At 39.9% G+C, this 576716-nt stretch overlaps 10 protein-coding genes and 1 long non-coding RNA gene across 17 annotated transcripts; 2 read left to right on the top strand and 9 right to left on the bottom strand.

The window, feature by feature from the left end:
* The first annotated feature begins 33744 nt into the window (after positions 1-33744).
* LOC124111359 (TGF-beta receptor type-1-like) lies at positions 33745-67049 on the top strand. The gene is made up of 10 exons (XM_046471023.2): positions 33745-33885; positions 43407-43533; positions 46122-46297; positions 48867-49106; positions 50860-51090; positions 54546-54713; positions 55806-55886; positions 56901-57098; positions 57683-57813; positions 59284-67049. The coding sequence occupies exons 1-10, from the start codon at positions 33837-33839 to the stop codon at positions 59407-59409; spliced, it is 1527 nt and encodes a 508-aa protein (XP_046326979.1). The 5' UTR covers positions 33745-33836; the 3' UTR covers positions 59410-67049.
* A 16651-nt stretch (positions 67050-83700) lies between these two features.
* Positions 83701-85044, bottom strand: LOC125372309. The gene is made up of 3 exons (XR_007218053.1): positions 84803-85044; positions 84367-84447; positions 83701-83834 (listed from the first exon to the last, which is right to left on the bottom strand). It is a non-coding gene; the product is annotated as an uncharacterized LOC125372309 (long non-coding RNA).
* Positions 85045-159326: 74282 nt separating this feature from the next.
* Positions 159327-181650, bottom strand: LOC124112290 (mucin-13-like). 2 transcript variants are annotated; one of them, XM_048382542.1, is made up of 15 exons: positions 181481-181650; positions 178190-178245; positions 177153-177674; positions 176179-176232; positions 175961-176076; positions 174649-174707; positions 173069-173232; positions 171875-172040; positions 170882-171067; positions 169902-170040; positions 163724-163877; positions 162154-162280; positions 161138-161459; positions 160116-160163; positions 159327-159840 (listed from the first exon to the last, which is right to left on the bottom strand). In XM_048382542.1, the coding sequence occupies exons 2-14, from the start codon at positions 178242-178244 to the stop codon at positions 160128-160130; spliced, it is 2100 nt and encodes a 699-aa protein (XP_048238499.1). In that variant the 5' UTR covers position 178245; positions 181481-181650; the 3' UTR covers positions 159327-159840; positions 160116-160127. The 2 variants fall into 2 exon arrangements, with proteins under 2 accessions (XP_048238499.1, XP_048238498.1); XM_048382541.1 differs by lacking the exon at positions 181481-181650 and adding an exon at positions 181013-181120.
* A 9380-nt stretch (positions 181651-191030) lies between these two features.
* Positions 191031-213955, bottom strand: LOC124112291. Its single transcript, XM_048382515.1, has 13 exons — positions 213820-213955; positions 211891-211968; positions 207932-208240; positions 206230-206277; positions 205622-205737; positions 203984-204042; positions 202318-202484; positions 198223-198385; positions 197286-197495; positions 195805-195943; positions 194194-194344; positions 192398-192657; positions 191031-191087 (listed from the first exon to the last, which is right to left on the bottom strand). The coding sequence occupies exons 2-13, from the start codon at positions 211946-211948 to the stop codon at positions 191031-191033; spliced, it is 1737 nt and encodes a 578-aa protein (XP_048238472.1). The 5' UTR covers positions 211949-211968; positions 213820-213955.
* Positions 213956-226540: 12585 nt separating this feature from the next.
* Positions 226541-256267, bottom strand: LOC124112293 (mucin-3A-like). Its single transcript, XM_048382457.1, has 14 exons — positions 256249-256267; positions 248448-248517; positions 241958-242416; positions 239812-239850; positions 238625-238740; positions 236657-236715; positions 236052-236215; positions 234933-235098; positions 233352-233543; positions 231409-231562; positions 230082-230229; positions 228403-228647; positions 227366-227420; positions 226541-227135 (listed from the first exon to the last, which is right to left on the bottom strand). The coding sequence occupies exons 2-13, from the start codon at positions 248503-248505 to the stop codon at positions 227391-227393; spliced, it is 1830 nt and encodes a 609-aa protein (XP_048238414.1). The 5' UTR covers positions 248506-248517; positions 256249-256267; the 3' UTR covers positions 226541-227135; positions 227366-227390.
* Positions 256268-274005: 17738 nt separating this feature from the next.
* Positions 274006-298008, bottom strand: LOC124112294 (mucin-3B-like). 4 transcript variants are annotated; one of them, XM_048382099.1, is made up of 12 exons: positions 297879-298008; positions 296558-297161; positions 296250-296485; positions 290169-290284; positions 287727-287785; positions 286947-287107; positions 286543-286708; positions 284627-284809; positions 282481-282559; positions 281917-281991; positions 280373-281458; positions 274006-277937 (listed from the first exon to the last, which is right to left on the bottom strand). In XM_048382099.1, exons 1-12 carry the CDS (start codon positions 297931-297933, stop codon positions 277920-277922), a joined length of 2838 nt encoding a protein of 945 aa, XP_048238056.1. In that variant the 5' UTR covers positions 297934-298008; the 3' UTR covers positions 274006-277919. The 4 variants fall into 4 exon arrangements, with proteins under 4 accessions (XP_048238056.1, XP_048238055.1, XP_048238054.1 ...); XM_048382098.1 differs by having other exon boundaries at positions 296250-296629; positions 296678-297161; XM_048382097.1 differs by having other exon boundaries at positions 296250-297161.
* A 2050-nt stretch (positions 298009-300058) lies between these two features.
* Positions 300059-354034, bottom strand: LOC124112296 (N-acetylneuraminate 9-O-acetyltransferase-like). 3 transcript variants are annotated; one of them, XM_046472328.2, is made up of 23 exons: positions 353870-354034; positions 350259-350355; positions 346528-346714; positions 345045-345155; positions 343840-343891; positions 342829-342900; positions 341921-342011; positions 336082-336187; positions 334970-335094; positions 333394-333467; positions 326549-326666; positions 324751-324859; positions 324163-324252; positions 323605-323724; positions 322217-322264; positions 315714-315779; positions 310453-310609; positions 308223-308302; positions 307679-307783; positions 307316-307456; positions 306101-306178; positions 305025-305117; positions 300059-304469 (listed from the first exon to the last, which is right to left on the bottom strand). In XM_046472328.2, the coding sequence occupies exons 1-23, from the start codon at positions 353994-353996 to the stop codon at positions 304212-304214; spliced, it is 2505 nt and encodes an 834-aa protein (XP_046328284.1). In that variant the 5' UTR covers positions 353997-354034; the 3' UTR covers positions 300059-304211. The 3 variants fall into 3 exon arrangements, with proteins under 3 accessions (XP_046328284.1, XP_046328285.1, XP_046328286.1); XM_046472329.2 differs by lacking the exon at positions 322217-322264; XM_046472330.2 differs by lacking the exons at positions 315714-315779; positions 322217-322264.
* Positions 354035-354859: 825 nt separating this feature from the next.
* Positions 354860-365157, bottom strand: LOC124112288 (di-N-acetylchitobiase-like). The gene is made up of 7 exons (XM_046472317.2): positions 364972-365157; positions 363245-363389; positions 361747-361958; positions 360848-361007; positions 359791-359885; positions 357391-357525; positions 354860-355130 (listed from the first exon to the last, which is right to left on the bottom strand). Exons 1-7 carry the CDS (start codon positions 365101-365103, stop codon positions 354915-354917), a joined length of 1095 nt encoding a protein of 364 aa, XP_046328273.2. The 5' UTR covers positions 365104-365157; the 3' UTR covers positions 354860-354914.
* A 9701-nt stretch (positions 365158-374858) lies between these two features.
* On the top strand, positions 374859-408885 carry LOC124112279 (acetylcholinesterase-like). Its single transcript, XM_046472310.2, has 6 exons — positions 374859-375016; positions 376026-376140; positions 377831-378014; positions 378987-379093; positions 379501-379722; positions 408050-408885. Exons 1-6 carry the CDS (start codon positions 374859-374861, stop codon positions 408809-408811), a joined length of 1548 nt encoding a protein of 515 aa, XP_046328266.2. The 3' UTR covers positions 408812-408885.
* Positions 408886-413419: 4534 nt separating this feature from the next.
* On the bottom strand, positions 413420-537624 carry LOC124112281 (cardioacceleratory peptide receptor-like). The gene is made up of 10 exons (XM_048382643.1): positions 537192-537624; positions 522625-523353; positions 470452-470590; positions 454737-454840; positions 440614-440707; positions 432055-432197; positions 429792-429939; positions 428733-428855; positions 426728-426899; positions 413420-415334 (listed from the first exon to the last, which is right to left on the bottom strand). The coding sequence occupies exons 2-10, from the start codon at positions 522712-522714 to the stop codon at positions 415046-415048; spliced, it is 1302 nt and encodes a 433-aa protein (XP_048238600.1). The 5' UTR covers positions 522715-523353; positions 537192-537624; the 3' UTR covers positions 413420-415045.
* Positions 537625-544689: 7065 nt separating this feature from the next.
* On the bottom strand, positions 544690-574180 carry LOC124112297 (next to BRCA1 gene 1 protein-like). The gene is made up of 19 exons (XM_046472331.2): positions 573917-574180; positions 566983-567051; positions 565201-565242; positions 563907-564166; positions 561305-561395; positions 560565-560798; positions 559149-559278; positions 558114-558186; positions 557401-557604; positions 556218-556418; positions 555095-555224; positions 554182-554296; positions 553399-553610; positions 552275-552656; positions 551747-551905; positions 551185-551355; positions 550184-550517; positions 549206-549320; positions 544690-548182 (listed from the first exon to the last, which is right to left on the bottom strand). Exons 1-19 carry the CDS (start codon positions 574025-574027, stop codon positions 547871-547873), a joined length of 3345 nt encoding a protein of 1114 aa, XP_046328287.2. The 5' UTR covers positions 574028-574180; the 3' UTR covers positions 544690-547870.
* Between the last annotated feature and the right edge of the window lie 2536 nt (positions 574181-576716).

Below are 576716 nucleotides of genomic sequence, written 5' to 3'. Positions count from 1 at the left end.
GAAATAACCCTAGGTTTTCTGAGCGATGTATTCGGTATTTTGTCCATATTACCACCAAGCGGTGTTACTTTTAGCATGCAGCCAAGAACAAAAGATGAGCTACATGTGTCCGACTAACTTCATGTAAACTTTCAATAGTTTCTGTGGAGAACCTTACAAGATGTGATCCTTATATAAAGGAAAAATTCGGTGAAAGAAATCACCAAAATCAAAATCAAACAGAGCCGTCACTAAGACAGATATCCAAAAACGGCTAACAGAGTTTGGTGTGTTATGTGTGGAGACAATTCTCAGAAAGTTTGCAAGCATTTCATGCAGCGGATTCAGAGGAGATAGTATTTGAAGACAGGTACCCAAAAAACCCTGTGAAAACCTTGAATCCAATATGGCAGCAACTAAAAAAGATATCCAAAATCGGCTAACAGAGTTTGATGTGATATGTATGGAGACAGTACTCAGAAAGTTTGGATGCATTTCATGCATTGGATTCAGAGGAGATAGGATTTGAAGACAGGTACCCCCAAAACCCTGAAAAAACTTTGAATCCAATATGGCTGCCAAACCACGTGACCAGTGACCAAGATCAAAGAACAGAAAATGTTAAGCACCCTCAGCAGCAGACATGTGTAAAGTTTGAAAGTAATCGGACAAGCGGTTGCGGAGCAATAAGGCGAAATATATCTTCAAAAAATACTTGTTTTTCAGTTATCTGCCCTTGGCCTTTTGGCCTACGGCCTTGGGTTTTGGGCGGGCACTAGTACATAACGGTCTACAAACACACACAAAATTTGAACAAAATCGAGCCAGTGGTTATTTTGCTAGGGCAGGTACAAAAATCGGCGGAATAATAAATAATAATAATAATAATAATAATAAATAATAATAATAATAATAATAAATCGAACGATTACAATAGGGCTCTACAGCCTTTCGGCTTGGAGCCCTAATAATTGCTGCGTCACGTGGTGTCAGGAAAATAAATAGTCTTATTTCACATACCTGATTTAAATATAAGGCCAAAGCCTTTACAATGTTGATATTTTTGGAGTTGAGTAGATTACATAAACTGTGATTATCATGATGGACATTGGATAACCAAGGCAAATAGTGGTTTCTGACAGAAGAATATTTTGAACATATAAACAAAACATGAAATTCATCCTCTAATTGCCTCCCTTTACAGTGGGTCTTCATTTGCATGTTTTGACTTTCGTAGCATGTTAATCTTAAAACCATGTAGCGATATTCTGAATTTGCAATATGCTCTATCGACAAGCATGGTCGCCTGTTACGGCAAGCATGGGTTGCTGAAGCCCTATTCTACCCCGGATCTTCACGGGTCTAGTGGCAGGTAATAGGTGAGCACGGGTGGCCCAGTGGTCTATGGCGTCCCGAATAGCAATACAGAATTGCGTCCTTTAGGCATGTCAGGATACGCTTGCCATGGGTTCAAATCACAGTTCCGTCCTGGTTATGACTTGTACCCATTCTCCACATGTTCACTAAAGACATTAAAAGATGGTATTTGTTGTTACCCGGTCGGGCGCTCCACATTAAGGTATACTGTGTCTGAGTGGGATAACCATGTATCTCATCGTATCTCAATGGTAGCATTATTTAACCCTTACGCATGTAGCTATATCAGTGCAATAATATTGAACGCGACGTTAAACCCCATTTCACTTCACTTCACCTGAATAGGTAAACGTCGACGACCTTCATCAGTGGCTTTCTATCCATCTACCCTTTTCATGAAGTGAGGGTTCATGCAAGGAAATACTTGGAGCCATTCCACCTAATGAAATGAGTTGTTTCCTGCAGTGAAGAAGAACTAAACTTTCCCTTTTTTTCCCACATTCAGCTGACACGCCGTGATAAAACTAAGAGGTTTTAAACACAACTTTCTCACCCACTGCCGGAGGTTAAACTGGACACGTATTTTCGGGCACTTTTGGAAAAATCAAGCACAGTCAATACAATACTAAATAACGATCTAAACGATACTAAAGAAAGTAAAACACTCATATTTGATGGAGGCTAAAGTAAAACATATAAGACATGTTTATTCGATGCTGATATATTTGATGCGAGTATCAAAGTTGTGCTCTGAGCCTGTTAATGGGGGCACGGTAGGCCCAGTCGTCTAAGGCGCCGCGATTCATTTTGCAGAGTTGCGTCCCTTGGGCACGCCAGAAACCTATGATTGTGGGTTCGAATCCCGGTTCGCCCCGATTATGTTTCTAGGTTTGTCAGCACCATACCCGTGCTCATGGGTTTCACAGAAGTGGTAAACGTCTGGGACCTGCATCACTTCGAGCTTTCCTCCCACATTAAGCTGACACGCCGTGATATAACTGGAATACTGTTAAATGCGGCGTTAAACCCAACTCACTCATTCACTCACTGAGCCTGTTTGCACTGTTTTCAGCCTCATAACGTTTTGATAACGTTTGTAATTTGTTTTGGTCAAATCCAATTTTCAAGTGCATACATTCTTTGGCCCGGTAGTTTACTTTGTATATTTGTCATGGCAAACAATCCCTTGCTATATGGTTCTGCATTAGGTCGTGTGTTCATGCGTTTCTTAGCTGGATGATCATTGAAGACGGAAAGCTTGTCAACATAATCCTTAATCGTAATTTTGTTCCAGGTGTCTAACGAGTCAAGCGGTTACAGGGTATCATTCCAGTCCAATGATCCAAATACCCTTGAAAATGGCCTTCATTATCTCAATAACTGCATGGAATATCAGCGTGATATGTTGTTCACCACCATCGACCGCGACAACGACCTCAACTCTGGAGGAAACTGCGCACAAATACATCTGTCTGGCTGGTGGTACAACGACTGCGGTGGTTGTAACCCGACAGGAAAACTACAGCCCAATTCCGAGACGCACCAGAGCTCGGATCCGACCTATATGTCCGTGCCCGTACCTGGCGATTGGGCAGCAGATTCAATGCAGCTTGTTCTGGTAAAGATGTAGTAAATATGAGGAGTGTGTGGCGTTTAACGCCGCTTTGAACTGTAATTCAGTTACATAACGGCGTGTCAGTTTGATGTGGGATGAAAGCCTTAAGCCTTAGACGTCACCGCCTTGGTGGAAACCACGAGCGCGGTATAGTGCTAGAAACATAATCAGAGCGAATCTGTGATTCGAACCCACAATCATAGGTTTCTGGCACATCCAAGAGACGCAACTCTGCATGTAGTCTGGAAGTTAATTTAAGGTACCGACGTTTACTACAATATATGAAAAACTAGTGGACCTACTCCAGTCAAAGTTGGTATGAGATTATTAAACAGTCATACATAACTGGATATTACATTTAAAGACAATCTGTGCATGAAACAAAATCTGTCTATTTTATTATAGTCAGTTTTTTGGGCTTTCGTGGGCCGAGCAATGCGATTGTTGTCCAACCACTGACATATCTCACCTTTGGTTGAATTTGAGGTTGGACAACGGTTAATAGGATCTCCACAGCTGTGATAGGGAGCATTGTTCATAACAACCAAGGATTTATCAGGCAGTGCTAAGAGGAGCTGCCCCTCAACATACGCAGTGAAAACCTGACTATTCATCTCGGTATGGTAGTCTCTGCCATCTGTAGATCTGGATCTGAACACTAGATCACACCCAGGGAGGAAACCTCTGTGGGAGCCTGCATGGAGGACAATCATGCGCTCCCCTTTACCAGGGGGGATCTTGCGCTGTGGCTCTCTGGTATCTGGGTGAGACCATTGGTAAGCCGCTGTGTGGCAGGCGTTAACCCAGGTTTCGTCCAAATAGACAGGCTCATAGCCTTCTTCTCGTTTCTTTTTAATAGTGCGCAAATAATTGATACGCAAACGAATGATATCTGGTCGTTCACACATTGCTGATATCCAAATTTGGAAAGGAGTTTACAAATGGTCCATTTGGAAATATCTAAGTCATGCTCTGTAAGGAGAATTTGTTTTAGTTTTCGTGTTGAAATAAATTCATTTTCTCGTGTTAACCGCCGAATCACGTCCATGATAACTTTCTTATCAAAGGAATCTAACTTTAATTTCCTATCCTGTTTTGAGATGCCCCCTAAGGGATGTGCAGGGTAGCAAGTGTTTTTATGAGAGTTCAAAATCTTAACTACTGTTTGTTTGGGAAGCTGTAACGCATGAATTGTTCTTTTCATGTACTTTGAAATGTCAAAGAAGGGCGAACGTCTTTCCTTTTCAGCCTTAACGTATTCAAATATTTTTACAACGAAACCTTTCGCATCAGCGGAGAGATGCTTGCGCTGAGACATCATGAAATCTAATGCTAACACCGTATTCGTGCGTGCGTGATTCCCGTGCAACCTTTCGAGTTGACTTGATTGGTTCAACTGTGTCATATGGCCCTGTGATGCAGGGGTATTATTATGCAGACGGCTGTTACAATGATTGCTCGTTCCACCCGTGACGAACAGGTCTGGTTGTTGATGAAATATAGTGATAGCTAAATAGACAGATTTTTTATTCATGCACCGATTGTCTTTAGATGTAATATCCAGTTATGTATGACTGTTTAATAATCCCTCACCAACTTTGACTGGAGTAGGTCCAAAAGTTTTTCAGATATTGTAGTAAACGTCGGTACCCTAAATTAACTTCCAGACTATAACACCTTAGATACTGGGCCAACCGTTCCCCCGCAAATTGGAGGGACGTATTGAAATTAGGTGAAACTTTATTCAGTACTTGTAGGCCATGGCCCTTTTTGTGCAAACGAAATACACGTTCGGTGCAAACAGTATAAAATACAATATATGTTTTAACAATAGCAGTGTCAGCATAATTGCATGTTATCAAAGTTAGAGTATTTGTATTCTCGCAGCAATGGCATGAAACAAGTGTTTTGCTGTATGATGTATAATGGGTTCTAGCGATGACAGGTATTTTGTTAAACTGGAAAGATGTAAAATTTAGGTTTTATGTAACTTTGTCTAAGATGGCTACAAGTTGGACAAATGAACAAAAAGTGATATTCATTTTCGATATGGTTTCAATTACAGTCTTTACTTTTTCTAAATTCGCGAGGAATATATAAATGGCGACCGCGTTCAATTTCTAAATTGGGAGAACTAAGAAGAAATACGGTAATAATACTCAAATAGTTCTCACATGAAATGGAAATGCATAATTATGTTTGAAAGAGCCAGCCATCACCAAAACCTAATTTGAAAATAACAGTTTTAATATTAGTTACTCCATTAATTGCCAGATACTCTGTTGCGTGAGCCGTCACTAACGTCAGTTGATAAAAGCATCATACCAAATTTAAAAAGAAGAAATTAGTTATTCGCATACATATTTAAAATTCATGATACAGATCAATTTCTTACTATTCGTGGGTGACAACGTCGCAAAATGACCTTATCATGTCTTGACTAACAACCAAAGTAGGTGTGACCGATTGTTGGTTAAAATTCGTAAAGCTTATTGGTTGCTACCTGGTAACGAACAAAAGCACATTGGCCAGCAGAAATATCATTACATAATTTTAAAATGTCAAGGATGATAGGATGATTCGACGAGACATTTTTAAGTGCCTGAACGCAAGACAAGGAATCTGAACATATGATGAACTTTTTGCATATATTTTGTTGTTTAATATAGGTCAAAGCTGTTACGATAGCTTTGGCCTCAGAAGGGACGATTGAGCTATTATCTAGGATCTTTGAGGAAATAGTTTTGGATCCAATGATGGTGGCACTTGCAACTTTGCCACCATCCTTGGACCCGTCTGTGATAAAGGGATCTATGAGAATTATACTTTGTTCGTAATGGGTTATATTCTTGTTGATAAACGAAAAGATTTCTTCAGACCTTTTTAGCTAGGAAAGAGTAAGGTCTACCTCTGGCTTTACCATCCGCCAATGTAGTGATGTATTGCAGTGTTAGTGTAATGCGGCGTTTTTCGGGGGAAGGTTCATCAGCTTCCTCACACAAACTGTCCAAAGGAGAGGCCCTAAAAGCTCCAAGAGAGCCTTAGGCCTTGGTGGTGTTTAGAGTCTAATTTTTCTAAGTTGCTTTTGAAAACTCCACCATAGACAATGGAACCATAATCTAGTTTAGAGTGTATTAATGACATGTACAAGTGTTCCCCTCCCCACTCAGAATTTTAAACGACTTTTAAACAAGTCGGGAGCCTCCAGACACTTTGCCTTTAGAGATTTTATATGTGGTAAGAATGTGAGATAACGGTCCAATATGAGGCCCAGCAATTTGGCCGTCACTAATACCAAAATAGGAGTACCTTCTTAAAATAAATCTGGATCCTTATGAGGTTTGTATTCACGACAATAGTGAATGCAATTAGTTTTGTATTTAGAAAACTTAAAACCATTTTCGTTGGATCATTTTTGAATTTGGTAAGATGACAGAGACATATTTGCACTGTATGTGTTAGGGTTAAAGTTATACATGTATGTATATTCTAGATATTCTGTGTTTAAAGATGGTTAACATGTACGTTATCTTTACGAGGACTGAGTGCCATACCCCAGCCCCCTGTATATAGGCTGAAGTTAGGTAGCGTGTTAACATTTACAATCAATAGACATAGTTGCACTGTATGTGTTAGGGTTAAATATGTATATATATTCTAGATTATCAGTGTTTAAAGATGGTTTACATTTACAATCTAATGTAAGATGACAGAGACATATTTGCACTGTATATGTTAGGGCTAGGGTTATATATGTATATATACTGAACCGCAAAAGAAACGTCACCATATATAGATAGATGAGAAACCTTATTTGTCCAAACACTGTAAAGATACTTTGAGACATATTAAACAGATGAAACTTGGCAAAACTGATCATCAAGGTTGAAATTAAAGTGTCAAATGTTCTTAAAGTGAAACACAACAATAGTCTCTGAGAAAATGGCATCACAAGTGAGTATCTCGTGTGTCCGCCATGTGCATTGATGACTGCCGTGCAACGTCGATACATGGAATGGATGAGGCGGTTGATGAAGGCCATAGGCACATGAGCCCACACTCTGAGGAACGCCTGACGCAGTTCAGCTGCAGTTGTCGGCCTTGGTCGGACGTCATTCAGCCGTCTTCGATTCTCGTCCCACAGGTGCTCAATGGGATTTAAATCGGGACTGACGGCAAGCCACTGCATGGTTCTGATGCCATTCTGCTGGAGGAAGTCTCTTGTTGCTCTCGCAGTGTGGGCACGGGCGTTATCATGCTGAAACTCGTGATTGCGGCGACGTGCCAAATGAGGTATGGCGTGTGGTCTCAAGACTTGATCAATGTACTGAGCTGCTGTGACACCATTGCCTCTCCCTGGACCGATGTTCTGGAAGACCACGGGCCGACCCTCTGTGCAAGACCCATTCCACCCTACACCATGATGCTCGGATCATCCTACGAGTCTCTCTCAACTGCACAAGTATCCGAATAACATTCCCCAAGGTGTCGCCAGACTCTCTCTCTCTGCCATCTGCTGTTGAGATACAATGTTTCATGCAATGTTACTTTGGGTGGCGTTTCTTTTGTGGTTAAGTATATATTCTAGATAATCTATGTATATTTAAATATGGTTAATGTAACTTTAACAATATAATGTAAGATGGTAGAGGCATATTTGCACTGTATGCGTTAGGGCTAGGGTTATATACGTACATAGATAGTCTATATATATTTAAATATGGTTCATTTAACTTTAACAATATAATGGAAGATGGTAGAGGCATATTAGCATTGTGTTTGTGTACTGGTCCTTTGTGTGTTTATATAAAGAAGTGTTCATTACTACCAATGGTAATTCGAAAGACCATAAACAATAACTTGTTTGGTAACGATATTTGTTTACCAGAATGTGTTTTGAATTGGTTTTTACTATACTTTGTGTGTTCTACAAAATGCGTTTAGTACCACATGCGTGCGTTAATGAACGGTTATTCCCTATATTGTTATTTGAATATGATTATCCACTTTCAATATCCGAGTATACACAGTTTAGAATACAACGTATATCGAAATGAATATCACGAAAGTAACAAAAATCGGGCAGAAAAGTAAACGAAAAAGACGCAGACGGTTAATCTGTATATCTAATGTTCGGCCATTAACGAAAATTTTACTCAGATACTCAACGTTCTATATTTTGGTACACACGATGTCAAAGCATGAACTTAGAAATGGTAAAACAAGTACATACAATACATAATCTAAGGACTATCAAAATGGTTCATATCCAACAACTACTACAGCACCCAATACAAATAAGTTGGTGCTTAGTTCTATATTTAGCCGTTTCCCTACTTTTCCACTTTTCCACCTTCCCTTCCCTTCCCCTCTTATCAAACATCAAACATATAATCAAGCAGTGAAATTACTTGTTCAGCGGTTATTCCATATATCACGTATTATACATTGTAGATATCGCTGCAATGGCATTGCATCACGATGCTTTGCAGACCATTGTGACGTCATTGGTTGGAAGAATGATGTTGGATGATAAATAAAATCTCACTCTCGTGTCTTTTGATATCAAATATATCAACACGCGTTGATAAAGGTGGAAAAACTCCTCGTCAAGCCTCTTTTATCAACTCGTATTAATATATTTGATATCAAAAGACACTTGGGTCAGATTCTCTATTTACTAACTATTCCCCATTACTATTTTCTCTAAATTGATACAATTACTTGATTATATGTATTTATATGTGTGTTGTTTTTCTTTCTCTTGTATCCTATATTGTAACACAACACCGCTGAAAATAAACTGCTTGATTGTATTCTTTCCTCTTCTTATTATTAAGGTATAATCAGGTTCCCAAACAAGGGTCAAAACCTTGATATACTTTCTCAGAATATGATGACTCTGAATGGAGTCGAAAGCTTTAAAGTGATGTACAAATGCTGCATAAAATTTACCACCTTTACGTAAAGAGTGAGTGAGTGAGTGAGTTTATGTTTACAACTTGCATACAACCATAAAAGGATACCACTATATGGAATAATACAATATGGGCTATAGATCGCCAGCAAATGAAGGTAGATCACCATACTAGGGAGCATGGGGACTTAAAATACTTTTACTACATGCATGGACCCAAGTAGGATTTACATCATCCCTTCAGCTGTTGGCGATGGTTGACAAATTTAGCCAAACATTAATACAATACATATGCCACGATTAAAACACGTGGTAGGAATATATTTACTTTGAAAGACGTGGTCTTACATACCCTCTCAAGGGGACAATAATTTTGCACTACTTTAAACCCCTTTGAGGATATAGACACTAACAATCTCAGTTACTGATTCACGCTGCAATTGTAAAGGTTAGTTTATTCATTTACAAACTATAGCAAAAATTATGAATCAATTCAATTTCCTTTAAAAACACAAGAATTAAATGAGAACTTACCTGATTAAAAAGATCCTTGATGGATGAAACTTTGAAATACCTATCCCTTGTGATGGAAAAATCAATGCAGTCAAGCAGGACATGCTTGACTGATTCTCTCATCGCAAGGGATGCAGAATTGAAGATCATCACCACTTATTTAATATTCATGAGTAAAACGAGAATGATCAAAACGACATCGTCTTTATATGACATCTTCAAATCTGGACTGACAACCCAAGTGGGTGTAACGGATGTTAGGTTTTATTGCATGTAAATTATTCATACCCACTTGGGTGTCCCACTTCTTCTGCATGAGATCTCTGATGTAACATCTAATTACAGGTTTATAGTGACTGTATGGTATAACAAGAGATGTCACAGATTTGTTGCGTGCTGCCTTATCAGCAGCAGCCAAAGTGTTACCAACGACCCCAACATGGTTGGGCAACCAACAAAAGACGATGTCGTATTGGCCAGTAGCAAGATTATTGTGTAATTCAATTATGTCACGTAAAACTGTATGCTGACGCAAAGTATTTTCTATCGCCTGGAGACAGGACAGCGAGTCTGAAAAAATAACGAATTCCTTATGTTTAGACTGTTTATTTGTATATTCTAGAACAGTTACAATGACCTTTGATTAAGCTGTGAAAATGGATAAGTTATCTGGTAACTAGGTATCTATACACAAAGGAAACGTTAAGCACACCCTAAATAATCGGCATGCATAACGCAGGAATGTCTTGTAATGCCATTGGTCGGATATGGAGTTTCATCACACTGTCGTAAGCCGTTATTTGAGAAAAATATTCAGACTGGTGATGCACAGGACCGTCCTAGGTCCGGAAAACCTCCTCACAGGGAACATCAGACACAGGGACCTTCTTCGTCTCACACGCCGAGAACCCTTTTTAACAAGAACTCGTCTGAAATAGATGTGGTTGCCCAATCGTCGTTTCAGCACCAGAACCGTCAGGAACCGACTGAAAGCAGCAGGACTGAGGGCTAGACGAGCCACAACGCGTCCCTTGTTGAGAGATCCCCGCAAAGCTGCTTGTTTGGCATGGTGTATTGCGCCACAGAACTGGAATCTGAGAACTATGAGGCAGATGCGCAGGTCAGACGAAAGTCGCTTCCTGCTCCACGTCACTGTTTGAAGAACGAGAGTTTGGAGGCACCGGAACACGGCCTACACCCCCAGGAACATTAAACCGACTGTTGCATACGGCGGGGGCTCGTTAATGGTTTGGGGTGTATCACTCATGATTGCAAGTTGGATTTGGTCACCATAAGGGACAACTTAACAGGGGCTCAGTACATCCAGGACGTTTTGAGGCCAGTCGTCGTTCCTCATTTTGAAAACCACCCTCTTGCTACTCGACCTCAGTACATACATGACAATGCAAGGCCTCATCACAATGCCAGGCCTCGTCGTTCACGTGCAGTCGTTGATTACAAGAGGGCCATTGCAATAACGACTTTCCCCTGGCCAGCAATGAGCCAAGTTTTCAACCCCCTTAAACATGTTTGGGATATTCTGGGGCGGCGCATACAGGCACAAGATCCTCCTGTACAAGATTTACGCCCATTGGAAGCAGTGCATCAGGAGTGGTTTTTGTTGACCCATCAACAGATCCAACGTCTGACAGGAGGCATGAGCCGTAGGTGGAATGCGTCATCCGGGCACGTGGCGGTTGTACCTGCTACTGATCTGTTTCACGTGTCATGTCAAGTAGAGACTTTAAGGGACTTTTTTCACATGAAACATCAAACGTAACTCGTTTCCTTAATCCTGCAGCTCCACACTTTTTTGAGGTATTGTCTAAGGTCAAAAACAGTACCGGTGTTAACATGATGTTTTTTGTCAGTAAATTTCATCACAACTCACCATTATCTTCTTTATTTGTTGTCAAATGTTTGTTCTATCCGATGACACTGGTATCGCCCAGCTCCCGTGGTCAGTTATCCCATGCCATGATTTTTGCCATTTGTCAGGGTTCAGAAATAGGGGTGTGCTTAACTTTTTTTCTTTGTGTATAGTTGATAAAATTCTGGATCCAATGATAGTGGCGCTGGCAACAGCATCACGTCCTTTGTAACGATATGTAAAAATAGATATGTAAGTATCATATTCGCTTCTTAACTGTTTATATTCGTGTTGATATTGTAGCTGATTAGTGTCAGATTTCTTAAGTTTAGATAAGGTAAGATCCATCTGTGGCTTTACCAATTTTCAAGGAGGAGAAGAAAGCAGATGGAAAGAAGATAAATGTTCAAGTTTAGTATCAGCAGCAGAAATATAAGGTTTAATTCTTATTCCAAGTGGCGGAATAAGAGATGACCTTTTACTATATAGATCCTCATGAAGTGGATTAAACACACAGCTGTTTGCAGGATTGGACTCATTATAATGTAACTGTGTGATATACTGTAGAGACAGTTGAATACGGCGTTGTTTAAGAGATGGCTCATCGGCCTCAATGTACAGACTATCAATGGGAGAAGTTCTGAAAGATCCAAGACAAAGTCTTAGGCCCTGGTGATGAATAGCATTGAATAATTCAAGGTTGCTTTAATAAGCTCCACCATAGATGATGGAGCCATGATCTAGTTTAGAAAGGACAAGTGATCTATATAAGTGAAGGAGGGTCGTCTGATCTCCTCCCCACTTGGAATTAGAAACAACCTTTAACAAATCTAGTGCTTTCAGACATTTAGCTTTCAAATACTTAATGTGTGGTAAGAAAGTAAGGCGATGATCAATATTTAGCTTCTTTTATGACTTTAAGTGGAGTTCCAGCTAGATGTATTCCTGGATCCCTATGTGGTTTATATTTTCGACAGTGTTGAATGCAATTTGCGCCATCATTGAAACATTCGGGTTTTAGTTTACTTAAGCAAAGAGTTTGAAATAAAGACCAGTTTGCCTTTGCAACATTCCATCTTGTAGATGGTGGAACATCAGATGGATTTACTGTTGATAGGATAGTTTGGAAATGGTCGCTTACACAAAGATGATCTGAACTGACCATTCAAAATCGTTAAGTAGATTAGAATCCTAAGACGAGTAAGTGCCAGTTGAAGGATGCAGATAAGTTTAGGAGTCATCATTAAATATACACAGATCATTATTAGATATAAAAAAATTAAGTACTTTACCTTTAATATTTGTGTTTGTAACACCCCAGGGTGGATTGAGGCCATTCAAATCACCCATGATTATACATGGCTAAGGGAGTTGATCGTAGAGATTTTTAAGACATAATACATTTATTTCAAAGTTTGGGTTATAAGTATAATCTATGCATGAGAATTAGATCAGAATAGTGTCAAATTTAAATCCATTAAAAGTTATTCATATTTCAAACAGATCTACGACAGTCCTGTTGAAGTATCATTTTCTGACTAAACTGTTCCGGCTTTGCTTATAATTTACATGGTATGTTATCTGTGCAGTTGGTATGGAATATATAAATATATACAAAGCATAAATAGTTTGGTCTATAAGTATATTTTATACATGAGAATAAGATCTGGTGTTAATGTCAACCATTAACGTCAGAGAATGATGAATCCTGACTTTCCCTCGAAAATGATTCCATTCAGCCAAAAGACAAAATAGTAGTGAAAATTACATCTCGTCTATTGATGTTTTATCGCTAATGTCATATATTTGTACCAAATATTTGTTTGTTATCACCTGAATGGATAGGCCCTCTTGTCAACACTCAATTTTGAGACATAAAAGCAAAGTTTAGTTAATGCGAACAAAGACCACTTGCATTTTTTGCATATATTTTCTGGCATTAATTCGAAGATTCACGGTATATGAATGATTCACTGAAATCGATTCGTGACATTTTAAAACATTGTTGAGTGTTATTGTTTGGTATTGGACAGGATGCCACCCACACTGAGAAGCAGACAAGGCAAAAGCCAGGACCCAGACTACAGGCCACAAAGACTGTCTCGGAGAGATCCACCACAAGACAGATGGGGTGAAACACAACTGTTTGATGTGGACATACTTGAAACAAAAGTAGAAAAGGGGGTTATTCGCCACAGGGTACACTACATTGGATGGGCCTCCAAATATGATCAGTGGGTTGACAAACCGAACATAGTTACTCGATCGTCCCTCATTAGCAACACTCCAAATGATATGTTTAAGTTTCAGGTCCTCACTTGTATGAGGGATCAGTTAATTTGCTCAAGGGGAATAGATTCGTTGGTAGCTGTTAACATCCCCCTTTCATCCCCATCGTTAGCTCAAGAAATTATCAGTCTGGCTAGAAAGGTGAGATCATGGAAGGGCTCAACTCCAGGTGAGGATTTCAGATGTACATAGCACCGACATCCTCTTCGGGGATCACTGGTGGTTCCGCATTTCTAATGAAGCGGGTGAATTCATTTATATCAGTCGTGAAACTGTGAAATTCCGTTTATATGAAAGAAAACCAAGAGAGGAATATGACCTGAATATGAGAAAGAAACTTGTTCACAGAGGATATATGTTCAGACTGCAATTTGTAAGGGGAAAAGGCAACATGCAGGATATTCATTTGTTGAGGTGCACTTTGAACATTGTCCTTTTGAAGGTTTGTATGTATGATAGTTTCATACAGATTTCAAAGAATGAGAGTTTTTGTTCTTGTATCAGTGGTATTTTGTCTTTGTTTGGTCAAAGAACTACATTTTTTACAGTTTTTAATGGCTGACAATGATGTGAAAATTGATGTCAAAGTGACAAAAAAAAATTATTGAAAGAATTTAAGAGAATCACTCGACATGTTAATACATTTTCAACTGACGTATGCACATTGATTTTGGAGTCAATCTGTGACAAGCATCACATTGAATTCCATTTTGTTGTAATTGAGAAGGACCACATTGAAGTCATATATCAAGAAACTTATTTCTAATCATGATAGAACTAAAAGAAAGGGAGGTAAACAATATCAACGTCTACTTTTGTAACTAAAATCTGTCTTCCAGACATGCACACAAAATTAAAGTTAAAAAATGAGAAAAGCATAAGAAAATCTTTGATGTGCAGATATAAATCTGCAATCAAAAAGGCAGAACATTTCAAGTCGCAGAAAATGGTTTTGAAGAAAACAATCAATCAATTGAATACAATTCTCTTCGAAAGACAAACAAATAATTCAATCTGGCCATTTAGAGTGTTGTTATCCAATGATTGTCTGTCAAGGTCACAGCTGTATAAAGAAACAAAATGTTGTTAACTGAGTGTAAACAATCGTTAGAATTCATGGGTAGGTATGAGATTGAGGCATTGTCTGTTCAAGTTAAAAAGTCGGATGGCAGTCAGATGTCTGTGTCTTTTAAAGATAGTACTCCAAAGGAAGATGGTCCCCTTGGTGATTTGGATGGGTTAATATTTGTAAAGAATTCTGAGAATATTTCAAACAAGGCCTAACATGAGTTGTTTATGATTGTACCCACTTTACCAAGATCACACACCGTAACAAAGAGAATGAAAGAGCACAATGCCAACATAAACATAGTCAGTAACCCCAATGATGTGTTAGGTGTACAGCAGTCTCTGAAGGATAGATTTACAAGTCGTATCTCTCAATTAATCACATCAGGGAAAGGTTGCTTTATATTGGATACCGAAATTGTCAATGTGAAACTCACAGGTGATGGCACTGATCTTGGTAGGCGCAAGAAACTTGTCAATTTTGGCTTCACTATACTAGATGATGCGCAATGTGTCTAAGTGAAGGGTAATTACTTACTTGCAATGTTTTCAGCAAATGAAAGTTATGAAAATGTACAAAAGGCTCTTGAAGATGTAATCACTGAGGCCAAGACATTAGAGTACATTTATGTACAAGATGTTAGGATTCACGTCACATACTACTTGGGTGGAGATCTGAAGTTTTTGAATATTGTCTCTGGTATAGCCTCTTGTGCTTTCAACAATCTTTGGTGTAAAAGCCCTGCTGCAGACAGGGCTTTGAAAAATTAAATGATAATGCAACGTCATGGTTTTTCCAGTCTACGTCCCATAGAGGTCAGAAGGCCTTGAGGCAAGTCATGCTAAGGCTGAATAGGTTCGAAATGTTGGAGAATTCTCAAAGAATTCCCAGGGAGAATAGTTGTAGTCTGTGTCATGGACAAGGGCACAACATGAGGTCATGTGAAACAACCAGTCCGCTGTAGTTGTGAATTCAGTATCGTATAATTGTATCTTCCTATAAAGAGATAGTCATTAAATACAGTTCAAATATAGTAATAGTAAGATGTGACAGATTCAACTCTATCTGACATTAATATGCATCATTTGTCCACTTCATCGTTTCTGTTCAGTTCATAATGTAAATATGTTTTTGTCCTACCGTCTCAAGCAGCAGGGATATCAGTTTTGTTTGAAATGAGAATGCATGTCCTTAGAAGGCAATTTAGTTAATTGGATAATAGAATTGGTAATGTTAAAACTTTCTTTCATAACTGACTCTATATTTATGTTGCCTGTGAAGATAAACGTTTTCCAGACTGCTATTAGACATTAGTATAAAGTCTATTTCAATGGCTCATGCATGTTTGATACACAGTGTATCTTGGTGATCTGATTATGACATTATTGTTGCAAATGTCTTCATTTATGTCTTTACATATATCATTCATGACAGGTATGTACTCAATTATTTGCTCGAATGTGTGAGGGTAACAAGTAGGGGAATATGTAATTGTTATCTTTCTGTCGCTAGTGTACTGTTTTGAAACATTTTTCATCAGTGATGAGGATACATAAATTGACATATGACACATAATGACCTGAATGCAGGGAAAATGTTTAAACCTGATAACTTTACTTCTTCAAAGCAGGTTAATAATTTGCGTTTAGGTTAAAGGCCGTGAAAGAAGTCTCTAGATGCAGAATAGTGTTTTGTTAGAATTGAAATTTATGAAACTTTGCATTTATTTAACAGTTTTTGTTTGTGTCAAACGGATGCATGGCTGCGAAGACGTTCCGATAGCAATGGATACTGAATACTGAACCATGCAATTGATTACACCTTAAATAATAGAGGTCTATATAATTGCAAACAAGTATGATTATTTTGTTGTGATCCTTTCTGTGAGTAACTATAATTCTAACAGTAATATATAGTTTTTAACTTGTGAATAAACAACACGCATATAACATACTATATTTTTTGGTGAGATGGGCTGAAGCTCTCAGATATCTTTCAGATACTTATATACCAACACTGGTGATTTAAAGACATTGTCAGTGTTTGGGTAACAAGTCCCACCTTTGTGTTGTTAAGTTACTGCTTTATTTTCTGTTGTTTTTTCACAATTGCAAAATAAATGAGTTTTGAACAGTGTTGTGTTACCTTTATCTGGTCACCCTTGTAGTTTATTCCTCGGATAGACATCTTAGTATCCTCAAAGATACCGGCGGTAACACAATGTTTGCATACACAGAAAATGTGCTGGTTTTGATGAAACCAATCACAACACTTGATTCTGAAGTTTAACAGTCGTTGTGTAAGATGGTTACGTTAGTATATCCTCATTACAACTACGTTAACCTCACACCCCTCCTTATCAAAATAGACTCGTCCAGTATGAATGGAGCCAGATACATGGCTGATGTTTTGACTTGTAAACATCAAAGAAACAAATCCATGATCAAATTACTGATATACCATTACATAATAATATACTACTGCTACTACAGGATGCTGTTCATGTGGACTGCACATGACAACTTTCAAATAAAATATTCATGCATGATTATGGATAAAATTCACATCACTAACCAGAAGTGTTCTGCTGCTTGGCCATAATTACCCCCCGCCACAAAGTGTAAGGGGGTATAGGAATGGGTGCCCTCCGTCACATTTCGTTCCCGGAGCAGAACACAAAAACTAGGAGAAATATCTTAACCAAACTTGGCACATAGATAGGTCTAGTGGTGAACTGGTACCTTTTGATAGTTTGGGATATTTAAAAAAAATATTTTTCGAGTTTCCTTGGCACCGACTTTGACTTAGACTGAAAATAGCGGTAGTCCTCGTTTTCGAAACAGATCTTGAAAACCGTACAATATTTCTTCATCAAACTTGGCACATTAAAAGATCTAGTGGTAAACTGGTGCCTTTTGATACTTTGGGATTTTTGAAAAAAATATTTTAAGAGTTTCCCTGGCAACGACTTTGACAGACTGAAAATGGCGGTAGTGCTTGAGTGAGTGAGTTTGGTTTAACGCCGCTTTTAACAGTATTCCAGTTATATCACGGCGTGTCAGCTTAATGTGGGAGGAAAGCCCGAAGTGATGCAGGTCTCAGACGTTTACCACGTCGGTGAAACCCACGAGCACGGGTATGGTGCTGACAAACCTAGAAACATAATCGGGGCGAACCGGGATTCGAACCCACAATCTTAGGTGTCTGGCGTGCCCAAGGGACGCAACTCTGCACAGCGAATCGCGGCGCCTTAGACGACTGGGCCACCCGTGCCCCCATCAGATCTTGAAAACCGTACAATATTCTGTCATGGTTGAAAGAAATCAGTATCCAGGAACTTTAGCATGGGGCCTCACAATCCCAAAGTCGTAAGGTAGCACCTATGAGCAGATGATTGGGGACATGACAATTACACAAGGAATTAAATTTAAAGCCCAGTCTGGTCAAGTGTATACGATGCTCAGTAGGGTCAAATCAAGAAAAGGCCTAAAACATGTAGGTTTTGCTGAACACAAAATTGTAGTAAACAAAAAAGCATTGGATGAGATGACTAGATTGCGGAATGAAAGACTGTTCACCTGGACACTCCCTGTTGAGAACATTCATGGTGATGGACGCAAGGTGTCTCACTTGAATGTTCGATCCCTCAGTGCTCATTTCGAAAATGTGAAGAAGGATAAGTTTGTTGGTGTGCTTGATGTGTGCTTGACATTAATGATTACAGCGAAAGAGACCTGCCAGGATATCAAGTCTATCCAGGAGAAAGAACACATGGTATTGCTGTGTATGTTTCAACAAGTTTCAAGAACAGTGTCCAGCTATGTGATGTAATGTCATCTCGCTGTATTGAATACATTTACTTTCTTGTTACCAAGTTCTGCATTGTTGTGTGTATGTTCCTCCAAAGTGTCATGGACACGGTTGTCGCGTTCACTTACTAACTTCATGCAGAAACTTCAGGATCTCTCCAAGCAGCTTCAATGTGAACATGCCCTAGTTACTGGGGATTTCAACTGTGATCTGAGCGAAAAACTTAAACTTGAAGATTTCTTTGATGTGCGGATAATGACTCAACTCATTCATTCTCCAACTCACTATCTTGCAGCTACACTGGACTTGTTGTTTACTGATCATGCCAGTGCTGTAGCATTCCAGACTCCAGTCTACTACTCAGATCATCAGAAGATTGGTGCTGTACTTCTCAGTACACATCATGGTGACCCCTGCTTATTGATCGCTAAGTAACGTTAGAACTGCCTTACTTCTCTGATTAATGTTTAAGTAATAACACAACTCATTTCAAATACAACAGTGTAACTGCATCTTAAACCTACTCAAATGTATAAACACTACCTCCTATCCTGTATATATTCTTGTCAACCATACTCTGTACGTCACTTGCTTGATAACGGTGTTAGAACCTACACCGAAACGTCGCTCCGAATTGTAACAAAGAAGTTGGTCGTTCATAGGTCTCATCCTCACTCATTACAAATACAGTTACGTATTCTTTCATAAAATTCAGATGGCAAAACAACACCAGTAATAACATTTTTAGTGTTGCAATTAGGCCATTTACAAAAAGGTCCAGTGGACATTGTTCACATGAACTAATGCATTGCACACAACCGGACATGTCATATGAGTATTTCATGCTTGTTAATAATAATGTCATAAAGTTGACAAATTCTAGTACTTTATGGGGTTGTCCCATCCGGAATTCGAGGCCACACTCTCAGAGGGAGGAACCTAACTGCCAGCACACATAGTCAGCGATCTAACCCTCGCAGCTACTGAGGATTCCATCAAAATGATGAGCGCGTACCTTGTGTACCCCTCAGACATGTGTAAATTGGCACGGCTCCCGTGGCCGATAGCTATGAATACCCAATGCCTTTTAGAAAGTGGTCAAGTGTAAAATGTTATATGTGCGTTAACGCTTTCATAGTAAAGTACAAATTATTGTTCATTTTGGGGTTGAGGGCCATCCGGGATTCGGACCCACACTCTCAGAGTTGAAAATCACCTTTTGGGACTTTAATAAACTGATCTGAAATTGACTGTATCACTCGATAATCATGGGTATGCTTCAATTCTGCCAAACCTAGGAGCTTATTCACAGGTTTACCATCTTTCACATAACTGATGATGACGGCTACAATTTCTCTCATAGAACTGTCTGTCGAACAGTCAACCATATCAGAAAGGTAATGAGCCTGTCCAAGATGCAACAAACTCAGCGCATAAGATATGTGCGAAATATTTCTCAACAAATTTCAATCCAAAGTAGTATTTTACTGCAGCTTCAATTTACAACAATGATCTCTTCGGGTAACGTATTTCACTTGGAATGAGGATGACTGCATAAGAAGGTATTTTATACCGTATTTGACCAACAAAACACACATTCATTATACATGTAACTGTGTATGATGATTTCATCTTCATCAATCTTTGACTTTCTTCTTGCGAATCGAAATGACCACATGATTGTAACTACTTCGGGTATATTTCCACCATCCAAATTTGCATATCTAGAAGCCATAAATCAAACAGTCACTGACCAAGAAGTGTAATACATAAAAATTGCTGAGTCATGGCTTCAGCGCCCTCTAGACAAACATCATTGCCAATTTTGTCTTAGTTTTTGTTTTGTTTGTGTGTTGTTTAACGCCGCACACAGCAATATTCCTGCTATATGACGGCGGGCTGGTAATAATCGAGTCTGGACCGGACAATCCAGTGATTGACACGATGACATGAATCAGCCAAGGCAGCATGTCAAGTGCGTGGATCGATGCTCATGATATTAATCACTGGATTGTCTGGTCCAGACTCGATTATTTACAGACCGCCGTCATATAGCTGAAATATTGCTGAGTGCGGCGTTAAACAAACCAACCAACCAATCATAACAAAGAAGTTGACATCCATAAATGCTTTGCCTCGGGTGTATCACTTCTAAATGCCATTCAAAGACTATTTAATGTTCAGCAGTTTCGCGTGTGTGTATAACGTTTTGTTTGACTGGCTTGCAACAGCTGCTCTCCATCCCCATTGTCATCACGAGTATATTTTACTGTAGCGCATTGTACATATGCTGTATGAATATGTATTGTGTTGTATTGATAAATCGCAAAGAACAATGAAGAATGAAGCATGGTTTATCTCACGATTAAACATTGTTCTGTCATGACGTCATTTCTTGAGATTCGAATATGCGCTCGCAACTTAAAGACCGCATATATTGGACGACGTTATTTTAGAGGGGGAAGTCTCCAGTAAGTTGTGTCCCATAGATGTAGCTGGGCTACCCAGATAAACGCAGTGGCCGAACGATTGCATCCAAAAGTGGGAGAGATATGACAAATGGTATGAGGAAAAAAGGTACAGATGACCGACGTTAGGATTGTGAGAATATGCGGGAAATACCAAACTTAACCCATTTGTCCGACATTTCCGTGGTCGGATTCTATTCAAGGAGTCATCATTATTAAAATTTGGGTAAATATTACTAAAACTTGTACATTTTATCAAAATCGTTAAAGGGGCTGTACATAATGTTGATATCTCATACAAGAATAAACGACTCCGAGTCGTTGTTTATCGTACAATTAAACACTGTAGGGAAAACTACACATTAAAACAATATTACACTGTATACTTATTGCATGGAAATGTAATGCACTGTATCCCGTAACGTTTTGATCCGTAATGCACTGTATACCTGTTGTATTGATATATAACTTATGTAATGCACTATATCTGTAATGTATTGATATGATATGAAAATTAAATGTAAACACCAAAGGCTGGAGCTGCTGTAATATTGCCCAACAAGCAGGGAAAGTTGACTACTGGAAAGTTGAAGTCATCCCTATTGTCATACAGTCTTGTGGAGAGTGTTTTGTCACTCTGAATCTTAATGCATTGATCTAAATACGAAACCGAAGAGGTGTTCTCACTGGTCTTCGTTATTTCCGGGGAATTGGCTGTTTAATTGTTACTGAACGATATCAGATCATCGATATACCTGAAGCTTAAGTTAAACGTCTTGGACAAATTACATTGCTTTTACTTTCTCAGCAAAAATTCCTACTCATGTGCACAAAGAAACACATCATGAAGAAGGGGTGGACAATTAGTGTCCATAGGGATGCATGCATATTGCCTAAATGTCTTACCCCCAAATGTTACGTAGATGTCGTCAATGAGGAAGTCCAGCTTATCACATCGTTTTGTCAGTAAACTTCAGATGGCATTTGCTTTCATTTTTCACAAATTGATCTGAACCCCTGAAGATGGATATGCAACTCTATCTATGGTCACCACGTTTTGTAACAAAATCCTCTTGGATCAAATAATGAAGTTTTCCCTGAAGTTTGTCATGTTGGGATAGTGGTGTAAAAAGTTGAAAAATAAAATCTTTTGACAGAATGGAACATGGTTCTTTTCTGAGATTGCAAAGAGTCAAACAAATCCTTTGAGTTTTTGAGAAACCACGTGGTATTAATTCTACTTGTATCAAACATTTTTCCTGAATATAAAGAAAGTCTTTTCTTGATTGTATTAAGGATTATGGTTAGTCGTTGAGATGGATTTTGTGGTACATTTGCTAGTCCCAGCAATATATCTCTCTTTGTACGGATGTTTATGGAGCCTTGGAATCCAGTACAGAACAGCAGTAAAGGACATCTCTTCGGGATTTGGAGTCAAGTCAATAGTTGATAGTACTGATACATGGTTTGGGCAGATTTCTTCCTCAGTTAACATACTGGCCTTATGTGTGGCATTATTTGATATGTCATTTATACCAAGCTATTTTATCAAACAATTAGCGTAGTGATGCTTCCATGTAATGTTTATGTTATTTGAAGCCTTTTCTTTTCTTGTAGGACAGCCAGACCTTTGGATGACAGCTGGCTGGGACAGAATGGGTTTATTCCAATTCCGTTTCCTCTTTTTAGTGAGTGAGTGGATATCGTTTTACGCCGCTTTTGGCAATATTCCAGCAATATCACGGCGGGGGACACCTGAAATGGGAATGGAACCCGGGTCTTCGGCGTGACGAGCGAACGCTTTAACCACTAGGCTACCCGACCGCCCCTTTCCTCTTTTTAAGATTGTGCATTCTACCAAAGACAACACCACGCACTGACCTAACCCACTCTCAAAGACATTGAACATGTTCCTCTTCTTCTCCTTTGGCCCTTTTTGGCATATTCGTTGACAGCATCCTTAATTAGATTAAAGTTGTGATCCCAATTGGTAGGAGATTGCTCGTAGTATTTTGGTCCATATTTGAATAACTGACGAACAAATGTCCAATGTGATGCAGTGTTCACATGAGTGCATTAATGTCTCACTTCTGTACATACATAAAACATCGTTGTACAAATAATCTTTGATAACATGTACAGAACAATTCAGTAGAATGGCGAGTTGCAAGTATAAATCACATACTGGCATCAAAACAAAAGTTTGTCGATATCAGGTTAATCTGAAGAATTCTGTAACAATGCATTCATTGAAAAGAGTTGTCCTGATATCGTCATGTAATGCACTTAGAAAATATTGTTCGCCCTTGTCGAACTAGGCTGGTATTCTGGAGTTATATTTTGCCTGGACTATCGAGTCTCTGCATAGTCCAATCAAAATTGCGAAACAAAATCGACATCCGGTTCGTAAACTGCCGTGCAGATTTCGATCGATTGCAGGATTTGCAAAGCATCTGTACTGTCAACTCGGCGTAAACAAACATTTTCCGAATCTTTTCATGTTTTTAATCAAGGTGCTCACGTGATTTGATGCACTTCGCGAAGTAAGACCTGTTTAGATCTTGATTGTCAATAAGATCGTCGTGACTGGGCGCCGCCATTTTGTTTGAAGCAAATGCAAGTGTTATGCGAGGTGGAATCTGATTGGTCAATAGTAGGGGCATCGAAGGTACATAACTAGTAAAAGACATTGATGGCGCTACGATCGAGCCCAGAAATTCCAAAGTTCGGCAAGGGTTTTGAAACTGGACTTTTATAGTCAGTTTACGCAATTGCCTTGGGAAGATGATCAGAACTACTGTATGCAGTCAGTAATAATCCAAGCTGGTTGTTACTGACCTAATATGAGACCGTATACCATCAGTTACAGCCATTTTGGATATTCCAACACCCGACTCACATATTTTTACACGAAATATTCTGGTACAGAAATTCGTTATTCGACACTGTTCAACACGCTCGGTAGGGACTGGTAGTATACTGTGTCCGAGTGGGGTCTCCATGGTAATATACGGCATGCTTTCTCAGTGGGCAGAAACACAAACGCGCGCGCACGCACGTGCATGCATGTCGCTATATAAGCGCAATAATCTTGAACGCGACGTTTAAACCCCATTTAACCTCATACACTAAATGATGGCTATACATAAAATGTGCAACTTTCAAGAAAACATCTTGTTTATGCGCCACGTCTAAACTACGTAATATAACATGTCAATGTCATATGCTGCATTTTTCTGTATTATTCCTGTGATTGTATGAGAATATAATAATTTTAATCCGAACACCACGTCTTATCCGTGTTGTGAGGGTGTCTTTCCCAGAGATGGACCTTTGTGATTACAGTGTAAATTGCTTTGATGTTGCCTGCAGGCAATGTGATGTTGTTTTGGGGCAATAAAACACCGGACTAGTTGAAAGTGCAACATGTGTTCCGAAAAAATGATTGAAATAGAGGTTATATTATTTGGGTTTGAGGTCACTCACAACCAATCAAGACCGCCTCCGTGGTCTAGTGGTAGAGAGTCCGCCCGCAGAGCGGAAGGTCCGGAGTTCGATCCCCGACCGCGTCATACCAAAAGACGTTAAAATATGGTACTTGTTGTTGCCCTTTTTGGCGCTCGGCATTAAGGGGCTAAAACAAGGACTGGTCGGCTCGGAGTCAGTATACTGTGTCTGAGTGAGGTTTTCATGTTAAACTTGTATCAAACATTTTTCCTGAATATAAAGAAAGTCTTTTCTTGATTGTATTAAGGATTATGGTTAGTCGTTGAGACGGATTTTGTGGTACATTTGCTAGACCCAGCAATATATCTCTCTTTGTACGAATTTTATGGAGCCTTGGAATCCAGTACAGAACAGCAGTAAAGGACATCTCTTCGGGATTTGGAGTCAAGTCAATAGTTGATAGTACTGATACATGGTTTGGGCAGATTTCTTCCTCAGTTAACATACTGGCCTTATGTGTGGCATTATTTGATATGTCATTTATACCAAGCTATTTTATCAAACAATTAGCGTAGTGATGCTTCCATGTAATGTATATGTTATTTGAAGCCTTGTCAGGGGGAACTACAAACTTTTCTTGTAGGACAGCCAGACCTTTGGATGACAGCTGGCTGGGACACAATGGGTTTATTCCAATTCCGTTTCCTCTTTTTAGTGAGTGAGTGGATATCGTTTTACGCCGCTTTTGGCAATATTCCAGCAATATCACGGCGGGGGACACCAGAAATGGGAATGGAACCCGGGTCTTCGGCGTGACGAGCGAACGCTTTAACCACTAGGCTACCCGACCGCCCCTTTCCTCTTTTTAAGATTGTGCATTCTACCAATGACAACACCACGCACTGACCTAACCCACTCTCAAAGACATTGAACATGTTCCTCTTCTTCTCCTTTGGCCCTTTTTGGCATATTCGTTGACAGCATCCTTAATTAGATTAAAGTTGTGATCCCAATTGGTAGGAGATTGCTCGTAGTATTTTGGTCCATATTTGAATAACTGACGAACAAATGTCCAATGTGATGCAGTGTTCACATGAGTGCATTAATGTCTCACTTCTGTACATACATAAAACATCGTTGTACAAATAATCTTTGATAACATGTACAGAACAATTCAGTAGAATGGCGAGTTGCAAGTATAAATCACATACTGGCATCAAAACAAAAGTTTGTCGATATCAGGTTAATCTGAAGAATTCTGTAACAATGCATTCATTGAAAAGAGTTGTCCTGATATCGTCATGTAATGCACTTAGAAAATATTGTTCGCCCTTGTCGAACTAGGCTGGTATTCTGGAGTTATATTTTGCCTGGACTATCGAGTCTCTGCATAGTCCAATCAAAATTGCGAAACAAAATCGACATCCGGTTCGTAAACTGCCGTGCAGATTTCGATCGATTGCAGGATTTGCAAAGCATCTGTACTGTCAACTCGGCGTAAACAAACATTTTCCGAATCTTTTCATGTTTTTAATCAAGGTGCTCACGTGATTTGATGCACTTCGCGAAGTAAGACCTGTTTAGATCTTGATTGTCAATAAGATCGTCGTGACTGGGCGCCGCCATTTTGTTTGAAGCAAATGCAAGTGTTATGCGAGGTGGAATCTGATTGGTCAATAGTAGGGGCATCGAAGGTACATAACTAGTAAAAGACATTGATGGCGCTACGATCGAGCCCAGAAATTCCAAAGTTCGGCAAGGGTTTTGAAACTGGACTTTTATAGTCAGTTTACGCAATTGCCTTGGGAAGATGATCAGAACTACTGTATGCAGTCAGTAATAATCCAAGCTGGTTGTTACTGACCTAATATGAGACCGTATACCATCAGTTACAGCCATTTTGGATATTCCAACACCCGACTCACATATTTTTACACGAAATATTCTGGTACAGAAATTCGTTATTCGACACTGTTCAACACGCTCGGTAGGGACTGGTAGTATACTGTGTCCGAGTGGGGTCTCCATGGTAATATACGGCATGCTTTCTCAGTGGGCAGAAACACAAACGCGCGCGCACGCACGTGCATGCATGTCGCTATATAAGCGCAATAATCTTGAACGCGACGTTTAAACCCCATTTAACCTCATACACTAAATGATGGCTATACATAAAATGTGCAACTTTCAAGAAAACATCTTGTTTATGCGCCACGTCTAAACTACGTAATATAACATGTCAATGTCATATGCTGCATTTTTCTGTATTATTCCTGTGATTGTATGAGAATATAATAATTTTAATCCGAACACCACGTCTTATCCGTGTTGTGAGGGTGTCTTTCCCAGAGATGGACCTTTGTGATTACAGTGTAAATTGCTTTGATGTTGCCTGCAGGCAATGTGATGTTGTTTTGGGGCAATAAAACACCGGACTAGTTGAAAGTGCAACATGTGTTCCGAAAAAATGATTGAAATAGAGGTTATATTATTTGGGTTTGAGGTCACTCACAACCAATCAAGACCGCCTCCGTGGTCTAGTGGTAGAGAGTCCGCCCGCAGAGCGGAAGGTCCGGAGTTCGATCCCCGACCGCGTCATACCAAAAGACGTTAAAATATGGTACTTGTTGTTGCCCTTTTTGGCGCTCGGCATTAAGGGGCTAAAACAAGGACTGGTCGGCTCGGAGTCAGTATACTGTGTCTGAGTGAGGTTTTCATGTTAAACTTGTATCAAACATTTTTCCTGAATATAAAGAAAGTCTTTTCTTGATTGTATTAAGGATTATGGTTAGTCGTTGAGACGGATTTTGTGGTACATTTGCTAGACCCAGCAATATATCTCTCTTTGTACGAATTTTATGGAGCCTTGGAATCCAGTACAGAACAGCAGTAAAGGACATCTCTTCGGGATTTGGAGTCAAGTCAATAGTTGATAGTACTGATACATGGTTTGGGCAGATTTCTTCCTCAGTTAACATACTGGCCTTATGTGTGGCATTATTTGATATGTCATTTATACCAAGCTATTTTATCAAACAATTAGCGTAGTGATGCTTCCATGTAATGTATATGTTATTTGAAGCCTTGTCAGGGGGAACTACAAACTTTTCTTGTAGGACAGCCAGACCTTTGGATGACAGCTGGCTGGGACACAATGGGTTTATTCCAATTCCGTTTCCTCTTTTTAGTGAGTGAGTGGATATCGTTTTACGCCGCTTTTGGCAATATTCCAGCAATATCACGGCGGGGGACACCAGAAATGGGAATGGAACCCGGGTCTTCGGCGTGACGAGCGAACGCTTTAACCACTAGGCTACCCGACCGCCCCTTTCCTCTTTTTAAGATTGTGCATTCTACCAATGACAACACCACGCACTGACCTAACCCACTCTCAAAGACATTGAACATGTTCCTCTTCTTCTCCTTTGGCCCTTTTTGGCATATTCGTTGACAGCATCCTTAATTAGATTAAAGTTGTGATCCCAATTGGTAGGAGATTGCTCGTAGTATTTTGGTCCATATTTGAATAACTGACGAACAAATGTCCAATGTGATGCAGTGTTCACATGAGTGCATTAATGTCTCACTTCTGTACATACATAAAACATCGTTGTACAAATAATCTTTGATAACATGTACAGAACAATTCAGTAGAATGGCGAGTTGCAAGTATAAATCACATACTGGCATCAAAACAAAAGTTTGTCGATATCAGGTTAATCTGAAGAATTCTGTAACAATGCATTCATTGAAAAGAGTTGTCCTGATATCGTCATGTAATGCACTTAGAAAATATTGTTCGCCCTTGTCAAACTAGGCTGGTATTCTGGAGTTATATTTTGCCTGGACTATCGAGTCTCTGCATAGTCCAATCAAAATTGCGAAACAAAATCGACATCCGGTTCGTAAACTGCCGTGCAGATTTCGATCGATTGCAGGATTTGCAAAGCATCTGTACTGTCAACTCGGCGTAAACAAAAAATTTCCGAATCTTTTCATTTTTTTAATCAAGGTGCTCACGTGATTTGATGCACTTCGCGAAGTAAGACCTGTTTTATCCACAATTTAGATCTTGATTGTCAATAAGATCGTCGTGACTGGGCGCCGCCATTTTGTTTGAAGCAAATGCAAGTGATCATGATATGCGAGGTGGAATCTGATTGGTCAATAGTGGGGGCATCGAAGGTACATAACTAGTTAAACCACTGGTGGCGCTACGATCGAGCCCAGAAATTCCAAAGTTCGGCAAGGGTTGAAACTGGACTTTTATAGTCAGTTTACGCAATTGGGAAGATGATCAGAACTACTGTATGCCGTCAGTAAAAATCCAAGCTGGTTGTTACTGACCTAATATGAGACCGTATACCATCAGTTACAGCCATTTTGGATATTCCAACACCCACCTCACATATGTTTACATGATATATTCTGGTACAGAAATTCGTTATTCGACACTGTTCAACACGCTCGGTAGGGACTGGTCGTATACTGTGTCCGAGTGGGGTCTCCATGGTAATATACGGCATGCTATCTCAGTGGGCAGACACACAAACGCGCGCGCACGCACGTGCATGCATGTCGCTATATAAGCGCAATAATCTTGAACGCGACGTTTAAACCCCATTTAACCTCATACACTAAATGATACATATTATGTGCAACTTTCAAGGAAACATCTTGTGTATGCGCCACGTCTAAACTACGTAATATAACATGTCAATGTCATATGCTGCATTTTTCTGTATTATTCCTGTGATTGTATGAGAATATAATAATTTTAATCCGGACACCACGTCTTACCCGTGTTGTGAGGGTGTCTTCCCCAGAGATGGACCTTTGTGATTACAGTGTAAATTGCTTTGATGTTGCCTGCAGGCAATGTGATGTTGTTTTGGGGCAATAAGACACCGGACTAGTTGAAAAGTGCAACATGTGTTCCGAAAAATGATTGAAATAGAGGTTATATTATTTGGGTTTGAGGTCACTCACAACCAATCAAGACCGCCTCCGTGGTCTAGTGGTAGAGCGTCCGCCCACAGAGCGGAAGGGCCGGAGTTCGATACCCGACCGCGTCATACCAAAAGACGTTAAAAGATGGTACTTGTTGTTACCCTTTTTGGCGCTCGGCATTAAGGGGCTAAAACAAGGACTGGTCGGCTCGGAGTCAGTATACTGTGTCTGAGTGGGGTATTCATGGTATCTCAGTGAGCTGGCACTATAAATCGGCATCGGTCCGGACTAGTACAAGCAGCCACACAAACACACACACGTACATGCACGTCGCTATATAAGTGCAATAATCTTGGACGCCACGTTAAACTCAATTTCACCTCACCTCACAACCAATCAACTACAGGTATATGATATGAGTTTATTCACATAGTCACTCAAATTCAAATGTGCTGATGTGATCACCATTGCTAATGGTCAATAACCATTTGGAAGGATGACATGGAAGACTGAAGAAGTTAATACAGATGCCACACCCTATAAACGTCTTCGAGATGCTGTCTTTCCTCAAAAAGAAGCTCCCACTGCAATAAATGCCACGAAGGAAAATGACATACACAGCCTGAATCTACTAAACCGCAGACATGGATGTCATCCATTATGCAGATGCTACCTCCCACCTGCCTAAATTGTCATGAACTGTGACAACTGTACTTAAATGAGTTCAAACTGTGATACATATTGTCAAAGATTGTTAATTGTAAATAAACATGAGATGCATCTATTTCGTCTATTTTTCATTCCCTAATGTGTAGACCGCCTCCGTGGTCTAGTGGTAGAGCGTCCGCCCGGAGAGCGGAAGGTCCAGGGTTCGATCCCCGACCGCGTCATACCAAAAGACGTTAAAAGATGGTACTTGTTGTTACCCTGTCTGGCGCTCGGCATGAAGGGGCTAAAACAAGGACTGGTCGGCTCGGAGTCAGTACACTGTGTCTGAGGGGGGTATTCATGTTAAACTGCGGCATGGTATCTCAGTGTGCTAGCACTATAAATCGGCATCAGTCCGGACTAGTAAAAGCAGCCACACAAACACACACACGTACATGCACGTCGCTATATAAGTGCATTAATCTTGGACGCGACGTTAAACCCCATTTCACCTCACCTCACCCTAATGTGTAGTTACCAATTGCTTGTAATCACTTCTTTTGTTCTGAAAAGGCACACTCTTTTGTGCATCACTCGCTTTGTTATTTCTAACATCACGAAGGTCGATCTCAAGGTAATGAACCGTTCTGAGCACTGTATGCTGCCTAGCCTGATGAGGCCACTAATTGGCGTCCTACTGTCAATCACATGTGCATGGCGTCATTGTCCGCTTATAACAAGTAGAAGCTAAGTGTCAGAGGGAGAGTAGCGCAAGTATTTGTCTTCTGTTTAGAAATTTAAAAATGGTGTCAGGGAAGTTATGTACATCTTTATGTGTTCTACAAACACCACGTGTTCATCACACTCGATTTTACACATGCTGGCCAACGACTTTGCAAAATACAAACATATTATATTTTACTGTTGAAAATAAATAGCACCTTGTAATTGACACCTGTTCGGGTTGTAAACAAAAGCGACAAAACCAATTCCCTTGTGCCATTCCGACTACCGTATTCGACGTAATAAGCGCGCAGGGCTCTCTCAAAATTAGAAATACGGGGGCTCTTATTAGAATATTTTTTTGGTGGAAAAAACAGAGTTGAAAGATAAATTTCGTGGTTTATGCTGACATACTGAAATGTTTATATGCGACAGATATATTTTTCCAGAATTTAATTGCCCATAATTAAGAATGCATATAACACACGAGTGCGTATTGTACGCGAATAAATAAGTCTTGTGTACATTGATCAATCGGAAGGGGTGCTAAATGGGATTGTTCACAAGCCAATATAGTAGCAAATGTCGCCGTGGGCGCTTATTAGAGCGGGGCGCTTATTACGTCGAATACGGCATATATCATGAGCGTGTGTTTGTGAATCACGGTCAAATAGGGATGATACCAGGTGTTCTCGAAAAGGGGGCGTATTTTTCCCCATCGGGAGAACCCGTCACAAACACACGCAAAGGCAAATCAATTGTTCATAGTGCTAGCCCACTGAGATACAATGCCGCAGTTTAGCATGAATACCCAACTCAGACACAGTATACTGACTCCGAGCCGACCAGTCCTTGTTTTAGCCCCTTAATGCCGAGCGCCAGACAGGGTAACAACAAGTACCATCTTTAAACGTCTTTTGGTATGACGCGGCCGGGGATCGAACCCTGGACCTTCCGCTCTCCGGGCGGACGCTCTACCACTAGGCCACGGAGGCGGTGTTCACCTAAAAGAAACACGGTAACATAGAGTACAAGTCAATATACAAGTCAACATTTTGAAAGTTAAACTGAGGCCTTGAATGATGTAACATTGATCAAACAACGTTTTGAGCAAGAGTCATATGACCCAGTTTAAAATCTTCATAGAAAGGACATGCTCTGTTTGATCTCAAACGTTGTGAAATGTAAACACAAAAAGGCTGAATTTGCTGGACTACTGCTCGACATGACACATGCATGAATGAAATATAAGCACATTAGATATACACTAGAGGAAAACCACCTTATCGGGGTTACAAATGTGTCCCAGTGTCACATGCAGCATCTGACCTGGTTGTGCAGTATTTTGTGTCCAGGTTACCTCGATCGATTCACGACGATACAGAGTTCCGTGATGAACTAAATTGCATGGCAAAAGAAAGTATACACCCTTGTTACATGGTGGATAAAAAGCAAAAAAATAGTTATTTGATGAGACAAAATTCCTTCATAATACTGAAAGCTCGTGTCAATAGACCAAAACCACACCTACTAACATTAAATTCCATATGAGAGAGCACACACACACATTTTACCAAAAGTCAAAGTGTGACCCCCCACCCACCCCCCACCCCACCCCACCCCACCCCACCCCCTACCACCACACACACACACACACACATTTTCCCCCTCCCCATTGCACATAACGAAGAAGTACGTAAGGAAGCTTACGGAGGGAGTGTTGTGATGATAAGTTAGGTCTTCCTATTGTTACAATGGATCAGCCCATATTGTCTTAGAGAATCTCAATTAACACATCATTCTATTCATATCTTAAATCATTTGATAATTTCTCCATTTCATATTAAACGACCATTTCTAAAATATATTTTAATTGTGTTTAATACATTCAATATATAATAATATCTATATATTTTTTTAATAAAGACGAGCCTAAATAAAATGTTTAAATAAATCTCATATACAGATAATTAAATACTTTCACCAGATAACCCAATGGTTAAATATCAAGATAACAATTTATAATTTATTATATATCAGGAAGTAATTTATGTCAATTAATGCTTTTTTTATATCAAACTGACCTTTATTAAATGATCAAACAAGTTACTGGTATATTTACCAAAGAGTTTGTTTTGATGATCAGATCAATGTCTTATGCACCTTGACATAAAGCATATTGAACTACTACAGAAAAGACACCAAAATTCACAGCTGATTTCGCATGCTTTAGATGATATGACCAAATATGTTGATTCAGAATATGACCACTTGTCGATCCACTTTTTATCGAAAACCCTTTTTAATGCATGTGATCAATGTCTCTAGCGCACAAGCACATTTGTCAGAAAAAAATAGTCATCTATAACAAGTTTTCTGGGGTAATTCGAAACTTATTTCATTGATGAAATTGGTTTTAATATTTATTCAGTTCAGATTATATGTTTTAGTGTTTTGATGTTCAACCCTATTAAGACATATAGGCGAAATGTCATATAAACAAATCTGTCCCGTAAGTAAACATGCCGTCTTGACAGATTTTGTTTATAATTAATAAAATGTTGTTATTTAAGTTAATTAACCTTCATATGTATTTGATAGATGAAAAGTTTATGAACACTACACTATCAAACATTAGAATATCTTTAGAAAAATTCTAAATAACCTAAGTTACAGTTCCAGAGAAAAATGGAAAATGGCGATATATAAATCAAATACCAACATTGTTTTCTTTTCAAGACAAAGTATACAAATAGCTGGGTTGCTCGGATAAAACAAACATATTTGCTCCTTTCGGTTACAGCATTATGTCTTTTTTTATGTTATATGTCTTTCTTTCGTTTGACCCTGTTGTTGTCGGTAAATGTATTCCTACGCTCTCACACGAACGAGCGGAATGGTATGTCAGCTAATTCACAAAACACCCTATTTCTGTAAATTAGAGATACCAGTGTCTTACAAAGCAAACCATTCATATGAAATAATACATATAGTATCTGTTGATGATACAGATTACAATAAAGTACTATTTATACGCTGAACTATTTGTGTCTGCAACGGTATAAATGTAGGTCACTGCGAATCGGTTGTTATTGTACTGTTGTGAGATAAAGGCCGGTGGATACCTACAAATGTGACAAACAGAATCATACGAGAGAATCATGAATTTATTTGGATTCGTACTTTTGTCTTTTCTCCCAATAACTACAGGTAGGTGACTGTCTCTGTACCCCAAGCTCTTGTTTTATATAAAGTCGGTATTTTCCCTCGCATTCGCAGCATGTTTGGTTTAATCGCTTCCAAAATGGCCGCCACCTTGATTATGCTCATATACACAAAACCAAATGGTTGGAACCCTAGGCATAATCGAATATATGCATATAATCATCACTGACTTGGCTTTATAATGGTGTAGACTGTGAACCACGAGCATCATTTGAAACACTCGAGATAAGATTTTGAGGTCCGATTATGTCGTCTGCTGTCTACTTCTCTATCAATAAATCAACATTTCTCTGTGATAAAAGCGATACGGTGCATATTCCATTGTATTTGACGACACAAAGATATTTGACAGTTTACCAAAGAATGTCGCTTTGTCGTATGTGCCTCGAATGTTACAATTGGGACAAAATGCATGATAAGTGATTCATTTCTCCAAATGATACAAAAGATGAAACGTGATCAGATCTTGGCTAGCCATGGATGGAAATAGCAACACAGAGATCGCCACCTAATCAAACGTTGAAAGAATAATTATGCTAGTCAAGTGCGGGTTAGTAGACTCATGATTAATGTTTTGGCACATGCTGATGCATCATATAAAAAATAACTATTATCTAGTAACAGCAGACTTAGGTCTGAATATCGGTCTTTAAGCATGGAGAGATAAATCCCTGCATTCTCATCATTATTTTACACCAGTTGTTAAATATGATGTATATCATGGTATATAAAGATATAAACTGTGTGTTACTAGTTTTTGTGGGTTTTTATTTGCTTTTTGTGCATTGCCATGTCTATTTCAGTTACTACATAAGAAATATGTTGTTTGTGGCAGTTGAGCACACACTGTGACACAGTCCCCAATACACAAGATCTCAAGCTCATATGACAGACCATAGAGCAGTATATGGTCTCTGCACGTGAACACAGCATGCACTGATAAAACAGACATCTGTCAGCATGCTGTACTGTCTCATGTTTCTGTTATGTTTACATTGGCAATGATCCTGATGATCAGTGTGCATTGTACTTTTCGTTACAAAGCAAGTTTCTTCTATTGACACATTCAGTATCCTCACCAGAGGCCATATATATACTGATACAGGGTCTCTGTCCTCCCATATTAGAGAGAAGTCTTGGAATGACCATTTGTTCACAGTAAAGTGGTTGGTGTTTGTTCCACAGTGCCGCTCCAAATTTATTACATTGAACTGAACATGATGAATGCACAAATTATATATAGTTACTTGTTCAGGTATATACAAACTGGGTGCAATGAGGGTAATAATATGAATTATTTTTTTTAAATACCCATTTCCTTGGAATTTATGAAAATAAGAACATTAAAAAATCTAGTTTTGAACAATGCCACAATTTTTTCAAAGTTTGCCTGACAACATGGACACGGGCCACTTAGTTCATGTAGTTTGGAATAAATCCTAGATAAATCCCTGGGTATATTTCTTTTGGCGATACTCAGATCTAGTTGCAATATGCGTTGTAACTTGAACAGTTATTTGCCAGAGACCAAGGGCACAAGTGCAGGGATAAAAAAATGTCTCAAACCACACTTGTCCTGCAGCGCAAGTAGATATTATTTTGTACTCGTGGTACAATATTTTCACTTGCCCTTTTAAATTGTAAAAACGTTTTTTGGTCTCAGTTATTATTACCATTTCCTGTATAAATTAAACTTTATGTAGTAAAAATTCACAAATCTATTCTCAGAGCTCGAGATAAGCTTTTGGTGTTGTGGGTATTTTACTCATGCATTTTAAAATCATTGGGTATCAGTAATTCTATCTGGGTATTCAAGTTTCTGTTACCCGCTAGTATTTAGACATGTGGGTATTAAAGTTAAATATTTAAAAACACTATTAATCTAGTCCCTGCAAACTGGTGTCGCGTGGATTCGAGAGCTTTATAGGACTAAAAAATACCATGATACTTCCACAAGAATGTGTGATGGCAAATGATCATGATGTAACTGTCATCGTGGAGTTTGGCAAGGTTGACGGAATGCCCGTTTATAATTTCAAAATAAGTTGCTGATTAACTAATCGAATACGCAGGGTTACTTCACAATATTTTGATGATATGCACAAGTTTTTTTTGGTAGCGTATCTGTAATGTTCATTGCGTATTTGATACGCTTGGATTTTATTTTACTGCATATTTCTGCATTTTTTATGTGTTTTTTTTACGCAGATGCACGGCTTATCTGGAGCTCTGATTCTGTGATTTTGCATGATATTGTGCTGAATGAAGTTAATTCATAACTTAGATACTTGTTCATGTTCACAGCATTGAACATGTTAAACATGATTACTACTTTTCCCTTGAACTTTTGTTTCATTTCAGAACTTTTTGTTTAACCCAATCACCAGTCAAGACTTTGGATCTGATAGTTGAGGATATTTAAGAAAGACAGTACAAAATAAGTAGTCCCTGCCATCTTCATTCATCTCTGCCAATTCGCTTAAAAAAAAAAATATTAAAAGTCCAGCATTAGAAATAGGCACTAGTCCTCTTGTCTTTGCCAAACTGCCCAATGGTTAATGTTATCATAAGGACTAGTAGAAATTTCTCCTTTTTAACAAATGTTTAATGGTTTTGCTATGTGTTATCATCATAAGGGCTAGTGAATGAAAACTGTTAGTTTCTTCTGCTGAAGTCCTGTAAAGTCTGTACAGAGTTGTGGCCCTTGATCAATATTATTTTACTTAATGCACCGTGTGTGCTATGGGGACAAGTTTTCTCAGAAACTATTGAATTTGCATGAATAAAAGCTTTGCATGCTTATCTACGAGATACTTGTCAAGATTGAGTTTGAAAATTGGTCCCGTCAATTATTTTTGAAACTACTGAAGTGAGCTTATCTGAGAGATACTTATCAAGACTGAGTTATTTTTCCAAAGAAGGGGCCTTTTGTCATGTTTGTGTGTATTAATTTCACATTTAACATGTTTAGTCATTTTTTCTGATGACATAAAGCGGTCTAAGTGTCTATCTCCTTTAAGGCTTTATCACATGTTTATTGGACACTTTTTTATAGTTTATATTTACTTCTATATGAACAAACAAAATTCTAGTTTCTATTATAAATGTCATCATGGTCATACTTTGACCCGTTTAAGTCATATTTGTTGTAGTTTGACTATGACATATCAACATAAGTTTTCATGATCGCTAGCGTGGGAGCCTCGATGGTCAAATTGTTCCATATGTAAGACATTTCTGGCAATAGCGATCAGCTGTACGAAAGTGCTTCGTTTATGGTTATTATTATTTTTAAATATACATAGTTTAACTGCAACTAAGACGGTATGTGGGATATATTATTCCTGATAAAATAATAGTTTCAGATACAATTCTTCTGATCATTTCATCAAAATTCTTTAAGGTTATCTTATTGTGTAATTTTAACCGAATCACCGGTAGATTGGGAGCAAGAGTGTGTACAGCTGATTGCTGTTTCCGACTCAGTTTACGAGACATTACACACGGTAATCTTAATCTTTGCATATAAAACAATTTCTAGTAGAACAGGAAATGCAATTTAAACGGTAAATCATGTCTAGTGATATTTTATCTCAAATTTCAAATTTGTATTGACCAGGTTTGTTATGTTTGTTTGTTTACCTGAATTCGCTGAACATGCTGAAGAGATACGATGTAATCTGTGCATTATGCGCCAATTTTTACCCCCAAAAGTACCGAATCACCTTGTAGGGGGGGTGCTAGGTGTGTTCGCATTAATCTTGGGTGCGCACTTTACTCAAGAAAATATGGTGTTTTATTGCATTTGATTAGAGATGAATTGATATGATTGAAATATGTAATTGCCCGGTAGGACAAGCGATTGTTTACTTCTTTCTCGTCCTGCACATGCTGACGAGTGGATTCTTCGTGCCTTGTACGTGCATTCTTAAACACATTGATCAAATTTTTATCTAGTTGATACAAGATTGCACTATACAATGATAAACGTGATCTATGTCAACAAGATCAATACAGAATTAATAAATCATATCCTAATACCAGTCAGTAATTATTCTAGCCATCTAAGACCCTGTATATGTTATTAATACTATTTAGAGGTGCGCATTATTACCAGTATACCAAGATATGAAATGCTGATGAATACACATCACAATAAATTTGGAAAATACTGGTATGTTGCATTTTTCAAAATCATGCATATTTTCATCTTGTTGGCAAAGTTTAAATAAGTTACAAGTCAAATAAAAATTTTGAAATTCAGAAATTAGCAACTGATTCATGTGATGTTAGAATCAAAACTACTTATGACCAGCTTCCTGCATGTAAATTATAATGTGTCTATAACACATTCATTGTGACCATGGCAACATCCAACAAAATGACGGATGATTAGGAAGTTTCAATATATTTTGGTGTGTATCAAATTCACAATACATGAATCACTATTGCGATAACTGCAATACGAAAGTCAGGACAGTACTCATCACTAATACTGTTGAACAATGTACATCATTAAATGTCATCAAATATGGGTTAGATGGATAGGTTGAGATGTTAACGATGTTCCATATTACCAGCATGCATCACATTATCGTGTTGTATACATACACATTTTCAACATTTTATGTTAAACATCTGGTCCTATGAAACTGAAACTGTATGGATTATGTTGCCTGCAATGGTGCCATTAAGACTTGCTTGTATGAATCAGATTTAGTCCATCATCAAGATGTCCGACAGCAACAGACAAGGCAACTAGGATTAAGTACTGTAAATCGTGAAATTAATGCGTCTCCAAAAAAAATGCGACCGCTTGTCCCTAGCCAAAAATGCGACTCAATATGCATGCGACACCCCTTCCTCTCAAGCATCAGTGGATGTATATCTAAAGAAATGTCCTCTGTCAGGTTTACAGGAGAATCCTCACTTTAATCCAACCTTACATTAATCCAATCACACACCAAATAGCACCACTTATTAGCGCTGAGTTGAGTACTTCTCTACTTTCCACTTAATCCACCAAGATCGGATAAAATTCATTCGTTATTGAATTGCTACCACATGACAAGATTGACAAGATATCAGCGACATCAAGCCCTTGGACGATTGGAAGCTGGACAAACCGCCCAGCAAGTAGCCAATGCATTTCAAGTCCACATAAGGATATACAGGCTCCAGCAACGGTACCAGACCACCAGCACTACAGATGACCGACCTTGAGTGGAAGACCAAGGGTCACCACCTGACGCCAGGATCGCCAGATTGTGCGACAGCATCTTCAAGAACGCTTTGTTACTGCTTTGGAAACTGCTCGACAGACCATGGGGACACACCAGCGACACATTAGTGTACACCGTGTGTCAACGATTGACGAGCAGACACCTCAACTGTCACAGGCCACACCGAGGACCCATTCTGACACCACATCATCTCCGGGACCGTCTTCAGTGGGCAACACAGCACCAGCATTGGCGCCATCAGCAGTGGAGAAGAGTCCTCTTCTCAGACGTGAGCCGTTACTGTATCTCAACAGCAGATGGCAGAGAGAGAGTCTGGCGACACCTTGGGGACTGTTATTCGGATGCTTGTGCAGTTGAGAGAGACTCTTGGGGTGATCTGAGCATCATGGTGTTGGGTGGAATTGGTCTTGCACAGAGGGTCGTCCCTGTGGTCTTCCAGAACATCGGTCCAGGGAGAGGCAATGATGTCATAGCAGCTCGGTACATTGATCAAGTCTTGAGACCACACGCCATACCTCATTTGGCATGTCGCCGCAACCACGAGTTTCAGCATGATAACGCCTGTGCCCACACTGCAAGAGCAACAAGAGACTTCCTCCAGCAGAATGGCATCAGAACCATGTAATGGCCTGCCCTCAGTCCCGATTTAATTCCCATTGAGCACCTGTGGGACGAGATTCAAAGACGGCTGAATGATGTCCGCCCAAGGCCAACAACTGTAGCTGAACTATGTCAGGCTTTCCTCAGAGTGTGGGCTCAAGTGCCTATGGCCTTCATCAACTGCCTCATCCATTCCATGTATCGACGTTGCATGGCAGTCATCAATGCACATGGCGGACACATGAGATACTCACTTGTGATGCCATTTTCTCAGAGACTATTGTTGTGTTTTCACTTTAAGAACATTTGACACTTTAATTTCAACCTTGATGATCAGTTTTGACAAGTTTCATCCTTTTAATATGTCTCAAAGTATCTTTACAGTGTTTGGACAAATAAGGTTTCTCATATATCTATCCATGGTGATGTTTCTTTTGTGGTTTAATATATATTAATGATTATATAGTCTAGGAATTATCATTTAAACTAATAATCATTTCCTCACAGATGTATGGAAGTCTACGCCTCACAGTGAAATTCATAATGGTTCGTTTGTTGTTTTACGCTGCACTCAGCAATATTCCAGCTATATGCAATGATATGACGGCTGTCTGTTAGCATGGTTAGTAATTGAGTCTGGACCAGACAATTCAGTGATTGATATCATGAGCATTGATCCATGCAATTGGGATCGATGACATGCTTCAACCAAACCAGCAAGCCTGACCACCAGATCCCGTTAGTCGCCTCTTACCATGCTTACAACAAGCATAGTCGCCTTTTATGTGAAAGATGGTGATGTTTGAGTATTTGGGCAATTTATGACCTTGTTTACAATGTTAACTCCAGTTTGTAAATTTATTGGTGTCTTTTTGCCAAGACACCTTGGAATGATGTGTCTGTAAACAATATCAGAAGTATTCTCTTTCAGTTTCAGTCCTCTAATACCATTGATATCATCATGCTTTGCTTTCTGGATTGTCAGTGAACATCTTGAACTGAAATGTAAAACAATCTCTTGACCTTTTTCTTAATAATTAAAAAGACCCTTCAAATCCTCAAATGCCTTCCTTGCAATTAATATAGATTGATGTTTTTCCTGTGCCAAGAATTTCCGTCTCAATGACCTGCCAGTGAAAGTTGGCATGCACACCTGTCTGTAGCGTGAGCATGGTTAGAAGAATGCATTTAGGATATAGAAGCAGTTTTGTTTGGCTGCAAGGCCTATCTTGAGTTTCCATCAGAAATATAGGTTGAAGTTGAGATGTCTTGTTATCATCGTGATCATGATATAACATCTATATCTGTATCTTTCTATCTAGCCCTGCTCATTTGCCCCTGGTCTGGAGCAAGTGTCAGTGAAACATGACAGATGAGGAAAAAACAATTCCCAATTCATGTTAATATACATGATACAGTTATAACTAATCATGATTGCTTTGTGGAGGATGATGCTCAGCATTAAGTGGATAAAACAAGGGCTGGTCGGCTCAGAGTCTGTATACTGTGTCTGAGTGTGGTATTCATGTTATCTCTGAGTTGGCTAGCTAGCACTATAAAAACGTCATTAGTCTGGACTATTACAACCTGCCACACACATGTCCATTCATGTTGTTATACATGTATAAGTGCAATAATCTTGAACATGAAGTTAAACCCCATTTCACCGCACCTAGTTTGGAATCCTTAATAAATCCCTGTCTTCAGCATGATCAGGGCTATGCATCTTAGCAGGTAATCTCATGGTTATAATCATACCTTTGTATCAAAAGGTTTTACGCAATGCACAAATGTGTGTTCAGTACGCACAAAGTTAGATAATGGACGCAGGAAGAAAATATACTGCATTCCAATAATATTCATTGTACATACAGTGCATCAAGAGAAGTAATGGGTGTCTGTTATTTCACCCATCAATCATGACCACTGTCCACATGATCACTGATACATTTCAGGCCCAGAAGTAATTATCAAAAAGTACAGTACACTTCACCATTTCATTACTTTACACGACCCCCATATTGCCTGCAAGGACCCTTAAACTTAATTATTGGGGGTCCCCTGGACCCCCACTTTTCTAAGTTGAGGTAAAACCCTGGTATAAAAAATAAGTTCCTGCTGCCCAAATCATGCAAATTGCTCTTGGGAATTCATACTGTTTTTACAAAAATACCTTGCGTTCCTTGTGATGCTGTTTACTGTACATGCTGTACAGACACTGTATAAACTTACCGGTATGAAGCCCCCGGTTAACATGGTTAAATGTACTTTCTCACTAGTACATGTAGTAAGCTGGAGAGGTACATAGAATATGATGACCACAGTCATGGTAATGCGCATTATTATTCATGAAGTAAACAACTTGTGAAGATCAGGTTAGAGCACATGTAGTGGGTCGTAGGTCATCAGCAACCCACACTTGTCGTAAGAGGCGACTAATGGGATCGGGTAGTCAGGCTAGCTGACTTGGTTGATGCATGTCATTGTGCCCCATTTGCATTGATTGATTCTCATGATGTCATTCACTTGATTTCTGGTCCAGACGCTATTATTTACAGACCGCCATCATATAGCTGGAATACTGCTGAGTGAGGCATTAAACAATGAACAAACACTACAGCTAAAACAGTATAATGTATAATACAGCAAATTCTGCGACAGAGTACATAAATAAAAGATCACAAATTTTCATCAGAAACAAGCAAAATTATCCTCAGTTCCTCAGACATCATGCACGGTTCCAAATACAGTTAAACATGTTTTTACGACACACAATCTAAGACCACATGTCATATATAAATGAGTGTCTCATTTTCCACAAGAGACACATTCAGGAACTCAGTCTTTAGGTTATATTTTGCTGGACTACTGCAATTAACATGATTAAGGCCAACTTAACAATAACAGCACAAATCGTGCGGCCCACTCTGAGCTTCTCATTCAAACCCTGTACCTATGGCACTAATGTCTAGTACATGAAGTACCAATTAACTGGTTGAATACTGTGATCCTGGACTTGAGACAGTGTCATGTTTGTTTGTTGATATAATACTATATCATGCTATATTAATCTGTTAATAGTATGAAAATATCTTGTTCTACTATTTGTCCATTTTCCAAAGGCCAAAGACCCTTGCTTATTTTACAGTCATGTCATAACGAAACAATTTGCTCTATTGACTCAATGTTATGTAGGTGGTAGATATACACCTAAGACAGTGTAATGTCCCTAACAAAAGATTTCAATATGACACAATTCATTCTATGTGAGGCCTCTAGGCCTAATATTGTTTTGTTTGTTTCTTTGTTGTTTAACGCCGCACTCAGCAATATTCCAGCTATATGACGGCAGACAGTAAATAATCAAGTATGGACCACACAATCCAGTGATTTACATCATGAGCATTGATCCACGCAATTCGGATATGATGACATGGATCAACCAAGTCAGCGAGCCTGACCACCTGATCCCATAAGTCGCCTCTCACGACATGCATGGTTGCTGAAGACCAATTCTAACCCAGAATCTTCACGGTACGACAGTGTCATGAGCATGATGAGTATTAAGGTCTTTTTAGCTTCAATATGTTTAACTGCCTTGCTGTCTGTTGTATGTTTGTATATATATCTGTCATTGACTATGATTATTCTCTTGGGTTTTAGGTCTTCTGTGCAAATGTACCTACTGTGGCACGCCAGGCAGTCAAACACAAAATGACACATGTGAGACCGATGGCGTTTGCATGACCTTGGTCACAAGAGAAGCGGACGAGATAAAGGTCAACTACATGTAAGTAATGTGGGATCAACATGCTTATCTGGAAATGTTATTTGTATCAGTTTCAGTATCCGACAGACAAAAAGTATGGGAACTAATGATTTGAATGTAGCTATTGATAAGGTGTACATTTACAATACTGTGGAATTGCATCTGAACACAATATAGCTGGAATATTGCTGTGTATGGCGTTAAACAACAACAGCAACAACACGATGCAATTTCACATCATGCATGAACAGCAAGTTATTAGTGTGCGTGGTTATCATAGGTTTGACTAAAGTCCAAAGCCTAGATCTCTACTTTTCATCAGGACTTAACAATAAGAAAGCTCCCAGAAGCAACAGAAATCCATGATGATCCGCTATCACAAATCTTTGATTAACAGAGATAAGGGATATAGCATCCCATCTGCCTATGTAGATCTAATGAAGCAACTCTTTTTAGTTAGTGTCTTATCACCTTTTTTATCCTCACGGCACATCTGGCTTCATTAAAATTATCTCTGCGCTACTTATTATGCAATACCGGTTGCTGTTAATCATGTTAATGTCAATCTGCTGCTTATATATATATATATATATATATATATATATATGTGTGTGTGTGTGTGTGTAACACCAAGATGCGGCACGTGTAACATCATAAGTGAAGGTACTACTTTCCTTTTTGCAAATGGCAAGGGTTTCAATGTGAAAGCCGACATGAACTGCCGCAGCAAAGATGTGGTGTATGTTATGAGATGTTCGGGATACGGCGAAAACTACATCGGTGAAACCGGCATGGAATTAAAAGATAGAGTCACTGTACACAAACAGCAGATTAGAGACCCTAATGTTCGATGCATAGGTGTCAGCAAACACATTGATGATTGCGGAAACGGGAAATTTACTATTTTTCTGTTTTATAAATTGTATACAAGTAACAAGCAGCTGAGACTGGAAAAAGAACAAATGTTTATCCAATTGACATGATTGATGAAACCAAAATTGAACTCTAGAATGTATTAATAGATTTGTCATTTCAATCGTAAATGTTGCACTGTTACTTTACAACATGTACAAATACTGTATATTTAATTCAAATGTCTCCCTACAATTGTTAAATTACTTGGTGTCGTCGCTGGAGTGTGTAAATACATTATGACGTCACAGTTGTAATTTATGACGTCATCATAAGTATGACGTCATTATATGTCATTGTCAGTTACACTGAACAGCTGTCATGAGACAGCGAAAGTACTATGTATGAAACTGATATAAAGAAGATGATGGACTACCGTGGACTTTATTATTTTATTATATATTACATGTACACCGAGTGAACATTTACCTCATTTTTATATATATATATGTGTATATACCTCTTGGCAGTAGTCATTCCAGCTTGATAACAGTTTCAGAATCTACATCAAAACATTTCTCCATTCAATAAACCATAAGCTGTTATCCCATCTTCCTGAGGCAAGCATGTCCACTAGCCTTTATCAAAGTCTAGTTTCTACGCTTGCCACATCAAGGCCACATTTCTTGGATCGACCCTGGTACCAACTCGTGTAGATCACGAGTTGTGCCCCTTGTAATGAAAACGCGATATCCAATCAGATCGCTGTTCTCATCTCGTATTGCTTCAAAAAGATGGCAGGGACCCTAGAAGGGTGGGAACAAGACTGATAAAAAATAAAAAAGGCTACTGGACGCTCTTGCCTCGGGAAGATGCTGTTATCCATGAAGTTGTATGTTTTCTAATGTACTCCTCAACTTCTAGAATCCTATTGAAACAGTTAATTGTAGGGCTTGTTCTACACTTGTTCAACACGTTTAACATGTTTAACATGTTTAATGATGTCTACTGTTATGATTTTACTGTCACTGTGCAACTCACCGTCTGGGACACAAACTTCCTATTGTATGCCCTGATGTAAGTTGCTTCCAATACTAGTAGTGATGCATCATGATGTTACAAGGATCTTATGATCATGATGTCACTGTACACTGTAACCTTGTTGCTTGACATAGCCTTTATTCACATCAATGGAACACTGTTGCACATACAAATTTAACATGTTGATACCCAGTCGACCTGGTCAAAGTCTCACTCCTGGGTAAAATACCCAAATAATCAAATGCTTATCTTGAGCATGTTGAGTACTTCTTATCATGCTATGTACGTACAGAATAGCAAACTTCCTTTTAAAGCATGTTATGTCAGCATTATTTTAAGTAATCATGGTAATCAAATGAGTGAAATGACAAAGGAATTTAGCCAACACGATTTGAATACATTTTACATCAACAGGGTTAGATCTAGATGTGTCTAATATTATTGAAGATGCAAAATATGACGTGAATTATTGTGTAATTAATGTCTTCGTTCTTTTCTGTCATGTCTGCTGTGTCACAGCAATTTATACATGCCATTTTTATATTAAGACTTGAATTGTCTTGGTTATGCATGTTTGGATTTCATAAAAGTTAATTACCTTCATACCCACGCATACTTAATGAGGTAACTTCTAGACGAAAATAAATAAATCACATTTTATTCTCATCATGCTCTTGTTTAAATCATGTAAATGGCATGGATTGTTTTTTTGACAGCTGTAAAGAAAAATCTGCTTTAAAGCCGCTGATGCGACCATTCGTGTGTCATGCAAGCCGGAAGAAGCTGTCAAGCTTCAATGTGCATTGTTGTAATAACAGTGATATGTGCAACCTGAAAACAATCCCAACACTGGATCCACCTGTTCCCTTGGAAGATCCTGGTGGAAATACAAGTGAGTTGACATCATGAACCGAAGACATGATATCAGAAACTTTTCCAATCTCTGCTAGTGTACTTCCCATCTTAAAGGGGATCTAAAGCAAGACTGGTTTTTGCTTTTGTTATTGTTTTTCCCCGTGTGTACCCCGATGATATAGCAGAAATCTTGACTAGTTCGCGACCTCTGCTGCGCCATTCATAAGCGTATTTGTCACTTTTATTGATAGTATGTTTTATTGATCAACAAAATGAAATACAGTTCTGGAAATAATAGGGAAATGTAGGTTTCTTTTTGGGTATAGCATCGGTAATGGTGACAAAGTTTTGATAAGTCACGTGCTTGGTATTTGTGCGATTCTGTTAAATGCTACACCAAATGAATGAAAACAAGATGCAAGTATCATAATTACAATCTACCAAAATTATATGTATAATTTTAGGCAGCTACCTTGTTCGAGGAATGTATCTGTGAATATCCACATAAAGGTACAATATCCCATACATCTGCAGCTGTACTAAGAAACTTATTCGATGTCACGTGTCTCTGTAACAATGAAATATTTTAAAATATATATGGCGTTTAGGGATATTATAACAATTGTTCAACTGATCTCTTAGTTTGTTTCATTGTTTCACATAGGTGTCAAGTCTCAAAGGTCAGCCGAGAAAGCCCATGTGACAACTGTTATCATAATGTCCACAGTTCTTTAAAAAAATCCATTAAGTTAGATAACAATGAGCAGTCAATCAACATATTATCGGTTAACCCTATGAACAAAGTATGTTGTTTTTACATAGGCACTTCACGCCATGATATGAGTGTATTCCATCTGCTTTAGTAAACCTACACATGTAAACACTTACTATTGACATATCCACTGTACAAGATAACAGTGATTAATCAATCAACTTATTTTCTGTTGATCCTTTAACGGCTAGGAATGATCTGTTGATTTACAAAAAAGTAAATCAACTGATCATTCATCTCTTGCTAGGCTGCCAGATGCATATTACATAACACACATTTCACCTCACTTCAAACATGGATTTAGATTGAATAACTACCCCGACAAAAGAAATGCCAAATGGGGACCTTTATCAGGTAATCTGAGTGGTGCTACCACTAATTATATCTGTAATAGATTAATTAACTGAGCATTAAGTGAATGACAACAAATACACAAAGTGTAAGGTTATACCAGAAAACATTGATGACAACAAGTGAGTACCGGGGTGTTAATCGTATTATCCACGCAATCCAAAATCTGAAAATGCTTTCACTGCAGGGATACTTTTTTTATTATTAAACTATAACCATCTGGGTTATTTCCAAACAAGGACATCCGATGAGCTTCCACCGTTCTTTTTGTCTGTTTGTTTAGGCTGAAGAAATTAATCAACATGCGCCCTTTGTCAAAATCTTCATAGATCACGGGCAAACAATCAATGTTAAAAAATGCATAAAACAAATATTGCCTCCAAGTTCATTTAGCTTTCCTTACAGATGGTAGCCCAGTTTCTTGTCACACTCAGTTGCGTTAGTGAGCAAATCGACTCACGGCAGCTAGTGAGCCCTAGCGGACAGTGTTAGACAGCCGAGAAGCAGCCAGAGATTAGTGCCCCTTTAAAAATATTTTATATAGGTCACCTGTCTAAGGAACACTGCTTATATCCTCAAGCTATTTCCAGTAGTCATGTTTTTAACTTCTTTGCAATGAACATCTTGTTCATGCAGTTGGATCAATCTCATTAGAATTAGATCTCAGTTCTCACTACAGCTCAACAAAGATCTGAGGACATCCCATTATGGGACATGTCAGGACGACCTTTCATCCCACCAATCAGTGGATTGCTTGCCAGATCGAGAAAGTGAAAGACTGAATTTGTTTACTAATCAAGCAACCTCTAAAAAAGTAAACATGGGGTATTTCGAACGACAGTTACAGGCTGTATAACTGATTCGGTCAAAATCATCTATCCCACTCTTTTCAGTGGGGTAAACATTTTGAAATGGAAGAGACTTTCCATCGCCCATGGGAATGACTGCGATGCAATTTTGGCCATCTGTGAGACTTCAACAATTTCTTTTGTTCAGGTTTAAAATTTTGAATCAATACTTTTCAAAGCGTAGTCGGTTCAATTGTACTCAGCAGTTTGAAACCAGTGCCATAAAGAGAGAGAAAGCTGCTTTCTGATTGGATAGTGTCAAATTCTTGTTTATCATTTCATTGGTAGGTCTAAGTTCCTGAAAAGTCGTTCTGATGTTCATGCATGCTATGTTTACTGAAATATGTTGAATGTTTTTCCAAAATAATCATATTTTCGAATTGAGTTCATCAGTCATGCAAGTAACCTAATTTCAAATGTTTCATGTTTATCTGACATGCACTGATGTAACTGACATTGTTCAAAGCAGCATTAAAGCTGACTCACTTATCTTTTTTCTCACAGTAGTCTTTATCATTGTTAAAAAATGGATTATAGGCACATTTGAGCATGTTAGATGAAGAGAACTTATTTCTAGTAAATTGTTGCTGCAGATTTTGTCAAGAGCTGTAATTATTCACTCTCAACTTCATCAGGTATACAGAAAACCTCGAGTGACCTGGATGCTGTGCAGCTGATGGCGCTGATTGCTGTTCCTATAGTGCTTGTGTGTGCCCTCTTTCTGGCTAGCTTCTTCGTGTATCAGCAGTACAGGAAGACCCGTGCACCATCACACCATGACACAGAGCGCAGTATGGAGACCAATCCACTGGTAGCTGGGCAACCACCTTCACTGCAGCAGCTCTATGATTGGTCACATTCAGGATCCGGGTCAGGTAGGGATGTGTGGTTTTATCGGTATACCGGTATATTGCAATTCAAATTCATCACGATACGTTTTTGGCGTATCGGTTTTTCCCTCATTATTCAAACACCACCTGATAAAATACGTATTTTACAATCGGAAATCATCGGGAACGAACGTTGCTGACAACTTGGAACTGGAGTTACTTCCCTTGATTGTTTATCCAACATGGCGGACGCCTTTGACATCGTGCCCGAACAAAAAGGGCCACTACCACTACTGTGATCACTGATCACAGTACTGGTAGTGGTAAAACATTTGAAATTTGACCAGTTGTATCTTTTGACATTGAGTGTAATTTTTTTCACAATGTTTGATGAGAGACAATGACTGACATGGAATTTGTCATGATGTATAATTCTTATCAAATTTATGTTAATGTTAATGTTAATGTTTCATTATTTTTCAAACTGTTTCAGAGAGTTAGCATTATTCAAATGTGATTGAAAAAGGTTGGAGACTGTGACTGACATGTATATGCCATGATGTATAGTCTTACCTTATTAAATCAAAACAAAGACAAAACAATGCTTCATACTCTTTATTTGATTGTAGATAAAAATAATAGTACAATTGATTAAAATTGGTCCATAATTTTGACCAAATTGTTAACATTGCAGCTTTCATATTAATATTTGTCAAAGGGATATGAAAAAAAGCTTTTATCTTGGTAGAAATTATTTCCCAATATATTGCAATAACATTGCAATATGTTTTTGAAATATTGCAATATATCGCAATACACTTTTTGGTCCAATTCCCAACCCTAGCAATAATTGAACATATATCCTATTAATTCAGGGTTTTATTTGCTTGTTGGGTACATGGTTATGAGAAATATCTGATGAAGGTATCATTGGGGATTTACCTGGATAATTATTTGGGGGGTCCTAATGACTTCCAACCTTTAATTTTACAGGTCACAGGTTTAAAAATGGGGGTCCCAAACTACAAAATAGGGGTGCAAGAGAAATGTAACAAAATGAATATAACAATGTTAAATCAAACAAAACAACTTTATTCATTTCTTGTTTTTATTTTATGGTAATATCATATAATTTTCACACATTTGTTTTGCCACGAGTTAAAAATCGATATGGAATTCCCAAACTGCAACTACAAGTGCTAGCACTACAGGATTGTGTCATCTGTGTAATGTAATATTTGAATGATTAGGTATGGACATTTTTTAAATGGTACCAAATTATGAAATTTTCTGATGCACTCAGTAGTCTTTTTGGCGTTCATTTTCATGTTGTAGGTGTATAAGACACAGGATTTTACATCCAGTAAATTTCTGCAGTTATTAAACAATGGCAGCATGATGGTATTGATAACCTTAGTTTAATTACCACTTTTAAGTGTGACCATGTCCCTGGTCACTTTTGTGGGAAGGGTTGATGCTCATGCTAATGCTACCAGTCACTGGATTGTCCGGTCCTAGCATTTTTTATGTTATGATATAGCTGAAGGGTGTTGATTATGACCAAAAACAACATTCACACAATTATCATGATCATGTAGCTAGTTTTCCTTGATTCAAAAACTGTTTAGAGTCATACGATATGTCTTAATAATTTACTCTTTTGCTCTTGTTGACTATTGGTTATATGTCATGTTGAATGACAATTCGATGAGATACTTTTTACTTATTTAAACTCTTCACTGTAAATCCTGTTTTGAAATTTGTTTGAAAAGGCCTACCATGAAAACGTTTTGTTTAGGCTTGCCCCTTCTGGTCCAGAGAACAATTGCGCGACAGATTCGCCTGTGTGAGATCATTGGCAAGGGGAGGTACGGTGAGGTGTGGCGTGGCAACTGGAGATGTGAGAGTGTGGCGGTGAAGATCTTCTCATCTCGTGAGGAGCGGTCCTGGTTCCGCGAGGCTGAGATCTACCAGACTGTGATGCTGCGCCATGAGAACATACTTGGCTTCATCGCTGCTGACAACAAAGGTAGGACAACACAATCCCCATAAGTTCAGCCAAGACATTTTGGGATATGTGGCCAAGTGGATTGAGGTATCTCAATGTGCACCCTTAGCTTCCAGGATTCACTAGTCATGGGTTTGGATCCCAGATTATTCGCTGATTGTTTTGCACCAGGTTCTATCATCTACCACCTGGATGACTTTGTGTTTACTGTGGGGAGTCCGGGTTGAATTGGTCCCCAGCAGCCTATGCATTTGGTACAAAGTGACTTGTCAGCTTACGTTGTCTGAGGACAACCTTAAAATTTCGCAGATCTTTAGTCCATTTTGATTAGTAGTGGGACAATACGCCGATGTATCAGTGGATCATGATTTTTTCCCCTTGGCAAAAAATACTGAGGGATATATACAGTGTTTGAATTTTTTAAAAAATACCAGGCTGCCATCAGGACCCACAGACTTTAGAAACTGCAGGCCCTGATGAAACTCTTCAGGCCCTCATTAAAAACACTGCAACTTATTTTGGCAAATAAATTGACATGCAAATTTACTGCAGGCCATAAGGACCCATACAAATTTGAAACTACGGGCCCCAAACAACATCTACCTGCCATGGGCCTACGGGCGGGGGCTTATTTGATCACTGGATATATAATCATCATCTCTGTTTCCGGAGCATAACTCAAAAACGGTCAAGAATTTTAACTTGGTATACGTATTAACCAGGGACTGAAGTAGTGCCTTTTGTTATTGTAGGGGCTGGGGGGGATTTGTCATCTTCCGATGACTGTTGTTTACTTCTCGATACAAGTATCAATCACAGTCACACACTAAGTATAAAATATGATTCTTACCCTAAATGTATGCTTTGACAAATGTTGCACCAAACACTAATTAGTTGTGAACATTAGTAATGAAAACGTAAATATTTTCATCCATTGCGCCATAGTTGATACTGCCAACTGTAAATCGTCATTGTGCCAGGTATTTGGCCATCCTGTCTATGAAAAAAATGGTTTATGCTCCACAGATGAGAGCACATGCAAGTGTCGTGATACATATCGCATCATAAACAAGGTATTGTGATATGTATCACATTGCACAGTTGGTGTATCGTCCCAGCCCTCATTTTGATAATGTATTTGTAACAAGTGCTTAATATGGTTTTGAAAAAAAGTAATCATCGTGAGTATGACCTATCCATCTGACGGCAGTGTATACTTTCTTGTCCTGATTTACATCACACTTTAGGATAGGCTCTTCATGATTGTTTGATCCAAGTACCATGCATCCATTTGTCAGTGTTTTTGTTCAGTGTATGCAATCATGGTAAATTGCTCTGGATGCTTAAAACATGTGGTTTTCATTTTATTATGGCTTAGGAATGGACAAATTCATCATTGTGGTTAGAAATAAATTTACATCTGATGCTTTGTGATGAAACATCATTTTCGGTCAATAATCTGCACAAGTAGACTTTGTCACCAGACAACTGAATTTTTACTGTTTATTTTGATATTTCAACATCCATGGACTCCCATTATTTACAGGCCGCTTGAATATTGCTGAATGAAATGACGCTTTAAACAACAAACAAGACCTTGCATTTACCTCCAACATTGAGCTACAAATGTCATGATATCAAAATACTGATTCACATACTGAAGTACAAAAGAGAATTAATTGATACATGATAACAGTTGACATTTTATATACTGCAAACAATGAATAAAAGCGACAGAACCTTTTGTGCATCTGCTCATACTCACCAACCCTTACATTTTTGTTGATATTCATAATATTGTTTTATCAAATCCATGACAAACATGACTTTTTACATGTTGATTTACACAATGTGTAGGAAAACAATTTTGTTCAGATTCCAAAGTGATATTGAACATGTATGTGTACTTAGCTCTATGTAACTGAAATTGCCAGCATTTATTCAAAATTGAGTACTGGGCACATTTTTGCCTTGAACTCTTGTATGAGATGTCAATTTGCAGTTGGATCGTGAGTTGTTTTTTATACTCTGACATCTGTTATGTTGGAGTAATCTAACAGGTGGTGTTGTTGCAGGATTCAAAATTAGTGACCTGTCAGCATGACATCAGATCAGAACCTTTGAATAGTATTTTATGTAATTTAACATTGTAATTTCATAAATACAAAGGCATGGTGACCTATGGGGTTAGTTTTTACATGAATGTTGTTGATATGTTGACATTGATAATGACAGACAAACAAAAATGTTTACAGTTGCTCATCTGATTCTGGTTTCTGGCAATCTGTGCAGTAGCTGAATCCAGGTCCTGTCAAAATATGCTAGGCTTCAGTATTAGGGAGGGGTGGAGAGGTTTCTTAACATTTTAAATGCTCATGCTAATAATGACCGCAAACTGTGTACATCCCAGTATTGCCACTAGTCCGGCTAGCGAAAAGTTGTAGTTGAGAGCAGGGTAATGACTTCTTCTACAAGTACTGACAGTCTGAAATGAATTTTTAAATTTAGCTATTGGTGCCTACCCTTGCCCTGGGGGTGGCCTGTTCCATATAGGCTTCAATCCCACCCTTCCCTTCAAGTTCCTCAGTATCTAAAAAGGTAACTAGCTAGCGCAGTGCTACAGGTTACTAAGGTACTAGACGCCTGGATTATTGACCCTTGAAAATAAACCAAAATCCTTTCCATTTTTGATCCCTTTCCTTACTTTGCTGATAACTGAATGTTGGTTTTACGCCGCTTTTAGCAATATTTCAGCAATGTCACGACAGGGACACCCGAAATGGCCTTCACTCATTGTACCCATGTGGAGAATTGAACCAAGGTCTTCGGCGTGACAAGTGAATGATTTAACCACTAGGCTATCCCACAGCCCAGGTAGCTTGTAAATGATTGTGACAAACCAATGAATGATATGGGCAATGTCCTATACCATCAGCGGTACAATGAACCAAACCATCCAGCCTGACCACACCACATTCATTATCCATCTTTTACGTCAAGCATAGCTTCCTGGGGACCAGAATTATCCCGGAATCCTCATCACCCTGAAGCTCTGCCAACAGGGTCATATATTCTTCCTTGCATTGTTTGTTCATGTGTGTATACTACATGTACTACCAAAGTCTGTGAAGGTACAGACAATTGACTGAACCATTCGGCTACTGACAAGATAATAGTTTGCTTTCTGCTGGCCACAGACCATAGGACTAACTGTTTAATGGTCCCAGGGATTTACATGGTGTTGATGTATTTCAACGCTAGGAGATTCTCATGTTAGGGGTCAGATGCCTAAGTCAATTATACATATGGATTTTGATGTGAGATTAAAGAAAATCAACCACTGAACTTATATGTATTGTAAGTTATTTTTAAGTGCAATTTGGTTCTTTGTTTGCATCCGTTCTCGGTTCGATGGCACAATATTTTGCTTCCCATAAACACCAGTGTCCCCTGTCACTTGTACATGTTTGTTTCAGACAATGGCACCTGGACACAGCTGTGGCTCATCACGGACTACCACGAGAATGGGTCACTGTTCGACTATCTCAATAGACAGCCTGTCACCCCTGCACAGATGATTAAGCTAGCGCTGTCTGCTGCAAATGGTCTCTCCCATCTTCATATGGAGATTCTTGGTCAGCAAGGTGAGATACTTGCTGGCAACCTACTTGGTCAGAGAAAGTCTGAGTAGTGCCAGTAAGGATCTTGTGCATTCATTTGTTTTAAAGATGAAGCTTGAAATGCTTTCTCAGTTGCAAGCATTATCAAGGTTACATATGTAAGATCAGACTTTCGAGGACCCAGCAAGAAAATGTTGAATTGTTTCTGTGACCTAATTCATGCGATAGTACCAGAACAGTGTTTTCTGCAGAACAATGTCAGATGACATATACCCTTCCTCAGTGTTCGAATCAAGTATCAAAGGGGTCGAAAATTTGTTAGGAAATGAATATAAAAATAGTAGTAGACCTCAAGAACCCCAGACTGGACCAATGACTGGACTAATCAGTCTATGCATAGTCGAATCAAAATCACGTAACCAAATCAACATCCGGTAGATTTCGGTCGTTTGCATTATTTGTAAAGCATATGTATCACCAACTCTGCTTCAACAGCTATTTCCCTAATCTTTTCGTGTTTTTAATCAAGGTGCACTTCATTAGGGGGTGCCTGTTTTATCGCAATATAGCTTTTGATCATTGATCAGATGGTCTTGACTGGGCGCCTCCATTTTGTTTGAAGCAATGCAAGTGATATGAGAGGTGGAATCTGATTGGTCAATAGGAGGGACATAACTCGTAATATCCAAGGTGGTGTTACAATTGAGCCAAGGAATTCCAGCCTAGTCATGCAAGGGTGGAAACTGGACTTTAACAGTCAGTTAACTCCTTTGCCTGGGGAAGATGTTAGATAATATGAGCAGCCAGAAGAACCTAAGCTCTAGTATCTAAGCATTAACATGATTAAGAGAGTTTTTCTCCCTCATACTATGCCTCTGTTTTTGTGCCTAAATTTACTTCATGGGTTTGAGTTCAATTCAGAAACTTGAGCATCTAAATCATGAAATAATTCAATTCTGTTCAAGTATGAAACAGCTGTAAATTCGTTTTTAATGATTTAATTCTGCTGTAGTTTTAGAGTAACTACAATTCATTGTCAACAATAATTTCTGCCTTGTCATGTTGTATAATTATGCTAATTTCTGCCGACACTTAATGTTTTGTTTGTGTCTCCAGGTAAACCAGCTATTGCCCACAGAGACCTGAAGAGTAAAAATATTCTAGTCAAAGCAAATGGCTGCTGTATAGCTGATTTAGGTGAGTCAATACTGGGATTTCCACTGATCAATATTGATCAATGATTGATTGGTTTTCTGATGGTACAATGGTTGAACTATGGGTGAATTATGAACAAATGAGATTTGATGTGTAATATCATCATGATCATATTTGATGAACCACATAGGACTTACAGGGTAGAAATTCTTTGGTACTTGCATCGGAGGCCATTTTTATATCTGCATTGGTGTATGATTAGGCAGCTTTTATCCCATGTTATGGTCATCTTTGCTGCATAATAAGTTATTAAAGAGACAACTGCCTCCATGTTCTAGTGGATAGAGCATCTGCCCGGAGAGCGGGAGGTCAGTGGTTCGACCCCAGGCCTCATCATACCAAAATATGTCAAAAGATGGTACTTTTTGTTAACCTGCCTAGCGCTTAGCATTAATGGAATAATTCAAGGACTGGTCAGCTCGGTGTCAGAACACCTTTGTCTGAGTGGGGTATTCATGTTAAGGTGTGGCATGGTATCTCAGTGGAACTGGCATTAGCCTGGACTAGTGCAAACAGCCGCACACATACACGTGCATGCATGTTGCTATATAAGTGCAATAATCTTGAATTCGACATTTCACCCTATTTCGGCTGTTACAGAGGAGCAGTAGGATCTCCTGGTGGCTTTAGTGTTACAATACACCACGAGAAACAGAATTGATTCCCCAAATGTGTTATACCACTTTGCGTCTGCTTTTGTTTTATTGCTAAAGGCTGTATACAGCCTCATCCATTGTTTAGGAGACAGAGATCCTTCTTTACGTCATCCATTATTGCAGCGATTCAGGGTTAGAATAGGCCCCCAGCAACCTATCCTTGTTATAAGAGGCGACTTAATGGATTGGTTTGTCAAACTTGGTGACTTGGTCGTGATTTCATTTTATATGGATGGAATGTTTGTGAGTGTTGTGTTATATGACAACAGAGCAGTGATTGTAGTCATGTTTCAGGTTTTATTGATTTTACATAATAGTCCTACTGTCTTACATATTGCAGGTCTGGCAGTACGCCATGACTCCAAGACAGACCAAGTGGACATTGCTCCCAACAACCGTGTGGGGACGAAACGTTACATGGCCCCTGAGGCTCTGGACGAGTCCATCAACATGAATCATTTTGAATCCTTCAAGAGGGCAGACGTGTACTCATTTGGGTTGGTGTTGTGGGAGATTGCACGCAGATGCATGATCGGAGGTATGCTTGTGAACATTGTTCTCTCATTGTTGAAGATTTGTGACCTGTTATTGTCACCCGTGAAGATCCGGGTAGAATAGGTCTTCAGCAACCCTTGTTTGCCATAAAAGGCAACAATGCTGGTCGTAAAAGTCGACTAACGGGATCGGGTGGTCAGGCTCGCTGACTAAGTTGATGCATGTCATCACATCCCAAAGGTGCAGATCGATGCTCATGATGTCAGTCACTGGATCGTCTGGTCCAGACTCGATTATTTACTGGCTGCCGTCATATAGCTGGCATATTGCTGCGTGTGGTGTTAAATAACAAACAAACAAAACTAAACCTGTTATTGTCTTCAGATCTAGCAAAGTCAAAGGCGTTCTGTATTAACTACTCTTTTAAATCCAACCCTGAACTTTACATGTTTATTAGTAGGGCCTCTGGGGTTTCGATTCCGAAATGCTCTTGTCAGTCCCAGTTACAGCTCAGGGTTTACTCTTCATTGTTCAGCTTAACATTTGTTTGGTACTCTCACAATGTGTCATTCAAAATAGGAATCTCAAGATATTGATGTGTAATCATCTGTTATACATTTGTTTCAGGCATTTTTGAGGAGTACCAGATGCCTTACTATGACCTTGTGCCCCCAGACCCCTCCCTAGACGACATGAAGAAGATAGTGTGTAACGACAAGCATAGGCCAGCCATTCCAAACCGCTGGCAGACATTTGAGGTGGGCACATTGTCTCGTGTTGCTGGTTGAAGGTTGCCTAGGTTTTTACACTGGAAAATGTATATAGAAATAGGGGACACCTTGTCACACCGCTTGTACCCAGCCCCTTTAAGGGGGACAAGACTCAAGTCAGTTGGTAATCCTAGCAAGTCATTGTCAGCTATTCAAAATTTTATGATGTACATACAGTAAACTACGTTTATAATGAACACACTTATAACATGTATAAGGAACTGACGGATATACCAAACATATTTTTGGTCCTGGCCATTTGCTGTATATATGCTTATAACGAACTACGGTTATATCAAGCTTAAGTCAGTGGTCCCTTTGAGTTCGTTGTAATCGTAGTTTACTGTATCAACCTCTCATTTGACGAAGACTGATATTATACTGTGTAATTTGACAATGTCTCTGTTTTGCATGACACTAGCACAGAGCCTCCTAAAGTTGAAGTTGTGGTAAATCATGAACTACTTTAGAACAGAAATTGTAGGCGAGGTGAAGTACGATGAATTCTTTTGTTTGATAATACTTAACGATCTTAGATGTCGAAAGTTTTAGTTGCTCTTAGAGCAAAAGAGATAATTTCAGCACCTGTGATGTAGTATTTTAAAAGCGACAGACAAATTCCATTCCATTTGTCATTGATTTATTATTTTCACTTTGGTATACATGGTGACGCTATCACTTATGGAGTTCTTTTAATATAATCAAGTCAAATATACAATGTTCAATATTAAGTTTTTGCAAGCCTGTTATTATCCCTCGCCACAAAGTTCAGAGCTCGTCTGTCCATCCGTTCGTCCATCCGCTTCTCAAAGGGACATATTTTCTCAAAAACTATTTAAGTCAGAGAAATGAAATTTTACACACTGATGTTACAGGTCATGATCTCAAATGAGTTCGAAAATTGGTGTCGTAATTCCATTTTGGCTCTTGCTCCCTGCTTTTCAACTCAGTCTATACTGTGTGAAATGGGGACAAGTTTTCTCAGAAACTACTGAAGTTACATGAATGAAAGTTTGCATGCTTATCTAAGAGATTCTTGTCAAGACTGAGTTCGACAATTGGTCAATTACTTTTTTACAGAGTTACGGCCCTTGTTCCTTGTTATTTTACTTGGTGCTTAGTGTCTGCAATTGGGACAAGTTTTCTCAGAAACTGCTGAAGTTAGCTTATCTAAGAGATACTTATCAAGACTGGGTTTTTTTTTCCAGAGAAGGGGTCTTTCATGTGCATTGATTTCACATGTAATCATTTTTACTGATGACATAAAGCAGCCCAAGTGCCTATCTCTTCTTAAGGCTTTATGGGACTCTTTTTGTTTAGTTTACATTCACTACTATCATGACTATATGAACAAACAGAATTCTAGTGTGCCCCATTGCGGGGGATAGTAAAAACACTGTTTACTTCTTGTTTTTATTTTACCCAGTTTATGCTGACTACAAGTGCCTTACATTTCAGGCCCTGCATGTTATGGCTAAGCTTATGAAGGAGTGCTGGTACCCCAATGCTGCTGCTCGACTGACAGCACTGAGGATCAGAAAGACACTGGCAAGTCTTGCTGCCCAAGAAGACATGAAAGTGTGAATCTGATGATCTTACAATGGTAACCTATTGACATTTGGACTGCAATGATGCCGAGCCAACGAGACCTTCCTCTTCAGTGTGATCAAGTCTATAATGTATGTGTGTTATGGCAAGAGTGGATAATGTAGTGCAGATGGACAGTCCGGTGAAAAGAAGTCATAGTGGGATATCAGAAGAATGTATTTTCCTTTCATGTATTGTACGTTGTAAATTTGTTTTAAGAGCCTATGTTATCAATTGGCTTCAGATCGGTTTGCATTATGATTTGTGTGTTGAACTAATTATGAAGGAGATGATCTTGAGGAGCTGTGTTAAGCAAGTGTGGGCATGGCAATTGTGATTTAGTGTGTCATGAAGTAGTTGGTGTCAGGATGGAAATACATGCTCTTGTTATATATATGAAGCAAGAGGAGTCAAGTTCCTCTTCAAACCTTATCAGGGTTTAGCGGTATGTGTATGTGGACTGATAGCCACTGTATGCACGAACCTCAGAGAATATGTCTATTTCTCCGAGTTGTAGAGGGTTACCCCAACGAATACCAGATTCACCTGTCTGACAGAATACCGTTTGATTCTCCACATGCAAACTTGTGAAGTCAATTACTGAGATCCAATGCTCCTGGCTGCAGTATCTATTACTGTGTAGACTATACTTCCACTCTCCATGCTCACTCATTGAGAGCAAATAGTTGGACCTTTGTAATTAAGTGGCAGATTTCTGTTCAGTACAACCTAACACTTGACCATGTTGACTAATGAAAGAGGCTTAGAATCAGAGCATAAGTCTAAATGTCAAAATAAACTTGCTTTGTTATTGATAAGTGTTACAAGGGAGATGTTGTTGCGACTAAGGGGTATAGCTTCACCTCCATGACAGTCAGTAACAAGATGGACTGAAATTATTGTTTCAGATGTTATATAATTTGAGAAAATAACCACGGGCGGATACAGCTTTTTTGAAAAGTGGGGGTGCACAATTAAGATCTATTTATTGACTTTGGTGGCAATTTATACAGAAAAAAAGTTTTTTTTCGAAATAAAAAGAGGGGGTGCGCACCCCTGCACCCCCCCCTCTGTATCCGCCCATGATAACAATATGATTTCACTATGTGATGATCATTAAGAACGGCAGCTTCACTAGCTGGAAAACAAAGGCTGAGAGTTGGCTGGGAAGCGTGTCACACTACAGACACAGTTTCCATTCATCTGTTGAGTACAGTGTGTTCTCACGTTCTCAGATGTGATATTGCTGGGTGTTGCTAAAATTGGTATATAAGACCTTGCTCCATACTGAAGAGAAGGATGTAGGGTGAAAATGGTGAAGTGAAATGGGATGGGTACTGATGAAGAGACAACTTACTTACAGAAAGAAGCCTGGTACATGTACCTTGTTTCTCCAAAGATGAATTGTGTAGCATCAAGCCACTTGAAGTACTGTTTTTGCCATATTGCCAGACTAGCTTCTAGACCAACCTGTAACCAATCTTTATGACCACCACATACTGAGCTTAAAAATTTACATGTCTTTCCATATTTTCTTGCTTGTGATATTGCTGGAATATTTGCTGAAAGCGGCGTAAAATCCAACTCAACACACCATATTTTCTTGTGTGCATTTACAAAAAATCACAGAAATGTGAAAAGGGTATATTGTTACTCGTAACCCTTATAAAAAATGTTTCGGTTTCATTAACGTTTGTGTGTGTTTCCTGTCTCTGGCAATAAAATTAGCTTGTGTATGTTTGTCAATTGGTTTAGAATCAGTACTTTTACAGAATTGTTAGTTAAACTGTTCCAGCATTGACCAACTATAAAACAGATGATTTTATGTAAAATAAATCATGTGAAGAACAGAATTACTGTCTCTAAATATTACAAATACGATTTTGATGGTTCTTTTGTTATTATCCGATTTTACATCATGTTTGACTGTAAACACAACCCACGCAATATCACATTTGCTGATTGGAAACAACATTTTCAAGTAGTGTGTCCTATTCTTATGTACATGAACATTTACTTAAGATACACATATTTAAATCAAAGATAAAATGTAATCAATCTTGCGATAGGTTTGGAATTACATGTGCCATGATTGATGTCATACTTACTCGTCAGTTGGAAATTGTTATTCTGTATTGATGAATCTGAGAGATAAATCTGCTCGGTCAACCTGGGAAAGGGCCTCCCTACCTTTCCTTGAGGAGTAAAATACTGGAATACAGTATTTGACTACTGTTTTACTACCAGTGTGTGCATAATACAAGCATACTATGAGCTTCGATTTTATTTCACATCGTGAAGACACCGTGAGCACACAACACGCAAGATGGTCCTGTTATTATTACACTATCTGGCAATAAAAGTGTTAATTGTGTATCTTGACTTATGTTTGTAATCCATAAATAATACAATATATACTTTTATCCAAGATTTCATTCAAGTCTCTTTACATTACTTCGGTGAAATCATGTATGAACTGATCGGCAAATCACATGAACTCAGCTTGAAACAACCGTTAGTTGTCAGAGATACATAGTCTTCGGTATTCCTATCACTGTTGAAATTTGTTTTTAGTTATGATATTATTTAAACTAAATAACCAGTAGATTGGGGAGAAATTGTGCAGCTGATTGCTATTTCCGGCTTTTGTTTTTACAAAACAAATAAACTTGTAATCTTTTTCTCTGTGCATGAAACATTGTCCAGCATACAGTACACAAATACCATTGAATTTGTAAATCAATGCATCTAGTGATATAAAAGATTTCCTGTTTTCATTCTCGACATGGCAAAACAAGCACACAAAATCCTTTATTGCTGCCACAACAATAACACAAGATGTGCAGTAAAGCAGTGCACATGTAAAGGGAAGTAACTGCATGCTATAGATTGTGTTGTTTTTAGAATTGCAGCATTTCACTGTCAAATGCAGAATATATAAAGACTTTTTTTTGTTGAATATGGAAATAAAAACAAAATGTGCCTGAGAACCAAGACAGTTTTTTGGGTTTAGCTTATGTGTAGGGAAAATAGCACTTCACTTTGCTCAAGGGAAACTGAAAGTTATCTCCCTTAGTATTCTTGGCGGTAGCACTGTACATGTGCATTTAGCAAAGGCAGTTTGTTATTGTTGTTATCGTTTCACAATATGAACTGTTTCAGAATATTAAGATGGTTAATTTATCACAGTATATGTAGGTGGTCATAAATAAGATTACTAAACTTGTTTACTGAATGGCAAGACAGAATAAATGGCCCCTGAATATGTTGATGTAACTTGTGAATTCCTTACAGTTGAACTGATGAATCTTTTGAATAGGGTTATCTTATTTTCTCTCCCAAGAGAAAAAAAATGTGGAATTTTAGGTGATATTTTGAAAGATATAAGACATTTTTGGAAAATCCTTCATTTTCCATGAAGTGTTTATTGTACCAGCATTGTGGCAGAAGACTTTGATACCCAGATCTCTTAGAGGTGTGAGAAACATAGCATATTGATGATTAGGTTGATATCCATCTTAATTTTTTTCTTGAACAATTAATGAGGAATCAGTGACCTGTTTGGTCTTGGAAGAATATGAATTGAGATTACTGCATGTACCATAAAGTATGATACGGTTATTTGTGTAATCATGAGAACTATTTACAAGCAAATCAGATTTGTGGAGCCAATGCAATTTTCTCATTCTGTGTCTGTGTGTTTCCATAATATGTTGCTTCAGTCAACAGAATGTTTACTTCAGTGTCTACCATATCATTGTTTAGTTGTATATGTTTGTTGATACTATCGGCTGAAGGAACCTGAATGTTGTTCGTAAAACGTGCAGCTTATGTTTGTAGTCTAGCATGTTTCTTTATGTTGTGTAAATAGCTAAACTGAGCTTTATCAAAGTAGTTTTCTGTGTATAAAAGCTTGTCAGAGTTAAAAGTTCTTTAATATTTTGTGAACATTAGCAAATTTTATTTGAGTGGGTGAAGTATGACTGTTACAAGTATTTCAGTGTTTTTAATGTATGCTGAAAATATCAAATTCTGGATCAAGGCTAGTACTATTTTATTTAATCCTGAATTATCATTGTGCCGATGTCCTGTATTGTTTTTTTTCTAACATGATTCATTGCTCTTTATGAGGCTTTAACCAGGGAACAGCCTACATCAGTACCATCAAGATTCCACAAATTAGGGCTGATATGACATCCTGGATATGTACTGGGTAATATGGGAAGTATTGGGTGTATTCATTTTTGTCTACGCCAGTGACCAATGCATTATGGAATGTTTTGACTGGTGCTGATTGGTTAAGTTGGTATTTTATGAGGCCCGTTTCCGGAAGAAATTTGGACAATGTTTAAAATTGTTTTAATTTTACATTATGAGCATCAGCTACTTAAATTAAACGTCAGATAATTATCCTAACATTGTGTTAATTTATGACGAGTGAAATATATGACCCTAAGTTGTCTATACCTTTTCACCAAATTTCTTCAGTACCTCATTCCTTCTGCACAAATCAATCTCAGTATGTGCAGAAGTGTCCAGTTCGTTTTTGGTATTAATTTTATATGGATATCGGCAACACTCAGTCAGATACTTATGATTTTACTCCTTTTGCGTTTCTCTTTTATTTTTAGAGTATTTCATCAAAAACAATTTGGCTTCAAATAAATTTGTTCACTAGAGCTTGATCATCTGAAAACAAATTATATTTTTGTTGGTGGTTTGATAAGCATTTAAATTGATCAACTTTTGAAATGACTGGATTGCTTATTACAGTGAATACTACATAAATTTTCTGATGATCAAAATATGTTAGGGGCAAGAGCTCTGTTTGAGAAAGCTGTTACGTTGCGAAAGAATGGTATGTGTGTTTTGTTGTAAAACAGTTTATGCTATATGCTCTATATGGATTTTATGTGTTCTATACTCCACATGGTGTCTGTAAATATGTAAATAAGTGCTGGTGTATATTGCGTTTATATCCTATGTAATATATAGTCACTTACCTAGTTTATTGTGATGTTGCACAAAGTACTGCCTGTAACATGCAGAGAAATGTGTGGATGATGCGATCAGCGACATGTTTTTTTGAAAGTCAGGATAGACAGTGTGATGTCTGCAAGCAGCAGTCAGTTACCATGCTAAATTGATGGAGAATTTTGGTTTTGAATGATGTTAGTTGTTGATAGTGAGATACACACAAGGTACACATAGAAAATGTCGACCTGTGAACTATGCTTTGTTATCTGTCCTTGCTATACTTGGCCACATGATGAAAGGTAATTTAGTTGAAGTCTTGATTTGTACCGAGCTTGGTGTACATAGTCTCTAAGCCAGGCGTCCATACTGGGAATTCCAGGTGTTTGCCAAACGTCAATGTATACTGATGCCTAATTATGTAGCGCTTTGTCAATGGACTATGTAATTGTGGCAGTTTCCATAATAAACTTGCAGTTTTCAATCAGTATTGATGAATTAATAATTTGTCTCCTTTGTTAGGGTTACTTTGAATATATTGCCAATTTAACAATAAATTAAAAAACTTTGAATGGAAATATAACCTTTTCAAGTAATTTAGATGTCAAAATCGGTTGTGTTGTTATTAAGGAGGGGATGGTTTTGCTTAATACTTAAAACATAACATCTGCTGGAAGGTTTCCTCTACAATCTCCATCACTGTCCGCCTTTAATTAATCTTGGATTCTATTACAACTGAAGTAGTGTTCAATGTATCAAACTCGATATTCAAGGGGATAAACTACAGAACAGTCTGTTACTTTTCTATTTTTTCTAATGTTGAAAAGTAGATCACATATACTGTCACTTCATGCCTTTTGAAGTTTAAATAGAAACTAACTCCTATAATAGACTCCTGTAATCTACCCTCCCCAAACAAAATGATCCTGTTTAATTAATTGGTCTGTTGATGTGAAGGGGCGGTCGGGTAGCCTAGTGGTTAAAGCATTCGCTCGTCACGCCAAAGACCTGGGTTCGATTCCTGACATGGGTACAATGTTTGAAGCCCATTTCTGGTGTCCCCCACCGTGATATTGCTGGAATATTGCTAAAAGCGGCGTAAAACCATACTCACTCACTCACTGTTGATGTGATGCTTATGTATCTCTGGGAGTAGTATCTTGCAGAAATACATTTATATCACATATTTTCCAGTAAGCACATTATTTGGCCATGATTGGGGGTTAACATCCCTAATTCACCCTGATTGTGTTAAAGATTTGTAAGTACCTCATCCATGCTCAGTGGGTTTCACTTAACACTTATGACCTGCATCCTTTGGTTAGAACAGCAACAGTTAATGATTAATTTGACTAATCTTACTTCAAAAAGTTAAAAAATGATTTTTTAGAGTTGACTGAAATGGGATTGATTTTCCTCGTCCAGAGTTGAGTTTTTACAGGCTAATGTGTCCTAGTTGGAATACTGCTGACTGCTGCATAAAATGACAAACATAATGTACATAACATGTAATTAGTCTTTAATGTGCCATACTTTTTAAACTCAAATTCTGAATAAAAGCAGGAATTGTAATTTATGTAAACATTATGGTGTGAGTTTGTTTGATTATCGGGGGTATTAGGGCTGCATTGAGTGACATTATGTCGAGTTATTTTCATGTATTCTGTAAAACACTAAACTTAATGTGAGAATTGGTATGGTCTTTAACGTTATTTATCTTACAAGTCGGGCAGAAAATATATGTTAAGACTTGAACTATTGAGTACTGACAGTGGCTGACTTTGGTGTGACCTATTGATATGTACATTTGTCTTTATTCTTATGCTTACAGCATCCATGTTGCATCACTGGTATAGCAGTTTAGAATATATCATCTGTAATTACTCAAAATACAGCCAACCAAATCTTACTGCATTGTCATTTGAAGCCATTTATAGTCAGAATAAAGTGATTCGTGGTTTAGTAATCAACATTAGGAAGCTTGGTATTTAGTTTCTGGACTGGGAACTGTACATTTGAACATCAATAAAAAGTGACTGTTTACATATGGTTAATGAACATTGTTTTCCTGCCAGAATTTACTGTCTCAGATTCGAACCCCAGATTCATCATCATTTAAATTGTTGGGTTTGCCATCACGATTCTCAGGGGCTCATGGGCTTGACCAAAGTTGTAAATGTCCAAATCCAAAGGTGACCACTAAATTATTGTTCAGGCTTAACCCAATCACTCAATTTGCCAGATAAAAGAACTTCTTCAAGTTTCCAGAGAGAATGCATGCTATGTACTATCTTATGAATTTTGAATGTTTGGACTGAATCAATAACTAATGTGTCGTGACATTCAAATGTATTATGTTAAGTAGTGACAGTGTTGTACTTGAGTGATATCTTAGGTCACTTTAATTGGGAGAACATTTTGAGTAATTACAGTCGCACATTACCTCTCTACTCTATTGTCTAACTACATCTCAGGAAGAGTACAAATTGCAATTGTCAACAAAGTATTTTTGTGAATAACAACTAAGTTTAGACCATACTTTGAATATTTGGGCTGTAGACCTTTAGTTCCAGTAGGACAACACGTCATTGTTACAATGTATGATTCTGCTGCTCTGTACTATGTCATTTGTATATGAAAAATAAATATAAAATGTTATGCCACTCAGCTCGTTGGAATTTGTTTGGTATTAAATGGCTTCCTTCTCAGTGCCAGGTATATATACTGTAATCAATGTGATTACTGCTTCCCCTAATTACAATGGTATTGAAATACCAATGCCACCCTTGCATGATTTTATTTCAGTGTCCAAGTTTATCAGGGACAACAAAAGATCACTTCAATCAGAGTTTTATTTATTTTTTTCTTTTGGACCGATATGAATTGGGTTCGTTATGGTAAAAATACAATTACAAATGTTTACTGTTCTGGAACCATCTCGTGGAATAGAGTATAAGAACATATTATCCTAACAACTGTCCCAAACTTCCCAGACAATATCCATAGATGTGTCAGCTTTTGCCCTCCACACGTGAGCTGTCATCTTTACGAATAATAATAATAAAAATCATATGAATTATAATAATAATACCGTCTTCGCCATGCTTGTGGTTTCGACACAGCGGTCCATCCATGGTACGACCCAGAATATGTAGAAGGCGTAATGGAAAATAATAAATACAAAATCTTTTGGAATAGGTCCGTATACAGCCTTTTGATAAATCCAACGAAATCATATATATATTATTGAATTATTGATTGACAAGTTTCAGGAAATGTCACGCTTGCATCCCAAGTACAAAGTTGTCCGACTCCCCATTGTTCTCGGTACCTTAGGTTTGGTACCTCCCAGTCAGCTTGACTGACTTTGGCAGAGTACCCGGGTTTGCCGCCAGGAATACAGACCTGATGACAATCTGGGTAATGCAGAAGGCTGCAGTGTTAGGGCGTTTTCACATTATCCGAAACGTTCTGGGTGGGTTTGACAAGGCAGCGCTTCCTGGGAGAAGTCCCATTCAGTCTCTGGGCTGCGTGTTGAAGGGATGATGATAAGCCTAACCAGCCTGGCTGTGCCAGGATCACTCAACCCCTCTTTGCTGCATTTTATATTTTAATCTGTAAGTTATGATACTCATATTTCCTTTACGTGAATACAATATACCTCAGCTGGTTGTTTGGATTATCTTTATTCATTGGAAACAGTCATCCGAAGTTTTGAGTCTGGCATATCTAGATTGTTCTGCTCACGTGTGACGCATATTAGTGTTGCCACTGTTTGTTGAGTAGTCTCCTTTCACAATTTGGCGTGCTTCAGTCCTGTGACTTGCTGATAATGACTCCCGACTCAGAGGTTCCCTACTCATAAACATTGAAATGGAGAAAACTGTCCGCAGTCTATAAATCATTGACCCTAGTGGGTCAATCACAAAATATTATTGATGAACGGTTGCATGCTGTATATTGGGAGGGTGCCCTATCATATGCCTCAATTAATCCCGAGAACCCATAGAATGGATTCACTTCGGGTCTCCCAAAACTAAGAGGTTTAAAGCAACCAGACCCACTAACAAAGTGATGACCACTTTCGTTTGGGACAGCAAAGACATACTGCACATTTACTTCGGGGAACAACCACGAATCGTGAAAGTTATGCCAACTTATTGAAAGCTTGCGCGAGTCTATCAGAGCGTAGAATCGCGGACAACTTCGACGTGGGGTTCTTAGGACAATTCTCCAGTTCACACCAGTCATTTTGCAATGGCTGCTGTATGGGGATGTGGATACAAGCTTTTACCCCATCCACTTCAATCACCAGATCTAACTCCTACTGACTACAAACTGTTTTCAAATTTGAAACAAAAACACTTTCGTGGTCAGAGATTTTACAACAACAACAACATTGGTTGTTGTTGTGGAGGGATGGATTTGATCTGCAAAACAGGGTAACTGACCAGAAGAAAAGGAACAAGTGTATTGAAATGCAAGGGGACTGGTGAAAAAATAATTAAAGCCTACGACAATTATTTAACTTCTATGTATGCTAGGCTCAAAAGCCTTTTAATACCTCCTCGTACACACTAGATCTGATGATTTGAGCGGGTCCCCTCATCATTGTCAACCACTTCTACATTGTCTGCTCCGAGGGAGTATATTCCGGGAAGCGGTGTGCTTGGGTCTGAAACATTAGTTATACAGAGTACACTACTGCCTAGAAGTTCATTCCCCTTACACGCATGGGCAACGCGTTACGCAACCCGTGTGCACCCCGTTGGTCACCCGTGTGGAACCCGTACGCCACGCGTGTGATACCCGTGTGCAACGCGTGTCACACTCATTAGAGGGGGAACAAACTTTTGACCAAAGGAGGACCCATGGGCATGTCTACCTGAACCTGGACGTGGTAACAAGGAGATGACTTTTTGATTTCCTGACGAAAAATGTTAATACACATTTTATTATATGTACTTGCTGATGTTTCATTTTTAGGTGTGATTACATGGTGTCTTGCGATGGTGTTAAGAGAATACATGATCCTGTTACATGTTATTGCTATTCAAATGCTTTTTTGTGATTTGACATTAAGCGTCTGTAGTACGACTTTCAGTGATCATGTTTATGAGGTTTGGTGGGGCATTGTTTTTATTGGACCCTAATTACTTTATGATGGTTGGGCCTCTTCGTCTCAGCTCCATAGCCGTGACGCTGGGAAAGGGCAGCATTTAATTAATGAGAGTAGAATATATCCTGGAGGATACACTTGAGGGAGGGGGCTATACTAATTACCGTACCACAGGAAGAGACCTGTAGACGTGAGCACGGGGTTGTGTGTAAGATGGCCGTCGCATAATGGCCGCCAGGAGTGGTAAACATTGAGCTAAAGCGGTGTTGTTTTCACGGGTCTGTTGAATAAATTTCCAGCGCTGCTGTCCATATATCTTCTACTTGATCCTGGATACATCATTTTGGCATTTACATTATAATATTTTTCAACGTACATTAATGGTTTACTAGTCATAGATTTTAGAGTATTTGTCAATTGTGGTGAACGTACAAGCAATAATTGTAATTTGTGGTGACATCTAAATTTAAACGTCTCATTTAAAACAATAAGTAAGTACGATAGTAAATAATAATATTCAAATCGCATTAAACTACAATGAGACATCATCTGAATATGACTATATATGCAAATGTTACGAAACTGTACCTATCTTCACGAATTATTAAAAAATGGGCATAAAGTTCACGGAGACGGAGGCTATAGATACAATACCATATTTTATTTTTTAGATGATAAAGTACATCATTTGATAATGAATTCAGTTATTGATATCTAAAAACCGATTTTCCATATTAATAAACATTTCATGATAAAAAACAATCAGATGTGTGATATAAATTCATTCTTTAGTATCCATAAATGAATTATTGATATCATATAACGAATAAATAGTAAAGGCGCCCTATATATTGTTCTTTGTGGACTGTATTAAGTAACGCATTTGCATCACGGTTATAATGTTAATTGCTAGTCTTTTTTCTGCACCATCATTTCTTTCATCTTATGAAAAAATGTTTAAAAAATGGCAACTTATAATTAACTTATATATAGCACTGGTATAAATAAATAGTACACACACTAATTTAATGTCACAATTGGCCTCACTCTGTCACATACAGCACTAAAACTACTATATTTCAAGTCTCTTAACCAAGTTTGAGAAGATGACCAACAGCATCAAGGAACTCGATAGGGGTTTTCTGTCCTTGAGTCAACATGTCCTTAAGACGTCTCAGGCGATTTTCAGTCTCTCTGTAAACTCGCTTCCTGCTGGGTGGGGCGGCACCAAAGTCTAACTGTTTTTGTCCTGTCTGCACACTCAATCTTCTTAATCACTTCTACAAATCGGTAGATATTCGGGTTGCGGTGGGGTAAGGTTCTGTTAAGGCCATGGTGAAATCCCTCAAGATTGTTGTTGGTGCGAGGGCCGGCTGTCTGGTGGTAATTCAAGAGAGGTATTGGAAACCGAGCATCATCGTCAATTGATGACCATATAGTTGATGACCACATAGTCATTGAAGTCTTCAGTTCTCGGAACTGGTGGAGTTGCCTGCTTAGCATCCAACCAGGTGTCCTGGACATCACGCAAGGGCAGGAGGGCAAGTCCAGCAGCTCTTCTGATCCAGGATCTTCCTTGTACTGTACTGCTAATCCAAGACCCTGTGTCTTCCGCCAGATCGCCTGACAATAATGAAAAAACAACCTTTGACGTCGGCATTCGGGAACTCTGTGTTGACGGCACGAATGGCAGCCTTCTCAAAATCCGTCTGGACAGTGGCAGGAGCGAGGGGACGGTTGAATCTCTGTTGGACTTCTGTTTTGAGTCGGCTGAACAGTCTGGTGTAAGTTGTGGTCTGTCTGTCAGGCAGGAGGGCGAAGACAAGTGGGCACATACAGGAACGACTTCTTGCATGTATGATGTATACCTGGTTCCACAGATCTGGGCAAGATGTAAATGTTCCGTCCATGTATACAGTGTCTGCAGACTGCAAAGCTTGGAGTTGGTCATGGGTAGAAAATACAACAATCTTGTTGGCATCGCAATCAGTGAAAAGCTGTCTGTTGTTTCAGTCCAGTTTCCTTCAAGTTGGACTTCAGCTCTTGTCTGTGGGAGTGCTGGGTTTTTCTTCCGCCTGTGTCGGTACAAGGCACTGCTCATGGATGGGAACGATGGCAGCAGCTGTGGCTGGTCTTCTGTAGCTACCTCACCGTTGTACAGGGTACGCATCGACATGGTTTCTTCTCTGGCCCTCTTCCTCATGGTACTGATGAATCTTACTCTACTGCTGAGACATTTCTGATGATGTCACCTACAGTGGTGCATCTGCCCTTACAAGTGGAGTCTACACACTTCCAGTGAATGCATGTCTGTCTGACAACATTCTTGTTATAACGATAGCCATCTAGGAATACCTGCACAGTACCCTTCTGTGACATGACATACTCCACTTTCCTGATACCAGCCATAGTGATAAAATGTCATCTGACTGATTTATAGGTTTTACGTCCGCTTCGCATTTATTGCATTTCGCGGACGGGGTAGGTGGGGAAGTAAAGATAAATAGATTAAATATGAAAATCACCATACCCCAAAAACTGTAACTAGCCGGGGAGTAACCTAAATTATCCTAATGACTGTACTTCGAGAGTATTATTATTATGGGTGTTATTCTTGGGAGGAGACGTTAAGGGCCTTTACTATATTTTACAGGGGGACAGTGAGGTAAGGGTATGGTGGCGTGCGGTGTGGGCTTGTTGTTGGCGCCGGCTGGCTTAACGACTCTATTGAGTTAGTGTATGGTTAACTGGGGTTATAGGCACGAATGTCGGAGAGGGCGACTCGTGTTGGAAATTTCGATCCCGATCCGAAAGTTGGGGTGTTTGTTTACTAGGGCATAGTTATGTTGTATAGATTTGTTTGGGAGGTTCTAAATTCGGTCTATAAGGTCGGCTTTGATGATGAATTGCGTTATTGCATTGAAGATGTAGATAGAGTTGGAAGGGTTGAAAAGTAGTGTGAGGTTTTGTTTATAGTTAGGAGGGATAGCGTGATAAAGTTCGGAGTGAAGGGTGTTATAGAAAGGACAGCTGTTAAAAATATGATATAAGTCTTCTGGTTGATTACAATATGTACATTTCCCGTCCGGGTGTCTGCCTTGTTTGTGTAGATTGTGGTTGAGGTTGGTATTTCCGCTGATGATTATTGATATAATATTGTCCAAATGGTTAGAGCTGTTATAGTTGCGACATTTGAGATTGTATTGCGTAAAAAGTGTTTTGAGCCATTGCCAGTTAGTGTTTTGGATTATATTGTTGTAGTTTTGAAGTTTTATAGACTTTTTAAATTTGTTCTTGATCTCCGCTTTGGAGGTATGGAAATAGATTTCTAATGAGGGCTGTTGGGTGGCTATATTGGCTGCGATGTGTGCTGTGTTATTGCCTGGTATATTTGTGTGTCCCGGGGCCCAGAGTAGACTGATTTGTTTGTTGTTGTTGTTAAGTTGGTTGATGAGAGTAATAATGTTGTTGATGTTAGTGAGTCTGATAGTGAGTCTGATATTATTAGAAATTTTAGTTTTGATAGCGTGTATTGCTGTAAGGATATGGCTAATAGTTCCCCTGTGTTATTGTTAGTGAAGTTTTTATAGTGAAAGTTTGTGGTGACGGGGGGGTTGTTGGTCTATGTGTATACCTGGTCCTGTTTTTCCATTGGTTTGGGATGCGTCGGTGTAAATGTAAGTGTGTGTCGGCCAGTTATTGTGGAGGTGTCTAAGGGTTGCTTCGGCCTTTTTTGCAGTTGGGGTGCCGGGGCTTTGTATGAAAAGTTCGTGGAGCGTTGTGTCAACTTGGGGTGGGGTGGGGGGTGGGGGGGGGGGGGGGGGGTGGGGGGGTGGGGGGGGGGGGGTGGGGGTGGGGGTGGGGGGGGGGGAGGTCGGCTATGTATTGTAGGGAGGGGTGTGTGTGTGATATATTGCTTAGATTGTGGGTGTGTATTAGCTTGTGTAGGTGGGTCATGTATGGGGCTTGGTCAGGGGATGTATTGAATTTGAATGTCGTTTGTTTGTTAATGTTGTTATATTTTTGTTTGAGTATTTTAGATTGGATTGTGTTGTGCCCCAGCCCAGTAGTTGAGGATTTTCTGTTGTATTCTGTGTGTAATGGAGAGAGTGTTGGTCATGGGTATGGCGTGGTGTGAGGTACCAGTCCTGGTGCCGGTAGCTATTTTGAGGGCCTTATATTGAATTGATTTTATTTTGTTGTAGTTAGTAGTTGAAATGCCGCTTAGGACCGGAGCGGCGTAGTCGATTTTGGATTGGGGGGGGGGGGGGGGGGGTGTGTGTGCTTTTTGATTGTATGATGGAATGGGGGGGGGGGGGGGGGGGGTAATTGGTGGTGCTGCTGGTCTTGGCAAAGTGGATAGCTATACGATTGGCTTTATCTTTATTGGATGGGCAGTTTTTGAAGTTGGGTTGGACTGATTTTCGAAATGTCCCTTTTAGTCATTTAAGTTTGTTCCAGGTTTTTCTTGAATTATTTTTCGCCAATTTTGGGGGTATTGCAGAAGAGCTGCCAGTGTTTTTTCCTGGCCGTTTTAATAAGCTGTTTAGTATGGTTTCTGAGATGAATGAAATCAGTTTTTTTTGTTTTATCCCGTTTACTTCTATTTAGGGCTCTTTTTCTTAATTTTCTAGAGTTTTGGATGTCGTCGTTCCACCAGGGGACTGGGTTGTGGGAAGGGGCGGGTTTGGTTGTGGGTATGCATTGGCTTGCGATATCGAATAGTGTGTTGGTAAGGTTGGTGTTGAATGTGTCTATGTTCCCTTATTGTATTTTTGGGGGGTCGGTTTGGTTGCATAGTTTTGTAAAGAGTTGCCAATTGGCTTTTTGAAAATTGAATTTTATTTGCTGGGTGGTTTCTAAAGGGGGATCGTTATTGAGTGAAGGGGGATTTAGAGAGAATTTGGTTTGTCAAATGTCATCATGATGGACTCTAGTTATATACTATATTGTTAATCCACAATAAATTGAGTAAACCCAATTTAAGGTTCAAACTACTCTCAGCCCGACAACTTGTAAGTTGCTTTTCCTGCATACACATGAAACCTTTTGATCTTAAACAGTGTATAATTGTGATTTCCTAAACCAGTGAATTTCATTAAAAGTGACGGGTCTTTTTTATTATAATCTTCTTTATCTACAAATAAGTTGTTTTCATTAGGTACATCTGTAACTATTTAATCTTCACAAAGTACCCTTCCTTGCCTTTCTAAAACAACATCGAAAAGAAGCTAATGAGTCTCCTTAATTAAAGGAGGACTAAACCATTATAACAATGGGTAAACTCAATCAGCCATGACAACTCTCTATAGATGTTTTGGCATGTAGACGTTTTGGCATGTAGAGGTTTTGGGAGTGAACCGTGACAATAGCTCAATTTGACTCAACTTGTGTGTCGCTCTCGCGTTAGATTTGCTAACGAACCAGTTTAGGTCGGATTTAGTGCACAATGCGTTTAAGCTTCCATGTCTAATCCTTATGAAAACACATTAAGGGTTTAAAACAACACAGTAATCCATATCATGTTTCACATCACCACGAAATATGACACATAAATAAGATATATTTCTTCTTTTAATAACAAAATAAGATAATATAAAGTTTTGTCACTCTCGTTTTATTCACAAAACACACCATCAACAATGTCACAACAATGTATCATTTTACATTACTCCAAGTGAAGCGATGGTCGGCATACTCCATTCTGGATACGGCACCATCCATCAGTCGTGCTCAAATTGTTAGTTCTTGGACCGTCGTTGCCGAAGTGGTTCGAAAGATGTCGCCAGTTGTCTCCAGTGGAGCAACCAAGGACCTTCAGTCGAAACACGTGCAGGACATGTCTTTTCAAGACACAGCCAAGACTGCCACGTGTCTCTCTTCTTATTGCAACGGAACATAAATCCATGAAAACAAAGAATCCTACCTCCACGATGGGATGGTATGAATTTGATGTCAACTTGAGCGTTTGCCATTTTGCAAGTAACTTCTCGCTTTTTAATAATGCTCATTTAATTAATTAAGATTGACACTGATTGAACATGCTACTATGATTGGCATGATTACCAAATCATAATTAATTACTGAGATGTGGTCATGGAGAACATACTAATCCTATGTTAAAACATACTATTCCTTTACGTAAACAGATTAAAACTACCTAATTTGATATCTACTTATGTGGCCAAGAGTCTTTTTGAAATTTCATTTGTTTGACCCAAATGTAATTCCAGATATTCTATATTGTGTGTGTGTGTGCATGATGGACCTAAGTAGCCCATGGCCTAATATTTTTTATTATTCAACCCGACCTACCCCGTCGATGTAATACAGGACTGTGATGTTGATGTAAAACCTAAAACTTGATGATGATGATAATATATGAATGTTAATGCAACAAGCGACGCGTGTGAAGATATATTGAATACGTTTGACACATTAACCTATATCTACATAAAATTAGATACACTTAAACGTAAGTAGCATATAACCGTTGAAATTAAAAGGTCTACAAGAAGATGTTTTTCTTATAATAGAAGGTCCATAAGGGTATTTAGTATTTCGTTATGAAAAAATAGTTCTCTTGATATTCAATACTGGACATTTCCCCACAACCCACTTTTTGTTTGTTTATGGTAAAAGTTAATAAGAGGAGGTTTGGTGGGGGACTAGTGGTATCTTTTCAGAGGGTGTTATTCTGGCATTACCCACTATTTACTGGAGGATATTGGAAATGAATATACTGTAGACTGTCATGTTGTCTGACTACAGATAGGATTTGTTATCTTAACAATCACTGGGGGTTTCACATTAGAGGTGATTTGTACAATTGCCCAAATTATCCTGCTGAGTATTGGTGCTTAGTGATGTCAAATGGAATATTTTATTATCAGAGGAAATTGGTGGTGAAAACTTAATACCATCTATACAGTATATCTTCAGGATTTGTAGCCCTTTCTTTCTCTGTGTGTAATTCTGATTGAAAGAAGTCACTCAACCAGTTCATGCATTCCATGGTAAAAAAAAATCAGACTTGGTTAGAATCCGTGTTTATCTCCGACAACTTCCCACTGGTGACATTGTAGTGAACTTGAGAAGTGGAGATGCTTTTTTATATTCATATTATTATAATCTGCCAAACTATACATAAATGTGTGTGTGTCATAAAATTCAAAGGGACTGTTCCCTACACTCATCAATATAATAATGAATGAACATTAGTGTATTGTGTGGATTATATAAAGCTCTCACTAAGTATATATTTTACATGCATGACAGATGGGATTAAGGGAGAAATGAAATATTTTCTTGAACGTTTCCAATAACTAGTGGAGGAAGATGGAAATGGCTGAACCTGTAGATAGCGTCAAATCCGTGATGGATTTGACAGATCTCATAGGGTAACATTCAACAGGCTCTTTACCTTGTGATCATGTTAAAAAAATTTCTTAACAGTTTAGAAAAAGAGAAGATATTTGAAGTGAACTACATTGAAAAATGAGAGAAGAAATTAATTGTCAATGTTTTTTTATCATAAAAACTCTCTGGTCAGTAAACAACAGTTGTTATTTTAGTACTTTGAAGAGGAATCCCAAACCTTCTCTTACTCTGTTATGATATATAATGTCAAAGTGAAAGCAAAAAACCCATTAACGTGCAACACAGCATTTTCCATGGACTTGTTTATTTGCTATTTTGATATACATGTGTTCAGATTGATTGAAAAATATACAATATCAACTATAAATTTCTTCCGTGTGTGAATGCGTGTAATACTTGCATATTGGCTCCCCAGTTCTCATAATGCTTCATATGAAAGCAAAATTGTGTGTTTGATTAACATCATCTCTTATGTCAGTGACTGATTTAAACCACAGCCAGTGTCCCAACGCTCGTAAATGTTTCGCCCTCGCGATCTAACGTTATAACATTTCAGGTCATAGACATCCTCTGATACACAGCAGATGCGTTCTGGTCATATTACCTTTCGGCTCCATAGTCTGTACTGTCTTAAAATTGACTTTATTAGTCTTCGGATGTTACGTCTAGTACACACAAACAAGACCGTTTAGCCTATATAAGGAATGTAGCAGGCAGTGGATCTTCCAGTTGGCTAACTTACTGTTGGTAATATCCGTTTTCTTTTAGCAAATAAGAGGATAGTTAGTAACAAAATATACGATATACAACGCATATTTGCACAACTATCACCAAACCATTCGACACTGACACCGCATCAAATCCCGCGGTAGACTGGACACAGTTCTGTGCTCACCGATTAGATAAACACCTACCGACAGGGTGGGGATTGTGGTTCAAAGCGAAACAGACAACCCTGTCTGTTGTCTAATAAATGCTGGGCGGCGCCTTTGATCCTGGCTCTAACCATGCATGAAGTAGGAGTAAACGATGACCAGGATGGCCTTGAAATAAACAAGATTCTTCTTGTTGAATATCAAGGTACCAATTCATCGGTCACGTGGTTTTCTTATGTATCCAGTGTATCCAGTGTATACACAATTAACTAGAATGTTTTATATCCACCAAAATGTATATGCGTCAGTGTGCTTTATCAACACATGTATAATGCTTATTCACGCTTGGTGTGCCAGACTGAAATTGAACATTATGATAGCGTCAGCAGGGATAATAGAGGTCATAAGACGTGGCATAAGAAGATCATACATAAATATGTTTAAGTTACATAGGCAGCAGGCTAGATTATTTACAGCAATACAGTTCAAATATTGTGTTCAATAAAAGAAAACGTTGATTTTTAACACACTTATTTTTGTACTATTAAACAAACTGTGGACTTTGGAGACATTTTCGCTTATTGTAATGAGATCAAGGTAAAAAGTCATATCTTTCTCTGAAATCCACGGGCATAGTTTCTGTCAAACATAAGAACGTAATCAGGGCGGCCAGCTTTGACTTGTCGTGTGCCTTAAAGTTAGTTTAAACATGTCAAAAGCGATTGACCCTACAATATAGGGTCATTTACTCCAACGTTCTAACTTTCAATCGTCTTAACAGGACCATATCGTTTGTTATATATCGACTGCCTGTCTCTATGTCTTAAGTTGTTAATCGGTAACTGCGGTCCAGATTTATTTAATTTATTCATCTATTGTTGCAAACATGACTGATTTGTTTACACAATAAAAATTCTAATTGATCATGCACTACTGAGGCAGTCAAGCACCTGTATAAGAAATATAAAAGCAGCCATGTTACATGTAATCCCAAAAGCTGGCAATTATTTCGCCACAATATAACTGAAAAAATGCTGATGTGACGTGACATATAAACTTACCCACAGACAATACATTTTTTCCAGAGAGTGTAGCACAATTCTATCAAAGTTTTATTGACAATTTGAAAAAGTATAATAATATAACAGTGCGAAAATCATTATGTTTTTCTTCAAGTTCTATCAAAATCAAATATATTCTACTACTTTAAGTTTCACATTCCCAAGCCAGTAAAAGCTACATAGTTTACAGGACGTCTATCATAATACGTAACGCTTGGAGATGCAAGCTGTCGAAACCAGTCTAGAGCCGATTGACAAGTTTCAAACACAGCCGACCAGCCAATAAACAACTAACTAAGCAAGTCAGCACATCAAAACTTTCAAAATTTGACCACCATGTGGGAAACCATTGTTATCAATTCCAAACTGGACAGATGGGTAGTGACATGCATTCAAACGTGGCGTGGAGGTCTCGGGTGTATATGCAGGGGTATCTTGGCACAGGGTCATTCCTGCATTTCGCCTGAGAACCTCTCTGTCTGTTTTTGAAGGCGTGGAGATCCCGGAGTTAATTCCCCGTAACAATTCTAGGCATAAACGGTCCCTTAAAAAGGACGGTTTCAATAATATGAATATTAAAATTCATCATCACTTTTCAAGTTTACAAAAATGTCTCCAGTTGGAAGATGTCACAGATAAACAAGGATTCTAACTGAGTTTGATCGTCACAGGTTTATCTCCAATTTGCCAGCACAATGCAGAGGATTAACAGTTACTGCGAGTGAGCATGGTTTTACGCCGCTTTTAGCAGTTACTGTGTTTATACAATTCCCACAGATATCATGCCAAAAACGCTCACAGTAGTTAGTGAGTAAACTCAACTGAGGATTTTACAAGTATGTATCACAACCTTTGAAAGCTAACATGTGAATAAACTCAATTCACTGAAACTTAAATAATTAAGGCACTTGCAGTGACCAGTTAACAAGTAATCAGTGAGATATTATATAAATACTGGGAACGCCAAACAACTTCATTATAAATAGACAAATGCACCTGTGAATGGTCAAGGTTTTAAATACCGAGTGAAACAAAGACGAGGTGCCAGCCTACACTGGAAATGCTGTATGCTGCATGTCCAGCCTGCATCAACACCTCTAGTGATCTATTCGTGATCCCGAGCCTTGCGCATAACCATTGTCATGACCTGGTTGAGTGACTTCCTTCCATCAACGTGAAAGGATTACCCACAGCGAAAGAAAGGATTAAAATCCTAAACATATCCTATCCAAATGGTATAAGTACTCACAATCAATTTCCTCTAATAGTATTCCCAATAACACTCACCATGGTCATTGGGCAAATGTAAAAATCACCAACCCTAACGAGATTCTGTCTATATGGTCATACCCGGTGATTGTGAAGATCTAAAATTCTATCAACAGTTTGTTTGTTTGCTGTTTAACGCCGCACTCAGCAATATTCCAGCTATATGAAGGTGGTTTGTAAATAATCGAGTCTGGGCCAGACAATCCAGTGATTGACATCATGTGCATCGATCCACGCAATTGGGATACGATGACATACATCAACCAAGTCGGCGAGCCTGACCACCCGATCCCGTTAGTCGCCTCTTACGACAAGCATGGGTTGCAGAAGACCTATTCTACCCCGGATCTTCACGGGTCGGATCCTATTCAAGCACTATCCACACATTACATCCATTGTGACAATGGAATAGTTTCATCATACATCATTATCATGTTTTGTGCATGCAGGTCATTGGTTCAATGCATAGAATAACAGATAATCAAGTATTAGCTTGGACGTCGTTTAAAAAAGGTGCCCTCGCAACGTTGCATTAACAGTTGTTCTGATTTGAGTCCATGGGTGGCCCAGTCGTCTGAGGCTCAGCAATTCACTGTGCAGAGTTAGGTCCATTGAAAACATATGATTGTGAGATCGAATCCCGGTTCGCCATGATTACCTTTCTAGGTTTGTCAGCACCACACCCGTGCTTGTGGGTTTCACCAAGGTGATAAACGTTTGAAACCTGCATTACTATGGGCTTTCAGCCCACGTCTAGCTGGCACGCCGTGATATAACTGGGATACTGTTCAAAACGGCGTTAAACCCAACACACTGACTCACACAAATCCTGACTTCAAATGTGAGGTGTCCTGTGTCAGGATTACATATATGGTTCAATGTTCAGTGTTTCATGATATATGACTGATATCATGAGCATTGACCCACGCAATTGGGATACCATGTTAGCGAGCCTGACCATCCGATACCGTTAGTTGCCTCTTACGACAAGCATAGTCGCCTTTGACGGCAAGCATGGGCTGCTGAAGATCTATTCTAACCCGGATCTTCACTGGTCACGAACCGACCTGATGACATATTGCTTTGTATATTATTACACATGTATGCTGGCAAGGTTTCCCCACGTACATCAATACATTGATTAGACCATATTGATATCCTATTTGATGCTAATGTACCAGTAAGTTGGTCAAGCCTTGCTTTTAGGAGACTTACATGCTTTCTATTTTAACATAGAATACCAATGTTGTTGATTGGATATATATACCCATTGTTGGATGTATCGTTAATGATTTGGGGATTATGTGATATCTTAAAAATGCAGTAATTGGTGCTCTTATACAACAATTCGCAATTCAACGTTTGCCATGTCCACATCAGATGTCAGATGCGTGGGTGTTACACACAGTGTAACCGCTAAAATTAGAACTTGGAAATAAAAGTGACATCCGTGTACATTCTACGAGTGCGACCATATCAAGTGTTCATGAATAACTGTCAAAAGTAGTGATGACATAGGATGTTTGCGAAAAGGTGCGATTTTTCTGCCCCACACATTGCGAACACGTGTAAAGGCAAGTCAACGTCTCACATGGAAATGATGGCCTGAATGTTAGTAATTGTAAATAAGTCAATAAAAGTTCAAGCAGTGATGATGTCAGTTCACAAATGGGCCTTGTTCTCGGTAGCTATTGAGACCACTACGTGACTCCAAAACTGATCCGCATCGTCATGATTGAAGAAGGCTTTGGGTCCTAGCTAGCCCAAATGTTCTGTGGCTTTAATGTTTGGCGATTTAGACAGCCATGTGAAAGTGGTAATGTAATGTATTCATAGGCAAGAGTGGAACGTGCAGTCCGGCATTATCTCCTCTGAACATTTCTCTCTTATGGTCAATAATAAGAATCATGTGTAAAACGTGATCCCTGTGACGAAAAGCTATTATAATTGTCCCGTTTACACAAGATAGGATATCAACAATTATTCTTTTGTACGTGAAGTGATGTGTGGTATATTATGTTGAATTTTGTTTAACGACAGAGTCAGCAAAAACTGACAAGCTAGCGACGGAAATTATATTTTATATTATTGTGTAGCAAGCAGAGGCATAGGCAGATCCAGGGTTTCTGGTGTCACCACCCATCAATTACCCGTAGACGCATGTTTCCCGAACTGACCAACAAGCAGCACATAGTTAAACTACTTTATTCTGCAATTTTAACATTTTACGTCCGGAATAATGCTGAGCTCTCTCATTCACCCGAGTGACTCAGAATTGGTGATATGTAGTCCCAGGAACTGGCTACTTTTTATGTTTCACTTTTTGTTTCCTTATATTTCTTACTTCCTCTTTTTTCAACTGATGTTTTTGTAACGTTAAATAGTCGAATAAAACAGTGGCTGTTGATGCGTCTTTTGTCCTTAAAAGCATAAGTCACTTCGCTAAAATATTCTGATCTGTCCATGTTGTGGTGTTCGCTCATTTAGAACGCTGAGTTTTGCTATGCGCGTCAGTGGAAACATTTTCAATAAAACGAAGCTGCAGGAACTACTTTCTTTGTGTTTCAATGAGTTTCCATAGAAGAGAACATATGTCATTTCTTGCCAAATATTGAATGAATGGAGCACGTTTGATCATTTATGTCAGGTCAGTTGATGAGAAAACATTATTTGAACAGAAACACCCCGATACATCCCTTCTCAGGCGTTGCGTCACACGTTTCACGTGAATATTTCACCCTGGTTACAACTTAATCGTGGTGTGAAGATATGTGTGATCATTTTTGTTAGAAAATCAAAATTAATTTGCATTGCGAGAGTTGTTTTTAAACAAATGCATTGTCAACTGACAGCGAGAGCACTGTATTTTTTGTAGCCTAATTTTCGAATTTGCTAGGTTTTATATTTTATCATTTTACTGACATTTGGGTTCTCCTACGTTCTGTACCGCTTCAGACGTTTCCTCCGCATGAACCTACATGTAACACGCTGGGATATAACTTACATGAAGGAGAGGGGATACAACTTTGGAATGGTCAGCAGTCCGAACATGCCCATAAAGGGATCGAGCCTACAGGAACACACAGGAACATTGGAAAGTTTATGTTCCTCAAATGAGCTCAAATGCATTTCTGAAGAAAATTCTGACTGATTTGTTTTGTACTGCAGAAATTTCTGGAAGAATCTTTTTTATACCTCCAGAAATTTCTGCCAGACATTTATTATTTACCACTTTGTATTATGTACTTCAAAATATCGCTCAGCAGTCATTTTTGTAGTAAACAACACGTTGGTGTTCGAACATTAGGCTCTGTAGTCAATCAATATATTTTGCAGGAAGAGAAAATCATTTGGCCTGATAGACTAGGGAATCATATCAAGATTTTCAACAAATCATTTCATACTCTCATGGCTTCAAATGCCCGATTAGCTACAATGAAAACCAAATGGTGGATTTTTCATACTTTTATTATACATGGTTTGATACAGAAAAATGGCGTGACACTATAGTTCATGAAGGTCAGCCTCACAAGTATGATATTGAAACCACCTAGTCCCACAGTAGTTGTAAGTGTGGCATCACGTTCGAGTGATTAGAGGACGGTGCACAATCACTCGGGGCACAACTGCGAGTTTTCCAGGTGGTACCCGGTGCAAGTAATGCCCATCACAGTGGCCTTTGTCAGGTACCAACTACTTGTCCTCCACAGCTCGTTCAAGTCTTGGTGGATCAAGTGATTCATACTGAATGAAAAAGAAAGACAACGTTACAAGTAAGCACTTACAAATTGGTGACATGTAGAATTAGTATTGTCGTAACATTGATTTTCAGCCATCAGCGCGTATTGTTTCTCATAATTAATGCTATCTGTCTCTGCTAATCAATTTGAATGGCACTGACAGCATCGAAGCAATGCATTTCATACTTCATCTCGCCATGGATGTTGATCAAACAACCGCGACCATAATTTTAAAGGTTTAAATTTGTACAATATTCCCAGGTGTATGGGATCCATTTCTACCTTATGGCACTAAGCTTACATATTTACAACAGTAATGCTATTCTACAACTACCCACAGATGCAAGGACAAACATGTAAAACATATATGAATAAATATATTAAATTACATGCAACACAGAACTAGTCCCTACATAATTTTTCTTGAATAGCGAAAACTTTACCACAACAAACGTGTATCATGGCCCATTTTAACGTCCATCTACTCAAGTGACAGATGATCTCATCAATACATATTTTAGATTCATCACGGATACCTCATGTTGCCAAATGCAGTAGAAATTAGTCCTGTGCCTCAAGCTGTCAATGTAAGCACTCTTGGTTTGATAACTTCACCTCTGTAATGGGAATACAGACACACTGACTTAATTGTAGTAAAGGCCAAACATAACATAAGCTCAATGCATCACAACCTAAAAACAGTTCTGCACCAACATTACTAAGAAAGTTGTTGGCACTTCCAGTTAAATGACATCATTTCCCGTTTGGAAAGAAGACAACTTCAAAACAGAAAGTGTTATTCCACAAGCTACCATTAACAGAAAGTTATAAGCACTTTTGGTGTAATGACTTTGACCTCAACTTAAGAGAATCACATGTTTGATTATTTTTAGTTGAAAACATAGGTGTAAGCTCTTACAAACATGTTATACACACACATTATTTCCTCAGTACAGAAAGGAGCAGAAGTACCTTAAGACAGACCAATCCAGTGACCTTAATCTTCATAGAAGGTCACTCAAAACCTCATCACTTCAAAGCGCCACCCTCAGGACGTCGTCCATCCACAACTGGTGATGAGAACTGGTTGTAAAATCATAATTGCTGAACTAGTGACGTGCCAACCAATCGATCTTAGGAATTAATTGGTTTGTGTCATTTTAATGTTTTTCAGTGCTATGTCCAGAGAATCTAGAATACACTTAACAAAAACAAACAAACAAACAAACAAACAAACAAACAAACAAACAAACAAACAAACAAACATGAATGCTGACCTTCGACGTGAAAACATTTGGGGGATTATTATGGAAAATTGCATTTGATTGCCTAGTCATTTAGACCTTATAGTAGGTCTTCGTCATTTCAATTAATTGTAACTACATTGAACGATTTTTATTATTGAGAACACGTGACCTTGACATTATCAATATCAACTGCAATATTTTCAAGGGTTAACCAGTATATAAAACCCAATGTGAAGTCTCATGGTGGAATTCTATGTCATAACGAAAATATGGTTCATGCTTTTCATTAAAAATAGGTCACTGTGACCTAACAAATATCTGCAGAAATAGACACTGAAGTGAAAGGCACTGTTCTGCCTCCAGGGTGTCCTCGTGACAGTGACACTGAATATCTTCTGGCAATCATTTCCTCAAGAGGTCTCGAATAATTTCGTGACAGTGAATTATCACTGAATATCTTCTTAGCAATCAATGCTTCGAGATTAACATTCTTGGAACTTTCATACCTCTTCATGACAGCGAAGTGTCATTGAAAATATTCTTCGTAATCAACGCCTCAAAACGGCCGATTGGAATTCTTCTGTCTCCACGGTGTCATCGTGAAAGTGAAGTTACGCAAAATATATTCTTGGCAATGAATGCCTCGATTTGTCCTCATGGAAATCTTCTGCCACCTGGGTGTCTTCATGACAGTGAAGTGTCATTTAAATTTTTTTAGTAATCAATGCCTCGAAATGGCCTCTTAGAACTCTTCTGCATCCAAGATTTCTTCGTGACAGGAAGTGCCATTTTAAAAAATATTGGTAATCAATGCATCGAGATGTCCTGATGGATCTCTTCTGGCTCCAGGGTGTCTTCGTGACGAAGAAGTATCATAGAATATATCCTCAGCAATCAATGCCTCGAAATGTCCTCTTATGAATCTCTTCTGAATGCGGGGTGTCTTTGTGACAGTAAAGTGCCACTCAATATATTCTTGGCAATCCATGCCTCGAGATGGAATTCTTCTGCTTCCAGGGTGTCTTCGTGACATTGTATTGACACTGAATATATCCTTTCCTGTCTATGCCTCCTCATGATAAATGCCACTCTTCTGCCTCCAAGTTGTCGTCGTGACGGAATTGTCAATGAATATAATCTTGGCAATCATTGCCCCTCGTGGAGTTATTGGCACTCTTCTGTCTCAAATGTGTCTTCGTGACAATGAAGTGTGACTCAATATAATCTTGGCAATCAATGCCTCGTGACAGTGAAGTGTCTCTGAATGTATTCTTAGCAATCAACGTCTCGAAATGTCCTCAATTCTTCTGTCTCAAGGGTGTCTTCCTGACAGTAAAGTGTCACGGAACGGAACGTATCCTTAGCAATCGATGAATAGAAATATCCTCTTGAAAGCCATCTGTCTCAAGGGGGTCTTCGTGAAAATGAAGTGGCACTCAATATAAACTTGGCAATCAATGCCTCGAGATGTCATAAAACTCTTCTGCATCCAAGGTGTTTTCGTGACAGTGAAGTGTCACGGAATGTTTTCTTAGCAATCAATGAATCGAAATGTCCTCATGGAATTCTTCTGCCTCTAGGTTGTCTTTGGTGACAGGGAAGTGTCACTGATTGTAATCTTGGCAATCAATGCCTCGAGATGTCATAGAACTCTTCTGCATTCAAGGTGTCTTCCTGACAGTGAAGTGCCGCTCAATATAATCTTGGCAATCAATGCCTGGAAATATCATGGAACTCTTCTGCATCCAAAGTATCTTCGTGACAGTGAAGTGATACTGAATGTATTCTTTGCAATCAATGAATCAAAATGTCTTGATGGAATTCTTCTGCCTCCAGGGTGTTTTCCTGAACGTATCCTCAGCAATGAATGAATAGAAATATCCTCTTCAAACTCTTCTGTCTCAAGGGTGTCTTCGTGGCAGTGAAGTGCCACTCAATATAATCGTGGCAATCAATGCCTGGAAATATCATGGAACTCTTCTGCATCCAAGGTGTCTTCGTGACAGTGAAGTGTCACTGAATGTATTCTTTGCAATCATTGAATCAAAATGTCTTGATGGAATTCTTCTGCCTCCAGGGTGTTTTCCTGAACGTATCCTCAGCAATGAATGAATGGAAATATCCTCTTCAAACTCTTCTCTCTCAAGGGTGTCTTCGTGACAATCAAGTGCCACTCAATAAAATCTTCACCATAAATGCCTCGAGATGTCAGAGAATTCTTCTGCATCCAAGGTGTCTTCGTGACAGTGAAGTGTCACTGAATGTAATCTTGACAATCAATGCCTCGAAATGTCCTCATCGAATGTAATAGAACTCTTCTGTCTGAAGGGTGTCTTCGTGACAGTGAAGTGCCACTTAATATTATCTGGCAATCAACGCCTCGAGATGTCATAGAACCCTTCTGCATCCAAGGTGTCTTTGTGACAGTGAAGTGTCACTGAATGTATTTAATCAATGAATCGAAATATCCTCTTCAAACCCTTCTCTCTCAAGGGTGTCTTCGTGACAGTGAAGTGCCACGCAATATTATCTTGGCAATCAATGCCTCGAGATGTCATAGAATTCTTCTGCATTCAATGTGTCTTCGTGACAGTGAAGTGTAAAGGAATGTATTTATAGCAATCAATGAATCGAAATGTCCTCAGGTATTTCTTCTGCCTCCAGGTTGTCTTTGTGACAGTGAAGTGTCACTGAATATATTTTTAGCAATACATGCCTCGAAATATCCTCTTCAAACACTTCTCTCTCAAGGGTGTCTTCGTGACAATGAAGTGCCACTCAATATATTCTTGGCAATCAATGCCTCGAGATGTCATGGAACTCTTCTGCATTCAAGGTGTTTCCGTGACACTGAAGTGTCACTGAATGTATTCATAGCAATCAATGAATCGAAATGTTCTCATGGAATTCTTCTGCCCCCAGGGTGTCTTTGTGACAGTGAAGTGTCACTGAATATATTTTTAGCAATACATGCCTCGAAAGATCCTCTTCAAACTCTTCTGTCTCAAGGGTGTCTTCGTGAAAGTGAAGTGCCACTCAATATAACCGTGGCAATCAATGCCTGGAAATATCATGGAACTCTTCTGCATCCAAGGTGTCTTCGTGACAGTGAAGTGTCACTGAATGCAATCAATGAATCAAAATGTCTCGAAAATGTCCTCATCGAATGTAATAGAACTCTTCTGTCTGAAGGGTGTCTTCGTGACAGTGAAGTGCCACTTAATATTATCTGGCAATCAACGTCTCGAGGTGTCATAGAACCCTTCTGCATCCAAGGTGTCTTTGTGACAGTGAAGTGTCACTGAATGTATTTAATCAATGAATCGAAATATCCTCTTCAAACCCTTCTCTCTCAAGGGTGTCTTCGTGACAGTGAAGTGCCACGCAATATTATCTTGGCAATCAATGCCTCGAGATGTCATAGAATTCTTCTGCATTCAATGTGTCTTCGTGACAGTGAAGTGTAAAGGAATGTATTTATAGCAATCAATGAATCGAAATGTCCTCAGGTATTTCTTCTGCCTCCAGGTTGTCTTTGTGACAGTGAAGTGTCACTGAATATATTTTTAGCAATACATGCCTCGAAATATCCTCTTCAAACCCTTCTCTCTCAAGGGTGTCTTCGTGACAATGAAGTGCCACTCAATATATTCTTGGCAATCAACGCCTGGAAATATCATGGAACTCTTCTGCATTCAAGGTGTTTCCGTGACACTGAAGTGTCACTGAATGTATTCATAGCAATCAATGTCTCGAAATGTTCTCATGGAATTCTTCTGCCTCCAGGGTGTCTTTGTGACAGTGAAGTGTCACTGAATATATTTTTAGCAATACATGCCTCGAAAGATCCTCTTCAAACTCTTCTGTCTCAAGGGTGTCTTCGTGAAAGTGAAGTGCCACTCAATATAACCGTGGCAATCAATGCCTGGAAATATCATGGAACTCTTCTGCATCCAAGGTGTCTTCGTGACAGTGAAGTGTCACTGAATGTATTCTTTGCAATCAATGAATCAAAATGTCTTGATGGAATTCTTCTGCCTCCAGGGTGTTTTCCTGAACGTATCCTCAGCAATGAATGAATAGAAATATCCTCTTCAAACTCTTCTGTCTCAAGGGTGTCTTCGTGGCAGTGAAGTGCCATTCAATATAAAGCTGGCAATCAATGCCTCGAGATGTCATAGAACTCTTCTACATCCAAGGTGACTTCGTGACAGTGAAGTGTCACTGAATGTATCCATAACAATGAATGAATCGAAATATCCTCTTCAAACTCTTCTCTCTCAAGGGTGCCTTCGTGACAATCAAGTACCACTCAATAAAATCTTCACCATAAATGCCTCGAGATGTCAGAGAATTCTTCTGCATCCAAGGTGTCTTCGTGACAGTGAAGTGTCACTGAATGTAATCTTGACAATCAATGCCTCGAAATGTCCTCATCGAATGTAATAGAACTCTTCTGTCTGAAGGGTGTCTTCGTGACAGTGAAGTGCCACTTAATATTATCTGGCAATCAACGCCTCGAGATGTCATAGAACCCTTCTGCATCCAAGGTGTCTTTGTGACAATGAAGTGTCACTGAATGTATTTAATCAATGAATCGAAATATCCTCTTCAAACCCTTCTCTCTCAAGGGTGTCTTCGTGACAGTGAAGTGCCACGTAATATTATCTTGGCAATCAGTGCCTCGAGATGTCATAGAATTCTTCTGCATTCAATGTGTCTTCGTGACAGTGAAGTGTAAAGGAATGTATTTATAGCAATCAATGACTCGAAATGTCCTCAGGTATTTCTTCTGCCTCCAGGTTGTCTTTGTGACAGAGAAGTGTCACTGAATATATTTTTAGCAATACATGCCTCGAAAGATCCTCTTCAAACTCTTCTGTCTCAAGGGTGTCTTCGTGAAAGTGAAGTGCCACTCAATATAACCGTGGCAATCAATGCCTGGAAATATCATGGAACTCTTCTGCATCCAAGGTGTCTTCGTGACAGTGAAGTGTCACTGAATGCAATCAATGAATCAAAATGTCTTGATGGAATTCTTCTGCCTCCAGTGTGTTTTCCTGACAGCGAAGTGTCACTGAACGTATCCTCAGCAATGAATGAATGGAAATATCCTCTTCAAACTCTTCTGTCTCAAGGGTGTCTTCGTGGCAGTGAAGTGCCATTCAATATAAAGTTGGCAATCAATGCCTCGAGATGTCATAGAACTCTTCTACATCCAAGGTGACTTCGCGACAGTGAAGTGTCACTGAATGTATTCATAGCAATGAATGAATCGAAATATCCTCTTCAATATCTTCTCTCTCAAGGGTGTCTTCGTGACAATGAAGTGCCACTCAATATAATCTTGACCATTCATGCCTCGAGATGTCATAGAATTCTTCTGCATCCAAGGTGTCTTCGTGACAATGAAGTGTCAAGGAATGTATTCTCAGCAATCAATGCCTCGAAACGTCCTCATGGAATTCTTCTTCCTCAAGGGTGTTTTCCGGACAGTGAAGTGTCACCGAACGTATCTTCAGCAATGAATGAATAGAAATATCCCCTTCAAACTCTTCTGTCTCAAATGTGTCGTCGTGACAATCAAGTGCCACTCAATATAATCTTCACCATAAATGCCTCGAGATGTCAGAGAATTCTTCTGCATCCAAGGTGTCTTCATGACAGTGAAGTGTCACTGAATGTAATCTTGCAATCAACGCCTCGAGATGTCATAGAACCCTTCTGCATCCAAGGTGTCTTCGTGACAGTGAAGTGTCACTGAATGTATTCTTTGCAATCAATGAATCAAAATTTCTTGATGGAATTCTTCTGCCTCCAGGGTGTTTTCCTGAACGTATCCTCAGCAATGAATGAATAGAAATATCCTCTTCAAACTCTTCTGTCTGAAGGGTGTCTTCGTGAAAGTGAAGTGCCACTCAATATAATCGTGGCAATCAATGCCTGGAAATATCATGGAACTCTTCTGCATCCAAGGTGTCTTCGTGACAGTGAAGTGTCACTGAATGTATTCTTTGCAATCAATGAATCAAAATGTCTTGATGGAATTCTTCTGCCTCCAGGGTGTTTTCCTGAACGTATCCTCAGCAATGAATGAATAGAAATATCCTCTTCAAACTCTTCTGTCTCAAGGGTGTCTTCGTGGCAGTGAAGTGCCACTCAATATAATCGTGGCAATCAATGCCTGGAAATATCATGGAACTCTTCTGCATCCAAGGTGTCTTCGTGACAGTGAAGTGTCACTGAATGTATTCTTTGCAATCAATGAATCAAAATGTCTTGATGGAATTCTTCTGCCTCCAGGGTGTTTTCCTGAACGTATCCTCAGCAATGAATGAATAGAAATATCCTCTTCAAACTCTTCTCTCTCAAGGGTGTCTTCGTGACAATCAAGTGCCACTCAATAAAATCTTCACCATAAATGCCTCGAGATGTCAGAGAATTCTTCTGCATCCAAGGTGTCTTCGTGACAGTGAAGTGTCACTGAATGTAATCTTGACAATCAATGCCTCGAAATGTCCTCATCGAATGTAATAGAACTCTTCTGTCTGAAGGGTGTCTTCGTGACAGTGAAGTGCCACTTAATATTATCTGGCAATCAACGCCTCGAGATGTCATAGAACCCTTCTGCATCCAAGGTGTCTTTGTGACAGTGAAGTGTCACTGAATGTATTTAATCAATGAATCGAAATATCCTCTTCAAACCCTTCTCTCTCAAGGGTGTCTTCGTGACAGTGAAGTGCCACGCAATATTATCTTGGCAATCAATGCCTCGAGATGTCATAGAATTCTTCTGCATTCAATGTGTCTTCGTGACAGTGAAGTGTAAAGGAATGTATTTATAGCAATCAATGAATCGAAATGTCCTCAGGTATTTCTTCTGCCTCCAAGTTGTCTTTGTGACAGTGAAGTGTCACTGAATATATTTTTAGCAATACATGCCTCGAAATATCCTCTTCAAACACTTCTCTCTCAAGGGTGTCTTCGTGACAATGAAGTGCCACTCAATATATTCTTGGCAATCAATGCCTCGAGAAGTCATGGAACTCTTCTGCATTCAAGGTGTTTCCGTGACAGTGAAGTGTCACTGAATGTATTCATAGCAATCAATGAATCGAAATGTTCTCATGGAATTCTTCTGCCTCCAGGGTGTCTTTGTGACAGTGAAGTGTCACTGAATATATTTTTAGCAATACATGCCTCGAAAGATCCTCTTCAAACTCTTCTGTCTCAAGGGTGTCTTCGTGAAAGTGAAGTGCCACTCAATATAACCGTGGCAATCAATGCCTGGAAATATCATGGAACTCTTCTGCATCCAAGGTGTCTTCGTGACAGTGAAGTGTCACTGAATGCAATCAATGAATCAAAATGTCTTGATGGAATTCTTCTGCCTCCAGGGTGTTTTCCTGACAGCGAAGTGTCACTGAACGTATCCTCAGCAATGAATGAATGGAAATATCCTCTTCAAACTCTTCTGTCTCAAGGGTGTCTTCGTGGCAGTGAAGTGCCATTCAATATAAAGTTGGCAATCAATGCCTCGAGATGTCATAGAACTCTTCTACATCCAAGGTGACTTCGCGACAGTGAAGTGTCACTGAATGTATTCATAGCAATGAATGAATCGAAATATCCTCTTCAATCTCTTCTCTCTCAAGGGTGTCTTCGTGACAATGAAGTGCCACTCAATATAATCTTGACCATTCATGCCTCGAGATGTCATAGAATTCTTCTGCATCCAAGGTGTCTTCGTGACAATGAAGTGTCAAGGAATGTATTCTCAGCAATCAATGCCTCGAAACGTCCTCATGGAATTCTTCTTCCTCAAGGGTGTTTTCCTGACAGTGAAGTGTCACCGAACGTATCTTCAGCAATGAATGAATAGAAATATCCCCTTCAAACTCTTCTGTCTCAAATGTGTCGTCGTGACAATCAAGTGCCACTCAATATAATCTTCACCATAAATGCCTCGAGATGTCAGAGAATTCTTCTGCATCCAAGGTGTCTTCGTGAAAGTGAAGTGCCACTCAATATAATCGTGGCAATCAATGCCTGGAAATATCATGGAACTCTTCTGCATCCAAGGTGTCTTCGTGACAGTGAAGTGTCACTGAATGTATTCTTTGCAATCATTGCCTCGAAATGTTCTCATGGATATCTTCTGCCTCCAGGGTGTCGTCCTGATAGTGAAGTGTCACTGAACGTATCCTCAGCAATGAATGAATCGGAATATCCTCTTCAAACTCTTTTGTCTTAAGGATGTCTCGTTGACAGTGAGGTGCCGCTCAATATAATCTTGGTAATCAATGCGTTGAGTTGTCATGAAACTCTTCGGCATCCAAGGAGTCTTCGTGATAGTGAAGCGTCACCGAATGTATTCACAGCAATCAATGCCTCGAAATGTCCTCTTCAAACTCTTTTGTCTCAATGGTGTCTTCGTGACAATGAAGTGCCACTCAATACAATTTTGGCAATTACATTCCAAACTTCCAATGTCCACGTATTTTCTTCAGATAACACCCATTTTTTTGCAGGTGAATCGATCAAAATCATGTGCACAGCATTATAGTGACAAAAGTGGTTTTTCACCTGCAACTGGTCACGTGGCCACAATACCGCACGTGTTTTGAGCCATACTTGTTAGCAGTCATTAATAAAAAAAGAAAAACACAAGAAAACAAAAGTCTTTACGGCCATTTGTCATGCCACGCCTTTCAAATGTGAAACGTGAACGTGCTATCGGCATGTTGCAGACGGGAACGTCCGTAGCTGAAGTCGCAAGGACGATGGGTTGTAGTCGACGGACGTCTACAGCAAACGGGTACCACCGCTGATCACCCTCGGCCAGGCCGACCACGTGTGACGTCACATGCAGAGGATCGTCAGATTGTCTTACATCACCTCCGTAACCGATTTTTGACGGCTACATCAACCAGAAATGAACTGTTTAGGGATAGACTGAGTGCGCAAACTGGTCGAAACCGTCTGAGAACTGTTCACCTTCAAGCACGACGGCCATACAGCGGGCCGATTCTGACTCAATTACACAGACGTCAACGTCAATTGTGGGCATAGCGACACTTACGATGGACTCAGAGGAATTGGAATCAAGTCGTCTTCAGTGATGAATCCCGATTTAATCTTCGATTTGCTGATGGTAGAACGAGGGTGTGGAGGCGCCGTCTTGAACGTTACGCCTGGTGTTGTGTACAGGAAGTTGACAGATTTCGAGGCGGAAGTGTCATGGTGTGGGGTGCTTTCTGTGGCAATGTACGTTCCAGGCTTCTTGTAATCCGTGGCAACCTCAACGCTGCTGCTTACCGCGACCAGGTACTGGCACCAGAACTTCTGCCTGTTTTGCAGCACAGTCATGACCCGGTTTGATCTTCCAACACGACAAAGCCAGACCCCATAAAGCAACTTTGACAAGGAATTTCCTTCCGAATGCGGGAGTCAACGTCATGGACTGGCCGTCAAGGTCTCCCGACCTCAATCCCATCGAACACGTCTGGGATGCTCTTGGCAGAAGTCTGCGCACTCTCCAGAACCAACCGCAGAATTAGCAAGATCTTGGCACCATTTTGCAGCAACAATGGCGTCGTCTTTCCAATCATGTGTTCACAAGCATCAAAAGGTCCATGCGGAGGCGTTGTGTGGCAGTTGTCAACGCAGATGGTGGCCACATACGCTACCGAACTTGTGTGCCAGCAGATTCTCGTGCTTGGGACTTATGATTTAAACTGTTGATGTTATTACGGAATACCGTAGGTGCTTGGAACAAATTATGGTTACCACCGTTAATTCAAATCCTTCTTTGGACATTAATGATTAAAAAGTACCTTCTCTGATACATTTGTCCGGTATATATCATATATGGGATTACTTTTAAATATGTGAAGTTTTTAATTTGACTCAGTATATTCTTGGCAATCAAGTCCTCTAAATGTCCTCATCAAATTCCTCTGCTTCTAGGGTGTCTTCGTGGGAGTGAAATGTCACTGAATATATATTCTTAGCAATCAATGCCTCGAAATATCCTCTTCAAATTCTTCTGTCTCAAGGGTGTCTTCCTGACAGTGAAGTGCCACTCAATATAATCTTGGCAATCAATGCCTCGAGAGAACTCTTCTGCATCCATGGTGTCTTCTTGACAGTGAGGTGTCACTGAACGTATTCTTAGCAATCAATGCCTCGAAATATCCTCATGAAATTCTTCTGTCTCAAAGGTGTCTCCGTATCATTGAAGTGTCTTTAAATGTATTTTTAGCAAGCAATGAATTGAAATGTCCTTTGAGAAACATTATGCCTCGAAGCTGTCGTTGTGACCAGTGAAGTGCCACTTTATCCACTTTTTCCATTTAATGCCTCGAGATGTCCTTATGGAATTCTTCTGTTTAATGAGTGTCTTCGTAAAATTGAAATGTCAAACAATACATTCTTGGAAATCAATGCCTCGAGATTTCCTTTCAGAACTCTTCTGCATCCAGGGTGTCTTCGTGACAGTGAAATATCACTGAATATATTCTAAGCAATCAATTCCTCAAAATATCCTCTTAGAACTCTTCAGCCTGAAGGTTTCTTTGTGACAGTGAAGTGTCACTGAATGTATCCTCAGCAATCAATGTCTCGAAATGTCCTCATCGAATTCTTCTGTCTCAAGGGTGTCTCCGTAACAGTGAAGTGTCTTTGAATGTATTTTTAGCAATCAATTGAAATGTCCTTTAAGAAACCTTATGCGTCCATGCTGTCTTTATGACAGTGAAGTGCCACTAAATTTAATCTTGGCAATCAATGCCTCGAGATGTCTTCAAGGAATTCTTCTGCCTCCAGGGTGTCTTCGTGCCTGTGATGTGTCACTGAATATCTTCTTGGCATTAATTGCCTCAAGATGCTTCATGTCACTGTTTTCCCTACAGGGTGTCTTCGTGCCAGAGAAGTGCCACTTAATAATTCTTGGCAATCAACGCTTCGAAATGTGCACTTTGATCTCTTCTGCCTCCAAAGCGCCTTCGTGACAGTCAATTTCCACTGAATATCTTATTAGCAGCATCACTGCATTCATAAGTCATCTTGACACCCTTTTGCCTCCAGTGTGTGACCGTCGTTATCCAATGGTCGGGCATGCTTCAGGCGGATACAAAGAGGCTGACACTGCCTCTGACAACCAAACAATCCCCGATTTTGAACCTAAATCTAAATAATTTGGAAGTGTCTTTCTATAAAGTGATGCGCCTACGTGCAGGTTGTTAGTGCGGGTTAGTGCAGGTTAGTGGGGTGTTAAGTCTCTGAACCTAACGTGCCTCAGAAGCATACCCGACCCTTAGATCGAGGTCTCCAGAGGTCTTATTTGGTACCAGTGACCATGGGAGTTGGGAAACCTGGTCCTGGAGAGTCTCCTGGTGATGCCTTTTGCCTAAAGGATGTCTTATGGCAGGCATATTCCTAAAGGGGTCTTCTTGGTTATTTTCTGCCCCCAGAAGTCTTGTTGGCACTCTAATGCTTCCAGTGTTTCTTTGTGACAGTCAATTGCCTCTGAACAGCTTCTTGGCAAACCTTGCCCCCAGACGTCTCCTTGCAACTCGTCTATGTCTCTTTTGTGATTTGTTACAGACTATCCTCTTGGACCTCAATGTTTCCAGAAGAAATCAAGGCACCTTTCAGCCTCAATGGTGTCGTCGTGAAGTGCCACTGAATATCTTCTCGACAATCATTGGTTCAAGAGTTCTTGGATGTCTTCATTACAGTGAATTGTCACCGAATATCTTCAAGGAAATAATTGCTTCATGAACTGCAGGACGTCGTCGTGAAAGTACATTTTCACTGAAAATCCTTTTGGCAATCATAACTCATAGATTACTTATTGGCCCTGGCAGAGAAGTGTCACTTGGTATACTCTTGGCAATCAATGCTTCAAAATGTGCTCTTAGAATTCTTCAGTCTCCAGGTTGTCTTCGTGACTGTGAAGTGCCACTCAAAATATTTTTGACAAATTAAAAACTTCACATTTTTAAAAGTAATCCCATATATGATATACAACGGACAAATGTATCAGAGAAGGTACTTTTTAATCATTAATGTCCAAAGAAGGATTTGAATTAACGGTGGTAACCATAATTTGTTCCTAGCACTTACGGTATTCGGTAATAACATCGACAGTTCAAATCATAAGTTCCAAGCACGAGAATCTGCTGACACACAAATTCAGTAGCGTGTATGGCCACCATCTGCGTTGACAACTGCCACACAACGCCTCCGCATGGACCTTTTGATGCTTGTGAACACATGATCGGGAAGACGACGCCATTGTTGCTGCAAAATGGTGCCAAGATCTTGCTAATTCTGTGGTTGGTTCTGGAGAGTGCGCAGACTTCTGCCAAGAGCATCCCAGACGTGTTCGATGGGATTGAGGTCGGGAGACCTTGCCGGCCAGTCCATGACGTTGACTCCCGCATTCGGAAGGAAATTCCTTGTCAAAGTTGCTTTATGGGGTCTGGCTTTGTCGTGTTGGAAGATCAAACCGGGTACATGACTGTGCTGCAAAACAGGCAGAAGTTCTGGTGCCAGTACCTGGTCGCGGTAAGCAGCAGCGTTGAGGTTGCCACGGATTACAAGAAGCCTGGAACGTACATTGCCACAGAAAGCACCCCACACCATGACACTTCCGCCTCGAAATCTGTCAACTTCCTGTACACAACACTAGGCGTAACGTTCAAGACGGCGCCTCCACACCCTCGTTCTACCATCAGCAAATCGAAGATTAAATCGGGATTCATCACTGAAGACGACTTGATTCCAATTCCTCTGAGTCCATCGTAAGTGTCGCTATGCCCACAATTGACGTTGACGTCTGTGTAATTGAGTCAGAATCGGCCCGCTGTATGGCCGTCGTGCTTGAAGGTGAGCAGTTCTCAGACGGTTTCGAACAGTTTGCGCACTCAGTCTACCCCTAAACAGTTCATTTCTGGTTGATGTAGCCGTCAAAAATCGGTTACGGAGGTGATGTAAGACAATCTGACGATCCTCTGCATGTGACGTCACACGTGGTCGGCCTGGCCGAGGGCGATCAGCGGTGGTACCCGTTTGGTGTAGACGCGTCTGTAAATCATAAACAGTCCGTCGACTACAACCCATCGTCCTTGCGACTTCAGCTACGGACGTTCCCATCTGCAAAATGCCGATGGCACGTTCACGTTTTACATTTGAAAGGCGTGGCATGACAAATGGCCGTAAAGACTTTTGTTTTCTTGTGTTTTTCTTTTTTTTTGTTAATGACTGCTTACAAGTATGGCTGAAAACACGTGCGGTATTATGGCCACGTGACCAGTTGCAGGTGAAAAAACACTTTTGTCACTATAGTGCTGTGCACATGATTTTGATCGATTCACCTGCACAAAATGGGTGTTATCTGAAGACAATACGTGGACATTACTGTTTAAATACACAATAAGGGCCCACAATGATAACTTGTCAAAAAGTTAAAGTTTTAGGATTGTGAAGTTGTTAATTTGGTTCAATATATTTACGTATTTCTTTGAAACTAATGCTTACTTATTCTGGGTATGCAATCAACAAAACCTATGGGTACAAAATCACTACATTTCAACCGGATTTCATGGGAGTGATGGGATAGTAAAAAGGAGATATATCGCCTGTAGGTTTCCTTTTCACATTTTAAAAAAAGAATCGTTTTTTTTCCATGTTTGTGCTACCTTTTACTTGAGAGCTGCAACATGGATTCTTTCCAAATGTAAGAAACACATTCTATTCTAATAAAAAAGGTGCAGTCCAAATGTTGATTTTGATATGTGTATTTTATGAAACAATATTATTTTCTTACAAGTTGTGTTTTTTTTAATTCAACATTGTGCGACCTTCAAAGTGAGAACTGCCACATGGTTTCTCTTCAAATTTAAGGAACACTTTTTTATATTCATTGTAGAGAAGCAGTGCGAAAGTTGATTTTGTACATGTTTTGAACTTAGAATGTTTTATTTTACTTCATCATTGTGCGACCTTTAAGTTGAGATATTAATTGGAGAGATGTCGGGCAAAGGTCGAGTTTGGTGTGTTTATTTTATGAAACAATATGATTTTGTAGATGTTTTGAACGAAGAATGTGTTTTTCTATTCAACATTGTTCGACCTTTAACTTGATATATTAATTGGAGAGATGTCGTGCAAAGGTTGATTTTGATATGTTCATTTTATGAAACAATATGAATTTTTTTCATCTTTTGAACACAGAATGTTTTTTTTATTTTCTGTTTGTGCTACCTTTTACTTGAGAGCTGCTAAATGGATTCTTTCCAAGTGTGAGAAACACTGTCTATACTTATAGAAGAGGTGCGGTCCAAATGTTAATTTTGATATATGTATTTTATGAAACAATATGATTTTTTTGCATTTTTTGAACACAGAATTTTTGTTTTGATGCTATGTTTGTGCTACCTTTTACTTGAGAACTGCTGCATGGATTCTTTCCGAATGTGAGAAACACTTTCTATACTAATAGAAGAGGTGCGGTCCAAATGTTGATTTTGATATGTCTATTTTATGAAACAATCTAATTCTTTGCATGTTTTGAACACAGCATGTGTTTTTTTTATTCAACATTGTGAGACCTTTAACTTGAGAACTACTACATGGATTCTTTCTATACAAATGGGAGTGGTGCATTGATTTTGATATGTTGATTTTATGAAACAATATGATTTCTTACATGTTTTTAACTGAGAATGTGTTTTTTAATTCAACATTGTGCGACGTTTGACTTGAGATAACAGTTAGAGAGATGTATTGCAAAGGTTGATTTTGATATGTTGATTTTATGAAACAATATGAAATTCTTGAAAATGTTTTGAACATAGAACTTGAGATCTCCCACATGGATTCTTTCCAAATGTAAGAAATTCTTTCTATACTAATAGAAGAGGTGCAGTGCAAATGTTGATTTTCATATATGTGTTTTATTAAACAGTATGATTTTTTGCATATTCTGTCCATGTCACCTTCCCAGTTTTAGCAGTTTTGAACAGTTTAATGACTTGGACGGGTGGAGGTAGCACTGCTGATATTTTTGTCAGACATCAAATTATTATTTGGGGAAGGCAACATTTTGTATGTCAAAATATGTCCCTTACCTTGAAATTTTATAATATTTGTGTCATTGTTTTATTCAGTTACCAAGGCAAAAGCAGTGACCATGGATAAGGTTGAAGATCACCCCTGTGATAAGTTCGTCTGATTCCTCATTTGAGGACTGAAAAGGCTCCTCAACCACTTGGCCCAAGTTCTGACTTGTCATTTAACAAATAAATAAAGGTCACCTAAACCAGAATTCTATTGTCATTTTGTTGCTGTCATATTTTTTAATGGATCAAGGCAATCAATCATAGGACATCCGATGCATGGACTATTTTGCCTGTCTCAGTGTTGCTCTCAATGCTGAATGTATTGGGTAAGGCCAAGGAAAATTAAATGTTTCAATTTGTGCCGGGCTTCTTGTCTGATGGTTTTTAATTTGCAAACTCGTGGGGAAATAATATATCTTTTAATAGTGTTGAAACATTTGTGAATTGACATTTGCGCACAGTCTTGAAAGTTGTTTTGGAAAGTAAATATTATATCACGAAATTATGCATGTAATTATAACCATTTTGAATTTTGTCTTGGCCGTATTTGAATCTATGTATACCGAGGTACCCTGCCAGAAGACAGCACATTTAATTGACATGCTCTTTCATGGATAGAGTTCAGAGTGAATTCAGCTTGCAGAATTTACTGCTTGATACCTGATATTTTAACCAGATTGGTACAAACATTTCAAGCTGCCTGGGAGGTATTGAGGAATAAAACAGGCGTAATCTAACGTTGGACCAACGATGTCTATCAACGTTGGGCCAACGTTGTTTTGACGGACGGCATAACGTCTGACTTCTTTCTGGGATGTGTCATGTGCCCTGTGATCTGTGTCGTGTAATATGTTTTGTGATATCTGATATGATTAATTGCATATTTGAGATGTGTGATGTGCCATGTACCATATGTGTCATGTATCCTGTGATCTGTGTCATGTAATGTTTTCGTTTGTGATATGTGATATGATTATTTGTATATGCGTGATTTGCCATGTGACATGTGTCATGTATCCTGTCATATGTCTCATGGAATGTTTTTTTTGTATGCAATGCGATTAATTTTATATGTGTGATGTGTGATGTACCATGTACCGTGTGTGTTATGTATCCAGTGATCTGTGTCATGTAATGTTTATGTTTGTGAAATGCGATGTGATTGATTTTAAATGTGCCATGTACCATATGTGTCATGTATCCAGTGATATGTGTCATGTAACGTATTTTCGTGATATGTGATTCATTGTACATATATGATTTGCCATGTGCCATATGTGTCATGTACCCTTTGATCTGTGTCATGTAATTTTTGATGCGATATGTGATGTGATTAAGTGTTAATGTATGATGTTCCCTGCAATATATATATACAAACATCTTTTATAATAAAAATTTAGATGTTTCCTTTTTTAATGATATCCCAAATCTAAAAGGGCGGGTTGATAAAGCCATACCAAGGATACACATCTGTCCGTCCTTCCAAAGACATTTTGTGTGTGAGTGCAGTGAAAAGGTTCATTTAATTTTGATATGTGTATTTTATGAAACAATATGATTATTTACTTGTTTTGACTTAGAATGTTGTTTTTTTAATTCAACATTGTGCGACCTTTAACTTGAGATATTAATTGGAGAGATGCAGTGCAAAGGTTGATTTTGATGTGTTTATTTTATGAAAGAATATGATTTTGTATATGTTTTGAACTTAGAATGTGTTTTTTAATTCAAAATTGTGCTACCTTTAACCGGAGAACTGCTACATGGATTCTTTCCAAATTTGCGGAACACTTTCTATACAAATAGGAGAGGTGAAGAGCAAAGCTTGATTTTCATAAGTGTATTTTTTATGAAACAGTATGATTTTGTAGATGTTTTGAACTTTGAAGGTTTTATTTTAAATCATCATTGTGCGACCTTTAAGTTGAGATATTAATTGGAGAGATGTCGTGCAAAGGTTGATTTTGATATGTTTATTTTATGAAACGATATGAAATTTTCACATGTTTGAATACATAATGTTGTTTTAAATTCTATGTTTGTGCTACCTTTTACTTGAGAGCTCCTGTATGGATTCTTTCCAATTCGAGGAACACTTTCCATACAAATGGGAGTGGTGCATTGCAAATGTTGATTTTGATATGTATATTTTATGAAACAATATGATTTTTTACATGTTTTGGACTTTGAATGGTTTTTTTTAATTCAACATTGTGCGACCTTTGACTTGAGATATCAGTTAGAGAGATGTATTGCAAAAGTTGATTTTGATATGTTGATTTTATGAAACAGTATGAAATTCTTGAAAATGTTTTGAACATAGAATGTTTTTCTTTAATTATTCTATGTTTGTGCTACCTTTTACTTGAGAGCTCCCACATGGATTCTTTCCAAATGTAAGAAACTCTTTCTATACTAATAGAAGAGGTGCAGTGCAAATGTTGATTTTCATATATGTATTTTATTAAACAGTATGATATTTTTCATATTTTGAACCTAGAATGTTGTTTTTAATTCTATGTTTGTGCTAGCTTTTACTTGAGAACTGCTGCATGGATTCTTTCCAAATGTGAGAAACACTTTCTATACAAATATGAGAGGTGCAGTACAAATGTGGATTTTGATATGTGTATTTTCGGAACAAATATTGTTTGAATGAGTTGAGGTTACCCTTGTTCATTTTAGTGTTAAAAGCTTTTCTGCCAATGTATGATCCAAGAGCATCATGGTATTACTGTCCATGTCACCTTCCCAGTTTTAGCAGTTTTGAACAGTTTAATGACTTGGACGGGTGGAGGTAGCACTGCTGATATTTTTTTCAGACATCAAATTATTATTTGGGGGAAGGCAACGTTTTAATGTCAAAATATGTCCCTTTCCTTGTAATTTTATAATATTTGTGTCATTGTTTTATTCAGTTACCAAGGCAAAAGCAGTGACCGTGGATAAGGTTGAAGATCATCCCTGTGATAAGTTCGTCTGATTCCTCATTTGAGGACTGAAAAGGTTCCTCAACCACTTGGCCCAAGTTCTGACTTGTCATTTAACAAATAAAATAAAGGTCACCTAAACCAGAATTCGACTGTCATTTCGTCGCTGTCATAATATTTTTTAATGGATCAAGGCAATCAATCATAGGACATCCGATGCATGGACTATTTGCCTGTCTCAGTGTTGCTCTCAATGCTGAATGTATTGGGTAAGGCCAAGGAAAATTAAATGTTTCAATTTGTGCCGGGCTTATTGTCTGATTGTTTTTAATTTGCAAACTCGTGGGGAAATAATATATCTTTTAATAGTGTTGAAACATTTGTGAACAATTTGGGCATAGTCTTGAAAGTTGTTTTGGAAAGTAAATATTATATCACGAAATTATGCATGTAATTATAACCATTTTGAATTTTGTCTTGGCCGTATTTGAAACTATGTATACCGAGGTACCCTACCAGGAGACAGCACATTTAATTGACATGCTCTTTCATGGATAGAGTTCAGAGTGAATTCAGCTTGCAGAATATACTGCTTGATACCTGATATTTTAACCAGATTGGTACAAACATTTCAAGCTGCCTGGGAGGTATTGAGGAATAAAACAGGCGTAATCTAACGTTGGACCAACGATATCTGTGTCGTGTAATATTTTTTTGTGATATCTGATGTGATTAATTGCATATTTGTGATGTGTGATGTGCCATGTACCATATGTGTCATGTATCCTGTGATCTGTGTCAGGTAATGTTTTCGTTTTTGATATTTGATATGATTATTTGTATATACGTGATTTGCCATGTGACATATGTGTCATGTATCCTGTCATATGTCTCATGGAATGTTTTGGTTTTTTTTAATATGCAATGCGATTAATTTTATATGTGTGATGTGTGATGTGTGATGTACCATGTACCATGTGTGTTATGTATCCAGTGATCTGTGTCATGTAATGTTTATGTTTGTGAAATGCGATGTGATTGATTTTAAATGTGCCATGTACCATATGTGTCATGTATCCAGTGATATGTGTCATGTAACGTATTTTCGTGATATGTGATTCATTGTACATTTATGATTTGCCATGTGCCATATGTATCATGTATCCTTTGATCTGTGTCATGTAATTTTTTTTATGCCATATGTGATGTGATTAAGTGTTAATGTATGATGTTCCCTGCAATAATATATACAAACATCTTTTAAAATAAAAATCTAGATGTTTCCTTTTTTAATGATATCCCAAATCTAAAAGGGCGGGTTGATAAAGTCATACCAAGGATATACGTCTGTCCGTCCTTCCAAAGACATTTTGTGTGTGAGTGCAGTGGAAAGGTTCATTTTGATATGTGTATTTTATGAAACAATATGAATATTTACTTGTTTTGAACTTAGAATGTTTTTATTTAATTCAACATTGTGCGACCTTTAACTTGAGATATTAATTGGAGAGATGCAGTGCAAAGGTTGATTTTGATGTGTTTATTTTATGAAAGAATATGATTTTGTACATGTTTTGAACTTAGAATGTGTTTTTGTAATTCAAAATTGTGCTACCTTTAACCTGAGAACTGTTGTATGGATTCTTTCCTAATTTGAGGAACACTTTCTATACAAATAGGAGAGGTGAAGAGCAAAGCTTGATTTTCATAAGTGTATTTTTTATGAAACAGTATGATTTTGTAGATGTTTTGAACTTTGAAGGTTTTATTTTAAATCATCATTGTGCGACCTTTAAGTTGAGATATTAATTGGAGAGATGTCGTGCAAAGGTTGATTTTGATATGTTTATTTTATGAAACGATATGAAATTTTCACATGTTTGAATACATAATGTTGTTTTAAATTCTATGTTTGTGCTACCTTTTACTTGAGAGCTCCTGTATGGATTCTTTCCAATTCGAGGAACACTTTCCATACAAATGGGAGTGGTGCATTGCAAATGTTGATTTTGATATGTATATTTTATGAAACAATATGATTTTTTACATGTTTTGGACTTTGAATGGTTTTTTTTAATTCAACATTGTGCGACCTTTGACTTGAGATATCAGTTAGAGAGATGTATTGCAAAAGTTGATTTTGATATGTTGATTTTATGAAACAGTATGAAATTCTTGAAAATGTTTTGAACATAGAATGTTTTTCTTTAATTATTCTATGTTTGTGCTACCTTTTACTTGAGAGCTCCCACATGGATTCTTGCCAAATGTAAGAAACTCTTTCTATACTAATAGAAGAGGTGCAGTGCAAATGTTGATTTTCATATATGTATTTTATTAAACAGTATGATATTTTTCATATTTTGAACCTAGAATGTTGTTTTTAATTCTATGTTTGTGCTAGCTTTTACTTGAGAACTGCTGCATGGATTCTTTCCAAATGTGAGAAACACTTTCTATACAAATATGAGAGGTGCAGTACAAATGTGGATTTTGATATGTGTATTTTCGGAACAAATATTGTTTGAATGAGTTGAGGTTACCCTTGTTCATTTTAGTGTTAAAAGCTTTTCTGCCAATGTATGATCCAAGAGCATCATGGTATTACTGTCCATGTCACCTTCCCAGTTTTAGCAGTTTTGAACAGTTTAATGACTTGGACGGGTGGAGGTAGCACTGCTGATATTTTTTTCAGACATCAAATTATTATTTGGGGGAAGGCAACGTTTTAATGTCAAAATATGTCCCTTTCCTTGTAATTTTATAATATTTGTGTCATTGTTTTATTCAGTTACCAAGGCAAAAGCAGTGACCGTGGATAAGGTTGAAGATCATCCCTGTGATAAGTTCGTCTGATTCCTCATTTGAGGACTGAAAAGGTTCCTCAACCACTTGGCCCAAGTTCTGACTTGTCATTTAACAAATAAAATAAAGGTCACCTAAACCAGAATTCGACTGTCATTTCGTCGCTGTCATAATATTTTTTAATGGATCAAGGCAATCAATCATAGGACATCCGATGCATGGACTATTTGCCTGTCTCAGTGTTGCTCTCAATGCTGAATGTATTGGGTAAGGCCAAGGAAAATTAAATGTTTCAATTTGTGCCGGGCTTATTGTCTGATTGTTTTTAATTTGCAAACTCGTGGGGAAATAATATATCTTTTAATAGTGTTGAAACATTTGTGAACAATTTGGGCATAGTCTTGAAAGTTGTTTTGGAAAGTAAATATTATATCACGAAATTATGCATGTAATTATAACCATTTTGAATTTTGTCTTGGCCGTATTTGAAACTATGTATACCGAGGTACCCTACCAGGAGACAGCACATTTAATTGACATGCTCTTTCATGGATAGAGTTCAGAGTGAATTCAGCTTGCAGAATATACTGCTTGATACCTGATATTTTAACCAGATTGGTACAAACATTTCAAGCTGCCTGGGAGGTATTGAGGAATAAAACAGGCGTAATCTAACGTTGGACCAACGATATCTGTGTCGTGTAATATTTTTTTGTGATATCTGATGTGATTAATTGCATATTTGTGATGTGTGATGTGCCATGTACCATATGTGTCATGTATCCTGTGATCTGTGTCAGGTAATGTTTTCGTTTTTGATATTTGATATGATTATTTGTATATACGTGATTTGCCATGTGACATATGTGTCATGTATCCTGTCATATGTCTCATGGAATGTTTTGGTTTTTTTTAATATGCAATGCGATTAATTTTATATGTGTGATGTGTGATGTGTGATGTACCATGTACCATGTGTGTTATGTATCCAGTGATCTGTGTCATGTAATGTTTATGTTTGTGAAATGCGATGTGATTGATTTTAAATGTGCCATGTACCATATGTGTCATGTATCCAGTGATATGTGTCATGTAACGTATTTTCGTGATATGTGATTCATTGTACATTTATGATTTGCCATGTGCCATATGTATCATGTATCCTTTGATCTGTGTCATGTAATTTTTTTTATGCCATATGTGATGTGATTAAGTGTTAATGTATGATGTTCCCTGCAATAATATATACAAACATCTTTTAAAATAAAAATCTAGATGTTTCCTTTTTTAATGATATCCCAAATCTAAAAGGGCGGGTTGATAAAGTCATACCAAGGATATACGTCTGTCCGTCCTTCCAAAGACATTTTGTGTGTGAGTGCAGTGGAAAGGTTCATTTTGATATGTGTATTTTATGAAACAATATGAATATTTACTTGTTTTGAACTTAGAATGTTTTTATTTAATTCAACATTGTGCGACCTTTAACTTGAGATATTAATTGGAGAGATGCAGTGCAAAGGTTGATTTTGATGTGTTTATTTTATGAAAGAATATGAGTTTGTACATGTTTTGAACTTAGAATGTGTTTTTTTAATTCAAAATTGTGCTACCTTTAACCTGAGAACTGTTGTATGGATTCTTTCCTAATTTGAGGAACACTTTCTATACAAATAGGAGAGGTGAAGAGCAAAGCTTGATTTTCATAAGTGTATTTTTTATGAAACAGTATGATTTTGTAGATGTTTTGAACTTTGAAGGTTTTATTTTAAATCATCATTGTGCGACCTTTAAGTTGAGATATTAATTGGAGAGATGTCGTGCAAAGGTTGATTTTGATATGTTTATTTTATGAAACGATATGAAATTTTCACATGTTTGAATACATAATGTTGTTTTAAATTCTATGTTTGTGCTACCTTTTACTTGAGAGCTCCTGTATGGATTCTTTCCAATTCGAGGAACACTTTCCATACAAATGGGAGTGGTGCATTGCAAATGTTGATTTTGATATGTATATTTTATGAAACAATATGATTTTTTACATGTTTTGGACTTTGAATGGTTTTTTTTAATTCAACATTGTGCGACCTTTGACTTGAGATATCAGTTAGAGAGATGTATTGCAAAAGTTGATTTTGATATGTTGATTTTATGAAACAGTATGAAATTCTTGAAAATGTTTTGAACATAGAATGTTTTTCTTTAATTATTCTATGTTTGTGCTACCTTTTACTTGAGAGCTCCCACATGGATTCTTTCCAAATGTAAGAAACTCTTTCTATACTAATAGAAGAGGTGCAGTGCAAATGTTGATTTTCATATATGTATTTTATTAAACAGTATGATATTTTTCATATTTTGAACCTAGAATGTTGTTTTTAATTCTATGTTTGTGCTAGCTTTTACTTGAGAACTGCTGCATGGATTCTTTCCAAATGTGAGAAACACTTTCTATACAAATATGAGAGGTGCAGTACAAATGTGGATTTTGATATGTGTATTTTCGGAACAAATATTGTTTGAATGAGTTGAGGTTACCCTTGTTCATTTTAGTGTTAAAAGCTTTTCTGCCAATGTATGATCCAAGAGCATCATGGTATTACTGTCCATGTCACCTTCCCAGTTTTAGCAGTTTTGAACAGTTTAATGACTTGGACGGGTGGAGGTAGCACTGCTGATATTTTTTTCAGACATCAAATTATTATTTGGGGGAAGGCAACGTTTTAATGTCAAAATATGTCCCTTTCCTTGTAATTTTATAATATTTGTGTCATTGTTTTATTCAGTTACCAAGGCAAAAGCAGTGACCGTGGATAAGGTTGAAGATCATCCCTGTGATAAGTTCGTCTGATTCCTCATTTGAGGACTGAAAAGGTTCCTCAACCACTTGGCCCAAGTTCTGACTTGTCATTTAACAAATAAAATAAAGGTCACCTAAACCAGAATTCGACTGTCATTTCGTCGCTGTCATAATATTTTTTAATGGATCAAGGCAATCAATCATAGGACATCCGATGCATGGACTATTTGCCTGTCTCAGTGTTGCTCTCAATGCTGAATGTATTGGGTAAGGCCAAGGAAAATTAAATGTTTCAATTTGTGCCGGGCTTATTGTCTGATTGTTTTTAATTTGCAAACTCGTGGGGAAATAATATATCTTTTAATAGTGTTGAAACATTTGTGAACAATTTGGGCATAGTCTTGAAAGTTGTTTTGGAAAGTAAATATTATATCACGAAATTATGCATGTAATTATAACCATTTTGAATTTTGTCTTGGCCGTATTTGAAACTATGTATACCGAGGTACCCTACCAGGAGACAGCACATTTAATTGACATGCTCTTTCATGGATAGAGTTCAGAGTGAATTCAGCTTGCAGAATATACTGCTTGATACCTGATATTTTAACCAGATTGGTACAAACATTTCAAGCTGCCTGGGAGGTATTGAGGAATAAAACAGGCGTAATCTAACGTTGGACCAACGATATCTGTGTCGTGTAATATTTTTTTGTGATATCTGATGTGATTAATTGCATATTTGTGATGTGTGATGTGCCATGTACCATATGTGTCATGTATCCTGTGATCTGTGTCAGGTAATGTTTTCGTTTTTGATATTTGATATGATTATTTGTATATACGTGATTTGCCATGTGACATATGTGTCATGTATCCTGTCATATGTCTCATGGAATGTTTTGGGTTTTTTTTATATGCAATGCGATTAATTTTATATGTGTGATGTGTGATGTGTGATGTACCATGTACCATGTGTGTTATGTATCCAGTGATCTGTGTCATGTAATGTTTATGTTTGTGAAATGCGATGTGATTGATTTTAAATGTGCCATGTACCATATGTGTCATGTATCCAGTGATATGTGTCATGTAACGTATTTTCGTGATATGTGATTCATTGTACATTTATGATTTGCCATGTGCCATATGTATCATGTATCCTTTGATCTGTGTCATGTAATTTTTTTTATGCCATATGTGATGTGATTAAGTGTTAATGTATGATGTTCCCTGCAATAATATATACAAACATCTTTTAAAATAAAAATCTAGATGTTTCCTTTTTTAATGATATCCCAAATCTAAAAGGGCGGGTTGATAAAGTCATACCAAGGATATACGTCTGTCCGTCCTTCCAAAGACATTTTGTGTGTGAGTGCAGTGGAAAGGTTCATTTTGATATGTGTATTTTATGAAACAATATGAATATTTACTTGTTTTGAACTTAGAATGTTTTTATTTAATTCAACATTGTGCGACCTTTAACTTGAGATATTAATTGGAGAGATGCAGTGCAAAGGTTGATTTTGATGTGTTTATTTTATGAAAGAATATGATTTTGTACATGTTTTGAACTTAGAATGTGTTTTTTTAATTCAAAATTGTGCTACCTTTAACCTGAGAACTGTTGTATGGATTCTTTCCTAATTTGAGGAACACTTTCTATACAAATAGGAGAGGTGAAGAGCAAAGCTTGATTTTCATAAGTGTATTTTTTATGAAACAGTATGATTTTGTACATGTTTTGAACTTTGAAGGTTTTATTTTAATTCATCATTGTGCGACCTTTAAGTTGAGGTATATTAATTGGAGAGATGTCGGGCAAAGGTTGATTTTGATATGTTTATTTTATGAAACAATATGATTTTGTAGATGTTTTGAAGTTAGAATGTGTTTTTCTATTCAACATTGTTCGACCTTTAACTTGATATATTAATTGGAGAGATGTCGTGCAAAGGTTGATTTTGATATGTTTATTTTATGAAACGATATGAAATTTTCACATGTTTTGAATACAGAATGTTGTTTTAAATTCTATGTTTGTGCTACCTTTTACTTGAGAGCTCCTATATGGATTCTTTCCAATTCGAGGAACACTTTCCATACAAATGGGAGTGGTGCATTGCAAATGTTGATTTTGATATGTTTATTTTATGAAACAATATGATTTTTTACATTTTTTAACTGATAATGGTTTTTTTAATTCAACATTGTGCGACCTTTGACTTGAGATATCAGTTGGAGAGATGTATTGCAAAAGTTGATTTTGATATGTTGATTTTATGAAACAATATGAAATTCTTGAAAATGTTTTGAACATATAAGAAACTCTTTCTATACTAATAGAAGAGGTGCAGTGCAAATGTTGATTTTCATATATGTATTTTATTAAACAGTATGATATTTTTCATATTTTGAACCTAGAATGTTGTTTTTAATTCTATGTTTGTGCTAGCTTTTACTTGAGAACTGCTGCATGGATTCTTTCCAAATGTGAGAAACACTTTCTATACAAATATGAGAGGTGCAGTACAAATGTGGATTTTGATATGTGTATTTTCGGAACAAATATTGTTTGAATGAGTTGAGGTTACCCTTGTTCATTTTAGTGTTAAAAGCTTTTCTGCCAATGTATGATCCAAGAGCATCATGGTATTACTGTCCATGTCACCTTCCCAGTTTTAGCAGTTTTGAACAGTTTAATGACTTGGACGGGTGGAGGTAGCACTGCTGATATTTTTTTCAGACATCAAATTATTATTTGGGGGAAGGCAACGTTTTAATGTCAAAATATGTCCCTTTCCTTGTAATTTTATAATATTTGTGTCATTGTTTTATTCAGTTACCAAGGCAAAAGCAGTGACCGTGGATAAGGTTGAAGATCATCCCTGTGATAAGTTCGTCTGATTCCTCATTTGAGGACTGAAAAGGTTCCTCAACCACTTGGCCCAAGTTCTGACTTGTCATTTAACAAATAAAATAAAGGTCACCTAAACCAGAATTCGACTGTCATTTCGTCGCTGTCATAATATTTTTTAATGGATCAAGGCAATCAATCATAGGACATCCGATGCATGGACTATTTGCCTGTCTCAGTGTTGCTCTCAATGCTGAATGTATTGGGTAAGGCCAAGGAAAATTAAATGTTTCAATTTGTGCCGGGCTTATTGTCTGATTGTTTTTAATTTGCAAACTCGTGGGGAAATAATATATCTTTTAATAGTGTTGAAACATTTGTGAACAATTTGGGCATAGTCTTGAAAGTTGTTTTGGAAAGTAAATATTATATCACGAAATTATGCATGTAATTATAACCATTTTGAATTTTGTCTTGGCCGTATTTGAAACTATGTATACCGAGGTACCCTACCAGGAGACAGCACATTTAATTGACATGCTCTTTCATGGATAGAGTTCAGAGTGAATTCAGCTTGCAGAATATACTGCTTGATACCTGATATTTTAACCAGATTGGTACAAACATTTCAAGCTGCCTGGGAGGTATTGAGGAATAAAACAGGCGTAATCTAACGTTGGACCAACGATATCTGTGTCGTGTAATATTTTTTTGTGATATCTGATGTGATTAATTGCATATTTGTGATGTGTGATGTGCCATGTACCATATGTGTCATGTATCCTGTGATCTGTGTCAGGTAATGTTTTCGTTTTTGATATTTGATATGATTATTTGTATATACGTGATTTGCCATGTGACATATGTGTCATGTATCCTGTCATATGTCTCATGGAATGTTTTGGTTTTTTTTAATATGCAATGCGATTAATTTTATATGTGTGATGTGTGATGTGTGATGTACCATGTACCATGTGTGTTATGTATCCAGTGATCTGTGTCATGTAATGTTTATGTTTGTGAAATGCGATGTGATTGATTTTAAATGTGCCATGTACCATATGTGTCATGTATCCAGTGATATGTGTCATGTAACGTATTTTCGTGATATGTGATTCATTGTACATTTATGATTTGCCATGTGCCATATGTATCATGTATCCTTTGATCTGTGTCATGTAATTTTTTTTATGCCATATGTGATGTGATTAAGTGTTAATGTATGATGTTCCCTGCAATAATATATACAAACATCTTTTAAAATAAAAATCTAGATGTTTCCTTTTTTAATGATATCCCAAATCTAAAAGGGCGGGTTGATAAAGTCATACCAAGGATATACGTCTGTCCGTCCTTCCAAAGACATTTTGTGTGTGAGTGCAGTGGAAAGGTTCATTTTGATATGTGTATTTTATGAAACAATATGAATATTTACTTGTTTTGAACTTAGAATGTTTTTATTTAATTCAACATTGTGCGACCTTTAACTTGAGATATTAATTGGAGAGATGCAGTGCAAAGGTTGATTTTGATGTGTTTATTTTATGAAAGAATATGATTTTGTACATGTTTTGAACTTAGAATGTGTTTTTTTAATTCAAAATTGTGCTACCTTTAACCTGAGAACTGTTGTATGGATTCTTTCCTAATTTGAGGAACACTTTCTATACAAATAGGAGAGGTGAAGAGCAAAGCTTGATTTTCATAAGTGTATTTTTTATGGAACAGTATGATTTTGTAGATGTTTTGAACTTTGAAGGTTTTATTTTAAATCATCATTGTGCGACCTTTAAGTTGAGATATTAATTGGAGAGATGTCGTGCAAAGGTTGATTTTGATATGTTTATTTTATGAAACGATATGAAATTTTCACATGTTTGAATACATAATGTTGTTTTAAATTCTATGTTTGTGCTACCTTTTACTTGAGAGCTCCTGTATGGATTCTTTCCAATTCGAGGAACACTTTCCATACAAATGGGAGTGGTGCATTGCAAATGTTGATTTTGATATGTATATTTTATGAAACAATATGATTTTTTACATGTTTTGGACTTTGAATGGTTTTTTTTAATTCAACATTGTGCGACCTTTGACTTGAGATATCAGTTAGAGAGATGTATTGCAAAAGTTGATTTTGATATGTTGATTTTATGAAACAGTATGAAATTCTTGAAAATGTTTTGAACATAGAATGTTTTTCTTTAATTATTCTATGTTTGTGCTACCTTTTACTTGAGAGCTCCCACATGGATTCTTTCCAAATGTAAGAAACTCTTTCTATACTAATAGAAGAGGTGCAGTGCAAATGTTGATTTTCATATATGTATTTTATTAAACAGTATGATATTTTTCATATTTTGAACCTAGAATGTTGTTTTTAATTCTATGTTTGTGCTAGCTTTTACTTGAGAACTGCTGCATGGATTCTTTCCAAATGTGAGAAACACTTTCTATACAAATATGAGAGGTGCAGTACAAATGTGGATTTTGATATGTGTATTTTCGGAACAAATATTGTTTGAATGAGTTGAGGTTACCCTTGTTCATTTTAGTGTTAAAAGCTTTTCTGCCAATGTATGATCCAAGAGCATCATGGTATTACTGTCCATGTCACCTTCCCAGTTTTAGCAGTTTTGAACAGTTTAATGACTTGGACGGGTGGAGGTAGCACTGCTGATATTTTTTTCAGACATCAAATTATTATTTGGGGGAAGGCAACTTTTTAATGTCAAAATATATCCCTTTCCTTGTAATTTTATAATATTTGTGTCATTGTTTTATTCAGTTACCAAGGCAAAAGCAGTGACCATGGATAAGGTTGAAGATCATCCCTGTGATAAGTTCGTCTGATTCCTCATTTGAGGACTGAAAAGGTTCCTCAACCACTTGGCCCAAGTTCTGACTTGTCATTTAACAAATAAATAAAGGTCACCTAAACCAGAATTCGACTGTCATTTTGTCGCTGTCATAATATTTTTTAATGGATCAAGGCAATCAATCATAGGACATCCGATGCATGGACTATTTTGCCTGTCTCAGTGTTGCTCTCAATGCTGAATGTATTGGGTAAGGCCAAGGAAAATTAAATGTTTCAATTTGTGCCGGGCTTATTGTCTGATTGTTTTTAATTTGCAAACTCGTGGGGAAATAATATATCTTTTAATAGTGTTGAAACATTTGTGAACAATTTGGGCATAGTCTTGAAAGTTGTTTTGGAAAGTAAATATTATATCACGAAATTATGCATGTAATTATAACCATTTTGAATGTTGTCTTGGCCGTATTTGAAACTATGTATACCGAGGTACCCTGCCAGGAGACAGCACATTTAATTGACATGCTCTTTCATGGATAGAGTTCAGAGTGAATTCAGCTTGCAGAATATACTGCTTGATACCTGATATTTGAACCAGACTGGTACAAACATTTCAAGCTGCCTGGGAGGTATTGAGGAATAAAACAGGCGTAATCTAACGTTGGACCAACGATATCTGTGTCGTGTAATATTTTTTTGTGATATCTGATGTGATTAATTGCATATTTGTGATGTGTGATGTGCCATGTACCATATGTGTCATGTATCCTGTGATCTGTGTCATGTAATGTTTTCGTTTTTGATATTTGATATAATTATTTGTATATACGTGATTTGCCATGTGACATATGTGTCATGTATCCTGTCATATGTCTCATGGAATGTTTTTTTTATTTTTTATATGCAATGCGATTAATTTTATATGTGTAATGTGTGATGTGTGATGTGTGATGTGTGATGTACCATGTACCATGTGTGTTATGTATCCAGTGATCTGTGTCATGTAATGTTTATGTTTGTGAAATGCGATGTGATTGATTTTAGATGTGCCATGTACCATATGTGTCATGTATCCAGTGATATGTGTCATGTAACGTATTTTCGTGATATGTGATTCATTGTACATTTATGATTTGCCATGTGCCATATGTATCATGTATCCTTTGATCTGTGTCGTGTAATTTTTTTTATGTCATATGTGATGTGATTAAGTGTTAATGCATGATGTTCCCTGCAATAATATATACAAACATCTTTTAAAATAACAATTTAGATGTTTCCTTTTTTAATGATATCCCAAATCTAAAAGGGCGGGTTGATAAAGTCATACCAAGGATATACATCTGTCCGTCCTTCCAAAGACATTTTGTGTGTGAGTGCAGTGGAAAGGTTCATTTTGATATGTGTATTTTATGAAACAATATGAATATTTACTTGTTTTGAACTTAGAATGTTTTTATTTAATTCAACATTGTGCGACCTTTAACTTGAGATATTAATTGGAGAAATGCAGTGCAAAGGTTGATTTTGATGTGTTTATTTTATGAAAGAATATGATTTTGTACATGTTTTGAACTTAGAATGTGTTTTTTTAATTCAAAATTGTGCTACCTTTAACCTGAGAACTGCTATATGAATTCTTTCCTAATTTGAGGAACACTTTCTATACAAATAGGAGAGGTGAAGAGCAAAGCTTGATTTTCATAAGTGTATTTTGTTATGAAACAGTATGATTTTGTACATGTTTTGAACTTTGAATGTTTTATTTTAATTCATCATTGTGCGACCTTTAAGTTGAGGTATATTAATTGGAGAGATGTCGGGCAAAGGTTGATTTTGGTGTGTTTATTTTATGAAACAATATGATTTTGTAGATGTTTTGAACTTAGAATGTGTTTTTTTAATTCAAAATTGTGCTACCTTTAACCTGAGAACTGCTATATGGATTCTTTCCTAATTTGAGGAACACTTTCTATACAAATAGGAGAGGTGAAGAGCAAAGCTTGATTTTCATAAGTGTATTTTGTTATGAAACAGTATGATTTTGTACATGTTTTGAACTTTGAATGTTTTATTTTAATTCATCATTGTGCGACCTTTAAGTTGAGGTATATTAATTGGAGAGATGTCGGGCAAAGGTTGATTTTGGTGTGTTTATTTTATGAAACAATATGATTTTGTAGATGTTTTGAACTTAGAATGTGTTTTTCTATTCAACATTGTTCGACCTTTAACTTGATATATTTATTGGAGAGATGTCGTGCAAAGGTTGATTTTGATATGTTTATTTTATGAAACGATATGAAATTTTCACATGTTTTGAATACAGAATGTTGTTTTAAATTCTATGTTTGTGCTACCTTTTACTTGAGAGCTCCTGTATGGATTCTTTCCAATTCGAGGAACACTTTCCATACAAATGGGAGTGGTGCATTGCAAATGTTGATTTTGATATGTATATTTTATGAAACAATATGATTTTTTACATCTTTTAACTGATAATGGTTTTTTTAATTCAACATTGTGCGACCTTTGACTTGAGATATCAGTTGGAGAGATGTATTGCAAAAGTTGATTTTGATATGTTGATTTTATGAAACAATATGAAATTCTTGAAAATGTTTTGAACATATAAGAAACTCTTTCTATACTAATAGAAGAGGTGCAGTGCAAATGTTGATTTTCATATATGTATTTTATTAAACAGTATGATATTTTTCATATTTTGAACCTAGAATGTTGTTTTTAATTCTATGTTTGTGCTAGCTTTTACTTGAGAACTGCTGCATGGATTCTTTCCAAATGTGAGAAACACTTTCTATACAAATATGAGAGGTGCAGTACAAATGTGGATTTTGATATGTGTATTTTCGGAACAAATATTGTTTGAATGAGTTGAGGTTACCCTTGTTCATTTTAGTGTTAAAAGCTTTTCTGCCAATGTATGATCCAAGAGCATCATGGTATTACTGTCCATGTCACCTTCCCAGTTTTAGCAGTTTTGAACAGTTTAATGACTTGGACGGGTGGAGGTAGCACTGCTGATATTTTTTTCAGACATCAAATTATTATTTGGGGGAAGGCAACTTTTTAATGTCAAAATATATCCCTTTCCTTGTAATTTTATAATATTTGTGTCATTGTTTTATTCAGTTACCAAGGCAAAAGCAGTGACCATGGATAAGGTTGAAGATCATCCCTGTGATAAGTTCGTCTGATTCCTCATTTGAGGACTGAAAAGGTTCCTCAACCACTTGGCCCAAGTTCTGACTTGTCATTTAACAAATAAATAAAGGTCACCTAAACCAGAATTCGACTGTCATTTTGTCGCTGTCATAATATTTTTTAATGGATCAAGGCAATCAATCATAGGACATCCGATGCATGGACTATTTTGCCTGTCTCAGTGTTGCTCTCAATGCTGAATGTATTGGGTAAGGCCAAGGAAAATTAAATGTTTCAATTTGTGCCGGGCTTATTGTCTGATTGTTTTTAATTTGCAAACTCGTGGGGAAATAATATATCTTTTAATAGTGTTGAAACATTTGTGAACAATTTGGGCATAGTCTTGAAAGTTGTTTTGGAAAGTAAATATTATATCACGAAATTATGCATGTAATTATAACCATTTTGAATGTTGTCTTGGCCGTATTTGAAACTATGTATACCGAGGTACCCTGCCAGGAGACAGCACATTTAATTGACATGCTCTTTCATGGATAGAGTTCAGAGTGAATTCAGCTTGCAGAATATACTGCTTGATACCTGATATTTTAACCAGACTGGTACAAACATTTCAAGCTGCCTGGGAGGTATTGAGGAATAAAACAGGCGTAATCTAACGTTGGACCAACGATATCTGTGTCGTGTAATATTTTTTTGTGATATCTGATGTGATTAATTGCATATTTGTGATGTGTGATGTGCCATGTACCATATGTGTCATGTATCCTGTGATCTGTGTCATGTAATGTTTTCGTTTTTGATATTTGATATAATTATTTGTATATACGTGATTTGCCATGTGACATATGTGTCATGTATCCTGTCATATGTCTCATGGAATGTTTTTTTTTTTTTTTATATGCAATGCGATTAATTTTATATGTGTAATGTGTGATGTGTGATGTGTGATGTGTGATGTACCATGTACCATGTGTGTTATGTATCCAGTGATCTGTGTCATGTAATGTTTATGTTTGTGAAATGCGATGTGATTGATTTTAGATGTGCCATGTACCATATGTGTCATGTATCCAGTGATATGTGTCATGTAACGTATTTTCGTGATATGTGATTCATTGTACATTTATGATTTGCCATGTGCCATATGTATCATGTATCCTTTGATCTGTGTCGTGTAATTTTTTTTATGTCATATGTGATGTGATTAAGTGTTAATGTATGATGTTCCCTGCAATAATATATACAAACATCTTTTAAAATAACAATTTAGATGTTTCCTTTTTTAATGATATCCCAAATCTAAAAGGGCGGGTTGATAAAGTCATACCAAGGATATACATCTGTCCGTCCTTCCAAAGACATTTTGTGTGTGAGTGCAGTGGAAAGGTTCATTTTGATATGTGTATTTTATGAAACAATATGAATATTTACTTGTTTTGAACTTAGAATGTTTTTATTTAATTCAACATTGTGCGACCTTTAACTTGAGATATTAATTGGAGAAATGCAGTGCAAAGGTTGATTTTGATGTGTTTATTTTATGAAAGAATATGATTTTGTACATGTTTTGAACTTAGAATGTGTTTTTTTAATTCAAAATTGTGCTACCTTTAACCTGAGAACTGCTATATGAATTCTTTCCTAATTTGAGGAACACTTTCTATACAAATAGGAGAGGTGAAGAGCAAAGCTTGATTTTCATAAGTGTATTTTGTTATGAAACAGTATGATTTTGTACATGTTTTGAACTTTGAATGTTTTATTTTAATTCATCATTGTGCGACCTTTAAGTTGAGGTATATTAATTGGAGAGATGTCGGGCAAAGGTTGATTTTGGTGTGTTTATTTTATGAAACAATATGATTTTGTAGATGTTTTGAACTTAGAATGTGTTTTTTTAATTCAAAATTGTGCTACCTTTAACCTGAGAACTGCTATATGGATTCTTTCCTAATTTGAGGAACACTTTCTATACAAATAGGAGAGGCGAAGAGCAAAGCTTGATTTTCATAAGTGTATTTTGTTATGAAACAGTATGATTTTGTACATGTTTTGAACTTTGAATGTTTTATTTTAATTCATCATTGTGCGACCTTTAAGTTGAGGTATATTAATTGGAGAGATGTCGGGCAAAGGTTGATTTTGGTGTGTTTATTTTATGAAACAATATGATTTTGTAGATGTTTTGAAGTTAGAATGTGTTTTTCTATTCAACATTGTTCGACCTTTAACTTGATATATTTATTGGAGAGATGTCGTGCAAAGGTTGATTTTGATATGTTTATTTTATGAAACGATATGAAATTTTCACATGTTTTGAATACAGAATGTTGTTTTAAATTCTATGTTTGTGCTACCTTTTACTTGAGAGCTCCTGTATGGATTCTTTCCAATTCGAGGAACACTTTCCATACAAATGGGAGTGGTGCATTGCAAATGTTGATTTTGATATGTATATTTTATGAAACAATATGATTTTTTACATCTTTTAACTGATAATGGTTTTTTTAATTCAACATTGTGCGACCTTTGACTTGAGATATCAGTTGGAGAGATGTATTGCAAAAGTTGATTTTGATATGTTGATTTTATGAAACAATATGAAATTCTTGAAAATGTTTTGAACATATAAGAAACTCTTTCTATACTAATAGAAGAGGTGCAGTGCAAATGTTGATTTTCATATATGTATTTTATTAAACAGTATGATATTTTTCATATTTTGAACCTAGAATGTTGTTTTTAATTCTATGTTTGTGCTAGCTTTTACTTGAGAACTGCTGCATGGATTCTTTCCAAATGTGAGAAACACTTTCTATACAAATATGAGAGGTGCAGTACAAATGTGGATTTTGATATGTGTATTTTCGGAACAAATATTGTTTGAATGAGTTGAGGTTACCCTTGTTCATTTTAGTGTTAAAAGCTTTTCTGCCAATGTATGATCCAAGAGCATCATGGTATTACTGTCCATGTCACCTTCCCAGTTTTAGCAGTTTTGAACAGTTTAATGACTTGGACGGGTGGAGGTAGCACTGCTGATATTTTTTTCAGACATCAAATTATTATTTGGGGGAAGGCAACTTTTTAATGTCAAAATATATCCCTTTCCTTGTAATTTTATAATATTTGTGTCATTGTTTTATTCAGTTACCAAGGCAAAAGCAGTGACCATGGATAAGGTTGAAGATCATCCCTGTGATAAGTTCGTCTGATTCCTCATTTGAGGACTGAAAAGGTTCCTCAACCACTTGGCCCAAGTTCTGACTTGTCATTTAACAAATAAATAAAGGTCACCTAAACCAGAATTCGACTGTCATTTTGTCGCTGTCATAATATTTTTTAATGGATCAAGGCAATCAATCATAGGACATCCGATGCATGGACTATTTTGCCTGTCTCAGTGTTGCTCTCAATGCTGAATGTATTGGGTAAGGCCAAGGAAAATTAAATGTTTCAATTTGTGCCGGGCTTATTGTCTGATTGTTTTTAATTTGCAAACTCGTGGGGAAATAATATATCTTTTAATAGTGTTGAAACATTTGTGAACAATTTGGGCATAGTCTTGAAAGTTGTTTTGGAAAGTAAATATTATATCACGAAATTATGCATGTAATTATAACCATTTTGAATGTTGTCTTGGCCGTATTTGAAACTATGTATACCGAGGTACCCTGCCAGGAGACAGCACATTTAATTGACATGCTCTTTCATGGATAGAGTTCAGAGTGAATTCAGCTTGCAGAATATACTGCTTGATACCTGATATTTTAACCAGACTGGTACAAACATTTCAAGCTGCCTGGGAGGTATTGAGGAATAAAACAGGCGTAATCTAACGTTGGACCAACGATATCTGTGTCGTGTAATATTTTTTTGTGATATCTGATGTGATTAATTGCATATTTGTGATGTGTGATGTGCCATGTACCATATGTGTCATGTATCCTGTGATCTGTGTCATGTAATGTTTTCGTTTTTGATATTTGATATAATTATTTGTATATACGTGATTTGCCATGTGACATATGTGTCATGTATCCTGTCATATGTCTCATGGAATGTTTTTTTTATTTTTTATATGCAATGCGATTAATTTTATATGTGTAATGTGTGATGTGTGATGTGTGATGTACCATGTACCATGTGTGTTATGTATCCAGTGATCTGTGTCATGTAATGTTTATGTTTGTGAAATGCGATGTGATTGATTTTAGATGTGCCATGTACCATATGTGTCATGTATCCAGTGATATGTGTCATGTAACGTATTTTCGTGATATGTGATTCATTGTACATTTATGATTTGCCATGTGCCATATGTATCATGTATCCTTTGATCTGTGTCGTGTAATTTTTTTTATGTCATATGTGATGTGATTAAGTGTTAATGTATGATGTTCCCTGCAATAATATATACAAACATCTTTTAAAATAACAATTTAGATGTTTCCTTTTTTAATGATATCCCAAATCTAAAAGGGCGGGTTGATAAAGTCATACCAAGGATATACGTCTGTCCGTCCTTCCAAAGACATTTTGTGTGTGAGTGCAGTGGAAAGGTTCATTTTGATATGTGTATTTTATGAAACAATATGAATATTTACTTGTTTTGAACTTAGAATGTTTTTATTTAATTCAACATTGTGCGACCTTTAACTTGAGATATTAATTGGAGAAATGCAGTGCAAAGGTTGATTTTGATGTGTTTATTTTATGAAAGAATATGATTTTGTACATGTTTTGAACTTAGAATGTGTTTTTTTTAATTCAAAATTGTGCTACCTTTAACCTGAGAACTGCTATATGGATTCTTTCCTAATTTGAGGAACACTTTCTATACAAATAGGAGAGGTGAAGAGCAAAGCTTGATTTTCATAAGTGTATTTTGTTATGAAACAGTATGATTTTGTACATGTTTTGAACTTTGAATGGTTTATTTTAATTCATCATTGTGCGACCTTTAAGTTGAGGTATATTAATTGGAGAGATGTCGGGCAAAGGTTGATTTTGGTGTGTTTATTTTATGAAACAATATGATTTTGTAGATGTTTTGAAGTTAGAATGTGTTTTTCTATTCAACATTGTTCGACCTTTAACTTGATATATTTATTGGAGAGATGTCGTGCAAAGGTTGATTTTGATATGTTTATTTTATGAAACGATATGAAATTTTCACATGTTTTGAATACAGAATGTTGTTTTAAATTCTATGTTTGTGCTACCTTTTACTTGAGAGCTCCTGTATGGATTCTTTCCAATTCGAGGAACACTTTCCATACAAATGGGAGTGGTGCATTGCAAATGTTGATTTTGATATGTATATTTTATGAAACAATATGATTGTTTACATTTTTTAACTGATAATGGTTTTTTAATTCAACATTGTGCGACCTTTGACTTGAGATATCAGTTGGAGAGATGTATTGCAAAAGTTGATTTTGATATGTTGATTTTATGAAACAATATGAAATTCTTGAAAATGTTTTGAACATGTAAGAAACTCTTTCTATACTAACAGAAGAGGTGCAGTGCAAATGTTGATTTTCATATATGTATTTTATTAAACAGTATGATTTTTTCATATTTTGAACCTAGAATGTTGTTTTTAATTCTATGTTTGTGCTAGCTTTTACTTGAGAACTGCTGCATGGATTCTTTCCAAATGTGAGAAACACTTTCTATACAAATATGAGAGGTGCAGTACAAATGTGGATTTTGATATGTGTATTTTCGGAACAAATATTGTTTGAATGAGTTGAGGTTACCCTTGTTCATTTTAGTGTTAAAAGCTTTTCTGCCAATGTATGATCCAAGAGCATCATGGTATTACTGTCCATGTCACCTTCCCAGTTTTAGCAGTTTTGAACAGTTTAATGACTTGGACGGGTGGAGGTAGCACTGCTGATATTTTTTTCAGACATCAAATTATTATTTGGGGGAAGGCAACTTTTTAATGTCAAAATATATCCCTTTCCTTGTAATTTTATAATATTTGTGTCATTGTTTTATTCAGTTACCAAGGCAAAAGCAGTGACCATGGATAAGGTTGAAGATCATCCCTGTGATAAGTTCGTCTGATTCCTCATTTGAGGACTGAAAAGGTTCCTCAACCACTTGGCCCAAGTTCTGACTTGTCATTTAACAAATAAATAAAGGTCACCTAAACCAGAATTCGACTGTCATTTTGTCGCTGTCATAATATTTTTTAATGGATCAAGGCAATCAATCATAGGACATCCGATGCATGGACTATTTTGCCTGTCTCAGTGTTGCTCTCAATGCTGAATGTATTGGGTAAGGCCAAGGAAAATTAAATGTTTCAATTTGTGCCGGGCTTATTGTCTGATTGTTTTTAATTTGCAAACTCGTGGGGAAATAATATATCTTTTAATAGTGTTGAAACATTTGTGAACAATTTGGGCATAGTCTTGAAAGTTGTTTTGGAAAGTAAATATTATATCACGAAATTATGCATGTAATTATAACCATTTTGAATGTTGTCTTGGCCGTATTTGAAACTATGTATACCGAGGTACCCTGCCAGGAGACAGCACATTTAATTGACATGCTCTTTCATGGATAGAGTTCAGAGTGAATTCAGCTTGCAGAATATACTGCTTGATACCTGATATTTTAACCAGACTGGTACAAACATTTCAAGCTGCCTGGGAGGTATTGAGGAATAAAACAGGCGTAATCTAACGTTGGACCAACGATATCTGTGTCGTGTAATATTTTTTTGTGATATCTGATGTGATTAATTGCATATTTGTGATGTGTGATGTGCCATGTACCATATGTGTCATGTATCCTGTGATCTGTGTCATGTAATGTTTTCGTTTTTGATATTTGATATAATTATTTGTATATACGTGATTTGCCATGTGACATATGTGTCATGTATCCTGTCATATGTCTCATGGAATGTTTTTTTTATTTTTTATATGCAATGCGATTAATTTTATATGTGTAATGTGTGATGTGTGATGTGTGATGTACCATGTACCATGTGTGTTATGTATCCAGTGATCTGTGTCATGTAATGTTTATGTTTGTGAAATGCGATGTGATTGATTTTAGATGTGCCATGTACCATATGTGTCATGTATCCAGTGATATGTGTCATGTAACGTATTTTCGTGATATGTGATTCATTGTACATTTATGATTTGCCATGTGCCATATGTGTCATGTATCCGCTTGATCTGTGTCATGTAATGTTTTCGTTTTTGATATGTGATATGATTATTTGTATATACGTGATTTGCCATGTGACATATGTGTCATGTATCTTGTCATATGTCTCATGGAATGTTTTGGTTTTTTTTTTATATGCAATGCGATTAATTTTATATGTGTGATGTGTGATGTACCATGTACCATGTACCATGTGTGTTATGTATCCAGTGATCTGTGTCATGTAATGTTTATGTTTGTGAAATGCGATGTGATTGATTTTAAATGTGCCATGTACCATATCCAGTGATATGTGTCATGTAACGTATTTTCGTGATATGTGATTCATTGTACATTTATGATTTGCCATGTGCCATATGTATCATGTACCCTTTGATCTGTGTCATGTAATTTTTTTTATGTCATATGTGATGTGATTAAGTGTTAATGTATGATGTTCCCTGCAATAATATATACAAACATCTTTTAAAATAACAATTTAGATGTTTCCTTTTTTAATGATATCCCAAATCTAAAAGGGCGGGTTGATAAAGTCATACCAAGGATATACGTTTGTCCGTCCTCCCAAAGACATTTTGTGTGTGAGTGCAGTGGAAAGGTTCATTTTGATATGTGTATTTTATGAAACAATATGAATATTTACTTGTTTTGAACTTAGAATGTTTTTATTTAATTCAACATTGTGCGACCTTTAACTTGAGATATTAATTGTAGAGATGCAGTGCAAAGGTTGATTTTGATGTGTTTATTTTATGAAAGAATATGATTTTGTACATGTTTTGAACTTAGAATGTGTTTTTTTAATTCAAAATTGTGCTACCTTTAACCTGAGAACTGTTGTATGGATTCTTTCCTTATTTGAGGAACACTTTCTATACAAATAGGAGAGGTGAAGAGCAAAGCTTGATTTTCATAAGTGTATTTTTTATGAAATAATATGATTTTGTAGATGTTTTGAATACAGAAAATCGTTTTTCTATTCAACATTGTTCGACCTTTAACTTGATATATTAATTGGAGAGATGTCGTGGAAAGGTTGATTTTGATATATTTATTTTATGAAACGATATGAAATTTTCACATGTTTTGAATACAGAATGTTGTTTTAAATTCTATGTTTGTGCTACCTTTTACTTGAGATATCAGTTGGAGAGATGTATTGCAAAAGTTGATATGTTGATTTTATGAAACAATATGAAATTCTTGAAAATGTTTTATGTTTTTCTTTAAATATTCTATGTTTGTGCTACCTTTTACTTGAGGTCTCCCACATGGATTCTTTCCAAATGTAAGAAACTCTTTCTATACTAATAGAAGAGGTGCAGTGCAAATGTTGATTTTCATATATGTATTTTATTAAACAGTATGATTTTTTTCTTATTTTGAACCTAGAATGTTGTTTTTAATTCTATGTTTGTGCTAGCTTTTACTTGAGAACTGCTGCATGGATTCTTTCCAAATGTGAGAAACACTTTCTATACAAATATGAGAGGTGCAGTACACATGTGGATTTTGATATGTGTATTTTCGGAACAAATATTGTTTGAATGAGTTGAGGTTACCCTTGTTCATTTTAGTGTTAAAAGCTTTTCTGCCAATGTATGATGCAAGAGTATCATGGTATTACTGTCCATGTCACCTTCCCAGTTTTAGCAGTTTTGAACAGTTTAATGACTTGGACGGGTAGAGGTAGCACTGCTGAGACTTTTTTCAGACATCAAATTATTATTTGGGGGAAGGCAACTTTTTAATGTCAAAATATGTCATTCAAAAGTATGCTACCTTTAACCGGAGAACTGCTACATGGATTCTTTCCAAATTTGAGGAACACTTTCTATACAAAAAGGAGAGGTGCAGTGCAAAGGTTGATTTTGATGTGTTGATTTTATGAAACAATATGAAACTCTTGCATGGTTTGAACATGCATGTTTTGAATGTTTTTTTAATTATTATATATTTGTGCTACCTTTTACTTGAGAGCTTTTACATAGATTCTTTCCAAATGTAAGAAACACTTTCTATACTAATCGAAATATCATCTTGGATCTTTCTGCCTCCAAGGGTGTCTTCGTGACAGTGACGTGTCACTAAATATCTTATTGGCATTCATTGCCTCAACATGCGTTATGTCACCGTTTCTCTCCAGAATGTCTTCGTGACAGTGAGGTGTTGCTGAATATCTTCTCAGCAATTAATGCTTCGAAATTATCTCCTAGAAATCTTCTGCCTCCAGGTTGTCTTCGTGAAGGAGAAGTTCGACTTAATACATCTTCGAACGTCTTCGTGACAGCAAAGTGTCACTTGATATATTCTTGGCAGCAATCAATGCCTCCAGGATACCTTCATGACAGTGAAGTGTCATTGAATATATTCTTAATAATCAATGCCTCGAAATGCCCTCTTGAAACGTTTCTGCTTCCAGAGTGTCTTCATGACAGTGAGTGCCACTCAATATATTCTTGGCAATCATTGCCTCGGGATGTCCTCATGGAATTCTTCTGCCTCCAGGGTGTCTTCGTGACTGTGATGTGTCACTGAATATCTTCTTGGCATTTATTGCCTCAAGATTCGTAATGTCACTGTTTTCCCTCCAGGGTGTCTTCGTGCCAGAGAAGTGCCACTTAATAATTCTTGGCAAACAATGCCTCGAAATGTGCACGTTGATCTCTTCTGCCTCGAAAGTGCCTTCGTGACAGTCAGTTTCCACTGAATATCTTATTAGCAGCATCACTGCATTCATGCAGACAGTCTTCTTGACCCCCTTTTGCCTCCAGTGTGTGACCGTCGTTAGCCAGTGGTCAGGCATGCTTCAGGCGGATACAAAGAGGCTGACACTGCCTCTGACAACCAAACAATCCCCGATTTTGAACCTAAATCTATATAATTTGGAAGTGTCTTTCTATAAAGTGATGCGCCTACGTGCAGGTTGTTAGTGCGGGTTAGTGCAGGTTAGTACAGTGTTAAGTCTCTGAACCTAACGTGCCTCAGAAGCATACCCGACCCTTAGATCGAGGTCTCCAGAGGTCTTATTTGGGTACCAGTGATCGTGGGAGTTTGGAAACCTGGTCCTGGAGAGTCTCCTGGTGATGCCTTTTGCCTCAATGATGTCGTCTTGGTCATTTTCCGCCCCCAGAAGTCTTGTTGGCACTCTAATGCTTCCAGTGTTTCTTCGTGACAGTCAGTTGCCACTGAACAGCTTCTTGGCAAACATTGCCTCCAGACGTCTCCTTGCAACTCGTCTATGTCTCTTCTGTGATTTGTTAAAGACTATCCTCTTGGACATCAATGTTTCCAGAAGAAATCAAGGCACCTTTCAGCCTCCATGGTGTCGTCGTGACAGTGAAGTGCCACTGAATATCTTCTTGGCAATCATTGGTTCAAGAATTCTAGGGATGTCTTCTTGACAGTGAATTGTCACCGAATATCTTCCAGGAAACAATTGCTTCATGAGCTGCAGGACGCCGTCGTGAAAGTGAATTTTCACTGAAAATCTTTTTGGCAATCATAACTCATAGATGGCTTATTGGCCCTGTCCTGCCTCCGGGGTGTCTTCGTGACAGTGAAGTGTCACTGAATATCTTTTTCAGCAATCAATGCCTCGAAATGTCCTCTTAGCACACTTCTGCCTTCAGTTTGTCTTCGTGAAAGTAAATAACCACTGAATTTCTTCTTAGCAATCAATGCATCGACATGTCCTCTTGAAACGTTACTACTTCCAGGGTGTCTTCGTGACAGTGAAGTGTCACTGAATATCTGTTCAGCAATCAATGCCTCGACATGTTCCATTGAAACGTTTCTCCTTCCAGGGTGTCTTCGTGACAGTGAAGTGTCACTGAATATCTTTTCAGCAATCAATTACCACTGAATATTTTCTTAGCAATCAATGCCTGGAGATGTCCTCATTGAATTCTGTATCCAGGGCGTCTTCGTGACAGTATTAATGGTATTAAGTGTCACTGAATATCTTTTCAGCAATCAATGTCTCTTAGCACACTTCTGCCTTCAGGGTATATTTTTGGCAATCAATGCCTCGAAATATGCACTTTGATCTCCTCTGCCTCCAGGGTGTCTTCGTGACAGTGAAGTGTCATTGAATATATTCTTAGCAACCAATGCCTCTAGATGTGCAGTTGCATACCTTCTGCCTCTCGTGACAGTGACGAGTCACTGAATATCTTTTTAGCAGTCAATGCCTCGAAATGTCCGATCAGAAAACTTCTGCCGCCAGGATGTCATCGTGACCGTGAAGTGTCACTTAATAGCTTCTTAACAATAAATGCTTCGAAAGGTCCTCTTAGAAATCTTATGCCTCAAGGGTGCCTTCGTGACAGTGACGAGTCACTGAATATCTTTTTAGCAACCAATGCCTCAAAATGTCCTCTTAGCTCTCTTCTGGGGTGTATTCGTGCAAGTGAGGTGCCACGTGTCACTGAATATCATCTCAGCAGTCAATGCCTCGAAATGTTATCTGAGAAATCGTCTGCCTTCAGGGTGTCTTCGTGACAGTCCTATTGGATCTCTTCAACTCCCAGGGTGTCCCCAAAGAAGTCTTTACAAACTTTTTCTGAGAATCTCCCGTTCTCAGAACGGATGGGTGGGTGCGTGAGTATGGTTTTACGCCGCTTTTTTCAATATTCAAGAAATATCACGGTGGAGAACACCAGAAATTGGCTTCACACATTGTACCCATGTCGGGAATCTACCCCGGGTCTTCGGCGTGACGAGCGAACGCTTTAACCATTATGCTATCTGACAGCCCCTCTCAGAACGACTGAAACAAGATACACGTGATGTTTGTGATGTACCATAAAAATAACAATCGATCTATATAATTATATTTCTTTTTACATGTATATTGCAAACTAATATTTACGTATATTTTGAAACTAATGCAAACTTATTCTGGGTATTCAATCAACAGAAATTATGGGTACAAAATCACTACATTTCAACCGGATTTCGTGGTGTGATGGGATAGTAAAAAGGAATGTTTTTTTTATTCCATGTTTGTGCTACCTTTTCCTGGAGAGCTACAACAAGGATTCTTTCCAAATGTAAGAAACACATTCTATTCTAATATAAAAGGTGCAGTCCAAATGTTGATTTTGATGTGTGTATTTTATGAAACATTATTATTTTTTTACAAGTTTTGAATGTTTTTTAAATTCAACATTGTGCGACCTTTAACGTGAGAACTGCTACACGGGTGCTTCCTTTTACTTGAGAGTGATAAGTTCGTCTGATGCTTCATTTCAGGACTGAAAAGGCTCCCCAACCATTCGGCCCAATTTCTAACTTGTCATTTAACAAATAAATAAAGGTCACCTAAACCAGAACTCTATTGTCATTTTGTTGCTGTTATCATATTTTTTAATGGACCAAGACAATGAATTATAGGACATCCGATGCATGGACTATTTTGCCTGTCTCAGTGTTGCTCTCAATGTTGAATGTATGGGGTAAGGCCAAGGAAAATTATATGTTTCATTTTGTGCCAGGCTGATGATTTTTAATTTGCAAACTCGTGGGAAAATCATATTTCTTTAAATATTGTTGAAACATTTGTGAACAATTTGCACATTGTCTTGAAAGTTGTTTTGGAAAGTAAATATTATATCAAAAAATTGTGCACGTAACTAAAAACATTTTGAATTTTGTCTTGGTCGTATTTGAAACTATGTATGCCGAGGTACCCTGCCAGAAGATAGCGCATTTCATTAACATGCTCTTCCTCGGATAGAGTTCATTCAGAGTGAATTAAGCTTGCAGAACTTACTGCTTGTTACCTGATATTTTAACCAGGTTGGAACAAACATTTCAAGCTGCCTGGGATGTATTGAGGAATAAAACAGGCGTAATCTAACGTTGGGCCAACGCTGTCTATCAACGTTGGGCCAACGTTGTTTTGACAGACGGCACAACGTCTGACTTCTTTCTGGGACGTGTCATGTACCCTGTGATCTGTGTCATGTAATATTTTTTGTGATAACTGATGTGATTAATTGCATATTTGTAATGTGTGATGTGCCATGTACCATATGTGTCATGTATCCTGTGATCCGTGTCATGTTATGGTTTTTTGTGTGATATGTCATGTGATTATTTGTATATGCGTGATTTGCTATCTGACATATGTGTCATGTATGCTGTGATATGTGTCATTGAATTTTAATTTTTTTTTATAAACAATGTGATTAATTTTATATGTGTGATGTGTGATGTGCCATGTACCATATGTGTTATGTACCCAGTGATCTGTATCATGTAATGTTTTTGTTTAAGATATGTGATGTGATTATTTGTATTTGCGTTATGTGCCATGTACCATATGTGTCATGTATCCAGTAATCTGTGTCATGTATTTTTTTGTGATATGTGATGTGATTAATTGTATATTTGTGATTTGGCATCTGACATATATGTCATGTATCCTGTGATATGTGTTATTGAATTTAAATTATTTTTTTTATATGCAATGTGATTGATTTTATATGTGTGATGTGTGATGTGCCATGTACCATATATGTGTCATGTATCCAGTGATCTGTGTCATGTAACGTATTTTTGTGATATGTGATTTATTGTATATTTGTGATGTGCCATGTGCCATATGTGTCATATACCCTTTGATCTGTGTCATGTCATGTTTTTTGTACGATATGTGATGTGATTAAGTGTTAATGTGTGATGTGCCCTGCAAAATATATACAAACATCATTGATAATAAAAATTTAGATGTTTCTTATTTAATGATACCCCCAACTAAAAGGGCGGGTTTGTAAAGCCATACCAAGATATCTGTCTGTCCTTTCAAAGACCTTTTTTTGGTGTAAGTGCAGTGGAAAAGTGGAAAAGTGGAAAAGTTGATTTTGACATGTATATTTTAATGAAACAATATGATTTTTTTTCTTGTTTTGAACTTAGAATGTTTTCTTTTTAATTCAACATTGTGCGACCTTCAACTTGAGATATTAATTGGAGAGGTTGATTTTGATATGTGTATTTTATGAAACAATAGGATTTAGTACATGTTTTGAACTTAGGATGTTTTTGTTTTTTTATTCAACATTGTGCGACCTTTAAGTTAAGAACTACTACATGGATCCTTTCCAAATTTGAGGAACACATTTTATACAAATAGGAGAGGTGCAGTTCAAATGTTCATTTTGATATGTGTTTTTTATGAAACAATATGATTTTTTACATGTTTTGAATTTTGAATGTTTTTTTTTCATTTAACATTGAGCTACCTTTATATTGAGACATTAATTGGAGACAAGTAGTGCAAAGGTTGATTTTGATATGTTTATTTTATGAAACAATATGAAATTTTTACATGTTTAAACATAGAATGTTTTATTATTCTATGTTTGTGCTACCTTTTACTTGAGAGCTCCCACATGGATTCTTTCCAAATGTGAGAAACACTTTCTATACAAATATGAGAGGAGCCGTGCAAATGTTGATCTTGATATGCGTATTTTCGGAACAAATATTATTTGTTTCATGTTTTGAACTTTGAAAAATGAATGAGTCGAGGTTTCCCTTGTTCATTTTAGTGTTAAAAGTTTTTCTGCCAACGTACGATCCAAGAGCATCATGGTATTGATGTCCATGCCACCTTCCCAGTTTTAGCAGTTTTTAACAATTGAATGACATGGACGGGTGGAGGAAGCACTGCTGAGACTTTTTACAAACAACAAATTATTATTTGGGGCAAGGCAACTTTTTTATGTCAAAATATGTCCCTTACCTTGTAATTTTATAATATTTGTGTCATTGTTTATTCAGTTACCAAGGCAAAAGCAGTGACCATGGATAAGGTTGAAGATCATCCCTGTGATAAGTTCGTCTGATTCGTCATTTGAGGACTGAAACGGCTCCTCAACCACCTGGTTCTGACTTGTCATTTAACAAATAAATAAAGGTCACCTAAACCAGAACTCTATTGTCATTTTGTTGCTGTTATCATATTTTTTAATGGATCAAGGCAATCAATCATAGGAGATCCGATGCATGGACTATTTTGCCTGTCTCAGTGTTGCTCTCAATGCTGAATGTATTGGGTAAGGCCAAGGAAAATTAAATGTTTCAATTCGTGCCTGGCTTTTTGTCTGATGATTTTTAATTTGCAAACTCGTGGGAAATGTTATATCTTTTAATAGTGTTGAAACATTTGTGAACAATTTGCGCATAGTCTTGAAAGTTGTTTTCGAAAGTAAATGTTGTATCACGAAATTGTTCGCGTAACTAAAAACATTTTGAATTTTGTCTTGGCCGTATTTGAAACTATGTATGCCGAGGTACCCTGCCAGAAGACAGCGCATTTCATTAACATGCTCTTCCTCGGATAGAGTTCATTCAGAGTGAATTCATCCCGCAGAACTAACTGCTTGTTACCTGATATTTTAACCAGGTTGGTACAAACATTTCAAGCTGCCTGGGATGTATTGAGGAATAAAACAGGCGTAAGCTAACGTGGGGCCAACGCTGTCTATCAACTTCTTTCTGGGATGTGTCATGTACCCTGTGATCTGTCCGGTGTAATATGTTTGGTGATATATGGTGTGATTAATTGCATATTTGTAATGTGTGATGTGCAATGTACCATATGTGTCATGTATCCTGTGATCCGTGTCATGTTATGGTATTTTTGTGTGATATGTGATGTGATTATTTGTATATGACATATGTGTCATGTATGCTGTGATATGTGTCATGGAATGTTTTATCGTTTTAAAATTTTTTTTATATGCAATGCGATTAATTTTATATGTGTGATGTGTGATGTGCCATGTACCATATGTGTCATGTACCCTGTGATCTGTATCATGTAATGTTTTTGTTTGTGATTTGTGATGTGATTGATTTTATATGTGTGATGTACCATGTACCATATGTGTCATGTATCCAGTGATCTGTGTCATGTAAGGTATTTTCGTGATATGTGATTCATTGTAATTTATGATGTGCCATGTGCCGTATGTGTCATGTATCCTGTGATCTGTGTCAAATATTATTTTGTGATATGTGATTTATTGTATATTTGTGATGTGCCATGTGCCATATGTGTCATGTACCCTTTGATCTGTGTCATGTAATGTTTTTTGTGCGATATGTGATGTGATTAAGTGTTAATGTGTGATGTGTGATGATCTTTAATAGTAAAAATTTAGATTTTTCTTATTTAATGATATTCCCAATCTAAAAGGGCGGGTTGATAAAGCCATACCAAGGATATCCGTTTGTCCGTCCTTCTAAAGATATTTTTTGTCTGAGTGCAGTTCAAAGGTTGATTTTAATATGTATTTTTTATGAAACAATAGGATTTTTTACATGTTTTGAACAAGAATGTGTTTCGTAATTCAAAATTTTGCTACGTTTAACTTGAAAACTACTACACGGATTTTTTTCCATATTTGAGGAATATTGTCTATATAAATAGGAGAGATGCAGTGTAAAGGTTGATTTTGATGTGTTTATTTTATGAAACGATATGATTTTGCACATGTTTTGAACTAAGAATGTGTTTCGTTATTCAAAATTGTGCTTCCTTTAACCGGAGAACTGCTACATGGATTCTTTTCAAATTAGAGAAACACTTTCTTTACAAATAGGAGAGGTGCAGTGCAAAGGTTGCTTTTGATGTATTGATTTTATGAAACAATATGAAATTCTTGCATGTTTTGAATTTTTTTTAATTATTCTATGTTTGTGTTCCCTTTTACTTGAGAGCTTCTACATAGATTCTTTCCAAATGTAAGAAACACTTTCTATACTAATCGAAATGTCCTATTGGAAGCTTTCTGCCCCTAGGATGTCTTCGTGACAGTGAAGTATCATTGAACATATTCTTGGCAATCAGTGTCTCATGTCTCGAAATGTCCTCTTGGATCTTTCTGCCTCCAAGGTGTCTTTTTGACAGTGACGTTTTTACTAAATATCTTATTGGCATTCTTTGCCTCAAGATGCGTTATGTCACCGTTTCTCTCCAGGATGTCTTCGTGACAGTGCGGTGTTACTGAATATCTTCTCAGCAATCAATGCTTCGAAATGACCTCTTAGAAATCTTCTGCCTCCAGGGTGTCTTAGTGAAGGAGAAGTACGACTTAATACATTCTTTGCAATCAATGCCTTGGGATGTCTTCTCCGAAATCCTTTGCCTCCAGGATGACTTCGTGACAGTGAAGTGTCATTGAATATATTCTTAGTATTTAATGCCTCGAAACGTCCTCTCGAAACTTTTCTGCTTCCAGGGTGTCTTCGTGACAGTGAAGTGTCACTGAATATCTTCTTAGCAATTAACGCCACGACATGTCCTCTAAGAAATTGTCTGCCTTCAGGATGTCTTCGTAACAATCCTAATGGAATTTTTCTGCCTCTAGGGTGTCTTTGTGACAGTGAAGTGTCATTGAATATATTCTTAGCAATCAATGGCTCGAAATGTCCTCTTGGAACTCTTTTGCCTGCAGGGAGTCTTCGTGACAGAGAAGTGTCACTCAATATGTTCTTGGCAATCATTGCCTCGGGATGTCCTAATGGAAGTCTTCTGTCTCCAGGGTGTCTTCGTGACTGTGATGTGTCACTGAATATCTTCTTGGCCATCATTGCATCAAGATGCGTCATGTCACAGTTTTCCCTCCAGGGTGTCTTCGTGCCAGAGAAGTGCCACTTAATAATTCTTGGCAATCAATGCCTCGAAATGTGCACTTTGATCTCTTCTGCCTCCAAAGTGACAGTCAATTTCCACTGAATATCTTATTAGCAGCATCACTGCATTCATAAGTCTTCTTGACCCCCTTTTGCCTCCAGTGTGTGACCGTCGTTATCCAGTGGTCAGGCATGCTTCAGGCGGATACAAAGAGGCTGACACTGCCTCTGACAACCAAACAATCCCCGATTTTGAACCTAAATCTAAATAATTTGGAAGTGTCTTTCTATAAAGTGATGCGCCTACGTGCAGGTTGTTAGTGCGGGTTAGTGCAGGTTAGTACAGTGTTAAGTCTCTGAACCTAACGTGCCTCAGAAGCATACCCGACCCTTAGATCGAGGTCTCCAGAGGTCTTATTTGGGTACCAGTGATCGTGGGAGGTGGGAAACCTGGTCCTGGAGAGTCTCCTGGTGATGCCTTTTGCCTCAATGATGTCTTATTGGCAGACATATTCCAATAGATGTCTTCTCGGCCATTTTCTGCCCCCAGAAGTCTCGTTGGCACCCTAATGCTTCCAGTGTTTCTTCGTGACAGTCAGTTGCCACTGAACAGCTTCTTGGCAAACATTGCCTCCAGACGTCTCCTTGCAACTCGTCTGTGTCTCTTCTGTGATTTGTTAAAGACTATCCTCGTGGACATCAATGTTTCCAGAAGAAATCAAGGCACCTTTCAGCCTCCATGGTGTCGTCGTGACAGTGAAGTGCCACTGAATATCTTCTTGGCAATCATTGGTTCAAGAATTCTAGGATGTCGTCTTGGCAGTGAATTGTCACCAAATATTTTCTAGGAAATAATTGCTTCATGAGCTGCAGGACGCCGTCGTGAAAGTGAATTTTCACTGACACTCTTCTTGGCAATCATAACTCATAGATGACTTTTTGGCCCTGCCTGCCTCCAGGGTGTCTTCGTGACAGTAAAGTGTCACTGAATATCTTTTTCAGCAATCAATGCCTCGAAATGTCCTCTTAGCACACTTCTGCCTTCTGCCTTTCTTCGTGAAAGTGAATTACCACTGACTTTCTTCTAAGCAATCAAGGCCTCGACATGTCCTCTTGAAACGTTTCTGCTTCCAGGGTGTCTTCGTGACAGTGAAGTGCCATTGAATATATTCTTAGCAATCAATGCCTGGAAATGTCCTCTTAGAAATCTTATGCTTCCAGGGTGTATTCGTGTCAGAAAAGTCCCACTTGATACATTCTTAGCAATCAATGCCTCTAGATGTGCAGTTTCATACCTTCTGCCTCTCGTGTGTCTTCGTGACATTGAAGTGTCATTGAATAGCTTATTAGGAATCAATGCATCGACATGTCCCCTTGGAAGCTATCTGCCTCTAAAGTGTCTTCGTGGCAGTGAAGTGTCAATGAATATCTTTTCAGCAATCAATGCCTCGAAATGCCCAATCAGAAAACTTATGCCTCCAGGATGCCGTCGTGATAGTGACGAGTCACTGAATATCTTTTTAGCAACCAATGCCTCAAAATGTCCTTCCTCTTAGCTCTCTTCTGGGGTGTATTCGTGCCAGTGAGGTGCCACGTGTCACTGAATATCATCTCAGCAGTCAATGCCTCGAAATGTTATCTGAGAAATCGTCTGCCTTCAGGGTGTCTTCGTGACAGTCCTATTGGATCTCTTCAACTCCCAGGGTGTCTTCGTGACAGAGAAGTGCCACTTAATACATTCTTTGCACTCATTGCTTCGAAATGTCCTCTTAGATCTCTTCTGGGCAGTCTTCCTCCCAGTGAGGTGTCACTGAATATCATCTCAGCAGTCAATGCCTCGAAATGTTCTCTTAGAAATCTGCCTTCAGGATGTCTTCGTTACAGTCCTGATGGAACTCTTCTGTCTCCAGGTTGTCTTCGTGACAGTGAAATGTCATTGAATATATTCTTAGCAATCATTGCCTAGAAATGCCTCTTGTACGGTGTCTTCGTGGCAGAGAAGTGTCACTTGGTATACTCTTGGCAATCATTGCTTCAAAATGTCCTCTTAGAATTCTTCAGTCTCCAGGTTGTCTTCGTGACTGTGAAGTGCCACTTAAAATATTTTTGAGAATCAATGCCTCGGGATGTCCTCTTGAAACTTTTCTGCCTCCAGCTTTCTAAGTATCAAAACTTTAATAAGTTTATTTATAATCTGAACTTAGATATCTAGATAGTAACAAAACGATTTAATAGCAGCATAATGCAGATTATGTAAAATAATCACACTATTTGTAATTTTATGACTCCTTGCTGAAATCGGAAGCACATACAGCATCGTACATATCGAAGTCTAAGTTTTGAAGCCGAAATTGGAAAATGGTGTTATTGATCTATCATTGCATGAAGGACAATTTAGAATGTCTTTGCAAACTTTTTCTGAGACTCTCCCCTTCTCAGAACGAATGGTTGGGTGGCCGCTTTATTCAATATTCAAGCAATATCACGGTGGAGAACACCAGAAAAGGCTCCTCAACCACTCAGCCCAAGTTCTGACTTGTCATTTAACAAATTAATAAAGGTCACCTAAACCAGAACTCTATTGTCATTTTGTTGCTGTTATCATATTTTTTAATGGATCAAGGCAATCAATCATAGGAGATCCGATGCATGGACTATTTAGCTTGTCTTAGTGTTGCTCTCAATGCTGAATGTATTGGGTAAGGCCAAGGAAAATTAAATGTTTCAATTTGTGCAGGGCTTATTGTCTGATGATTTTTAATTTGCAAACCGGTGGGGAAATAATATATCTTTTATTAGTGTTGAAACATTTGTGAACAATTTGCCTTTAGTCTTGAAAAATGTTTTTGAAAGTAAATATTATATCACGAAATTGTTCACGTAATTAAAAACATTTTGAATTTTGTCTTGGCCGTATTTGAAACTATGTATACCGAGGTACCCTACCAGAAGACAGCGCATTTCATTGACATGCTCTTTCATGGATAGAGTTCAAAGTGAATTCAGCTTGCAGAATGTAGTGCTTGTTACATCATGTCTCATATAGATTGCTACAAACATATCAGGCTGAATGGGCGGTATTGAGAAATAAAACAGGCGTAATCTAACGTTGGGGCAACGTTGGCTATCAACGTTGGGTCAACGTTGTTTTGATCGGCGGTCCTACGTTGGGCCAACGTTGGGCCAACGTTGGCGCAAAGTTTGATTATGATGTGTATATTTTCGGAAAAAATATGATTCTTTACATTTTTTTAGCTTCGAATATTTCTTTATATTTCAACTCTTTCATCGTCAGAGCTTAAAGTGAATTCAACTTACAGAATGTAGTGGTTGTTACCTGATGTCTTAACTAGATTGGTACAAACATTTCAGGCTGACTGGGCGATATTGAAGAATAAAACAGGCTTTCAACGTTGGGCCAACCTTATTTTGATCGGCGGTCCTACGTAGGGCCAACGTTGGTGCAATGTTTGATTTTGATGTGTATATTTTCGGAAACAAATGTGATTCTTTACATGTTTTTAACTTCGAATATTTCTTTTTATTTCAACTCTTTTATGGTCAGAGTTCAAAGTGAATTCAGCTTGCAGAATGTAGTGCTTGTTACATCATGTCTCAAATAGATTGGTACAACCATTTCAGGCTGACTGGGCGGTATTGAGGAATACAACAGGCGCAATCTAACAACGTTGGCTATCAACGTCGGGCCAACGTTATTTTGATCGGCGGTCCTACGTTGGGCCAACGTTGGTGCAAAGTTTGATTATGATGTGTATATTTTGGGAAAAAATATGATTCTTTACATTTTTGTATCTTCGAATATTTCTTTTTATTTCAACTCTTTTATGGTCAGAGTTCAAAGTGAATTCAGCTTGCAGAATGTAGTGCTTGTTACATCATGTCTCAAATAGATTGGTACAACTATTTCAGGCTGACTGGGCGGTATTGAGGAATACAACAGGCGCAATCTAACAACGTTGGCTATCAACGTCGGGCCAACGTTATTTTGATCGGCGGTCCTACGTTGGGCCAACGTTGGTGCAAAGTTTGATTATGATGTGTATATTTTTGGAAAAAATATGATTCTTTACATTTTTGTAACTTCGAATATTTCTTTTTATTTCAACTCTTTTTATGGTCAGAGTTCAAAGTGAATTCAACTTGCAGAATGTAGTGGTTGTTACCTGATGTCTGAACTTGATTGGTACAAACATTTCAGGCTGACTGGGCGGTATTGAGGAATAGAACAGGCGTAATCTAACGTTGGGCAAACGTTGGCTTACAACGTTGGGCCAACGTTATTTTGATCGGCGGTCCTACGTTGGGCCAACGTTCGTGCAATGTTTGATTTTGATGTGTATATTTTCGGAAACAAATATGATTCTTTACATGTTTTTAACTTCGAATATTTCTTTTTATTTCAACTCTTTCGCAGATATATACTGAGTCAAATTAAAAACTTCACAATTACAAAAGTAATCCCATATAAGACATACAACGGACAAATGTATCAGAGAAGGTAATTTTTAATCATTTATGTCCAAAGAAGGATTTTAATTAACGGTGGTAACCATAATTTGTTCCAAGCACCTACGGTATTCGGTAATAACATCAACAGTTTAAATCATAAGTCCCAAGCACGAGAATCTGATGGCACACAAGTTCAGTAGCGTGTATGGCTACCATGTGCGTTGACAACTGCCACACAACGCCTCCGCATGGACCTTGTGATGCTTGTGAGCACATGATTGGGAAGACGACGCCATTGTTACTGCAAAATGGTACCAAGATCTTGCAAATTCTGTGGTTGGTTCTAGAGAGTGCGCAGACTTCTGCCAAGAGCATCCCAGACGTGTTCGATGGGATTAAGGTCGGGAGACCTTGACGGCCAGTCCATGACGTTGACTCCCGCATTCCGAAGGAAATTCCTTGTCAAAATTGCTTTATGGGGTCTGGCATAGTCGTGTTGGAAGATCAAACCGGGTCCATGTGCTGACATAAAAAGCAGCAGTTCTGGTGCCAGTACCTGGTCGCGGTAAGCAGCAGCGTTGAGGTTGCCACGGATGACAAGAAGCCTGGAACGTGCATTGCCACAGAAATCTCCACACACCATGACACTTCCGCCTCGAAATCTGTCAACTTCCTGTACACATTACTGGGCGTTACGTTCATGACGGCGCCTCCACACCCTCGCCCTACCATCAGCAAATCGAAGATTAAATCGGGATTCATCACTGAAGACGACTTGATTCCAATTCCTCTGAGTCCATCGTAAGTGTCACTGTGCCCACAATTGACGTTGACGTCTGTGTAATTGAGTCAGAATCGGCCCGCAGTATGGCCGTCGTGCTTGAAGGTGAACAGTTCTCAGACGGTTTCGAACAGTTTGCGCACTCAGTCTACCCCTAAACAGTTCATTTCTGGTTGATGCAGCCGTCAAAAATCGGTTACGCAGGTGACGTAAGACAATCTGACGATCCTCTGCATGTGACGTCACACGTGGTCGGCCTGGCCGAGGGCTATCAGCGGTGGTACCCGTTTGCTGTAGACGCGTCTGTAAATCATAAACATGCCGATAGCACGTTCACGTTGCACATTTGAAACTCGTGGCATGACAAATGCCGTACAGACTTTTGTTTTCTTGTGTGTTTTTTTGTTAATGACTGCTAACAAGTATGGCTGAAACACGTGAGGTATTATGGCCACGTGACCAGTTGCACGTGAAAAACCACTTTTGCCACTATAGTGCTGTGCACATGATTTTGATCGATTCACCTGCACAAAATGGGTGTTATCTGAAGACAATACGTGGCCATTACTGTTTAAATACACAATAAGGGCCCACAATGATAACTGGTCAAAATGTTAAAATTTTAGGACTGTGAAGTTTTTGATTTGGTTCAGTATAGTTCAAAGTGAATTCTGCTTGCAGAATGTAGTGCTTGTTACATCATGTCTCAAATAGATTGGTACAAATATTCAGGCTGACTGGGCGGTATTGAGGAATAAAACAGGCGTAATCTAACGTTGGGCCAACGCTGGCTATCAACGTTGGGCCAACGTTTTTTTGATCGGCGGTCCTATGTTGGGCCAACGTTCGTGCAATGTTTGATTTTGATATGTATATTTTCGGAAAGAAATATGATTCTTTACATGTTTTTAACTTCGAATATTTCTTTTTATTTCAACTCTTTCATGGATAGAGTTCAAAGTGAATTCAGCTTGAAGGATGTAGTGCTTGTTACATCATGTCTCAAATAGATTGGTACAACCATTTCAGGCTGACTGGGCGGTATTGGGATAAAACAGGCGCAATCTAACGTTGGGCCAACGTTGGGTCAACCTTAATTTGATCGGCGGTCGTACGTTGGGCCAACGTTGGTGCAAAGTTTGATTTTGATATGTATATTTTCGGAAAAAAATATGATACTTTACATGTTTTTAATTTCGAATATTTCTTTTTATTTCAACTCTTTCATGGTCAGAGTTCAAAGTGAATTCAGCTTGCAGAATGAAGTGCTTGTTACCTGATGTCTTAACTAGATTGGTACAAACATTTCAGGCTGACTTGGCGGCATTGAGAAATAAAACAGGCGTTATCTGACTTTGGGCAAACATTGGCTATCAACATTGGGCGAACGTTACTTGATCGGCGGTCCTACATTGGGCCAACGTTGGTGCAAAGTTTGATTATGATGTGTATATTTTCGGAAAAAGGTGATTCTTAACATGTTTTTAACTTTTAGTATTTATTTTTATTTCAACTCTTTCATGGTTAGAGTTCAAAGTGGATTCAGCTTGCAGAATAATTTGCTTGTAATTGATGTGTTAACTAGATTGGTACAAACATTTCAGGGTGCCTGGGAGGTATTGAGGAATAAGACAGGCGTTATCTAACGATGGGCCAACGTTAGCTATCAACATTGGGCCAACGTTATTTTGATCGGCGGTCCTACGTTCGGCCAATGTTGGTGCAAAGTTTGATTTTGATATCCATATTTTCTGAAAAAGATATGATTCTTTACATATTTTTAACTTTGAATATTTCTTTTTATTTCAATTCTTTCACGGCTAGAGTTCAAAGTGAATTCAGCTTGCAAAAAGTATGACTTGTTACCTGATAGTTTAACCAGATTGGTACAAACATTTCTGGCTGCCAGGGAGGTATTGAGGAATAAAACAGGCGTAATCTAACGTTGGGCCCAGTGATCTGTGTCATGGAATGTTGTTTGTGATATATGATAGGAGTAATTGTATATGTGTGATATACCAAATGCGCTATGTATCCCGTGATATATGTCATGTAATGTGTGTAACTGTATATATGTGATGAGTTTTATATGTCATGCATCATGTGATCTGTCATACAATGTTTTTGTTGTAATATGTGATGTGATCAATTGATATTTGTGATGTGCCATATATGTCATGTATGCGTGCCATTTGCGTCATAGCATAGTCATTGTATATGTGTGATGTGGCATGTGCCATATCTGTCATGTATCCTGTGATATGTGTCATGTATTTTTTGTGTTATGTGAGTAATTGTATAAGTGTGATGTGCCATGTGCAATATGTGTCATGTATCCTGTGATCTGTAGCATGCAATGTTTTTGTTGTTATATGTGATGTGATCAATTGATATTTGTGATGTGCCATATATGTCATGTATGCGTGCCATATGCGTCATATCATATGTGGTATATTTCATTTCATATATCATTTGTCATTTTATATGTGAGGTGAGATATGTGTAATGCGATGTTATATGCAATGTGTCCTGTGTCTTGCGATTTATATCAGGAGATATGTTTCATGTGACGTTTGTCATGAGTTCGTTTATATGTGTCCTGTATCGTGCGTCATGTATTAAGTAATGTGCCATATATACCATGTATCCTGTGATATGTGTTCTGTAATGTATTATGTGATATGTGATTAACCTTTTATGCGTGATGTGTCTTGTTTCATGTGATATTCGATATGTTTATGATATGTATCATTTTACCTGTGATATGTGTCATTTATTCTGTGGTATGAGCCCCGAAAGGTTTTTCGTAATATGGGGCGTCCGGTATTTGTCATGTGGCATATGATGTGTGTAGTGTCCTGTTTTGTCATGTGTCATGTCCTAGGTGATATATACGTCTCATATGTCGTGTGTCGTATCATGTGAAATGTGATTTGTGAGATGTATCATGTGCTGTGTCACGCGAAATATGTCATGGCATACATTGAATGTTTTGTAATATGTTATAGTGAGTGAGTGAGTGAGTGAGTATAGTTTTACGCATCTTTTAGCATTATTCCAGCAATATCACGGCAGGGGACACCAGAAATGGGCTTCACACATTGTGTCCATGTGGGGAATCGAACCCGGGTCTGAAGCGCGTCGAGCGAACGCTTTAACCACAAGGCTACTCCATCGGCCCTTATGTTATATGTTTCATGTGATATTTGATATTTGTCATTCCTCGTGGATACATGTGAAATGCGTTATGTGTCATGTCATGTGTGTCATGCGATAGATGACGGGTAGCATGTATGAAATGTAATATGTGATGCGTGATGTGTGATGTGTGATAAACAATGTTACTCAATAATCTTACTCAGTATTCGCATGATAGAGTAACCCTGAAACATCGCTACAAACATTAAAGTTGCTATCCATAACCGTTTTATGTCCCCATGTTCCTACAACTTCTAAATGGCTAACAAAGAGTATTTTACAATTAAATGAGCATTAGACCGGTGTATACAAAGTAGTATCTTGCTGTTTAAAAGAGGAATACTGGCTTGACAGTCAACTCATCTCTCATCAATGTTATGCAACAAACAGACACCGAGTTATGTTCGGGGTAGTGAGTGAAATATGTCGACCATATCCGACACTACTCGTGAGAACACCAGAGATTATGTCATAGAGTTCACAGAGTAATAGTTCATTACTTTCTGTTCACGAGGTCACGGCAAGACCTTTTTGTCTCCAGCATTAAGACTTTAAATTACGTATAAATTACTGTGGCATTTAAACTTTAATTACGTACATACTTTGTTAATAAAGATTTTCAATAGGCGCTCATGACCATCTGTTTCGCTATGTTATTGTGTAAGCGTTGTATGCTAATCGGTAAACACACGGAAGTAACAGCTGTAAATACGTAAACTATGCCATTTCATTTCAAAATAATGTTTAATGCAATTTAATTAGGTTTACACGTTTGAAGTAGTCGAACTTGAGAATGTAAAGCTTTTGGAAGCACGTGAGTAAAGATGAATATCGTCAAAGAAACATCTATGTGATATACTAGTCATATAATTAACAATGAATGTTGACAAACTGCAGCAATTACTTGTAAATGAATTTACAGGGTTTCTGTCGCGAAATCGTAATATGACAGCTTCTTTTATCAGTAAACATTCAATATTTGTAGAGACATCGTATTTAGAAACTGCAGACATGTTACATTGCGGCGCATACGCATGTTGTAAAGTGCATCTGGTGTTGCGGTAATGTCCGAACTCCCTACCCTTATTCTGGTGTAGAAACATTAAAATGTCCTCTGATTATGTAGGATATATGGTAGCATTTACGTGGTTTATAGCTCCTTACCGATATGTAGTTCGCTTTGGGACAGCACGCTTCAGATCTTGCCGCACGTGCGTTTGTCGGTTTCATGCCCATTTAGTGTTTTATGGTTATAAAGGTGGGTTGGACGGGTGGATTTAATTAGGAAATAATGTAAGCTATGTGATGTAGCTACATTGACCGATTGTGTTGGGAGGTTTGGAAGGGTGGTTTGTTTGTCCTCGTAGACTGTGTTAAGGATCCTGTAGTGATTATTTATTAAAGTGGCTTAGTTAGGGGTTTGTTCGTCTGCTTTAGGCTGCTTCTGGGTTTTATTCTTAAGGTATAAGTAAGTAGGATTTTGGGCTTAATAATGTAACATAATGTAACATATTGCTGCGCTTTTCACACCTTAGGATGTCTCCGCGGAAACAACACGATCAACTGTGTAAAACCGGCCCCAATGCTTAGAGTTTCTGGACAACAGATTTTTAAAGAATGAAAATTGGACGTGGTATAGATAAGGGTAGAAAAATCTTTACCTCGTTGTTTGTCCATTGAACTGTCTCCATGTGGGTCGGGCGGGGTTCGGGCTTGCAATTGCTGCGTGCTTGTTTTTTTTTTCCAGTGTGTGGGAGGGGGTTGTGTTTGTAAAAAAGTCATATAGGCAATATACACCAGACGCACATTTCTCAATCACCGACTTCTTTGAATGCTCTCTGGTACACGTTTTGGTGGACGTCCATTTTGGGGAATCACGTCGACTATTCATGTCTACTCTTCCTCTCTTCGTTCCGTTTTCTTTATCATCAGTGTATGTTTCAAACAGTTCATTTTCAAAATAAATTCCATCACGTTGTCCAAGCCGTCTGTGTATTGCTTTGAAAATGTCAATGCGTGTATCCTCCACACTTTCGATATCGTAGGCCGTCTTCCTTGCTGTGAGAACTGGTCAGTGCTTCAATAACCCTGCACGGGCTGCCCATTGTTTGTTGATTGCCTGGACGCTGGGTCAGTCAGCAGTGACAATACTTGTGTAAATTCGCCTTCACATTTGTTTACATTTTGGACACTTGATTTTAAGCAAAACGCTCAATAATGTTCATGATTCACTCACATATACCCATTCCGGGTTGCTTCAAGGTCAAATTACATTATTTTTGCACAACATCATCTCATAATTAACGCGATTGTGACGGAGCATTCTTTTCAGCGACATGCTATTCAGGCGCATGCGCATCCTGCTATGATCTACACTAACACCCAATGTGAATACGTACCAATATACATGTTGCACTCAATGTGTTAAATCTGATTCATGTAGGCAATTTCTAAAATGTCTAAATATTTTAGTCATTTTACAAATTAAGTGACAAATCTGTTCATTGTCCATTGACACGCTGACTGATTATACACATTGTCTGAAACATAATGTTCTGTACACATGTAGCACTTTAAAAAGGCACGATGCATACTGGCATCGAGGGTGTACATGTGCCACTATATATAGCTACGTTGTATACTGACATCCTGGGTGTACATGTGTCACTTTATATAGCTCCGTTGTATACTGACATCCTGGGTGTACATGTGTCACTTAATATAGCTACGTTGCATACTGATATCCTGTGTGTACATGTGTCACTATATATAGCTACGTTGTATAATGACATCCTGGGTGTATATGTGTCACTATATATAGCTCCGTTGTATACTGACATCCTGGGTGTACATGTGTCACTATATATAGCTACGTTGTATACTGACATTCTGGGTGTACATGTGTCACTATATATAGCTACTTTGCAAACTGACATCCTGGGTGTTCAGGTACCATTATATATAGCTATGTTGTATACTCACACCCAGGGTGTACACCTTTCACTACATATAGCTACATTATATACTATCATTCTGGGTGTACATGTACCACTATATATAGTTCTAGGTGTACATGTGACAGTATATATAGCTACTTTGAAAACTGACATCTTGGATGCGCATGTGTCACTATATATAGCTACGTTGTGTACTCCCGTCCTGGGACTGCATGTGTCGCTATATATAGCTACGTTGTAAAATAACATCCTGGGTGTGCATGCGTCACTATATATAGCTACATTGTATAATGACATCCTGGGTGTACATGTGTCACTTTATATAGCTACATTGTATAATGACGTCCTGGGTGTACATGTGTCACTATAAACAGCTACATTATATACTACATCCTGGTTGTGCAGGTGTCACCAGGTAAACCTATTTCATATACTGACATACTTGGCGTGCACGTGTCACTACATAGAGCTACGTTGCATACTGACATCCTCTGTGTACATGTGTCACTTTATATACCTACGTTGTATAATGCCACCCTGGGTCTACATGTGTCACTATATATAGCTACGTTTTATACTGACATACTAGGTGTACATGTGTCACTATATATAGCTACGTTGTAAACTGACATCCTGTGTGTACATGGGTCACTTTATATAGCTACGTTGTATACTGACATCCTGAATGTACATGTGTCACTATGTATAGCTCTGTTGTACACTGACACCCTGTGTACACATATGTACATCTACCACTACATATAGCTACGTTGTATACTGAATTTCCCTGTATATTTGTACCACTATATAAAGCGAAGTTGTAAACTGACATCCTGGGTCTACATGTGTCACTTTTTAAAGCTTTGTTGTATAATTACATCATGGGAGTACATTTCTCACTATATATATCTACGATGTATACTGACATCCTGTGTGAACATATACTACTACATACAGCAACGTTGTATACAGACATCATGGGTGTACATGTGTCACTATGTATAGCTGCGTTGTATACTGACATCCTGCGTCTACATGTGTCACTATATAGGTACGTTGTATACTGACATCCAGGGTGTATATGTGTCCCTATATATAGCTACTTTGTATACTGACATCCTGGGTGTACATGTGTCACTTTATATAGCTACGTTGTATACTGACATCCTGGGTGAACATGTGTCACTATATATAGCTACGTTGTATACTGACATCCTGGGTGTACATGTGTCACTATATATAGCTACTTTGCAAACTGACATCCTGGGTGTTCATGTACCACTATATATAGCTACGTTGTATACTGACACCCAGGGTGTACACCTTTCACTACATATAGCTACATTATATACTTAGTCTATCATTCGGGGTGTACATGTACCACTATATATAATCCTAGGTGTACATGTGTCACTATATATAGCTTCGTTGAAAACTGACATCTTGGGTGTGCATGTGTCACTATATATAGCTACGTTGAAAACTGACATCTTAGGTGTGCATGTGTCACTATATCTAGCTACGTTGTGTACTCCCATCCCGGGAGTGCATGTGTCACTATATATAGCTACGTTGTATACTAACCTCCTGGGTGTACATGTATCACTATATATAGCTACGTTGCATACTGACATCCTCTGTGTACATGTGTCACTTTATATAGCTACGTTGTGTACTGACATCCTGCGTGTACATGTGTCACTATGTATAACTCTGTTGTATACTGACATCCTGTGTATACATATGTACATCTACCACTACATATAGCTACGCTCTATACTGAATTTCCCTGTATATTTGTACCACTATATACAGCTAAGTTTAATGACATCCTGGGTGTACATGTGTCACTATATATAGCTATGTTGTATACTGACATCCTGTGTGTACATATACCACTATATACAGCTACGTTCTTACTGATATCGTAGGTGTACATGTGTCACTATGTATAGCTACGTTGCATACTGACATCATGTGTGTACATGTGTCACTTTATATAGCTACGTTGTATACTGACATCTTGGGTGTATATGTGTCACTATATATAGCTCCGTTGTATACTGACACCCCGGGTGTACATGTGTCACTATATATAGCTACGTTGTATACTGACATCCTGGGTGTACATGTGTCACTTTATATAGCTACATTGTATAATGACATCCTGGGTGTGCATGTCTCACTATATATAGCTACGTTGAAAACTGACATCCTGGGAGTGCATGTGTCACTATATATAGCTACGTTGTAAAATAACATCCTGGGTGTACATGTGTCACTATATATAGCTACGTTGCATACTGACATCCTGTGTGTACATGTGTCACTTTATATAGCTACGTTGTATACTGACATCCTGGGTGTACATGTGTCACTTTATATAGCTACGTTGAATACTGACATCCTAGGTGTACAGATGTCACTATGTATAGCTACGTTGTATACTGACATCTTAGGTGTACATGTGTCACTATTTATAGCTACGTTGTGTACTGACATTCTTGGTGTGCATGTATTACTATATATAACTGCGTTGTAAACTGACATCCTGGGTGTTCATGTGCCACCATATATAGCTACTTTGCTAACTGACATCCTGGGTGTACATGTGTCACTATATATAGCTACGTTGTATACTGACATCCTGGGTGTACATGTGTCACTTTATATAGCTACGTTGTATACTGACATCCTGGGTGTACATGTGTCACTATATATAGCTACTTTGCAAACTGACATCCTGGGTGTTCATGTACCACTATATATAGCTACGTTGTATACTGACACCCAGGGTGTACACCTTTCACTACATATAGCTACATTATATACTTAGTCTATCATTCGGGGTGTACATGTACCACTATATATAATCCTAGGTGTACATGTGTCACTATATATAGCTCCGTTGTATACTGACATCCTAGGTGTACATGTGTCACTATATATAGCTACGTTGCATACTGACATCCTCTGTGTACATGTGTCACTTAATATAGCTACGTTGTGTACTGACATCCTGCGTGTACATGTGTCACTATGTATAACTCTGTTGTATACTGACATCCTGTGTATACATATGTACATCTACCACTACATATAGCTACGCTCTATACTGAATTTCCCTGTATATTTGTACTACTATATACAGCTAAGTTTAATGACATCCTGTGTGTACATGTGTGACTATATATAGCTATGTTGTATACTGACATCCTGTGTGTACATATACCACTACATACAGCTACGTTCTTACTGACATCGTAGGTGTACATGTGTCACTATGTATAGCTACGTTGCATACTGATATCCTGTGTGTACATGTGTCAATATATATAGCTACGTTGTATAATGACATCCTGGGTGTATATGTGTCACTATATATAGCTCCGTTGTATACTGACATCCTGGGTGTACATGTGTCACTATATATAGCTACGTTGTATACTGACATCCTGGGTGTACATGTGTCACTATATATAGCTACTTTGCAAACTGACATCCTGGGTGTTCATGTACCACTATATATAGCTACGTTGTATACTGACACCCAGGGTGTACACCTTTCACTACATATAGCTACATTATATACTTAGTCTATCATTCGGGGTGTACATGTACCACTATATATAATCCTAGGTGTACATGTGTCACTATATATAGCTACGTTGAAAACTGACATCTTGGGTGTGCATGTGTCACTATATATAGCTACGTTGAAAACTGACATCTTAGGTGTGCATGTGTCACTATATCTAGCTACGTTGTGTACTCCCATCCTGGGAGTGCATGTGTCACTATATATAGCTACGTTGTATACTGACCTCCTGGGTGTACATGTATCACTATATATAGCTACGTTGCATACTGACATCCTCTGTGTACATGTGTCACTTTATATAGCTACGTTGTGTACTGACATCCTGCGTGTACATGTGTCACTATGTATAACTCTGTTGTATACTGACATCCTGTGTATACATATGTACATCTACCACTACATATAGCTACGCTCTATACTGAATTTCCCTGTATATTTGTACTACTATATACAGCTAAGTTTAATGACATCCTGGGTGTACATGTGTGACTATATATAGCTATGTTGTATACTGACATCCTGTGTGTACATATACCACTACATACAGCTACGTTCTTACTGACATCGTAGGTGTACATGTGTCACTATGTATAGCTACGTTGCATACTGATATCCTGTGTGTACATGTGTCACTATATATAGCTACGTTGTATAATGACATCCTGGGTGTATATGTGTCACTATATATAGCTCCGTTGTATACTGACATCCTGGGTGTACATGTGTCACTATATATAGCTACGTTGTATACTGACATCCTGGGTGTACATGTGTCACTATATATAGCTACTTTGCAAACTGACATCCTGGGTGTTCATGTACCACTATATATAGCTACGTTGTATACTGACACCCAGGGTGTACACCTTTCACTACATATAGCTACATTATATACTTAGTCTATCATTCGGGGTGTACATGTACCACTATATATAATCCTAGGTGTACATGTGTCACTATATATAGCTACGTTGAAAACTGACATCTTGGGTGTGCATGTGTCACTATATATAGCTACGTTGAAAACTGACATCTTAGGTGTGCATGTGTCACTATATCTAGCTACGTTGTGTACTCCCATCCTGGGAGTGCATGTGTCACTATATATAGCTACGTTGTATACTGACCTCCTGGGTGTACATGTGTCACTATATATAGCTACGTTGTATACTGACATCCTGGGTGTACATGTGTCACTTTATATAGCTACATTGTATAATGACATCCTGGGTGTGCATGTCTCACTATATATAGGTACGTTGAAAACTGACATCCTGGGAGTGCATGTGTCACTATATATAGCTACGTTGTAAAATAACATCCTGGGTGTACATGTGTCACTATATATAGCTACGTTGCATACTGACATCCTGTGTGTACATGTGTCACTTTATATAGCTACGTTGTATACTGACATCCTGGGTGTACATGTGTCACTTTATATAGCTACGTTGAATACTGACATCCTAGTTGTACAGATGTCACTATGTATAGCTACGTTGTATACTGACATCTTAGGTGTACATGTGTCACTATTTATAGCTACGTTGTGTACTGACATTCTTGGTGTGCATGTATTACTATATATAACTGCGTTGTAAACTGACTTCCTGGGTGTGCATGTATCACTATGTATAGCTACACTACTGCCTTGAAGTCCAAAGTAGGATCCATGTCTAGCTGAACCTGGACGTTCTCTAGAGTTTATTTCCTCCAAGTTTCAGGCCATAGGCCCATAGAACATACATGATATCAATAAAGTGTATACATAAATACATGAAATTAATATAATACATAAATAATATATCAGTGAATTGTGAGTGACTCGCGTAATCTAAAAGCGTGGTAGATATATTTAGCAAGTTGTGTATAGTGTATTTACATTTAGAAGACATAAGATTTACAAATGTTTCATATGATGGATTAGTGTGAAAATATGTATCAATAAAATGTAAACGTAATGTTGAATATGAAGTACAAATAAGGAGGAAATGATATTCATTTTCAATGTAGTTGAAGTCCAATTTTTGACATTGTGGGCAAAATCTTTTGTTTTCTTCTATATTGGTATGGCGTCCAGTTTCGATCATAAGTTTATGGCAGCTGCATCGGAATCTTGTTAGGGTTTCTTTATAGATCTTCTTGTTTACTTCCTGAAGGTACATTTCTATTGTTAATACCGATTTGAAAGTTAAATATGTTTTAAGTTTTGATTTTTGAGATAGGTTTTCAGTCCAACGTTGTTGACCACAGTCCACGATACGTTGTTTGAATTGTGAAATGAATATTTGCGGATCTCCAACATCTTGAATTATCCAGGCGTAGCCAAATCCATACTTGAAAAGAATGTTTTTTATATATGTTGCCCATGATATACGGCCAGCTTCATCTAATTTGTACATCATTAAATACGTTTGCTTCGGTAGTCGATCAGTGTTCATAGAGATTAATATTGTACAATATTTAATACATTTACTAATATAATACACATATAATCGTTGTCTTCCAGTTTCACCAAGAACAGCGTCATTGCTTGCATTATTTGGTAGGTAAAGAATCCGTTTGTAATATTTAGTCTGTACCATCTCTATAGTTTCGTAGTATTGGAAACCCCAAACTTCAGAGCCATATGTTAATATTGGTAAAACCATGGATTCGAACATCTTGATTGCAGTAGTGATTGGTAATCCTCCACATAGTCATTTTATAGATATAATGACATACTTTTTCTGCTTGTTGTGAAAGTGTTGCCGTTGCTTTTGTCCATAGCAATTTAGCAGTGACAAATAGTCCCAAATATTTATAAGATGAAACAGTCTCTTTCTTTTCTTCTCTGTAAGTCCAAGTTTCATAGTTCCTTAAACGTCCACCATTTCTAAAAACGATTATCTTTGATTTGTTCATATTTAGAGACAGTCCCCATTTTTTACCAAATTCACTTATACATTTGATCTGTTGTTGTAATCTTCCAGTGGTATCGGCAGTGTTGGCAACATCATCGGCGTATAATAAAGAACAAATATTTGGTGCTTCTTCTGAGATGAATATTCCACGAGAGTCAGATTGATTTAATTCGTTGACCAATTCATTTTTAAACAGGCAAAAGAGTGTCGGGCTGATCATGCATCCTTGTCGTGTTCCAATAAAACAGTTAGAATATTCAGTTAAACCATTATCAGTTCTCACACAAGCTTTTAGTTTCGAATACATATCTCGTAGAATTTTTAGAACGTTTCCATGGATACCATATTTCATAAGCCGATGCCAAAGCAAGTTATGGTGAACAGTCAAATGCTTTACTGAAGTCAATGAAGAGACAATAAAATCTTCCACCGGTTGATTTTGATAGGTATTTCTGGATCATTCCATACAATGTGAAAATACTGTCGACTGTTTAGCGTCCTTTTCTAAAACCAAACTGGTTTTCATATTATATATTATTGTCATCACACCATAGCTGCAGGCGTTCGTTGATCATTTTTGTGAATATTTTCCCCAAAACGGGTAATAATGAAATGCCTCTATATATAATTATTCACAATGTTCGTATCTCCATCTTTATACATCGGACATAACTGCTCTGCACCATGATTCCGGATAAACACCTGATTTCATTATCTCGTTAAACAGATGCACACATATAGGAACAATAATATCCAAAGAATTCAGAAATAGTTCAGAAGAGATCCCATCACATCCTGGTGCTTTATTTGATTTCATGTTGATAATGGCTGTCTTCACTTCATCACTTGATATCTCTCTGTTTACGTCTTCAGGCGATCCACGTTCACAAGCCTCACATACATCATTGTCATGCTGTGATATGTCTGATTTTACTAAATCTTCAATAGATGACTTCGAACGGGGAGAATTTAATAGATTCTGGAAATATGAAAACCATCCCCAAGAACTGATACTGTTTGTTTTCCTGCAACATTTTCTTTTCTTGATTTCCTTCCACAGTTTGTTGTTATCACTTTTTATCTCATTAAATCTATCTCTGAGTGAACGCTGAAATTCATCTTGTTTCTGTTTGCATAATTCTTTAAAGGTTCGTCTGTGCTGTTTATATACTTGGTAATCTTCATCTCTATCCGTGTCTCTGAATCTATCCAGTTCAAAATACTTGTCCGACTTCAGTCTATCACACTCTGCGTCCGACCATGCAGGCTGAACCTAGACGTGGTAACAAGGCGATAACGTTTTGATTTCCTGACGAAAAATGTTAACACACATTTTATTTTATGTTCTTGCTGATATCTCATTTTTAGATGTGATTTTGTTGGAAAATATGAGGAGTACTGTTGTGGCTTCTACATGATGTTTTCCGATGGTGTTAAGAGAATACATGATCCTGTTAAATGTTATTGCTATTCAAATGGTTTTTTTTTGTGATTTGACATTAAAAGTCTGTTGTACGACTTTCAGTGATCATGTTTATGAGGTTTGGTGGAGCATTGTTTTCATTGGACCCTAATTATTTTATGATGGTTGGGTCTCTTTGTCTCAGCTCCATAGCCGTGACGCTGGGAAAGGGCAGCATTTAATTAATGAGAGTAGGTTATATCATGGAGGATACACTTGAGGGAGAGGGTTCTACTAATTACCGTACCACAGGAAGAGACCTGTAGACGTGAGCGCGGGGTTGTGTGTAAGATGGCCGTTGCATAATGGCCGCCAGGAGTGCTTAACATTGAGCTAAAGCAGTGTTGTTTTCACGGGCATTTTCAACGTACATTAATGGTTTACTAGTTATATCTTTTAGAGCATTTGTCAATTGTGTCGAACGTACAAGCAATAATTGTAATTTGTGGTGACATATAAATATAAAACGTCTCATTTAAAACATGAAAAAAGTACGATAGTAAATAATAATATTCAAATCGCATTAAAATACAATGATAACAAGATTCATATGTAACCCTAAAGCCTGTGTTCCACATTCATAGCCAGGAGGAAAGCTGCTGACTAAACAAAGGGAAGAAACTTGCCTTTACATATACTGAACCAAATTAAAAACTTCACAGTCCTAAAATTTTAACATTTTGACCAGTTATCATTGTGGGCCCTTATTGTGTATTTAAACAGTAATGGCCACGTATTGTCTTCAGATAACAACCGTTTTTGTGCAGGTGAATCGATCAAAATCATGTGCACAGCACTATAGTGGCAAAAGTGGTTTTCCACGTGCAACTGGTCACGTGGCCATAATACCGCACGTGTTTTCAGCCATACTTGTTAGCAGTCATTAATAAAAAAAAGAAAAACACAAAAAAACAAAAGTCTTTACGGCCATTTGTCATGCCACGTCTTTCAAATGTGCAACATGAACGTGCCATCGGCATGTTGAAGACGGGAACGTCCGTAGCTGAAGTCGCAAGGACGATGGGTTGTAGTCGACGGACTGTTTGTGATTTACAGACGCGTCTACAGCAAACGGGTACCACCGCTGATCGCCCTCGGCCAGGTCGACCATGTGTGACGTCACATGCAGAGGATCGATAGATTGTCTTTACGTCACCTCAGTAGCCGATTTTTGACGGCTACATCAACCAGAAATGAACTGTTTAGGGGTAGACTGAGTGCGCAAACTGTTCGAAACCGTCTGAGAACTGCTCACCTTCAAGCACGACGGCCATACTGCGGGCCGATTCTGACTCAATTACACAGAGGTCAACGTCAATTGTGGGCACAGCGACACTTACGATGGACTCAGAGGAATTGGAATCAAGTCGTCTTCAGTGGAGAATCCCGATTTAATCTTCGATTTGCTGTTGGTAGGGCGAGGGTGTGGAGGCGACGTCATGAACGTTACGCCCAGTGTTGTGTGCAGGAAGTTGACAGATTTCGAGGCGGAAGTGTCATGGTGTGGGGTGCTTTCTGTGGCAATGCACGTTCCAGGCTTCTTGTCATCCGTGGCAACATCAACGCTGCTGCTTACCGCGACCATGTACTTCTGCACCAAAACTTCTGCTTTTTATGGCAAACCCGTGAATATTCCGGGGTAGAATAGGTCTTCAGCAACCCATGTTTGCCGTAAAAGGTGACTATGCTTGTCGTAAAAGGCGACTTACGGGATCGGGAGGTCAGGATCGCTGAATTGGTTGATGCATGTCATCGATCCCAATTGCGTCGCAAATAAGCGCGGTATAACGAGACACGCTTTATAACAGTTGTTATCGCGGGCCGCTGCGCGGACTGCACATGCAGAAGAGGGCTGTACGTGCAGAAAGAACCGCGTGCGTCGTACCACATGGCATTGTGTCGTTGACTGTTCACAAGAGAGGATGTCTGACGATGACGATATTTTCCTTACTCAAAGTAAGTTAATTGATGAAAATTCTGCAGAAAAGGATGAGGATGACTTTTGTTTCCGTTTTGGTGACCCTTTGTCAGGTTTTACAATTGCTCCCCAGGTTTTACAATTACAATTGCAATTGTAAAACCTGGGGAGCAATTGTAAAACCTGAGGAGCAATTGTAAAACCTGCTGAGTGGTCTTACTACAAAAGAAAGGTCGTCTGGGAGATGGTTACAACACCATGATAGGTTTATAAGTGGAGTACACAACCCAAGCTGACGCTAGACGGTTAACAGTCACATATGTCGAACAAAGTCACTTGCCAAAGGAGACACCAACCAACATCTTTTACACGTTTGACCACATATTTCTCAAAATGGGTTTGTATTGAAGGCGAATCATTAAACAGTCGATTAGCACGATAGACGACGCATGGTATGTCAGATTCTGAAACTGTTTGGTTGGAAGTTGCAGATGGTGTGCCAGTTTCTGTATGATTATGTGGTGGGTTACGTTGAGACAATGTACGGCTGTTCTGGGAGAGTGACAAGGTCAAACAGCCACAGCGGACCCTTGCGGAATCCGATTGAATTGAAGGATGAACCTCAGGATGACCTCAGAGGGAAAATGCGATTTCTATAATTTTAACAACTCGTCAGCTTTTCATATTTATTGCAGAATCAAATTACATCATTGATAAAATCAATAAATGTGTCCTTTTAGGATGATGAACAATGTATATCAAGACTTCATTTGCAAAATGTTACAGTGCTTAGAACGATAGAGTTGTATGAGATGTGATGTCTTTCAAAGATAAGATCTTGGTATGTGTAATATGCATGCTAAATGAAGCAGTAATTCAAAGATGAGCCGTAGATATTTACTGAGAATATATACATATGAAGCAGTCCTTCAAAGAGGAGGTCTGGATATGTATAATATGCATGATAAATGAAGCAATAATTCAAGGATGAGCTGTAGATATTTACTGAGAATATATACGTATGAAGCAGTCCTTCAAAGAGGAGGTCTGGATATGTATAATATGCATGATAAATGAAGCAATGATTCAAGGATGAGCTGTAGATATTTACTGAGAATATATACGTATGAAGCAGTCCTTCAAAGAGGAGGTCTGGATATGAACCTTGCATGACACGAGAAGCAGTAATTCACAGCTGAGTATGCACGATACATACTATGCATATGTGACACAGTCTTTCAAAGATTTGCTCGAGATATGTTCTATGTACGACATAGGTAGCAGTGTACCAATAACGCCCCAGGGAGAACATGGAAATGGAGTACTTTTCACGTCAAGAAGAAACCTGTTTATACTATAACCGAGATATATACTGAACCGCAAAAGAAACGTCACCATGGATAGATATATGAGAAACCTTATTTGTCCAAACACTGTAAACATACTTTGAGACATATTAAAAAGATGAAACTTGGCAAAACTGATCATCAAGGTTGAAATTGAAGTGTCAAATATTCTTAAAGTGAAACACAACAATAGTCTCTGAGAAAATGGCACCACAAGTCAGTATCTCGTGTGTCCGCCATGTGCATTGATGACTGCCGTGCATACATGGAATGGTTGAGGCGGTGGATGAGGGCCATAGGCACTTGAGCCCACACCCCGAGGAACAGGTGCTCAATGGGATTTAAATCGGACTGAGGGCAGGCCATTGCATGGTTCTGATACCATTCTGCTGGATGAAGTTTCTTGTTGCTCTCGCAGTGTGGGCACGGGCGTTATCATGCGGACAACCCCACGAGTCACTCTCAACAACACAGGCATCCGAATAACGTTTCCCAAGGCGTCGCCAGACTCCCCCTCTGCACTCTGCTGTTGAGATACAGTAACGGCTCTCGTCTGAGAAGAGGACTCTTCTCCACTGCTGGTGGCGCCAATGCTGATGCTGTGTTGCCCACTGAAGACGGTCCCGGCGATGACGTGGTGTCAGAATGGGTCCTCGGCGTGGCCTGTGACAGTTGAGGTGTCTGCTCGTCAATCGTCTACGCACGGTGTCCGCATTAATGTGTCGCTGGTGTGTCCCCATGGTCTGTCGAGCAGTTTCCAAAGCAGTAACAAAGCGATCTTGAAGATGCTTTCGCACAATCTGACGATCCTGACGTCGGGTGGTGACGATTGGTCTTCCACTACGTGGTCGGTCATCTGTAGTGTTGGTGGTCTGGTACCGTTGCTGGAGCCTGTATATGGTCCTTACGTGGACTTGAAATGCATTGGCTACTTGCCGGGCAGGTTGTCCAGCTTGCAATCGGGCCTTGGTGTCGCCGATTTCTTGTCAATCTTGTCATGTGGTAGCAATTCAATAACGAATGAATGTTATCCGATCTTGGTGGATTTTTATAGGGCAAGAAATGGGGCAACGCATGTGCATTTGAATTTGCACGGAACTCACGTGCATCGGGTTACTATGTCCTTTGCCGTGATGCGTTTGGGCGATCGGTTTTATTGTCATCTGCTTTGTTTTTTTATAATCAAATTTCATTTTTTCCGGACAAGGTAATGTTAAATTAAAGAAACTTTGACATAAATTACCCAGATATTTAAATGACAACTTTTCATGCAATGTTACTTTGGGTGACGTTTCTTTGCGGTTCAGTATATTACATTATGTAGATATGCGAACTATATGTGATGCAGTTTTATTACAATGGACTGGCGTATTAAATATGATATTCGGAATTTCAACAATGTGATGCAGTTTTCTTACACTTTTACTGACAAATAGATACGTTAATCGGAATTTTGACAAAATGTGATGCAGTTTTACCGTGATCGCGATTAAGAGTTATGCATGATTTTTCCTTGTTTTATAATACTTTCAATGGAGGTTTTGAGCTCGTCAGTTATGAAAATGCTGCACTTGTGTACATGGACAACAAATACTGAGCAGCAGTCGTCTAACAATCCCGTCACAAACTGCCAGGGATGTGGCAATCCAGGGCGTTTCCCTCTATACTTATGTTGGTATGCCATTGTGCGGGGAACAGTGGAAACCAGATGTCTGTACCGTGAAAGGGTCCTCGGGAACTGTGTGTTCTGTAAACGTGTAAACAAGAGTTGATTATTCTGAAAACATGAACTTGTTATCTTCATGAAGATACTTTGGGTTTGTAGACTTTTTATGTGGTGGATATCAAATTGCTATTTAAGCAGATTCACATTCATATCTGTCTGAAATGTGTGCTTTATGACCGAACATATGTCCACATATTACATATGGTTGATTGCACATATTCGAGCTGATGTGACGGATTTATAAATTGTTATTTTAATCGATAGGTCACAGCACAAACGCTTGCCCCTTTTCTTACCGTGGATGTATTTTAGGGTTTGTGGAATGTTGGTCTTCTGATCGCGTACTGTAACAGAAAACACATCGTAAGTCAATAAAGTTTAGCTAAACAGACAATTATTGTTATTAGTTAGCTAAAACAGACAGTTATTGTTATCAGTTAGCTAAAACAGACAGTTATTGTTATCAGTTAGCTGAAACAGGCAGTTCTCGTTATCAGTTAGCTAAAACGGTTAACTTTATCAGTTGGCTAAAACAGTTATCGTCAATTAGCTAAAACAGTTATCGTCACCAGTTAGCTAAAACAGTTATCGTTATCAGTTCGCTAAAACAATTTATCATTACCTGTTAGCTAAAACAGACAATTATTGTCATCAGTTAGATAAAACAGACAATTATCGTTATCAGTTAGATAAAACAATTTATCGTTACCTGTTAGCTAAAACAGACAATTATTGTCATCAGTTAGATAAAATAGACAGTTATCGTTATCAGTTAGCTTAAACAATTTATCGTTACCATTTAGCTAAAACAGACAATTATTGTTATCAGTTAGCTAAAACAGACAGTCATCGTTATCAGTTACTTCATCGCATTACAATGCCATGGCACGGCACCGATTGTATTGGAGGAAAATATGAGCCAATCAGAAATCTCCCCAGTTTAACAAATGTAGACAAATTTTGCCATTTTACGCTGATTTGAAAGTTAATTTTGATTCTCGGATCAACTTGTTTCTGCAGCTGGAGGCTTTGTAAACAGCTACCAAAGAGGTGTGGGACAACGTGATAAGTAATTAGATACTATGGACGACAAAACGATATCAGTGACATCGTTTAGCGCAATAATACAACACAAGCCCCGCCCATTCCATTATCAGCCAATCAGGAAATAGTAGTCCAATAATGGGGGTGGCCTATTTTTTTCGGTTTATGGAAACATGAACGCAAAAGATTTTGTTTGGTTAGCAAATCAAATGCCACGGAATCATTGCAATTTATTGATTGTGAGTTTCCCACAATTTATGCGCATCTCTCTCACCGTCTCATCCGTTTCAATGTGATTGTATACAGGCTGTCCTTGTTTGTAATCCGTGCTCAGCAAACGTTTTTGGGGTTGCATTTGCTGTTTATCCTCGTGGCCTTCCTGTCTGTACTCGTCCTTGAACGTGCGTTGCTGGGATTTCATTGGTTGACTCCCCGGTTGACCTCCCGGTCTGTTGTCGTCCTTGAACGGGCGTTGCTGAGATTTCATTGGTTGATTGCCCGCGTGTAGACCTTCCTGTCTGTAGTTGTCCTTGAATGGGCGTGGCTTGGACTGACCAGGGGGTAAACGGGTCACAGGGCGATCGCTCTCCACATCCCTAGAGTATGTAAAAAAGGAAAGGACTTTAACCATGACCCCAATATACAATATTGTATAATTATTAAGACATATTCCAATTGTTTACTGAGAGTTCGTAACATTTAAGGTAAATTGACTGACTATACATACGTTTCCTTTATTTAATTTGCCACACGTTGGACAAATAACGTGTTTGACTTTTGGGTGTGCATAAGGATTTTTTGCAAAAGAAAACCGCATATCAGAATGGCGGTGTACATTTACGATAAATGTCTGATATCAACTATTTTGAGAGCATTCCAACATCTAACCTTTGAAAAATCGCCATTATTCGAACTGAAGTAAATTCTGCCCTATACTCTGACCTATACTGTTTGAAATCTAGCTCAAGTTTCTGTTCTATAGCCATGATTGATATAGTTCATAGCCATGGTTGATCTAAATTGAAAATTAATACACAATAGCAGCAAACATTGTTCCCGTGTGGAGATTGTGTTGTTGAGCATTTACATGGTAATGATATGCAATTTCACTTTATCTTGATCCGGTAATATCCGAGACCAAGCTTTGTGTATATTTACCCTGAAGTTTTGTTTATCGAATGAACGAAGGCATGATAGCCCCTTGATACGCAGATTCATACAGTTCTTCTATTCACACCTCAATGAACCGGCAAAATATACAGTCAATCCTTAATCGTTTTGTGCCTTTACCGACTAGTATTATGTGTGTCCTCCTCATCAAACTGTCCGTCATCACTGTCGTAATCTGGAGCTAAGTCATCGGGGGTCATGTAGTGACCAATCGCCTGGTCAGAAGATCCCCGCTTCAGGGCTTGACCTGTAAATATATTTAGAGACACATATTCGTGGCTATGTACACAGGAGAAATAATTCAAAATTAACAAAACGTTCATTATTAACAAAATCAGTAAATGCTCTATGGCGTTACTATCTGGACCACCACACGTTTATCTGGTTTGTTTACTTAATCTGTTTCGGCGGATAATCGAAACTGCTCATACTCTGGCGTCGGCGTGTTATATATAATTAGTTAGGATCTGACGATTGGATATTAAGGGTTTCGGATGTTTTATAGCTTTTTTAATAATTTCTCCAATATATGCTGAAAAGGGTAATTTTGGCCACACGTATAACTGCAAAGATCATTTTATATGGACATGATGGATGTCCTGTCCCGAGATCCTTATCCGCTTGTGATATCATGGATACTGGTAGCATTAAACTAGTGAACCATCAGATCTTTGAGTGGTATTGAGATATTTTGATAAAGTTGGTTCGATTATGTCGTTTACAGCCCACAGCTGAAACCACGTTTCGACGTAGATGATATGCTTGATAAAGGTGTAAGAATTTACATCGAAAGGTAATTACAAGTATAATATAGAAGTTGATCATACATACTTCTGCTGCCATCATTTTGTTAATCACATACTGCACTGTAAAATGTGTTTAGATACTAAAACAAAACCTACACACGTACCTTGTCCCATAATTTGGACGCGTTTACGGTCTAAACAAATTGAGGGTTGTGTTTAACTGCTAAGGGGGAGGGGGTTGGTGGGGGGGGGGGGGGGGGGGGGGGGTGTGTGTGTGAAAGAACCGTATTCCGTGAGATGAGAAGTATGATATAATTCGATGTTATAGTAAGGTGGCAAAATTAAATTTCAGAATCAAACTGTTAATTCGATCTTGTTCGAGGTATTCTGTGTCATAAAATAGCATCATTACAACCACATTTATATAATTTTGGTATAATATGCGTTTACCATGTTTACTATTAACATTTGACGGTAAAACAACTGGCATACATGTTTGTTAAATAACACCACTGCTCCTATGATAACAGAGAACGTAGCGCCTGTTTTCTGTCGAAACCTAGTTTAATTGTCACTATCGTATATCATGTGCCAAGTATCAGTATATATTTTTAATATGGAAATTATGTTAATGGCTTATAGATAACCTTTGCCTATATGACAAACTTTATGCATTTATGTTAATAATTATAAAAAAAGTGATAAAAAAGCTGCTCTGAAATAACGAGGAAACCAATAGGAGAACGTCAAAAGTTGGAAACATTTGGCGCGGGAGTGTGTAGGCTACCTGACTCTATCAGCGAAAAACGAAAAGAGTATCTGTTTAAAACTTCACACTTGAGAATGCACCTATAGTTATCTTATATGATTTACAATAATTTTTGAAGTCATTTACTTATTTCAAACACACAGCTATGTCATTAATTAACAATAAGAACACATACCAAATATGGCGGCAGGCTCCATCTGGTCCCACTCAAGTCTCTCATTGCCATTGTTACCACTGCCACGGTACCCGCCATTAGTGGCCTGACGGAAGTCGTCTGCTCTGCTTTGTCCCGTGGAACCATGTTCTTGTTGTTCTTGCTGCATCAGCCACTGTTATTAGAAGAAACCCGTGATAATTTGTCAGTGAGTTTCATATTTCAACAAAACGGATCATCTGTAATCTGTCATTGAGTTCACGTTCATAGGCCTGAAAGTACAGGATTAACTCTAGAAAGCAAATGGCGAGGGAGCTTCTTAATGTTGGCCGGTGTCCCGGTATAAACTCTCCCCCGTACAAATTCTCCCCCCGGAGATTTTATACCGGTACAGATTCTCCCCCGGAGAATCTGTTCTGAAATAAAATCTCCCCCGGGCGGATATGTTTCGCGCCCCCCTCAGTATAAAGTCTCCCCCCTGATTATTCGGTTTGTTGCAATGTCTTTAAGTACTATATTCTTTAAAGAGTTATCTTTAATGTAAGGAGGGTTACTTTAAAAAATAGATTTTGAAATATGGTCATAATGAATTGATATTTCAGCATATTTTATTTGGTAGCTGTACCTTCCATCCTAAAATAATTATAAGACATAATCATACCAAACAAATTTGAATGAAATGACTTAATGTAACAAATACATGTACGGTTACTGTTGTAACAGAATTCAGAAATCTTATTAATCCTCGCAAACATTCGGTTTTAACACTAACTACGTAAAAACTGTCAATATATCCACGCGCGCCTCCAGCCCAGGCTGTCCGTTAATACTCTGATTTTAGATCTAAAATCTATTCCTTAATACAGGCTACGTATACGATATGAAAATGGTATCAGTGTAATATCAGTGGCTAGAATATCATGGTGCAAGCAGGTTTCTGTTAAACATACAACATCATAACTATCTAATTCAGCACTGATAAAATCTACTTTGTCTTTAAGACTGCGTACGTTTAGAGATATAATCTTTAAATCTGGACTATGCAAAGGTCCTGGATTCGGATGGATATCATCGCAACAGAAGAGAAAAAGTAAAACTAAGAATGATAATCGGAAATTATATAAGCAAAGTAACCCAAAATATAGAGAAATGTGTATCATCTACCCGAAATGATTAGCATGTAGAATAGATGCAAAAACACCCACTATCAGCCTGGATTGAACAACATCAACCGGCATCGACAAAGCAAAGTGATCATGTAATTGTTACAATCGGGCTGGCGGTGAATCTGAGAAGGGATTCATACGTTATATACAACTTAAAAAAAATATGATTATGAAAAACAAAAGGAAAAGTGCCCCCCCCCCCCCTCCCACACCCGAAAAGACCCCCCCCCCCCCCCGCAAAATCAATAAAAATCAAAATCAACAAATAAAAACAAACAAACACACACACACACAAGTAACTAAATGTATATTTAGATTAATATATAACCCAGAAAAAATAAAGGAGAGAAAAAAATAAATAAAAATAACATAAACAAATAAACATTAAAACCTAGAGGAATATGAAAATGTGTAATGCTAAAGCACGAAGACACGATAAACTGTACCAACATTACAATGTTCCCCGTTATGCATGCTTTACCTGGATTACATACGGGTGATCTAAGTTAGAAATATATGACTGATATAAATTCTTTAAACACAGTAATATCGAATATGCTTGGATTATCTTTTTTTTCAATTGTGCTCCATTCAAGAAAAGTTATATAGAATTATATATTTACTCTCCCCCATGTATTTTGCTCTTTTATGTAAAAGCTTTTCACCTTACACATTTTAATTACAGATTCCTTTGTTTTGATTTTAATGCAAACAAACCAGGCTTTTGAAATGCTATACAAAAACTATGCTTAAAAGTTTACAGAGTTTGTTGTTTCTAATACAGTTTTTGTTGTCTGTATACATTTTTTAATATACCAGTTTGAGTCTACATGTGAACACAATCGATGGTTGAAATGTAAGTCTAAGAACAAAACATGAACTAATTCTCAAGAACTCTGATGTATAAAGTTACCTTCATCTTTGATTGACTGATGTATTTTCAATCTTTATTCAGCACTGAAGAGGCCACAGGCCTATAGTACGAAGCATTACGTTTATGAATAATCAGCATTGATTTTGACTCCATAAACTGTCATAAAGTATTCATAAAGTATCAGGGGTCATTTCAACTTGCAAAATGATTGACATACCCCTTTATAGAGCGAGGATTGGGCTGTTTTCCCACCCGATTGACTGATATTACAACATTCACATGGTTTAGAACGGTACAATGAATGGTAAAGCATGCAAATTACACTAATACACGATATTTCATAAGAAAACATCATATCTCCGTTAAAACATAAAACCAATATTTATGAATCTACATATTGATATAAGACTTTATCACTGTATCCAATCCCAAAATTTTAGATATAAACTTTCGGACAGTTCAGTTCAAAATTCTTCAACCTTTAATACATCACAGGATTTGTAGCTAGACGACGGAAATCTACAGTCTTGACTGTGTGTTTTCTTTGATGAGAATGTTTCTCACCGACCTTAGCGTGTAGGGGTGTGATATCATGGGCAGGAAATGACAGTGTTTTGACATTAATTAACGTGTTGGACATCCCTAATTAACCTTTACTAATTCATGTTAAACCAACACAGGATGTTTTCTGGAAGTGGACAATCGTGTATGCCATAGGGCTGACACGACACGTGTTAATAACTGTCCTAGAACTTCTAAAGTTACTAAACAATCTTTATACCTAACGACTAGCATATAAACTAAACATCGTCTCTATCAGAAGCCAGCTAAACAACCAAACAATCAAATTTCAAAAACAAACCAAATTCTTAGGACTTATTTTCGATGAACATCTCACCTGGGATGCTCACATCCAAAACCTAACAACTAAATGCAGTAAAGACCTAAACACCCTAAGATGCCTAACTGGCTCTAACTTGGGAGTTTGAATACTATTCCTGTTGTTTTTTCTGAGTTAAGGGAGAAGCCCCATCTGTCAGCCCATTGTTGTATTTTATTTAGAGATTTTTGGAGTAAATTTTGGGCCATTTTAATGCTTTTAATGCTTTTAGTGCGGATCATCCGCGACTTTTGATATGTTTAGTTTAGGGGATAGGCCATCGAATAGATCGTTTATCATTATATTGAAGAGGGTGGGGCTGAGGATACTGCCACAAAACGACCGCCACAACACGACCCTCATCCAAGCACCCTACAGCCCACATGGCAACAACACTCCCCTACAAGCAAGCACAACAACAAAACACAAACACTAAGAAATCCACAGCTACACCCATCCCGAAAACACCTACACAACCCTCCACATCACATGCCTCCCCTATGGAAACTCAAACAGCTAAACCTAATCTAACCGATGACGAAGATTTCCTCCACTACTGAGGAAACAATAGACACTACTCCAACTAAAACAAACCAAACTTCCCTCTCAGCTACAAAAAGGAAGAAAAAACTAAACCGCAAAACTCCCCAACCAGCTAACACCGAAAACCTAAATAACCCAACCTTACTTCTAGTATACATGCATAGTCAAAACTCACCAAAAGCTAGCATGAAATCCTTCCACAAAGTAGCTTTCAATCTAAAATTAACCCATCTTCCCTTCTTTCTCTTAAACCTCCATCTAAAAGAAGTCACCGAATAAAATAAAAACTAAAAACTAAAAACTAAAAACTAAATCACCAATCACCAATCACCCGAACCCAATAATGGAAGGACTAAATATTTTTCAGTGGAACGCCAACGGACTCACCTCCCACGGCCATGAACTAAAAACTAAATTTAAACTAAATAAAGGCCCTCACATTGCTTGTATCCAGGAAACCAAATTCTCAAAAAAATCCAAATTCACACTACCTAACTACAACTCAGTTAGAACTGACAGAGCTAAACCAAAAACAAGAAGAGCCGCAGGAGGACTAATCATATTTATCAGGGAAGATATAAATTACGAAGAAATAAAAATAGACACGCCAAACCTAGAAGCCAACGGCATTAAAATCACATTATATAACCGAAAAATAAACATCATAAATATATACCACTGGGCGGAACAAAAGTCCAACCTGAGGATCTAAACAAACTACTCAAAATAAGCGATAAATCTACTATATTCCTAGGAAACTTTAACGCTCACCATCCTACATGGAGCATAGATGATAAAATAGATAATCATGGCAAATTAATTTCCGAATGGATAGAAACAAACGACCTAGTACTCCTAAATAACAACCAACCCACGAGGTACGATAAGATAAACCAAAAAATGTCGGCTATCGACCTAACCATATGCACCGCAGATCTAGCTCAAAGTACTCTATGGGAAGTGCACGACGTCCCGCTAGGTAGTGACCACTTCCCCATAAACATAACCATAGGAAATACAAACGTACCAATCCAAACAGAAAACCAAGAACCAAAATTCCATTACAATAAAGCTAACTGGGACCAATTCCAAGATATCTGCAACGAAGCTAACTTAAACGAAATAGAAAATAATGATCCAGAAACCTATTGTAGAAACCTAACAGACTATATAATAAACGCAGCCAAAACCTCCACCCCCTTCAAAACATCTAAGACAGGCTAGGCAAACCCACGGTACCATGGTGGAATGAGGAAATAGAACAGACTAGACGAAAACGTAAATCAGCCTTCAATAAAGCAAAACGCGACTACAAACATCTAAACATAGTCCACGAACTGAACCACCAGGTTAAAAAACTAGTCCAACTAACCAAGGTATAAATAACCGTACAGATGCCAGAACGGTCTGGCGCAAAATCCACGCCATTAGAGGCTTAAAACGACAGTCATAAAAAAACCTAACATTAACAACTCAACCAACCCCGCCCAAAAAGCAAATAATCTCGCCAACCACTTTTCGGCCGTTAGCAGTAACACCAACTTCAGCCAAAAATTCCAAGATAAACTTAAAACAAAAAACAAACCCACAAAAGAACCAAACAATAACAATCTAGCAATAAACCAACCCTTCACAATGGAGGAGCTCCTCTATGTAATCCAAAACAGGAAAAAGGGCACAGCCCCAGGATTAGACCTAACTTCTTACCAAATAATTAAAAATCTCCAGCTAAAACTACTCCAGGCACTACTCAAACTATACAATCTCATCTACCTAAACGGACAGGTTCCTACTCCCTGGAAACAGACCCTAGTCATACCAATCCCTAAACCTAATAAACCAGCTAATCAAGCTAACTCATATAAACCAATATCCCTAACTTCAAACTTATGCAAAGTAATGGAATCAATGGCTAAAAATAGATTACAACATTACCTAACCCAAAATAACATCAACTATTGAACTGCATGGCAAGTATTTATAAAACGACCGGGGGAGGAAATATTCTGGGGGGAGATTTTATTTCGTAGGGTGGGGGAGAGTTTATTTCGAGAGGGGCGGAACTGTACCGGTATAAATTCGCCGGGGGGAGATTTTATTCTGGGGGCGAATATATTTCGTGACACCGGCACGGATGAACCAGTCGTCTGTGGCAAAGGAATTTGTTTTGCCAGGATCCGTTGGTCGTGGATTCGCCTTGATGATCTTTTGTTGCACCACATCCGTGGGTGGTACATGTCTTAGACCTGCGTAAGTTAAGGCTCTTCTCCCGGATCTTCCCGTGATCTAACTGTTCATGTCAAATATTCTGTACTCCTCAAAATAAGTTAAAGAACTCCCGATTGTTTTATATGACTATAGTCGTGTCATGACAGATTAACAACAGTCATATGAAAAAAACGGTAACTTCTTTTGAGAAGTATATATCGGACCCGTGAAGATCCGGGCTAGAATAGGTTTTCAACAACCCATGCTTGCCGTAGAAGGCGACTATGCTTGTCGTGAAAGGCGACTAACGGGATCGGGTGGTCAGGTTCGCTGACTTGGTTGATGCATGTCATCGGTCCCAATTGCGTGGATCGATGCTCATGATGTCAATCACTGGATTATCTGGTTCAGACTCGATTATTCACAGACCGCCGTCATATAGCTGGAATATAGCTGAGTGTGGTGTTAAACAACAAACAAACAAAAAACAAACAAAGTATATATCGTTATCACAAGGTTGTTACTTACGGACTGATAGCTCCGGCCCTCACCACCTGCGTCCTTGTAGCCGTATTCCTCTCTCGTGTCGGCGGCAGGGTTCAGCTTCCCCGTGGCCCACACATCCTCCTCAAACTCAGTCAGCTGGGTCTCATCCTCACTTCGGTATCTGGGAAGAAATTCAGAACCAAGATAGATGAACAACTCTTCTATTCGTATTCAGGTCGTATTTTAGTATTAGTTTGTATTTGTAATGTCACCTTTTGTGAAGATGTCGATACATCCAAACTGTAACGTATGTGTGGCTATTTTGCTGAAATGAAATACTTATGTTTATTAAAATAAGATTTAAGACTGATTTTAACACATTTATATGGTCGAGGTTTTATGAGCGTTATCATCAACTCTGCGGAGTGGAGAGGAGTGGGTTGAGTGGGGCGGAGTGGAGTGGATCGGTGTTGAGCGGCGTAAGTAATAATAACCCATGGAGTGGAGCGGAGATGAGTCGAGTGGGTAGGGATTGGGTGGAGTGGAGCGGATCGGTGTTGAGCGGCGTAAGTAACAATAACCCATGGAGTGGAGTGGAGATGAGTCGAGTGGGTAGGGATTGGGTGGAGTGGAGTGGATCGGTGTTGAGCGGCGTAAGTAATAATACCCCATGGAGTGGAGTGGAGTGGAGAGGAGTGGAGTGGAGTGGGTAGGGATTGGCTGGAGCGGATCGGTGTTGAGCGGCGTAAGTAACAATAACCCATGGGGTGGAGTGGAGTGGGGTGGAGTGGAGCGGAGTGCGGTGGGTGGTGATTGGGTGGAGTGGAGTGGATCGGTGTTGGGCGGCGGGTGGGTTGTGATTCGGGTTGTAGAACATTATGCAATGGTTTATAGAAGATTATTCTTCCGACATGTGTGATACAATTTATCCAGATTTTTAAATATCTCATTGTCACTCAACCAAGAACAACATGATGGTTGAACAATGCGTTGTTTGTTTCAAAGAGAAAGCATCTACCTACTTTTTCGAGTTCTTGTTCTTTCTTCTGGAACAACACGTCAACACCAGGGCAATGACAAGCAGCAGGATTATTCCCCCTCCAAGTCCCCCTGCCATGCCAGCGATGGCGCCTATCTCCATGGACAGTTTTTCCGTCTTAATATCGCATTTATCACCGCTGTATATGAAATCCTCCGATATATCACACCTGTAAATATATGGCCTACGTGTATAATGAGGAAACACGAATCTTCAACTAATTAGTGATTTTTATGCAGAATAAAAACATGTTCAATTTAGATACTCAGGTTTCAATAACGTGATCGTTTGACTGTTTGACATCGCAATCCTGTAACCGTATGGCAATTGAGTACATGTCAATATGCCGACTAACGAGATCGGGTGGTCAGGCTCGCCGACTTGGTTGATGCATGTCATCGTATCCCAATAGCGTGGATCGATGCTCATGATATCGATAACTGGATTGTCTGGTCCAGACTCGATTATTTAAAGACCGTCATCATATAGCTGGGGCATTTCTGAATGCGGCGTTAAACAACAAACAAACAAACAAACAAACAAACAAACAAACAAACAAAACATGGCAACATGGCAATTGGCAAAATGTAGTCGTGTTCTTTATATGCATAATGTCCTGACAAACGAGACCGGGATGTCAGGCTCACTGACTTGGTTGGTACACGTCATCGTATCCCAATTGCGTAGATTGATTAACACATTACAGCTTAGTCCAACTCTTTGCAGCTCTCCGGGTCCTTGGGGGTCACAGTGGACCCACCAACGGTCACTCCCTTTAAAAGGGGCGGTGGGGTAGCCCAGTGGTTAAAGCATTCGCCCATCATGCCGAAGACCCGGGTTTGATTCCCCACATGGGTACAATGTTAAGCCCATTTCCGGTGCCCCCCGTCGTGATATTGCTGGAATATTGCTAAATGTCTAAATGGTAATATTTTGCTTCATGGACAAGGACAGATCAGGATGATTGTTTGCTTACGTGCATACACGGTCTCCTTCCGAAGTTATATGGCACTGTCCATTTAGACAGTCAACCTCTGTGCACGTTGACCGGCACGTGACCTGTTGACTTGTACCTCCAGAGCAGGTGAAACCTTTGAGGCATATTCCCACCGCTTGGCATTTATCTCGAATAGTTTCTGAAACTGAAACAAGAGCCAGATGTACAAATAAAGGCAGTCCATGTGCCTACTACTACTACTACTACTACTACTACTACTACTACTACTACTACTACTACTACTACTACCAACAACAACAGCAATAGGCATACTTACGGATAAATCGGGAGATCACGATCCCTTACGTGTTAGGAATAATGTCAAGATTATGTGATATGGCGCAATCCACAGATTGAAATAAGCGGGGTGCAATAGAGGTTTTTTTGACGATATTCCGAGGCATTTGAGAGAGAACGGCATACCCAGGCCTACGTAGCGTCCAAGATCGCACTTATATAGCGACTTGCATGCACGTGTGTGTGTGGCTGCTTGTACTAGACCGAACTGATGCCGATTTATAGTGCTAGCTCACTGAGATACCATGCCGCAGTTTAACATGAATACCCCACTCAGACACAGTATACTGACTCCGAGCCGACCAGTCCTTGTTTTAGCCCCTTAATGCCGAGGGCAAAGCAGGGTAACAACAAGTACCATCTTTTAACGTCTTTTGGTATGACGCGGCCGGGTATCGAACCCCGGACCTTCCGATCTCCGGGCGGACGCTCTACCACTAGACCACGGAGGCGGTCTCGACCTAAGTTACAGTAGTGAAAGGACGATATATGATAAAGACCTTTTTGGGCCAACTGGAAATGTCATAGTTTCTAGCTATGAGGTTCCAGTTTTAAATATTTCTAGACATATTCCTAACCTTATTATTTGCCAGGACTATCCAAATGTAAATCTCGTGTTCGACATGCTTGTTCCGACCTTCTGCACCTTTTTTAATGACGAGCTCACGCATTAATAACAAGACTACACGTAGCCTTTCCTGATGAAAGTATATACCTACACTACGAGCGTAGGTCCGTATGATTCAATCACTTTTCGTGTGATAGATACACGTTCGAACACCCCAAACGCTTTGACGATTTGATGCACAATCTGAAACAGTTTTATTTTATGTATTGTTACTTCAGAGGTTATCTAAATAAAGAGATGGGACTTACTTTGTGAGAGATCGTTAGAATCGGTAAATGGTTCCACGGGAAAGTTAAAAATAGTTAAGTTGTTCATCTCGGTTAAGAAGGTTCCATTGAAAGCATCCTGCACGTCATCGGCCGGTACATTTGCCCGTATGTTGACTTGGTACTCGCCAATAACTGAACCATTTCTGAAAGTATGAATGCAATGTTTGTTTCACATGAACCACAGAGCATTGACGCAGAACATGTTTTACACTGTTGGATCGGAGACAATCAGCATTTGGTTCTACAGTTCCTTGACAGGAGTCTGAATTAGGTTGAGTGATCAATATCAAATTATTATTGTTTTTGAATTTGACATAGATAAACTTTCTAATGACTGTGTTAATCAAGGAACCACCTTTGATCGAAATGAGGGACTCTTTTTATTTTCAAATGGGATTAAAGCATTACTTAAACAACTGCCTTCAGCTTGGCCTGATGTAACAAACGGCGGGTGATCATTACATCTTCGTAATTCCTTAGTTATTATCTAAACAAATGCATCCCACATACACGGAGGTTTCATATATATGTTTGGTCCGCACCTTATACATAAAGAAGGGTATTTGGCACATGTTAACTCCTAAAATGGAAACGCATAACCAGTACTAAACATATACTGCACAACTGTACATTTTACGAGGACACTGTACAATGAGAAGACATATCAAGATCTGTATCCACCCCCCCCCTCTCTCTCTCTCTCTCTCCCTATCTCTCTCTGTGTGTCTCTCCCCCTCTCTCTCTCTCTCTCTTTCTCCCTTTCTCGCTCTCCTCCTTCTCTATCTTCCTCTATCCCTTCTCTCTCTGTGCCCATCTCTCCCTTCCCTCTCTCTCCCTCCTCTCTCTCTGTGTCCATCTCTCCCTCCCCTCTCTCTCCCTCCCACTCTCCCACCTTCCCGATCTCTATCTTTCTCTCTTCCAATCTATCCCTCTCTCCTTCCTCTCTCCCACCCTCTCTCTCTCACTCCCTCTCTCTGCCCCTCCCTCTGTGTGTCTCCCCCCTCTATCTCATATTCTCTCTCTCCCACCCTCTCTCTCTCACTACCTCTCTCTCTGCCTCTCCCTCTGTGTGTCTCTCCCCCTCTCTCTCCTATTCTCTCTCTCCCACCCTCTCTCTCTAGGTGCATCCGAGTTAACTCAATCTCTTATTTTCTCATTATCCATTTCTTCTTACAACCTGTGGCAAAATTATTGTTTTCCCATTTTCAGTGACAATCAATCAAAATTTAAATATCTAATGGTCAGTTCTTTTAATAAAAGCGACATTAGCCTATGTAACACCATAAAATAGCCATGATACCAGGTGTTCGCTAAAAGGTAAGCATATGTTGCCCATACACTATTCATGGCTTTAGAATTTCAAACGTGATAGTTTGTGGAACAGTGTTCAAGAAATGTAAGAACACAAAATTATAAACTAATGTTTGAGAATTCGTAAGTTTTGGGGGGCTGTTGGAGGGGGGGGGGGGGGGGGGGGGGGATGCTGACGATAATTTCAAGACTTTTTTCTTGACCGCATAGATGTCGACTTGCCGGAGTGAGAAATAAGATATACTTACGAGAAGCCAGTGATTTCCACGTACAAGAACCCAGGGATGTTGGTGTACACCGGTGTCAACTACAAGCAGGAGATACATTTGTTTGTTTAATGCCATACTCAAGAATATTCCAGTAACAAGACGGCATTCTGTATCTGTAAATAATCTGGACCAATGATTGACAATTATTCCTGGATTAACGAACCGTGGCAATGTCGCTTGGTATATATGTAAACATTTGCCATCGTTAATCGCCTGTGTGTGTGTGTGTTAGTGTTAGTGTGTGTTAGTGTTAGTGTGTTAGTGTTAGTGTTAGTGTGTTAGTGTGTTAGTGTTAGTGTTAGTGTGTTAGTGTGTGTTAGTGTGTGTGTGCTACGGCCTTTAAATAATCGTGTCTGGAAAAAGACAATCCTTTTGAATGATACTGTGAGCAAAGAGCCACGTCGTCTGTGTACGATGACGTTGTGGTATAATAACATACTAAGTCAACCAAGCCGCAAAGAGATCTTGTCTGGGTACCATTCCTGCTCAGTAATTATAACCATCCAATACCCACTTTAGACCTAATCTACCACAGAGCGATGTACACTCCATGCCAATTTTAGACCTCACCTCCGACAGGAACGTATTTCGCTCCATTTGAAACTCCAAAGCATGATCGGAGTCAGCATGTACGTGGAAAGAAAAACTGGTTATTCCCGAGACCACGCCCTCTGAACTATCTTGTTGGTAAGGTCAATATCAAAAGAAACATTAACTCATGCCCGTCATTCGTTAATCCGGAAATTGGTTATCCCACAAGGTTTCATTTTTTATATGTGCGTATAGTTAGGAATTATTGCCATATTATTTTCTCAAAAGCAAAAGAAATTCGCAATGTATTCGTATATATGTGCCGCCTGGTACATATTATATATCTCCATGTTATTGGTGTTCGGACGCTTAAGAAACATTCTTAGTTTTTTCACTGATCACAAGAACAACTGTAAAACATCTCACTCACTAATAAAAGACGGTTTTATCTTAAAAACTGGCCATCATCTGAGTGTTTAAAATGTGTGACGCCACACCCCTTCCACGGCCTTCCGAAAACGTATCACGTCCGAAAACCTATGCCCCGACGATATATTTGAAAACACGGACCAGAAGAGTTTCCAACGTCTTCAGACGTCATAAGTTCAGGGTTCCCAGGTTCCCATATTGCAGATATATGTACCGTATTTTAACAGTGGTAAGAAACATTCACTGAATAAATAGGAAACTCAATGTTTATTGGGATACGAACATATTAAAATGCTATATTTTAGGATTGACATCTCTTGAAGACCGTTACCTGAGTTATAAGCTCCTGTTTCCACTTGTCATACTCTGGCGATGTGTTGTTCGTCAGGTCTGGGATAAAATTCTCGTTCACTTCTATTTTCAAATCTAATTTAAACAATGCCTCGTCTGTAAAAGAAATATAGCAGGGTATGAGTTACAGCAGGACGAGGGCAAGACGAAGGAGACAATATGTCATATTCATCACAAACGTTCTGGTAAAAACTTTACCCAGATTCGGTTGGGAGGTGGATGAGTCGGACGGTGGCTGGGTTGTTGACGGTGCTGTAACACGAAGAAAATATATATCGTTTATTTTACAATAATTACAACAAATTATGTGATTGTTCTCACTTTTCACATTGTCTTTCTAGTGGAGTATGTCATTAATAATCAGCGCTGATTCATTATGTTGATGCCATGGAAAGAATATGCCTCTTCCATACATATCTATAAGTAGTGGGGACACATGCTGTGCAGAGTTGTGTCCCTTAGACATGCAATACCCAAGGGTCAAGGTCAAATGTCATGTTTTTGCATATTGTCATTGTGCTTGCATACAAAAGGTGTCGCAAGAACGCGACAATGTCCCTTACAGTATTCCATAAACACGGTGAGATTAGGTGAAATGGGGTTAAACGTCGCGTCCAAGATTATTGCACTTATACAGCGACGTGCATGTACGTGTGTTTGTGTGTGTAGCTGCTTGTACTAGTCCGGACTGATGCCGACTTAAAGTGCTAGCTCACTGAGATACCATGCCGCAGTTTAACATGAATACCCCACTCAGACACAGTATACTGACTCCGAGGTGACCAGTCCTTGTTTTGGCCCCTTAATGCCGAGCGCCAGACAGGGTAACAACAAGTACCATCTTTTAACGTCTTTTGGTATGACGCGGCCGGGGATCGAACCCCGGACCTTCCGCTCTGCGGGCGGACGCTCTACAACTAGACCACGGAGGCGGTCACATAAACACAGTGTGCAACAATACACCCGATACGCAGTACGACTCAGTTGTGGGGACATAATCTTGCATGTGTATTACCAGTCGAACTGACTGCAACACAAGCAAGATCATTTGGTGGTCTTGTGATATTTTACGTGCTTGTTTTATAAAGTTTTAACTTAAAAACGTACTATTGATATATATTTTTGGATTTATCAGATAAGTAAGTCTAATTTATTCATATATCTTAGCTTACGCTGAGTTGTCGCTGTTTCCGTTATAGTAGTTGAGGAATCGGTTACCGATGATGGCGTCGGACTGTAGGATGAATCGATTACTGACGACGGGGAATCGGTTACCAATGTTGCTGTCGGCCTAGTTGAGGAATCGATAACCGGCGTCGTTGTCCAGTCAGATAAAGAATCGGTTACCGAAGTCTCCACCGGAATAGTTGAAGAGTCGATAACCGGCGTCGTTGTAGAGTCAGATATAGAATCGGTTACTGAAGTCTCCACCGGAATATTTGAGGAATCGATAACCGGCGTCGTTGTCCAATCAGATAAAGAATCGGTAACCGAAGTATCCACCGGAATATTTGAGGAATCGATAACCGGCGTCGTTGTCCAATCAGATAAAGAATCGGTAACCGAAGTCTCCACCGGAATATTTGAGGAATCGGTAACCGGCGTCGCTGTCCAGTCCGATAAGGAATCGGTTTCCGAATTACCTGTCAAGCTCGTTGACGAATCGATTACCGTCGTCGTCGAATTGGATGAGTCTGTAAGTGACATCATATGTACATATTTGTACATGAAACTGTATAATAATAGATATGTATAAGTACATGAAACAGCCGTCAAATTAGGTGAAGCGAAATTGGGTTCAACGTCGCGTTCAAGATTATTGCACTTCTAGAGCGACGTGCATGCGCGTGTTTAACATGAATAACCCACTCAGACACGGTATACTGACTCCGAACCGACCAGTCCTTGTTTTAGCCCCTTAATGCCGAGGGCAAGGCAGGGTAACAACAAGTACCACCTTTTAACGTATTTGGGTATGACGCGGCCGGGGATCGAACTCCCGACCTTCCGCTACCACTAGGCCAAGGAGGCGGTCGTCTGTCCTCAAATGAAAACCTTAGCAATAGTCATATTGTCTGAACTGACGTATTTCCAAACAAACAATTCACTTCGTTCGCCTAATCCATCTTAGGATTGTACCATATCGACATCATTTGATACAATTTTCTTGTACACACATCAGTGTCCGGGTATTGAAATATCATCATACCTATTGAAGCACAACACACCAGGAGCCCGAAACACAGATCGTTGAAACCAATCATTCTGGAAACAAAGCAAACTGAAAATGATGCACATTTGTCCCAAAAATACATCCCATTTACCATAAACACGGTGTCTCCATGGCGTATTTTGACAAAATGACCTATTATTGCCGGCCATATTGACATTTAGACTTCAGGACGGACTGGATACAATAAGGGATCCTGAGACTACTAAAATTGTCATATGTGGTCAGTAACTGAGTACGAGTTTGTTTTCAACATGTACAAAATTATTGTTTTCTAAAAGCAACATCGAGTATAGGGATACGGTGAAAATGTGGGAACTTTCTTTTGGAAGCATGAATATTGATGAAGAGATTGAAGTCAACTCTCGGGAGTCGCCATGTCCCTTAGGCGTGTCAGAAACTTTTGATCGTGGGTTCGAATCCAGGCTCGCCCGGGTTTGTCAGCACTCGCCCAGCCACTATGTTCATTGTCAAAACATGTTGTAGAAAAAAGACTGGATAGTTTGTGGAAATGTCCGTCATTTCGTCATTAATACCATCGATATTAAAAATTATGTCATATGTTTCTCCACAAATTGGAAAAAGAATGGTCAGGTCTTCAGAGACAATTGTCAATCCGTAACAATCGTGAAGATTCCGGGGTAGAAGAGGTCTTCAGCAACCCATGCTTGACGTAAAAGGTGACTATACTTGTCGTAAAAGGCGACTAACGGGATCGGGTGGTCAGGCTCGCTGACTTGGTTGATGCATGCCATTAATCCCAATTGCGTGGATCGATGCTCATGATATTAATCACTGGATTGTCTGGTCCAGACTCGATTATTTACAGACCGCCGTCATATAGCTGGAATATTTCTGAGTGCGGCGTTAAACAACCAACCAACCAACCAACCAACCAACCAACCGTAACAATCACCACTAGGGAGTGAGAGGTGGATTTAACGACTCGTTCAACATAATCACTGTCCAGGTCTTCAGCAACACATGCTTGTCGTAAAAGGCGATTATGCTTGTCGGGTGGTCAGACTCGCTGACTTGGTTGATGCATGTCATCTTGTCCCAATTGCGTGGATCGATGCTCATGATGCAAGTCACTGGATTGTCTGGTCCAAACTCGATTATTTACAGACTGCGTCCTATAGCTGTAATATTGCTGAGTGCGGCGTTAAACAACAATCAAACAAAACAGAAATCTGACAAATCATTGTGGGAGGAAAAAGGCGCACATCAATGAACCACACGGTCACGGGTATGGTGTTGGATCATAACGATGGCTAATCTTCATTTCGAACCCACCATCAGCGGATACTGGCACGACCAAGGGACGCAACCCTGCACAGCGAATTGCCACATGACCACAGGATAAAATGGTCCTTGGTCTATTAATGTCTTTAGTAGAGTTTTAAAACCTTGTTAAACAAATGAAATTGACAACCCGGAAGTACATAGGTAGGTCGTCTTTGTAGTTCTAATGCCAACCCGCGCTGAAGCGACATAACACGAATACCATCAAACATATAACATCATCAAACATATAAGAAAATCCAACATATAATACCATCACCCATATGTACTATCAACCATATAATGCCATCATCCATATGTACCATCAACCATAAAATACCATCACCCATACGTACCATCAACCATATAATGCCATCACCCATATGTACCATCAACCATATAATGCCATCACCCATATGTACCATCAACCATATGATGCCATCATCCATATGTACCATCAACCATATAATGCCATCACCCATATGTACCATCAACCATATAATACCATCACCCATATGTACCATCAACCATATAATACCATCACCCATACGTACCATCAACCATATAATACCATCACCCATACGTACAATCAACCATATAATGCCATCACCCATATGTACCATCAACCATATAATGCCATCACCCATATGTACCATCAACCATATAATGCCATCACCCATATGTACCATCAACCATATAATGCCATCACCCATATGTACCATCAACCATATAATGCCATCACCCATATGTACCATCAACCATATGATGCCATCATCCATATGTACCATCAACCATATAATGCCATCACCCATATGTACCATCAACCATATAATGCCATCACCCATATGTACCAACAATCATATAATGCCATCACCCATATGTACCATCAACCATATAATACCATCACCCATACGTACATTGTACCATCAACCATATAATGCCATCACCCATATTTACCATCAACCATATAATGCCATCACCCATACGTACCATCAACCATATAATACCATCACCCATATGTACCATCAACCATATAATACCATAACCCATATGTACCATCAACCATATAATACCATCACCCATACGTACCATCAACCATATAATACCATCACCCATACGTACCATCAACCATATAATGCCATCACCCATACGTACCATCAACCATATAATACCATCACCCATATGTACCATCAACCATATAATGCCATCAACCATACGTACCATCAACCATATAATACCATCACCCATATGTACCATTAAACATATAACTTCATCAAACATATAATAATAGCAAACATATAATAAAAACAAACATATGATAAAAGCAAACATATAATACCATCACCCATATTTACCATCAACCATATAATGCCATCAAACATATGTACCATCAAACATATAACATCATCAAACATATAACATCATCAAACATATAACTTCATCAAACATATAACATCATGAAACATATCACACCATCAAACATATAACATTAAGAAAATACCATCATGTTCTTCTTACCTCAAACAAACACGGTACCTTGACGGATTTGAATCAGTGATCAGGAAGACCCATTAGATACTGCACAAAAGTCACGGAGCCCGGAATGCGTATCTCGGTCTCACAAATAAGGTCATTGATCACGTGATATAACAAAACGACATAAACCACCCACTCGAGGTTCCCCCCTGGATTGTGCAATATATCATGCAATATATGTTCGTAAACTCCGTCAACGGCTATATTGCACTGATGTTTACGACCTGATCTTGACAGAGTTTTACCTGTAATGGGGGTAGCGAATCGTTGATCACTCCCAATTCCACCAACCACACAGTTTTAATTATTTAAATTATCAATAACAATTTCACAATTAAGAAATACACAATAAACATTTATTACATTATAAAGAATATGATTATTCTTTTCAGTATTACATTCAGTTAATAAAATATACAAGAAATATACAATATGTGAATCACAACTCACATCTCTCGGATCGAACCTGCAATCTCTCTCCAGACTGAGATTTGTTACAACTGATCCAACTGGCAACAAAGTGACGTCATACCGGAAGTATTCTCTCGCTCGAGGAACGTAGGGAAATTGCCTTTCACCAGTGACAGAAGTTATTTTACGTCGTGTCAAGGCAATGTAGTAATATAAAATGCATTTAGATAGACTAGATGCAATTTTGTAGCCATACAGACTCACGAATACATTCGTGACGAATGTCACGAATGTAGGTGACGTCACACGAACTATCACGTTGCCCAATCGAAACAGGTGATTTAGAACGTATTCACATTTTGTTTTTGTACATTAAACAGTCAGTAAGATCAGTGGTGATATACATTAATGTATGTAGCAATAGCAATGTTTACAGTTGTTTGCTGTATTGCATACTTGGGCTGGGACAAGTCCAAATTTACTACCCGGGTACCCATCCCCCTTTTACCCTACCCTACCCGGGTACCCACTGTAGGTCTCTTGAGATGTATCAAAATATCCGATTGGGAACATTTTCAGCATAGCCCTGGCAAAACGTATTTTAATATACATGTATTACACAATCTGGTCATTCATACACTGAAGTTGAATTAAGTTTGATCTTTTTCAACCACGTGAAAAATCAGAAGGAATGGGTGCAAAGTCAGAAAGAAATGCGAAAATTAGTGACGTGTAGTGTTACCATAGAGTTCTAGATAGTTTTTGTTATTAAACTATATATAACGTGACTAACCACGGGTCCGGGTAGTCCTGTGGGTACTCGGGTCCTACTCAGTACCCACCCGAGTTACCCGTCCCAGCCCTATTGCATACAACATGTACAATCTGATTAATCTCACTGTCTACTGACCGAAACATACAAAAGGCTTGTATATTACAATGACTATTTGATATTGATTCCCAAAGTTTAACAAATGCTCACGAAATAGTCGGAATCGTACAATGGATTCTTTTAGCATATTGAAATGATTTTGTTGCTTTTATTTAGACACATTACTTGTGTTCTGTTTTCTATTTTTCGTTCCTCACATAATAAACGTATAAACGACTATTAATCTGGTGAATAATCGTGTACATGTATGAGAGATGACACTTCTTCGGATAGTGAAATACATTTGCGAGATGCTGAGAGTTAAAATATGCTTTGTGTGCTGTAAAACACTTAATTATTGACTTTCAAGAGCTGTAAATCCCTTGAAATATCGATGTAAGCGGATGCAAAAGAGACAGAACCACCGCAATTTTTTTGCGGGATCGACGGGGTCGAAGGGTTTGATTGGATTATAAATTCCTCAGTTCCTCAGGTAACTTCCTGATTGAGATAGACGCTTGGATACGAGACCCTAATGGGTCACAGCTTCAAGGACCATTCACGCTGTGCAAGTAGTTGTACGACTTGAAGTTGTATGCAATTGTAATTTGGCAGTTTGTCTACTATATTGTTTGTTTGTTTGTTTGTTTGTTGTTTAACGCTGCAATTAGCAATATTCCAGCTGTGTGACGGCGGCCTGTAAATATTCGTGTCTTGACCAAACACTCCAGTGATTGACATCATGAGCATCGATCCACGTGGTTGGGATACGATGACATGCATCAACCAAGTCAGCGAGCCTGACCACTCTTACGACAAGCATAGTCGCCTCTTACGACAAACATGGGTTGCTGAAGACCTATTCTACTCCAGGTATATGTATATAACTAGTTGTACCGCGTTAATCCCCCTTTATCCGATCTATCGGATCGGCATATTTCGAGTTCTAACCACGTATCTAAATCGATATTTAATGACATTATTTTTTTAAAATATTACTGGTACAGGTTTTTCCACCTCCAATACTCGACGCAGTAAACCCGTTCACCCTTCTTGTAAATGACTTGTAGTGACTTCCTGTCAGACCTGGGCCAATAAATTATGTAATTGCAGTGGTTTCATCTTGAGCCAGTAAAACTTAACGTACTCAGCCATAAATCCTTGGTGTCATGGGGCTTGGTTGTAATGACGACATCGTTATCTTTTAAAAACAAGAAGAGTGCTATTCTTAGAACAGTATATATAGATGACAACAGAATTATGAATCATAAGTAAATTATCAAGAGTGCGGTACACATCATATCACCACAAGCTGCTTGTCGTTGTCGAACCAGTCCATCGTAGCAGTATAGAGATCCGGGAAACGTGCTCGTGTGTTACTGAAGCGTTTTCTTCCTATGACTGAATGACTGAGTATTGGTTTTACGCCGCATATCACGGAGGGTGACACAAGAAATAGGCTTCATACATTGTTTTCTACCTATGGATAACCGATTCTGTCAGTAGAAATTAGGTTTCATGTCGTATCAAAGAAATACTTCACGAACATATTTCTAAAATAAAAGAAGGAAAGATATTTCTTTGTACACAGATTTGATTTTATAAAATACGTAAACATGTTCCACAGGAAATGTTGATATGAAATTCGGCTAGCATTGGACTTCAGCAACGTATGCTTGTCGTAACAGGCGACCAACAGGATCTGGTGGTCAAGCCCGCTGACATGGTAGATGCTTGTCATCGTATCCCAATCGCGCAGATCGATGCTCAATCACTGGATAGTCTGGTCCACACTCGAATATCTAGAGACCGCCGTCATAAAGTTGGAATATTGCGGAGTAAAATCATAAAACAAAAACACAAACAATGTTAGTATATAAGTGCACTTTTTTTACATGGGATTTTTTGTTCTGGGATATGTTTCCTTTATTTTCGACATTTGTTTTAAATGTGAAGTGGTCCAGATAAGTACGTGTAATACTGCACATGTCATTATAATGTCATAGCGCATTGTCCGACATTCATTTCTGAAACCACGTGTAGTAGTTCGTATTTAAGATCCAACAATTGTCTGCAGAAAATGAGTTAGGTTTAACAGTAATTCAGTAAATTTAAAAAAACAACAATATATTGATTTCACTTCAGCTTGACTTGAGATTGGCTCTTTTTAAATCTTAGTGTATTACTAAATTAGGTCTTGTCAAAATTACATGACCAAAGAACCCATGCCCCTGTACATGACATTACAGGAAAGACGTACACGGTATATCACAACCTAAATTAGGCTGGAATTTCCAGGCTCGATCGTAGGGCCACTAGTGGTTATTACGAGTTATGCTCCTTCTATGTTCCTCCTATTAGACCAATCAGATCCCACCTCTCATATCCTTTGCAATTGCCTCAAACGAAATGGCGGCACCCAGTCAAGGCCATGTGATCATCAGACAAAATCTTTATATGCATCAGATCACTTGAATACCTTCATTAAAATCATGAAAAGATTTGCAAAATATCTGTCGACGCCCAGTTGGCGGTAGACATGCTTTGCAAATCCTTCAGTCGACCGAAATCTTAAAATTCATGTCGTTAACGATGTCCAGGGCCCACTTTCACAAAGCAATCTTAGCACTACAACTATTGTAAGCCTATGTTAAAGTATGGGAGTTACGATCATCTTCGCACTAAGATCGCTTTGTGCAAGTGGGCCCAGTTCTGTACGCGATGTTGATTGGACTATGCATAGACTCGTTAGTCCAGCTAAAATGTAACTCCGGAATTCTATCCAGGTTCGGTAAGGATGAAAACTGGAAATTTATAGTCAGTTAATGCCCTTGCCTCGGGAAGATGGGATTTTACAAGCTAAATGGCCTTGTTTACCACGACACTGAAAGTTAAGGGGTGTATTCGAACGCGCAGCTCGTAAAGTTCGGTTAACTGACTCTAAAAAAAGACAATCTTTTTCTAATTCTCGTGAAGACATTGTAACGGATCCCCGCTAACGTCATCGGTGCGGCGACGCGTAGTTGCCAGCACTGATGGAGGAGGTGGACAGTCATACTCAATATTAAACCGGTGATTTATGACTTTGCAGTGACTTACAAGTCGGTAGTTACACGTGTTTTGACAATGACAATGTGAATGATTTTTGTTTAACCCTCTGTATCCTTGTGTGATTGTTACCCGCACATTTTCTGCTTTTGTGGAGTGAAAATATATGTTTTCATTTCCATCATACTGTCAAGAAACAAGTGGCGGAAATTACAGCACAACACGGGCTTGAACGCAGCAAACGTTTCTGATTGGTTAAAAAATTTAAAAAAATGAAGATCAGCACGTGGTGAAGGGTTTGAAATTCAAAACTGTCAATGATAAGCCTGCTTGCAAAATATTCGGGTTGTCAAGGAAAACTAAACATAATTATTAATCGAATCTGGAACAGACAAACCAAGGACTGAAATCATGAGTATCGATCCACGCAATTGGGATACGATGACTTGCATCAACCAAATCAGCGCGCCTGACCACCCGATTCCGTTAGTCGCCTCTTACAACATAGGTTTCCGGGAACCTATATTTTACGGATTAATGAGCTTTGTTACAACCCTTAAATATTACTCTTCATGTAATAAATTGTACATTTAGGGGTGGGTGTTAATACTTGTTACGAACCTCAATGTACAAATTACTCTTAATGTAAGATACGTTTACATTAAGGGTTGAAGTGACAGATAGTATTTTTTTTACATTTAGGGTTATCACTATGAAAAAATAATCATCTAACCATCATGAAACTTCGCAGGCTCAATAGCTCGTTACTTTGTCCAGGTGTGCAAATTACTTAAGTCATTTTTCGGTTCCCTCTCCACAACGACCACCTGGTTGCTACGTACAGGTTTCATATAAGAGGTGATGACTCCCGATCCTTTGACCGATTTCTAACATCCTGTCGAACAAAGAGGTATTTTACGACACTCTACATGGTAATCTCATGTCCGCCATTATCCTAATACCATAGCGACAGAACGGATGTGTCCTAAAATACATTGTACCTAAATACCACATTTGACCGAAAATCTCTAAATATCGATCAGTCAGCTCTGCAGAGGCCGCTTTTTCGTTGCCATGGAGGCAAGGTGGTAACGTAAAAATTGTCATATTGTGTAGTGTTCATAGATACACCTATCCACCAAGATTGACAAAAATCGAATAAATGACATGTCACTAATGACCAGTAAGAAAAACCTCTAAATAATTACCAGGTGTTCGTTGTTGAGAGGTCGTTGCACTATGAAAGTTGCAGTGTACATACAGCGTAACTCTGCTGGATGTAGTTTCTGACAAAATGCACAAAGGAAGGAAGAATAAGTTCTATTACGAATAATTATAAGATTCCGAGCAAAACGAAAACAATGAGAAAATGGCAAAAAGTACCCGATCTGTCCAATAAAACCTCATTTGTAAGATGTTTTTACACTAAGGGGTGACATGTACGATATGCATAAATGCACTAAGGGTTGCGGGCGATGCTCGTAATGTAAAATAAACAGTTAACACGTAACTTCAATGTAAAAATGTTAACATTGAAAGTATTTTTTACATTAAGGGTTGTAACAGAGCCTCACTGTTTCTCAGTCATGTAGTATCTCCGAACCAGCAGATTTTAGGGCAATAACAACTATGGCGAGTGTGGTAGTTTCAATATTTATTCCCAAAGGTATATGTTCAGAGTACATGATTCATACTAAACACAAAAGTACTTCTTGTTAACAAACCAAACTACTTGTTGACATGGATACACGGCGAATTACAGTATTCATATTATTATAATGTTTACCGATGTATATATTGTTTTCATGATTAAACAGAAATTTCAGGAAAGATAGGCTAAAACGAATGCAATCTTATATGAAGTAAGCATGATACGATTATGTCGAGCAGTCCATCACAGATGGGCTCTAGATTGTACTATGCATGAAATGTGAATACAAAGATCTCATTCATATCAAGTATTTACTGAGCATGATACGCAAAGAAGTCCTCAAAGATCACATCTATATTTATATGCATGATATGTGAAGCAGTCTTCAAAGATTACATCTAGAATCTATATGCATGAGATGTGAAGCAGTCCTCAAAGATCACATCTAGTATTTATTATGCATGATATGTAAAGCAGTCTTCAAAGATCACATCTATATTTATATGCATGATATGTAAAGCAGTCTTCAAAGATCACATCTATATTTATATGCATGATATGTGAAGCAGTCTTCAAAGATCACATATAGTATTTATTATGCATGATATGTAAAGCAGTCTTCAAAGATCACATCTATATTTATATGCAGGATATGTGAAGCAGTCTTCAAAGATCACATCTAGTATTTATTATGCATTATATGTGAAACAGAAGATCATAATTAGGAATATTAGCGTGTGAGTCCGAATAATACCTGTGTGCTGATGAAATGTTAAGCAGTCTTATCAACTTTAGGTTTAATAGATACTTGCTACTGAATGAATGCTATGCTGAAACAAACATCAACTGTATATATACTGAACCGCAAAAGAAACGTCACCCCTTGTAACATTGCATGAAAAGTTGTCATTTATATATTTGGGTATTTTTTGTCACACTTTCTAAAGTTTTACATTACCTTGTCAGGCAAAATGAAATTTGATGATAAAAAAACCAAAGCAGATGACAATAAAACCGATCGCCGAAACGCATCACGGCAACGGCCATGGTAACCCGATGCTCGTGAGTTCCATGCAATTTGAAATGCACATGCGTTCCCCCATTTCTTGCCCTATAAAAATCGGATGACATTCATTCGTTATTGAATTGCTACCACATGACAAGATTGACAAGAAATCAGCAACACCAAGCCCTTGGACGATTGCAAGCTGGACAAACCGCCCGGCAAGTAGCCAATGCACTTCAAGTCCACGTAAGGACCATATACAGGCTCCAGCAACGGTACCAGACCACCAACACTACAGATGACCGACCACGTAGTGGAAGGCCAAGGGTCACCACCCGACGTCAGGATCGTCAGATTGTGCGACAGCATCTTCAAGATCGCTTTGTTACTGCTGCGGAAACTGCTCGACAGACCATGGGGACACACCAGCGACACATTAGTGCGGACACCGTGCGTAGACGAATGGCGAGCAGACACCTCCACTGTCAGTTGGCAACACAGCACCAGAGAGAGAGAGAGAGAGTCTGGAGACGCCGTGGGGAACGTTATTCGGATGCTTGTGTTGCTGAGAGAGACTCGTGGGGTGGTCCGAGCATCATGGTGTTGGGTGGAATTGGTCTTGCACAGAGGGTCGGCCCTGTGGTCTTCCATAACATCGGTCCAGGGAGAGGCAATGGTGTTACAGCAGCTCGGTACATTGATCAAGTCTTGAGACCACACGCCATACCTCATTTGGCAGGTCGCCGCAACCACGAGTTTATAACGACCCTGCCCACACTGCGAGAGAAACAAGAAACTTCCTCCAGCAAAATGGCATCAGAACCATCCAGGTGTCTGCCCTCAGTCCCGATTTAAATCCCACTGAGCCCGGCTGAATGACGTCCGACCAAGGCCGACAACTGCAGCTGAACTGCGTTAGGCGTTCCTCGGAGTGTGGGCTCAAGTGTCTATGGCCTTCATCAACCGCCTCATCCATTCAATGTATCGACGTTGCACGGCAGTCATCAATGCACATGGCGGACACACGAGATACTCACTTGTGATGTCATTTTCTCAGAGACAAGTGTTGTGTTTCACTTTAAGAGCATTTGACACTTGAATTTCAACCTTGATGATCAGCTTTGCCAAGTTACATCTTTCTAATATGTCTCAAAGTATTTTTACAGTGTTTGGGCAAATAAGGTTTCTCAAATATCTATCCATGGTGACGTTTCTTTTGCGGTTCAGTATATATATTGACACAGCAAGTTTATGCCTGTGCTTAACAATACATGAAGCGCACGTATAATACCTTTATCGGGTTTATATATATATATATATGTGTGTGTGTGTGTGTGTGTGTGTGTGTGTCTGTGTGTGTGTGTGTGTGTCTGTGTGTCTCTGTGTGTCTGTGTGTTAGGGGTGGAGATTTCTTTACATGAATTGTCAAGTAATAACCCGCAAAAGTATTTTTTCATGCGGTTCGACACCCCCCCAACCCCAATATGATGTGTACGTTTGGTGGTGTTGAATGTCCTGAATACAGTGAGTTGTGAAATTTGGTCGGTTCACCTTTCGCAGGAAAAATGGCGTGTTTAGGGGCAGTGACTGAAAATAATGTTCCGTCTCTTACATAGATCCAACCCCACGCCGAATATATCTTCCCATCATGTAATAATGTTGAGAACTGATTAGTTCACATGATCTTGTTCAAATACTACGTAACCCGCCTTTCTGAGCGTGAGAATAATTCCGCTATACACCACCACGAAGAAATCAGGCTGCACGTTGCAAATTATCTTACCGACAGGTTTTAATCTCACATTGTAAAAGAATTAAACCAACTTGAAAATTGATAGAAAACAGCTGTTCAATTGAGCAGGTGGTTAACTTGTGCTGTGTCACGTGACTTTCATTGTCTCGGAAAAGGCGTTTAGCTTTTTGCTTCGAAGTGGGGTATAAGGGATTTATTCTCCCACAGAAATCCACGTGCAGCCTGTGTTCTCCGTGGCGGGGTATAAGGGATTTATTCTTCCGCTCAGAACTTTATTTCTCTCCCAGGCGGGATACATCGTAGTTTATCAAGATCACGTGAACCAATCACATCTCACCATTCTGAAATGGAGGTATGATAAGTGGTGTTATGCGTCCCTAGTTAGATTTTATACCACCAGCCTCCGGCTCGTCTCCGGCTAGTTGTACTAGCGCGGGACGCATACAATCACGTGTACCCCTCGTGCTACTGCTACAACTTGTAATGTTACAGTCAATGTGTAAAAGGTGATTCACTTACAAAATGAATATATATTTCAGTCATATTACAAATTGACTGAACAATCTGTCCATTAATTTGACAGATTGACGGAAAATTATCAAGAAGTTCTTAACGGCTTTGAAACATCACAATACACTAGTTATGCTGGGATGAAGAGTAAAAATATATATATTGAATTTCTTTTTCTTTTTATCCTATTATGTTCATAATGTTCAGTCACTGTGCGTGCGTGCGTGCGTGCGATGTCAAGCTTTCGTGTTCGCAGAGGAGTGAGATAGTATGCCTTCCGCCGCTTTTAGAAATATTCCAGGAATATCATAGCCGGGTACACTGGAAATTGTCTTCACACATTGTACCCATCTGGGCAATCGAACCCGGATTCCGCTGTGAGGAACGAAGGCTTTAACCACGTGGCTACCCCTTAGCCCATGTCCGTCCGAGGAGAGGGGGTTGTAACACACACAAAAACATGGCAACGAGACCCAAGTGGGACATAATTTGTTTTGTTGCTTAACGCCGTGTTAGTTGTTGTTATTGATGCACGTATCAGTGTACCTCGCACTATGTACCAAATAATACTTTGTCATAATACTTCATTTAGGCACAGAACGTGTATATTACGAACCATACATGAGTTAATGACACGACAGTTGTGTAATATTTTTCTCAGAGCTACATTTATACCCTTCTAAGTGATAATCGGATGATGATCATGCGCCAAGAATTCATATCAGATTATTTGTTTCTGTTGTCTATGTATCATAAGATGTAGACCTGCTTCCTGACCAATGCTTGAATGCAGGCAGTTCCACAACTCTGCAAAACATCATGAAAGTAAATATAAATTGGTGTTATTTGGAAAGCAAATGTGTTGACTACATTTAGTATTTATTTCACACATTATACAAAACGTTTTTCTCTTTAAGGATAACCTCTAGCCTGCATTAAGATTATTATTATACTTCTATGAGATACAGTTGTATGGATATACAACTTCTTAATTACAATGAATGCGACGTTTCGATGTAAATACTAATGATATGCTTGATAACGGCGTTGCTATCTACTTTGATAACGGTGTTGGTATCTACATTGATAACGGTGTTGGTATCTACATTGATAACGGTGTTGGTATCTACATTGATAACGGTGTTGATATCTACATCGATAACGGTGTTGATATCTACATTGATAACGGTGTTGATATCTACATTGATAACGGTGTTGGTATCTACATTGATAACGGTGTTGGTATCTACATTGATAACGGTGTTAGTATCTACATTGATAACGGTGTTGGTATCTACATTGATAACGGTGTTGATATCTACATTGATAACGGTGTTGATATCTACATTGATAACGGTGTTAGTATCTACCAATGTAAAAATGTAAAAATTTACCAAGCCAGGTTAATTGTGACGAGGACAATTGGCATCTGTAACGACAAAATCTCTCCAGTGCCGGGGGTAGCGTGAAGAAACACAAACCAAGAGGTTACAGGTTCGTATCCTGCTGAGGTGTTGTGTTCCTAACTGTGGTGTTGCTGTGTGACTCATAATATATCTTACCCTTGAAGATCCAGGTTAGAATATGGGTCATCGGCAACCGTAAGAGGCGACTACCGTGAACGGGTGGTCAGTCTCGCTGACTTGGTTGATGTTAGTCTTCCATCACTTGATTACTTCGTTGGACTCAAAACCTTTTCAGTTCCCCCTACATCTTATTTGAAAACACGCGAGATTTAGATGCGACCATGTTTGTCACCATATTACCTGGTGAGATCCGGACGACACGTAAAGTCAATATTAATATACATTACGTGATGCCGTTTTCTTGTAAGGGACATGAATTGAAACGATTTACCGATAGGCAAAATGTCTTTTACAATGACTGTGAGGAATATTTTCCAGTTACCGGGGTACATGGAAAGTTATAAAAAGGCCATTGACCATATTCAGGTATTTGACATGTAATTATAAGGTAAGGTGAAACAGAATAACCCATTTGTATACGCAATACTGTACTTCATAAAATGGTAAAGTGTTTCACCTGGTATGATAATATATTGTACCATGTGTCCTCTCCGTTATAAATGATAACTGAATCATTCCATTGCCTCTCACCTTCTCGTTGATGTCAATGTGGCTGTACACATCATCTCCTCTTCTGTAGCCCTTCGTCAGCAGGCTGGGCTGTGATCTGGATGACTGACCAGTGGTCAGATGGCTGTAGTTGCCCTGACCTCCAGGAATGGCGTGGCTGCACATGTGGCCGTCTGTCCTCGTCTGGCGTCTGACATCATGGTCATAATCAGGCGCCATGTCCTCGGGTATGTTGTAGTGGGAAGTCCCAAGGCCAGATGACCGTCTGGACAGGCCTTGATCTGAATGTTCGACACGGACTATATTCTCGTCAACAGGGTTCTACATTCGTCACCACTCGCCCCTTTCCGTAACCTGCAAGAAGACTCGTCCCCCCTATCGATGAATGTTATGTGCGAAAATACGACAAACCAATCAGAATGCGCGTATGATTTCAAGTTCTTCGTCAAAGAATCCCTCAGATATAATTTTTGATTTTCCATATGTCTTGCATATAAAAATATACCTAAGACACAGTTAAATGTGTTCAATCATACTGTATAATACCTTACGTCCCGAAGTGTCTTAAATTGCATCTGGAATATATATGACATATGGGAAATTTGCGTGAATCATTACGCAACGAGTTGACAATTGTTTTAGTTATGCCCGTTTGCGCTTAGACGGAACCCAGTCGGAAAAAATGGCCACGAGAGGGGCACGAGTCGCTATTCGGCTTGTCCCGGAATAACACGAGTTGGTCGCGAATGCAGGGTTCTAGTTGATTTTATTTTAGGCTGCATTCACCAATAACCAGCTGTATAAAGCCTGTCTGTAAGTGGGAAATGGTCAGACATAGCTGTTGAAAACATGAGCAACGCCGTCGGAGCAGGATACCACACAATCGGCCTGGTTACACTTGTTTACTTGCCGAGCCTCATGAATCACTCAGGGGCGGTCGGGTAGCCTAGTGGTTAAAGCGTTCGCTCGTCATGCCGAAGACCCGGGTTCGATTCCCGACATGGGTACAATGTGTGAAGCCCATGTCTGGTTCCCCGCCGTGATATTGCTGGAATATTGCTAAAAGCGGCGTAAAACCATACTCAGTCATCAATCACTCATGGGGTACAAGGAGTCCATTCTGTTTTTCTGTTCAAATTCAATCGTCCCCTTGTTTATCATTAGACTTTACATTGTAGGGCAAGTCTATTTTTTGTCAAAATATGCGTATGCCTATTATTGGAAATAGTGAATGAGTAATAATCTAATATCGCATCATCATTGATGTTGTAACTATTCCACGTGGAATTAAAATTTGGTCATGTGTCATTTTATAGGAGTCTCTAAGGTATGATACTACGCTCCTAAAGCTTTTATTTTTGCTGCGTTTATTCTAAGGCACCCAGGTTGGCGTGGGGTTGGATCTATGTAAGAGATGGAACATTATTTTCAGTCACTGCCCCTAAACACGCCATTTTTCCTGTGAAAGGTGAACCGACCAAATTTCACAACTCACTGTATTCAGGACATGAAACCGCATAAAAAAAAATACTTATTCGGGTTATAATTTGACAAATCATGAAAAGAAATCTCCACCCCCCACCCACCTTAAAACACACACACACACACACACACACACACACACACACACACACACACACACACACACACACACACACACATTGGGATTACTCTTTTGGTATTAGGGTCATCTTCAGGTAGATTATGTAACAAATTATAATATTTACAGATCGCCGCCATATAGCTGGAATATTGCTGACAAACAAAGAAACAAAACTAATAATAATACCGAACATTAAACTGAATACAAAACCTACTGTACAGATCGGCGGGATGCATCTGGTCCCACTCGTCTCGTCTGTTGTAACCTTGGTAGCCACTACTAACGTTGTCCACGTATCTTGGCTGCTGGAAGTCGTCTGCTCTGCTTCTTGTGTTTGACTCGCGTCCTGATTGGTCACCCCACCACTGTCATAAAGAAAGATTTTGTGGATAAAGTTTGTTTCACGCCGCGGTAAACGGTATTAAATATATATATCACGCTGGCACTTATGATAGCTGTTAAGTGAAATGAATCTTGAGCTAAAAAACCAACAAGGCGACACTAAAATGTCCACTGGTTACATTGTGCAATTAAAGGTAGACATCAAGCGCTCATTCCAAGCGCTGCTTTTCCACGAGCCTTACGCTATCATTACGTATTCATGTTAATGTGCGGCATGGTATTTCAGTGGGCTAGCACTATAAAATCGGACTAGTAGAAGCAGACACAGACACACAGACAGACAGACACACACACACACACACACACACACACACACACACACACACACACACACACACACACACACACACGTTTACGAAAAAATGCATGTCATTGTGACTTATCCTAATAATCTAAACATATTTAGAATTTAAAATTGTTAAACTATAGTGCATATCATTGCCGATTCGAGTATACTTTGAAAAACAATCTTGAGTCACAGCTTTCCTTACACTGTAAAATAAAGTGGTTTAGAATCTAAAGACAGGCAAGATCTGTTTAGATCTAAACATTAGGAATGCGTTTAAATCCTTCACGGAATGCACATTTGGTGTGCTTTATCTAAACGCATACATTTAAACACGTTTGAACATGTTTCGAATTTTAACACATGTTTAGAATTTAAACTTGTTGCAATAAAGTGTATATCATTAGGCAGTAAGTCAAATAGGGATAAGATGTGTATAAATTAGATGTGCAAATTAGATTCACGTGCACTGGGATAACTCATATACCACCAGGACTTAAAGCGAACTTGGTACAATAGTAACATAAAAAATGTACAAATAAATAAACTAAGTTAATCGTGACTAGGCAAACTGGCATTTGTGACGACATCAATATCAGTAGCACAGGTGGTAGAGTGCTGAACTATACATCAAGAGGTTCTAGGTTCGTATCCCGCCGACTTCCTAAAAGTGTTGTGTTTAAAATGTGCTGTTGGTGTATGACTAATAATTTATTGCTCTCATACAAGAACGGAAGCTGACAATGGAAGTATATCTGATTACTACGATATAACCTCAACTCTGTCTTAGTTAGCCCCCGCCTTACTTCTGTATCTCCACTAAACGCTAAAACACGTAGAGAGCGTCCACTACAATGAATTTCAAAAGAGTGAGTGAGTGAGTTGGGTTAATAATTGAATCTGGACCAGACAATCCAGTGATTGACATCAGGAGCATCGACCCAGGCAATTGGGATACGATGACATGCATTAAACAAGTCAGCAAGGCTGACCACCCAATCCCGTTAGTCGCCTCTTACGACAAGCATATTCGTCTTTTACGGCAAGCATGGGTTGCTGAAGACCTATTCTACCCCGATCGTCACGGGTTTACAACGTTGTGGTGAGGTTGTAGTACCCCTACAGTAACCAGCTTACCTCCCCGTACCCGGGCCCCCTGTCAGATCGACCGCTGTATCTGTCCTTGATGTCGACAGCATAGTTAATATTCCCAGTTCGCCCTTCTTCATCCCGCCCGCTCCGGGCAGTCAGGTAGATGTCAGCCTCCCTGAATCCACTGGATGCACAATAAGATTAAAACACATCTATGACGTCATTCTATTCTTTATATACTCCATTATGTTTCAGGAATGGACAGTTGATTGTCAATAAAACATTATTTCGAACCAACATTTCAGATGAATTTACACTTGGAATAGGCGGAACTATCTTTAAAATTATTTTGACAAGTGAATGATTTTAAATTTTGTCGAAAACATGTGTCGCCAGCGGGATTCTAGCCGCATCATTTAAATTGAGGACGTCTAATTATCGACCTCAGCTGCGGGCACACACACACTCAGTATGAATGAAAAGCTCTCGGCGGCTTGTAAATAATCATTGACATCATGAGCATCGATCCACGCAATTGGGATACGATGACATGCATCAACGAAGTCTGTTTGTCTGTTTGTTGTTTAACGACGCACTCAGCAATATTCCAGCTATATGACTGCGGTCTGTAAATAATCGAGTCTGGACCAGACAATCCAGTGATTAATATCATGAGCATCGATCCACGCAATTGGGATACGATGACATGCATCATCAAACCAAGTCAGCGAGCCTGACCACCCAATACCGTTAGTCGTCTCTTAAGACAATCATAGTCACCTTTTACGTCAAGCATGGGTTGCTGAAGACTCGGGGAAGGTGTCTTTGTTTAAGATGCAAATAGTCATACATGTATGTGGCTGTGAAAAAGATATCCATTTAATTTTTTACAGAAGGAAATGAAACACCACCATCCACTGTAAACACTAAGGTTCTACTCATGTTGAAAGCCGAAAGGAAACATGAGTTGGTTTCCACGCCCTTTTAACGGTATTTCAGTCACACCCCGGCGTGTCAGGTAAATGTGGGTGGGAAGCCAGAAGTGATTCAGGTCTAAGAAACCAACGAAATGGTGCTGACAGACGAAGAAACATGCACAGCGTCACCCACCACCACAGGATCGAGTCACACCTAAGGGGAACAACATTTCACAGAGACTACTGACGTCTAATACGACCCGAACCCAATGAAATAGCCTTGGCCAACGGTATACGATAACCTTCTTGGCAAATCCTTGACTCTCTATTTCAGCTCTGACGAGGGATTTGTGATTTCCACACTTACTCCGGATCCACGTACGGTTCAGTCGGTGCAGGGCGGTCGGGTAGCCTAGTGGTTAAAGCGTTCGCTCGTCACGCCGAAGACCCGGGTTCGAATCCCGACATGGGTACAATGTGTGAAGCCCATTTCTGGTGGCCCCCGCCGTGATATTACTGGAATATTGCTAAAAGCGGCGTTAAACCAAACTCACTCACTCAGTCGGTGCATTAGATTAAACGATCCGAAGTTTCAAGGCGCTACATTACCTTTTACTTCCGCTGTAGCCGTACTTGTCTTGTGTCTGGACCTTCCTTTTGTAACACATGCACCCGAGGGCGATGGCAAGTAACACAATCACCCCTCCTCCTACCCCACCAGATATGCCGGCGATGGCGCCCTTGTCCATCATCAGCACGTCTGTCTCCTCTTCACATCTGTCCCCAGAGTATACAACCTTTTCCGGTATCTTTTTGCATCTGGAAACACGTGGCACAGGAATGTCTAAGTCAGCAAATGAGTGTTACGGTTTTAGGCCGCTTTTAGTAACAACACAGCCAAATAATAATAAAAACCTTTTCTTGGCGGCCTGTAAATAATTATTTCAAATCTAGACCAGGCAAGCTATAGTGACTGATGTGAAGAGTGAGTGAGTTGGGTTTAACGCCGCTTTTAACACTATTCCAGTTATATCACGGCGTGTCAGCTTAATGTGGGAGGAAAGCCCGACGTGATGCAGGTCTCAGACGTTTACCACCTCGGTGAAACCCACGAGCACGGGTATGGTGCTGACAAACCTAGAAACATAATTGGGGGGAACCAGCATTCGAACCCACAATCATAGGTTTCTGGCGTGCCCAAGGGACGCAACTCTGCACAGCGAATCGCGGCGCCTTAGACGACTGGGCCACCCGTGCCCCCTCTGAACAACGGTCCACGACATCGAGGTACGATGACGCGAAATCAGCCAAGTCACAGAACCTGAGCACCCGATGCTCATTTGTTGGGCTTCACGACAAGCGTGGGACACTTGCAAGATAATGCTACCTCGAATCACCACGGAAGCAGCAGTGTGGATGAAAATCGTGGCCGATTTCCTATTGTCGTTTTGTCAGTACTGTCAAAGAGAACAGCGTTTGGTGATGTCATTTTATTGAACATTTTATTGAACTTTGGTATGAGTAGTAAAAGAAACTTGTGACGTACCTGCAATGAGGTTGCCCATCCAAGTCCACATAGCACCACCCTGTATTACAGTAATCACGAGTGCATGGCGAGTCACATCGCACGTCTTTAACTGTACTTCCGGAACATTTAAAGCCCTTTGGGCATATTCCTTCCGCCTTGCAAATGACGAGGGACTCCTCCACTGAAACAACGCGAAGACAAATGTCAATGTTTTTGAAGCACAATTATCCATTTTACTTCTGTTAATAACTAGATTCTGTATTTTCGGTCCATTTCCTGTGTCCCCAGCCGTGATGTGGCCGGAATATTGTTTGTTTGTATGTTGTTTAACGCCGCACTATACAATATTCCAGCTATATGACGGTTGTCTGTAAATAATAGAGTCTGTACCAGACAATCCAGTGAGTGATGTCATGAGCATCGATCCACGCAATTGGGAAACGATGAAATGCATCAACCAAGCCAGCGAGCCTGACCACCCAATCCCGTTAGTCGCCTCTTACGAGAAGCTTAGTCACCTTTTACGTCAAGCATGGGTTGCTGAAGACCTATTCTAGCTCTGATCTTCACGGGTAGGCCGGAATATTGCTAAAAGCGGCGTAAAGCCATACTCACTCACTCACTCTCTCACTGTTTGTTAGGGCGGTGGGTAGACCAGGTCTGAAGTGATCGCTCGTTACAAGAATCAGGTTCGATTCCTTACCTGCATTGCTAGAATGGTGCTAAAAGTATAAGTATATGTATGTGTATTTTTTAATTCACTGAAGGCAGGTCGTAAGAAGTTTGTTTAGTTTTAGTTTTGGGTGTAGGAAAGGATGCGATTTGGGTGGGTGGGGTATATGTATGTACTGCAGAAAACTTTGGAATTGAGTGCTTCCGTAAGAGCCTCAAAACTGTGTTTATGTTAAGGATCATTTTGACTCACAATTATCGAATTTAAAATAAATGTGCAAATCTTTTAGAAATTGTTACGCGAGCTGTCGGGAGTATTCATAGGCCTAAAGGCGGGCGTTTTTAACATTTAACATTTTAAGTGTTGGCTTAATACAGTAGCATAAACATAGTTAGTACGCCGGATGTTTTACTTTTCGAAAGGTTTTATTTGTATAATGGTAATATTCCTAACATGATCTAATCTTTGTCCCAATCTAATTTTGGGAAGAGATGTAACCTTGCCGATTCGAGTATACTTTGAAAAACGATCTTGAGTCACAGCTTTCCTTACACTGACTGTAAAATAATGTGTTTTAGAATCACACAGCAAAGATATGTTTAGATCTAAACATGATAAGGAATGTGTTTAAATCCTAAACGGAATACACATTTGGTGAGCTTTATCTAAACACATTTATTTAAAAACGTTTAAACATGTTTCACATTTTTACACATGTTTAGAATTTAAACACGTTTCAATAAAGTGTATATCATTAGACAATAAGTCAAATATGGATAACATATATAATATGTATTGAAATTAGATGTGCAAATCTGATACAAATCAAGAGGTTGCAGGTTCGTATCTTGCCGAGGTTTAAAAATATATGTGTTCATAAATTTCTTATTGCTGTATAACCAACAGATTTTTTCTCACACAGGAAGCTGAAAATGAAAGCATATCTGGTTACTACGGTAGAACCTTAACCTTTTTTAGTTTCCACCACACACACCCACATTAATCCATTTCCACGGCTTAAAAAAGCTTTTATTTTCCACACACCCCCCCGCCCCCCAAACCCCATCCCACCCCACCCCACCCCACCCCACAGACACACTCACCCCTGTAACCGCATTAACCGCTAATAAAAACATAGTAAAGAACCCTTTTATAAATAACCTTATTATCATTATATACACAATGTTCTGTCAGATACACAAGACACAACCAGTAAGAAAGCAACAATTGATGGTGCCTTGCTTAACTGTCAGTCAATTTTCTGAATGTATTGGGTTATTTAACAGTATGTAGTGTTTATAATATTCCATGGATAATACTGGGGTACAAGTCTAAACGCCTTTAGCCCACAAACACGTTTAGCTATTAAACACGTTTAGACTCTAAACACGTTTTACTGTTACACACAATATTAAACATGTTTAGATTCCAAACTCGTCACCACTATGGGATAAGGAACGCGTTAAGGTTTGTGTTGAGGATCTAAAACCATTATATACTGTGCATTAAACTGACACGCCGTTGTAGAACTGAACAACTAGTAATAAAAGCGGCTTAAAAATACTTTTTCACATTTCTAAACAGTCTTACCAAAGCTCCACAGCACCCGTACACAGAGGGATGTATTGCTGGGTCCAGCAAATGTACCACCAAATCACCAAGTCTCAAAGATGTGAAATCTCCGCGGAAACGCGGAAAATCGCGTTTTTTAAAACAGTAGTCCTCGGGAAAAAAACATCTTCCGCGTAAAAATTTAATAAAAATTTAAAAAAAAACACGCCGAAAAATATGATCGAAAACCGGACAATTGGCGCGGATTGTCCTGTTTTCGATCAGAGCTTTCACCAGCATAGGTTTTCGGACATCATACGTTTTCTGTCACGAATACTTGCACTATAACGTGGGGTGTGGCGTCACACAGAAATTGTAAATACTCAGAATCAGCTGATGGCTTGTTTTTAAGATAAAGTTGTCTTTGAATCCTGTAAGTGAATGAGATGTTTTACAGTTGTTCATGTGATAAGCGAGAAAACTATGAATGTTTCTTCAGCGTCCAAAACCCCATGTCATGGGGATATATGTTGTATTAATGTCTTATGTTTGCAATGGAGTTTTGTTTTTTTCATCAAAAGGTAAGTACAAGGTAAGTTTTTTTCAATATGCTTCAACATGGGGAAAGGGTCAGACATTGCACGCTTGTGACAGTTGTCCTTGTGTCTGGGGGATGGGGGTTGAAGTTTATGGCAGTATTGCTCCCAGACCTGGCGGGTAGCCAGGTGCGCGAAAGCTATGCCCAATTTTATAAAAGTACTGATTTAACTTCGAAATTTTACTGCATCTGCCATCTTGTTTATTTGAATTATTGACTTTGGCCATTGACTTAATACATTTCTTGGTGTGAATGTTGTCATAACTGCACGAAATTGCTTAAAATGCAATCAAATGTTTTAAAAGTTTCTGGGGGGGGGGGGGGGGGGGGGGGGGGCATGCCCACAGACCCCCCTAGACTTTTCCTCTTTTTTTCGGGAAAACCTGCTCACATCCCTGCTGAGTTAATACAATCCTTAATACAAGGACTTTCTTTATATTCACAGAGAATACATGAGAGAAGTGTAATTAAGACCATGTGGATTCTCAAAAGCCTAAAGGATTTTCTTGACTTTTTACAATCTCAGAATGAACAAAGTTCAATTTTTTTAACTTTGTACACCACTGTCCCTTATGACAAAGCATCAATAAGCCAGTTCCCTTCCACTGATTTACCCACGTGAACTAGAAATAAAGTGAACCAGTTATACCGCTTCAATCATCTGTTTCATATTCAGATCTATGCATAAAGATTCAGAGTGACAAAACACTCTCCACATGACTGTGTGACAAGAGGGATGACTTCAACTTTCCAATAGTCAACTTTCCCTTTATGCCGAGCAATATTCCTGCAGCTCACGCTCTTGGTGTCTACATTTTACAACTTCGAGGTAGAATCGAGCACGTTATTTCTACCAAGATTTCTGAGAGTGTCAAACAACTCATGCGCAGAAATTATTGGTGTCGAGGATACAACATTCAAGGCTTCAGTAGCTTTCAAAGTTTTATTGTAGAAGTTACCCTGTTTTTTTAGGTTAACAATTGACTTGACCTTGCATGTGTTTGTGACGGGTGCCATCGATGGGGCAGGATACGCTCGCATTTTCGCGAACACATGGTATCATCACTATTTGATAATGATTCATAAACATATTCTCGTGATATAAGCGCACAATTGACTCTGATTTTGCCCAAAAAATATTTTGAATTTTGATTGGGATTTGTCGCTTTTATTTACCTTACATGAAATGCAGTCTTAATACAGAGAAAACAGTGCAACTATCACTATTATTTATCTGCCAAAAGCAATTGTAGTTTGGTGGTATAAATGTAAGAGAGAAATGTTAACCAACCTTCCGTAATGTTGACACTGAATGGCTGTTTGATGTTTCTGTTAAAGAATCGCTTGTTTTTCATCTCTGTTGTGACATTTCCCTGGCCATTTAAGGCAGCCTTCACTTCAGCAGATGCAGCTGTCACGTTTACGCGGCATGTGTGATTGCACTTAATGGAGCCGTTTCTGTAATTAATCAATGTCAGTGTGTATTCATTCCACGTCATGAATTAGTTATTGCAATGATTCTGTCAATTCGTGGTTACAGGGAAAGTCCATCACCCTATGTATGTCGTAAGCTTATGAAATGGGGATCGCGGCATCAAAATGTGTTACCTGGCAAATCGCGTCTCTCATCGGTGTTGGTCGTTCACCGTGTTATTATGAGCTTTGATCGGTATGATTTCAGCGATATAAAATGAAAGACTGAATGGTTTGTTCGAACCCATTTAAAAGGACACTATTCGACATTTTGATTTGCTTCAATGATATCCCCACTGGAAGTACATCAACTTGGGCATGATTCTTACATTCGGGCCCACTCGCTCTATTCCGTCACCTATGTAATACCTTGACCAGCAATGAAGCAGAAGTAGTGATAGCGCCATCTTCCCGAGGCAAGAGAGTCAACTGGATATAAAAGTCCAGTTTCCACCCTTGCCGAACTAGGCTGGAATTCCTGGGCTCGATCGTAGCGCCACCAGTGGATATTATGAGTTATGTCCCTTGTAAGCCTCTCCTATGGACCAATCCGATCCCATCAAACAAAATGGAAGCGCCCAGTCAAGACGATCTGATCGATAATAAAAATCTATATTGTGATAAAACGGGTCTTACATCGCGAAGTTCATCAAATCACGGGAGCACCATGATTAAAAACATGAAAAGGTTTGGAAAATATCTGCTGACAACGAGTTGGCGGTGCACATGCTTTGCAAATCCCGCAATCGACCGTAATCTAAACGACAAGCATAGACTCGTTAGTCCAGCCAAAATGTAACTCCATAATACAAGCCTAATTCGGCAAGGGTGGAAACTGGACTTTTATAGTCAGTTAACTCTCTTGCCTCGGGAAGATGTGATAGTGCATGGTATCCCTTAGTCACTACAAACAGACTCCGCTTATAGTTCGTACAAACATGACGGACAATTTTGGGTTACGACATTTGTAGGGTAAACGAAGTTACGTAAACTATCTATCAAAAAGAAATGCTTAATATATAATTGTCACGACTGCCGTCAGGTGGTGTTGTATCGTGTCATGGTCACGTGAACTGTTGAATCCAGTTCTAATATCAAGTCATCTCACAGCTGGGCGAGATGACCTATACGATCGAGGTGAACCGATTTCATAATTCCTGTAGTTTGGCAGACATTCGGAAAGTCAACTTTCCCTGCATAACAGTTGGTCCCTTCAAGGCGGGAATATGGCATATATAAAATTTAAACCCTGCTACACTGTATCGTGACGTCTTGTCGAATGTGCGGCATAAATGGTGAAAAAATTACCATGGACTTGATTTCAGACCGAAACAGATTTAGCTAATTGTGTAGAAGACAAGGTGGGTGGACATTTAAAAGTTTGACAACTCGGGGTTTCGAGGAAAATGTCAACAACATTTGATTGAAATGATGGAGATAATATATATATTCAAGACTGTGTACGTTATTTGAATTGCACTTACTTGAAACCGATTATTTCCACATACACAAAGCCAGGAATGTTAAGATACACTTCTGTCAACTGAAACGAAAGGTAGAGAAACACTCGGGCCGTCATTTCTTCCAACACATCAATTTTTAATGCACTGTTCATGATTTCAATGTTATAAACGTAGATCGTTTGGATATTTAAACAACAAAACTGACGAGTACTTTCATGTGATTTTAGATTATATACAAAATTATGGTTCTAATTATAACTGAAATTTGGACAAGTAAATATACTACCCGGCAGAAGTATACACCCATGTTTTATGGTGGCTAAAAATTAAACAAACTCGAAATGATTATTCGTGTGTATTTTATACGGGTATCTTAGGCGATATTAAAAGCAGCCTAACAACGAGTATCTCACAACAGGTGATGATGTCAGTTACTGGATTATCTGGTCCAGAATCGATTATTTACAGACCGCCGTCATTTAGCTGGAATATTGCTGAGTGCGGCGTTAAACGACAAATAAACAAACACACAAACAAGGAACACGGGGGTCGCAACGTAACATTACAGAGTAGTTAGCAGAGTATTTTCAAGTGTACACTATACTTCCATATTCCGAAACGTATAACACCTGCAAACATTCCTTACATAAAGTTTCAAAACAATTATTGGTTATTGTTGCAAATTTGAGAGCTATTACAGACACGTAAGGAATGCGTAAGGGGACAAGTAAATTTCGAGTTTTTTAAATAAATTTGAAATAACGAGAAAATAATCGAAATTACGAGAAAATAATAGAAGTAAGGAGGAAAACTTACCAAAGAAACGAGAAAATAATTGAAATAACGCGTTAATAATCGAAATAACGAGAAATAACTTAAATTTCCAGTTATTTTTTAATGAAACTTGAAAATAATTTAAATTACGAGAAAATAGTAGAAGTAACAAGAAAAACACAAAATTTCGAGTTATTTTTTAAATAAATTTGAAATAACGAGACAATAATCGAAATTACGAGAAAATAATAGAAGTAAGGAGGAAAACTCAACAAAGCAACGAGAAAATAATTGAAATAACGCGTTAATAATCGAAATAACGAGAAATAACTTAAATTTCCAGTTATTTTTTAATGAAACTTGAAAATAATTTAAATTACGAGAAAATAGTAGAAGTAACAAGAAAAACACAAAATTTCGAGTTATTTTTTACATAAACATGAAATAACGAGAAAATAATCGAAGTTACAAGAAAAAATCGTAATAATGAGCAAAACCTGAAATTACGAAAATATATTTGGGGTAACGAGAAAAACTCGGAATGTCGAGAAAATAAACGAAAAATAACGAGAAACTTCGATTGATATTTATATATTACCAAAGTGGCACCATTAGGCTTTCGTAGATTAGGGCTTGTTTGACTACTGTGAATTTGAAAGGGCCTCGTTTCATTAGCCTACTAACAATAGACACGCGTCACAACTACACCCCATAGCGAACGTAATATGTATTCATAACCCACGAAGTATCCACGCTGATGCATATGTTGTATAACGCTATTTAACAATTTACGATTGAGAAAGACATAAACTGTGTCGGTAATATGTTTCAACATGTAGAACAGAAATATTTTGAAAAAAATAATTAAATGTGTGTTAGTTATACCTTTGCTTTAAATTCACGTTCGTATTGCTTAAACATTGTCGTTGTCTTGTCTTCTAGGTCCGTATTGAATGTTAGGTTTACCGTTACATCGAATGTTAATTTGAACATTGCTCTTTCTGCAAAATAGAACACAGATGATAAATTATGAAATGACTCCAGTTTCACATTATTCTGAAACATTTAAGGATAACATGCTTAGTAATACAAGGGGAAGTGTGTGCCTTGAGACAACAAAGGACATACAGTAAACTACGGTTATAACGAACTAAAGGGAAACACTAATTTTAGTTCGTTATTAACGTAGTTCGTTTAATTAGCATATATACTACAGCAGTTGGACGGGACCAAAAAATAAGTTCGTTATAAACGTGTTCCTTATAAACGTAGTTTACTGCCTTTACATTATTACAGGATGTGTGAACAAGTAAAAGTTGTTAAACGCTGAAAACTTAAATGTTGACGAAAGCACTTCATCTTGTCAAATTCAGATTTGTGAGGACAACACGAGTACACGAAATTCGCCACTCGCGGGTCATATCATAATAATTAATAAAAGCGACAGAAATCTTTTCCATAATCATGAGAAATCTAGACCACTGTAAACTTACCAATATTTGGTTTTACAGTAGAAACTGTCTGTGGTTGGTTGGTAGTTTCTGTAATGTGAAAATAAGTGTCATGTATGATATATGTATGGGTATTGCCGAACAAGAAGTCAGCAGCATTGGATAAAGCTACCTGCTAACTGTACTCACAAAGAAGTCCGTTTGTGTCTCTTCAGTCCCGTCAAATGATAGACCCGTGAAGATCCGGGGTAGAATAGGTTTCAGCAACCCATGCTTGCTGTAAAAGGCGACTCTGCTTGTCTTAAGAGGCGACTAACGGGATCGGGTGGTCAGGCTCGCTGACTTGGTTGATGCATATCATCGATCCCAATTGCGTGGATCGATGTGCATGACGTCAATCACTGGATTGTCTGATCCAGACACGATCATTTACAGACCCCCGCCGTGTAGCTTTACACCTCTTTCAGCAATATTCCAGCGATAACACGGCTGGGGACACCAGAAATGGGCTTCACACATTGTACCCATGTCGGGAATCGAACCCACGCTTTATCCACTAGGTTACCCGACCGCCCCGGCGAGGTATTAAAAGTGTTGTTCATAAAAGTGTTGCTGCTGTATGATTAATATGTATTTCTATCGTACTGGAAAGGGCATTTGACAATGAAAGTGTGTCTGATTACTACGATAGAACCTTACCGACACCCACATCTCCATACTTCGATATCCCCATTACACGCTACAAAAACTATAGAAAACACCCCTTTTATAATCTATCTATCTACAATAACTTTCAATGAAGGTATACACGTCTTTCCCAATTTTAGACTCTCAACGCATTTAGCTGTTACATACAACCCTAAACCTGTTTAGAACCTTAACGCGTCAAAAGTATGGGACAAGGAACGTGTTTAGTTTTGTGTTTAGCATCTAAACACTTTTTTTCATTGCCTTGCACCTTACTCCATATAATATATTATAATATTATTATAGATTATTTACAGGTTAAAATACAAAATGCAGCAAAGAGGGTTTGGGTGATCCTGGCACAGCCAGGCTGGTTAGGCTCATCATCAGCTCAGGGCCCTTTCCCCCTCTACACGCAGCCCAGACAGCGAATGGGACTTCTCCCAGGAAGCGCTGCCTAGTCAAACCCACCCAGAACTTTTCGGAGAATGTGAAGACTTTCCACTCTTCGAGTGAGGGTGTCAATACCCTGAATAACTTGTTTCGTCCAATCAACAACACCAAAAGAATATGCAAGGACGGGCACAGCATACGTATTTGTGGCTTTGACTTTATTTCGAGCGTTCAGCTCTGAATTCCATATTTTCTTTCGTCTACATTTCTACTCTGCCCGAAGTTTGCCCTAGAAATGGGCATTCTGGAGTTTGTCCCTAATCTGCATCCCTAAGTACGTATAGACCTGACCTTCCACAAGACGGTCAATAACTCCTCCTCCAAGTAAACTGACTGATCCTCCGTCTTCTACCTTGCCACGTTTCAAATGAAGAATGTTGCATTTGTCGAGTCCAAAGGACATGCCGATATCATTAGAAAAGCAGAATCTGTTTTTTTTAGTGTAGATCTTCCATTGGCAATAAGTTCAAGGTCATCCATATAAAGGAGGTGAGTAAGGGGTGTTGGGGATCTGTGCTTAGGAGGTTCCGGGTGATGATGATGATGATGATGATGATGATTATTATTATTATTACATATAAAATATCATACATAAGTTTATTACCTGGATTACGTGTTGCTGATGTCGGAAAAGACGTAGATGACGTTAGTAGTTGCGATGTTGGTGCAGAAGGGATTATGTTTAATGTTTCAAATGATGACCTTGGCGTTACTCCCAGGACTGTTGCAGTTGATAATTGTTCAGTAAGCAAAGTGGAATCTGAAGGAGGAACAGATATCGCGGTTGTTTCAAAAGATGAACTTGGTGAAAGGTCCACATTTGTAGATGCTGTTGATGAACCGGTAGTGATAACGGAAGTTGCAGAAGGACCCGATGACGTTGTTTCAGAAGACGAACTTGGTGAAGAGACCGCTACCAAATCAGAGAACACAGTTAAAAGATTTGGCAGATCAACATTGATTTACACGGTAATTATTCAAAGGTTTCATATATCACTATTATTATATACAGATTAAAAAAATAAATGAGCTAAAAAGGTTTGGGTGATCCTGGCACAGTCAGACTGGTTAGGCTCATTATCAGCTCAGGGCCCTTGCCCCCTCTACACGCAGCCCGGACAGCGAATGGGACTTCCCACCTAGAACTTTTCGGAGAATGAGATTACCCCCAAACACTGCAGCCTTCTGCATTACCCAGATTGTCAGAAGGGCTGTGTTCCTGGTAGCAAACCCGGGTACTCTCCCAATGTCAGTCATCACATTGGGAGAGTACCAAACCTAAGGCACCGAGAACAATGGTCGGACAACTTGGTACTTGGGATGCAAGTGTTACATTTCGAAAGCGAGGTCTGCACATTATATAATATATAATATAAATTATTTCATTGGATTTATCAAAAAGTACAAGATCAGGTTCGTTGGCCTAGATACGTCTGAGGCTGTATACATGCCTATTCCAAAGAATTTTGTATTTATCATTTTCCATGACGCCTTCTTCATATTCTGGGTCGTACCATGGATGGACCTCTGTGTCAAAACCACACGCATTTCGAGGACGGTAAGAAAATGATTGAGCAAATCCATCATGTCGCTTAAGATACTGCGTTTGTGCCAAAGCTTGGCATCCACTGACAATGTGTTGGACAGTCTCATTTCATTCATTACATAATCTACATTTCATATTTATATTTTGATGCCAAATTACACATTGACGGTGAAGCTGCAGCCACGTTAATCAAACCACGCCCTCCCATAATGATTGGTAAATATAAGTAAGTGAGGGAAGAGCGAGGGTGGTGGGATCTATTGTCTGACATAATTCTTCATGTTAGGGTGTCCGTACCCTGAAATTCTTGTTTCGTCCACTCAACAACACAAATAGAATATGAACGGCCAAGTATTTGTGGCTTTATTGCGACTTATGACTCCAGATTTTCTTAAGTCTACATTTGTACTCTGCCCGGAGCTTTTCCTTGATATGGGCATATTGGATTTTGTCCCTAATTATTATTATTATTATTATTATTATTATTTAAGGCAATGTTGCTAATAAATACTGAACCGCAAAAGAAACGTTACCCCCAAGTCACATTGCATGAAAAGTTGTTATTTGAATGTCTGGGTAATTTTTGTCAATATTAACATTACCTTGTCCGGAAAAATGAAATTTGATGATAAAAAAACAAAGCAGATGACAAAAAAACCGATCTCCCAAACGCATTACGGCCACGGCCATGGTGACCCGATGCACGTGACTTCCGTGCAAATTGAAATGCACATGCGTTCCCCCATTGCTTGTCCTATAAAAATCCGCCCAGGTTTAATTCATTCGTTATTGAATTGCTACCTCATGCCAAGATTGACAAGATATCAGCAAACTGGACAAACCGCAATGCAAGTAGCCAATGCATTTCAAGTCCACGTAAGGACCATATACAGGCTCCAGCAACGGTACCAGACCACCAACACTACAGATGACCGACCACGTAGTGGAAGACCAAGGGTCAGTACCCGACGTCAGGATCGTCAGATTGTGCGACAACATCTTCAAGATCGCTTGGTTACTGCTGCGGAAACTGCTCGACAGACCATGGGGACACACCAGCGACACATTAGTGCGGACACCGTGCGTAGACCCATTCTGACACCACGTCATCTCCGGTGGGCAGCACAGCACCAGCATTGGCGCCACCAGCAGTGGAGAAGAGTCCTCTTCTCGGACGAGAGCCGTTACTGTATCTCAACAGCAGATGGCAGAGAGAGATAGAGAGAGAATCTGGCGACGCCGTGGGGAACGTTATTCGGATGCTTGTGTTGTTGGTCTTGCACAGAGGGTCGGCCCTGTGGTCTTCCAGAACATCGGTCAAGGGAGAGGCAATGGTGTCACAGCAACTCGGTACATTGATTAAGTCATGAGACCATACCACGCCATACCTCATTTGGCAGGTCGCCGCAACCACGCGTTTCAGCATGATAACGCCCGTGCCCACACTGCGAAAGCAACAAGAGACTTCCTCCAGCACAATGGCATAAGAACCATGCAGTGGCCTGCCCTCAGTCCCGATTTAAATCCCATTGAGCACCTGTGGGACGAGATTCATAGACGGCTGAATGACGTCCGACTAAGGCCGACAACTGCAGCTGACCTGCGTCAGGCGTTCCTTAGAGTGCGGACTCAAGTGCCTATGGCCTTCATCAACCGCCTCATTCATTCCATGTATCGACGTTGCACGGCAGTCATCAATGCACATGACGGACACGAGATACTGACTTGCAATGCCATTTTCTCATAGACAAGCGATGTGTTTCACTTTAAGAACGTTTGACACTTTAATTTCAACCTGGATGATCAGTTTTGCCAAGTTTTATCTTTTATTATGTCTCAAACTATGTTTACAGTGTTTGGACAAATAAGTTTTCTCATATATCTGTCCATGGTGACATTTCTTTTGCGGTTCATCATGGTATGCTTCGTAAACGAATGGGTAACATCAGTTAGGTACACCCAGATGTATCGCATCACACAATTATCATTTCCATCAAGGTATTAATATACATTTCTAGCTTTGTTTATTAAAAAAATGTTAGCTTTTTTTCAAATGGAATATTTTTATTATTAATAAAGACATCTTCGTTTGATACACTTTACAATCATGCAAAAATACTTTGAAATTAGGCTTATTGTAAGTGTTGTACCTCTCTCATCATACACTGTACAAAATGTGTTTAGAATGTAAAACATTGTTAAGTCTAAATATGTTTTAGAATGTGTGTAAATCCTAAACGGAATACATACATGGTGTGTTCTATCATTACATGTTAAGGGTCAAAACACATTAAATGAGCTATCGTCTCACAGCCTGAATATAACCTAAACTCAACATCCCCATAATCAAAATATGTTTAGAATTTAAACACATTTAAACGTGTTCAGAATTTAAACACGTTTACACATGTTTAAAATTTAAACGCGTTTAGAATTTAAATATATTTAAATAAAATGCATATCATATACAATCTTGGCGCCTCTGAGGAAGAAACATTAACTGTGCTTAAACTCGAAGATGTCACGGGTTTATGTCAGGAATCAGTGGCAGGGAAGTGTACTAGTTCTTGAAAATAGCACAGGGAGGCACATGGGAGGCACTGATCTCACACATTTAGTTTCTGAGTCCTTTGTGTACATAGCTTTTGACCGAGAGGTTTTCGTAATCGGGCGCTATCACTTAGATAACCAAACGTTATGGGGCTGGTTGTGCTTTTGAAACAGCCTATGGCTTACTCATGGTGCATTTTATGTGTTGTTGGAGAGTATTGTGAAACGTGTACCAATCATTAATTTGATAATTTAATAAGACACGTTGCACTTCATTTAGTTTTACCAATGGCTTTTCAACTTTATTGCGTATGTCTTCTTGCATGTTTGCAATTTCCTGTATTTAATACTGCAAAACGTCTGATATCTTGGCTGTTCAAAATCAAAACCTTCCGGTTTCGCATGTATTTAATGTGCCACTATGTCATAAAAAGCCCTCAATTGCCGTAATATTGAGATAATCCTACCTGATCCTGTTGAAGCAGATATCACCAGTAGCAGAACACAGGGATAACTGACATCCATCACTTCACACAAACCTGAAACTAAAACTAAACAATTCAAAATTCTCATTAAAGTTTTCCCATTAACACGCATCTGCGACAGGCTAAATATATACACTACGTTACGACCTACGTTAAGAAACACGCATCTACGACAGACGAAAAATATTTACTGCGTCATGACGTATGTCCGCTAACACACAATTACGGCAGATGAATAAAAACATTACTTTATGTTACTTCGGTAACACGATTTTACGACAGGCGAAACATATCTACAACGTCATGGCGTTAGTTAAGTAACCCGATTTGCGACAAACGTTATTTATACTGTACGCCATGCCGTACATTCACTAGCAAGCATTTGCGACAGTCGAAACTCGCTTTGATGAACGTTCAGAAAAACGTATTTACGACAGTCGTAACTTCTATACTACGCCTTGATGAACGTTCAGAAAAATCGTATTTACGACAATCGTAACATCTATACTACGCCTTGATGAACGTTCAGTAAAACGCATTTACGACAGGCGATACACTACGACACCCACTTACAGCCCGCACTTACAGCAGGCGAAACTTATACACTATGCCATGACGTACGTTAAGTAACACGCACTTACAGCAGGCGAAACTTATACACTATGCCATGACGTACGTTAAGTAACATGCACTTACAGCAGGCGAAACTTATACACTATGCCATGACGTACGTTAAGTAACATGCACTTACAGCAGGCGAAACTTATACACTATGCCATGACGTACGTTAAGTAACATGCACTTACAGCAGGCGAAACTTATACACTATGCCATGGCATACGTTAAGTAACACGCACTTACAGCAGGCGAAACTTATACACTATGCCATGGCATACGTTAAGTAACATGCACTTACAGCAGGCGAAACTTGTAGACTATGCCATGACATACGTTAAGTAACCGGCACTTACAGCAGGCGTAACTTATACGACGTTCGCTAACACGATTTTACGACTGACATATACACTACAAAGGGACGTTACGTAAGTAACACGATTAACGACAAACGTTATTTACACACTACGCTATGACTTACGTTCAGTAACACGCTTTTTCGACGGTTGAAACTTATTCACAAAGTCAGGACGAATCAGTTCAGAACGTTCAGACTAATGAATTTACGAATGACTAAATTTCATGACATAACTTTGGTAGCATGATTTCAAGACAGACGTAACATATCCACGTACATTCCGCCATGGCTACATGTATTTACGACAGATGATAATTAAACACAACGTGATGCTTTTAGTCACGATAGGCGATAGACGAAAACCTGTAACATTCATTTACGTCAGCAAAATATGTACACTTCGTTATGATATACGTGCACTAACATTCATTTACGACATGCACAACAAAGACAACGTTACAACTCTCGTTCAGTAACACACTTGCGACAGATGAATCTCATAAACTACGTCAAGAATTTCGTTTAGTAACACGCTTTTACGACAATCATCCCATGACAATTACAATGATAACATTCAAATGTCAAGTGTGTGTCAGAAATGATTCGATGAATATCAGACAAGAGCATGCGAAAACAACATGTTTTGCTTATCTGATTTTCACTGTACGCCGCTCATAGTACTCCTTAAAGTACTTTACTAGCGATATTACCCTAATTGCCATAGACTATATTTTAAATAATATATAATAAATTATATATATTCCCGAGAATGAAATACAGTGCCTGCTCGTCTTGCCACAGACTACAGCTCGATTCCTTAGATTGGTACAATATGTTAATGACACCAACTGTCGTAATATTGCTAAAAACATTTTAAAAGCGGCGAAAAACCATATTCACTCACTAGCCCTGAGGCTCTAAAACACACTATTTCTTACCTGAAGGTAGACACTTTGTGCCTTGAAAGATCCGATAGATTGAAATCGCTTATCCCAGAGACGTTGTAGATATTGCCTTAAACCGTGAGTTCAGTTGACACGCAAGTCACTTTATAATTTACCTGTCAGACAAAGGAAACACGTGATCACTGCAAGCTTAAGGTTGGAAATACTTCCTTGATCGTGCAATGTTTCGTCTCTGGCAACTCTGATATTTAACTTACGATTACGTTCTGATGTAGAAAATGTGCAACGATGAAATAAAATAAAATAGTACAGTCATCTCTGTAATAATACGGGTACAGTCACGTACCATCGCGTCGTTCCTTCCTGTTAGTTGTCTGTAAATGAAAAAAATGTAATACTGAATGCGGGCGGTCGGGTAGCCTAGTGGTTAAAGCGTTCGCTCGTCACGCCGAAGATCTGGGTTCGATTCCCGACATGGGTACAATGTTTGAAGCCCATTTCTTGTGTCCCCCGCCGTGATATTGCTGGAATATTGCTAAAAGCGGCGTAAACCCCACTCACTCACTAATACTGAATGCTGTATGTAATCAAGGTATTCGCGAGGTTAATCGAGACTAACTGTTCGAATATATCAATGTATAAAAGGTAAATTTGCAAACTCGTCACCAGTCCTGCTGACATTTTACTAGCCCCGGTCTGGCAGGCTAGCGCCGTTGTCAACCACAGGTCTTCTGGGTAAGATTTGTATGTTGAAATATTGTTGAATGTGGAGTAACACAACATTCACTCTCACGTCACTGTTATTAATTATGTTTTCAATTCCCTAATATCGTTAAAAAGGATTAACTTCCCTTTTTGAAAACTTAATGGAAATGCAGTTTGAAGGGCAATGTTCCGAAAACATATCGTGATGCTATTCTATCTGCCTAAAACTCTTAGGTACAGGTGGGGCTTCAGGGATGGAATATATGTCCATAATGGCAACATTGATTTTAACAGATTCAAAGGGTATTTATGATGAATATGGATTCTGTATCTCTTGATTATAGTGAACTTTATTAAAATAGAGAACGTGCAAACCCAAATCTAATGGCGACTCGTGTCAACACTTAACTTTTGATATAATAATTGATTAAAAGTCGTCTTTTTTACATGAAGGGTGTGTAAATCTAATACGAATACTATAACAGACATTGTGACATTCTGATACTTATTAAAATAAGATAACAGACTGACATATAATGAAATTTATATTTCTTAAAATTATTTTTGTATTAATTTCTTTCATGAAGGGAGTGTAAATAGAATACGAATCAGATAACAATTTGCCACATCATGATATTTTTATATTTATTTAAATTAATCTTTTTATGTTTGTTCATAAGAATACGATAACAAACAAACATATACTGAATGTTTGATATTTATTAAAATTAATCTTTTATTGTATTGTTTCATGAAGGCTGTGTAATTGAATACGATAACAAACATGCATATTACGCAATTTCAATATTTATTAAAATACGTAAATATGCATATCATGAAAGTTTGATATTTATTGAAGCTAATCTTTTTATTATTCTGTTTCACGAAGGCTGTTCAGTTGAATACGAATACAATAACAATCATACATAAATCTTATAATGGAATTTTGATATTTATTTAAGATATGATAACAAACAGATATATCATGGAATTTTGATATTACTTAAAATTAATCTTTTTATTATTATTTTTTTTATTAAGGTTGTGTAAATTAAATACGAATGCGACAACAAACAGACATATCAGGATAAATTTTGTATTATAGCTCAATACTCCATGTCGTAATGAACAGTGATGTGTCAAACTTTTGGCATCAAATAAAGGACAAGAATACTAGGTTATCTGCGACATAAAACATCTTCCATTTATACACATATGAAATTGTCATATGACTGTCTGGAAACAACGTTTTAGTGAATACAATTACAATGTATGCCTTCTTGGTTCCGTTATCTAACTGTCGTTGTGTTGATAAGACATAAATAACGATTCTGTAACTTTATCATAATAAAGTAGTGCCACCAGGACAGGTCAGCTGATTGCTGGTGCGGCGTTAAGCAAAAATCGTTCACTCAACCACGTGTCAACTGAAACAAGATCTGTTCTCCACGGTCCTTGATGGATGCATTTCACAGACTTTAATCATATCTGGAACCCGGATCTTAGGTAATTGTTTGCCGCGAAAGCGTAAAACGGACTGGCTACCCCCACGTGCCTCCTTCTCACTGAGGTTAGAACATTTGTTTGTTTGTTGTTTGGTAAATGTTCCGATCTTGAGCTGGGACACGAGTGGCCCAGTCTTCTAAGGCGCTGCAATTCGCTGTACAGAGTTGCGTCACCGATACTTCCAAGAAACCTATGCTTGTTGGTTCGAATTCCGGTTCGCCCCGATTGTGTTTCTAGGTTAGTCAGCATGAAACCCGTGCTCGTTGGTTTCACCAAAGAGGTAAACGTCTTAGACCTGCATCTCTTCGGGCTTTTCTCCCACATAAAGCTGACACGCCGTACTATAACTGGAATACTGTTCAAGGCGGCGTTAAACCCAACTCACTCACTCACAGAATCTGGAGCAGGCATCGACCTACGCCATGATGATACTCAATCAAGTCACCTTGTCTCACCACCAGTTCCATGAAATAGGGGACCAATTCTAACCAATTCACGTTAATGAGTGAGTGAGTATGGTTTTACGCCGCTTTTAGCAATATTCCAGCAATATCACGGCGGGGGACACCAGAATGGGCTTCACATATTGTACCCATGTCGGGAATAAAACCCGGGTCTTCGGCGTGACGAGCGAACGCTTTAACCACTAGGCTACCCGACCGCCCCTTTCACGTTAATGAATTAATGACAAACACTGAAGACGTGTTCCTTCAATCTTCGACAACAAGAAAGTCACTTGGTTATAAAAGCTCGCACACTGCCAGCCCATTTCAAACCTGGTTATTCAAATACATGCATGGCAAGTCAGTTCAATACAAGAATGATATTGTGCAGCAGAGTATACAAGGCTTTCTGCAGTGAAACGTCGTTACGTCGAACTTGGGTCATACTATACATTAATCTACACGAAATAACACTATTGGCTTGGCAGATTCATTGTCGATAATATGTTTTGATATCAGAAATGTTTCACTGAATATTGTTTCAATGGATTTGAATTCAGTAAACTAGGTTTATAACGAACACGCTTATAACGAACTGACGGATATAACGAACTGATTTTTTAGTCCCGGCAATTTGCTGTATATATGCTGTATATATGCTTATAACGAACTACGGTTATAACGAACTAAAATGAGTGGTCCCTTTGAGTTCGTTATAACCGTAGTTTACTGTATTTGCATCGTAAAATGTCAATACATTTTTATTAATGTATATATGAATTAAAATAATTCAATGAGAAGGTCACGAGTTTTGACAAGGACATCACAACAAATCACAACAAAACCTTTACAAGGGCAACATATCTTAGGAGTTTCATTGTGCCCAGGGGGATCGGTTGTCCCAGTCGTCTAAGGCGCCGCAATTCGCTGTGCAGAGTTGCGTCCCTTGGGCACGCCAGAAACCTATGATTGTGGGTTCGAGTTCCGGTTCGCCCCGATTATGTTTCTAGGTTTGTCAGCACCATACCCGTGCTCGTGGGTTTCACCGAAGTGATAAACGTCCTAGACCTGCATCACTTTCGGCTTTCCTCCCACATTAAGCTGACACGCCGTGATCCAACTGGAATAGTGTTAAAAGCGGCGTTAACCCCAACTCACTCACTCATTGTGCCCATGGCGCTATTTAGGAAATACCTTGTAGAATTAGTAATATCACATGGCACTTGATGGTTGACCCGAGTAATTAGATTGCTATCCTTTTCAGCTATATTGTATCACTATACATGTTTTCACTCCTCAAACAACTCCTCCAGGGGTTATATAAGATCAATGTGTTCACCTAGCTGGCCCGTGTGCGAAATACGCTACAGTCGGAAAGCGCACGTTAAATCTCCTATATCAGTCAGTCAATCAGCTGGCCATGGGAGTTAAAGTATTTTATCAGTGCCAATGTTTACTCTGTGCACGAAAACCGTCATTAGCTGAGTTCTTGCAACACATTGATAAATACGTCCTGGGTGTTGCCACTGCAGGGGAGCTAAGGTGGTGGTGACCCTATTGGCAACGACTTTGTAAAGGTTAGATAAGGTGAGGTGAAATGGGGTTTAACGTCGGGTCCAAGATTATTGCACTTATATAGCGACGTAAAGGTTAGATAAAGGCTTGGTTCTATTCTTAGAGCAGTATATAATGGAAGGTGCTGGGTTGTGATCCATAGGGGAATGGATAACGGCTGCAAAACGTCGTATGTCATTGCAGAACAGTGAAACATTTATAAGATTTATCACTCATGTTCAAACTAGCCTTTTTCTGTCTGTCTAACACTTGCAAGTTTGTGATTTCAGGTTAAACACAAAAACATTGGTCAAATAAGAGAAAAGGGAAGATTTTTTTGAGTCTCCGTGACCCAAGTAAAGTTTTTGTAAGTTGCAGTTCTCACAAAACATACCTGTTATTTTATATTACATGAACGGTCACGGCGCAAAACACAACCGGACTTATATTCATGACTGTGTGTACAGCTAGTGTGTTCTGCAACTTGACAACCATTAGGCCTGTATATACGGCTTTACAATTTCGAGCATGGTACTGGGCTTGTTTAGTTGATGTGTTATCATGTTTGTTTCTTTGTCTGTTGTTTAACGCCGCACCCAGCAATATAGCTATATGACGGCGGTCTGTAAATAATCGAGTCTGGACCAGACAATCCAGTGATTGACATCACGCAATTGGGATACGATGACATGCATCAACCAAGTCAGCGAGCCTCACCATGCGATCCCGTTAGTCGCCTCTTACGACAAGCATAGTCGCCTTTTACGGCAAGCATGGGTTGCTGAAGACCTATTCTACCGCGGGTCTTCACGGGTATTGTGTCAGCATGAATCATCTACAGATACTTTAAATGTTTAACACAATTTGTTAAAATAAACTGACCATATTAATGGAATAGAAAGTGTTGTAAATGTTATGTTAGTGAAAATAACAACATTATATTTGGTCATTCGTCTGATCAATGTTTTATCATAACCAATTCATTGACAAAACCTATACCTAGTAACAGGAGAAAGAGAAAGGGGTACGATGTAACAACTTAATTAACAATGTCGGTAGCCGGTGTGAGTTGATACTGACGAGGCAGCGCCGGCGCATTGAAGTCACTTTAGGATTGAAGACAGCCTGGGGGATGTCACTGCAAATGCGAAACCAAAGCTTGGCCCATCTGAGCTATCGTTACAAGATGGTTCTGGTCCTGTCGTAGGCGGCGTTCCATCTCATCTCAGACATGTTCTATGGGGGAGAGGTCTGGAGAAACAGCCGGCTATCGCAGTTAGCAGTGTTGTGCTGCCTCCAAAAGTCTGTTACAACCCGTGCAACATGTAGGCTGGTATTATGCTGCAGCAACGTGAAGTTACGTCCCTGCATTTGCACAAAGGGTAGAACATGATCTCAAACGATGTCCTCTAGGTAGCGTTCGCTGTATAAATTGCCTTCAACAGTGATGAGGTGTGTTCCACTCCCAAATTGACGTCGTTGAGTAACGCAAGCGTCTCTAAAACGTTCCCCTAAACCCCTGTAGATCCTTGTACCGCCATCAGAGCTGTCCAGTTGAAACAGCAGACTGTCCCAGTCTTGTCTTTTGAACCACGCTAGGCATACCTGACGGTGACGTGGAAGCAAAATTTAGCTATTGCTGGGCGTCGGGGCCGGACGTTCTGCTGTTTGCAGCATACACAGGGTGCGTTGGAGGTGATTTTCGGCAAGCCGTGGCATTGCGTTAGCGTTAATTGTGGTTAAACAAACGTGTTTTTATGAACACCTGATAGCTAATCAATCATTGTGTACCGTTCACATTCCAAAACCACGTGTGTGAGTATCATGCTTTCAACAAACACGCCACCATCCAAATTTTGCGCCGTGCAATCATCAAGCATGTGCACATTGCGAATCACGACCTTAAAGCCGAGATGTCTTCATGAATATGTGTTAAATGATTATTATTCAAAATGAATATATTTTTATTGAACTTTTACACCGATCGAAATTCACGTTCAATGTCATTTGTGATGATATTAGCAGGTGGTAGAAGACATTTTAGTTTGTTGAGCACGTTCGGTTGCTGGATATAAAAGTGACAAAATCCTTTCCATACGCTTGATATAAGAGTGAGTGAGTGAGTGAGTGAGTATGGTTTTACGCCGCTTTTAAAATATTCCAGAAATATCTCGTCGGAATACCAGAAGGGACATTGTTGCGTTTTTCGCATTGTCGCCCTTCCAAAAACAAGCAAAAAATGTCAAAATTAACCAAAGCGCAACAATGCGACAATGCGACAACGCGACATTTTGGCAATTAGTCGCATTGTCGCGTCGTCACATAGTCGCGCTTTGAATAATTTTATTTATGTTACCAAAGAGCGACAATGCGACAACGCGGCATTTTTCAAGGTCAAAATGTATTAAGTTGTCGCATTGTCGCCCCATTTAAAAATGTGTAAAAAAGGCGTTAAAATGCACGACAACCCGACATTGTGATAATGTCGCATTGTCGCCCTTTTCGATTAATGGTGCGCATGTGTAGTAAGTGAATTAATCTACGCATGCGCCCAAATTGTTATACTCGTTTTCAAACTCCAGTGTTTTTTTGTTAGTTCCAATGGTTCTAAAACCAAAGTAGCAATGACAATGTGGTTTGCTTTTCTCAAAATGAAAATCTTTCATCGTTGCTTTAGAAATTAGTTCATATATCGTTATTGTCTGTGTTGGTTTTCATAAACCAAACGTATTTTCACAGCAAAAAACAAACACTTTTCATTTCTATTTAATTTAATTCCGGTCTCCGACATCTGTTGTCAAATGACCCACGGTTGGTCCTGTCGTTTCAGACGGAGCAGTTCGCTGTGCGTCTCAGAAGTAGACGTACATGTACCAGAAAACTATGATCGCACGTTCGAATCACAGAAATAGACACATACATCACTTAGGGAGTTCTTCCCACATCAAGCTTACACGCTGTGAAATAACTGAAATTTTAGTCAAAGCGGCGTTAAACCACACGTTAGTCACGGAGAGTGGTGACGGTGTTCGACTGCTCTGGCTCCTGAGAGTTTCGGTCCTGTCCCACAATGAAGCACACGTAACGCATGGGCTGTCTCTTTGGGCAAGTGACTTTGTTCGAAATATGCCACAGTTCAGCCAGCAGTAAATGGGTACCCGGTAAGATGATATGACAATGTGTCTGTTAACCTTATAGCACATCACAGGCAGCCTAGGTAGTATATATACTCCCCTTGGAGATGAGAATAACCGGGGTAATAATGCTCTCTGAGAATGATATTCAGCGTGGACAAAAAGTGCCATACGAATGGTCTATTATTATTATTATTATTATTAATAATAAACTCGCTCACTCTCTCAATTGATGAATTCTCTGTGCAGAGTTGCATCTCCTAGACGTGCCAGAGACCTATGATCCTGGGTTCGAATGAATGAATGAGTGAGTAAGATATTTAACGTTTACATCGCATCGGGCAATATTGCAGCAATATAGCGATGGCAACAATATTTTCGTTATAAAATATGTCAACAATGGACAGTAAAACATTAAGATATATCACCGTTTTAGAAGATGACAAACCAGATCAAAATTATAACGTCGTTATATAGATAATATATAGATTAATAGATTACGCCTAATCAATTTAAAACAGGCTATAGACCCTCAGGAACCAAAGCAAGACCACCTTCCTGGAGATATGTTAGCTCCAACTGCCCTTCTGTCCTGATTATATTCCTTGGTTTGGACGTACGTCACTGCCGCCCTCCTACCACATCATGCTGCCATAACTGAAATACTGTCCAGAGCGGCGTTAAACAATACTCACTCACGAATTTCACAATTTCACAGACTTTGATATAGGCTTTCCTCGGGAAGATAAAATACGAAACACGACGACACTCCATTAAGTACACACCAACGTTGTCAGCATCCACTAAAGCTGCGATGAATGCAGGTTTGATGACTGGATCTGGATCACTGCAAAGTTCAAACTTTGCCAATGTTTTAAGGTTTTGCTGAGCGTCCAGCTGCTGCCCAAAACCTTAGGAATAATAGCACAGGGTCCAAGTGACTGATCTCCTTGTGGTTGTCTGCAGTGGTCTTGTAAGTCACAGAATCCAGTATATGCATCGTTTGCATTTACAGATTTACTTGCTGTGACACCATTTGCAATGTTTCGGAGATCAGGATCAGGCTGAAAGGTGTCGCTATCTTGAAGGAAGCTGAGTAGTTTCCATGCTTCAGTCTTGTCTCGTTTCTGTCTGGTATTTGACATGTCCTTGTGCAGATCATAATTTCCGTTTCCGTCATTAGTTAACTCTTACATGCATTGCATATCTCTATGCATGACGACATTAACATCAGCCAAACCAGCCTTTAGGTTTCAGCCATCCCTGTCCCTGTGGTCAATCCACGGCTTATCTTAAATGGGTTATAGAATCAACAGTTATTCACTGCGAACTTGTTGCACTGGGCGCTAAAACTCGTAAATCATATGTTTTACAGAGGATAAAACCATCCTTGTGATCGCTTTGTGAAAGGGTCGAATATGTGACAAAGATTTCAGGATCCAAGAACTTTGATGAGTAACTTTATTGCGAATATTCTACGTTTAACTACAGGTATAATAAATGATAGAAGACAAAAACAAAATAACGCGCACAAACAGTATGCATTGATTATACACAACAGAATGAATTATATCTTGAAACTATAATTCATCGATTCCTTCTTTATCTGATAATTAAACATTAGCAATACCTCACGGGTCTGTCCGCACTACATTCTTCCATTGCTCGTGAATACATACAGATCATTTGCAATGCAGACCCTGTGTTTTAACGAATCATCTACACATTGCTTCAGTTTTAGGCAAATGTAGGTGAGGTGAGGTGAAATTGGGTTTAACGTCGCGCCAAGATTATTGCACTTATATAGCGACGTGCATGCACGTGTGTGTGTGTGTGTGGCTGCTTGTACTAGTCCGGACTGATGCCGATTTATAGTGCTAGCACACTGAGATACCATGCCGCAGTTTAACATGAATACCACACTCAGACACAGTATACTGACCCCGAGCCGACCAGTCCTTGTTTTAGCCCCTTAATGCCGAGCGCCAGACAGGGTAACAACAAGTACCTTATTTTAACGTCTTTTGGTGTGACGCGGCCGGGGATCGAACCCCGGACCTACCACTAGACCACGGAGGCGGTCAGGCAAATGTAGGGTTCGTACACAGTTCGTGCACGGAGTAGAGCTCATTTGATTTCCTTGAGTTATTAAGGGATGGACCATTTTATATTCTTGCGAGCGAGGGCTGGGATTTTATCGAAAAAAGTAAATATAACACGAAAATTCTGAATTCTGAATATCGGCCGTGTGTTTTCACGGGTGATGAAGGAACGTTGTGTATACGGGACCTGTGAAGGATGGACTACGATAATGTAAACGATTCTTCATTGGAACAAGGGAACCGCACTCAGCAATATTATACAGTCACGTGTTATTCGAAATTAAATATAATTCCACAATATCTTAACTTCATTGTATGCCAGAGTATGTATTATGCAGTATATGAGACGCAGTCCTTCAAATATGAGTTTGCTATTACATTTCATCTTTTTTCTAGTATACATTTATATGTAGGTACATTTAAATTGCTTCTTATTTACACAAACTAATTAATTATCAACACATCGTTTATGCATATAAGACCTTGATATGTCAATTTCATATAATAATATTCTGTTGAATATTCCTTTAACGGTTAATATATTGTTAAATTTATATATTTTTATTACTAATTGAGTCACATGTATATATAATAGGTTATTGCTATGCCCTCTTTGTCCACTAGATATGTATTAGGCATTATACAGGCACTAGAACTTTTCTCCGGATAATATTTGCATCAGTACTGTATATGCAGACATCACTAGAAACCACCTTCGATCGATACTATGCACTTTCCATGTGCTGTTAATCACCTCACATTGGTATATTCGATACATGAACAGATTAAATTAGACTTTTATATGTGTCAATACTGCTTTCATGTTACAGCAGGGCATGGGTGGCTCGTTTGTCGAAGAGGTCGTAATTCACTCTGCAAATGACGGGTTCGGATCCCAACTTTGCCCTGATTATCATTATTGGTCTGTCGGTGCCTAACCCGTATACGTAGATTTTACCATCCTCTATATCTATGAGGTCGCATTCCCGTGGGCCTCGCGATCTCAAAACTACCGCCCTTGACTCTCATTAGCCAATTTGATTTGCTACACTACTCGGTCTAACTGACCAATCAGAATGCGAGTTACAAGCCATCCTCAATGCTGGGTTGCGATATCTCGACGTTTAATTGGTTGGTAAAATGTCACTGAAAATAAATGCGGGTAATTTGAGATGGCGAGATCCACGGGAATGGATCCAGGGGAATGGATCCAGGGGTTGGTGTAGGTTAACCAAAATGCGAGACCTGGAGATATAGAGGATGACTTTTTTTTACCAAAATGGTACATGTCTACGACCTTCGTCACTTCGGGGTTTCCTCCCATGTCAAGCTGTCACGACGTGATATAACTGAAATACTGACAGTGATGGTGCGGCCTTAAATCTAACTAACTCCTTCTACACTCACTCATGGTAAGGATGTGACTTCGTGAAGCAATGAGCAGTGGAATGTTCAGCATATGCGACCCACTCTTATAATATCCAACGGAACCCCTCGGCGCCCAATTTGCATACAAAAGCTTCCTTTTCTGTTTGTGAGCCGGTGAGAATCACTCTCAAGCCATGCATGGTATATACGAGTGTATTATATCGCCATTCTGTTATGATCCAAGACCCATTCACCACAAAACGCGCTTCGGAAGTGACGTTACCACCTCCATCTTATCAAAAGCGTAGCACAGAATTTCCCTCGCTCATGTGTGCATTTTGATTGGACCACTATTTAAAGGTACATTTGTTTTGGACTCAATGGGTCCAGGTCCTTTATCATAATCGAATGGATTATCGATGACATCAAGTCATGAATCTTAGCTATTAGAGGTTGTTCGTCACCCTAACATACGTGATAATACCTACAAAGAGGCAATTGCTATATGTACAACAAACTAGAAGGGTATACATCATGTATAAACATTGAAAAGGAGACGGTTGTAACATACTTTGACAAAGAAGAATATAACTAGAAACAATAATAAGCTGAATGAACTGCTAGACGAGCTAGGATATTGGTGTTAGTATCAACTTTGCAATCCTTTCTGTATCTTCTGATTTCTTTCACACGAGATATATCCAACATCATAACGAGGGATGAACCCCTGTTGTCTGCCTCACAGGTCTTATACATCCCTGTCGTTAGAGAAATGTTGCAAAATGATATACATTTCATAACAGTATCACAAATGTACGGATCGGCATAGTACATCGAACCCTCTTAAGAGCAAAAAAGGGTAGATGTCAGAGCCACTGTAATTTGATATTGTGCTCATTTGGGCCATTTTCAATCACGATGTCATATGACGTCATAGCTAATCTGGATACTAGCGTAAACAAACATGGCGTCTCACTGAATCAGAGTTGAAACGGAGTAATGTAAGAACAAAATATACAAGCATATCAGATCAATGTTGCCAATGTTCAACAATATACACATGCGATAAACAGTTTGCTAATCGGATTAATTCAAAGTTATTAGTGCTCCTTATCTATTTACGTACACACAATCAATACAGTAAACTACGTTTATAACGATCAAGTTTATAACGAACTGACGGATATAACCAACTGTTTTGTGGAGGGCCTGTTCATTTGGTGTGTGGACCCGTGAACATCCAGAGTAGAATAGGTCTTCAGCAACCCATGCTTGCCGTAAATGGCGACTATGCTTGTCGTAAGAGGCGACTAACGGGAGCGGGTGGTCAGGCTCGTTGTCTTGGTTGATGCATGTCATCGTATCCCAATTGCGTGGATCGATACTCATGATGTCAGTCACTGGATTGTCTGGTCCAGACTCGATTATTTACAGACCGCTGTCATATAGCTGGAATATTGCTGAGTGCGGCGTTAAACAACAAATAAACAAACAAACACATCGTTTGCTGTGTATAGGTTGTATATATGTTTATAACAAACTTAAACATTAGTGGTTTATAGTTCGTTATAAACGTAGCGTACTGTATCTATATTCATAACAAATTGACATGTACTATGTGTTAGGATGTCCATACTCTGATATTTCTCATTTCAAGATGGAGTTTGTCATGCTGCCCTCAGGAAAATAGCTGCAAAGTTGCTGAATCAGGCGGTAATAAAAAAACAACAACAGATATTTCAAGATGGCGACCCAAAGGGATGAAATCCACAGGGAACTTGTGTTGAGTTTGTTACATGCTGACAAGTTTAAAATCACATAAGGACAAAATTAAACAAGCAATGTAAAAGAATAACATTCGCGTCAGCTTATATCAAAGGAAATATTAAACCGATTGTGTAATTAATTATCCTATTTTGAATAACGTTATGCGTGTTTAATATTTCAAAATTGTCAATTTTCCCAAAATGTGTTTGAGCTATCATTTCCGGAAGAGATACTAGTATAAAGATAATTAAATTATGAAAGCTCTTCGCGATCGCAGAATAGATTTTGAGCGTCGCCGTTTTTATTTCTTGTACATCGATATATTTTTGTAAAATTGTATACTTCTTTTACGTATATACATTGAATGTAACGGTATATGCCTGAACCGTCATGAGTTATCTCCCTTACACTGTGCCCGATCGCGTTTCCGCAAACAGCCCCTCACTCAGTTCAAATGTTTGTTGTTAAGCGCTCGACTCCAGCTATTTGACGGTGACCAGTAAAATACCGAGTTTGGACCTGACAAACCAGTGATTGATACAAATAGAAAAACGTCCCATGCTGTCGGGGTTCGATGAAACGCCGTGTCATGGAGCATGACCACCGCTTTCGCTTCTTACGACAAGCATAGGTTGCTGGGGATAAATCTGTTGACGTACAAGTTTATATGTTGTGCCGCTTTCCTCTGTGTTGTATGATTAGGTGGAGGTCGTCCGGAAAATAGTATTGTGTAGAGTTAAAGTTTCCTTCGCATTCGGTGTTCTTCAGACCTGAAAAAATATCAGTTCATCGAATTTAATTATGGTATTATAATTACAATAAACAAAAAAGAACACAACTAAAAAACAACAAAATCTACAGACTTCAGAGAACATACTGATTTGTTCTTATAACATACTGATCAGAAATAAAACTTTCATTCTTAATGTGCACGTTTACACTGATGTTTAATCACTCGTACTGACGATGTCACGTTCCTTTTACCGAGGTATTTCTTTACCGTAAGTGTTTTGCTGATCGTCTTGTTAGCGAAAGTTTGGTCTTTGGATGGAATACTGTAACAATTAAACACAAAATAAAAGTTAAAAACACAATTTGTCAATGGAATACAAAACATTGCGCGATAAAGGCTTACAGAGTGAGTGAATATGGTTTTACGCCGCTTTTTGCAATATTCCAGCAATATCACGGCGGGGGACACCAGAAATGGGCTTCACACATTGTACCCATGTCGGGAATCGAAACCGGGTCTTCGGCGTGACGAGCGAACGCTTTAACCACTATGCTACCCGACCGCCCCAAAAGGCTTACAGAAGGTAGGAATAGGGTACTGAGACCGCATCACCAAGATGTTCAGAAACACTAGGTGAGGTGAGGTGAGGTGAGGTGGGGTGAGGTGAAATGAACACTTAATTAACACTCAATGCCCGATGAGACGCTATGTTTTAATCGGACCGCCTCCGTGGTCTAGTGGTAGAGCGTCCGCCAGGAGAGCGGAAGGTCCGGGGTTCGATCCCCGACCGCGTCATACCAAAAGACGTTAAAAGATAGTACTTGTTGTTAACCTGTCTGGCGCTCGGCATTAAGGACTGGTCGGCTCGGAGTCAGTATACTGTGTCTGAGTGGGGTATTCATGTGAAACTGCGGCATGGTATCTCAGTGAGCTAGCATCAGTCCGGACTAGTACAAGCAGCCACACAAACACACACACGTCGCTATATAAGTGCAATAATCTTGGACGCGACGTTAAACCCCCATTTCACCTCACCTCATGCTCATGTATGCTGATCGTGAATATGAATATGAATATGATCTACATAAGTAATATATCTATAGCCCATCTTATCATTATACGGGGTACGAGGGCCCAAGGCGCTGCAATGTCCTCAGGTCCGAACCTTAGGTGTGTCACAAGTTCGTTTCAAGGGTTGTCAGCACAATACCCTCGGGTTTCACCACAGTTCATCTCTTCCCATACGAAGCCGCAAAATAACTGATATACTGTTCAATATACAGACTACCCCAGCTGCATCTTACCGCCTCGTCCGTATCAATGTATTCGTACACCGGGCGCCCTTGACTGTAATCGCTACTCAGCAGCCTGGACTGTGGTCTTGATGTCTGACCAGTGGGCATGCTGGTGTACGGGCGCGCACTGTCTTGGTCTCTAGAATTTGGCCTCATCTGGCGTTCGTCCTCACGGTCATAGTCGGGAGACATATCCTCGGGGAACCTGTATTGGGAGGTCCCAAGGCCAGACGACTGCCCCGATATACCCCTGCCTGAAAATGCAATTAATTGATGCTGGCTTCAATTTACAGCTCGCGGTAAGGACATTTGAAGCATGGATTTGCCGAGAAATCCAACTTGAAATCAAAGATTCCCCTTTTCTGATGAAATATTAATGAGTTTAGCGTTATGACGAAAGCATTACTGAATGACACTTGCAGATGTAACAATGCAACGGTAGCACTGGTTACAAACACATGTGACGTCAATATGCGCGGTTTCGGTGTGCGGTTCTCGATAGGAAGTGTTTGTTTGTTGTTTAACCCCGCACTGAGCAGTATTCCAGGTAAATGACGGCGGTCTGTAAATTATCGAGTCTGGACCAGACAATCCAGTGATTGACATTATGAGCATCATCAACCAAGTCAGCGAGCCTGACCACCCGATCTCGTTAGTATCCTCTTACGACAAGCATAGTCGCCTTTTACGGCAAGCATGGGTTGCTGAAGACCTATTCTACCCCGGATCTTCACGGGTCTCGGTAGGAAGTGACAACCGTCGAGTCGATGACTTGCGGTGTATACACGTTTGCTAATACATGTAGATACATACAAGAAGCATTATGCGCCAGGTCAACACAGTGGTAGTCGTTGTTGTATTGTGCCATTGAGCACCTAGCCTAACACTAGCTAGTCTAAGAGTGAGACGTTCCCTATCCTTCTCTCTGAGGTACCATAGTCTCGATGGTATAGGCCTTGGATCCTGTCGGATCCATTGTGAATGCATCTTCCCGAGGCAAGTGAGTAAACTGACTTTAAAAGTCCAGTTTCCACCCTTGCCGAACTAGGCTGGAATTACTTGGCTCGATCGTAGCGCCACCAGTGGCTATTACAAGTTATGTCCCTTCTAAGCCTCACACAAAATGGGTGCGCCCAAGTCAGGATGATCTGATCGATTATCAAGATCTATATTGTGATAAAACGGGTCTTCCATCGCGAAATGCATCAAATCACGTGAGCACTTTGATTCAAAACATGAAAAGATTTGGAAAATATCTGCTGACAACGAGTTGGCGGTGCACATGCTTTGCAAATCCTGCAATCGATCGAAATCTGCTCGACAGTTTACGAACCGGATTTCGATTTCGGTGCGCAATTTTGATTGGACTATGCAGAGACTCGTTATGTAACTCCATAATACCAGCCTAGTTCGGCAAGGGTGGAAACTGGACTTTTATAGTCAGTTAACTCTCTTGCTTCGGGAAGATGTTGTGAATGCTGTGGGGTCGGCTATTAACCACGATTGACCTTGTCCACGTAGTCACTACAGCCAAGTGTCAAAGCATCCGCCGCGTGGCATTGAAAGTCGTAAGGCCGTTGAATCTTGAAGCTTGTTATTCTAATTCCTAATATGGTAACGCGTTTAGGATTTTTTCTCTCTTTCAATTGCCATTAATTGAAAACATACTGAACAGTTTCATAACATACCAAACATGGAGGCGGGTTCCATCTCTCCTCGTCTATCGTCACCATGGTTACGGCTCCTGTTGTCGGCGTAGCGGGATGCGCGGAAGTCGTCCACTCTGCTTCTTCTACTGTTTGACTCCTGCTCTGATTTGTTCTTTTGCTCCAGCCACTGGTATGAAGGGAGAACCAGGTTTATATACTTATTGACAAAGGTCGTAAGTAGAAGTGACAAAACTCCTTCCATATTCATACGAAATGTCAAATTTGGAAATATCATCTACATATCTACTGTTAAAACCATGAAAGCTGTACTAAAACTCTAAATGTTGTAACCCTGATCACACAACTTTTTAGCAAGAGTCGTATGGCGCTTTTTGAAATCTTCTTAGAAAGAGCATGTTCGATTGTACCTCAGAAGTTGTGAAATTTAGACACCAAAGGCTGGTGTTAAAGTTAACTTCATAAATGAAATTACAAGAAATTATTTATGCCCTTAACATCAACACCGGTCACATTTTGTCCCGTGTAACAAAGGCTATACCTCAGCTTCAGTTGGCACAAATGCAAAGTCTTGTCATCTTAAGCATATCTGCGATAAGAAGTCCTCCTTAACCTGGTTCTCCAATTTAACCTGGGCCCTCTTGCACAAAGCGACCTTAGCTCTAAGACTATCGTAAGCCGATGTTAAAGTATGGGAGTTACGATCATCTTAGCGCTAAGATCGCTTTGTGCAAGTGGGCCCTGAAGTTTACTCTTCGAAGATGATAAGAAACCGACATGGGTGTCTTTTTCTTTTTGCACATATCTTCGCTGGACCTAGTCTGCACTGTGAGTCTAGCGAGTCTACCACAGCAAACGTGCTTTGCTTTGTCAACCTATATGACCACAGGGGCACGGCAGAAACCTTTGATTGTGGGTTCGAATCCCGGTTCGCCCCGATTATGTTTCAAGGTTTGTCAGCACCATACCCGTGCTCGTGGGTTTCACCGAAGTGGGAAACGTCTGAGACCTACATCACTTCGGGCTTTCCTCCCACATTAAGCCTACACACCGTAATATAACTGTAATACTGTTAAAAGCGGCGTTAAACTCACGCACTCACTATATGACCGCACCACCAAGTGTATAATTAACCTACGTTTCGACTATTGTTTTGGGTTGATCGTAAGGTCAATTAGTTATTCATAATCGTATCAAATCTTCTCATCATTTTACTTTTGGACAATTGCTGCAGATTTTTTTGTGTGCAGACTTAACACATGTCAGCTACCTGTCCCGTCTGCGACGTGATCCTCATGCAACAACTATCTAACACCCCTCATCTCATCCTCATCCTCAACACACCTACCTCCTCATATCCTTGCCCCCCATCATTCCGCCCACTGTACCGGTACTCGTCCTTGATGTCTGCACCATAGTTGAATCCACCGGCCCGACTATTGCTGAAAACATCTCGCTCGAACCGCTCTGCCAGATGTATATCATCTTCTTCTTGGTGTTTCCTATATTTGATATGACGTATAACGAGAAGAAAGCATGAAATACACAAAACGTCGTTTGAAATTTCATAACAGATTGAAGAAATAAACAACGAGTGGAAGTTGTTTATAGTTTGGTACTTCCCTTATCGTCTCACAAATTTGACGTCGATTAACAATACCTTTTCTCCCAAAACGGATTGCCAAAGCCTTCACATTTTTTGTGCGATCTTTCGGCCATAGCGTTTATCTGCGTTGCCTAGCTACAACTATGGGGAACAACTCAACAGACACGTACATCTCATACATAACGTCGTCACATTTACGACGTAATCAAGTTGCGTGTGCATGTTCGAATCTCCAGAAATGACGTCATGACAGAACAATGTTTTATCGTGAAATAAACCATGCTTCGTTCTTCATTGGATTTTTTTCGATTTATCGCGTAGCTATTTTTATATATGCCATCTTACTTTTGAACAATAAATGTTCCGTTTGTGGTGTTGGAGTTCATCTGAAGGCAAATAAAAAGCATCATGGATAATACAGGTGAATCATACAAAGTCATTGTACATGACTCAGTTTCACTCTCTCCATGACACACAGATCCTTGCTGTCCATATGGTAGATAATCCGCCATGTGGATACATGCTCAAACTGACAATGTGGTTATTTTGCAAACACAGTCGTGACGTTCTTAACCGCAAGTAGAGCCATATTCTGTTCACCCTGCCACAAGGGCAATAACCGTATCGGTCACACTGACACAGCTTATCATCTTGCATTGTCGCGATTTGTGTTTACACCTACATCAGGACATCATGAGCGTCGTATCCGGGCACTCGAGCCACTATACACAATCTGGTGGGTCTGGCGGCACATTGTTTCGCGAATTGCAACAAATGCAGGAAATAAATGCAGGGAAATCTGAATGCAGCGATCATCTGGCAATTGGTCCTTTTATTCGCTTCTGATGATATAAACTATGCTTACCCCAGCTTGTTACGAGGGCCGATGGGGTGGTATGGTAGACTAGTGGTTAAAGCACCGAAGGCCTGTATTCGATTCGCCATATTACAGGGATATTTGGGGAATATTACTACAAGCGGCGTAAAATAGAACTCCTTTTTCAGAGACCACCACCTCAATACTAATTTCGGTTTCGTTACACACTTAAATACCGTCTCATGCTGCAGTTTCATTGATACAGTTTTCAACGCTGTCAGGTGTTTCCTATCGTCAAAATAGTAATATTCGTTGGCGCTAGACTCAATAATTGATAGACAGCCAACATACTGTCAAATCAACAGCGCCATTTAATATTCTGGTGGAGGTGGGTGGTCTGGGATTTGTGTTGGAGAGTATTTTTATGGTAACTTCTTCAAAACACGCTGTTGTTTTCTGCGAAAGGAGACGATGTGTAATTTACTGTTTTTAGCACAACACATTTGTTTTTCATGATATGAAACATTTCCAATTTGTATTTTGTAAAACCTGAGGACCACAACCTCCCTTGCCCTTATAATTAACCCCGAATACCAAATGGTCGATTCGAAACAATTCTGTGGTTTCGATGATAAATAAACGCGTCAAATATATTGCATATTATGAACGTAGACCATTGGACCTATATAAGGCGAACCACTTGCTCTTGGGTGAGTTTGGTTTAACTCTGCTTTCAACAGCATTTCAGTTATATCACGGAGTGATTCAGTCATGCAAATCACCACTTTGGTGAAACCACGAGAACGGGTATGGTGCTGACAAACCTAGAAACATGATCAGGGATTCGGACCCACGTCATTATACGTACATATACTTGTCTGGATTCTTGCCCTTCCTTCTTGAATAACACATGCACCCTAGGGCGATGGAGAGCAGCAGAATTACCCCTCCTCCTACTCCACCAGCTATGCCAGCGATGGTGCCTTTCTCCATATCCAGTCTTTCTACTTTCTTCTCGCACTTCTTACCGCCGTAAACGAAGTGTTCCGTTATCTCGCAACTGAAAACATGTGCCATATACGTGTACTCTAAATATAGATTACTATACCAGTCCCCGTCGAGTATTTCAAAACGAATCTAAAGAGCGAAAGCGAAATACATTTTTTTATTTCTCACTTAAGCTTTGCACACCATCTAAATTCTACTTTTATAAAAGACGTCGCCGGTATATATAATGGTTCCGTATGATTACAACATTCGAAGCTGATGATTAGATTATGGGCTGTTCTCTCAAAACGTAACCAAGTGAATTTAATGAAAAAACTTGCTTCATAATATCAAATTCGATTCAATGTTGGGGAGGAGAGGCCGGGAGGCGGTTTATACGTTTTAAACTTGATTGTAATTGCCGTTAAGCTCAACAACAGTGCACCAAAGATTCTCAACTCGAGAATGCATCGTTGGGCATTTCCAACGCCTGCCCACTTGGTCTGAAAGGAGCTACTCTCATTGCAATATGAAATGCGAGGTCGTAGGTGAGTGAGAATGCGGCTTTCAGCAATAGTCCAACAATCTCATGGCGGGGGTACACCAGAAATGGCCTTCACATAATATACCCATAAGGGGAATCGAACCCGGGTCCTCGGCGTGACGAGCGAACGCTTCAACTACAAGGCTACCTCACCCCGCCCCTTCCCAATATTTAATCTAATATTTTGAGTGTGGTTTTAACGTCGCTTTGAACAAAATTTTAGTTATGTCATGGCCTGTATGCTTTATATTGAAGGAATCTAATGCAAGTCTGAGACGTTTCCCATATTTCTGTCAAACCAAGAATCATAGTGAAGGGGAATCTGTGATTTGAAAATATCCCACCAAATTTGAGATAATAAATATTCAACCAAAGGGACACAGCTTTACACAGCGAAATACGGCACCTTAGAAGACAAGGCCAACCTTAAACAAAGATATACTAGCATGCAAAATGTTGCATGTATTAAGAAATTGCGATCCTCAGACGTTAACAAGACTCATATTTTACAGAAAATTCTTCACAGATTCGGTCATAACTACAAAATTCACCAAGAAAATTACAAATGGCAGTACTTAACTCGAGTTTAACTTTAATTACTTTAGTTGTTGGGAAATTTCGTTTCGTTTCCTGTAATGAACAAATAAATTCCAAAACAATCATAGCCGGTTGTTGTCAAAAGATTCTATTAGTTGTCGCGTTTGTATATTTTTACGCCTCGGTCAGCAATATCCCAGCTATATCACGGCAACCAATAAATAACGGAGTCTGGGCCAGGCAAACCAGTGGTTGATAGCATGATCAACGATGGAAGAGGATCCTGAACCGAGTCACAAAGCTATTTGGAAAAGCACGAGGTACCTGTGATCTATTCTGACCCGAAATCCCCATAACCGTTGTTATAGAGAGCCACTGTACCTGCACATAGGATGTCCATTTGTGTCCACGGAACACATGCCGTGCTGACAGTAACCAGGTGTACATATAGATTTGCATTTCGGTTGTGAAGTGGTGCCTCCTGTACACGTAAAATTATCGTTGCACATTTCCTCCGCATTGCATTTATCCTCCATGGATTTCGTGACTGAAATAGACAACACAAACAGGAATGATGCTATGAAATCTACATAAAACAATACGGTGAGTGATTACTGTGTAACATCGCCATTCAGCAGACCCGTTAACAAAGAAAACACCACAGCACTTGTTTCATTGTCATCCATATTGGCGACATGCTTATATTACCGTGTGCTATATTACCGACGTTTATAAATCTATGCTTATCCAGCAACATCCAAATTTATTAAAACAATATTTAGGTTCCACACAGCAAACTTGACCTTATCGTTATAACAAAAATAATGTGTATTATTATAAACATTAGTATAAAATATAACTGTGACTAGTAATTTCAAAGTTTGCAAATATCAGTGCATACATGTATCATGTTGTATCACAACTTTGTCAAAATGCACCTTAATCTTTTTTGGAAAATGGGCTCTTAGATACTTAATAGAAATTGTCAATGCAAGAGAATAACCAGTCTAACTTATCGAGCCAAACAGATTTAAAGAGCAAAATAGCTGTGAAAAGTATATAAATTGACCACTGAAGATCAGTAATAACACCAGGTGTTCGCGAAACGATCAACATGTCCTGCCGTACATATACTACCCGACCCGTGAAGATCCGGGGTAGAATAAGGTCTTCAGAAACCCATGCTTGCCGTAACAGGCGACCAAGCTTGTCGTAAGAGGCGACTAACGGCAAGGGGTGGTTAGGCTTGCTGACTTGGTTGATGCATGTTGTTTGTTGTTTAACGCCGCACTTAGCAATATTCCAGCTATGACGGCGATCTGTAAATAATCGAGTCTTGACCAGACAATCACGTAATTGATGAAGTCATCGTTTCCCAATTTCGTGGATTGATGCTCATGATGTCAATCACTGGATTGTCTTGTCACTATAAATGGCCGCGTTGACGTCTGTCTTGTAGGTTAGATGTGGATATATAATGGTACTGAAGTAAAAACCTACTTTTGTCGATATCAGAGTCGTTGAGTTCCAAGCTAGCGTTATGGTTGAAAATGGTCACATTTTTCGTCGCGTTCCTGACTGGCCCCTTTAAAGCTGTCTGTACGTCTGTCGCATTTACATCAGCCTTTATGATGACATTGTGAAGGACTCCTATGCACCCTTCGCTGAAAAAAATTGATGTAGTTCCAGTGTCAATTAACCACTGGTCTGAAAACACATAGGCAATACATGTTTCAAAGTTTGTTCTCAAAACTGCTCAGGCCAAACGGAATGGTAACAACATGATTACTCATTGAACGGTGTTATTTCCTACTGGATCAAAACATGTCAATGAGTGCGATACATGTTTTGAAGTACAAAATACCAACTCCATTGTCTTCATCTCAGTTCAGAACAAGCAAACCAAAGGTTGTACACGTATTTCAACACATAAACTAGAGCTTCGAATTACAACGAAAGATCATTTATTGGTGAAAGAAAACGTAAAAGTAAATTTTTTTTATTTTTTTTGGTATTTTTACCGAATGAAGAATGAATGTGCGGCTTACCAATATTAGATATAGACTTCGCAGTGAAGGACGTAAGAAATCAGATATGATACTTACAAGAACCCAGTGACTTCAATATACAAGAACCCAGGTATTGCTATGTACACTGCTCTCATCTAGAACAAAAGTCATATACTAAATACTGCATTCAAGCCCTCTCTCAAATAGATAAAATCATCTTCAGACAAGTCCTTACGAAGTTCAGATGTTCATGCCATAATCTTATGAGTGGAGTTGGTCGACATCGAAATAGAACAGCAAGATCGAGTTTGTGCCTACTGCTTACGTTTTGGAAATAACATTATAGAGAATGATTTTTTTTACCAGAATGCGAAGCTTACCTTATTCGGGGCTTAGAAATAAATATGCAGATACTCAATATGATGTTAGTCCTACACATCAAAATGCATTGCATTATTGTCATCATCATGTAAATCTACTAACGTAGCTTTGTCAAATTTTGTATATTTTGCTTCTAAATACTACTTGGCAATGCAGTAACGACTTACATAGCATTATGACCCAATTTAATTTATCATAATATGATACGTAATTTCCAATAGTGCAATCAACCATATATATGTACTGTTTCTTTAAATGCACTACTTTGTACGATCTATTGTGTATGTGTGTCCAATGGGTCAATGGCCTGAAACGTCATGAATAAATCAATCAAACACATCAAACATACATGGAGCCCTAATAAAATGAGTGAGTGAGTGAGTGAGTGAGTTTGGTTTTAACCACTAGGCTACCCCCTAATGAAATGAAGATCATAACTAAAAAGGTGTTTTCCTTACATCCAAAAAAGGAAGCAGATATATCTATGGATAGTATTCATAGTGAGATATCTGTCAGTGAAATAGTTCCCGTACCTCTGCTGAGTGATATTGATATTGTCACATATATCGTATATAACCACTGGTAAAAGTTCAAGGTTACTTAGGTCGTAGCTCAAAGTCAGGATCCTGGAAGTGGCACTGCCACTTCATAGCAGAAGCGATCTCTTGACATTGGTAAAAGAATCATGACATTTGATAATTGACAGTTGTTTGGCCTGTTTGTTAGTTCCTAAACATTTCCGGCCAATAGTATTCATGACACACGCTGAATGTTTACAATTGGCTGATCAGCTGTTTGTGAAGACGGCTGTTCTAATAGAACACAAGTATTCCTAACCACTGACCACTGCTGTACATATATACATTCTTATGCATTACATTTTACTCCAGTAAATTATGGATATGTTTGTGTTTCGTTTCTTGCTATTAAATACGTTTTTGCATTTTTTTCTTACAATTTTCCGTTAGTCGAGAACTGCTTTCTAACTCGCACGTGAACCGTTATGTGTGTGGTTTGGTCACGGATGGGTTTCGGTTCTAACACTTAGTTTGAGAAGTAAAATCAAGCAAAATCACCTTGAATTATGTGATAATAAATATAACATTTAACGATGGTTGTCCGCGCATGACAATGTATTTGGCAAACACCATTTACATATCCTCAATGTATCGCCACTTTTCAAGAAATGCTGTCATACGTGAACCACAAAACATCGAGGTGTTTGGCGTTTGGCGAGGCAGAAACCGATTAACGGTACGATATTTTTTAACTCCCATAATTACTTTGAGCTCCTTGGTTAATCTCTACCAAATGCTTTAGCTAAATGATAACTTCTATACTACTAGTAGGTGTAAAAACGATTCCACTCGACCTACAACCTTTGACATAATACAAACACAACTGATTAGGTAAATATAATAAAATTTGAAGATGATGTCAACGATTGGTGTTTCCATTTGTGCTCAGAAAACACACACTTTTCCATTTAGCTCAGAATGTATAGAAGAACACCCCACTGTTAACTCGAAAGTACTTTATTTTTCACATACTTTGCTGTGTCATACTGAGTTTACGAAACTCGTGACAGAATTCATGTGTATCCTATGCTTTGGCCCTGGAAATGCAATATATATGACATACAAACAAATAGAACACAGAGTCCTTTCCATTTCTTACTATTACCTTCTCTCTGAACTCTTTTCTGTAGTTTTTATACAAATCAGATGAGGGGTTTCCCAGCTCAGCATCGAATGAAGCATTCACATTAACTGTAAAATTTAATTTGAACCGTGCTGTTTCTGTGGAGAAAGAAAGTTCGAGCTTAAAGGGAAATACCAAATGAACTATCATGTTGGCAATGTTTTGAACACGACAGAACAATCGAAAGAGTCTCTTCATTATGGGCCACATTGTACTCTTCAGTGTGTAAAGAACAATCATACTTTGCATAAGCAACAATCTAGGTGGGTGGAAACTGGTGATGAATTGAATAGGTTAGGTGAGTGAGTGAGTGAGTTTGATTTTACGCCGCTTTTAGCAATATTCCAGCAATATCACGGCTGGGGACACCAGAAATGGGCTTCACACATTGTACCCATGTCGGGAATCGAACCCGGGTCTTCGGCGTGACGAACGAACGCTTTAAGCACTAGGCTACCCGACCGCCCCGAATAGGTTAGGATTCTCGCAAGAAAATAGTACAACATTTCGGGGACAATGTATGCATTTAAATGCATGATCGGAACAGACTGACACCTTGGAGTAAATCAGCCTGGTTCCCTGGGTATGTTGCGCTGGCGCTACACCGAGCTCCAGTGCAGCATACCCAGAGAACCAGGCTGGGAGTAAATTGGCCTTCACATCAGTGGCTATAATCCTTATTGGCTTGCCAATATATGTATTGATATACGAATTCCTCATTCAAGTAACATTCTTATCAAATCGGATTCCGGGTTACAACTGGTCCAAAGCAACCTATGCTGGCCGAAAATAGCGACTTTGTGGATCGGGTTGTCAGACTCGGTGACTTGGTGGATTGTGTGTCATCGTACCCGGATGGCGTGGGGCGTTGTTAATAATATCAGTCTATGGTTTGTCTGGTCCGGACTTGATTATGTACATGCCATAGACATACAGCTGGAATATTGCTGAATGCGGCGCTAGCTAACAGGCAAACAGACAAAACTGATCTTATGTAGAATATCATGCTACCTTTGTACCGGCCTTTCAACGTCAGAGCATATGTATCAATGATTTCAGGATATGGTTTTCCAGTGAAAATAAATAATTAAGGTTTTTTAATGAAATACCTCCTATTTAGTGTTCAGAAACGTCCAATAATCTGTTGTGATTCAAGAGAATGAACTTACCTATATTTGGTATGGTGTTAGAGCCTGTAGTTGAATATTCTGCAATGAGAAAATTGAAAAAATTTCAGTTTAGAAACGTGTATTTTGTACATAACACCACAATAATGAGTTGGTGGGGTGGGGGTGGATTTTATGTGACTGTACTTGGGCGCTCCAGATTGAGGGACCACCCCCTTGAATTTCCTTAAGTTTGCTTATGTACCTCAGTATTTACTTCCATCGTTTTTTAGGCGGTCATTAAATAACCTCTTCGGCCTTTATTGTATATTAAACATGTTCTAAACGTACAAACTCTGGTAGTTTAAATGCTAATCCGAAGCATTGGATTAAAGTTTGTTTGCAAACACACTGAACACCTTGGGCTCGCTGCTTTGGATGAAAGTCCATCCGAGCAGTGGTCGGGTACTAGTTTTTAACTTCATTGGTTGGCATACTCCGGGAAAAATTCTCAAAGTTGGTCCGGACGCCGTTAACTTATACAGTTTCGACAACTACAATGCCTGGAGCGAAACGTTGTATGCATCATCCCAGCTGTGGTGTATCTAAATACTATTCACAGAATTCCGATTCCTTTTAAGACTTCAGCACTGTTTCGATACATATTTATGATCCCCTTTAGATGATTATCGCCCAATTTAGCAATGGCGACTAACACCTTAATGCCACAAGTTCAGTGACAACACTTCGGAAATTCTACGTGTCACTTTATGTCGGTCCTTATGACGTCGTCTATGTCAATGTATCACGACGCTCCGTCATTGTGACTGGCTGAGGCATTTCTAAAGAAATTGTTCATCTGACGCTTTGTGGAACCATATTTACCGCGAGAAAGTTGTTTTTGTTTTGTTTGTTTGTTTGTTGTTTAACGCCACACTCAGCAATATTCCAGCAATATGACGGCGGTCAGTAAATAATGGAGCCTAGACCAGAGAATCCAGTGATTGACATCATGAGCATCGATCCACGCAATTGAGATACGATGACATGCATCAACCAAGTCGCCTCTTACGACAAGCATAATTTCCTTTTGAGGCAAGCATGGGTTGCTGAAGACCTATTCTATCCCGGATCTTCACGGGTCGAGAAAGTTAGTAGCTGTATGGCTGTCATGGTACCCATTATGGCATGCGTACAGAGTGAAATGGTGTGCTAAAGTGAAGAAATACGTGCCTATTATACAACCTGTAATATAATTTATGTGATGATAAAATGTGTATTTGCACTTCAGTATTTCTTAAGACGTCAATACTTCGCGTTCTCGGAGCAAAGTTAAATTCCCCATCATCTTCATACTGGCCATCTTGGAAATCGGCACGCCAACTTCGACCTCAGACCTCAACACGATAGCGTAGATTAATGCCATACGCGGTTTCCCTTCCACCACGTGGACGTAGGGGTTCCCATCCTGACCTTGAATAGTTGTCCGCCATTACGCCTACATAGAGCATTTAAGCCAAATCGTAGGTGCTTTCACTTGGGGTGTATCATGCCTGGGATATTTAATATCTCAGATACAGCCAGCCAAGAAAGCACCCTAGTACCAGAAGGTCCCTGCTACAGTCCGCTTGGCTCCAAATGAGAACGATGAATTGCAAAATAACTCAAAATCGGGAGTATTTTATTAAACGTAATACAATGCACGTCGCTGTATAAGTGCAATACTCTTGGACGCGACGTTAAATCCCATTTCACCTCACCCATCTGTTACACGGCAATGATTACCCTGTACCCAACAATATCTCATGTTTGTTATTTTTATTCCCATCACTGGAAAATGTTGTTTAAGAAACTATCATGTTGTTATGTGTAACAGTTGACATCTTGAACGGAAGGGGGCACAGCGGTCGGAGGAACAGCGCAAACACGCACTTTGTCAAAGGATAAAACATGCTTGGCCCCACCTTCATGAGAGCTTCTCAAATGTAAAGCTTCTCCGCGATACGAAATTGAGATATAAAACTTTTTGTGAGTTCACTGGAGGTTGAACTGTCAACTGAATGAGGGCTAATCATTCTATGAAGGTCAATGCAAGCACCGACGTCAGTTTGTAAACCAAGCAATCAGCGTCCATTATGACGTATTAAATGTGACGTAACAGTCACGTCCATTAATATTTTTCAACAGCCAGAACACAAACAAAGCTTACCTTTTCCAGCTGAGGTACTTTGTGTCTTCGTGGGGCTAACTGTAGGGATTTGTGTCTTCGTGGGGCTAACTGTAGGGATTTGTGTCTTCGTGGGGCTAACTGTAGGGATTTGTGTCGTACTGGGGCTAACTGTAGGGATTTGTGTCGTACTGAGGCTAACTGTAGGGATTTGTGTCGTACTGGGGCTAACTGTAGGGAATTGTGTCGTACTGGGGCTAACTGTAGGGATTTGTGTCATACTGGGGCTAACTGTAGGGATTTGTGTCGTACTGGGGCTAACTGTAGGGATTTGTGTTGTACTGGGGCTAACTGTAGGGATTTGTGTCGTACTGGGGCTAACTGTAGGGATTTGTGTTGTACTGGGGCTAACTGTAGGGATTTGTGTCGTACTGGGGCTAACTGTAGGGATTTGTGTCGTCCTGGGGCTAACTGTAGTGGTTTGTGCCGTCCCGGGGCTAGCTGCAGTAGAGACAAAATCCTTTCCATAATCATAAGGAATCTATAAAAATTAATTAAAGCGTGAAAACCCCTTCCTTATCCAAAAGAAATCTCTGCATAGAGCAGAGTCGATTGTACGATTCCGACTTTATCATGAACATGTGTTTATGAATCACTATCAAATAGTAATCACACCAGCCGAGCGTATCCTGCCCGACATATGGAACATATGGTACAAGTCAAAACAGGGAATTGCATCGGACATCATTTTTGTCACTGATGCGTCAAATTTGGAAGTGTCCGCCAACATGTCTACCATAAAACTTTTTGAAAGCTTTACTGAGGTCTTGAACGTTGTAACCTTGATCAAACAACTTCTGAGTAAGAGTCGTTTGACGCTCTTTGAAATCTTGGTAGATAGAGCATGCTCCATTGTATCTCAAAAGTTGTGAAATGTTGATACCAAAGGCTCGAGCTGCTGCAATATTGCTTGACAAGAAGGGAAATGCATTCATATGCATTTAGAAACAGATCCGTAAGAAGGGGAGCACAATTGGTGCCCATGGGGATGCCTACTTGTTGCCTAAATGACCTATCCCCAAATTTTACGTGGATGTTATCAATAAGGAAGTCCATCATTTCACATATTGTTTTCTCAGTAAACGTTTTCCCAAATTGTCCTGAACCTCTGGATATAGATACGTATCTGTATCTGTGTTCACCACGTTTTGTCACAAAAGTCCCATGGATCAAGGAATAACTATTTTCCTTAAAGGTCCGAGTATTTCTCCCATGAGAGAAAATTGTTAGCCTAGCCCATGCCTACCAAGCCGAGGGGTGACTGCAACAGAAGCCGCATAGAGATCTCTGATTTGTGGTTGTGTCGACATGTGTCGTTTGTCATCGAATGGCCCTTCTAATGTAAATGTAGTGGAGTAAAGATAACATTCTGCAGGAAATGCTCCTGACAATTGTTGAAAAAACATTACACTCTGACAATAAACTCTGCAAATCTGCATTAGAATTCCAGTATGTTGAATCTATTTAACTTCTGTTACATTTTTATCATTTCTTCATTTTTATAACTATCTTGCATGCATTCTGTATATTAATGTGTGACAAGATTACGGTTAAAATTTAAAAATGCCTTTTGTAGAGAAATGAACAAAACGTATACTAATCATCAATCATTCAATCTTTGCAAAGAATAACGTTCTACACATTCTACACGTTCTGTAGTGTGTCATCCTTCTGTCTTTTCTCAGAGCTGAACATTTTCTGGTTATAAATAGTGGATAACTTTGACATATATAGAATAAACAAAGTCATGTGTTTTGTCCCGTCGCAGACATATCGTTCATTGATCATTATACTCTCATTTTAAAAAAGGGGCGGTCGGGTAGCCTAGTGGTTAAAGCGTTCGCTCGTCACGCAGAAGACCCGGGTTCGATTCCCGACATGGGTACAATGTGTGAAGCCCATTTCTGGTGTCCCCCGCCGTGATATTGCTGGAATATTGCTAAAAGCGGCGTAAAACCAGACTCACTCACTCACTCATATTAAAAACGCCCATCTGTCTACATTACCCTCCAAGACATGTCTGTGTCTCCAGTCCTTGGCTGCATCCTTCACTTCTCCCATCTTTCATAGATGGACTCGTCAAACGTCAGAAAGTTTGAATTTCTTGAGAAATTTCAAATTACTTTTCAAAATATCGATTCATGATTGCTATTTGAAAATTCTACTTATAAGCTGATTTACTCTCTGAAATGCCTTGAATAAATGGAGTGAAAATTTAGCATAGATATGCCTTTCAACCATCAATATTTTCAAAAGAGCAGTCCAAGTGATGCATCATTTCAACTGCTTGAAGTCAAGATTATCACTGCCATCTTTGGGAGAGGTCCACTATTTATAGAGGACGTAGGCCTTTAAGTTTGTCATGTGACTCCATTGTGCAGTTGTGGAAATAAGCTTGTGTTTATGAGTTGCTAATAAATAGTAATGATACCAAGTGATCGCAAAATGGTGAGCGTATCCTGTACCACCGGTGGCACCCGTAACAAACCGCTACCAACTCTTACAGTCATCAAATTAATTCCGCTAAATAAGTCACTTGACTAAGGACTTCACACAAATCATAAACAGTTTTATTATCGGGTTAAAACCATTCTAGTAGAGCGGAAAAGTGCAAATAAGATATAGTATTAGGGAAATAGTTTAAATGATGAAATGAGCATGAAACTGTACATGGATATTCTAATGGGTATGTCTATTAAGGTGAGGTGAGCTGCGGTGAAATGGGGTTTAACGTCGCTTCCAAGATTATTGCGCTTATATAGCAACGAACATGCACGTGTGGGTGTTGGTGTGGGTGTGGTTGTGGGTGTGGGTGGGTGTGGCTGCTTGTACTGGTCCGGATTGATGCCGGTTTATAGTTGCAGTTTAACATGAATAACCAACTCAGACACAGTATACTGATTTCGAGCCGGCCAGTCCTTGTTTTAGCCCCTTAATGCCGAGCGCCAGACAGGGTAACAACAAGTACCATCTTTTAACGTCTTTTGGTATGACGCGGCCGGGGATTGAACCCCGGATCTTCCGCTCTCCGGCGGACGCTCTTCCACTTGACCACGGAGGTGGTCTGTCTATTAAGGAAATACGTGAGCCACCTGAAAATCAAAGATAGCTACCATATTTCGAGATGGACGCCATTTGTCTCAATAATTGCCTATTCCTAACATAACGATTCACAGAATTGTCTTTTTTGTGATCTGAATGTTTTCAATATTTGTGACCATGGCGTCTGAAAACCGATCACCAGAAAAGCTAAACTTAACATTCTCCACAAATTAACGTCGCACCCATCATCAGGTTCTTTCCTGATGTGTCAGTTCTGCTGACTTGCGGGTGGAAAGGGAAGAAACTTTGTTTGACACCACATATTAAAATAAAATTTCAAAAACTGAGGCACGCATACAACCACCTTAACATTAAGTGTAACTTGTCATGCAGATGTATTTATTATATACTTCAGTTGGAAAAGGCTAAGTTTTCTGAAGTTGAGAAAAGTGATATTTTCATTGCAGTGAACATAACACTTTCTCGGAACTTTTGTCTTACAAGAGTTATCTCCCCGCAAATTATCCCCCTTTATCGTAAGTGTCTAGCCCATACACAACAAACTGTTGACTTCCAATTTACCTTAGTTTCACTTTGACATGACAAAGTAATGACAGATGGTCATTTATGGAGTTAATATCGCTTCTTGCCGTTTGTTATTCTCTGGAAGAAATACTCGGGCCTTTAAATAAGGAAAATAGTTCTTCCTTGAATACAGTTACGTATCTATATCCAGAGGTTCAGGACAATTTGGGAAAACGTTTACTGAGAAAACGTCTGAGACCTGCATCACTTGGGGCTTTCCTGTCACATTAAGCTGACACGCCGCGATATAACTGGAATACAGTTAAAAGCTTAAGCGGCGTTAAACTAAACTCACTCACTCACTCACTCACTCACTCAAAGTTATCCACTATATATAACCAGAAAATGTTCAGCTCTGAGACAAGACAGAAGGATGACACACAACAGGTGGACCTGGAGAGACATAATGCCCAACTGTGTGCTTCAGAAAACGTTTGACATCAGTGAGAGAATGTGTAGAACGTTATTCTTTGCAAAGATTTAATGATTGATGATAAGTATATATTTTATACATTTCTCTAAAAAAGGCATTTTTTAATAATATTTTATACCGTAATCTTGTCACATTAATATACAGAATGCATGCAAGATAGTTATAAAAATGAAGAAATGATAAGAATGTAACAGAAGTTAATACTGGAATTCTAATGCAGATTTGCTATAGTGAAAGAAAAAACATACACAGAGTTTATTGTTAGAGTGTAATGTAGATATTTTGTGGTTTTTGACAATATACAATCATTTGAATGTTTTTTCAACAATTGTTAGGAACATTTCCTGCAGAATGTTTTATCATTTCTTTACTCCACTGCATTTACAGTAGAAGTGCCATTCGATGACAAACGACACATGTCGACACAACCACAAATCAGAGATCTCTAAGAGGCTTCTGTTGCAGTCACCCCTCGGCTTGGTAGGCATGGGCTAGGCTAACAATTTTCTCTCATGGGAGAAATACTCGGACCTTTAAGGAAAATAGTTATTCCTTGATCCATGGAACGTGGTGTGACAAAACGTGGTGAACACAAATGCAGATAAATATCTATATCCAGAGGTTCAGGACAATTTGGGAAAACGTTTACTGAGAAAACAATATGTGAAATGATGTACTTCCTAATTTATAACATCTATGTACAATTTGTGGGTACGGATCTGTTTCTTTATGCATATGAATCGGAATTTCTGTTCGAATTGGCAAAGTCAAAACAAGGTTATTTGGCCAAGACGTTTAACTTAAGCTTAAGGTATATCGATGATCTGATATCGTTCAATAACAATCAAGTAGCCAATTCCCTTCCACTGGTTTACCCACCTGAACTAGAAATAAAGGAGACCAATGAGACCGCCTCTGCTGTTTCATATTTAGATGAATGCGTAAAGATTCAGAGTGACACAACACTCTCTACAAGACTGTATGACAAGAGGGATGACTTCAACTTTCAAATAGTCAACTTTCCCTGCATGTCGAGCAATATTCCAGCAGCACCAGCCTTTGGTGTTTACATTTCACAACTTTTGAGATACATTGGAGCATGCTCTCTTTTTACCACGATTTCAAAGAGCGTCGTACGACTCTTGCTCAGAAATTGTTTTATCAAGGTAAAAGAGACAAGGTCTCGCTAAAGCTTTCAAAAAGTTTTATGGTAGACATGTGGAGACTTGAATCATATGTTGCCATGTTTTTTCATGTGAACAATGGACATGCCTTTGCAAATGTTTGTGACGGGTGCCATCGGTGGGGCAGGATACGCTCACCTTTTCGCAAACACCTGGTATAATTACTATTTGATAGTGATTCATAAACACATGTTCATGATATAGTCGGAATCGTACAATCGACTCTGCCTCATGCTGAGATTTCTTTTGGATATGGAAAGGGTTTTGTCGCTTTATCTATATGATTATTATCAAGTGGGTCATGCCTAGGTACTATCATAATGAAAACACAATAACATGACTTTGGTTAAATACAGCTGATTTGACAATCACAAGAAGCTGTATGAATTTCGACACGACGCTGCACCCAACAGATTATATGTCCATTTCATTGTATCAATATAATGTTTAGACGGTTATCTTTGGATCAATAACTATAACCAACGAGCTGCGGGGAATTGCAAATAAATGTCCCCAGGGAATTTTGCGACTGCTGTCGCTAGAGCAGGACACACGTACCCTTTCCGCGAACACCTGGTGTCACCACGGATTTTCAGTGATCCATTCATATAACGTTCTTTACAATTTTGACCTTTACTCTCAGCGGAATTTGTTTAAGGTGATAATCGAGACTGATTATTGTCTGGCTTTTGAATTTACACCGAACCCAACTGTAGGATATTATGAAAATTATTGCAAATCATTAAAAAAAAGTTATGAGATTTTAACAATTGGACCCTTGGGACTAATAAATACACAGTTAAGGCAAAACGTTTCCAAAAAGACTGATTTTAGAGGTTTACATGAAGCCTTTTTCTAATGGTTGAAAATAAGCAACCCTTTCACTGAAGCTGATATTATGATGTAGATAAGACCAGTACAAACACAGGGTGAAAACTCATCTTGGGTCTGGGACTTGCTCATAAGTTCGACAAAATCAACCTTTTTCACCCATTTTACCCATACATCTGTTATCATTCCTGTCAGAAGTTCAAATTTGCAAGTGTAAAAAAGAAATATGAAACTTATCAACAATATTATCATATCTCATAGTTTTTATAATTCCAACATTTTCCGGTAATTCTTACAAACATGTTTAGACATAACTAGATGCATACCTAATTCATATAGGCTGTAATGACAATTACCTTTTTCTATTTATTTTCTCAGAATCTAGCGAATGTCATACCTGTTTCAACCAAAAGAGTAAACGCCAGCAGTAAAACGCCAACAGCTTTGAGCTTCATTATCCTGAATTCCTGAAATACAACAAACAGCAGTGTAAGAAAGGTCTACCACATTTTACAAAAGATCTGTTCTTATCAAATGTGCAGTCAGTTTGTGTTGTATGTATTAGCCGGTCAGAACGCTACACGTATAATCGTCGTTTTCTACAGTAACTTAATTCCTTGATGTTCTTGAATCCAAGTGTTGGTGGCTTATATGTTCATTTCATTGTATCAATATAATGTTTAGACGGTTATCTTTGCATCAATAACTATAACCAATGAGCTGCGGGGAATTGCAAATAAATGTCCCCAGGGAATTTTGCAACTGCTGTCGCTAGAGCAGGACACACGTACCCTTTCCGCGAACACCTGGTGTCACCACTGATTTTCAGTGTTCCATTCATATAACGTTCTTCACTATTTTGACCTTTACTCTCAACAGAATTTGTTTCGGTTGATAATCAATAACAAAGGTCTACCACATTTTACAAAAGATCTGTTCTTATCAAAAATGCAGTCAGTTTGTGTTGTATGCATTAGCCGGTCAGAACGCTACACACATAATCGTCGTTTTCCACAGTTACTTAATTGCTTGGTGTTCTTGAATCCAAGTATTGGAGGCTGTGTCAGGGAGTCGACTTTTTCAGGTTGGTATCCTACCCGCACTGGGCAAGTAGATACGTCACAAGTCAGATCGTACAAGGCCTCGAATCTCCCTCGTCCTGCGCTGATATAGGCGCAACCGGCCTTCTGGAAACTCTTACCTCCCAAATCCCGAAAGTGAGTTAGGAAGGTAACTCACGTGAGCTCTTGATATTTTACGAGCGCTTCCATTAGCTTCCACTAACAATCATCGTAAATAGACTTACAATATATATCACCAGTACGTTGTTAATTACATTCATTAAAATGCTTTCATTCCTGATTGCATCGTTTAATGACATTAATTAGTTTTAAAGATGACGTCACGCGGAGGCTCCTAATCAGAGTACTGCATCTCCAGTGTTTATAAGGTATGGACAACTTAGGTCTTACGAAGTATGACGCAAATCAGTTAACATGCGACAACATTCGTCAAGCAAGGTTAACTTGGGTTTTATCTTGGTCAACACGGGGTCACCTGGGTCATCCAGGGTTCATTGAGAATGGGTATGGTTAATTCAATGTCCAGGTACAGGGATAAAGTTGTTTGTTTGTTTGTTGTTTAACGCCGAACTCAGCAATATTACAGCTATATGACGGCGGTCTGTAAATAATCGAGTCCGGGCCAGTGATTAATATCAGCATCGATCTACGAAATTGGGATCGATGACATGCATCATCCAAGTCAGCGAGCCTGACCACTCGATTATATACTGAATATTGCTGAGTGCGGCATTACAAACCAACAACAATAATCAAATTCGATGTCCTTGGTCCGAGCACGACGCCTGGTTTCACGGGCCTTGTGATAAGTGGAAAGTGACGTGAGCGTGAACTGTTAACTGTATAAGCTGATATGGTATACGTTGGATTCGAGTGTTTGGCTGTACGCGAAGCCAAGGAGGATTAGATCTTGAGACGGTATTTTATTGGACTCGTCTTTGTTTTCGCAGCTCTTCCTTTGTATTCCGACAAGGTGCAGTCACTTGTCCTCGACCTATTTCACGATTGCATGCATACATTCTGGCAATACAAGGTGAACAGAGAAGACCATGAACTCGAATATAATAAGGGAACATTGTTAACGGTTAAACTGTAACGTGCAGAGGCCGTCGTTACATATGTGCAACATCAATTTAAGATATTTGTAACATTTAACATGCAGGATATGTGTACCTATGCCCAACAACAATAATAACAGTGATCATAATATTTACGGTTTTGTGTGGGGTTTTTTAAGCTCGTAACTCAAAACTCCTTTCTTATTCTTCTTTGGGTGTTGTGATGTTTAATTGGACCCCAGGGTATATCTGAAGATTTATAATTTTCGTGTATATTATTTTTGATACAACACTGTAATACCATCAACCTTTGTTTACCCGACTCGACCCTGATTTAAGCTGTTAAACTTCTGTCACATTGGGGTAGCGGAAATTTGACTCAACAATTTTGGAAGATTCATGCATTCCTAAATTGTACGAAGGGCCTTTGCATTTATTTTCGTATTTGACAGAATGTTGAATATGCTTTGACCGCATCCGCACTTCATATACCTCCTATACACCTTCGGGAATTATTTTGACACTTTATTATATGAGAGTGAACATCATTCAGTCTGAAGTAGGTCATCTTTCCAAGGTAGGGGAGTTCACTGACCATAAAAGTCCAGATTCCACCACTGTGGCTGGAGTTTCTAAGTTATATTATGGCTGGCCTGATGACTCTGTGCGAAGCCCATTCAAATATCGCGCAATCAAATCGACATCCGGTTTGTATACAAGGCGACATGGGGACAGTCAACTAGGCGCCAACCTTTGTGAATTGATGCACTTCGAGAGATAAGACACATTGTGATTTGATAATCTCTGATTGAACAATCTTAATCGTGTATTTTCCGAATTCATGGTATAATACAATATTTATTTCATCATGGCCCAGGCAGTACCTTTCAACATGATAACGTCCGGCCTCATATTACTCGACTTGTTCAGAATTCCCTTCAACAAAACAACATGAATGTCATCCCCTGGCCGGCTCGCTCCCCTGATCTCTCACTAATCGAGCACATGTGGGATAGATGGATCGGCGCCTTCGACGTCAACCACGTGTTCCACAGACAGAACTTCGAAACATGCTCCAGCAGATATGGACAGATATCCCACAGGAATTTGTGCGACGCCTGGTCCATTCCATGAGACGAAGATGTGTTGCTTGCATCGCAACCAGTGGTGGACACACACGCTATTGCTTTGTAAATTAACATTTTGGCATGTTGATGTTTTTTTATGAAATCACGCATTTTCTGAAGTCAGTATGGCAAATTAAACCATTTGAACACTTACAGGAGTCTTTTATCTGTTGCAAACCGAAATTGTTTCAGATTTGGTAAAAAACATAACTTTGCATTAAATCTTATTCAATGTCACAGGAAATTTTGTTGTTCAGTATATAATACATATATTTGTTTTATGCACTTTATTACGCAACACATGGGGATAGAGCAAACTTTAGTTCCTAAATGAATACTTGATTTTGATTCAAGAGAAAACAACACATTTTTCAAGTTCTCAGTGATACACAAACGCTTTCTTCTATACTTACCATATGTCAAGGTCATTAATGCATTGACGCATATGTGTCTAGTATGATTCAGACTGTATTTACAGTACGCTGCGGTGACTCGGAGTGACATTGAAGCTCAAGGTCATTGGACCGGAAGAGGGTGTCTGCGTTATAAAGTTGGCTGGTGGCATACGATCTTCTGTTTCAGCATTGTACAGTACTGAGTATATGTCTTCCCAAACAGGACATGGTCTATAAAGCCGAATGTGCCTATAGATAGATAGAGGATTCATCACTCGTGTGTTTTAATATGGGAAATATCAACCGAGTCTTAGTTAATCGGTATTTGCCGAGCCTTTGGCGAGGCAACTACCGATTAACGGGACGAGGTTGATATTTCCCATATTAAAAAACACGAGTGATGAATTCTATTTATCATTTTCACATTTTTGCTTCCAAATTAAGGAATAATTGCATTAAACATTAACATCAGCAACTTGTCGAAATCTTACGTATAGATCGTGCGTAGTGATACATGTTTTCCATAGCCATGTAAACCAAAATAAACAATTCGGTGCGAAAAAAAGTTCCTCGGATTATTTTAAACAAAATACTTGAACAGACTTTTGCAGAATAATTGAAACTTTAATAACGGTAACAACAACGATTCTGTGTAATCTGATTATATCTCTGGTGTAACTTCACTTATAATATATAGTTTCAAATCAAACCGCTCGCTCTTCCGGTTATCTAATTTGCATATCTAATTTGCATACTTATGTCATTGGGGTATGACATACATGTTTTTATGTCATAAGCTTATGTCATGGATAAATGCTTCAGTTAAATGATAGAATGTGGTTATAGACCTGTGGAGGACATTTCCAAATTTGACGCATCAATGGCCAAAATAATGTCGGATGATGTCGGATGAAATGAACACTTGACTTGCCTTGCGACTGGTAAAACCTTTTCGCAAACACCTGGTATCATCACAAATTGATAGTGATTCATGAACACATGATTTATGACTATTGAAATGGTTTGTCGCGTTTTGATTGAAACTTTGTTAGGAGCATGGACTTTTAGTTTTATTGCAAGACACAACAATAAGTCACAATGGTTTATGATACGTGTTTCAGGTGGGAATGTTTTGGGGACATTAATTAAATGAATGTTATGGATGAGGCAGGCTGCTTCCGTGTTTGCATGTCATGTAAACATCTCTCTCGTGAAATCAAGCTATTTATGTGTTCAAATTATCATTTTTAGTAATCAAAAACAAATCAAGCACATAATTAAGATTCTTAAACTCACAAATGCTCAAGATATAGTCGGAATCGTACAATCGACTTTGATTTTAGGAGAGATTTCTTATAAATATGGAAAGGGTTTTGTTGCTTTTATTTGACCAAAATGTTTGGGCTAACCAAATCTTACTGCCCGCAACATGCAGATGAAAAAATTCTTAAGTCTTAGAAAAAATAAAACTTTTCACTCAAAGGAAAGGTGGAAGACCCTTCTGACTGCGATTTGATAATTTGTTTCATAACAGTGATTTTGTCGCAGAATTGAGTTAGTTATGGACATTCCACACCATTGCACATCATTAACTACATTTAACAAATCTCCCAGTCTGGAATATTACTTAACGCGGCGTAAAACCACACTCACTGAACTCACTCACACAAAAGTAAGAGGTAGAAATGATATTCTTCAACTGAATGAAGAACAGAATAATAAAAATAATTGTTCCCAATTGACCTTCCACTGTTTTTGGTAACTGGTCGTTTACATGTCATGTGCTGACAAATTGAAGACAGGCACGTGTGTGGTAACTGATGACAAGTCGGACAACCAGTGTAATCCGTAACAAGGTTGCAGTGGTAAGCTGGTAAGTTATGGATGTAGGGTCGGACTGGCAGTGTAGACTGCAGACAGTCGTATTTATTCAATTGAAAGACCATCGGTTCATAGTACAGTACGAGAGATCAATCTGCATCTGTTATATATGTTAAAAGGTTGTTACGTTTCTTTGTGTATACGCTTTTGCTGGAAATAAAACATTCAATTCAAGTCTATCGGTAGATTTCTTGAACTGTACATCGTTTTCATCAGCACAGCATCTCTGTAAATGTTTTCTTCAAGGCCTTGCTGAAGCTGTCAAAGTTTTATGGTAGATATGTTGAGGATTTCCAAATTTGACACATCAGTGACAGATATTATGTCCGATACAATTCCCTATCTTGACTTGTTCCCGTGATTTTTTCAGGTGAACAGTTGACTTTCCTTTGCATGCGTTTGTGACGATTGTACCGATGGGGCAGGATACGCGCACCTTTTCGCGAACATCTGCCATCATCACTATTTAATACTGATTCCAAAACACATGGTGATGATATAGTCAGAATCGTACAATGGACTCTTATAATTATGGAAAGGGGTTTGTCGCTGTGTGATCTAATGTCAGTTTTGTGTGAGGTAGGAAAATACATTTATACGAGGAAGCGTACAAGGTATTGAGCAAAATGTTGTGGAGCCATCTCTGTTATCGGTACATAGGAAAAGTCCAAGGTGAAGGTCAGCTACCATCAATAACGCTATGAATCGATAGCGGCCTGACATCTCCTGCCCATGGAAGGGACGAGTATGCGAATTACATCCTGGGGATTGGTAGCCCACTCGGCCCGCAACGCAAAAGCCAACTGCTGCAATGTCTTGGGTTGTGGTTGGTCGCCGTCTATCCAATTCATCCCACAGGTGCTCCATCGGGTGCGGGGCGGTCGAGTAGCCTCGTGGTTAAAGTGTTCGTTCGTCGCGCGGAAGACCCGGGTTCGATTCCCGACATGGGTACAATGTGTGAAGCCCATTTCTGGTGTCCCGCGCTGTGATATTGCTGGAATATTGCTCAAAGCGGCGTAAAACCATACTCACTCACTCACTCTATCGGGAGCAAATCCGGGGATCTGGAGGGCCAGGGGTGTGACATCAACGTTGTTGTGTAGATAGGTTCTTGTGATCCGTGTTTTATGCGGTCGAGCGTTGTCCTGCTTGAATACACCGTTGCCGTTGGCTGCAATTTGAAGGACGTGTGGTAGGAGAATTTCGTTGATGTATCGTTGAGCCTGGATAAGGACCAAGCCTGTCCTGCCATGATGAGAGATAGTCGCCCACATCATAACGCTACTCCCACTAAACCTGTCCACTTCCTGTACGCAGTTTCTGGCGTAACGTTCACCCCGACGTCTGTACACCTCCACGGAGGAGAATTCTTGATTCGTCGCTGAACCAGCATCTCCATCGCAGTTGGGACATACCCTGTGTTGACGACACCAATGCAGTCGTTGTTGACGATGTTGTCGACTCAGTATGACGCGTCGAACAGGACGTCTTGCTCGTAGCCCTGCTGCTCTTAAACGGTTTCGTACGGTCTGGTCGGAGATTCTGCGCAGTCCGGGTATTTAGGATGCGGTTAAGGTGTCTGTGGTCCTCCTTTCACGTAGGTTGCGCAGTTGGATGTCGCGATCTCAGGTGGGGGTGGTTACTCTTGGTCGTCACGTATTGACCCATGCTGTTGAATCCGATCCCATAGCCTTGTGATGGGCGATACATTGAAAACCCTGGCTACAGCTGATCGGGATTCCCCTGCCTGCAAGCGGCCTATGACGTTGTTTCCTTGCACTTCTGTTAATCTTGTTGAACTGTCACTGTTCGATTGACGCAGATGCCAGGCAATCAAAAACCCTGCACTTTAATACCGTTCATGGTGCTGCTGCACGTGCAGTGCGTGCAGCTCCATGGCCCTTTTGTTAATGCACTGGGTGCGTTTTTCAGAATCGTACGTGTTTCCCGACTAATGGTTTGCATGTCCTTTGTGTGATCATTTTGATCCGGGAAATTTGTCACTGACACTATAACATTAAACCTCTTCATTTTGCACCTCTTGGTCCGCTAATTTTGCTTTTATGTCCAAATATATCCGTTTTGCGTTTCTGTTTTTGAAGAGTATATTATGACTGTCCCTAAACTGTGAGCGTTCACGTGTAAAATTACTGAGAGCGTTTGTATTTTACAATAAAATAAATCTGAAAACATATAACTTTGATCTTCTAAATGGCTTTCGGTTTCCATATTTCAACACGAGCCAGTTTATGAACAAAAAAAGAAAGAAAATTAATTGATATAAAATACGATTTGAAAAATTGATACTTTCTATGGAACAATCTAGCAATTTTTTACCAAGTTGCTATGTATGACATTTTAAAATATTTGACCAAACATAATGTTTCTTAACGATTTTGGACCTGCATTTTCTAACATTGATACATATTTGTACATGAAAATTCTTAACGTGTTTCCTTACGATTGACGCATCAGTATCATCTGTGTCATCGCTAACCGCATTTGCTTTAGATATAACAGGCGAGTCTTGTATATCGTGAGTCGTGTAATGGCGTAACATTATTTCTGATTTCTTTCATCTCATTATTATGAATAAATATATACATTCAATTTTGTTAGTTTCATAAACACACCAAGATACCATGACGTTCTTACCTGGAGCCTGTGCTCGCTTTGGTACCAGAATGATCTGTGAGATTACGATTACCAAACACCCTGACACCGGTATTGCAAGACACTATATCATGTGGCAGGTAAATTAAACAAAAAGGTTAACGGGTTGCTTTTCGTTTGACATACTTCCTTGTTTGTGCAAGATATCGACATGAAATTTACCTCGATGTAAGCAACGCTGGTATTCCACTACAGTTTTGTTCTGATAAATGGTGAATGTGCAAGGATGAATTGACCTCACTGGGATATATACAGCTAGAAATTAATTAAGCATCCCCTGGTTTTGAGACCATATCTGATCAGCAACAAGGTATCATTCGCGGCAAGCCTGAGCTATGGTGGAGAATTACATGTCTTGTGTAGAATGATACTCTTGACTAATGAAAACACAGAAAATGATTGAAATGTTCAGTAGTTTAAATGTATCAATAACACAGTTGCGATAGTACTGTAATTGAGAAAAATTGATAACCACGAAAAGTGAGGATCTGGGAAAATCCATGATCAGGTATGAAAGACCATTATAAACTGACGTCCAAAAGAAACTTTACAAACTGAAAATATTTTTTTCGATGAAGTCTATCTAAAACACATAACCTAAATACAACAATAGTGTATGCAGAAAATGTTAATCGTCTGTTACATGTTTGCGAGATAACACGCGAAAAAGTGAAAAACACGTGCACCACGGACAACTGCAAATGCACGTATGGGTAAAGGTATAAAACGATTGCAACGGCAAGTCAGACATCCACAGTGATAAAAAAACACAAAAGAAATGCCACGACTCACAGTCGAACAACGTGAACGAGCCTTGGGTATGGTAGAGATGGGAGCCACCCACGCCCATATTGCACGAACCTTCGGTTGCTCCCGTGTTGCCGTTACCAACCTGATGCAACGTTACAGACAGACAGGGCGGATCGCTGACAGGCCAAGAAGAGGCAGACCCAGGGTGACCACGCCCCATGATGACCGGTACTTGCGTACCTTGCCCCTCCGAAATCGCTTCCTGACAGTGACGTCATCGGCGACAAATGCCTTAGGTCACAGGGTTAGTCGACAGACAGTTGCCAGGAGACTCATGGTTCATGGAATCAGGGCTTTTAGACCATACAGAGGACAGCTATTGACAGCGCAACATCGTCGTCTGCGATTGAGATGGGCCCGGACTGTACGACGTTGGCAACGACGTGATTGGCAGAGGGTTGTCTTCACTGACGAAAGTCGATTCTGTATGTTTAGGGCTGATGGAAGACAACGTGTTTACCGCCGAAGGGGTGAACGAACGGCGGCGTATTGCGTGCAGGAGGTCGTACCATATGGTGGAGGGAGTGTCATGGTGTGGGGAGGGATCTGTGGGCAGGAGAGGACACCGCTGGTCATCGTTCACGGAAACTTGACAGCTCAGCGGTACATGGATAACATTCTTCGTCCAGTTGTCCTACCATTTCTCCAACAGCAGCCACGTGGTGTCATTTATTAGCATGACAACGCTCGAGCCCATACAGCCAGAATTGTCACTAACTTCCTCGCTGCCAACAACGTCAACGTCCTGCCTCGGCCTGCACGCTCTCCCGACATGTCCCCCATAGAACACCTCTGAGACTTGATGGATCGTCGTGTTCGACAACGACTACACTCTCCAGCCAACCGGCAAGAACTGATCTTGGCCCTCCAAGATGAATGGCGTTAAATCCCAAGTGACCTCATCAGACGACTATCTTTTTCTGTGCGTCGAAGAGTTTTTGCGTGTATTGAGGCATTTGGTGGTCACACTCGCTACTAATGACTTGTTATTGAACTTAAGCGATTGTTTATGTACTCTGCCTATTGTCCATGATTCTGAACGCTCGAGTTTTGTACCACACCCAACGTTGGGGGGCTCTGACGTCATTCTCGGTCGCGGTATGATTGTCATTTTCAGTGTTGATTATGTTGATATATTGATCTTCTCAATACACTTTACTTTATGCATGTATGTTTTGTTGTTTCTGAGCAAAAGTTTTATTTCAAACTCTGATAAAGATTCTTTTGGACGTCAGTTTAGTCCAAAAACGTTCATTGTAATCTAACAAAGATAATCACAATCCCGAAAGGGGGCACGGGTGGCCCAGTCGCTAAGGCGCCGCGATTTGCTGTGCAGATTTGCGTAACTTGGGCACGCCAGAAACCTACGATAGTGGGTTCGAATCCCGGTTCGCCCCGATTATATTTCTAGGTTTGTCAGCACCATACCCGTGCTTGTGGGTTTCACCGAAGTGGTAAACGTCTGAGACCTGCATGACTTCGGGCTTTCCTCCCACATTAAGTTGACACGCCGTGATATAACTGGATTACTGTTCAAAGCGGCATTAAACCCAACTCACTCACTCACAATCTCGAAAATCAGTAACGAGTGTAAACGTCGTGTGGGAAGATGACAGATTCTACCCCTCTCATTCCTCCAGTGAGTCTTCTGATACCATCAAGAGGAAGATGCTGCCACTCCCGATGTTAGGCAGCCTCTTATGCTGTCGCATTCTGTACTGGTGGGTCCATTGCCTTAAGTCGACGTCCATGAATGTCTCAAACATGTTCGAATGGATTCTAATCTTGACTCTTAGCGAGGCAAGGCAAAGTGTCAATTTAGCGTGTCCTTGCAGAAATGCAGTCACAACACGAGTTCACGTCCTTGAGCACAGGTAGAGTGGCAAGTGCACGATTTCCGCAGAGATTGCCTCCTACTGTTGCCATGTCCAGGTTACAATCATGAGATATGACGGTGCCTCCATCATACGGGACTGTTGCTACAATGTTCCTTGGGGTATTCAGACCAATGGTTCCTTTGCCACGTCTAATGACGTCCAGACATAACCCAAGCCAAGCGAAGTCTCTGATGATGTGCAGTTTACAAGGGATTTCGTATGAATATGGATAGGGTTTTAATGCCATTATTTAACCATATATTGGATTTACATGTGCGAACATGCACACCATGTTCCAGGGTTAAATGAATCTCACTGCCAATACAATCAAGATAGAAAACTATCATTGTTTTAAGAAGACATTTTGTCACTCAAAGGCACAGAGGGAAGCCCTTTCTGACTGGAATTAAATTATTTGACTCATAACGGCGATCTTGTCGGTGCGTCGAGTTGGTTATAGTAACTCTCTTTCTATCGACGAAATGTACTATTACACATCTTCGACTACATTTAACAACTCTCATTCCAGTCAGGAATATTGCTTAACGCAGCGTAAAAACATACTCAATCACTCATATTTCAATAAAAGTAAGAGGTAAAAATGATATTCTTCAACTGAATGAAGAAAAGAATTATAAAAATAATCGTTCCCAATAAATCTTCAACTGTTTGTGGTAGCTAGTCGTTTACATGTCATGATCTGATAAATTGAAGACATGCACGCGTGTGGTAACTGATGACAAGTCGGACAACCAGTGTAACCCGTAACAAGCTTGCAGTTGCCAACTGTCTTTCGAGTAGGAGCATTTATCAGCGCTGAGAGAGCTGGTAAGTTATGGATGTAGGGTCGGACTGGCAGTGTTGGCGTGGATGGGTTGTTATGGGCTCCCTGTCTATCGGGTATCGGCGGGTGGAGGGCACCTTGACTGATTGCGACCCGAGTGGCCGCACGGCTGTTTTGTGTTTAGGAGTTAAAGATATGTTGTCTTGAGTTTTGTTACCGCTTGGATTATGGTTTTGTGAAAGCTCTCAGCAGGTATTCATTGAGGCAGACAGTCGTATTTATTCAATTGAAAGACCATCGGTTCATAGTACAGTACGAGAGATCAATCTGCATCTGTTATATATGTTAAAAGGTTGTTACGTTTCTTTGTGTATACGCTTTTGCTGGAAATAAAACATTCAATTCAAGTCTATCGGTAGATTTCTTGAACTGTACATCGTTTTCACCAGTACAACGTCTCTGTAAATATTGTATTCTTCAAGGCCTTACTGAAGCTGTCAAAGTTTTATGGTAGATATGTTGAGGATTTCCAAATTTGACACATCAGTGCCAGATATTATGTCCGATACAATTCCCTATTTTCGCGAACATCTGCCATCATCACTATTTAATACTGATTCCAAAACACATGGTGATGATATAGTCAGAATCGTACAATGGACTCTTATAATTATGGAAAGGGGTTTGTCGCTTTGTGATCGAATGTTCTGGTGTCAGTTTGAACAAATCTGTTGGAGTCAATTGTCCTCATCCCATGGATAACGTTTCATCACATACTAATTTTGCAGCCCAGTGTGTTACATCATAAGCATCGATATACACAAATGGGACACGGTGACCTGCGTGAACAAATATAAAAGCAGTGACGTGGTCATCCATGGGACATCTATTACAAGATATGTCAGTAGATATATCATTGTTTAAGCCAAAGGATATACTGCCCATACACAAACTTGAAAGTTACTGATAAAGTTGAAGGCTGCACTGGTTAACTGTCTGTAGGTGTGATAGTAACAGAACCGCTTGTATCGCGCACAACACATTTCTTATAAGTGAATGCTTGGACGGGCCGGATCAGCTCACCCGGCGGGTTAATGAAGGGAAGATCAATTAAAAAAGATCGCTCTCGAATACTGAAGTTAACTGCCGCGCAGAAAAAATGTTCACCCATGTTTACTGTTGGCTAAATATGAAATAAACAAGACATGGTTATTCGATGGTGATGTATATGACACGGGTAACACAGTTGTGTGTGTGGACGTTTTCAGGCTTGTAACGTTTTGATGACGTTTGTATTTTTTTCGGTTAAATCCAATTTTCAAGTGTATACTTTCTTTTGCCCGTCAGAGTACTATATTAGCTTACTTCACGCTTATCTTTGTGAGTGAGATTAAGTTTAACGTCACATCGGCAATATTTCAGCGATATCGTGACACTCTTATCTTTGGGACATGTCTACATTTTACATTGATGTCATTTTGACCAATGTCAGTGAAAACACCGATACCAGCTAAACCTCCCCGAGACACTGTATGTTTCTCCACGTTACCGCAAGTAGTATGTAAAGATAATAGGGTGTAAAGATGCAGAGGAAACAAATAAAAGATAATAAACAAACATTTTGATTAGTTACAAACAAGTCCATGTAAAATGAATGGGAGAGTGTAAAGCAATCTGAATGGTTGTAAAACGTTGTTAAATTAGATTATAACCCGGGAAAATTCCTACTGCGCATGGTTATGTTTTCCTTATATGTATTATCTCAATCCTACGGTGGCCCATGAGGGACACGGAGTCTGTTTTTCAATATTTTGATATTTCACTTACTGTTATCGTAACCTTTTGCAAATTAACACGATTTGTCTTACAAATATGTGATAAATCATGTGTAAAGAAGATATTGAATCGCTGAAAAGTGAAACGAAAATGTCAAATACTAAAATGAAAATGTCAAAAACTAAAATGAAAATACAGAAAACTATTTCTACAGCGGTGATAATATTTACACCGCGGTGGAAATAGTTTTCTGTGTATTCATTTTAGTTTTTGACATTTTCGTTTTGTGTTTTTGACATTTTCATTTTAGTTTTTGACATTTTCACTTCACATTTCAGCGACTCAAAAGCTACTTAAAAGTACATTTTTTATGTTTTCGGATGTTTTTATACATGATTTATCACATATTTGTATGGCAGATTGTGTTAATTTGCAAAAGGTTAAGATAAAAGTAAGTTAAACATCAAAATATTGAAAAACAGACTCCATGTCCCTTATGGGCCACCGTACAATCCCATGCTAGGAAAACGTGATATTCGGCTTGTCTTAAAGGGAACGGCATAAATTATTTATTAAGTTTGATAAATATGTATCAAAACAACCTCGGTTAGGAGTTTATTCCCCATTTTATGCAAACCAGGTTTGTTCGGTTGTTACAATGTCATCCATTGTATTATGACTGTCCCTAAACTGTGAGCGTTCACGTGTAAAATTACTGAGAGCGTTTGTATTTTACAATAAAATAAATCTGAAAACACATAACTTTAATCTTCTAAATGGCTTTCGGTTTCCGTATTTTAATACGATTCAGTTTATGAACAAAAATAAATATGTTTCGTCAGAAAATTAATTCATATAGGATACGATTGCAAAAATGGATATTTTCTATGGAACAATCTAGCAAACGCGCTGCACCATTCTCCAAGTTACTATGTATGACATTTAAATTTTTTTGATCAAACATAATGTTTTTTAACGATTTTGGACCTGCATTTTCTATTATTGATACATATATGTACATGAAATTCTTAACGGGGTTCCTTACGATTTACTTATGATTGTGGGTTCGAATCCCGGTTCGCCACGATTATGTTTCTAGGTTTGTCAGCACCATACCCGTGCTCGTGGGTTTCACCGAAGTGGTAAACGTCTGAGACCTGCATCACTTCGGGCTTTCATCCCACATTAAGCTGACACGCCGCGATATAACTGGAATACTGTTAAAAGCGGCGTTAAACACAACTCAATCACTCACTCCTTACGATTGACGCAACAGTATTATCTGCGTCATCGCTTACCGCATTTGTTTCAGAGATTACAGTTGAGTCTTATATATAGATAGACGTAACATGTTTTCTGATTTCTTTCATCTCATTATTATGAATAAATATATACATTCAATTTTGTTAGTTTCATAAACACACCAATATACCATGACGTTCTTACCTGGAGCCTGTGCACGCTGTGGTCCCAGAATGATCTGTGAGATCACGATTACCAAACACCCTGACACCGGTATTGCAAGACACTATATCATGTGGCAGGTAGATTAAACACAAAGCTCAAACGGGTGCTTTACGTTTGACATACTTCCTTGTTTGTGCAAGATATCGACATGAAATTTACCTCGATGTAAGCAACGCTGGTATTCCACTACAGTTTTGTTCTGATAAATTGTGACTGTGCAAGGATGAATTGGCTTAAGTGGTATATATACACCTAGAATTGATTAAGCATTCCCTGGTTTTGAGACCATATCTGATCAACAACAAGGTATCATTCGCGGCAAGCCTGAGATATGGTGGAGAATTACATGTCTTATGTAGGATGATACTCTTGACCAATGAAAACACAGAAAATGATTGAAATGTTCAATATTTTAAATGTATTAATAACACAGTTGTGATAGTACTGTAATTGAGCAAAATTAATAACCACGAAAATATGGATCTGCGAAAATCCATGATCAGGTACTGGTATAAACGACCCTTATAGTCCAAAAACGTTCATCTAACAAAGATAATCACAACCCCGAAAATCAGTAACGAGTGTGACCGCCCTGTGCCTTGATAACAGATTCTACCCCTCTCATTACTCCAGTGAGTCTTCTGATACCATCAAGAGGAAGATGCTGCCACTCCCGATGTTAGGCAGCTGTCGCATTCTGTACTGGTGGGCCTAAAGTCGACGTCCATGAATTTCTAAAACATGTTCCAATGGATTTTCTAATCTTGACTCATAGAGGGGCAAGGCAAAGTGTCAATTTAGCGTGTCCTTGCAGAAATGCAGTCACATCACGAGAACGAATGGGTCTAGCGTTCACGTCCTTAAGCACAGGTAGAGTGGCAAGAGGCAGGTTCACTCTCTCTGATATTTCTAGTGTCGGCAGAAGCATAACTATTTCTTCAAGCATTTTCTGATATAGTTTATTTTTTTCTAATCCCAAAATAACTTAGTGATAACTAACATAGTTCCTTATAAATAGGTATAATTACCCTGTGTCTATTAGCTGCAGGTGTGTCTCAGAATAGCATTACATAATAAGGATGACTTCTTTACCAAAAGCTCACCACCAAACATCACATGTTCAATATTAGTATTGTAAGGGCAAGGCCGTTTGTTCCTCCACAGTTTCTGTACATATCTAGTAATTTCGTGAACGGATATTTCAGCACACAGTACACTGTCAACACACTAATTAGTTCCTTTGGTAGAGGCTCGATTTCATAGTCATAACGAAGTTTATATTCTATTTGAATTGATCAGAGTCATGTGATCCGAATAGTATTTAGCCCAAAGCTGACAAATTTCATTTCGGCTGGTTACAATACTGTCATCATCAACTCCTTGAAATACAAATTTAATACCGGGAATGCTTTCAATCTGCCTCAATGACATTACGATTCTCAGAGCAAAATTGTGAAGATCGGTTAACGGAAACACACTTATATACTGAACCGCAAAAAAAACGCAACCCCTAGTAACATTGCATGAAAAGTTGTCATTTAAATATCTGGGTAATTTTTGTCAAAGTTTCTAAAATGTAACATTACCTTGTCCGGAAAAATGAAATTTGATGATAAAAAAACAAAGCAGATGACAATAAAACCGATCGCCCGAACGCATCACGGCAACGGCCATGGTAACCCGATGCACGTAAGTTCCGTGCAAATTGAAATGCACATGCGTTCCCCATTTCCTGCCTTATATTAATCCAGAGGGTCGGCCCTGTGGTCTTCCAGAACATCGGTCCTTGGAGAGGAATGGTGTCACAGCAGCACGGTACATTGATCACACGCCATACCCCATTTTCAAGTCTCAACATCCAGGTCCTGCCATGGCCCTCAAGGTCTCCAGATTTAAACCCAATCGAACATTTATGGGATGCACTGGATCAACGACTGCGAGCACGTCAGCAACAACCACAGAACCTCAAACAGAACAGGCAGACTGGGTGAACAGTCCCCAGACCACAATTCGGGATCTGATTGCTTGCATGAGACGACGATGTCAGTCATCTGTTGATTATATATATGATATATAAAATATACATCTAAAATCAAGTTCTCGTTGCCAACAACACATTGATTTAGTTGCAAAATGTATTCCTTTCAGGAGCGTGGGGTGCGGGGGACGGTCGGGTAGCCTAGTGGTTAAAGTGTTCGCTTGTCACGCCGAAGACCCGGGTTCGAATCCCGACATGGCTACAATGTGTGAAACCCATTTCTGGTGTCCCCCGCCGTGATATTGCTGCAACTTTGCTTAAAGCGGCGTAAAACCATACCCACTCACTCATTATTCCTTTATGGTGAGTAATTCCCCGGGATTATACTAGTTTGAGAACGAATGATATTAAATTGGGGGTTGAGCATGATTGTATTCCCAGTCGGTCCACGACATCCCTAACCAAAATGAATTCAAACGTTTTGTTTGTTGTTTAACGCCGCACTCTGCAAAAAAACGGCGGTCTGTAAATAATCGAGTCTGGACCAGACAATCCAGTTATAGACATCATGAGCATCGATCTACGCAATTGGGATCTATGACATGCTTCAACCAAGTCAGTGAGCCTGACCACCCGATCCCGTTAGTCGCCTCTTACGACAAGCAAACTTACCTGTTATGTTAAGCATGAGTTACTGAAGACCTATTCTCCACCCGGATCTTCACGGTATATCCGATATAAATTAGTATGTGATGAAACGTTATGCATGGGAGGAGGACAATTGACCCCAACAGATTTGTTCAAACTGACACCAGAACATCAGACCACAATGGCAGACAAACTAAAAATATTTACCTAGCGCATCACGTGCGTGCGTGCGTGCGTTCGTGCGTGCGTGCGTGTGGGGCTGTTTGTGCTGGTCCGGAGTGATGCCGGTTTTATAGTGCTAGCCCACTGACATACCATGCCGCAGTTTAACATGAATACCCCACTCAGACACAGATATGCCGAGCGCCAGGCAGGGTAACAACAAATACCATTTCTAAACGTATTTTGGAATGACACGGCCGGGGATCGAACCCCCAAACTTCCGCTCTCCGGGCAGACGCTCTATCCACTTGACCTCGGAGGCGTTCAAATATCCTTTGAAATACGGTTATCAAAACATTGTTGTTTTATCATTTTAGATGTTAATTGAGGTTCTTTGAACGTTGCCATGTTTTAAATAGGCTAGAGCTAATGCCAAGTTTATCGGGCGGGTTGATTGCATCGATAACACTTTCGATTATTAAATTCAAAATCAACATAAATTTGAGATATAAACCCATAGTTACAAATAATCTATTGCGGAGTAAACTTCTGTCAAGATAAATCACATAAGCTAGCTGTATGGTCAGAGATAAGCCTTCCTGAACATAGTATTGACAATCCTATCTGTGTGAGTGTTTACTTTGCGTTTTTTAGAGAAGAGATAACGGGAGTTCGAGCAAACATACTAATCGATAAATACTGGGTGTTGCCACTGTACTGGTGATACTAAGTGATAACTCAACGCTGCGATTTAGATAAGATTTGCTATCTATTCTTAGAACAGTATATAATGCAACACTGGGTTGTGATTCATTGGGCAATTGGACGACAGTCGGGTAAGGCTGTGTTCTTATCTGGTTCAAACACTGGAATATAAGAGATATACCCGATGATCATATAAATGGATATCATTTTAAATACCCGTTTATTAAATAAACAAAATCAACCACAGTGATTTTGAAATAAAGTGGTTCTTATAAAAATATACCACTACGCCAAGAGCAACTGCGATTGGTGTGTTTTGAGTTGCTAACTGACACCTTGTATTAACTGTGTCAATTTGAGAATTTGTTTATGTAGTGCAACACTTTGAACACGCCTATTCTACTTTTGGTAAAATTTGACAAAATCGCCACAAAGGTAATGTTTCTTGTATTTAGACTTGAGATAATCAAACAAAAAATGGTCTATGCCGGGTTGTAGGTTTCAGTCATTGTAAAGGAGGTTTTCGAAGTCTCGATTCTGGACCAGAAAAGTGATTGATATCATGAGCATCGATCGACGCAATGGGATACGATGACATGCATCAACCAAGTCAGCGAGCCTGACCACCCGATTCCGTTAGTCGCCTCTTAAGACAAGTATTGTCGCTTTTACGGCAAGCATAGGTTGCTGAAGACCTATTCTAACCCGGATTTTCACGGGTCTGTACCTATTCGGGGACTAAAACCCGGACTTCGGTGTACAACCACTAGGCTACACCACCTCCTGAAAGTATTCCTCTGGTTGCAATGAGATGCACAGGTTGTATATTTGGACACCTGGTGTCATAACTGTAACCTTGTTTTGATTCTGTAAGTGTAAGTGTTTTGATAACCGTATTTCAAAGGATATTTGAACGCCCCCAAGGTCTAGTGGATAGAGCGTCTGTTCGGAGAGCGGAAGTTTGGGCGTTCGATCCCCGGCCGTGTCGTTCCAAAATACGTTACAAATGGTATTTGTTGTTACCCTGCCTGGCGCTCGGCATATCTGTGTCTGAGTGGGGTATTCATGTTAAACTGCGGCATGGTATCTCAGTTGGCTAGCACTATAAAATCGGCATCACTCCGGGCAAGCACAAACAACCGAACACGCACGCACGCACGCACGCACGTACGTACGTACGTGATGCACTAGGTAAATATTTTTAGTCTTGACCCCGTCGTCTCAGTGGACTATAGACTTTCAATGTTAATTTACTGCTCGTATCATTGTGAATGTGTTAGTTTCAGTAGTGGGTGTTGCCAGTGTTTAACTCATTAGAACAAAACCTCTTTGACAGACACATTAGAGCGACGTGATGGAGAGTGACGTGACAGATATCGTTTTGTGGAATTGGGCCCAGAATCATACAAGCATCGTGTTAACTACAACCGGTACGACAACGCATCCAACAGTAGGCCACCAGGTACTCATCAAAGTACTATACCCAACCGAGAAGACAAAGTGATCAACCAATCCACACGTTACTGTTTGTGAGTGAGTGTGTATGGTTTTACGCCGCTTTTAGCAATATTCCAGCAATATCACGGCGGGGGACACCAGAAATGGGCTTCACACATTTTGCCCATGTCGGGAATCGAACCCGGGTCTTAGGCGTGACGAGCAGACGCTTTAACCACTAGGCTACCCGACCGCCCCCGTTACTGTTTGTACATTTGAATGTCAAATCCCTTCATTAAAACTGGTTGCATCTCAAAACAATCAATACCACACAATGATCAGTGGTTCCTTGACAATACACAAAATACAGAAACACTGAGATACAATAATATACATGAACTATCTCTCGACTTCATGTCTGCGGTGGGCGGTCGGGTAGCCTAGTGGTTAAAGCGTTCGCTCGTCACGCCGAAGACCAGGGTTCGATTCCCGACATGGGTACAATGTGCGAAGCCCATTTCTGGTGTCCTCCGCCGTGATATTGCTGGCATATTGCTTAAAGCGGCGTAAAACCATACTCACTCACTCACTCATGTGCGCGAGCATTATTTCCCATGTCCTTGTGGCGATTCCCGGTCATAAAGTGTTCCGAATCCTGTTCCTCATGTGATTTGACCGATTGTATGTCATCTCTACCACGTCGGCGTGTATCTTTGCTCCTGCTGTTAACCCCTGGTTGGGCTGGTGCAGGCCGCCGTGACGTGCCTGGAATTGTGTTTACTGCGGCGAAAAACAACATTCACTCGCCAGTTAATGCACGTGTACAAAGATAACCGTTCTCAACGTAACTTTGACATTGTAATATCAACATTTGTAGAGTGTGTTATTTGTTACCTCTGTGTTTCCTTGCGTTATTAAACCTTGTCACAAACTTGACTCGGATCTTCGTGAAAACAGGAGATAACCCTTGACTGAGATGACAGTTGACCCAACACACTTCAGTGCCCTGTTGATCAGCTCTTATTGTCAAGTAGAAACAGGTAAATCCGGTTTGTCTTGAGCTGTGTAAGTATATGCGTGGGGTGAGGTGAGGTGAGGTGAAATTGGGTTTAACGTCGCGTCCAAGATTATTGCACTTATATAGCGACGTGCATGCACGTGTATGTTTGTGTGTGGCTGCTTGTACTAGTCCGGACTGATGCCAATTTATAGTGCTAGCTTACTGAGATACCATGCCGCAGTTTAACATGAATACCCCACTCATACACAGTATACTGACTCCGAGCCGACCAGTCCTTGTTTTAGCCCCTTAATGCCGAGCGCCAGACAGGGTAACAACAAGTACAATCTTTTAACGTCTTTTTGTATGACGCGGGCGGGGATCGAGCCCCGGACCTTCCGCTCTCCGGGCGGACGCTCTACCACTAGACCACGGAGGCGGTCTATATGCGTGGGGTTAAAGAGAGACGGGAGTTGGGGAGAATGACGAGACAAACAAAGAAGGAGAGTGAAGGAGTGAATATTTAGCAAGTTCCAGCAATATCAGGGCGCCCGGGTGAAACCGGAATTGAGCTTCACACTTTCTACTCATGTGGGGCATCGAACCCAGAACCACTAGGCTAACTCACTGACATCAGGGGCGGTCGGGTAGCCTAGTGGTTAAAGCGTTCGCTCGTCACGCCGAAGACCCGGGTTCGATTCCCGACATGGGTACAATGTGCGAAGCCCATTTCTGGTGTCCCCCGCTGTGATATTGCCGAGGCGAGCTAAAGGGGAGAGAGCCTAGTCAGTCAGTCAGTAAGTTACATGAGGGTTAACACAACAGACGGCAAACTCACAGCGTATCTGTGGCATGTACACACTGACTCTGACAAACCTAGTGTAATCCTGGATTGTCTGGAAATGATACATCACTGTCAGTCGGAAACCAGTTAGAGCGGTCTCCTTACTGAATCACACATACAAGGACTATCCACAACGAGACGCCATTGTGACCATACGATCCCTTTCAACAACCAGTGGACAGCTGGGGTCTATTCTGACCCTGAATCCACATGTCGGTCATATTGGAGAACAGTACAGCAGTTATCAGATTTGACAAATATGAGAATGATACAGGGCACTTTTGGTCAACTGGAAAATTAATGGAAAAGTTGCAGAAAAATGTAAAATATTGTTATAATTTTCAGACATTTAAAATAGCTCGTTTTCTGTCTTACACTTTGACTTCTGACATGACAAATACACAAATATAGTTAAAACGAGTGAAAATCTATGTTGGGGTAACTATGTCACGCAAGATATATTGATCATCATGTGTTTGCAATTAGAATAGAAACGGACGGTATTATAAACTGACAATCATGTGAAAGAATACCGATCATATCTTTATCAAAATGATGAAAAAAACATGAACCACGTGTTGATACAAATGTTATATTACGAGAGTATAATCATTTGACGAGATAGCAACTCTGATAACACACTCTTGACCCTCCAGTGTCATTATGACAGATCCCACACGTCACTAGGGGTAAAAAAAAGGCGATTTTACAGATTACACTTCGGACGAGATGTGAGTTAACATGATCATTACTGTCACTAAATGAATGTCAGTGCGTCAATAATGTGTATGTCCTCCACATACAAACTTACAGGCGTGCACACGACGTCGGGCAGATGTCGCTGAGCGTCTATTGACGTCATCAGGAACTTCCCTCCATTCCTCTCTCAGTGCTTGAACCTTTTGAATTCCGTTCATTGGATGATTGGGACGGTGTCGGATGTTCTTGTCAAGACGATCTCAAGATTCTATGATTAACATGGCTGGCGAATCAAAACGTTGCACGTGGTCAGAATCTGTTGTGTGAGGTCTTGCGTTGTCCTTTTGAAACGGGTGCACGGGTGGCCCATTCGTCTGAGGCGCCGCATTTCGCTGTGCAGAGTTGCGTCCCTTGGGCACGCCAGAAACCTATGATTGTGGGTTCGAATCCCGGTTCACCCCGATTATGTTTCTATGTTTGTCAGCACCATACCCGTGTTCCCGGGTTTCACCGAAGTGGTAAACGTCTGAGACCTGCATCACTTGGGGCTTTCCTCCCACATTAAGCTGACACGCGGTTATATAAATGGAATACTGTTAAAAGCGGCGATAAACGAGACTCACTCACTTACTCACTTTTTTTATAAAACAAGATCCTGGGGTTGAGCTGCAAAAACGGTAGGACGACGGGACGATTCTTATATTAGGTTGCTGGAAGTCACGTCACTCTTGGAACTCTCTCACCACGCCTCGCCGAACCCCCACCCACTCCACGGAGAATACTCTCAGAAACATCTACATTGTGATTTGTACAAAGAACATTATTCTACAGCAAGGACTTGTAAATTCTAATATTGATGTATTCCTACGATATCAATCGGTCCGATGCCGTCCAGATTAACGAGGTTTCACTGGATATCAATGTTGTTTTGTTTGTTTGTTCTTTTACGCCGCACTCAGCAATATTCTCGCTATATGACGGCGGTCTGTAAATGGTCGAGTCTGGACCAAACAATCCAGTGATTGACATCATGAGCATCGATCCACGCAATTGGGATACGATGACATGCATCAACCAAGTCAGCGAACCTGACTACCCGATCCTGTTAGTCGCCTCTTACGACAAGCATAGTCGCCTTTTACGGCAAGCATGGGTTGCTGAAGACCTATTCTACCCCGGATCTTCACGGGTCTGGATATCAATGAGTAGCTTATCTTGTAAAAAATCGTAGGTTTAGTAATTACCTGTTGTAACCATCGAAGCCTTGGTGGTCAGTTATTTGTATGGTCAACATCATCATTCAGATCACCAAATATATCATTGTTATTTGTTCATGCTGGATTAGATTTGTACTCAACAGTTCTCGGCTGCTAAAAGTAACTTATCACAAAATGGGTCCTAACATATATTTCATTTGAACCACTCTTATGTTACGCTAAATGAGTGAGTGAGTGGGTATGGTTTTATGCCTTTTTTTAGAAATATTCCAGCAATATCACAGCGGGGGACACCAGAAATGGGCTTCACACATTGTACCCATGTCGGGAATCGAACCCGGGTCTTCGGTGTGACGAGCGAACGCTTTTAACCACTAAGCTACCCGACCGCCCCTTTATGCTAAATGAATGAGAAAATTAATTACGTTTTTTTCAATCACCAGTCCGTTATACATATATCATTTAATAAAAGTTGAACATTAAATGAAATAAGTTAGTTGTATGCTTTAAGCAGGATCCGGTTAAATTCAACTCGAAGTTTAGAAATGTATAAGGCGATGGTGAAACCCCTCTGTAGTGTTGTAGTATGAAATTCTAGAAGAGACATTGTCGCGTTGTCACATTGTCACCGCAGAAACTGACAAAAAAACACAGAGGTCAAAATATGTCGCGTTGTCGTATTGTAACCCCATCCAAACTGTCTGAAAAAGGGCGTTGACATGAACAACAGTGCGACGATGTCCCATTAACATTCCATAGTTGTAGAAAATCGACATCCAAGTAATTTTCAATTGCTTGTTCTAGTATGTGCAAATGTTTGCACACACAACTGTCTACCATACTACTGCTAGCTATATACAGAGATATTTCCGAAGTAAAAACTAGAAATGCCTGCGTAGTTGACCTCATTTTTATGGAATATCAGATTAGATCCGAAAGACAAGAAAAAAAAAGAATAAGGAAAAGTAGTAGTTTCTACACAGCACCCACCCACAGAGCATGCTCACTAGACTGCAGATCTATAAATACATGACTGTTATGTAGAGGGACGATCTCACAGGCTTATTAGACCGCTCAGAGAGCGGGGGTCGGTGGTTCGATCCCCTGCCCGCGTCATACTAATGACGTTTAAAGATACTTGTACTTGTTGTTACCCAGAATGAAGCTTTTTGCACCAGAAATAAACTTCGCACCCGGGCCATCGGTGTGACGAGGGAACGCTTGAGCCCTTGGTTACCCAACCTCCCCTACGCCTGTCAGTTCATCTGCCGTTAACTTGTCATTCTCTAGACCATGCTCACAGAATTCCAATCCGGGGTTGGCAGCCACATGTACAATAAATACCCCACTCAGACCCAGTATACTGACTGGGGCAGACCAGTCCTTGTTTAGGCCCCAATGCCGAGCGTCATTGTTGGTAACAACAAGTACCATCTTTTAACGTCTTTGGGTATGGCGCGGCCGTGGCATCGGATCAGGCATTCCGCTCTCTTCCGCGCAAAGCACTATTTACACTATCAACCTGGACTGCACATAGACGATAGACCGTGGTGCACATTGCACGGACTATGCACCTGGATAGAAGGTAGACAACGCTTATTATATTATATTTCCCCCGACTTGCATCACAGCTGCGTCCCTTGGTGTGCCCAAAATATGTAATGGTGGGATCACACCGTTTTGTTTCTTGGTATATCAGCACCATACCCGTGCTTGTAAACATCTAAGACCTGCATCACTTCGGATTTTCCTTCCACATGAAGCTGACACGCCGTGATATAACTGGTACTGTTCAAAGCGACGTTACGCCAAACTCGTTCACATACCCAGATCATGTCGGGGATACCCACAGACCGAAGTATAATACGTTTAATGACGTATAGTACGTTAATTGACGTGTAATACGTTGATTGAAGTTAACTGTATAACACGTTGATTTTAGTATAATACGTTGATTGAAGTGTGATAAGTTGATTGAAGTATTATACGTTGATTGAAGTGTTATACGTTGATTGAAGTATTATACGTTGATTGAAGTATAATACGTTGATTGAAGTATTATACCTTGATTGAAGTATCATACGTTGATTGAAGTATTATACGTTGATTGAAGTATCATACGTTGATTGAAGTATTATACGTTGATTGAAGTTTTATACGTTCTTTTACGTATAATACGTCGATCGGCGTGTAATGTTATATCTGAGTTTAACAAGATACTCATGAAGAACACAGGTTTGCGTCATGTAGATTGTTTTGCCAAATGTAAAGATTATTGCATTCAATTTCAAACCTACTGAATCAATGAACCACGGAACGACAAGTAACGCCCTGATAAAATAAGTCAAACGTTTTATTCATAAAAATACTGTCATTGCTTTCATTTTAATGTGATGGCGCACCTTGATTATATATAACTGTCATGTACAAGACAGGTTATCCGAATACATAAACATGAATATACAAGTGTTAATATGCAATATGCCTGATACTGTCGCAAGCTGTCAAACTGAGTATTATGTTCAGCTTAAACAAAAGTAATGTTTTCAAATTATACTTCACAAAAAAGAAACGCAAAATGAATTAAATCATATATATCAGGCGTTTACACATAGCGAAACAGGAATAATATATCCAAACGTACCGCCATTGTTGCAGTCGCCAAAACGCAAGTAAGAAACGTAATACATGAGCATAAGGAATTTTCGTTAACATGTCCTCTTTATCTAGACGAATGCAAAGTAGCAACCCCATGCCGCGGCTGTGTGGTGCAGAATAAAACAACGCCATCGGTCGCTTGGAAACCGGTGAATGGTGAATCCAGGTTGGCCGTCGCCAGGGCATTTCCAGGACCGAGGGCCATTACAAGGCTCTGGAATCGTTAGCAATATCACAGGACAATCTCTACAGCACTCGCCATACCCGTTTTGCGAAGGACATCAGCCCAGATGGTGAGGCCAGCAACGTGAGGCAAGTCTTCAAACCAGACGGTGTGTTCCAAGTGTCTTTATGGCGGTCCAACATCAGTCGTGGACGTCAGTGGTGTCATGTCCGCAGAGAACACTCTGTCTCATATGTGAAGGAGAGAGTTAATCACCCAGTCACGTTTTCTTGCTTCATCGTGGAGATGGAAGATATTCTGTGTATAGTTCTCGATGTGAACGTTTTGCTCCAAACTCCCTACAGTCGACAGTTTGTGGAGGTAGGGTCATCTTGCACCATGGCAGGTTCACGTTCAGGACAACTACACAGCGGCTCCGAGGATAGATTCTACAGGACACAGGATGGCTACATGACACTCATATTATGCAGGACGCCCGCACCGTATTTCCAGAACGATAATGCCCTCTTTCACTAGATTGGAACCCCAACGAACATTTATGGGATGAACTGGATAGACGTGAGCGAAAGCGTCATCCGAAGCCGTAGACTCTGCCACAAGCTGGCACAAGAGGCCACATGGACCACCATTCCCCAGGAGCTGATTCCTACCCTCATTGCTCAATAGGCAGGAGACGTCAGGCAGTTCTTGACTGACCCCCAGGTTGGGCACGCACGATACTTTGATGGCAGATGGCTTTGACTTGGAACATGTCATGTCCGTGTTAGCGACTTGTGTTAACTACGGTAGCGTGTGTCGTATCTGAAAATTCAGCTGCTTTACGTTGATCCATCAAACGTCACCAAAACAACATTTGCGTTTCTTTTAAGGGGAGTTATTTGGCATGATTATGTATACAAACGTAAATGTATACAAACGTAAGTAAAGAAAATGTTACATGATGTGATATTTGCTCCAAGACAAATTGTCAAATTGAGTATTATGTTAAGCTGAATTAAATGTTAATGTTTGTAAAACAGTATTTGAATATTTGACATAAGTAGTTTCAAAAGTATACACTCATAAATAAAAAAGCATAGAAGCGTCTGCTTTTGTATATGAAGTTATTTTTTCAGGAATACATATTCTCAAATTGAGTATTTTGTTCAGCTGAATTAAATGTTAATGTTTGTAGAACGGTATTTGAATATTTCACATAAGTATTTTTCAAACGTAAACACTTATAAATAAAAAAGCACATTATTTCAGATACACAGCACAGTATTTCAGAAATATAGATTATCAAATTGAGTATTATGTTAAGCTCAATTAAATGTTAATGTTTGTAAAGTAGTATTTGAATATTTGACATGGGTATCTTCAACTGTATACAATTCTAAAAAAACATGAAAGCACTCGATGTCTTCTTAAAGAATTGGCTACAATACACATTGTGTATTATGTTCAGTTGAAACCATAACAATCTTTGTTAATAAGTATATAAATATATGACATGATTATCGTCTTTAATAACAGAATTTAAAGTTGGAAAACATTTTACTTTTATAAAAAAAAGTCTAGTGTATATTCAAAGGCAACTTTAAAGTTACTAGAAATGATGAAGATAAAGATGACGATGACGACGATGATGATGTTGGTAAGTATATTACGACTGATGGAATCCTCCTTTAGCTGTGACAGACAGACAGACAGACAGACAGACAGACAGACAAGGCAAGCGTGATGCCGTTTCAATGTGTGTTGTATTGACAACTTGCTGACTTCACATTTCTTCACTTTCAAGCTACTTTACATCACTTGTGGCTAGTGGTTAAAATCATGTTTCAATGTGCATATTTGTGACAAAAACACAGATAAGAAGCTGAATATGCATATTGAATTTTGAATCCGTTTAAATTTTATATTAAACGTTCTCCTTCAAGTCCACCTTGAGCCTAATTAAAAACCAAACACTAAATATTGAAAGAAAAATGAGACAAGTGCTTTGAAACAGTTTGATTACAAACACGTGATAATTTTTTAGCCTCTGAGTATAGATCATGTGTACGCTGGAAAAAAGCCATGCGTAAATTAAACATTCTGTAACCTAGTATTTTTACATTGCTGGCTCCATATGCAACAAACATGTGGCAAATGAGATTAGGGGAGTTACGAAAATATGTCTTAGAATTGAAAATTGAAAAATACTAAAGGAATATTTTCAATTACATTTGTTTGCTGATCATAACTATAAATCTAACTAAAGTTACTGTTCATAAGACACGCTCCTGTGAACCATACATTGTATTATCTGCAAACATCTGATATAGTTCGAGTCCAGTTAGGCACAGGATGGGTACCCGGGGTTACTTAGTAACAATTTCTCCGGAGAGCGTTGTCATGGCTACGAACTATGTGTGTGTGCAGAATGACGATGAAAAACTTACGACTTACTATTAACTGACATACCATATGCTAATGGTTAAATGTTAAAGTACATAACAACATATACATTCATCACTGCAAACAGTGTAACAATTATATAAATAGAAAACTGGGCTTGTGATTTCAATGCAAACTATAAAACTATCATTTCACTATTCACAAAGGCCTACAGAGATATGATATCATTCAGCCAGGCATATATATACGAATGTCACAAAATAAATCGAAAAATAGCTGACCCAATTGTAGTTTTAGACAAGAGTATATTCAAACAACACGAACTCTTTTGAAGACATGAGATGCAGTGATAGAGGTTTCCTTTCCAAAAGGTTTACCCTTGTCTTCATAAGACATCATTATGTACCTGATGATGGCGAGTAATATGACTAAGTGTAAAACATTGAAGGTAAATTGTCTTTACCTTACAAACGGTCTGAAACCTATCGTACAATAAAAGGCAAACATACATATTGCTGTGTTATGGGCAACAGTGAGTTCGGTGTGCCTGGTGTCCTACATTACGGGGTGTCTTGGATGACGTGTTTAAAGTGTGTTTTGTTGTCGTGGATGTCAGAGTTGCTGTTGTTGTTGTTGCCGTGTCCAGGATATATTTTGTTTTTTGTTGTGAGCTTACAGTGTGTCGGTGGCGGTGTCGTAGGTGGTTGGCTTGTCGAGGTTGCCCGGGATATTTTGGTTGCTCAGGGTGTCCGGTTGTGGTTGCCGTGGTTGTCCTGGGTAACGAGGGTGTTTTGGTTGCTCAGGGTATCCGGTTGTGGTTGGCGTGGTTGTCCTGGGTAACGAGGGTGTTTTGGTTGCTCAGGGTGTCCGGTTGTGGTTGCCCTGGTTGTCCTGGGTAACGAGGATGTTTTGGTTGCTCAGGATAGTTGTTTTCCGGTGATATCAGGGCGTTCCACCATGTCCTTCAAGCACTACAGTCGTTGATGCATGACATCGGTATGTGGTGGTGTTACTGACTTGGTGTCCTATAGATGATGGTTCATCTGATGAAGAAGAAAGAAAACAATATCATTATTCCTGCATTTCAACACGTAAAAGACAAGAAATTATGAAGCCTATGAAAGATAAATACCATTTTATTACCCGAATGACTTGATGTTGGCTATGAATATATACTACTCAAAACAAGTAAAGACCATTCTTTAGATCTGTCTTGCCATAAAAGATTAACTATAGTAATATGTAAGAATCAGGAGATCTTTAACCTCCAGTTTGTGTAGTATAAAAATACTCAATTAATCTGCGGATATACTAGGGCTGCTCCTGATACAAGAAAACACCAATTGATCTACACAGTCTCTTCGGTTCATAGGCACATTGCACTTCTTCAAAAAAAAGATCTCGGCTTTATATGACTAACTGTTTGGGAATCTCTTAAAAGTGTGTGTTTCTTTAGATTGGGGTTCATTTCTAAATTTTTTCTCTTGGGTCTGGGGGGCAGGGGTGTCCCAGTCGTCTAATGCGCCGCAATTCGCTGTGCAGAGTTGCGTCCCTTGGGCACGCCAGAAACCTATGATTGTAGGTTCGAATCCCGGTCCGCCCCGATTATGTTTCTAGGTTTGTCAGCACCATAACCGTGCTCGTGGGTTTCAACGAAGTGGTAAACGTCTGAGACCTGCATGACTTCGGGCTTTCCTCCCACATTAAGCTGACACGCCGTGATATAAGTGGAATACTGTTAAAAGCGGCGTTAAACCCAACTCACTCACTCACTCTTGGGTCTGGGAGACAGACTAGTCTTACCCACGTTACTCGAAGTTTTTTAAAAAAGAAACCGCAGAAAGACTTCCCTAATATAGTATGCCCAATGTATACCACTAAAATGAAGTTAAAGAACACCTGTTTTTCATATGACTAGAGTCATGGTCATGCAGATTAACTATAGTCAAATGAAAAAATCGTGTGTTTATTATTTTGAATAGTATATATTCATACACACATATAACGACCCATAATTGGTCTTCAGCAACCCATGCTTGCCGTAAAAGGTGCCTATGTTTGTCGTAAGAGGCGACTAACGGGACCGGGTGGTCAGGCTCGCTGACTTGGTTAACGTTGATGCATATCATATCCTTATTGCTTAGATCAATGACCATGAACATAGAACATTGGAACAAGGAGTTGGCATATGCCATGGTTGCCGTTTTAGCAGTTGGTTATAATTTAGGACTCTGGGAAGTACATTGCAGTGAATTACACTTACAGTGTCTTGAGTTTTAAAGTAGCAATTTCTGCCGGATCACACAACACAAATTAGGCAAGAAATGTGGCACAGGAGCATGCACTTTACTTCCGTTGGTTTATACCACCCCTAAAAGCTAAACTATGCTTGGTGTTTCTGGGGCACCGTCACTGACATAATTATATATTTCTTATAAACACACACTGCCATTTGGGAAGTGGTCATAATTTACAAAAATGTAATATGTGGGATACCACTTTCTCAGTAAAGTACAGATTCTCGTACTTTTGTGGGATTGACTCCGGTCCGGGATTCGACCCAACACTGCAAGAGGGATTTTGGTTTTGGCTTGGTTTGTTTTTTTAGGCCGCACTCAGCAATATTCCGGCTATATGACGGCGGTCTGCAAATAATCGAGGCTGGACCAGATAATCCAGTGATTGATATCATGCGCATCGATCCACGCAATTGGGATCGATGACATGGTTCAACCAAGTCAGCGAGCCTGACCACCCGATCCCGTTAGTCGCCTCCTACGACTGCAAGAGTGAAGCACCTAATCGCCAGCACACAAAGTCAGCGATCTAACCCACTCAGCCACCGAGGCTTCCACAAAAAAATGAAAGTCCGACAACTGGTAGCCTAGATCACATACTTTGTGTGCGTTTGTTATATTATATTTGTTGCAATAAATATTATCAGTGACATAAAAGGTGTTTACAAATTGCCGATGAAGCATAGACATAGACATAGCCAAAAATTCAGCGGGTAATTAAAAAACATTAAACAATCTTCGGGCAGTTCATGTGTTATGTCCAACCCCGTGAAGATCCGGGTTAGAATTGGCCTTCAACAACCCATGCTTGTGGTAAGAAATGACGACAAGGCTTGCCGTAAGAGGCGACGAACGGGATCTGGTGGTCAAGCCCGCTGACATGATTGATGCATGTCATCGTATCTCAATCGCGCAGATCGATGCTCAATCACTGGATAGTCTGGTCCAGGCTCGATTATTTACATACAGCCTTCACATAGCTGTATAATTGCTGATGTACGGCGTTAAACAACCAACAAACTAACAAATAAGATACATGCTCATGATGTCTGTCACCGGATAGGCTGGTCCAGACTCGATTATTTATATACAGCCGTCATGTAATTGGAATATTGCTGAGTGCGACGTTACACGACAAACAAACAAACAAACATCATGTTACGCCCAAAACATAGGCCTACCTGATAGTCACCCCGTCGTTGACGGGAGCGGTTCTCATTCCGGCGGTCCGAGTTTTCCCATTGCCCTCGTCTGTCCCTGGTGTCAATCATTCTGTCCATGACACCTTCACCTTGAGATTTGATCTCTGTGCGACGTCGCTGCAAATCTCGGGCAAATTGGCTGTCATTGACGTTCCCATAACTTTCGTTTCTGTAGAGCTGCCTTCCTTCCCCCGCATCGTTGTCACGCCTCTGGCTCGGCCTGTGTCTGTCGTGTTCCGTGACGCTGCCGTGATCGACGCCGTAGTCTGGGTCGGGGGTCGTGATGAAACTATGGGGATGACGCATCTCCCCCAACCCCTTCTGCCGAAGTAAGGGCGAAGGGTGTGCCGGTTGGTGTCCATAGTCGGTTTCTCTCGGGCTCCGTCTGTCATCCCCGAAGCTCCCAGGACTCTGGCGTTGTCGGTCCGACATTCGCTCTTCCCGATGCAGCCGTTCTAGATTTCTGTCCCTCGGAATGTAGCTGTCTTGCCCCCGTTGGTCACGTGACTGGTAGCCTTCTTGCTCTCGACGATCAAGTGACCGAGAGTCAACGCGCCTCAGATGGTCACGCGAAGGATAGCCATCTTGCCCGTGATGGTACCGACCACGTGACTGTTCGTCATCTTGTCCTCGATGGTCACGTGACGGATAGACATCTTGTTCACGACGATCGAGTTTCGAATTTTCGATTTGCATTTGGGGTGTATTTGGGGTGATAGATATGCCATCACGTGGATGCTTAGTAATCTCAGGATAGAGTCCAGCAACAGATACTCGATTAGGACCGGTCCTGTCGTGGGCTTGTCGCATTCTGTCATGTCTCCTGACGTCGTCAATGATGTCGGCCTCAAGAGAAGCTGGAACGTGGCCCGCGTCCCGACTCGCGCCTTCCCCTGTGTTGTGGCGCTCATCGTTGCCATAACGATTGGTGTAACTGGTATCGGCGCGGTTCTTGATGTGGAGGTCGTGAGCTGCACCAGTTCTTCCCTCGTCCATGAATGAAGCGTACTCGGCGCTCGCTCTTGTCATCGGCGTCGTAATGTTCGAGGGCTGATACACGTAGAACTGGAAAAAGAAAACAACATTAAAAATATTTTAAGACTACACGGGCTTCTTAAATCTGAAAACAATTTTAATCGAGTTTATGAAAATAGTGTGCGATATTACTCTGGTTATATATTGTAGGTGACTTTATCAAACATAAGGCTCGTAGCTGCCTGCTGGGGACTGATTCGACACTATAGGGCTATGTGGGCTGGATCCAGATTATATCGCTATTTGTGTCATGGTGAACCGTTTTGTTTGGTTGGTATAGGGCAAGAGACCTTTCCACACTGGAATACACCGTTAACATAATTTTCAAAGTGTTGAGGCTTGGTTAAAGTATGGATTCATGTAATCTGCATGTTCCAACATTTGAGACAATTACGATACTTCGGAACAGTCAGGAATTCCGTTATATACAGGCCCACGTGCTTCATGAAATATGTCATCCACGGCAACAAGACATGGTGTCGACTCACCGGTTCCTCGCCGCTGCCGTGTTGAGCACGTTGAGGTGGGAGGACGTCCATCTCGACGGCCTCATACCCAGGGTTCTAAAGCAGAAACAGAAATTACACCAAAAAGTATTAAATCGACTGACAGTGTACACATATCTCGAGGTTGGACCAGACAAACCAGCGTCTGACAATATAAGCATCATCCCGTACTACAAATCAAGGCACCAATCCCGACCACCCAATCCATATTCACGCCCTGTACAGCATGCACAGCTTACGGGGGCCTATTCAAATCAGAGTGAGTGAGTGAGTATGGTTTTACGCCGCTTTTAGCAATATTCCAGCAATAGCACGTCGGGGGACACCAGAAATGGGCTTCACACATTGTACCCATATCGAGAATCGAACCCGGGTCTTCGGCATGACGAGCGAACGCTTTAACCACTAGGCTACCCGACAGCCCCTATTCAAATCAGAAATTCCCAAGCGGCGTACAGTCTCTACGTTATAGTTTTGGGCTACAAAATAATGTCATGTGGCAAATTGTTTAGGGACATATAGAGATAGATGAAGTTCTGTATTTACGTTATGTCGACGGGGGTCCCCAGAGTGGGATGTCCAGTGCTGTCCCGGACTCTCGTCGTAAGCAGACAGTGGGCCATCACTTAAAAGACAGAAGGATTGAAACAAATATATACATTGTAAGTATTTGTCAGCCATATGGGTCGGCAGTCAGGTGCCTGCATGCGGGTGGTTTTATTTATCAGTGAGTGCATCTCGAGCTTGGTCAATAGCACTTCAAATACTACACATGTTTGTGCTAGTAATGATCGTATGCTGCGCCCGCTGCTAAATATAGACGCTCAGTCACCTGATTGCCGACCCTTACCCGGATTGTAACTGCCTTATCAAAGCTCAATGATGATGTTTATTACTAACAAAATGGATACACCCTTAAAAAAAGAAACGCAAATCCAGATTTGTGTGAGGTAGGAAAATACATTTATACGAGGAACCGTACAAGTTATTGAGACACTCAGTGATTGTAGTCATCTCTGTTATCGGTAAATAGGAAAAGCCCAAGGTGAAGGTCAGCTACCATCAATAACGCGTATGTCCCCCGTTGGAGTCGATAGCGTCGACATATCCTGCCCATGGAAGAGACGAGTATGCAAATCACATCCTGGGGAATGGTAGCATACTCGGCCTGCAACGCAAAAGTCAACTGCTGCAACGTCTGGGGTAAGGGCTGACGTCGGTGTAGCCGTCTATCCAATTCATCCCACGAGTGTTCTATCGGGTTTTAATCCGGGGATCTGGAGGGCCAGGGGAGAACATCAACGTTGTTGTTGTGTAGACAGGCTCTTGTGATCCGTGTTGTATGCAGTCGAGCGTTGTCCTGCTGGAATACACCGTTGCCGTTGGCTGTAATTGGGAGAACGTATGGTAGGAGAATGTCGTTGATATATCGTTGAGCCGTAAGATTGCCCTGGATATGGACCAAACCTGTCCTGCCATGATGAGAGATAGCCGCCCACATCATAACGCTACCCCCACCAAACCTGTTCACTTCCTGTACGCAGTTTCAGGCGTAAAGATCTCACCTACGTCTGTAGACCCACGTCTTCCATCCCCTCCACGGAGGAGACATCTTGATTCGTCGCTGAACCAGCATCTCCATCGAAGTTTGGACCATACCCTGTGTTGACGACACCAATGCAGTCGTTGTTGACGATGTTGTCGACTCAACACTGACGCGTCGAACAAGACGTCTTGCTCGTAGATCTTCTGCTCTCAAACGGTTTCGTACGGTCTGGTCGGAGATTCTGCGCAGTCCGGGTATTTGGAATGCGGTTGAGGTGGCTGTGGTCGTCGTATCACGTAGGTGGCACAGTCGGATGTAGCGATTTGGGGCGGGGGCATTCGTGACCAACTCGTGTTATTCCGCGACAAGCCGAATAGCGACTCGTGCCTCTCTCATGGCGATTTTGTTAATGCACTGGGTGCGTTTTTCCGAATCGTACGTGTTTCCCGACTAAAGGTTTGCATGTTCTTGTTGTGATCACTGTGACACTATAACACATTAAACCTCTTCATTTTGCACTTCTTGGTCCGCTATTTTGCTTTCATAGCCAATAATATGAGATCTTATTTTTCAAGGCAATTTCTGTTCAATTTAATGTGTTTCATTACAGACCGTCGTCATATAGTTGGAATATTTCGGCGTTAAACAACAATATAACTAGGGAACGATTTGGACATGTTCATGTGTCTGACAACTAGCAATAATTCATATTCACAACTTGAATGTTTTCGACTCATTACATGGTGAAGTGTGGCTTCAAAATAACATAAGAGCATGAGCAAGAGATTTTTTCAACTTTCATGTATGTATGTATGAACTGTCTATAGGCCTTGTGGATTTGTCACCATGGGTCCACCGATATCTTCTCAGAAAATCAGCTGGCCTAAAAAGTCTCACTTCCACGTTTGGTGGTGTTATGCATTCAAAACATGTTGAATAGAAAGTCTCATTTCATTCATAGTAACACGGTTTGTATAAACACAATAGGCAAATGATTTGGTTTGCTTATTTTTTTAAATAACGCAGAACACGTGGGTAACAATGGTCATTATCACACCTTGTCCTTATCGATAAACAAATTAGGCAGTTCACTTTGAAAAGACATACACGTGTTGTCGAGCTTATCATTACGATTCTGTTTTGTACCGTTTTTCTTTAGCTTTCCTCTTCCTGGCGCATGTGCAGATGAGAGCTATCACCAGTATGAGAACGAGGCCACCGCCGCCTCCTCCCGCTATGGCTGCAATGTATTCAGACTTGAGGAGCAGTTGTTCCGCTTTGATCTCACACTTGTCTCCACTGTACACATACTTTGGGTGCATTTTGCATCTGAAACGAACATAGAGATACCAGTACATCTGTTGAATATATTTATGTACCGTAGATGTTCAAATGGGCTTGCAAAACCAATCTCTCAACGTCTGTCTCTTGTTTAAATGTCCGGGAGTTGAAAAAGTTATTTTCTGACAAAACGACAAAAATATTAAAAAATAAAACAAGACCTGCCAGCTATAGTTACTCCATTGGTACATCGTCCTTGGTTATCCAGAGTATTATGTCTCCATTCTATTTTTGATAATTATCCTGGACCCATTCGTAACTGGTAGCTTCGTTTTGAACGGTATTCGAAAGAAACTGCTAAACATAAATCCAATCAGATTACACTCATGATTGGACCCGTGAAGATCCGGGGTAGAATAGGTCTTCAGCAACCCATACTTGCCGTAAAAGGCGACTATGCTTTTCGTAAGAGGCGACTAACGGGATCGGGTGGTCTTGTTCGCTGACTTGGTTGTTGCATGTCATCGTATCCCAATTGCGCGATGAGGTCCGGAAGTCCGTTCCGATTGCGCCAACATACGGTTCTACGTACACATCCAGAATGTCGTCCCTTCAGTTGTTGCTATCCTCGGGGGCACGGGTGGCCCAGTCGTCTAAGGCGCCGCGATTCGCTGTGCAGAGTTGCGTCCCTTGGGCACGCCAGAAACCTTTTATTGTGGGTTCGAATCCCGGTTCGCCCCGATTATGTTTCTTGGTTTGTCAGCACCATACCCGTGCTCGTGGGTTTCACCGAAGTGGTAAACGTCTGAAACCTGCATCACTTTGGGCTTTCCTCCCACATTAAGCTGACACGCCGCGATATAACTGGAATACTGTTAAAAGCGGCGTTAAACCCAACTCACTCACACTCACTGTTGCAATCCTCAGCAGCAAATGGTGTTGTGCTCTCTGATAATTATGTTCAACACACACGTTTTACAAGCACGTGCACATCGTGCCAATGGCTGAATGCCTCTGTCCGTTTATCGTGAAATTGAGACCCTATAGGGGTTACCCAGTCATTGTGTACTGGGATATTTCAAACTCTATTTGTTGGATGATTTCTGATATCAAAACTTGATCCTTAGCAAATTGTGAGTAGTATATTGATAGACCCGGGTTTATCAGCATAGCCGGACTATTACTGAATGCGGTATAAAACCGGTATTAACCCACTTACTGCACACATGGCATAGAATCGATATGAAGGTGGCCAATCATTGATTTATGTCACCTTTCCGTACATCAGAAGTACTGCAATAGAACCAGTGTGATAGATCGAATGTGCGTGAAATTAATTTCACTGTAATAATAAATATTTAACAGACCGCCGCCGTGGTCTAGTGGTCCAGACAGAGGACGGTCCGGGGTTCGATCCCCTGCTGCATCATAGCAAAATGCTTTTGAAGATGATACTTGTTGTTGCCCCGCCTGGCGCTCGGCATAAAGGGGCTAAAACAAGGACTGGTCGACCCTGAGTTAGTAAAGGAGTTGTAGGGTATTCATGTTAAAACTGTGGCATGGTATCTCACTGGCCCTATAAAAACTATAAATACACTTTAAAATCTATTAATGCACTAGTCCGGACTAGTACAGGCAGACACACACACACACACACACACACACACACACACACACACACACACACACACACACACACACACTAATCTTGAACGCAACGTTTAACCCCATTTCACCTCACCTCACTATTTAGCACCTCACCTCACTATTTAGCACCTCACCTGCAAATAGGTTGGCCATCTGCCTTCAACTGACACACTCCGTGGTCTCCACAATCTTCGCCTTCACAGTTACTGGTGCATTTGGTTCTATTGCCAGTCCCATTACATTTGTAGCCGATATCACAAATATTCTCGGCATTGCAAATAGATTCCATCTCGTCGTCCGCTGAAATCCAAATATTGTAAACGTAGTAAGAAGTTTAAAGATAGTGGTCTCAGGCTGTCGAAGATCCGTTGGTCATGGGTTCAAGTTTCGGAATCACTTAGCTCATCACACATAACGCTAACGATCATTTTGACTTGTTTTTTTCGACTATATCAGGAACGATCTTAACGTGCTGGTGCACCACATATACAGCGATGGCAATTACATGTATATCTTTGTGTTTATCATCTACACATACCTGCTTTGAGATCTTTGATCCATGTGTCCTGGAGATATTTGGAATCAACAGGAGGCATCTGTAACTTTTTTTTCAGGGTATCATTGATTCTTCGGATGACGTCATCAGGATTGGCTGTTGCTGTGATCACAGCTGTGTAGTCACAGATAATGGATCCATTCCTGTTGACAAATCATGACAAATCACAGTCATAGTTTGAAGGTTTCACCTAAGTGCTAAACATCGACGATGTGCATCACTTTAGGCTTCCCGCGTATTTTTGTGCCACTGCGTAATGTTGTCGAAATGTTGGCCAGAGCGGTGTAAAATCCTACTCACTCACTCACACATATATAACTTTACTTTGAAGTTTCCTTCGGGATTCTATGGCAAACGTTACGGTGAGACTAAATAGAAGACAGGATGGTCAAAATGATTTATGTGACCCAGACTAATTCATTTACTGGCCACCGTGTTATAGATGGGTATTGCTATTCTTCATTCACTCACTCGCTCATTCACTTAATCTGTTTGGGTGTTATTGTTGGGTGTTGGATAGACGGTCCCGGATAGACGATACATAAGCGTGTATGCTTGTCGTTTAACGCCACAAAATATTGCAGTTGCGTGATGGCGGTCTGTAAATAATCCAGTGATTGACATCATGAACACTGATCTACGCAATTGGGATTGCAAGCAAGCCTGACTACCCAACCGCCTCTTTCGACAAGCACGGGTTGCTGAAGATAGTTCTAACCCGGATCATCACGGGGGAGATGTATAAGCTGAATATGATCTCACCGAAACCCCTTGATAACTATGTGGCTGAAACCAGGAATTTCCTCATAGACTTGTGAAAGCTGAAACAGCAAGCAGATACAACGTCCCTGTTGCGATCACAAGACATGTCGCGTTCATATAAATTATTTGAAAATCATGTTATCTACCGTCTGTAAGTGATCCAAAGCTGATACGGTGCGTTAGAAAATGTTCCACGGTCAAGAAATGAAATTGGGGAAAACAATCTGAAAAACACTATTTTTTCCACAGAATACAAACAATGTCTTGTGGATCACATTATTATGTGCATTACATACTTTAGGAACATGGCGCATATAGTGATATATTCATATAAGTTTTGAAGAATACAATATTTTTATCTATTTTTTTCACACATAAAATATGTAAAACAAGAAATAAAAAAGCCTGTTCGTTAACCTGCCATTAATAACGGCAACAGTATTGCCTTCACGCGTTAACGTCATCAGTAAAAAATTCGAATGAGAGTGATTTGAAGTTGATTCTACCTTATCGCCTTTACCGTGGACAGAGGGTTAAGTTTGGCTTCAAATACTTGAAAAATTGAAATTGACGGGGTTATGAAGTTTCTTTTAGGGCCAATTTCTTAGATTTGATAATGTCCCACTGAAAAGATATAACGGATCTTATCCAGCGATATTGTCTTGCACATGTACAGTTTCATGTACACGATAGGGGTTAGTAAGCAAATTCTATACTGGGCCCACTTGCACAAAGCGATCTTAGCGCTAAGATGATCGTAACTCCCATACTTTAACATAGGCTTACAATAGTTGTGCGCTAAGATCGCTTTGTGCAAGTGGGCCCAGATGTTTCAAAATTGTACGGGAGCACGGGTGGTCAAGTCGTCTAAGGCGCGGCGATCGCTGTGCAGAGTTGCGTCCCTTGGGCACACCAGAAACATATGATTGTGTGTTCGAATCCCGGTTCGCCCCGATTATGTTTCTAGGTTTGTCAGCACCATACCCGTGCTCGTGGGTTTCACCGAAGTGGTAAACGTCTAAGACCTGCATCACTTCGGGCTTTCCTCCCACATTAAGCTGACACGCCGTGATAGAACTGGAATATTGTTAAAAGCGACGTTAAACCCAACTCACTAACTCACTTAAAATTGTCCAAACCGCATATGAATCAGACCGGATTCGGCATTTGCTCATGGAAGATAACATATTATACGAGATTTGTAGACTATTCAACCACATGAAGCGTAATAAAATCTTCTTCCTAACGTCTAAGATAGATGCGTTTGGCTCCTGGAGGGTTGGTTGGTTGGTTTGTTGGTTTGTTGTTTAACGCCGAACTCAGCAATATTCCAGCTTTATGACGGCGGTCTGTAAATAATAGAGTCTGGACCAGACAATCCAGTGATTGATATCATGAGCATCAATCCACGCAATTGGGATCGATGACATGCATCAACCAAGTCAGCGAGCCTGACCACCCGATCCCGTTAGTCGCCTTTTACGACAAGCAAGGTCGCCTTTTACGGCAAGCATGGGTTGCTGAAGACTCCTGGAGGGGATTCTATGAGCTTGCATAAGGGCGTGAGGGGCACAGCGTAATAGTGATGTGAGGTGCATAAGGGTATATCGTAAACCAAACACATTTGAGCAAGTCTGTGAAAACGTTATGGCCGACATAGGCCTTAATATGACAAGTTCATGCTTCAGGCATTGCAACATTTTTTCATGGCAGGAGGAGCAAAGAACATGTGAGCACCGAATGAACATTATTACATAATTTAACTGCGCTGCATGAGAGGTGTTAAAGGACAATCTCAACGTCGATATCCGCTAAAAATAGCACATGAAAATACCAGACCATTTTACTGTCAGAAACCAGTCTATTTGAAAAGAGTGAGTGAGTATGGTTTTACGCCGCTTTTAGTTATATTCCAGCAATATCAATTCGGGGGACACCAGAAATGGGCTTCACACATTGCACCCATGTACAAATCGAACCCTGGTCTTTGGCCTGACGGGCGAACGCTTTAACCACTAGACTACCCAACCGCCCCTTATTTGAAAAGAAATCCAATGCATCTTGTGACACAATCGGTTGGGATTGTATATAAAACATAGGGTCGCAAGGGTGTCTCAGTCGCCAAAGTCTGACCAGTGAATTGTGTCCCTTAGGCGTGCGAGGATCCTATGATCCCCGATTCGCTATGATTATGGTGTTTGTCTGCACCAAGGACTGGTGCATATGCAAGAACTGCATCACGAGCTTTCCTCCCACTTTAAACTAACACACCGTGATATACATGAAATATTCTTCAAAGCGCCATTAAACCAATCTCACTCACTCATTTTGGAAAAACAGAAAATGAGAAAATGCCCAAATTATAAAGAAAACATACATTAGACACAGAAAACAAATGCAAATGTAACCTGTCGACCTGTAAGTTCTCATCCAGCTGCTTACCACATACTTGAATGCTTTTGAATATTTGGCATATTCGGAAGAAGTCACATTCTTCAAATCGTTTGTAAAGGTGGCATTTATCTTCAGTGAAAAGCCCAAGTTGAAATATGCCTTTTCTGTGAAAAAAGAGTGTAGATATATTGTCCTCATATGTATCATAAATATATTACATAATCTAAAGAGCGGATTATATTCCTCGCATATTCCTGGGAATATGGAAGAGAACTGATTGCTAAATCAAATAATTGTTGTTCAAAGAATACTACACTATTACACCATAGCTATACATACTCATGATGGCTGTCACCACACTTTAATTTTGGTTAGATTTTCAACTGACGTCCTCTTCAATACATCTGACGAGTTTTGAGGTAAACCCTATCCTCAGCCTTCATGCAAGCGCGCATGCGTGAGGCGGGAAATCGTCCAAGATGCAGATAAATTGGGGAGGTGGGAAGGATTACTTCCTGATGTTAGTACAAGACAGAGGTGAGCAAATACGATAATGAGGCTGGTAATGCGGGTAAACAACCAGGGAGCCATTGATACGGCAAATGATACGCTGAACTCGAACATTGACCGTTGACTGCAAAACGTAGGTCGACAACTGGGGTGAAAATGGATATGCAAATAAGCGTCCCGTACGTCCGGACTGATTAGCCAATCTAACTCGTCTGAGGGCTCCGTAGTTTACTGATCGATTCCATCTGGATTTTGGGTGGCCGTACAAGGTAGTTTGTGTTGAGCAATTTCGAATCGATATCCAGGCGCTTGTCCCAGGTGTTCCTTTTTCGTTACCTGGAAGACTGCGGCGTAGAAACCTTTGCTGGTGTCTGATTCCTTTAATGCACGAATAGCTCCTTTGTCTAGTAGTGGCTGTCGGGACACGTTGGCGGCCCCTAACATGCATCCCTACGGGCTGAGATACAAATGCTGGACGCTTGAGGAAGTTTTTGTTTGATTGTTTGTTGTTTAACGCCGCACTCAGCAATATTCCAGCTATATGACGGTGGTCTGTATAAATAATCGAGTCTGGGCAAGACAATCCAGTGATTGACATCATGAGCATCGATCCACGCAATTGGGATCAATGACAAATAAGTCAGTGACACACCCGATCCCGTAAGTCGCCTCTTACGACAAGCATAGTCGCTTTTTATGGCAAGCATGGATTGCTGAAGACCTATTCTACCCCGGATCTAATCTCATTAAAATCAGATCTTAGTTCTCGCTATCGCTAAACAAAGATCCGAGGACATCCCAGAACGACCTTTCACTCGACCAATCAAAGCGTCGCTTACCAGATCATGAAAGTGACAGTCGGAATGTGTTTTCTAATCATGCAACCTCCAAAACGCTAACACGGGGTATTCCGAACGACAGTTACGGCCCGTACGACTGATTCCGTCAAAATTATCGTCTATCTCTCGCTTCCCTGGGATAAACATTTGAACGGAGGAAGCGTGGTACAGTACGTGTGAAGCACTGCCATACAGACTCAACCATATATTAGACATTCTGGAATGTTCGTTTGTTCAGTTTTCAAAATTTAAATCGAGGATTGTGTCAACATATTTTTTCAAGCGTAGTCTGCAATGGAAGTCGCCAGGTTGAAACGAGTGCCGTAAAAGCCCGAGAAAGCTGCCTACCAAATGGCTGGTGTCGACTTCTTGTTCGTCATTTCAGTGGTCGGTCAAAGTTCGCGAAAGATCGTTCTGACGTGACCCGTGATCGTTGTTTAGCGGCAGCGAGAACTTACATATGATTTTAATGAGATTGATGAATGTTCATCGTCGATAGGAGGTAATACATGCCAGATTCCTGCTGCAAACGAGTTTATGTACATGCTACTGTTATTCATCTGCTTGTTTACAGCGCCTAAATACTTGAACTTGTTCACGCAGATTTGCATTTTGGTAATAAGATATTTTCCCAGCTCGTAATAGTCCTCAACAATGGTAGGACAAGGAGGAAAAGGACAATTCAGTGCGCACTTGCTAAGTTGAGGAAAAGCTACCCTGGCGTTGGGTGCTTTCGTGCTCTTTGGTGATTCGTTCACCCGTTTTATGACAGTTTACTCTTTTCGCAGAGGAGTGAGTGAGTATGGTTTTACGCCGCTTTTAGCAATATTCCAGCAATATCACGGCGGGGGACACCAGAAATGGACTTCACACATTGTACTCATGTCGGGAATCGAACCCGGGTCTCGGGCGTGACGACCGAACGCTTTAACCACTAGGCTAGCTAACCGCACCTCGCAGAGGAGTGAAAAGTTAGAGTGGCGAATTATTGACTTAGTGACAGGTTCTTAATACCCAAGCGTTCAGCTAGCTTCGTACTTGCTGACCGTAAAGGCGACTATAGGGGATCGGGTGGTCAGGCTCGCTGACTTGGTTGATGTCATCGTATCCCAATTGCGTAGATAATGATGACAATCACTGGATTGTCTGGTCCAGACTTGATTATTTACAGACAGCCGTCAAAGAGCTGGTATATTGCTGAGTGCAGCGCTAAACAACAAACAAACAAACAAACTTGCAGGCTTTAAGTCTGGTATGAGATGATAAAGTTCAGTGTCCTTTAACCATTAACCGATGGTTTGTAACTATCCACTGGTGTTGTATCCGCATTTAATGGGAGATAGCATTACTATCCAAGATATATCCCCTAGACAACCTGTGCTGGGGTAAGCCATGACTATGGGATGTTCTATCCCAACCGGTAAAGGGGGGTGGGGGTGGGGGTGGGGGGTGGGGGGGGGGGGGGGGGGGTGGGGGTGGGGGGGGGGTGCTCAGTTGGCATCAGTATCACGTGTTCTGGACCCGATATGAGAGCAAAAGGTCGGGGTTCCATCCACAGCCGCGTCATACCAATAGACGTTGATACTTGTTGTTACTCTGCCTGGCGCTCGGCATTATTAAAGGGCTAAAACAAGGAATGGTCGGCTTGGAGTCAGTATAATGTGTCTGAGTGGGACATTGATGTTAAACTGGGGCATGGTATCTCAGTGGGCTAGCACTATAAAATCGGCATTAGTCCGGACTAGTCCAAGTAGCTACACACTATATAAGTGCATTAATCTTGAACGCGACGTTAAAGAACATTTCACCTCACTTCGCCCATATGCTCTTGTACTTCAGCACACACAGGAAACAAGTGAAGATTTCCCGCTTCACGCATGCGCAGGAGCATTAGACCTGGGGAAAGGGTTTACTTGAAAACTCGTCAGAGACAGTTGGTAGTGAGGTGGACGTCTGTTGAAAATCTAAAAGATTTCATAGTGTGATGACATCCAACATGGGGATATTTGGCTATGATGTAATAGAGGTAGGGTATTTTATGGAATTGTAAGTATCAAGGTGGTTTCACTTATAACACCTGATGACATAAGCAGAACTTCAGGCATGTGATTGGGCGATCGGGTAGCCTAGTGGTGAAATCGTTCGCTTGTCACGCCGATGACCCGAGTTTGATTCCCGACATAGGTACATTGTGTGAAACCCATTACTAGTGTCCCCTGCCGTGATATTGCTGGAATATTGCTAAAAGCGGCGTAAAACCATACTCACTCACTCAGGCATGTGTCTGACCCCTGAATCACAGCTGTGGTACTCCTTCTCAACCTTCTACCAATTGTAATTTCTGCAAAGATGTTTGCCTATTTCCTAAAGTGAATAAAAGTTCTTAATAAGACTACCATAACATACAAAAAGGGTTTTTTTCAGATTTCGATAATTTGTAAAAGAAAGTAAGGTATGGGTCGCACTTTTAGCTCACCTGACTGAAAGTCCTGTTCGTTCGTCCGTCGTAAACATCATGTCGTCAGACAGCATTGTCACTTCCCATTCTTGTTCCCACAAATGATTACACCAGAACTTGTTCAAGAGGTTCGAATCAGATTTTCAACAAGGCCGGAACTGCAGCCATATTTCTTTTTCTAAAGCTATTAATGCCCATTACTCTGTCGTCTTTGTACAAAATGTAACGCTATTTGTTTAGTTTTTTTGTGGGATTCAACACATACCTTCAGTTTTTTGGGAAACAAAATTCAATTTATCTGTTTTGACCAGCTCTTAAATTCTCTCAAAATGCATAATTGTCCCTGTAAGCAAGGTAAACGTTTCTGAACAATTGCCAGACTGAGGGAGCTGAACTTTGGCATGTATGTTTCTTATATTAATCCGTACTTGTTGTGTTGAAGTCATCGAGGAAATGTAGGAGTAAAACGTACTGTGTGTTCAATGTAGACCTAGGTTAACTGCGCGTTCGGTCCCAAATTCAATTTTTTTACACACCTGTGGGTGAGAAACCCATTTGAGATAACTGGTATCAAACAGATGCGTGAGATCAAATTCCAGGCCACTGATTGGCTACTCCATGGTGATGACCTGAGGTCAGATTATGACGGACTACTTTCCATATCATGTCATTGATAAGTTGCTCGTGCTTCACTCGAATGTCCACCTACATCTGTGTTGAACGTAATGGTTTTAGAGTGTAAATAGAAATATCCCCGTGTTATACGTTTTCGGACGCTAATCACAAGAACCGTAAAGCATCTCAATCACTTATCAAAGACAGCTTTATCTAAAAATCAAGCCATCGTCTGAGTAGTTACAATGTCTGTTGACACCACAATCCTCGTTATAGCGGGAACAATTCGCGATAAACAAAAACGTTTGATGTCCGAAAACATATGATCCGACGATATATATGTCTGTCTTCTTCAACCCTCACTTCGAAGTCGACTAAAATTCGAAATACATCACGCACACTAAAAGTTTTGAATTCTGTTGGAAATTCCCTCTTCTGTGATATCACACCCACTGTCATCTTAGGCAAAGCACAATTACTGTGTGTTTGAAAATCTAAATTTCGGATATTTAGTCGAAGGATTAAATTTCAAAAGATAGCACATTAGTGATCACGTGAATCTGTTTTTCACCACAACACCAATGATAATTCTGAAACGTCGCCGAGGAGCCTGGAATCGTTTAGAATGTTTTGGAAAATACCCAAACACCCATATTGGATAGTGTTGACAAAAATCACGTTTCACGTATGCAGGTTATGAAACGCTTATTAGATCACGTACATTTCAAACTGAGCTGCAATACATGCATCCCTGAATTCCTCCTACATTTTAGAATCAAGTGAAAAATGGTCTTTGTCACCAATACAAATTATCGAGATGACATCAAGCGAAATATATTAGGTGTGGAAACGAACACTGTGCTCGGAAAACTGTACTTGATGAAATGTAAACAAATCAAAATTCAGATTTTACACTCTCCCATTTTGAGAGATCAATTCGTCTAATTGTTGCGTACATTGGCTGATGCGTTTGAGAATATTCTTTGGAAGAGTATCGTAGCACGAATTATGGAATTAAAATTAGTCACGCAGTCACGCACGACGACGGTAGTTATCTGCATTGCTGACAAATTCTCAGATGGCGGAAACGTTTTTAGATTTTTTAGTGTAGCGTCAAATTATTTATGAATAGATCTAGTAAGCAGTACGTCGGATGACGTCACTCATTACCGGTGTTATGTATTAATGCGCCACTGCCATCATGAGAACAGACAAAATGCATCGAGTCGATGCTAAAAAGGTGCGAATTTAGGGTATGTAAGAAACAGATTGCTTTCGCTCGTTAGATACGTTTTGAAACAACTCGTTGTAAGATTAATGGTATTTGACAGGCACTCGTGTAGTAATTTCTATTTATCACGCTTGTGTGTTTGGGGATGGTAAATATCCTATAGTAGGAATAAACACTCGCTAAATACAATGTTTATTCCTACTACAGGATATTTACCATCCCCAAACACACACGCGTGATCACCTCTATGTATCTCCTATTTGGAAACCGTAAAGTTGTTCAGTCGAATGACAAATCAGGAGGTCTTTAGAACAGATTTTAAAAAAAGATTATATTGGGTTTTTTTTCACCTGCTCTAAATGTGTCCCAAGTGATCAATAAAAATGCTTTTTCTGAAAAAATATATTTCGATTTCCAATTCGATCACTTTTGGAAAACAATATAAAAAATAAAGAGATTAAAGAAAGCGTCCTTACCGGGATGCGGAGACATTGAGGGTGGCGGAGGTGTCAATATAGTTTTGGAAGCAGATGTTGATGCCGATACAGACGCCGTGTCGGTTGATGTTGATACATACGTTGTGTTAGTTGATGTTGACAGAGACGTGATAGTTGGTGGTGATAAAGACATGTTAGTTGATGTCGACAGAGACGTGTTTGTTGATGTGGACAGAGGCGTGTTTGTTGATGTGGACAGAGACGTGTTAGTTGGTGTTGACAGAGACGTTGCGTTAGTTGATACAGATGTTGCGTTAGTTGATGTTGACAGAGACGTGTTAGTTGATGTTGACAGAGACGTTGCGTTAGTTGATACAGATGTTGCGTTAGTTGATGTTGACAGAGACGTGTTAGTTGATGTTGACAGAGACGTTGCGTTAGTTGATACAGACGTTGTGTTAGTTGATGTTGACAGAGACGTGTTAGTTGATGCTGACAGAGACGTGTTAGTTGATGTTGACAGAGACGTGTTAGTTGATGTTGACAGAGACGTGTTAGTTGATGCTGACAGAGACGTGTTAGTTGATGTTGACAGAGACGTGTTAGTTGATGTTGACAGAGACGTGTTAGTTGATGTTGACAGAGACGTGTTAGTTGGTGTTGACAGAGACGTGTTAGTTGGTGTTGACAGGGACGTGTTAGTTGGTGTTGACAGAGACGTGTTAGTTGGTGTTGACAGAGACGTGTTAGTTGGTGTTGACAGGGACGTGTTAGTTGGTGTTGACAGAGACGTGTTAGTTGGTGTTGACAGAGACGTGTTAGTTGGTGTTGACAGGGACGTTGCGTTAGTTGATACAGACGTTGTGTTAGTTGATGCTGATACAGACGTGGTTGTTGTGAGTCCGATGAAACAGACAACCACGGCTAAAAGAGTCGTTTTCATCATATTTTCTGGAAGAAGAAGGTTTTTCATGTCTGATAACATACTGTGGAGACGAGGCTATTATTACAAAGAACTTATTTCTATGAAAGTTTCGATTCTTTCGTAAACAGATCGTTTCATAGTCAAAAGCGTGTATTTACCCAATGATTATTCTATCCTGTATTTTGTAATTTCTAGTTCACATGAGTATTGTGGTATATGTGTATTTCTGTAGTTGGAAATAAAACGATGCTGTACTAGTAACTACAGGTTGTACTTCACCTCATCCCTCGACCCTTTCTGTTGAGTAGTGGGTGGTGTACAATAGCGGTCGCTGGTTCGGCCACCTCATTTCAAATTACTTATTGATAAATATATGGCACTTGTTACTTGGCGCTCAGCAATATGGGGATAAACCAAGGAATCGGTATAATGTCTGATTGTCGTATCCATACTAATCTGCGGCATGAATACTCAGTGGGCTAGCAGTATAAAACAGCCATACGCCCGGTCAAGTACAAGCAGCCAAACACACATACATGCACGTTGATTATATGAAGTGCAAATAATATTGAACGCGACGTTAAGCACCATTTCACGTCACCCCATTTCGCTCTCTTGTCTGAAAAGGGCTAGTTATTCTACGTATATTTCTTCACAGCTTAAGAACAATAAAAATATAACGTATATATTGTTAACTTGGATTACGTCAGATAAACATTTATGTTATATAATGTTGGACATACCTAGGTGTCGTTCCTCGCTCACATCGCATAGTAATGTCTGCCCTGAGCACATCATCCTCACTGGTTATAGTGTGGGCCGATAACGTCAGGTCGGGAACATGTAGGCGTTCCCGTAAATGTGTTGCAAAGTTCGAAATCGCTGATAAAGGCAGTCTCGTATCGGCAGCAGTCTTTGTGATGAGCGAAATTTTGATGAGATAACATACACCATCTAAAAGAGTGAGTGAGTGAGTGAGTATGGTTTTACGCCGCTTTTAGCAATATTCCAGCAATATCACGGCGGGGGACACCATAAATGGGCTTCACACATTGTACCCATGTCGGGAATCGAACCCGGGTCTTCGGCGTGACGAGCGAACGCTTTAACCACTAGGCTACCCGACCGCCCCCCATCTAAAAGAAACAACCCTATCACCGGACAACATTGTATGTACCAAAATACCGCATACAGCCAACCATTATCATCTCCGAGCGTCGTAAAGTGTCGAGGGAGTTCACACATGATATAACGACCCCTCTTTATTAGACACAGATGAAATATTATACATACTCACTGCCAAAAGAAACGCGAACCATAGAAACATACAGAGAAGTGTGTACTTTAAGAAGAGATGTTTCCAAAGTCTATAAATTAATGACAAAAATAACAATCAGTCAAGTGTTACCAGTGTCTTTATTCTAGTCACGATATGCTTTACCGTCATTTCCAAACTTTACACGCTAATCCTGTACAACACAAATGGTGCATCTGGAGACATGGATCAATTACTTCACATGGGATGCGTTCATGAGCATACAAACATGTTTGTGTGTGCATCGAACCAGTTTCATATCTCTTGAATATGAGCGTCTTCATATATTAACCAACATGTATGGTATTCGCATTGCTTTTGGGGGCGAGTACCTGCTCCATCCAATCAACCCTCAGGTTATTCCCATACAGTACGACCATGTTTTTTTGCCCCAATAAAACCTGAAACAATATACTGACCGAAAAAGATGGAGATAATGAATATTTATTTTGTAGTAAGATTAAGCACACCATTTAATACATCCCCCAAAATATTCATGATATACATCAATGTATGTTTGTATATAATCTAAGGCTTTCTCCCGCATGAAGCTGACCTGATGTAACTGGAATACTAAGTACTGCTGCAGTTAACCTGTAGTAAGTGAAAAGGAGTCTAACGTCAAGTTCACGACTGTGTGTGCGTGCATGATTGTACAAGCCCGGGCTAACGCCGGTTCTATACTGCCATTGACATAAAATGCCGCTGTTAAACATGCCTAACTCTTATTACTCAGAGTGGGGTATCCATCTCTAAATGTCCTTTGGTACAAGGCAGCTTGTGATCGAACTAACGACCTTCCACGCTATGGGCAGACACTCCATCCATTGGACAACTGAGGCGGTCCTTAACCTTTAGTTTGTCAGGTGCATGTGAGTAATGACACAATGCATTTCTGGAACAATACGGCAGAATAGACGTAAGTATCACAACAACAATGAATCTGAATGGGCGTGCTGTTCAGGCTTAGTTACAGGTCATCCTGATATAGCTGAGTGAGGCATGAAACACAACTCACTGATATATCAGTGAACACATTTCAGATAAGATACATAGAATAGTCACGACAGGGAGCTACCTACAGCTATCATCATTATCCTTGTTTACCAGGTCAAGTGTCTTCCGGGTTGCAATATAACAATTAGTCATCCACAACATGGTAATGTTGGGTTGTACAGCAGTATACTGTTAACCAGTCGACTGGTGAAGATCCCGGGTCTTCAGGAACTCATGCTTGTCGTAATAGGCGACTATGCTTGTTGTAAAAGGCAACTAACGGAATCGGGTGGTCAGGCTCACTGACTTGGTTGATGCATGTCATCGATCCCAATTACGTGGATTGATGCTCATGATATCAATCACTGGTCTGGTCCAGACTCAATTATTTACAAACCGCAAATAGCTGGAATATTGCCGAGTTCGGCATTAAACAACATACGAACAAAGTTAACCAGTCAATGTTGTATTAGTTGGATGAATCCGCTATACAGATTCTAATGAATTTGCTTTTCTATGAAAACGTTTGGAGAAAGCAGTATATAACAAAACAATATTTTGGTTTTTCCCACCAACGATCTGAGGGAATCAAGAAGTACAACAGACACCAAATATTACATAACATGTTTACTTTCAGTAGCCTATACAATCACATTAACAAAACGTGGCTTGAAGTGCTGACAGAAGGTGTGGAAACGACAAGGGCATAAGTTTCACTATATAACTGAAGCAAATACAGTTTGGTATGTGTGTATTTCTTGAATGCTATAAACAGTTTGTGTTTTTACCCCTTCCCAAGATGGTGAGACAATGCTTGCTGCAAGTGAAGATCAGGGACATGTTTTTCACTACTGGCGGAGTTAATAAACCGTGAAGGTTTATTATAAAACTCGGTATCAAGTTATCCCTCCACAAAACCTTATATACACATGACCATTAATTAACCACCACCCGATTCAAAATCCAATTCCGAAAAAAAAATCACAAAACTGATTTGAACACCTTTAAGATTACCTTGGCTGCTGAGTGAGAGCTGGAGACCCTCCCATTCAAAACTTGAATGAACTGGTCCAAGCACTACATGAGTGAGTGAGTGAATATGGTTTTACGCCGCTTTTAGCAATATTCCAGCAATATCACGGCGGGGGACACCAGAAATGGGGTTCACACGTTGTACCCATGTCGGGAATCGAACCCGGGTCTTCGGCGTGACGATCGAACGCTTTAACCACTAGGCTACCCGACCGCCCCCACTACATGAGGAATAGCCAAAGATCCCAATGTTGAAAATCAGACCTCGTATATGTCAACCATTAGAGGGGTGGTGTGGGCTGGGTACTGATACTTTTAAGTGTTGTTGAAATGAATGTTTATACGCGGTTAAATAGGAATTGATTGCAAGTGTCTGGCGATTCATTCTTGGAAACATGACAAAGGAAATTTTGATATGTAGCACCAAATCTTCAGGTGACTAATTAATGCTATTGTGTATCCTTGTACAACCTGTGTGAGAAAACATGTCCTACCGATATAAATTACTTTCATTGCTGTAAGCATATGTTAAATAGAGAAGCGACAAACATGAATGTTTCCTCATTCACACGCCTATCCCGAGGTTTGAGCAAGTACAAAACACAGTGAATAATGCCCTTCTACCACAATCAATTCAGGCATTGCCTTTTCATTTTGCTAAACACTGGCCAACATTACAAATATTATGCTATCACTTGCACATTCCCATCATTTCTCCCAGGAAAACCTTTCATCTCCACTCATGCTATATATACATATGATACAAGGGACATAATAATATATACACTATAAATACATGATGTACAATAGGATAAATCAGCACACAGCAGAACACATGGGTGTTCTCTACATTCCAGAGCCATTGTGCCAATAAATGTCAATACAATTAAACCATTTTTCAATGTGGTTTTGAACTGAACAATTGTAATTCCCTCATATAACATACACATCACCTTCTCCCTTTAACATGGAGAGATTCCATGCTATTTCAGAGGGGTGTCGGAACATGGTTTCTCATATCAGGGCTTTCTAAACTCATGTGAGAAGATGAATGGTGTTGTTGTATTTTTGCAGCACTCCCATTGAGCAGAGGGGCCAGGGCCCTGGTTTTCTAAACTGATGTTGAATACTGATGAGCATCAATAATAAACTATGAGAAAAATATTATTTGTTCTTTTACTTGTGATTTGATCATGATTTGCATATACCAAAAATAAAGCCATAAGTGCTGTAGCTCAACCGAATCATAATGAAACAATTGCAACACTCACTGATGACTCAAAATCACAACATCTACTTCTTGTGCCATAAGCTCAACTAATGCAGAAACATGTCACTGGAGCAATCTTTCACTCGAACTTCGCGACTCTGCCTTTAGAAATTCACTTAAGACCCATCTCTTCTGCCAAAACGCTTTCTCTGTGCGCTTTGAGCATTATCCCCAGAATGGAAAAGCGCTACACCAATGGACTATTAATATTATAACATTGTCAACGAGTTACATTCGGCTTTCTTTGTCTTGTGTTTCTTGAGAAGACTTAAAACGACTCGTCAAATCTTATGAATGACCAAATTGGGCAAAACATTTTTTTTTCCACCTGGATATCCTTCAAACCTCTCAAATGTTGCTTGAGTGAGTGAGTTTGGTTTTATGCCGCTTTTAGCTATATTCCAGCAATATCACGGTAGGGCACACCAGAAATGGGCCTCAAACATTGTACCCATGTCGTGAATCGAACCCAGGTCTTCAGCGTGACGAGCTAACGCTGTAACCACTAGGCCACCTGACCACCCCTAAAAATGTTGCTTGAACCATTTTGGTTTCTATTACTCCCAAGTGTATGTAAATCAGTGAACTGTAGTGGCAGGCTAGTGTGTAGTTGGGTCTAAGATATGATTTTTAGATCACCTGACCTGACACCATGTGGATTCCTGATAAGAATAGACCCCCACCAACCTATGCTTGTCATAAGATGCAACAATATTGTGCAGGTGATCAGACTCAATGACTTGGTTGATTGCATCATCATAACCTTACAGGAGTTGCTCATAATGTAACTGGAACATTGCTGAGTGTCGCAGCGTTAAACAAACAAAACAATTTAGACTTCTATGATGGACTCAGCTGAAATTTTGGGTTGATGAGGGACTTCATAATTGGAATTTCAATATGGCCGCCAGGTAGCCATCATTGATTAAAAGTCCTGTTCTTCAAAACTTGGTGGCAGAGATAATCATGATACCTGTTTGTTTGAGGCATCGGAAATACACAAATCATGCAACATTTGTATGAAGCTGAAATTTCACAGGTTTCTTTCCCACAAATGATGCCACCCCAATTTTCAAAATGGCCATCACAACAGATATATTCAAAAAGATCTTTATGGACATTACTCAGTAATTTGGGGGTTGTTCCAAATTCAAAGAAATTTGGGACGTGTACATTTGGCTCAACATGTATTCCACGTTTCACAATATGTTGACCTTTGACGCCTAAATTCTCTCAAAATGCATTTCATTAGACCAATCACATGCTTTGTGTACTTAGTTAATTCTCTCAAACTGCATATTTGGATCTCTAAACTTCTCCCTGAAGCAACAAAACTTTGGTATGTATGCTTCTCCATTGTAATTTTTTCAAATCATTAAATTTTAGTCCTCAGAATCAATACTGACTTCGTTGACAATTGAAACTCTTTACTTCATATCCAGGTGAGACACAGTGCTGTTGGCACCATGTTTATTACCCATGACAGGACTTGCCCTTGGGTGAAAAGCAGATCATATACGTCAAAAAAAGACACAGCGCTGTAGCTCACCTGACTTTCAAAGTAACAATTCTATGACCCTTCAATCTTATTTTGGTACAAATATGTATGGTGAGTAAAAGAAAAATATGATGCACAATATTTGGGGAAAAAGACAAAAAAGGCGAAGTTTTGCAACATCTTTAAGGACAATGATGTTGAGTGCAAATAATGATGAACAAACTTGGATCCTCTAAGTCATTCCTTTCACATCAAGGTTAACCCTTGGCCCTGTGGTTCTTACTTTTTGTAAAATTACATTTTTGCTTGACATAATTCATTTTGACAATATAAAATATTCACACAGAGTCAACTCAATAGGTCTTGTAGATATGCAACAGAACTTCATGAGTGAAGACAGAAAATAACCAAAGCTCACTCAGTCAGGGCCATTCAGTCAGGTAAGCTAGATATATTGTTCTGCATACATGCTGCTCATCCAATTTTATAATGTGATGCAGGCTGAGCAATGGATATAATGGATCAATATGGTTGCTGTGAGGATCAGTATTCAGATAAATCATAACTGGGTTCACATTTGCATAGTTTCAGCTTCATAGATCATGAAAAAGGAAAAGTTAACGACTGACAATGCCGCACAACATAAGCTCACTTGACATTAGGGGAGCTAAAAGTAGGCACATTAAAACTGAACCTAGGGGACATGTGTTAGAGAATCTGTGCACTGACCAACACCAGGAATGTCTTTTCTAACCATTACGACTATATCGCTTAATACTGACACTCCTCATTTTCAATGCAGTATTTTTTAAAAGTGTAAATAAATAAATATTCAACCAATCAAAATGAAATGTGTGTGACTTATAAAAACATACTGCAGATAAAAGAAAATGTTAAACCCACATAATTTGCCAGTACCCTGATTAAAATCACACACAACCAACAACACATTCCAAACACAACCATTATAAAGCTATCACTCCATTGGTAACACAGATCGGAACCAAGACTGCAAAGAAACAGATGACGTTCCTCAGGAGCGACTTCCAGTCGTTGGGCACAGCGTATTTGGCCAGGTTGGCGGTGATCTTGGATATCTCATGACTGGTGCAGATGAAGATGAAGGAAGTGAGGATGACGTTGAGGACAGGGTAGCTGGGGATGAGGACAAGGACCCCGTGGGTGTCGGCCGCCAACCAGATGTGATACTGGGAGATGAACAGCTGCGGAATAAAAACATTGGTGATCATCTTGCAGACAACATAGTCAAATTACAGTCCCAGCCATTGATTGACAGAGAACCAGTATCTTTGTTGTTTAATGCCACACTCTGCCATATTCCAGTGGTCTGTAAATAATCTAGTATGGACCTGACAATCCTGTGATTGATCAATATGCACAACAATCCTCAATGTGGACTGATTCTTAACGTCACCACCTACAACCAGCACAGTTTCTGTGTGCCATTGTACAAAACAAAGTGCTATGACTGTCGTAAGTCTATGGAAAGATATGAGAGTTACGATCGCCTTAGCGCCAAAATTGCATTGTACAACGACACCCTGGTGACCAAGTCTAACCCGGAATCCCCACATGGGACACAGGACCAGTAAAGATTCTGCCACATAGTCCAAAAAAAAGGCAGGACCTTGAGCTCTTTTGCAGTCTAAGGGGCCCCTAAAATCTTGTGACCTTAACATGATGAGTATGATAAGGAGTTTCATGGTTAATTTTAACACTGGAAAGTATCCATCCAACAAGCACAATGGGAGACTCACCTCCAGTGAGATCTTGCCAAACCAAGCAAAGAAAGAGCTGTACCTCGTCCTCAGCCATCCTGGCACATTCCGTAAAACTATGTAGGAAATGATCTGAAACAACCAGACATAAGGTGAAACATGACAAACTTAATCCTACACATAACTGTTGGCATCACAAGAAGGAGTCCGTGACTTTAGCCACTAGTAAAACCCAAGTCTATTAAGGTAAAGTTGTTCCTGTAAGCTTGGCTAATAAGTCCATATAATGACACTAAAATCTACTAGAAATGATCTTATGAGCCATGTTTGGGCTGTGGATTCACGAGTGTTCGGCACAGACTCATCTTCCCGAGGCAAGAGGGTCCACTAGCCATTGCATCAAAGTCTTGTTTCCACCCTTGCCACATCAAGCCCACTTTCCTGTGCCAAATATGATTGGACTATCGCACATATCAATAGTCCAATCAGACGTTTCTCAAAATCAATATCGTATGAAAGTGATTTACTGTTGCCTGTCTTTGTTGTTACAAATATGTCTTTTTCATCTTTTAAACACCTTAACGATCACCTTTGTTTTTGTGTCAGGAATGAAATCACAAATGTCTTTTGTTATCTAATCAACTAGGTTGTGGCCTATGGTAGTCTCCATGATTGGATATAACATGTTCATTATAAGGAGCACAACTCGTGATCTACGTGAGGTGGCGCCAGGGTCGCGCCAAGAAATGTGGCCTTGATGTGGCAAGGGTAGAAACTAGGCTTTGATATAGGCTAGGGAACATGCTTGCCTCGGGAAGATGGCACAGACTGTGCATGTATTGTTTTAAGGCCTATAAATAATCACAGTAACCAAAATCCCTCCATGAGCCAGGACACAAGCCTGAAAACCTGTTCCCCATTTCAGGAGGCTTTTTCAGCTAGGACCTGATTCCGTATGCCCACAGGGTCTATTGAACAATCCAAATCGCACAAAACAGTTTTACACTGAGGAAGTTGGTTTTTAAGCTGCTCTTAGTACATAGCTAACCTGTCTCACAACTTACACAAGTTACATTTTTTAATGTTCACAATAACTACTGAATACCTATACTTACAGGAAGGAAAGCTATATAAGAGTGCACATCATTACACTGTTGTTTACTGCCACAGAGGAAAGTGAAGGCAGCATAACTCTGAAATAAACAACATAACATTCAAACAATGTTTCCACATTACAAAGTCTATGACTGAGTGAATAGTGTTTGATGCCTCAATGGCCATCCATAGTGTGAAGGATAGATAATAATTGAATCGAAATGTCAAAAACTTATTTTTATAAGTTAATACATATCACTGGTATTCACATGCAAATCTTCAAGATTAGTTTATTCTGAAAGTAGTCCACAGACTGGTGTCTATATTACATGCAAAGACAGAAGCTGCCCCATCCTGACCATTTCCTGAGTACCCCCAAACTTCCACATCAGAAACTTCTATCAGGAACTATTTCTACTTTACCACATCAGGTTTGTTTGTTTGTTTGTTGTTCGTTGGTTAAGCTATATGACGACGGTCTGTAAATAATCGAGTATGGACCAGACAATCCAGTGATTGACATCAGGAGCATCGATCCACACAATTTGGATACGATGACATGCGTCAACCAAGTCAGCGACCACCCGATCCCGTTAGTTGCCTCTTGCGACAAAGCTTAGTCGCCTGTTATGGCAAGTATGGGTTGCTTAAGACCTATTAAACCCTGGATCATCACGGGTTCACATCAGGTGAGAGTCGACCTCATCTAACACATGCAAGAACGTTACTTGGTTGGGTTTCAAATAAGAAGTCTCCATACCCTTCTAACAAAAGATCCTCAATGAAACTATTTACAAGTCACTCCATGAGTGAATGACCTTCAAGGTGACCTTGACTTTTGACATACGATAGATGTCAAGTCAATTACCGAAAGTCAATCATAAGTTATTGGAAAATGTTTCAATTTCACACGAATAAATCCGAAATATATGATATGACTGAGACCCTTCCTTTATAGAGGTAATGTATACCAAGTTTCATCAATTTCCAGTCATAAATATTCAAGTTATCGTGTACACAAGCCTTTTTGACAACTAGTTTATATCTTTACAGGGGGCTGCTTAATGAGAGACTTTTGTCAAAATTTTATTTCACACTTTGATGTTGCAAATCATTCAAACAAATTATTTACTCAAGTGAGAATTTTTGTAATATTACTAGGAGTTGTGCATGGTAAGTCTGCAAACAGACTGCTGGGCCACCCTAGTACAGCAGGGAACCAAAGCAGCACCTACCCCAATGCCTATCAGTCCCAGCACACCTAGCAACCAGGACATTGGCTTCGAGAAGAGGTTTTCCTCATGGCTATCATTGATGATCTTGTACCTCAGAAGAACTTGATACCCAAATGCAAACAGCATTCCATAAACTACACTCTGAAAAATAAAAGAAATAGTTAGATATCTTTCACGAAAATACAAACACATAAATTATCATAATGTCCAAGGCTACACACAAAGAAAATGATTCTTCTAGTGGTTTGCAGACAAATACATTGTACTAGATCTGCAATAGTTCATGTCTTACATCAATCACTGACACAAGAAAAATTACAGTTTTCAATAAAACAATTCAATTTTCAACATGTTTGTACTTACATATCTATCTAACTGCCACCGGAATCGCCACTCATGCAGTGAGTCATCAGATGTCACAAACAGGGCCTTGAAAGGCCTGGTTAAAAATACTTTTTCAAAAAATACCTGAAAAATAATGTTATATGTAAGTCATGTCTCTAAATATTACTATGCCAACCATAAAAAAAGCTCCATAAATCTGTTTCTCATTCATTTATTTTACCAGAATAGAAACTAAAATTCTTAGTCCTTATAATGATAAGATACAGCAAAACCCTTAAAAATGGGGAAATTCTACTAGTCCTTATGACACCTTAACCATTGACCATTTTGGCTTTTTGACTATAGGTCTAGTGACAATTTCTAGAACTGTAAATTCCTAGTATGAAACTAAATGAATTCAAAGCTAAAAAAGCATTTAAAGTTTCCAATGTTATTTATTCCATGTATTTGTCAAGAGTGTGAGATCCATTTATTCTGATAACAAAACAACAATAATTATGCCATCCAGTGAATGAGAAAGTTCTTCTGGTTATGTGAGAAGTGTTGTTGTGGACATACTGACCTCAGACAGGAAGAAGAGAGTGATGATTGTGACCAGCAGAACCATCTTGATGACCATGAACAGATAATGCAGCACATTCCCTGCAACAAACAAAACATCTTGATGACCATGAACAGATAATGCAGCACATTCCCTGCAACAAAGAAAACATCTTGATCACCATGAACAGACAGTGCAGCACATTCCCTGCAACAAAGAAAACATCTTGATCACCATGAACAGACAATGCAGCACATTCCCTGCAACAAAGAAAACATCTTGATGACCATGAACAGATAATGCAGCACATTCCCTGCAACAAACAAAACATCTTGATCACCATGAACAGATAATGCAGCACATTCCCTGCAACAAATAAAACATCTTGATCACCATGAACAGACAGTGCAGCACATTCCCTGCAACAAACAAAACATCTTGATCACCATGAACAGATAATGCAGCACATTCCTGCAACAAAGAAAACATCTTGATGACCATGAACAGATAATGCAGCACATTCCCTGCAACAAACAAAACATCTTGATCACCATGAACAGATAATGCAGCACATTCCCTGCAACAAAGAAAACATCTTGATCACCTTGAACAGACAGTGCAGCACATTCCCTGCAACAAACAAAAACATCTTGACCACAAGTTCTTTGTACAAACACATCAGACAGGTGGTACAGTATAGTATGTCAATGAACCAGCAGTTACATTAAAAAGAGAATCTTGAGAAAAAAATTAATATTTATGAGCTTAGAAGTTAGAGTAAGTAGAGTACATCAAATATTTTCAAATTTTTTCTTGTTCAGGTGATATGGCTATAGCATTACAATACAGAAATGAGGCACTGGGGGCTGCTTTTCCTCTCCCAAAACATCCATGGGGAGACAAGCATGGAGCACAGGGGCACATCTGCCCAGAAATCCCCATGGTAGGACAAGCAAGAGGTGTCATTATACAGTGATCCCTCGATATACCGCTGTCATCGGGGTCCAAGAAACTGACCCCGCGTTGTAGGAAAGAGTGGTGTACAGATATTCCTTGCTGAGGTTCACATTACGTAATGATGGTAGTGAATGGAACAGTGGCGCAATTATTTCACAGTGGCATGGGACATGTAGATCTATGTAACACTGATCGTGGATGATGATTCAAACTGCATGCGTAAAAAAATAAAAATACTTTGTGTAAATTAATCAAAGTAGTCTGTATTATTTTACGACTGGATGTTATACATGTAGAATCTAAATAAATGTTGTTATATTTTAAGTTTTTCGGGAGAAAATTGGTCCGATCGCCGACCTACTCACATTATCGATCGATGACAGTACATTACAAAGCCAAACCAGCCTTGTAACGAAACTAATGTGCAACCAAGGCTGTGATTGGTTAATAAATAATGACGTGTCAAAGTTATGAAAAACCCGGACACGGCCGGCTCTCTGTATGCACTTTATGTACAATGTAATAAAAATCAAACACAAACGTAGATTTGAGTGGATAAGAGATATATTTAGTTCTGTTAATAATGATAATTTTGCAAAGGGAAAATCGTCAGGGCCATGAATATCTTGGGACAGTTTGACTAATGAACTAAGATTTATTTTATACCCTTCGTAATTACGCTATTTAAACAATGAAGTTCCAATGTTTTTTATAAGTCTCTCACGGTTACTCAAGTCCGGATTAAATACCGGAAGCCATTGTTTCGATTGTTGTTGTTGCATTACACGCGGCCGGTTTGAAGTTCGAAGACATCTCACATGTTGTCTTACCAATCACAACAAGCTGAGATGAGTATTAAATGAAACAATGCGGCTTATGTTTGTTGTTGCTGTGATTTGATTTTATGTGAGTTTAATGCCAGATCTGTGTACGATATGTTTTTTCACAACCGGAACAAAAGGCAGAATGGTTTCGATCACATTCAGCCAGATACAATGAACGTAATTGTTTTACAAATACACACACGTGTACATCGACTTGGAATTAAATTTCATCAGTTTATTTGTAACTTTATTTGCTTTAACACGCTTTTAGGGGAAAATTCTTCATGCATTTTTGGGAGCCATGGTTTACCCCGCGGTGCATCCGGAGTAGCGGTACATCGAGGAGCGTTAAGTCGAGGGACCACTGTATTTAGAAATCCCAAAGCGAAAACAAATCATAAGGTTTGGTGTGATAAAAATGCCCCTGAAATGCAAGGAGGAAGGCATGATGACAAAACAGAGAGACTTACCTTCAGCCGATGCCTGTGTAATGTGAGGCCATATCGCCATGGACACGTAGATGACGATGAACCAGTAGGATACAAGAGGCACAAAGTAGTAAAACTGGTACGGCCTGTTCATCACAAAACACAGCACCACGACCAGCAGGTTCAGCCGGAACAATACCTGCAACACAAACCACATCATCAACTGTCACACCCAGATGCTAGCTGGCCATGCCAGTCAAGGAGACACACTGATGGTGCCATGTCTGCTCGTTGAGAATTGGTAGCCGGCAGTGAGAAGCATCAGATTAACCTACATTAACCGGTTGAGGAATTCAAATATCAAGGACTGCCCATTCCTGTCTACATCTAGATGTATAACTAGAGATGCAAATCCTAATTAAGGCACTTACGAATATCTGGTCTAATTGGGGTCGCACATCAGTAATTTCCAAAATCATAACGGTTGGCATTGCTTTGAATTTTGAGTCATGAATGTGTCTCAATGTAAGTAGGTAATCATTAAGGTTAAGAATGATACAGTGAAACCCTGTTAATCAGGACAGTTGCATTTCTGGAAAAATTATACCATGGTATGTATCAAGACATTCCCAGACAATTGTATCATTGATACAAACAGTGTCAAAATAACCTGCCTGCCCACCTGCCCATGGTTGGCTACTTTTCTGTCAGGCTGCATGATATTTTCTGCCACCTGTCCACCTGTCTACTGATGTATTCAGTTTTATCATTACTGAAATTAATTGTTTCCATATTTCAACTAAATCAAGAGATGATTTGTCTCTTGTATTTTTTGTTGCAATTTTTCAATATTTATAATGTCTGATTGTGGGCAGAAAAATTTGAAGATGGGCAGGCAACACTTATGCCAGACTGTCTTGTTAGGTTTATAAATTTCAAACACTGGATATAAAGCAATGTTCTTGATTGCATCTACCAGTAGACATTCCGGAAATGTTCATATAGAGGAAGGAGTTTCAGACTTAACAGGGTTCAGACTAATAAGATTTCACTGTATACATCATCCAATGTGAAATGAAGATTGCATCTTGCGAGCACTGCCAATGTTTAAAGAAGAGTCTCCCCTCTTTTCAAACTTTGCTGACAAACCTTTGGTCAAGTCAACTCTGATGGCTATAAAACAAGCCATGTTGCCAATCAGGTCAACTCTTTCAATACTCATCTTCCCGAGGCAAGTGAGTTAACTGACTATAAAAGTCCAGTTTCCACCCTTGCCGAACTAGGCTGGTATTATGGAGTTACAGTTAGGCTGGACTAAGGAGTCTATGCATAGTCCAATCAAAATCGCGCACCAAAATCAAAATCCGGTACGTAAAGTGTCATGCAGATTTCGGTCGACTGCAGGATTTGCAAAGCATGTGCACCGCTAACTCGTTGTCAACAAATATTTTCTATATCTTTTCATGTTTTTAATCAAGGTGCTCACGTGATTTGATGCACTTCGCGATGTAAGACTCGTTTGATCACAATATAGATCTTGATTATCGATCAGATCGTCTTGCCTAGGCGCCACCGTTTTGTTTGAAGCAAATGCAAGTGATACGAGAGGTTGAATCTGATTGGTCAATAGGAGAGGCATAGAAAGGACATTACTCGTAATAGCCACTGGTGGCGCTACGATCGAGCCCAGGCATTCAAGCCTAGTTCGGCAAGGGTGGAAACTGGACTGGAAGATGTTCAATACTTTGATCATGTATAATTTACAATATTTCTGGACAAAGTAAGATACTAAATATGCTTCTTAAAAAAGATTTCTGTCCAGATGTTATGAAGACTCTCAAGGTGGTAAAGAATGTTGAAAGAGAATATGTTCAACAGATGGGTAAAACATGATTATTCCCACTATAAGTTATGTGGTGTCTGTGACAAACAAGAACATTATCTTCACCTGGACGTTTAGAAGCAAGTCTAGAAAAGGAACATGATGACATACATCATCACAACTTTAGACTAAAACACATCAACCAAAGTATAATCTGTCAATCATAAAACAAGCTAGATCTACTGAATGAGCTATGTCAAAGAAGATATGCATGGGTTATACCATGTGACTGATCAAGCATAATATATAAAGTCTATTTGATCATAAAAAAAGAATTATGAAAAAAATATGTAGTAGCATAGATAGGTAATTAAAACTACATAATCAATACACATCATTAAAGGGCAAAAGGTAAATCAATAAGATTGCCTATGATTGCTTATTCAAGCTAAACATCGCTACTTTACATTACCTGACTAGATAACACTGATGCTTTCCTACTGACATAAACCAAGCTTAACAAAACAATTGACAAATTCTCCTAGATTTGACACTGCATAGCCTCCAACATGAATATTTAACTTTCTTTTCCGATGTAACATACCAATACACAACCAATTGCATCCAAGATGCTTATTGAAAACATGGAACAATGGCCCTTGCAATATTCCAGCAACCCTAATATATCCATCATGTCTTCTGTCATGCCTAGTTTGCAGTTTACTGCTCTTCAAGCTACACGATGAGCTTTCAATAATCCAGTCCAGACAAACCCGAGATTGACATTATGAGCAAGTCCTGCTGGGCTATGAGGGTACAATTAACCAAGTCCCTGAGCCTGACAACTGATCAACATTCTCGCATCTTACGACAAGCATAGGTTGTAGGGGGCCTATTCTAATCAGGAATCCACATGAGGTCAATCAGTTGACATTCATACACATGTATCTTCATACTTTTCATACGATATAAATGAATGATAATGTGACAACAGCAGTCTTAGGCATGTCAACCAAGAGCAATGTAGAATAGAAGACTTGTGGTTTATGTCGCGATGTGTCAGCTTGATGTACCAGTAAAGCCTAAAGTGATGCAGGTCTTAGACATATACCCCATTGAAGGATCAGAATCCCACAAGTTCATGCATGGTGCAGAAACACAATTTAGGCGTTTTGGGGCCTACTAGCCCACCTGAACAATGAAGCAATGTGATGTCATATCATTTCAGCAGCCCAATCTGCACTAAAATACACACATGCAAATTCTAAAAGTTATATTACACTTGATCCTCCTATCCTCATGGGGGCCGGTTAGGCAGCCCTGTGGTTAAAGTTTTTGCTCGTCACACCGAAGACCCAGGTTCGACTCCCGACATGGGTACAATATATGAAGCCCATTTCTGGTGTTCTCCACCATGATATTGCTGGCATATTGCTAAAAGCGGTATAAAACCAAACTCACTCACTCGCTCACCTATCCTCATGGGTAAACTAAGTTCATCTGTTCAGATTAGAATCAACTGCAAATGATGCCAAAGGACAAGACTGAAGATTACAGGTAGGTGTTTGGCATGGCCTGCATCAATCTATTTCACCATAAATCTTTTTGTGCAGATGTTACATCACAGGACCATAAAGGACACAAGCCACCCATCAAACAAGACAGATGTACACATGAAGCCAAAAACACAAAGCCACATACAAGAAGGCAAACACAGAATATTGCTGGAAGACAAAGCAGAGAAGAAAAGCAAAGAAATAATATGCATATAGGTTTTGATCTGTTTTCATAACAGATTCATTTTTTCCTACTCAGTCATAGAATTTCAAAAGTCAGAGAGATGCTGGTCTATTCTCCCTGTTGGAATTACTGTCCTGTCCATTCATCACACTATACAAGATCTTGTTGCATGAAGCCATATCAGCACAGTAGCTGGTGTAAGTAGATGTTAGAGGATGGGGATGACAGTTGCCGTGATACGATCACTTTGTTGACCGAAGCCTCTAATTTAGGTTTGTTTCCTTTTCCATTTGTATTTTTTCATTTTTACAAAAAGGCATGACCTTCTTCATAAACTAATTCAACAAAATAACCTGTCAAACTCAACTGTAAAAACTACTAAGGTTCCATATTGAAGTTAGTGAGCATTGCAAACTGGGCACCTCTCTGATCAGAAAATATTCTTGTGGTATTACCTCTTGTGCAGGTTATACAGGCATTCATGAATGGAACTTTAAAACTATCACAAGACAATGGACAATAAATGATTGTTGAAAAGCAGCCTGCTCTGAGTGCTCAGGTATTATTCTCATTGTAAGCAAGAAAAGTTTTGTCAGAATGCATTAGATGCATTATAACTTCAACTCAACTTATTTGTCTCCTAACTTTTCAGTAACTCATATCTAGTACACAGTATGCCCATGGGACTCAGAAGAGTTGCCTCCCCTTTCTATCAGCTTGGCCCCAAATGTTTTTGATTGGCTGACTTTACAGGGTTTGTGAAGAGTTTCAGTACCAAAATCAAGGTCTTTTCTAGGCTCTCCACTATTATACTCACTGAATACAAACTAATTTTCCATTGATTTTCTAAGGATTTGTATCTTATTCATCTTGATATGACTAAAATAGATGGTACACAGTTAAATATTTATAACTCTTAACAGATGTCTTAAAGAATAAAAAGACATTCCACTTTAAGTAATTTTGGGGGAAGAGGATTTCTTTTGAGAATTCAAGGCCTTTTCAAAACAGAATCTAAATGCAATGGCTTTTCAAAGATGTGCATTCTTCTATTCTTAGTGAGTGAGTGAGTGAGTGAGTGATCACGGCGCCTTAGACGACTGGGCCACCCGTGCCCCCTCTATTCTTAGTGATTTAAGGTCACCCCTACCTACAGATATTCCTTGAGGGCCTTGAAATGATCAAACACGTTATTTAAAAACAATGCCAAAATCCCTGACTACAATGTCTCCATAGTCGACTAGCATACATGTTCCCAACACAAAACAGTCCAAAATACCACATACTGCTCAATAATATTAAGTATTCTTCCCCCTTGAAATAACTTCGATTAAATCAACAACATATTCCTGATGTTTTCAATGTTTCTAAAAAAAAATGCTCAAAACAATAATAACATAATAGAAACAAACACATACTTAGTTTCACATATAAATTGGCAAAAGTCTGTGATAACCTTCAACACCAACTGTAACAAACACTGAACAGTGTTCTGCTTGAAAGTTATCCAGTCATAGTCAATAAAAGTCAATCGTTAGTATTCTTAACACTGGATCACGGTTTCAAAACTATAAAAAAAATGACTAAACTCCAAACCAACACTCTTATGATTATAAACAGGTTACACTAGAGAATTAATAATCATCAACTACAAGAACTCAAAGGAAGCAGGTGATACATGGCAGATGCTACCAGAGTTGAACTGCGAAAAGAGAGGGACGTGCAGAGAAAGAAGACTTACTTCAAGAACTCGACGCAAGCTGTTCTTTCTTGTGTGCCAATAGAAGGGAAAGTGGCGACAACCATTCTGAAAAACAAGTCACTAAGTCCTAAACAAATATTGCTGTGGTACCAATAACTGTCTGTTTAGCTTTAAGTAGTGATCAGGAATGTTTTTATTATTTAATAAATTACAGGAATGGTATCATATTCATGTTATATTCCCCCTGCTAAGAACATACTCTCTTCCAGAACGCCATGTATCAAAACCACAACACCTAACTACATCTATTAGGTCACTTTTATTTTCATTACTGATTATCATTTTGTTACATTTTCAAAAGAATATAAATTCAATACATAACCAAATTTTACTCATAATGACCCTGTTAAAGGTAAAAGCTATTTCCTTTGACATTTCTCACAATTAAATTAAATGATAATCTTATTTTCACTTTAACTGGTTAATGTTGAACAAAATATCATGAATTTGCATTTAAGTTTTACAAATTGCAAATCATTTTAAGACAGGATATCATAAAACAATATATATGTGCTAAGCGAAGAAAAGGGTTACAAATATTTGTCCCTTTGCTAGAATTTGTAATAAGTATTAACAATAATATATAAAGGTACTTCCAGTTAATCATTTAAGACCAGAGCTCCAGATAAGCTGCGTATCTGCGTAAAATACGGATCAGAAATGCAGAAATATGCAGTAAAATAAAATCCAAGCATATCAAATACACAACGAACATTACAGATACGCTACAAAAATAAAACTTGTGCGTATCATCAAAATATTGTGAAGTATTGTGTGTATTCAATTAGCAAATCAGCAACTTATTTTGAAATTATAAACGGGCATTCCGTCAACCTTGCCAAACTCCACGATGACAGTTACATCATGATCATTTGCCATCACACTTTCTTGTGGAAGTATCGTGGTATTTTTTAGTCCTATTTGCTCTCGAACCCACACGACACCAGTTTGCAGGGACTAGGTGAATACTGTATTTAAATATTTAACTTAAATACCCACATGTGTAAAAACTAGTGGGTAACAGAAATTTGAATACCCAGATAGAATTACTGATACCCAATGATTTTAAAATGCATGGGTAAAATACCCACAACACCAAAACCTTATCTGGAGCTCTGAAAGACTATCACTCAACACGAAACTTTACATCTGCACTTGTAAAGCAGGATCATAACTTTATGACAAGCTGAGAAAATTTTCAATCGATAGCTGGTTTCAAGCTTATTAACATGGCTGGTTCAATCAATTTCTTCCAAGCATCTAAATAACTTTCTTTTACCACACAATTAATCATAGGACTCAACAAAGACTACCTTTACAACATCTATCCATAGGACACCATAATTGTTCACTCGATCCTTCCATTTAAATAATTTTGATCTGAATTCACCTGTTACAAAACATGTGATAATATTTTAAAAAATATTTCAACAAGAGTGTATTAAATATGGGAAACGTGTTAATAGCAGTTATGCCTTATTAGGGTGAAAAGCGTAGCATGAATATGATGAGGATTGTTTCTGGACAATTACACATTTGCTATTACACATTACACAACAGCATGATCAAAAAGTGGAAGGCTAAACACAGTGACTAACAGAGCTGCCCATTCTGTATTCAGTGAGTGAGTGAGTATGGTTTTACACCGCTTTTAGCAATATTCCAGCAATATCACGGTGGGGGACACCAAAAATGGGCTTCACACATTGTACCCATGTCGGGAATCGAACCCGGGTCTAAGGCGTGACAAGCGAACGCTTTAACCACTAGGCTACCCGATCACCCCATTCTGTATTCAGCCATTGCATTTATCAAAATGATATTATAAACCCAAGGCCTTTCCAAATCAGAATTCTCCAATATCCATTTAGCGCTCTGCAATATGTGCACAGGAAAGTGAAACAAAGATATAACGGAACAAACTGATAACAGTGAACAGATACCAAGAAAGATAAAGACTGAGCCATCCAAACTGAAAAATGTGACAAAAACTTAAGAAGGCCGAACCTAGAAAACATGAACTTCAAGGAACATGTAGGAAGGTACAGGTATTATTAGTGCATGAAAACTGAGACACTGAGACAGTGAGTGAGCTGGGGTTAACGCCGCTTTTAACAGTATTCCAGTTATATCGCGGCGTGTCAGCTTAATGTGGGAGGAAAGCCAAAAGTGATGGAGGTCTTGGACGTTTACCACTTTGGTGAAACCCACAAGCACGGGTATGGTGCTGACAAACTTAGAAACATAATCGGGGCGAACCGGGATTTGAACCACACTCATAGGTTTCTGGTGTGCCCAAGGGATGCAACTCTGCACAGCGAATCGTGGCGCCTTAGACGACTGGGCCACCCGTGACCCCGAAAACTGAGACAGACAGTCGGACAGATGAATCATAACAATGCAGACATGTTTACCACCTTACAACACAGAGAAGTTCACATCTGGAATCTCTCATAGTAAAGCAGGGATAGACATGTATTATGTTCAAGTGTGTCCCAGGACACTCCTCAAGATGGTTAGATGTCCTTTGGGACAAAGGAGGTGCTTATTAAATCCATACACAGTGGTTCAACCTCCTGTCTGCATAATAATAATAATAATCAGCATTTTTTAACTCTACATTGTCAAGGCCGCTTCATATTTTCCAGCGTGGCTTGTATGATTAACGTCCATGTGCGGAAGATGATTTCACGGTTCATACTGAAGTCGATACAAGCATGCTTGTGAACATCTATATAAAGGAACAGAGAAAACTACACTCAACTAATACATTATTAATTTATCGGCACTAAAAGAGAGCTAAACCTAAAAAGTAGTTTTCAATCATGTCAACTGAGAGGTTTGAAAATCTGAAGATGTTTAGTCTGAAACCTCCAATTAAAAGGTTCAGTTTTGTTAGAGTGAATGTTGTTTAACACAGCAGTCGGCTACATTCCCAGCGACATTTTGGTGGCCTGTCAACACACCCGTGCTTCATCATGTTGATGTGAGGGGCATCCCTTCAGGGTACAGTAACAAGCCATCAACCAAATCATTAAGCCTGATCACCCAGATGCTCATTTGCTTCTTCTCACAAGCAGCATGAGATACTGGGGACCTAGCCTGACTTGAATTCCCATGGAGGGCGTTCAGTTTTGAATTAAATTAATAGCTATCTATATCTATATCTATATATCTATCCAACATGTTTACTGTGGCTGCCACATGAACATACTATCTGTTAGTTAATACACTGACACATCTTGACTTGTGTGTGCACACAATAATAGAAGGCCTGATATCAAAATCAAATGCAGGTTCAAAATCAAGAATGAAAGTTATAGGGTCATTGCCATAATTCTATTTCTTAAAGAATGTTTTAGGGTGTTTACATTAAAATACAAAAGCCCCAAATCTCAAGCATCTCCTTTCAGTAACAGGGTATCTTGTAGAAACAGGACAGTCAACTGAGAAGGAAAATAAATTTGGTTGTTTAATTAACTAAACATGACTGACTGATTTCATCTTAAGGAGAGAAATAGTAAAATTTGCTAACATTGTATATTTGTTTGTACATTGTACATTTTATAGACTTTTGTAACATAAACAAAGATAGGCTTCAGGCATATGCTACATGCCCTCTCATATGAATGAGTGTCCAAGTGGCCATTGATGGCTTTTCGAATTATTCTATTTACTGGTGTCACAAGTTGATAGCAGTCTTTTCAGTCACTTATCACAGACAATGCTTCACATAACCATACCTGATCACAAATGAAAGGTATGTGAAATGGCAATACATTACTGCCAAAATATACCATGTTTGAATTTACAATTGCAAGAGAAAAGCAAACACACTGTGCAAGATCAAGCCAAAGATGTCACCAAATAAACTCAATACAAGAGAACCAGCAAGTTCATGACCTTGTTAGCAGGACTACAAGGGAACCACCAAGTCCATGACCTTGTTAGCAGGACTACAAGGGAACCACCAAGTCCATGACCTTGTTAGCAGGACTACAAGAGAACCACCAAGTCCATGATCTTGTTAGCAGGACTACAAGAGAACCACCAAGTCCATGACCTTGTTAGCAGGACTACAAGAGAGCCAGCAAGTTCATGACCTTGTTAGCAGGACTACAAGAGAACCACTACAGAGAACCACCAAGACCATGACCTTGTTAGCAGGTCTACAAGAGAACCAGCAAGTTCATGAACTTGTTAGCAGGACTACAAGAGAACCACTACAGAGAACCACCAAGACCATGACCTTGTTAGCAGGTCTACAAGAGAACCAGCAAGTTCATGACCTTGTTAGCAGGACTACAAGAGAACCACTACAAGAGAACCACCAAGTCCATGACCTTGTTAGCAGGACTACAAGAGAACCACCAAGTCCATGACCTTGTTAGCAGGACTACAAGAGAACCACTACAGAGAACCACCAAGTCCATGACCTTGTTAGCAGGGCTACAGGAGAACCAGCAAGTTCATGACCTTGTTAGCAGGACTACAAGAGAACCACTACAAGAGAACCACCAAGTCCATGACCTTGTTAGCAGGACTACAAGAGAACCACTACAGAGAACCACCAAGTCCACGACCTTGTTAGCAGGTCTACAAGAGAACCACCAAGTTCATGACCTTGTTAGCAGGACTACAAGAGAACCACCAAGTCCATGACCTTGTGAGCAGTATTACAAGAGAACGGCCAAACAGAAGGGCCAAATCAGATCTATTCATGACATTCAGAGCAGGAACAACTCATGTGATGTCTGTCCTGTAGTCTGGCTCCTTCCCATTAAACTCAGGCCTAGTCCTAGTTAGTGCAGCATCAGAGAGCTGTCCTTGAAAGATGAAGTCTCTTTCCATTACATTGGTCACTACAGCAGTCTCTCCTTCAAGAACATCGAGGGGCTATTTCAGCAGTGTCTCACTCAAGGGGTTTGGGGGGTAGGGGTGTATTTCACCAGTTAACCTTAAAGAACATTGCATGTGTGATTTCTGCTGGCTGCTTCAGAAAAATCAGAGAGGTCACTTAATAGTCTCTGCACCAATCCTTGCTTTAAGAACAAAGTTGGTACATCTTCATCACACATGGTCATTGAAGAGCTGATTGTGTCAAAAGATTCTTATAGCCGATCAAATTGCATACATAGTGTGACAAAGCTTAGGTGATCGTTAGTCCCATACTTTAACATAGGCTTACAATCATCATATTGCTAAGATCACTATGAGGAACGGGCCATGAACCACAAATTATTTTCCTACACAAACAACAACTCCTTGGCATAAGGAGGATTTTCAGTTATTATCTCACACCCGTCACAGCCAGAGATTGTCCTTTAAGGATAAACAGTGAGTAAACCAAATGATAGGCAAGGAAAGGGAATAACACAGGATTGGAAAACAAGCATAGAGTAAAACAATATAGTAGGAGTTGGAAGGACTTCTTCAGAGTCAGAATAACTGATGGTGAAGACGCAAGCTTTAGCAAGTGACTTATTGCATTATTCATGAGAGAGACTGGGAGATTATAATTCAAGTGAGTTGTCTTTACTACCCAAGATAAATTTCAGAAATGGCTTCAAATCTATCAACAAAATGTCGAGAGAGAAAAGATTTCATACCATCATGCCCTCTTATAAATTAACAATGGGTACATTTCAGAACCCTTGAACATGTTGAAAGTCATGATGAAATCCAATTTAATCCTGAAGATGATTCTCGCTTGGGTAATAAAAGTCTGAGTGTACAAGCCTAGATGTATCATTCACACAGGTTAGTTACTGCAGGGGAGCAAGCCTTGGTTTAGTAACAATGTCATGATCAGTGTTGCAGTTTTCTCAACATCTCCCCATAAGTTTCAACCATGCTTTACAATGAAAGAGTTGGAAAGAGATGACATATCCCCCCGCTGTAAAATATTGTGAAGAACTACGCTACATTCTTCTCAAAATTACACCATGAGAATAAATCTCAGCCTCACTTCTTAGCTGTTTTCCAATACATGCATGTTATACGGATTTTACATAAAAAATTAACCCCATCATCCCACTTGATAATTTGAAACATCCAAAAATTAGAACCATCAAAATTCCCTTAGTAGCAAATGCTATGGTTCCACCACTGTTCACATATATATGAAAACAGGTTCAAATTAAATACTTAAGATATCCCCCAGGGACAAAATTTAACTAATAGGGTTACATGAACATGCTGACTACTAGAGCCATTACATTTACACCAATGGATGAAAGAGAGTATTCAAATGTGTATTAGCTTCTCACTCAGCAGTGAATTTAGACTGATGACCTCATCAGTAACAGTGGCTGGATGCTCACTAAATATATACATACTTGTATCCTCCTAGATTTCACCAACATTCACGCAATCATCAGTGCCCCAACATAACCAAGAGATTGACTACTGTATAAACTCAACTTGCTCATCATTCAGTAACTTGTCAGTGTGTTAATACTTATCAAGCCAAGCATAACTACCTTCGTCAAAGCTTTCCTCACAAGGGAATGTACGTCTGTACCTTGACTCTGAAACGTTAGGTATGGCTTCACACTAACTGATGGAAATAAGAGAATTCTGCTTTACCATGTAACAAACCATTCTTATAGTCCTCAGATGGGCGTTGACTCGGGAATAGTTCAGATGGAAACTTAATTCAACTAAGCAGAAATGAAAATGTTTTGCTGGAAAAATACAACTGAGCAGAACTGACGCTAAGGCTGAAAAAATGACAGCACAACTAAAAAAAGCAATTGATGAAATAAGCAATGACAAAACAGCATACAACACATGTGCAACAACACAGCAACATTCAAACAACACAGCAACATTCAAACAACACAGCAACATTCAAACAACACAGCAACATTCAAACAACACAAAGCCTTTCTTCAACGTTATATCAGTCATCACATAAGGCCAAACTTTTCTTGGTATACAAACTTTTTTTTTTTGGTGAAAATCTAAGCTGTATTAGTGGGGGAAAAAGCGTGGTTCCAGATCATTTTTTTTTTTCTGCTCTTTATAAAGTTTCTGAATATTTTGCCATATTTACAGTGTTAGTTCAGTCCGGTATTTAAACTATTTACAAATCTTCTTATAGTTTTTTTGTTTTTTTGTTTGTTGTTTAACGCCGCACTCAGCAATATTCCAGCTATATGACGGCGGTCTGTAAATAATCGAGTCTGGACCAGACAATCCAGTGATTGACATCATGAGCATCTATCCGCACAATTGGGATCGATGACATGTATCAACCAAGTCAGCGAGCCTGACCACCCGATCCCGCTTCTTATAGTCTAATACATTGTGTGTTTGCATTTTTTGTGTAGTGAAAACTTAAGTTTGCTTACTGTCTTACTGTTTCCGATTTTTTTCCCCACCTCAAATTTTGTTAGTCAGCAGAACCAAATAATTATGACTTATGTGCCCCTGCACACATTGCAAACAATATTTAAGGTATTAAGTTGAATAGGTTACAAATTAGACACAAATACTCTAGAATGCCAATGTCAGGGTTTTCATTGTCATTTCAAAAACATTTCAGCAGTGTCATGTCAGAATGAACAGAACACCCATTAAACTATTATCCAACATCACACAACCATTTCACATCAAGTTTATGGATATAAACATGTTGGGGCTCTACAGTGTCAAATCAGGAGATATATTTCAAATATGTGCTTCTCATTTTCAAACCACTGAACAATATTGCTGAGTCGAACCCTACCAGCAATCAAGTGACCAAAAAGAAATGTTGCAGTATCTAAGAATCATGTGTTGTATCTGAAGCTGTGTCTCATCTGTTTGATGTGTTTCAACACTGTCACCATGGCAACTGATGATGGGAGTCTGTGAGAGGCCCTACCTTGCAGTATCTCACCAGCCCATACTCCCCCTTCTGCCAGAAGTAGGTGAAGTGACCGAAGCCAGTGAGGAAGAGGTAGGACGACACCAACACCCGGATGTGCATGTACACGGGCAGCACCTGCAAGAAAACACACAAGGTTGCAGCTTTCTAGCTCACATAATGTGCAAGTTCCGTGATAACACTTCCAGTATCGGCAAAACCTGCCATCTACTGTGTAAGTATGAAGAAAGTCATGCTGCTGTAGTAACCTCTGTTCAATCATCCAGATATCCCATCTCCATTCTATAACTCCAATGCTGTGATATACCCTGCACCTTGAGCCTGGCTCCGGTTGAATGACACGACAAATAGGAAACGGCTATCCCCCCAAAACGACAAATAGCTGTACAGCTTCCTGTATGGTAGATAAGGGACACAACTCTTTGCAGCAAATTGCTGCACCCTACACAAGACAGCTCCTCATGGGTAACAAAACAAAGAGCAACAGTCAAATTTCCTACAACTTTGAAACACATCAAGCAGCTCTTCTTCAAATGGGGCAACTTGCGGTCTCACCTTGCTGGCTCCCGTCAGATGGTAGATGAGGAACGCCAGCTGCATCCAGCCTTTCCATTCATCGGTTTGGTCTCGGTGAAGGACGGCGGTCTGAGGGCAAGAAACGTAACTTCTACACTTCCTTCTGGTACTGGGTATTTTCACATGACAGCAGGGCTTACATTGTTCAAGCCAGGGATGAAAATTTTCTTTTTTAAATAGCACTGAAAGTAATTAGCTGGGAATCTGGGGAACTATATCATTTATATGAAGATTGTGATGGCATCACAAAAGCGACCATTGACGTAGCGAAATCTGTGGAATTACGTGGATCCACAGAAAAATCTCATCCTGAATATGTCCTCAGCTTGGCAAACTGAAACCCATTTTCTACTCTCTGGCATCAGAATAGAGACTAAAACACATACTGGACTACTACATTAAGTGAGTCAGTTGGTTTAATGTGTCTTTGAGCTAGATGAATCCAAAAGTGTAGCAGGTATTGAACATATACAATTTTGGTGATGACAAACCAAGAAGCTGCATTAAAGTGATTGAATACAGTCAATCTGATCACCACAGTCCTGTAGGTTTTTCAAAACTCGTTACCTTGTCCGTCTTCTCAGTAAAGAAGAAGCCGAGTATCATGACGTAGGCAAACGGGAGGAAGAAGTTGACATGAGTGTAGTACTTGTTTTCTTTCATGAAAAAATTGGTCCTGGAAGTGAAATCATACAATTACTAGTAATAAGTAAATGATGTCACTATCATCTTCACAACAAAGAAATATGACAAGGTTCTAGTTTTAACTATGACAACTACCTCTAATTTATACTTGATACGAAAAGACCGGGGACGGCGGCGCTTAGCACGGGCAATTCACACAATGTCACCCAATGCCACAGCTCTGTATTCCTTTAAGTCGGAATTTAACACCCAATACTGGGGACCTGTTTTCTCCAAAATCTGACAGGGGTCTTCCCATTCCAGGACAATTAACGTAATGTAACGTTCAATCAACCTTAACGAATCTATCGCTAGGATCATCGCAAGTCTACATTATGGGAGTTACGATTGTCTTTGCCGTGTTCCCGCTGGCTTTTGAAATTGACAGTTCTGGTGGCTAATAATTACCAGTCCCCCCTAATTTTTGTCAGTCCCAACTTTCAACAAATAAAAAAACCGCATGTAAATGACCTGGTTTAAATTCTTTTAACATCATGTTCGATTGCATGGACGTCATCTCTGAAGTAACATAGTTAGATCTACACATCATTCCTACAAAGGTCAGTCACAATTTTCTCCTTCTTTTGAATATTTTGAGACTAAGTCACTACAAATACATATTTAACCTCAAAGCAACGCGAAATTTTGTTTCTTTGCACTGAAAATAAACAACAGGAAAGCCTGATGGTAACAGACAAGCTGACAAAAGCTGAAAAAACATATCGCCAAGGTTTTATTCAACAACAAAGATTTATAAGGAACTTTATTTGCCGGTCCACATGGACTGGCAGTCACATGAATTACCAGTCCACGCCTAATTTTACCAGTACAAAACTGGCAATTACCAGTAAACGGCAACACTGCTTTGCACTAAGATCGCTTTGTGGAAGAGGGACCTGTTCACATTCTGTTATCGACGTTCCTCATCAGGATACGATAATGCATAATCAACCAGGTCAAACCTTGTAACCGCTGATTGAGTTTAGCCATGGAGTGAGGTTTCTCTACAAGTTACTACTTATTGGTATTTGGGCTTGTCACGATCAAATATCAGTTCACTGTATATGCTAATTCGCTGTGAGAGTTTGTTATGTACATATATCTAATATAACAAGAGTTAGCCACTAACGTGGCTATATCCCCTGCCCCTGTTGCAGAATTTATGACATAATTAAATCTAAACAAACCCTCACCTTTTTTAACCGAGGTGGAACTTGTCATGGAAATTGTAAAAAAAAGAAGAGTTTGGAACCTAAGTCCATCTTGCTGCCATGGAAACGTAAAAAAATTTTTTTCTAAAATTTCTAAATAGCAAAAGGCACCAGTTCAGCATGTACCTGACAAACCTGCAAAGTTTCATGAAAAAATATTGAACGGTTTATGAGTTATGCTCCGGAAACGAACCCTACCCTCACAGAATCTAAGTCCATCTTGTTGCCATGGAAACGTAAAAAAAAAACGTGACGGACGGACGGACGGACAAAGCCCGTTTCTATATCCCTCGCCAACTTTGTTGGGCGAGGGATAATAATATATGGGAGACAAAAAGGGGATTTTGTAACAGTTTGTTGTTTCCATTTCTTCACTCTATCCATTTCTTCACTCTATCTATGTCCTACTGTATATTGTGGCTCGACGTGGGACCTGTTCTGCCCTGTAATCCAGTGCCTTGCTACATTACCTGTCACAGAGGTAGAAGTATGCCATGATAAGGCCCAGCTTGGCTAGCGATACCATGACTTCATAACAACCTTCGTGAGATTCTTGCAGACCATTCTGTCCATTTCGCTGCCCATTTTCTGCAAGAAAGGGGTCAATGTGAAATAGATTTAGAACACACAATGCCACATTTTGTTTGTTTCCTGTTTAATGCCACACTCAGCAATATTCCAGCTATACATGTTCGGCGAAACACAGGGGCGTGGGTTCACGGTATGGTGATGCCACACCAAGAGCCATAACCCAGGCAAATCAGGGATTAAAACCCGCGATCAGGAATCTACTACACCAAATCAGAATCAGTCGTTCAACCAGCAGCTTTCGTAGGAAAGATTAAATGTAGATTGAGAAATCTGGCAGCTCTGATTTGATGATTTTGTGTAAGATTTTTATGTCTTTTAAATGTACATCCATCTGGTATTTAAAACTGACCATGTTTTCCATTCTAGTGCTGTCCTTTTTAACATAATGAATTTTCCTGAATGTGACCACAAGTATTTTCAAGCAAGTGCACAACTGGGAGTGGTGTGTTTAGCTTCCTGTACTGGCTAAGTCAGCCATTTCATTTGTTTGTATTGCTGCTGTGCACACATGTAGATGTAATAGCTGTTGAATGACAAGCTATTTAAAAATAACATCACTTACGATAGAAGTCTATGGGAAAATATTTGGTTTCACCTCATAGGTTTCTGTTACACCAAAGGGACACAACTCTGCACAGCAAATTGCAAAACCTTATACCCATGGCCCTATAAATCAAGATTTAATCTTTACAAGCCCTAGGCTAAAGAAATAGTTGCCAAGTCATCAGATTTACATCTTCATTCTCATACATTAAGTATGGCTGTAAACATGGTAAAATAATTACAAACTGTTCCCAAGCAATTTTAGAGTGTATTTTGCCACCTGAGTTGCAGAATGACTGTAGTTATGAAATAGAAAGAAAAAACGTTCATGCTGACTATTTACCTATATGGGTGGTACCAATTGCAAGAATGTTATTGTTCTGGCCTAAACCAAACATTCTCTTCTGTGAAGTGAATCACTGAATCGTGTCTGAACACAAAATGTCACGGCCACCACTGGACACCGCATGATCCGCAAGTGTCCGAGCAGCCGTGAGTGGAAGGTTCAAATCTATCTATGATGGTCTAAAACCACATTTTCATTACTTGGGAAAAGTGGGGAATGCCATCAATACATACTACTCGCATCATAAGTTACCATATATTTAACATGTTGTTGGAGCTGTTATTCAACTTATGAATAATTCCTGATATGAAGAAGATGTTTGAATCCGCAAATCCACAGTAACTCTGCCACATGACCCCATGTGCAGTCACCATGAGCATGAGTGAAGAAAACATTCTCTCTATGATTGGCCTAAAACCACAGATTCAATCTCTCTGAAGCTACGGAGAACGCCATCAAACATTCTACTCAAAATAAACACCTAAAATCTAATGCAAAGCATGGATATTGTTATATATAACCCATATATGGTTAAGGTATTTGTTTGAATCCATGACCCCATGTACAGTCACCATGAGTGAAGAAAACAGTTTTTCTATGATTGGCCTAAAACCACAGATTCAATTTCTCTGAAGCTACGGAGAACGCCATCAAACATTCTACTCAAAATAAATACCTAAAATCTAAAGCAAAGCCTAGGTACTGTTATATATCACCCATTCAAAGTTAAATCATTTGTATGAATCCGCAAATCCACAGTAACTCTGCCACATGACCCCATGTACAGTCACCATGAGTGAAGAAAACATTTTCTCTATGATTGGCCTAAAACCACAGCTTCAATCTCTCTGAAGCCATGGAGAACGCCATCAATTGTGCTACTCAAAATTAACAACCAAAGTCTAAACAAGCTAAGCCAAAACATGGAAATCTGATATTGATGGAAAAAGGAATCAATTACACCACCAACAAAAAATAGGGGAACTAATCATTTCAATCATCATCAGCGCTAGAAATTATCACTAGTCCAATAGTCCTTGCCAAACTGCCCAATAGTCCTTTACAAACTGCCCAATAGTCCTTGCCAAACTGCCCAATAGTCCTTGCCAAACTGCCCATAAGTCCTTGCCAAACTGCCCAATAGTCCTTGCCAAACTGCCCAATAGTCCTTTACAAACTGCCCAATAGTCCTTGCCAAACTGCCCAATAGTCCTTGCCAAACTGCCCAATAGTCCATGCCAAACTGCCCAATAGACCTTGCCAAACTGCCCAATAGTCCTTTACAAACTGCCCAATAGTCCTTGTCAAATTGCCCATTAGTCCTTGCCAAACTGCCCAATAGTCCATGCCAAACTGCCCAATAGTCCTTTACAAACTGCCAAATAGTCCTTGCCAAACTGCCCAATAGTCCTTGCCAAACTGCCCAATAGTCCATGCCAAACTGCCCAATAGTCCTTGCCAAACTGCCCAATTGTCCTCGCCAAACTGCCCAATAGTCCTTTACAAACTGCCCAATAGTCCTTGCCAAACTGCCCAATAGTCCATGCCAAACTGCCCAATAGTCCTTGCCAAACTGCCCAATAGTTCTTGCCAAACTGCCCAATAGTCCTTTACAAACTGCCCAATAGTCCTTGCCAAACTGCCCAATAGTCCATGCCAAACTGCCCAATAGTCCTTGCCAAACTGCCCAATAGTTCTTGCCAAACTGCCCAATAGTCCTTTACAAACTGCCCAATAGTCCTTGCCAAACTGCCCAATAGTCCGTGCCAAACTGCCCAATTGTCCTCGCCAAACTGCCCAATAGTCCTTGCCAAACTGTCCAATAGTCCTTGCCAAACTGCCCAATAGTCCATGCCAAACTGCCCAATAGTCCTTGCCAAACTGCCCAATAGTCCTTGCCAAACTGCCCAATAGTCCTTGCCAAACTGCCCAATAGTCCTTGCCAAACTGCCCAATAGTCCTTGCCAAACTGCCCAATAGTCCATGCCAAACTGCCCAATAGTCCATGCCAAACTGCCCAATAGTCCTTGCCAACTACCCAATAGTCCTTGCCAACTACCCAATAGTCCTTTCCAAACTGCCCAATAGTCCTTGCCAACTGCCCAATAGTCCTTGCCAACTACCCAATAGTCCTTGCCAAACTACCCAATAGTCCTTGCCAAACTGCCCAATAGTCCTTGCCAAACTGCCCAATAGTCCTTGCCAAACTGCCCAATAGTCCATGCCAAACTGCCCAATAGTCCTTGCCAAACTACCCAATAGTCCATGACAAACTGCCCAATAGTCCTTGCCAAACTGTCCAATAGTCCTTTACAAACTGCCCAATAGTCCTTGCCAAACTGCCCAATAGTCCATGCCAAACTGTCCAATAGTCCGTGCCAAACTGCCCAATAGTTCTTGCCAAACTGCCCAATAGTCCTTTACAAACTGCCCAATAGTCCTTGCCAAACTGCCCAATAGTCCTTGCCAAACTGCCCAATAGTCCATGCCAAACTGCCCAATAGTCCTTGCCAAACTACCCAATAGTCCATGACAAACTGCCCAATAGTCCTTGCCAAACTGTCCAATAGTCCTTTACAAACTGCCCAATAGTCCTTGCCAAACTGCCCAATAGTCCATGCCAAACTGTCCAATAGTCCGTGCCAAACTGCCCAATAGTTCTTGCCAAACTGCCCAATAGTCCTTGCCAAACTGCCCAATAGTCCTTGCCAAACTGCCCAATAGTCCATGCCAAACTGCCCAATAGTCCTTGCCAACTGCCCAATAGTCCTTGCCAACTACCCAATAGTCCTTGCCAACTACCCAATAGTCCTTTCCAAACTGCCCAATAGTCCTTGCCAACTGCCCAATAGTCCTTGCCAACTACCCAATAGTCCTTGCCAAACTACCCAATAGTCCATGCCAACTGCCCAATAGTCCTTGCCAACTACCCAATAGTCCTTGCCAACTACCCAATAGTCCTTTCCAAACTGCCCAATAGTCCTTGCCAACTGCCCAATAGTCCTTGCCAACTACCCAATAGTCCTTGCCAAACTACCCAATAGTCCTTGCCAAACTGCCCAATAGTCCTTGCCAAACTGCCCAATAGTCCATGCCAAACTGCCCAATAGTCCATGCCAAACTACCCAATAGTCCTTGCCAAACTGCCCAATAGTCCTTGCCAAACTGCCCAATAGTCCTTGCGAAACTACCCAATAGTTAAAGTATCCTAAGGACTAGAAGACATTTGCCCTTTTTAAGAGTTTTGCCCTGTTATCATTATAAGGACTAGAGGGCTATAACTGCTGGTTTCTATCACTGATCATCGTTGCGGTGCACATCTACAATACCGTGGTGTTGCCCCTAAAAGCTACATGTAATCACAATGACATTTCACATCATGCACACAAAAGTCAAAGTCTCAGCACCTGTAGGGGAACTCACAATCACTGATGCAATTGATCTGAGCACACGCTTAAAATGCCTAAAGTTAATTGCGATAATGCCATCAAGGTTTCGAGATGTATCACCCAACAAGGACGACACACCATTACATGACCGAAATTATTTTTACCGACATTTGTTGTGATTACACCATCACTATCATGTTTCCTTATTTTTTGTTGGTAGTGTATCATGATAATACTGAATCCACTCATCCCAATATGAAGCAAGATATAAACAAATTATTTCCCAAATCATAAAAAACCAATTGTTTACTGCAGGGTAATGTACAAATTTTAAATAACTCATGCGCAGTTGATCCTCGTTGGTCAGTCTTTGCATCATGAGATGTTGTTTTGAGCTGAAAACATAGATAAGGTTTAAATCACCACATCTTGGGAAGAGGAATTCCAGGTATCGGGACACTGCTGACTTGAACTGACACTAACCAGTCACTGACGAGTACCGTAATTTGGATACTGATGAAAAATATGTATCACAATCAAATTAACACGACAAGTGTTTTTGTCATTAATTTTACTTTCCATTAAAGCACTGACTTCAGTAGTTGTGTTTGGATTTATAGTGTGTACACCTGTTTTTACTTTTTGGCTGCTTAACCCAAACACATATTTATGTCAATTCTCAAGAATAAACAGTAACAACTTCAGCGCCTGCATATCTAATCCTTAACACAAGCCCCATCCACTCCAGCCACTCAGAAAACAGTAGTCTGTTTGGGGAGGTTTCTAAAATAGATTTGTTTGTTTGTTAATTAATGCCACGCTTAGCAATATTCCAGCTACATGACACCAGTCTGTAAATAATCCAGTCTTGGACAGACAATCCAGTGATTGACATGATGAGCATCGATCTACTCCATTGGGATACAATGACATACTTCAACCAAGTCAGCGAGCCTCACCACCCGATCCCATTATTTGCCTCTTACGACAAGCATGGGTTGCTGAAGACCTATTCTCTACCCGGATTATAGGATGAGAATCATCAACATGATCAATAGAGTAAATGCAAAATGTATTCCCAAAACCTGTTTCCCAAAATTCAGTGGTGTGCTTGTAGTGTTTGACCACGCAATGTCACGAGCACTACAGGACACCGCATGACCCGCAGGTGTCATAGCAGCCGTGACTGACGAGGTCAGGTTAATCTATGATGGTCTAAAACCACTTCTCTCAATACTTAGAAAGAGTGGGGAACGCCATCAATAACACAATTCTTCAATGAGTCACCTACACGGAATCAACAGTGCTGAATCACCTACACCCAGCCACCTACTCTGACCACCAAGTCCCCAACAATAAGGCGTTTGTCATTGTATTCCTTGGGTTATGGGCCAGCTCACCCTATATTTCACAAAGGTGAAAAAAATTAAACATCATTTTTCATTCCTACAATCATTCCCTGTCATTCTGATTCCCACTGAATCTGTTTTTAAGAGATGATTTACGTAAAATGTCCACATCGGTTTTTAGGTTTATACCGACAAAAACGCAAAATAAAATTGAAGAAAAATTATTATAATTAATAGGAGAACTATAAAAACTCAACAGACTGCTTATTTAATATTATCACAAAACACTGTAGCCACCAGACAAAATCAGTCACATCGTTCTTGCCCACTCTGATTATCGGCAAAGTAGCTAACATTAAGCCACTAGTAGGGATCACCTAAAAAAAATTTCAGGTTTACGGAAACAAATGCAAAACAATTGCTTGGTTCACCAATCACATCCATGGCATCACTTAAACTGTATTTATTTGACCATGTTGAAAAAAAACAAGGACAGTGTCACAGAAATAGGCACATTTCATAGGCCCACAACGTAAATTGTATAAAAGAGGATATCTGTTTCCATGGTGATAAGGATGCTTCCTGGTTTAGGAATTGTTTGCTGTAACAGTTTTAATGATCATGATCATGTATTTCATTTTTCAACCCTGCCAACTACACCATCTGTATGATGTAGTGAGTGAGTGAGTGAGTGAGTGAGTGAGTGAGTGAGTGAGTGAGTGAGTGAGTGAGTGTGTGAGTGAGTGAGTGAGTGAGTGAGTGAGTGAGTGAGTGAGTGAGTGAGTGAGTGAGTATGGTTTTACGCCGCTTTTAGCAATATTCCAGCAATATCACGGCGGGGGACACCAGAAAAGGGCTTCACACATTGTACCCATGTCGGGGATTCGAACCCGGGTCTTCAGCGTGAAGAGCGAACGCTTTGACCACTAGGCTACCCGACCGCCCCTGTGTTGGATGTACATGCGTTGTGGCACTTGTGTTCTAATATTCCCTTTATGTCCAGAACCCATGTTATTCTGAGGTTGTAACAAAGACACAAAAGCATGGGTTTTTGTTATATGGTTGACTCGCATTATCACAAGCAGCACATTATTTACCTGCTCTTGCCTTTGCCCCATTCCGCCTCAGCTGGCGTCGTCGATACAGGCACAGGGCTATGGCAGACACGATACTGAAACAGTGACCACAGAAATAGTACCATCATTTCAAAAAACGCGAGCAGAAACACTACCGACTTTCTGGCATTCAAACTGATTAGCATCCTGTAAATTGTGTTCAGCAAAATATTGAAAATATCAATATGTCATGGCTTGCCATATACAACTGACAACTGATGACAAACATGATTTAAGTCAATGCCTCAGTATTCATTCATTCATTCATTCATTCATTCATTCATTCATTCATTAAAATGATACAAAGTGCCACTGATTTTTCCTTCTTTTGTGAAAAGAAATTTGTGGCATTGAGTAACACCAATAAAGAAACTTGTTCTATGACACATGCCAAATACTGTTTTGTACATTTGAACTCTGTCATTGAAATTTCATCAAAATGTACCAAATTAACCTTTAACAGTGGGTTATGATTGAATAAGGTTTTCCTCCCCCTTTCCTCCAAATTCCATCCATACTATGGCTGGGGACACCAAGAACGAGAATTATACCCAGACTGGAAATCAAACACAGGCCTCTTGTGGGACCAGAAAGCACTTTAACCACAAATCCAAGAGTGTTTTGATCACACCAAAGTGGGAGACTGTGTAATTGTTTCTGTACAAAAAGTCACTTAGGTGGGAAAGGTATAATACTGCAGTTGAGACACTGCCTCAGACTGATCAACATAAAGAGAGTGAGTGAGTGAGTGAGTGAGTGAGTGAGTGAGTGAGTGAGTGAGTGAGTGAGTGAGTGAGTGAGTGAGTTTTGATAAACACCACTTTTCAGCGATAGAAACTGTTTTAGACTACTAGTCCTTATAATAATAACATATAACATAATGGCAAATTTCTACTAGTCCTTATGATGCCTTAACTATTGGGCAGTTTGGCAAAGACTATAGGACTAGTGCCAATTTCTAATGCTGCTTTTAACACTATTTCAGATATTTACAGCATGTCTCCTTGTTGTGGGAGACAAGCTTTAAGTGATGCAGGTCTCTAAGTGATGCACCACTTTGGTGAAACCCACAAGCAGGGGTATGGTGTTGACAAGCATAGTGAGTGAGTGAGTTGGGTTTAACACCGCTTTTAACAGTATTCCAGTTATATCACGGCATGTCAGCTTAATGTGGGAGGAAAGCCCGAAGAGATGCAGGTCTCAGGCGTTTACTACTTCGGTGAAACCACGAGCACGGGTATGGTGCTGACAAACCTAGAAACATAATCGGGGCGAACCGGGATTCGAACCCACAATCATAGGTCTCTTCCGTGCCAAGGGACGCAACTCTGCACAGCAAAACGCGGCGCCTTAGACGACTGGGCCACCCGTGCCCCCTTGACAAGCATAGAAACATAATCAGGGACAAATGTTGATTTAGACCCCACCCAGATCATAGGGTCCTGGCATGTCTAAGGGATACAACTCTGCACCGCTAACGCCAAGAGATGTCAGTCTCCCTGGACACAGTGCCATATTGTAAGGTAAGTTGTGTGAGGTAGGCTGTGTGAGGTGTTACCAGACGAGGAAGAATGCGGCAGTGATGATCTGCAGTGTAGTGGCCTGCTCCGGCTTGTTGCAGCAGGTGCCGTCGTGGTGGTTCATGTCGTTGTTGCAGTACATGTTGAGCAGAATCTGGACATCCTGTACATAAACGAAGGCGAAATACAGCAATGTGATTCTGAGACTCAGGCAATGATTTTATTGCTTAGTTTCTATTTCGACACAGCTTCCGATAATATGAGTGGAGTGTCTCCATCAACTCCATCAATAAACAAGATCTAAATAATTTCATAGCAGACAGTGTAAGGCAAAAAATTATCCTCTAATTACTGTGTAATGAACTTTAGTCACTGCAATTATTTTTAAAGATTGGCATATTCATATTTTGTATAATAATCATATTTTCGAAGCAACAAAGTGAGCAGCTTTGACTAAAGTCACTTTTAATGACATAGTGACAGGCTGAGGGAATAGGGTTTCACATGAGAGTCTGTGCACTCAAATTCGAGTCTGTACACACGCTGTACTGAGAAATAGTCTAACCACCCACCTGTCATAACCACGGCCATCATAAATTAATTATCAGATCATCATTCCCAACTGCTTCACTACAAAAAAAACTGACTCACATCATTTTATAGATTCCAAGTACTTCCAGACAAAGAAAATTGCTACAAGTGTTTCCCTCGTTTACTTTAGGAACAACACAATATAGGTTGTCCTATCAAAGATTCAGATTTCATCCTGTTCATGTGACATTTAATATCCCGATGTCTGAACATTTTGCTTAGAAAAGTAAATATAAAAAATAAAATGTGTTTCACATATGTGGATAAAAATCTAACAATTAATTTATTGTGACCAGAGAATAGGTCTTTCCTGATGATACCATCCAACACCTTGTCATACTTAGAAGCCATTGTGGCCAGCAGATTCTCGTTTTAGAGGCACCTGTGAATATTGCTGGTGAAGTCACCACAACTCCAGCTAGCTAGTCCGGTGCAGTCAAACCACTGGTTAAGTCCATGAGCAGCTATTAACACTGTCTGTGCACAAAGACCTCTCCAAAACCACAATAGGACATGCATGGGATAGAAGTCACTTTTCTGAACTGGATTCCCAACTTACCAGATCGAGGGCCAGCTTTGAGATGTGCAGGCCATCCTCAGACTCCTTCTTCATCCCCTGGGCAACAAGACGTGAAGACTTCCACAACTTGGCATCACTGTGCCGCCTGACAACAAACATCAGCATAATAATAATAACAACCTCAACAACAATAATAAAAAAACTCAGTAACCAACGTCACCTGACAACAATCATTAGCATATTAGTTGTGAATATCCATGGGACAGGGAGGGTAACTCCAGACAAAAAAAAAGTTACAACATGAACATTTTTACTCAGTGAGTGAGTGAGTCGGGTTTAACGCCGTTTTTAACAGTATTCCAGTCATATCACGGCGTGTCAGCTTAATGTGGGAGGAAAGCTTCGGTGAAACCCATGAGCACGGGTATGGTGCTGACAAACCTAGAAACATAATCGGGGCGAACCGGGATTCAAACCCACAATCATAGGTTTCTGGTGAGCCCAAGGGACGCAACTCTGCACAGCGAATCGCGGCGCCTTAGACGACTGGGCCACCCGTGCCCCCCGTTTTTACTCAGTCTACACAAGTCTAGACAAGTATCTCTTAGATAAGCATGCAAGTTTTAGTTTTAGTTGAATGTAACTTCTGTCCGCATTGCACCCACTATGCACTCAGTGAAACAAGGAAACTAAACAAGCATGCATTTTAGCCTTAGTCCAGTTTTGTTGTCAAGGAAACAACAACAACAAAATAATTTTTTTTAGAAATACCAAAACAGTAAAAGGCAACATTTCAGCATGTGTTTTGTACAAATACAAAATTTTATGATAAAATATCATAGTAAACATGGTAAAATATCAAGTGTTTTCTGAGGTATGCTCCGGAAACAAATGCCACACAAATTTGAGTCTAAGGCCAATTTGATGCCAAGGAAAGACAATCATGTTTTTCTTCAACAAACCAACACATCAAAAGTGCAAAGTTTCATAATAAAACATGAAACTGTTTTCATGGTATGCTCCAGCAATGAAACGTGGCGGATGGAGGAAGGACAGACCCATTCCTTTACGCCCCTCCTACTTCCTCAATAATCCTCATCACACTTGTCATGGCACACATGGCAACATCTCGCCCATGTATGGTTCAATCATTTGTATCCGCAAATCTACAGCAACTCGGCCACATGACCCCATGTGCAGTCACCATGAGTGAAGAAAACATTTTCTCTATGATTGGCCTAAAACCACAGTTTCAATCCCTTTGAAGCTATGGAGAACGCCATCAATCGTTCTACTCAAAATTAACAACCAAAACATAAAGCAGAGCATGGATATTGTTATATATAACCCATTCATGGTTAAATCATTTGTTTGAATCCGCAAATCCACAGTAACTCTGCCACATGACCCCATGTACAGTCACCATGAGTGAAGAAAACATTTTCTCTATGATTGGCCTAAAACCACAGTTTCAATCCCTTTGAAGCTACGGAGAACGCCATCAAACATTCTACTCAAAATAAATACCTAAAATCTAAAGCAAAGCATGGGTACTGTTATATATAACCCATTCAAAGTTAAATCATTTGTTTGAATCCGCAAATCCACAGTAACTCTGCCACATGACCCCATGTACAGTCACCATGAGTGAAGAAAACATTTTCTCTATGATTGGCCTAAAACCACAGTTTCAATCCCTTTGAAGCTACGGAGAACGCCATCAGTCATTCTACTCAAAATAAATACCTTAAATCTAAAGCAAAGCATGGGTACTGTTATATATAACCCATTTAAAGTTAAATCATTTGTTTGAATCTGTTTGAACGCCATCAATCGTTCTACTCAAAATTAACAACCAAAACCTAAAGCAGAACATGGATATTGTTATATATTACCCATATATGGTTAAGGTATTTGTTTGAATCCGCAAATCCACAGTAACTCTGACACATGACCCCATGTACAGTCACCATGAGTGAAGAAAACATTTTCTCTATGATTGGCCTAAAACCACAGATTCAATCCCTTTGAAGCTATGGAGAACGCCATCAATCGTTCTACTCAAAATTAACAACCAAAACGTAAAGCAGAGCATGGATATTGTTATATATAACCCATTCATGGTTAAATCATTTGTTTGAATCCGCAAATCCACAGTAACTCTGCCACATGACCCCATGTACAGTCACCATGAGTGAAGAAAACATTTTCTCTATGATTGGCCTAAAACCACAGATTCAATCTCTCTGAAGCTACGGAGAACGCCATCAAACATTCTACTAAAAATAAATACCTAAAATCTAAAGCAAAGCATGGGTACTGTTATATATAACCCATTCAAAGTTAAATCATTTGTTTGAATCCGCAAATCCACAGTAACTCTGCCACATGACCCAATGTACAGTCACCATGAGTGAAGAAAACATTTTCTCTATGATTGGCCTAAAACCACAGATTCAATCTCTCTGAAGCTACGGAGAACGCCATCAAACATTCTACTAAAAATAAATACCTTAAATCTAAAGCAAAGCATGGGTACTGTTATATATAACCCATTCAAAGTTAATCATTTGTTTGAATCCGCAAATCCACAGTAACTCTGCCACATGACCCCATGTACAGTCACCATGAGTGAAGAAAACATTTTCTCTATGATTGGCCTAAAACCACAGATTCAATCTCTCTGAAGCCATGGAGAACGCCATCAAACATTCTACTCAAAATAAATACCTAAAATCTAAAGCAGAGCATGGATATTGTTATATATAACCCATTCATGGTTAAATCATTTGTTTGAATCTGCAAATCCACAGTAACTCTGCCACATGACCCCATGTACAGTCACCATGAGTGAAGAAAACATTTTCTCTATGATTGGCCTAAAACCACAGATTCAATCTCTCTGAAGCTACGGAGAACGCCATCAGTCATTCTACTAAAAATAAATACCTTAAATCTAAAGCAAAGCATGGGTACTGTTATATATAACCCATTCAAAGTTAAATCATTTGTTTGAATCCGCAAATCCACAGTAACTCTGCCACATGACCCCATGTACAGTCACCATGAGTGAAGAAAACATTTTCTCTATGATTGGCCTAAAACCACAGATTCAATCTCTCTGAAGCTACGGAGAACGCCATCAAACATTCTACTAAAAATAAATACCTTAAATCTAAAGCAAAGCATGGGTACTGTTATATATAACCCATTCAAAGTTAAATCATTTGTTTGAATCCGCAAATCCACAGTAACTCTGCCACATGACCCCATGTACAGTCACCATGAGTGAAGAAAACATTTTCTCTATGATTGGCCTAAAACCACAGATTCAATCTCTCTGAAGCCATGGAGAACGCCATCAAACATTCTACTCAAAATAAATACCTAAAATCTAAAGCAGTGCATGGATATTGTTATATATAACCCATTCATGGTTAAATCATTTGTTTGAATCTGCAAATCCACAGTAACTCTGCCACATGACCCCATGTACAGTCACCATGAGTGAAGAAAACATTTTCTCTATGATTGGCCTAAAACCACAGATTCAAACCCTTTGAAGCTACGGAGAACGCCATCAATCGTTCTACTCAAAATTAACAACCAAAACCTAAAGCAGAGCATGGATATTGTTATATATATATCCCATATATGGTTAAGGTATTTGTTTGAATCCGCAAATCCACAGTAACTCTGCCACATGACCCCATGTACAGTCACCATGAGTGAAGAAAACATTTTCTCTATGATTGGCCTAAAACCACAGATTCAATCTCTCTGAAGCCATGGAGAACGCCATCAATCATTCTACTCAAAATAATCCAAAATCTAAAGGATACTGTAATCATGGTTAAATCATTTGTTTGAATCCGCAAATCCACAGTAACTCTGCCATTTGAAGAAATGCCTGACAAATGTGCTTTGGCTCATTGACATTCATGAACATTTGTCTGGACAGTGTATAGTCAATACAGTCTGTGCCAAAACGTCTTGCGTCTACTGTCCCAAACTTGCATCATTTTTTGTAGACTTTAGTGTTATCATACAGACTTTTATCAACTGAGGTTACCTTGACAAAAGAGAATTTTACTAGACTCATGCTTCAGACTAGTGGCATTAGTCGCAGACTGTGTCATATGTTAATCTGAACCTAGGCTATACGAAACTTTTAAACCTGTGTCCCAGTTGTAACCTTAAACAAACTGTCCCATCAACTGATCCCTGCTGTAAGTCTAAACAGGAAGTATACAATTACCATACCAATGTACATGATGTAACAATGTCACTGATTGGATCAAACTGGAGAAAGGACTTATCAAAGTAGATGTGTGAAAACGAAGTGCTAGGCTGGGACAGCATATTTTACTAACACTCCAACAGGATTCCTTAGATTTCAGGGGACAAAAAGAATAACATATTACCAGAGGGTAAATTCTACAAACAATCTATGATTACAAGCCTGACATGACTTCAGGTAAAACTTAGCAATCAGAGTGTTGCCATGGGAGGTCTTGATTTAGCTGTATAAAACGACCCGTGAAGATTCCGGGGTAGAATAGCTCTTCAGCAACCCATGCTTGACATAAAAGGCGACTATGCTTGCCATAAAAGGCGACTATGCTTGTCGTAAAAGGCGACTAACGGGATCGGGTGGTCAGGGTCGCTGACTTGGTTGATGCATGTCATTGATCCCAATTGCATGGATCGATGCTCATGATATTAATCACTGGATTGTGTGGTCCAGACTTGATTATTTACAGACCGCCATCATATAGCTGGAATATTGCTGAGTGCGGCGTAAAACAACAAACCAACCAAATCTGTATAAAACATGCACCAGTGCAACCTATTACTGAAAAAGGCAACCTAATATTTATGTCTACATGCACCAAGTGGATTTCAAAATATTTCAAATGTCAAAATAAAAAAATGACTCACTAAGACATACTTGTCCACACAACATCAATCTTCGAACACACTCAATACCTCTGAAGTTTATTCACCATACTACACAACTGATCCATGTGTTACCTGGATATGTGTAATTTGTCATGCTTTCTTAGGTTTGACAGCATCAAGCTGTGGGTACTTCAAGATTATGTTCAGCACATGTTCCTATAGCATTTTACAGCAATACAATGAAATGAGGTTAATCAAGACAGCACTGTTCAAAGTGAAATCGTCTTGAGTAATTCATATCCATACTACAGAAGCATGAGTACATAGTAAAGTCCCTTTAATCATATCCTTAAATTACCATCAGGAAGGGGAGTTCCCTCACTAACAAGTTATAGTGTACAGGAAATATAACTGTCAGTTGACAATGTCCTGATGTATTTTTACCGGGGCAGGATAAATGTCATGAGCGGATGCAAACCTAGAAAATGTCTAAAACAAATATTAATCATTCTTAATGTGAAGAACATGTTTGAATCCGCAAATCCACAGTAACTCTGACACATGACACCCATGTGCAGTCACCATGAGTGAAGAAAACATTTTCTCTATGATTGGCCTAAAACCACAGATTCAATCTCTCTGAAGCCATGGAGAACGCCATCAATCATTCTACTCAAAATAAATACCTAAAATCTAAAGCAAAGCATGGACACTGTAATATATAACCCATTCAAAGTTAAATCATTTGTTTGAATCCGCAAATCCACAGTTACCATGGTTACTCTGCCGCATGACCCCATGTGCAGTCACCATAAGTGAAGAAAACATTTCTTCTATAATTGGCCTAAAACCACAGATTCAATCTGTCTGAAGCCATGGAGAACGCCTTCAACACTTTGGAATTTTACCACATAGCCAGTGACCACAACATGACAATTTCACTGCATCCATGCATCCTTGAAAGACCATTACTTACAGCAAGTCCAAAGCAACTTTGTTGTAGTCATCAATTTGTTCATTTGTTATCATTGAGCGGTTTCCATTCAGTTTCTCTTCCACAACCGGATCTGAAGAAACAAAACTCGTTAACAACAATAACAACAAAAACAATGATTAAGTTATTAAGACTGGGACGTGTTGTTATTCAAATAACATGTAATTAAGAATTGAATTGCGATCAAACAACTTTTATTTTCACAATTTTTTTTTTTTAGAAATATATGCTATAAAGGGATAAAGACAAATTTAATTACTTAGTTGATACAAAGTAATAAGCGCCCCGCTCTAATAAGCACACATGGCAATATTTCCTAAAATATTGGCTAGCGAACAATCCCAATTCCAATTGATCAATGCACACAAGACTTATTTATTTGTGTATAGTATGTGTGTTATATGCATCCTTAATTCTTGAAAAATATATCTGTCATATATAAACATTTCAGGCTGTCAGCATAAACCACGAAATCTTTGAAATATGTTGTTATTCACCAAAAGAATATTCTAATAAGAGCCCCCTATTTCGAATTTTGAGAGCGCCCTGGGTGCTTATTATGTCAAATACTGTACCCAAAGGTATGATCATTGATCAAGCTGACAAAACAGTCAGTATATTTATGAGAATATTCTTATATTCACAAAAACCTGCAATAATTCAGAATTATCAAGGCAGCCTGTAAATAATAATCTGGATGAAGCAAACTAGCTGTTGACATTATCAGCAACAATCCCCGAAGTCAAGGCACCATGACACACTCAGAGAGATCTCACATTGTCACTCTAATGATTAGTAAGAGGTACTGCGGACCCATTGGCCCCAGACCCCTACGTTGTCAACACTATTTCAATGTGCTAGGGTAGACAATGGCAATGTAAATTATATACCTTGCAGCATCCAGAGTATTTTGGTTGTGTCTTTTAGCTTATCAAAGAGAGGAACAATTGTTGTGAGATTCACTGAAACAGAAGGAAACAAACACAGATGAGGTGAGGTAAAATGAGGTTTAACTTCGCTTTCAAGATGCTTGTAAATTAGTCTGGCCTAATGCTGATTTTATAGTGCTATCCTTCTGAGATACCATGCCGCAGTTTAACATCCCTCTCAGACACAGTATACTGACTGCAAGCCAACCAGTCCTTGTTTTAGCCCCTAAATGTCGAGATAACAAGAACCATCTTTTAACGTCTTTTACTTTTAGTATGAAACGGCTGGCAATCGAACCCCGACCTTCCGCTCTCTGGGCAGGCGCTCAACCACGGAGGCAGTCCAAAGCACAGACGACGCATGCAGAAGTGGAACCAAACTAGCCATTGCAGAACCATGTTCAAAAGAATTTATTGCAGTATATTCTAAAAACGTATGAGTCTACAAGCTCAACCTGACACTTGGCATTATTTTCAGTATAATGTAACTTGTTAACACATTGGACTTTTATTAGCTGATTGTACCTTAAACCAAACAAAGTTTTACTTCACACTGGATTCAGACTAGACTGTTGTACAAATATTACTGAAGAGGAAAGATCACTTAACCACGATAACCATAATAGCAGTCTTCAATACAGTTCACCTGTTAGAGTGAGTGAGTTTTCTTTAATGCCGCTTTAAACATGTTAAACAGAATTCCAGTTATATCACAGCATGCCAGCTTAATGTAGGATGAAAGACTCAAGTGATGGAGATCTTTGACATTTACAACCTTAGTGAAATTCACAAGCACGGGTATGGTGCTGAAAAACTTAGAAATTAAATTGGGGCGAACTGGGATTCAAACCCACAATCATAGGTGTCTAGCGTCCACAAGGAACGCAACTCTGCCCAGGGAATTGCAGCACCTAAGACGACTGGGCTATCCATGTCTCTTTATCAACAGGTGTTGGGAGGAACATAGCATACCTTGATAGTTGTTCAGAGCATTCTTGCTTCCATTGTTCAGTTTTATGCACCACTGAAAAACAACAGGTGACATAATTCAACAGAGGAGGATGCTATAGTATAATAATAGATGTTCAGTTGGTTCACAACTGAATTCAATCATCAAACAATGACTGTTGAATGTTGAATGTAGAACAGTTGGTGCAGTCTACACCAGAGCTCCAGATAATATTTTGAGCAAATGAGTGAGTGAGTATTGTTTTTAAGCCGCTTTTAGCAATATTCCAGCAATATCACGGCAGGGGACACCAGAAATGGGCTTCACACATTGAACCCATGTCAGGAATTGAACCCGGGTGCTTGGCGTGACGAGCAAATGCTTTAACCACTAGGCTACCCGACCGCCCTTATGAGCAAATGAGCAAAATGAATACTTACTCATGTTATGTTTCACATTGGGTATTGATAGCTTTCTTTGGTTATTCAATATATTTTTCCTTGTAATATATTGAAATGTATTGCAATAAAAAATTCCAGCCAATTAGGTTCTTGGGGGATATTCTGCTCAGGAATCGACAGGGTGGTGCTGACAAACCTAGAAACAAAATCCGGGCGAACCGGGATTCGAACCCACAATCATAGGTTTCTGGCGTTCCCAAGGGACGCAACTCTTCACCGCGAATGTGCCCCCGAATCTACAGGGGAGGCATAACAGCCAATGTGGTTAAAAGCCAGTATCAAGGGCAAAAAGTATAGTCTGTGTTGTAGGGGTGAAACAATACAGCAAGGCCAACACAATATCTATTATGATACATCATGTACATAGGTCACGATACGATACGATACGATACATATCGAGAGACATACATTTTAGTCAAATCGTGTGGAAACTTTTTGACCATAAATATTTCAGAGCAAGTTCTAAAGGAAAAGCTCGCTGTAGACACATGTTCATAGTGGCTATTTGAAGTAGCGAACTTGGAACACTAATTACACATTTGCTGGGGGATCATTAAACGAGTAGTAAGAAACCTATTTTAGCAAATCTATCGTCTTGTATTGACACAGAAAAAAATGTTTCATATATTGTGTCATTGCATGAAAACTTACGATGCACTGATACCCCAATGTATCGTTGCATCCCTACTGTGTTGACCACGTCGAACCATTAAAACATTATAGCTCATTTGAACCACAGTCGATGTGAGGCACTTGCAGGAACTCACCGTGGCACTGCCTGTTATGACCAGGTTTGGTCTGGCGCCGGGCTCACTCAGCAGGAAGTTCTTGTACATGTAAAACATGGAGAGATTCACCATTGGCTGCCACAGGAAATCCTGAAATCATAAAGAGTGAGTGAGTTTGGTTTAACACTGCAGCTGAACAGTATTCCAGTTTTATCATGGAATGACAGCTTAATGTTGTAGGAAAGACTGAAGTGAGGCAGGCCTCAATGTTTACCACTTTGGTTAAACCCATGACCACAGGAATAGTGCTGACAAACCTAGAAAGATAATTGGGGCCAACCGGGATTCAAACCCACAATATTTAATTTCTGGCATGCACTAGGAACACAACTCTGCACAGCGAATTGCGGCGCCTCAGACAACTGTGCTGCCCGTAGAAAACACAGGTTGTCAATGTTTACCAAAAACTTGTGAACAACTATGATTATGATGATGTTGGTTTCTCTATTGTTTAACACGTCACTATTCCAGCTGTATGACAGCAGTCTGTAAATAATAGAGTCTGGGCCAGACAATCCAGTGACTGACATCATGAGCATCAATCTATGCAACTGGGATATGATGACATGCTTCAACCAAATCAGCGAGTCTGACCACACAATCCTGTTAGTCAGCATTTGTTACTGGAGACAAATTCTAACTTGGATCATCACGAGGGCTACATCAAGACAATCAAGTCTGGCCCAGACAATCCCTCCCAACCCCTTCACCATCTTCCTGAGGCAAGAGAGTTAACTGACTTAAAAAGTCCAGTTTCCACCCTTGCCGAAACTAGGCTGGAATTCCTTGGCTCGATCGTAGCGCCACCAGTTGCTGTGACGAGTTATGTCCCTTCTATGCCTCTCCAATCAGATTCCACCACTTGTATCACTTGCATTTGCTTCAAACAAAACGGCGGCACCCAGTCAAAACGATCTGATCGATAATCAAGATCCATAACTTGTGATAAAATGAGTCTTACACTGCGAAGTGCGTCAAATCATGTGAGCACCTTGATTAAAAACATGCAAAGATTTAGAAAATATCTGTTGACAACAAATTAGCGCTGCATATGGTTTGCAAATCCTGCAATTGACCGAAATCTGCATGACAGTTTAAGAACTGGATTTCATTTCGGAGCGCAATTTTGATTGGACTATGAGTGAGTGAGTGAGTATGGTTTTATGCCGCTTTTAGCAATATTCCAGCAATATCACGGCGGGGGACACCAGAAATGGGCTTCACACATTGTACCCATGTCGGGAATCGAACCCGGGTCTTCGGCGTGACGAGCGAACGCTTTAACCACTAGGCTACCCGACCACCCTGATTGGACTATGCATAGACTCGTTAGGCCAGCCAAAATGTAACTCCATAATACCAGCCTAGTTGGGCAAGGGTGGAAACTGGACTTTTATAGTCAGTTAACTCCCTTGCCTCAGGAAGATGCCCCTCCACCCCCGAGTAATCAGGAACTACTCACAATCCTGGCACTGATCTTCTCGTCCTGGAAGTGGATGTCCTCGTGAGCCTTATGCTGCTTCACCTCCTTTGACCCAATCAGGTTGATAAACTCGAAGTAGAGTTGCCTGATTCTGGAGTCGCCTACGAATGTGATGTGGTTCCTGCCACCCCAGTAGGACAAATAGTGCATGCACATCCTGGCGTCACTGGAACAGACACAGTGCATTATCATGCATGATCAACAGAATCGCGAGTGTTACCACTAGGGGTGAAACAATACAGCAAGGTAACGATACGATATGTATTACGATACATGGGTCACGATTTGATACATAACTCGATACCCATATTATGTCACATTGCATGGAAACTTCTTGACAATATGTTTCAGGGCAGGTTCAAAAGGAAAAGCTAGCTGAAGACACACCTCTTAGAGGCTAAGTGCCAGGCAGCGTATTTACAAGTACCATCTTTTAATGTCCTTTGGTCTCCGTTTTTAAGAGAATCAATAGCCTCATGCACTGAGAGGCAACAAGAAAAGACGGTCATACACATACCATGTATGTCATTGGGTCATACATGACGGTCCTAACCTGGAATGTCAGCCTGTCACACAAGTACATTTTTACATTATTGTCTGTGGATCTGATAGACAAGTTTACAAGTGTCTTTAAATGAAATATTTTTGTTTGTTTGTTGTATAACGCCACATTTGGCAATAATCCACCTATATCGCGGCTATGTAAACATGGTAACCAGACAATCTAGTGATTGATATCATGAGCATCAATCTACACAATTGGGATCAACCAAGGCTTAATAAAGAGAGTCATCAGGAGATTACATATACCCCTGTTCTGATCCAGAAACGAGCACTTCACCCATTTTCAGTATAAGTCCATCTTGTTTTCATGAAAACAAAACAATTTTTTTTTAAACAAAATCCCATATCATTAAAAGCACCAGATCACCACTAGACTCATCTGTATGCCAAGTTTCATCTGGAATTATTCAATGACTGGAGTACTGCTCCGGAAATGAGTATTTCCCTCGTTTTAAGTAGTAGAAGTCCAAATTGTCATCATCATGATGGTCATGAAAAAAAAAAAAAAAGGAAAAAAAAAAAGATAATCCCAAATCATCAACCACTAGACTGATCTGTATAGGAAGTTTCAAAAGGAAATAGGAGTTCAGGAGTTCTGCTCCCGAAACGGAAAAAGGATGGACAGACAGATGGACATGCTGATCATGCTGATCGCTATATCCCATTTTTCAAAACGTGGGGGATATCAAACTCTCCCTCTAAACTATCTCGTCTCGAATTATCACGTCTATCAATGCACCACGCCCTGGGCCTCATATGGCAAAGTCAATAGCAATTAGCATGTATTTATCTATGATTACAAAATAATTGACCTCGGCAGGGAATAGTTATTTTTCTCAAATTGGAGTTTGCAAAGTTCTTATTTTCTTCTTCAAAGGTATGTTACGTAACATTGCAAACCAAAGCCTCTTCCTCTCATTGGACAGTGAAATACATGTAACCTTAATGCAGCTATAACATTAACACGATAAGTACAACTATGTAACAAACTGGGACATTTTTTTAGTCCAATTTGGAATTTTGACTGACATTTGCTGCAAACGTGGTGTCGAACATCAGCCTCAGAGTACATGGAGTAGGTCAAGATACATCATTGATTAGTTATTCTGTTTCAGAATAGAACAGCGATAACAGCAATTATGGATATTTCCAGCAGCTGGCCAGGCAATCAAAATAACATACTCAATGGGACACCTATTCAGAATTTCAGGCATACTGATGATACACATAATTCCAGTCACACATTACCATGGCAACTTATCTGAGCCAAGCTGCACTGAAACATTGGGTCATTAGAGATTCATCCATGATGCAATCCTAGCTGCCCTTGGCAGGCACACTGGGAAAACATGTAATTTTGTTCAGAATTGGGATACTTTAAAGTTCTTATTTTCTTAGGTATTTAAACAAATGTTAAACCAGAGACCATATAATAGATATGGTCTTTTATATTGTCTCTGGTTTAACACTGTATTTTGAGATTATATTCAATGCAATAATATAAAACTAAGCATTAACTAAGCTGCTAAGCATCTTTTTGATTTATTGGTCCTGTTATCAGTGAAATACATGTTATCTCTACAAAGTCATAAAATAAGTTATGGCTGTTTTTTTAATTCTGATTTGGGAAGTTTTATCACATTTGCTGTAGGTTGGGGCCTGTGAGCAAGACTAGATGAAGACACATAGTTCATAAAGTTCCTCCAGCCCTCCTTCATTCTGTATTATTTAACACTAAAGTTGACAGTAACACTGTTTTTTCTGTAAGTATGTCAATGAATAAACTCATTGTATTTTATTGATGACTGCACATTAAAAAATCACTATGGAACAGTACCCTTGAAGGCCTTCTTTGTTTGTTGTATAACGCCAAACCCAGCAATATTCCAGCTATATGACGGCGATCTGTAAATAATCGAATCCGGACCAGACAATCCAGTGATTGACATCAGGAGCATCAATCTATGCAAATTGGTATATGATGACATGCATCAACCAAGTCAGCGAGTCTCACCACCCGATCCCGTTAGTCGCCTCTTACAACAAGCGTAGTCGCCATTTACGGCAAGCATGGGTTGCTGAAGACCTATTCTACCCCAGATCTTCACGGGTCTAATCTGAAAGTATCAGGTGTTCTCTTAACTTGTTTTGAATAATATATAATGGAGGATCATGACTCTGGAAGTGACTCCCAGTGTTACCAATCCTGAGAATAGTATCAACTATCACAAACACGACCACTCCTTTAACATGTTCAAATATCAGATTTGGAATTTGGACTTCAACTTCAACATTGTTCAACATGTTCAACTGACATATCAATGCATATCAAGAAACATGTAGGACACAACAGCCACTCAGTGTGCTGATCACTCTATAGCACAATGCAAATGTAACTGGAAATGCACATTCCTAATAATTCAATCAATCTGAAACATCTGACAAACATGACAAATGGTTAAAGGAATGTTGCCCTGGTAACAGAAATAAAGAGACTTCCAAGTTCCAGAAGAGTAATACTGTATTCTCCGTATTAAGCACCCTGCTCCAAAAAGTGACACCTGACCAACTTCTAGACCAATCTGTAAGTAATCTTCACAAGAAAGAAAACTTACAGACCATTTTATGTTGAGTATTTAACAGTATTTTCCACAGACAACAGCAGCATAGCAGGGGTATATAATTGCCAAGTAACTATCATAAAAAAATGTTTAAGTTTCATCAACATTCAAACTATAAACATGATAAACACACATAATATATGTTCAATACAGAGTATCGAAAAAAATGAAAAAAAATATTTTAAAAAAACCCCAAGAAAACAAACTCATCATGCTCATTGTGAATGGTATTAATAAGAGCTCCCCACTTGACAATCTTCTAAGTGCCTGGGAGCTTATTTAGGCAAATACAGTATACTATGTCAGTGTTTGAAATTATGAGGTTCCTGGACATGCTGGAGGTTTGCTCCCATAGTATTAGAATCTGGAGACCCCCTAAAACTTCGACTTTTAACATTAGGGCTACGACAACATGGACAAGGAAGCCTCGACTTTCATCATGTCCATGCTTAATTTCGAACACTATACTTTATAGTTAACATGGTTCATTTCTAACTACAACTACAAACTATGAAGCCACTGTACCTCTTGGAATACTTGTGCATCATACATCCGTATGGCTGCCAGGTGCTGTATCCTGGGAACCTGCCATCACTCAGCAGCCACGTGCACGAGTCATTCCCTGTAGGGAGGAAATAAGTGTTGTTCCTTGTTAGGAAATCTTGCTGAATCACAGGCAATACAAGTCTGACATTGTCACATAAAACTAAAATGTCAAACATGTAGATATTAGACATTTACCAATTTGGTAATGTGAGGTGAAGTGAAATGGGGTTTAACGTCTCATTTAAGATCAATTCACTTGTACAGTGACATGCATGTGTGTGTGCGTTTGTGGCTGTATTTACTATTCCGGACTTATGCTAGTATTATAGCGCCAGCCCACAGAGACACTGTCTGCACTTTAACACGGACAATCCACTCGGACATGATATACCAACTCCCAGCCAGTCCTTGTTTCTCCCCTAAATGCCAAGCATGAGGCAGGATAACAACAAGTACCATCTTAAAACGTCTTTTGGAATGACGTGACCTGGTGATCAAACTCCCAACATTCTGCTACCTGGGCAGATGCTCTATCCTCTAGACCATGGAGGTGGTCACATGGACATGATAGATTACAGCATGTGCCGCTGTGTCAAAAATCTGGCAATACATTTACAGGTGTATATATAAACTCATCTGGCTAATATCCATTCAAACATCATTCACATAACTTTCCTTGCATTATACATGTTATATGTACCTGATGAGCAGTTACCATGGTTACACATTTGCTTCATACATGATACATCTACTCCACATTTTCATACATAGGATTACAGTGAAATCATTTATATCATTAACATGGTCTATTTCTCTAATTCAAATTCAACCAAGAAATTCTTTCTGATATTTCAAAGGGTAAAATTAGTTTCCAAACAGAATTAAACAAGTTATGCATCTTACACGTTACATTCTCAAGTCACTCCTTTGTTGCAAAATGGCAAAACATTGTAGATGCAACATTAACAAACTCACTCTCATAGCTCCTATAAAAAATGGCTCCAGGCATATTCATAATTAGCATGATTAGGAGTCATTTGGCATATAAAAATATAAAGTAATACTGACTTTTTTTCTTTGTTGATAATATATTGGAACAATGAAGTAATGTGCGATCAATTAACTGACTCAGTGACTGACAAAGACATGATAGAGTGACAACAATTTTAGGAGCCGTTCCAAACTTTTTTCATTGGCTGTCATCAATAGCTTATGGTCCTTGAAAAAACATTACAGGAAGGAAAGAATGAAAACATATAAACCCAACACATCATAACATTAATAATTTCCACTTGTTCTCCGACATACATGTAGTTGAAGGATTTGTTTTCGTATTCTGTGTGTGAAAATACCATGATATACAGTGACCGTGAGACTCTGTTTCTGAGTAATTGCAGGATCATGAATATGACATTGTTTATAAGGCTCTCGTCCTTCACATAAAATACAATTAATCACTGATTGTATGCAAATTTTTCATGATATACTGGTAAGATGGACAGTGCTAAAATCAGTAGTAATCATGGGCCTGGAGTCTTCTGGTTATGGCTTTTAAATATGACCCTTAAATGTATTATTTTCACATTAGGCCTATCATCATGAAAAGGGTATCTTGAACAAGTTAACTTTCACCTATAACTTTGAACTACTTTGAAGTCTGTTTGTTTTATGCTTCACTCAGCATGCTCAGCAATATTTCAACTGGACAGTTTTTCTTTATTACTTTCACAAGTTAGAAAAACAAGGCCAAAGATCCCTGATCAATAATTACCTCCTTTCCAAATGGAGGCACAAGAGGGCATATATACAGGTAACACAAAAGAGCCTACACTCAATAACTTTTAGAAGGACTTCAAACGTTCCTGTTTTCATGACGTCAAGTAAAGATGTGCTTGGATAACATTTTTGTCTTGTTAATTTTTACTTTACCATGTTTTACCATGGATACAAAGCTGGTGATATTGACTATTCCGTCTATTTTACCGACTGTGCGTGTGACTGTTCCATGTGAGCGTAATCATGGTAATAATGTGAATCACCATAATGCCTTATCATTGTTAGATGAATTTGTACATCTAGGTACAATACAAACAGATTCTCATCTGTTTACCCAATGTAGCCTTTTCCACTGTTTCAGCTTGCGCTCATGAATATCTCTACACATTCTTGTTTACTGAAAGAAAGCAGGCATCACCTAAGGCTCCAGACAATTTTTGTGCCTTTGAGTATTTACTCACAAGTTATGATTCACATTGCTATTGAAAATTTTCATTGGTAATGGTATTCACTAATTCAGTATATTTTTGCTCCCTTGCGTCCAGTCTCCAAATGTTATATATATTTACTAGGCCGCAGCGTTAGAAATTGGCACTAGTCCTGTAGTCCTTACCAAACTGCCCAATAGTAAAGGTATCCTAAGGACTAGTAGAAAGTTGCCCAATTTAAGGGTTTTGCTATATGTTATCATTATAAGGACTAGTGGACAAAAACTGTTTCTAACCCTATAGAGCTGCTACGATTCACTCGCGTATTCAGTGAATCAAACCATATCCATTCATGAATTGAATTCATTGATCGTGGCCACTAGAAATAGAATCAAATATTTATGAATATGCAATCATGTGCATTTACCATGTTTACATATCCTGTACCTAAAAATATCCATAAGAACATATTATATGCATGGATTTCTTCAAAGACAACACTCTTATAATATTTTATTTGACAGTATTGTGGTCTCTGGTCATTGTCGCATTTGAGCAGATATTAGTACCTGGATAAGTGCAGTATATAAATGTATAATATATTAATAATTAACAAACCATGTCATATAATTTATGTTATTTTTTCACTGAATGTAGCAAATAAAAAATTAACCGCTGACTTGTTATTGTATTCATTATTTCATATTCGTTACCCTATATTTGAGATACAAATCATAATCGCCTCATAGTGTATTCGTTGCTTGCAGCCCTAATATTTACATATAGCGTGTTTCTTCCAGCTATATATATTTTTAGGGGCACACGGGCAGAAGTCTTACCATAACGTGAGTTAATAGTCCTAGCCTACTCAACAATACTCAATGGCTGAATTTTGCCTAAACAATTATCTGGAGCCCTGATTGGACACATATTTGTCTACTAGTCCTACAACATGTTCAATACAGACAAAAATCATATTTGATTAAATTATTTGACATAATTGATTCAATATTTTTATTCGTTTACATTCAACACAGTTTCTGAAAATTAATGTTGCGATGTACATGCTTTATTTTCTTTAACATAAGTCACGAAAACATGTGACGATTTGGAAGCGAAGAAACGTGATGCGACATGCATGTGCTTTGGCCTGTCACGAAACAAGCCAGTGTCAAGAGCAGGGACCACAAAAAAACGTTTTTACTTGGTCTGAGATCTAGAATGCATTACACAACACCGACCCTCAACGAAACAGAGTGACTGACCACGGTAGTCTTTTTGACAGCATAGCATTCGTCATTGACGACAATGCGAGAAAAACAACAAATAAGGTACTCGGAAGAGGAATTGAAACAGTGATGAGAAATTGCATTATTAAATACTTACCGAATTTGAGATGTAAAACCCCATGGTACAGGATAAATCCCGATACCATGAGAAAAGCAGCAATTTTAGCATTTTCTACGTTCAGGTAATGTGTAATTTCGTGTGTCGATGTGCTTCTTTCCGCCATATTTCCCCCATGTCTCGCTGGCTCTCGTCTTATGTACGAGACTTCATGCAAGGTGAATTCCACAAAGCGCACGTAAAATATACACTTCCCCAAAAAAATTATAACCAATTGTTTTCAGAACTCGAATATTCAGATTTCTTTCTATTTGAAATTTTGTGGAAATCAAATTATTAAAATAAACAAATATAGCGTGGAGATTGATTTTCATTTACGTTGTCAGTTTTGTTGACGCGCGCGCACGCACACACACACACACGGAATGAAATGCAATTTCGCACCCCACTTCTATCAATCGTGTTGTCTTGCAATGAAACATGACAAAAAAGACATTCCGTCAATGAGTGAGTGATTGAGTTTGTTTTAAGGCCGCTTTTAACAGTATTCCAGTTATATCACGGCATGTCAGCTTAATGTGGGAGGAAAGCCCGAAGTGATGCAGGTCTCAGACGTTTACCCCTTCGGTGAAACCCACGAGCACGGGTATGGTGCTGATTAACCTAGATAAATAATCGGGGCGAACCGGAATTCGAACCCACAATCATCAACTCTGCACAGCGAATCGCCCCCCCCCCCCCCCCCCCCCCCCCCAGTCCATTAATGAGCCCCACATACTCCTTGCATGAACGTTGTGCGAACCCTACTTAGCCTGCCTGCGATTCGAGTGAGCTTTTATCAGAACATCCAGCAATTCTGTTTCTGAGTAAAACCCAATTTCGAGAATAAATTAACTTTTCCAAAGAGAAATTCAAACGCCAGACTCGAACCCCAACCCTAAACCCGGAATATTAGGTCTGTCGCTTAGTATTATCTAAAAACAACATAAAATGTTGAATTGTTGCAATTTGAAAACAAAAATCATTATAAGTGCACAGTAGACAGTATAGTTTATTGAATTGTCAATTTTGAAATCCTTCACATTTAGCCAATTATTGTCCCCGAAGATGAGGTTATAGGCATGGCGTTCCACATCGCCAGCCGCAGTCTGTTGGGTTCCGCGGCATCAGTGTAGTCGAGACAGTCAGCGTACCACGCCCCCACCCCACGCAGGTTATATTGGGAGGCCACCATGTACTTCAGGGACAGACTCTGGACATCGTCGTACCAAACCTGGTACTGGATGTTGCTTGCAGGATCCTGTGTGGTAGACAATGAGTGAGTGAGTATGGTTTTACGCCGCTTTTAGCACTATTCCAGCAATATCACGGCGGGGGACACCAGAAATGGGCTTCATGGTTGACAATGAATACTATGTTTTTGTTTAAATTAAAAAAAAGCTTGAACACACACTTACGAGAGAACGATGGAATTATACTTCATCACGTCATTTTAAAACCCGATCTTCAATTTAGTCTGTCCCTATGCAAAACATTAGATACTTGTAACCTATGCTTCTCCGGAATATGCGTTTTTTGCTGTTTAACGCCGCACCCAGAAATATTCCAGCTATATGATGGCGGTTTGTAAATAATCGAGTCATGATCAACCAATCCAGTGATTGACATTATGACATGTATCCACTAAGTCAGCGAGTCTGACCGCCCCATCCCGTTAGCCGCATTTTACGACGAGCATAGGTTGCTGAAGACCAATTCTATCCCGGATCTTCACATCTTTCCAAGACAAGAGAGTTAACTGACTATAAAAGTCCAGTTTCCACCCTTGCCGAACTAAGCTGGAATTACTGGGCTCGATCGTAGCGCCACCAGTGGCCATTACCAGTTATGTCCTTTCTAAACCTCTCCTATGGACCAATTAGATTCCACCACTGGTATCACTTGCGTTTGCTTCAGACAAAATGGTGACGCCCAGTCAAGATGATCTGATCGATAATCAAGATCTATATTGTGATAAAACGGATCTTACATCGCGAAATGCATCAAATCATGTGAGCACCTTGATTAAAAACATGAAAAGACTTAGAAAATATCTGCTGACAACGAGTTGGCGGTGCACATGTTTTGCAAATCCTGCAATCGACCAAAATCTGCACGGCAGTTTACGAACCGGATTTCGATTTCGGTGCGCGAATTTGATTGGACTATGCATAGACTCGTTAGTCCAGCCAAAATGTAACTCCATAATACCAGCCTAGTAAGTGAGTGAAAGGGTGGATGAGTGAGTAAACGAGTTAGCAAAGTTCCAGCAACATCAGGGCGGGAGGACATTAGAAATTAACATCCCCCACGTGGGGAATCGAACCGGGACCTTCGGCGTGATGTGCGAACGTTTAACCACCTGGCTACCCCACCGCCCCCTTACACGCGATCGTCGATTCCCATAATATCTAATGGCCATTCCTGGTGTCCCTCGATGTGATAAATGAGCGCGTTTTCAATATTATCAAATTTCATTTGATTATGCAATATGAGTAACGTATCTTAATCCATAAAATACCCGATCCATAAATTGTTTTGAGTAGTATACAACAGGAGAAAATGTCTCTGTCCGTGAAAACGATTGCGTCTGTTGTGGGCAACAGGAGGTGAGGTGAGGTGAAATTGGGTTTAACGTCGCGTCCAAGATTATTGCACATATATAGCGACGTGCATGCACGTGTATGTGTGTGTGTGGCTGCTTGTACTAGTCCGGACTGATGCCGATTTATAGTGCTAGCTCACTGAGATACCATGCCGCAGTTTAACATGAATACCCCACTCAGACACAGTATACTGACTCCGAGCCGACCAGTCCTTGTTTTAGCCCCTTAATGCCGAGCGCCAGACAGGGTAACAACAAGTACAATCTTTTAACGTCTTTTTGTATGACGCGGCCCGGGATCGAACCCTGGACCTTCCGCTCTCCGGGCGGACGCTCTACCACAAGACCACGGAGGCGGTCGTGGGCAACAGAAGGAACAGTGCATCCTCTTCAGTCTTATGTCTTAGGGCTCCGTACTGTTTTGGCTAGATAAATGTATTGGCTAATGATAAATAATAAATATCTTCTGATACGAGGAGCTCTCTTTTTTAATATTCTCACAGAGAGGGTGACACAATCAGAAAGAATGATTTATAGTGAGTGAGGGAGTTATATATATAGCGCCGTTTTGAGCAGTATTCCAGTTATATCACGGCGTGTCAGCTTAATGTGGGTAGAAAGCCCGAAGTGATGCAGACGTCTACTACTTTGGTGAAAACCACAAGTAATGGTATAGTGCAAGCAAACCTAGAAACAATCGGGGCAAATCAGGATTCGAACCCACGATCATATATTTTTGGCGTGCCGAAGGGACGCAACTCTGCACAGCGAATTGTGGCGCCTTAGACGACTGGGCCACCCGTGCATCCTGATGATTTATATGAAACGAATAGATATTTGTGAAAGGAACCTTGGAAACCCTCTGTACAGTTATGACACGCCTAAAGCACGACTTATATCATAACATGTGTATTACCTTGTATGTGAAGTACGGGGATCTAGCGTTTGTGTCCCATGACCTCACTGAATGAGTTTGTTTCTGCAACTCGATGATGTCCTTGAACTTATATGACCTGACCTTGATCCCCCGGTTGACGGAGCATCGGCCATCCTGAAACAGCGAAATACATTCAAAGGTATGCGATTATATTCCAACAGAATCAGAAATATCTAAAATACCAAGAGATGTATTGAGCCCCCGGGGATTCAAGGTTCGAAATAACCCTGCGGCATTAAACAACAAACACACATAAATATATTCAAATACATCAGGGCTGGGACGGGTAACTTTGGTACATGGGGTGGGTGGGTACTGAGTAGAAAAAGGGGACCCACAGGACTACCCGGACCCGTGCTTGGTCACGTGATATGTTGTTTGATGACAAAAATGATCTAGAACACCATGGTTACACTACAAATCACCAAATGTTCGCATTTCTTACTGACTGGGCACCTATTCCTTCTGACTTTTATATGTTTTAATAAAGATACAACTTCAGTGAACCTCAGTCTAGGCATGACCAGATCGTTGATCCTTTTATCTAAATGCCAGGGCTTCGGTCATACTATTCATAAACGGCACCTATCTCTTGAGACCTAAAGCGGGTTCCCAGGTAGGGTCTGGTAATAGGGTACCCGGGTAGTAAATGTAGACTCGTCCCAACCCTAAAATAATTAACAATTGCCTCAATAGCAATCTCAAGTTCAGCTAAATCCGGAAGCTGCAGTAACAGAGATCATCATGCACGTGTAATTCAAATTGAGTGGCTGAATGTTGTTTTACGTCACGGTTAGCAATATTCCAGCTATATCAAGGTAGACTGTAAATGATGGAGTTGTAGCCCAGCGACGATTGGTCCTTAGCATGAGCGAGGTAAAATGGGGTTTAACGTCGCGTTCAAGAATATTGCACTTATATAGCGACGTCCAGTCCGGACTAATACCGATTTTGCAGTGCTAGCCCACCGAGATACCATGCCGCAGACACTGCACATCCTACTCAGACACAGTATACCCCACTCAGACATAGTACACCCTACTCAGACATAATATACCCCACTCAGACATAGTATACTCTACTCAGACAGAGTACACCCTACTCAGATTCAGTATATAAACTGACTCCGAGCCGACCAGTTCTTGTTTAATCCCGTAAATACCGAGCACCAGGCAGGGTAACAACAAGAACCATCTTTTAACGTCTTTTGGTATGCCGCGGCTGGGGATCGATCTCCGGACATATGCCCAACCAGCAGGTTCATTGTGGTATTTAATTGTGGGGGAAAGGGAACATACTGACCCTGAAGCTAGCAGTGATGTGAAGATTGAGGCAGGGTATCTCGTAACGGATGGTGATGATGATGACGAGGAGGAGGAGGAGGATTATCAATATGATGTATATCGTGAAAAAAGTGAAGATTTTACCTGGGATCATTTCTAGACTCATTTGGATTAATGTAATTACACGGGAGGGAATCGCACTTGTGATGTAGTTCAACGAACAAGCTGTTTTTGTCTCATCGGCATGATTTAAAATTTAACAAAAATAATCAAGACAGCCTTGCCTAATTCAAGGCACTCAATGACCAAGCCCCAGCATATATCAATGATCTTCCCTCATGCTTCCATCCAAAGCGGGTGGCACGGGTGGCCTAAAGGCGCCGCGATTTGCTGTGCAGAGTTGCGTCCCTTGGGCACTCCAGAAACCTATGATTGTGGGTTCGAATCCAGGTTCGCCCCGATTATGTTTCTAGGTTTGTCAGCACCATACCCGTGCTCGTGGGTTTCACCGAAGTGGTAAACGTCTGAGACCTGCATCACTTCGGGCTTTCCTCCCACATTAAGCTGACACGCCGCGATATAACTGGAATACTGTTAAAAGCGGCGTTAAACCCCACTCACTCACTCACTCACTCACTCACCATCCAAAGCGAGCTCTGAGGTCGTCAACATCACAAGTCACTGGGCCATTAACCCGAACATGTTACTACGGAGAGAGATCTTTACACAGAGAAAAGGGGTGGGGTGGGTTTCGCCAAAAATGATCACAACTATATCTGGGCAAGAACAAATGCCAGTTTATTTTCTTCAAATAAACATTATTTAGGAACTGGTCATTTACTTTTGGGTAGGGTCGGGGTTGGCATGGAAAGATGTGTTACATTAAATCGGAAAAATATGATACAGTCCTAAGGTCATTCTCACCGCCCCTCATAATATATGACAATAACGAAGCTAAAGCTAAATCAAGGCGAATATTTGATTCCAACATCTACCGCGAGGTTCTTGCACGCCCGAGGGACGCAAAACAGAAAATTCCGGTGTCACCCTAGCCCCCAAGAAATCATCATAATTAGTATTCATTCTTTAGTGTTACCTGAGTGACGTTGTAACAGGCATACTTGTAGCCGTACCATGGTACACCAAGGACCAGTTTGTCAGCTGGGACGATCGCCACATAGTCGCGCATCCCTAGAATGTCGTTGTAATATCCCGTTAATCCTTCAATTAGTGAATAAGTACGGAAGCCTTTAAGGGCCATTTTGTATATAGACACTATCTTGAAATTTCAAGATACTAAGTTGAAATTATTATTATCTTGAAATTTCAACTTCTGTATCTTGAAATTTCAACTTAGTATCTTGAAATTTCAACTTATTGTCTTATTTTCATTATCGAAAAAAAAGAAGAAAAAAAAAGGCTCCCGTAAATATGTGAATATGGTTTCACTCCGCTTTTAGCAATATTCACGCATTATCACGCCTTAGCACACCTTGCGGTGAAAGCGTTCGCGCTAGTCTCGCCGAAGACCGGGTTCGATTCCCCCACATGAGTATGATGTGTGAAGCCCATTTCTGGTGTACCCCGCGGTGATATTGCTGGAATATTGTTAAAAGCCTCGTAAAACCATACTCACTCAGTTTAAATTTGTTTTAAAAAAAGACATGAACTCTTTAAATATGTTCTTTCATATTTTACCATCTTAACATATGTTGATACTTATATCCATTTTGTAGCGAATCGGATATGTAGACTTAGTTTAGTACAATATTATTGGTAGGTAAGATCAAAATAGCCTGATTCACTCAGTGCAGCTACACCTTAAAGACTTTATTAATATCGACACGACACGATATTTACATTTAACATATATCTCGATAACTACAAAACGAACAACCAAATATGGTATTCAAATACATAACGACAGACTAACATCTAGTCTCTGAAATGAACATATCGTACATAAAAAATAGTTGTTCAGTTATCTTAATAAAAATATAATAAAAAGGAGCCCTGTGACTCTCTTCATTTTCACTGCAGTGATCTAGACTTGCCAAACATTATAGACTTGCATGGGCTGTATTTGATATATATTTGTATCAGGGTCTGTAAGACAGACTAACATAACGACTACAATTTTCCATAGTTAGTACCGTTTCTCGTTTTTTGATAATCTGAGTTCGCCCCGGCGTATTGTCCGCCCCCCTCATCGTAGTCCATGACGAAGAAGAAATCTACATAATTTGCGAGCGTCTTGTAGTCATAGCAACGGTTGTATACACAATTTGGACCATAGGGCACGTCGATCGTCACCTAGAAAACACAATTAGTACACGTCATCTCCACGTGCCTGGACAGTCTCACCGTGTGCTGAACAAGCGTCAAGAATAAGAAACCTATCCCCGTGTTTATTGTTTTATTGTTTGTTTGTTTATTTGTTGTTTAACGCCGCACTCAGCAATATTCCAGCTATATGACGGCAGTCTGTAAATAATCGAGTCTGGACAAGACAATCCAGTGATTGACACCATGAGCATCGATCCATGCAATTGGGATACGATGACATGCATCAACCAAGTCAGCGAGCCTGACCACTCGATCTGGTTAGTCGGCTCTTACAACAAGCATAGTCGCCTTTTACGACAAGCATGGGTTGCCGAAGACCTATTCTACCCCGGATCTTCACGGGTCAAATAATTGTTTTTCCACTGGGCCTACCGTTTTTAAAATGTGCTGGTCCTTAAGGCTCCCAGTTTACTCTGCTGAGTTTCAGACACTGTTTGGGACATATCTACATATTACATTGGAATCATTTTGATAAATGCCTTAAACACCACCGATACTTGATGAAAAGAATTATCCCAAAGATGGTTGCAACGACTGGATCGAGTTTGGCCTCGGGTGCTGTATTTCAATATGAACATATCCCTGGGTCCACTTGCTCAAAGCGAACTTAGTGTTCGCTGATCGTAACACCGATACTCTAACATTGACTTACGATAATCGTAGCGCAAAGATCGCTTTGTGAAGCTTATAAACTTTAAAGCTCGACCTGAGAGTGTGGAAGGGCTTGACGAAATGCCGCCGACGCTTCCTTCAACAAACTGTTAAGACCATCCCTCAGGTCGGTTCTAGTCCTGGGTATTTGGCCCTCGAAGTCGATGTTGATGCCGTCGAGGTAGTTGCTCCTGACGGTGTTCAACTGAGTCTGTATCCACGCCTGTCTCTTGCTGGCGCTGAGAAGGTCGGCAGTGCTGAAGTCGGCTGTGATACAGATGGGGCTACTTTACCGAATGTCCACTGCCACCGTGGAATATGTACATGGCATTGGTATGTATCGTTGTGAGAAGTGTGTGAGAATATGAACTAATTGTTTTACATGGATATAACTGTGCTTTATGTAAATGTTGTCGAGCTGTAAACGAAGATAAATATTGTATAGTGTAACATCGTAGGGGCTGTAGAATGAAGAATTTAGTGCATGCGTAGAATGGACATAATATATCAATGTATGTAATTGCTATGGAGCTGCAGGGCTGGCTGGAATCCCGGAATGACCGGCCGATGGTCCGAGCCAGGGGTATCTAGCCAACTCAGGTTCGTCATAACGGCTGAGTTGGGCTTGGTCCATTGAATTGACTGATATACCCTATCTACCGGGTACCCACACACACCTACATTCAGTGAAATCCTTCTGAGTATTACAGCTCTGGCGTTGTGCTGGTGTGTGACACAAGGCGTATTGACTGATATACCCTATCTACCGGGTACCCACACACACCTACATTCAGTGAAATCCTTCTGAGTATTACAGCTCTGGCGTTGTGCTGGTGTGTGACACAAGGCGTATTGACTGATATACCCTATCTACCGGGTACCCACACACACCTACATTCAGTGAAATCCTTCTGAGTATTACAGCTCTGGCGTTGTGCTGGTGTGTGACACAAGGCGTATTGACTGATATACCCTATCTACCGGGTACCCACACACACCTACATTCAGTGAAATCCTTCTGAGTATTACAGCTCTGGCGTTGTGCTGGTGTGTGACACAAGGCGTATTGACTGATATACCCTATCTACCGGGTACCCACACACACCTACATTCAGTGAAATCCTTCTGAGTATTACAGCTCTGGCGTTGTGCTGGTGTGTGACACAAGGCGTATTGACTGATATACCCTATCTACCGGGTACCCACACACACCTACATTCAGTGAAATCCTTCTGAGTATTACAGCTCTGGCGTTGTGCTGGTTTGTGACACAATGCGTATTGACTGATATACCCTATCTACCGGGTACCCACACACACCTACATTCAGTGAAATCCTTCTGAGTATTACAGCTCTGGCGTTGTGCTGGTTTGTGACACAATGCGTATTGACTGATATACTATACCTAACGGGTACCAACATACGCTATATTCGGTGTAACCCTACCGAGTATTACAGCTCTGGCGTTGTGCTGGTGTGTGACACAAGGCGTATTGACTGATATACCCTATCTACCGGGTACCCACACACGCCTACATTCAGTGTAAGCCTACCGAGTATTACAGCTCTGGCGTTGTGCTGGTGGGCGTAGCACATGACGTCATGACTGATATATCCTACCATAGCAACGGTAGTTAACCTGCTCCAGTCATAGCGCTTCCAGGTAGCCTGGTCATTCGGTCGAGAAAACATAAAAACCTGAAATAAAGCAAACAAGAAAACAGCGTTATCACTATCCCCCACCACGGGACACACTAGACCTTTGTTTTTTCATATAGTAGTGAATATAGAACTATAGCCTTAAGAAGAGATAGGCACTTGGGCCGCTTTATATCATCAGAAAAAAAAGATTAAATGTGAAATTAATTTACACAAAAGGCGCAGTCAGTCTTCGATAAGCTTCAGCAGTTTCTGAGTTGACAAGCACGGAGCAAGGGACGCAACTCGATAAAAATGAATTTACGACGCCTCTTTTAAGATCACGACCAGTAACATCAGTGTGTAAAATTTCGTTTCTCTGACTTAAACAGTTTTTGAGAAAATTTGTCCCCTCGTGATTTGAGACAACAATTAAAGTGGGTCCTCGATGCAACTCTCCACATATACTTGCGGACCCCTTTAGACCACTTGGTTACCCTGATCAACTGTACACTCAAAAGTGACTGTGATCGTTTATATGTTTTGTCATTTTTAAGACGCATATCTTTGAAGACTAATAGTGTACTGGAATTTAAATTATTTAATTAGAAAATTAGAAATTTCTAATAAAATCGTTTTTCATATCAGAAATCACAATTTGATAAACAAGTTTCAAATCCAAATTCTGATTTGCAATTTTTGTGTTCTTTACAGAAATTATGGTGAACTATCTCGTCATTTCCACACTATGTTAAAAGATGGTTGAAAAACAATTTCTGGTTCGGCTCTTTTTACCCATTAAAACGCCAAACAAACTTGGCGTGTTAAAATCAAACCAGGTTTGTTATATACATAGACGATGATCATAATTCTTTTTATTATCATAATTATTAAACTATATACAGTTAAATATATCACAGTTACTTTTGAGGATAGCCCATAGCTCCTCCGTCACTCGTATCTCACTAATATATGACCCGGTAAGGAGTTACAGTAAACTACGGTTATAACGAACTCAAAGGGACTACTAATTCTAGTTCGTTATAACCGTAATTCGCATATATACAGCATAACTACAGCAAACAGTCGGGACTAAAAAGTTAGTTCGTTATATCCGTCAGTTCGTTATAAACGTGTTCGTTATAACCGTAGTTTACTGTATATATGGAGCAGAGTGGTTCACCTTTTGTCTGACACTGAGGGCTGTGGGACGGCTAGACTAACACATAGACCCTGAAATACACTTATGTAAGTAAAAATCAATCTACAACTTACTCACTTACATTGGAGATTTTACGTGCGCTTTCCGACTCTAGCGTATTTCGCACACGGAATCTACAAGAGAACCCGCGAGTATTTATAACAAATGAACCATTAAATCTTCTCATGGCAAAGCTGGAACTAAATAGGGGATGCCCGTAGGTTGCTGAGCTGAGGAGGAGGAGAGAGGAGGATGGGGTGAAGGTTTTATTGAGTAGGCCTATCATTCTCTGAAGTCTGGAGAGACTCATAAACGGAAAACGACTTCACGCAAACACCAGACACTGGTCACAATGGCCGACGCGGATACACCGCGGTTCTGTATTTAACCACGTGTCACACATGTACATCCAAACAGCCCCACGTTTAATTTAACTCCTACCTCTTTTCCGCTTGTGTTGTTTATAGGGTTACACCAAGATGGATCCCGACAAGGACAGACAGCGTTCACTATGCCCACTGAGACAACCATTATTCCAAGAAAAAGAACCATCCTTGCACAGCTGGAGAACATGCTGCCAGATGTGAGGAATGGCAGCCAGTAGACCCAGCAAAGTCACATGTTTGAATCAACATAAACATTTTTTGTCAGTTGAGATAAGATAACAACCTGGACTCGGAATCAGATAACCTCATTTTCAGTTTAGGATACCAAAGTATTACATAACAGGCTCATGACAAATTCCTTTTTGGCTCATTTGATAGCATATTTGAGTTATATAATAGCCCATCCGGTTAACTAAACGTGGAAACGTGGATGGGTAAGTGGTATTTCTTGGAAACTCTATACAGTTAATGTACCGTCTTTGCAATCAGGGGGTACGGGTGGCCCAGTCGTCTAAGGCGCCACGATTCGCTGTGCAGAGTTGCGTCCATTGGGCACGCCAGAAACCTATGATTGTGGGTTCGAATCCCGGTTCGCCCCGATTATGTTTCTAGGTTTGTCAGCACCATACCCGTGCTCGTAGGTTTCACCGAAGAGGTAAACGTCTGAGACTCGCATCACTTCGGGCTTTCCTCCGACATTAAGCTGACACGCCGTGATATAACTTGAATACTGTTAAAAGCGGCGTTAAACCAAACTCACTCACTCACTCTTTGCAATCCTATTTTGTTTATCTGAGTTAGGTTTGACATCGATGTTCACATTATTCCATTTATACCAAGGCGTGTCAACTTAAAAGGGAAAGCCGGAAGTGAAGCAGGTCTCAGACGTTTACCACTTCGGTGACACCCTAGAGCACGGGTATGGTGCTGACAAACCTAGAAACACAATCGGGATTAGAACTACAATCAGGTTTATGGTGTGCCGAAGGGACGCACTACAGCGATTCGTGGCGCCTTAGACGACTGGGCGCCCCGTGCCCCCCTGATCTACTTGAATATTGGGAAGAAAACTCTGCAGTGTCTTGTTGGTGTTTGAGGTGTAGCTGAACAAAGGTTCTTGAAATGAGCGTATTTCCTATCATCTCGACATTCCTTTGAGGGAAGGTCATCAACCCTTTTGCAGTCCCCCATTGCAAAGATGGCGGGACACATGATGAGGTGAAATTGGGTTTAACGTCCAAGATGATTGCACTTATATAGCGTGTGTGTGTGTGTGTGTGTGTGTGTGTGTGACTGCTTGTACTAGTCCTGACTGATGCCGATTAATAGTGCTAGCTCACCGAGATACCATGCCGCACTTTAACATGAATACCCCACTCAGACATAGTATTCTGACTCCGTGCCGACCAGTCCTTGTTTTAGCCCTTTAATCCCGAGCGCCAGACAGGGTAACAACAAGTACCATCTTTTTGACGTCTTTTGGATCGAACCCCGGACCTTCCGATCTCCGGGCGGACGCTCTACCACTAGACCACGGGGGCGGTCGATGGACACATCAAGTGACTCTGGTGTGGTATAGAATTGTGGGGGAAGGGGAACAGACTGACCCAGAATTTAGCAGTGGTATGAAGATTGAGGCAGAGCATCTCGTAACGAATAATCAAAACAGACCAAAATAATTGTGGATTCCAATGAATATACTGAAATTCAAACTGGTTTGCTTCAGGTGATTTTGAAGCATGTACTGACCTGGTCAGCCCGCCATGTAAGATAAACTGAGGGGCAAAAGAAACGCCACCAAATAAAAAATGGTCGTCAAATTTGCCAAACAGCACGACAACAGTTGCACGTGCACGTGCACGTGCACGTGCTTCACGTGACGAAAAGTGAATTTATTCACTAAAAAATGCAAAATGTGCACAAAGTTACCCGTATGACATTCTGGTATAAAACATGAGCAGGATTGTACTCTCTCATCACATGAAACCGTTAAAAACAACGAACATGCCTCGACTAACCGCAGAGCAGAGGGAGAGAGCCATCGGTATGTTGCAAATGGGAGCGAAGCAGTGCCAGTGCACCATCGCCAGACTTGTCACACGTCACAGGAAAACTGGTAGTACTGCAGACAGGCCGAGGAGTGGTAGACCCATGGTCACGACCCCACAGGAAGACCGGTATTTACGGGTGCTTCACCTAAGTCCAGATTCCTAACTGTGACGTCATCATCCGCAAACAGCCTTGGATATCCAGTCAGCAGAAGGACCGTTGCTAGACGACTCCGCCTGTATGGTCTCCGTGCCTACACCTTTCAAGGGTTCAAGGGTTTCTACACCGACGTCACAGACTGAGATTGGCCAGGACTGTACATCAGTGGCTGCAGAGAAATTGGCGAAGAGTGCTCTTCAGCGACGAGAGTACGTGCCAGCCCTTTTTAAAGTCTGATGAGCGGGTTCGAATCTACCGAAGACGTGGTGAACGGACATCACGTTGTTGCGTCCAAGAATTGGATCCTTATGGAGGTGGTAGTGTCATGGTCTGGGGTGGCATCTGCGGTGACCAGAAGACAGATCTGGTCATCATCGACGGAAATTTCACTGCACTTCGTTACAATGATGAGGTTTTGCGGTTCTGCATTTCTTTCAAGGACACCCACGGACGCTGTTTCAGCAGGACAACGCCACCCCTCACACAGCTCGAGTCACTAGCGACTTTCTGAACGCCAACAACGTGACCGTATTACAGTGGTCAGCCAGATCACCCATACAGCATCTCTGGGACCAACTTGGACGCAGGATTCGGAAACGTCAGCAGCCGCCATTGTTAGGGCCTGCATCGTTGTAGGAGGGGGTCATATCCGATACTGAGCCATGTGTGTAGCACGGGACTTTCAAAGAGATCGACGTCGATTCTGTGGATGTGATCGAATACTGGACAGTGCACCCAACATGATAAACTTTTAGTACATGGTATTTGATCTTGTCATTTTCAAATACCGTTTTTGAATAATTGTTTTTTTAATAATAAAATATCAACTGTCACTAAATTTTGCGTCTGTTTTGTTCTAGACCAGAAAATAACAAAGCATCTGCAACAGCCAAGACATCATATCAGTCAGATAAGACCCATGTTGACATACGATGCGGCACATCAGCTCGTGAGACTTATCCTATCCAGGTTGGACTATGCTAACAGTCTGCTTATTAATATCAAACAGGATCTATGTAGCAAATTGCAACGTGTGCAGAATGCTGCTGCCAGATTGATATGTTGACGAAATAAGCGTGCACATGTCACTCCTTTATTAAAATCATTACACTGGCTTCCAATAAGATCTAGGATTGAATACAAAGTCGTGTGCATTGCATACCAGTGCTACTATAGGACAGCACCTTCCTATCTAAGTGAACTTCTTACCCTACACCAGCCAGCACGAGATCTCAGATCAGCACAAAAACTTCAGTTTAGTGTCCCTGTGGTCTCACTCAAAGCATTCGGCAACAGAACTTTTGCTCACACTGCATCTGTGCTCTGGAATTCGCTTCCAGTGGAAATTAGGCAATCTCCAACTCTGGACCCTTTCAAGACAAAACTGAAGACTTATCTCTTTAGATGTGTCTATGACCCTGTGTGAGGCGCTATGAGCGACTACGTAGACGGAAATGGCGCTGAAGAAATGGACTTTATTATTATTATCTAACAAGTGTTATATTTGGGATAACACTTTCTTAGTGAAGTTGACCAGGATTCTGTTTGCCTATCAGCTGCAATTTATTGCTGACTGTGCAAGTTCGATACTTTTGGTAACCATTCAGACTTCCCTTCTGTGGGGGAGAGAATTAACTGTACTTTTTCGAACGTCTTTATTACTGCATTCCAAACGTGCCGTCTTTCAGTTCTAGAGATACATCTTCAGAGTCATTGTGGCTGGCTCATTTCGAAACAAACATGAAATGTGTCGAAATACAAGAACTTTAACTCTTTGCGCCCTGCTTGCAGCATTGCATGAGATTTTACATACGCTTCAAATGCATTGGTGAAGATTGTATGAAAACTCAATACATTCGAATGGTTAAGGAGGTTTGATGTGAATGTTGTACAGTTGGCCCGTAAAAATCATATCTGTACCAAACAGAAACCAATGCTTGATAGCATAAACGGAAAGCTAACCCACAGTGAAATAGACCACTGTCATGGTGCTTAACTAATCATTACGCCGACTGTGCTTGAGTAACACATCACCCACAGAGCCGACCGGTAATTGGTGAGTTGAGGTGAAATGGGGTGTAACGTCGCGTCCAAGATATTTGCACATTGCACTTATATAGGCGTCGTGTGCGTGCGTGCGTGCGTGCGTGCGTGCGTGCGTGCGTGCGTGCGTGCGTGCGTGCGTGCGTGCGTGCGTGCGTGCGTGCGTGCGTGCGTGCGTGCGTGCGTGCGTGCGTGCGTGCGTGCGTGCGTGCGTGCGTGCGTGCGTGCGTGCGTGCGTGCGTGCGTGCGTGCGTGCGTGCGTGCGTGCGTGCGTGCGTGCGTGCGTGCGTGCGTGCGTGCGTGCGTGCGTGCGTGCGTGCGTGCGTGCGTGCGTGCGTGCGTGCGTGCGTGCGTGCGTGCGTGCGTGCGTGCGTGCGTGCGTGCGTGCGTGCGTGCGTGCGTGCGTGCGTGCGTGCGTGCGTGCGTGCGTGCGTGCGTGCGTGCGTGCGTGCGTGCGTGCGTGCGTGCGTGCGTGCGTGCGTGCGTGCGTGCGTGCGTGCGTGCGTGCGTGCGTGCGTGCGTGCGTGCGTGCGTGCGTGCGTGGCTGCTTCAACTAGGCCGCCGGACTGATGCCGATTTATAGTGCTAGCCCACTGAGATGAGATACCATGCCGCAGTTTAACATGAATACCCCACTCAGGGACAGTATACTGACTCCGAGCCGACCAATCCTTGCTTTAGCCCCTTAATATCAGACAGGGTAACAACAAGTACCATCTTTTAATGTCTTTTGGTATGACGCGGCCGGGGATCGAACCCCGGACCTTCCACTCACTGGGCGGACGCGGTCGACCGGTAATTGTAAACAGTGACGTAATAGCGGACCTCATTATACACACAGGTGAAGTAGAACAAATGAAAAGACGGACCGGTTGCATTACTACGGAAGCCTTTCAGGGCCATTTGTTTTTTCATTTTTTTTCTTGAAATTCTAGATACTAAGTTGAAATTTCAAGATAGTAAGTTGAAATTTCAAGATAGTAAGTTGAAATTTTAAGATACTAACTTTCCAAATGTTAAAAGAGATCGTTTGAAAGAAACTTTTAAAATCATATTTGTCTAACAATGTACCTATATGCACCTAAAAAGCCATATGTGATTTCATTGTTATGTAAAAAGCAACAAACTACTGCTCTGACCCCCACAACCAGCGCGAATGCATATTGAAGTCCCAGAGGAGAGCTGGTAAAAAAATTGACCATAACAAAGGGAACTAGTCAATGTAGTACATTGTTTGAGTACTTCATGGCAAGTGTATTTGTGTATGAGGTCGTGTTTCTAACAGCCAGTTGAACGTCATAGGGGTCCAAATGGATACAGAATGGAAAAGAACGAGTACCGAGCAGTCATCATGTTTTTCACTTTAGAGAAAAGTACTCCCCAAGAAATTCAAGACCGCATGTCACAAGTGTATTGGGATAAGTGTCCCAGCTATTCCACTGTTAAACGTTGGGCAGATATGTTTAAGGCTTGGAGAACAAGCATTGATGATGAACCCAGGTTTGGACGTCGCTCAACTTCAATCAATGAAGATTCAATCAAGGAGATAGAAGAACTTATACTGTCAGATAGACGTATTACCATTGCTGAACTTAGAGGTCTAAGCCATGGGTCCATTGAAACTATTATTCATGAACATTTACAGATGAATAAGACATCTGCCGTTTGGGTTCCAAAGTTCCTTAACTCTGATCTTAAGGGAAAAAGAACTGACATTGCCATAGAAAATTTAGAACCCAGTGAGGATGATTTCGTCAAATTCATAAAGAGGTTAGTAACGGGCGATGAGACACAGGTCTACCTCTATGATCCCGAGTCAAGACGTCAATCTATGGAATGGCACCCCTCCACTTCTCCGGCACCAAAGAAATTCTAGTCTTCAAAGTCAGTGAAGACAATTATGGCCTCTGTATTCTGCGATGCAAGGGGTGTGATCCTTGTTGATTACTTAGAAAGTCAAAAGACGATTACCGGTGCCTACTATGCTGATTTGCTTCATCACCTGAGAGATTCTATCAAAGAAAAGCGCGAGGAATGCTGACTGCTGAAGTTCTACTACTTCATGACAATGACTCTTCTCAGACCTTTCGACTTGCAAAGGCTGCTGTGCGACAATGTGGGTTCGAAGAGCTTCCTAACCCCCCATACTCGCCAGACCTGAAACCAAGTGATTTCCACCTGTTTCCTAAATTGAAAGAACACCTTCGTGGAAAGCGCTATGACGACAACGATGACCTCAAAGCTGCCGTGAATGGGTTTGTGATGGTGGCTTCAGAAAACATCTTCATGACTGGAATTGAAAAGCTTCACTATCGACATGAGAAGTGTATTGAAAAGCAGGAAAATAATGTTGAAAATTAAAATTAAAAACACTTTCACAATTGTTTTGTGTTTGTTAGGATAGCACTTTTTAACTAGCCCTTGTACGAACACTGGTTTGGTGCTGACACACCAAGGATCATAATCAAGGCGAATCTGGCTTCGCAAACCTACTTCCAGTATAAGTGAAAATAACCAAAGTTGCCGCTGAAGTCATGGTCCATTGGCATCAAACACCTGTCTGTATTTATTCACAACCAACACACGTGGCATATTGTCTCTCATACACCTGCCTGTATTTATTCACAACCAACACACGTGGCATATTGTCTCTCAGGGGAGTCGCTATTTGACCGGTCGCGTTATAATTAGTTTACTTTTTAGTTTAACCTTCAGTTGAACGTGCAACATGTGTTCAAATCGGAGAGTAACACAGTATCAAAACAACAACTAACCTTGAAACTGAGCGCAATATAGATAGCATTTCGCTTTAATAATTATGATGTATGAGTATTTATCAAAACGCCGCTTTGCACAGTATTCAGTTATATCGCGGCGTGTCAGCTTGATTTAAGGGAAAACCCGAAGTGATGCAGGTCTTAGACGTTTACCGCTTTGGTAAAACCCATAAGAACGGCTATGGTGCTGACAAACCTTGAAACATAAGCTTGGGCAGGCCTTACAAGAAGAATGACGAAGAATACCACGCGATATCCAGTACCCAAGATGCATCGATGCTCTCGGGGAATTCAACAATGTTACGTTGTTACGTATTATTTCTGAATATCATTGGGGATTCATTTAAATATTGTTCTTTGTATATCATTAGTTATTTGATCCTGTGCCAAGCCAGTGAACCTTTGAAGTGTTGACAGTTAGAACAGGATTCGAACACGGGAAAAACTGGTTGTAGACCTAAGAGTGAGCGAGTGAGCGAGTGAGTGTGGGTTTACGCCACTGTTAGCAATACTCCAGCAATATAACGACGGGGACACCATAAATGGGCGTCACATAATGTACCCATGTGGGGACTCGAACCAAGGTCTTCAGCATGTCGAGCAAACGCTGTATACCACTAGGCTACCCCACTGCCCTATAGAACTAAGATATATGAGAATGTATTGCTGTGTGAAAACATCCTATTTGTAACAGATGACAAGCACTTGATCATAACTAATGGCGTCATAACATATGTACATGTTGTATTCTATGTCAAACGGGGCGCTGGGGTAGCATGTTCGCATTTTCGGTTTGGAGTTTATCATGCAGCTTTTCTCGAGATGGTCCATTTCTAAAATACTGCTACATATAATCATTTTTTAAACTTGCCTATTCTAGACATATTAATAGTACGTGATATTCGTCTTTATTTGGGTGGTTACAGTATGGACAGGATGTATTTTCAATTGCCGGTACTTTTGAAAACTTAGGTGCTCTAATGTTAAAGTGGGCGGTCGGGTAGCCTAGTGGTTAAAGCGTTCGCCCGTCACGCCGAAGACACGGGTTCGATTCCCGACATGGGTACAATGTGTGAAGCCCATTTCTGGTGTCCCCCGCCGTGATATTGCTGGAATATTGCTAAAAGTGGCGTAAAACCATACTCACTCACTCACTAATGTTAAAGTATGTGCATCCCATCAAACAATTTGAGTGAAGATGCAATTGGCAAATGTTTATACCTCGATATAAACCTTTTAATGACATGTCAAGCTCTTTCACCTTCCATGGCAGGTTTCTCACAGGCCTTACTGGATATATGTCTACACGAAAATATATGTCTACACGTAAATATTTGTAATGCGATACTACCTCAACATTCTTTCAATTGAGAAACCATTTCGCACATATTTATAATTATCCTACCTAAAAATTGTTAAAGACTATTATTTTGGTGTTACCCGTATTTAATTTTAATCCCCATTTCAGGGTTTGATGCATGTCATCCTATTCCAATTGCGTGGATCGATGCTCATGATGTCAATCACTGGATTGTCTGGTCCAGACTCGATTATTTACAGACCGCCGCCATATAGCTGGAGTACTGTGCGGCGTTAAACAACAAACCAAAACTATAGGTATTCGTGTTTATCTCCTGCTTCGTGAAGGAGTACATACACTCAAACCAACCTTCCACGAATCTAGAAACTTGCCACTGTCTAGAAAACGATTATACAAACTATTACTTAAGGGCAGTATTAATATACAAGCTTCTTTAAATACTTCGACGGGTATCACCAGGGGATTTACCATTCTTCAAATTATTTTTGTGCAAACAATTTCATCGTCGGTGATGCTGCTACCAAAAATATCACCTGCATTGCTACAGGCGTCACAGTGCTCAGGTTCATGACTGTTTAAGAAAAAACTTAACTTGTTCTCCGAATGCATTATTTTTTTTCGACAGTGTGTAACAGTGTTATAAAATACTTGTACCAATCATCAACAGAAATATTTCGCGATACATTTTCTTTACAATAGCAATATTTCTTGACAGATTTCCAAAAATACCTACAATCCTTAACTTCTTCAACGATTTCATTGATTTCTTTCTCCTCGAATACTTGTTTCGTTGCCCCTCATAAATCTTTTGACTTCCTTCTTTGCCTATATAAACTTTGAGTGAGTGAGTATGGTTTAACGCCGTTTTTGGCAATATTCCAGCAATATCACGGCGGGGGAAACCAGACATGGGCTTCACACATTGTACCCATGTCGGGAATCGAACCCGGGTCTTCGACGTGACAAGCGAACGCTTTAACCACTAAGCTACCCGACCGCCCCATAATCATTAGAAATCACTTCCAAAAGTCTATTTTACGATCACGAGCATGGGTTTCTAAATCACTATCAAATAGTGCATATCGCGAAATGGATAGCGGATCCTGCTCCACCGGTGGCACCCATCACAAACACTTAAAAGCAAGGACTATATGTACACCATAAATCGTTTTGAAAGCTTTAATAAAACCTGAAATGTTGTAACCCTGATCAGAAACCTTTTAGCAAGAGTCGTATGGCGCTCTTTGGAATCTTCGAAGAAAGAGCATGCTCGATTGTTCCTCAAGAGTTTTGAAACTTAGACACCAAAGATCCTCGGCCCATACCAGAAAATTAAATGGTCAGCCTCTTAAGAAGAGAGAAAATACCAGTTGATCTACACGCTAGTATCAAATGTACGCTATAGATAGATACATGCACACGTAGATAAGATATATCGACTTATTTCGTACCAGATGTGCCTAAGGTCAAACATGCTGCATCGTAGTAATTGCCATACGTTAGCTACAGCAATGCTAAACCACAGATGTCCTATCAACTAATCAACTATCAGTATATAAGCCAAGAACTAAATCATAAACAAACACTAGCAAGATGGCTCTCCTTGCAGCACTCCTCTCGCTTGCGTCCTTGACGCGGTTGGCGGCGGCGACGACAGTAACTGTTAACGTCCCTGCTCTTGGCGACATCGTCGGTATTGCCCGGACTGACACCAACGCGTTCCTCGGCATTAAGTATGCCAGCGCTCCAAGGTAAATCCAGGGTTTTGCATTCTTGAAAGGGGGTCGCCGTTTTACAGAAACGAAGCGTATGTATTAAGGTTAACTGATGTTTTACAAAAGTCGGTCTTGTGGCTGTTATATACATCTAATGATAACTCATAAATTGCACGACACAAAATGAGTTCAACTTCGGCGTCTCAATCTCAGAATATGGTTGCACGTGAATGCAAATTTTCAAACAATATTTCTGCATTTGAGACACAAAGGTTGTCATTTATAAAATGACATTGAAGTTGCCAGCGTGTCGATGCCACACATCAAGGTTTTAAGTGTTTCGGGTGGTCTATACCTTGCTCGTGGGATTCACCAAAGTGGTAAAGGTTAAGGGCTTGGGTCCCCTTGGACGCTTCATCCTCATTAAGCTGACAGACTGTGATATTTCGGGAGCCTTATGGTTGCCACTTTGTTAGCATATATGTATATGTATATAGATCAATTATTTTATATATTTAAATCGAATTTTCTTGTTATTTAAACGTAATTGTCGCGTTTTTTCTCGTTATTTCGATTATATTTTCAAAATTTCAATTATTTTCTCTTTACTTCGAATTTTTCTGGTAATTTCGATTATTTTCTCGTTATTTCAAGTTAATTTGCAAAAACTTGAAATTTCGAGAAAATAACAGCGAGAAATTTCGATTTAAAAAAAGTTTTAGAGCTACCAAAGTAGCAAACGTAGGTTTTCGTATGATATACCTGAAATACAGTTTGAGGCGGCGAAGTTTAGTCCATGTTTATAAGCACAAAGTATGATAAACCTATATGGTTCCTACACCTGCTGTTGTGAGGGGGTTACGGCGCTTAAGCGATATACCAGGAATACAATGACGTGGGAATCGGAAATGGGTTTCACACAATGTTTCCATTTGGGAATTGAACGCAAGCCACCGGCTTGATGAATGAACACGTTTACCATTAGGGTACATAAGCGCCGTGTGGCATCTTGATACCACAATGATTCTTTGATCTGGTTTGCAAGGTTCGAGGATCCCCAGCCTGTTAGTCCCTGGCCAAATCCCTACGACGCGACGAATGTGGGTGCAGCGTGCTACCAGAACTGTCCCAACATCCCAGAACTGGCGTGCCAGGAAGACGTATGTGCCATAGTCCATTCATACACTGTCTTTTTCAGCCATTTTGTTTCACACTGCATACCGTGTACAGCATATCACAAAAGTGCCCGAAGTTTACCTTAAAATGAACCTTAAGAGCTGGGCCCGCTTGCACAAAGCGATCTTAGCGCTAAGATCGTAAGCCTATGTTAAAGTATGGGAGTTACGATCATCTTAGCGCTAAGATCGCTTTGTGCAAGTGGGCCCTGGTTTCGAGATAGAGGGATCCCTAAGGACACGTCGGACAGGGTATCGCTGACGGGACAGACGAATTAGTGAATACAAAGTATTATTGCACATGTGTTTTCAGACCCGCGAAGATCCGGGGTAGAATAGGTCTTCAGCAACCCATACTTGCCGTAAAGGGCGACTATGCTTGTAAGATGCTACCAACTGGATCGGGTGGTCAGGCTCGATGACTTGGTTGATGCATGTCATCAAATCCCAATTGCGTGGATCTATGCTCATAATGTCAATCCCTGGATTGTCTAGTCGATTATTTACAGACCGCCGTCTTATAGCTAGAATATTGCTGAGTGCGGCGTTAAACAACAAACAAACAAGTCATTATGTTAAAACAGCTCAATAACCATAAAAGGTTATTCAAAACAGGAGGGATTGCTTACTTTCTGAGCATCTGCTTATATTTGAAAACACCCTCAATGAAAAATGAAAACATTAGTAATATTGTTGGCCTATTAATATGTTCATGGCCTGTTGTCAAATATATGCCTGAACTGTACCTATACCTTTCAGTTGATTTTACCATACTTTATATTTCCAATTGAAATTATATCAAGTTAGTTATATACATCCAAAGATGAACTGCACTGACCCTTAGTCATCACTCACACATACTTGTACATGGTTTTAGTTTTTTTAAATATAGTTTGATTTAAAACTTTTAAAATTTTAAAACAAAAATTCCGCATTATACACAATTGCTAATGTGTATCTTTTCTTTTTTCGGCACAGATTTACATTTCAAATATGGTTTGGGTCTTGTGGTTGTCTTCCTCAGTCTTCATTGAACCAATTCATTTCAACACAAAATTACCTGAATTAGCCACAGATTACTTTTTTCAAACTGTTGCAGGAATGAATGATGGTTAAATAGACATAATCAAATTTAACAACAGTTCTTTCAATTTTCAAATGTCATAAAAAAGTATACTATCTTTTGTCCCTCAGTTATTTTACTGGGGGCACGGGTGGCCCAGTCGTCTAAGGCGCCGCGATTCGCTGTGCAGAGTTGCGTCCCTTGAAAAACCTATGATTGAATCCCGGTTCGCCCCGATTATGTTTCTAGGTTTGTCAGCACCATATCCGTGCTCGTGGGTTTCACCGAAGTGGTAAACGTCTAATACCTGCATCACTTCGGGCTTTCCTCCCACATTAAGCTGACACGCCGCGATATAACTGGAATACTGTTAAAAGCGGCGTTAAACCCCACTCACTCACTCACTCACTCAGTTATTGTACTTGATCGTTGAATTCATTTGACATTGTATCCAGCATTGCAATATCACACGTTGGTTCATATACTAGTATTAAAGTCAATCGCCATGCGTAGTACCTGTTCCCACATCAGACCAAAGAGACAACATATTTAGAAAAATTGTTATTTGTCACTTCAACACCTTTGCCAAGACATCTTTGTGTATTTCTCCAGATTTCTGAGGACTGTTTGTTTCTGAACATCTTCACGCCAAGTGGAAATCCTCCCGGAACTTGCGTCATGTTCTTCCTGCACGGTGGCAATTTCGATGCATATAGCGGAGGATCTATCGTGTTTGATGGCGATGTATTTGTCAACGAGGGCGGATGTATCTTGGTGACCATAAACTACAGATTGAGTGAGTAAGGGCATTGACAAGGTCTTCACTCAGTGCATCTGTATGTGCGAAGGTCCATGCTATAACCATGAACTGACCGTGGGGCATCTTAAATAAAATATACCTGCGTCTTTAACCTTTGTCAATACTTGATATCATTTGACCCGTGAAGAGCCGGGGTAGAATTGATCTTCAGCAATCCATGCTTGCCGTAAAAGGCGACTACGCTTGTCGACTAACGGGATCGGGTGGTCAGGCTCGCTGATTTGGTTGATGCATGTCATCGTTATCGTATCGTATCAATTGCATGGATTGATGCTCATGTCAATCACTGGACTGTCTGGTCAAGATTCGATTATTTACAGACCGCCGTCACATAGCTGGAATATTGCTGAGTGCGGCTTTAACCGACCAAAAAAAAATGAAAGGCCCGAAAAGATCAGTTTGATATATCCGCAATTCACATCAACAATGTTATCACTACTAGGGGATTAAGTGAGTGAGTGAGTGAGTGGGTTTGTTTTAACGAGAGTTTGAACAGTACTTGAGTTACATCACGGCGCGACAGCTTCATGATGGACGAAGAGTCCGAAGTGATGCAGGTTTACCACTCTGGTGAAACCCAAGAGCACATGTTTGGTTCTCACAAACGTGGAACCATTATCAGGGCGAATTGTGAAACGGACACCACGATGTTGTTTCCAGCAGCGAGTTGTGACGCCATGGACGCCATTTTTCAGCTACAGCTACATAACCAGAATTTAAAAAAAATAAAACTGTGAGACTTAAAATGAAAAACACCATTTAACAATGTAATTTTGGTGGCAGGCAATTTCTATTGTTTCAACAGTTTGAAGAATAATTTATATATTTTTCAAAACTTTAAGGAACAATTATATTTTTCGACAAAATCCCAGCACCCACCGACCCTACCCATCCCACCACGAATATCAAACGATCGGTCCATAATCCCAGCCTGTTAACATATTTCAGCCGCGTTTGGTTTCCTTGGATCCCGGAACCTTGGGGTGAAGGACCAGATCGCGGCCCTGGAATGGATTCACACCTACATCCAGTACTTCGGGGGAGACAACACAAAGGTCAGTCCTAGAAACATATCAGGGCCAATCTGTAATTCAAACCCACGATCTTGGCACACTGATGCGATAGCGCGAAGTTCTAAATTAAGTGATTAACATCAACTCTTTCTCGAAACAATACATTGTTCGCGAAAATGCTTAATATATGCTCCAAAATGCAACCAAAAATATTGATAACACCATCAGGCTTCACTACATGCTTAAACTCGTATCAATTTATGGTTCCGTTTTAGACTGTTGAAAACAAGTTTGTATGTATCAAAATAATATTTAGGGTCATAATTTATATTTTAAAATGTCTGGTTTTGCAAATATAGCGTAAAATCCAATCTATTATATCATCTGAGAGGTATAGTTTCTTGTCCCTTACATGAGTATTTGATGTTAATATTCATCTACTTCACCAGATCACGGCTTTCGGCCAGAGTGCTGGGGCCCAGTCTACTGCTCTTCTGATGAGCGTCCCCTCCGCCAGTCAGTACTTAAATCGCGCCATCCTCCAGAGTTGTCCCTTCACCCTGCCCTTCAGAACTGCAGCTCAAGGAGACAGCCAAGAAGCTCAACTCGCCACCTTGATGGGGTGTACTGTGGGTAACCTCACCTGCTATAGGGAGGCTGATGCTGATGACATCTTGACTTTCCAAGGCCAGGTCACATTGCCTGGGGCAACATTCCTCCTATCCTTCCAATTCTGGGGCCCCGTCATCGACGGCACTTTGGTGAAGGACCACCTATACAACATCTTTGAAAGAGGTCTTCACAAGAAGATGAACACCATCATCGGAACTGTCCAAGATGAAGGCGTGGGGTACATATTCTCTATATTCAATAACCCTATAAATTCCTCAGAGTTTGAGAGCCTTCTCGAAACGGTAAACCCATCACTTTCTTTGGGCTTGTTAGGTCTTTTCTATGATGTCAATGCGAACGCTGACAAACGTTTCGTCTTGTCTGAAATTACCACGGATTACGTGTTCAACTGTGTGAGTCGGGCCGTCTCAGACATTGTTGCTGATGACTCCAAATCATTCAACTACGTCTTTGATCAACTGTTCCCATACGATATCTGGGGGCCAGGAAATGTCTGCAACAACTATGTCTGCCATGGAATAGAGCTACCGTCGGTTTTTGGAACTTTTGATCTGGGAAACTATACTCTGCCACCCGACCAGGAGGAACTCTCTGATGACATCATAAAGTACTGGACCAACTTTGCCAAATACGGAAAGCCTTTCAGAAGGAACATGGGTCTAGCGAAATGGAAAAGATATTCGTTTTGGAACCAAAGGTTTCTGATTCTTAATGCTGCCAACACGCGTCAAACCACAAATATAGCAAATTCGGCCAAATGTCTCTTGTTTGAGTTGTTTGTGGGCTACAATCCTTACCCAACATGAATCCATGGGAGCGTAAGGAGTTGATTTGGGATTACTAAATTAAACATTATTTGTTCTCTGGAATTTCGGTCCGATGCCTCATGTTTAAGTTGTTTGTTGACTTCAGTCCTTAACCTTAAAACTATTCGATTTATCTATGTATACTGATCACTGTCAATAGCATGTTAACGTTTACTGATTTTACCTTAAATAAAACCTAATTAGCATCCTCTTCATATTTTTTTATATTTTGGCCATTTCAGTGAGTGAGTGAGTGAGTGAGTATGGTTTTACGCTGCTTTTAGTAATGTTCCAGCAATATCACGGCGGGGGACACCATCAATTTTGGCTTCACACATTACCCATGTCAGGAATCGAACCCGGGTCTTCGAAGTGACGAGCGAACGCTTTAACCACTTGGCTACCTGACCGCACCGTTTGGCCATTTCACCTGAATGATTCGAACTGGTGGAGTGAATGGGACACACCATTATGTAGCTCGTTGGGCTCATACGGGTTCGGAGGTAGATTTGTGAACATTGAGCAGTGCAAACACCATCAGGCTTTGATGTCATACCTCACAGACTCTTCACAGCAAATATTCCGCATGGTTGGTTGGTTTGTTGTTTGCAACAAGCAATATTCCAGCTAAATGACGGCGGTCTGTAAATAATCGAGTCTGGACCAGACAATCCAGTGATTAATATCATGAGCATCGATTCACGCAATCGGGATCGATGACAAGCTTCAACCAAGTCAGCGAGCCTGACCAAACGATCCCGTTAGTCGCCTCTTACGACCAGTGCCAGAGGGGTTGCTCTTTTAGGCTTCCAGTGATGCGAGGGGGTTACGGGTGGCCCAGTCGTCTAAGGCGCCGCGATTCGCCGTGCCGAGTTGCTTCCCTTGGGCATGCCAGAAACCTATGATTGTTGGTTTGAATCCCGGTTCGCCCTGATTATGTTTCTAGGTTTGTCAGCACCATACCCGTGCTCGTGGGTTTCACCGAAGAGGTAAACGTCTAATACCTGCATCACTTCGGGCTTTCCTCCCACATTAAGCTGACACGCCGCGATATAACTGTAATACTGTTAAAAGCGGCGTTAAACCCAACTCACTCACGCCAGTGATGCGAATTTGTCAATTCGTCGGTCCTTTAAGACAACAGTTAAACGATGTTGAAAGGGGGGATTAATTGTTTTGTCATTGAAAACAATTTAAGTAATTGAAATTAAGCCTTGTAAGTGTTACAGTCAAAATAGTGAGTGAGTATGATTTTACGCCTCTTTTAGCAATATTCCAGCAATATCATGTCAGTAGACACCAGAAAGGAGCTTCACACATTCTACCCATGTTGGGAATCGAAACCGGGTCTTCTGTGTGACGAGCGAACGCTTTGACCACCGAGCTACCCAATCGTAGACCGCCGTCATATAGCTGGAATATTGCTGAGTGCGGCGTTAACAACAAACCAACTAACAACCCAATCGTCCCCTGTCAATATCGAAAAGAGTGTTCGCTGTGTCTCCTTGGTATGCACTAGAATGTGAGACCACCTGACATCGCGACCTCAATAGGATCCTTAAATGGGAGCACGGGGGACCCAGTCGTCTAAGGCGCCGTAATTCGCTGTGCAGAGTTGAGTCCCTTGGACACGCCAGAAACCTATGATCGTCGGTTCGATTCCTGGTTTGCCCCGATTATGTTCTAGGTTTGTCAGCACCATACCCGTGGGTTTCACCGAAGTGGTAAACGTCTAAGACCTGCATCACTTCGGGCTTTCCTCCCACATCAAGCAGACATGCCCTGATATAACCGGACTACTGTTCAAAGCGTCGTTAAACGCAACTCGCCCACTTAGTCTTAGGATAAAGATTATATTAAACGTTTAGTTGAGTTTTCAATAGTGAACAGACAAATTGATCCCCCTCACCCGGCCTACAATTTCAAACGTATAGACGTGGGTGCTTATATTCTTTCCTTTAACCATCCTTTGAATGTTATTCACATTGTGTACATGTGTCAGAATCTGTTTCGGCGGATAATCTAGACTGGTAATTCTCTTGCATTGACGATATATATTTCAAAATGAAATAAGGGATTCCAAGGGTGCCATTGACGACAAGTTAATTGGTGTAGAACACGTTTTGCTGCTATTAATTATAAAACATGTATTTGTACCAAAATACATCATCTTGTTGTCTAGTGTTAATGATCTACTTGTAAATGAATAACACATAATAGTAGTACTACTCTATTGTGTATAACGTGGGGCATGGCAAATGGTGGAAACTGTAGTAGCAATTGCACTCAATATACGATATGTAACACACTATTGACATGTAGTTTATCCAGGTGTTCTGCTCATTGTAATTGTATGTAATTTTAAATATTACCTCACGACGATACTAAAAAAGAAAATAACAAAATATGTTCAACTACTAAAACAAATTTATACACAATTATTATTATAGTTAATATTTTCAGGTTTATTTTGTTTGTTTACTGTTTATCTTTGGTAAAACCTGCAGGTATATACTTTTCATATTTACTTAAAGTTACAGTTAAAATTCTCCTCGGTTTTTGTTGAGTGAGTGAGTGAGTATAGTTTTTGCGCCGCTTTTAGAAATATTCCAGCAATATCACGTCGGGGGACACCAGAAATGGGCTTCACACATTGTACCCATGTCGGGAATCGAACCCGGGTCTTCGGCGTGACGAGCAAACGCTTTAGCCACTAGGTTACCCGACCGCCCCCGGATTTTGTTGAGGATTTAAAACCTCGAACGCGGGAATAGTCTAAACCAAAACCGAGGAAGAATATTTCAACTGAATTATGAACCATCTAAATGCAAGAAATACCACAACAAACAAGAGTGAGTGAGTTGGATGTAACGCGGTTTTGAGCAGTATTCCAGTTACTATACAGCTTGTCTGCTTAATGTGGTAGGATAGCCCAACGCGATGCAGGCCTCCGATGTTTACCAGTAGTCGCGGTATATAACAAATACGATGACAGCTGGGAGAGAAAGGCAACGTCTGGAATCAGATTGAAAACCCTTTCATCACCTGGCCCGGTAGGGGCGGTCGGGTAGCCTAGTGGTTAAAGCGTTCGCTCGTCACGCCGAAGACCTGGGTTCGACTACCGACATGGGTACAATGTGTGAAGCCTAAAACTATACTCACCCACTCAGACCTGCCCCGTCACGGTGGCCCAGAGGGAACCATTGGGTGCCCATACTAAACATGATATGTGAGGTTGTAGGTTGATTCGCGTCATGGAAGTTTCATGTGTAAAATATTGTAACTTATAAGCAGTCAAAAATGCAACTATAGATGTATATTAAAAGAATGTTTATACAATTCACGCAGGTCTTACAATTCAAATGCAAAACCTCCATGAAGGTCTTACAATTCAAATGTAAAACCCCAAACAGGTCTTACAATTCAAATGTAAAACCTCCAAGCAGGTCTTATAACTCAAATGTAAAGCCCCAATTCAAATGTAAAACGCCCAAGCAGGTCTTACAATTCAAATGTAAAACCCCCAAGCTGGTCTTACAATTCAAATGTAAAGCCCCAATTCAAATGTAAAACGCCAAGCAGGTCTTACAAATCAAATGTAAAACCCCCAAGCTGGTCTTACAATTCAAATGTAAAACCCCAAACAGGTCTTACAATTCAAATGTAAAACCCCCAAGGTGGTTTTACAATTCCAATGTTTAACCTCTCAACAGATCTCACTTGAAAGTAGCACCTATCACAAGGTTACTATGAGATAGGAACTTACCTACAACACAACAGGCAATAGTGTATGTAGGCTTATAGTTTACATCGTGTCACATTGAAATGTTGTAAACGACTGGAGCGTGGGCGCGTCGGAAGTTATATTCCCTAAAAAGGTAAAATCGATATTTTTTAAATATTTGAATCCGTCCTGTAGAGGTGAGGTGAGGTGAGGTGAAGTGAAATGGGGTTTAACGTCGCGTCGAAGATTATTGCACTTCTATAGCGACGTGCATGCACGTGTGTGTGTGTGTGCGGCTTCTTGTACTAGTCCGGAGGTATGCCGATTATATAGTGCTAGCCCAATGAGATACCATGCCGCAGTTTTAACACGAATACACAGTATAGTGAGCCGACCAGTCCTTGTTTTAGCCTCTTAATGCCGAGCGCCAGACAGGGTAACAACAAGTACCATCTATTAACGTCTTTTTGCATTACGCGGCCAAGCATCGAACACCGGACCTTACGCTCTCCGGGTGGACGCTCTACCACTAGGCCACTAGGTCTCCTTCTATAGAGGGAGCTATCCTGTTACTAACACCATTAAAAGATAAATCTTTCAGTCCTGGAGATTACAGCCCTGAGGTACATCGTAACATAAGTTATTGATTCTGACAACATACACGTAATATAAGTCACGCAGCCTCAGACATTCAAGAAAATAAATTCTTTTCGCCTAGCAATGAAGGGAATTTTACAGGACGCTTCACACGATTATATATCACAATTCAATTTATACCAGTAGCCTTAGTGAGTTAGTGAGTGATGCAGGTCTCAGACGTTTACCATTTTGGTGAAACCTATGAAGGTGCTGACAAACCTAGAACATAATCGGGATTCGAACCCACAATCATAAGTTTGTGGCGTGCACAGCGAATTGCGGCGCCTTGGACGACTGGGCCACCAGTGCACCCAATTTATTCTAGTAGATGTACGTTCAACAGGCGGTTCATGAATAATCATCTCTGAACCGGGTTGCATAAGCGCGGTAACGTTGACAAACAGTTTAAACGGAATCACATTTCTGTCCCACGGAACAAAATGATGATCACGCCCTTCATTCATAATTTACATAACAGAACATAAACAAGCTTACCAAGGAAAGGGGCAGGGGTGGCGCTGTCGTCTAAGGCGCCGCGATTCGCTGTGCAGAGTTGCGTCCCTTGGGCACGCCAGAAACCTATGATTGTGGGTTCGAATCCCGCTTCCCCCCGATTATGTTTCTAGATTAATTTTTTCAGCACCTTACCCGTGCTCGTGGGTTTCACCGAAGTGGTAAACGTCTGAGACCTGGATCACTTCGGGCTTTCCTCCCACATTAAGCTGACACGCCGCGATATAACTGAAATACTGTTAAAAGCGGCGTTCAACCCAACTCACTCACTCATTAAGCTGAAACGCCGCGATCTAACTGGAATAATGTTAAAAGCGACGTTAAACCCAACTCACTCACTCACTTACCAAGGAGGCAAGTCAATGACATGTGCTAACAGAGGCACAAAAGTAATTAAAAATTAAATTGGCGCAAAAAGCACTTGCAACGTTCTGTGCTTGGGCAAAAAAACGACTTGTGTATTTCTAGACCGATTACAGAGAAGTAGAACGATAGTACGAAATTTTCTCCACAAAAGCAAACGCCGTTTGAAAATATTGATCAGTACTGACATTATCATCGCGCGATCCGTTTTCTCAAATTATTTAACAATCAATAATTTTTAACATTCTTCGGTATACATTGTGAGCATAACAGAGAACTCGTGTGTATTACGGTTGCTACATTCACCACCGAGGAGGCTATTTAGTTTTGAAGTGTTCAAATTATAATATATCATGTCGACATGTTTCAATCTGCCACTGTAAAAGAGATCAAATAAATTGAATATTAATAGAAAACAGCTTTTTCGATTGACCCGAGGTTAAATTGGGTTGTGTTGACTCCACGTGCAGCATGTCTTCTTCGTGGCGGGTTGTAGGGATTGATTCTCCTGCTCAAATATCTGTTTCCCTCCAAGGCAGGATACTCAGTATTTTATCACGATCATCTGAACCAATCAGATCTCAACATGATGTGTGGCAATAACAGTTACTTAACATTTGTCCCGAAGCTGTTATATCTCAACGCAAACGCTTGAACATAAATGAGCGTTGCTTACTATTTTTCCATTTAAAACAGCCATTTTTATAAAAATCTTATCATTTATTTATTTGTTTCATGTGTTTTGTTTCTGAAGTAACATACTCATATTAAAATACACAAACCGCACTTGATTGTGTCTTAACATGTAACAGCTCCATGACAATGGTTCTTTTTTTCCCCATCCTAAATTATAACGCAGTGCCTGCAACCATCTTGAGGAACATATAGAGAATCTCACCCGAGTGTCTTTTGATATCAAATATATTAACACGAGTTGATAACAGTGGGAAAACTCCGAGGCTTGCCGAGGATTTTTTCCACTTTTATTAACGAGTGTTGATATATTTGATAACAAAAGACACGAGGGTGAGATTTTATTTATCATCCAACATCATTCTTCCAACTTTTAAGTTTGTAGACAGTAATAAGCAATGTCTTAAGTGTAAAAAGTACTGCTGACAGCTTTAGTAGTAGAGCCATTAGTGATGTCACTTGATTGTGACGTCATGGTAACCAATGACGTCACAATGGTCTGCAAAGCATTGTGATGCAATGTCATTGCAGCGATATCTACAGTGTAGATATCGCTTGATCTCCTGTTTCTGTTCCAACAGTTTAGCTGTGGTGTCACAGACATGTATAATGATTAGATATTTCTAAATGGAACATGGTCGTATAAAGATGGGATGTCGCTTTACATTTTGATGTGTTGTAATAAACTTAGGGTCAAAACAAAGTATATCGAGTTTGATTTTTTATGTAACTGAAGTGAGTGAGTGAGAATGGTTTTACGCCGCTTTTAGCAATATTCCAGCAATATCACGGCGGGGACACCAGAAATGGGCTCCACACATTGTACCCATGTCGGGAATCGAACCCGGGTCTTCGGCGTGACGAACGGACGCTTTAACCACTAGGCTACCTGACCACCCCGAAACTTTAAAGAACTGTTGTCAAAGTTTATCATGTCTATTTAACCATCACTCATTCCTGCAACAGCTTGTAAAACGTAATCTGTGACTTGAGTCAGAAATGAATTGGCAACCACATGACACTTACAAAGTTTGAAATGTAAATTTGTGCCGAAAAAAGCAAGTTTACCTCTTCCCGAGGCAAGGGCGCTAACTGCCCAGAACAGCTCAGTCCCGGGAAGATGATTTTCAAATATACGATACCCATCAGTATTTGTGTATTATGTGATTATAATTTTTTTTAAAGTTTTAAATCAAATTATATTTTAAAGCATAAAACCATGTAGAAGTATTATTTGAGTGTTGGCTAAGAATCAGTACAGTTCATTTTAATATAATATCTCTAAGTTAAGAAATTTTCAATTAGAAATAAAATATGTGATAAAATCAACTGAGAGGTGCCTGTTAATTGAAGGGAAGTAACTCTTCCAGTAAGAAGCTGGTTTCAGTTATACGGAAATTCGTTTATGCGGACGAATTGTGAAATGACGCAAGTGTCCGTATAAACGAGGCACGGCTGTAGTACATTTTGCTCCTTAGTTGATGTCATACATGCAAACAACAATTCTTGACAACAGTTCAGGCATAGATTTAACTACAGGCCATGAACATACTAACAGGACAATGTCTTAAATGTTTTCAAATTTCATTGAGGTTTTTTTTCTAATATATATAGATGAACAGACAGTAAGCATGCAGTCCTGTTTTGAATGATCTTTTGATGATATTACGCTTTTTTAACATAACGAAAACACATGTGTAATAATACTTTGTATTCACTTTTTTGTCTGTCCCGTCAGCGATATCCTGCCCAAGGTGTCCTAAGAGACCCCTCTATCTCGAAACTAGCTCTTAAGGGTCATTGTAAGTTAAGCTTCGGGCGCTTTTGTAACATTTTGTACACGGTATGCAAATAGCTGAAAGTGACGCAACGACAAAAAAGTGTACGAATGAACTAGGGCAAGAGTTTAAAATGTAAATTGAAACCGAAAAAAGCAAATATATTGATTTTCATAGATATGATCAGCAGTTGTGAATTGTGAGATTTTTTGTGTTTTTCAAAAGTTTTAAATGAAATTATATGTGAAAAAAATAAAACAATGTAGAAGTATAGAGTGCTGACAAAAACTGGTACAGTTCATGTTTTGGATATGATATCGTTAACTTAAGATATTTTCAAATGAAAATCAAATATATAAGATCAATTGAGAGGTATAGCTTCTTTTGCCCCTCAGTGTATTATTGTGTTTTGTATATTTGTGATCTGTCAAGCATATAAGTCAATCATGACGCCTATATATAACATGTAGGGTGACTAACTACAAATCACGACTTTAAATACGAGCTGAGTGAGTGAGTTGGGTTTAACGCCGCTTTTAACTGTATTCCAGTCATATCACGGCGTGTCAGCTTAGTGTGGGAGGAAAGCCCGAAGTGATGCAGGTCTCAGACGTTTACCACTTCGGTGAAACCCACGAGCACGGGTATGGTGCTAACAAACCTAGAAACATAATCAGGGCGAACCGGGATTCGAACCCACAATCATAGGTTTCTGGCGTGCCTAAGGGACGCAACTCTGCACAGCGAATCGCGGCGCCTTAGACGACTGGGCCACCCGTGCCCCCGAATACGAGTTGAACTGATTGCATTGACTATCAGTGACATCATGTAGAGTATCAAAACAATCAAAAACATATACCATTACATCAATGACATTATTCCCCATCTTCCCTCCCATAATGTCGGAAACATTAGAGGTGTTCACGGTAATATATTTTTCTTTTCTCTGATATGCAGAGTTGTGTCCCTTTGCTTATTGAGTCAAAAACGCCCATCATTCTAAGAGTTTGCCATTACACCTAACCCGTCGTCATGGCTCCCTGTATTGGAAAAGATCAATGATCTGCGGGACAACAATGTTCAGTGCAAACAGAGCGCCGTGAAATGACTGAAATAATACACCAGGCAGCACGAAAACCCGCATAATTACTCGACATTAAGATAATAAGACACTACAAAATGACACCGGAACACAAGAGCGTTGTAACCGTTATTGGGTCATTCAGACACTCCTGAAACAATGAGCAATGCAGTGTAAAAGTAACATCGACTTGGTCAGTCAAGTATAGTAACTCCAATCCCTTTGGGAATGATATTAATCAAAACAGTTCAACATCAACATGTGTTTGTTCAGTCACGTGTGGGGAATTTCAGGAAGAAGGAGCAAGACATAATAGGACTTGTCCGATCATTTTCACGCACATATTGCTTGGGTCCGTGACACACAACGAGTTGTTGATGATGGTATACCCGCAATGTCTTTGAACTTGTTTCTTGATTCACAGTAGTGAGTATTGTTTTATGCCGCTTTACGAACCCGGGCCTTCTTCGTGACGAGTGAACGCTTAACCCTCATAGTGCCATAACGATCGGTGCCGCACTGTGCTGACGTCGCGGTGTCAAAAACGTGTACATTATCTAAATAGTGTTACAACGTTCATATTTTGGTTCACACAGTGCAACCAAATTGTATAAAATTCAATTTGAGTTAGTTTTCTTTCCAACAGTATTTAACTTAATGAGGTGAGGTGAAATGGGGTTTAACGTCGCGTCCAAGATTATTGCACTTATATAGCGACGTGCATGTACGTGTGTATGTTTGTGTGGCTGCTTGTACTAGTCCGGACTGATGCCGATTTATAGTGCTAGGTCACTGAGATACCATGCCGCAGTTTAACATGAATAGCCCACTCAGACACAGGATACTGACTCCGAGCCGACCAGTCCTTGTTTTAGCCCCTTAATGCCGAGCGCCAGACAGGGTAACAACAAGTACCATCTTTTAACGTCTTTTGGTATGACGCGGCCCGGGATCGAACCCCGTACCTTCCGCTCTCCGGGCGGACGCTCTACCACTAGACCACGGAGGCGATCCTAATTTAATGAAATCCAAATAGGGATATACAGATGGCCACGCCTGAGGCAAACAGTCTCTTGGGGATCTCATCCAGGGAACTCGTCTGAGGGTTCTGGCAAGAACAGTAAGAGGTTATTTCCTACTTGATGCAGCACTAAATGTCATCTTAGTACAAGGATCATGCAGTGTAAGAGCACAAGAAGAGTGACTTCGATATTGCAATAGAGGGAAATGTCCAAGAGCTACTCGCTGAGTCTGAACAAAGCACCAAAGACTATCAGAACTCCAAGAGTGACCAAGGATACCAGGCCATTAAGGATCAATCACCTGACCAGTCAGATGAGAGTATGATGCCTATGCTATTGGTGGATGAAGACTTGTCCACAACAGTTGACCCAATTGACGATGAATGGGGATGTCTCTATAGATTGATCAGATATGTATGGATGTGACTCTTGAAGTACAACACAGGCTCAACACGTCTGTGGCTTCTTCTCGCTTGTGGATATTGTACACGGAGATGGCGGGCACACACGGCGATCCAAACCATCCCACAGAAGCTCAATTGGGGACAAATCGGGTGATCGAGCAGGCAATGTTAACTTCTTTATGTTGTCGTATGAAGGCCTAGTAGGCACATGCTATATGAAGTCAGGTGTTGTTTTGTTGGAAAAATCCACCATTGGCGTTAATGATCGGGACGACGTGATGTCTTCTCAATGTCGGACCCTATTCAGTGCACCAGCCACATGCACAAGAGCCGTTCGCCCGCCATGATTCCACCATGACGCTTCCACCAAATCGATCCATCTCTGCACACAATTTGGGCATAGCGTTCATTCAGACCTCTATAGACAAGTGCACGACCGTTTCCACGTCTGACTAGAAAGCGGAACTCCAAGCTGAACAGAACGGCCCTCCATCTTGCACGTTGCCATCTCACTCTTTTCTTGCACCACTGCCAACGTTCACGTAGGGGTGCAATTTGGGGGTAAACTTAAACCCAGAACAATGGATGAACCACCAGTTCCTGGTGCTCTTCACAGAGTGATACGTGGCAAGTGTAAATCTGATTCTGATAGCAAAAGATGTACCCGTAGGAGACAAGGTATGGGGTGTTTGGTGGCTTGTGGAAAATGCAGGTTGGTGTTCAAAATCATTAACTATCCCGACTGACAATGTTTCCGATGAACCCATGTTAGTAAACTGAAGGTATGAGTTTATACAGGGCTGACCTGTGAGTAGACTAATGTCCGTTTGCACATAACGAGGAAAGATTATTTCATATTTCCCAAGCAGAAAAAGAATTCATGTCTTGAATCACCACATGCGAGTCATATCCTAATATGGTGTCATTTAACAAGGCGGTAGATGGACTATATATTATTTGTTTCGGGATAAATCTTTATGCATTATAGACTAATATACTATGAATGACTTCAACATCTTTTGACCTGAACATTCAGCAATACGTATTTCAGATTTGAACTTTTGTTGAGTGAAAGTGCCTGTTATATTACATATTGAAGATTACACTGGGTAATGTTTCCCCAAACCAGTTTCTTTACTTTTTGTTAAACTTATTCTCTCAATAAGTGTTACAATAATTTCTTGTACCTTTTGTTTTAGGTTTAGTGGTTTTCCTTTGGTGGTAAATTCAGCAGACTAAAAATGGATCTGCAATGCCTTGCCAACGGTGCTACGTTTTACATACTCGTAATATGGAAGCACTGGAATGTTCCAAGTAAAGTCAAGTAAGAGCTCTTATTTGAATTCTCGATGTCCAATAATTCATATCTTTCGAAAGTACATATCCGTACGAAGAAGGACGTAGGACATACATATGTCAAAGAATACATTCATTGAGAATTGTTCGTGAGTAAACACACAATTGACGGAATTGTCGTCATTTGTTCCTTCGCAGACTGTTTAAAGATTATATTACAATAAGAATGACGTCACAACACGCGAGGTCAAACAAAATTACAAATTCTGTATCCTGGTTTCTGCTGTAGAATTTGCATAATTTTTTTAAGATGATGAAGTTCCACAATTTGTTAACTTTGAGTTCAAAGGCTATTTCTCTGTTTACAATCTATAAGCCGAGCGTGTTATGATTTGTCCTGATAATTTCATATTAAAAAGGGCGTTCTTCTCATCTTTTATTAAAAAAATAAATCATACTGCGACAAAATTAAGAGAAATAATCTAGGTATTTTTGCGGGGATTTTATTTATGAGTTATTGATTTCTAACAGGTGCGCGTCTTGTCAAATTAAATAAACGAACTCTGTTTTTATCCTTTCAAACACATTATCTACAGGGTAAATGCATCAGTTAATAAAAAAAAGTTTCAAATTCTGTAATACAAATCGAGCTTTGGTTATTATGAACGAAAATTAGGGGATATAAGTCAATAAAGCAACATCGCCAAAGACTTTTTAAAACAAGTCATTACTAAAAAGTGTCAAATTGTCAGTAATTCATTATATTTGATACCAGGACACGCAACATATGCATGAACCAAATTACAATTACAAACTTAGGTGAAGCCATGAATCTAAGGACTAATTTACATGTGAGACAGGACCACCCATTTCGCTATTACTTCCTGCTTTATGTAGTACGGAAGTACCATTTCTTATGATTTCAGTGAAGTTAACGGAAATTTTCCTCATCCCGGTGGCTGAGTGGGCTAGATCGCTGACTTTGTGCGCTAGCGATGAGGTGCCCCACTCTGGCACTGTTGGTTCGAATCCCGGAGGGGACTCAACCAAAGAAAAGTACGAGAATCTGCACTTTACTTTGGTGAGGTGAGGTGAAATGGGGTTTAACGTGGCGTCCAAGATTATTGCACTTATATAGCGACGTGCATGTACGTGTGTGTGTTTGTGTGGCTGCTTGTACTAGTCCGGACTGATGCCGATTTCTAGTGCTAGCTCACTGAGATACCATGCCGCAGTTTAACATGAATACCCCTCAGACACAGTATACTGACTCCGAGTCGACCAGTCCTTGTTTTAGCCCCTTAATGCCGAGCGCCAGACAGGGTAACAACAAGTACCATCTTTTAACGTCTTTTGGTATGACGCTGTCGGGGATCGAACCCCGGACGTTCCGCTCTCCGGGCGGACGCTCTACCACTAGACCACGGAGGCGGTCTACTTTACTTTGAAAGTGTTATCCCAAATATAATGTTTGTTACATGTGACCACTTTCTAAATGGCATTGTGTGTTCATGATCTAAGAAGAAGATCAATAAAGAAGACTAAACCACAGCAGAATGGTTGAACATTCTTGAAAGGAGAATCATATGTAAATACATGCACATAAGGTCATCAGTAATGGCGAATATACTACCGTTCTTTGCACATACATGATAAATACTAATAATAAACATGATCTATGTTTCTCCAATACAAATCAACCAGAAGTCTCCGATCAAATGTCCAACTTTTCCTGTCTGTACCAAATACAAACAAAAGTCCATCGGTGCTCGATCCTTCTCTCACGCTGGTGCCTCTCTATGGAACTCCCTTCCCTTCAGCCTCCAAATTGCACCTGGTATCACTGTGTTTAAGTCTGGACACCAAACATGCCTTTTTGAAGGCTACAACTGAATGCATCTATATTTATTATCTTTCTGTCCCCTCTCTGTTGTATATATGTTCATATGCTGAATTTGCGCATGGAGCATGTCCCTCGGTGATGTGATTTTGTGCTATACAAATAACATCATTATTATTTACAGATTAAAATAAAAAATGCAGCAAAGAGAATTTGGGTGATCCTGGCACAGTGAGGCTTGTTAGGCTCATCATCAGCTCAGGGCCCTTGCCCCCTCTACACGCAGCCCAGACAGCGAATGGGACTTCTCCCAGGAGGCGTTGCCTAGTCAAACCCACCCAGAACTTCTGCATTTCCCAGATTGTCAGAAGGGCTGTATTGCTGGTAGCAAACCCGGGTACTCTCCCAATGTCAATCAACAGATTGGGAGGTACCAAACCTTAGGCACCGAGAACAATGGGGAGTCGGACAACTTGGAACTTGGGATGCAAGCGTGACATTTCGAAAATGAGGTCCGTATATTTGCCATGTTTTTTCCGCAACCTTGTCAATCACATTAGTATCAATGGGGACATAAAATTCAATGATATAAATGATTTCATTGGTTTTATCAAAAAGGACAAGATCAGGTTGGTTGGCCTGGATACGTCTGAGGCTGTAAATGGGCCTATTCCAAAGAATATTGTATTTAACATCTTCCATGACGCCCTCTACATATTCCGGGTCATGGATAACTTTTTGTGGATGATTTTAATCTATCTCGTCGCAGTACACATATGCATACAAAAGAGAGGCAGTTACAAATCTATGTACATAAAATTCATAAGTGGTCTCTCGAAAACGGGTTTAAATTTTCTAAATAAAAAAACTAAATGTATACATTTCTGCAGAAAATATATGCCGCATAAAGATCCTGAATTATTTTGGAATGGCACCCCTATCAAAGCTGTAAAGGAGGCCAGATTCTTGGGACTCGTCTTTAACTTTGTTACCATATATTAAATCACTTGAAGCTCAATGTCTGAAGGCCTTCGATTTGTTGAAAGTTGTATCTAATTCGAAGTGGGGAGGAGACCAGACAACCCTCTTACACTTATACAGGCCACACATCCGTTCGACACTTAATTACGGCTCCATCGTTTATGGTGGAGCATGTAAAAGTAGTATACAACAACCAGTTACGATTCACCATCAAGGCCTGCGACTTTGCCTTGGAACCTACCGCTCTTCTCCTATTCCAAGTCTGTATGTTGAAGCGGATGAACCTTATCCTTACAATACATCACTAAATTATATTCTAATCCGCCAAATCCAGCTTTTAATTGCGTATTTAATCCACTTTACGAATATATTTACAATAAAAAATCACCTCTTGTTCCACCACTTGGAATAAGAATTAAATCTGTCGTTTCCGCTGCTAAGAGTAACTTTCTGGATATAGCTCCCAGACAACTGTTATCATCGCCTCCTTGGAAAATGGTAAGGCCAAAGGTAGACCTAACATTAACTAGACTTAAGAAATCTGATACAAATCCACTAAGTTAAAAACAAGAATACAATCAATTACGAAAGACATATGATACTTATACATCTATATTTACAGATGGATCCAGTGCTACTGTCATTGGATCCAGATTGGATCTTCACGATTACCAGATAATAGTTCACAGCAGAAGCAAACGCAATTTTATATAAACAAATATAAACAATTCATTATTTTTTCAGATTCACTTTCGTGCCTTCAGGCTATTAAAAATCTGTCATGTAAACATCCATTTTTAAATGACATTCTTGAGTTATTTAATGATCTTGCTACTGGCCAATAAGACATCGGCTTTTGTTGGCTTTTGTTGCAAAAGCTGCACTCGACGATTCTGTTACACCACGTCTGATCCTATACACTGACTATAAACCCGAATCTTACATTCATTATCTAATGCGAAAGAAGTGGGACACCCAAGTAGGTATAAATAAGTTACATGAAATTAAACCAATTATCGGATATACCTTCTTGGGCTGTCAGTCCCGATTTCAAGAGGTCATTATGCGACGATGTCATATTGGCCACAGCAGATATAACCATAAATATCTATTGAAAGGTGAGGATCCTCCGTTTTGTATCCCATGTGACGAAAGAATGTTCTGCTTGACTGTATTGATTTTTCCGTCAAAAGGGATAAATATTATAGTGTGAAAACAGTCAAGGGCCTTTTTCGTCATGTATATTCTCATTTAATATTGTGCTTTTTAAAGGAAATAGAATCAATTCATGAATTGTGATGTACATAATGTGTTATTTTATATATTGGTGGTGCTAATTTGTAACTTAGATTGTTAGTGGCTGTACCCTGGAGAGGGGGGGGGGGGTTGAAGTAGTGTAAAATTATTGTCCTCCTAAGAGGGTATGTAAGTTCCACATCAGTAGAAGTATTTTAATGCCTGACAGACTTTAAAACGTAGTATTTTCGTCATTTTAATCTTAGGCTTAACTGGTAAACTATCGCCAGTGGCTGTAGGGTGATAAAAATCCTGCCGGGGTCCATTCAGGAAGCAAAGGTACTGTAAGTTCCCATGGTCCCTAGTATGGTGATCACCCTTCAGTGATTGACGATCTCCAGCCCATTTTAATATTGTGTTGTTCACAAATACTAACTGCTTTTTAATATCCTCAACTAGTTTTAAATCGAATCTTGGATATTCTAGTTATTGTACTGTCCATCGTTGACAGGTTTTTATTTAATCTAAATATATGTATTATTAATGTATAACTCGTCACGATATGGCTGAAATACTGCCGATTTGACATTAAATATTAACTCACTCACTCACTATTATTGCCTGTACTAAACACACGTGCTGCGTGTGAGCACAAGAACAAATGATGACATACTGTTCTATATTATCTCCATCAGTTGATGAGGATGTCTCCAGGTGAGACAATGGGTGTGTTGTTAATTTCGAAAACGGATCCCTGCATCGACTTGGTCACAGATGGCGTCTCAAATTGGTTTTGAGGTCATATAAGAAAAACATCAACAGAACATCACACATACAAGGATGATGACATTCCTTGTACAGCTCGTCGTACTGACGTCGCTTTTTGGACAGGCAGCATCAGCAACAACCACCGTCAATATACCCGGGCTCGGCATCATCGTCGGCAACGTCAGACCTGGCTGTAACGAATTCCTTGGCATCAAGTATGCCACGGCTGCGAGGTATGTGGATTAAGCTTAAGGTGTTCCTTGCTGCATATGCAGTGAAACCCCTATAACCCGGAATGGCCCCATTCTGGATGATTGATCGTTTGTTACGATGACATGTATCAACCAAGTCAGCGAGCCTCTGATCACCCGATACAGTTAGTCGCCTCTTTCTGATAACATGCATTATGATCTATAAAAGTTTTCTTTATTTCTTAAATAATACACAGAGAGACACAGAGAGGGAAGTAGTTTATTTGCGTGTTACACGTTACAATGTTACAGATTAATTATATACAAACTCAATACATAAGTAAAATATGTAACGCCCAGCCATAGGGCTTATGAGACACGATTTTCGACAAGGTTACTCAACCACTGATAATATGTTTATTCTCCAGGCTCGTATAGATAGGTATATTCCACGTAAACGTGGAAAATTGTATGCTATATTTGTAGATTTTTCGAAAGCATTCGATTCAGTCTGTAGAGATAAGTTATGGTATCTATTTAATTCACATGGTGTCAGTAATAAAATGGGTAAATTGTTATGTGGTATTTATAAGGAAGTTAAATCATGTATTCAGATTCTTTTATATGTCATACTGGTGTACGCCAAGGATGTGTATTAAGCCCTTTTTTGTTCTGTTTTTTTATTAATGAGCTTGCAGCCCAAATCAAAAGAAATTATGATGATGGTATACAATTACATCCTGAACTTATAAAATATCCATAAAAATATTTATGTTACTATTTGCAGATGATCTAATCATGTTCTCGAGTACTGTAAAAGGTTTACAAACTTTGATAAATCAGCTAAAATTGTACTGTGATACGTGGAAACTTAATGTTAATCTAGATAAGACAAAAATTGTTGTATTTAGCAAAGGAAATACCCTGTCAAAAAAACCGAAAAGTGGTACTTTCGGGGACAATTACTCCAAACTGAAACCTCATATAAATATCTTGGTGTAATATTTTCAAGTAAATTATCATGGAACCGACATATATGTTATGCAGCAATCCAAGCTAAAAAGATGCTATTGGGCATTTTTCAAACGTTTGAACATTTTAGCGAGTGTGCTTATAAATCTTTCTTCAAAATCTTTGACACAAAAATAGCTCCTATTCTTTCCTATGGTTCAGAAATATGGGGTTTTGCAGAGGCTAAAGAAATTGAATCCGTACATTTATACGCATGCAAAAGATTTCTTGGTGTTAAACATAGTACGTCTAACGTAATGGTTTATGGTGAATGTGGTCGCATGCCCTTGTATATATATCACTACTTAAAAATCATAAGATACTGGTTAAAATTACTAAAAATGCCAGTAAGTAGATTGCCCAAAAAATGTTATAATATGATGCTATTGTATGAAAAGAATGGAGATCACAATTGGGCATACAATGTTAAATGTCTACTGTATAAATGTGGGTATGGTTACATCTGGGAAAACCAATGTTTCTTAGAGAATCATGCCATGTTCATATCGAAAATAAGGCAGACGCTTTTTGACATGTACTTTCAAACGTGAAGATCTACTGTAGATGTTTCTAGCAAATGCGAATATTATAGATATTTTAAAATGCAAATATGCGCAGAAAAATATTTTACTGATGTAAATATAAGAAAATGCAGAATATCATTAACACAATTTAGATGCAGCTCACACAGGTTAATGGTTGAAGTTGGCAGGCACAACAAAATACCCAAATGTTTAAGATTATGTAAACAATGTTCTTTAAATGTTGTCGAAGATGAATTTCATTTTCTACTTGTATGTTGTAAATATGATAATTTAAGGAAAAAATATATTGAACAGAAATACTATGTACATCCAAATAAATACAAGTTTATCTATTTAATTTCACATGTGAGCAAAACGGCTATACAAAATCTCTCTCTCTCTTTATATATCTTGCCATGTTATTAAGAAATGAATCCTTGTAACATTCCTAACCGCTTCCACATTGTCATGTATTCTGTACTATGGGCCTGTGGCCTTACAGTTATATATGAATAAACTGATTGATTGAAACGATTAAAACATATAATTCATAAAAAGAATGAAGCTGTAACAATTTCAGCACTATATAAGTATTGTTAAAGACAATTGATATAAAAGATAATATTAATCGTTTATACATTACTAAAAGGGTCTTAGATAAACAACACTGTAAGTCGTCTGATTTCAATATAAAACATAACTTATGCCTATCATCAAGGGTATAAAAGCTCTGGGATACATTTGAAGCTTCATAAAATAATTCATATCTTAAATCTTCATAAAAAGGACAAATATAAGAAAGCGTTACAAATTATATCACAAAGTAGGGTTGGTGGTTATGAATAGCGTCCAGGTTCTATACCAAGGGGTTAACTTCCACATCGGAACAAAGCTAAAACACGACGTTGATCGTCCTTTTTTCTAAGCTTAAAAACATAATTTACAACAGTCAAGTGTGATTTAAAAAACCTGTATGTTCTTAACTTATTACCATTTATGGTATTTCTATCACCCCAAATGTCATTTTTCCATTTCTGTTTGTCATCTTGTATGAGAACATCAATGCATTTTTGTATTTTTGCCTTTTTATGAATGGGCGATAACAGGATCTTGTCTACATTGAACTTATAGCAATGTTTTCAACTTTGCATCTCCATGATGTTTTAAATCATGTCGACATGTTAAACATATGTTTACAAGATTGCTTATTTTACAAGTATTTGCACTTGAATACTTATGTACAGCCTTAAAACATTCGTCACAGTTTTAAAAGTTGGCGAATTAAAACCCATATCACCTTTAACAGCCAGGTTAGGTGCTCTCTTAACAACTCCAAGAAAGAAGACACATGCTTTGTTCTGCAATGTATAGATTCCTCTGTGTGTGTTAATGCCCCATAAACCGGAGCCGTACATCATAACTGGTTCAACCAAAGTTTCATACAACTTTTTTGAACACATCATATGACATGCCGCCAGCAGTCTCAAGCTTAGAAAATAAAGATATTCAATGGTATTGCCGTTACATGTGAAAACAAACTAGATTTCGTCACTGTTTGTTTTACTTGCATTTACAGTTAATTTCCAATGTTTGCACCACACATCTAAAACATTCAACATTGTCAGCTGCAAAGACGTTTCGTCAGGCGCTATAAGCGCTATATCATCTGCATACATCAAACTTGATATCATCACATCATGAAGTTGAACACCACAGTTAAGATTATTAATACAATGGGCTAAGTCGTTTATATAAACAGCAAATAACGCTGGGGATAAGTGGCACCCCTGTTTTACACCAGACACCACTGGGAAAGCATCAGTAAAATGTTGATTGAATTTAGCAACACAGTTAACGTTGTGATAGAGAGATTGGATGGCATCTAATATTTTGCCACTTATACCAAGGTGGAACAAATTAAACCACAAGCATTCTCGATTCACAGTGTCGAATGCTTTTTAAAAATCAACAAAGCAAATAAAAGTTTATTTTTTTTGTCTGAATTCAAGACGATAAAACGTAAATATGATCAATACAATCTCTGTTAGAACGGAAACCATTCTGTTCATCGACTAAATGTCATTTTTCTCCAACCGATTGCTCAATCGAGTGTTAGGAATATCTGCATAAATTTTGCCTTGAATTGATATGAGGGTTACAAGTGGGTTACGGGGATCACTCATACCAGATTTAGGTATGGGTTAACAATACCTTCATCCCACTTAGAGGGCACTACCCCGTTATTAAAACAATGTTTGATGATTATATACAGTAAATAAACACAGGCGGAGTGTCTACGAACCTCAGAGGGCATACCATCAAGGCCACACCACACGCCTTACCACGTTTAGCATGAAAAACAGCATTTTCTACTTCCAACCTGTCGGCCGGTTTATTTAAGGCACACATATCTATATTTCTGTTTGTCACAGGGTAATGATCTTTCATAAAAGTAAAGACTTCACTTTCTGAATCTTGTGGGAAGCTATATAAGCGGTGATAAGCACCTCTAGATCTCGACTTATCAAGAACAACATTGTTATTATAAAAGGAAGTGCCGTTTTCATCTTTTACTTCACAGGGAATTCTTTGCTTTCTGTCATTTGCCAGACCTAACATCTTTCCCTTTATGCTCTTTATATAATGTATCAAGTCTATTTTGCTCTTCAAGAGAATATTCACGTTTTGCCCTTCGGTTCATTTTGTCAAAGTCTTTCCTGGACTCTCTGTAAACAACACGTAAATGTCGTTTAGTTAAAACAGTTTTACTTTTTCAACCTCTCCCTTTCACGCTTACAAACTAATTCCCACTTGTCTTAAGGTTCATTGTTCCTATATGGTTTAGATCTGCTCTTTTTGTTATTTGTATTACTTTTTTTGTTTTTACCTTTTTTAGTTTAGTTAACATTTCATCAATAAAAAGACTGGAATTCACTATATGCAGCATTGGCAGCATTTTCCTCATAAATATCATTTTCTAACTTGTCAATAGCTTCTAAGACAAGTGTCAGGAATGATTCGGGTATTGTCTTAAAACTATATTTTTTGGCATTTATATACTCTTTATTTTCTACAAAATCATCAGTAGTATCAGTATAAAAACGTATAGTTGTTTCTAATAAAGAATGATCTTGGATCCTTTGACTCCCATGTTGTTGGGTCATATTTACAGACCCGTTAAGATTCCGGGGTAGAATAGGTCTTCAGCAACCCATGCTTGTCGTAAAAGGTGACTATGCTTGTCGTAAAAGGCGACTAACGGGATTGGGTGGTCAGGCTCGCTGACTTGGTTGATGCATGTCATCGATCCCAATTGCGTGGATCGATGCTTATGATATCAATCACTGGATTGTGTGGTCCAGACTCGATTATTTACAGACCGCCGTCATATAGCTGGAATATTGCTGATTGCGGCGTTAAACAACAAACCAACAACAACAATCATATTTACAATATCTGACATTTTATGAACTTTGAAATGAACAACATGACACAACTGTTCATGGGGTACAAAAACATATTCAACAACAGCGCTCCCTTTGGTTGAAATAGATGTAAAGTTATTAACACCAACTCTTCCATTAACCATACATAAGTTACAATCAACAAGAACATCAATAAGTAGATTGCCATGGTGACTAAATGTCTCGTCAATTATATCTCTACGTGAAACCATATCCACGCCTTCAATATAATCAGACTCTAAACCGCATCCTGCGTTTAAATCACCAACAATGACAAGCTTACCAATGTTTTGGAAATCGTGCATCTGTGATGACAATCTATTGAAATACATTTCAGGGTCATGTGACCTTGTCGATTTCTCCGGCGGAAGGTATGAGATACAGAGACACAGCGTGCTACCCATGCGTGCACGTGGTGTTAATTTCAACCACAGCGTCTCGTTGTGTGTTTCAGCTAAAGCAATAACACCATAGTTTGAGAACAATCGATTATGAATGAACGCCCAAACACCACCAGAACCTCTTTTCGCTCTTTTATCTAAATTATTTCTGTTTCTACCAAACCATTTGTAATCAGGTAAAGATAAAACATCATTATTTCTTTAAAATGTTTCACATATACATAAAATGTAAAAATCAACTAACTAGTAGTATTTGAACGAAAAAGCCTATTTTCAACATCAGTGAGGGACCAACCGCCTACGTTCCGGAAACAAACCCTTATGTCCTGGCTCGAAACCTGCTGTTTGGTGACATAACAATCAAAATTGACAATGAGTACATCATCTTTACCAATACCTACCGCGCGGGACAAAATCGACCCTTATCATCCCTTGACCATTGTAAATGTTAATCCAAACGGAAGGATTAACGATGCAGTGTGAAATGTCGTTGACCCACATAACACCGCCGCTGGCGAAATCTCCCAGTTTTACAAATGTCGTTTAAACCGATCATGTCCGGAGTTCTGAATAACGGGATGTGACAAATTCACAGTGATGGTGAACAAACTACCGTTGGTTAGTAGGTAAACTACGGTTATAACGAACTCAAATGGACAACTAATTTTAGTTCGTTATAACCGTAGTTCGTTATAAGAAAATGTACAACATCTATACAGCAAATGTCCGGGACCAAACTTAAGTTTGTAATATCCGTCAGTTCGTGATAAGCGTGTTCGTTATAAACGTATTTCACAGTAATGGCTAATGTCCACCAGAACATGTGCCTGTGGCTGTTCTTTTTTAAAATTTAACCTAATAAAATTAGGAGTCATCATGACTCAGCAAATATTGTTTAGAGAGTTATGAGTTATGAGTTTAACATTTAGTTTACGAGATAAAGATTAAAATAACTTCAATCAAAAATGTTTATATTTCAGCCTTGTCCTTGAAATGATTAGAAATGCAGGTTATTGTCAATATTATGACCATTCATAATTGAATAATTGACTAATTGAAACACATTATTACAAAAAACATATATGCTACATCCTCTTGGCGATTTTGAAGAAACAAGCGCTGGCTGATAAGCATATGTAGCGTCAAATATGAATATATTTAGGATTGCCACAGATGCGCAGGGTTCCTGAGTCTTTTGAAAACCTTGAATGTATACTGCAAAGGATTGTTTCGCAGGATTATAGGTTAGTTAGTGAGTTGGGTTTGGTGCCATTTTCCACATTTCAGTTGTATCATGGCTTGTCAGCTTAATGTGGAAGGTCAGAGACGTTTTTCAATATGAGTCACGAACACTAGCAAAGTGTTGACAGATCTATACTCATAATTATATATTTGTTAACATGCACATGGGAATGGAATAAAATTCATTTAAAAAAAGAAGAAGAAAAAAAAGAATGATAGCCATAATCAGGGAAAATCTTGGATTCGAACACATGCTCAAAGGATTCGGTGAACCTTGTTTTGCACTTTATACATATTTTCCTTAGAGTTGGTCTTTTGGATGCAGAACCGTATTGACGATATCTACTCCGCGATTCCTCGAGAAGCCTTATCTTTTACAGTCCCTGAAACGTGTCACTTATGGCCGATCCTGTCGTGTAAATTATAGACGAAACCACAAAATGCTTTGCATAATCATAATTTTTTTGTGGTTCCTTGTAAGCTAGATTCCGACCATATCATAATCATGCGTTTACGATTCACTATCAAATAGTGCATGGTGATACCATGTGTTCGCAAAAAGTGACCAGTTCCTGCCCCACGGGTGGTGCCCATCACAAACACACGCAAAGGCATGAAATTACACGGGGACATATGGTACAAATCAACATAGGGAATTACACAATGTCAGACATCGTTTTTGTCACTGACTCGTGGAATTTGGAAATGTCCTCCACCCGTCTACCATAAAACCTTTTGAAAGCTTTACCAGGCCTTGAATGTTGTGATCCTGATCAAACAGTCTCGAGCAAGAGTTTCACCATTTCTATTGCAATACTGTTCTTATAGGTTTGAAGAACCGCAGCCTGTGACCCCATGGCCGAACCCATATCTTGCAACATCACGTGGTCCCATGTGCTACCAGAACTGTCCTGATGTTCCACTCCTGCTTTGTCAGGATGAGGTATATGCACTTTCCTGTATTTGAAGAACGAATATTTTTTGTATTCCCAAGATACGTATATAAGTCCGTTAGTCCATAAACCGGCCTGCGAGATCTCTCGCGATTCAGCCTCTTCCTAATCACGTGACACACATTGCACGCCTCCATGTAGACGCAGACAAGCCCTGAGACATCCCAGCCCGTCTTCACACCGCCTGATTCACATTTTCTGTGAGAACTAGCTGGTCATCGAGGGATGTTGATTTTGTACGGTTATCACGATGATACCATGATCTACTCGAACATGACTTTGACGGTAGCCATTTTGTTCTTGAGGGTGTCCTTTGTTACGATATCTCCGAACGGAACCAAAAACGCAGTATTGAATGGGGAGAGGTTCAACACAATTGGTTGTCATAGTCATTTAGAATTAAGTCATTATAAACCAGGCGGTGGGGTAGCCTAGTGGTTAAAGCGTTCGCTCGTCACGCCGAAGTCCCGGGTTCAATTCCCAATATGGGTACAATGTCTGGTGTCCCCAACCGTGATATTGCTGGAATATTGTTAAAAGTGGCGTAAAACCATACTCACTCACTCAATGGCTCTCAAACCAACTTTATGTTTGTTCTTACTCAACTTATTTGACGTATATCAGTTTTAAAACTGTATTAAGCGAGACGGGCGAATACATTAACTACTTGCCTACTGTCGTCAACGCTACAGATTTATTGAATACAATCAAGTCATTCAACTCAACGTATTCTTTTTAAGTGGTTCCAAATATATTATGCCGTAATTGTCTTTTGAATATTTGCATCTCTGATAGTTCCATAGTTTTTCAAACATAATGGCACCATGATTATTTTTCAACATTTTATATCATAGGTTTCTAAAATATTCTTCAAATATATGAATCTCTACACACACTGAATCAATGTCTCCTTAAGGTCTCGGAGGACTGTTTGTTTCTGAACATCTTTACGCCGACGGGCCATCCAACCGGCAGGTGTGTGATGGTGTTTGTGCATGGAGGCGACTACACATCGTACAGTGGGGGGTCTCCGCTATTTGACGGCGAGGCCTTTGTCCAGAAGGGCGGATGTATTCTTGTAACTATCAATTACAGATTGGGTGAGTAGCGTTAACATTATAAGATGCACTATTCCCACCCGCACAGATCGGAAGCACGTTAGTTTTTGTTTAACGTCGCAAATACTAGTTCAGTAAGATCAAACACACTCAATTTATCAATAAGTTGTAAAACTTTGTGACATAAGCAGTTACAAACGAATACCATGTTTGAATAATATATATTGTTGTTAAACGCCGCAATATTCCAGCTATTTGAAGGTGTCATGTAAATAATCGGGTCTTGACCAAACAATCCTGTGATTGAGGATATTGTAAGCTACATTCCACGCCGTGTGGGTAAACAGGTAACATGAAACCCTGGCCACCAAATCTATTTGGTCGCCTTGTTACGACCAGCATTGGTTCCTGGGGAGCAATTCTAACCCGGCATCCCTACGGGTTGATGGACGCACACGGTGGCAGTACACAGTGCTGTGTCAGATGAGTCACAGATATGCTGCTTACAAACAAAGAATCATTACCAAGGCGAATCGGAGATGCACGGGATGCACATCTGAAATGATTGGTTCAATTAGAAGTGAATTTCCATTTGCACGAAAGGTTTGATCAATTAAAACTGACGTCAATCACTGAAATGTCTGGTCAAGACTCGACCATTTACAGACCGCCGTCATATGCATTAAACATTTCTGATTGTTAGATGAATGCATAACTGTGTGCGAAGGTGACCAGTCGTCATCTGAATGTAATTATTCATTTAACGCCGCCTTTTCTTTTGTGAAAACAAAGTTTAAATGGTTGCAGCTGCCTTCGGTTTTCTTGGCTCAAGAAATCTAGGACTGAAAGACCAGATCAAGGCTCTTCAATGGATCCATGCGAACATTCAGTACTTTGGGGGAGACAGAACGGAGGTAAATCACTCAGTAGGAATGTATGTTAGTGATAAAGATCTATGCTCGCCCTGATGTTTCTTCGGACTGTCGGTAGAAACGCTTCTAATTAAGTCGTTATTCTAACCAATGATTTACTGCTAGACTAGGGTATCACCCAATGATTGACTGCTAGAGTAGTGTATAACCCAATGACTGACTGTTATATAAGTGTATAACCCAATGATTGACTGCTAGAATAGGGTATCACCCAATGATTGACTGCTAGAGTAGTGTATCCCCCAATGATTGACTGCTAGAGCAGTGCATAACCCAATGACTGACTGTTATAAAAGTGTATCACCCAATGATTGACTGCTAGAATAGGGTATCACTCAATGATTGACTGCCTGAGTAGTGTATAACCCAATGATTGACTGTTATAATAGTGTATCAATGATTGACTGTTATAATAGTGTATCCCCCATTGATTGACTGCTAGAGTAGTGTATCGTCCAAAAATTGACTGCTCGAGTAGTGTATAGCCCAATGATTGACTGTTATAATAGTGTATAACCCAATGATTGACTGTTATAATAGTGTATCACCCAATGATTGACTGCTAGAATAGGGTATCACCCAATCATAGACTGCTAGAATAGGGTATCACCTAATGAGTGATCAGTCCTTGTTTTATCCCCCATAAGGCCGAGCGCCAGGAAGGGTGAAATACCATCTTTTAACGTCTTTTGATATGATACGGTCAGAGAATCGAACCGCCTACCTTCCGCTCTTCATGCAGACGCTCAGTCCGCTTGACCACGGAGGCAGTCGCGCTGGTTGAAGATATTTATCCCACAAGAATGCAGCTGATGATAGGATGATGATAGGACCACCGAATCCTGTTGGCTGAGGGGGGCCATTTAAACAGCGAGGTTGGGCCATCCATGCCCTCGTATCTTTCTCGTGTATTTCTATTATGCAAATATATTTATTATGTAAAAAACATTTATGAATTTCTTAAAGGTAAATTAATCGTGTCGATGGGAATTTCTTGAACACGGTTTGTCGTTGGCTAACTTAGTGTGTTTTGTTTTATAGTTGAAGTTGTAAAATCTCAGTCTCGGACAACAAATGAAAACTGTATCCCAATGCAATTGTCTCTGACTGTGTAGCCAAAATGTGGATGTCATATGTTAATCGATGATGTTGACAAACCTTGGATGTTGTACGATTTTTTGAAAATGTGAAAGTAATTTTAAATGCACAAAATGTCTCTACAGATGACCCTCTACGGCCAGAGTGCTGGGGCCCAGTCTACTGCTCTTCTGATGAGCGTCCCCTCCGCCAGTCAGTACTTTAATCGCGCCATCCTCCAGAGTTGTCCCTTCACCCTGCCCTTCAGAACCGCAGCTCAAGGGGAAAGCCAAGAAGCTCAACTCGCCACCTTTATGGGGTGTACTGTGGGTAACCTCACCTGCTATAGGGAGGCTGATGCTGATGACATCCTTAAACTACAGCACGAGGTGGAACTTCCCGATGCTCCCTTCCTAATGCCCTTCGAATTCTGGGGGCCTGTCATTGATAAAGGTCTGGTGATGGACCACCTGTACAATATCTTCTCACGAGGTCTTCATAAGAAGATGGACACCATCATCGGAACTGTCCAAGATGAAGCTATGGGGTATGTATACAGTATGAGCCCATCTCCTCTATCCACACATGAGCTTCGAGATCTTCTTCACAAGATCAGTCCTATCCTGTCGCCGGAGCTTCTAAGCCTAGTCTATGATGTAGACGGAGATGATGACAAACGTTACGTCCTAGCTGAAATCGGCACTGACTACTTGTTCAGATGTGTTGGTCAATCCGTTGCAAAACGTATGTCAAGGGATGCAGTGGTTTACAGCTACGTCTTCGACCAGAAGTTCCCGTACAACATATGGGGTGACGGCAACATCTGTAATGATTATGTCTGTCACGGAGTCGAACTGCCGACGGTGTTCGGTACTTTCGGTCTGCTGAATCGCACTCTGCCTCACGAACAGATGAGTCTCTCTGATGACGTCATTCAGTACTGGAACAACTTTGCCAGAGACGGGCGTCCTTGGAGCGAAGACTCATCACTTCTTACGTGGACATCGTTCAAGACTAGGCAACAGAAGTTTCTTCTCCTTAAGGCAGGCAGCACATATATGAAATCAGACCCAGCTGGTTCGCTTAAATGTTCCATATTGGAACATTTTCTTGGTTTTAATCCACGTTGATAGCAGAACAGTCACAAGTGATGTTAAAGGTTTTGAACCCATTTTAGTAATACTATGGATTTCAAATAAACGAATGTTACTCACCATATGAATTAGTCTGCTTTTGCTTTAATTCATATTTCATGCCTATCAAATACGAAACATTGACGTTCATCCATTGTACTCTTGCAATGGAGATTAACACAATTGGACAATACAGTGAATGAGTGAGTGAGTGAGTGAGTGAGTGAGTGAGGTCTTACACCAGTTTAAACACAAACCTCTCCGTATTATAGGTGACATCAGACAAAGGATCTATTACTTCGTGCGAAACTCTGCATGACGTCCTGTGCAAGCATGTCTCCGACACTAAAACGTCTGTTGTTGTTGTTGTTGTTGTTGTTGTTGTTCAAGCCATAGCACGGCTGCCTGCACATAACCGAGGCTGGACCAGACAGACCAGCGGTTGATATAATGGACATAATGATAACCAACACCGTTGGGGCATGCTGGCACACTATTACCCAAGTCACCGAACCTTACCATCCGATTTAAGGGGCTTCCGAGTTTGGATTGATCCTCAGCTACTAATGCTTGTCAAACAAAGCAACTTTGAATTGATGAATTGAACAGTATCAAGCTCTGAGAGCACTTGAAGTCCCTGGATAGCAGAATAACAAAGATGAAAACTCTTATTATGTGTCAGACAGCAAGTATAACACGGTTGTTTCCTCCATGTCGCATACTGAGAAGTCACATAAATCTTCAGCTTTGTGATTGGGAACAAACACGAGAGGATTCACGTCAGATTGGATGAAATAGCGAGATAAGAAAAATAAAAAACTTTGACAATAATTTATTGACACGTAAAGTTTCATACAAATATTAACAAAATAGTGCATTCTTTTAGGTATGTTCCTGTACAAATCACTGAATTACTTATTATACTACAACACTTATACAGAGACAGGTTTACAAGACGTCGTTACTCTATCCGACCTTAGCTTTGAAAACGATCAAAATGTTTCGACTACTCTTATCCCAAAGTGTTATGACTACTCCTATCTTGGAGTTAGTGTTACGGCTACTCCTATGTCAGAGAGTCAGAACTACTCCTATCTCAGTGAGTCAGAACTACTCCTATCTTAGAGAGTCAGAACTACTCCTATCTCAGAGAGTCAGAACTACTCCTATCTCAGTGAGTCGGGAAGACTCCTATCTCAGAGTGTCAGAACTACTCCTATCTCAGAGAGTCAGAACTACTCCTATCTCAGTGAGTCAGGACTACTCCTATCTCAGTGAGTCAGGGCTACTCCTATCTCAGTGAGTCAGGACTACTCCTATCTCAGTGAGTCAGGGCTACTCCTATCTCAGTGAGTCAGGACTACTCCGATCTCAGTGAGTCAGGGCTACTCCTATCTCAGTGAATCAGGACCACTCCTATCTCAGTGAGTCAGGACTACTCCTATCTCAGTGAGTCAGGGCTACTCCTATCTCAGTGAGTCAGGACTACTCCTATCTCAGTGAGTCGGGAATACTCCTATCTCAGTGAGTCGGGACTACTCCTATCTCAGTGAGTCAGGACTACTCCTATCTCAGTGAGTCAGGACTACTCCTTTCTCAGTGAGTCAGGGCTACTCCTATCTCAGTGAATCAGGACCACTCCTATCTCAGTGAGTCAGGACTACTCCTATCTCAGTGAGTCAGGGCTACTCCTATCTCAGTGAGTCAGGACTACTCCTATCTCAGTGAGTCGGGAATACTCCTATCTCAGTGAGTCAGGACTACTCCTATCTCAGTGAGTCGGGAATACTCCTATCTCAGTGAGTCAGGACTACTCCTATCTCAGTGGGTCAGGACCACTCCTTTCTCAGAGAGTCAGGACTACTCCTATCTCAGTGAGTCGGGAATACTCCTATCTCAGTGAGTCAGAACTACTCCTATCTCAGAGAGTCAGAACTACTCCAATCTCAGAGAGTCAGAACTACTCCTATCTCAGTGAGTCAGGACTACTCCTATCTCAGTGAGTCAGAACTGCTCCTATCTCAGTGAGTCAGAACTTCTCCTATCTCAGTGAGTCAGGACTACTCCTATCTCAGTGAGTCAGAACTACTCCTATCTCAGTGAGTCAGAACTACTCCTATCTCAGTGAGTCAGGACTACTCCTATCTCAGTGAGTCAGGACTACTCCTATCTCAGTGAGTCGGGACTAGTCCTATCTCAGTGAGTCAGGACAACTCCTATCTAAGTGAGTCAGAACTACTCCTATCTAAGTGAGTCAGGACTACTCCTATCTCAGAGTGTCAGGACCACGCCTAGCAAGTTTTACGACTACTCCTAAGAGAGTTATGACAGCTCCTATCCAAGAGCATGTCTTACGACTACTCTAATCTCAAAGTGTTATGACCACTCCTTTCTCAGAGTAAGAGTTACGACAACTCTTATCCAAGAGTGTTACGACTACACTTGTCTTAGAGTTAGCGTAGCGACAGCAGCATAAAGACATTGGTGGTCATACTTCACCTTCAGACTTGCTCAAACGTTTGCAAACAGCTGGTGTTATTTGTACTGATTCATGAGTGTCGCATCTGGACAAGACACACCAGTGATTAAATTTTAATACAAGCGAGAAAACCAATTACATAAACATAAGAAATCTCATCTTAAAGCACAGTCCATTGTACAATTCCGGCATCATTGGCATGTTTTATGACTCATGACCAATACTATTGATGCCAGCTGTTCGTGTAAAGGTGCACGTATCCTGACCCATCGGTGGCAAAGTCCCGCGCAGTGAAAATGTTTGTCAATTTCATTATCGTTAATGTTTTTTCTTTCATGCGGCAGACACACGGGTATGAATTTTGACTTCATTGATATGCATTGAGCAAACTCGAAATTTACATTCCAAAGGAATTCAAACATTTACCACACACAGATTGACACCGGAATGAGGATTCTCTAATTGCCTCAGAACGAAATGAGTACCTGGTTTACGTGAATTGCTGTACTATTTTTCATTGAATTGAACACTGTTCAAGCCATGAGTATAATTACAAAATATTGAGTCTTTCGTTTGGAGATCGTAATGTATTTCGTCTTTAAAACAATAATCTTCACAATACCAAACATATCCTCGCACATGACTACAAGTTTGTAAACTTAGATGAAATAAAATAAATGACAAACCTTTAAAACAGATAACGTCAATACGGTTTGACAAACACAGACATACCAATCCATGCATATCGGTACATTATCAATCGCAAAATGTGTGACATAAGCAGTCGCCATTGTATTATTAAAATCCTTCCGCTGTGTTATGTAAACCTGAAATAAATGCCTTCAATTTGAGGACATTTTAATACCGGAGGAAAAATCCCCTGTACTATCCCTTAGTCAACATTCAAAGAATACTTCTTCGTGGTTTTATTTTTAAACTATTTTGGATTTGAAACTTTTACAAATAAAACATAACATTTTGGCACATTTACACAACTACTATCTTATCTATGAGCATCAATAAGTTGGGTTTTTTTCGGCACACGTTTTCAAACATGGTAGTTGGTTGGTTGGTTGGTTGGTTTGTTGTTGAACGCCGCACTCAGCAATATTCCAGCTATATGACGGCGGTCTGTAAATAATCGAGTCTGGACCACACAATCCAGTGATTGACATCATGAGCATCAATCCACGCAATTGGGATCGATGACATGCATCAACCAAGTCAGCGAGTCTGACCACCCGATCCAGTTAGTCGCCTTTTACGACAAGCATAGTCGCATTTTACGGCAAGCATGGGTTGCTGAAGTCCTATTCTACCCCGGAATCTTCACGGGTCTCAAACATGGTAGGGGTAGAATTCATTTCTTAACCCCGTCTTCATTGGACCTGTTTGATTTTACACAAATTACGATCACAGAGTACATTTACCAAACCGTTACAGGGATGAGTTATTTCAATTTTCATTTACATAAAAACACACTCGGTATACGCCCCCTCCCCCCCCCCCCCCCCCCCCCCCCTCCCCCACACCCCACAGTTTATATACATGTAGCCGATGAGAACTCTCCGAGAGGAATGACATCTTATACAATCATCTGTTAAAGACCCCTGAGGAGTGTATCTACTCATTTTTGCATAGAAACCATTTTCTAAGTTCCTATCGTGTCAACCGGTATGATCTGGTGCAGTCTAAATTTAACATTGGAAGTCTATAATGACTGTGCGTACCATTGCAGTTAGTTTGCATAAACAGTTCACGGCGTGTCAGCTTCATGTGGGATGAAGTTCAAGGTGACAAGCGAGACTGATTCATGATGAAGACGCTTATAACACCGGTTATTGAACTGACAAACAAATATTTTAATGAGGGTGCAGTTTCGAACTGCAGAAGAGCGGACACTAAGTGAGTGAGTTGGGTTTAAGGCCGCTTTTAACATTATTTTAGTTATATCACGGCGTGTCAGCTAATGTGGGAGGAAAGCCCGAAGTGATGCATGTCTTAGACGATTACCAATTCGGTGAAACCCACGAGCTCGGGTATGGTGCTGACAAACCTAGAAACATAATCGGGGCGAACCGGGATTCGAACCCACAATCATAGGTTTCTGGAGTGCCCAAGGGACACAGATCTGCACAGCGAATCGCGGCGCCCCAGACGACTGGGCCACCCGTGCCCCACGCGGACACAAACTGGACGCTATCCTATCGTTCATTATTATGCCACCCTGCCTCCTTAGACTTCAAGTCCTGTCCATACGTGACCACATTATCAAAATAAAGCAAAAGCTCGACCTGCAATGATTTAAGTCGAAGTGTTTAGTTAATCATATTTCATCACAACAAATTATATTCACATAATAACTTTTACGCTTGTCAATAAGAGTCGCTTTGATGTTTGGACAGGTGTGTGTATATTTTTCATAAATAATCTAGGTCAAGCAAGGGATGAACAAGTACCCACCAGCATCAGATGGCGCTAGACGGGGAGTACTGAGGACCTATTTTGACCTGGAATCGGGTTCCCCAAATAAACTATGGTCTTTGATTGTTAGTTCTTGGTTTTGACAAGGAAAACTTCCTTTTGAACTCCAATCTACAACAATCTGATCCTGGTCCTGTAAAGGGACACAACTCCCCACAGAGAACTGTGACGCATTCGTCCACTGGTTACCCACATCAAAACATAGACATTTATACAGAAACAGTTTGATTCACAAATATCCTTTCAATGTGCCAGCGTGAAGAATAGTATGAAGTATAGTGTGCGGGAATACTATCACATCTCCAGTATTTACTGGAACAACATTCAACAATACACACTTGGGTCATCTAGTCCAATATGGTCCGATGGAATATCCACAGTGTAAGCTTCGCTAGTTATACGCTGGAATACTAGTATATATCGTATGGCCACACACTCTTTGTGTGATTCAATTTTTGCAACTTGAGCAATTTACAGCTGAAACAGTAAAACTTGCTTCATGGCGTCACCTCTAAAAATGTGTCCAACATTATTATTAGGTCATTGCTGATAAAACTACACACAAACAAATGTTCCTTCTAAGAACTTCACATTGCGTTTTTATAACAAACCAGTTTCACATTGCAACCCGTAATAAACTCACTGTTTCATAACAAAAAGGCAAATCGTGTATTAAATTAGAGTTTCCACTTTGAGTTGTTTCTTTTGTATGAAATCAAAGGCAGATGAAAGGTTCACAGATCAAAGATTCCGTGTCTTCTATGACATCTGACTCCCACGTTTCTGCCTTCTTAATTACATCCAAAATGTCTGGCTGAAGTTCATGGTCTTTTATGCGGGAATGCACAACATCCACGTGCAATCGAAGCTAAGTGTATTCACAATCACCGATGCTTGTCTTGTTAAATAACGTCCATCGCAGCACCTGACAGTTCCAAGCAAGATGATATCATACATAAAGTAGTATTGTAACAGTTGAAAGCAGTAGGCTTATAAGCTGAGAACACGTGTTCCACCTTCTCAACACCACCCAATACCATCCAACATAAACTCTTGAACAAATTGTTCAACACGTTAATGTTAGTTACAATAGGCCAAGGGGCTGTCAATACACCAGATAACGTGTTTACAAGTTTAAGAATCCATATACAAAGGTCCAATCGCACTTGCAATGTTTCTCCGACATGTCCTTAGCATCGTGTTGGACCACTTCATTGCACAATGTCTTGTTCAAGTGGTACTGACTTCAGTTATAACCACTACATATTTCATGTCTTAGATTTCAAAGACTTCATTTTGATTTCTGTGACGTTCTTCAGTAACAAAGTCTCCTTTGGTGTCAAGGTCTTCCTGACAATGGGAAGCCCTGAGGGCCGCCTGTGTGCGAGGCAGGGACCCTTGGCTTCGGTGCAGCGTTTGAATGACTGATTATCCGTCGTACAACATGTCTGGTCGGTCAAGGAAGTGGGATGACCCATCACCCGAGTCACCGGACTCTTCTTTGGTGTTTTACATCTACAGAAGGCTTTGGCAAGGCAGTTGAAAACAGGTATTCTCCTGAAATGAACAGAAATCCAATGTCTTTAAAATACAGTATTACGTCTGACTCTGAAACTGGTTGTAAGCCTTCGTGAAGATTAGGAGGACGTTGCTGTCGACATGTTGTTTATACGATGTTCACATGCATGTGTAAATAAATATATTCTTGATCATCACTGGAAATTATGGCTCTATGTAACTTTTTCTGTTGTAGCCTGCGTGTTTCGGTCTCTACTGGGAACAATAAGGGTTCGTATAATTTTGACTGATCTGGAGCGCCATTTTGGTTTCTCTAAAAAATTGGAGTTTTTTAAAATGAAGTGAGAGTGACTTAATCCGGACATGTTTTAACCAATCGCCTGTCACATTTTGTCGCTTAGTCATGTTTCTTAATGTAGTTAATCCATGCAATTTGTTCATTTTGTTTTTAAAAGAGCTAAAAATGTTTAGGGGAAATATATCTCCTTTCGCTAAAGTTGACCGGTCTAAACACATCTGAAACATCTGGTTTGATATGAGAATTTTGTAATAAGTTGTCTTCATAATCAGATGGATCGTGCTTGCTGTGCATAGTTGAGCACAGTATTGTTTCAAATAGTTCACTGTATGTAATGTATGATTCATACCGTTTCATACGGCGGTTTACGGTTCTGCATGGGTTAAAGTTTTGACAGATTTGAGAATGAGCAAAACAGTAGTTTTGTTGTACATACGAGGAATTTTATACAAGTTTATCATTGTAGATATGATAACAGATCTTGGAAATTCTCTCTGGATAACAGTTTGAAAGATATGATGAATTGTTTCTTTTAACAGAGTGTACCAAATTCTTTATCATGATTGGGTATTATTTGTGATTCTCTTTCTTGTTTGACAGTGCATAATGTAACTCATCTTCTAAGACATCACATGTTTCACTTTGATCCAATGGGGTTTGTGTTTTTGTATATCTACCAGTTTCAATTTTTAGTTTGTGATTACTTAAACGAAGTTTTGAGAAATGTGACCTGTGAGCTTTGTTTTTACGATATGTTATATAATTCTCAATATTTATAGACGACTTGACCAACCTCTATATTCTTAACTTGCTGTTGGGTAAATGGGAATCCCTAATGAATCCGCGAAAATTCTTTTACATTTGGACTGTAGTTTATTTACAGTGGATTCATTGCATTTACAATGCATTTGTGTTTACTATTTCAAAAGTTTGTTTTATTAAACCCGGGCAACATTTTGACCAGAAACATTGATACTTGTTGCCAAAGCATGTTTAATAATGACATTTGTTGTGTTATCTATATACAATGTATTTGTGTTTAGTTTACTATTTCAAAAGTTTGTTTTATTTAACCCAGGCAACATTTTGACCAGAAACATTGATACTTGTTGCCAAAGCATGTTTAATAATGACATTTCTTGTGTTATCTATATACAGTGTATTTGTGTTAGCTAGTTCAAAAGTTTGTTTTATTTAACCCAGGCAACAATTTGACCAGAAACATTGATACTTGCTGCCAAAGCATGTTTAATAATGACATTTGTTCTGTTATCTCTATAGGACTCATAATCAATAATATTTTATATGATCGGTTTTTATATTATCTGCCTGACAGGCAGAGTTATGTGTTTTTATGCCTTGGCTTTTCTTGTAATGACCAATTAAAGACATTTTTTTCTGTCATTGTGCTTTCCAAAGATAACTACATTAATAACAACCAATTTGCACTTAACAGTAATCATCTCCTCCAATTGCTAACACTTCCTTCCTCTGCATATGACAGTATATGTCGGGGAACGATTGATGCTCTCTAGCAATCTCTACTTGTGTGATCAAGAACAATGACGTATAAGCTGTTTTCGACTTCACGAAGATTTTTGAACGTTTATATTTTTCATATCTTGTTGCTTTCTTGTTTTGACATCACTTTCTGCCTTCTGTATGATGTTAGAATTTCAAAACGTCCTCAAATACAGGAAAAAAAGCTACACTTGCTTTTTTCAAATGTTTTTGCGCTAAACCAGTTGGGGTTTTACTTTTGTATGGTCACCTGAAACGAATGCTAGTGTACGCATCATCCACAGTTCAATTCACGACATCAAGCAAATATATGAGCAGAAAGCATATGCTTATATTTACCATAGGCGCAATTTTATCACGGGCAATACAATCAGGAGATGCTACTGATGTATGCCAATGAGGAGATGCTACGGATTTATGCCAATGAGGAGATGCTGCTGATGTATGCCAATGAGGAAATGCTACGGATGTATGCCAATCAGGAGATGCTACTGATGTATGCCAATGAGGAGATGCTACTGATGTATGCCAATGAGGAGATGCTACTGTTGTATGCCAATGAGGAGATGCTGCTGATGTATGCCAATGAGGAAATGCTACGGATGTATGCCAATCAGGAGATGCTACTGATGTATGCCAATGAGGAGATGCTACTGATGTATGCCAATGAGGAGATGCTGCTGATGTATGCCAATGAGGAAATGCTACGGATGTATGCCAATCAGGAGATGCTACTGATGTATGCCAATGAGGAGATGCTGCTGATGTATGCCAATCAGGAGATGCTACGGATGTATGCCAATGAGGAAATGCTACGGATGTATGCCAATGAATAGATGCTACGGATGTATGCCAATGAGGAGATGCTGCTGATGTATGCCAATCAGGAGATGCTACTGATGTATGCCAATGACGAGATGCTACTGATGTATGCCAATCAGGCGATTCTACTGATGCAGATGTTTCAAATCACGAAACATATATTTCTACGTTTATGAACGATAGAAGACATGGTGTACCAAGCGCTCTTGCTGTCACTACCTTTTTCTACGCAATGTTCATTATTTATACAATGGTCGCAATTGATTACATCATACCTTTCGTGGGAACTTGACAAGATTATTTCGTATAATTATGTCTATGTCGGTGCAACAATTCTAACAGAGATTCCAATAAGTGATGAATATTATTGTATCATGGATTTTGCTAGGCGTTAGTTGTAATCAGTTGCGACCTGCAATATCATATCTTGTGTATTATATCTCCATTCTATTATAATACATTCCCTTGACCAATTCGCTGCCATAGCCTCGTTTTGAGTCATGTCGTCCAATCAATCCTGTGAACAGATAGATGGAAAACTTCATATCACTTTCGAAAAGCTTGCCGGCGTATGGCTCCAGGGTATTTATCCTAATTAAAATGGAAATATGATACTCTGGACTACCGAGGATGCTGTAACAAGAGGATAAGGACATACATGACGACAAATTGATGATGTTTGAAAGACTCTTGTCAGAATTAATTTATAAATGATATTTTCAAGTTGTTGGTACCATCGACAATAGTGAATATTGCGTGGCAAATTTTGATAAGGTTGTCCACAAAAGACTTTTAAATTTACTTTGGAGTAAGAATCTGTCAGACACTGGAATGACAATGAGACCATGTCAGGCACTGGAATGGCAATACATGTTGGCAATACAACAGCTAGGGGCAGACCGCATTAGCTTAGTTTGTGCGCACCAAAGGGGATCACGTAACAATGCACATCGTGACGTCTGAGGCTTGGGACAGGAAGTTGTTACCATGGTTACATATCATCATCAGAAAGTAATGAATTTGTCATGTACGCTTTATAAACAAGTCCAAATAAGTACTGCTTGTCTCAATGCTTGTCTCAATGCTTGTCTCAATGCTTGTCTCAATGCAGTTTGAGAGCAATTGCATTTCCCGAAATATCTTGTTCCGTGGCGTTAGAACATATTTTAAAAAATATGACTTCGAACAATATTTATTGGTATTTCTGCCAAATTAAACTATCGGTAATATCTGAGAATATATTCATCATGATAACAAAGATCCCATGTCTTGATAACACATTCATCGCAATATGACGCTGAAGCGAAATGGGTGGTCTCGTATATGCTACTGTACCGGCGGCGCTCGGCGGGATTGATCGACGTGCGTTGGGCGACAGTTCTGAAAGAAACACATCCAAGAAAACATGAAACCGGGCAGCGACGGACATTCTTGAATAAACGATTATTCCTTTGGAAGTCAAGTTTACGTAAGTATTAACACTTTGGTCATACGGCTGATAAGTTAGGAAACCAGGGTTGGACCTATCTTGAGTACTTGTACTACGTTTTGATCAATTACAAATTAAGATCAGAGTGAAAAACATATGACTCTTACTTTAATGAATATCCTTAAAATGTGAAATCTTGTTATTTCGAACTTAACTCAGTATAACATTTCCTGATGTAAGATACAAAGGGTCAGGATTCAAAGGGTGAGTTGGCCCGTGAAGATCCGGGTTAGAATAAGTCTTCAGCAACCCATGCTTGCCGTAAAAGGCGACTATGCTTGTCGTAAAAGGCGACTAACGGGATCGGGTGGTCAGGCTCGGTGACTTGGTTGATGCATGTCATCGGTCCCAATTGCGTGGATCGATGCTCATGTTGTCAATCACTGGATTGTCTGGTCCAGACTCGATTATTTACAGACCGCCGTCACATAGCTGGAATATTGCTGAGTGCGGCGTTAAACAACAAACCAAACCAAACCAAAGGGTGAGTTATTTTACAGGCATTCTGTCCAAAATGTTGAAGGAAGAATTGTATTTGGTTATTTAATATATAAGCATCCTGCAGAGATGGATAAGACTTCCTGATTATTGTAGAAGGCTATTGTCTAAGGGGTGTTTCATGTCGTGCATCATAACTACATACTGCTCCCAGGGATGAGTGAGTGAGTGAGTATGGTTTTACGCCGCTTTTAGCAATATTCCAGCAATATCACGGCGGGGGACACCACAGATGGGCTTCACACATTGTACCCATGTCGGGAATTGAACCCGGGTCTTTGGCGTGACGAGCGAGCGCTTTAACCACTAGGCTACCCGACCGCCCCCCCCCCCCCCCCCCCCCCAGGGATAATACGCTCCATATAACATTCAAAGACAAAATAGGTTCCCTCTGAGTGGACATTGACAATAACTGTGTAATCAGTAAATGTACTTTCCACAACAAAGCTATTTACTGAATAAAATTATCTTCCATGACCCCTTGTTCAATGCTTTCGTATTATATGCTGAACAACTCTATAATATTATAGATAAATAATATTCCTGCTTTTTACATTTATTAAATGTGAATGCTTTTTTTTCTTTTCTTATAGAATATTTGAAACGTATTCATAAAAAGACTGGACTATAGGTAACATAGTTTTAACTCATTTATTTTACATTTTCTAGATAGAATTTAAATTAATTTGTTCCGTCAAATGTCCGTGCTTCTTTAAAGATACATGTTAAACGGACACAGATGACCTTGCATATTTCAATGAAAAATATAATAAAATATAATTTGTTATGAATAAATTCATTCAACTGGAAGTATCGTAAACGGTGAACATTTTTAACAAATGTCAAGACAAATTGTTGAATTCGTATCTATAAAGATATAGTAATCCATAACATAATTATCCAAAGTTGGTTGGTTGGTTTGTTGTTTAACGCCGCACTCAGCAATATTCCAGCTATATGACGGCGGTCTGTAAATAATCGAGTCTGGACCAGTCAATCCAGTGATTAATATCATGAGCCTCGATCCACGCAATTGGGATCGATGACATGCATCAACCAAGTCACCGAGCCTGAACACCTTTTCCCGTTAGTCGCCTTTTACGACAAGCATAGTCGCCTTTTACGGCAAGCATGGGTTGCTGAAGACCTATTCTACCCCGGATCTTCACGGGTAAATTATCCAAAGAAAACTATAGACGTTTGATTGGTGTGTTTCTATTTTCACATAGTATATGATACATTTACATAGGATGGGATGGGTCGGGATGGAGTGGGGTGCGGTTATTGGGAGGGGGTGGTTGTGGGGCGGAGACGGAGATGTTGTAACAGATCCTAACGGTACTGATACTGAGATGGTGAAGCAGGGCATGTAGAACTATCTTTACCGGCTTTGGGAGTGACTGTTGATAGATCCGCCGCGACAACCTCTGTAAATGTAAAAAAGCTCTGAAATTAAATTCTGTACAACTGATTTGCATGCAATTACCCTGACACTGTGAGTTCAAAGCAAATCAATACGCACAATGATGATCAATGAGTTAGTGTTAAAGCCAAGCGTTTGATCGCATGCTGTCACAGCAGCAACATCCCGCATGGGCACTTGCATAAGCGAAGCGTTTTTTGTGCGTGACTGACAAAATTTAATAAAGTACGTCGAAACGACGTCATACATTGAATATAAGTGAGTGGTTTATCGCCGCATTTAAAAGTATTCCAGTTATATTACGCATTGTCAGCTTAATGCGGGAGGCAAGCCCCAAGTGATGCAGTTCTTAGACGTTTACCACATCGGAGAAACCCACGAGCACGGGTATGATGCTGACAAACCTAGAAACATTATGGGGGCGAACCGGAAATCGAGCCCGCAATCATAAACGTCTTACTCGGCACAGCAAATGGCGACTGGGCCACCCGTGCCCCCAACACTGAATACAAAAACCAAGTGAATTCACAGTACTATCATCTGGGGTGATACGGGAAGTGTTGTTTTACGCCGCAGTCTGTAATAGTCCAGCCACATCAAGCGCCTTTAAAACAACACCAGGCAAACCGGTTGTTGATAGCATGAGCGTCCCGTACCTTCGGGTTGTCATAATACACATTTTGACCTCATTTTAGTTGGCTCTTAACCAGTAAACATATTCCGTGTCCTGTCGAGTACATGTATGGAGGGAATACGTCGCATGCTGACACTTTTATAACCAACATGATTGCCCTAAAACAGACCTTATAAATGTTATAGAAAGAGATGTTAACGAAGCCTGAGAAATGTTTGTTAGTTGTATCAGCGGAATGTTAGAAAAGAATGTTGTTATTAATCCCAAAAAGTTTGATTTTTATGGACCGGATTGTCACAAAACTAAGAGGGAAGCTATAGGTAGTTTGATACATTTCAAAAATTGCAAGAGAACTACAAGCAGATTGCAATATTTAGTTGAGAAACAAATTAAAGAGTACCTGTAGATATTGGAAACGTGAGAGCCAGCGAAGAAATACATAACGCTATTACGCAATTAAAAAAATGGAAAATCACCTGGAACTGAAAATGTGCTCATTGAAATGATTAAGTCTTCGGAACCATTTATAATTCCCTTCCTACTTTCTTTGTTCAACAAGATATTTAACAGTGGGTGTTTTCCGGACTTATGGACTAAGGCAATCATTATCCCGTTGCATAAAAAAGGTGACACACATTATCCCGATAATTACAGAAGAATGTCATGACTAAGTTCGCAAGGAAAGATTTATACGTGTGTATTAAATGACAGACTTACAAAATAGGCAGGTGTTATGAGTAAAGTTTCGAAAAAGCAAGGAGGTTTTCGCCAAGGTTACTCGACTATGGATCATATTTTTACCTTATGCGCAATTGTTAAAAACTGTCTCTGTGAGGAGGAGAAACGGTATGTAGCTTTTGATGATTTTAAAAAGTCTTTTGATTATGTAAATCAAGCAAAGCTATGGAATTTATTGTCTTCCTATGGCATAAATGATATAATGCTGAGGGCTTAACAAACCCCGTGTGCGGCATAGGCTTGCTGCTTGCACGTTAAATCTCCAATATAAGTAAGTAAGTAAGGGCTTAACAAAGTGTATACCGATCTGTTATAACATGTGTTAGATGTAATACAGAGTTCACAGATTATGTAGGTTGTCCATTTGGCTTTAAGACAAGGATGTATGCTGAGCCCTATGTTCTTCTCATTATTTATTAATGAATTAGCTACAGATGTTATGGAACTCATGGGATTCAACACTTTCCAGATGTAGTAGCTGACGATGTAATAATGGTGTCTGATACTATGGTTTACAGCGTCAAATAAATATTCTAGATTCATATGCAGATGAGTGGGAAATGACTCCTAACTTGCACAAATCTAATCTTGTTGTTTCAGAAGAGGAGAAAACATATCAGCTAAAGAAGTGTGATATTATAGAGGAGAAGTTTTAGAAATTTGGGGAATCAATGGATTTGAGAGTGAAGAGAAAATCTGGCTTACAATTTGGACCACAAACACCTGATGCTTTTGTTAATGGTGAAATTGGCCGATACCCAATGTATATCAACTCACTTGTTCGTTGAGTTGGAAACTGGTGTAAAATGTTATCAATGCATGGAGACCGCCTCCCCGCAAAAGCGTACAAAATGTTACTTTATGTACTTGATGTCGGGTATAAAGCGTATAAAAAGTCAAATATTAGATATCTACTATGGTCTCTTGGTTTGGGTTTTCTTTGGCTGTCACAAACAGATAATAAATATTTTTTAAGTTAGTTGAAGGATTGTGCTATTAATATGTTTCATCAAATCTGGATATCTACTATGAATAACAGTTCAAGATATGGCATTTGTAGATAACATAAAAGTAATAAACTTCGAAATATTTTTGTGAAGTTTAGAGGGGGACTGTTACGGTTGAGAAATAATGCAGGTAGGTGGCAAAAAAATCGATATATGTATGAGAAACTGTCCTTAATATGATCGAGGTATGGCGGATGGAAATATGTTTTTACTTGTATGTGCTACTGGTGATGTTATACATCCTTTTAAAAAGATAATTGCCACAAACGATATAGAACAACTAAAATCACTGTGCCTGTTTATTTATCATGCGTATGAAAGAAGAAAGTATTTGTAAAACAATGTTTAAAATTATGTATATTGCCACTACCAAACTCGTAAATATTTTTTTGTGCATGGGGCTATGGCCTTCATACTGAAAAAAACATTGATTGATTAAAGATAAGCATTCCCCACAGAGATACAATGTGTGAAGCCCATGTCCGGTGTTACCTTCTTGGTGTCGCTGGGATATTGCTAAAAGCGGCGTAAAACCATACACACTAACGCAGGCACTAAGATAAGCATTGGGAACTGCCGTCAGACCGGCCCCGACTACCAAGGGGTTCTCATCTAGAGAGAAAATCTAATCTCCATATATACCACTCAAAACAAGTAAAACAACTCCAGGCAGGTTACTATAGTTATGTGAAAACATCGGTTGTTCTTTGACTTATTTTGAGTAGTGTATATAGCGTAATTATATGTCTATTCTTCGTATGTGATAGAAATGTGTTTACGTTTATTGTATAACATGTAGTTGAGGTATTTTAAGTATAAAATGACACGTTTCATTGTTAACCCTGATAAGCAATCTCCATAGGTTCAGATGGTATTGGGTTGGCTGGGAAAGACGAATTATGCTAATGGTTTCCTTTCTCAATATATTTCATGGCTTAGGATTGCAAAAGAGTTGATTTACCTTGGTGTGGACTATTTGCCTCAGAAGGTTCTAAATACGTTTCTCGGGAAACGTTTTTTTCAAATTAGAGTGTTCATTAATTGACGTGTTTTTCCTATCCGAAAAGGTAATTGTAATTGGTGATTTCAATCCCCGAACAAAAACATACTAATCTACAATAGTGTTGACAAGCGTATCTAGGATGAACTAAAATTAGGGGATTTCCGAAAATTCTTGATCCCCAAGCTCACGATAAAGAAATTGATCGTGATGTTATTTATATTTGTAGAAACCCTAATCTGATAATCATGTCACCGACAATGAAGCCGTCTTGTGCTCATTATAGTTCGTATAATAATGATGTTCCCAACAACGACATTAAGGTTGAAGAATTGCAGTTGGCTATACAACTACTAAAACGCAACAAAGCGGCAGGGATTGATTGTATTGACAATGACTATTTGATCGAATCTGATAGTTTATTGGCATGACATTGTCCTTTAACCTTGTTTTATCGACTGGTATAATTCCAGAATCATGGCCAGAAGTCCTAGCTGAACCGATGAATGGTGATGCCCTTGATCCATACTTGATCATAGACTTGATAAAGTAGACTTAAGAAAATAAGTATCAACCATCGATAATATTTTCTATTATTAATACGCTGATGCACTCAATGAAAAAACTGAGGAAAACTATACTGCACTTTTTTTTAACTTCACAAAGCCTTTATAATCTCGGGGAAAACTATGGAAAACTGCTTCAAAACTATATTAAAGGTAGTTTTTTGAACACTCGTAAACAACATGTATTCACAGATAAGATCATGTGTTATGGTTCATGGTAAGATATCAGATCCCTTTCGAGCTGCTGGTGTACGACAAGGGCAACATTTATCCCTATTTCATTACTCAATTTATCTAAATGATCTTGAGACATTCCTAGATGAAGCAAAATGTAACTGCTGCCGTTCACAAGTTGATGATAATACCGTTCCATCAACACTATGTATAATTACTGTATTAAACGGAAATTATCTGTCAAAAGTAATAAGTATAAATATGTATATTTGGGTGTGGGGCTTCTGAAGGTAACATTTTGTTGATGGAGAAAATGAATTTGAATTTGTTGGTCATTACAATTACATGGGAATTAAGCTTCACATAATCCAGCGTCTACTGAGTGAAATCAAGGTTTGTGAGAAAATGATTTACAAGCTTCACTCTAAAAAAAAAAGCAAGAAAAAGAAATCTTCCACCTGGCTGTTTGTTTTCAGAATTCGATGTATTGGTTATACCAATATTCCTATATGGCTTCGAAATATGTGAATATGAAAAATCATTGAGAACTTACAAAAATACGTATGTAAGAGAATTATAATCTTCTGGAATAAATAGCAACATACTTTGTTATTATGTTTTATTACGATTTAAAACACTATGGAAATCATAACAAGTAGTTAGAATATATAATTAATATATTAAACTCTTGTGATTTATGTGTTGGAAAATCCTTACTTAGTCACGACTAACTTGCTCACTAACCATATTCAAAATTATTCATAGGACTAGTTTCTTCTAGAATTGTGATGAAATATCATATCTGGTCGAAACGATATTTTACATATACCTAAGTATATAACCTGATCTCTTCTTTGAAAAATACCTCTTATTTAACAAACATACATCTATTTATTTAAATGTGAATTCTTTGCTCTTAACAGATCTATATACATCACTGAATAATATTTTATTATAATACCCAAATGTTTACAAAACTGTTTTCCAACAACAAGACTAAACGCTTGAGAAAACATTCAATTTGTAAATTTACCAATATACTGATGAATGAGTTCTAAACCCCACCATCATGATGCTAATTTCAACATGCAATGTATGAATATAATTTCTAAAATCGTTCTGTGTCTATTTATCTCATGTTGATTATATACAGTATTCTTGCATCACCGTGGGTGGGTTTGAAAAAATAAATTAGTTTGAATCTTTCACCTCTAATGCTTAACGATTGTGACTGACAGCCTTGCCTTTAACTGTGGGCTCACCTGAGGTTTCTGCATATCCTAGTACTGAATATGCCGTATATGATGGGGTTGGCGGCGCTGTTTAAGGGGGCTGCACTCTGTATGAATGTACTGAGGGCGTCGTTGGACGGGATGTGGCCATACAACTCCAGGATGTTGTAAACGAAGTAGGGACTCCAGCACAGAATAAACACTGAAACAGTGAGGTGAGGTGAGGTGAGGTGAGGTGAGGTGAGGTGAGGTGAGGTGAAATTGGGTTTAACGTCGCGTCCAAGATTATTCCACTTATATAGAGACGTGCATGCACGTGTGTGTGTGTGTGTGTGTGTGTGTGTGTGTGTGTGTGTGTGTGTGTGTGTGTGTGTGTGTGTGTGTGTGGCTGCTTGTACTTGTCCGGACTGATGCCGATTTATAGTGCTAGCTCACTGAGATACCATGCCGCAGTTTAACATGAATACCCCACTGAGACACAGTATACTGACTCCGAGCCAACCAGTCCTTGCTATAGCCCTTTAATGACGAGCGCCAGCCAGGGCAACAACAAGTACCATCTTTTAACGTCTTTTGGTATGACGCGGCCGGGGATCGAAACCCGTACCTCCGCTCTCCGGGCGGACGCTCTACCACTCGACCACGGAGGCGATCCACCGAGTGAGGCAATGAGTAAGCGAGTGTGTCTTACATTGTCAATGCTAACAAAGTGTTTGTGAGTGTGTATAGCATACTCAATGTTAACAAAGAGTTAGTGAGTGTATTTTACATTTTCAATGTTAACAAAGAGTTAGTTAATGTGCGTTACACTTTCAATGTTAACAAAGAGTAAGTGAGTGTGTGTTACATTTACAATGTTAACAAAGAGTTAGTGAGTGTGTGTTACATTTTCAATGTTAACAAAGAGTTAGTGAGTGTGTATTACATTTTCAATTCTAACAAACAAAGTGAGTGAGTGAGTATGGTTTTACGCCGCTTTTAGCAATATCCCAGCAATATCACGGCGGGGAACACCAGAAATGTACTTCACACATTGTAACCATGTCGGGAATCGAAACCGGGTCTTCGGCGTGACGAGCGAGCGCTTTAACCACTAGGCTACCCGACCGCCCCTTCTAACAACAAAGAGTTAGTGAGTGTATATTACATTTTCAATGTTAACAAAGAGTTAGTGAGTGTGTGTTACATTTTCAATGTTAAAAAAGAGTTAGTGAGTGTATATTACATTTTCAATGTTAAAAAAGAGTTAGTGAGTGTATATTACATCTTCAATGTTAACAAAGAGTAAGTGAGTGTGTGTTACATTTTCAATGTTAACAAAGAGTAAGTGAATGTATGTTGCCTTTTCAATGCTAACAATGAGTTAGTGAGTGTGTGTTACATTTTCAATTCTAACAACAAAGAGTAAGTGAGTGTATATTACATTTTCAATTCTAACAACAAAGAGTAAGTGAGTGTGTATTACATTTTCAATTCTAACAACAAAGAGTAAGTGAGTGTATATTACATTTTAAATGTTAACAAAGAGTTAGTGAGTGTGTGTTACATTTTTAATGTTAACAAAGAGTAAGTGAGTGTGTATTACATTTTCAATTCTAACAACAAAGAGTAAGTGAGTGTATATTACATTTTCAATGTTAACAAAGAGTTAGTGAGTGTGTGTTACATGTTTAATGTTAACAAACAGTAAGTGAGTGTGTATTACATTTTCAATTCTAACAACAAAGAGTAAGTGAGTGTATATTACATTTTCAATGTTTACAAAGAGTTAGTGAGTGTGTGTTACATTTACAATGTTAACAAAGAGTTAGTGAGTGTGTATTACATTTTCAATGCTAACAAAGAGTTAGTGAGTGTGTAATACATTTTCAAGGTTAAGAAAGAGTAAGTGAATGTGTAATATATTTTCAATCTTAACAAGAAGTGAGGGAGTGCGTATTGAGAGCATATATATGAACAGGCCATCCACATTCTACAATAAGCACTCTTATACTCAGCATACATTGTATAGTAAAGGGTAGAAAGTATGACCAACCTATGACAATGATGAGCGTCATCTTGATAGTCCTGATCTTAGCCTGTGGGATGACGCCTCGGCCGGCATTCATCCTGTTGCACTGCAGAGTCACACGGGGGCGTTCGCTCCTGACACTTTCATCTGGAAGCGGAGTGAGTGAGTTGGGTTTAACACCGCTGAACAGTGCATCTGATTTATCACAATGTGTCACCATAATCAGGGACAGTGACGCAGGTCGACTTTAGTGCACCAAACATACATGAAGCTGACCAATAATCACAATCGTTGCGGAACGGGATTCGAACCAAGACCCACGGATGCGCATTGATCAACGAGCCCCCATACACCAATATGGAAACATTGATATCAATATCAATAACAATCGGTAATCCATATACGATATTTCAAAACGCATGACAGGAGAACTGTTGTGCAGCCTCAGGCAATAAATACTTGTTTTTTTATGCAGATTGTGTGAATTGCGGGTAGGGCAGGACATGCTTACCCTTTTCGCGAACACTGGTGTCCCGATTTTCAGTGGTACATTTATATAATTTTCACAGCAGTATTGCCCTTTACGCCAAATGGAATCTGTTTCGGTGGATAATCTAGACTGGTTCTTCGCTTGCATTGGCAATATATATTTACATAATTATCAGTGATAATGTAACGCTTTTTCAATGCATTCGGTATGCTATGTACGATCTTACATTTGCGTTTTTGTTTCGTTGGCAAACCACGGAGCAGCACCTTAGTTATAAATTAAGCGACCCGTGAAGATCCGGGGAAGAATAGATAGGTCTACAGCAACCCATGCTTGTCGTTAGAGGCGACTAGCGGGATCGGTTGGTCAGGCTCGCTGACTTGGTTGATACATGTTATCATATCCCGATTGCGTTGATCGATGCTCATGATGTCAGCCAATGGATTGTCTCGTCCAGACTTGATTATTTACAGACCGTCGTCATCTAGCTTGAATATTGCTGAATGCGGCGTTTAACAACAAACAAACAAACAAACAAACAAACAAACAATATATGTCACATAAAGTCATTAGCGCCATCGCGCAACACATACAGTCTTTATCCGTGAGGTTCCTCTGTTCTGGAACGTCGACGCTGTCTTGACCTTTGGTCCAGATGATGAAGATGATGGCAACGTAACATGCGGCAATGATCAGAGCAGGTAGGATGAACGTTACGATGGCAACCAGCGTTACAAATAACTGTAACAAATAATACTACGGTTAGAAGATTTGGTTATATACAGAAAAGTACGTTTATAACGAACACGCTTATAACGAACTGACGGATTTTTTTGTCCCGACTATTTGCTATAGTTATGCTGTATATATGCTTATAACGAACTACGTTTATAACAAACTAAAGCTAGAGGTCTCTTCGAGTTCGTTATAACCGTAGTTTACTATAGGTTATATAATATGATACAAGCCTCAGGTTAGTTTTCCCAGATGAACAAATAGTAACAATGAAAGTGAAATACCCTCATTACACGCAAACGGACATTTTTAACAAGACACGTTGTGTGCAATTCACAGCCTCGTGTACAGTGAGGGGTTAAAGACAGAATACCGAGTTTAGTTTCCATGTACAGTAGAGTACGTTTATAACGAACACGCTTATAACGAAATGACGGATATAACGAACTGATTTTTTTGTCCCGACTATTTGCTAAGCTGTATATATGCTTATAACGAACTACGGTTACAACAAACTAAAGCTAGTGGTCCCTTCGAGTTCGTTATAACCGTAGTTTACTGTAATTGGAAATAAAAAGAACTGTTGTTAAATTCGATTATGTCTATTTAATCATCACTCATTCCCGAAACACTTTGTACGGAGTAATCTATGGTTGGACATTTTGTGTGAAGTGAAGACTTGGGTTTGCAATGAATTTGCAACTACTTTCCCGCTACCGTGATTGGAATGTAAACTTGTGGTGCAGCATAGCATGTGTTAGAGTTCAAATTCACATTAGCAGAATTTCAGCCAAATCGTGACGAGAACATATTATGGCTGCTCGGATATAATTTAAAGTTGATACATCTAAACATGCATTAATTACGCGTGGCAGGTCTGCTGTCCACATATTATTTGCATCTCCAGTGGCATCATCATCCCCAACAACGTGATCAGCAGAAACATACACGCTGTCAGATCGGGGGATGACGGGGAAATTAAAACATATGACACATTATCTCTAACGAAGACTGATGACAGCGTTAGCTGTGATCAATATATACTTCCCAAGGTTCAATAGGGATAGTCCTATTTTTTTTATATAAGGAATGTGACTGATTATTTGGAGATGTCATTCTTTATAATATATCACACAATAAAATATCCCGTTTTAACGGTAACACCTAAAAGTGACTATTTATTGAATGCATTTGATGTCAAATCCATTAATTGATATCTAAGCATCGAATTTGAAAAATCAAGACATAGTTATTTACTGTTATGAATGTATAATATAAATTAACCATTGAGTGACGTCAATAAATGAATTAGTGATATCATGAAACATGGAATACATATAAGAACAGCGCATGTTTAGTTTAATTTCAAAACACACAAATTCACGAAGTGCATTTGAGTTTCTCAAAATTTCTATAAGTATCCCCATAAAACGTTAATATTATTATTGTAATTATTTTTATTATTATTATTTACAGATTAAAATAAAAAATGCAGCAAAGGGGGGTTGGGTGATCGTGGCTGGTTAGGCCCATCATCAGCCCCCTCTACACGCAGCCCAGACAGCGAATGAGACTTCTCCCAGGAAGCGCTGCCAAGTCAAACCCACCCAGAAATTTTCGGAGAATGTGAAGATTCCCCAACACTGCAGCCTTCTGCATTACCCAGATTGTCAGAAGGGCTGCATTCCTGGTAGCAAACCCGGGTACTCTCCCGATGTCATTCAACAGATTGGGAGGTACCAAACCTAAGGCACCGAAGACTATGGGGAGTCGGACAACTTGGTACTTGGTACTTGGGATAGAAGCGTGACATTTCGAAAGCGATTTTTGCATATTTGCCATGTTTTTCCTGAATCTTGTCAATCACATTAGTGTCAAAAGGGACAAAACATTCAAGGATATAAATGATTTCATTGGATTTATAAAAAAGGACAAGGTCATGTTTGTTGGCCTGGATAGGTCTGAGGCTGTAAATGGGCCTATTCCAAAGGACTTTGTATTTATCATCTTCCATGACGCCCTCTACATATTCCGGTTTGTACCATGGGTGGTCCTTTTGATGCAAAATCACACACTGACCGATATTATTATTATGATTATGATTATGATTATTATCATTACCTGCCAATGCCAGAAGAGCGGGAAATCCAGCCAGCATTGTTTTTTGTGTTCCTTGACTTCTTCATAGTAGATGAATATTGTTGGGAGAGCGAACAGAAGACTCAATAACCATGCCATGGAAACTAACATGCGTGCTTGATAGGCTGAAATGTACAAGTGATATGCAATTTTATTAAGTGACTCCGTACCTGTCGTAATAGACAAACGCTTAGTCTCTGAAAATAAAACTCCATGTTTAGAAACCTGATCCCCAGTGAGATGAGATATACTGAACCTGAGCAAAATCTAGACTTGCTTCATATGAGGCCATATCATTACGGAAAGGGCTGGGTGGAAGGTAAAATGATGGTTCAGGGACTGTGAGACAGATGTACTGTCGTAATTCTACAGCTGAATGGTAGCGGCTCAAGGCCCTCTTACAGATGTACGGCTTAAGGCCCTCAACCCATATCACGGCGAGGGCACAGCCGGAGACGTCTTCACGTAACATACTATTTGTTTGTTTGTTTGTTGTTTAACGCCGCACTCAGCAATATTCCAGCTATATGACGGGGGTCTGTAAATAACCAGACAATCCAGTGATTGATAACATGAGCATCGATCCACGCAATTGGGATAGATGACATGCATCAACCAAGGCAGCGAGCCTGACCACCCGATCCTGTTAGTCGCCTCTTACAACAAGCATAGTCGCCTTTTACGGAAAGCATGAGTTGCTGAAGTCCTATTCTACCCCAGATCTTCACGGATCGTAACCCACAAGTATCCATTGGGGAATCGACCGCCTCCGTGGTCTTGTGGTAGAGCGTCCGCCCGGAGAGCGGAAGGTCCAGGGTTCGATCCCGGGCCGCGTCATACAAAAAGACGTTAAAAGATTGTACTTGTTGTTACCCTGTCTGGCGCTCGGCATTAAGGGGCTAAAACAAGGACTGCTCGGCTCGGAGTCAGTATACTGTGTCTGAGTGGGGTATTCATGTTAAACTGCGACATGGTATCTCAGTGAGCTAGCACTATAAATCGGCATCAGTCCGGACTAGTACAAGCAGCCACACACACACATACACGTGCATGCACGTCGCTATATAAGTGCAATAATCTTGGACGCGACGTTAAACCCAATTTCACCTCACCTCACCATTGGGGAATCGAACGTGATAAGCAAGCACTTTAACCACTTGATTGCCCAACGCCATTTCCTGTAAGTTATGTGCTGTTACGGCATGTATTACACTGATGGGGTCGACAGAGTGAGTGAGTGAGTGAGTATGGTTTTACGCCGCTTTTAGCAATATTCCAGCAATATCACGGCGGGGGACACCAGAAATGGGCTTCACACATTGTACCCATGTCGGGAATCGAACCCGGGTCCTCGGCGTGACGAGCGAACGCTTTAACCACTAGGCTACCCGACCGCCCCTGGGGTCAACAGAACAGATAGTATTCAGGAAGAGTGAATCTTGTGAGTTTGATGATAGGAAGTGAAATGGGGTTTAACGACGCGTTCAAGATTATTGCACCTATGCAGCAACGGCAATGCACGTGTGTGTGCCTTTGCGTAAGCGTGCGCACATGCGTTAATGCAAAAGTCCGGAGTAATGCTTGTTTTATAGTGATAGCCCACATGCGTGCGTGCGTGTGTGGCCGTTCGTCTGGACTAATGCCGGTGTTATTTTAGCCCACTGAGATACAAAGCCGCTGTTTAAAAAAAAATACCCTACTCAGACACAGTATACTTACTCCAAGTCGATCAGCTGTTAAAAGCGGCGTAAAACCCAACTCACTCACTCACTCACTCAAGTCGACCAGCCCTTGTGTGATCCCCATAAAGCCGAGCGACAGGCAGGGTAACAATAAGCACGATATTTCATCGACTGTTGATATGCCACGGCCGGGGATCGAACTATCGACTATCTAGAAATGTACGCTCCGGGCGGGCCCTCTGTCCACTAGACCACGGAGTGCTGTGTGAGCTTGGGCCCAGGTTTTCACTAATTCTACGCTGTGTCATGTGACAGACCTTGACCCTTGGTGATTACGAACAAGGACTATAATCGCAGTTATTCCGGGGAAAATGCATTTCAACATTGTAATATTGGCATCCGGTATACATTTCATGGCATTAAGTGTACAACTGAACAGGGATCGGCCTTCGGGTAACCAAAAGGGGTTTGCACCCTCAAGAATGTCCGTCATAGTGAACTTAAATTAAACAGTCATCTCTCACGTCACAAGTCAACATTCTGATCCTAACTATTTTGTTTGTGTGTTTTGTTTGTCTTCCAAATCAGTAATATCAGAGTAACTGGAACCTTGGTGTTGCAATAGCAGAAAACAAATGTTAGCTATTTCCGAAATAGCGCCATATTAATAGAGCGTTGTAACGTCATTATTTGGATCCAATTATAATTGAAGCCCATCAGTAATCATTTTTCTGGATTTTTTCTGATGACCTTGTCGACCAAGAACAATAATCTCCACTTGAGCAGATATTCATTAGGCTATGTACGAGTTTAATGCAAGCTGATTTTTTTCATATTCTATCAAGTAACAACAACCCTTTGACACATTACGAATACAACACGTCAAATAATGCATCAGCCGCGTCTACAGTGAGAACATCACAGTAATCAATAGCATTTCACAGCAGGTCTTCGGAAATGGTTTTAACGTGAGGCTGCTTTGGCCCCAATGGCCTAAACTCTAAAGTAAATATAAAACAATTCCATCTCTTGCATCTTCCGCTGTACTGATGCCATCGTTAAGAGGATCATTTGAAGCCAAAGTAACAATGGTTCTTGAAGTTGGCGGAAAGAAATTCGTATTACGCTCATAGGGCCGAGCAATATGTATTGATTAGTTACCTTCACATTAGTTAATGTAAAGGCTATTACGGTCAATTCTTGTACATCTCAGGAAACTCAACTATTCAAATAATGAATGTTTCAGGGCAAATATGCAATCTTTTTTGATTGGAATAATAATTTCTTTTTGAGAAAATAGGCACGGAAGTTAGAAAGTATATTTGTCATATAACAACATTTTTACCCAAAAAAAACTGCCAGAAGTTTTGGAAAAATAAATTTATATGGAATTATGACGAATTTTTTTTATTGCATTTTAGAATAATCAACTTGAATGAATATTCAACAATGCACTCGTCCCAACACAGTGATGATGATTTGGTCGGAACAATGGAGATAGCCTGAACAAATATATGTTACTCAAAATACGTTAAGGAGCACCCGATTCTTTCATATTCATAAGAATATATGAAGGAATTGAGCATTCTTTAACCCTTTTTGAGTAGTATATATAATTTTCATGAATCGCATAAATCATAAGATCTGTTTAAAAATGTAAGACACCAGACGCTATTTACACCAGATCCGTCCAATATTATCCACGGTAAATATTACAATGATTGTCATGTTATTGCAGACTGCATCGAAAACATCAGTTAGCCGAGTTAATCAAAGAAGATAAATATGTTTTAAGAGGGAACAAATGAGGTGTCTTCAGATAAATGAATTTATATATGTAAGCATATCATTTATTTGCCATTTCGATTTCATTGAAAAAAAAGTCAGATTTGTTTTGGTAACCCACGAACAAGGCGAGGTGAGGTGAAATGGGGTTCAACGTCGCGTCCAAGATTATTGCATTTATATAGCATGCATGTGTGGTTGCTTGTACTAGTTCCGTAGTGCTGGCTCACTGATATACTATGTCGCAGTTTAAGATTAATACACAACTGAGTATACTGATTCCGAGCCGTTCTTGTTTTAGGGCCTTAATACCGAGCGCCAGACAGGGTAACAGCAAGAACCGTTTTAAGTTTTGGTATGACGCGGCCGGGGATCCACATGCATCCCTGGACCTTCCTCTTTCCGGGCGGGCGCTCTACCACTCTAGACTATAGATGAGGTCACACAAAAAGGGCAGTACATGGACAGACTAAGGCCCCTAATAGGGGTTCGAACTCAGAACCAGGCATCTTAGCACCAAATGGATGTCTTGAGGGAGAAGAATTCGAACGTCCCACAAATGGCATATAGTCCGACGTTATGCTATATACATAATTTTTGGAAATTGGAATTGATCACTTATAAGCATACTTATAGGGTAACCTTTAGCTCAACTCATAACAAAATAAGAAATATGTATCAATGACACAAAACTAAACAAAGAGCCTTTCGTTATGCAATTAGAGCGCACTAACATAAACAGTAGAATCAGGCGTCATTACTGATTTTCAGGGGTCCATTCATCCATTTTAGGGGTCCATTCCATATATTTTTCACTGCTATTTCTCCCTTTGCGACCGAGTGAGTGAGTTTGATTTTACCCCTTTTAGCAATATTCTGTCAATATCACGGCGGGGGACACCAGAAATGGGCTTCACACATTGTACCCATGTCGGGAATTTAACCCGGGTCCTCGGCGTGACGAGCGAACGCTTTAACCACATTAATATTTATAAGAATTCAGGGTTGGTCGTCGATGAAAAGGCGCAATAAACGATATTTAGAATGTGGTCTTGCGGAATAAAATTAACCACAGCAACAACAAAACAAGTCAGTTGTGCCACTTGCTGAGCCTTCATTGTATTTTTTTTTTCAAATATTAAGCTGTACTTGAATTTCGAATTTGAAAAGGTCAGGTCCCTGGCAAGCAACAGCTTTAACTGGAAGGGGAAATAGCTTGTCGAAAGGCAATCAAAGAGAACACGCTTGAAGCGAGCTCCAACTAAAAGAACAATCATCAAGGATTTTTTTCTGTGCTGTAAAAATGATTGCTCTATCTGAACTTTTATCCCTGGAATCTCAGGGGAAACCGGTAAACATCTCCTGACAACCAAATAGTGTTTTTATCGTACTAAATGGATCGGGTGGTCAGACTCGCCGCTTTGGTTGATTGTGTGTCATCTTACCTCAACAGTGTAGGACGATGTTGACGTCATAGACTGGATTGTCTGGTCTTGACTTAATTATTTACATGAAGTCACATAATATTTCTGACTGTGACCTTTAATAACAAATTCATCATCATTGTCGTGTAGAACATGAATCCATTTATCATGGATGCTTTGGTTTAAGCGTTCGCTCGTCACACGGAGGACCCGTGTTCGATTACCATCATGGGTACTTGGTGTGGTGCCCATTTCTGAGTCCCCCGCTGTGATAAAGCTGTAATATTGCTAAAAGCGGCTTAAACCCATACCCAATCAGCCAGCCATTTATCATGTGTGGCATAGTAGATAAAGCGTTCGCTCGTCACACCGAGGACCCGTGTTCGATTACCCACATGGGTACATGGTGTGAAGCTCATTTCTGAGTCCCCCGATGTGATATTGCTGTAATATTGCAAGAAGCGGCGTAAAACCATAATTACCCAATCAGCCAGCCATTTATCATAGTAGATAGAGCGTTCGCTCGTCACGTCAAGACCTGGGTTTGATTCAAACACAAGGGTACATTTCTGTTCTCACATGCAGTGATATGGTTCGAATATGTGAACAATGCTATTACATGTGTCCTTTACGCGGCATAAAACAACAAAGAAACAAACAACTTGTGTCCCTTTGTCGTGCCAGGATCCGCTGGTTGTGGGTTCGAATCCAAGATTCATCCCCATTATGATCGTCGGTCATTCAACACCATGCCCGTGGGTTTCAATACAAATTGATTGTCGTCATTGTCGGTGCAGTTGCAAACAGACAGCTGTAACAAGAAATGGCGTCGTTTTTAAATACATTAACGGCATCTACAGATGCGTGGGCTCGTGGAGAGAGCGTAAGCCTGGGGAGCGGAAGGTCGTGGGTTCGAACCCCGGCCGCATCATACGCGTCGGCATTAATGGAATAAAATGAGGACTGGTCGGCTCGTAGTATACTGTGTCTGAGTGGGGTATTCATATGAAAAAGGGGCATGGTATTTGAGTGAGCTTACACCATAAAACCGGCATTTTTTAGTACACACACACACACACACACACACACACACACACACACACACACACACACACACACACACACACACACACACACACACACACACACACACACTGGGGCTCGAACTCGTTCTGTGGGAGCTCAGTTAACCGACCTGATTTTGAACTGATATCGTGTGATGGTGCAAATACTCTTGTAACAACCCTCTCCCGATCTTCGTCACATTATCATATCAACATATTTTTTGAAGTTATATAATGTATAAAGTTACAGCATACTTGCAAAAAAATCACACAGAGTTCATTTTGATGGAATAACTATTGTGTCCACTTATATATACGTTTTAGATTGAAGTGTCATTGATTCCGAAGACACGCGTAGACTGATGGTACTTTTCGGCAGAGTTATTATCCCCTTTATGACCTTAACTCGAACCGCTGATAATGATGCTCTTTATCTGGTATTGTATAAAGAGTAGATGACATATTGAATACCCCATTCATGTCTTGTTCAATACCAGGTATGCAAAAATGTCATAATTAAAAAATTTAATTATCACCCCAACAACGGATTCATCCACTCTGATTAGTCCTGAGAGTTTCCGGGTTTTAAATCCCATTTTCAATTTCAATACCCTTTTAGATCGTCGCGTACTTACATTACTTTTGTCATAAATATGAATAACTAACACAGTGACATTCATTCGTGGTATGTGAACTTTCAGCAAATTAAATATTATCTTTCATTTTAATTGACCTTAAGCCATGGCTTATTGACTGGTCAAATTAAATCCTTTGGCGTTAGGATTCACTTGGATCGTTTTAATGACCCCTAGAGTCCACTAAGGTATACATTGGAGTGGTTAGTGAGTGAGTGAGTGAGTGAGTGAGTATGGTTTTACGCCGGTTTTAGCAATATTCTAGCAAAATCACGGCGGGGGACGCCAGAAATGGGCTTCACACATTGTACCGATGTGGGGAATCGAACCCGGGTCTTCGGCGTGACGAGCGAACGCTTTAACAACTAGGTTACCGTACCGCCCCTTGGAGTGGTAAGCGACAACGCGTGGCAATGTTGTTTTTTAAAAATATCATACAAAACTCCGATGGGTCCCGGGCTTGAGGTGAGCCATATATATCTACGTGTGTATGTTGGTCAAAAGAGGAATGCGTGAGTGAGTGAGTTTGGTTTAACGCCTCTTTTAGCAGCATTCCAGTTATATCAATGTGGGAGAAAAGGCCGATGTGATGCAGGTCTCAGACGTTTACCACTTCGGTGAAACCCACGAGCAGAGGTATGGTACTGACAAACCTAGAAACATAATCGGGGCGAATCGGGATTCGAACCCACAATCATAGGTTTCTGGCGTGCGAAAGGGACGCAACTCTGCATAGCGTATCGCGGCGACGTAGACGACTGCCCCCCCCCCGTGCCCCCCTAAAGAGGAATGGAAACTGGCTACTGATGGTGGTCAGGTTCTCTGATTAGGATGTCTACGGGTTATCGTGCCCAGATGGGGTTGTTCCTACGTCCAATTACTGTTTGCGCGGTTCAGTCTTGATTATGTACAGGTCCCAGTAGTTCAGCTTGACTATAACTGACTGCGACGTTATGCTACTATTCCACACAGAGCACGAATCCCACGAATCGCCACGATTTGTAAATTTTAGGATTCGCGAGGATTCGTGGAATTTAGCAAATATTCTGGTTCAATTCGTGACGCTCTACGATCTAGTTACGATACAGGTACGATAGAGTTACGAATATTCGTGGGATTCGGCTGGATTCGCATGAATATTGTCAAGAATTCACTACGATTTACAAGAAGCTATTACGAATACTGCACGAAAGTTGGGAATCAGTTACGAATCAGTTAAGAATATGCCGAATGCATGTACGAATCAGGTACGAATAAAAATGAATTCGTGACTATTCTTGACAATTTTTGGGTTTTTCCCTCAAGATATAAAAAGCCCCCCACCCATGCTTGGGCATCAGCTTCAAAATGGATGTCCAACGTAGAGCAGCTGTATTATTGGCCCTGGAACTGGAGTATCAACACCAGCTGCTGATAGCTAGAAGCAGCTTATGACCTGAAATCAATGTTAATTTCCTTATATATCCAATTTGCCGGCAATCGTAGCTGATTCGTGATTGGATCGTGAGCTTCGTACCTGCTTCGGCGTGTATTCGTGGGATTCGTGACAGATTCGTAGCCGATTCGTCGTAAAGCAACGAATTCACGAATCCCCGAATGAGTTAAGAATACCTACGAATGCCTACGAATCGATTACGATTCAGTTACGATGCCTAAGAATGCATTACGAATTTGTTACGAATTAACTATGATATTTTTGAATCGGGAGTTCGTGGCCAAAACTTTGAACAACTCAAAACCTTTGCCACGAATTCCCGATAGCTCAAGAATTGTAAGAACTAACTACGAATATATGCGAATTAGTTAAGAATTTCACGAACTGATAACGATTGAACTACGAATCCTAAAATTTATCAATTCGTGGGATTCGTCGCCTGTGTGGAATAGTAGCATAAACAACATTCACTCACCGGTAAAGTAACGGTATTTGTAAGAACTTGTTTCTACTCACCACTTCTTGAGAAGTTCATGGGTCGAGCAACGGCGTCGTAACGGTCAATACTCAGCGACACCAACACGTACGTAGATGCATACGTCACAACAGCCTGAAATACGTATTCGTATTTAAACATAGTCACGATCATATATGACAGGTGCAACTATACCGAGAGGCATCACTGTTGGATAACATAATTTATTGGTTATGACAAAATGGTCAAATCGAGTATTCAACTTCAGAATGCTAATTTCAATGCTATGTGCATAAAACAGTTTTCGTTACATCACAGGAAATGTTAACGGCAAAATAATAATAAACATGGTTAGTACAATATACAATGTTACTATAACTGATGCAAATACAGATATTTGATACGTATTTCGATAGAAAAGAGCTCTCGTTTGTTAGTTTGGTGTTTAACGCCGCACTCAGCAATATTCCAGCTATATGACGGCAGTCTTTAAATAATGGAGTCTGGACCAGACAGTCCTGTGATTGACATCATGAGCATTGATTTACGCAATTGGGATACGATGACATGCATCAACCAAGTCAGCGAGTCTGACCACCCAATTCCGTTAGTGGCCTCTTTAGATAAGGATGGGTTGCTGAAGATCAATTCTAACCCGGATCTTCACGGTAGAAGAGATGTGAAAATGGCCCATGTTGGCCAACTGGAAATTTCAAGTTGACTGAAACCTTTGGAATATTGGTTATAATATAAAGATGACTGAATATATTCAGTAATCTGAAAACTTGCCACTTTTCCTTTGTCCCATTTGCAACTTTTGAAGGAAAAAATGAGTTCTTAGACCAGTGAGCGTTCAGGGTGTGAGCGTGTGGTTGTAGCAATATTCCAGCAATATTCCAGCAATATTCCAGCAATATTCCAGCAATATCAAGACGGGGGACATCGGAAATAGGCTTTACACATTGTACCCATTTCGGGAATCGAAACAGGGTCTTCGGCGTGACGAGCCAGCGAGGCTATTCAACCGCCACTGAGCGTTCAGATTACTTCGCAAAAGCGGCAATATTTCTCGTGCCACACGTGTCCTAGCCGTGTGGTTAGACTAATTTAAAAAATAAATATCTGTAAAATAAAATAATAAAAGGTCAAATCCAAATGAAACCCATAATGCTTAATTTCTGGGACTATATTGTCGAGATAATCATGCTGGGCTTGAACTGGATTCATTGTTGATTTATTCCCTTGGGACTTGGAGAGTATCTCGCATGGTTATCTGCTCTACATATTGCTTCAAAGTCAGGCGGGGAATACTTAGTGTTCATCCGTGAGCTATGAGCAACCTCGTATCTTTACCTGACAATAAACAGACCCGCATCGCTATAACACATCAAGCTACTATGGGTATTCATGGGCGATAGAGGAGAGTACACAACCCCGTGAAGTACTGGCAATGACTTCATGATAACCGACAGACAACTTGAAGCGTCCGCTCAACGGATAACCTCTCCCGTTTATATCAATCAAAGTCATATCCTTCACCGATACAGCCTCCGAGTCTGGAAGCCAACAACGTAGATGGCTGTTCATCTTTTAAACATCTAATTGAAGTGTAAATCATCACTCTCTGTCGACATTGAGCAAATGATGGATCACCAACTTCCATGGGGATCATGAATACGTCACATTGCAATCCCCCAGATTATCACTGGACGGACGTTTACTTAGTGAAGGAAGACACCATGGAATAATTCCAATGTCTGTGAACCAGAAAGGGGAATAAAGATGTCTTTAACACGTGTATTTTGCAATTGAAAGTCATGACAGATGTACCAAGGCCGTATCGGACAAGTCGACTCATCAGTATTCTCATCATGGCGTGAATAGCGCGATGTAATCAACGGAGTTGCAGGTTTTATGAAAACAAATTTGCTACCGATTCAAGTAATTCCAGAGTCTGAAATATTCAGTATTCTTGCTCTCAGATGAATTCACATGTTACAATAAAAGCGACAAATCATCCATAATCAAAAGATATGCCTTCTAAAAGCTGAGTCTATTGTATGATTTCGACTAGATCATTAGCATGTGTTTATGTTTTGAGTGAGTGAGTGAGTGAGTTGGGTTTAACGCCGCTTTTTTAACAGTATTCCAGTCATATCACGGCGTGTCAGCTTAATGTGGGAGGAAAGCCCAAAGTGATGCAGGTCTCAGACGTTTACCACTTCGGTGAAACCCACGACCACGGGTATGGTGCTGACAAACCTAGAAACATAATCGGGGCGAACCGGGATTCGAACCCACAATCTTAGGTTTCTGGCGCGCCTAAGGGACGCAACTCTGCACAGCGAATCGCGGCGCCTTAGACGACTGGGCCACCCGTGCCCCCTGTTTATGTTTTGAACCACTATCAAAAAGTGGTGATACTGAATATGAAAGGTCTGATATATAGAACTATATATTTTTCCTTTAAAGGGGACCCGTGAAGATTCCGGAGTAGAATAGGTCTTCAACAACCCATACTTGGGTCTGGTCCAGACGCGATTATTTTACAGACCGCCGTCATATAGCTGGAATATTGAGTGCGGCGTTAAAACACAAACAAACAAACAAAATCCTGTAGAGGGTATGTAAAAAGTTGTATCTTCGTCATGACCGTGTGCAAAAAGAGAACATCAACGCACAAGAACAACAGTTTTCATGATCTGCCGAAACCGATTCCACTGGGTGTAAAAGGAGGAAAAAAGCGTTGAACATTATATGAATGGTGTTCGCGAAAAGAGTAAGAAGGTCCTGCCCTACAGGTGAGGTGAGGTGAGGTGAGGTGAGGTGAGGTGAAATTGGGTTTAACGTCGCGTCCAAGATTATTGCACTTATATAGCGACGTGCATGCACGTGTGTGTGTGTATGTGTGTACTACGCCGATTTATAGTGCTAGCCCACTGAGATACCATGCCGCAGTTTAACATGAATACCCCACTCAGACACAGTATACTGACTCCGAGACGACAAGTCCTTATTTTAGCCCCTTAATGCCGAGCGCCAGACAGGGTAACAACAAGTACCATCTTTTAACGTCTTTTGGTATGACGTGGCGGGGGATCGAACCCCTACCTTCCGCTCTCCGGGCGGACGCTCTACCTCTAGACCACAGAGGCGGTACCCACAGTTGGGACCCGTCTGTTGGAACGGGTAATGGCGACATCCATACTTGCCATATGCATTTGGTTTGATGCCGCTTTGAACGATATTTCAGTTATATCACGGTGTGTCTGTTATGGATGGTAAGCCTGAAGTCATGCAGGTCTTAGATGTTTACTTCCAGAAATACGCAAATGCGCGTATAGGTATGGTGCAGACAAATCGGGAAAAATAATTAGGGCGAATTAAGGGATTGGAATTCAAAATCAGGTTTCTGTCACGCCAATAGCACAACGTATTGTGGTGTATAGGAGAATTGCACCAGCCACGCCCCCGCTCCCCACTATAAAGATGGGCACACAAATGAGACAGTGTTGTGTTCACATGATCATGAAGCTCCGGTATATCTTTCTTCAAAAAATGATTTTATGAATACATGTTTTATTCAGAAATAGGTTAATCTGTAAGTTATGGTAAATTATACCGTTGCAAATCAAAAGTAACGCTCTTTTCATTTAAATTATATATTGTTTAACTCTAAAAACTATCGCAATGTCGTTTTCAACGTATTCCATATTTATAGGTATTAGCCCTGCTTTGTCGTGTGAACTGTCTGCATTGCTGCTCGTTTCATATTACTCGTAGCGATGTTAGCACTGCGGCTATATCAGGGCTAAGTTAAGTTCTATGAGACACGCCGATCTCAGCGCTATGACTTCGGCGAACGAGGCTCTGAACAGTGTCTTGATCCTGCTGCGGAACAAAAACATGACACAGTTTAATACCAGCAAAGTTATTTTCTTCATCTAGAAGTCTGTTGTCCATGTATCAAATTAGAGACGTCAGCAGTGCATTGCCATGGGCTCTCATTTCCCTGTTGTTATATGAATAAAGTACACGGCGTGGAAATATTAAAAGCAAAAAGAGCGAAAAAAAAAGAGACAAATATTAGGAACTTGTGTTTGAAATGCCAATAGGCAGATGATATTCGAGATTTGACATAATGTTTGGCATTACCTTGAAATGGGTCGTTCCAGGCTCTGAAGGAACATTGGTAAGAAATGTTTTCGGTAAAATATTATGTAGAACAATAATCTGCTTTATCTGGATCATAGATTATTGGACTGTTTTCAGACTAGTATATTCTCTTAGTCTTTCTAAGGGTTTTTGCTGTTGGTAATACTATATACATAATTGTTATTATATCATATATCTTGTTATAAAGGCGTCGTGTGTGACGAATATCGATTCTATTGACCAGGATGGCGCTGTACAAAACAACCTTAGCGTTACGACTGTCGTTAGTCTGTGTTAAGGAATTGGAGTTACGATTACCTTAGCGCTAATATCACCTTGTACAACTGGCCCCAAGGATCACGTTTCACAAAGCGGTCTTAGCACTACGACGGTCGTAAGTCTATGTTAGGATATGGGAATTATGATATGATCACCTTAGCGCTAAGATCGCTTTGTACAACTGGCCCCCAGGATCCCGTTTCACAAAGCGGTCTTAGCAATAAGACGGTCGTAAGTCTATGTTAGGATATAGGAGTTATAATATGATCACCTTAGCGCTAAGATCGCTTTGTGAAACGGGGCCCAGTCCATAAGCCAGGAGCAAAAGTTAATATTTTGGGGAAGAGGTAATGTGGGGAAACATCTGCTTTTAAGGCCCTTTATCTACGGGTTGGATGTGATCAGGTTGAGTCTGGCGTGGAGCTGACAATTACTGTGGAATACTGGTTTTAAACTGTATCATTGTAAGAAACAATGTCGTTTAAGCCAACGTAATTTAACAGATGCTCTGGAATTCGTCTCAGTGAATGGTGCCTCTGTCGGTGTGAGTTCTCAGAGAACCCAGGTCTCTTATCATGTCTCACGCTGAATCCCAGGATGTGGAACATTCCTTCCAGCATCTCACAGTCATCTTTTATTTTATATTCGCTTTCAATTAGAATACAAAATCATATAAAACGTCGACGCCAGAGAATAATAAGTCTCGATTATTTGCCGAGACATATTTCATTGGCCGTAAAAGGCAAAGAACTGGTGAAAATTGTCTGAATCGATCACTGAAAGTCAGTGATACCTGTTGTTTGCGAAACGTGTAAGCTGTCCTACTAAACCGGTAGCACCCGCCACTAACACAATTTTCATAACATAGTAAAGCTCATTGCGTCCATTGTCCATGATTTCTAATAACGTTGAACAAAACTCAACATCAGGGGTCAAGTTAATACAGAATACTGCCATCGGCCCCAAGCTTGGATTGTAAAACTATCGCTGTAGGGAGAATACAACCACAATTAGAAGGACAATATCTCTCAAGTGAGCCTTTGAGAAGCGCTGTCTGAACCGTGAGATTGGGAGCCCGGGACGACCGGAGTGACGTGTTCGTCTTTGTCTTGTGAATTGGACACATGAACGTTAAGCAGACATTGGGGAAATAATAAGCAGTAAAATAAATTGCTTAAGGTTTTCCCTATTTAGTCAGGAACTTTATTAGTCCAAGGCCATCAAGTCAAAGTTGTTTACATTGTATCGTCGTGTAATGAGAGCACGGCATAACGGCGACTTGACCGAAATAACCAAACTATAGGGTAATGCCTATCTGATACATTCCTAATAATTTAGTTCGTTTTCGGTACAGTGCAGTAGATAATTATTTCACAGTCGATATTATATCCGCCTATGTAATATAACGTCGGTGGTGTCATGGGTAGGTTGTTTAGGCGCTGTACTACACGTTTGGACAAATCTCAGGGTGTACTGCTTTCTATTAAATGATGGGGTATAGACATTCCTTAAGTCATGTGACGTGGCTTCAAGATGTGTCAATATTCAATCATCTAACAGAAAGTAGTCTGATACTTCAAGTTTGTTTCCGGGAATGGGTGTAAAGATATTGTGGCGGGTTTACGATCATCTATTAATGTTAAGAAAGTCGAGAAAACGGTTAGATCAATTCCCCATAATCGAAAGCATGGTCAAGATGACCTGGCCCACAAAGCGATCTTAGTGCTACGACTATTGTAAACCTATGTTAAAGTATGGGAGTTAACGATCATCTTAGCGCTAAGATCGCTTTGTGCAAGTGGCACGAGGAACAAGCGTACATGTAAGTAGGTACGCTCCTTTTGTTAGATATATGTCAGTCTTCAAAGTAGTCACTCTAACTGATTGGTTGTTTATTCTCTCACCGGTCCTAACATTACAGTGACCAATTTGACTGATATATATCTAACAAAAGAAGTGAAAAAAAGATGGTAAAAACATTTGCGGTGTAAAACAACACACACTTACTTTACGATTATTTAATTATATTAACAAAGTCTCAAGACAGGATCGTAGATGAAAGTATTTGTTTTTAGATCAGCGAATCAACTAACTGCTACCACGTGGGGTACAAACTCGTGTAAGATGTCCTTTACACAATAATGCAAAACCCCGAATCAAAGCTTACTCAACTTTCATTTAAATCTTATCGTCAAACCTTTGCATGTGCACATTCAAGATAGTTACGACTAAAAGCAACCTGCAGAAACAATGGCGATAACACAACCTAGTGGTTTAAGCCAATATGTTGACAAGTATTTCAAAGAGTATAAGTTGTCGGGAGCACCAATCTCTACAGCCTGGTTCCCTGGTTATGCTACACTCAGTGTAGCGCCAGCGCAGCATACTCAGGGAACCAGGCCGCAATCTCTACTTCTGAAGGAGACATTTAATCACTCAGCGGCATACACTGTGCACTACTGATGCAGCCAGAACACTGTTGACCCCACGACGTACCGATGGCTTCTTATTCCTTGATTTACTGTACAGAGGAATGGCCACCATACCTAGATAACATCAGGACATCCACACATATGGCAATATTTTATAAGTGATAAGGGGTAACATACTTAAAGCGTAGGGTAATATGGCATCAAATTCTGAATATATACCATTCTTGTCAATCGTGCTGGCTTTTATGCTGAGGTTAGGTGAAATTGGGTCTAACGTGCCATTCAATAACACTTCACGTTTATAACGTGGGTGCCGATGAATCTTCTGGCACCGATCCACACTTACACTGGTTTCATAGAGACGAACAAACACACGTGCTTGCGTACGTGCGTGCGTACGTACGTGCGTGCCTGCCTTTGAATCTTCTTGCACTAGTCCAGATTTATAATGGTTTCATAGAGACGAACAAACACGTGAGTGCTTGCGTGCTTGCGTGCATGCCTTTGAATCTTCTTGCATTAGTCCAGACTTATAATAGTTTCATAGAGACGAACAACTACGAGCGTGCGTGCCTTTGAATCTTCTTGCATAAGTCCAGACTCATGCTGGTTTCATAAAGACGAACAAACACGTGAGTGCTTGCGTGCGTGCGTGCGTGCCTTTGAATCTTCTTGCATTAGTCCCGACACATGCTGGTTTCATAAAGATGAACAAACACGTGAGTGCGTGCCTTTGAATCTTCTTGCATTAGTCCACAATTATGCTGATTTCATAAAGACGAACAAACACGTGCGTGTGTGCCTTTGAATCTTCTTGCATAAGTCCAGACTTATGCTGGTTTCATAAAGACGAACAAACACGTGCCTGCGTGCCTTTGAATCTTCTTGCATTAGTCCAGACTTATGATGGTTTCATAAAGACGAACAAACACGTGCGAGCGTGCGTGCGTGCCTTTGAATCTTCTTGCATTAGTCCAGACTTATGATGGTTTAATAGAGACGTGCATACGTGCGTGCGTGCGTGCCTTTGAATTTTCTTGCACTAGTCCAGATTTATGCTGTTTTTATCGAGACGAACATACACGTGCGTGCGTGCGTGCGTGCGTGCATGCGTGCGTGCGTGCGTGCGTGCGTGCCTTTGAATCTTCTTGCATTAGTCCACAATTATGCTGGTTTTATAGAGACAGACGAACAAACACGCACGTGCGTGCCTTTGAATCTCCTTGCACTAGTCCAGACTTATGCTGGTTTTATCGAGACGAACAAACACGTGTCTGCGTGCTTTTGCATTAGACCAGACTTATGCTGGTTTCATAGAGCCGAAAAAACGTGTGTGCATGCGTGCGTGCGTGCCTCTGAATCTTCTTGCACTGGTCCAGACTTATGCTGGTTTTACAGAGACGAACAAACACCATTAATTTTATTTATGTCAGGCATAATGGAAGTGTTTACAAGGAAACATGATTTCAATATTAATACGATAATCGATTAGTTAGTTGACTGGAATTGAGATCAATGTAAATTCCCAGTGCACGCGAACATTTTACGACATTTTTTAAGTCGTTAAAAACGGAATATATTGTTTACTGTTCAAATTGTTTTGTCGTCCCCGTCATTGCAAATAAATGTCCCTTCCAAACAAGTAATACATCGATGGAGTGATTAGACAGCGGTAAACATATATGCCACATCAAAAGACATACAGTGAAACCTTATTTATCCGGATCGCTCCGGCCGGAATGACAAGGAGCCAGGTGGAAGAATCATTATGCTTTTCTTACTGTGATAGAAACGAACAAGATCGAAAGACATACAGTGCGACCTTATTAATCCGGATCGCTCCGTCCGGAATAACAAGGTGCCAGGTGGAAGAATCATTATGCTTTTCTTACTGTGATAGAAACGAACAAGATCGAAAGACATACAGTGCAACCTTATTAATCCGGATCGCTCCGTCCGGAATAACAAGGTGCCAGGTGGAAGAAGCATTATGCTTTTCTTACTGTGATAGAAACGAACAAGATCAAAAGACATACAGTGCAGCCTTTTTAATCCGGATCGCTCCGTCCGGAATAACAAGGTGCCAGGTGGAAGAATCATTATGCTTTTCTTACTGTGATAGAGACGAACAAGATCGCCCTTTTACGTTTTAAAGAACTATGTTATAAAACGTCAACGCCAGGGAACATCTTGTCTCGATTATCCGCAAAAACAGATTCCATTGGACGATGATTTTTTATTATGGATTCTCGCTCATATTATTCTTATGGGACTGAAATGTTTCTTGTATAACTTCATGTTGTATTTTCTCCCACCAAGGATACCTACAAACACAACTAGCACACACCAAACTCGGTCCTTTAATACAATGTCAATGGTGAAACTTTATATTTTATGGACAACAGATAATGCTTTTTATGACGCGAGAAATTTGAAAAATATTATCTTTTATTGGCAATACAAATGACTCACGCCAAGAATATAAACTGTCACGCCGAGGCCCGAGAGCATTTCATTTTGTTAGCCAAAACTGACCAAACTGCATGGAAACAGTCAATCAGTGATATCATGTCAATTAAAGGTAATATGGTCTGCATGTAGACATTAATCTACTGGGGAAACCAGAAATGGTCTTCGGCGTAACGAGCGAATGCTTTAACCGCTAGGCAACCCGACTGCCCAATCTACTTCGGAAACGAAGACCATATTTTATCACACCTTAGTATATTAAATATTCTTTGTATAGCACATTTTCAATGTATATTCCAAATAAGCATATAATAAGAACAAGAGTACAGCGTGAATCCTATTATCAGGTCAATCCAGTAATCTCCACTACAGATTTTCTTTAATCTGTTAATCAATCAACTTCAGTGTCTGATTGGGCCTTTTGTAGCATTGGTCTTATATCTCCTCGTTTGAGGTGAGGTGAGGTGAAATTGGGTTTAACGTCGCGTCCAAGATTATTGCACTTATATAGCGACGTGCATGTACGTGTATGTGTTTGTGTGGCTGCTTGTACTAGTCCGGACTGATGCCGATTTATAGTGCTAGCACACTGAGATACCATGCCGCAGTTTTAACATGTTACCCCACTCAGACACACTATACTGACTCCGAGCCGACCAGTCCTTGTTTTAGCCCCTTAATGCCGAGCGCCAGACAGGGTAACAACAAGTACCATCTTTTAACGACTTTTGGTATGACGCGGCCGGGGATCGAACCCCGGACCTTCCGCTCTCCGGGCGGACGCTCTACCACAGGACCACGGAGGCGGTCTCCTCGTTTGAAGGCTAGCATATATGTACTCACACGCAAAAGAAACGCAAGTGGTTTTAAGCAAATAGGTAACAAACACGGAACCATAAATTGATACGAGTTTTAGCATGTAGTGAAACCTGATGGTGTTATCAATATTTTGGGTTGCATTGAGGAAGCCCCGCGTAAAAACGCAACATAAAAAACGAATCGCCAAAACGCACCATTTCAATGAATATGTGGGTATCATGCACCCATTTCTCGCGAAATCGAAAATGCACGAACTGTAGTGGGTATAAAACTGTGGCCGATTCTTCGACCTACCACTCCTTGGTCAACAATGCCACGCCTAAATCACATTCGGAGAAACCAGGCTATCGGACGTTTGGAAGTTGGAGAGTCTGTCCAAGATCTCCTGCATCGATACAATGCTACACAGACCACAGATGACCTTCCTCGGAGCGGTCGTCCTAGGGTCACTAAACCTCGACAAGATCGGCAGATTATCCGTCAACACCAACGTTCCTAACTGCAAGTGAAAGTGCTCGACAGACCATAGGAACACATAATCGACAAAATACCCGTCTCCGTTCCAACAACCTCAGATGTCGCTGACCAGCACGTCGTCCTGTGCTCCAACCACGATATCGACAAGCACGACTTCAGTGAGCACAGGGTCATCACAATTGGCGTCATCGTGAGTGGAGGCGTGTCATCTTCTCTTCTCTGCGTGTCTCCCATGCAGAATTTGGCGGCGTCGAGGTGATCGTTTCGCTGACAGAAACGTTGTGGAAAAGGATCCATGGGGTGGACCTAGCGTCATGGTAAGGGCAGGGATTGGACTTAATGCGAGACTTGGACCCATGTGCTTTCTGAATGTTGGTCAAGGTGGGGGACACGGCGTCACTGCTCAGCGGTATATCGACCAAGTGATCAGACCCCACGTTGTTCCATTTTTTGCACAACATCAACAACACACTTTCCAGCAGAACAACGCTCGTCCCCATGTTGCCAGAGCTACCATGGCCTTTCTGCAACAACACAACATCCATGTTCTACCATGGCCAGCCCTCAGCCCTGATCTGAACCCCATCGAACACTTGTGGGATGAGGTTCAAAGGCATCTGAACCATTTTCGCCAGTCCCTACAACTGCCGATGAACTACGCACAGCTGCTCTGGATGTGTGCAGGAGGATCCCCAGGGCCTTCACAAATCGTCTGATCCACTCAATGTACAGGAGATGTGTGGCAGTGATCAATGCTAATGGTGGTCACACCAGGTATTGACTGACATTTTGGGTATTGACCCGAAACTGTGTAAGCCCTTAACATTTGAAAAAAACCCAATTATGTCATCTGCCTTTTAATCCATTAAACTGTCTTCAGTCAATTTTTTTTGTCAATCTTGCCCTATAAGTATTTCTTGTCTTTACTGTTGAAAAGAAATAACATGTATACTGCATACTCGACTTGCGTTTCTTTTGCGTGTGAGTATATATATATATATATATATATATACCTCTACGAGGGCATATGATAGCAGTTTTGTTACTGGGTTAATTTAGAATAGGATGTTTCTCTTTTTCTTAATAAGCTAATTTAATTTCGTCCCCAGATTATATTGTATATTGGTATCATCCGAAAGGAAGATGATGCTACCAAGAAACGGTATGCGTGTGGGTTTGTTGTTGAATGCCGCACTCCAGGCTGTATGAAAATAATCGCTGACAAAACTCGAGTGTGATCAATGATCCACTACGTCGGGGTAGAATGACGGGCGGGCAATCCACCAAGTAACTGAACCTGACCAGCCAATCCATTAAGTTGCCTCTTACGACCAGCATAGGTTGACAGGGACGTTTGCTTAGCCGAAATCTCCATGGGGACAAGGAACGGATAACAGTAGTTTTTAAACGACACGTATCAAGTAGTTTTTAATGAACATGATATCGGACAGCGATCAATCACACATGAAATTAATTAGCAACATTAACAGTGAGTTGGTGCACCAACACTCGGAGAGTGTGTCTGTTATATGACGTATCGGTGTGTGTTTGTTTGATCAAATAATCAGACAACAGGTTATACCGGGGTCAAATCGATGTCAAGAAAGGTTAACATATTTCGGCTCTATTTCGACCAAGTAAATACTATACTGAACCAAAAACCTTCCAAACATTATTATTAGTATTCGCAATATAAAAATAACCTGTACTGAACTTATGCAGAGTCAAGAGTACGTTAGTGAAATGTAAAAGATAATACTTGAAATTATAAACTTTAAGTTTCATAACAAAATTGTATATGGTAGAATCAATAAAAGGAGACCATCTTGAATTCAAGATGTCCGAATCGACGAAATGATAAATAATGAAAATGGTTTTGTATTTATCAAAGTAGGCTTTTTTAGAAATAAAATACAGACTAGAATGAAGATAAAAACATATTTTAACATGTACTATGTAACCATGACCAATGCATTCATGCTGACATTTGTGTGAAAAGACAACAGACCCCACCCCGAAAATCTAGCAAATACAATACATTTCCCTGACCTTGATTTTCTTTGAATCTTTTATGGTGACCAACAAAACCCTTCTTGTGAGTATAAACCAAATTTTTGTTTGTTACCAGAAATGTCTGGCTCCAGTGCAATTTCCACCGGACTAATAACAGATATTTATTTTTTGGGTGAAACCCATGGGTAGGAGGTGCTGATGTGGTCATGGATTTCGAACCGAGACCACTGGGCAACCTTGGTCAAAGAGCATAGATTCTCCGTGGACATGCAGGGTTCAAATAGGTCTCTAACAACCGATGCTGGTCGTACGAGGAGACATGATGGATCGGGTGATGAGGTTCGGTGACTTGGTGGATTGTGTGCCTGTCACCGTACACCGACGGCGTCTGTCGTTGCTCATAATATCAACCATGGGATTTTCTGTTCCACATACAATTATTTACAGGCCGCCAAAATACAACAGAAATATTGATGACCATGGTCTAAAACAATAAAACAAGGAACTGGTTACGTCAAGGAGAACGGTTTGACAAGCATGTGACTGTCGACCAAAATGAAACAGCAACATGTGCAACGCTACATCTCATGAAAAAGAGCGTGAGAGTCGCCTGGCCTGATCACGCTCACCATGAGATGACCATCAGATGACCATCAGATGACCACCCGTGAAGATTCCGGGGAGGAATAGGTCTTCAGCAACCCATACTTGCCGTAAAACGCGACTATGCGTGTCGTAAAAGGCGACTAACGGGATCGGGTGGTCAGGCTCGCTGACTTGGTTGATACATGTCATCGATCCCAATTGCGTGGATCGATGCTCGTGATGTCAATCACTGGATTGTCTGGTCCAGACTCGATTATTTTACAGACCGCCGTCATATAGCTGGAATATTGCTGAGTGCGGCGTTACACAACAAACAAACATTTAGGTGTTGATAACACGCGTACCTTCGAATTGCTTATTTTATACGATCATTATATACGGCAGAGGTCACCGTGGGCGATGCGGTAGAAGTCAATGCATGCTGCAGAGGTCACTGCATGGGGTATCCATGTCTGTGGAGGGTACTTATGCATTAACACTTTCCTTACCTAAATGTCAAACACGACAGTGCCTTCGTGGTAATATTTTCTCCCACAGTTACTAACAACACTGAACATCACCATGCGTGAGTGAGTATGGTTTTACACCGATTTGAGCAATATTGCAGCAATATCACGGCGGGGGACATCAGAAATGGGCTTCACACATTGTACCCATGTCGGGAATCGAACCCGGGTCTTCGGCGTGACGAGCGTACGCTTTAACCACTAGGCTACCCGACCGCCCCTAAATCACCATGAAACACAAGGCGTTGACAATGCTTATGAGCACGTTCTGGCCTTCTGTGAAGGTCGAGGGTGCAGTTCCATAAAGAAATAATTAACGGACGTCGAATGCTGAACAGCATGCCTTAAAAGTAAGTTTAGAAAGGTGATATTCTAATGACGAACGTCACAAGGCTTGCAACGACTCACCTGCAGATACTGAATAACCTTGCACATGACGTTTCCAGCGTACCATGCTATGGTGATCTTGGACAGGAGGTCGGTCATTACACAGATCAGGCCCACCAATAAATCTACAAGAGAGAATCACCATGGTCAAAGTGTAACAGTTGGTTTGTGGTGGTACAAGAAACGTATATTGGTTATGATTTGATAGCTGAAAGAATAACAGGTCGCAAATCACTATTGTCAAGTGCTGTAATAAATGGTTTGCAATTGTAGATATAAATCTCAACGCTAAGAATAATCAGTCTCGATTAGCGGCCGAAACTGCTTCCATTGAGCGTAAAAGGCAAAACAAAAAGGCGGTGGAAACTATATGAATGGATCACTGAAAATCAGTGACGACACCAGGTGTTCGCAAAAAGGGTAACCATTCCCTGCCCTACCGCCACGACGACAGGGGAACCTACGTCTCTCAGAAGCATAGGAATGAAAGGTTCATGCTCCTTAAACTTTTTCTAAAGGACGACGAGATTGTTGCATGTTCTGCCAAAGAACTATTTTGTTTTTCTTTCATAATGTACATGTCCTGCTCCATCGGTAGCAGCACCACTCACAATTAGCATGAAAAAGTTAATGTTTGTTTGTTGGTTGACGCCATGTCATGTTCGTACTTCTGCCGTACGACGGCGACCTGTAAACCATCGAGTCCTGACCAGACAATCCAGTGACACGGTTAGCCCCAGGTGAATCGAATCGGTGAGGTGAGGTGAGGTGAGGTGAGGTGAGGTGAGGTGAGGTGAAATGGGGTTTAACGTCGCGTCCAAGATTATTGCACTTATATAGCGACGTGCATGCACGTGTGTGTGTGTGTGTGTGTGTGTGTGTGTGTGTGTGTGTGTGTGTGTGGCTGCTTGTACTAGTCCGGACTGACGGCGATTTATAGTGCTAGCTCACTGAGATACCATGCTGCAGTTTAACATGAATACCCCACTCAGACACAGTACACTGACTCCGAGCCGACCAGTCCTTGTTTTAGCCCATCTTTTAACGTCGTTTGGTATGACGCGGCTGGGGATCGAACCCGGGCGGACGCTCTACCATTAGACAACGGAGGCGGTCCCAAACGAATCGGACTCAGGATGAAACTATGTTAGCAAATTGGCCCATGGTCTTTATCATAATGGAATAAAATATCGGATGTTCCCTAAAGGAAACGGACATGTGTATCAACTTGACACCAATTCGTTCCTGTCATCTGGACGAGATCTCACAGTATCAATAAGATAAGATATCCCTGTGATCAATCAACACAGCTAGTATCAACTGAAGTGCCTGGGAGATTCCATCTGTTTTCGAGATGATCTAAGCTTCCCGTAGACATACCTGTCATTCACAAGGCACTAGAGAGGCGTAAGGTATCATGTTGCATCAATAGCTTTGACAGTTTCCTGTTCTGTACGAATACATATACTTATTGCTCTGACGAAAATCCGTGCAGATCCTCCTCGTCGTACTAGTTTTTTTAAAGAATATTAATTACACACAATTAAACAGCGACGTGTGCGTGCGTGCGTGCGTGCGTGCGTGCGTGTTTGTGTGTGTGTGTGTACTAAAGAATGCCGGTTTTATAATGTTAGCTCACCGAAATACCATGCCGCAGTTTCATATGAATACCCTACTCAGACACAGTATTCTACGAGCCGACCAGTACTTGTTTATTCCATTAATGCCGACCGCCAGGCAGGGTAACAAAATGTATCTGCTGATACTAGTCAGACCTAACGCTTGCCAGCCCACTCATATACCATGCCGCCGTTTAACATGGATATCCCACTCAGACACAGCAAACTGACTCTGACACGACCAGTCCTAGTTGCATGTCCCCTTAATGCCGAGCGCCAGGTAATTCGCATGGCGCGACAAAGAGACCTTTCGCTCTCCGGGCAGACTCTATCCACTAGACCACGGAGGCGGTTTATAAAAGCGGGAAAAAGCTGAAAACATCATTTATTGATTAGTCACGATTGATGGAATTAATCCCCCTACTGTGTAACTGCTTGTTTTCTGTACATGATGTAAGTGAGTATGGTTTAACGCCGCTTTTTAGCAATATTCCAGCAATATCACGGTTGGGGACACCAGAAATGGGCTTCACACATTGTAACCATACTCACTCACACACTTAAAGGTCAAACCGAAGACAATATATGAACTTATATTCAAAACATAAATAATTGCATTGAACTACTTTTGTTTATTTTGGACAGTTTAATAATGTGCATGTAAACATACTTATGTGATAGATGGTAAGCTTGTGTACACAAATATTTGTGACTGCATTTACAATATGTCCCGAGGTACCTCTTGTTTCGTTGTTCACCGTCGATTCCGGTTTCTTAAGTGTCAGAACGTAAGTATGACTAAACACCCTTTCAGCAGCATCCAAGACATATCATGGCGGGGTTAGCCTATTTATTGTAAGACGAAACGGACGCGCTGAGCCAACAAACCGCCCACCTCCTGCTGAGATACATTTCTAAATAACCATATGCCAGCATAGCTACAAGTGGCAAAGTCGTGTCAAGCCCATATCATTCTATAGCTCTTGCATTTGCGCCAAAATGTCATTGAGGCAGACAGACATGTGTTCTTTAAACATCTGAACATCTTTAGAAACATAAATAAAATTGTTACATGTATATTCGTAAAAATAGTACAACACTCATATAAAATTATGAGAGACGATGAAAGACTTAATGAAATTTACAATGATAATAATTGTCCATATGATAGATGCTTCCTGCGTTGGGACTTTAATTGGCTCGTACAATACGTTACATATCATGTTTTAAAAAAAACACGTAGCTTCCCATTATTTGATAGTTTAAAAAAATCGAAATCGCAGCCGTTAAACAATGTTACTCTCAAGTCGTCGGAATAATGGACAACGAATCACAATCCGTAAGTGGAGCTGTTGTTTATTGATTGCCAAGCAGTATTCAACAAAGTGACCTCTGTGCTCTGTGGTTAAAAAAACTGAAGACGTCATTAAGTATTCATGACGTCCAGAGTCGGATACAGGATTTTTTGTTTAAAAAGGGGATGTGAACATTATACACAAGCCACAAAGGCTAAAGTGACTTGGTCACATGCACGGTAAGGTTCTGAAAAAGGAGAGGTGTACAACCCAACCCTATGGAATACTGTAAGGGACATTCTCGCGATCTCGCATTCTCGCCAAAATCTCGCGTTCTCGCGATCTCGCATTCTCGTGTTTAGGGCATATTTACCTCGTTTCCAAAGGTCGAGATCGCGAGAATGTCCCTTACAGTATTCCATACCACCCCGACCCTTCTGGATCCAGTGACGTCACAGGATATTAATATGGATTATAGATCGTGTCTCCATGTAAGCAACCACGATTTTTCACATTGTCGTGAGACTGTTTTATCTCAGACGGTGGCGTTTTATATTTACTGGATCTGTGGTCGATGTTTCTGCTGGTGAAATGAACCCGGGGTTCACCATAAGCTCAATAGCGTTTATCGATTCTGCTGAGTCAGCTACAAAAGAAATGTTTGGGTTGTGATATTAAAATTGTCCCCTACTGTGTTGCAAAACGAACATATTTCTTACACGTTTTTCTTTACTCGTGTGCAGCAGAATCTCTGCACTCGTACACGGCAGACGTAATTCAAAATTAACATATCGATTTTAGTTTCGACAAAATCATTAATGCGCTACCGTGTCACTGGATTGTCTGTTCCATCAGTTGATTGCCTGGTTTGTCTGAGACGGACAAACCAATGACGTACGATGCCATACAATCCCCAAAGTTACCGAGCCTGACCACCCGATCTTCAGCCGTCTCTTATGACAAGCATAAGTAACTGAGAAAACAATTATACCTGGAAACCAAACGGAGCTGGCACAAGTGAATTAATACTAAATATGATTAAGAATATCAATATAATCATTATTGACAGTTATGCGAAATTAATCAAATTGATTTGAACTGAAACACCAAAAGTTGATTCGATGTACTCCGTTCATTATTGCAGGCATTATTGACTTCACTGGCACCAAAGAGATGCTATTCTTGACAGCTGGTTGGTTGGTTTGTTGTTTAACGTCGAACTCAGCAATATTCCAGCTATATGTCGGCGGTCTGTAAATAATCGAGTCTGGACCAGATAATCCAGTGATTAATATCATGAGTATCGATCCACGTACTTAGGATAGATGACATGCATCAACCAAGTCACCGAGCCTGACCACCCGATCCCGATAGTCACCTTTTACGGCAAGCATGGGTTGCTGAAGACCTATTCCTCCCCGGATCTATACGGGTCTATTCTTGGCAGTACTGATAGCGATATGTCACAAGGTAATTAGTGTATAGGTTCATGAATCTAGAGCCTTCCTCTTAAACTTTCCATTGAGTCCTTGTTTTACTTTCCTATGGATATCAAATAATTCTCCTCGCCATTTGTATCGATCATGAATAAAGCGGGATATTTTCTAGAAAGCATTCCCGTTTTATCATTGTATATTTTTACAAGAAATTTATGAAGTTTTAACCCAGAAGCATGCCGCCTTTAATCTCCCCTAATATCTGTGAAACACATATTTTTTTAAACTTTGAGAAATCTTAAGATATCTAATCTTCAAAGCTTCGAATACTACAAACGCCCACTAACACGTTCAAAGTACACGCCGTTCATTGTCAGTTGTAATCAAGTGAACGTCAAAGTACAAGGTTGTTGATTGGCTGAGGGCTTTGAGGTGTCACAATGTTTGATTGGTTCCTAGAACGCATGACAGGCTAAGATGCGCGCTGATTGTACGTTGACAAGACGCCTGGGGGTTCGAGAGTATTGAAACGGCAAAACTACGGGAATATTTAGAAAAAAAGATTGATGTTGCCAACTGTATTCGCAAAAGCACTTCAAAACCATATCTGTTTTTCAATAAGATCTGGTAACGCTTGTGAAACTATCCTAGACAGTTTTCATTTTCATTTCACTGAATTAAAAACTGTAAAAGTAAAAATTAAAAAGGACCGTTGTTAACCCTTTATCTCTTGATATAAAAACAGTAGGCATACGGTTTATTTGTGGTGAATAAAACACAAAAATACCCGAACTTGTCGATTTTTTGAGTGGCGTCTGTCATTGATAATGTGGTTATTCCTCGGTGTATTACTGTTAACTCTACAACGGAGATACGCTTACGTGCAAGTATAGCGGACGTATTGAAGGGCTGTGACATGTGGCAGTATCCCCACAGCAAGAGCGAAATTATTTTCGGATTTTATTTTTTATCACATATGTTTGGGTTTTTTTGCTCTCTAAATGTCCTTCCTTCACTGACTTGCGTCAGTGATACACAGCCTTATTTAAAATTTAAATAGGAACCCTCATATGGACCGGATCACTTTTACACGGATCCCATGTAAGCGTGAAGGAGTGAGTGAGTATTGTTTAGCGCCGCCTTTAGTAATATTCCAGCAATATCATGGCGGAGGACACCAGAAATAGGCTTCACACATTGTACCCATGGGGAATGGACGTGAACGCTTTAACCACTAGGTGAGGTGAGGTGAAATCGGGTTTATCGTCGCGTCCAAGATTATTGCACTTATATAGCGACGTGCATGCACGTGTGTGTGTGTGTGTGTGTGTGTGTGTGTGTGTGTGTGTGTGTCTGCTTGTACTAGTCCGGACTGATGCCGATTTATAGTGCTAGCACACTGAGATACCATGCCGCAGTTTAACATGAATACCCCACTCTGAAACAGTACACTGACTGCGAGCCGACCGGTCCTTGTTTTAACCCCTTAATGCCGAGTGCCAGACAGGGTAACAACAAGTACCATTTTTTAACGTCTTTTGGTAAGACGCTTAAACCACTGGGCTACCCAACCGGGCGTATTTGAGAATGGTGGAGGAAAACCGAAAACATATATACCCGTGATGTGTTGACGATGGCGATTCGCAAAAGCAATGATGGTTTGAGTTGGAGTCAAGTTGTGTAATTGAAGCATTCGGCTTTTTGTGCAACACCGAATTGATGTCCAAGTGGGCACACTGATGTGTACATCGCTTTAAATTTATGAAAACATTTCCACAAAAATCAGTAAACGAAATCAGATTTTGTCATGGGGTCCTGACCAACCGAGCAATGACCTTTAAACTGATATCTCAAAGATACAAACGTATCTGGTGATGTTCTCACCGACATGTGTGGAATAAATAGCAAGAACCATGTATGTGTCATCTACCGTATCAATCAACTGAAAATGTAGAACGCCAGCGAATGACGCATCTACCCTATTAATACTGTAAAAGTTCTTGAATAAGTCTTTGATTAGGAAACCAACACATCCTGGTCCGAATTTAGCTCGAACATGGAGAGCTGTCCTGATATTACCACTCTATGAATAACCGTTATGTGAAAACGAGCTTGAACTTTGTCAACTAGGATGTTTTATGCTGATGGAAACCAAATATAAACCAGACGCGTGGAGTTTAAGAGGCGGTGTCAGAGTTAAACCGCTTATATGACGATTTAAACATAATGAAAATCAGTACGTATTACGAATATCTTGGAAATTATTTCTTTGAACGTTTGACGGAGAAATAGAGTTTTGGCTTCACACCGATCGGTTTATTGACACCGACTGGTTGGAATGCTGGCGAAACGGTCCTAGCAACGTGACGTCATATGAATGCACCATCGCCAATAATTGAAGTGAGGACATTCATTGTTTATGACATCACAAAGAACTTGTTTGGCATTTGTTTTGTTTGTTTTTAAACGCTGCACTCAGCGATATGTCAGCTATATGACGGCGGTATGTAAATAATGACGCAAATGGGATCCAAGGACATGAAATTCACCCTGTCACCGAGGGGGGGGGTCTTACATTTTTACCCGGAATCCCCACGGGTGCGCTTGTTCTTAGCGATGTGATCTGCACACATTAAAAGGCCTGTGGCTAATAATATACATGCCTACTGGAAATTGGGAATTAAGGATTACCTGGTTGACTTGATGTCCGATGAAATTCCTTGTTTTAATTTATACTAAAAGTTCCCGATTTGTTTCAGCTGAAACTTTACTTGGCTTTGCATGTATTTATGACGGGGGACACTGGCGGGGAAGGATACGCTCACCTTTTCGTGAACATCTATTTTTTATAGTGATTCCTAAACACGTGCTCACGATGTTGTCGGAATCGTACAATCGACTGTGCTTTTGTTGGAGATTTCTTATGAGTATTGGAAGGGTTCTGTCGCTTTTGTTTGTTGTAAATACATGTTGAAACATAATACCACTTTGATAAGTTCGCGATGTGCTTATTACGTATTTTCTAAGTAATTCCTTCTGAACATTGGACAGGAAAATCATGATGCCTTGTTGAGAATTACCCAACATTCTTTCTTTAATCAGTTATTTTAGATGTCATTTTGGAGAAGATATTTCTGATGCGGCAGTTCCTTGACAATAAAGACCCGTGAAGATCCGGGTTAGAATAGGTCTTTAACAAACCATGCTTGTCGTAAGAGGCGACTAACGGGATCGGGTGGTCAGGCTTGCCGACTTGGTGGATGCATGTCATCGTATCTCAACTGCGTGGATTGATGCTCGTGATGTCAATCACTGGATTGTCTGGCCCAGACTCGATTATTTAAAGACCGCCGTCATATAACTGGTATATTGCTGAGTGCGGCGTTTAACAACAAATAAACAAACAAACCTTGACAATAAAGAAAAAACTGTCCTTAACCCAAGGAACCCTGGCCTTGTACAAAGCATCTTTAATGGGCAGATCGCTGACATTCACAACACTCGTCCTGGTCATTTCAAAATGGCTGCCCGTCATTGTGATTATCTCCCTCTAATCTACATGTCTTAAGCAAGCTTCCGGGGACGATCAACGCGGGGAGGCCATTACAGGAAAAATGTGACATAAATACCAGCGTCCTATGGCAATTCCCGGCACAAGAGAAGGGTTAAATTGCGCGGGACCTCCCTTTCATTGTAGATTAACCGCTGTGATTGACCGGCAAGTTCCACTTTTTGTGTTAACCGATATTCGTCTTCATCAAGCAGCGTATGATGGAGGACTGTAGCATCATTCATGATGCGTCATGCGTGGTATTAACAGCACAGCGTCATACCCTTGCCTGATGGTAGTTCTTTGATGACTTATATGTCTTTGAAATTTGAAATCATATGTCAACGTGAATGCCTTTAAAAATCCTTTGAAGAGGGTAACCGGTGGGTGGTGTTTTTTCCCCCCAATGATTGAAGAACCGTTTTTGATGAGATTAGGTATTCGTAGATATTGGAAGTGGCGAAGTGGACCTTCATTATTCCGTGAAATATGTTGTTTAATTATATCTTACTTCAAGGCGCGCTTTTTGTCTTTTGTCCCTAGCAACCTATGCTGAGCGTAAGATGGGACTCAGTGGACCGCGTGGTCAACCTCGGTGACTTGGTTGATTGCGAGTCTTCGTAGACAACGTGAATTCCGGTTAAATCACGGCGTGTCAGCTTAATGTGGGAGGAAAGCCCGAAGTGATGCAGGTCTCAGACGTTTACCACTTCGGTGAAACCTACGAGCACGGGTATGGTGCTGACAAACCTAGAAACATAATTGGGGCGAACCGGGATTTCAACCCACAATCATAGGTTTCTGCCATGCCCAAGGGACGCAACTCTGCACAATGAATCGCGGCGCCCTAGACGACTGGGCTCCCGTGCCCAAACCCTCCCCACCCCCGTGCCCCCATCTATTACAAAATGTGGTAAGGTGGAGGTTGTTGGTACACTAAAATGCTGAAAATAACGACCCTCCACATATGCGTCTCATATATGTTTTTGTTTATGACCCTCCCCATGTCCTTGCACATATATTTTCATTACCCTCCCCGAACATGAGAATGCAAAAGCACTTCATAATTGTCAAACTGTCCATTTTTTACGCCCTCCCTATGTATTATTTTTATATCTTTCCCCTAGAGACTGTCATACTTGTGGTGACCCACCCTGATTCGTTCTGACCCTTCCTGCCCTATAATAAATGACCGGTCCCTTTTGTCTCAATTAAAACCATTAACGCCTTCGCGTTCGAATCCCACCCATATGAAAAGGGACATTATGGAATAAACAAGAACCTACCCTATAGAATCAATCTGCAACCTAAACCAACGTTTAATGTGACCGATAAAGACACGTTTGCCTTACGGGACCGTACATAAACAGCCTTGTATATAACTACACAAACACATGACTTTACATCTGATTACCCATAGTCATTTTAACCCTATAGCTGTGTTACAATTATACAATGGTGTTACTACTGGAATGACTTCTTTCATACAGAATGCTGTTGATCGATCAGAGGGTTAGCAATCATAATCCAGAACATAATGAGAGCTTGAAAAGCTATGATACACCACAGGAAGCGCTACTCGGCCTGTCATTGCCATACAAGTAATCAGCCGACATATTGATGTTAATTACGGTAGGATTACTGCTACGCGTCTAATGGTAGAGGTGAGGAGGCTAACCCTGAAGTGATCCTGGCCAATACTTGATGGACATGCTTCTGACAGGTATTATTGCCAATGAACATAACTGGACATGAGCATTAGAGTAATGGGCGTAAGGCGCTTCATGGAGATGCCACCTGACCTTGAACTAGCCAAGATAACTGTATTAATGAGATATGTTGGCGTGATTAAATGATGAAACGATTGAACCTTTGCATCCCAAGTACCAAGTTGTCCGACTCCCCATTGTTCTCGGTGCCTTAGGTTTGGTACCACCCAATCTGTCTGACTGACACTGGGAGAGTACCCGGGTTTGCTACCAGGAAAACAGCCCTTCTGACAATCTGTGTAATCACATTCTCCGAAAAGTTCTGGGTGGGTTTGACTAGACAGCGCTTCCTGGGAGAAGTCCCATTCGCTGTCTGGGCTGCGTGTAGAGGGGGCAAGGGCCCTGAGCTGATGATGAGCCTAACCATCCTGACTGTGCCAGGATCACCCAAACCCTCTTTCCACCCGGGTAGGTTCATTCCGGGGTAGAATAGGTCTTCAGCAACCCATGCTTGCCGTAAAAGGTGACTATGCTTGTCGTAAAAGGCGACTAACGGGATCGGGTGGTCATGCTCGCTGACTTGGTTGATGCATGTCATCGATCCCAATTGCGTGGATCGATGCTCATGACATTTAATCACTGGATCGTCTGGTCCAGACTCGATTATTTACAGACCGCCATCATATAGCTGGAATATTGCTGAGTGCGGCGTTAAACAACAAACCAACCAATCAAACCCTCTTTTCTGCATTTTCTTATTTTAATCTGTAAATATTAATAATGTGAGGTGCACAAAGCAGTACAGGATCCCGTTGCACAAACAATATAAAATAAAATAATAATAACAAGTCTCGATAATCCGACGAAACAGATACTCTTGGGCGGAAAAGGCAACATAGCGATAAAATGTATATGAATGGATCACTGAAAATCAGTGATGACACAAAGCGCTATAAGTGTCGGAAATCCCATAGCATACATATATTATATACGTATATAAGATATGCCGTATGTCGTATATAACAGCCGTAGCGCTTTGATTTCTTCGTGAAAGAGGGCCCTGGGATCATTATTAATTTCCATATTACCATAACACACTGTGTTAGATCTTGTAATTGCTCTCTAGATTCATGAATTAGTTTGTGTACTAACTTAATAAAGACTATTGGCGCGCCACTGGCGCTTCTGTACATCAGAAGGGACACACTGCAATGATAACAGAACACACCTGATGTAGAGTCTGTTAAAACTCCCTTTGTCTTCATCTAATTAGAGCAGTCGACACATATCTATTATCTTAACAAGATTATTCCCATCATTCTGATACCTTATCGATGGATGTGGTGAAGTAGCCAAGTGGTTAAAGCGTTTGCTCGTCACGCCAGACGCTCGGGTTCAATTCCCCTCCTGGCTAAAAATATGTGTGAAGGCAATTTCTGGTGTCCTCCGTGATATTGCTGGATGCGTAAAGTCCTAATGGTCATTCAAGAACGACATTTATGTTATCACGCCATAACGAGGCGATTGGTGTGTTGGATGACCGCCTGTATAATCTTTTGTTTTCACAGATTACACAAAATAATTTTGATAAAAACTTACAACAATTACAAATGACGAAATTTGAGGCGATAGGTCATAAATATTTCATCATTTATGAAACATGAAACGCGAATCGAAGAGGAACCTTTTTTGGTATTTTGTCGGTTTTATTATAATTTTTTAAAATGGAATTTAAAGTTTTGGTTGCAGGTGTCATACGCGCAGTGAGCGCACTCTACATCAGCTTCCTGGTTCTCACGTTGGATTATTAGCAAGAGTGACAACCACGTTGATTTTATAATTGTTCTCCAACTTTCGGAAAACTGTTTTTGGGAATGCATTGGCACGTTACATGAGAAACGTCTTAACTATCTGGCAGTGAAACAACGAGCCTGCCTAGATTTAATGGGCCTAGAAAACACTTGATAGCAGACTCTCTCTCTCTCTCTCTCTCTCTCTCTCTCTCTCTCTGTGTGTGTGTGTGTGTGTGTGTGTGTGTGTGTGTGTGTGTGTGTGTGTTGTTAACCTTGTATTGTTTCAGATTTGCAAACAATGAACAAAAATAGAATTGGAATTGAAATGAGAATTCCTTCGCCTTTTCCTGCAGTAAAGTTAACTCTTTGTATTAGAAATACATACTTCAATCTAAAAGTCATTTATAATCAAAGTGTTTTCGTTTCGACATTCGCAAATATGAGGCGGTGGAAATGAGTTTGTTTAGAGACACTTTTGCACCCAAACAAGTATTCACAATTTCGTTCTATTAATGTGGCCTGATTGGTAAAACCATTTAAAGGCATAAATCACAAACAAAATTATATTTCTCTGTTGAACGAAGTGAGGAAGGGACGTTTCCCGTTGACTGAGATGACGTGAGTGAAATTCACTAAACCCGATTTGGCTCCAGCAGGACGTGAAGGCATAAAGCAGGTTTGGAAACTGGACGGATTCCTCAAACCAATTTGGCACAAGTGCGCTTCCACACAACAAATTTACACTCATGGATCTCCCGACAATGTCCGCAATTTGTTTCAGTGAGAGCTTGAATACCCTGGAATCCGTGCCACGAACAGTTTAAGGCTTTTGGAATAACAAGCAATTGCTACGCTGGTGTTGGGTTTGCTTCAAAGGTCTTCAAGTAATACAGGATAAGGCCACGTAGGTTTAGAGAAGCAATGTGACCATTCGTATATTTACTGGAGGAACGCATAATAAGAAGGTTCAAATGATGTCTTTGTGACTTGACGAGGGACTCCTGGAGATGCATACACGGTACAACCTAGTTATAACGCCATGTTTTTCTTGAAACGTATTTCCGCACAATCAGATGACCCTTTTGTAGTGCCAACCTTGTTAACAAAAAATGTGAACAAAGGTCCCAATTCCCTGTCTGTAACAGAAATGGTTTTTTTGGTAATATTAACCAAAACGTATCATTATCGTTCATCTTTTGGAAACAAGTCTCTTCGTTTAGTGTATTGATCTCAGTTCTTTTCACAGCAAATCCTCTTTTGTTTTTTTAGGGGAAACTTTAAAAAACACTAACTTTGATATTCATTACAATATATTGTTCATTAGCTTAGTTCAATTGACACTCAGGGGGCACGGGTGGCCCAGTCGTCTAAGGCACCGCGATTCGCTGTGCAGAGTTGCGTCCCTTGGGCACGCCAGAAACCTATGATTGTGGGTTCGAATCCCGGTTCGCCCTGATTATGTTTCTAGGTTTGTCAGCACCATACCCGTGCTCGTGGGTTTCACCGAAGTGATAAACGTCTGGGACCTGCATCACTTCGGGCTTTTCTCCCACATTAAGCTGACACGGCGTGATATAACTTAAATACTGTTAAAAGCGGCGATAAACCCTACTCACTCACTCAATTGACATGACTCAGTCTTTCACATACCTGGTTATAATGCCAACTTGTTTATTATGCATATTTTCTTGTGTTCAAAGATGACATTATTACCAGGTTGTACAGCATTCAGCTATTGCCTAGGATTAATGAGTAAGTGGACAAAAAATAATTTAATACAAAATAAATAAATGGGCCACAGTAGATGTTACGAAAAGGATACATAAATTCGATGAACGATTAGCAATTCAACCTTTTGTTATGTTATTACTTTTGTTGTCCTTGCATGTATATATGTATGCTCTCTGCCTCACAGCATTCATTCACCTGATGAAGGAGTGAGCATATAATCCAACACGTTGTGTTTCCTCATAAAAAAAGAAGTTCGAAAGTCAATAGAACCAGGAATTAAGAATAAGAAATAAATAACAACCCTCATGTTTTAACAAAACCAAGGAGCCCAAACAGACTGTGAATATAGTGACACAGACTGTTGTTGATGGTTGTGCTCATTATCGTATTGTGATCCTTTGCCTAATGAGCCGGATTGGGACGGCTGCCCATCAAAATGTCACACAACTACGTATGGTAAAAGCGTCTGCATAATAATTCAGATATGTCCCTAAGGACACAACTAACTTGTGTAAGGAAAGGGACTTAATTACAGTAATTACCAAGTGCATTTCCATCCATGTCAGAGCAACTAGCCAGCTAATGCTTTCATTGGCCTTCACTGCCCATGGTGATTGGAATCGAGACACTGGTCAAGAGATAATGACCTGTAAGATGGCTTGGTCAGATAATATGTATATGAAAAAGCAATTGCGAAAGTGTCACCGATTTCGCAAGACATTACAGATTCTAAGGCGGATATGTTGTGATGACTGATCGATTATCGACCGCCCAGAAGAGCCACGTTTGAAAGAGTTTCTTAGTCAATCCTGTTATTACTCGATAACAACCATCTGTGGTACATGAGTTATACAATAACATGAAAAACAAACAACAATAGGAAGTTTGACAGTTTTCTTTTTAAGTAGATACACTTTGTAAACAGTTTACGATATTTGATTATATTTTGAGTATTAGTCATGAATGCATTTAGCGCCTACGGTTAACCGTGAATTACATCTGAATCAAACGTGGAACTCGTCACCAACTACATGGGAGTCACACAATGTACATATCGTTTGTTCTCGTGGTGTATTTTCCCATTGGCTTGTTTCTATTGGTGGCTTGTGAATACCAGTTCTAAAATACAATAAAGGCAAAGAACAATGATCTGTAAGATATAAATATTTCTCAAAGTACGGAAAATATTTAAAGAGTCTATAATACTGGGCTTAAGGTGCAGTTTTGACATCACTCCTTCATGGGTGAAAAAAGTGTTCTTTCAGAACTTTTTTCTACCGTTTTTATAATCCAATTTCGATTATACTCACTATGGTTCTCAAAGATATTGGGAAGGCCACAACTACATGAGAAGTGTTTAATATAGCTTAAGCAGCGGTAAAGTTACCAAGTTTGCTGCGTTCTAGCATATATTTCAGCGTAAATGATACAATCTAATTATTAGGATCAGGTAATACGAACTTGACACAGTATGATGTGGCACGTTTTTCAAGTTTAATGCTCAGTGGTTCTCTATCTAATTCGTCGTACACTACATAAGTTGGTGTGGTTATTTCATATGTACCCTATTACATCTGCTTTCTCACAGCAACACTCGTAGAATAGGTTCGATTAATATAATTCTAAAAGTAGAAAACTAGACAGTCAAGAGGTAATTGCAAATTTCTTGCTCGTGTCAGTAGTGTCGTTAAAGGTTCCATGCTAAAGTCGGCAGCATGATATTATGTTAAAGACCCATGATTCTTCTATTCTTATGTACTGTAATTCCCAATAACATGTCCACTATCCATAGCTGTCCACTATCTCTATTTGTTGCCGACCAAAATAATATTTCTCCTTGCATATATATTCCAACTATCACAGTGGGATTCAAACTAAACATTTTTGTTCTGAAGATGGGTTGTACTTTCTAGCAAAAGTACAGTATCATCAGCATGCAATAATACTTTAAGTTAACAAGGGGGCGGTTGGGTAGCCTAGTGTAAGAAGCGTTTCTTGTTACACTGGGTACAGTGTTCTATTCCCAACGTAAACCATTTCTATAGTGGAGGAAAGCAGCCGTAAAAATACACAGTAAATAGAGTGACAAAACCCTCTCCCTAATCATATGAAATAGCTAAAAGCTTTTATAACATATGTTTCGACTTTTTTGGGCGACATCATGAGCAAGTGTTGGTGAGTCACTACCCAATAGTGATGACACCATGTGTATATAAACCATGTGCATCAGTATTTAACACATGCTGATCATGTTTAGCACTGTAAATGTGTTTAAGAATGTGTCTATTTTTTCTTGTATCATATGTTCCCTTGTTGTTATTTTCTGGTGAACTACTGACTTGCCATTGCGTGTGTTTGTGACGGGTGGGACAGGATACGCTCACATTTTCGCGAACACCTGGTATCATCACTCTTCAATAGTGATTCATAAACACATGCTTATGGTATAGTTGGAATGGTACAATGGAATCTGCTGTTATCAGATATTTCTTATGATTATGGAAAGGGTTTTGTCTCTTCTATAATTATTATTTTGAAGCGTTTTCCGAATGGCAAACGTTCCAAGACGCAAAGTATCAGAGATAATGAAAGCTTTTTTTTACCTGCAATGGCCAAATGCATTATGAAGAAGTTCATCCGTGTCTTTCGACCATTTTTTGACAGCTGTATGGCAGCTAGGACGCACGAGTTTCCAATGACGATGAAAGCAAGAAGCATCGACACCAACACCAGCTGCGGTGCCTGCAACAAAATGGTAATTTCAATAAGAAGTCCAACCAGATGTGGATCAGTTGTAGCCAGTCGGGCAACATGCATCTTTATCTCAGAACGATGGCAATCATAAATTAATAACTGCTTTCATAGTAAAGATTTGAGAAAAATGTTTTATCAGTAATCTACGTATTATGTTGAAACACTTTGAAAACGCATATTCGAAATTTGTAATCGTTGACAAAATGGCCACAAAAATGAAATTAAGTTCAGTGTATTTGGCATGAGATAATCAAACACAACAATACCATCTTGTCACAGTCATCACTCTTTGTCATGCGAGTAAATATTTACTGATTTAATCGTTTCCTCGTCCTTTGAGTTAAACTTGATTATGCGCTTTCATTTTGTGTCAATATATTTTATAACATCATGTCTTGGCAGTACAAATGAGCAATTGTCTCAACCTGCCTTCAAAGATTGAAGTTATAAAATCGAAATCAAGCTTGTGAGCGTTATAAGATGATAACTGTATATTTCTACTGAACACTTTGATCACGAACAGATAGTGATCATATAATACATTAGTGTACGTCAGTGAGTGCATACTGTTTTACGTCCGCAGCAATAATCCAGCCATTTCGTATGAAACAAGTGTAGTCATATAAAACTACAATCTCGCATTCCTCTCGTTAAAATCTCTCCACAATTGATTCTTTGAAGTGACGATGAAACACTGACACTGTTTTTGGCATATGCTAGTCAAGCATTGAACACAAAAGGAGGAAGCGCAATTCTGTTAGGGTGAAGCTAATGCTCCTTTGGGGGCAGTACGGTACAAATTAATTCTCTAATGAGGGAAATAGAGGCCTTAGATCCCACATTTCTAGCGCTACCAAGCATACTTGTCTCAGCTGTTCATAAAATCAAGTACAAACAAGATGGGAAACAAAGGACAATGAAACATATTAATACTAAGATGGAAATGCAGTTTCATTGACAAACAATCGTTGCAGACATAATCATTATTTGACCATGCTTTGGTCTTCCCTAGAAAATTGCAACTGTGATGCACCTTTGACAGAAAGAACCAAAGCGTATTTCTGGTATTGGAAACGCTAATGTTTTACCGCGTAGAGACCATAAACTGTAAACATATTATCATATCCTGCTCAAAATAAAACCACTACACTGTTTTTGCACAATTCATCAAGAAATAAAATAATACTGCTACTGAATTACAATTTAACAATTCCCCAAGGAAAGACATCTTACAAAATGTGCCAGTATATATTACGTTCATGTCAGTACGATTTTTCAACGCACGTCTATCCGGTTTCTATTTTGCTTCCCCGCAAACTGGAATGTATTTGGAAGGCACAGTCGATCCAAATTGACTTTTTAAATAAAACAGTAGAACAGTGAAATGGAATTTAAAGAAACGAAGAATTAAAAGAACTATGAATACAAGTGTGAAAATCATGATACAAGGACAGACACGTAGGTTGTTGCTCTTGACCATTCTTATGGTGTATAAGAGGGCACGGGTGGCCCAGTCGTCAAAGGCGCCGCGATTCGCTGTGCAGAGTTGCGTCCCTTGGGCACGCCAGAAACCTATGATTGTGGGTTCGAATCCCGGTTCGCCCCGATTATGTTTCTAGGTTTGTCAGCACCATACCCGTGCTTTTGGGTTTTACCGAAGTGGTAAACGTCCAAGGCCTGCATCACTACGGGCTTTTCTCCCACATTAAGCTGACACGCCGCGATATAACTGGAATACTGTTAAAAGCGGCGTTAAACCCAACTCACTCACTCACTCAATTATGCCGTATAGTGACACAACAAGGCGAAGTGGTCGGTTTATTGATTGGCGATATCCCGGAAGAATTTGATCAAATATCAAATTTGTTGTATCAATCAGAAAACAGAATTGAAAATAGCAAACAGCTATTCATATTCCTTCCAAGTATCGTCTTTGAAGAGATTTGATGATACATATGCAAAAGGATATTGAAAATAATTTTGTTGAAGGTTATTATTTAGTATCATTCAAAGTTGAATGCTCACATATCAATAGTCCAAATGATTTTTAGCATTCATAGAAAAGTTATTATATCCACTTTTAAATAATATATGATCGATTTACAAACGTGCCAATAATGCACTAAAATTGGTTTGCTCTTGAACTATATATAAACACTAAAATTGCGTAGGCAATGAATATGTCTGGAAACAATCTCATTGGATTTATGACATGTAAAAGTTAGTCCTTTTGTGAAAGCTATCAGCATCGAAACCCAAAACCTGACTTGAAATAAACAAGGTACCGTCATGTCTGGCGAACATATGGACATCAAACATCAGCTGCTTATTATGAAAAATTAGGTTTCATTAAATATCATCATCCAAAATTGCAACTTTCCAGCGATATAAAGAGAATGTCATCGCCACTGATGATGACATATAGCAGAATCCCAGTGGCAGACATTCATTGTCGGAGATAATTCGCATGAATTGCAGTCCTCCTGTCCGACATCCGCTGGATATACAGCGTCCGGGTCAAATTTGAACTCAGACACAGTCGCGGGGGCATTGGAATCAACACCCACTAATTGACATTTACATTTAGCCAGTTTAACGTCAGTCGTTCCATGTCACTGAGTGTTTGGATGCCGTCAGCAATCTCATTATATAACGACGATGTTGTTTATTTTATAATTCCACGTATTAGTTAGTCTGGTCCTGATGGTCCAGTGGTTAAAGACGTGAACAGCAATCAAGGAAAAGATGACACGGTCTTAAATTACGTTGTCGCTTTCGGCAAGCATGGGTCATGGAAGGGTGGGGAACGAAGTGATTTGAGGGGGACTGTCTACTGTTATTTGGGGCACCAGAAGGTCATTTCTTCGTTTATTTCATGCTTAAAAGAAGTCAGTCTGCTTGGGTATCACTAATGCATATAGCTCTGTCCATCTGTGGGTGTTATGTTATTTAAAGCGATGCATAACAGACAGCGTGTAGAATCCTTAAAGGGAACTTATGTCCAAGGAACAGTACTTCCCCCCACGATGCCCACAGGGTGTTAACACAGACAAGAAAAATGAAATAAATGCTTCTTCTTGTCTTTTGCATTAACGTTACCCTCGTCTCATTTTCATGACATACGAGGACATTTGCCTCTATTTTCCGCTCCAATTTACTTCCGTCCTCACAACTGTCTCCTCAGACTTCTCAAAAGGTACTTAACCTATAAACAAGACAAGCTTTTAAACGAGTCGGGAAGAGTGGCCACAGGCCATAGAGTTGATGACCATTTCCAGATTGTGGCTTTGGATTGCAAAACGAATTGAAAGGCTTTCAGGATGTATTTAACAGTCATCATTTGCATGCTGAATCCTTATTAGGTCGTCTACCCGACCGAGTAAAATATTATCGGTTAACTAATTCCCTCCAGGCCAATAGTACACGTTAAGATAGCTGGTGATTGGTTTTTGGTCAGATTGGTAAATTATAGTTCTTAGTTTGATGGAATATGTTAGATCCTTTAAGTAGTGCCAGGGCGACGAAACACCAAGGTGTCGTTCGTTTATTCAACTGTACACGTCATCACAAAACAGGCATCCTTAACACGATCAGCCACTTCTGCTGAAAATGGACCTCTGAGCCTTGGACTTACGTTGACCCGTCGACCTCGCTAGCACATGACCGTCACGTGATGTAAACATCCTAGCTTGCAGTCAACAGCCATGGACGCCTTATCAGACGAAAATGACTATGCAGAAAACTAATAATCTGGTCATGGTAAGTGAGTGAGTGAATGAGTATGGTTTTACGCCGCTTTTAGCAATATTCCAGCAATATCACGGCAGGGGACACCAGAAATGGGCTTCACACATTGTACCCATGTCGGGATTCGAACCCGGGTCTTCGGCGTGACGAGCGAACGCTTTAACCACTAGGCTACCCGACCGCCCCTGGTCATGGTAAGTGATGATGAACGGCGATAGGTCACTACATTGCATCTTATGTGACAAAAGGGGCCGTTTGTGTAAGTATGATGGGATCACTCTGGTGCAGGTACCATCGTGTTTTTGTTAATAGCATGTTTGATAAAGATTCTAAATATGTAACTACGCATATATCTGACTAATGATAATTAAACATAGATGAACAGTTAACGCCATAAATGTCAATCCGCGAGCGTGTTTAGGCGGAGGACTTTACCCTATGGGGACAATGTGCCCCATGTCCAACATACACAACCGTGTCTTCTTTGCGGTTACGGAAAGGGGCGAGATTTGCCGATTGAATGACAGGGTGCACGAGAAAGCATTATCGACACAACTCAAATTAGGAGTTAGTGACGGCCTCTAGATCTGTTGGGCATGGGCAAAATGGTAATGATTTTGAAATAAAACAGAATAATACGTAGCATTGCTTGTAAACACATCGAGCTAACTGGTTGGAAATGACTGTCACAGAAATCCATACAAGTCTTCTGGCAGGCATGAGCACACATCATGATATAGTGTTTGACGTCACATCGCATGCTTGTCACGTTCCACAGTTGCCACTTTGAGTTACCGTATCGATAAAAGCGTTTCATGTCAAGCATACTGAACGACTAAATATGTTTATCAGCAATTTTACCATTATTCACGTCGTCATGGTGCCATAGAGACATGAATTTAGTCCATGAAATATCTGGTTCTTTTAAGTTATTTAACAATGTCAGAGGTCACATCAAATTTGTGTTTCTTCATCGGATTATAAATTGATAATTAGTTAGTGTTAAAAAGACAACAAATTCCTTATGAAGATCTGGGACTCGAACCAACGATCAAAGGTTTGTGAGCAGCCTAAGAGACGCAACTCTGCATGCTTAATTCGAGCGTCGAATACCACTAGGCGACCAGTTCTGTGTGTGTGTTTGGAGAACCAATCTCGTAGGTGTTACTCATATAAATCTGTTTGTCTCCGCAGCGAAAATTGCCAAACCACTCCCAGCAGCTTGAACTCATTTCCAAGCGCCAGTAGAAAGGTTTTACATTGCGCCTGTCCATGGTAAGCTCCTCTATATTGGCCTCCGGGGACAGTACTCGGTAAAGTAGTTACCAGTGTATTTCAGTCAAGTTATCCTAGATTGTCGTTCCAGGATTTGTGGTAATCCTTCAACGCTACAGTCAGATTTGTATCCACGCATAAACACACTCAGCGTTCATTCAGCATGCAACGGCTATCACAGACGAGTGACTCTTCAGGTATCAACTAAGGGGCTCTCACCGAGTTGCGTCCCGAGTATGGACCCGAGCTGACTGGGGGTGCTTGTATGGAGCTCGTAGCGAGGTCGTACTAAACTCGGGGTAACTCGGGATACCGCGTACTGATCTGGAACTGCATTCATAACCAACTCGTGTTATTCCGGGACAAGCCGAATAGCGACTCGTGCCCCTCTCATAGCCATTTTTGCGACCGGGTTCCGTCTTAGCGCAAACGAGCATACCTAAAACAATTGTCAACTCGTTGCGTAATGGTTCACATATATTTCCCCATATATTATATATATTTCAGATGCAATTTATAGCACATCTGGACATGCGGAATTATACAGTATGATTGAACACATTTAACTGTGTCTTGGGTATATTTTTAGATGCAAGACAAATGTAAAATCAAAAATTATTTCTGAGGGATTCTTTGATGAACAACTTGAAAAGAAATGCGCATTCTGATTGGTTTGTCGTATTTTGGCACATAACATTCATCGATAGGGGGACGAGTCTTCTTGCAGGTTACGGAAAGGGGCGAGTGGTGACGAATGCTGGAACTGCTCAAAACACTCGGGCCGCCAGCCAACTCCTAACAAACTCGTTAACAAACTGCTAACACACTCGTCCTACTCGTAGTACCATCGTGGCGACCTCGTGGTGCTCGAACAGAACTCGAATGAGGATCGTCTGCAAAATTTATTGCCGAGTTGACCGAGACTCATACGAGCTATACGAGCCTCCATGTTAAATCATGTGACAAATTCCCGCTGAATTATTTAGTAGCTCGTAGCCACCTCGTGCCAAGGTCCTACCAAACTCGTACCAAACTCGTACAGCTCGTATCGAGATCGTTGTGCTCGTATGCAACTCTTATTCCCCTATCACACCAAACTAGTTCTCAATACGTTCGTGAAAATGTTGTCGAACGGGTTCCAACTGTGTATGAACGTAGTGGACGTAGTAGCAACTATTGACAGTCTTTTTACGAATTCATTGACGGGCTCGAACGGGGAGGGTTATCCCGTCCATCCCGTTCTGCAATTAGTCGGATTGACAACGTACTTAAAACGAGAAAGACGTATTACGAACGGAATTGACGTACTTCGAACCTACTAGGGACGAGTTACGACGTGGTGCAGTCCGACATAAATTTCAGTAGGTGTGCACACCGACCGGGTCGACTTCTTTTTGGAGGCATGATGTGGACAGCTCGGAGCCCTGAACTTGAGTGAAGACTGGCTACAACGCGCTCGGTATCCATAGGAGTCGGGCCAGGACGGGCCATGACGCGAATACACAAGCACTTGGGACGAGATGAGGACGTACTGCGAACGAGTTGGTCGGGTTTAGAATAAGTTGGAACTGGCTTGGACGTATTGTGAACGAGGTAGAACGAGGTTGAACTGGTTAAGAACGTGCTCGAACTGCTTCGAAACGTTGTCGGGATGAGGTGAACGTGCACGTTTACACGATCTGAACTGGATACAAACGGACTGCAGACTGGCTAAGAAAGAGATAGACGTATTGAGGATTGCTTATGAACGAACTAGCATCTACCGTGATCACAGCCCGTTCTAGCATTTTGTTTAGAACGGGGTAGAACGGGATAGAACTACTTTGGTGTCATGGTAGCATTAATAAACTCCTATAAGACACCCATTGGACTCCTATTGGACTCCTATGTGGCTCGTAACACTCTCGTAGCGTACTCGTATGATATTCGTATATATGTAGTCTCTTCCCGAGTCCTAACCGAGAGCTCGGCAGGCACCTGGGCAAAGTGTGAGAGCTGCTTTACTGTTGTCGAAGTGTATACAACGAGGTTATGTTTATTGTCATGTATACGTGTTTAGAACCGAATTCATGAGCTATTATTTACAAGCATGTATTGTATTGTATACAACTGATCACAAAATAGATACAAGCGGCTGAACTTTTTAAAAATCACAAGAAAGCTCTGCTAAAGCAGGGTCAGTTGTACGATTCCGACTATATCATATTAAGCATATGATGAATCACTATCAAATAGTGATGATACCAGGTCTTCGCGAAACGTTGAGCGTATCATGCCTCACCGGTGGCATCCGTCACAAACACATGCAAAGGCAAGTCAATGATTCACCTGAAAAAAACCACGACAACATATGTTTCAAGTCAAAATAGGCATTCCATCAGTCACTGGTGCGTCAAATTTGGAGATGTCCTACACGTGTCTACCATAAAGCTTTTGAAAGCATTACTGAGGCCTTGAATGATGTGACCATGATCAAACAACTATTGCGACACACGCTGTGTGATCAATGCATGTAATGATTCATTCAGGAAGATTTGATTGATTGTATACGCGTATTGGTGATTAATGGGCAACACAATGCATTAGTGGATGAAGTTGTATGTGTATGAATGATTGATGGGAAGCTCAATGCATAATCAATGCAGACGAATGATTGATGGGCAGTTCAGTGTGTAACTAATGGATACATATATACGTAAAGGTGATTGAAGGGTAGGTAGGCTTCAAAATTTCCTTGCATGTGTTTGTGACGGGTGCCACCGCTGGGGCAAGATACGCTCACCTTTTTGCGAACACCTGGTATCATCACTTTTTGCCAGTTTTTTTCAAAAACACAAGCTTATGATATCGTCGGAATCGTACAATGGACTCTTTTATAGAGATTTATGATGATTATGCAAAAGGTGTTGTCGCTTTCTTATTTGCAGAAAAGAGGAGGCGAACAATTCTTTTACATCACATTTTTAGTACGTTTTAATGTGAACAGTAAACAATTATTTATCAAATGACCGGTTTCCGACGTCTCGTTAGTTAAAGTTCCGTGTATATTAGCAATTATATTGCAACCATAGCGACGTTGCCACCACAGGTAGGAGTAAACTTCATTAATTATTTGAAACATGACCCACATCCTGTTCTGATGAATAGTTAAACCAAAAATTAACACCTTAATTCTTTCAGGAGGTTTTGTATGAGGCAATCCCGCTATGACAATAGTACATTCTAAACACTGCAACTGCCAGGTGAATTCACATTGTTTGTCTGCTTTCAGTTACTAATGTCATTGATGTACCAATGACTACAAGATAGATGGTCAGTTTGACCCCGTAAACACCCTGGTTAGAATTGGTCTTCAGCAACCCATGCTTGTCTTAAGAGGCGACAAACGGGATTGGGTGGTCGGGCTCACTGACTTGGTTGATGTAGTCGTATCCATATTGCGTAAATCGATGCTCATGGTGTCAATCACTGGATTGTCTGGTCCAGACTTGATTATTTACAGACCACCGTCATGTAGCCAAAATATTACTGAGTGCGGGGTTGAACAACAAACGAAGTAGAAGGTCTATTTGAGTCAGGAACAATGTGTTACGCCTCACCGGGGGCTGTTAGGTGTGGGGATATGAGGGGTGGGACTGTACGGGGTGTTGGTGTATGGCGTGGGAGAAGCATGTATGGGGTGCCGCCAACCTCCCCTCAGACACCTCACGTGTCACAGAGCGTAAATATCTATTCATTAAAGTATTTGAAAAAAATCCTGAGCTCATCAAATGTATTGCTTCTACCATAAGAAACATGTTTTTAGACGACAATAATTCATATGACGTTTGCAATTTTTATTGTCCTACGGCATTTTATAACCATTATATAATTGTAAATATTATTATACCGTACATAATGTAATAAATAGATAATGTCTCGTAAGCCAATATATGGCTGGATGTTAAACATCTTTTATTGTGCTTTGAAATGTTTTAGTTATGTGTGTTTAACTTGTTTGATAGGCATTACTTAGAAGTTGACGGATTACAAGGTAGACACAACTTCTTTAATACTGTGAAAAGCGACGTTTCGGTATAGATCCTTATACCGTTGTCAAGCAAGACTGGAGTCAGGTATACCGAAACGTCGCTTTTCACAGTATTAAAGAAGTTGTTATCCATAAAATTGTGTCTACCTTGTGACGCTTGAATAAACTATAACTGTCATCCCGTGTCAACATGATACTCGGTCCTATTATCATCGTGTCTTTTCACTTCCTGGCGTGTGCAGTGTACACCCACTGCTGCGTCCACCTACGACAGCTGATGGCGCAACCGCTGACTCCTCAAAGAACAACAGAATGGTCAAAAGGAACACGGGTTGGTTGTCTTTCAAAAGTTTTTTCTCAGAAAAACAGAAACTCAACTTTTCACTGAAGGAGTCCTTGTTCTAACGAGGTCAGTATGTCACAAGGACGAAACGCCGAGTCACTCCATGAAGCCTTGCGACATCACAGACTAAGGAGTGCCCTTTTGTATGTGCCGATGAAGCCCGAAGCCAGCCATAACATGGTCAGGTTTTAAGTTGAGCAGGCTTCCAGAACAAAGGAAAGGCTTCAGACACAGCCCGTCCAGCGTGCCCTACGTTATCAGGTCACCGCTTCCGGCACTGGCCTACTGTCTGCAAGTGCTTCCGGTATCTACCAAGATCCCGGGCAGACTCGGCAGTGCTCTAATTGCCGTGCGCTCGGTGCTCGGTGCCTACAGGTGGCAAATGGAGACGTTGCTACGTTTGATGACCTTGTTATGGCGTGTCATAGGAGTGGTCGCGAAACCTCAGCCAGCAGGGATGGTGACAGAATAGTACAGTTGCCTATGCTTATTGAATCATTATAGAAGAATGGGGTCAGCATCCTGAATGAAAGTCCATGCACACACACACACACACACACACACACACACACACACACACACACACACACACACACACACACACACACACACACACAAAATATTTGTATGGTGTTGATATTTTGTACCTTGTGGAAACACTACTAAACCCGAATATTTTGCATCATTAGTGAACGAGATATTTTGTTCATAACTGTCTATCAAGGCGAAACATAGAAATACAGTATTTGGTGTTATCACAAATTGAAAATGGCTTCGAGCGAGTCAACTGTGCAAATTACACTTTCAAGGCGTTGGCGTCAAGAAGGATTTGAAGGATTGGCGTATTATGTACCTACCTGTAATCGTATGTAAATTACACAAGAGAAACGAAATAGTTCTTTTGTAGAACATGCAACAATCTCATCGTCCTTAAAAAAAAGGTTTAAGGAGCACGAACGCCTCATTCCCTGGTACGCCCAATGTTGAGAGACGTAGGTTCCCCGTCGGCGTGGTGGGTGCTACTGGTAAAGCAGGACTTCTCACCCTTTTCGCTAACACCTGGTGTCGTCACTGATTTTCAGTGATTCAGTCTTAGTTTTCATGGCTATTTTGCATTTTACGTCAAGTCGATTTTTTGTCACCAGATAATCAGGACTGATTATTCTCTGACGTTGACGTTTTATGCTCAAAGGGGATACCCAAAATGATGTACATGTCGACCTTGCATACCTGACCTTCACATATAGTCTATTTCCCCTTACCTATTCATAGGCACGGGTGGCCCAGTGGTCTAAGGCGCCACTCAGCTTAAAGAAGCCGCTGCTCATGTGTTCGAATCCAAGTTACGCCCCCGACTGATTGATCAGCACCATAAACTTAGGCTTGATTTCATCAAAGCAGTGACGTCTACGCCCGTCTCCTGATATGACGTAACCGAAATTTGTAATCTAACAACTCACTTATATTCTCCAAAATCTGTAGGAATTTATACTGTTCAAAGCGGCGTTATACCCCAACTCACTCACTCGCTCACACACCATAACAATTTAAGACATGTTTGACAGTGATAGAATATTTGGCGGTCACTGCTTCAAAATTTCCTTGCATGTGTTTGTGACGGGTGCCACCGGTGGGGCAAGATACGCTCACCTTTTTGCGAACACCTGGTGTCATCACTTTTTGCTAGTTTTCCATAAGCACTAGCCTATGATATAGTCGGAATCGTACAAAGGACTCTTTTATAGAGATTTATGATGATTATGCAAAAGGTGTTGTCGCTTTCTTTTTTGCAGAAAAGAGGAGGCGAACAATTCTTTTACATCACATCTTAGTACGTTTTAATGTGAACAGTAAACAATTATTTATCAAATGACCGGTTTCCGACGTCTCGTTAGTTAAAGTTCCGTGTATATTAGCAATTATATTGCAACCATAGCGACGTTCCCAACACAGGTAGGAGTAAACGTCATTAATTATTTGAAACACGACCCACATCCTGTTCTGATGAACAGGTAAACCAATAATTAACACCTTAATTCTTTCAGGAGGTTTTGTATGAGGCAATCCCGCTATTGCAATAATACATTCTAAACACTGCAACTGCCAGGTGAATTCACATTGTTTGTCTGCTTTCAGTTTCGAATGTCACAAGGACTATCGCATTTCCTTTATTCATCATAGTTTTCATGTTACACCACAATGTTAAGAAGCTTTGTTTGTTAAATGAATTATACATAACAAAGTCAGACAGTAATTTACGTCAACGAATAGCGATAAAGATAATACAGATCCTGAATATCAGATTTGGGCAATCTGATACAAACCTCTGCCCTCTGTTGACGATGTTATTCGTCAAATCGAATTAATGGGTTTTTTTCAATTTACAGTAGAATCTCCGTATCACATTGTTGAGTGTCTGGCTCCCCATGAAAGACCCGGGAACTTTAGCTATGAATTATTAAGGTTGTTATGAATAAGGTATAATTTTAAGGACATCGTAAAATGATATATCCTTTACATTATTTCAAATATTAAACCATTCCGCACATCCTCGGACTATTAAATAATAGACCTGCAACAATACAAAAAAGTCCAATATTTTCGTTTGTTTTTCATGCAAAGGTAATCGATACAAAGGTGTTCAGTTCTTTTATCTCAAAGACAAAAATATTATCTAAAGTTAAGATTTTCTGATGAATAAATAATCTCAATGAATGCAATTGACTACACTTAGGTTTTTGGATTCAGACCTCGATTAAGGGATGAAATCATTTCAATGATGGAAATTTTTATTCATAGCATGACGTATCAGATTCTAGTTAGCCATCGAGAGGATATTTCACGAACGGTGTAGGTCCAGTGTAATAACTCTACAGGGTATATGTACTGTTTACTTTATGAAATTAATTGTTTGTACTGCTATATACGTTTACTCAAGATTGTGTACTACTGACGTGTTCATTGTGACGCATTTATATGTCACGTGGTATGTTTAATATCTTTAATCTTGTTTTGTTTGTTTGATGAAACCCTCGAACATGGGTATGGTTCATAATCAGTCTGAATCTGGGATTCGAACCAGCGGATCCGAGCATATTATGGACCAACCCTGCACTGTGGCCACGCTTTAGACCACTGGGCTACTGTTGACATAACTGTTTCTGACAACCGAGTGATCAGTATCAAGTGTTGGGCCACTTTCAAAGAGTATCATTCTTGTTTCCTTGTCATCTCGGAATTGCATGGAACAAACAAGTGAGCCAACTGTTTGCCTTAACGCTGGATTGAACAGGGCTTTTCTTCATGTATGTAACGGCTTGTCAATTTTAAGTGGGAGGAAAGTCCGATAGGGTGAGTGAGTGAGTTGGGGAAACGCACTCGGGCCTACCCCACCGCCCCAATCCGAAATGATGCAGGACTTTGGCATTATGAGGGCGAATCGTACTCGTAGGTTTCTGGCACGCTTAAGGGCTCAATCACACATTCAGGATTTTTACTAGCGTCCTTGATAGGACCATTCCCGATTAAAATTTGTCAGAAATCTGATCAAGATCCTGTGATTCGTGACGGGAAATTCACAAAGAATCAGATATGGTTAAGGAAGCGTCCTGATTGAGCCGTTTCCAGCCGAATTCGTCCCGATTCTCCCGTTCTCACTCCGAATCTGATCCGATTTGTATCTTCCGCATCATAAAAAACGACCGCATCTGTCCCGACAGCGTTCCGATTCTCCCACAGAGATCCGACAGTGACCGGACAGTGGACCGACAAAGACGGTTCGCATTCGGCAAGATCATGACGCAATCTGGAATCAATCGACAAGAAACGGCAATGAACAAATCATGCCCGTTCACCAAGACAGCGCCCTGATCCACAGGACACCGTTCAGACAACACAGGACATTGTTACGATTTTGATCCGATACAGCAGAATCTTTCGCGACATAGTCACGATTGTAATCCGACTAGACAAAATCGGCTGAGTTTCCCGAATGTTACGGGACGCACCATAATGTCGGGAGTGCTTGGCTGACCTCTCTGGACCTTTCCCGATCCATAGGACTCTGAGCTGCTACGAACGTATACGACTGCGTTCAGACAATGATAGGACATTCCAGATCATTGAGGATAGTAATCCGACTTTTTCACTTTTCGTGTCGTAGCGATGTCTGATCTCAAACGGGAACCAAAATCGGCACTGTGGGAACCTGGCCTAAGGGACGCACCTCTGCAAAGAGAATAACGGCGTCTTTGACAACTGGGCCTACCGTGCCCCCTTTTCTCACAGGAAGCTTAGAAAGGAAGAAAACGTGGGCACTTTAATGTGTCAGTATATATTGTCTGAATATTTTCTTCATCGAAATTTGTCGTTGCTACATAATAGACCAAATGTTGGGTCTTGAGCAATGGCATAACGGACATATTGATATATTTATTTCCGGATTCCAATTGACAGTTATTAGCATCTTTGCGTTTCAATGAACGAAAGAATTCCTGGGATTGGCAAATCGTTCGGACAGCGTTCTTGTCTGTTCATGCCATCGGAGATTTCATCAATCTCAGAACAATCTAGCGTATGAAGGGAGATCTGATTGACTCAAACGACTCAGACAAATACTATATTTTTACAGGATGTTGAGAGTCTACGAACAATTCCCCATGGCAGCGTGGCCTTATAGTGCTGCACATGGAACTGTTTGTTTCCTTTATTATGAGATGTGTGCATGGGGATAAGACTAATGGCTTTGGCGTTAATGATGATATCGGCATGTGTGGTTTTCGTCTGTGTTGTCAAGGGAATTATGACTGATTAACCTTAATATCACTGCATGATGTTCGATCCGAAATAACGTCCTTTTTGTCGAGTGAGTCAGAAATAAAGTTTGATTTATCATCGTTTGGGGCTGTATTTTTGTTATATCACGGCATGACAGCTTAATTTAGGAATTGGTACTGGGCCAGTTCCACAAAGCGATCTAAGCTCTAAGGCGATGGTCACTTCCATACTTGCATAGTGCTAAGCTCCTTTTGTGGAACAGTGCCCAGGACTTAGACAGACATTTTCCACTTTGGTGAAACCTGCAAGCATAGGTGTGGTGCTGACAAACCAAGAATAACAATCAGGTCGAATTTGGGGTTCGAACCGACACTGAGCACTTTTTGCAGTAAATCCATTATGATGACGTCACGCTATTCTTGTTGCAGTAGATTCTAAGTGAGTATGGTTGTACACCGCTTTCAGCAATATTCCAGCAATATCACGGCGGGGGCACCAGAAATGGGCTTCACTCATTGTACCCATGTTGGGATTCGAACCCGGGTCTTCGGCGTGACGAACGAACGCTTCAACCACTAGGCTACCCGACCGCCAGAAACACAGATCAACGATTACATTGAAAGAGACCTGCAAGGATATCAAGTCTATCCAGGAGACACTACACATGGTATTGCTGTGCATGTTTCAACACGTTTCAAGAACAGTGGCCAGCTATGTGATGTAATGTCATCTTGCAGTATTGAATGCATTTCCTTTCTTGCTGGCAAGTTCTGCATGGCTTGTGTGTATGTTCCTCCAAAAGTGTTATGGACACGGTTGTCGCATTCACTTACTCATTTCATGCAGAAACTTCAGGATCTCTCCCAGCAGCATGAATGTGAACATGTCCTAGTTACTGGGGATTTCAACTGTGATCTGAGTGAAAAACTGAAACTTAATGTGCGGAAAAAGACTCAACTCATTCACTCTCCAACACACTGTCTTGGAGCTACACTGGACTTGTTGTTTACTGATCATGCCAGTGCTGTAACATTCCAGACTCCAGTCTACTACTCAGATCATCAGATGATTGGTGCTGTACTTCTCAGTACACCTTATGGTGACCCCTGCTCTCAATACTCTCTAAAGTAAAGTAAGAACTCCCTTATTTCTCTGATTATTGTTTAAGTCATAACACAGCTCGTTACAAATACAGTTACGTTTTCTGTCATAGTGCTGCAATGAGGCCATTTACAAGAAGGTCCAGTGAACATGCCATATTGGCGGGGGATATGAGTATTTCATGCTTGTTAAAATACTGGTCGAGGCTGCTTCAAATCTAAATCGCTCACTTACTATTTGAAACCTCCTTTGTCTTGAATTGACTGTGTACTATGTCGGGCAAACCCGCCTCTTTCTGTAATACGGATCCACAAAAAGCAACTAGACTATGAGGACGGCTCTCGCACCCACTCACTCAGCCATTCCACAACACGTTCAACCACTCATCTGACTTGACATTCATCACTTGTCATCTCAACCTTGTGTAATTTTCACAATAATTTTCAGCACTCATTTCACGACTCCAATAATTACATCTTTCGCAACAATTCCTAAACCAATTTCCTCTTGAGACCATACGGTATCTCAACTTTCACACCAACCTTCAGCGCATATCATCGTAACACTGGTGAAATAATCGGCATGAACATGTGCATTAACACATCGCGAAATGTGGAACTGGTTTCACTTAGCGCAATATTACATTTCAGTGTGAGAATACAAAAAAAACGCGTTTTCAGATCGGGAGATCCCTTACAGACAGTCTATAATACACACTCTGTCAGCTGTAAATGCACTCCTCGCTAATATCGAGTAACCTCCAGTAGAGATGGAGGCTGTAGAAGTGACTCCTTATTGTTTTCACATATGTCAGGTCAGTGGCTGAGTCGGTCGTTCAAGAACTGCTATGTGTGTCGTCAACTTCAATGTAGGTCGTTTAGATGCTCAGAAAGGGTTTTTGTTTACTAAAACTGAATAGTATGTATCCCCATCGCAATAATAAACACATTCACTCGTAGTTCACTTGCACTTTTACTGCAAATTCTACATCGTGTGATAATGTGGTTTATGTTTTTCTGTTGGTGTGTTTTTAACCCCGTTCTCAGCAATATTCCAGCTATATGACGGCGGTCTGTAAATAATCGAGTCTGGACCAGACAATCCAGTCACTGACATCATGAGCATCGACCACCAGATCACGTTAGTCACCTCTTACGACAAGCATGGGCTGTTGAAGACCTATTCTTATTTCAATCACCATTTTGTCTTTTACGCCCAATGAAATATGCTCCGTTAGAATATCGAGACTGGCTATTCCCTTGCGGAGGCGTTTTGTATTTATTTTACCACAAATCAGATTTACTGGCCATATTCGGCCTCGTGTTCGGCATGATGTTGTGTATGGTATTCATCAAGTCCTCAGTTCAGTATAATTATTATCTGGTAAATGCCTGAATGGTCCAACTTGTCTTTATCCAATGAATACTTTGGACAAAAACGAACTGTTTTTATTTACAACTTAGAATGGTGATTTATTTATATTATTTTGCTTTGCGTTAATTACCTCTATCGAAAGTATCTATAGTCTCCCGTGACATCAGAGTCAACTATTGATTGATTTACCATGGATGTACTGACATCGGGTCATGGACAATTGCATAATCCTAAATTATCTCAGTTATAAAGTATATTTTCGCAAAGAAAACATTCACTAGTAATCAATATTCAAAGATAGCATGCGTTACTTTGCGATCAGATTCTGACGGTGACCTCGTGGGTTATTACCCAAGTACGTGGCGGTGAGGTAGCCTAGTGGTTGGTCCATTCACACGTCATGCCAAAGACCCGGGTTCGAATCCCCACATACATGAACATTAGTGAAGCCATTTCTGGTTTCCCCTGCCGTGATATATCGGATCTAAGTAAACGCGGCGTAAACACAACTCAATAAAAACGCCAATAAACAAATGACAAAACAATGTTGAAATCCGAATTTGAAATTCGTGAGATTGTTCCTGTCACAGACTTTTTGGTATGTCTTAAAAGTTTCACCCATGAACGTAGCCAGACGTCCTTTTTTATAACGCTAGTTCACGCGCAGCGTGTCATTTTGACACATCTGTCACAAACGGATACAGACATGGCACATGGTGAGAGCTGGGATGAAAAATGTCGACATAGCAGACTGTTTAACCTTTTGCATTGTAACAGATTATAATATATCTGTGATCTAATTGATACTATGCCCGGACTATATTACCCACGGAAATACATTAGACACCTGCCGCCATGTTGCGAAATGAACCGCGTAGACATTGCAAGCACTTCTCTGGATGTTTTGGGTTCCAATATCGTCGGTTAAAATATAATCTGGATCGATTAAGATCCAGACTCCTGGATATGAAACACGCCTCGAGTATGCATGCTCCATACAATAAGTTAATTGCGTTCAGATTAATAAAATATAATGGTTTTATGTTCAATGAAGTCTTCACTAGGACAACCTTTTGAAGTTTTCATTTGGTAGACGTTGCAGGTTCACAATCAAACGAACATTTTGTAACACTAGCTATCTAACGGAAACTTGTTAACAGCCTCGGCCAGATTCAGATCATCTTTAATTGATTGACTGAAAATAGTTCCAAATTCTTATTTATGACGTCTTGTGAGTCTGAAATTTTACAGATATTAATTTCAATTAAGGTAAAAATGCCAAGAAGATTGCCTTTTCTAACTTATAGTTCCCAGTATTAATGTGTATTGAAGATAGTTTGTTTTCTAAACATCATGTTTTCAGATTGCGTATTTGATGGCCGGTAATTCATTTGGAACCGAAATGTTAAAATTTCAGTTCAAGTTTGTCCAAATTAGCGATTTCCATACCACCACAGCGGCTTGATATAATTTGTTTCTTTGATTGCTTGTTGTTTAACGCCGCACCCAGCAACATTCCCGCTATGTCGCTGCAGTCTGTAAATAATCAAGTCTGACCAGACGATGAATGACATCACGAGCATCGATGTACACAATTGGGATACGATGACATGCATCAACCAAATCAGCGAGCCAGACCACCCGACCCCGTCAGTCGCCTCTCACGACAAACATTGATTCCTGAAGACCAATTCAAACCCGTATCTTCACGGGACGGACATGACCATGGAAACCAGTGGTTGACAGTATGAGCAACTATCTACGCCGTCGGGACAGGATGAACCGACACCAGTCAAGCCTTACATTGAAACAACGCAACCCTAATAATCCGGAATTACAACAAGAAACAGCATTATATTACCATTTCAAACAGAAATATCAACAATGAATACAGTACACAATCTCCGCCAAAATGACAAACTTAAACTTCATCTTCAACAAATTCATACAACATACACGGATAAATTCTGAACAAAAACCAAGGTCACATTTCACAGTTTTCTTTAAATTATACAACTGCAAATGACTTACATTCATTACTCTTCCGTGTCATGTATAATGATTACAGCGTGTCACGAGACTGCTTTAATGTCTAAATACTGAGTCCATTTCAATAGACTAGTAATAGGTGAACGCATCACCTAGTTCCCCATCTTGACAACGTTCTTAAAACCACTCAGAGGCTTCACAACTAGACACGACCTACATAGAACTCCATATACACAGCACTCAATAACAACAAACATCATCTAAATCCTTGACTTATATATATAAACCCAGTATTGATCATTAGTGATTATGATCCATTGTGATTGTCTGGGTCAGTCCGGGCTTTTATTCCTTAGAGGATGAGCTGATTAAACATCGTCTTCTTTGATAGGATGAACACTTGGCTTGGAATGGTTCTGCTGATGACTGATGACATATTTGGCAACACCAAGTATATAATGTGAGTTCATTACAAGAACGTATAAAGGATGATATAACATATATAGGGTAGTTATTTTTAATGAAGGAGAAGAAATAGTAGCATATGATCTTCGCCATGAAGGGAAGACGTGCGGTTCCTGGCAATAGACGCCATAGGTTCTGGGTGATGTACCAAAGACGTTAGGTTATGTGTAAATGTGTGTTTTTGTTTCTTTTCTTTTAAATTAGTTAGCAACATTAGTTGTAGTTAGTCCGATTCCTGGAGATAGACCATGTCCAAATGCGTTTCGGTTACGTTTAATTCGGTTTTAAAATTTTCTTCTAAATGATATTTCGTTATTTAAACATATATTGATTAAAGTTCTCACTGGCTTCTTTATCATAACATACTTACTGATTACAAAGTTTGATAAACTGCTCTGTTAGAAGCACAATCATTTCCCGATATTTCTGATATTTCAATTAACTGCCCGACGAAGAAGGGCAGTTGAAAAGAGCGAGGGCTTCTGCAAAAGATTATGCCCTGAAAAATAGCGTTACCGGTATTATAGTTAAAATGAATAGATTTTGTTATCAAATAACAATAAACATCAATATCGGTTTTGAAACATTTACTGCAATCAACACTCAACGAATGTCACTGACCCACTTTTACAACTATGGAAACGTCATGTTACAAATCAGATGACGTCACTATTGAACATCAATATGACGTCACCTGACAACGGGCGTGATAATGGCCCGTCGTCAAGCAATGTGAAGGCATTATCAAGTTACAGTTGCCCGCTCATTTCTGATAACATGCGGAGGGTTAATGATAATTCTATCCATTTTAGCTATAAAACCAAATAATCTTCAAAGCGGTGTGAACCAAATGACTCAGGGCCCGACCATTTTATATTCTGGGGGAGGCCTGGGATTTTACCGAAAAAAATAAATTGTCCCCGAATATGCTTGATTGAAACAATAATTTTGCTTCAGACTGTTGGAAAAAATGAAATTGGTAGCCACATAAATTACAGTGTTGCAAGGTAATTTTTAGAAAAAAACCATTTAGGCTCATAGTTTTGTGTAAAATAATATCTGGTTTTGCAGTTGTAGCCGGATTTTTTTATCTTGCCTCAATACAAATATAAAATCCCAGACACGAGCGTCCACATACATCAAATGTTTTGTTTGTATATTTTTATTGGTCATTTTACCATTTTATATAAAAATACGTTTTTCTCGTAAACGTACTGCCAGTCGGGTAAAATTTAAAAACTACATGAAATGGAATATATAGTTGTTTCAGTGGTAAATGAAGGGGTTACATATTTATCTATTTTTAGTTATTTACATTACCCGATTTTTTTTTCCAAATTTCGAAAACCTTCGCAAAGCAAGAAATTTAAAACACCTTAAAATACAAAAAAGCGGAACATGAAATGAATTAATCTACTTTCACATTATAGGAAAATCCACATCCAAGTCATCCTAATTTAGTTAGTACTGTAAAATCCATCAAAATTTTATACACCCTTAAGCAACGTGATGGGGATCTATGGCCCTGTCAAGGTCATACGAGCAGGAAGCTCATTTAAGATTGATCGCCGTGTTTTGTCTCTTACATGGTTTAAAATGAGGCCATGTAGTTTGTCCCTGTACAGCCGATGACGCCATAGTGAGCTCTACCGATCACCTTTATTCTTGAGGACACTGATGTCGCAAACTGGTTTTTTCCAGCGTACCACAGATTTATGCATTACATTATCGATTATATCATCGTCATCCTCTTTGAACATGACCACCCATGTTCTTACCTCTTATTGAACTTTCTAGGTTAGCAAAGCTCTTTAGCGACTTCTATTAATAGATACCGATCATAATGGATGCCAATGTAGATATTTACGTTGTTATGTTGTGGTTTTAATGAAGTAGTTTTCGTGGTTTATGTTGACACGGAGAAGGAAGGTGTTCTATTTTTGTATCACGCAAAGCACTACAAAGGTCTAGTACATTTAAAGACATTGCTTAATATCATGGTAAATGGTCACATATATCTCCACTTGACACCTTGTTTTGTTTCAGTCAGTGTTGTTGCTATGATTTTACACTAATTTGGATTTATTTAGTTGACAAACTCACGCCATCACTGTGAGGTGAGATGAAATGAGGTTTAACGTCGCGTCCAAGATTACTGCACCTATAGAGACGTGCATGCCAGTGTGCTCCTGGGGTAAATATACACACATGAGTAAACGCGTTTACATGACAAGTATACTCACGTGTGTATTTTTACACACGTATGGAAATATACACACATATGTATAGGGGTGTATGTGAACGGGGTAGCGGTGGGGTATTCATGTTAAACTGTGGCATGGCATCTACAGTGGGATAGCAAAATAAAACTGACATTAATCTGGACTATAACAAGCAACCACACACACACGAACGCACGCACGCACGCACGCACGCACGCACGCACGCACGCACACACATACACACACACGCTCATGTATGCATGTCCCTATATACATGCAATTATCATGAACGTGACGTTGAACTCTATTCACCTCACCTCACCTCACCTCACCTCACCTCACCTCACCTCACCTGTCTATTGAGGACAATATTTTACATGTATATTGAGGACAATATTTTACATGTATATTTGGGACAACATTTTACATGTACATTGACATCTATCATAAAATATGGGTTTCCATACAAACACAGCAGTGCTTGAACGACTTGGATCAAACTATCTACGACTGCCAATTTGCTAATCCCGTTAAAACGCAGATTAGTAACAACTACGGTCTCTGCACAGCCTTGTGCATCTTCCCGAGGCAAGGGCGTCCACTAGCCTTTTTATCAAAGTCTTGTAGAACTAGGCATTGATATAGGCTATTAGACACCCTTGCTTCGGGAAGATGAACCTTGTATGGATTGGTAAGAGTGAGTGAGTAAGTGAGTTGGGTTTAACGCCGCTTTTAACAGTATTCCAGTTATATCGTGGCGTGTCAGCTTAATGTGGGAGGAAAGCCCAAAGTGATGCAGGTCTCAGACGTTTACCACTTCGGTGAAACCCACGAGCACGGGTATGGTGCTGACAAACCTAGAAACATAATCGGGGCGAACCGGGATTCGAACCCACAATCATAGGTTTCTGGCGTGCCCAAGGGACGCAACTCTGCACAGCGAATCGCGGCGTCTTAGACGACTGGGCCACCCGTGCCCCCGGATTGGTAAGAGGTCCGACATGTGTGGCATCTATTCCACGCTCACCAAGGCATGCTGGAGTTTGAGGGTCATTCTACGTGGCGTTTTAGACCTTGATGCCCGTAACCATGTTTGTTTTATTTGTTTGTTGTCAAACGCCGCACTCAGCAATATTCCAGCTATGACGGCGGTCTGTTAATAATCGAGTCTGGACCAGGCAATCCAGTGATTGACATCATGAGCATCGATGCACGCAACTGGGATACGATGACATGCATCAACCAAGTCAGCGAGCCTGACCACCCGATCCCGTTAGACTCCTCTTTCGACAAGCATAGCTGCCTTTTACGGCAAGCAAGCGTTCATGAAGACCTATACTACCCCGGATCTTCACAGGTCGAGTCTGGACCAGGCAATCCAGTGATTGACATCATGAGCATCGGTGCACGCAATTGGGATACGATGACATGCATCAACCAAGTCAGCGAGCCTGACCACCCGATCCCGTTAGTCGCGTCTTACGACAAGCATAGCTGCCTTTTACGGCAAGCAAGCGTTCATGAAGACCTATACTACCCCGGATCTTCACAGGTCGAGTCTGGACCAGGCAATCCAGTGATTGACATCATGAGCATCGATGCACGCAATTGGGATACGACATACATCAACCAAGTCAGCGAGTCTGACCACCCGATCCCGTTAGTCGCCTCTTACGACAAGCATAGCTGCCTTTTACGGCAAGCAAGGGTTTATGAAGACCTATACTACCCCGGATCTTCACAGGTCGAGTCTGGACCAGGCAATCCAGTGATTGACATCATGAGCATCGATGCACGCAATTGGGATACGACATACATCAACCAAGTCAGCGAGCCTGACCACCCGATCCCGTTAGACTCCTCTTTCGACATAGCTGCCTTTTACGGCAAGCAAGGGTTCATGAAGACCTATACTACCCCGGATCTTCACAGGTCGAGTCTGGACCAGGCAATCCAGTGATTGACATCATGAGCATCGATGCACGCAATTGGGATACGATGACATGCATCAACCAAGTCAGCGAGCCTGACCACCCGATCCCGTTAGACTCCTCTTTCGACAAGCATAGCTGCCTTTTACGGCAAGCAAGGGTTTATGAAGACCTATACTACCCCGGATCTTCACAGGTCGAGTCTGGACCAGGCAATCCAGTGATTGACATCATGAGCATCGGTGCACGCAATTGGGATACGATGACATGCATCAACCAAGTCAGCGAGCCTGACCACCCGATCCCGTTAGACTCCTCTTTCGACAAGCATAGCTGCCTTTTACGGCAAGCAAGGGTTTATGAAGACCTATACTACCCCGGATCTTCACAGGTCGAGTCTGGACCAGGCAATCCAGTGATTGACATCATGAGCATCGATGCACGCAATTGGGATACGACATACAGCCTGACCACCCGATCCCGTTAGACTCCTCTTTCGACAAGCATAGCTGCCTTTTACGGCAAGCAAGGGTTCATGAAGGCCTATACTACCCCGGATCTTCACAGGTCGCCTGGAATCATGTGATCCTATCTGTGCTAACATTGCACAACTGACATCACTGTAGCCTGGAGTCAGAAGTGGTAAGGAAGGAGGATCTGTATAAATGACTGACATGATCGTGCACAACGCGTGACGTCCCCATGCAATATTGGTAATGTTCACACACGGAACATGGAAATGGGCCTGCTTTCTTAGAAGTCAATACAACCTGATTTAAGGAGCTTCGGCGTGGTGTTGCCTGATTAGATAACGACACGATTTGCTCGTGGATAATATTCCAGACAGAATTTGTCCTTTCAAAGCCTGAAAAACACATCTGCATCTGAAGATTCCCGTGATGTCTACAGAAGGTCCATTTTCAGTCAGATAATGGGTAATGACTAGCATCAATGGGTTTAACCCTACAGCTGGCTTTATGTTAGACTAACATTTAGTCTCTGAAATCTTATATTACACAATATCCTTCTTGACTCTAAAAATAAAAAAAAATTCCCTATGCTGATTTCAGAATAGAGCTAGCTTGAGCTGGCTGGACTTGCTTTTGTATGCATTTCTAGATTATTATTTTTTCATAAAATAAATATATTCCACGGTCATGGTGCAGGACTAGCTTTATGTCTGTTTTGGTGTTTTGTGCTTGACGATTGATCTGATGCTGGAGTGAGTGAGTGAACGAGTGGGGTTGGTGGGGGGGAGGGGGGGGGGGGGAGAGAGAGAGAGAGAATGAGATATACAAAACGGTTTAACGTCGTTAACAATATGTCAGTTATATCACTGTGTGTCAGCTTGATGTGTGAAAAAAGCCCTAAGTGATGCCGGTCGTTATTTGGTTATCACTTTGGTGAACAACCATCACCATAATGGCGCTGGCAAACCAATCGAAAATAATCAAAAGCGATGGCGTTCGAACCACGATCAAAGGATCCTGATATAACCAAGGAATAACCATTGAATTCAGGCACCTTACAAAACTAAACCGTCCGTGTCTCACGTTAATCTAAACGTTGTACCAAAAGTAAGGACTATTAGACTACAATGGTCTAGTCTCCAATGCAGCACCACATGAAAGTGGCCAGAGACAGCGGAAGCGGACACAAGTGGGACTCGGTGTTGACAACATGCCGCTATATAACACGGGCATTAATGATGAGAAGAGTCTCCGAGTTACAGTATTAGCAGCCGCTTGCCTCTCGGATCAGCCCTTGTTGCACCCTCTTACGCATTTAATTGAGACCAAATTGCGAGAGACGTGATAGAGGATTGACATCTTTTCTGCAGCACGGAGGGATGGGAATATAATGAAGTAATCTGTCGCAATGTTAACCCTTTATCTGCCACGGCGCTCTGAACCCAGGTCGCGGTGGCAAGAAAGGGTGGCTTAAGAGAAAGGGTGGTATTTGAGATATAGAAGGAGTTTGGAGTTGGAGCGGCAGGGCTAAGGTTAAAGATGTGGGATAGTAACTGGTGGTGGGGTTGTAAAGAGTTGTTAATGAGGATTGAGGGAGGGGTGGGTTGTGGGTGTTAGTTATTGAGACATGGAGGACACGCGGTTAGGGTAGAAGGGGTTAAGGGTATATGTGGCTGGAGAAAATTTATGTATATAGGGATTGTTGGTGTACGGTAGTGGGGTTGAGAGTGGTTTGGGGGTAGACGGTAGTTATTGAGAAATGACGGAGGGACGGGTTGTGGAGTGGTATAAATGAGATCTCGAGGAACTGTGGGTTCGGGTAGTAGGAGTAAGGGTATCGGCAGTTGTGTAGTTGTAATGAGTGAGTGAGTGAGTTTGGATTTACGCCGCTTTTAGCAATATTCCAGCAATATCATGGCGGGGGACACCAGAAATGGGCTTCACACATTGTACCCATGTCGGGATTCGAACCCGGGTCTTCGGCTTGACGAGCGAACGCTTTAACCACTAGGCTACCCGACCGCCCCTGTGTAGTTGTAATTCAGACATAAAGGGATTGTGTTAGGCTAATATGAGTGGTGGGATGTCGAGGGTAGTTATTGAGTAATGAGGGTGGTCGGGTAGTATAAAGAAAGTGTAGGTTAAGATAAGATAAGACTGTATTATCCCAAGGGAAATTCATATTGCACAGTTGATAAGCACTAAAATATGCAAAAAGAAAATATAAAATATCAAAATCTGTATATAAGAAAATAAGATATTTACTAATATAACCAAGGTTTAAAACATTAGAGTATTGAACATTATCACAGTGACGACATGGTTAGGGTAATAGTGGTTAAGAGTGGTGGGTTGTGGGTAGTCATTGACAAAGAGAAAGAGTGGGGCGTGGCGGGTGCATGGTAGTAACTGAGATTCGTGAAAGGTGGGGTTAAAGATGAGGTGTGGGGTAAGGGATGAGGAACGGAGATGAGGGAGGTTCGGGAGAGATCATCTGTATTGTTCAAGCTTTCAACGTTGCCACGTAATTGATTAAAGGCGTAACACGGTTTACGTCATTTCAATCCCTTACAAGTGACGTCCCTGACACGCAGCGATTAGATGAGACAAAACGGGGACTCTTCTTCATTGTAACTCTGTCAAAGAATGCGTTAAAAAAAGTCAAATCTGTGTTAAACCCAGTTACTTTAGAAACTGTCACTTAGCCTTCAACGTCGTAACGTTATAATTCCTTGATCACATATATTTGATCGTGATTTTTAACGTGAACTTGAATCTTACAGGCGTGAAGTTATGGAGGCATTGACTCAGATGCTTTTGTTCATGTTACAGATTTGCCGACCTGTTCATGAGATGCTGATTATCACTTTCACCGTGAAACCATCAACGTTCTGTGTGTTCTTTTTAAGTTTACGTAAGTACGATAGGTAAACGATTCTTCTAAAAAGCTGGCTGTTTTGAAGGATTTCAACATAATTCCTGAGATTATTTTTCAAAATTCATACTGAATTATTATTGATCTTAAGTTTTAGTTTCTTTTCGCATGTCGATATTTTCACTGTTATACTGGTGAATATGATGGGTTTAACGCCGCCGGGATCAGTGTTTCCGTCCTGTCACTGGAAGGAAACGTTTACGTCGTAGACGTTTATCACGTTGATGAGTGGGTGAGTGTTGTTTTACGCCGCTTTTAGTAATATTCCGGCAATAGCACGGCGGGGGACACCAGAAATGGGCTTCACACATCGTACCCATGTGAGGAATCGAACCCAGGACTTCGGCGTGACGAGCTAACTCTTTAACAACTAGGCGACGAACACTTTAACCACTAGGCTACCCCCACCGCATACCACGTTGATGAAGTCCACGAGTATAGGTGGTAGCTGACAACCCGAAAGTAATAATTTGGGCGAATGTGGATTATGGACCCATGATAAGGCCATCTTCGCACGACTAAGGCGTGAAAAGTATAAAAGAGGGGTTGTTTAAAAAGGAAATTTGCAGGTGTCATCCTTGAATCACCTTCCAGCCCACCATTCTAAATTGCAAAACAGTCTTCCGTTGGTAGTGTGACTACGGATACGAAAGCACGGTTCCCAACTCGGGTAAAGATTGGTAGATGAGCTCAGGGCCCCCACAATGCGATGTGTGTGTGTATATTGTTGACGTCATTAGAATCTTAGTTTTATGTAAGGGTCGGAATGACGTCACACTAAAAACGACGTCATAACTGAAGATTGTTGACGTCATTTTCTAAGGAGCACAATTCGGGTCCTATGTCAAAGACTCGTCGAGTACCTAACCAGGGGAGATGACAAATCGAGATTATTATAAGAGCATATTTGTCATACCGGTTTTACGAAACGAGTGTCATAATTAGTGTATTTCCCGAGTTAATGTCTTTATTACCAAATATATCTCAATCCGCTTGGCTCCTTTAAAGATCCATTGACCACGACCGCCGTCTTATAATACCCCAACTGTCGAATGACGTCAACAATCTTCAGTTATTACTTTTTTTAGTGTGACGTCACTCAGACCTTACGTCACATTCTAATGTGGTCCGGATGACGTAATCATACACTGGTGCGCGTGTGAAGTGACATTTGCTCGAGGGCACATGCGATTTTTATGATATATCAAGTTGTATTGTACACACTCATAAATACAATAAAATGTTGGCTGTATTAGTTAATATAAGTCAGACTTAAAGCAAACTTAAATGCGGGAAGGAGGTATCTTCAAAAGACATTTCGTAAAAAAAACCCGCAGTGAACGCATAATCAAATTTCGTTTCCTTTTCATAATAAATAAATTAGTTTCTTTCCCGACTTTACTCCTAATGGACTCGTGAGACACGTGGCTAAATCTATCACACCAAGTCGCTGCTTCCGGGCATTTACGGTGAAGGACATAAGCGCAGAGTTATCTGCCCTTGTTCCATAAATCAAGGTCATGCAAGCAAACGTGCGTCTTTATTGCCATCTAAAATGTCAAAGTGTGTTCTCGTAGGTTCATATTTATGCGTGGCTGAGATTAGCGTGGAATTAAGTATACCCTGTCTGACATTTATTGACAAAAATGTCCAAACTTAAACTTTAAAAAAATAATGGTTTTTCCATGTGTTTCCAATGATAGATGGGACGACTATCACAGTAGCGTAGCTGTCTGAGAGAAGTTTTGTGATGTTACGAGACAGAACTTTGATGGTGAAAGGAAGCAAGGCACTGAAACACCACAATGTATTGGATAAGGGTGAGCATCAAAGCATCAGCAATATCAGCGGTTCGAGTTAAGGTCATAAAGGGGATAATAACTCTGCCGAAAAGTACCATCAGTCTACGCGTGTCTTCGGAATCAATGACACTTCAATCTAAAACGTATATATAAGTGGACACAATAGTTATTCCATCAAAATGAACTCTGTGTGAATTTTTTGCAAGTATGCTGTAACTTTATACATTATATAACTTCAAAAACATATGTTGATATGATAATGTGACGAAGATCGGGAGAGGGTTGTTACAAGAGTATTTGCACCATCACACGATATCAGTTCAAAATCAGGTCGGTTAACTTAGCTCCCACAGAACGAGTTCGAGCCCCAGTGTGTGTGTGTGTGTGTGTTTGTGTGTGTGTTTGTGTGTGTGTGTGTGTGTGATTTAATTATTGAAGTGATGTTTGTTATTGTTCCTCCTAAAATGGGTAAATGCAACCAAGCAACACTGCAACAATGTCTGAGAGTTGATAGAGGAAGATGTGGCACAAAATGACATTTTATAACAACGTCGTTCTTTTGATGCAAGCGTGCCATTTCGTAATCGAGGTCCGCATATTTGCCATGTTTTTCTTGAATCTGGCATTCTCATTAGTGTCAAAAGATGATTTTTATTGGATTTATCAAAATGGACAAGATCAGGTTTGTTGGCCTGGATACGTTTGATGATGTAAGTGGACCTATTCCAAAGAATTTTACAATTATCATTTTCCATGACGCCCTCTACATATTCTGGATAGTACCATGGATGGACCTCTGTGTCAAAACCACAAGCATGACGAAGACGGTAATATAAGGATCGAGCCATGCAATCATGTCGGCTAAGATACTGTGTTTGTGCCAACGCTAGGCATCCACTGACAATGTGTTGGACAATCTCATTAAGTTCACAATCTCATAATCTACATTTCATATTTCCATTTTGATGCAAAATCATACATTGATAGTTTCGAGTGGGAAGAAACTGGTCATGAGGAGCAAACATAAAGCCTTCTGCTTCACTTTTTAGGCCAGGTGACTTCATCCAAACAAATGACTCAGCAGGGTTGCTGTTCTTTTCAAACTCGATGCAGGGGTTGTTGAGAGGCAGAGAAAGCCTCCCCTTGAAGAACCGATATGATATGGCACATTACTGGGTTGACACTCATTGCTGTACCGTCCAGCAGTACATTGCCATTAACAAAATCAATATTAACATTAAGATTATGTCCAGCATCCTTGGCTTGTTAAAGAAAACTGTGAAATGACGTGTATTCATAATGAGTCTTGACATCTTCACAAGAGGATCATTAGACAAATAAATGTGTGCAAAGGGCACATACAAATTTTATCATAAAGAGCCTCCATGTTAATCAAACCACGCCCTCCCGATTTGATTGAGAAATATAAGAGACTGAGGGAAGAGCGAGGGTGGTGGGATCCATGGTCTATGGGTTCTTCTTGTGAGGCTATCAAGGGCATGAATTTCTTGTTTCGTCCAGTCATAACGTCAAATGAATAAGAAAGAACAGGCACAGCATTAGTACTTGTGGCTTTATATAAAAGCATTAAGCTCTGAACTCAGATTAAAGTATGTCTTCCAAGACCAATAAAACAAACTTAATTGCATAACTTCCTAAACTCCGAGTATTTGGACCTGTCATACGTGTAACCCTGACACCGTCCGATTGAACGTCATACTGGCGGCCATGTCTGGCTACCGATGTTCATTCTTAGTAGGCTCTGTGACCAACCGTGGCCATTTTGTTTTTTAAAAACATCGACACAACGGACGAATTCATTCGCGGATTCATCGCCCTATTTCGCAGGAAACAACTAAAATGCCAAAAACGATGTTTTGTATTATCTATTGAAATAGACTACTTATAGCTCCTTTCAACACAGCTCATTCCTCAAGGGGCAACGTCTAAGTAACACTTATATTAGTTTAGTGTCTGGAAGAACAACCTGTTAAAGTATTTTTGTGCTAGCACAAAAGTAGACAAAATAATTGAAGTGTTATGTGATAACCTATACATTAACGTCCTGCACGTATTACTCAAAGAATTGTCCGACGTCAGTTTATTCTGGTCCGACGTCAATTAATTCTAGGAAATATCATGGCCACTGTTTAGCATGAGGATAAATGCGACAGCCATTAGTGAAAGTTATTGTTAATCACCAGCAAAATTATAATGATTAGACCACAATTACACCCTTAACTAATAATATACTTTTAACCAGACATCGTTCCTATTCCTCAGAATCAGGAGGCATCCGATATATAATTATTAACACTACAAAACTCTGTTTGCATTAAAGGCGACTGTTGAGATAAGTAACATGTCCTACACTAAACACTAATGTGAGAAAATGTCAAAAGAGCGTCTGCAAATTGGTTGTTCAGGTCGAAGATAAAATTTCCATTTTGGGGAGAGTTATTAAGGGGAGGCCATCGGGAAACTGGAGATCACACGGTCATCACGTTTCGCCCGAGTTCACACGAGAATAGTTTGATCACAGAAGAGCCAGAGGCCGATTTTGGCATATGGGCGGAGTACAGCGATGATCGCTTGTAGAAATGTGATTCTGGAACCTGTGTGCCAGACAACACTATATCAAATGTCTCCACGTGTCTTCTGTCGGAGTTTAACTGATAACTAGTTTCATAGTTTGTCTTGGATTTCTATCAACTCAATTTCGATATCAAAAGGACCGCCTCCGTGGTCTAGTGGTAGAGCGTCCGCCCGCGTCATACCAAAAGACATTAAAAAATGTTGTTGTTTTCCTGTCTGGTCGTCTCGGAGTGAGTATTCATGTTAAACTGCGGCATGGTAACTCAGTGTGCTAGCACTATAAATTGGCATCGGTCCAGACTAGTACAAGCAGCCACACACACACACACACACACACACACACACACACACACACACACACACACACACAAACGTGCATGCACGTCGCTATATAGGTTCAGTAATCTTCAACGCGACGTTAAACCCCATTTCACCTCACATCGATATCAAAAGAGAAAACTGTTTTCATTTTTGTGCAATATGTGACATTAGATTTTGTCGTTTGTTTCATCATTGTCCAATTTGTAGAGGATATACTTCTCAACTTTTGATAGGAATATGGTGTGTCCAGATGGGACCGGATGTGAGTAATCGCTGGGAAAAGTTGTCATACAAACAGCATTAAATAGTGCCTTGGAACTGACTCATTTTCAACATCATTACAAATAATAAGTAATTTATATAGCATATATCCTTAAGCTGCTTTTAAAGTTTTGTAACAGCATGACATATCCCAGTCTCCCTACCAAGAGTTGAGAAGTATAATTCCGTGATTTAAGATGGGACATTGGATACCATTGTAAGATGCAGAATAACGGAAAGGTCAAGGTTAATATTCATGTCTATATGTTTCAAACTCAGCGATGGCAAAAAACAAATCTCAACAAAATAGCAGAGGTCATAGGTCACAAATCAAGTGAAGCTGAGCAACGTCGGTCGCGGAGAGTAGTTGGATGGGTGACCGCATTTGGGATCATGACTGTAAAGTTTCTAGAGCTTCGGTCCTGCCCCACATGAAAGTACATGTAGCAAAGGTGGTGTCTCCTTTGGCTTGTGATGATTTCGAATATGCCTGTGCTCACCCAGCAGTGAATGGGTACCCGGCAGGATGAGATGTAACCTTCTGGTTACCTTCTAGCGCCTCATGTGCAGCCTGGATTGTATACTCCCCAGGGAGATGAGAATGAAAACAATAGAGTGCACACTGATCCATTGACCGGGATAATGATGTGGGGCTTTGAGCACGCTTTAGGGCATTGATTCTGGCGCATTGTAAATAAATGTGCACATTATTAAAACAACAAAACATGTATCGCATCACAGAATCAAGGACTTAACAATCTTTCTAGCTGTTTTATGAAATATTATATATTCTCAAATGCAGAACAATGCTTTTTTTAATCTAATAGAAGAACTGGGCTTCGCATCATGTGTAGAATTGGTATTGATCTGAAGAAAGTTAGGACACTAAATCATTACTTTTTATGAGCGTTTAGAAATCGCGTTAGAGAACGCGCTAAACGTGTATTAACAGAATAGGAAAACCTATCATACTAGTCAGTTTGTACAATTTGGCTTTATTTTCGGGGTCGACAAGTACTGTGATGAAGAGGTTCCAGGGAGTCTATTTCATATTTGACTGACTTTAATATCCTGAAATGCGAAACATAATCTTCTGATAATCTACACAGACTGTGGTCATTGTATTGTTAATCACATGGCAAAACAAGTGTTTAGAATGTGAACACATACAAGACATGTTTACATCTAAACACGTTTGTGATGGGTTTAAATCGTAAATGTTTAGACCTATTTAAAACATGTCAAAATTATAGGACAAGAAATGTATTATAGTTTGTGTTTGTGTGAAATATGGCTTTCGAAAATTGAAAAATTCAACAGAGTCATAAATGACGTAATTTTCTTACAGATCGTGAGCAAAACTTCTTAAATGACAAATTACAGCCATCCGCTAGGCTGATACATACAGATATGTTATCAGATGAAGTACGAACGAAGCGACATTTCACGAACCTCATCACTTCCGTTTAGTTCCGTGCGTGACCGGGACCGGAAGTGCCATTCATCCGATCAAGGGGGGAAACCCTTCTTCGTGGCGTATTTTATTATTTTTTTACAAACTTTCAGAATTTCGTTCGTTACTTAATGAAAATCAATAATTTCTTCAATAATGTTTCCTCATTTGAAAGGCTGTTATTGTCAGAGCGGCATGAAGTGTGGGAAGCAATACCGTGTTATTTGTGGTGGTATCTGAATTGAGAAATATGTCTTCATGTTTGCCATCTCATCATTGTCAAAGATGGTGACAGAAGAACAAGGAAGGTTTTGATAAGAATATTTTATGAAAGGTCAATTTATCTTTTCAAAACGATGAGAACAAATTGAACTTTTATGCGGCCACGTGAAGTCGGTTTCACTATTATTAATGCTAACTAATGGAGAAGTTTTCGCTAATCATCTTATTAATCAACCAACAACTGAAACCTTTGTAGGACTGATGTCCACTGACATTATCTATATAGTTAAATTGTTGAGTAAATTATTTTGTCAAGTACTAAAAGATAAGTAAAACAATTATAATCGCTGTAAAAGTGTATTATACTCCAGGTGTGTAATCCTGATGCTTTTTTAATCATATTTGCCATCGTGGTTGTATTATAGGCCTAGGGCACGTCTGTCTGTATTATTAGTAATCAAAACAGACAATGACTACACAGGGCTAACGACGGCCGTGTCTTCCCATTTCTAGTTTGTGTTTCCTTTAGAGGTTCCGTTTTCAGGATTACTATCGTGTAGCGGCACAAGACTGCTGCCTGAGTTTGGTTTTACGCCGCTTTTAGCAATATTCCAGCAATATCACGGCGGGAGACACCAGAAATGGGTTCACACATTGTACCCATGTCGGGAATCGAACCCGGGTCTTCAGCGTGACGAGCGAACGCTTTAACCACTAGGCTACCCGACCGCCCGAGCGGCACAAGACAAGTTAACGCCGTTCGATTCAATCCAGCAGGGCAATAAACAATGTGAGGTGAGGTGAAATGGGGTTTAACGTCGCGTCCAAGGTTATTGCACTTATATAGCGACGTGCATGTACGTGTGTGTGTTTGTGTGGCTGCTTGTACTAGTCCGGACTGATGCCGATTTATAGTGATAGCTCACTGAGATACCATGCCGCAGTTTAACATGAATACCCCACTCAGACACGGTATACTGACTCCGAGCCGACTAGTCCTTGTTTTAACCCCTTCATGCTGAGCGCCAGACAGGGTAACAACGAGTACTAGCTTTTGACGTCTTTTGGTATGACGCGGTCGGGGATCGAACCCCGGACCTTCCGCTCTCCGGGCGGACGCTCTACCACTAGGCCACGGAGGCGGTCCAATAAACAATGTCGATATCTGACACATACTTCTTTTCGGAACGTAAGTAAATTGTGAGTGTGTGAGCATGGTCTTACGTTTCCTTCAGCAATATACCAGAATAAGGGCTTCACACAATTTACCAATTAAACTTAAATGGTCAAAGGCCACGTTGAGACAAACAACCTCCACAGTTACTTCTTGCCTTGGCAAAGCAAAAGATAAAAACTTTAAAATTCCACAACATCACTGGAACCAGATCAGCACTTGCATGGTGCATATACAAAGTTCTACGAAGATATAAGGGGTAAAATAATGTTTTGTTCGTACATGATTTCGGAATAAATGGCTTCCACTTCAATGGGATGATCACTTGATGCCTTTTACTTGAGAATTGGATTCGCCTTGAGCAAATCCAAACTTAAACAAAGGTCAAAGCCCACGTTAAGAACGTTGCCATCTGACAACACTGTGATGGCAGCTGGCGCCGAAAGAGTTAATGCTGGAATGAAATATGTAAATGATACAATCATTGTTGTCTCTCCCGTTTTACCAGCCTCATAATGTGCCACGGAATAGCATTTGAAACCCGCACGGTTATGTAGTGTAACGTTCTCGCAGTTGTCTATTGGGAGCTTTCCTATCAGGCCACACAATGAGCCCACGAACACTTCACACTTTGCAATACGCCAACTGGTGTTATCAGAGGTCAGGACAAATTAACATCACCAACTACGGTCATGACATTGCAGTATGGCTTTGAGACGACGATTTCAACAGACAGAGTTTGCCAAATAAATATTATAATATTAGAGAACAGATATGGTTCGACCTTGCCTATCCAACATGACATTCTTTTGCCCGCGATTTTCTTGATTAATACGTCGGACCCCAGTCCTTAGCCTGTCTTTCAAAAGGACATAAACGCAAACCAAATTTAGTAAAACTCAATCAATATTGGTTCAAGATTTCGCCGAGAAAGCAAAGCCTTTACTGTTAGGACGTATCTCAGAGAGCGTGAATGGCGACGGTCCCCGTGTCACTGTGCGCAACGACCAGTTGAGTGAGTGAGAGAGAGAGTGAGTATGTAGTTTTACGCCGCTTTTAGCAATATTCAAGCAATATCACGGCTTCACACATTGTACCCATGTCGGGAATCGAACCCGGGTCTTCGGCATGACGAGCAAACGCTTTAACCACTAGACTACCCGACCGCCCCTCGACCAGTTGAGCCTATCAAAAGAAGGCAACGATTCTGATGAATAAATGGTTAGTTTGGTGTGGCATGGTGCATCCTTTATCGTAACCCAATACACATATAAATGAACACTGTTAAAAAATGAAAGTCAACATTGGCATTTGTCATTTTCTGAAATACACTACTCAGCTCCGATTTTAAAAGTTGTTATCCTCTGGGTTTTGTGTAATTATGAAATGTCGCAATATCCTGCTCAAATAGTTGAGTGGTATACCATCTGGGGCGTTTTTTGTTTGTTTGTTGTTTAACGACGCACTCAGCAATATTCCAGCTATATGTAGGCGGTCTGTAAATAATCGAGCCTGGACCAGGCAACCAAGTGACTGTCATCCTGCGCATCTATCCACGCAATTGGGATCGATGACATGCATCAACCTATTCAGCGAGTCTGACCACCCGAGCCCGTTAGTCGCCTCTTACGACAAGCAGAAAACCTATTCTACCCCGGATCTTCACGGGTCAACTGGGGTATTGGACTTAGCAGGGACTATTCGCTATAATCTACTTCGACATTTGTAGTTTAAAATAAGTAACAAAGCATGAGTGAGTGAGTGAGTGAGTATGGTTTTACGCCGTTTTCAGCAATATTCCGGCAATATCACGGCGGGGGTCACCAGAAATGGGCTTCACACATTGTACCCATGTGGGGAATCGAACCCGGGTCTTCGGCGTGACGAGCGAACGCTTTAACCACTAGGCTACCCGACCGCCCCTAACCAATCAGGAGATAAGGGACCTTATGGGTGAAAAAATCGCAATTTGACTTTTTATTATATTCTAAAACTACAGTATCTCAGGACCACAAAAATGCAATTCACAAGTTTCAATTCATATGTATCACAGAGATAAATCGCATTATACGTTTGGTCTCACCTTCTGTCAGTCCCATTTTCAAACTTGTAACTGTTTATGTAATGATTGCAGTGGTGTCGATAGAAAGCTCTGAATATGAATAATATTACAGTAACCTCACCGGGAGTTCCTCGTAGTTGCAACGTGCGACTTTATTGGATAGGCATTTCTAATGACGCTTTTGACGTAATCTGATATAAGGATCATGATTGGTCAAAATCAAGCACATGATTTAGGGCAGCCAATCAAATTACAGCAATGGATACCGTTCTCGTGTATGATGTATTTCAGATTTAGACGAAATGTAAAACTATCACCCCGACAACATATCTGTTGGCCTTGGGCCTGCGTGCCGATGTCTAACTCGATCACTGAAAGATTGCAGTTTTTAGACATAATGTCTGTTTAATTGAAAGAATGCTTTGAACGAATTTTTGTTACACTACAAACTAATGAATGAAAATAAGATCTGTTTGTACAGTCCGCAACCATGGCGATTTTTACGGAAGCAAGTTGACGTCATACGTCTTACTTTAACACGTCACAGCACAAATGTATCTATAAAGGGTTGATGATATGGATGATTACATTGTGCAATATATGTTGTACTCAAAATTATATAATTGCGTCTCTCATAATACCGTTAGGGATGGCTCAGTTATATATTGTAGTATATGCTGTTTTTATCTGTATCTGGGGTGAGATGAAAATAAAATAGTCTGTCTGTCTGTCTGTCTGTATCCTAGCACCCATACGGTCCCTATTCTCCTGGACCCACTTGCACAAAGCGATCTTAGCGCTACGACTATTGTAAGCCTATGTTAAAGAATGGGAGTTACGATCATCTTAGCGCTAAGATCGCTTTGTGCAAGTCGGCCCTGGTGTGATAATTTTGCTTGTTGAATATGCTCGATTCAAACCATAACGTTGCGCGATTTATATGCTGTAGATGTTTCGAAATTCAAGTCTTCCTTTATAGATTTCCTCTGTCGTTTTATTCTAACTGTAACATCGTTTTCTGAAGTACTAGTAACTGTTTGTATGTTTGTTTGTTGTCTAACGCCAAGCTAAGCTACTATGGTGACTACTTATAAATATTCACGTCGGCACAACCATATCCAGTGATTGATATAATGAACAACGAACCACGCCGTTAGTAGATGTCACATGATCAAACCAAGTCACCGAGTCTGACCACCCGATCTTCAAATCGCCTCTTACGATTAACACAGGTTGTGGGGGACCTATTGTTACCTGGAATCTCCCCAGGGTCCTCAACTAGTGACGTGGATTATGTAGGTAATAATAGGTAATTAGTACCTTGCCTCGACCATCATATTTAATACCCCTATGTGCATAATACGTTGAATACGTTATTTATTAATAACTGTTGTCTTTGTGATGTGAACGCCTACATCACTCATCAAAGGTGTCCTGGTCGTAACGATTGTCTTTATTATTTCATATATACCATTTGTATATCAATATACAACCATACCTATGTGTGGTCTATGATTGTAAGATTTTATGATTATGGAAATCACTGCGTCGCTTTTATCTACGAACGTGACAGCGACATAAATAGCCAGCTTCTAGACGGTATAATTTTAATATCTTTACGCAGACAGCAATGAATATTGTAAAATGGACGTGAACTTTAAAATGATATGATTCTTCAATATGTCATGACTTTGTCTTGCTTTGGAGTTAATTCTTCGTCGGAATCGCCGCAACCTCTCCTCTGTTTTGTTTTTGTTTGTGGTGTGTCATATTTAACTACAAAATTACCGCAGGAGAAAATATATCTTATTCGGTGAGTGAGCTAGGGTTTGAACTGAACTTCATGTATATCACGGCGCGTCAGTTTGATGTGGATGGAAGGACGAAGTGATGTCTACGAGTACGGGTATGGCGCTGACAAACCTTGAAACCAAATTAAGGCGAATCCGGATTTCGATCACGATCCTACGTTTCTGGCACCTGCTGGGCCACCCGGGACTAAACGCGGGGCTATAACTGAAATAACGTCCACAAACAGCGGGAACTACTTACCATTATTTTTTTATTTCAGGAATTTGTAAAAGAGAGTCGCGATTTTGGACCAATCATCAGAACAAGTAATGGACTGTTGTATAACGTCTTCTTCGTTATACATTAACAAATAGTGCTATCGTCACGACTTTCTTGACAGCTCGGAAACTAATGGCATCGCAACAACTATCAGATTTACAATTATTACATTAACAATATATCAATCTGGATATGATATTTTCACAGACGGCAGACACCAGTCTGGCGTGTATGAAAGAATCAGTTTATCAACGCCTGGTAGTCACGTTAGTGTCAGCTCATCGTCATATAAGACCGGCCAGACCCTAGACATACATAATCCCAAGGATGGCGTTAAACATCAAGGGATCTGGTACTACATAACCAATACGTGTTGCTGGTGCATCTAACAACATTCGTTATGTGACGAAAGGGATGTTTTCTGTCCGGTGTTGGCGTTATCGGGATGATGAACATAATGTGAGGGTAAGACATCAATGATAACTGTATATGTGTAATTTGTTGATAGTTGGGCCAGATCTGTGGCAAAGGTACACATGTATGTAAGACGCCAAACTATGACGAAGTGGTTTGCAATGGTTGCAGAATACCAGGGAGGTTAGCTTTCATCAATCTGTGGCATTGAAATGTCACAAAGGAAAGGACAAACACTAATGTTTATCATTTCGTTCTACTGAAAATGAGCGAATAGCTGTAGCCAAGTCATTCAAGTCCCTGTTCCGTTTTAACGATCTCAGATAATATGCTACGTCTAATTCTTTAATGATTTCTTGTAAATATAGCTCTGAACGCTTTGCTCTATCTTCACGTTCCGGTACACCTTCTTGTAAAGATCTTTCGAAGAGCTTGAAGTAGTAAGAAGTAAAGAGGTTTAATTTTGAAGTATTATCTAGATTAGTAGGCTTCAGAACATCTAACGATTTTGTTGACACCAATAAAGGTCAAGGATGACGTGAACGGTCCCGAGACAATGGCGAGATGACAATACTGAATTTAACGTCACTATTACCATTAGAATATGGCTCTTTAGAACACAAGAACTGTTCTAAAATGAATTTCTCAATGACTTTTCGAAATATAATATCCTTCAGTGCACAGGTTGCATGTACGCGTGTGTATGATTCTGTTTTAGAGGACCTGTAAGTGTGAAGGTACATACACGAATGTCATTAGATCCGGGTGTACAAAGGGCATTGGAGAGCAGTATTGTTTCAGGTCAAATACGTACAGTGTGACTGAACAGTGTATTTGATTTTTCTTGGCTGCACAAGAATTCTGTACCTATTCAAAGGATGTGGTCCTCAAGAATGCTGGATGAAGGTGTTTAAGGAGATGCACCTTTCCTTAAATAAAAACAGGTTGTGTGATTATCAATTTACAAAATTAAGCTTACAGGCCACGCCAAATGGATTCTTTGTTCGTCGGGTTTTTTTCAAAGAATATTACGGAGGCAGAATCGTTGATTTAGTTCATGTCTTTTCCTCGACATACACTATAAAATTGTGTTTGGAGTGGAAACACATACAAGACAAGTTTAGATCTAAACATGCTAAGGAATATGTTTATATACTAAACGAAATACACATTTGGTGTGTAATATCTAAACAGTTTTCGGATCCCAAAACATGAAATGAGCCATCGTCCCACAGCCTAAACACCACCTAAACACAACAACTACACCGCCTAAACACAACAACTAAACATGTTTACGACAAAACGTATATCATTGGACATGAAGTCAAATATCGATGAGATGTATTATACGAGATTTGATTATTATGTTCTGAGTCTGACATGGAAAGACTTCATCTAAAGATAATATAACAAATGATTTATATTTCACCATAATATTCTTCCAAATTGATAAAACATTTGCCAACGATGTTGACGGGTTTTATCCCAGTTTCAAAGAAGTGCTTAACTTGGCTGTCCAAAAGGTTCTCCAATGCTGTTACAAGGTCATGGTTGCGGCTGGAGCTTTCTTAATGTAAAGAAACATGTTTCTTGCTCGTTGTGATCGCGGCTCCTGTCACAATTTCTAAGAACCTTGAATACACGGGGTACTATCATACACAACCAGAAAGAAAACTACTTTTGGTGATGTCTTGCTTTCTTCCATTCCATTTTCTGTCTGTATTTTGGGTATTCAACAGAGTGTAATGCATAGGCCCTAAACACATTTATCTGTTAAATACAATCCTAAACATGTATGGGACAAGGAACGCACTTAGCTTGGTTTGTGTGTTTGTGTAGGACTCTAAACTCTTTTTTTTACAGTGTACTTTGATATTTACACAAAATTCCCAAATCTGTCCCAGCATCAAGGAGATATTTGTGACGTTAGACAGCTTGGTATTTCCTGCTCGGGGGCCATGAACTATTTTCACCCTCGTTCATGGGGAGTTCATTTTAGACAAGGTAGGAAATTACATACTAAATATGGTAATCACAACCAAATTATCTTTAACGTTTGCATGAGGGGATTCAGAATTTAATTTGTCCTGGCCTAAAGTGTAGTTGCACTGAATACTCTTGTGTTGGAGGACTGTTATATAGAGAAACGAGTTATTGTTTGTTAGCGGGAGCGTGGAGGGTTGTGGGGAGTACAAAACACGAAGAGCATCTCATAGTCATTGATTACCAGCTCTCGTCTACTGCTACAACGTACTCATGGTCACGTGTCTAACCGAAATAATACCAGTTACTAGAAATTTACCAATTTCAACATGTATTTTTATTTATGAAGTGTTTTACAAATTTATAGGTGTACGTCCTCTGCTTCGTCGGTAAATGTCGATTTTGGATCATTAATAAACGCAAGACAATATTTGTGTATCAGTATGTTTGGGTATCATAGTTGTCGAGTAATGTCCAAGCAGCTCCAGTCATTTGTGTCTTTATTTCACAAGTCTTGAGGTATAAACGAGCATGCTCTTTCTAGTAAGATTTCAAAAAAACGTCAAAGGAAGTCAAGTGTTCGCCTGAAAACCACGGGAACATAAGTTCACAACAAGCATAAATATTGCATCCGTCATAATTTTTGTCACTGATTCGTGATTCATTTGGACATTTCCTCCACATTTGTCCATAAAAGTATACCAATGCACGTTAATACTGTGAACTTTAAGAACGGAAAGACTGTCTTCGTAATATTCTTGACTTGTGTGATTATAATATGTATAAAATCTCACAAGACTTTCATACTTTTAGTCAGTTAATTAAAGCCGGTCTTGTTTCAAGGATTGTTTTTGCATTATTTTGAATTTTATATTTTAATACTTAATCTTTAAGGGCTATTAAAATAACTTAAAGAATACTTAATGTTGAATAAAATTCAACATTCATAGGCTTTAGATCTGAATTGGAAATTATTTCATGGCGAGTTGATGTGTCGTGTTTTTGCCAATCTAGCCACATGTTATCAATGTCAGTGGAATGATTTATGGATTCGCAACTATTTTAAAATGATTGTGCCGAGCAATGTTTTGTTTCTTTGGGATTTAAAAACAATTTATCATCCAAAACTGGCTCCAACAGGAGATATCGCTTGGATTAGATCAAGCGATATCTACACTGTAGATATCGCTGCAATGAAATTACATCACAATGCTTTGCAGACCATTGTGACGTCAGCGGTTACCATAACGTCACAATCAAATGACATCACTAATGGCTCTGCTACTGAAGCTGTTAGCAGTACTTTTTACACTGAAAACACTGCTAATTACTGTCTACAAATTGAAAAAGTTGGAAGAATGATGTTGGATGATAAATAAAATCTCACCCTCGTGTCTTTTGATATCAAATATATCAACACTCGTTGATAAAAGTGGCAAAAATCCTCGGCAAGCCTCGGAATTTTTTCCACTTTTATCAACTCGTGTTGATATATTTGATATCAAAATGCACTCGGGTGAGATTCTCTATATCCCAGTTTAAGTCCCTAATGTCGTCCTGCCTGACGTTCAACCGTCCCTGCGAGGATCACCTACATACATCGTCTAAGGCACGTAGTAAATTGAATTCATTTATAGTACCACATGCATTATATATATTATTTCAGGTTTGTCACTCAACTTACAAAGAATACTAGTGCAAAACATACGAAGCACTAAAACACTTTTTAACTTTAAAAGTCCACCGAAAGGTGCAGTGTATGATATATATTATAATTGCTGTGCAGTAATTTGTAAACCTAGTAAATGTTGTAATACAATTGTTGATTGTTTACCATTCGTTGTTTGTTTGTTGGTTTCTAACCAAATTCTTTTACGTACAGATATCTAGGTTAACATATTATTTCAAATGGGAATCGACACGTATCAATATATATTTTTAATATTTGACGGGATACGAACCGGCAAGCTCTTTCTTTGTAGGCCTTCATTCTACCGACTATGTGACTGAGACTGTTGTCGTTGCCGTAGTCACCATTAAGCGAGGTTGGCTAAGTTGGACATCTTTATGTTAATATTGTTCCAAGTTCGTTGAAAGTCCTAGTGGTATATGTGTTATTCAAGTGCCTGTGGATCTGATTTTGCACATTAATTTCAATATATATTAACATCTTATCCATATTTGACTCATTGTCTAATGATATGCACTTTATTGGAAAATGTTTAAGTTCTAAACATGTCTAAAGCATGTTTAAATTCTTAACATGTTGTAAACCTATCTCACCAGAAAATATCCAGTAGACGCCACAGACCAATAGGTCATAGAAAATGTTTTGGTATAGAAATTGATAACACGAAAGTTTGTTTGTTTTGTTTCTTTGTTGTTTTACGCCGCACTCAGCAATATTCAAGTTATATGACGGCGGTCTGTAAATAATCGAGTCTGGACAAGACAATCGAGCGATTGACATCATGAGCAAAAATCCACGCAATTGGGATCGATGATATGCATCAACCAAGTCAGCGAGTCTGACCACCAGATCCCGTTAGTCGCCTTTTACGACAAGTATAGTCGCCTTTTACGGCAAGCATGGGTTGCTAAAGACCTATTCTGCCCCGGATCTTCACGGGTCGATAACACGAAAGAGTGGTTAGGACCACAGTTAACTGCGACTCTCTGATGAGAGTGTAACATATACCAAACATTTAGTGTTTCCAACATGTAGGCCAGAATACTAAGTTTCATGTCTACATTTGGTAAGTCGTAAAGGTCTTGTTTAATTATCCAACAACAATGTCCGTGTCGGATTACGACATCTACACACGGTCGACGCTCGACACGTTTAAAGTTTGCCGATAGCAGCGTATTTACTGGGAAGATCCAAGTCGTAAAAAAACAACACGTAATAATCCTCCGTTCCCACGAGTCCCAGATAAAAAAAATACAACTGAAACTACGGTCTTCTCAATACTTAATGCTGAGGGATTACACATACGCTAAACGTTCCTACGATGTATCTGTCCTTAACTAAATTGTATGTCAGGAAATTACGAAACAGTTACTATCTCCCGTAAGAGATTTTATCTCCATGCCAGACTGATTATTGGCGCAGTTATCGTTTCCACAAGGAGAAGCATCCATTAAGGTTTGCCCATTTAATCTCTTCCTCCCAATGGAAACGATAATGTGGACATCGTCTGGGCAAATCTCAATTAACACCCAACGGTTCATGGACATTCATTGCCACTTTCCGTGGGACTATTTGACAGGTACAGCGTTTTGTTCGGTGACTGATTGAATGCTGGTTTGGTTGGCTAGATACTATGTAACGTAGTTTTTATTCGGGGGATTAGATTGGACTATATGATGCTGTAGTTCCGAAAGGTGAACATCAGGCAAACCCGAGTTCTGTTTCAGACAGAAAAACAAATTCCAAAATAGTGTCGATAGTTCTGTAAAGAGATTAATATTGGGCATTAAAAGGAAATGTCGTGCGTACCGTCCACTAAACGTTGCGAATAAAAGGGATTCAGAGCAAAGACTGCCGTGAACCAGTATTTATGAGAATGGAGTCAATGCAGGTTCTGCCACATTCATTATGCTTTTGTTAGGGATACCGAGGAAGGAAGATATGGTTGAAGCTATGTTTGAAGGTCGTGTTCCCGAGGAAAGTGTCCACTAGTCTATTTGTATATCCAAGATTTTGATATAGGCTAGTGGACACGCTTGCTTTGGAAAGATAAGTGAAGATATGTGTGTTTATTGGCTGTATATAGCATTTTTTTTTAGTGAAGTATAATTCATATAAGACATACATAAGCTGTATAGAACTTAAAATCAAATTTTGGTTCGGAATATTATTACCAGTACCCATGGGGTAAATACGAATCTAGCTGTCCTTTTGTAGCTATAGACGGAGTACGGGTTAACAAAATATACAGTATGTCTTTATCAGTCCCCCAAAACAATTACACCAAAATAGTTTATTTTACTATATTTTGTTTGTTTGTTTGGTTTGTTTGTTTTTTAACGCGTCACTCTACAATGTTCCAGGCATATGACGTTGGTCTGTAAATAATCGAGTCTGTATCTGACAATCCAGTGATTGACATCAGGAGCATCGATCTACGCAATCGGGATCGATGACATGCATCAACCAATTCAGCGAGCCTGACCACCCGACCCCGTTAGTCGCCTTTTTACGGCAAGCACGGGTTATCAGCATCGATCCACGCAATTGGTATAGAAGGCGTGCAATGGACCAAGTCACCAAGCATTTTTTACCTTATCTACTGAGTCGCCTCTTACGACAAGCATGGTTGCTGGAGACCTATATTCTTACCCGGAACAGATACCTTAAATCTATAATAGTTACAAAGTACTCTCACATGATTCAGCGCATCACCGAAGTTAATTATAAGTTACTGTGATTGCGGCATGAGTAATGCATGCGAACACATTGTATCTGTTTATCACTTACTGTTATTCATGCATAGGTAATGTATGGAACACGCTGTATTTGGTAATTAGTTCTTGTGATTCACCATAAGTTACGCACGTGAATACGCTGTATATATTTATGAGCTATTGTGATTCAGGTTTAAGTAACATTCGTCATTAATCGCATGTTTCCGTAACCTACAACAAGGCTCGTCCCCGTCGCGAAGGCCGCCATACATAGAAACGGAGCAAGCCAATCAGAAGGCGCGTCAGGATATTGGTACTTGGATCAATATAATCCGAGGTTTAAAAATAATTTTGGCAATATGAGTTTCTTTAAATCACATGGAAAAATGTAGATTGTCAGTTCCACACCGTAGCCGGATAAAAGAAATGTGTTTACTTATAAAAGTTGATGTTTTTACTTGTTGGGCTATGTCCTGTGATAGATTCAAATGTACAAATGCGTTTGTTTACATTCAGGAAATGGACTGCGATCAGTTCATTTGAGGGTAACTAGACCTGGATTTCCAAAACGTGATTTTGTGTTACGGGTGTTATCGTCCATTTGCGATGTTTACAAATTTAATAGTGACAGACAAAGAAAGCTAGTGCTCTCGTAAAGACATAAAAAACATGAGTAATTTTCATACAGATTAATAAAATATATATTGTGCTGAAATATTAGAATTTGTAAAGTGGTCATGTCACCAATGTCATGGTTGAATTTGCTCAGGTCATTCATATTTCTCACGGTATTCATGGATCATGTCAAAAGTACACAACTAGAGCCTACGTCAGCTAAGCGGAGTTTGTGTACCAAATAAAAGCTTTATTAACTAACTATAAATATTACTTTGTCGGACATTGTTCTGGGGTATACACTGAATTTATACAAGCTAGCACTGTAGAGACAATCTACTTCCATACGTGGTGCTTTAACAATGATGTTTAACTTTGCTTTATTAGCATATTAATGGTTGGATGCGTGTAGGTGGTTTATAAATTATATCACAATAAGGGCTGTGGTATTATATTTAAAACATTTAATTGCTATAAATATTTATTTGGGTTATTATCTGGTTCTCTAACATACTCCTACACACACCACTGTGCTATGTCAGAGCCGTGTCACATTACTTTATAACAGTAACAAGATACAACGGAACAAATCAAATACCAGTTGCTGGAAAAAAATCGATTCCTCAATAAACATTCAAAACCATATGATGTTGCTGTCCCACAAATCATACCTGCAACGATATATAAGATTCAAACGAATCATTTGTAAAAGCAACTCTCGTACAGCTTTCGTAACAAGATCAGCATTAAATATTACAGAAGTTTTTAATAAAAACTTAATGCAATGAATATAATTGGTTTAAAATTACGTATATGGTTGACGTAAATATATTCTGGTATATAACCTGTAGGAGACTAGTATGTTACTCCCACACAATGTAATCAGTTAAATACCAAGTGAGGTGATGTGAAATTGGGTTTAACGTCGCGTCCAAGATTATTGCACTTATATAGCGACGTGCATGTACGTGTGTGTGTTTGTGTGGCTGCTTGTACTAGTCCGGACTGATGCCGATTTATAGTGCTAGCTCACTGAGATACCATACCGCAGTTTAACCTGAATACCCCACTCAGACACAGTATACTGACTCCGAGACGACCAGTCCTTGTTTTAGCCCCTTAATGCCAAGCGCCAGACAGGGTAACAACAAGTGCCATCTTTTAACGTCTTTTGGTATGAAATGGTCGGGGATCGAACCCCGGACCTTCCGTTCTCCGGGCGGACGCTCTACCACTAGACCACGGAGGCGGTACTCAGCCACATGTCTTGACATCAGTTGACAAATTGTAATTATTTCTTACTTCTTAACACCTTATGTTTAAACGAGCTTGAATGTTAAAGCTTGCTTGTTGTTTAACGCCGCACTAAGCAATATTCAGCCTTATATGACGGCTGCTCGTACATAATGGAGACATCACCGGACAAACCAGTAACTGATATTGTAATCAACGATCCACGCGGTCGAGGTACGATGGCAGCATCAAACAAGTTACTGAGACTGACCGACCATCCATTAAGGCGCCTCTAACGACAAGCATAAGCTACTTGGGAAGCTCAAAGGGATTTAAACATTAACATCGTGTCACTATGTTGTTAGTATATGTCTATACATCTCTTGGACATGGTGGATATGGCAATCATTCATGATTGAATTGTAATTAATTCCTATAAAATTCAGCAAAATCGTTTAAGTGGATAGCTACAGTAAAAAAAAAATACTAAATGATGTCGGACTGTCAGAAATATTCATAAACCCGTCTATTTGCTCTACTTCATGGCTGGTTTCAAAGGTCGAGAGAACTCTTAAAGACCAATTTATTCAACAGTGGCGAGAATGTATTTTATCGAGTTCAAAAGGTTTATACTACCAACATTTAAAAGAATTACCAAAATTCGAAAAATTTCTATTACTTCCCAAAACTATCTACTTGCAAATTTTACAATTTCTGTTGGAGACGAATTTCACTATCTTTTTAGGTGTGAAGCACTTCTCCAGCAACGACTTCTCTACATCCCACAGAATTGTTATATCTGGCCAAATATGTGTAAATTGCGTAAAACGTTATCACCTAAAAATATATCCACTTTGAAACATCTGTCCAGATTCATCATAAATTTGAACTCATTATTGCGTTAAGGTGTCTAATTTTATTTCTTTTGATGATGATGATGATGATTATTTTTAGTACTTTATTTGCTTAATTTTTATATATTTTAGGCTTGTTACAATCTTGATCTGCATTGTATATTATATGTTGTATATATATAGATATATACTCTTGTACCACCGTTGGTGGTTTTTCAGAGAAATAAACTGAACTGAACTGAACTGTTAATGCTATCCATGAAAGAACAGATTCAGTTATGAAATAATGAGTCTCTAGAATTATCGTTTCAAATAGTGAAATGACAAAGTCAAATTTGCCACACTCGAGTTGGTCACGAAAGGTGTAAGTTATGCACGTAAACGTGCCATCATGGTCTCAGGGTCAGGCTCCCTTTGGTACTCATACCTAAACCATCCTTCCAGAACTCAACTTCATCATCATGTAATTACTCTCTCCTCTAAAGATAGCCATAACTACACTGACGTTTGACCAAGGGTCAATCAAGGGTCCCTTAGTAAATATCCTTTGGACAACATTGACATGACATGCAATGCGGTCATTCATGAACTGGACAATGGTAATTTATGGTTAGTTATAGCGCCCTAACACGAATATACCAGCTGTCACTGTGTAGGATAAAATATCGAGCTTTGTTAATAATTTGCCAAGGTGTGAGTGTACTTGTATTCACATTGTGGACAAAGTTACATACGATACAGGAAACACACCCGACGTTCTACGAAATACACCGGAACCATCTTTCTTATTCTTTTAAGCGATTTATTAATGTCGCTGTATTTGATGAACGATAAATGATGGTATATTTAAAGTTGATCTCATTTTAATCATTCATATATATTGCCACCTGAATCACTCGAGCACTTCTAACTCGAATTTTCGACACTATTTGTATCAACTAGTGAATGAGTTTGGTTGAACGCCGCTTTGAACAGTATTCCAGTTATATCACGGCGTGTCAGCTTAATGTGGGGTTAAAGCCCGAAGTAATGTAGGTCTCAGGGACGCTACTCGGCGTTGACTAAAATGATGCAATACAAGTCCCGCTATCAAACGCTTTTGCGTTTGAACCTGAGGGACCTTTTCTTATTTTCTTTTGGGAAAGTGGATTCTACATCACATCATCTATACGTCATCTTCAGCAAGGCCAACATACATGTTACAGGTTCATGTTATGCTTGTGCCACTGACACTGACAATTCACCACGCAGAGTTGCGTCCCTTATCAGTGCCAGGAGCCGGGATTCGTATCCATTTCACCTGACCTCACCAAACCTATATTGGCTTTCCGAAAACGAGTCAAACCAGCCTATCACATATGTTTGCTAACATTGATTGGTTAGAATTGGCTCACCCCAAATGTGTATAATTTATCATAAGTATAATTTATGTTGACATTAACTCTTAATTGCAAAATAAATATTTTTTATTGCATATATGTTCTTCGTACACGCTAACTGATGGGAAACCCAGAAAGAAATAGGAACAGCCTATTAACGCCAGTAATACAACATCAAATGTGAGCTCCGTGTTTGACGAACTTACTTCGACTGTCAACTGGCCATGTCTAGTTTTCGATCTAACGTTCCATCCATAGAATTATCTATTAACCTCAAGTTTGCTTCTGGTGCATCAAATCGATAGGCGTTGTGCGGTGTTTTCATAACGGGAAATTCAGTTGTCTGCAAACAACTATTTTCACATTCGGTACTTGATACCCAACAAAGGTATTTAATCAATCAATCACTACTGTTGGGAGATTGAGCGTCAGTTGCAAATGGTTGAAGGCTCATTCTGCATCGAGAACACGTACGACGTTTAATCCTCAAAAAGTCAAAGAAATGTCCCAGGACTATTCGGTTAAACAAAATAACAATGAAGACAATGAATAATTCAACATGGAAGAAAGCAGATAGAGTGCCAACCGTTCCCTTTTTTAACTTGGGGTTGACGTAAAGGGATTTTTTTTATAAATGCTGTCTTGATTTTCGATCGGTCTTCTGTTTCGTGAAGCAAACCCAAACAAGCCTGGAAGTCACGTAATTGACCAATCACGTGCATTAATGACGTTAGTATGATAGATTTAATAGAACAGAAATATCTTAGATAATCTTGTCTGCTACTTTCACGACATAGATTGAACAGACACTGACATAGAGCCGTTCAGCGAGTTCAAACTGGCGACAGTCGTAAATAACTCGTAGACTGTGTAACAGGTTAAGTGAGGCGGCAGTGCAAACATGGAAACTACTGGAAACTATTGACTTTTTTAAATGCTGCTTAGCAGGCAACATTTCATTTATTATTATTATCATTATTATTATTTATTTTTATTTATTTTTTATTTTTATTTTTTACAGATTAAAATAAAAAATGCAGCAAAGAGGGTTTGGGTGATCCTGGCAGCTCAGGGCCCTTGCTCCCTCTACACGCAGCCCAGACAGCGAATAATGGGACTTCTCCCAGGAAGCGCTGCCTAGTAAAACCCACCCAGAACGTCAGGACTCCCCAACACTGCAGTACCCAGATTGTCAGAAGGGCTGCATTCCTGGTAGCAAACCCGGGTACTCTCCCGATGTCAGTCAGCAGATTGGGAGGTACCAAACCTAAGGCACCGAGAACAATGGGAAGTCGGACAACTTGGTACTTGAGATGCAAGCGTGACATTTCAAAAGCGAGGTCCGCATATTTCCGCATTTCTTGTCAATCACATTAGTGTCAAAGGGGACAGAAAATTCAAAGACATAAATGATTTCATTATCATGATTATTATGATTGTGATGATGATGATGATTATTATTATTATTATTGTTGTTGTTGTTGTTGTTGTTGTTGTTAAGTTGTTGTTGCTTTTTTGTGGGTTCTCATTAATAATTTTCCCTGACTTTTACTCACAATGTAATTTAGGGTTATCAAAGAGTTAAGCTCATTTTGGCGTTCGAGGACCCTGACAGGGCAAATAGATTCGAGCCAGACTTCGAGATGTCAAGGGAGGTGCAGTTGTTCAGTCGAAGTTGTATTTAAACGAATTGTACCTGGGCTGCGTCCCGCAAAACGAAGCAAGTCAGGGGCCCTGGTCATGCTCAGCCTCGAGCTAAAGCCCCCTTTACACAGGGCTGCGACCTTTGTGCCACCTTTGAGCGATCAAAAACTGGCCAGGACGCTCAAAGGTCGCCTAAACCCAGAAAATCATGTTTCTGTGTAACTGCTCCAGCAGTTGTTCAGCAGTAACTGCTCGAGTTGTTCAGCGTCTGCAACCACAATGAAACACTGCAGGTACACGCACTCTATTTACAGGCAGGCTGAGGAGGCACTACAGGTAGCTCAAAGGAGGCAGAAAAGAGGCAGAAGCATTGCCATGGTGTCTCAAGGGTTGCCGTGGTCGCCGAATAGAGGTATGGCGGTCGCCAAAGTCCTCGTTCAATGCACGCTGTTGATCGCCCAAAGGAGGAACATGGGAGGTAGAAGCGTTGCCCATGATTGACGGGAAAATATTTAAGCAGAACGCATCTGTTACCTGGCGACCATTGGGCGACTATTGTGTCTTCATTCTGCAACAGCGGCAATGCTTCTGCCTCCCTTCTGCCTCCTTTGAGCCACCTTTGAGCAACCAACCTCCTCGGCGACCTTTGTGCGACTGTTTTGAACATGTACCACCTTGGAACGACCTAGGCAACCATTCTGCCTCCTTTGAGCCTCCAACGATGACCTGGCAAATTTTATGGTCGCACACGGGAGGCACAAAGGTCGCCATCCTGTGTAAAGGCCCCATAACCGACATCGGCATAACGTGAACAGAATGTTAGACAAGTATTCGAGCGAGGTGGATCTGAAATATGAAGATGCATTAATACTCACCGTATAAAACTCGTACATGCTTGAGGTGTAGTTTTCATTAGAAGTCCTTGTTTCATTGATGTTCAGATTCCCAAAGCTTTGGTTGTCCATTGTGACTTTTTTAGTGTTTTTGAGTTGTGTTTCAGCTGTTTACAAGTCCTTCGCGGCCGGCTGTCTGGATACACTACCAGACCAAAAAGACTTTATAACTCTAGAGAAGGTGTGAAGATGGACTCGAACCAATCAATTACGCATGTTCAACAGTCAAATCCAGTGAAGCGGTATGTCCACAGACAGGGAAACACTTGAACACATTTCCACCCAGTTTGTTGAATATCTTCCTAACCAGATTTATAACGAGGAGTCTGTTTCAAAACTTGAACTCCAGGTGCCCTAAGCAGATAACATTAACCACGTGTACAAATATAGTGTCATCCAACTCAAGGTAGAAATAAGTGTTCATAGCTCATACTGAACCATATATTCTCCTGAGAAATGCTTTGATCTCGGTTATCCGTTGAAATCCTTCATCTGTCTTAATGATAAAGCTTTTTTAAAGCAATACCCAAAGCAGTTTAGGACATTAAGTCTGAAATTCGGAGAATAATCCTGAAGTTCTAGGCATCTAGGCCTTTGAATGGTCACGGAAAGTATTACAGTCCATTAACTCGTTCCGTCTGTTTTCAGAATTGGTAACTTTGACGGAGGTTAGGGAGATGTCGGCTCTTGATGATCCCCGGCAGTCTGACTCTGTAACAGTAAAGACAAACCATTAACTCAATATGCACATGCGACAATGTTAGTGATCAAATAGAGAGTGGCACAGTTGTCAGGCCAAGGTCAGAAGTGCCGTGACGAGAGGGTAAAGCGCCTTCCCGAGGCAGGCGTGTCAATCAACCTAAAGCAAAGTCCACCCTTGCCATTTCAAGCCTACTTTTCTGTGCTAAAATATGAGAGGATTATAGCACATATCTATAGTCCAATCAGAGAACATTTTACAAAAGCAACATCCGTGTTTCAAAAACCAGGTCGAGGCTATGGCCACAGTGAACTGTGGAATATGCGCTGAAATTATCAATAAGATTCAGCAAAGTTTGCATCTAACTCGTCCAAGTACTTTTATGAATTTGAGTGCAAACTTCATTGTTTGTAACACAAACGACCGACAACCAATCGCAGTGACTCAGATGCAGTGCTTTCTTTCTTTCTTTATAATGGGGCGTCAAAGGTCAATGTTATATTTAAGAATTGACCTTCACTTTGTGTGAGTTCATTGGAGTATGAACCTTCATAATGTGAGGGCCAAACTGTATGAACGTCGGAGCTTTCGTGAACAATCATGCAGTCAAGCTCTCTTACGTTTCTCAATGTATACTGAAATGCTGAGACCAAGCTTAAAGGTTCTAAATGATCAGAAATAATGTTTATGTATGTTTTCGTGCTAGGGAATTCCCAGGGGTTTCCCCAGGAATGTGGAAGTAGTCCGTCAGTGTTTACGTCATTTCAAGAACACGGTCTCGTGAAAAACGTATGAACGTCAAATTGTGTCGTTCATACACTTATGAACGTCAATTTCGCGGTCATGTGACCGACCTCTCGTCCAATGGAAAAGCCGTATATCGCGTAAACGTGAAATTAAAAATATATTGAACATTGAAATCTGTATGGCTGTTGATCACCAGTTGATCACTTCTAGAGAAGCTTACCGCGCACCGCCCTTTCAGGTAACAGATGTGTGTTGATCACCAGTTGATCACTTCTAGAGAAGCTTACCGCGCACCGCCCTTTCAGGTCACAGATGGGTGTTGATCACCAGTTGATCACTTCTAGAGAAGCTTACCGCGCACCGCCCTTTCAGGTAACAGATGTGTGTTGATCACCAGTTGATCACTTCTAGAGAAGCTTACCGCGCACCGCCCTTTCAGGTCACAGATGGGTGTTGATCACCAGTTGATCACTTCTAGAGAAGCTTACCGCGCACCGCCCTTTCAGGTCACAAATGTGTGTCGGTCACCAGTTGATCACTTCTAGAGAAGCTTACCGCGCACCGCCCTTTCAGGTAACAGATGGGTGTTGGTCACCTATCCAATCATTGTCAGTATTGCCCGAAAATCTTAAGAGTTGAAAGAAATTTTATGCAAAGTCAGGATTGGATGGTACCTGGAATGAAACACCACGAAATACCGAGCATAGCTTGCGTTAGCTCGGCAGTGACACTATATACTACACATACTTGGGTTACAGGGAGTTCTGTAGATATTGAACGGCGAGAAGTATATCAGCAGATAACTGGTATATGCCATCATTGTCAATATACTCAGCATGATATGTATATAGGGACTTTTTTTAATAGAAAGGGTGTATTTTGAGACCAAAAATCACAATACAGGCGATGGGTGTTTGCAAAATAACCATGAAAGCCATTGGCCTTTGGTAGTCGTTTTATATTTGTTGAAAACACATCAACAAAGGATTTAATTATCGTGTTGAAACACCTTGCATTATGTACACACGATCGCCAACACGAACTCCGATGTGATACTTTCTTGTATGATTAAACAGAGGGGGGGGGGGGGGGGGGGGGTTGTTCCTATGCACCACCCGCCCATCCAGACCCCCCCCCCCCCCCCCCCCCCCCCCAATCCAATACCACCCACCCCTGGTGAAAGAAGATGTCAACTACGGTAACGCGTCCGCTCTCGTTGGAGCCTCTTCGAACCTTTACCCTAGGACAAGTGTGTCTCGGTAATTATTGTGATTATTTTTGTTTTTACTGATTTTTGTGACATTTGTATCTTCAAGGAAAACTACACACAGCAGACACATACTGTGTCCAATATGATATCATTCCTCTGGCGAGACTAGACGAACATTAATTATTAACCCTGTTCACAAAGAATGTTTTTGTTGCTATGGTCCTTGGGCCTTATAACTACAGACATTTTTGTTACCTCCTGTGGATGCACATCAGAGGTGATGTACTTATGTGTGGAATGTCGTTCGACCTGCCATTGGTTCTTCACTTTTAGTAATTGCCGTCCATATGTACGTTATCACGCCATTATTCCATACAGGAAGGTGTATGACGCAGGGATATTATTAGTCTAAGATAGCGTTCAATATCAGTTTGGCTGCTGGTGTTTTTCGTTTCCTCTTCCCGTTATAATGTTGCTTCCATTACTCTCCGCGCTAAAAGGCTGGATTCTTCTGATCGAAGGCTAACAGTAAAGAAGGAGAATATACGATAATCCCTTATGTTTCCTCCCATCCGAACAGACAGTTTGTTTCCGTCCATTTGTGACCGAATCGTGTCATTCCGGAGAATAATAAGAATAAGAATAATAATAAGAATAATAAAACAGCAACTGTTTTCAGTCCCGTGTTGCAATAACAATTCATTTATTATTGGCTAGGTATGGAGACCGGAATTCTAGTCCACTAACGTGATCGTAAAAAGCTATAATTGCTTTCTTTCATACCTCTACTTGAGCTGAATGGGTTCAGCATAAGCAAAATGATTGCGCGCTTGCGGCGTTGTATGGTCGGAGTGTGACTTTTACAGAGTTGATTCCGCGATAGACTTGCCAGGAACCAGAAGCCGACAGTAGCCAGACATTGGTTTGACGGGTGGCTCATCGGGTGACAATTACGCGTGACCCCGGCTAAACGAAAGTTTGTAAGATAGATGAAAGCCGTGCATCAAACTGCCGAAAAGGACGGCATTTTAAAACTGTGAATACGCATCATGGACATGAGTGCCATCAATCGCGGTTGAAACGGGTTCCCTCCCATAACGTAGACCTCCAAAATGCAGACCTCCCAAAAAGCAGTTAAAATTAGCTCACTAATTAATTGGGCCATGCTGGTCACACCTAATTAATGAATGGACTGGTCCACTCCCCTGCTATGATGGATTATCAATATGTTGAGACAATGAGCAGTAGTGGACAACAACAACATTGTCTTAAAAAAAAACCTCCTTTCTTTGACCTGCTCCCGGCACATCACAAATCTTATTCAAACATTACCTTTAAACAAGTTGTGGGATTTGTGTAAGAATATACCAAATGTCCTCAATCACTAATACTTCCTTCTCTTGTGTATGGTATTACATATAATTATATTTGAACATGAGCTTCAACCAAAATTTAAACCAAAACATCAGCCCCAGCTATAGCTCGTAAACACCCCTTACTTACCCCAATATCCCAAAGAATAACAAACTACCTAAATGAACACCAAATTAAAAATCTTAAACAAAACTTCAAACAATCAAATATCGTGGTACAGTCCGGTTCAAGACCAATCTACCACCTTCAGCTGATATTGTCAGAGTGCTATTAACTAACATCCTTTAGAATAAATATTAAACGTCAACGCCAGAGAATAACCAGTCTCGCTTATCCCCCGAACCAGATATCCGTTATAGCGTTGAAAATGATATACAGTAAACTACGGTTATAACGAACACGCTTATAACGAACTGACGGATATAACGAACTTACCTTTTTGGTCCCGACTATTTGCTGTAGTTATGCTGTATATATGCTTATAACGAACTACGGTTATAACGAACTAAAATTAGTAGTCCCTTTGAGTTCGTTATAACCGTACTTTACTGTAAATGGATCACTGAAAATCAGTGATGAGGCGTTCGCGAAAGCGGTAAGTATACCATCATATTGTACTTTTACCTTATTCCTAAGGGCGAACAGACAAGTACACTTTTAATACAATCCTTCTATCCCAAACGCCAGTCACAATCATATCCACGTGTGTCCTGACACAAATTATGTCAGATAATCAAAGTAAACACCACCACAACTGTTATTCACCAGAAACCATTTAATGATGGCCTTGCCTTTAATGACTGGGCTCCTGGCAGCTTCGTTACCGCAATGACGTCATCGCCGAGGGCCTGCGGCCGACTAGGCGCAGAGCAGGTGCGACTCAAACGGTATTCGGAGCTCTGACCATCCGGGCAATAGTGCCACGGTCGACATAGGCAAAAAGACAATAGCCTGTAGAGACAGACGCATAATGAAGGCCCGGTAATTATTTTTAAGGTTGCCTCTCCGTGACTGGCATTCCGAACAGCTTTTGGAACAATTATGTTTGTTGCACTTGTTAAGCGAAGTAAACATATAAAGAACATATTTTACATTGTATCAGTGATTAGAGGTATCGCCACATGTGCTTGACAAGGGGACAAAATTCGTTAACTGAAAAGTGAGGAAGTTGATTTGAACAGCATCTGGCGTGTTAGTCAAATTTTGAAAATCGTAGACCGTAAATGGGTTTTAACATCGCGTTCAAGATTATTGGACATATTTAGAGACGAGCAATGGTGCTTGTGTGTAGCTGCTTGTTCTACTTCGGAGTCTACTTCGCACAAATGCTGGTTTTATAGTGCTAGCCCACTGAGATACCATGCCGCAGTTTAACACAGATACCCCACTCAGACAAAGGAAACTGACTCCGAGCCAACCAGTCCTTGTTTTAACACATAACTGACGAGCGCCTTGCGGGGTAACAACAAGTACCATGTTTTAACGTCTCGTGGTATGACGGAGCCGGGGATCGAACCTCCAACCTTCCGCTGTCCACTAGACCATGGAGGCGTTATCTTATTTACTATGTCAGAACTTTACTAAATTACTATATCCGGGTATGATGCCAGCTTTTAACCAAATTAGCGAAACACAAGAGCCCGGATATGCTGGCGGTGAATGTCAGCGGATCCGGGACATTGATGACTTGTACATTTAGGACTCAAATTATAAGAAACCTCACAACCAATCACCACCCCGTAACTATTATACCTGTTTAAAGCCACCCTGACGTAAATACTTATTCGCTCATCACAGTGTCGAGAAACGACTGAATCTGTCACTGATTATACAATGCCATTTCGAAATTGGTCACATGTGACAAATGTTATATTTGGGATTACACTTTCTCAGTAAAGTACAAATTCTAGTACTTTTTACGGTTTTAGTCCCATCCGGGATTCGAACACACACTCACAGAGTATGGCACCTAATCGCAAGCATGTACTTCCATTTTTGTGGAAGCCTTGGTGGCTGAGTGGGTTACATCGCTGACTTTGTGTGCTGGCGATTAGGTCTTTAGAAAGGAACAAGATTTGTACTTTACTAAGAAAGTGTAATTCCAAATGTAACGATTGTTGAATTTGTCTCATTCTCCAGCAGTTGTACTTCCACAGCAATGAGGGGGCACGGGTGGCCCAGTCGTCTAAGGCGCCGCGATTCGCTGTGCACAGTTGCGTCCCTTGGGCACGCCAGAAACCTATGATTGTGGGTTCGAATCCCAGTTTGTCAGCACCATACCCGTGCTCCTGGGTTTCACCGAAGTCGTAAACGTCTGATCCCTGCATCACTTCGGGCTTTCCTCCCACATTTAACTGACCCACCGTGATATAACTGGAATACTGTTAAAAGCGGCGTTAAAATCCAACTCACTCACTCACTCACCCCACAGCAATGAATGGGAAAATCAGTGCATCGATTCCAAAACCTTGGATGACCCAGGTGAACCTGTATTGTCCAAGTTATAAACCACGTAAACCTTGGTTGACCGATGTTAGTGTAGCAAGTGTTAACTTATTTACGTCATACTTTGGTTGACCTAGGTTGCCCATACCTACTTTACCCCTAAGTTGCGGTAATTTGGTCAGAAGCCGCCAAGTAACGTTATAGTTAGAGCTAATTGTATATAATTCGTTTTATTTATTGATTCAGTCATGAACAAAAGCATTTTAATTCATATAATTAACTAGTCATTGAGAGATATAGTGTATGTGTGGGAACATGTAACTCTTCATTGTTGATATAAATACTTTAGAATCAATAGACTTTGATAATTATTTTCCATCTCTGTTTTTATGTTTAGCGCGTTATTTTGTTCTTTTTTTGTCGTTTTACATACATCAAATTGAATGGCAGCTTTGTCAAGAATTGCAATACTTGTTACCCTCTCATGTGTTATAGCAATACACATGTCGGTTGTGTTTCTCCTACTCCTGGCCGCCATTTTGAATCATATCTAAGGTTGCATTTTATGCGTTATATCTTGAATATTGCCCTAAGTTATCCTTGATTAACACTGGTTCACTCAAGTTGAATCTAGTCAACCCTGGTTGCAAGAAATGTGATAGCATCTGTTGATTCAGTTGACTCGAATTTTAATAATCGAACGCACGTGATGAATCGTGCAATGGGTGACGTCATGCACTGTAATCAGACATGCTTGTCGAAAGAGGCGTGTATGCTTGTCGAAAGAGGCGACTATGCTTGTCGAAAGAGGCGTGTATGCTTGTCGAAAGAGGCGACTATGCTTGTCGAAAGAGGCGAGTATGCTTGTCGAAAGAGGCGAGTATGCTTGTCGAAAGAGGCGAGTATGCTTGTCGAAAGAGGCGACTATGCTTGTCGAAAGAGGCGAGTATGCTTGTCGAAAGAGGCGACTAACGGGATCAGGTGGTCAGGCTCGCTGACTTGGTTGATGCATGTCATCGTATCCCATGCATGGATCGATGCTTATGATGTCAATCACTGGATTGTGTGGTCCAGACTCGATTATTTACAGGCCGCCGTCATATAGCTGGAATATTGCTGAGTGCGGCGTTAAACAACAAACAAACAAACAAACGAACTGTAATCATAACTTGACGTTATCACCTCATTCCCTTCTGACTGGCGCTAAAATGGCCGTTTGTATACTCACCTCCATGATAAAAATCTGTTTTCTTGCTGCGTTCTGCAAGGAATAACTCACTCTGCGGTAATATTTTTTTCTAACGAATCCACGGGTTCGACATGTTCGTTATTCACCGCACTTGACTAACAGACTCGCAACTGTTTGAAACTGTCGTCTGCTCGCACAGTCCGGGCGCACGTGCGTTCCGTGACTGACAAAGATTCGTTTTGCATAACAAAATGAAGTTCGTTTTGAAAACGAATTGAAAAACACAAATGCTTCTTGAAGCCGTTGAAAACAGTCTCGTGAGATTTAGAGCTCTTTTTGCTGCAAGTTATTCTTCAAAGTGATACAATTGCTAAGCTGCTTGCCGTATTTGTATTTTGCCATTTCCTGTGTTTCATCGGTAATGTAAACAGAGTCAGCTGAAACATCGACATTTTATATTAAATTCGGAATCCTTTGGAGCTATAAATATAATAGGAATAAATGAAAAAATAAACTTCAAAGCAGCCATAGTCACTCCTAAAACATCGATGCGAGAGTTTCACAACTCGGTGGGACGGCCAGGAAAGAGTTGCGTTTCTTGGAGAATTTGGATCCGCAGATCGTCAGTTCCTATTCCAGGTTCGTCCTGGACACGATCCGTGGGTTGTAAGTAACATATCTACGAGTTGCACGACATTATGCTGACAACGCATGGCATTGAAATACTTTTTAAAACGGGATTAAGCTCGTTTGATAGGCATTACTTAGAAGTTGACGGATGACAAGGTAGACACAATTTTATGGATAACAACTTCTTTAATACTGTAAAAAGCGACGTTTCGGTATAGATCCTTCTAGCTATGTGTTTTCTGTCCATCGTGTTGTGATAGCATCATCCTTGTTGTCACACCTACCTATGTTATCCCACTCATGTATGCCCTTGTTGTTACTGTTAATCCTCTACTGTTAATCCTCCACTTGCTATATATATTCTGCACTATGTCCCTCATTCAGTCTTGCTTGACAACGGTATAAGGATCTATACCGAAACGTCGCTTTTTACAGTATTAAAGAAGTTGTTATCCATAAAATTGTGTCTATCTTGGGATTAAGCTCATTCGGTAATCGTTACCCCATTAAGCATTCAGGGATAGAATTAGTCCAAAAGGATCAAACTGGGATGCGATGACATGCATCAACCACGTCAGCGATCCTGACCACCTGATCCCGTTAGTCGCCTCTTACGAAAAGCATGGTTTGCTGAAGGCCTTTTCTATCCCGGATTTGACGGGGTCATGTTGAAGTGATCAAGTTTGGCACAATGTTCCAGCAATATTACGGCGGATGGCACCGGAAATGGGCTTCAAACATTATACTCATGTTTGGAATCGAACTCTGGTCTACGGCGTGACGAGGGAACGCATTAAACACTAGCCCACCCAACGGCCCCTTATCATGTACTAAATAGAGGACGAGTGAGTGAGTGAGTTGGGTTTAATGCCGCTTTTCCAGTTATATCGCGGCGTGTCAGCTTAATGTGGGAGGAAAGCCGAAAGTGATGCAGGGATCAGACGTTTACCACTTCGGTGAAACCCACGTGCACGGGTATGGTACTGACAAATCTAGAAACATAGTCGGGACGAACCGGGATTCGAACCCACGATCATAGGTTTCTGGCGTGTCGAAGGGAGGCCACTCTGCACAGCGAATTGCGGCGCCTGAGACGACTGGATCACCCGTGCCCCCAAATAGAGGACGAGTGACAGTAAGATGTCTGGGGAAAAAATGTCCTTCCACGAAAAACAACTCGAAAGACCAATATCGTTATTTAGAAAAAAATCAATACACGCTAATAAAACTACATTACCACGGTGAGTCTATATATAGTCTCCCTGGTAACCATAAAGGACGGTCGCACACCAGAAATGATAAAAGCGTTTGTAAATCACATATTAAATGCAGCCTGGCGCAGATTAAAGACTTCAGTCAGAAGATCGTCCCAAAAAGCCTGTTGGTACAAATTATTTAAAAAGTAGCTGCTCAAGATTCGAACTAAGTGTGTTCATTGAGGAAACATATTTTGTTCCACCTGCTCTCCCTCCACAAGAAAACAAGGGGGCACGGGGGGGCCCAGTCGTCTAAGGCTGTGCAGAGTTGCGTCCCTTGGGCACACCAGAAACCTATGATTGTGGGTTCGAATCCTGCTTCGCCCCGATTATGTTTCTAGGTTTGTCAGCACCATACCCGTGCTCGTGGGTTTCACCGAAGTGGTAAACGTCTGAGGCCTGCATCATTTCGGGCTTTCCTCCCACATTAAGCTGACACGCCGCGATATAACTGGAATACTGTTAAAAAACGGTGTTAAACGCACCTCACTTACTTACCGCCGTCATATAGCTGGAATATTAATGGATGCGGCGTTAAACAACAAACCAACAACAACAACATTCCTTGTTTGTAAATATGACGAGCTGTTGTTGCGAGTTCAACTCCATGCCTGGTTGCAGTACGCTTAAAACAGTAGCAAGCTGTGACTGGCGATAGCGACAGAGAGCTCCGCGAATAGGCTTCCACTTGGACAACGGCACTTTCATGAGCCGTTGGAGACAGCAACACTACTAACAATGTATCGGTATTATCAGTGCCCGCTTTTTCCGTTATTGGTCAGAAGGATTTCCTATTAGTAATCTGCGATCAATCAGGCGAAGGGTCTTGATAATTCTATATCAGTTAATACATCGATCTGTGGAATTATCACTCTTCATAATTAATCGTTTCATCGTTGCGAAATCTGCGAAAATTGAGGTCACACCTGATACTTATAAATACAACGAAAAACACGAGCACCTGTATATCATCAGTAGGGTTTACAGTTTTAGTAGGGTTACAGATAAAACGCCAGTATCACTACAATTCTGGCCAGTTCGAAACTGTAAAATCCGACTGTAAAGAAAATATGGTAAATGGGGAAATATTTTCTTTACTGATGTAAATGGTCAGATGTAAACATAAAAATATATTTATTGAGACTGACAAATATCAATACAATAACGCCGGATTGGAGGGAGTGGGTGGGTTCGAACCACCGACCTTTGGCTCACCGGACGGACGTTCTAACGCTAGACCCCGGAGGTGGTCAGTACCCTGACTGCGTCTTCAGATGAACTTGTAGCATCAATCATGGGGATTTCAAGACAGCGTCCCAGTCGTCCATGATTTGCCTGATCCCATTTCCTGTAATCTCCCAGTGGACACTGAATACAGATGTGAATCTGACACACAGGGACAAGTGAGATGCAAAAATACCTTCAAGGTTATGAGTTTTATCCCATGTTCAATTAAATGACCATGGCCGCACCATCGCCTGGTGGTCAATATGGTGACGTCATCCCCTTCCAGGAACGGATGAACCTGAAGCAACCTCCGGTCATGTGATCTACCAGAGTGAGCGAGTGAGTGAGTATGGTTTTACGCCGCTTTTAGCAATATTCCAGCAATATCACGGCGGGGGACACCAGAAATGGGCTTCACACATTGTACCCATGTCGGGAATCGAACCCGGGTCTTCGGCGTGACGAGCGAACGCTTAAACCACTAGGCTACCCCACCGCCCCTGATCTACCAGAGAACACAACCGTCATCATTGTGTATCTTTCACTCTTAAAAAGAAATTCCGTCGAACTTTAAAAAGGGTTCTGTTACATGGTATCTGTTATTTGTGTTACACGGGGATACTGCTCAACCGCCCCCGCCTTCAGTAATGACACTGTCTCTACGTTTCTTTCTTTCTATGTTTGTTTGTTGTTCAGCGCCGCACCCAGACATATTCCAACTATATAACGGCGGTCTGTAGATAATCGAGTCGGGGACAGAAGAACTAGTGATTAATATTGTGGCCAACGTCCCACGCTTAACTAACTCACCGCCTCCGTGGTCTAGTGGTAGAGCGTCCGCCCGGAGAGCGGAAGGTCCGGGGTTCGATCCCCGACCGCGTCATACCAAAAGACGTTAAAAGATGGTACTTGTTGTTACCCTGTCTGGCGCTCGGCATTAAGGGGCTAAATCAAGGACTGGTCGGCTCGGAGTCAGTATACTGTGTCTGAGTGGGGTATTCGTGTTAAACTGCGGCATGGTATCTCAGTGTGCTAGCACTATAAATCGGCATCAGTCTGGACTAGTACAAGCAGCCACACAAACACACACACGTACATGCACGTCGCTATATAAGTGCAATAATCTTGGACGCGACGTTAAACCCAATTTCACATCACCTCACCTTAACTAACTCGCTGGTGTTAATGTACAGTAGACTACGGTTATAACGAACACGAGGGGACCACTAATTTTAGTTCGTAATAACCGTAGTTCGTTGTAAGCATACATACAGCATGCATACAACAGATGGTTGGGACTAAAAATAAGTTCGTTATATCCGTATGTTCGTTACATGCGTGTTCGTTATAAACGTAGTTTACTGTATTTGTTTGCAGTCGTATCTGAGTGAGGGATATGAGTATTGGCTTTAAGTACACATGCATGTTCTTTACCAAATTTAAATATGTTTTAGCCGTTCTCCGGGCAACTGTTTTGGTAACGCTTGTTCTGTCTATATCAGTATCGGTTCTGCTGATTTGATAATATTGTTTAACATTGTGTGCAATTGAAGCCAACGTATAAATGTACAGATTATGAAAGTTCAATGTCGCTAGAGGAGTAAAACCACGTCGCTACGTCTTGCTACAATCCATGACCACCAGGGCTATGCAACTTTATTATATCTAGAGCTTGTCCAATAGAGTAAAATTTAATATTTTCAAAATGATATGCTCGGATTGGCAAAGTCAAAACAAGAAAATGTGGCCAAGAAGTTTAACTTAATATCGATGATCTGATATCGTTCAAAAACCTTCAAATAGCCAATTCCCTTCCATTGATTTACGGGCGGTCGGGTAGCCTAGTGGTTAAAGCGTTCGCTCGTCACGCTGAAGACCCGGGTTCGATTCCCGACATGGGTACAATGTGTGAAGCCCATTTCTGGTGTCTCCCGCCGTGATATTGCTGGAATATTGCTAAAAGCGGCGTAAAACCAAACTCACTCACTCACGCCATTGATTTACCCACCTGAACTAGAAATAAAGGAGACCAGTGAGACCGCCTCATCTGTTTCATATTTAGAGCAAAAAGATTCAGTGTGACAAAACACTCTCCACAAGACTGTGTGACAAGAGGTGTGACTTCAATTTTCCAATAGTCAACTTTCCCCTTATGAGAGAAATATTCCAGCAGCTCTTTCACGAACCTTTAGATACAATTGAGCATGCTTTTTCTAAGAATTCAAAGAGCGCCATACGACTCTTGCTCCACTGGTGTTTGATCAAGCTTACAACACTTAATACCTTGGCAAAGCTTTCACAACGTTTTATGGCAGACATGTAGAGCACATAACGACATCAGTATCAAAATTGATTTTCGGTGCAATTCCCTATTTTGACTTGTACCATGTGTTCCCGTGTATTTTTAAGTGAACAATTGACTTGCCTTGGCATGTGTTTGTGGCGAGTGCCACCGGTTTGGCGGGATACGCTCACCTTTTCGCGAACACCTGGTATCATAACTGATTGAGAGTGATTCATCAGCACTTAGAGTCGTATTCTTGTGGCCACAGAAAGGGTTTTGCCGATTATTTAAATGATTTTGTTTGAAACTCTTTGTATCTCTGAATGTTTCAACAAATTAATGGCAGTGTTCGAAATACCTGCCTGCCCGACCGTCCGAGACGGGTTGATTTCAACTCGGGCTGCCAGATTTTTAAATCCCCCTGCCCGACGGTCGGGTTATATTTCATATGTGAAACTATTCTAAATATTTCCCGATGATAAGCATTAATTCACATGCAAAGATGAATGATAAAATGTAACCAAAAAGAAACCCCGTTAGCTTATCCTGAGAAACATATGATTATAGTGGGCAGGCAGGTTTTGGTCAGGGCTGGCAAGTATTTCAGCTAGCCAGTCCTGTGGTCTGGCTGAAATTTTTTGGAGTTTCATACCCTGTTAATGGCATTATAAATCTTTAACTAAGTTATGGAAAAACACGTGAATCTGTTGATTATTACTTCCGGAATTACCATATTCGAGTGATTAAGCCAACTTATGTAGTATTAATCTATAATTTCTCTAATTGTGCATACGCTTAAAGTTGGGTCAGTTTCTATCAACTGCAACAACAACAACGGGAAGTCATCGTAATGGTGTAATAATTAAGAATCCATTCTACGTCAATAACATGGCAATTTTCACTACCAACGGCATTATATACTGTGAAAGTTGATACTCAACGAACAACAAATAGTTAATATTCATAACCAAACCGCTTCAATCAACTGTATTTAAGACCATTCTCTCCGACTTAGTGGAGTAGACCGCATCAATATTCATCATTCTTGGGTAATATTTTATGCAATCGGATTTAACGTTATACAATTGCAATTTCGGTATCGAACGCCCTTTGTGATTCGCTCGTCAAGAAACGTCCTTGTATTCCATTCCTTGAACATTTAATATACCTCCGCCGGAAGGTTGTTCAACGAGTGTGAAGCACTCTTGCTACATTGATCAAAAAGATACCATCAAGAACTAACTTAAAATGATTTTAAAGTGTATTTAATAAAATAATCCACTGTCAAGGCACTGTTTATGAACACTTTTCAAAACAATACGCATGTCCATAATTATAATAACAATAAGAGTATGAGAAAGGCGTACAATATATGTACGTCTCGTTTTGAAAGTCTTTTTTATGTAAACCCTTATCAGAATGTAGTAATCGATAAATCTATCCATTGAATGATGTAAGATCAACGCAAACATGGAAGTAGGTCTTACCTGTCCCAAGCTGTGTATACCTCCGCAACTGGCGAGTGTGTTCGCGGACTGACACAGCTCGTGATGTGACAACAGATAGCGCCCCTTATAACGTTATGTCTCCTTCCCACAATAAGCGTTAGCGATATCGATCGGAACTAGATGCCTTCCTATGTCCCGTTTAGACAACGGCATTCGAACACATGGAGGCTCATTACGGATTCGTGTTTTATTGGTTGTCTGTAAACGTTTATTATCTATTTCTTATTTTGTTTTATTGTGATTTTTTTTTTTATTTGTGTATTCTCTATGTTACCTTTGTTTTGTCACTTCTGTGTGGGGCGTTGGGTGTGGGTGTGATTACATACGTGTATTGCTTGTTGGACATTCGTTGTTTGTTGATGTGAGGTGAAATCATTATTGCACTATATATATAACGGCTTAGATTCACGCGCGTGCGTGCGTGCGTTCGTTCGTTCGTGCGTGCGTGCGTGCGTGCGTGCGTGCGTGCGTGCGTGCGAGCATGTCTGTATTTCTAGCCCGGGCTAATGCCGACCGACCAGTCCTTGATCTATCCCGCGACAGGCAGAGTAACAAAAAGTACCATTTTTATCATCTTTTGGTATGACTCGACCGGGGATCGAACCACCGACCTTACGCTCTCCTGGCAGACTCTCGTTATTTGTTGAACATTTACGAGGTATAATGTAAACATACCCGTGACATTCAATGGACATTACTCTCTTTCCAAACATGAGTATTAAACATTCGTTTCGGGCAATCAGCATACAAACCTATTTTCGATAAATGAATTATTGTTAAAATTTTGTTTCTTGTAAAACCATTACTGTTGACAGTTTTGTTGAACTTAATACAATACATTTTGGGAGGAAAATGAAACAAATATCGGTTTTCAAAACATGTAATTAATCAGTTCAGTTCACTTCCAAGTTGTAATCTAATTGTGATTGCGTGTGTGGGGTAGCCTCCGTTGAAAGCAGAGTCCAATTTTCGAGTCCGGCTACGCACTTCCTCAACACCCACTCACTCTGGGCGTGATAGCCTGGAAAGTCCCCAAAGTATATTCAATTAGAATTACGGTGTATCATTTACAACAGAAACACCTTCACGCACACTATATCGCCACCCACATCTGCACTCCCTTATGTTGATAGTGAGAAATATTACGTTCAGACTATCGATTTCCGGGACCTCACATGTTAGTCATCCGTCAGTCACTGTGTTTTTGCACAATGAATGATTGTATTTTTGTCCAGGATCTGCCTCTCCTACAGTTTCATATTTAATTGTTAAATTCTATTATTTATCTATAACCATTATGTAGAAGTTATAAACAGTGCGTGAAAAATAATCGAGCTGACAAAACAGGAACTTAAATAATACAGATTAGGCATTCTGAGTCCTAAAAATATCTCTCACTAACGTGTGTTACGGGACTGGTAATTTATTATGAGGGTTGGGGGATTGGTCGAGGAATGTATCATATTTGCCGACCCCAATTTTATGTAACATTGTTTCATATCCCCCCAAATACATGCAACATTTTTACACGATCCCCCAAACTAGCCCTTACTATATTCAACAACCATTATATGGATGACGAGGGCACAGGTGGCCCAGCCGTCTAAGGCGCCGAGATTCGCTGTGCAGAGTTGCGTCCCTTGGGCGCGCCAGAAACCTATGATTGTGGGTTCGAATCCCGGTTCGCCCCGATTATGTTTCTAGGTTTGCTAGTGGGTTTCACCGTGGTAAACGTCCGAGATAACTGGACTACTATTAAAAGCGGCATTAAGCACAACTCACTCACTCACTTATACAGAGAACAGTAAATATTTCTTGATTTCTTGAATATACTAGCACATGGAATCTCGGTAATTACCAGTTTTAATTGACCATCGTTATACCTCCAATGATGTACGCTCCAAGTGTGTGATGTATTCCATCTGTTTTTGACATTGTTCATGCCGATATACGGTACGTATCGTAAAGTCTTGAATAAACACCCTGGCATCTATTTATTTCAACGGCCGTTTTACACCTGGCGTCTATTCAAGGTAAGTGTCTATTCAATGATGTACGGTTTACCTTGTTTCTGGTAGATACACAATGCATGTTTGGTTTGCTTGATGAATGATCCTACACGGGGATCAAAGATCCTACATAGGGATGCAAGATCCTACATGGGGAACAACGATCCTACACGGGGATCAAAGATCCTACATAGGGATGAAAGATCCTACATGGGGATGAAAGATCCTACACGGGGATCAAAGATCCTACATAGGGATGTAAGATCCTACATAGGGATGAAAGATCCTACATAGGGATGAAAGATCCTACATTGGGATGAAAGATCCTACATGCGGATGAAAGATCCTACATAGGGATGAAAGATCCTACATGCGGATGAAAGATCCTACACGGGGATGAAAGATCCTACATAGGGATGAAAGATCCTACATAGGGATGAAAGATCCTACATGGGGATGGAAGATCCTACACGGGGATCAAAGATCCTACATAGGGATGAAAGATCCTACATAGGGATGAAAGATCCTACATGGGGATGAAAGATCCTACACGGGGATGAAAGATCCTACATAGGGATGAAAGATCCTACATAGGGATGAAAGATCCTACATGGGGACATTTTACAGGGGAAAGTGTACAAGATCTCACTCGAAATGCAGGAACATATGTACAGATGTTTACAACTTCTTATTGTAATTTCAGTGGTGTGGGTTTCAAGTATGAAAAAGGCATCAGTGAGTAAAGACTTTTAGTTTTAACTTGCGTAAAGATTGCTTGTGCCATTTTAATTATTAGATGCTCAGAACATTGTGTATTTGTGTCATACACAAACCCCTTTTTCTATGTTAAATAAAATCAGTATGCTACGGATATTAAATCAATTGGCATAGTGTCCAAGGGCTTTCTACATGTCCTTGAGATGTATGTGTGCGTGTGTGTGAGTGCGTGTATGCGTGTGCGTGTGTGTGCGTGCGTGCGAGCGTGCGTGTGTGTGTGCATGTGTCTGTGTGTGCGTGCGTGCGTGCGTGCGTGCGTGTGTGAACGATTGTAAAAAATGATTTGTGGAGTATACCGAACAGCCACATCACGTCTTCGCCAGTATGCCTGAATACGATATATGACCTGTACTTTGCTGCATATAGCTTTGAATATAAATTATCAATGCAAGAGAATAACCAGCCCAGCATTTCTGCCGAAACAGATTCCAACTGGCGTAAAGGGCAAAAAGCTGGGGAAATTATATGAATGGACCACTGAAAATTAGTGACGTGACACCATGTCTTCGCGAAAAGGTAAAGCATGTCCTGCCCAACCCGTAGCATCCGCCAGATACACAATTTGCAAAAAGGAGTAAGTATTTATTACCAAACGTGAAAAATATTGATTTCATCAGGGACACGTGTAGTCAATTGTTCTGCTTCATCATCAGTTATCAACAATTTTAAAATTCAAACCTACATTCCATGAACCTAATTAAACGGGCGAAAAATATATTTTCCTGCGTACATATCCTTAATGGATTCTGAACAGCATAGTGATTTATCAACTCCTCTGTAGCCTAGTGACTGATACAAAGGTTGCAAGTTCGATCCGTTTGTAATTTGATTTTACATCATTCCGCACATGGCATAATCAACATTGTCTTCAAATGCAAAATAAATCTCTCGCCAGGGACATTCGCATGTTACAATTTGACCGGAAATTGAATATATATAATCCCAGGAATATAATAACATCCCCATTTGTGAGGATAACCTAAATGCAGAACAATAGGAAGACGTCATTGGAGTTTTATGGAGGACAAACGACTTTACATATCTATGATTTCACAGAAGATTTCCATGATATGGGAATAAACAGCAAAAGGTTATGGCTACTTGAACATTCTGATCGATGTTTGTAATCATAGGTTTTCAGTATTTATATTATATCTAACTTTAGGGATTTTAAAGGTTTCTTGTTCAAAATATGACATTATTAGCCTCTGTGTTGCATGTGTAAGGGGGCGGTCGCGTAGCCTAGTGGTTAAAGCGTTCGCTCGTCACGCCGAAGACCCGGGTTCGATTCCCGACATGGGTACAATGTGTGAAGCCCATTTTTGGTGTCCCCCGCCGTGATATTGCTGGAATATTGCTAAAAGCGGCGTAAAACCATACTCACTCACTCACATGTGTAAGACATCCGAAAGACTTCGATGACTTATTGTCCAGTTTTCAATCATTTCATTATTGTCGACCTTAAGAAAAACAAATGGATCGATACGGTGGTGTGTCGGAGTTCGTGAAAGATGATCTTATTACGAGCTGCTATATTCGTCAGATATGTGACTTTTTCGGGGTCTGTGTTGTACTTCTATTTCATACATCCAAACATTGTTATTAATAACAGACTACAACCTTTATACCAATATAATAACAGAATCACAAGCTGTATTTAGACAAAGTTATTCCACCACGGGCCATATATTTACGTTGCAAGCTATGATTAACTCATATTTATCAAAGAAAGGAGGTTTCATTCTCTCCAAAGCTTTTGAGTGCATAAATCATGAATCATTGTTTACAAGTCTCCGAACCCATGGTGTTAAAGGTAAAGTCTTCAAGTTTCTTGTGATCATGTATTCATCGCTGTGTGCTTGAGTGAGAACTGATCCTGGCTTTTCACCATACTTCCTATGTAACATTGGCACACAATTTGTCTCCAAATCCTCATAATTTTCATCAACCAGCTGGCTACAGTGCTGGAGGAGGAAGGTGGGAGAGGTGTTGTTACATCTCCTCATACGTCTGATGTGTTTTCATTATTTTTTGCTGATGATGTCTGTTTCTGACACTGCTTTGCAGCTTCGAAAAAAACATTAATGTTTTGGTACGTTTTGTGCAGAACCTGGAATGAAAATAAATCTCAACAAAACTAAAATTATGGTACTGGAAATGGAGGTCCCCTCCGCAGAAACGACAAAAATAGCTTCTAAATGGAGAATAAACGGAAGTCGTGAACATGGACATATGTCATGGTATTGATTTTTTAACCTAAATTGTCACGTACACAGTCACAAACGTGTCTGGCAGCACAAGCGAGAAAAGCAGTATTCTTAAATAGCAACTACCAGGAACATTGTGGACGTACAGTAAACTACGGTTATAACGAACACGCTTATAACGAACTGACGGATATAACGAACTTACTTTTTGGTCCCGCCTATTTGCTGTAGTTATGCTGTATATATGCTTATAACGAACTACGGTTATAACGAACTAAAATTAATAGTCCCTTTGAGTTCGTTATAACCGTACTTTACTGTATTTAAGAAAATATAGCCTCTCTCTTGTCTACCAGTCTCTCCATACCTCGGGTCCTGCCTATCTTCAAGAAATGTTTCTCCAAAACAAATTTATCAGAAATTTTCGATCAAATGACCAACTTCTCCTGTCTGTACTAAACACAAATTAAAGTCCGTCGCTGCTCGATCCTTCTCTCACGCTGGTGCCTCTCTATGCAACTCCCTTCCCTTCAGCCTATCATTATTATATTAATCATAATGATCTTTTAAACATTTTGATGCTATAATCACACCTATTCAGTGCCATGGATCTGAGATATTGGGAACTGCTTATTGTAACATCATTGACAGTGTGCACACGAAAATCTGTAAATCATTTCTGAGAGTAAACAAGTATACTAATAATAATATGGTCCTAGGAGAATGTGGCAGAGTATCCATACAATATTATTATACATCCAGAGCAGTTAAATTGGTTGGTTGGTTTGTTGTTTAACGCCGCACTCAGCAATATTTCAGCTATATGACGGCGGTCTGTAAATAATCGAGTCTGGACCAGACAATCCAGTGATTGACATCATGAGCATCGATCCACGCAATTGGGATCGATGTCATGCATCAACCAAGTCAGCGATCCTGACCACCCGATCCCGTTAGTCGCCTTATACGGCAAGCAGAGTCACCTTTTATGGCAAGCAGAGTCACCTTTTACGGCAAGCAGAGTCACCTTTTACGACAAGCAGCGGCACCTTTTACGGCAAGCACCGGTTGCTGAAGACCTGTACTGGTATAGACTGATCCACTTACTACAGCATGGACTTCCCCGCAAAGCATATAAAGTGATAACAATTCTTGATTCTCGATGATAATGGTAAAAATACTTGGGCATCTCATATGAGAATATATTATTTGGGATGGTTTTGGATTTTTTGGCTTCTCAAGACATTGGTTGCATCTCATCATTTATGGTATATCTTCAAACAGAGATTTTATGACTGCTTATTTCAATATTGGCACCACTCCCCGACGCTTCATCTACTTGTAATTATTATTCTCAGTTTAAATCTTAACTGAATGATTGGTTGGTTGGTTTGTTGTTTAACGCCGTACTCAGCAATATTCCAGCTATATGACGGCGGTCTGTACATAATCGAGTCTGAACCAGACAATCCAGTAATTAGTATCATGAGCATCAATCCACGCAATTGGGACCGATGACATGCAGGAACTGACAGGAACAGGAAAGAAACAAACAACATTGACTTCGCTTCGGAACAGTGAAGTTCATCAAATCAGCTTAGCAGAGCTTGGTCAATCATGAAAGTTAGATGAAGACTGGCTGACAAGAAGGCAGACAATGTCGGAAAGTGGCTATTCTGTAAGAAGTAACTCAACAACGAAAGACAGTGAGATGACAAAACCAACACTCAAAAGGACTGTTAGAATTGACATCTTGCAGATGCAAAAGGTCAGCATACCATACAACATGTGCAGGCAGCGGCAATGAACTATCTTGCAATGGTGATTGTTTCTGATCGGTGAAGATTAATGTCCGAATCCATCTAAAATATACTGCTGACAAAAATAAGGGAACTGATGAAATGATAGTGAAGGTGTAATGATGATAAACGTCTGTAAAATTTAATTTGGGTGTGTAGCTCAATACCTTGTGTGTCCACCATGTTGGCATACGGTTGATTAACTTGCCTGTGGTTGCCTTTGGTATTTCCAGCCATTCTGCCTGAGTGAGTGAGTGAGTATGGTTTTACGCCGCTTTTAGCAATATTCCAGCAATATCACGGCGGTGGACACCAGAAATGGGCTTCACACATTGAACCCATGTCGGGAATCGAACCCGGGTCTTCGGCGTGACGAGCCAACGCTTTAACCACTAGGCTACCCGACCGCCCCCATTCTGCCTGAAGAGCTACCCCAAGCTGGACAACGTCGGCAGGTGCTGGGTCTCTGGCGTATGATAGAAGGGGTCCGTACCCTCACCCTTTTGAAAGCATATGTAGTATGGTTTGATAATCTCCCCCTCACCCTCCCTCCCCCCTCCATCTGCACTATGTTTTCAAAAGTCATTGCCTGAGAACCCATTCTTTTATTTTTTAAGCCTAATATCATCATGCATATGTGTATCAATAGTTACACCTTCCAAAGTGAAGACAGATGCAAGTCAAATTGAACATGACATTTTATTACTGTGAGGGAAGTCTTCAAATCCAAACAAAGACACAAAAAACAAGTCAAATTTCACAGAAACATAATATCAACATTCACAGCGAAATTTCTAGAGCTATGTTACCTGTTGTTGATGAATCATTTCTCCACTCAGATACAAAGATGAATTACAAAATCTAATCATTTTTCGTCTGACAGATCTGGGCTTTGTCTACCAGCATCGTAACATGAACAATTTACAAATCATCCTGAAACAAACATCTTTTTTAGGAAACTATTGAATAAAATAGCATACATAATAATAACAACAAGAAAGTTCAAACTATATGTCTTTAGTCACACCACCTTGGCACCAATACCAAAATTATAAATTCAAAACAAGTCTGTTTGCCTGGAAATTGCATAATCAAGTAGTCCTCAGGAAATTATCATCAATAATCAGTAACTGAGGACGGGTTTCATCACTGACTCCCTCAGACCAGATATTTTGTCATTTGGAAAAAGACAAAATATGGTGTGATTCATTTCAAACCATAAACAAACATTAATGCTTTCGTGAAGAATCATTTTTGAAATACTTCAAGTGTCTGGGAAACAACTATTTTTATCACCTTATGAATAGGGGTTAAACACAGACATTGGCTACCTGTCTCCATACACCTCCAGGTCAAACAAAACTGTTTAAATTTAATAGGTAGATGAACTTCACAATGCTGAGTTTCTATAAACTAAATAAAGAAGCTTCAATTTACCAGGAGAAACAAGCATACATGGGTTAATATTCCTGTACATGTTTACAAGGGAGGCAAGTCGACAAAACAAAATATATCCTACACAGATATAGACAACTTATATGCAAATGAGGTATAGATTGGTGAAAACATGCTGGCAAGCTTTTATCAATGGAGACAGCCAATGAAACTGAATGCAGTACTCAATATTGTAAGCTGCTGAGCTGAATAATTTCAATATATGCCATAAGAAAAACGAAAATGATGGCATGTTTGTGTTACAACTTCTGAATCAATGAAAACGAAGGTACATTTATAATAATGCCCTCTTCAGCTTCTCGAAAGTTTGCCAAAACCAAAACGATGGCAGATGTTTGTGAATACTTATTAGATCAACAAAAAGCAAGATAAAAAATCACCTTTTCAAAAATGTCTGACATAGCTTTTCCCAACATGGAAACTCTAACTGTAAAATGACAAGAAACTCATGCATAATAAATAAACAAGACTATCCCCTAAGATGAAACATTTGCATATACCACTGAGTACAATGATAAACCTTCAAGTTATCTACAATAGCACTTTGTTGCTGAGGTCTGCGATTACAGTTAAGTAAATTGCAGATTAACAAACACATTTTTCTTACATAAGTTCAGAAAAGTCCCCACATGTCCAAATATACCTCAAGAAAAACATGGCTAACAAATTAATTAAAACAAAATACATTCATAAATATTTAGAATAATCATAAATTGTCAACCAACTTTTCAAAATCTGTGTGAAATATTCTTTTTAGTGATGCATTCATATTTCTTTACTTGAATATGATAACTGTCATAATTTTATTTTATTTTTTCAAAATATTTTATTTGACTTTATTAGACAAATTTGTCATTGAAAGACTTCAGACAAACATGAAGATTTCCTCTTTCTCTCATCGATCTCAAGCATACAACATCAAAGCTTCCACACACAGATGGTTGGTTATACAGGGTGCTCTTCAGTGTTAGGAATATATACAAGCTAATCACCACTGCAGGAGCATACAGATACAAGCTTAAACATGATAAAACCGTTCAGAGATAACTAGTTTAATTAGGCACGAGTCTTCAATAGGCACGAGTCTTCACTAGGTATGAGTCTTCACTACCAGTAGCTTGACCCAAATGGGATTGATGATGACTGCCTTAAGCATCTGCATTTTGGGTTCAGGTTTATATCTAAATAAAGATGCATTAGTGAGCAAGTGATATGATAAATGCCACGAACTAAGTGAATATGTTAAAAGACATTTCCACTTTCCAGTTGTAATATTTGTCCAACTCAGGTAAGCATGTGTGCTTTTCTTTGGCATACTGTTGTTTCATTCTTAGTAACAATTCTTAAATAATTCTGCAAACAATCTATACATTTCATTCAAAATCTGAAACATAGTTTTCGAAAATTGTAATAGTGATTCCAATGAACGAATTATTAATTTGATGTGACCATATCAATAATGCTACGGAGAGATCTCAAGCCCTGCGTTCGAAAACTGAACTGAACACTTTCCTCTAAAAGAGTAGAACGAAATTTTGGTAGTTGAGAAACAGGCGTAGAAACAGAGTCAACTGGACTAGAAGTACACACACAGTATTAGATACGGTATCTCAGTTTAATGCTTGTATCCAAGTACCCATCTTTTAGCTATTGTATCACAGTTTTACATACGTTACAATACACCTTGACCTTAAGTTTACAACCAGACACAGAACACACCAAACATTGCAAATAAACAATGTATCACATTAGACTTATAATGATATGTCAAAGCTTACAGATCTACAGACTAGGGTAATTTAATCATTACTCAAATGTAATCCTTGTGTATTGAGCCCAAATTTCTTGTCCAACCAATCATTAATGCATATAATATAAAACAAAGAAACTACTTGGAAAAGCAATAATTGTATTAAATATTTCACTCATCATATCAATAACATGAAATCATAACATATCTCAAAGAGCCTATCTAAACAAAGAATCTGAGATAGAACATTGACAGTACATCCCATAATTTAAATTCAATTTCAAAGCTAAATTATCAATTTCAAAGCTAAATAAAGACAAGATCAACTCTCAGTGTAATCCCATGAACAAGGTTTTCCAGTCAGTACTGGGGAGAACTGGAGATACACAAAAACAAATTCTAGAAGCATGTGAATGACATCAGTGTATATGTATGATAAAAAATTTGCTTGTTCGTGTGATCGCTGTACAAGTGAACATATGCTAATATCCTATTCTACATCTTCACTCCAACTATGTACATCATTCCATGTTTCTGTTCCAACCAGTCGAAATTCCATCACACTCCACACAACAAACCAGACGCTGTTCAAATAGAAACTATCGCTCTCCTTTCGACATGATCATTCGCTCAGTCTTTCTCTCCCGTCTGGTAACGCAGGTCACTGATTGGCTAATCCATGTCGGGCAGCTGACCAATCACTGTCCGCCTGCTGCAGGAGCTCCTGAATGACAGGCTCCAGATCTCCATTGAAACGTTCCAGCAGACCCTTGTTCAGCTCACGGTTGCAGAAGCCCATCTCCATCAGACGGACCATGGGGTCACTACTGGTCACAGGCTTGGGCTCTTGGGGGTTTGGACCAGTCCAAGTGCTCTGAGGGGGGACATAATTGTCCTCTGGGGGTGTCCAAGTACTCTCAGCGGGTGTCCAGGTGTTCTTGGGAGGTGTCCAACCATTCTCATTATGTTTCCACTGTAAGAGGAAGGAGTTTGTATACATGGTAGGCAGAAGTATAGTTAGGTCTGTTTGTTGTTTGTTTGTTTGCTGGGTTTTTTTGTTTCTTGTTTGTTTTGTTGTTTTTGGTTTGTTTTTTATTGTTTTGTTGTTTTTTGGGGGGTAATTAAATGCACTTAGACATATAAATTCATAAGGTCAGATGTTTATTTTCTTTCTTTTTTTTAACAGACTTTGATAGTGAAAAATTATGTTTCTAATATATGCATTGTATTGGATTTTTATCATGTTAAAGTCCGATTTAGATTGGTATCTAATACAAAATATGAATAATTTGGCCTAGTTTGGTTCCTTATAAATATTGTAATTATTTGACATGTACTGACAATTTATCATGAAAAAAATGCTCTTTTAGACATAAAAATCGCTTGGATTATTATTTCTCTTGAAGAGATCTTTACTGCCAGCGGTATAAAATTAACCCCTGTCATTTTGATGTTTTTCTTCTTTTGATTTTTCATTTCAAGGTCAGCAGACTGAAATGGTATTGTCATACATAAGGGTGCAATAGAAATTTCAAATTTTTAAAATGCTGGTGCATCTATTGAAGCCCTTGAATTCATTTCTATCACTGGTACCAGGTAATCTTTGTTTTCCGATACAGAACGGTGCAATTCAAAATTTCAAAATGACTTCAGTTACTTGTTAATTTTTAGACACATACCTATTATAAAAAGCTATATTATTAATATCAACATGTAGTTTTCTTGCAAACTGCTTTGCTGCTTTTACAGCACAAACATCACTGAACAATACAGTTGATGCACCAGTCTAATCTGGAATGAGATAACTAAATGTTGCAGACCTTGGACTTTTGCTACTTTGATGAAACCCACAATCATGGATGGGTGGTGACAAACCAACAACCATGTACAGGTGGATCTGGGATTTGAACCCACAATCAAAGAACTCTATCACGACAATGACGAACAACCCTGCACAGACATGGGGTACTCAACCTAACCCACAGACCTCACATACCTGTTTGGCCTGCATAGAGTTGAACACATCCTTGGTGGTGCTGTAGGCTTTGGCGCCAGCCTTCGTTGCCGCGACGATAGCTGTGTGGAACAGCTGGTTCACAAATTCTGATGGACTGTAACAGAACAGAATGAACCGTACATTTCAACTCTGATAATCAACACACTATGTAACTGTAGTATCAAGCATTTCATCATACACTACAAATCTTTAGCCCTAGATTACTATCTGTACAGTTTTCTTTAGAGTAACTTCTGAGCAGATTCCTGGTTAGAATTGGTCCAGAGTAACCTGCTATGAAACGACTTATTCGATTGGGTGGTGAGGCTTGGGAACTTGTGTGATAGTGAGTGAGTGAGTTGGGTTTAACGCCGCTTTTAACGGTATTCCAGTTATATCACTGAGTGTCAGCTTAATGTAGGAGGAAAGCCCCAAGTGATGCAGGTCTCAGACATTTACCACTTCGGTGAAACCCACAAGCACAGGTATGGTGCTGACAAACCTAGAAACATGATCGGGGCGAACCGGGATTCGAACCCACAATCATAGGTTTCTGACGTCCCCAAGGGACGCAACTCTGCACAGCGAATCGTGGCGCCTTAGACGACTGGGCCACTTGTGTGATAGCATGTTGCTGGTTTATCTGGTCCACTGATTGTACAGGTTGCCATCACATAGCTCGAATGTTGCTGAGTGCAGCATCAAACAACAAACAAACAAAGAAAAACTTAACATAAACCAGGTTCCAATTGTAAATCAGTATAATATAAAAAAAAGTTTTAAGGGATTTGGCAAAAGATATCAATCCAATTCATCATAGGAAATATTCATGACAGAAAGGACACTCTTATAATCACTACCATTTCAAAACGATATTCATATACATAGTACAACCATCTGTCAGCGGTCTAAAATATGGACTCTTGGACACTGAAACCAGATCAACACAAGATTTTATGACAGCTTCAAATAACTTACGTAGACTGAACAGGAGATGTTCCCTCCCTATCCTCTTCTGAGTTCTGATTCTCATCCACGACCCTGGCTGTCTGCATCGGCACAGCTGCGGAAGCTGCTCCTTCCTCTCCCGCCTCCTCCTCCTCCTCCTCCTCCTCAAACTGCTTCTGCTTTGTCTCAGTCTCATCCAGCTGGAGTTGTTCCCCTTCTACTTCCTGTGGTGGGGCCATGACCTCCTGTCTCTGGGCTGCTGGCTCAGGGTCCAGAGCTGGTGTTGAGACTACACTGGACGTGGTGAGGATTTCGTCCAGCGAGGGCTGAGGAGTAACACTCCTTTCCTCTGACAGATTCTCATCTGGATGACAGAAGGAAGGAAGTGTCAGCCTGTTCCATTATCAATATTTACACTACAGCAATTTACCTGAACCAAAGTCTGTGAACAATGTCTCTAAATTATCAGTTGAAAATATATTTCCTATTTAACACTATTTCTTTTTATTATAATTTTTGGTAAAAATATATTCATGATATTACAGGTGATAGATTTAGTGACTTGAAAATCACATACAGAGCTTAAACTTGACAGGTCTTCTGATTATAGGAAGTGCTGATAAGCATATTGATTATATCCAAGGTGCTGTCCTCCATAATATCCTTGTTGAAACTTCCATCCGATTAGCTGTCATTTCACATGCCAATGACAAGTTACTAAACATATTTTCTTCCTACTTTCAGCTTCCCGAGCCATGCCTATATCGAATCGCAATATTACCCATTAAATTCAGGCATGGATATTGGGGGAAATCTTTTTTCACTGAGAATATTTTCTGCAAGATGTTCCTACTGTCTGGCTACTAAATCCAAGCTTTGATGTTTCAAGTGTTTGCAAACTTCCCTAAGCAACAAGTCAGTGCAACAATGCAAATAATCGAACCCTGGACCTTCCGCTCTCTGGGCGATCGCTCTACCACTAGACCACGGGGGCGGTCTTTGTACAAAGAGAACAGATTCTCGGGTCTCACCTGGAACCCCAATCTCGTTCTGGTTGTCATCCAGTGGTCCAGCCGCCGAGCGTGTGAGAGGCATCTCAGTGTTGAAGCAGTCGGGCAAGGGGACGATGCAGTAGTCATCAGAGTCATCGTCAGACAGAGACAGGCTGCTCAGAGACTCAATGTCAGCTTCATCAAATGTATCTGAAACAAAAAAGGATTTCAGTTATTTACTTTTCAATATAACAATCATCCATGTAGAATCTTCAATACCCTTCATATCGTGGGACAAAAGCTGTTGTACATGTACAGCTAGGAAACAATCTCTAGTGATATCTTGAGATTTGATCTCAAGTACAGACCTCAATCTTGACGTATGGTTGTTGAAAGAGGCACTAAATGGATCGGGAGGTAAGACTCAGAGACATAGCTGATTATGTGTGATTGTATCACGTTGCTCATAAAATCAATCACTGGATTGTGCAGTCTAAATCACAACTGATGACTGTGGCTTTAAGCAAACAGTTGCAAATCAAGCTAATCTGTCTTCAGTCTTACTGAGACACTGAGATGAGTATCACATGGAGACATGTACCTGGTTTCAGCTCCAGGCTGGCCATCCTCTGCTGGACGTACTCGGTGAGGTGGGGCAGGTTATTCTCAGCCTCGCTGCCCACAAGCTCCACGCTGCTGCTGTTGGACACTGTTGCAGGAATAAAGGGCTCTGGAGCTGGAGACTTAGGAGGACTCACATCTGAAATACATACCCCACATCATCAATTATCGTGAGGGACGTGCCACATGCACGTCATAGGCATCAAAACAAAACTAAAACTAACAGAATGAAAATATATTGGACTGATGCTCCAAGCTTGTGGATAAAGTCGAGGACTGTTTGTTGCTGCTTGGTATGACAATAATGGCAGCAAAATTATCATTTGCAAACTGCCAAGTTTTAATTGTGGGTTCTGCCCCTTGGCCATAATACCTAGATCAGCTGGTCTTGATTTAAAAAACAAAATGACATTTCATGGTCAATCAGTGTCATCCCTTTGACTTTCCTTCACATTAAACTGTCACAGCAATAAACCAAACTCCCTCCTACGTCATGTACAATACTCACCAAGAGGAGTGTTGTTGGGGGTCGCAGTCTGTGAGGCCTTGGAGGTCTTCCTATCCGACAGATCAAGGAACTCAAAGGAAAGTAGGTCAACCACGCCCTCTACTGCAGTAGCTTCACCAAATTTGGACAAGCCAGCTTTGCTCACCGCCTCCAACACCTGAGTTTCCACCTGTGTAGCCACACTCTCTGTGACCTTGGCCTCACTCTCTTCCACTTTAACCTCATTCTCTTCGACCTTGACCTTGACCTCAACCACTGCCTCTTCCTTGACTTCTGGGATAACAGTGGCAGGGACAAGCTTGGAGGCCATGATGAAAGGGGTTGTCTGTTTCTCTTCCACAGCCTCAAGGAAAATTTCTTCGGCTGGATCATCAACCTGGGGCTGCAGAGGAAAAACAAATAGTGGGATCAGTATACAAACATTCTGATGTCCTACTCCAGATCAAAAAATTTCTTCAACTAATACGAATGCATCACAAGATGGTCCAGCCAGACCACCCACAGAGGCCCGATCCACAAAGCGATGTTCATGCTACGACTGCCGTTTGTCTATGTTAACATATATGAATTATGATTGTCTTAGCTCTAAGATCACTGTGTGGAACATGGCCCTGGACTTGATAGAATATGGCAAATTGTGTAAATAAGGATTTGTTTACAACCCCAAAAACAGCTATGATGTATTCAACATACAAAAACGGTCCTGAGTGATAAATTAGTCAGTAAACAGTAACATTTAGGGACTTAAGTGAGTAATACTCTCACTCAGTAAACTTGACACACAACACCATCTGAAGTTATCAATTACAATGGCAGGTTTGTTTGTTTGTTGTTTAACGCCGCACTCAGCAATATTCCAGCTATATGACGCCGGTCTGTAAATAATCGAGTCTGAACCAGACAATCCAGTGATTGACAGCATGAGCATCGATCCACATATCAACCAAGTCAGCAAGCCTGACCACCCGAACCCGTTAGTCGCCTTTTACGACAAGCATAGTCGCCTTTTACGGCAAGTATGGGTTGCTGAAGACCTATTCTACACCGGAATCTTCACAGGTGTACAATGGCAGGTAGAATGTCTAGTCACTCATCATGCACTCAAAATGTCTCAAGGACAATACCTCCTCAAACTTCTCCTCTGGGTCCTCCTCTTCTTCCTTGCAGGCTACAGTTGTCTGTGCTTCTGTCTGTCCCTCTGTGGACTCCACCATCTTCAGCTGGTCCGGACGTGTCGGCTCCAGGACTTCTTTGGGCTCCACAGCAATGGAGCACCACACTCTGTGGCCGAAGTTCACCCCTCGGTCAAACAGCTTCCAGTGACTCTGGTATCTTCCTGCAATCATCAATAAATCTTTATTAACTTCCCTTATTGTATCTTACTTATCCACACCACCATCATCTGTCACTCCAAACTAATTCTTTATTCTACACAGGACTGGATCAACTCAAGGGGTAAACATCAAGGACTTTATCAATTTGTGTACAATCCTCACCCATGAATATATACACCTGCCTTGTGGTGTAGTTTTCATATTTAACTAACACGTTAAGCCTTGGTTTTAGCAAGACTGAGAATGGTTTTACATCGCTTTTAGCAATATTCCAGCAATATCATGGCAGGGGAGCCAGAAATAGGCTTGAAACATTGTACCCATATGGGGGATTGAACCAGACTGTTTTAACCACTAGGCTAACCCACCATCCCTCTAGGTTTGAGAGAGGTAGAGCATATCATCTGCATATTCTTTAGAGAGTGAGCATAAAATACGCCCCTAACATACAGATCAGTCAGTTAATTTTGACTTCATAAAACCACCCTTCCATCAGCCATGATGACTACCTCATCCCCATCTCACTGACTTTCACAACAAGCAGGGTGTACTGGCAGTGAAGTTGTAACTGACCTGGGTCCTCTGGGGCGATCAGCTCCACAGTGATGTTGCCCTCCTGGCTGGGGGGCAGGGCAGGGACAAACACTTCAGTCTTGGGGGCAGGGATGGTGCCCCACATCAGTCGCAGCTGCAACCAACAAACACATCACTTCCTGTACATCATGGAGAACAAGGACTTCATCTGGACCCCTCTTAAAATGCTTTGTGTGCTGAGATTTACCATTGTTCACCACTGAGCAATCTTTTCAACCAAATTTATCTTAATGACATTTATAAGGTGACATCTGCAAGGTATAGGCAGATTTTGTGTAAGCCTGAAAATGTAACCATGCCAAATGAATCACTTCGTAACAGTTCTAACCAGCATGCAACCACCGAAACAGAGTCTAGTAAAGTGTTGTTTAGTCCAGAAATTACAGCTAATAATAATCAATATGTTAATGTGTGTGTGTGTGTCTGTGTGTGCTGCACACAGCCATATTCCAGCTATATGAAGGCAGCCTGTAAATAATCGAATCATGACCAGACAATCCAGTGATTGATATTGTGAGTAACAATCAACACTGTTGGGGTTCACAGAAGACATGAATCAACAAAGACAGCGAGCCTGACCACCCGATCCATTAAGTCGCCTCTTACAACCCGCATAGGTTGCTGGGGGCCAATTCCAACCTGGAATCCCCATGAGGTCAATATGTTAAAACCAAAATGGACCGAAAATGATGCCAAGAGACAAGTTTGAAACAGAAGGCTAAAATGTCTTGGGCACTGACTGTGGACCCCTTAAAAATATTCAAGATCAGCATGCCACATAATCAACACAAGTTGGGACATGTTGGTCCTTATCGAGCTCTGGAAATTTGTACAAGACACATGACCCCTGGTCAAGATGGTGAGGGTGGCACCTGTGTGTGGTGGCACTGACCTGGGTGGAAGCTGACCACTGGTGGCTGCCGGTATTCTTCATCCTCCATGTCTTCCGCATACGAGTTCCGGGCTGGACACGCGTGTAGTCAGGGATCGTGATGTCTCGCACAAACTCAGCTCCCAGAACCCTGCAATAAAGGAACAACATCACTTTAAAAAAAAAAACAGAGCGCAGAGCGCTAACTCAGTTCCCAAAATGCAGGAAATGTGTTCCTTAAAATGCAGTTTATAGTAGACAAAGCACAGACTCATCTCCAATTGAAATCCATGGCTGGGGGAGTGGGCTTCATCACACTTACTAGATACTTGATCTGTGGCAAGGTGAGTGGGGACATTACTGTGGCAGGGGAGAGGATTGTCTCTCCCTTACTGATTGGGGTACTTGATCTGTGGCAAGGTGAGTGGGGAACATAACTGTGGCAGGGGAGAGGGTTGTCTCTCCCTTACTGATTGGGGTACTTGATCTGTGGCAAGGTGAGTGGGGAACATAACTGTGGCAGGAGAGAGGATTGTCTCTCCATTACTGATTGGGGTACTTGATCTGTGGCAAGGTGAGTGGGGAACATAACTGTGGCAGGGGAGAGGATTGTCCCTCCCTTACTGATTGGGGTACTTGATCTGTGGCAAGGTGAGTGGGGAACGTAACTGTGGCAGGGGAGAGGATTGTCTCTCCCTTACTGATTGGGGTACTTGATCTGTGGCAAGGCAAGTAGGGAACGTAACTGTGGCAGGGGAGAGGGTTGTCTCTCCCTTACTGATTGGGGTACTTGATCTGTGGCAAGGTAAGTGGGGACATAACTGTGGCAGGAGAGAGGATTGTCTCTCCCTTACTGATTGGGGTACTTGATCTGTGGCAAGGTGAGTGGGGACATAACTGTGGCAGGGGAGAGGATTGTCTCTCTCTTACTGATTGGGGTACTTGATCTGTGGCAAGGTGAGTGGGGACATAACTGTGGCAGGGGAGAGGGTTGTCTCTCCCTTACTGATTGGGGTACTTGATCTGTGGCAGAGGCAGTGGTTGAACATACTGACAGGTACTTGAACTGTGGCAGGGAGTTTGTGGTCTCAGAACATAGTAATGGAGGTAGTTGGAGTATGGCAAATGGAGTGGTTGGACTTACTGATAGGGATACTTGAACTGTGGCAGGGGGAGTGCGTTGGACTCAACCTTCTCCTTCTTCTGGGGATGGTCCTTCATGGCGGGTACATCTAGCTTCTCCAGCTTGCGCTTCAGCTTGTCCTCCTTCCTCTTCTGCTTCTCCTGCACCTTCTCCTCACGCTTCTTCATCTTCTCCTGGCGTCGAGCCAACTTCTCAGCCACTCTGAAACAAAGGAGTTGCATACATTGAAAACAGTTTGTGATAACCGCACTGAGGAATCCAAACAGGATGTGATAACAGGGCTGAAGCATTCAAGCCAGCATGTGATAACAGAAGTGAGGCATTTAAGCCAGCATGTGATAACAGAACTGAGGCATTCAAGCCAGCATGTGATAACAGAACTGAGGCATTCAAGCCAGCATGTGATAACAGAACTGAGGCATTCAAGTCAACATGTGATAACAGAACTGAGGCATTCAAGTCAACATGTGATAACAGAACTGAGGCATTCAAGTCAACATGTGATAATCATGTAGAAACATAACATTATTCTGTCTAACGCAATATACACTGCTTAATTAATGGTGGTATCTTTTGAACATAATATATGTAAAGGGATATAATACAATATATATAATGAGTGAGTGAGTGAGTTGGGTTTAACGCCGTTTTTAACAGTATTCCAGTTATATCACGGCATGTCAGCTTAATGGGAGAAGAAAGCCCGAAGTGATGCAGGCCTTGGATGTTTACCACTTTGGTAAAACCCACGAGCACGGGTATGGTGCTGACAAACCTAGAAACATAATCGGGGCGAACCGGGATTCGAATCCACAATCATAGGTTTCTGGCATGCCCCAGGGACGCAACTCTACACAGCGAATCACTGCCCCAAAAAATAAACATATCCACAGCTTTAGTTATTATGTCACCAAAGTGATCAAATATATATAATGTGCAGATCTACAGTTGATTTTGTCAAGTTTCCATTACAAAATGCAACTGGCTATATTCATCCCTACAGAAGAACATTTTATAATACAACAAATGTCTTTATTACGACAACTGTATAAGACACAGAAAGTGAGTTGAAATTCAATAAAATGAAAAAAATATTTTATGTAAATAAATGCTAGCGATCTATTTCCTGATACAACAAAAGGATTGCTTCCTTGTTTCCTATCATGACATGATGGGCACCTACTTCCAGGCTCGGAGTCGGTCATGCTCCTCGGTGTGTCTCTCCGTGTTGTCTGCGTACAGCAGGTGTTTCAGCAGCGGCACCTTGCGGCCCTCCTTCAGTCCAGCATCCAGACACGGGCGTCGCAGCTTGAGGAACACATGGTCCTGGTTGTGGATCCCCGGCTTGCTCTCACAATCCTCACACAGGTCGAAGTTAGGGCAGTTGCTGTCAATGAAATATTTGTTTCATAACCATGGAAATACCATGTTTGTTTGTTGTGTACCGCTGAACGCAGCAATATTCAAGCTACACGACGGCAGTCTGCAAATAATCAAATCTGGACAAGACAATCCAGTGATTGACATCCTGAGCTTCGATCCAAGCAACTTGAATATGACAACATGCATCAACCAAGTCAGCCAGCCTGACCATCCGATCCAGTTAGTCATCTCTAACGACACGCATGGGATGCTGAAGATACAATTCTAACCCGGATCTCCATCATGTTCATAGGTGAAGGAAATATGAAGAAACACTGGCGATACAGTTTGGAAAGTTTCAGAAACACCTGCCTGATTTAAACTTTAGGTCCTAATGGTTCTATGGAAAAATATATTCAAATCTACAAATCTTTCTAGAATCACTTCAGTGCAGCACATGTAAAGTACATACATATCCTTGTGAACGTGAAAGTGTTCCTGCTTTGTCTACTCTAGGGCCATAGCTTGACTTACCCGCACTTATATCTTGGTCCAATGATGGTTTTCTGACACTTGTCACACAGAATCTTCTCGTGTAAATACAAAGCTGTAAAGTAAATATTAGTCTCATTAGAAACATCACAAAGGCAAAGTCTAAACAACACACCAAAGTAGACCAGCAACACCACACCAGCAATAGTCAAGATAGGTGACTATGATCATGACAGCCTGTGAATAACCAAATCTAGACCAGACACCAATGTTACCCTCAAAAAGGGATCAGTGTGCTCTCATGTGAGTGAATGAGTATGGTTTTACACCGCTTTTGGCAATATCCAAGCAATATCATGGTGGGGGACACCGGAAATGAGTGAGCTCTCAAATGTCATTCTCAGCTACCGGAGGAGTATACAGCAGTCTATAAGGTGCGAGAAGGTTAACAGTCACCTTCCCATTTCATTCTACTGGGTACCCTTTCACTGCTGGGTTGAACAGAGGCATATTTCAAACTTAGTCACTTGACTAAAGTTTCACCTGTGTTTCAGCCCTGGCAAAGGTGAGGTGAGGTGAAATGGGGTTTAGCGTCGCGTCCTTGTGTGTGGCTGCTTGTACTAGTCCGGACTGATGCAGATTTATAGCGCTAGCCCACTGAGATGCCATGTCGCAGTTTAACATGAATACCCCACTCAGACACAGTATACTGACTCCGAGCCAACCAGTCCTTGTTTTAGCCCCTTAATGCTGAGTGCCAGACAGGGTAACAACAAGTACCATCATTTAATGTCTTTTGGTAGGTATCACACGGCCAGGGCCCGTACCCCGGACCTTTGCCCTCCGGGCTGACGCTAGGGAGAGAAGCCTGCACCCAGGCAACAATCCACCTACTCTCCATGACCAATATGTTTAACTTTGCCTGATTTGTTTCTTGAACACAGGATGTGCCAACACTGGGACCAGTGCTACCCAGAAATCCCCAGGGGTCCAAAAATTGTCAGAAACACTACCCCTTTCATCTCCCAAAAAACATAACTGGCAACTGAACAATTATTTGAAGGAAAATGTACATACGATGTGAGCTGCGACTCTCCTTGCGGTCGCGGGCACCATATGGCCAGGCTGTGTCCAGGCCACGGAGCACCTGCTTGACTGTCTTCTTGGTGACGTCATGCACAATCTCATTCCGAAGCTCCTGCTTCAGCTGAAAGGGAAAGGCTCATCAGTACAGTCGATTCAAGGACACAAGCAGCTTCCAGCTCACTCCAAATTTCAACTGATCAACAGTCACATCATACATACGGAGCATGACTTGATAATGAAACTAGTCATACAGGGAGACCAGACTGACCAACACGCACATTTGATTCAACACACCAATACTTTATGTCCGCCAAAATAAAGTTCACACACCCCTGCTCATTTTTCTGACTTGTCTTAGCAAAAGTATTTGCTCAACTGACTTTGGTGGACATATCTCTATGACATAATCTCCACATCAAAAGATTTCATTATGACCCAATTCCTTCTATGTGAGGCTTAGAAATCAATCCTTGTAATCTATGGGTAAAACATTTACCATGTATACTCAAGCAACTCCTCATCCATTCTGTCAAATGTTCCCATATTCAGTGACATTTGTGAACAGGTTTCAGTCTAAACTAGTTCCAGTGAATTATATCTTCATTCTTGTATGATAGACACCTTGGACACAATTGCCTCAATAGCTTTGTTTGGCGCCAATGACACAACACTAAGCCTCACCTGGTTTGTTTTTTCAAATTACATAGCAGAAAGTAGTGACTTCCGTATAAACAAGGGCAAAAGTGAGCGTGGCTCACTAATACCCCCGACCCGCCTAGTGTGTCAGTAGTTTAAAATTAAATAATGGATAGGGTTAGGGTTTGAAAAATTCATAAAAAAATGGAAAATTAATAAAAACAATTTTTTTCTTTTGACAACATCCCCCCATATGACACAGATTATATATTTACTAAGTTTGAGATAAATCCACTGAATAGTTTAAGAGAAATCGCGCAGACAAAGTTTTCGGACGTACGGACGGACGGACGGACGGACTGAACCTTGGTATAACTATATACCCCCGACCTAAAAGGTCGGGGGTATAATAATCACAATCAATGTTGAGATTGTAAACCATCAAGATCAGGGCCCCGTTCACAAAGCGATTGTAGCCCCAAGATGTTCGTGACTTCTATACTTTACATAGACTTACAACAGTTGCAGTGCTAGGATCGCTTTGTGGAAGGGGAACCCTCCACAATCAAACTCGTTTTCTTGATAATTTGTACAAATAATACGAAAAAGCTCTTAACAATGTCACAGTATATTTATCATTCTGGGTGATAAAATAAACAGAAAGGATAAAAAGGATTAATCAATCATCCAGTAATTTGCTCAAATAAATCATTGATAAAGGACAGAGGTGATCTCCATCACCAGTGATTACTCAACAAGATCAACACTCACCTTCTCCATGAAATGTACAAATGCCTGGTATGGCATGGCCTCTCCTTCCTCAGACTTCGCAGAGGAGAGTTCTCCAGACTCCTGGTCCTGACTCCCACCAAGTTTGTCTGCAACATGCTTGACCAGCTTGTCCATCTCGTTTGAGGCCAGGTCACTGCCCTGGATTTCATAGTAACAAGCCTTCTTCCGTACCACAGGTTCATGGTAAGCAGGCTTGATGGGCTCTGGCAGGATCTGAGGACAACATGACAGCATATATGCTGATCAGTGTCTACTGGAGTTTTAGCACCTTGAGCATGTCCCGTAGTGATGTGCATTTCAGCATTATATAAATACCTTATTATTGAGGTGAAGCGAAATGGGGATTACAAACGCATATATTTTGCTTTTGCTCTCTCTCTCTCTCTCTCTCTCTCTCTCTCTCTCTCTCTCTCTCTCTCTCTCTCTCTCTCTCTCTCTCTCTCTCTCTCTCTCTCTCTCTCTCTCTCTCTCTCTCTCTCTCTCTCTCTCTCTCTCTTGTCTACAATGAGGGCATAGTGATTAAACCCGTCACCTAGCTGATTGTGTGTCACTGCAACATGACAGTGTGGACCACTGACAGTAGAGTGAACACTGATCACTGCTAGGGAACAATGCACACTGATGCAGGTCATATTCCATCCTTGTCAACAATATTCTAAACTTGTCATTATTAAAAGACAAAACACCCTCAACCCACGACACCTGTCTCTCGTACTCACCTGGTTGTGGATGAGTCCAGTCTCTTCATCAAACACATGGTTAGGTGTCACCTCGCCAGTCTCGGCCAGCTCTGAAGCTACTTCAGGTTGACTGCAGAACAAGACACAACACATGCATGACTCCTGGTGGACAACCAAGTCGTTAACATACACTGGACTTTAGTGGACTTTAACGGACTTTAGCAACTACAAGTGAAGCAACTCCTGCTGAATCAGTTTTCAGAGTGAGTGAGTGAATATTGCTTAACGCCGCATCAGCAATTTTGCAGCTATTCGCGGCGAAAATCAGTTTTCAGAAGAAAAATATTCATGTGCTTATGAATTGCATATAAACCATGTAAACATAATGTAAAATGTTGGATAATATATGAAGATTTACCAATATTCAAGAGATATTAGATTGGCTTGATGCATAAACGAACATACTGGTATGTTGTGTGAAACAATGCCCATGAACGCATCACATGTGATATCATAGATCCATACTAGAGATGCACCATTGGTCTTGTGCAGGATTAGCGTGTAAAGTTTGGAAATCACGTACAGAATATCGTCATAAGAATACTTGTGGTAACACTTGACTGTTAGTTTTGTCATTAAGTGGTACACATAGGAAACATCTCTTCTTAACGTAGATACTTCTCTATATGTTTCTATGCTACATTGTTCTTTTGGTGGTGAGTATATTAACATGAATTGGGAAATTTTTAATTTCGATCTGGAAATATTTCAATGACATTTGCTGCAGACTTGGGGCCGAATATCGGAATCTGAACTTGTACTTTACAACAGAACATTGCTAAAGACGAATATTTTTGTTTCTGTCAATTCTGTATCTCTATATCTGAACCAATTCTCTGCCATTCATAGCTCACATAACACACACAAGTCAAATGTACATATAACCTGGGACCCGTGAAGATCCGGGGAAGAATAGGTCTTCAGCAACCCATGCATGCCATTAAAAGTGACCATGCTTGTCGTAACAGGTGACTAACGGGATCGGGTGGTCAGTCTAGATGATTTGGTTGATGTATGTCATTGTATCCTAATTGCTCATGATGTCAATCACTGGATTGTCTGGTCTAGACTCGATCATCTACAGACCGCCGTCATATAGCTGGAATATTGCTGGGTGCGGTGTTAAACAAAAAGGTGAAATGGGGTTTAACGTTGCGTCCAAGATTATTGCACTTATATAGCGACGTGCATGCACGTATATAGCGACGTGCATGCCCGTGTATGTGTGTGTGTGTGGCTGCTTGTACTAGTCCGGACTGATGCCGATTTATAGTGCCAGCACACTGAGATACCATGCCGCAGTTTAACATGAATACCCCTCTCAGACACAGTATAGTTTTAGCCACTAAATGCCGAGCGCCAGACACAGGGGTCCGGAAAATTTAAAATCCCAATCGGACATTTGCATTTAGGCCACTCCCCCTTCAAATAGCGTATTTTAGTACGACTTTTCACACACATTACAAGTTTACGTATTCATAATATGATGAATTATGAATTGTTTCAATTTAAATTGTTTAATTTACCGGACAATTAATAACAAATAATATCATTTTAGATTTACATGGAAAAAATATGTTTGTTTCTGTTATAATAACGATCTGTTAACGTAGTGAACGGTCTAATTAATATTCATGAGTTATATTCATGAGTCTGCTCAAGTGTACGCATTGTAACATTTGGATCGAGACTATTATCCCATATTTGGTTATCACGTGACCTCACGGGAAAAGGGTTTTTTTTAAACTAAAGATTTTTTTAAAAACAAGACAGATATTTTAATCACAAATACTAAAATATCGTTGATAGCAATAGTTATTTGAATACTTTTTTCATCTGTACTTAATTATTGACCATAAAAAAATTGGATATCGATCGTCCGAGAAAGCAAAATGGCGGTCAATCAAGATTCAATATACGACTAGCTACTGAAAACAATAAAATCTGCAAATCCTCATTGTTTGGCAGATCCGCCCAACTGATCTGCATCGGTCGACTGGCTGTCGTCACGCTTTCGCTTCTTGTCTGAGGCTACGTATCGTAGCATTGTGAGGATAATGAGGTACATCGATGATGCAAGGTATTAATGTACAGTTGTAAACACCTTTCACTCAAATTAACAAGATGTTCTCAGTAATTAATCCTCGATTAATCAGTGTCAACTCAGTTTATTGCCTATTACAGTGATTGACAGATTGGACTATCATGTAGGTACGATGTATTTACAGCAATCAAAACAAACAAAGCTTGTCAGTGTAGTTAATCTTCATTGTGTTGCAACTGCAGACAGAATCAGTCCTAACTGTTGATCATGTCCGGTCAAAATTTAAGAATGTCCGGACAATACTTTTTAAAATGTCCGGTAAGCAATATTTTAAAACGGACATTTGAGATTCCCAATCGGACATGTCCGGCGCATATGACGGTTTCCGGACCCCTGGCCAGACAGGGTAACAAGAAATACCATCTTTTAACGTCTTTTGGTATGACGCAGCTGGACACTCTACCATTAGACGACGGAGGCGGTCCTGTTAAACAAAAAGCAAACAAACAAACAAAATAAACAAACATATAACCTCACCAGTCGGTGTGCTGTGTTATCTGAATCTCAATCTTGTCAGCATCCCTCAGTGCTTCAACCCTGGGCTGTGGTTTGACGCAGGCCTGCTGAAGAACCCTCCCCGGGCCGGGGGATAACAGGTTGTGTTCTTCCTTCTCTGCATCCGTGAACAGTGAGTGGGGGTTCACATGGATCATATGGACCTCTGCTGGATCATAATCATTATCCTGGTCCATGGCCTTCACGTTCAGCTGCAGCACGTTGGCCGTAGTTGATGAGTACTGGCAACAGATAGATATGAACTTATTAGGCCCATCTTGCAGTGTTCACATTGTGCATGATATGTACAGATTGTCAATGTTAATTTCCTGGCCGAGGTCAGATGTTGGTCAAACAAAGGTACATTGCAGGGTATGAATATTAGTGAGAAAGTTTACTAATAATCTACTTTTACCCTTATTTTAAAACTGAGGAAATTATTTTTTCCCCAGATCACTGATTACAAACTTTTCTAAATATAGCAGTCATCTGAATGGGCCTTTCATTTTTTTATTAGTTTACAAAACCAAATGATGTAAACTCACTGAAATTAAAAAAAACACACACATTTGACAAACTGTCGATAATCAAAAGCTGATAGATACACGTTGATGTTTAGCATGTTTAGGACTTCTATTCCAAATAATTGTGTGTGTATACAAAGTACAACTGCAGCAGCTAACACTAAACTGTAAGTTCACATGAAAATTTGGACATGAAATTGTATCATATATTTTTTCAACCACCTATATCATGTATATCATGTCTATTGAAATTTGAGTCGACTATGCTTGTCGTAAGTGGCGACTAACGGGATCAGGTGGTCAGGCTCGCTGACTTGGTTGATGCATGTCATAGATCCAAGTTGCGTGGATTGATGCTCATGATATTATTCACTGGATTGTCTGGTCCAGACTTGATTATTTACAGACCGACGTCATATAGCTGGAATATTGCTGAGTGCGGCGTTAAACAACAAACCAACCATTGAAATTTGGGTCAAATATTTGGTAATCCAACTTAAATTGAACAAAGGCCTGTTCATCAACTGAACACTGTAGTATACATGGTATAACATCAGTCTGCCTCAGCCACTAGTCTGATGCCAGCGTCTAGTAACATTCTGTTCAGTCTGTAAGATTAGGTAATAAATGCCATATGATAACACTAAAATTCACTGAAAATGACGCTCACACATAACAATTCTTACCAAAGCGTCAGAAGATAACTTTTAACAATGTTTAACAATTATGCTTCAGCAGATTTCATCACTTACTCTGAAAGCTTCCTGTAACTCGTCATTGCTGCTCAAAATGCACTGAAATTAAAGAATGGACATTACTTAACATTGGAGGGATCAACTCAGACTGACAAAATACTTGAAAATTCAGTATTGCTGCCTTGATAGTAGATCATAATATTAACATACAAAACATCAAGCTTCACAAAACTACAAAACGTAAACGATGCTGAACGTGTTGAATCTGCAGCAAACACAAAACTTCAAGTGTTATGTAAAGTCAAATGTTAAAATGATCATAGCAGTTCATACATTATTTTATCAGGAACCTGAGGAGATGAGAAATAGGACTTAAGTCACATTCAAGATTATTTAACTTGTATGGCTATGTGCATGCACATTTGTGTGTGGCTGTGTGTACTTATCTTGCCTTCTGCCAGTCTTTTGGGGAAAGCCCACTGACTTAACATGGATACCCCACTTAGACACATTATACTAACTCAGAGCTGACCAATCCTTGGTCTATCTTCTTCATCTTTCAGTGTGGCGTGGCTTGGGATCAAACGACCTTCCCCTCTCTCAGAGCTACTGATAAGCAGTGTAGTTGCGTAAAATACTCCCTCAAAATATTCAAAACCCAAATACTTTCAAAACTTGCATCCAGAAACTCATGCATTAAATGAAGAACTCAAATGTATAAAAACAGCACGTGTAAATACCCATTAAAGCTTTTTCAGCATGCGTACAAAGGAGCTAATTTCCGAAACACAATTATGAGCTAATTTACTTTCCGAGTGAAGCCTATATATTTAGAAAAGTTATATACATCTAAAACATTATTTAATTTTTTTTTTTTAATCTTAACATGTTCACTAATTTTGGGAAAACCAAAAAGAGTGATGAATAGATAAGTGTAAAAATATTGGTTACCCAATGAAAAATGTAATACCGTATTCGACGTAATAAGCGCCCCGCTCTAATAAGCGCCCACGGCGACATTTGCTAAGATATTGGCTAGTGAACAATCCCAATTAGCACCCCTTCCGATTGATCAACGTACACAAGACTTATTTATTCGCGTATAATACGCACTTGTGTGTTATATGCACCCTTAATTATGGGCATTTAATTCTGGAAAAATATATCTGTCGTACATAAACAATTCAGGCTGTCAGCATGAACCACGAAATTTATCTGTCAACTCAACAACAAATATATTTTTTTCACCAAAATAACATTCTAATAAGAGCTCCCTATTTCTAATTTTGAGAGCGCCCTGGGCGCTTATTACGTCGAATACGGTAACTCAATTAACATGATTAAAATAGAAACCCTGGAGCTAAACTCAATTGCTCAAAAAGTTGTCTGGAGCTCTGTCTCTCTAGAAGACCCTCTCACTGTTGCGTCTATCTCAAATTTATCCCAAATATTTTATTACAAATTAGGTAATGATGTAGAAAAACTTGATAAAATCATGAAAGTGTTCACCATTTATCTCCAGCAAAGTCACTATCCAATTTCAAATAATCATGATAATAGCACTCAAACAAAAGTACAGGAAAAATGACATTTTCAAAATGGCTGCCATTTGCATATTCGGGCCATGCTTAAACTTAAAGAGTATTCTATGTGTTTCAGAGGCATCTTTGATGCAATGTAACGTTTGAAGCCACAAGAACGACAATAAGAACATGAGCTCTCATGACGATGACATTTTCAACCTAGCCTGTTCGTATGGGTTAGCTCATGCAGTCGCATGAACTGTTAAATACAAAAAACATGCAGTGTTGTGAACTGTTAAGTACTAAAATCACTAACCAGATCCCCATCTTCATCCTGGTAGCGGACATCTAGCTCATCGGGCTGGTCGTCATACAGAGCCAGTAACTGGAAATAGAACCATTACATGTGAGTAAATGAGTTGTCGTTACAAGGCACCAGATGACTTGTTGAATATTTACTCACCATTCACAATGGGTATTTCATAGTTTTCTTTCAGAATCCAAAATATGTGAAAGCCCTTGGGTGCAGTCTATTGGGCATTTCACACCAATGAGTAGACATTTGTTTTTAATAATTCTGCTTAAAATGCAGGTCACATTCAATTTGTAACTGTTTATGTGCTGCGCCAATGGTATCATGGCACATAACTTGCAACAGCGATAAACACGTCTCTACAACAAAAAGCAAGACCAATTGTATTTCTTATGTGTTATCTACCACAGTGTATTTCATGTAGGTGTGAGACTGCATTCCATCAAACTAAAGATGTGTGAAGAAATACAGGTACAAAAGTTACGACCCGTGAAGATCCAGGGTAGAATAGGTCTTCAGCAACCCATGCTTGCCGTAAAAGGAGAATATGCTTGTCGTAAGACGGGATTGGCTGGTCAGGCTCGCTGACTTGGTTGATGCATGTCATTGTATCCCAATTGCAAGGATAGATGCTCATAACATCAATTACTGGATTGTCTGGTCCAGACTTGATTATTTACAGACCGCCGTCATATATCTGGAATACTGCTGAGTGTGGTGTTAAACAACAAACAAACAAACAAACAAAACAAAAGTAAAATAGGAAACATTGGGTGATGAGTGATTTGGGTTTAACGCTGCATCAAACAGTATTCCAGTAATATAATGGCGCATCAGCGTAATGTGGGAGGAAAGCCCAAAGTGATGCAGGTCTCGGATATTTACCATTTTTCGAATTCGAACCCACGAACATAGGTTTCTGGCATCCACAAGGGATGCAACTCTGCACAGTGATTTGCAGTGCTTTAGACGATTGGGCCACCCGTTCCCCCACATTGAGTGATGACTCGCAGTACTTTTAGTGAGTATTTGTGCACAAGCAACTCAACTTGGGGACAGGTGATATTTTTTGGTGAAACTGTAGCTCTGCCTAAAACTGCTTTGATCATAATTAATTATACCATGGTATTAGCATTACATTGTTTAGAGTGTTGAAAAAATGTCAGCCACAAAAATACATTGTTGCTTGATTTGTATATAAAAAAATACTTAGAATTATAGTTTTAAGTAAAAAAATATATCTGGTTTTGCAAGATGCAGCTGAATGAATATCTAATCTCCAAACAAAATCTCAGCCCTTCCTCCCTCACCCCCCAACTACCCCCTAGAATACCAAATGGTGGGTCCCACAAAGAAGGAAGAAATCTTAATGTAACTTAGACTGTTAGACTTCAGACAGACATTGACCACTTTGGTGGCAAACAGGGTGAATCTTAATCCTATCAGTTTAGGGAAGTAACACTTTCTGTACACAGCTGTGCTAGCTGAACTTAAAAATTATGCCCCCAAACATGTCAAGTGTCAAAACTTTCCATTTGTTGTATTTGAAAGGAGACACAATGGAATGTGTCTTTGCCACTGCATCAACATGAAGTGAACAGTACAGCCCGAGAACTAGTCATATTAAATATCCTATTTCGGTTTCAGTTACTTCTTCCTTGTTTTGCCTATGATCATGATGATAACTGACACAATCACTAAAACCAAAATAAATTTACCAGAATAGTGCATGCATGGTTCGTGACAGGACATCCTCTTGTTAATTTGTTATCCATTGTTACAAACGCAGAGCTCAAGATAAGCTCAAGATAAGCTGTCAAAAATAGCTGCAATGGAAATTCTAAAATAAACATTTCTAAAAACTCCTTAATATCAAATGGCACCAGTTCAGTATGTGCTTTATTTATAGACATGCATTGTTTGGCAAGGGAATATTTAACAGTTTATTTGTTATACTCCATAAATGAACCCTATATTAATACTTAAATCCTTCGGACTGGAATACTGTTAAAAGTGGCGTTAAACTCACATTTATTGTTCTTCTGAAATAAGTTGGCTAAATATTTCACACAATTAACGCTGTTAATCTCTTAATGCAGTGGTTAGAACTTGGATCAATTTGATTTGTCTATTCCATTCACGGTGAACATGAGGGTGAAAGGATGGGATGTGATCAGGATGCTCGTATTATGTACTACATTCAATAAAATCCCAGCCATCTCACCACGCTCACATTGTGGATTGTAAACCATGCATATTATTGGTTATAAGCCAAGTTTTCAAGGTGAAAGTTATCTTTCCTGAGGGAGAGGGAATCAGGGTAGGCTTACCAAAAACTATGACAGACTCTCGGGGTAGGAGTCCTGAAAAAATACACACATATTTGGGGAGGGTCATGAAAAAATGGTCAGTTTATAGTAAAACATAAAGTGTCTGGTATTTTGTTTTTTCAGGGAGGGTTATGGAAAAAATGTACACGGACATGGAGAGGGTCATTCAAAACTATGACAAGCATTAGGGTGGGGTCATTATTTTCAGTCCATTACCAGCTGATCACTGCATCAAAACTTCTGACACACCCAACCCTGTAATATATGACTGGTCTCTTAGTCAGTATCGGTATATTTCAGTTGATAAATCATAATACCAAAACCCAGTAACATGAAAGTAGATGCTGCATCATATTCATTAACAGATAAAAATAAAATGGCAGCATTAGAAATTGGCACTAGTCCAGTAGTCCTTGCCAAACTGGCCAATAAATAAGGACTAATAGAAATTTGCCATTTTTGAGGGTTTTGCTATATGTAATCATTGTGGACTAGTGGAATAAAACTGTTAGTTTCTACCCCTGAAATGGCACTTAATATAGAGGATAAGATACCTAGAGTTATGTGTAACTTGTAACACCACTGTCATGTTTGTTTGCATCTTCCCGAGGCAAGAGAGTTAACTGACTATAAAAGTCCAGTTTCCACCCTTGCCGAACTAGGCTGGTATTATGGAGTTACATTTTGGCTGGACTAACAAGTCTATGCATAGTCCAATCAAATTCGCGCAACGAAATCGAAATCCGGTTCATAAACTGTCGCGCAGATTTTGGTCGATTGCAGGATTTGCAAAGCATGCACACCACCAACTCGTTATCAACAGATATTTTCCAAACCTTTTCAAATGTTTTTAATCAATGTGCCAACGTGATTTGATGCACTTTGCGATGTAAGACCCATTTTATCACAATATAGATCTTGATTATCTATCAGATCGTCTTGACTGGGCGCAGCCATTTTGTTTGAAACGCATGCAAGTGATGGAATCGGATTGGTCCATAGGAGAGGCTCAGAAGAGACATAACTCATAATAACTATTGGTGGCACTACGATCGAGCCCAGGAATTCGAACCTAGTTAGGGTGGAAACTGGACTTTTATAGTCAGTTAACTCTCTTGCCTCGGGAAGATGGTTTGTTTGTTGTTTAACACTGCACTCCAGCTAGTTCACTATGTCAATACCCATGTCTGGACCAGACAATCCAGTGATTGACATCATAAATATTGATCTAATCAACTGGGATATGACATGCATCAACCAAGTCAGCGAATCTGACCACCCAACATTGTTATCAAAGTCTAGTTATGACAAACATGGTTTGCTTTAGACCTATTCAAACCTTGACCTTCATAAGGTTACAGCTATCATGGATGTGTGTAACACACTTTCACACCATTACTAACTTCACTATGTGTACAGATTACAGGGGTAGAAACTAACAGTTTCAGTCTACTAAATTATAATGATAACATATAGCAAAACTCCTAAAAATAGCAAATTTCTACTCATCCTTATGATACCTCTCCTCTTGGGTAGATGGTCAAGGACTACAGGACAAGTGCCAATTTCTAACGCTGGATAAACATAACGTAGCGTAGATGGCCCACCTGGATAGCCAAAATTTCACCTCTTCTCCAAGATTTTTTTAATTGTACATTAATCTTGCATCGTGTAAATACGATGCGAAAATATTGTGGGGGTTGAGGTCGTGTGAATGTTTAACTCAAAGAAAGATATATCTCTTTTGTCTCATAAGACTGAGACCCGGCGGCCATTTTGTAATTTTGTGTACAGCAACATCATTATTCTCTCATAAACTGCCACAAAACGAAGCGAGCTCTATCTGGTTATAAAAAGGGTTAATAGAGTATCATTACTTGTGTTTGTACTCTATTTTATTAATTTTAATCAAAATTTCATTGCATATTGTTTACATTAATTTTCGACGAAGTTGTGAGCGGACAGATCGGTAGACCGCACAAACTCACCGTTATTTACAACCACAACAATCAGATTACTGCTACTAAAGCCTTGAAAGACACCTCAGTTGACAGAGAATGGACATATATATTATAAATGCAATACTTTGACCAGTTCAAGCCATAGATGTTGTATTCTGACTATAATATGTCAACAAAACATATTCGTGATCGAAATAGTTATTGGTCAAACTGTTCCATACGTCAACAATATCTGGCAACAACAATCAGCTGTACCAAAGTTACATGCTTAGGGTTATTATTATTTTATAAACAGGAAAAGCAGCAAATAAAAAAACACAGAATTGGAAAGTATTATTCCTGATATAATCAGATACACATACTTCCAATCATTGCAGCAAAATTCTTTCACATTATTATTATTGGGTTTTTTTCAAAGGATTCACCAAGCAAGGTTACAACAAATACCATCTTTTACTGTATTTTGGAATGACGCTGCCGAGGATCTAACCCCGGATCATCAGCTCTCTGGACAGACGCTCTACCACTTGACCACGGAGGTGGTCCAGAGTCCAGTGTGAAAATGATTGAGCATCTTCACAGACACAATAAACTTTGAGTGACATTTCACATGCTTTGTATATGTGTGGTAACATGTCCACTGTGTCAACATGTACTGGACAGGATACTAAACCTCGTATTGGACCCGTGAAGATCCGGGGTAAAAAAGGTGACCATGCTTCTCGTAAGAGGCGACTTACAGGTTAGGGTGATCAGGCTTGCTGACTTGGTTGATGCATGTCATCCATTCCAATTGCGTGGATCGATCGCATGATGTTAATCACTGGATTGTCTGGTCCAGACATGATTATTTACAGACCGCCGTCATATAGCTGGAATATTGCTGAGTACGGTGTTAAACAACAAACAAACAAACAAACCTCGTATTGACCGTTTGTAACCTCAACATATGACTATAGTGTTATGAGACTAGAAGTACCTGGGGCTATATAACCTGATGTGTGATTCATCATAGATGTCAAAGTAGTCAGTTCCCCAAACACAACATACCAACAAATTCTTATACACCTGACTCTTGGAGGAAGAATTCAGAAACCATGACCTACGTAAATTAACACGAATCCTCGATCTGACAATATATATTAATATATAACAATACATATATAAAGAAAACTAACAGACAGGGACTGTACTCTGCACTCGTCTGAATAATGATGGTAACAAGACATATCATGAAACCTTGAATACCTTGGACGTGTTTAACACTGTACCTCAGCGTTAGAAATTGGCACTAGTCCTATAGTCCTTGCCAAACTGCCCAATGGTAAAGGTATCATAAGGACTAGTAGAAATTTGCCCTTTTTAAGGGTTTTGCTATATGTTATTGATATAAGGACTAGTGGACGAAAACTGTTAGTTTCTAACCCTGTACCTTTCACAGGGATTCAAAATTAACACAAGTCCTCTTGTCTGAAAAGAAGTAAAAGTTCAGGAAGGACAAGTGACATTTCTTTGTGGGCACATCCACATGATCATCCACAATATTTCAAGTAAACCAGCCTTGGCTTGTTTTCAGAGTTTTTGATGCACTAATACAAAGAAAGTATGACCTTCCCCTAATATTACAAAATGCAAAGAAGTTTATATTTTATTATTGCACATAACCCTCCCTAAACACGTGTATTACCATGATTACTTTTATGACTATCCCCCACTCTTATCCTAATAAAGACAATGTATACAGGGTGATGAGAAATGTGGACAGCAAATATAAAACTATTCGTGTGACTTATCAAATGACCAATGCCTTGGGCATGTTAGGGCAGTTTATCCTTGTTGGAACTTTGCCAATAAATGATTAAGGATGATATGCGTGATAAGCATGATAAGAGAAAAGCTGTGACTGAATTTCCTTCTTGTTTGAGTAATCATATCCTGTTCCATCCCCATTGAGTGTTTGTATGGTGGTCAACCCTGTACCTATATTTCGATTCAACAATGTAATTGTTACTTAATTTACATAATCATGATCTAAAATTTACTACTCTACAGACACATCAATTCAAACATACGTGTATCCATATCTGACATTTTTTCATAAACACTTATATAATCATGACCACGTATTAACATGTAATGACTGTTCATAACTTCAATATTTAAATAATAAATTAATTATTCTAGAATAGCTGTTATAACGCGATCGTCAATCTGATTAGCTTTCAAAATCAGCTGATGGCGAGACCACGGCGATACGTGATAAACCTTTGACCTCTTTTGTAGGTCATACCAGTCTTCGTGAAATGGTGTTTTTGCATTAATCCAACCACCAAATATTGATAAATACTTCGTAATTTACTTAACAATTATTTGGACATAACAACACGTCACTTATCCCAATTGAAATTCGGAACACGTAGACCTACAACGGATGACAACACAACAAAATGTCGGCTACCATTGCACCACAAGATGTAAACAAACCCTTTTACTTCAAATCTAAGCACTTATTCTTTAGCACCTACAGCGAATTCAAACAAAACATCAATGCTTAACTTATAACTTATCAAATAAAAGTAAAACCAAACAAAATCACGGAGGTTTACAGGCACATTTCGAAGCTAATTTTCAATATTGTTGTCTCACCATCGCTCGAAGATCTCGCCATGAAATTCCTTGGCTAATATAAAACGGCTCGGGCTGCACATCGTCAGATTGTCCCAGCAGCTTCACTACTATCACTATAGCCTCACTCATTTTCTCTTACTGATAGTTTTTTGTTTCAAACTCAGTGACAACTTGTGTAAGAATGGTCACATATAATGATTTCGAAACCCCAATCGTAGATCAGGAAAACCCAGCAGCCATCTTACTTTCGTGGTCCTTATTACGCACCTTGTACAATGTGAAGAATATAGTCCAATACTTTTTCTTGGCAGGATTGCAGTGCTACTTTCTACACGATCAACAATAATAACTGATTGAACCTTAAGGTCGGTAAACAATATACTGCCGTTATAGAGAAGTATTGCATGTCACGATTAAAGGTTTGGCGTATGAATATTGCATTTTTCAAAACAACAACAAAATAAGTTACTATTTATAGAACATGACGTGCTTCCTTGTGCCATACGTAAACATTGACGCTCATTGGTCACGTGTGTTGGTATCATATCCACGCGAAGCATATTCTCGAAAGACACGTACCAAGTATGACATAATTTTTTATCGTTGTCAATTCGACGGCGTGTAGTAATCCACAAGTGTGTTCAATTTAATCGATCAAAGTGAAATTGTTGTGGGGTTCTGCGGGTGACAACACCTCCCCCATCCCACCTAAACTGGTTCCACTGTTGGTGCGCGATCCACTATATATAAGACAGACAGTTTAACACACACACACCCTCCCTTTTGTTAAATGTAAAAACTAGCCCCATTCTATTTTTTCAAAAATGTGAGGCGGGTTGCAATTTATTTGTTACACATTCAAACTAACCTCAACCTGAAGGTAGGGTTGTGTCCCTTGGACACACAAGGAACCTATGATCATTGGTTTGAATCTCTGTTCGCCCCTATTATGTTCCTGGGTCTGTCAGCACTATACCCGTTCTACAAAGCGATCTTAGCCCTACAACTGTTGTGAGTCAATGGTTAAAGTATGGGATGTACGACCACCTTAGCCCTACGATCGCTTCGTGGGACGGGGCCCTGCATCACTTGGGGCTTTCCTCCCACATTAAGCTGACACGCCGTGATATAACTGGAATACTGTTAAAAGTGGCGTTAAACCCAACTCACTCACCCACTCAACCCGAAGGCAAAGAATCTCGCATAACCTAAATAAACTTCTCCTTTACCTCAACCAGACGCCGCCCTGACACGCAACATTCCTTATGATGTATGCATGAACCGATTATATTTGAAACTAAAATGATCATCTGTCACGTTAATCTGAAATATAGATGAATATACACCACTTCCAAATCGCCAAAATGAACGAATACGAGATATTCCCCCAAATAACTTTCAACCAGGTTGGTTCCATCGAACCCTTTTTTTTGTATATATTTTTTTTTATACAAATTGATATCCCCAAGCTGTGTGTCCCTTACCCATCGTCTACACATGTTCCTGGGTGTCTGTAGATAACCTTGTACTGCACAGGAAGCCTGTAACGGGGAGGTAAGTGAAATGGGGTTTAACGTCGCGTCCAAGATGATTGCACTTATATAGCGACGTGCATGCACGTGTGTGTGTGGCTGCTTGTACTAGTCCGGACTGATGCCGATTTATAGTGCCAGCACACTGAGATACCATGCCGCAGTTTAACATGAATACCCCTCTGAGACACAGTATACTGACTCCGAGCCGAGTTCTAATTTTAGCCTCTTAATGCCGAGCGCCAGACAGGGTAACAACAAGTACCATCTTTTAACGTCTTTTGGTATGACGCGGCAGGGGACCGAACCCCGAACCTTCCGCTCACCGAGCGGACGCTCTACCACTAGACCAAGGAGGCGGTCCGAAAACTTTAACGAAACCTCCTTATTAGCTTGTCAGACTGTATGTGTCAAGTTAACGGAATATAAGAAGGTAGCGATTGAGTCAAGGGTAACTGAAATTATGTTCCGCCGCAGCCAGAAATTTTCCAGCTGTATCATGGCGGCAGGGAAAAGGTCGAGTCTGGACCAGGCAAACCACTGACTGCAAGAATGTCCAATGGTTTACGCCATCGGGTCAGGTTAAATTCACACTAATAATGTTTCTTGTGTTGTCAGACATTCCTTATTGCAGACAATGTCTCAAAGATTTACAGATAACGCAACTATTTAACACAAATCACTTTTTAAAAGAAGCGAGTGAATGCTATTTATGCTTCAAACTTCAAGCTGTCTCTCGGCGTCCTGTAGATTATCGGTCCTGTATGAGAGAAATTGCTGGTTGATACTACGAACAACGTCCCACGCCGCCGGGTCTACGAGTATATGGAAATGTCATTTATTGTCTAACAATGTCGTAATTCTATTACTCTCTTGAGATTCAGTTTTTTGACAATGATTAGTTGGTAGGGAATGTAATACTATCTAACGTAAGCATTGCTGTGGAAGCTGCTATATTTAGATAATATTTGGAGTCAAGTGTAACCTAAAATCTTCCGGAGCAGCTAGACTAGTCAAGCACTGTATAGAATCATCTGGGCGGTATTTAGACTATATAAGGGAACACGTGCATGCCTCTATCAGGCGATCATTTGTGAAATTCACCCAACATGTTAATGCTTTCAAAAGACTACAGCCATATTGTAAAAGACATTGAACTGCATGTTAAAAAGAATACAGATCTTGGTCATCTAGTGATCAAGTTAAGCTTTACTTTTGTCGCCACTGGTACAAGTAAAGGGACGCAACTCGCGTGCCCGCAGCTGGCGCTTATGAAGGAAGCGTCA

This window comes from Haliotis rufescens, unplaced genomic scaffold (genome assembly GCF_023055435.1).
Source record: "Haliotis rufescens isolate VD_foot unplaced genomic scaffold, xgHalRufe1.0.p SCAF_4, whole genome shotgun sequence".
Lineage (NCBI taxonomy): Eukaryota > Metazoa > Mollusca > Gastropoda > Lepetellida > Haliotidae > Haliotis > Haliotis rufescens.
This window is presented reverse-complemented; position numbering and strand designations above follow the sequence as displayed.

Bases quoted from the DNA above. Each gene is read 5' to 3' on its own strand.
- LOC124112294 (XM_048382097.1), bottom strand. From the start codon at position 297,933: ATGATGTGCTCAGGGCAGACATTACTATGCGATGTGAGCGAGGAACGA. The intron at 287,108-287,726 runs GTGAGATCATAT...ATTTGTCAACAG, and splicing joins ATAGTTATCAAGGGGTTTCG to GAATGGATCCATTATCTGTG. The intron at 286,709-286,946 runs GTATGTGTAGAT...TTTGGATTTCAG, and splicing joins GATCAAAGATCTCAAAGCAG to CGGACGACGAGATGGAATCT.
- LOC124112279 (XM_046472310.2), top strand. From the start codon at position 374,859: ATGGCTCTCCTTGCAGCACTCCTCTCGCTTGCGTCCTTGACGCGGTTG. The intron at 378,015-378,986 runs GTGAGTAAGGGC...AACATATTTCAG, and splicing joins GACCATAAACTACAGATTGA to CCGCGTTTGGTTTCCTTGGA. The intron at 379,723-408,049 runs ATCTTGACTTTC...GATGCTGATGAC, and splicing joins GGGAGGCTGATGCTGATGAC to ATCCTTAAACTACAGCACGA.
- LOC124112293 (XM_048382457.1), bottom strand. From the start codon at position 248,505: ATGAAGCTCAAAGCTGTTGGCGTTTTACTGCTGGCGTTTACTCTTTTG. The intron at 238,741-239,811 runs GTAAGTTCATTC...CTTTCTCCACAG, and splicing joins TAACACCATACCAAATATAG to AAACAGCACGGTTCAAATTA. The intron at 230,230-231,408 runs GTAGGTGTGTTG...CCTTCATACCAG, and splicing joins GGGGGCAAGGATATGAGGAG to TGGCTGGAGCAAAAGAACAA.
- LOC124112297 (XM_046472331.2), bottom strand. From the start codon at position 574,027: ATGAGTGAGGCTATAGTGATAGTAGTGAAGCTGCTGGGACAATCTGAC. The intron at 559,279-560,564 runs GTGAGTGTTGAT...TTTCCCTTTCAG, and splicing joins TTGTACATTTCATGGAGAAG to CTGAAGCAGGAGCTTCGGAA. The intron at 551,356-551,746 runs GTACATGTCTCC...TTTTTGTTTCAG, and splicing joins CAGCCTGGAGCTGAAACCAG to ATACATTTGATGAAGCTGAC.
- LOC124112296 (XM_046472328.2), bottom strand. From the start codon at position 353,996: ATGGCGGAAAGAAGCACATCGACACACGAAATTACACATTACCTGAAC. The intron at 324,253-324,750 runs GTAACGAGTTTT...TCTTGCCCTCAG, and splicing joins TTACTGAGAAGACGGACAAG to ACCGCCGTCCTTCACCGAGA. The intron at 322,265-323,604 runs GTAGGGCCTCTC...CTAACGTTTCAG, and splicing joins GGCTGGTGAGATACTGCAAG to AGTCAAGGTACAGACGTACA.
- LOC124112288 (XM_046472317.2), bottom strand. From the start codon at position 365,103: ATGTTCTCCAGCTGTGCAAGGATGGTTCTTTTTCTTGGAATAATGGTT. The intron at 361,008-361,746 runs GTCGAGCTTTAA...TGTGTTTTCTAG, and splicing joins AAGCCCTTCCACACTCTCAG to GTGACGATCGACGTGCCCTA. The intron at 359,886-360,847 runs GTACTAACTATG...ACGACATTCTAG, and splicing joins TTATCAAAAAACGAGAAACG to GGATGCGCGACTATGTGGCG.
- LOC124112291 (XM_048382515.1), bottom strand. From the start codon at position 211,948: ATGGATGTCAGTTATCCCTGTGTTCTGCTACTGGTGATATCTGCTTCA. The intron at 197,496-198,222 runs GTACGTCACAAG...ACGTGTTTCCAG, and splicing joins GATGGGCAACCTCATTGCAG to ATGCAAAAAGATACCGGAAA. The intron at 195,944-197,285 runs GTAATGTAGCGC...TTGTGCATCCAG, and splicing joins GGCTACAGCGGAAGTAAAAG to TGGATTCAGGGAGGCTGACA.
- LOC124112281 (XM_048382643.1), bottom strand. From the start codon at position 522,714: ATGGACAACCAAAGCTTTGGGAATCTGAACATCAATGAAACAAGGACT. The intron at 428,856-429,791 runs GTATGTGTTGCG...CTCCGCTTCCAG, and splicing joins GAACCTCACGGATAAAGACT to ATGAAAGTGTCAGGAGCGAA. The intron at 426,900-428,732 runs GTTGGTCATACT...TCACTGTTTCAG, and splicing joins GACGCTCATCATTGTCATAG to TGTTTATTCTGTGCTGGAGT.
- LOC124112290 (XM_048382542.1), bottom strand. From the start codon at position 178,244: ATGATTGGTTTCAACGATCTGTGTTTCGGGCTCCTGGTGTGTTGTGCT. The intron at 177,675-178,189 runs GTATGATGATAT...TGTCACTTACAG, and splicing joins GGTGTGTTGTGCTTCAATAG to ACTCATCCAATTCGACGACG. The intron at 173,233-174,648 runs GTAAGTATATCT...TCATACTTTCAG, and splicing joins GTGGAAATCACTGGCTTCTC to AAATGGTTCAGTTATTGGCG.
- LOC124111359 (XM_046471023.2), top strand. From the start codon at position 33,837: ATGAATTTATTTGGATTCGTACTTTTGTCTTTTCTCCCAATAACTACA. The intron at 49,107-50,859 runs GTAGGGATGTGT...CGTTTTGTTTAG, and splicing joins ACATTCAGGATCCGGGTCAG to GCTTGCCCCTTCTGGTCCAG. The intron at 55,887-56,900 runs GTGAGTCAATAC...TACATATTGCAG, and splicing joins CTGCTGTATAGCTGATTTAG to GTCTGGCAGTACGCCATGAC.